The sequence below is a fragment of the Sus scrofa genome, chromosome 3 (genome assembly GCF_054392235.1).
Source record: "Sus scrofa isolate SSC_HxYL_T2T_F1_AM1 chromosome 3, Sscrofa_HxYL_maternal_Yorkshire_Landrace_v2.0, whole genome shotgun sequence".
In the NCBI taxonomy this organism is placed as follows: domain Eukaryota; kingdom Metazoa; phylum Chordata; class Mammalia; order Artiodactyla; family Suidae; genus Sus; species Sus scrofa.
The window spans coordinates 28,262,623-28,832,203 of NC_139385.1; the positions used below are offsets into that span (position 1 = coordinate 28,262,623).

The 569,581-nt window shown below is 48.4% G+C and overlaps 12 protein-coding genes and 1 pseudogene across 95 annotated transcripts in view; 8 read left to right on the forward strand and 5 right to left on the reverse strand.

Moving 5' to 3' along the window:
- The first annotated feature begins 1,068 nt into the window (after window positions 1-1,068).
- On the forward strand, window positions 1,069-30,578 carry ERN2 (endoplasmic reticulum to nucleus signaling 2). 6 transcript variants are annotated; one of them, XM_021086462.2, is made up of 22 exons: window positions 1,069-1,172; window positions 3,694-3,799; window positions 4,161-4,194; window positions 4,419-4,491; window positions 10,045-10,117; window positions 10,258-10,365; window positions 10,663-10,764; window positions 11,873-12,137; window positions 14,010-14,088; window positions 14,180-14,327; window positions 14,436-14,557; window positions 16,371-16,526; window positions 16,767-16,935; window positions 24,380-24,464; window positions 24,605-24,794; window positions 24,876-24,975; window positions 25,062-25,261; window positions 27,160-27,307; window positions 27,400-27,527; window positions 27,975-28,098; window positions 28,186-28,253; window positions 28,339-30,578. In XM_021086462.2, the coding sequence occupies exons 1-22, from the start codon at window positions 1,089-1,091 to the stop codon at window positions 28,549-28,551; spliced, it is 2,775 nt and encodes a 924-aa protein (XP_020942121.2). In that variant the 5' UTR covers window positions 1,069-1,088; the 3' UTR covers window positions 28,552-30,578. The 6 variants fall into 6 exon arrangements, 3 of the variants coding, with proteins under 3 accessions (XP_020942121.2, XP_020942122.2, XP_020942123.2); XM_021086463.2 differs by having other exon boundaries at window positions 16,770-16,935; XM_021086464.2 differs by having other exon boundaries at window positions 16,842-16,935.
- On the reverse strand, window positions 28,661-40,049 carry PLK1 (polo like kinase 1). Of its 2 annotated transcripts, XM_085017316.1 has the most exons (10): window positions 39,574-40,049; window positions 38,694-38,862; window positions 37,608-37,752; window positions 36,583-36,676; window positions 34,472-34,691; window positions 31,210-31,365; window positions 30,074-30,151; window positions 29,730-29,884; window positions 29,455-29,637; window positions 28,661-29,184 (listed from the first exon to the last, which is right to left on the reverse strand). In XM_085017316.1, exons 1-10 carry the CDS (start codon window positions 39,979-39,981, stop codon window positions 28,978-28,980), a joined length of 1,815 nt encoding a protein of 604 aa, XP_084873442.1. In that variant the 5' UTR covers window positions 39,982-40,049; the 3' UTR covers window positions 28,661-28,977. The 2 variants fall into 2 exon arrangements, with proteins under 2 accessions (XP_084873442.1, XP_084873441.1); XM_085017315.1 differs by having other exon boundaries at window positions 29,730-30,151.
- A 14,661-nt stretch (window positions 40,050-54,710) lies between these two features.
- DCTN5 (dynactin subunit 5) lies at window positions 54,711-76,146 on the reverse strand. Its single transcript, NM_001444459.1, is given in 6 exon segments — window positions 54,711-56,236; window positions 60,036-60,138; window positions 63,510-63,621; window positions 67,713-67,831; window positions 75,161-75,229; window positions 75,995-76,146. Coding segments are annotated over 6 exon segments (549 nt in total). The 5' UTR covers window positions 76,043-76,146; the 3' UTR covers window positions 54,711-56,138.
- Window positions 76,147-76,259: 113 nt separating this feature from the next.
- PALB2 (partner and localizer of BRCA2) lies at window positions 76,260-102,178 on the forward strand. Of its 7 annotated transcripts, none has more exons than XR_014840547.1 (13): window positions 76,260-76,472; window positions 78,492-78,551; window positions 78,955-79,057; window positions 82,672-84,138; window positions 86,044-86,873; window positions 88,250-88,292; window positions 91,056-91,217; window positions 92,419-92,504; window positions 93,283-93,444; window positions 93,913-94,029; window positions 96,806-96,893; window positions 100,529-100,677; window positions 101,681-102,178. XR_014840547.1 is itself a non-coding variant. In XM_013989673.3 (13 exons), exons 1-13 carry the CDS (start codon window positions 76,425-76,427, stop codon window positions 101,889-101,891), a joined length of 3,555 nt encoding a protein of 1,184 aa, XP_013845127.2. In that variant the 5' UTR covers window positions 76,260-76,424; the 3' UTR covers window positions 101,892-102,178. The 7 variants fall into 7 exon arrangements, 5 of the variants coding, with proteins under 5 accessions (XP_013845127.2, XP_005656820.2, XP_020942128.2 ...); XR_014840548.1 differs by having other exon boundaries at window positions 86,191-86,873; XM_013989673.3 differs by having other exon boundaries at window positions 88,250-88,321.
- A 6,652-nt stretch (window positions 102,179-108,830) lies between these two features.
- Window positions 108,831-120,960, forward strand: NDUFAB1 (NADH:ubiquinone oxidoreductase subunit AB1). 3 transcript variants are annotated; one of them, XR_014839334.1, is made up of 5 exons: window positions 108,831-109,024; window positions 117,237-117,359; window positions 118,191-119,021; window positions 119,091-120,036; window positions 120,798-120,960. XR_014839334.1 is itself a non-coding variant. In XM_005656762.4 (5 exons), exons 1-4 carry the CDS (start codon window positions 108,857-108,859, stop codon window positions 120,026-120,028), a joined length of 471 nt encoding a protein of 156 aa, XP_005656819.3. In that variant the 5' UTR covers window positions 108,831-108,856; the 3' UTR covers window positions 120,029-120,036; window positions 120,798-120,960. The 3 variants fall into 3 exon arrangements, 2 of the variants coding, with proteins under 2 accessions (XP_005656819.3, NP_001161124.1); XM_005656762.4 differs by having other exon boundaries at window positions 118,191-118,278; window positions 119,937-120,036; NM_001167652.1 differs by lacking the exon at window positions 120,798-120,960 and having other exon boundaries at window positions 108,857-109,024; window positions 118,191-118,278; window positions 119,937-120,028.
- Window positions 120,961-122,599: 1,639 nt separating this feature from the next.
- Window positions 122,600-144,162, reverse strand: UBFD1 (ubiquitin family domain containing 1). 11 transcript variants are annotated; one of them, XR_014840563.1, is made up of 8 exons: window positions 144,119-144,162; window positions 143,605-143,934; window positions 142,156-142,364; window positions 141,954-142,050; window positions 139,447-139,512; window positions 138,921-139,026; window positions 135,294-135,376; window positions 122,600-125,217 (listed from the first exon to the last, which is right to left on the reverse strand). XR_014840563.1 is itself a non-coding variant. In XM_005656766.3 (7 exons), exons 1-7 carry the CDS (start codon window positions 144,141-144,143, stop codon window positions 125,101-125,103), a joined length of 936 nt encoding a protein of 311 aa, XP_005656823.2. In that variant the 5' UTR covers window positions 144,144-144,162; the 3' UTR covers window positions 122,600-125,100. The 11 variants fall into 11 exon arrangements, 6 of the variants coding, with proteins under 6 accessions (XP_005656823.2, XP_005656821.2, XP_005656824.1 ...); XR_014840560.1 differs by lacking the exon at window positions 122,600-125,217 and adding an exon at window positions 129,081-132,199; XR_014840559.1 differs by lacking the exon at window positions 122,600-125,217 and adding an exon at window positions 129,081-132,900.
- Window positions 144,163-144,501: 339 nt separating this feature from the next.
- Window positions 144,502-173,431, forward strand: EARS2 (glutamyl-tRNA synthetase 2, mitochondrial). Of its 19 annotated transcripts, none has more exons than XR_014840554.1 (11): window positions 144,502-144,861; window positions 149,857-150,012; window positions 153,391-153,519; window positions 155,306-155,495; window positions 160,159-160,631; window positions 162,018-162,126; window positions 164,966-165,119; window positions 165,229-165,359; window positions 170,830-170,965; window positions 171,398-171,752; window positions 172,986-173,431. XR_014840554.1 is itself a non-coding variant. In XM_085017319.1 (11 exons), the coding sequence occupies exons 2-11, from the start codon at window positions 146,937-146,939 to the stop codon at window positions 171,479-171,481; spliced, it is 1,572 nt and encodes a 523-aa protein (XP_084873445.1). In that variant the 5' UTR covers window positions 144,502-144,861; window positions 146,902-146,936; the 3' UTR covers window positions 171,482-173,431. The 19 variants fall into 19 exon arrangements, 13 of the variants coding, with proteins under 13 accessions (XP_084873445.1, XP_084873444.1, XP_084873448.1 ...); XR_014840552.1 differs by having other exon boundaries at window positions 144,502-144,683; XM_085017319.1 differs by adding an exon at window positions 146,902-146,946 and having other exon boundaries at window positions 171,398-173,431.
- Window positions 173,432-184,460: 11,029 nt separating this feature from the next.
- Window positions 184,461-222,638, forward strand: GGA2 (golgi associated, gamma adaptin ear containing, ARF binding protein 2). 4 transcript variants are annotated; one of them, XM_005656770.4, is made up of 17 exons: window positions 184,461-184,711; window positions 194,705-194,789; window positions 196,565-196,640; window positions 198,437-198,535; window positions 200,868-200,991; window positions 201,829-201,932; window positions 203,801-203,881; window positions 204,422-204,559; window positions 208,952-209,033; window positions 212,129-212,254; window positions 213,330-213,434; window positions 213,745-213,773; window positions 214,157-214,290; window positions 216,406-216,563; window positions 219,026-219,195; window positions 220,885-220,995; window positions 221,510-222,638. In XM_005656770.4, exons 1-17 carry the CDS (start codon window positions 184,492-184,494, stop codon window positions 221,618-221,620), a joined length of 1,953 nt encoding a protein of 650 aa, XP_005656827.3. In that variant the 5' UTR covers window positions 184,461-184,491; the 3' UTR covers window positions 221,621-222,638. The 4 variants fall into 4 exon arrangements, with proteins under 4 accessions (XP_005656827.3, XP_005656826.2, XP_084873454.1 ...); XM_005656769.4 differs by having other exon boundaries at window positions 184,636-184,831; XM_085017328.1 differs by lacking the exons at window positions 184,461-184,711; window positions 194,705-194,789; window positions 196,565-196,640; ... (4 more) ...; window positions 204,422-204,559; window positions 208,952-209,033 and adding an exon at window positions 208,663-208,725 and having other exon boundaries at window positions 210,605-212,254.
- Window positions 222,639-228,811: 6,173 nt separating this feature from the next.
- Window positions 228,812-314,877, forward strand: COG7 (component of oligomeric golgi complex 7). 23 transcript variants are annotated; one of them, XR_014840581.1, is made up of 20 exons: window positions 228,812-229,173; window positions 234,671-234,819; window positions 235,120-235,236; window positions 236,241-236,409; window positions 242,059-242,141; window positions 243,205-243,327; window positions 254,166-254,364; window positions 258,334-258,521; window positions 260,902-261,029; window positions 263,569-263,723; window positions 271,565-271,681; window positions 275,337-275,402; window positions 282,032-282,218; window positions 283,077-283,187; window positions 283,303-283,565; window positions 284,221-284,476; window positions 293,633-293,716; window positions 298,813-298,927; window positions 310,367-310,510; window positions 314,459-314,877. XR_014840581.1 is itself a non-coding variant. In XM_021086472.2 (17 exons), the coding sequence occupies exons 1-17, from the start codon at window positions 229,005-229,007 to the stop codon at window positions 314,623-314,625; spliced, it is 2,313 nt and encodes a 770-aa protein (XP_020942131.1). In that variant the 5' UTR covers window positions 228,812-229,004; the 3' UTR covers window positions 314,626-314,877. The 23 variants fall into 23 exon arrangements, 6 of the variants coding, with proteins under 6 accessions (XP_020942131.1, XP_084873458.1, XP_020942132.1 ...); XR_014840575.1 differs by lacking the exon at window positions 258,334-258,521; XR_014840576.1 differs by lacking the exon at window positions 258,334-258,521 and having other exon boundaries at window positions 283,303-283,555.
- On the forward strand, window positions 273,169-273,599 carry LOC100627159 (large ribosomal subunit protein uL29 pseudogene; annotated as a pseudogene).
- Window positions 314,878-320,626: 5,749 nt separating the features above from the next.
- Window positions 320,627-393,029, reverse strand: SCNN1B (sodium channel epithelial 1 subunit beta). Of its 7 annotated transcripts, XM_085017335.1 has the most exons (14): window positions 391,918-392,067; window positions 389,282-389,491; window positions 348,959-349,277; window positions 344,933-345,209; window positions 342,049-342,239; window positions 330,146-330,249; window positions 329,029-329,192; window positions 328,606-328,722; window positions 325,797-325,914; window positions 324,847-324,922; window positions 324,697-324,754; window positions 323,402-323,463; window positions 321,788-321,863; window positions 320,627-321,489 (listed from the first exon to the last, which is right to left on the reverse strand). In XM_085017335.1, the coding sequence occupies exons 3-14, from the start codon at window positions 349,267-349,269 to the stop codon at window positions 321,109-321,111; spliced, it is 1,935 nt and encodes a 644-aa protein (XP_084873461.1). In that variant the 5' UTR covers window positions 349,270-349,277; window positions 389,282-389,491; window positions 391,918-392,067; the 3' UTR covers window positions 320,627-321,108. The 7 variants fall into 7 exon arrangements, with proteins under 7 accessions (XP_084873461.1, XP_084873460.1, XP_013845135.2 ...); XM_085017334.1 differs by lacking the exons at window positions 389,282-389,491; window positions 391,918-392,067 and adding an exon at window positions 392,719-393,029; XM_013989681.3 differs by lacking the exons at window positions 389,282-389,491; window positions 391,918-392,067 and adding an exon at window positions 392,509-392,638.
- A 75,032-nt stretch (window positions 393,030-468,061) lies between these two features.
- SCNN1G (sodium channel epithelial 1 subunit gamma) lies at window positions 468,062-503,514 on the reverse strand. 5 transcript variants are annotated; one of them, XM_003124543.5, is made up of 13 exons: window positions 503,406-503,514; window positions 499,103-499,450; window positions 495,842-496,151; window positions 493,638-493,828; window positions 492,207-492,310; window positions 488,248-488,411; window positions 476,948-477,046; window positions 475,308-475,425; window positions 474,098-474,176; window positions 473,955-474,012; window positions 473,702-473,763; window positions 470,361-470,436; window positions 468,062-469,627 (listed from the first exon to the last, which is right to left on the reverse strand). In XM_003124543.5, the coding sequence occupies exons 2-13, from the start codon at window positions 499,417-499,419 to the stop codon at window positions 469,247-469,249; spliced, it is 1,959 nt and encodes a 652-aa protein (XP_003124591.1). In that variant the 5' UTR covers window positions 499,420-499,450; window positions 503,406-503,514; the 3' UTR covers window positions 468,062-469,246. The 5 variants fall into 5 exon arrangements, 1 of the variants encoding a protein (XP_003124591.1); XR_014840587.1 differs by lacking the exons at window positions 468,062-469,627; window positions 470,361-470,436; window positions 476,948-477,046; window positions 488,248-488,411; window positions 492,207-492,310 and adding an exon at window positions 471,193-471,835 and having other exon boundaries at window positions 473,184-473,763; window positions 475,308-475,898; window positions 493,025-493,828; XR_014840586.1 differs by lacking the exons at window positions 468,062-469,627; window positions 470,361-470,436; window positions 473,702-473,763; ... (2 more) ...; window positions 475,308-475,425; window positions 476,948-477,046 and adding an exon at window positions 481,819-483,155 and having other exon boundaries at window positions 487,930-488,411.
- A 22,082-nt stretch (window positions 503,515-525,596) lies between these two features.
- Window positions 525,597-569,581, forward strand: part of USP31 (ubiquitin specific peptidase 31) — an 84,692-nt gene continuing 40,707 nt past the window's right edge. The window contains exons 1-7 of one of the 7 annotated variants that reach the window (XM_085017338.1): window positions 525,597-525,683; window positions 526,126-526,402; window positions 561,862-561,999; window positions 563,846-563,934; window positions 564,030-564,122; window positions 565,314-565,449; window positions 568,955-569,099. In XM_085017338.1, coding sequence (XP_084873464.1) covers window positions 526,184-526,402; window positions 561,862-561,999; window positions 563,846-563,934; window positions 564,030-564,122; window positions 565,314-565,449; window positions 568,955-569,099 — 820 coding nt within the window. In that variant the 5' untranslated portion in view covers window positions 525,597-525,683; window positions 526,126-526,183. Of the gene's footprint in view, window positions 526,403-561,861; window positions 562,000-563,845; window positions 563,935-564,029; window positions 564,123-565,313; window positions 565,450-568,954; window positions 569,100-569,581 lie in introns of all 7 variants that reach the window. The other 6 variants (XM_085017339.1, XM_021086476.2, XM_085017340.1 and 3 more) reach the window with 6 other exon arrangements.

The window sequence follows — 569,581 nt, forward strand, 5'->3', positions numbered from 1 at the left end:
TTGAGCCCTAGCCTGAGAACATCCACAGGCCACAGGTCTAAAAAGACCCTAAAAGACCACCATCCACAACAAAAAACTAACAAAAAAACCCACAACTTGAAAAACAGGAGTTCCCGCTGTGGCACAGTGGGTTAAGAATCCAGCTGTGGCGGCCCCGCTCACTACCCAGGTGCAGATTCGATCCCTGCCTGACTCTGTGGGTTAAAGGATCTGGCAATTCTGCAGCTGTGGTCGAAGCTCCAGCTTGCATTCAGTTCCTGGGCTGGGAACTTCCTTATGCCTCTGGGTGGGGCTCTTAAAAAAAATAAACAATAGGAGTTCCTGTTGTGGTTCAGCCCAAACAAATCCAACTAGGAACCACGAGGTTGTGGGTTCGGCCCCTAGCCTTGCTGCGTGGGTTAAGGATCCCGTGTTGCCTTGACCTGTGGTGTAAGTCACAGACTCAATCAGATCCCACATTGCTGTGGCTCTGGTGTAGGCCGGTGGCTACAGCTCCAATTAGACCCCTAGCCTGGGAATCTCCATATGCCGTGGGAGCAGCCCAAGAAATGACCAAAAAAAAAAAAAATCTGTAAGTTTTAGGAAAACCGGGACCTTATCTCCCCTGCTTCCCAGGCTGGGGTTAAAAATAAATATTTATTGAATGAATAACTGAGTCAACCAATTAATCTATATTTCATCATGTCTCAGCAAAGGCCGCTAGAATAGTAACAAAGGCCACCAGCTTTGAGGTGAGACATCTGAATTCGAATGCCAGTTCCAACCCTCAGCTTTTACATCGGAAATGCTGTGAAGATTAATGCAGGTGGCAAATTCTCCATAAAGGGGCTCAATGGGTAAAAATCCCTTTTCGGGAAAGCTCAGAGCCATCCCTTGCGGGGTGACCTGGGATGCGTGCGCGTATTACTGCGATGGGAAAGGCTGGGGAGCAAGCGGCGTGCCGGCCGAGACTGTGCCCTGGCCTCTGCGTACCCAGCTGGCCCAGCCCGGGGCGGAGTCTCCTCCGTCGGGCGGGGAGCCGCGCTGTCCCCTGGAGGCACCAAGGGACCGGGTCGGCCCGCCCCGTGTGGCTGCCGTCTAAGCGGACCATGGCGAGCACCGCCCGGAGGTCCGGCCCGTGGTCCCCGCTCCTGCTCCGGCTCCCGGCGCTGCTGGGGATGCTCCTGCCACAGGTGAGAAACGGGAGGATGCGGAGCTTTGCAGATCGCGTCCTGGGCGCAGGTGGAGGGGGAGCGGCGGAGCCACAGGAGGCGCCTCACCCTCCCCCCGGGGCCGGATCGCCCCAATTCGGCCCCTGGCCTGAGAAAACCCCCTAGCTTTGGGAGTTTGCCAGTTGCCTCAAGAGCTGGAATGACCTGCCAGCGAGGAAAGGCGCAGGTAGACGCAACCCCCCCACCCCTCCTGCAAGGTCCGGGTGGGGGTGTGGGTGGAGGGAACAGCCCGCGGGAGGGGGCCCTGGCTTTCCTACTGAAACTTCTAGAATCCCGGCTTCCTTGGAACTTATGATCAACTTAGACGTCTGTTGTGGAGAAATCACCCACACACCTAGGTTCGTGGACAAATTCAGGCAGATCAGGTGTTCTCCCCTTACCCGTGACTGGACCCGGGATTCACAACCCCTGGGATAAATAAGCCAGAGGTACCAGGATCTAGTCCAGCCCTGCTGGGCTCAGAAAAGTCCAGTCGTACAGAAATGCAATAAGAAGGCAAAGCCAGGGCTGGAATCCCCTTGTCCAGCCTGGAGCCTCTGGAACAGTGAATGGGAACTTAGAGATAACTGCTTATGCCACCCCATGCCCACTTCCAGCCCAGGACCCACCCCACAGCTGCCAAGAAGGAATGGGACCTCAAGTGGCTGGATTGGGTGTTTGCAGAAAATTGAGGAAAAACTAGAAATGAAAAAAAAAAAAATTGTTTCCGTCGTGGTGCAGCAGAAACAAATCTGACTGGGAACAAAGAGGTTGTGGGTTCGGTCCCTGGGCTTGCTCAGTGGGCTAAGGATCCGGCATTGCCATGAGCTGTGGGGTAGATCGCATATTCAGCTCGGATCCCATGTTGCTGTGGCTGTGGTGTAGGCCGGCAGCAACAGCTCCAATTAGACCCCTAGCCTGGGACCCTCCATATGCGGCAGGTGCGGCCCTAAAAATACAAAAAAAAAAAAAAAAAAAAAAAGAAGAAGAAGAAGAAAGAAAGAAAGAAAAGAAAAGAAAAAGAAAAAAATTAGAAATCTTGATGTTTCAGTGAGATCTTTCCAATTTTTTCAAAATCGGTAGCTAATTAAAAGCAGATTTTTAAAAATATACAGTAATGGTCAAACCAAACGCCTCTGTGGGCAATCAGTCTGTAGCTTCTTCTCCAGACCACTGTCCCTCTGCCACGCTGGAGATCACGGAACAGGCCTAGGAAAGAGGAGGCAGATTCCTGACTCCCAAACCATTGGCTGAGCTCCAAGCCTGAGGGTCCTGGAGCAGGATGTGGCCTTTGCAGGGGTGCGGCTGGGCCACCCGGATGTTAGGGTTCCTGCTAGGAGCTCAGCCCCGCCCTGTTTGCTCAAGGAAGGGCTAGAACAGGTGAGTTAGCCCAGCAGGGGCCAGATGCAAGAGCAGCACCGGCCCTCCCTCCCTCGGCCACCCCCACCCCCCCAGCCTCGGTTCAGGGGGCCCCCGTCAGAGCCTGGCACTGAAAGCAGCTGGGCCGGTTTGGAGAGGCAGAATGGGTCATCCCAAGAGAGGCAGACTGTGAGGCACAGGAGAAAGAGACTGGATCCCAGAAGCAGAGAGATGGTGGTTCAAGTCCCACTTCTGTCATTTGTTATCTGTGTGGCTGGAGGCTGAAGACCTAAGCTTCCTGGAGTTCCCATCAAGGCTCAGGGGTTAACGAACTCGACTGGTATCCATGAGGACGCGGGGAGATCCCTGGCCTCGCTCAGTGGGTTAAGGATCCAATGTTGCTGTGAGCTGTGGTGTAGGTCACAGACGTGGCTCGGATCTGGCGTTGCTGTGGCTGTAGTGCAGGCCAGCAGCTGTAGCTCTAATTCAACCCCTAGCCTGGGAACCTCCCTATGCTGCAGGTGTGGCCCTAAAAAGCAAAAAAAAAAAAAAAAAGACCTACCCATCCTGAGCCTCAGTTTCCCCCACCTGTACAACGGAGAGAATAATACCACCACCAATCTCTTAGGGATGCTGAAGTCTTTTCTGCAGAAGCTGAGGCCCCCCAGCTCCCACTGTCATCCCTCTCTAGGGTTGAGGAGATCAGTGGGTGGGGCCAGTATCTCCCCCAATTCCCCTTCCTTCTTTCACTATTTCCCTCTCAGGGAAGGAGAATCACAGCCAGCCCTGCCCAGAGCAGGGACTAGGAGGGTCCCAGGTCTCTCAGAAGAGGAGACCTTTTTTTTTTTTTTTTTTTTTGTCTTTTTGTCTTTTTGCCTTTTCTAGGGCCACTCCCGCAGCATATGGAGGTTCCCAGGCTAGGGTTCGAATTGGAGCTGTAGCCACTGGCCTATGCCAGAGCCACAGAAATGTGGGATCTGAGCCGTGTCTGTGACCTATCCCACAGTTCACAGCAACGCCGGATCCTTAACCCACTGAGCAAAGGCAGGGATCGAACTCGCAACCTCATGGTTCCTAGTCGGATTTGTTAACCACTGCGCCACAACGGAAACTCCCAGAAGAGGTGACTTTGCTTTCACTGCAGGTCCAGACCCTCAAGCCAGAGAGCCTCCTGTTAGTGTCCACCCTGGATGGAAGTCTCCATGCGCTGAGCAAGCAGACAGGGGACTTGAAGTGGACGCTGAAGGATGGTAAGCAAGGGCAATCACTCCTCCTTCCCTGGACCCCAAGTTGGCGGTGGGGTCACCTTGGCATTAGAGGAGAAGAACATGTGGTTCAGAATCCAATAAGCAGGCGTCTGCAGGCAGCTTCACCACTTACAAGCTGTGTGGCCTGGGGAAAGTCACTCCACCTCTCTGAGTCTCAATGTCTTCACTTATAAAAGGGGCCAAGGGTCACGAGCCTACGACACAGAGTTCTTGGGGGATTAAACCACACTCATGTCAAATGCTTGGCTGGGTGTCTGGCACACAGTAGGCACCCAATGCAAGGTGTGCCTTTTGATGGGGTGTCTGGAGGGGGCTACTCACGCCTATGTCCCTGTCCCTGCAGATCCCATCATCCAAGGGCCAGTGTACGTCACAGAGTAAGTGGACCTACAGTCTTTTAAGGAGCAGGCGGCTGGGAGATGGGGAAGCCCTCATTGCCTGGCGGGGAGGCTGTGCTGGACTTAAGGGATTTGGGTCTGGAGCTCTGTGGTACCTCCTGCCAGGGTGAGCGCCTCCTAGTGGCGAAAGTGGAGGGAAGGGGGGCCTCTTGGAGCCTGGGGAACGTGCATGAAATCTTCCCCTGTTCCTCTCTGGCCCGCAGGACAGCCTTTCTCTCAGACCCCGCTGATGGCAGCCTGTACATCTTGGGGACGCACAAACAACAGGGATTAATGGTATGTTTCCTACACTGGTTGGGATGGGCGAGGGTCCGGGCTTCTGTCACCCAGTGCACCAAGGGGGTGGAGGGGGCCGTACAGGTAGAATCTGAATGTCCCGAAAAGGATTATCTGCAAGGACTACAAGAAGGCTGTCCAGAGGGGCCTGTTGAAAGGAGGGGGTGGTGGGGAGTTCCCGTTGTGGCTCAGTGAGTTAAGAACCCAAGTAGTGGAGTTCCTGTCTTGGCGCAGTGGTTTACGAATCCGACTAGGAACCATGAGGTTGCAGGTTTGATCCCTGACCTTGCTCAGTGGGTTAAGGATCTGGCGTTGCCGTGAGCTGTGGTGTAGGTTGCAGATCCGGCTCGGATTTGGCATCGCAGTGGCTGTGGTGTAGGCCAGCGGCTACAGCTCCGATTTGACTCCTAGCCTGGCCCTAAAAAGCCAAAAAAAAAAAAAAAAAAGAACCCAAGTAGTATCCATGAAGATGTGGGTTTGATCCCTGGCCTTGTCCAGTGAGTTTTAAGATCCAGCGTTGCCACAAGCTGCAGTGTAGGTTGCAGATGCGGCTCAGATCTTGCATTGCTGTAGCTATGGCTCTGATTTGATCCTGGCTCCAGGAACTTCCATATGCCACAGGTACAGCCAAAGAAAGAAAGAAAGAGAAGAAAAGGAAGGAAAGGGGGTATTGGGGTGGCTCTGGCTGTGAATGCAGAGCAAGCCGACTCTCAGATCTCTGAGGGTTTTCAGGGGAAACCTATGTATCAGTTAGCTTTTGCTAAGTAACAAATTGCCCTGAAACTCCTTAAAATGCGAACCGTGTATTTAACTCACGATTTTGTAGGATGTCAATTTAGACTCACGATTTTGTAGGATGACAATTTAGGCTAGATTCAGCTGGGTGGTCTCGATTGAGCTTGGTCAGTCAAGTGTCTGTGGTCCGTCAGCTGTCTCTCTTTCTGAAAGCTGGTTGTTGGTTGGCTGCCTTTCAACAGGGGCGACCAGGCCAGGGGTCTCTCATCCTTCAGCAGGCAAATCTGGGCTTGTTCACATGGCATCAACAAAGGAACCAGAAACAGCAAGAAAGGGCAAGGCCAACACAAGAGAACTTTTCAAGCTTGGCTTATGCAATTGTCCCTCGGTAGCCACAGGGGTTCCGTTCCAGGCCAGTCGCCTTCCACCACCAAAATCCAAGGATGCTCAAGTCCCTTATATCAAAACAGCACAGTATTTGCATATAACCTACACACACCCTACCATATTCTTTAAACCATCTCTAGGCGTTCCTGTTGTGGCACTGCGGAAATGAATCTGACTAGGAATCACGAGGTTGTGGGTTCGATCCCCGGCCTCGCTCAGCAGGTTAAGGATCTGGAGTTGCTGTGAGCTGTGGTGTGGGTCACAGACTCAGCTCAGATCTGGCATTGCCATGAGCTGTGGTGTAGGGCAGGAGCTGCAGGTCCAATTCAAACACTAGTCTGGGTACTTCCATAGGTGCCGCTGTAAAAAGACAAAAAAACAAAAAAACAAAAAAACAGGATTATGTACAAAGCTGTGGGTCGAGTATAGGAAACCACAAGGTGCCATGACATTGAGGTACCATTATCAGCCCTAAGCTCAGAGGGAGAAGAAGTGGTTAACCTCAACCTGGAACTGGAGGTGGCTTATGGAGAGAGCCACCTGACAGGAGCTGAGGGCTCTGGGGGAGGGACACGGCCAGCCCACGATGACCCCATGGAGAGGAGGCCAGGGAACCCTCACCCTGATCCTGCCCCCTCCCTGTTATCCCAACCCCACTGGAAGCCAGAACACAGGGCTCCCAGTGATGGATCCAAAAATGTGTCTCCTGGGGAGAGAGCCAGGTGGAGAGTGGACATCCAGCCCCATCCAGCTTGGAGGTCACCATGGGGTCCCCTGGGGCAGGTGTGCTTGGTCCGTGACGTCACTGCCCCTGCATCTGAGACAAAGCCCAGTCACGCTGACAAAGCACATCAGACCCCCCGCCCCCTGCTCCCTTGATCTGGGCCACCTCACTTCTGCAGCCCGTTTGCTCACCTCCAGGCACACGTGTGCACACACATCTTGCACCAGCTCACGCCAATCAATTTACTGACTATGTCAGCTCTGGGGCTTCACCCAGACCGTCCCCATGGTCTGGAACCCTCTTCCACTCTGCCTCTTCTTCCCCAACTCAGTCGGGAGGGGCCATAGCACGCTGCCATCACCGCACACTGAAATCTCCAAGGCTCCGCAGAGCTGGCTTTCTTGCTGGCACCACGTGACCCACGTTGGTCCCCAGGGTGCTACGTGCACTGTGATGTCCTGGAGACAGAGTGGCTGGAAGCGTCATCTCAAGCCAAGCTTCTCAGCCACCAAAGCAGAAAGGGGGAACGAGGTGACCCACACACTGGCTCTTGTAGTGCCGGTGTACAAGTGACATGGGCACTTCTGGAGCCCACCCTTTGGCAAGCCTCATGATCGTGCCCACTTTAAGCCAGAAAGGAATTGTAATCCCAGAAGAAGAACCAGAATATATGTGCTCTCCTTCCCCTGGCTCACTCTTTCTTTCTTTCTTTCTTTCTTTCTTTCTTTCTTTCTTTCTTTCTTTCTTTAATCATCTTTTTAGGACCACACCCATGGCATATGGAGGTTCCCAGGCTAGGGGTCCAATCGGAGCTGCAGCCACCAGCCTACACCGCAGCTACAGCAACTCAGGATCTGAGCTGCATCTGCAACCTACACCACAGCTCATGGCAATACGAGCAAGGCCAGGGATCGAACCTGCATCCGCATGGATACTCGTCAGATTTGTTCCCACTGAGCCATGAAGGAAGATTCCCCCTGGCTCTTTCCTGCTCATGGTCCAAGTCCCAGTTTAAACTCCAAGCTTGTCCCCAGCCTGTGGTCTTGCCTCCAGCTGACCTCACTTCAGGCCACTCTGCCCCTCTCCATCCCCACTCCCCATGCACTGGTGTCCTCGCTGACCCAGCCAGTGGCCTCAGCATTCTGTCCCTCTGCCTTGTCCCTCCACGTGTTCCTGTGTAAGTTTCACTCCCCACTCAGCTTGCGTTCTTCCTCCGTAGCTGCGCTACGTGAAACAGCATCTCAAGTCATTCTCTAAGTTTGTCTTAATAACATTTACCACCACCTGGCATTATGGTTTATATGTTTTTGCTTGTTTTTTATCCTTCTTACACACACACACACACACACACACACACACCCCAGAGAGGTAACTCTGGGCAGAAAGGCACTTGGTCCATCTTAGTTACAACTGGGTTCCAGCACCTGGCTAGTAACAGACGCTCATTAAACAGCAGTTGAGGAGTTCCCGTCATGGCGCAACGAATCCGACTAGGAATCATGCGGTTGTGGGTTCGATCCCTGGCCTTCCTCAGTGGGTTAAGGATCTGGCGTTGCCGTGAGCTGTGGTGTAGGTCGCAGACACAGCTCGGATCTGGTGTTGCTGTGGCTCTGGTGTAGGCCGGCAACTGCAGCTCTGATTCTGCCCCTAGCCTGGGAACCTCCATATGCCTCAGGTACGGCCCTAAAAAGACAAAAGACAAAAAGTAAATAAAATAAGTGGCAGTTGAATGACTGAATGAACTTCTTTCATTAGTCCATCTTCAGTCCTGCACATCTGCATCAGGTGTGCTCAACCTCACATGCTCCCCCAGCACAGCACTAACCATACATACCAACTCCGGGCTGTAGCAACTTCTGTTGTCTGTCCTGACTGAGCCCCCAGGAAGCCCCAGTTCTCTTTCCCTCAGTACTTGCTCATACCTGGGCTGCATGAGCTCTCTGTGTGGACTTTGGGGATTTTTTTCATTTTGATATCATTTCAAACCTAAAGGGGAGTTCCCGTCACGGCACAGTGGTGAACGAATCTGACTGGGAACCATGAGGTTGCAGGTTCGATCCCTGCCCTTGCTCAGTGGGTTAACGATCCGGCGTTGCCGTGAGCTGTGGTGTAGGTTACTGACGCAGCTCGGATCCCGCGTTGCTGTGACTCAGGTGAAGGCTGGCGGCTACAGCTCCAATTAGACCCCTAGCCTGGGAACCTCCATATGCCACGGGAGTGGCCGGAGAAAAGGCAAACAAGACAAAATACTACTACTACTACTAATAATAATAATAATTTCAAACCCAAGGAAAAAATTCAGGGATAGTACAGAGCAATTCTTTATTCCCTTTACTCAGATTCATCCATGTTTAACATCTTATCTGGGAGTTCCCTGGTGACCTACCTAGTGGTTAGGACTTGGCACTTCCACTGCTGCAGCCTAGGTTCAATCCCTGATCTGGGAACGGAGATCCCACATCAAGCCACTGCAACGAGGCGGCCAAAAAGACTTCTTATGAATTTCACTTTATGATTCTCTCTTGACAGTTACTATTCACATGTATACTTAAATTTTTCTTTTTCTGAACCATTTGAGAACAAGTTGCAGGCATTAGGCTGCTTTCCTCCTAAAATGTCATTGTGTATTCCAAAAACAAGGACTTTCTCTTAATTAGCCTGAGTGCAAATTATCAAAACCACTACTGATACAGTAGTGTTATCTAACGCTCAGTCCATATTAATTTTTTTTAATGACCATACCTGTGGCATATGGAAGTTCCCAGGCTAGGGGTCGAATCAGAGCCGTAGCTGCAGGCCTACACCACAGCCACAGCAACACCAGATCCAAGCCACATCTGCGACCTCCACTACAGCTCACGGCAACACCAAATCTTTAACCCCCTGATCGAGGTCAGGGATCAAACCCACATCCTCATGGACACTCTGACTTGTTCTGAACCTGCTGAGCTGCAACGGGAACTCCTCTCAGGCCATATTAATTTTGTCACGGGTCTCAGGGTGTGCTTTATGGTTTCCAGTTCAGAATCGGAACCACGATTACCCCTTGTGTTTGGTCCTCATGTCTCTTTATTGTCCTTTAATCTGGGACCGTTCCCCAGCCTCTCTGAGGCTGTCACAGTCATTGAAGTTTTGAAGCCTCAGCATGTGTTTCTGAGGTTGCCAGGCCAGGCCGGAGTGATCAGGTGGCATCATGGCACTGGGGATGGGCTTTTCGGCAGCTCCTTAAGAGCTCTTGCAGGAGTTCGCGTCGTGGCACAGTGGTTAATGAGTCCAACTAGGAACCATGAGGTTGTGGGTTCAATCCCTGGCCTTGCTCAGTGGGTTAAGGATCTGGCGTTGCCGTGAGCTGTGGTGTAGGTTGCAGATGCGGCTCGGATCCTGCATTGCTGTGGCTCTGGTGTAGGCTGGCAGCTACAGCTCTGATTCAACCCCTAGCCTGGGAACCTCCATATACCTCGGGAGTGGCCCAAGAAATAGCAAAAAGACAAAAAAAAAAAAAAAAAAAAAAAAAAAAAGAGCTCTTGCAGTAGAGTGCTTAAGTGGGTGGTTTCTGGAAGCTGGCTGGCTGAGTTCAAGGTCTGGCTTTGCTACTCAGCAGCTGGGTGACCTTAGCCAAGGGACTTAGCCTCTCTGGAAATGGATATTATGATAATCATAGCTGCTGAATAGGATGTCTGTGTTTCTCTGCCCTCACCGCTCCTCAGAGACTGCCATTCACCATCCCCGAGCTGGTTCACGCCTCCCCGTGTCGTAGCTCCGATGGCGTCTTCTATACGGGTAAGCCTCTCTCCAGCCTGTGGGTTCTGGTCCAGCAGCGATGGGACTTCGGTCAGGGCGGACTAGCTGGGCACAGGGCAGACAAGCAGCACACCCTCTCCAGGCCATCTTGAGAGCGGGCACACTTTCCACTTCCGCAGGCCGGAAGCAGGATGCCTGGTTCGTGGTGGACCCTGAGTCAGGGAAGACACAGATGACGCTGACCACAGAGCGACCCTCTACCCCCCGCCTCTACATCGGCCGGACACGTGAGTCCCGCCCAGCTGCCCCCCAAGCTCTGCCCAGGCCTGGCAGTTGCTATCCAAGCCGAGTCCTGGCCAGTCAATCAGTCTGTGCATCAGCAAACCCTTCACGGAGCACCAAACAAGGTTACGCAGCAGTAGCCAAAACAGACCTGGTTTCTGCCTTCGTGATGCTCAAAGACTCTGGCCTCCAGGCTGGGGGCTAGGAAATCCCCCCCCCCTTCACCAGATGACATCCCCTGGGTGTGGGTGGAGGAGTATCACCTGGGCACTCCCAGACACCCTGCTTCTGGGCGTCCCCAGAGTACACGGTCACCATGCACGACGCCAGAGCCCCCACGCTGCGCTGGAACACCACCTACCGCCGCTACTCAGCGCCCCCCATGGACGGCTCCCCTGGGAAATGTGAGTGCCTCCTTTCCCCGGCCCCACCTTGGAGCAAGGTCCCTGCACTCAGCTCATGCACGACCAAGCCCCACCACCTGACCTTCTAAGGGACCCCAACTACCAAAGGACATACACTTGATGGGCAGCCCTAAGGGACCATCCTCAAGACCCAGCCTGACCCTCTCATACCCTGAGCCGCCCTTCCCATCCTAACTCCTCCTAACTCCACGCTGGGTGAGTCCACAAGGACCCCAAGCAAGCTCCGCACACCCTGAGCCATCCCCGCACGTCCTAACTGACCCCCAATGTTGAACGATCCCTAACAGATGACCCTGAGTGACCTCCCCCAGACTGACCACCCCCTTAATATTATAAGGGTTCTTCTCAAATGACTAAGTGACTCTGAAGGTCACCATTCTATGTGAGAACTCATGCAGGTGATCCTGACACATCACAGGTGACACACACAGGGCCCCCGACTGACCTCCTTCACATCCTAAATGACTCCCAAGTGACCCATGCGTCTCCAGACCACCTGAATCTGATCGGCAGCCAGACCATGACTGACTGCTTGTCCTAAGTGACAAGGATTGAGTCACACACCTGAGTCACCTTTGGATGACACTGACTGACCCCTACATCTTACACAGCTGTCCCGTTGATCCTGCTCAAAGAGACCCTGTGAAGGAGTTCCCCTGTGGTTCAGCAGGTTAAGAACCGAACTAGTATCCATGAGGATGCAGGTTCTATCCCTGGCCTCACTCAGTGGGTTAAGGGTCCGGGGTTGCCATACACTGTGGTGTAGGTCACAGACTTGCTTGGATCTTGTGTTGCGATGGCTGTGGTGTAGGCTGGCAGCTACCACTCTGATTCAATCCTTAGCCTGGGAACTTCCATATGTCACTGGTGTAGCCCTAAAAAGAAAAAAAAAAGAAAAAAGAGAGAGAGAGACCCAATGAATTTCCCACCTCTTGATAACACTCCAGGTGATTTCACCTGACTTCCACATACCTGAGTGGCCCTCCTGATAGCCCAGCCTCAGAGCAACCTCCACCCTCCAAGATGCTCTGAGGTGCATCAGGCCAGAGCACCCCGACCACATGTCCCCAGCTTTCTTTCCCGGCAGACATGAGCCACCTGGCATCCTGTGGGATGGGCCTGCTGCTAACAGTGGACCCAGGAAGCGGGGCGGTGCTGTGGACCCAGGACTTGGGCGTACCTGTGATGGGCATCTACACATGGCACCAGGACAGTCTGCGTCAGCTGCCCCACCTCACGCTGGCTCGGGACACCCTGCACTTCCTTGCCCTCCGCTGGGGCCACATCCGACTGCCTGCCTCAAGCATGCAGGACGTGGCCACCCACTTCTCTGCCTTAGACACCCAGCTGCTGTAAGTGCCCAGGCCCGGGAAGAGCTTCTGGAGGTATTGCAGCCCAGGTCCAATGGGCAGGTGTGATGTTTGACCATGACACACTAGTACCACTGAATCGGGAGTCAAAACAGTTTGGTAGGACTTCCTGCTGTGGCTTTGCAGAAAAGAATCTGACTAGTATCCATGAGGACGAAGGTTCGATCCCTGGCCTCACTAAGTGGGTTAAGGATCTAGCATTGCTGTGAGCTGTGGGTAGGTCACAGGCAAGGCTCAGATCCTGCCTTGCTATGGCTGTGGCATAGGTTGGCAGCTGCAGCTCCGATTCCCCTAGCTTGGGAACCTCCACATGCTGAGAGCATGGCCCTAAAAAGACTAAAAAAAAAATTATTTTGGTAATTAACCAGGGCCCTGCACCACCCCCACATGCTCCCAAGATTCCCTTGATAGCCCCACTGTTCAGCAAGCGATGGGGTAAAATCAGGCCTGGAAGGGGACCTCTGCGTTCCCACTCCCCGCCCCCCACCCCAACCAGTGCTACAGCTAGCACCTGTTCTGCTTGGTAGGTATTCTGTGTTTATTTATTGATGGTTAAAACTTGTAAAGGAGGAGTTCCTGTCGTGGCTCAGTGGTTAACAAATCTGACTAGGAACCACGAGGTGGCGGGTTCGATCCCTGGCCTTGCTCAGTGGGTTAAGGATCCAGCGTTGCCATGAGCTGTGGTGTAGGTCACAGATGCAGCTCGGATCTGGTGTTGCTGTGGCTCTGGCGTAGTCCGATTAGACCCCTAGCCTGGGAACCTACATATACCGTGGGAGCGGCCCTAGAAAAGGCAAAAAGAGAAAAAAAAAATTGTAAAGGAGATGCCCCTGTGATGCAATGGGATCCAGCTTCTTCGGAGCCCTGGGACGCAGGTTAGATTCCTGGCCCAGCACAGTGGGTTAAGGATCTGGCATTGCTGCAGGCATGGCTTAGTTCACAACTGTGGCTCGGGTCTGATCCCTGGTCTGGGAACTCCATATGCCGTGGGGTGGCCAAAAAAAAAACAAGCAAATAAATAAATAAAAACTTTAAATATGACCCTTCCCTATAGCACCGACTACTGTAGTGTCCCCGTCTTGGGGAACCAGGAGACAGACTAGGGAAATCAGGAATTATCCATTCATTCTGTTCGTTCCACAAATTCTTTTTTTCTCCTTTGTCATTTTAGGGCCCACCCACGGCATATGGAGGTTCCCAGACTAGGGGTCGAATCGGAGCTACAGCTGCCAGCCTACACCACAGCCACAGTGACGCCAGATCTGAGCCTCGTCTGCAACCTACACCACAGCTCATGGCAACACTGGGTCCTTGACGCACTGAGCGAGGCCAGGGGTCCTCGTGGATGCTAAGTCAGATTCATTAACCACTGAGCCATGACAGAATCTCCTGACTATAGAGTTTTTTATCAGTTAGCTTTTGCTATATATCAAACTACCCCCTAAAGTTTAGAGCTTCAAATTTTACTATTTTACAGGTATTTGTGGGTCAGCTGGGGTGGTTTCTGGTCTGGGTAGCCAGTGGGTGGCTTGGATGAGCCTGGACGATTTAGGATGTCTTTGCTCATCTATCTCATAGTTGCTGGACTATTTAGCCTCCCACACCCTAGCACAGTAGCCTGACTTTCCTCCTGTGGTGGTCTAGGGGCTCCACAGAACCACATGCCAGGGCAAGCCCCGTGCACAAGTTCCTCTCAAGCCCCTCCTTGTGCCATATTTGCTGTTATCTCATTGGCCAACGCAAGTCACATGGCCAAGCCCAGTGTCAGTGTAGGAGGAGACAATACACAGTTACCATGGTGACTGAAACTACTCAGGATCATCACACCTTCTCCCCTTTTCCACTCCCTACTAGGATGACGCTGTACGTGGGAAAGGATGAAGCCGGCTTCTATGTGTCTAAAGCACTGGTTCATACAGGGGTGGCGTTAGTGGTGAGAAGGGTCTCTGGGGGGGCTGGAAAGAAGGGATGGAGCAGGAGAGGAGCCCCCCGCCTCATGCATGACTCTCCATCTTCTGCCACAGCCTCGTGGACTGACCCTGGCCCCCACTGACGGCCCCACCACAGATGAAGTGACCCTCCAAGTCTCAGGAGAGCGAGAGGGCTCACCCAGCACGGCCGTCAGATACCCCTCGGGCAGTGTGGCCCTCCCGAGCCAGTGGCTGCTCATCGGTGAGACTCACATTTGGAGATGATAATGGACCTGTGATCCCAGCTTCGGAGCTGGAAGGCAGGGGTCACCTTCAGCCCCGCCCCCCTGGCTTTTTCTCTGCCCCTTAGGACACCATGAGCCACCCCCAGTCCTGCACACCACCATGCTGAGAGTCCACCCCACCCCAGGCAGTGGGACTCCTGCTACCAGACCTTCAGAGAGCACCCAGACCCCAGCTCTCTTCTTGGAGGTCAGTGCTATGAAGGGCAGAGGGCGTGGGGGGAGATGCAGGAGGAGACCCTTTCCTCAGGCTTCTAGGAGCAACTTTGCGGGGGGCGGGGGGGGGGTCCGTTAACCTCACAATTTCTCAAAAGAAAAAAAAATTTTTGTTATTGCCAGAAAAGTGTTAAACACATCAACAAGATATTGGCTATCTAAACTGAAATATGAGTCTGAGTTTTCTTTATTCTTCTTCAGTTTAAAGCTTATAAAATATTTATCAAGTGAGATAATGAAGGCAGACAAATGATAAAAGCATGCCCTCCTGGGAGGGGACTGGACAAGAGTTGCTGGTAGTTCAAGGTCAGAAGGTACTGGCGGAGTTCCCGTCGTGGCGCAGTGGTTAACGAATCCGACTAGGAACCATGAGGTTGCGGGTTCGGTCCCTGCCCTTGCTCAGTGGGTTAACGATCCGGCGTTGCCGTGAGCTGTGGTGTAGGTTGCAGATGCGGCTCGGATCCTGCGTTGCTGTGGCTCTGGCGTAGGCCGGTGGCTACAGCTCCGATTTGACCCCTAGCCTGGGAACCTCCATATGCCGCGGGAGCGGCCCAAGAAATAGCAACAACAACAACAAAAAAAGACAAAAGACAAAAAAGACAAAAAAAGTGGGCTTTGAAGTCCTTCAATAAAAAAAATACAAAAAAAAAAAAAAAGGTACTGGCATAATCTGGAGAAATAAATCTCAAATCTGGTTGGTCATCAGACTCACCCACTCTAGCCCCACTGAATTCAGAATCTCTGCAGGTGAATATATGCACTTTTTTTTTTTTTTTTTTGGTCTTTTTGCCTTTTCTAGGGCCGCTCCTACAGCATATGGAGGTTCCCAGACTAGGGGTCTAATCAGAGCTGTAGCCACCAGCCTACGCTAGAACCACAGCACTGCGGGATCCCAGCCATGTCTGCAACCTACACCACAGCTCACAGCAACACCTGATCCTTAACCCACCGAGCAAGGCCAGGGATCAAACCCACAACCTTATGGTTCCTAGTTGGATTCATTAACCACTGAGCCATGACGGGAATGCACTTTTTGATGATGCTTCAAGAGTATCTGTATTTTTTTTTTCTTTTGTGTCTTTTTCGGGCCACACCCGTGGCATATGGAAGTTCCCAGGTTAGGGGTCAAATTGGAGCCATAGCTGCTGGCCTTCGCCACAGCCACAGCAATGCTGGATCCAAGCCATGTCTGAAACCTATACCACAGCTCACAGCAACACTGGTTCCTGAACCCACTGAGCAAGGCCAGGGATTGAACCTGTGTCCTCATGGCTACTAGTCAGGTTTGTTAACCACTGAGCCATGATGGGAACTCCCATTTTGTTTTGTTTTTTTAATATTTTCTTTTTTTAGGGTCACACCATGGTGTATGGAAATTCCCAGTCTAGGGGTCTAAGTGCAGCTACAGCCATAGGCAACACCAGATCCAAGCTGCATCTGTAGCCTATACCATAGCTCATGACAACGCTGGATCCTTAACCCACTGAGCGGGGCCAGGGATCGAACCCACATCCTTATGGATGCTAGTTGGGTTCTTTACCACTGAGCCACAATGGACTCCAAGTATTTTTTATTTACACCCCAGGAAATGCTGGCCCTCAGCTAGGTTTGAAAGACCAACCTCCTGGGCACCATGATGTTTCGGCACCACGGAGAGGGCCATGTTTCCCACCTGAGACCATGCATCACCCCTTCCGCTAAGCCTAGCCTTTTACTGCGTGATGAAGTGTGGTTAGGGGTTCCACAGTGGGAGGGGCTGCTCGGAGCAAAAGCCTCTTTGTCCTCAGGTCCTGAGCCTGAGTCGAATGGAACCTTCAAACCTGGAGCTGCATCCCGAAGAGAAAACCCCAGACCTGCATCCGAGCCTGGGACCCCAAGACCTGCTGGCAGCCAGCCTGACTGCTCTCCTCCTGGGAGGATGGATTCTCTTCCTGATGAGGCAGGTAAGCCCATCACCCCTGACCTCAGCCCTGCTCCTCCTCTCCAGGACCACATAGCAACTTCTTCCTCGCCCAGATCCAGCTCTGCCCCCCACCTTCCTCTTCGCAACTCCCCAGAGCTCCCAATACTGTGCTCTGGTATATCAGTGCTCCAGGGCCAGGCCATCTCAGGCACAGCTTCTGGGCTCTTCAGGGGGAAAGGGACTGGCCTGGGCTGAGTCCTCTTAGCCCCTCATGTTTCAGCAGCACCAGCAGCTGATGGAGAAGCAGCAGCAGCAGACTCCCCTGGCACCAGCAGGCCCTTCTGCTCTCTCACAGGATGCCCAGTTCCAGCCCTTGGGGGCCACCCCACAGAGCTGGAAGAGGCTCAAAAACCCCTCAGAGCAAGACCAGCCACTTGAAGACCCTGAAGGTGAGCTTATGTGACCTGGAAAGGCCAGAGTCAGGGACAGAGATGAGAAGGCGGGTTTTGCTTCAAAGTCGGCTTATGACAAGCCGCAATCGTGGGGTAGCCAAGCCTAAATAATAGGAAAGCATTTGGAATAGTGCTTGCTGTGTAGTTGAGCCCCCTAGAAATGTCTGCCATCATTTTTTTTTTTTTTTGCCTTTTTAAAAAATTTTTTAGGGCCGCACCGGTGACATATGGAAGTTCCCAGGCTAGGGGTCGAGTCGGAGCTGCAGCTGCCGACCTACACCACAGCCACAGAAACACGGGATCCAGGTCGTGTCTGCGACCTACACCACAGCTCACAGCAACACTGGATCCCCAACCCACTGAGCAAGGTCAGGGATCGAACCCGCATCCTCATCGATACTAGTCAGAATCGTTACCACTCAGCCACGACGGGAACTCCTCTGCCATCATTTTTACTGTTGAAATCATATTCAAGAACCGTAGATGCAGATAGAAGAGTTAGACCTAGACCCACTGCTATTAACTTTTTTTTTTTTTTTTGGTCTTTTTAGTGCCGCCCCCATGGCATATGGAAGTTCCCAGAAAAGGGGTCAAATTGGAACTGGAGCTGCTGGCCACAGCCACAGCAATGCGGGGTCTGAGCTATGTCTGTGACCTACACCACAGCTCACAGCAATGCCAGATCCTTAACCCACTGAGTGAGGCCAGAGATTGAACCTGCATCCTCATGGATGCTAGTCAGGTTTGTTGCCACCTGAGCCACGATGGGAACTCTCTCCACCCACTTCTATTAATTTTGATGAATTGTGTAACTCCCCAGAGTTTCAGTTTTCTCATCCATCAAATTGGAATGATAAGAGTTCCCATAGTGGCACAGTAGAAACAAATCCGACTAGGAACCATGAGGTTGTGGGTTTGATCTCTGGCCTTGCTCAGCAGGTCAAGGATCCGGCATTGCTGTGAGCTGCGGTATAGGTCACAGACGTGGCTCAGATCTGGCATTGCTGTGGCTGTGGTGTAGACTGGTGGCTACAGCTCCAATTAAACCCCTAGACTGGGAACCTTCATATGCCGGCGGGTGTGGCCCCAAAAAGACACACACAAAAAAATTGGAATGATAACACTCACCCCATTACATCAGCTCATTATGAGAGGTTACCATCACTAGTATTATTAAATCATACCTAGATGATGTTGTTAATACTTGTGTTAAAGTAACATCATATTTGGCAACAATAATAATAAATTACCTAGGTACCTTTTGGTTCCTTTTCTCTTTAGGGCTTTTTATTGTTAAAACATTTCTCTCCTCTTTTCTCAATATCCTCCTGTAAACGAGCTCCGTCAAGCTTCCTCTGGCATCTGTGGAAGGTAAGATCCCAAAGGGACCTTCCACATGTTTTTGTTTTGTTTTGTTTTTTTATTTTTTTTAGGGCTGCACCTGAAGCATATAGAAGTTCCCTGGCTAGGGGTCAAAATGGAGCTGCAGCTGCCAGCCTACACCACAGCCGCAGCAACACAGGCACCAAGCCACATCTGCGATCTGCTCTTCCGCTTATGGCAACACCAGATCCTTAAGCCACTGATCGAGGCCAGGGATCAAACCCACATCCTCGTGGATACTAGTCAGTTTCGATAACCGATGAGCCACGACGGGAACTCCTCCATGGGCCTTCTGACTGGAGCCAAGGCTTTCCCCAGACGACCTCATCCTCCACCTGGTCCCAGGTGGTGCCCATCATTCAGCCTTATCTTTCCTCGCTCCATGATCCTTCAGTGGTTCCTCACAACCACAGTCCAATAGACTGATTCCCTCCCCAGACGTCTCCTCAATCCCCTTGTGAGTCTGTTGACACAATAATCCTCAGAGGGGGAAAAAAGACGATGTCAAATCCCAGTCCTGGCTCATCCAGGACACTTTGTTATATAAAATACCTGCACTTCTTTTCTTGTTCTAAGAAAATAGTCAAGGAGTTCCCATCGTGGCGCAGTGGTTAGTGAATCCGACTAGGAACCATGAGGTTGCGGGTTTGATCCCTGGCCGCGCTCAGTGGGTTAAGGATCCAGCATTGCCGTGAGCTGTGGGGCAGGTTGCAGACGTGGCTCGGATCCCGTGTTGCTGTGGCTTTGGCGTAGGCCAGTGGCTACAGCTCTGATTAGACCCCTAGCCCGGGAATCTCCATATGCTGCAGGAGTGGCCCTAGAAAAGGCAAAAAGACAAAAAAAAAAAAAAAGAAAGAAAGAAAATAGTCAAAATGATATCTATGCTTCAACATAGGAATCCAGGAACATAAAACACCCAGATAGGGCCTGATACCTTCATTACAAAACTCAGGGGTAACAATCTCTATACAGGATGCCCTCTGTAATCTAATGAGAGCCTTTCTAGGAGCTCCCGTTTTGGCTCAGTGGGTTAAGAACTCAACTAGTATCCATGAGGATGTGGGTTTGATCCCTGCCCTTGCTCAGTGGGTTAAGGATCCGGCATTGCCATGAGCTGCAGCATAGGTGGAAGATGTGGCTCAGATCCTGTGTTGCTGCAGCTGTGGCTTCAGCTGGCAGCTGCAGCTCCAATTCAACCCCTAACCCAGGAATTTCCATATGCTACAGGTGCAGCCCTAACAAGAAAGAAAGAAAGAAAGAAAGAAAGAAAGAAAGAAAGAAAGAAAGAAAGAAAGAAAGAAAGAAAGAAAGAAAGATAGAAAGAAAGAGGGAGACTCTCTCTATTTCAGGGAGACCCTCTCTATTTCTTTTGCTTTTTTTGTTTAAAGTTTCCACAAGCGTTACTTTGGTGTTTTCATGACCTTTAGGCAAAGCCTGGAAAAGATGGGCTGTTATTAGGCTCTGTGATAAATGCTGTGATGGGAGGTGTAGGAACACAGAGGGGGTGCGTTATTCACACATGGGAAGTGTTCTCAAAGGGAAGTCTAAGCTGGAGTTCCCATCCTGGCTCAGTGGTTAACGAATCCGACTAGGAACCATGAGGTTGCGGGTTCGGTCCCTGGCCTTGCTCAGTGGGTGAAGGATCTGGTGTTGCTGTGAGCTGTGGTGTAGGTTGCAGACTCGGCTTGGATCTGGCATTGCTGTGGCTGTGGTGTAAGCCGGCAGCTGCAGCTCCGATTAGACCCCTAGCCTGGGAACCTCCATATGCTGTGGGAGCAGCCGTAGAAAAGCCAAAAAAAAAAAAGGGAAGTCTAAGCTGTGATTCCCAAGGAGAAGAAAGAATGATCCAGGTGAACAGGGAGGAGCAGAGCAGGAGCCATCGAGGCGGCACCAACAGCCCAGGCAAAAGTTCAGAGATGAGGGAAAGCAGGGTGCACATTCTGGAAGCTGAAAGGAGGGTTGCAAATTCATGCTCATGAGTAGGCCAGGTGGATAAAGTAGATGAATGAAGGAGCCAAGTAGGAGAGAGATTAGGGAGTGGTGGGGATTGTGGCAAAACTAGAGAACAGGTGCCTGGGCTGACTGAGCTGCTATGTCTAAGCCTGCCTTGCCTACGGCTGCAAGGTTGACACAGAGCCTGGCCCAGGGAATATCTGTTGAGCCCATGACTACTGCCACTGCGCCCTGGAGTTGTTCAAACACCCCTTCTCAATGCAGTAGATATATAGGGTGTGTGTATGTGCTGAGTGGGTGTGAGGTGTAACACCCTACGGTTAATAGACTGGGACTTGTCCATCTGATATGCAGCCATTCAGAGTCCAGTGCATCAAAATCTTGGTTTAGTGCAGGGATAGTCAAATCAATGAAGTGGCAGTTGGTCAAAAAGCTTCGAGAACCACTCTTCAAAACAAGCCCTCCAGCACCAGCACCTCGTGGCCGTCCCTAACCCATTCTCAGAACATCTGCACCAGGAAAGCTGACCTTGGATGTTTCAGTCCTCTTGTGCAAGGAGACAGATGTTCCTCGGGACCTTTTCTATGATGCGTGACATCTGCAGTGGAGTCACGTCTTACTCTCCTTTAACTTCCACGAATTCATCTACACATGTTTGGTTGGGTGTCCTCCAGGACCCCAGCCACGTATATTCACTGGCAGGGGCGATCAAGCTTGAACACTGAGCGCTAACGTTTCAATGGCGCTTACTGTGTACCAGGCACTATTCCTTTTTTTTTTTTTTTTTTTTTTTTTTTTTTTTTTAGGGCTGCACCTGCAGCATATGGAGGATCCCAGGCTAGGGGTCTAATCGGAGCTGTAGCCACCAGCCTACACCACAGCCACAGCAATGCCAGATCCAAGCCGCATCTGTGACCTACACCACAGCTCATGGCCACGCCGGATCCTGAACCCACTGAGCGAGGCCAGGGATCGAATGCACAACCTCATGGTTCCTAGTCAGATTCTTTTCTGCTGAGTCACGACAGGAACTCCCGGGCACTATTCTAAGTGCTGCACTTGCATGAACTTCTATGATATTCACATTTCTGTGAGTTGGATGCTACAATAACCTTCACTGTATGGAAGAGGGAATGGAGGCAGAAAGCTTCATGGCTGGCACCCCTCTACCCCAGACCCACAAAGCCAGTAAATGGCAGCTCAGGAACTCAAAGCCAGGGCAGATCTGGCACACTACCTTTGTTGGCACTTGGGCAACGCCCGTGAAAGTATGTGACTGATTTCAAGGGTTTCCCAACCCATGTAAGAGAAGCAACACAGGAGTTCTCGTTGTGGCGCAGTGGTTAACGAATCCGACTAGGAACCATGAGGTTGCGGGTTCAATCCCTGGCCTCGCTCAGTGGGTTAAGGATCCGGCATTGCCGTGAGCTGGGGTGTGGGTTGCAGATGTGGCTCGGATCCCACGTTGCTGTGGCCCTGGTGTAGGCCAGCGGCTACAGCTCCGATTTGACCCCTAGCCTGGGAACCTCCATATGCCATGGGAGCGGCCCTAGAAAAGGCAAAAAGACAACCAAAAAAAAAAAGAGAGAGAGAGAAGCAACGCAATGCATTGTGTGTTGTCAGAGTTTGCAGAGGGAATTCTGTCTGTGTGCCGTGTCCGCATCACGTGACAACTTTTGATTACTTTAGAACTTTTCTGCATGTGCTGTTTCTCCATTAGCATGATACAGAAAGCTGAGCAAGAAGCAAGGGATGGCCCGTATGCAAATATGTATGTGTAGATTGAGCCTCCCCAGCTCATTATTTCTGCCTTCAAGGCCTTCATGCCTCCATCCCAGCACTGAGGGTGTCTCTGAACCTCTACCCCAGAAAGCACACAGCGAGTACTTACCTCATGCCAAGGGCATCCAGAGCAGGGAAGGCAGTGAAGCAAGAGACAGGAAAACCAACAGAATAAGCAAGTGGGTCAGAAGAGGGACCACGAGTGTTCAGAGACCCTCACTTGGAGCAGCTGAGCCAGGCTTGTTCAAAGAGGCCATCCAGGAGTTCCCACTGTGGCTCAGCAGGTTAAGAACCTGACTAGTATCCATGAGGATGTGGAGTTTGATCCCTGGCCTCGCTCAGTGGGTTAAGGATCTAGCGTTGCCATGAGCGTAGGTTGCAGATGCAGCTTGGATCTGGTGCACTGCGGCTATAGTGGGCCCCCAGCTGCAGTTCTGATTCGACCCCTGGCCCAGGAACTTCCAAATGCTGCAACTGCAGCCCTTAAAAAAAAAAAAAAAAAAGCAGGCTTTCCAGAAACTCTGACCCTGCTTTCTGAGCTTCCAGAGAGACCAACCCATCTTACCTGGGTGATATGCTTCCAGCAAGGCTCCAGGCCCACACTCCTGAGAGTCCAGGATACATAAATTTAGGTCACTGCTTGCATCTCATTGACAGATGAGAGTAACTGTTTAAGCCCATAATCCAGAGCGGTACTGAGGGACAGCTTGGTACTTTTCTCCCTGATCCCGATGCTGGTTTTCATTTGCTTTTCCTAGATTAGAGAGACTGAAGTTGACAGCTCTGCATAAGGAGAAGGGTTCTCAGGGCCACTGAGGGGGGCACAACTCTAGGGGGCGCCAGATACACTTAGCTTGTATGCATGGGGCCCCTTGGAGCTGAGCTTTGGTCATGGTGAGGGGTTCCTTGCAAGAGACCCTATGTCCAAGTCCTCTGCCTGCCTGGGCCAACTCCCCCCTCTTTTTTTTTAAACAGCTGCACCTGCAGCATATGGAAGTTCCCAGGCTAGGGGTCGAATTGGAGCTGCAGTTGCCAGCCTATGCCACAGCCACAGCAATGCCAGATCCGAGCCACATCTTTGACCTACGCCATAGCTTACAGCAACACCAGATCCTTAACCCACTGATCGAGGCCAGGGATCGAACCCGTGTCCTCGTGAACACTAGTCCGGTTCTTAACCCGCTGAGCCCCAACAGGAACTTCCTCCCCGCTTCTTAACAACAAACCAAGGCCTTCCTAGAACTAACTAACTGGGACAGGTCAGCATCCAAATGCTCACTCCCCTCATCCCCCACCCCACCCCACCCAGGACAGTCTCTTCTGCCACAGCACTCACCTCCCTCCCATTTGAAGCCAATTCCTCAATTTAAAGGGTTTATTGGGAGTTTTCCTGTTGTGGCTCAAGAAGTTAAGGACCCGAGTAGTATCCATGAGGTTGCACGTTCGCTCCCTGGTCTCGCTCAATGGGTTAAGATCCGGCATTGCCGTGAGCTGTGGTGTAAGCTGCAGATGCAGCTTGAATCTGGCATGGCTGTGGCTGTGGCATAGGCCAGCAGCTGCAGCACTGATTCAACCCCTAGCCTGGGAACGATGTGCGGCAGGTGCAGCCCTTTAAAAAAAGCAAGAAAAAAAAAATTAAGGGTTCATTATAACTGGTGAAGGTGGAGGAGAGTGGCAGCGAGAGTAAAGAAAAGAAACTTGGGCAGAAAATGCCAAAAGAGGGAGTTCCCGTCGTGGTGCAGTGGTTAACGAATCCGACTAGAAACCACAAGGCTGCGGGTTCGATCCCTGGATCTGTTCAGTGGGTTAAGGATCCAGCATTGCTGTGAGCTGTGGTGTGGGTTGCAGATGCAGCTTGGATCCCAAGTTGCTGTGGCTCTGGTGTAGGCCGGCGTCTACAGCTCTGATGAGACTCCTAGCCTGGGAACCTCCGTATGCCGAGTGGCCCAAGAAATGGCAAAAGGAAAAAAAAAAAAAAAAAAAAAAAGACAAGAAAATGCCAAAAGAGGGAGAAGCAAAAGAGGACAGTATAGTAACCCCCTGCCCCTCCCTTTCTTCCATTAATCTTCCCAATAATACTAGGCAGGCAGGATCCTTCACTTTAGCTCGGCTTTAGAGATGAGAAAACCAGGGCGGAGTGGTTAAATCACTTGCCCATGTTCACACAAGTGGCAGCACCAGGCATTGGACCCAGACCGTCTGGCAGCGGGCGGGCATGGAAGGGGGAAGCTGGAGAAAGGCCACGGCCAGGGTCTGGATCGGGCAGGGTGGTGGCTGTAGGCGGAGGCTCTGCAAGACTTTCCCGCCTCTCCTCTCCCCCCAGCCGAGCAGCTCACCGTGGTGGGAAAGATTTCCTTCAACCCCAAGGACGTGCTGGGCCGCGGGGCAGGCGGGACTTTTGTATTTCGGTGAGTGGTGAGTGGTGGTGGCCAAGAGCCCAGCTGGAGAGGCCCCCTGTCCCCTGGAGAGCTGTTCGTTCAAAGGATCCCCAAGGTGGGTGCTATTCCTAACCTTTTCTGTCATCTGCCCTCTGCTCACCACCGCCCAGGGGACAGTTCGAGGGGCGGGCGGTGGCTGTCAAGCGGCTCCTCCGTGAATGCTTTGGTCTGGTCCGGCGGGAGGTGCAGCTTCTGCAGGAGTCAGACAGGCACCCCAACGTGCTCCGCTACTTCTGCACAGAGCGGGGACCCCAGTTCCACTACATCGCCCTGGAGCTCTGCCGGGCCTCGCTGCGGGAGGTGAGGCCTGGCTCAGAGATGGGTGGGTGGTGGTGGGGTCCTGGACTGCAGAGTGAGGCTCTGCCCCTCGCTGCTCCCCAGTACGTGGAACACCCGGAGCTGGACGGCTGGGGCCTGGAGCCCACGATGGCACTGCAGCAGCTGATGTCAGGCCTGGCTCACCTGCATTCCTTACACATAGGTACCCACGCCTCCCGTGCCCCATCCAGGCCCCTGCCTCCCCTCTCGGCTCTCAGCTCTCAGCTCTGCTCTGCTCTGCTCTCACAGTGCACCGGGACCTGAAACCAGGCAACGTCCTCATCGCAGGGCCTGATGGCCAGGGCCGAGGCCGAGTGGTCCTCTCAGACTTTGGCCTCTGCAAGAAGCTACCTGCTGGCCGCTGCAGCTTCAGTCTCCGTTCGGGCATCCCTGGCACGGAAGGCTGGATGGCACCTGAGCTCCTACAGCTTCTCCCCCCAGACAGCCCTGTGAGTCCTCAGGAATCCTTCCCTTCCCAGTGCCTCTTCTGTCCAGCTCCGAATCACCTGCCATGTGACTTTTCAGCCACTCCTCCAAACCTGTTTCTCTTTCTTTTTTTTTAGGGCCACACCTGCGGCACATAGAGGTTCCCAGGCTAGGGGTCCAATGGGAGCTATAGCCGCCGACCTACACCACAGCCACAGCAACACCAGAATCGAGCTGCGTCTGCGACGGCAACGCCAGATCCTCAACCCACTGAGCGAGGCCAGGGATCAAACCCGCCACCTCATGGTTCCTAGTCGGAGTATCTCTGCTGCACCACGACAGGAACTCCTCTCTTTCTTTTCTTACTCTTTCTTCCTTCCTTCTTCCCTCCCTTCCTTCCTTCTTTCCTTCTGTTCAATGCCTATGGCATGCAGAAGTTCCTGGGCCAGGGATCAACCCTGCACCACACCAGTAACCAGAGCCATCACATTGACAAAGCCGAATCCTTCACCTGTTGAGCCACCAGGAACTCCCCAAGCCTCCTTCTTCATCTGTAAACTGGGTTTGATCTTCCCATCTTACTTAGAGTGGTGGTTCTCAACTAGGCATGGTTTTGCCAGTCCGGGGGGCATTGGGCAATGCCTGGAGATAACTTTGGCTGTCACACTTGGCAGGGAAGGGAGGCTTGTGACTGCCATCTAATGGACAGAGGCCAGGGACACTGCTAAACATCCTACGATGCCCAGGACGGTCCCCTAGGACAAAGAATTAACTGCTCCGAAAGGTCAATAGTACTGAGGTTGAGAAGCCCAGAGCTAGAAAATGGTTTTCATCTCTTCTCTGCAACAGAATCCCTGGGGAACTTGAGAAAATTCAAGTGCCCAGGCCCCACGTCCAATAACTCTGACCCCTGGTGAGTTTAAGGCATAGAACCCACCCAGACGTGGAGGGCTTGGGGGAGCATCAGCTGAGCGAATATAGTCAAACACAGAGCAGTGTCTGACCCCCAGACACTTGCGTTCAAGACTCGAGGGTTATAGACATTTAAGTCGGTATGTGAGGCAAAGTCACAGGCATGGATGAGAGTAACCCGCAAAGACACCCCCCACCCTGAAGTCGAGAGAAAACTAGAAGTGACAACCTGGCAGTCCAATGTTAGGTGCTTGTGCAAGTTTTGTGGGGTTTTTTTTTGGGGGGGTGTTGCCTTTTAGGGCCACACCCGCGGCATATGGAGGTTCCCAGGCTAGGGGTCAAATCAGAGCTACAGCCACCTGCCTACACCACAGCCACAGCAACACCAAGCCGCGTCTGTGACCTACACCACAGCTCACACAACACGGGATCCTTAACCCACTGAGTGAGGCCAGGGATCAAACCTGCATCCTCATGGATGCCAGTTGAATTTGTTTCCCCTGCCTTACAACGGGAACTCCCAAGCTTTGATTTTTTTTTTTCCCCAAACTGTTGGTCAGTATTTTAACTTGTGGGAAATTCCACATGCAAGTCTGGATTTTTGGATTCTCTTGGAAAAATCAAAGCCCTCCACCTGAGAGTCCCCTGGAAGCAACCAGCTGAAGCTAAGTGCCAGCAGCCATGTGCAGACAGGGGTGGTGCCAGATTGTCCAGACCGCACGGCCGCCTCCTTGCCTCACACCTGGCCCACTTCACTGGCTTGTCACCCCCCAGACCTGGAGGAATGACAGCTGGAAACCTTAACTAGAGGCTCTGTAGGGGCAGGTCTGGGATGCAAACCACAGGCCCCTTTCAACAGTGCAGAGAGGGGACCTAGGGCCAAGGAGATGCTTCTTACAAAGCGTCCTTGAATTGTAGTCTGAACCAAGTCCCCAGCTGCCCTGTCATCCCTGGGGAGCCTCTAGCCAGGCAGCGACTTCCTCCTCATGCTTGTCCCTCTGGCCCCCAGACCAGCGCCGTGGACATCTTCTCCGCAGGCTGCGTGTTCTACTACGTGCTCTCCGGTGGCAGCCACCCCTTCGGAGAGTGTCTTTATCGCCAGGCCAACATCCTTGCGGGGGCTCCCTGCCTGGCTCACCTGGAGGAAGAAGCCCATGGTGAGGGGGTCTGGGCTGGGCTGGCAGAAGGGGGAGGTGGCAGGGCAGAGGCTGGGTGGGCCTGAAGCCACCCTCCCCTCTTGCCCTTGCAGACAAGGTGGTGGCCCGGAACCTGGTGGAGGCCATGTTGAGCCCCCTGCCGCAGGCTCGCCCCTCTGCTCAGCAGGCGCTGGCCCACCCCTTCTTCTGGAGCAGAGCCAAGCAGCTCCAGTTCTTCCAGGTCAGGGGGAAATCTTGGGAGCAGCCCCAGAAAATCCCAAGTTTGGGTCCTGAGCACCAGGAACAGGGGAAGCCAGGTTGGCTGGGGGGGAAAAGAGCTCCTTCTCTAAAACCAGGACAGAGCCCACACTCCTAAACCCAGCTGCCCGTGTGTGACAGCACACACTGTTCCTTTCGGCCCTAGTTGTCACTCCTACTATACCTGTGCCCAGAGAGCCCATTCCATTTGTGTGGCCTTGAGCCTCCGAGCCTCAGCTTGACTGTCTGTAGTACAGTGGGGGCAACAGCATCTCCATCACAGGTTGGATTAGACCCGGCCCAGCACGGAGACACCACACTCCACAGGAGCTGACAATCCTTGCCCTAAACCGTGCAGCTCTGGCTGCTCCCCTCCTGGCCCGTGGCCTCCCACACTGGCCAGGAGGCTCAGGAGCTCTGTGGGTCCTAGGACGTCAGCGACTGGCTGGAGAAGGAGCCTGAGCAGGGGCCCCTGGTGACAGCACTGGAGGCGGGGGGCACCGAAGTGGTCCGGAGTGACTGGCACAAGCACATCTCAGTGCCGCTGCAGTCAGGTAGAGGCCAGACGCAGGTGGCCTGGGAGGCTGGTGGGGGGGGGCATCCAGTGGGGACAGCCGTGCCAACCACTTCCCTGTCCACAGATCTGAGGAGGTTCCGGTGGTATAAAGGCACGTCGGTGCGAGACCTGCTCCGCGCCGTGAGGAACAAGGTGTGCTCCGGGGTTGGGAGGGGGCCTGGGCGGATGGGGCAGCCCGGTCCAGCTGAGCCCTGGCTGTCTGCTTCGACCCCTCCAGAAGCACCACTACAGGGAGCTCCCGGATGCGGTACGGCAGGCCCTGGGCCCCGTCCCGGACGGCTTCGTCCAGTACTTCACAGACCGCTTCCCGCAGCTGCTGCTCCACACCTACTGCGCCATGCGGAGCTGTGCCTCCGAGAGCCTCTTCCTGCCCTACTACGCGCCGGCCGCGGGCGCCAGGGGGCCGAGCCCGGGGGCGGCTGGGAGCTGAGCCAGCCCTGCATCAAAAAGATCAGCGGGGGCTTGGCCGCTGGGGATGCGGGAGCGACAGCGTGGCCAGAGCCCAGGTGCCAGGTGCCCCTCAGGGAACACAAGCAAAGCAAGATTCACGTCTGTTTAATGTATATAAAGGCAGGGCAAGGACAGTCCCGAATTCAATAGCAACCTTCTGTACAATTCACGTGGTGGGGCTGAGGGAAGGGGAAGAGGCCACAGACGCCCCACCGGGACATGTACAAAAATAACTTACACAGCGGCCCCCACCTGCGGGGAGGACACAGCTCTCGCCCCGGCCCCCAGGGCAGGGGACACACTATAAAACAGCACCACGGGCGCTAACCGGCATGGGCCAAGGTGCTGGTGGGGGTGCGGAGGGCGCCAGTCCGGGGTGGTGGTGGTGGTGGTGGAGCGGGGGTGGCTACGAGGAGGCCTTGAGGCGGTTGGTGGCCGAGCGTGAGCTCAGCAGCTTGTCCACCATGGTGCGGGCGTAGCGCAGGCGGCTGGCCAGCTCCTTGGAGCAGCCGAACTCCTCCAGGAGGCTCAGGCGGTATGTGCGGAAGTCCCGCTTCTCGTCGATGTAGGTCACGGCGGCCATCAGCGGGCACAGGATGAGTTTGGTGTGGTCCTGGGGTGCAGGAAGGGGGAGGAGGATGGATGACAGGGGTTAAGGGCGATCGAGGATCCCAGCTGCCCGGGGGTGCTGGGGGCCAGGAGAGGGCAGATATCCCAGCAGATGGGGGGACCCTGAGGGGGTCCTCACCCCACCCCCTTGCACGCCCTTCTCCTGCTGGCCGCCAAGGACGGGCCCCAGGCCTCCCACTCCCCGCCTGGCTCTGGGGGGCCCCCCGCTGCTGGGCGGCAGAACCCCCCTCCACCCCAACTCTCCAGGGCCCACCTGGAAGAAGTTGATCTGCACGCAGCCGTTACTGAGGTGCAGGATGATGGCGCTGCGGGTGCGAAACCAGGTTCGCAGGTAGGGGAGCCGGGCCAGCTCGTCGCCTTCCCGGGGTGTGATGTTGGCCCCCGCCTTCAGCAAGTGTTCGCTCATGTAGTTTCGGAAATACTTAAGGAGAGTGATCTAGTTGCGGAGGGAGGGAGGGAGTCCAGGGTTAGAGCCCCATCCGCCCGCGCACAGCCCTCACTCCCCTGCAATAACCAGGCCGCACTCACCTTCTTTATCAAGGAGTTGGGGTGGGAACTCACGGTGAGGTAGGACTCCGTGCCATCACGCTCAATGTACTGCAGGCTGTCCCCGTCGTTGTAGAGGATGAGGCGCGTGGAGTCATTGAAGAGCACCCCCACGCTGTTGTCGCACAGCTGATACCCTAGCGGCAGGTGGAGGGAGACCTCAGAAAGGGGGAGCGGGGAGCAGGGGGGGAGCACTGGGAGCTGGGATGGAGACAGGAGAGTGTTGAGAGCAGAGAACCTGGGAGCCAAGAAAGGCCAGAGCCCATAACAACTCGCAGGGGCACGCAGCCGGACCTGAGCCCCCCACCTGCCTGGGAGACACCTACCGAGGCCGTACTTGTCTGAATAGTCCACCCACTTGCTGACCCAGAAGATGGGGATGCAGGCGGGATCCTCAGCCTCTTCTGCAGCAGAAACAGACAAGACAACTAGTCAGGACCAGCCTTGTCCCCGCACCAGGCAGCTCGGTCGAGAGGCCTGGAAAGCATCTCCCCACCCCAAAGAGCACAGCAGGGCCTCTGACGGCGACAAGCTCAGACAGGCAGCACTGAACGGACGGTCACAGTGCAGAGCATCCACTCATGCGTCCAGCTGCCCCATTTATCCAAAGCCCACCATGTACCAGGTGCCACCGCAGTACAGTGAGCAATGGCCGTAGGGACAGAGAGCCATCAGTGTAAACATGTAAGTCACTTCAGTCGTGGCGAGAGTCAGTGAATGCTGACTGATTGAAAAATTGTGAGAAGAGAGTTCCAGGTACATGAAAATGTCATGTTCTGTGCAGGCCATGATCCCTGCTTTTAAATACAATAAACAAATATGGTAACTTGAGAAGTGCTAGGAGGCGGGGCAGGGAGATGCTTGTGGCAGACACATGAGGGGGTGAGTGTGAGCCATGCAGGGATCTGGAGGACGTGCGTGCCAGGGGCAGGGAATGGGGCCAGCCAGAGCCCCTCAGGGCTGGAGCACGTCTGGGTCTGTCATTTCCACTGTTCTGAAGGCCCAAGTGGAAGTCAGTATGTGCAAATATATCTGGCAGCGCGCGGAGCTGCTGGAAGAGACGGTGCTTATGGAGGCAGAAGAGATGAGTCAGAAAAGAGGTTAAGGATCCGGCGTTGCCGTGAGCTGTGGTGTAGGTTGCAGACACAGCTTGGATCCCGAGTTGCTGTGGCTCTGGCGTAAGCCGGTGGCTACAGCTCCGATTTGACCCCTAGCCTGGGAACCTCCATATGCTGCGGGAAGCAGCCCTAGAAGAGGCAAAAAGACTAAAAAAGGAAAAAGAAAAAGAAGGAAGGGGCCCGACCATGGAGGGCCTGGGCCAGCAGACCACCCTGTCTGGGTTGTAATGTAGGGAAAACGGGGGAAGTGAAGGTATGATGGAGATGGGGCCTGGGCCAAGCTCCAGCACTCCAGGGTTGAGGCTCCTCCGCCTGCTCCAGATGCCCCGGCCTGCAGTGCCCACCTTGCCTCACCAGCCCCCGCTCTGAGGGCTTGGAGGCGTTGACGCTGTGGAGCTGCTGCAGCATGTCGCCTAGGTGGCCGTCAGCCGCCTCACTGGTCTCCCGCACCACGGGCTCCTCTTTTTCCCGGGGACGCTCGGGCATGGGGTTCTCCATGCCTGGGAAGAAGATGAGACACGGTCATTAGGCTGCAGGTCGGGAGGGTGCAGGGCCCCCCCCCATCACGCTGGTACTGTCCCCAGGGAAGAGCTCTTTTCACTGCCACTGCTCTGGATAAATGGAGTCAGTGCCAGGTTATGAGAGTGGACATGCCCTGCCCAGGTGACAGCCCCTGGTATTCTCACTGCTACCTGTGGGAAGGCTTCAAGGCTGCATGCAGCCACTGAGCTTCAGATGCTCAGGCCTCTGACCCTATGCTGGGCCCTCAGGACATCCCTGGTCACTCAGGGAGACAAGCTCGAAGGCACGAGCAGCTTGGAGCTGCCTGCTTTCTATCCAAGAATTAAATGCATCTTCAGCATCCAGGATAAAGGGAGGGCTCAGTAACTGCAACCCATCAGCAAGATGGATTAAGCAGGCATGCAGTGAAAATGGAAGTGATTTTCTCCCTTGCTAAAATCTGCTTTATGTCCTTATATATGACCAAAGTCTGAAAGGATACACACTGACATTTAAATTTAACATTGGTTATATTTGGATGACAGAAGCATGGGCAAGTTTTATTGTCTTTATGCTTAAATGTTTAATTCTTCATGTGCTAGTTCTCCCTGAAAACATAAATTCTTCTTAAAATATTTAAAGATCTGAATTTTCATTTAAGAAAATCTATGCTGTGGAGTTCCCGCTGTGCAGGATAGGCAGCGTCTCGGGAGTGCTGGATCACAGGTTCCATCCCCTGCCTGGCACAGTGGGTTAAGGATCTGGCATTGCTGCAGCTGCGGCTTAGGTCAAGACTGGGGCTCAGTTCTGATCCCTGGCACAGGCACTCCATATGCCCCAGCGTGGCCAAAAAAAGAAAAAAAGAAAGTCTATGTTGGGAGTTCCCGTCGTGATGCAGTGGTTAAGGAATACGACTGGGAACCATGAGGTTGCGGGTTCAGTCCCTGGCCTTGCTCAGTGGGTTAAGGATCTGGCATTGCCGTGAGCTGTGGTGTAGGTTGCAGACGTGGCTCGGATCCCGAGTTGCTGTGGCTCTGGTGTAGGCCAGTGGCTGCAGCTCCGATTGGACCCCTAGCCCGGAAACCTCCATATGCCGCAAGAAAGGCCCAAGAAATGGCAAAAAGACAAAAAAGACAAAAAAAAAAGAAAAAGAAAAAAAGTGCTGCAGGCAAGATCCACCAGGGATGCTAAAATCAGTGGGTTAAAGTCTGAGGAGAAACAGAATCCTCTCAGAGGAGCTCCCGACAAGGTATTACTTTATCACAAAAGGAAGAGCAGGAACTCTGCAGTGAAGGTACCACCTTAACCAAGTGATCATGAATTAAAGCAAATAGTAATATAATCCTTAGAATAGCAGTATTATAACTGAAATTAACTCCTATATTAAATTGGTGCCATACCCACACAGAGAAAGTATCTCAAGTGGCTTTTAAGCAGAATATATTCTAAGACAAAGAGAACTGCAAGAAGTAAACATCATAGCAGTAACTACTTTATACATGTTGAGAATTCATGTATACGGTGTAAGGAAACAAGGTTTTCAATGTAAGGGAAAAGAAGTATAAAATTAAAGTCAAAACTCTAGGAGTTCCCGTCGTGGCGTAGTGGCTAACGAATCCGACTAGGAACCATGAGGTTGCAGGTTTGATCCCTGGCCTCACTCAGTGGGTTAAGGATCCGGCGTTGCCCTGAGCTGTGGTGTAGGTCACAGACGCGGCTCAGATCCCGAGTTGCTGTGGCTGTGGTGTAGGCCAGTGGCTACAGCTCTGATTTGACCCCTAGCCTGGGAACCTCCATATGCTGCGCGTGTGGCCCTTGAAAAGACAAAAAAATAAAATAAAATAAATAAAGCAAAAATTCTATATTATTACATTTAAATCAGACACAAGTTACCAAAGGAAAATTAAAGTAGTAACTTCCCAGTGGAGAATAAGATTGCTCTAAGTCTGGCATCAATGTGAAATTACCTGAACTTGACAACTCTGTGGTGTGCTGTGGCTACGTAAAAGAATCTTTGTTTTTAGGAAATATACACTGAAGTATTAAGTAGCAAAGGCCAAAATGTATACAACTTACTATCAGATAGTTTAGGGGGAAAATTATATATATAGAGAAAGCGAGAGAGAGCAAATGTAGAAAAATGTTAATTGGTGGAGAAAGGGGTACAAGATACAGAAGGTTTTTGTCTCTTACACCTTTTCATAATTTTGAAATAATATCTAAATAATATGGTAAAATAAAAAATGCGAATCAGAACTAGCAGCATCAACTCAAGGTGCCCCCACCCCTATCATGGCCTTCCTAATTCTGTTCTCTGAAACAAGGACAACAGAAACAATGGGATGTGGTTTTGTAAAAAAGGTCCATCCTCTCAAAGAGCTGCATCCTCTTTAAGTGTATGGGGGTGAAATGGCAAGATGTTTGGGATTAAGCTCAAAAAAACTTCAAAGGAACAAAGCAGGAGCGATGAAGCAAACGTGACTGTTGAGTCTGGTGGGGCTGTGGGGGGCTACTGCCTTGAGCTCTATGTGCGTAGCTGAAATTGTTCAACATTTTTCCAATGAACTATACAAGGTGATTTTAGCCAAATTTTTTTTTTTTTTTTTGTCTTTTTGCCTTTTCTAGGGCCGCTCCCACGGCATATGGAGGTTCCCAGGCTAGGGGTCTAATCAGAGCTGTAGCCGCCGGCCTACGCCAGAGCCACAGCAACTCGGGATCTGAGCCGCGTCTGTGACCTACACCACAGCTCAGGGCAAAGCCGGATCCTTAACCCACTGAGCAAGGGCAGGGACCGAACCCGCAACCTCATGGTTCGTAGTCAGATTCATTAACCACTGAGCCACGACAGGAACTCCGTAGCCAATGTTTTTAATTGGTAAGACTTTTTCAGGCATGGCATTCTGTCACTCTCTTCCTTGGAGGCATGAAAGGCCTGATTCAGCTCTGGTTAAGGTCTGTCTTTCCTGAGAGGGCCGTAGGAAGAAGGGCATTCTGTCAGAAGCTGGGGCCTGTCCCACTGCACACCTGAGCCTTGGGGGCCAGCCGTTTACACACCTGAGGCCTAGGCTCTCTTGGCATCTGCGGTCTACCCCGACCCTGGTTTACCTTTATTGAGGACTGTGAGAGGCTTCCGGCTGCTGGGGTCCAGGCTACCGGGAGCAATTGAAAACCTCGGTGGGATGGTGAGGCAGGTGATGGGGAGGCGGGCGGGGATATAGCCGGAAGTGAAAAACTCGTCATTGAGCAGCTCGTGAATGGTTGGGCGGGCAGTGGGATCCGTCTGAAGCATCTTTTGGATGAGGGAGGCGGCCACGGGGTTGATGTGCTGGAGTGGAGAGGGACAGCCATAAGCAGGATGTGAGGGGGGACCTGAGGGCGGGCCCCCACCCCAGCCTCTAACATGCCACATGCGGCGGCTACCGACATGCCAAGATTCCACTACGAGCTTTACCGAGTTGACAAGTGTCAACCTAGGTGGCGAGAATGATCCTTTCTCCTTCCTCTTAAGACTCGAGATTAATTTGAAGGCATTGTCGTCCCAGAATTTGTGCTGGCACAATTCAAGTTGCTCACGGCTAGAGCAACACTTGAGAACACAGGCTCGGAGCTTGTAAAGACCTGGTTTAAGTCTCAGCTCTATCCCCTAATATCAGCTGTGACAATTAACCTGACTTTTGGAGCCTTTGTATCTCCATCTAGAAAACAGGGACACAGCGCCAAGCTTGGGGTCCTGGTGAGGAGATCCAGCCTGGCCCAGGTCAAATGCACAGTAATAGCCTAGCATCAACTATGCACTTACTGTGGGCCAGCATTCTAACCACTTCAGGTATATCAACTCATTTAGTCCCCACAGAAGCGCCAAAGGTGCAAAGAAAGATCTCTGTAACTCCCCCCTTGTGCAGATGAGGAAACCGAGGCACAGAGGGGTGAAGTGCCTTAGAATACACCCCTAGTAAGCGATGGAGCCAGCACCCACACCGAGGCACAGGCAGCTCCAGCACCCACGCTCGGAACCACTCTGTGCTCTGTTCAATGACTGACCCTTGGTGACAGATTCAGTCCGTCTGTCCTTATGGAGATAGGGCTCTTGGCTTCACACACAAGGCAAAGATACCAAACGGGAAAGCGGCGGTGTGCCTGGCTGCTGCAGCCTGTCCCTCTCAATGTGCTCAAGCTGGTGGCTGCAAAAGCACCCCACTCTGCACGCATAGCGGTTCGTGACTCTGTGAGCACTTATTGACACGAGGTGCTCTGGGCTAGGGGCTCATTGTGTTCGGGCTGCTAAGTGGCAGAGACCATCTGAATCAAGATGGCCCACTTCCAAGGCTTAAGCAGCGCTTCTCTGTCTGCCTCCTACTCCCTCCTCTCTCTCTCTTTTTTTTTTAGGGCCGCACCTACAGCATATGGAGGTTCCCAGGCTAGGGGTGGAATTGGAGCTGTAGCTGCCGGCCTACACCATGGCCACAGCAATGCGGGATCCAAGCAGAGTCTGCTGCCTACACCACAGCTCATGGCAACTCAGGATCCTTAACCCACTGAGCGAGGCCAGGTGTCGAACCTGCGTCCTCATGGACGCTAGTCAGATTCATTTCTACTGAGCCACGACAGGAACTCCTCACTCTCTTTTTATTTTACACATCTTTTGGGTTATCTGCCCAACCTTTGAGAACCTACAAACGCTCTCCCCAACCCCCCAAAATGCTTTTGTGCACAAATGTCAGATTCTGGATACAATTTCAGATAAGGACCCCCAAAACTCTTGTGGGAATCCTAAGGGTGGGACTGACCTACCTCTGTCCTCAGGATATGCGGGGTTCAGTAAATAGCTTGGGATGGGGGGGGGAGGTAAGACTTAAAATAAATGTAAACTTAAAAGCGTTTTCAGGAGTTCCTGTTGTGGCGCAGTGGTTAACGAATCTTGACTAGGAACCATGAGGTTGCGGGTTCGGTCCCTACCCTTGCTCAGTGGGTTAACGATCCGGCGTTGCCGTGAGCTGTGGTGTAGGTTGCAGACGCGGCTCAGATCCCGAGTTGCTGTGGCTCTGGCGTAGGCCGGTGGCTACAGCTCCGATTCGACCCCTAGCCTGGGAACCTCCATATGCCGTGGGAGCAGCCCAAGAAATAGCAACAACAACAACAACAACAACAACAACAATAAAAAAAGACAAAAAACCCCCAAAAAACAAACAAACAAACAAAAAAGCGTTTTCAGTCACCTTGGGAATACTGTACTCATTCTTCTTGATCCGGAGGTAGGTCTCTTTAAGGCAAGAGGTCTCAAAGGGTGGCTTGCCCACTAACAAGGTATACCTGTAAGCACAAGGAGGGATTTGGCTCAAGGCGCCCACCCAAAACCCAGATGCAGGAGGAATCATCTTGGGGCCAGAAAGTCAGACATCCTCTGGACACTCACTAGGACCCTGGGGCCCCAGAGGGCAGCCCGAAAGTCCACGGGCATGGGGGGTGGGGGGAGTCAGTAGAATAGAGGTGATGAGACTGGGTTCTCATGGGTGGGTGACTTTCTGGCTCGAGCCTGCAGTAATCTAGGGCCCCAGAGGCCGCCAGCCAACACACAACAGGTCAAAGCAGGTGGGCCAGCTGCTCCTACAGAGGCAGCTCCACAGTTAATACTTCTCATACTCAAGGCTACAAGCTTTCATTTGAAAAACTCCCACTGCAAAGAAGTAGGAAAGCCATCGCTGCAACTCATTTCTAACTCTCCAGGACCCAGAGCAGCATCGAAAGGGCTACCACCTGAACAGGCCCTACTCTGCCCTCCACTCACCCACCTCTGACGGCCCTGACCCAGACAGGTGGCAAGCCCTCCTGCCGCCAGCTGTAACTCCTGGCCTCATTCCTCGCACCCAATGCTTCTTTCTAGATGGGAGGTTTTAATACTTTACTGTGCAAGGAAATCACTCAAGGGTCTTAAAAGCCTGGGTCCTGAGATTCTGTGTTTCTAACAAGTTTCTAGATGCTGCTGCTGGCTGGTCTGCCAGACTCTGAATGGCAAGTGACTGAAGTGAGTTTGTGGCGACCTTCCCTCCTCCATTCCCTGGACCTGCAGCCCAGGCTACAGGAATCAGGAAACATCAGGGAGAAAAAAAAGATACAGAAACGAGGCTTCCTTGGTGGCAGTGTGTCCTGTGGAGCAGCCTTTCCACAGGCAGAAAGGTCTACAGGATTAAGGTCTGCTGGGGGAGATGTCGAGGGTGGGTCCTGAAGACAAGTCCCAACTTACATGATGCACCCAATAGACCACACGTCCACCTCGAAACTGTGTCCTTTCTTGCTCAGCACCTCAGGAGCTATGTAATTAGGAGTCCCGCACAGGGTCTTCTTCCGTTCCCCGTCATACTCGACTTTGGTTGCCAGTCCAAAATCCCCTGGGACAGAGAGAGGAAGAGGGGGACCTCAGACTTTAGCCTCTGCCATCTGTCACTGCTGACAGCTGGTTCAGGTGTAACCTTCAAGAACCAAGGTCAGAGCTCCCGTTGTGGGGCAGCGGAAACAAATCCGACTAGTAACCGTGACGTTGTGGGTTCGATCCCTGGCCTCACGCATGGGTTAAGGGTCCGGCGTCGCCGTGAAGTGTGGTGTAGGTTGCAGATGTGGCTTAGCTCCCCGCCTTGCTGTGGCTGTGGTGTAGGCTGGCAGCTGTAGCTTTGATTAGACCTCTAGCCTGGGAACCTCCATGTGCCACGGGTGTGGCCCTAAAAAAACAAACAAAAAGTACCAGGGTCGTTAGTTCCCTCAAGCCTCTCATCAAGGCTTCCCCAGGAATCCTCCCACCATGCTGGCCGGGGGGCAGGGGGACACCCTCCCAGAGACCTCACCCCTCCCCTCAGAAAGGAGGTCTTCCTCTCAAAGGGAATTGATAGGGAGAGCAAAACTCAAGTGCCTTCCAGGATTAAGCAAATAAACATGAAGACTGCTACTTGGCAAGTTTGTGATGAAGTAATAGGGAGGGGTGGGGACTGTGGCAAACCGGAGGTCTAAAGGAACACGCTGCTTTTCAGTCTAGCAAAGAGCTGCCCTGAGGGAAGGCTGTCCCTGGACAGCTGAAGCTCCCAATTTTTTAAAAAGAGCTTTGAATCTAGATTTTTACATTAATTTCAAAAAAAAAAGTGCAAACGAATTCGGGATGCTGGTTTGTGGCTCTTTGTTTTAAATTTCTGTACTAATGAGATGATTCTAGAGGCAATCAACAGCTCAGACCATCCTTCTCTTCCTCCCTCCTTCCTCGCCTTCCCATTTCCTTTCTCCCAGCTCCTCCTCATTCCCACTTCCTGCAATGTCAAACGCCCTTGCAGGCCCAGCTCCTCACCTATTTTCACCTCCAGATCCTCGTTCAGGAAGAGGTTGCCCAGCTTGAGGTCTCTGTGAATAACACGGTTTCGGTGCAGGTACTGGCAGCCGAGGACGATCTGCCGCAGATAGTAGCGGGCCTCAGGCTCGGTGAGTGCTTTCCTCCGCTTGTGCAGCTCCAGGAGAGACTTGGCGAGGGGAGGAAGGAGGAACGGGCAGTGGGTACTCAGGCCCAAGGCAGGGAAGCAGTATCATTAGGTGAAAGCTGCCTAGGACCCTACCCAGCAGTCCTTCTCCAGGACAGCTATGCTCTCCACTCTCCCCTAAGCCAGGCCACAACGGTTCAGAGCGCCCTCTCTCCCACCAGCTCCCTTACCTGGGACTCCTCTCTCAACCCTTCAGCAAGTTCAAGAGTACCCCGTATGCCCCCCCCCCCCAGCCACCCCCTCGCCAGGCCTCTTCCGCAGCAAGAGATCCCTTTTCTGACCCCTCTCCTCCCCGGAAGCCCCCAAATCTGGCTCCAACTACCCTGTGCCTGACCCAACCCCACTCCGGAAGGTCCAGAGCACACCGTACCTAGCAACTCCGGAAGACCATTATCAGGGCTCTCCCGCGACCCGCGCCTCCCCAACTCCGCCCAACTCCTAGCGTCCTTGAGCCGCCTTCCCTAGAGGCAACGCGACCCGGGCTCCACTAAACCCGAACCCGCCTCCCCTAGCAGCCCCAAGTGCCAAGCCCCCTCTCTACTCGAGACCTTCTCCACTCCCAGCTCGAGATTCCCACCCAGGACCTCCTCTCCAGCAGCTCCGAGTCCCGGGGGGTCCCCTCCCCAGCAGCTGGGTCCGGACGCCCCAACCCCAGCCTGCAGGCAGCTCCAGTTTCCCAGCAGCGACACTCACTCTCCGGCGGCAGAGCTCCAGCACCACGAACACGAAGTCGTTGTCCTCGAAAAAGCCGTGGAAGCCGACGACGTGCTGGTGGGCAAGGCTGCGGTGAATGGATATCTCCATGGACATCTTCTCCTTCTGGTGCGGCTTGAGCAGCAGCGACTTCGGCACGATCTTGCCGGCGAACACCTCCTTCGTGTCCGCGTCCGAGATCTCGAAGCACTTGGCAAAGCCGCCCTTCCCCAGAAAGCGCCCGCGGAGATAGCGCCGCCGGCTGCGCGGGTCCACTAGGACCTCCGGGATCTCTTTCGCCGGCGGAGCGGCCGCCGGGGCCCCGGGAGCTGCAACTCCGGGGCCCCCGGCTTTTCCTGGGTCAGCCGGTGCCCGCGCCAGCTTCCCTGTAGTTGCCGCCGCACTCATGTCCCCGGAGTTGCTCAGCGGACCTAGCAGGGTCTGGGCCGAGGCTTGGCACCGCTCTGCCCCTCCTCGAATTCAAACGCGGCGCCGGGAACGTTACAAAAGCCTACGCGCTACTGATTGGCCGCGGGGATTTAAAATCCAAACCCGCCCGCCGCGCGGCACTATGGGAGCTCTCTGCGCAGCAGCCTCCTTTAAACCCGTGCCCAGCCCGGGGAGGAGAAGCTTGATTGACAGGGACTCGCGGACACGTGGGATGCCTGGGAAACCAGACCCGGCGTGGGGATGCTGAGACCCAGTCCCAGGAGAGGGGGAGTTCGGGGTTTCTCCCTTTCTCGGCGGCTGGGGAAGGTCGGGCAGTCCACGTGCACCTCCCCCAGGAAGTTTTTCCCATCACCTTCCTTCACCCCTGCCCCGCCTTCGAGCTTATAAACTGAGAACGGAGACCCGGCAGCGCCGAGAGGTAGCTGGGAGAGCCTTAACACCCGCCTTCGACGTCATCAACTCTCTTCCAAGTCCCTGCAGTAAACTAAAATCTAAGTAAAAAGAGGATGCTTGCCAGGCAAATGTGACCTTCAAGACAAACCCCCTACTTCCCTCCTTCAAATAACAGCTGCTCCCGAGCCTCTGGGTTACAGCTCAAGGCTACTCAAAGTATGGTGCAGGAACCACCAGCATTATCACCACCTGGGAGCTTGTTAGAAAGGCAAAGCTTCAGGCCTCACCGCAGGCCTCCCAGTGAGTCCTACACTTAGGGAAGTTTGAGAAGCACAGAACCAGAGCCCCCACCCCGCTATTCTGCAAGAAAGTCGGCTGGCTGGCTCACTGCTGTCTCCCAGCGCCTAAAATAGTGGACCTTCAATTGTTTGGTAAGAGGGACTGTGTGGCTGGTTGGCGGAATGCCTGGCAAACTGGTAGACCAAGGCCAAATTTGGTCTGCAGAGGTGTTTTGTTTGGTCTCCCGCTGTTAAATTTTTGGATCCATTTACAGGTTCAAAAATACAGAGAGCGCACATAAAAAAATCAGTTTTGTGGCTTTTTCTTAAGGAAAACTACTTGCTGTGGCAACTCTATGCCTACATACCTTTCCAGTTTGCCACAGTTCCCAGCTACCCCTTTGCCCATTTGCCTGTCTGGCTTCTGTAGATGTTTGAGTGGAAACCCTGCAATAGCCGATTACCCAGGTTAGTAGTCTTTGGTAATAGTTAGACATCCTATGATGTCTGTGCTAGAACTCAGCAAAAATCAACCGAATTACAAGTATCTCTTTACCTGACTCCCAATAAACAAAGTGGCATGATGACATCATTCCTACCCCATGTCCCAAGCTCCCAGCATAGTGCCTAATAAAAAGGAGTGATTAAAATGTTTGCTGAATAGGGAGCTTCCATTGTGGCTCGGTGGGTTATGAACCTGACTAGCATCCATGAGGACCCAGACTGGATCTCTGGCCTCTCTCAGTGAGTTAAAGATTGCTGTGAACTGTGGTGTAGGTTGCACATCTGGCTCAGATCCCACGTGGCTATGGCGTAGGCCAGTGGCTGCAGTTCCCATTTGACCCCTAGCCTGGGAACTTCCATGTACCACAGGTGCAGCCCTAAAAAGCAAAAAAGCAAAAAAAAAAAAAGTTTGCTAAATAAACTATTACATTTAGAATGGATAAGCAATGAGGTCCTGCTGTATAGCACAGGGAACTCTATACAATCCCTTGTCATAGAACATGATAGAAAATAATATGAAAAAAAGAATATGCATATGTATAACTGGGTCACTGTACAGCAGAAATTGACAGAACACGGTAAATCAACTATCATAAAAAACTTTTAAAAAAATAAAATGTTTACTAAATAAGTTTTTTAATTAAGTTATTCTTTTTTAACCCCTGTGATGTGTAATATCCATTTTATCTTTTTATAAAGTTGACTCCCTCTGCCAGAAAAGTATACATATCTTAACTGTACAGCTCAGTGAATTTTCACAAACTGAACACACCCCATGTAAACAGCACCCAGACTGAGAAAGAGAATACTACCAACACGCCAGAAGTCTCTCTTTGCTCTGTGTTGGGGCTCCCCAAGACCACCCCCAGTTTGATGATTCACTAAGAGATTCCCAGGGCTCAGCATAGAGTCCTACTCACAGACGGCTAAGGTTTATTGCAGCGAAAGGCTACGAAGTGAAATCAAAAGGGAAGAAGCGCATGGGACAAAATCCAGAGGCAACCAGGCCCCACCTTCCCACAGTCTTCTCCCAGTGGAGTCACACAGGACACACTTGATTCCTCCAGCAATGAGTGTGATGACATGCATGAACTGTCATCTACCAGGAAAGCTTATTAGAGACTCAGCTCCTAGGGCTTTTCTGGGGGCGCCCTCTGCTAGCATACACCCAAATTCCGGATTCCTGGAGGGAACGCAGGTATACAGCATAAACCACATTGTTTGCACAGTGTAGGCCCAGTGAGCGACTCTTTATCATTAAGGAAATGGTGAGAACCTTCCTGAAATCCAAGAACTGAAATGCCAGCCAAGGGCCAACCACGGAGCAAGTCTTTCTAAGGAGAGCAGTCTCAGGCCTGCTTTAGTAGCTCTCTTCTGCACAGTCCACCCCCCTCGGCCCTTGGCCAAGTGTTCCTTGGAGCAAAATTATAATCATTAGGCCCCCCACATGAAAGAGTGAGACCAACCTGCAGTATTGCTCTCAGTTATGTCTGTTACAAGTCTGAAATCAGTCAAAGTAAATCCCATTAACCATAAAAGTCTATCTTAGGGGAGTTCCAGTGTGGCATAGTGGAAGTGAATCCGGCTAGGAACCATGAGATTGCAGGTTCAATCCCTGGCCTCGCTCAGTGGGTTAAGGATCCGGCATTGCCATGGCTGTGGTGTAGGCTGGCAGCTATAGCTCCGATTCAACCCCTAGCCTAGGCATCTCCATATGCTGCGGGTGCAGTCCTTAAAAAAACAAGAAAAAATCTATCTTAGAAAGCCAGGCAACCTCCTCCTTGGTTTCTGTCTGACTTGTTTATACCTGGCTGAAGGCATGGACTCAGATGCAGCACAGCTGTGGCCAGTAAATTCAAGCTGACCTGACGCCCACCAGGGCTGAGGCAGTGTGGTGATAGGGGACAGAGGTGAAATACAATCCCACAGGGGACATGGGATCACTGGAAACAACTTTATAATGTTAGGAGACCTCATGCAGGGCATCCATTAGGCAGGCAGTCAGGTTATCTGGAACCCCACCCCCCAACTCCCAGGTAGCTGCTTACCACGGGGCCTCCCTACCCTAGAGTTTCTAGTCCAGTCTAAAAAAATCATCCAGTCCTTAGTTTCCAAGGGACTGTCTAAAGGCAGTCAGTTCCCCACAGTTTTGTGGGGGTCTTTTTGTGTTTTGTTGTTGTTGTTGTTTTGTTTTTGCTTTTTCAGGGCAGCACCCGCAGCATATGGAAGTTCCCAGGCTAAGGGTTGAATTGAAGCTACTGCTGCCAGCCTGCACCACAGCCATAGCAACTCAGGATGTGAGCTGTGTCTGCTGCAACCTACACCACAGCTCTCACGGCAGTGCCAGGTCCAGATCCTTAACCCACTGAGCGAGGCCAGGGATCGAACCTACAACCTCATGGTTACTAGTCAGATTCGTTTCTGCTGAGCCACAGTAGGAACTCCTTCCCCCCTGCTCCCCCGCCACAGTTTCACGTGTCCATGACACAAGGTCATCCATCTCATGAGTGTGGAAGATTAAGGTGTTCTGTACAGAAAGTGAACATACCTGGCACAGAAGTGGTCACAGGCCCAGCCATCTGAACTCAAAGCCCTCTCCTGCCGGGAAAGGCAGCACTGGGAGTTTTCCTTCAGGAAGAGGGGAAAGTTTCCAGAATAGTTCTGAGATACCAAGATCATAAATGCTCTCCCCCCAGAGCTCCCTAGGTGCTAGGTTTTTGTTTTTTCCTTATTGTTACAAAATCAACATGACCCACAGATCAGCAATCCTAACTCGACATTGTTTTTCAAGCATCTCTTATTCCCATCTGGGCCTTTCATCCAGAAGGACTGTATACAACAGGCACAGAAGTATTTTTTGCAGATAAACATTTTAATACAATTTATCTGAAAAGACATTCAGGAATTTATCACGGTATGTTGTGGGCTGAATGGTGTTTTGCCCCAATGTACATGTTAAAGCTCGAAGGCCCAGTACTGCAGAATGTAACTGTATTTGGAGATATGGCCTTTAAAGAGATGATGAAAGTAAAACAGAGGTCCTCTGAGTGGGCACTGATCCAACACGACTGGTGTTCTTATAAGAAGCGATTAGGACACAGACCACACAGACAGAGGGGTGACCATGTGACAATACAGTGAGAAGGTTGCCATCCGCAAGCCAAAGAGAGAGATGTGCCAATTCCTTGCTCTTGGACTTCCAGCCTGTAGAACTGTGAGAAAATATATTTCCATTGTTTAGGCCACCTGGTCTGTGCTGTTTTGTTATGGCAGTCCTAGCAAATTAATGGAGGATGAAATCCTGAATTTCAAAGGCGGGTTATATAACCTCTCACCCCTATTACCCAAAGACAGCTACATCTGAATAACCCATCTACCTTACTAAGGTGTGTCTACTGAGGGAGAAGTGAGGAGAGAGTGAGGCTATCAGCCCACTGGGGCAAAGCTGCAACTAATCCAGAACAAACACACAAATCGACAGCAGTGAGCTGTACTCCAGCGGAGGCCCAGAGTATTTCCATCCAGAGACTGGCTCTTTTCATGTTGTCACCCTTTTCTGAGGCTCCAACAGACACAAATCATAGCAAAAATCATCAGTTGGCAGAGGGGTCAGAGACCCTGGGATAGTGCCCTCCTCCAGGCAGGGATCACCCGTTAGGGTGCAATTAGCCTCTGCATTAGACACAAAGAGCTGATTAGCCGCTTGGTGGTCCCATCAGAGAACAGGCCCTTTCCCATAGGCATCTGAATGTGATTGAGATGGTGCAGCCAGCACCCACGACGTATATTTTCATCGTCCAGAGCTCCACAGAAGGGAGCCCTAAATCTCCAGTGGTCCCAGGGTCTGAGTCCCTTTCACGGGGCCTGGGTCTACTTTTAGTAGAGCACAGCTCTGGCTGAGGCTGAAACAGGACAGGACAGACAGTGTCAGGCAGGTTTCAGCTTAAAGTCAGGTACAGGCAATTAGGATCAGTGACTTTGGGATTCCAAGCAGCAGCAAAGGCATGCCGCAGTGCTAGACCACCACAGCCCAAGTCCAAGCAACAGCAGGCTTCCTTTTTATCTTGTCAGAGTCCAAACGGACCTACTCAAAAATAAGTACATCATATGCCTCTAAGGGTCAGACATTTGATTTCAACGAGGCTCATTTCGCATTATAACTGCTTTTCCAAAATCCAAATGTGTATTTCCATCCAGAGACTGGCTCTTCTCATGCTGTCACCCTTTTCGGAGGCTCCAACAGACACAAATCATAGCAAAAATCATCAGTTACAGAGACTTGTTTTAGTTCTAATTCCCAAAGAATTTAAATTCCAACCCACCCACATGGAATTCCCATTGTGGCTAAGTGGGTTAAGAACCCGACATAGTGTCCATGAGGATGCATGTTCGGTCCCTGGCCTCGCTCAGTGGGTTAAGGATCTGGCATTGCCATGAGCTGCAGCACAGGTCACAGATGCGGCTCAGATCCAGTGATAGGCCTGCAGCTGCAGCTCCAATCTGACTCCTCGCCTAGGAACTCCAATATGCCGCAGGTGCAGCCCTAAAAAGGAAAAAAAAATTCCAACCCACCCATGCTGGCAAAAGCAGAGAAGCTATATCCCACTGGTACCTTCTTAATTTAATTTTTGCATGTTTGTTTGATATGGTTCCTCTAGCAATTTATGAAATTACAGGCATGCAACATTTTAAATCAATTTTATCATATACTCAGATACAATAACCACAAAATACAAAGCCATTATTTTAATTTAATGGCCACATCCATGGCATATGACAGTTCCTGGGTCAGGGCTGGAACCCATGCCTCCACATTGACCCAAACTGCTGCAGTCAGATTCTTAACCCACTGTACCACAGCAGAATTCCTACAAAGCTATTATTTTTTCAAAAAAAAAAACCTTCCCTTTTTCTCTCATGGCAAATTTACTCAAAACCCTAGCAGCAAATTCAGCATTTGCAGGGTTATCATTACAGGCCTGCAGTGTTAACTCTTTTCTGCACAGGCCCCCTTCCAGTAACAACCCCCGATGGCATCCACTACTCTAAGGTATGATTTTTTTTTTTTTTTTGCCTTTTCCAGGGCCGCTCCCAAGGCATATGGAGGTTCCCATGCTAGGGGTTCAATCAGAGCTGTAGCTGCCGGCCTACACCAGAGCCACAGCAACATGGGATCTGAGCTGAGTCTGTGACTTACACCACAGCCCACAGCAATGCCGGATCCTTAACCCACTGAGCAAGGCCAGAGATCGAACCCGCAACCTCATGGTTCCTAGTCGGATTCATTAACCACTGAGCCACAAGAGGAACTCCATAAGTTGTTTTGTTTTGTTTTTTTTTTTTTTTTTGCTTTTTTTTGTTTTTTTGTCTTTTGCCATTTTCTTGGGCCGCACCTGCAGCATATGGAGGTTCCCAGGCTAGGGGTCTCATCGGAGCTGTAGCCGCCGGCCTACACCAGAGCCACAGCAACACGGGATCCGAGCCAGGTCTTCGACCTACACCATAGCTCACGGCAATGCCAGATCCTTAACCCACTGAGCAAGGCCAGGGATCGAACCCTCAACCTCATGGTTCCTAGTCGGATTGGTTAACCATTGTGCCAGGGCGGGAACTCCATAAGGTATGATTTTTAAGCAACGGACTCAAGCAATAAAGAAAAGTTAGGGCAGAGCCTCCTTGCCTACCCGCTTGCATCTCTCACAAGCATCCTATCTTAATAAATCTATTTCTTGACTATCAAAAAAAGAAAAGTTCAAGTGTTTCTTCATTCATACATTCAAAGGACTGTTGAGCACTTACTGCATGTATGTTTTATTTACTCCATCTAGGAACTTTTACTCAAAGAATGATGAAGCACTGAAGAAACTTTAATTCCCTTTCTTCCTTACCGCTGTTTTCCTATTCCCTTCTAGTCCTTGCCGACATGGGGTTTCAATTCTATTCAGCTGCAACTGGTGCCATCGTAATACAATCGATCTGCATAGCACCAGTAATAATAATACTAACAGTGAGCGCTTAGGGACTTACTATATGCGGGGCATGGGGCTAAGAGCTTTACAGAGATGATCTCATTTAAACCCACACAAAGACGCCAGAAGAAAAGGATTACTGTTCCCCTTTGGAAGATGAGGAAAGGAGCACTTCTACATTATGTAACTCCCAAGGTCATGTAGCCAGGAGTCGCAGAACTTGAATTACAGCCTTCTGCTGACTCCAAAGCACATCTCTTGGCACACTCCCTCTCCAGGCCTTGTGTGTCTGGCAAAGAACCAAATCCAAGACGCATTCGATTCACTCACTCACTCATTTGTTCAATCATTCCTACCCAAAAGCAATATGATATACTGGCTAGAGAAATGCTGAGTTCAAATGCTGTGTGACTTCAGACAAGTGACTTAACCCCTCTGTGCCTCAATTTCCAGGTCTTTAAAATGGGGATAATTACAGTGCGCATCTCCTGGGATGCTATCTAGGAGGTGATGTGTCCATCTCCTAAGGTTCTCACGAAGAGATTCTGAGGGGAGCACTTCAAATAGTACCAAGCACGTGGTGGTGGTTGTTATTGCTACTATTATTACTTAACTACAAAAAAAACACAAAACAAAACCCACAAACCTGTGCCTATTTCCAAGGAGCTCAGTCTTCAACAAGCCTTTTCAGTTCCTGAGGTTCTCACATGTCCTTGTTTTCCCCTTTCCTCTGGCCATACTGCTGCCTCGGGCTCTTGCTACTTGCATTGGAAATGAGAAAATACACCCAACAGACACCAAAGGCTGAGATGAATTGTGGCTGAAGAGACAAGTTGGTAGGGCGAAGAAAAACCACGGGCTTCAGACCTCAGGTCTGAAAGCCACAGAGGCGTGGACTCCATGCCTGCGTCTCTTCCTTGGATGCCTGTCATATGCATGCACTGTTTGCCTGATGCCCAGCGGCCTTGGAGATACAGAACAAGCTTTTTAGTCTTCTCTGGGGAGCAGATGCCCTGTGCTACCTCTTTGTCACTTCAGGGTTTGTTCAGATCAGAGTGCATAATGAAAGGAGGTGTGGCTACCACGCCAGCAAAACCTTCAGGAAAGCAAGGAACTAACTGACAGAGCAGCAAGTGCAGTCAGTCTTCAGGGCCAAGTGTTTGCTGTAGAAAACATGGACTTTGCAGCCAGATAAGACTTGGCTTTGATTCTAGCTGGGACATTTATTAGCTGTGTGACACTGGGCAAATTTACTTCACCTCTCTGAAGACTGGTTTTCCTCTTTGGTATAATGGGTTGTAAGAATTCCTACTTTTTTGATACTTGGGAGGAGTAAATGTTTTCCAGTAAGTGCCTGACACCTCATAGATGCAGAAGGAGGGGTGATTTCTTTTCCCCATGTCTTCTTTGTGATGAACTGATTATAAAGGGAAAGATGGTCTTAATTTTAAATTAAAAAAAAATAAAGGAATGCTGCACCTTATGCTAGAAAAGGTTTCACTTCCTAACAATAGTATAAGGGATACAGAACAGTACAGTACAGCCAGTATAGTATAAGGTGTATCATTCCTAATAACAGTAGTTGTAACTACCATTAACTGAGAGCCAACCCTCATCCCACACCCACACTTTGCAAGTACAAATGCATTTAATCATCTTAACAACCCCTACACATCTTTCCCACTTTAAGGATGAGAAATAACGTGAGAGAACTTGCCCAAAGTCACACGGCCAGAAAACGGCAGGGCTAGGATTTGATCTGCTGCCCCCAGCACCCACACTCTTCGCCACTGTGCTGACCCTCAAGAGGGGCCCCTCAGACCTCCTCCAAGTCCTCCTTTTTATTTCCTGGGCTAAGTTGTAAGATCCCTATGGGCAGGGACTGACTCCGTCTTATTCTCCACCACGGCAGTGCCTGGCACTCAGTAGTGGCTCAGTTAAGTATTTGATAAATGAATAAATGAGTGAGGCAGCATGTGGTAAGGGCCCCCTTCCTAGCCCTGAAGGACAGCGATTACACATCCTACAAAAGCACGGCCCCATCACTGGGGCTCTAGAAGTGTTTTGGTGATCACACACTCAGGGGAAGTGGACCAAGTTGGCAGGACATTTTGCCGACACCTGTTTTGAAATACCCAGGCCTCTGAAGGCATTGTTCGGCATGGCCAATGCCACTTCAGAGGCCTTGCAGCTCCACAGAAGCTACTCCTAGGAGATCAGCCAGCTAGATGTGACCACCCATAGCACCCATCCAGTTTTTTTGTTTGTTTTGGGGGGCTTTTTTTTTTTTGGTATTTTTGCCTGTTCTAGGGCCACTCCTGTGGCATATGGAGGTTCCCAGCCTAGGTGTCTAATCGGAGCTGTAGCTGCGGCCTATGCCAGAGCCACAGCAACGTGGGATCTGAGCCGAGCCGTGTCTGCAACCTACACCACAGCTCACGGCAACACCAGATCCTCAACCCACTGACCAAGGCCAGGGATCAAACCTGCAGCCTCATGGTTCCTAATCGGATTCGTTAACCACTGAGCCATGACGGGAACTCCAGCACCCACCCAGTTTTGTTAGATGCTAACTGTCCTGGCAAATGGCTGAGAGCACGTCAGAATATGGCTGGAGCTCCATGTTCTGGACACCCAGTGGTCTCTCACCAGCCAGATCAAGATACCAAGCGAGGCCTCCCACCCAGATCCCTGCTTTATAGCTAAGAAACTTCCAAAGATGTGTTAATAGCAGCAATGTCCTCCAGATGGGCCACGGTGACTAAGAAAGGGACTGTGGCCTTGGCTCTGAGGGAACTGGCTCATGCAGAAGTGACTAATTCAGAAGCCGCCGCAGATCCCAACCAACCACAAGGGCCCTGTGCAGCTACACAGAACAGAATGGGGAGGCTCATAAGTCAATCATTCAACCTTGTTCCCTGCACCTGACATCCCGAAACATGAGACTTCCCTTGGGTGGGGTTGGGGACCAGGGGTACAGGACTCACATTCAGGTAGTCACCCCATGAATTACGTGCTGGATACCCACAGGTTCACGCCTGCCTCCTCAGGGGCTCACAGTCAGCACAGGCTCAGACAAGAGCACAGGCACTTGACTAGAATCCTGCCTAGACTTTGACAAGGGTCCCTCCACGTGGCACCATGGGATCCATCAGGAAGCAGCTCCAGACAAAGGGGCATCCTCCAAATGGCTCTTTACTGAATGCTCCACTTGGACTAAGCAACCTTTCCTCTGTGCCCCCAATCCAGGTCCAGGTACCCCCCTCAGGAGGAACTCCTCAAGTGCAAGAGTCATGAGAGACTGGGCAGGGGGAAAAAACTGGGCAGGGAGAGAGAGAAAAGTGAAGTCACCTGGGGAAGGCGAAAAGGTCTGAACCAGACCTTTGATGATTTTTCCTGCCTGGCACCCATTCATCTCCTCTCCTGGTAGTCTCCCCCACCACAGCCACAGGCACCCACTCCCGGTGCATGCAGGTACGTGCCCCAGGGCCAGCCAATCAATGTATTCCACCTTCCTGGCTACAGTGGTTACTTGAGGCTGGATACCTCCCCTGGACTAGTGAGAGCCAGGTTCAGGGCTTTTGTCACAGAAGGGATGCTATTTCTACCAATAACTGGAGCTACAGGTCACATGGTGAGGCCTTGACAATGAAGCCAGCTCAAAGGAGAGCAGAGTCGGAGTTCCTGTCGCAGCTCAGTGGAAATGAATCTGACTAGTATCCATGAGGACGCAGGTTCGATCCCTGGCCTCACTCAGCAGGTTAAGGATCTGGCGTTGCCGTGAGCTGTAGTGTAGGTGGCAGATGCTGAAGCCAGATCTAGGCTTGGCCTTATGATCACCTACATAAGCCAATAATCCCCTTTCTGCCCTAAGCCAAATGGAAGGAGCCTCAACTAAGGTCATTTCATCTGCCTGCTCTTCTAGGAGTATCCTGAGGACAAAGACACTTTCTTCTCTGGGGTCATAAAAGTAACCGCCTGGTGACAGACTGTCCCTGGTGTGAGAGCCACCATGGAGACAGAGTCCAGCTGGTTTTTCCTAGGACACACACAACTGTCAACACAGTTGCAAACAGTCCATAATTACAGTACATGTTCACTATTTGGAACATGTGATCTGGCATTGCTGTGGCTGTGGCTATTGTTTTTGTCTTTCTAGCCCCTTGACCTGGAAATGGGCTCTGCTGTTTCTCTACCATGGAGGGATGGAGGAAAGGTCATGACCCAGACTGGGTTAATCACAGGGCCACACACTCTTGGCCACAGTGCGCTCATTACAAACCAGGGGAGAATCTTTCTCTGGAATTTTCCAAATCCTAACTGGAGGGGAGAAACCTATCTTTCAGGGTCACCAAGCTGGGAGGATGCAGGTCTGGAGTTGTCAGCTACCACGTGCCCCAGTGTGTGGAGACAGCCCACCTGCGGCAGGAGAAAAGGAAGTCAGGGCACAGGCCTGGGCGAGTCGGCCTGCGTGTCTCCCAATGTCCATCCTCTCCCTCTCCTTTTTACTACCAGAACCTCCTTCCTCAGTTTTGGCTGCTCAGCTAGACACTAAATTCACAGCCTTGCATGCAGCTCAACATAGCCCTGCGACAAGACAGTAGGAGCCCAAGTGTCTGAGGTCGTCATGGAGCCCAGCCACCTACCTGCCCTGGACCACCTGCCTGTTCCTGAGCTGTTAGGTGAATAAGAAACGGCCTTCTATCTCGTATTCAAATAATCGTCTGTATTTTGATGGTTTTCTTTGTTACAATGGCCCCTGGCCCCCCTCTATACCTTCACTAATATGAAGGTGCAAAAGATATAAAAGCAAAGAGGAGTTCCCGTTGTGGCTCAGTGGTTAATGAATCCGACTAGGAACCATGGGGTTGCAGATTCAATCCCTGGCCTCGGTCAGTGGGTTAAGGATCCGCGTTGCCGTGAGCTGTGGTGTAGGTTGCAGACACGGTGGATCTGGCATTGCTGTGGCTGTGGTATAGGCCGGCAGCTACGGCTTTGATTGGACCCCTAGCCTGGGAACCTCCATATGCCGCGGGAGCAGCCCAAGAAAAGGCAAAAGACAAAAAAAAAAAAAGAAAAAAAATGCAAAAGCAAAGAGCAACGAACAGGTTTTAAATCTCTGGATATAGTTCCCATGCAAGGATAATAAGTTATTATGTACAGAGTGCTTTCTAAGTGCCAGGAACTGCCCTTACTGCTTACATGCAGTATCTTGCTTAATTCGTTTCGGCTCCACGGGGTCTTGCTGTCTTTCCCATCACGTAGCTTAGGATTCGAGGGCACAGAGAGAGTATGTAACGTGCCTGAGGCTCAACACGACATTGCTTCTCAAGCTCGCCTTTTCTGGGATTTGTTGTGTAAGCCAATAAAACCCCTTTTTGGCTTAAAGTGGTTCAAGCTGGACTTCTGTCACTTGCAACAAAGCACTCTAATTGGATTTTTGTCTAATCTAGTTTGCGTATTCATTTAGAGAGCGCCAACCATGTGGTACAGGATTATAAGGCACCATTTAACGGCTGTAAGCGGGACACTTCTCCCAAGAAACCCATTCCCGTTGAACTAGTCAGATCGCAATCATTGCAGGGTGGCCCCCCCCACTGAAAAAAAAGTATGGACTGTAGAGTCAGAATGCCTGGATTCATCATATTAGTTGTGGAAATCTGGGCAATTTACTTTACCTTTGGTTCTTGGAGAGAAAAACTGAGCCTACCTCATGGTTATTGTGAGGATTAAAGGAATTAATACAGGTAAAGACCTCAAAAAATGCCTGGTACATGGTAAACACCAGAAATGCTAATGGTTGCTATGTCTATCACCTGTATGTGTCAAAATGGAACAATCTCTAAGATATAGTGTTAAGTAAAAGCAAGGTGCAGGACAGCATAGCTGGCATGTGCTCACACCTGTATGCACACAGAGAGTTTGGTGTGTGCGCGTCTATCTGCTCGTGCCAACCCCACACTGATCACTGAAGGACAGATCAAAAACTGCTTTGTGTGCTTGCCTCTGCGAAGCAGAACATGGGGCTGGATTCCAGATTGGGAAATTCTACTTACTTGTAGGTCCCTTCTTTGGATTTTTGGAATCATGTACTCAAAGATTTTTTTTTTTTTTTTTGTCTTTTTAGGGCAGCATATGGAGGTTCCCAGGCTAGGGGTCTAATCAGAGCTACAGCCGCCAGCCTATACCACAGCCACAGCAATGCCAGATCTGAGCTGTGTCTGTGACCTACACCACAGCTCGTGGCAATGTGGGATCCTTAACCCACTGAGCGAGGCCAGGGATCAAACCCACAACCTCATGGTTCCTAGTCGGATTTGTTTCTGCTGCGCCACGACGGGAACTCCTACTCAAAAAGATTTTTTTTTTAATTAAAAAAAAAAAAGAGGGGGAGTTCCCATTGTGGCCCAGCAAACAAATCCAATTGGTATCCATGAGGGGGCGGGTTCGACCCCTGGCCTCGCTCAGTGGGTCAGAGATCCGGTGTTGCCTCGAGCTGTGGTGTAGGCTGCAGATGCAGCTTGGATCTGGCATTACTGTGGCTGTGGTGTAGGCAGGTGGCTACAGCTTCGATTAGACCTCTAGCTTGGTGCAGCCCTAAAAAGCAAAAAAATAAAAATAAAAATAAATAAATAAACCCACTTTCTCTCAATTCTGGTGTTCAGCAACATAATGAACAGCCAAAAAGATTATATGTCAGTTATACCGCAATAAAATTGGGAAAAAAGAAAAAAGAAAATGGACCACTGCATAAAGTGACAAGCTTCCTTTTGCAGGGAGTCCAACACAGGCTGGAAGGGAATCAGTTAGCCACACCCTGGAAGATTTCCTTAAGTGAGCATGAGGTTAGCCGAGGGCATGTCTAAGGTCTGCCAACTCCAAGATCCACCTTTTCGGTGGCATGAAAGGAGACGAGAGCTGGGAGATATAGCTCCCCAAAGGGACTGCAATCATTCTGCCCATCTCACTGGGGCAGAGCTGAAGAGCACAGCTGAAGGCTGTGACCAGACAGACACACGTGTGACTCCTGGCTCAGCCACCTCTTCACCATACAGACTGGACCAAGTGACCTAATATTTTCAAGCTTTTTCCTCATCTGGAAAGTGGGAAGAACACCCACCTTACAAGGTCAGTGTGAGCCCTAAGTTGACAAGTGAGTACAAAGCCCACAGGAGGACGCTGGGCACACAGTGAAATGCCCAGAGGAAGAGAGGTCGCCATGGCTAGAGGTGGAGAGCGATCACCTTCAACTGCCTTGTTTCATGCGTCAAACTTTTTTTTTCTTTTTTTGGTCTTTGTGTCTCTTTTTTAGGGCCACACCTCGGCACATGGAGGTTCCCAAGCTAGGGGGTCCAATCAGAACTGTAGCCACCGGCCTACACCACAACCACAGCAATGCTGGATCTGAGCCGTGTCTGTGACCTTCACCACAGCTCACGGCAATGCCGGATCCTTAACCCACTGAGCGAGGCCCCAGGAATCGAACCTGCAGCCTCACGGATGCTAGTTGGGTTCACTAACCGCTAAGCCACAACGGGAACTCCACGTGTCAATCTTTTAATGTGCAAACATAAAATAAAAGAGATGACAAACCAGAAAGCAGTTTTACATTGAACTAGCAGAGACAACTACATACAGTTCCTTTTGCAAACCTTGCAACCAGAAAGAAGTCAAGACAGCAACTGCTACACCCTAAACCTCAAGGCTGAACTGTTCTGCCCCATTCACAGTAGCATCAGAGCACTAAACAAAGTGAATTTTCCTAGGACTTCTTTTTTTTGAGGGGGTGTGCCTGTGGCATGTGGAAGTCCCAGACCAGCAACAGAACCCACGCCACAGCAGTGACTGGAGCCACTGACTACAGTGACAATGCCAGATCCTTAACCCACTGTGCCGCAAGAGAACTCCCCAGGCCTTCACTTCTAAGTCTTCCTCCTAAACTAAGAGGCCAGAGCAGAAGGGGAAAGGTTGTGCCATTACCCAGAAGATGCTAAGACCAGCACTGGCAACTTCTTTTACTCCTTGAGGCTCTATGCCCACAGAAGAATTTTAAGAGGCCCCCATGTAAATATGAGATTGGGCCCAAGGACAGATAATTTGGTCTGAACTGTGAGGTTTATGGCAAATACAGGGTGGGCTGAATGGTTCTAGGCCAGGGAGCAAGTGTCACAAATGCTACACCGCCGGTGAAACAAGGCATATACTACTGCCCCCAAATATTGTGAGGCAGGCACAGAATGGCTGCTAGGCGAATCCATCCACGTGCGAGACTCAAACCTTGGACTTTGCAAAAATAAAATCTGGGTGCCGAGAGGCCCCCTTTTAGTGAAAGCCAAAGGCCCTAGACTAGAATGCTAGGAAGTCTTTTATTAGTCAGTCACCCTGGGTTAAAATGACAGTTCAGCTCATTCTGCAAAGAAGAGAAATACCAACCACCTTTCCGTCGAGTTTTAGTAGCCCACGAGGATCTGGACTCTGAAAAGTCACAAACTTTTTTCCAAGACTGTGAGCAGCTGTGGCGACTGGCCAAAGGTATGAGCGGCAACGGCAGCTGAGCGGGATCCCTGTGAGTGGCGGGCACTGTGGTGGCTGTGGCCACGGGCAGCGCATGAGCATCACCACCTCCACGTTGGGACGGAGGGCCCTGCTCCACCCAGCCATCCATGGGGGCGGGAGTGTTGGGAACAGATGATTCTGTGTTCCATGTATGGTACCAAGTGACTGCTAACAGACAGGGTTTAAGCACAGCATTTGGAGACAACTCTTCCAGACGTTCTGTTATTAAAGTCTTAAGAGCTGAGAGCCTGGAAGGATTGAGAAATTCTAAAGAATTAAATAAAATAAAAATTAAAAAAAAAAAGAGGGTGGGAGGTGTCAAAGACACAAGAGCTCTTTGTAGATGCTGACGGGCTTACTCGGTCCCCAAAGTCCATCTTAGAGCTCAAGCGAATTCAAGACACAGGCAGAGACATTAGACCTGTGTCAAGGGCAAAAACTTCTGGTAGTAGCTCTTGGTGACGTCGATCATCAGCTCCTGGGTACATTCTGGGAGCTCCCCTGAGAAGAGTCCTGGGGAAAGAAAGACCTGGTCAACCATGAGGAGCCAGAGGAGGCCCACATGCAGCTCTGACTTCTGTTTAAGCTCCCAGAAGTCCCCTTCTGTGAGTGGTGAATGTCTACACACCAGGCTTTCCCTCTTTGGTGCTAACAGAATATTTCCACTGACCATATCTTCAAGATGATGGGAATTTGTGTGTGTGGGAGACAGATGATACTGTTCTCAAAATGCATAAATGCACTGCAGGTAAAAGAGGTCAGTACATTACTACATGGTCTGAAGAGTTAAGGCAAATCTGACTACATCAGAGGTTGTTCCAGGCAAGGATTCGTCCATCCCCTGGATTCTGGAGTGACACCTGCTGGGCAAAGCAAGGTGAGAGCTTTGAAGGGAAGAAACTGCCTCGCTTTTATTATTATTATTATTATTATTATTATTATTATTAGGTCTTTTTAGGGCCATATCCGCAGTATATGGAAGTTCCCAGGCTAGGGGTTGAATTGGAGCTACAGCTGCCGGCCTACACCACAGCCACAGCAATGCCAGATCCAAGCCCCATCTGAGACCTACACCACAGCTCACTGCAATGCTTAACCCACTGATCGAGGCCAGGGATCACAATCGAGTCCTAATGGATACTAGTTGGGTTCATGACCTCTGAGCTGCAACAGGAACTCCCCTATTTAAGAATTTCTAAGAAAGAAGCACTCGCACACACGTGGGTAGAAGTATAAACTCATACAACCAGTTGAAGAACAATTTAGGAATATCTAGCAAAACTTTTAAAAGTTCATATCCTGTAACCGGACTTACTCCACAGGTAACCTTGCCCAAATGCATGATATATGTACAAAAGCATCAATGCAGCCAAGTTTCTAATCACAAATAACCCAGGTACAACTCCTTTTGATCCATCACATGAGGGGGTGCTTAGTTACACTGTGGAACATTTAAACAATGAAAACCAGGTAACCTTTAAAAGGAATGAGGTGAATGTCTCCACATGATATACAGTTAAGAAAAAAGTTTCCTAGAGAATAGAGAGTGTAATTCTGTTTATAGACATAAAAATAGTTTTAGATTATATGGACAAACATATATACATAAATATACACACACCTATAGCCTCATATACATACAAAAACACACACATAGGCTCTTTACATACACAGAAAACAGGAAAAAATGGTCTTAAAAGATATACCATTCTAGCAGGCACCTTTCACAAACTAGCAGCCCATGTTAGATTTTCAAATATAAGTTTAGTCTGCACAGCACTTAACCTTTTGTAAAAAGTTAGTATTCAGCAATTATAAATTCAGAAATATCACATGAAAATTCACATTTTTAGCTTTTCTTGAAATGCCAGGAGTTCTCATAATATTATATCTATATTCTTAAAACCTATGATAGGCTATTACCTCAATAATTTACATATCTGCTTGGCTCCTGTGGGTATCTGAGTTTTTGGTACCTAACCCAGACCCTTTCAATGTGTGCCTCTCATCCTAACTCAATTCCATACTATGCTAGTTTTCCTTGCAGCCCTATGTCTCTTTATTAAAGAGGGAGATTACCAACCTCTAAATGGTTGGCATCTGTTTGTAAAGCTACATAAAATAAACATGCAAAGGATCTTATCAGTGCAAAAAGCACTAGACTTGAAATAAGGAGTTTTGAAGTTCCTGTGGTGGCTCAGCAGAAATGAATCCGACTAGTAACCATGAGGTTTTGGGTTCAATCCCTGGCCTCGCTCAGTGGGTTAAGGATCCGGCGTTGCTGTGAGCTGTGGTGTAGCTCACAGACATGGCTTGGATCCCAAGGTACTGTGCTGTGCCAGTGTAGGCCGGCAGCTGTATCTCTGATTTGACCCCTGGCAACCTCCATAAGCTGAGGGTGTGGCCTAAAAAGACAAAAATAAATAAATAAGGAGTCTTTTTGTTTGTTTTTTGTTTGTTTTTTAGGGCCTCACCCTTGGCATATGGAAGTTCCCAGGCTAGGGGTTAAATTGGAGCTACAGCTGCCAGCCTATACCACAGCCACAGCAACTCGGGATCTGAGCCACGTCTGCAACCTACACCACAGCTCACAGCAACGCCAGATGCCCGACCCACTGAGTGAGGCCCGGGATCAAACCTGCATCCTCATGGATACTAGTCAGATTTGTTTCCGCCTCGCCACAACGGGAACTCCTGAACAAGTGCTTGTCAAAGCTTTTCCACTAATCAGCTCTGATACCTTGGACAGTTCAACCTCTTCTGCCTCAGTTTCCTCATCCATACAATGACCTCCAAGGTCCCAACCAGAACCTCCACACAGTGTTTATTTGGATTTAAAATACCTAGCAGTGCTTCCCTATCATCTGCCATCAGAACCCTAAATGGGTTCTAAGACCTTGAATAAGTGATAGAGATTAAGATATTTCTCCAGCAATACACTTCTCACCTCAGACCAATGCTCGTCTGACAACCGCTTAAAACAGTGGCTGACAGACTTCGAAAACCTTATGGTTTCCAAAGGAGAGAGGTTGGGGGGTGGGGGGATGGGCTGGGGGTTTGGGATGGAAATGCTATAAAACTGGGTTGCAATGGCCATTGTACAACTATGAATGTAATAAAACTCATTGAGATAAAAAAGTCATTAAAAAAAAAAAAAACCAATGGCTGAGACTGTTCTGATCTAGCACTTGCTACAAACTATTAAATTTTTTCACAGTGCGAACCCAGCAAGGGGATAATTACTAAATAAAAATCTCTCCTTTCTCCTCTGCAAATGCAGGGATGCATGAAATAGCAGAATGGCCAATTTCCTCCCCAAAGCATCGGAGTGGATGAATGTGGACATCTCTGAAATTCATATTCAATGATCTGAGTAATGAGATTTCTTCTAATCAGAAAAACAATTAAACCACCCAGTGGTCGGTATCATGTATTATCAAACCTGTCTCTTCATCTCATCCATTGTCCACGGGATATGCTCTGCAGGTGCTCTGTGACCTGCACTGTGTAAAACAACATGCAGAAAAAAAGAGACTGTCTTGGGGGGCGGGGGTGGGGAATGTGAGGTTTACTTCTTCCTTTTGCTTTTCGCTGTTTTCCAAGCTTTCTAGGATCAGCGTGGATTGCTTTTGTCTCCTCACATGTTTGTAATTTGGAACCCTCTGAGCTCATGTGGGCTTTGGCTGTGGGCATTGTCAGCCAAGATCAAAAGAGGGTGTGTGTGCTTGTCTCAGGTGTCCTCCCTGGTTTTAGACCAAGTGTTGTGGTAGCTTTCCAGTTGGGGCACTCCTAGGCCAGGCGGGAAGTACAAGTTCAAACCCACAACCAATGTGAGGGCAAGGCCACAGAGTTCTCTGGAGAGAGAGTTGCTTCTTCCACCCGGAGTCCGGGCCAAGAGAGACATGCTTCTTTGTACGTTGCCTGTGCTGGTGGCAGATTTTTCCTACGTCAACTTTTTATTGAGGGATAACCCTGAGAGGGGGTCTCTCTGCCTCGTGCGGATCGAGGCTTTATCTCTCAGCCCCATATGAGCATCAAACCCTAAACCATGCGATCATGAAGATGGCATCAACTGAAGCACACTTAAAAGTGTGGGCTTAGTTCCCACTTTGCTGCTGATCCTTAATAATTTCCTTAACTCAATTATGTGGGTACAAAGACACTAGTCCTATTTTAGATAGCATTTCTAGGTACTCTGTATCAGGAGAATGTTTAAGTTAGCTAGACCAACGTACTGTTAGAGACAGAAATTGCTTGATTACTTTTGTGAAAGAAAACAAGCTTGAATTTTAACAATCAATACCCAAGTTACCTGGGCAGCCTGAGAAGACGGTGAATGGTGGGACCACGGTTTCTGGGGGTAATACTGTGTTGTCAAGAATTTTGCAACAGTCTTTCAACACACACCGGCGCCCCTGCAATTAAAATCCTGTTAATAGGAAACAGACCAGAAGAGGGGGGTGAAAGTTGTCTAGTCTGCTGTGTGGAATATATTTCTATTTTCTTCAGTCGTGATCTCATATAGTAGTCATGGACAATGACAAGAGGCTTGGCCATAATTCCCTATACTTCAGGTGGTACCTTACAAGAAGGAGGTAAGAGAGGGAGGGGGAGGGAGAGGGAGAGGGGGAGGGAGAGGGAGAGGGAGAGAGAGAGCGCGTGTGTGTTTGGGAGGGGGTTATATGAGAAGGACAGTTCGGGTTATCTTAGGCATTTCAGATTATATGAAATTCGGTCTTCGAGAATTAATCTTCTTTTCTTTCTTTTTTTGGGGGCTGCACCCATGGCATACAGAAGTTCCAGGGCCAGGGATCAAACCCATGCCACATCAGCGACAATGCCAGATCCTTAACTCACTGCACCAACACAAACTCCTTTCTTCCTCTTTTTAATTTCAGTGGACATCAACTGTTTTGCCTGTCCGATATCCATTCCCCTTTCTTCTAGTAAGAGAACCTGTCTTTTCCTCGGAGAGTACCCCATCCCCATCTCAGTCCACGTGCTTCACCTCCCATCCCAGTCTATACCCCAAGCCTCGCCATAGCCCCTGATTTAGGAAACTGGCATATGAGCCAAAACAGTCTAATGAATCTCAACCTCAGGGCTTCTGCTGGGACTACTGGGAAAAGAAGCTCTTTCCAAAGGGGTTTCTAGAGGATAGGATAGCAGCTTGGATCAGCATTGGTTTCCATGAGGAAAGGACCTGAGAGCCTCCCAGAGGAAAACAAAAAAGAAAAGGAGACTAATTCCCATGACATCAATTGAACCCCTGGAGTGATCTGTGTATGAAATGGGAATCTACTTCTGCATTCCTGGTTCATATCAGCCAATAGATTCATTCTGCATCTACCAGCTTAAGGTTTCTTTGTTCTTCTGTCAATTCCAACTGGACAAATCTCGGCACATTCATTTGGATATAAAGTTATTAGTTCATCTGTTCTCCCACAGGTAAGTGGTAGCTATTAGAAGACATGTGATTTAATCCACTGTCATCACTTTTCAATTGTGCCATCACCCACAGCATTTTGGGAGCAAGAAATAAGATCTGGGAGATTCGTCCATTTCATGGCTTAAGGGTCTCCTAGTGACCAGCAATCCTAGTGACTCTCAAATTAACTCAAAGATGTCCTATAATCCCTAAGCTCCTAGTATCTCAGACAAAGCACATGGGGTACCGAGTAAAAGGAAACAATCCACTGCATAAGGCAGGACACATTCACAGATAGGGATCTGGAGACAAAGGGCCTTGGAAAAGGAGAGCAGAGGAAATGAACCTTCTCACTGTATCACCTGCCACCACACAGCCTGAGGGCACCTTGTCTAGAGCTGGCCATTCTGCCCACTCAGAGAAATGTGCTCAACTGGGTTTCAGAGAATTCTGGGTAAACTGGTCAACTAGATAGCAGCAAAACAGGAGTTCCCACCATGGCAAAGTAGGTTAAGAACCTGACTGCAGGAGTTTCCACTGTGGCTCAGTGGTAATGAACCTATTATAAACAATGAGGATGCAGGTTCAATCCCTGGCCTTGATCAGTGGGTTAAGGATCCAGCGTTGCCATGAGCGGTGGTGTAGGCTGGCAGCTGTAGCTCCAGTTCAACCGCTAGCCTGGGAACTTCCATATGCCACAGGAGCGACCCAAAAAGCAAAAAAAAAAAAAACAAAAACAAGCAACTATAATGAGGTACTACAATGAGTGGTACCTCATTACTAATGATGGACTCACTAACGACAGACTTACCATCGTTAGTAAGTCTACAAATAACAAATGCCGGAGGGAGTGTGGAGAAAAGGGAACCCTCCTACCCTGTTAGTGGGAATGTAAGTTGGTACAACCACTATGGAAAACAGTATGGAGGTACCTCAGAAAACTAAAAATAGAACTACCATATGACCCAGCAATCCCACTCCTGGGCATATATCTGGACAAAACTTTCATTCAAAAAGATACAGGCACCCCTATGTTCACTGCAGCACTGTTCACAATAGCCAAGACATGGAAACAACCTAAATGACCATCAACAAATGAACAGATTAAGAAGATGGGGTATACATACACAATGGAATACCACTTAGTCATAAAAAGAACAAAATAATGCCATTTGCAGCAACATGGATGGAAGTAGACTCTCATACTAAGTGAAGAAAGTCAGAAAGACAAATACCATATGATATCACTTATATCTGGAATCTAATATATGGCAGAAGTGAACCTATCTACATAAAAGAATCAAACTCAGTGACATGGAGAACATACTTGTGGTTGCCAAGGGGGAGGGGAGGGAGTGGGGTCAGTAAATGGAAACTATTGCAGTGAATAAGCAATGAGATCCTGTTGCATAGCAGAGGGAACTATATATCTAATCACTTGTGATGGAACATGATGGAGGATAAGGTGAGAAAAAGAACATATGTATAACTGGGTCACTTTGCTGTCGAGCAGAAATTGGCAGAACACTGTAAATCAACTCTAAAAGTGTTTTAAATAAATCAATAAAAGCATAAAAAGAGTCTTCATATTTCCTAGAATCTGAGGTACAAGTTTAAAATGTAAGAAACATGAACATTTTCACCCAGGATGGTCTCAGAAATCCTAACTGAAATCAACCTCTTCATCTATAAAATATCAAGAAATTCGGCTTGGAAACCCTTGGCTGGGTTAAACACACTGACACCATGGACCAGGGTCCTATGGGGTCAGCCAAGCACCTGGCGTGCCCATCATCCTGAACTACATGCAGTTCCCTTTAACGGCATGCCCTTAGGGGACTGTGACCCTTACACGTGTCGGTCTCTTTCCCGAAACGCCCATTCTCCTCTGTCCATGAGCCAATTTCAACGTGCCCTTCAAGATCCCCTCGCCCCCCACTAGACTGTAAGCTTCCTGAAGTGAGGTAACAGACCACACAGTGGCGTGGCTATTCATACCACTAGGGTTCAAATCCCAGCACAACCACTTGCTAGCTTTGTCCAATCCCATAATATCGAAGGTCTTCAGTCTTCTCATCTGCAAACAGGGATCATAACAGTACCCGCTACCCCTGGATGGTTGTGAGGATTCAGGGAAATAATCAAAGAGTTCAGCATCATAGGGAAGAGGTTCCATCAAGGTTAGCCATGATAATTCATGCCTAGGAAAAACTCCGATTCCAATAATAGTTCTGATAGACCAGCAGACCAGAAGTGACTTCTACTCTGCTTGGTGACAGAAGCAGAGGCCCACTGACATGAGGGAAGGGAACTAGAGGGGGAGTGAGGCTGCTCAGCCAGCCAAGTCACCATACTCACAATCACACAGTTCTTGCCAACGTGAACATAAGAGCCGATCTGAGCTGCGTTGACCACACAGTCTTCCTCAATAAAGACATGGTCCCCAATGTGTAAAGGAAAAAATGCAACACTGTAGAAGAAAAAGAAGATGAACAAAGAAAGGTCAAGGTGATGTACTTTGGGTCAAGGTTTACAGACTAACAATTGTACTCTCAACTCAATCATCTTGTCTTAATAAGACTGCTCCCAGCAAGGAAAGGCTTCTCAGGCTCGAGGAATTCTATCATGTTGAAGAAGATGCATGTGACTGCTAAATCCAAATCAGAAACATGAGACCCAAGAAATGTGCAAGGAAACAGCAAAACAGTAAGGATAAGATCTTCAAAGCTAAAAAAGCTAAAAATGGGAGTTCCCATTGTGGCTCAGTGGTTAACGAATCTGACTAGGCACCATGAGATTGCGAGTTCGATACCTGGCCTTGCTCAGTGGGTGAAGGATACGGCGTTGCTGTGAGCTGTGGTATAGGTCACAGACTCAGCTCGGATCCCGCATTGCTGTGGCTCTGGCATAGGCCGGTGGCTACAGCTCCAATTAGACCCCTAGCCTGGGACCCTCCATATGCTGCAGGAGCAGCCCAAGAAATGGCAAAAAGACCAAAAAAAAAAAAAGCTACAAATGAATGCATGTTTTGCTCATTCCTATCCCCTTTGAAAATGCTCACAGATCACATTTTCACTAGTTGGCTCTATAATGCTTCAGGGGACTGATTTAAGGTTCATGGGATATAATTCCCAACAAGCTAAAAATTTACATATTGACATTTTATTGAGTGTCTACTACATGCAGGACTCTACGCTAGGAAGTGGAGATACAATGGTGAGCAAATGGAAGGAATCCTGCCTATGAGGAGCTTACAGGCAAGAGGAGAAAAGAGAGATTAAATAAATGATGATATAAGTAATTAGTTACCACTGTGATGAGTGGTACAGAGGAAAAATACCATGTTACGAGAGCATGTAACAAAGAGACTTTACGCAGACTGGAGGTTTGGTAAAACTTAATTGAAGGTGACATTTAAGCCAAGACTTAAGGAGTCAGTAGGCTTTCTCCCCCTTCTGACACTGTTCCCATTCTCCAGGATTTCTCAAATGTCATTGACAGTGGTCTGTGATCATATTTGCAAGTAATTTCAGTACCTTGGGATGTGAAATACTTGGACTGGAACTGTATAAGGTAGCTAGATGCTCACTGGCTCTTTTCAGTCCCATGTTCTATTTTGTCAGAGATGATACCTGTCTTCCATGGACCTAAAATTTATTTAAATCTTCGGAGTTCTCATTGTGGCTCAGTGGTTAACGAACCCAACTAGCATCCATGAGGATGCAGGTCCGATCCCTGACCTCACTCAGTGGGTTAAGGATCCGGCATTGCCCTTCAGCTGTGAGGTAGGTGGCAGACGGGGCTTGGATCTGGCATTGCTGTGGCTGAGGCTGGCCGCTGCAGCTCCAATTGGACCTCTAGCCTGGGAACTTCCACATGCCGAGGGTGTGGCCCTAAAAAGACAAAAAAAAAATCTTTCTTAAATCATTTCGCATTTTTAGTCTGGATCCCTCGTGGCAATGGATTCCTTGATTTTACTGTACTGTCAGCTCTTTAATTTTAAATTAAAATTTCCACACCTTCTACTATTACCTGCTTCCAGTATTGAAGTATGCAAGGAAGGAAATGGCCATCTGCTTTCAATTTATGTGTTGCTATTTACACTTGCACATGTTTATTTCTCACGTGGACTATTTTTATTTACACACTCTTGCATTCACCAATAAGCTCCTTGTTTATGCTCCATCCTATTCCTGGACCACATCTAGCCCAGTAATGCCTTTATCAGGAAATGGAGTCGACAATTTTAGCAGAGCATTAGTCACTGTGTGAAAACAGCTACACAAGGTTTTCTGGTTCACCCCAACCCCAACAGCCTTCCAAGGTACTGAATGAATGTTTTCATGTGAATCTGATGGGATTTACAAGGACTCCCTGCTCTGATTCCTGTCCACAATGGAAAGCCTGGAACCCAACATCACTATGGGAAATGCAGGATGACTCCTACATGATATACAGGTGTTGTAGTCTCAGTCAGCTGCTCTCTTCTCTGTTCCTCCCTAACCACATTCAAACTGCAGGATGGACAGGGAGTTCCCATCACGGCTCAGAGGGTTAAGAACCCGACTAGTGTCCATGAGGATGCAGGTTCAATCCCTGGTCTCGCTCAGTGGGTTAAGGTCCAGCATTGCTGCGAGCTTTGGTGTAGGTTCTGGTGCTGTGGCTGTGGCGTAGGCCTGCAGCTGTAGCTCAGACTGGACCCCCAGCCTAGCCTGGGAACTTCCATATGCCACAGGTGCGGCCCTAAAAAGAAAAAAAAAAAAAAAAAAAAAAAAAAAAAAAAAATATATATATATATATATATATATATAAGCCATATTCTCTGTGCTGTACAATATATCCTTGTAGCTTATTTATTTTATACACAATAGTTTGTACTTCTTAATCCTCTGCCCCTATCTTGCCCCACGTGCTCCATCTCCCCACTGGTAACCATCATTGCTCTTTTTTTGGGGGCGGGGTGGGGGGAGTTCTGCAAAACTTTTCTTTTTGCTTTTTGGGCCACACCTACAGCATATGGAGGTTTCCAGGCTAGGGGTCGAATCAGAGCTGCAGCTGCTAGTCTACACCACAGCCACAGCAACGCAGGATCCAAGCCGTGTCTTCGACCTATACCACAGCTCATGGCAACACCAGATCCTTGACTCACTGAGCGAAGCCAGGGATTGAACCCACGTCCTCATGGATACTACTGGTTGGGTTCATTTCCGCTGCACCACAATGGGAACTTCACATTTGTATGTTTATATTTTTTTAAATTTATTATTATTATTATTTTTAATCTTTTTTTTTTTTTTTTTTTTGTCTTTTTACCATTTCTTGGGCCGCTCCCGCAGCATATGGAGGTTCCCAGACTAGGGGTCGAAATGGAGCTGTAGCCACTGGCCTACACCACAGCCACAGCAACTCGGGATCCCAACTGCATCTGTAACCTACACCACAGTTCACGGCAACACCAGATCCTTAACCCACTGAGCAAGGCCAGGGATCGAACCCGCAACCTCGTGGTTCCTAGTTGGATTCGTTAACCACTGAGTCACGATGGGAACCCCTAAATTTATTATTTTTTAAAGCTTTATTGAAGTATAGTTGATTCACAAGGTTGTGATCATTTCTGCTGTACAGTTTGTTCTCTGTACCTGTGAGTCTTTCTTTTTTGTTACACTCACTAGTTTTATTTCTACCACTAGGGTTTTGAGACTGTTTTATCCATCCTCATATGCCCAGCTTTTCACCTCGTAACTGGTATAAAGAAAGCACTCAATAAGAGCTTGTTGAGTTGTTGGATGAAAAGCAGATGGTGCCACAGACAGGAACCAGAGCGGCAAGGAGAATATCACCATGTCAAGCACAGTGCTGGGTTTTCTTGCCCATCCACGTCCTTTCTTAGCTTAGATAATCTTATTTCCACTGAGAGAGCAGTGGGCCTGACTTGACCTTGCCCTCTGGGTCAATGTGGCTTACACCAGAGATAGGCACTTAACTCAAACTGAGCCAGTCAGACTCCCTTCCCCAAGATTTTGTTAACAGGACCGAAAAGAGTCTGGCTGGTTATTAGTTGGAAGCCTAAATGGAGAAGGGATGTAAATAAAGGGCTGAGGCAGCAAGGCTGGCTCCGCGAGAAAAGGGGGAAGATACGACTGAGAGGAAAAAGCAGCAAGAACAAGTGCAGAGCAAAGGACAGCTAAGAAACAGTGTAACTGGAGACAGGGCAGTAATCAGACAGAATAGTTGTCATGATTCTGGCTAGCTGTCCAGTTCCAGGTTCTAGTTCCTTGTGAAGCTTGGCCCCTTTTTCTGCTCTGAAATTCCATCAAATATGCTGCATCTGTTTAATCAGAGTCCCCTTTGCTGCTGCCAGCTTAAGTAGATTGTTTCTGGCCATCAACTAATCAACTGCCAACTAGACTAAGCCACCACTGGAGCTGTGTTCACCATGGTGAAATCTTGTGTCCCAAACAATAGTGTAGACCTGCTCCCTATCCCTCAACTCAACACACGGATGCCGCCACCAGCAGGAGCATCTTTCCCAAGCCTGAAACAGGTCATTACATTACTTACCCTTTGCTGAATTTCTTGAATGGTGGCCTTATGACACTCCGACTTTTCACGACACAATGACGTCCAACTCTGACATTTGCCAGATCCCCTCGGATAATACAGTCATTCATCACAATGGTCTATAAAACAAAGCACATTTTAAAAAGCTACCGACACAGCCTAAAACATGACAAAAAGAGAGGAGGAGGCATGACACGTTCAGAGTTACGCTGCGCTCTACTGAATCCCATGTTCTGTCAAAAGGGATGATTTTCAAGGTAAAGAGAATTGCCCTCGTAATGGTGATTGCAGATGAAGACGTTCCCAGTACATCACAAGCCTTGCCATTATCATCCCATGAGCAGGACTCACTGGATGGACAAACATTTATTGGGAATACCTGTACTAGACTGTGTCTCTGCACCTCTTCAGATGCAGCCAGTTCCACCTGCTCCCACACCCTGGCTGCTTGCTCAGTGAGAGTCAGGGCTACTCCCTCCTTTGTCTAATCTCTTAATACTACTGACCATCTCCAACCTCATGCTTCTAAGGGTGGATCCACTGAGATTCTGCTTCCTCTCCCATTTTTTGGACTCAGATTAAGTGCTATACTGTGGGATGTGATATCTGGCTTCCTTAGAAGTTGCCAGGAGGGGCTGAATAACACACCCCAGAAGTTGGGGGGAATTAATGCCCCACATTTGGTAAAGAGCAGGCATTCTTGAAATGTCTGTTGAATAAACAATGTTTAAAAAAAACTGCATGTGGCTAGGGTTGCAGCTGGAAAAGTAAGCAAGGGACCAGATCATGAAGAATTATGTATGCTGAGTACAGAAGCTTAGACTTTTTCCCCTAGAGGATATAAAAGCATTCTGTTCCAAAATTGGTTTGGGAGTTCCCTTGAGGCTCAGAGGTTAAGGACCCAGCACTGTCAATGCTGTGGTTTGGGTTGCTGCTGTGCTGCCAGTTCAATCCCTGGCCAAAGAACTTCCACGTGTCGTGGGTACGGCCAAAACAAACAAACAACCGAAATTGGGTTGGATTTGGCAGGTGGGTATAGAGATGAAACAAGAATGCTAGATTATTGCTAATTATAGAAGCTGGTGAATGATTATATGGGGACTTATTATATGCTCTACTTTTTTTTTTTCTTTTTTTGGCTGTATCCATGACATATGGAAGTTCCCAGACCAGAGATCAAATCGAAGCCTCAGCTGTGAACTACACCACAGCTACAGCAACACCAGATCCTTAATTAAAGGATTAAACCCATGCCTTCACAGAGACAACATCACAGCAGGAACTCCTCTCTTTACCTTTATATACATCCTAAAAGTTTCATAATAATATTGCTCATCTACTTTTTTTTTTTTCTTTTTAGGGCCATACCTGCAGCACATGGAAGTTTCCTGGCTAGGGGTCAAATTGGAGCTACAGCAGGGGCCCAGGCCACAGCAGCACCATATCTGCAACCTACACCACAGCTTGGGGCAATGCTGGACCCTTAACCCACTGGTTAAGGCCAGGGATTGAACCTGCATCCTCATGGACACTATGTCAGGTTCTTAAGCTGCTGAGTCACAGTGGGAATTTCAATACTACTCAGCTATAAAAAGTAAAACCTACCCCCACAACTATATCCATAATATGGATAAATATATCCAACAACATGGATAAATCTCAAAAACATTATGCTGAGTGAAAGAAGCCTGATTAAAAAAAAAGAGCACATATTCCAATTACAGAAAACTCCAGAAAATGCAAAACTAATTTATGTTAGTTTTACATCCGTGGTTATCTGGGGCAAAGCTAGAAAGAGGCTTGATCACAGAGGGGCACAAGGAAACCAGGGTAATATAAATATTTTATATCTTAATTGTGATACTAATTGCATAGATGGATACATTAGCCAAAACCTTTCAAACTGCATATTTATAAAATGGATACATTTTGGAGCTCCTGTTGTGGCTCAGCAGGTTAAGAACCACGAGGATGCAGGTTCAATCCTGGCTTTGCTCAGTGGATTAGGAATCCAGCGTTGCCATACGTCACAGATGAGGCTTGGATCTGACATTACTGTGGCGTGGTACAGGCTGGCAGCTGTAGCTCCAATTTGACCCCTAGCCTGGGAACTTCCATATGCTGCAGGTGTGACCCTAAAAAGAAAAAAAAAATTTTTATTTAAATAAAGGGATACGTTTTATTGGATGTATATTATACCTCAACAAAAACGACTTTTTTTAAAATGTTCCAATTTAAAACATTAAAAAAGAAAAACAAGGAAGAGAATCTATATGACTTGGTCTTTAAGATTAGATGCTGAGTAAGAGAAAGAGAATCTAAGACAGGATGAGCAATTCTGGGGATGAGGTGATAAATTCAGTTTTGAAATGCTGAGTTTGAGGTATCTGTGGGATGAGCAACAGGCAGGGTCTAGGGCCCAGGACAGAAGATCAGCCTAGAGAGGTAGATGAATACACCTCAAATATAGGTGAATTTAGGGAGCTCCCATCATGGCTCAGTGGTTCACAAATCCGACTAGGAACCATGAAGTTGTGGGTTCGATCCCTGGCCTTGCTCAGTGGGTTGAGGATCCGGCGTTGCCGTGAGCTGTGGTGTGGGTCGCAGATGCGGCTCGGATCCTGAGTTGCTGTGGCTCTGGCGTAGGCCGGCAGCTACAGCTCCGATCAGACCCCTAGTCTGGGAACCTCCATGTGCTGCGGGAGCGGCCCAAGAAATGGCACAAAGACCAAAAAAAAAAAAAAAAAAAGTGAATTTAGATGAATCACCAGCCTGAACACCAGGCTCTGAAAGGATACTAAAAAAGAAATGCAGTCATGCCTGGAAGAGTTTACCAATCTGACCTGTGTATGTTCAATCTATAAAATCTCTATAAATAAAAGGAAACTTTCATATCAGCAGACTGTAAAGTATTACCGTTCTGCTTGGTTTCTAAAACCTATTTTCTTCAAGCTTAAAGAGATGTCTATTTCTATGTAATTCTCTTATCTGAGATCTTTAATTTATTTCAATCATTGTTTTCAGCTTGTGTTTCCTGTTACAATCAGAGAAAATGACTTCCTTTCCTTTTGGAATAAAACAGAATACCAAGAGTTCTCAGAATCTGGTAATAGCTGTTACTGTTTTACTGTGTTTTAAATAAAGATAACAATCTTAATCTGGAAATAAAGAAAATCTACGTGAGTTGCTCAGTCAGCCTAAATTACACTCCCACCCAAGAAGCAAACACACAAAAAAATAAAACATAAGAAGTAAATGATATCACAGATGGTTAAAGAAATCTAGCAAGAAGGATTAAAAAAAAAAAAAAAGGAGTTCCCGTTGTGGTGCAGTGGAAATGAATTTGACTAGGAACCATGAAAGAGAAGGGAGTTCCTGTTGTGGTTCAGCAAGTTAAGAACCTGATACATTGTCTGTGAGGATGCAGATTTGATCCCTGGCCTTGTTCAGTGGGTTAAGAATCTGGTGTGGCCTTAAGCTGCAGCGAGGTCACAGATGTGGCTTGGATCTTGTGTTGCTCTGGCTATGGTGTAGGCCGGCAGTTGTAGCTCCAATTCGACCCCTTGCCTGGGAACTTTCATATACCACAGGTGTGGTTATAAAATGAAAGGAAAAAAAAAAAAAAAAAAAGGAAAGAAAGAAACAGAGGGCCCCAAATAACCAAAACAATCTTGAAAAATAAAAAATGTACTACAAAGCTACAGTAATCAAAACAGTGCAGTACAGGCATAAAGAGATATATATCAACTACATATCCTGGAATTAAGAGTCCAGGAAGTAACCCACATATCTATGGCCAGATGATTCCCTACAAGGATGCCAAGACCACCAATGGGGAAACAACAATCTCTTCAACAAATGGTGCTGGGGCAAGGAGAGTTCCATCCAAAGAATTAATTAATAAGGACCCCAGCCTCCTGTCACATGCAAAAATTAACTCAAAATGGATCAACGACCTAAGTAAAAGTGCTGAAACCATAAAACTCCTAGAAGAAAACATAGGAGTAAGTCTTCTTGGGTTTGGCAAGGATTCTTAGATATGACACCAAATACTTGAGCAACAAAAGATAAATAGAGAAGTTCCAGCCGTAGCTCGGTGGAAATGAATCTGACTAGCATCCATGAGAATGCAGGTTCAATCCCTGGCCTCGCTCAGTGGGTTAAGAAGCCAGAGTTGCTGTAAGTTGTGCTGTAGGTAGCAGACACGGCTCGGATCTGGTGTTGCTATGGCTGTGGCTGGGGCCAGCAGCTACAGCTCTGATTTGACCCCTAGCCTGGGACATCCATAAGCTGAGGGTGTGGCCCTAAAAAGACAAAAAATAAAATAAAATTAAATTAAATTAAATTTAAAAAAATAGATAAACTGGACTTCATCAAATTTAAAACTTCTTGTGCATCAAAAAATTTATCAAGAAAGTAAAAAGATAATCTACAGAATGATAGAAAATATTTATGGTCATGTATGTGATAAGGATTTAACATCCAGAGTATACAAAGAACTCCTACAACTCAACAATAAAAAGACAGAGTTCCTGTTGTGGCTCAGGGAAAACAAATCCAACTAGTATCCATGAGGATGTGGATTCAATCCCCAGCCTTGCTCAGTGGGTTAAGGACCCAGCATTGCCATAAGCTGTGGTGTAGGTCACAGATGCTGCTTGGATCTGTTGTTGCTGTGGCTGTGGTGTAGGCCGGCAGCTGTAGCTCCAATTAGACCCCTAGCCTGGGAACTTCCCTATGCCGCTGGTGGAGCTCTAAAAAAAAACAGAAAACAATAAAAAAGACAATACAATTTTAAAATGGTTGAAGGACTGAATAGACATTTCTCCAAAGACATGCAAATGACCAATAAGCACATTAAAAGATGTTCATCATCATTAGACAAGACGGAAAAGCAAACCAAAACTACAATAAGACACCTTTCATACCCACATCCAGAACTCCCCTCAGAATAACATGAAGATATGGAGCAACTGGTACTCTTTGGCATTGCGGTGGGAATGTAAAATGGTGCAGTTTGGCAGTTCTTCACAAAGCTGAAAAACATCACATGACCCAGCCATCCAACCCTTAGGCATATAACCGAAAAAAACTGAAAACAGCTATTCAAACGGATACTTGTATGCCATTGCAACATTATCCCCAATAGCCAAAAGGTGAAAACAGGCGTTCCCGTTGTGGCACAGCAGGAACAAATCCGACTGGGAACCATGAGGTTGCAGGTTCGATCCCTGGCCTCACTCAGTGGGTTAAGGATCTGGTATTGCCGTGAGCTGTGGTGTAGGTTGCAGACACAGCTCAGATCCTGTGCTGCTGTGGTTGTGACGTAGGCTGGCAGCTATAGCTCCAATTCAACCCCTAGCCTGGGAACCTCCATATGCTGTGGAGCTCAGCCATAAAAAGCAAAAACAAAAAACAAAAAGTGAAAACAACCCAAGTGTCCATCAACAGATTAATGGATTAAAATGTACATATGTGATGGAATACTACTCAGTCATGAAAAGGAATTAAACTCTGATACATGCTTCAACATGAATGAACTCTGAAAAGTACTATGCTAAGGACAATAAGCCAAACCCAAAGAAGGACAAGTATTACGTGATTCCACCTAAATGACATATCTAGAATAGGCACATTCATAGAGACAGAAAGTAGATTGAGGTTACCAGGGTCTGGGAGAAAAACGGAATGGGGAGATATTTCTTAATGAGTCCAGAGTTCTGTTTGGGTGATGAAAAATTTGGGGAATAGATATAATGATGCTAATTGCTCCACACTGTGAATGTAATTAATGCCAAAGAATTGTGTACTCAAAAATGTGACAATGACAAATTTTGTCATAAATACTTTAATATATACACTCACACAAATCTTCCCTATAAAATAGAAAATGTTTTGGAATTACCTGAGGGATTAAAGAAAAAACTTGCTCATAAGTCCGACTCATTAACTGAATTTTCTTTTTTCCTTTTTTATCTTTTTAGGGCTGCACTGCAGCGTATGGAAATTCCCATGCTAGGGGTTGAATCAGAGCTCCTGCTGCTGGCCTACACCACAGCCACAGCAACACTGGATCTTTAACCCACTGAGCGGGGTCAGAGATCAAACCCGAGTCCTCATGGATACTAGTCGGGTTCATTACTGCCAAGCCACAATGGGAACACCTAAATGTGACCTTTTGAAGATCATGAGATTATTTTACTGCTTGATGTTAGAGATTTAATATTTCAAGGAAAATTGGGTGTTCCTAATGGCAGGAAAAAAAAAAATCTATGGACTTCAGTGTTTGCCAAGCTCAAATATATCTTGATATTTTCTCTGGTTCTGAAATGTTCTAATATTAACCAAGGTTTATATTCATCTCTCTGCTATTTCAATTTATTCAGACTACAAAATTCTGAAACTTTAGCATTCCATTTTTCAAATGCATTTCATATTTTAGTATCTTTCCCAATTCTTACGTTAATTTTAAGCATTTCAGTTAATACTGAACCATTCTTTTGTTTATTTGTTTTTCTAGGGCCTCATGCTTGGCATACGGAAGTTCCCAGGCTAAGAGTTGAATTGGAGCTGTAGCCTTGGTCTATGCCACAGCCACATCGATGCCAGATCTGAGCCAGGTCTGTGACCTACACCACAACTCACAGCAACACCAGATCTTTAACCCACTGAGCAAGGCCAGAGATCAAAACCATGTCCTCACAGATACTTGTCAGGTTTGCTACCACTCAGCCACAATGGGAAATCCCTGAACCATCTGTTACTAAACAGATAACTATATCAGTATCACTTTAGTTTCTACACGAAAAAACTGTGTTGCCTATTTATGGTTTGTGTCCGGCAGTATATTACACACTACAATACTGTATAATAAGTTCAGTTCTGGGTAGTGTTGTATTTTGTTCCTGGAATAACAGGAAAAAGGCTTTTTATTGCCTCTTTTTATTCTATCTTTTTTTTTTTTTTTTTTTTTTTGGCTGTGCCTGTGGTGTGCAGAAGTTCCTGGCCCAGGGACTGAACCTGCACCACAGCAGTGACCCGAGCATAGCAATAACAATGTCAGATCCTTAACTTACTAGACTGCCAGAGAACTCCCTTAGTGGATCTTTTTTTTGCATTCAATAATTACAATTGGGAGAATTTAAAAAAATAATTCTAGAAGGCCAACAGCTGTAGCTCCGATTCAACCCCTAGCATGGGAACTTCCATGTACAGCAATAAGAGTTTCTATGTGACTCAAGGGGTTAAGGATCTGCCATTGTCATTGCAGTCGCTTGGGTTGCTGCTGTGGCAGGGGTTTGATTCCTGGCCCACAAAATTCTGCATGCTGTGGGCACAGTGGGGAAAAAAAAAAGAATGTACAGTAATAAAGTGGAAGACATGGCAACATTTCATCCACACTGCTGATATGTTAATTAGTGGAAAGCAAGCAGAAATCTATTCCTTACCTTGCCATTAAGAACGATGTTCTGACTTCCACACAACACAGACTGGCGACTAACTTTGTTCCCAGATGCCTAAAAGGAAACAGCAGAAAACCAAGGTGAGCAAACAGCAGAACTGAGTGGGTTCCGGGCTACAAGTTTCCAGCAAGAAAGCTCATATTGAAGACAAAAAGACTTGGAAACAGAGTAGTATTCAATGGAATGAGCTCAGGAGATCAAAAAAGCAAGGATGGATGTGGAACCTAGGGATCCAAGGAACAGATCCAGAATTTGGATGTGCTAGTTCTATAAGCCTAGCCGCAGCAGAGACATGAATTCAAGTCTCATTTCTATATTTCAGATTTATAATCCTAAAGCCAGGATAATGACTTTACCAATATCCCAACGGTGTGAGATTTCTATGAAAAAATAGTAATACGAATGCTGATTGAGTACTAACTCTGTTTTGAGCAATTTACACACATCATGTATTGACTATAAAGAACCTAAGTCTTTGGCACGTAGTAATAAATTATGACACATTAGTTTTTTTAAAAAAACTTTTAAAAGGCCCAAAGCCTGGAGCTCTAATTAATATCAGAATGGATGAAGACTTGTCTTACTTTCTGAAAGGCATTTTACCCCTGTGAGAAAACCAGGAATAAATTAAAAAAAAAAAAAACCCTAAACTGGCCATGCAAGGAATAAATAACAAAGCCAGAACATTAATGAACTCTCACTAGGTAATCTCGGACTAAATGCCAAAGGGACCCGGGGTGGGGCAGAGACAGAATGGAGACGAAGGCCTCAGGTGACGCAGGCCTGAAGAGGGGAGGGCAGAAGTTTGGACACGCGCACCGTCTCGATGTACTCAGACTTGTTGTAGAGCAGCTCGCCCAACTCCATGGCCGCCAACTCCCCCGCGCAGCTCCGGCTCCTGTCAAAGACCGTTCGCCGGTCAGTCAGCCTGGGATTCCGGCTACTTCCGGCTGCTCCTTCACTTCCGCTCTGGGCAGCCTGTGGTCTAATCCATAGCTCGGCTCTCCGCTAGGCGGCCTCGCTCTATTGCTCGGCAGTCTCGGATTGCGCATGCGCAGGTCGAGCAGCGGATGTGATTGGCCGGGGTTGTTGGCGCGCCCGGCCCGCGTGGGCCGGATGCGCAAGTGTTGAGGGGGTCCTCGGAACCCCATAATTTTCTTGGGCGCCTTCCCGCCCAGGGCCAGCCGGGCTCCGCGCAGCCACAGGCTGAGGCCAGCGACTGCTGCTCTTTTCAGTGGCCGCCGGTCAGATGGAAGAGCCTGCTGGGAAACCCCTCAGCTGTGAGGAGAAGGAAAAGGTGCCGGGGTTGCGGGAAGGGTTGTCTCAGAACTTTGACCCCCCTTTCCCAGGATTTTAGGCCTGTTTTTGTTTCCAAGGGCGGCAGTGACCTCTAACCTGGACTGAGGGAACCCGGGTTGTGAAAGTGTGGGAGAGTGCTGTGCTCCTGTGGTGGCATTTAAAGAACAAAGTTTCGTTACAGCAGAAATGCAAAAATACACATTGTAAAGCTAAAGATAAAGCTAAAGTTCCCTTTGACATCCTTCCCGCCCCACCCTGCACACGCGATCTTGGCTTCTCCGAGCCTATCCCCTTAGTAAATCCCTCAATAGTCTGGATTTCAGATCTTTTTGCGTGTCTCGCGGGGGGGGGGGGTGCAGTGTGAAGGGGTGCGATTGTATTCTGTAACGACCAAAAGGTAGTATATATATTTTTTGGAGAGGATGGTTCTGCAACTTCCGTTTTCCTTTTTCATGTTTAACATCCGTATTAGTCTATGTTTATCTACAGTGTTTTTAAAGTTCTATATAGTATTTTGCAGTATGGATACTGTATTGTGTGGATTTTTTTAAGAAATTATATTGCATGCAAATTTTTGCATGTTTGTGCATATTTTGGACAATGCAGAATCTGTATGAAATATCAAAAAACTTTGATATATTTTTTAAAAAATCTGATTTTAGCTTGACTTTTGACTAACATGTAGTAAGTACCAAACTACAGACTTGATAGGTACATTTTTGCAAGTTAATTTTATAAGACTTTTTATATTTAAAATGATGCTTCAAGTTTTGTTTGTTTGGCCACTGCAGGGATAGAGGTACAGAAACTTGAAGCTGTTTGTGGTGTTCACAATTCAGCTGTTTCTCATTGAAACCACAAAAACGTTTTTTTAAAACAAAGAATGGAAATGACATCTTGTCTTTACACATTACTCTGCTGGGAGCCTTTTAGGTTGTTTGTACTTTTTGTTTCTACACGGTGCTGGTCTGTATTATCCTTATACATGCCACCTTGCATTTATGCCCATGTTGTTAACTTGAACACACCTTGGTGCTGGCTCTTCTAGGCCTTGTGCTAAACTCTTCTTTCACAGTAACTCATTAGTCTTATCCCAGCCTACCTTCCAGTGGGAGTGAGAAAGTTCATTTACAAGTCAACAGGGTAATTCCCAGATGCTGATAAGGAGGCTGATAAGTAGTAGAAACAGTATAGCATAGAGGTTTGAATCATGCTGTTTTTAAAATGTGTTTATAAATTGGGCAAATTGCTTTCCCTCTGATATTCCTTAAGTTTGCTTTTCCATAGCCTCCTTCAGGTCTGGCCTCAAGTGATAGTCCTCAGAAATGCCTCCCTGGCCACTGTCTCTAAAGTAGCCTTTTCTGTCGCCAAGTCATTCTCGCATCACCCTGTTTGTCTAGGTGTTGACTACCATGTGAAATCATTTTATCTGTTTGTTTGTTTTCTTGTGTATTATCTGTATCCCTCAGGAGCAGAGGCCTTGACCACTCTGTATATCCAACACCTAGAACTCCGTCTGATACACAGTGGGTTGTTTTTTTAGATGCTGGATATGCCTGGACCAGTAACTGATTCATTAGTCAAATAAATATCTGAGGATGACAGCTCCTGCTACCCTCAAGGCTCTCTCCGAGAGATGGGGGAGACACAGAACTAAACAGGCAACATATAAGAAGCACTGTGATAAAGGAAGCGCAGAGGAGAGGTGGAAATGCCTAACTTGGATTTGGAAAAGGACCTAGAAGTTTACCCCAGGGGGATAAAAATCTAAGCTGAGGCTTGAGGAATCAGTAGGAATTAGCAAAGTGAGTCGGGAGGCAATTGTCCAGGTGATACAGCAGTCAAAGCTAGGATGCTAGAGAGCTGGGTTTTGAGAGAACAGAAAGCAGTGCCAGTGCTGCTTCCTCGGCCACCTCTAGCTGAGGCCCCTGCTGAGAGCTGTGTGATGGGCACTGTGTCCCTTCTCTCTGATTCCTCTGTTTCACCTGCTCAGTTTTGTTTCATGTTCTTCTTCCAGTTGAAGGAAAAATTAGCATTCTTGAAAAGGGAATACAGCAAGACACTGGCCCGCCTTCAGGTAAGTGAATCTTTATTGTCTCAAATTGGTGTTGTGGCACAAACTATAAGAACAATCTTCAGGGAGTTCCCATCATGGCTTAGCAGAAACGAATCTGACTAGCATTCACAAGGACACAGGTTTGATCCCTGGCCTTGCTTAGTGGGTTAAGGATCTGGCGTTGCCGTGAGCTGTGGTGCAGGATGCAGACATGGTTCCCGAGTTGCTGTGGCTGTGGTGTATGTAGGTCAGCAGTTGCAGCTCTGATTCGATCCCTAGCCTAGGATCCTCCATATGCTGCGAGTTCAGCCCTAAAAAGGAAAAAATAAATAAATAAATAAAAAGAACAGCCTTTGGTTCATAAAGCTTAACAAAAACTTATTTTTTGCAAAGTTGTGTCTTGAGCTGCTTATGTTTTCTCCAGCGTGCCCAAAGAGCCGAGAAGGTTAAGAATTCTATTAAGAAAACAGTGGAAGAACAAGATTCCTCATTGCAGCAAGAAGTTTCAGTACAACTAAACCACTCAGGTAAAGCTATCGCATTCACTTACAGTTGCTTTAGTACTCATTTCCCAGGTGGTTCTTTTCTTTGTCGCCAGAGGGTAAGGACTAGCAATAGACTCTTATTTATCTATCTCTCTGTCAATACATGGCCCTACCTGCAGTATGTGGAAGTTCCCAGACGAGGGGTTGAATTGAAGCTGTAGCTGCCAGCCTGCGCCACAGCCACAGCAATGCCAGATTCAAGCCACACCTGCAACATACATTACAGCTTGCAGCTAGATCCTTAACCCACTGAGCGAGGCCAGGGATTGAACCCATCCACATCCTCAAGGACACTATGTCAGATTCTTAACCTGCTGAGCCACAGCAGGAATGCCTAGACTCTTGTGAAAGTGTGTAATGCAGTGGTTCTTTATATATTTACAAGATCGTATAACCGTCATCACTATCTAATTCCAGAACATTTTTATCACCCCTAAAAGAAACCTTATGTCCATCCTACCCTTAACCCCTGGGCAACTACTAATCTACTTTTTGTCTCTCTGGGTTTTCCTATTCCGATATTTCTTAGGAATGGAACCGTACAGTATGTAGCCTTTTGGGACAGGCTTCTTCTATACATTCATCTAAGCATGTATCTGTACTCGATGGCTTTTTGCAGCCAAATAATATTCCATTGTATAGCTATTCCATAATTTGTATGCCCCTTCATCAGCTAATGGACGTTTGGGGTGTTTCTACTCTGGCTATTATGAATTTTGGCCATTATGCTGCTGTGATCATTTATGGACAAGTGTTGTGTGGGCATATATTTTCAGCTCTTTCAGGTATATACCTAGGAGTGGAATTTCTGGGTCATAAGGTAATTCTGCATTTAACTTCTGAGGAATTCCCCCGAACTGTTTTCTACAGTTGCTGTCCCATTTTATATTCCCACCACAATGCCCAAGGGTTCCAATTTCTTCACATCTTTGCTAATACTTATAATTTTCCATTTTAAAAATTATAACCATTTTGGTAGATGTGAAGTGCTATCTAATTGTGGCAGGGTGTTGTTTTTGTGTGTGTGTGTGTGTGTGTGTGTGTGTGTGTGTGTGTCTTTTTAGGACCACACCTAAGGCATATGGAAGTTCTCAGGCTAGGGGTCAAATCGGAGCCCCATCTGCCATCTACACCGCAGCTCACGGCAACACTGGATCCTGAACCCACTAAGCGAGGCCAGGGATCAAAGCCACATCCTCATGGATACTAGACAGGTTCATTACTGCTGAGCCACTACAGGAACTCCTCTAATTGTGGTTTTAATTTGCATGACTTAGTGACTAATGATTTTGAACATATTTTGTGTGCTTGTTAGCCATCTGTAAATCTTTGGAGAAAAATCGATGCAACTCTTTTGATTAGGTTGCCTTTTTATTGTTGAGTTACTCTTTAGGAGTTCCCGTCATGGCTCAGTAGAAATGAATCTGACTAGTATCCATGGGGATGCAGGTTAGATCCCTGGCCTCGCTCAGTGGGCTAAGGATCCTGCATTGCCATGAGCTGTGGTGTAGGTCACAGGTGCAGCTCGGATCTGGTGTTGCTGTGGCTGTGGCACAGGCTGGCGACTATAGCTCTGATTCAGCCCCTAGCCTGGGAACCTGTATGTGCCAGGGGTGCGGCCCTGAAAAGACCAAAAAAAGTGTTCTTCATATAGTCTATCTATTAGACCCTTATCAGGTATACAGTTTGTAAATATTTTCTCCCATTCTGTGAGCGCTAAACTATACTTCAGTTGGATTGCTTATTTAGTTGCTTATTTCAGCTCAAATTTTAGAAATTATATCTATTTATTTATATCGGAAAGATGACTTTTTTAAAATTAAGACTCTCTGTGCACAAAGAAAAAAGTTTGCTGGAAATACTGTAATAAAAAACAATGGTCGTTTCTCATGTTAGAAGTCAGGTAATTTGGAGTTCCCACTGTGGTGTGACACAATTGGTGGCATCTCTGGAGTACTGTGACACAGGTTCAATCCCTGGCCCAGCACAGTGAGTTAGGGATCCAGTATTGCTGCAGCTATGTCGGGGGTTGTAACTGTGGCTTGGATCTGATCCCTTACCTGGAAACTCCATATGCTGCAGGATGGCCAATAAAGGAAAAAAATGAAAGGAAGGAAGAAAGAAAGAAATCAAGTAATTTGTAATATAAAATTGGAGGCTAAGGAAGGAAGAAATCAGGTCATTTATAATAATAAAATTGGAGGCTAATGAAATTTTAAAATGGTAGGAAAATTACTCGAGTCAAAAAAAAAAAAAGACATGGAATGAAAAATAAGGGGGTGCCCATTGTGGCTCAGCAGGTTAAGAATCTGACATAGTATCTGTGAAGAAGTGGGTTCCATCTCTGGCCTCACTTAGTGGGTTAAGGATCTGGTGTTGCCTCAAGATGAAGTGTAAGTTGGAGATGTGGCTCAGATCTGGCGTGGCTGTGGCTGTGATATAGACCTCAGCTGCAGCTCCAATTTGACCCCTGGCCCAGGGACTTACATATGCCACAGAGGTGGCTGTAAAGAAAGAGAAAAAGAAAAATTAGGAAATGAGGGGGAAATGGAGAGATGTTGGTCAGAGGGTACAGGGTTTCAGTTACACAGGCTTGTTCTGCCTCCTGGCCGACCCTGATGCTTCCCATGGCTCTGCATGGCATAACGTGCCCCCCTCCTATGGGAACTACTTTGTTTTAGTTTGGGGGTGTGTGGGGGGGGTGCCGTACCGCAATAGAACTCCAGAATTATCTTTTTTTTTTTTTTTTTGCTTTTTAGGGCTGCACCTGCGGCATATGGAGGTTCCCAAGCTAGGGGTCCAGTTGGAGCTACAGCTGCCAGCTCATGCCACAGCCACAGCAATGCAGGATCCAAGCCACATCGATGACCTACACCACAGCTTGCAGCAATGCCGGATCCTTAATCCACTGAGTGAGGCCAGGGATCAAACCCTCAATCTCAGGGTTCCTAGTCAGATTCGTTTCTGCTGTGCCATGATGGGAACTCTAGAAACTACTTTATTTTAAAGTCCACTTTGGGGGTGTTCCCATTGTGGGTAAGTGGTAATGAGTCTGACTAGTAATGCATGAGGACATGGGTTCAATCCCTGGCCTTGCTCAGTGGGTTAAGGATCCAGGGTTGCCGTGAACTGTGATATAGGTTGCAGACCAGCTCAGATCTACCGTTGCTGTGGTTATGGCATAGGCTGGCACTGTAGCTCCAATTCGACCCCTAGCCTAGGAAGTTCCATAGGCCACAGGTGTGGCCCTTAAAAAAAAAAAAAATCACTTTATGTATATACAATTTATTTGTCACTGTTCCTCAGTGAAACTGGGAAAAACTAAGAAAAAAGATGATCTCAATAAATAGGTAATCTTTTAGCTTAAAAATCATTTTTCCAGCACAATTCCATTTTTTTTCACATTTACTTAATATTTTAGAGTTTATCAGGTTTTTAAAAACTTGAACTTTGATCTGCCTGAATGAACTGTCATTGACTCTCTTTTATATAAATGTTTGGTGTCATTTATATATAATATTTCAAAAGAAATATGGAGTATTTTTTGGTTCGTTATAAAAGAAAAATATTGATTATGCCATTTTTTTTCTCCTTAGAACCTAGAAGCAGATTATCTCCCTGTGACACATTACAAATCCATGCCCATGTTGATGAAGAAACTGGAGAAAAGACACCTGTCACACTTGATATTGAGCCTGAGTCCTTTAGCCCTGGACCTAGCCCAGTAGGAGGATTATGTATACAAAGATCAGATGATATCCAGGAACATTTTCCCTACGGCATCAATGGCCCTGATGGTAAGAAAAGTCAAAGTAAGCTGCTAGGAAGAAGAAAGAAGTTGGAGAAAACACTGACTTCCCAGGAGAGAGAATCTTTCTTTGACACTGATTCACTCATACTCTCTGGAAAAAGACTAAAGGAAGGGGCGGAAGTCAATAGAGAAAATCCTGGGGTCCCTATAACTGAAACAAGAACTTCCCTTCCAAGTCCTAAGTCTGACATTCCCCATTCTGCAGCACCCATTCCAGAAGCTAACGTAGGGAGTGTCTTAATTCCATCAAATGGCAAACCGCACAGAGATGTCGGTACACTCTCAAGAGGACATAATTTCCCCAGGGTGCCTGCCCTTCCTTGGCGTACTCCGTCAGACAGCAGTGGTCTGCAGCTTCAACATAAGCCTCCTGAAAGTAACTATGAACTTATTCCTTCTGGTTTAAAAAACATTAGCCCTGCTCCACCCGCAAACTTAGAGGCACCCAACCAAAAAATGACTCTCTTTGCAGATAACACAGAGGTAAACGAAGCTGTAAGCGCAAGTGGTCAGCCACCTAGAAGTCGTAACTTAGAAGCAGATCATTCATGTTCTGTAAAGGAACTCACTTATGATGAGTTTGTGGCAAGTGAAAACCCAAATTTTAAAGAACGGAATCACCCAGAGATGTCTTTTAAATCTTCCAGTAATGCGCTTGGTGGTAGAAATGGAAATCTTCTGGAAAATGAGGCTCTAAGTCAACCAAAGAGTCTTAGCTTAGAAGTATTTTCTCCTGTCCCTATAGAAGATCAAACACATACTTGCACAATGCTTGAAGGCCTTCCATTTCCTGCGGAATATTATGTTAGAACAACACGGCGCATGTCAAATTGCCAAAGGAAAGTGGCACTGGAGGCTGTCATTCAGAGTCATTTGGGTGTCAGAAAAAAGGGTTTTAGAAATAAAAATAAGGCACCTGCTAACAAGTTAAACCTTGTCAGTGAAAAAACTAACCAAAATGAAATTAAGGTGTCTGATACATACGCAAAACGATCGAGTTCAAAAAGTCCTTCTCAGGAACTCCTCTCAATTGAAGTCAGCTCTCCTGCTGGCACTACTAAAGATGACTTCTCTAGGAAGACGGTTACCCAGCCAACTGGTAGAAAGTGCAGAGGAAAAAGAAAGTCAGTCTGTACCCCTATGTCAGCTCATCATGAACTCCTTTTGCCAGCTTCTGGCACATCAGGTGTTAATAGTTCCAAGGAAGAAGTTGCCTTGCACCAAGATCAGAATGGAAAAGTAATTATTCATGGTAAGGAGAGAGTTAAAGGTAAATCGAGGTGTGGTTGATGGTGGCGGTGGCTCATACTGTGTGCCCAGCACTTTTTTTTTTTTTTTTTTTTTGTCTTTTTGCCATTTCTTGGGCCGCTCCCGTGGCATCTGGAGGTTCCCAGGCTAGGGGTCTAATCAGAGCTGTAGCCGCCGGCTGACACCAGAGCCACAGCAACGCAGGATCCGAGCCGCATCTGCGACCTACACCACAGCTCATGGCAACACTGGATCGTTAACCCACTGAGCAGGGGCAGGGATCGAACCCGCAACCTCATGGTTCCTAGTTGGATTCGTTAACCACTGCGCCACGACAGGAACTCCTGCCCGGCACTTTCTAAATGTTGTACAGATACTAAACTCATTGAGTCATCAGGGCAGCCCTACGTGAGGCAGAATCTGTTATTATCCTCACTTTATAGATGAGGAATCTAAGGCAAGGAGATGAAAGTATCTTTAAAGTGCCAGAGCCAAGATGCAAACCTGGATATTTACCTAAAATTAGTATTAATTCAAGTGCAATACACTCTGTCCATGGGGAGAAGTAATTTATAAAAGGTATTTTCGAGGGCGTTCCCATTGTGGCTCAGTGGTAATGAACATGACCAGTACCCATAAGGATGCAGGTTCGATCCGTGGCCTCGCTCAATGGGTTAAGGATCCAGCTGTGATGTAGGTCACAGATGTGGCTCAAATCCTATGTGGCTGTGGCTGTGGTGTAGGCCGGTAGCTGCAGCTCTGATGCAAGCCCTAGCCTGGGAATTTCTATAGGCCGTGCGTGCAGCCCTAAAAAAATAAAGAAATATTTTTGAAATACAGTGAAATCTGTGTCAGAGTAAGAGTCCACTAACAAACTTAGGAATGATGGTGTGATAAAATGCAGTTGACATCAGAAGGTAAGGCAGTCTCCTAACAAACTGGAAATACGCCTGTGTACGTGGAAGTAATCTGCTCTGATTTCAGTAACGTACAGTTACATTTAAAAAAAAAATGTTTTTTTCTTGAGGTGTCCTTCACATAAAATTAAGTGGACAATTCAGGAGCATCTAGTACACTCACAGTGTTTTGTCACCATGACCCCTGTCTAATTCTAAAACATTTTTATCACCCCGAAAGGAAACCCCATTACGCATTAAGCTCTTCATTTCCTCTCCCAGCCCCGGGCAACCACCAGTGTATATTCTGTCTCTGTGGATTTACCTATTTTGGATATTTCGTATTAATGGAATTAAACAATACGTGGCCTTTCTGTGTCTGGCTACTTTTACTTAGCTAGTTTTTGAGATATATCCACTGTAGCTTGTATCAGTACCTGATTTTTTTATGACTGAATCCTGTTCCATGGTATGTATGTACCACAGCTTGCTTATCCATTTACTAGGTGTTGGATGCAGCTACATTTCAAATGATACAGAATTCTTGTCCGTTTAAGTCTAGTAAATTATGCTTTGCTTGAAGAGGGGACTAAGTTTTCTTTAGTGAGAAGAGCCAGCATTTTGCAGACTGTGCTCTGGTGGCCTGCTGGCGTCAGAGTTTGGGATCAGAAAGGATTTTAGAGATTCTTAGTCCCGTTCCCTTAGGAGGGACAAGGGAAAATGAAGTGAATTGACTTGCCCAAGGTGACACAGCTCATCAGTGGCCAGAGCTGGAACCAGATCCCTATCTCCCTTCTCCCAGCAAGTGCTGCCAGCACCACCCTTTTTGGTACTGCAGAAGGAGGGCTGCTGGTTAACCACTAACCTCTGGCTCATTTTTGACCTGTTCCCCAAGGTTTCAGAGTCACGGGTGGGAAAAATAGTGAACACTGCACGGTATTGGAGTTTAGAAGCTCGCTCTTTGTTGGTGATTAATGTCTCTTGTTGGGTATTGCTGTTGCTTTTTATTTTAGGGAAGGAAGGTCATCGTCAAAAAGAGAACTCCCTTTCTTGCAGTAATTCTGCTTATTTGTCTTTGGCGGATGATACTTTCTGTGTTCCATTTTGTAAGAATGAAGTGCTCAGTTTAAAGCAGCTGTCATCTTTTCTCAAAACCACAGACTTTCAGTTACCGGATGAAGACTTTGGGCCTCTTAAGCGTGAAAAACTGAAGTCCTGCTCAGAGAAGTTGATTGAGCCTTTCAGATCAAAAATGTGTGGAGACAGGCCTCTTAAAGGAGGAGATTGTATTGTCGAGGAACTGACTCCTAAACAAATCCGTATAGAAAAGGAAGACTTGGAAGAGGACCTGATGATTCGACCAGGAAAAGCCCATCCTAAAATGCCAAAGCCAAAAAGCCAGCCTCAGGAGAAGGGCCTGTCTTCATCCATTTTACTTTTGACTCCTGTAAACACGCTTGCACCTGATGATAATGACATCAGGGCGACAGCAGACCCGTGCTCACCTGCTTTCCCCATCTTGGGCACTACTCCAGCTTTTGGCTCCCAAGCCTGCGGAGAAAAGGCTTTGGCAGAGGTTGTTGGACAAACTTGCTCTACCCCCCAGCTTTCGCACTTGCAAGCTGCAGTCAGCCTTGCTAGTGACCCTAAACACTGTGAAGGCTGGACCAGCCCAGCAAAACTAGATGGAAGCCTGCATGCAGCAGGAAAGGAAGGACCGCCTTCCTGTGACTGTGATCCTGGTCCCCAAGCAACACCTCTCCTCACCAAGTCATTCACCTACAAAGAAAATCAGCTCTGTGTACATACGTGCCAGGAATCCTGGAAATCTTCCATTGAACAGGTACAGGCTGCTTCCTTGGTGAAATTTTCTCTAAAGGAGTGAAGGATCTTGGTGAATGTGGACAGCATGACTGCCTTATACATCAGCTCCCCAGTGTTTAAGAATGTTTTAGCATATTTCTTTTTTTTTTTTTTTTTTTTTGTCTTTTTAGGGTCGCACCCATGGCATATGGAGGTTCCCAGGCTAGGGGTCTAATTGGCACTGCAGCCGCTGCTGGCCTACGCCACAGCAATGCCAGATCCTTAACCCAATGAGCGAGGCCAGGGATCGAACCCACAACCTCATGGTTCCTAGTTAGATTTGTTAACCACTGAGCTATGACAGGAACTCCCATAGCATATTTCTTTGCTGTGACCTCACTGTAAACATTAAGTTCATTCTGGGGAAATTGGGGGGGGGGTTGTTTTGTTTTGTTTTTTTATAGTTGATTAACAGCATTCTGTCAATTTCTGCTGTATAGCAAAGAGACCCAGTTATATATACATTCTTTTTTTCGTAACATCGTGAATAATGTTCCATCACAACTGATTGGATATAGTTCCTTGTGCTATACATTAGGACTTCATTGCTTATCCACTCCAAATGCAATGGTTTGCATCTACTAACCCCAAACTCCCAGTCCATCCCCCTCTGTACTGCTCCCCCTTGTCAACTGCAGGCCTGTTCTCCATGTCCGTGAGTTTGTTTCTATTCTGTTTGGTTCATTCGTGTCATATTTTAGATTCCACATATAAGTGATATCCTATGGTATTTGACTTTCTCCTCTGACTCACTTCACTTAATGTGAGAATCTCTAGTGCACATGGCATTATTTTGTTCTTTTATGGCTGAGTAGTATTCCATTGTGTATATGTACCACATTTTAATCCGTTCTTCTGTCAGTGGGCATTTAGGTTGTGGCCATGTCTTTTTGGAGTTCCCATCGTGGCTCAGTGGTATGGAACCCAACTAGTTTCCATGAGGACAAGGGTTCGATCCCTGGCCTCACTCAGTGGGTTAAGAATCTGGCATTGTGAAAAAAAAAAAGAAAAGAAAAAAGAATCTGGCATTGTGGTGAGCCATGGTATAGGTTGCAGACACAGCTGTGGTGTAGGTCGCTGTGGCTGTGGTGTAGGCCAGCATCTGCAGCTCCAGTTTGACCCCGAACTGGGAACTTCCATGTGCCATGGGTGTGGCCCCAAAAATAAATTAATAAACAAAATAAAGTATATATATATATTTTTTTTTAATGTAGGGGATCCTATTCTCTTTATTATCAATGAAGCAGTTGTATTTAGTTACCTAAGAAAATAAAACATAGGAAGTAGGCATTTTGATGTGTGAGTAATAATTAATTTATAAAGTGTAAATTAACGGTGTGACTTTTGTTTCCACAGACTGAAATAGCAGATGTTCCCACTTGTGATAGCTTAACCCCAGGTACTCTACAATTGGTTTCAAAGTTAAAGGTCAGAAAACTATTAAATTAGAATATGTCTTGTGTCTTATATGTGAACAGTATAATGAGTTGGTGGGAAAATGCAGAAGAATTTGATTTTTTAAAAAAATTAATTGGAGTTCCCACTGCAGCTCAGCGGGTTAAGAATCTGACTAGGATCCTTGAGGATACAGGATCCAAACCTGGCCTCACTCAGTGGGTTAAGGATTTGGTGTTGCTACAAGTTGCTTCATAGGTCCTAGATGCAGCTTGGATCTGAGTTGCTGTGGCTATGGCCTAGGGCTGCCACTGCAGCTCTCATTCGACCCCCAGCCTGGAACTTCCTTGTGCCACAGGTGCAGCCCTAAAAAGAAAAAAGAAAAAAACAAAAAGATAAAACAGATTTACCTTCTTTGTTTTTCATAATATTTACCTGTGTATATATTTTGAGATCTTGAAGCTATTGCGAAGAACAATGCAAGTAACTCAACTTCGTATCCAAAAAAAAAAATTTTTTTTGGCCTCTCCCATGGCATGAAAAAGTTCCCAGGACAGGGATTGAATCCTCATGACTACAGAGACCCAAGCTGCTGCAGTGACAATGCCGGATCCTTAACCAACTGTGTTGAAGTGCATCAAAAATCTGCCAGCATTGTGGCAGTGTGGGTTTGATCCCCAGCCTGTCACAGTGGGTTAAGAATCCAGCATTGCTGCAGCTGTGGCATAGGTCGCAGCAGCAGCTCAGATTCCCTCCCTGTGCCAGGAACTTCCCTATGCCATGGGTGTGGCTGAAATACATAAATAAATAAAATTTGAGGGAGTTCCCTTGTGGCTCAGCAGGTTAAGAATCTGGTGGTAGCACTGGTTCAATCCCTGACCCAGCTTCTGCATGCTGTGGGTGCGGCCAGTAAATAAAATAAATAAATAAATAAATAAGGCATTTTGACAGAGAGGGGTCATTCATGACTCTCCTACCCAAATGATGTAATATTTTTAGAAGAATTACTTAAGAAAATAAGTAGCAGTTCTGGATTATGACATAATGAATAGTTAATTTTCATATGCTATATAATATATATGGTTCTGAGAAATATAATATTCTGTTAGTGCTATTTTGGTAAATCCTGAGAGGTGGATTGGACCCGTGTCCTGATTAACCTTTTCGTTTGTTTGTTTGTCGGGCTGCAGCATTTGCAGCCGTTTGAAACGAGACCTCAGTTCCCAGACCAGGGATTGAACCCAAGCCGCAAGGGTGAAAGTGTCCAGCCCTAACCACTAAATCACCAGGAAACGACGGCCCCCTGCTTCACTTTTTATACTTGAAGTAGGGTGGTGTAGAGCAAGGTTTTTCATTCTCACTACTGGTGACATTTGGGGCTGGATAATTCTTTGTTGTAGGGGACTGGCCTGTGCTTTGTAAGATATTTAGCGAGAGCCCCAGTCTCAACCCGTAACACCCCCTCCGCAGTTGTGATAACCAGCAGTGTCCCCAGGTACTGCTAACAGTCCTCCAGGGGAGCTTTGCAAAATCACCCTAAGTTGAAAGCATCTGGTGTAGAAGAAAGCTTTATTTATGTATTTATTTGCTTTTTAGGGCCCCACCCAAGGCACACGGAGGTTCCCAGGCTAGGGGTCCTTTCAGACCTACAGCTGCCGGCCTACGCCACAGCCACAGCAACTTGGGATCCATGCTGCATCTGCAACCTACACCACAGCTCACAGCAGTGCTGGATCCTTAACTCACTGAGTGAGGCCAGGGATCATACTCTCATTGTCATGGATCCTAATTGGGTTTTGTTACCACTGAGCTACAGTGGGAGCTCCCCTTCATAGCTATTCTTTTTAATTTTCTTTTTCTTTTGTCTTTTTAGGGCCGCACCTGTGGCATATAGGAGGTTCCCAGGCTAGGGGTCAGATTGGAGCTGCAGCGACTGGCCTACACCACAGCCACTGTGCGTCCATTGTTGTTCATTTAGAAGTAGTATTTGGATACTGTTGCGGATCACTGGGTTAAAGATCTGGTGTTGTCCCTCCTGTGGCTCTGGTTACAGCTCAAGGGTTCAATCCCTGGCCCAGGAACTTCCACATGCTGTGGACACAGCAAAGAAAAAAAAGAAATAGTGTGTTGTTTCAGTTTTATTCCCTCTTCCATCCATGGGTGCTTCATTAGAATGTTTCATTTCCAAAGATTCAGATTCGTTTCTGCTGCACCACGAAGGGAACTCCTCTAGTTAGTTCTTATGGGCTATTTTTTGTGGTTAAATCTGAATCTATGCCATTCTAGAGCTACACATTTTTAAATCTTACAAGTGTATATGGGCAATTTTTGTCATTAGAAAGCTCTTTCTGGAGTTCCTGTTGTGATGCAGTGGTTAATGAATCCAACTAGGAACCATGAGGTGGCAGGTTCGATCCCTGGCCTTGCTCAGTGGGTTAAGGATCTGGCGTTGCCGTGAGCTGTGGTGTAGGTTGCAGACTCGGCTTGGATCCCGAGTTGCTGTGGCTGTGGTGTAGGCCGGTGGCTACAGCTCCTATTCAACCCCTAGCCTGAGAACCTCCATATGCCGCAGGTGAAGCCCTAGAAGAAGACAAAAAAAAAAAAAAAAGAAAGAGAGCTCTTTCTTTTGACCTCTATAAATCTTTAATTAAATTTACTTGGTATTTCCTCTTAATCCTGGTAATCTCTCACTTTTTCTGTTTATTCTTTTTATAAAATAGCCCCCAAGCATCCCTTTAACATAACTATTGTTGCCATTCTGTGTCAGAATCCTTCAGGTTCCTGTTCTGTGGATGTGAGTGCCATGTGGTGGGAAACAGCTGGATTCAAAGAGCCTTGTATCATAACTGCTTGCGAATATGTAGTTTCTCTTTGGAAACCTCTGGATACTTGGCAGTGGGAAAAAATGTATTCCTGGCACTTCACAGAGGTAAGTCAGACTCTTGTGGCTAAAAGAGATCTTTGCAGCCATCTGCATGGTAATTTAGATGGCAGCTCACCAAAAAATACGGGATCTACAGCTATACGAGACAGCGAGAGATGAGGTTTTTCCACATCATTTTTGAAAAATTTCAAACATGCAGAAAAGTGGTCCAGGGAGCGCCCATGTACCCAGCATCTTGACTCTGCAGTTAACATTAATGCTTTATTTGCTGTTATCATATGTTTATCCAGAGGTGGATTTTTACACTAGAGTTGCTAGAGGAACTTGGAATTTCTTGTCTGTTCTGACTTCTAAACTTGCTGATACCTATACCTCTTAGCTCTCATTTAGACATTGCTTCTGCTTTTTGTCTATTTGTACTTCTGTCCTCATCTACCTTCGTACATATCTTATATGTGCAATCATAGCATGCTCATTAACCTTTTTAAGCCTGCCTTTTCTTACCGTATAAACATGTCTCTTGGTTTCTACATATTCTTCATACTCATTTATTTGTTTATTTCAAATTTGATTTTTCCAAGCTTTATTGAGGTATGGTTGACAAAACTGTAAACACCTTGTGAACAGATTCCCATAATCAAGTTAATCAACACATCCATCACCTCAGTTTCCTTTATTTTTTTCTTGGTAAGAACGCTTAAGATCTACTGTCTTAGCAGATTTCATTGTTGTCCTCCAGTATACCCACAGCTTCTAGCACTGTGCTTTGCAGATGGTGCGCAATAAATATTTGTTCAGTGAATAAACTTATTTTAAATGGCTGTGTGTTATTCCATTCGTCCAGGTGCCAGAATTTATTCATTCTGCCATTGGTAGAAGCATAGATTGGATCAAAGAAATGCTGCAGTAAACCCTAGTATGCATGTAGCTTATCAGATTTTCAGCTTATAAAATGGGGCGTATGGTGTTCTCTGGTGGTGTAACAGGTTAAGGATCTGGTGTTGTCACTGCAGTGGCTTAGGCCACTAATGTGGCACAGGTTCGAGCCCTGGCCTAGGAACTTCCACATGCTCTGGGCATGGCCAAAAAAAAAAAGAGAGAGTGTTTGCTGAACATTTTCACATTTGTTTCACTGTTGCAAACCATCCTAATACAGCAGTGCTAGAAAGGAATGTGACAAATTTGGCAACATTTAGATTAAAGACAAACAACAGAATGTAATTTTTGGCTGGTTTGTTTTATTTAGGTTCCGGTATTACAGATCATTCTAGTGCCTGATGTTTGTGATCTCGTGTGTGTGGCTTTGGGAAATTTGGAGATCAGAGAAATCAGGTATGTAAATCTCAAAGAGTAGTTTTTTTTCTTTCCCTGAATCCTTGTCAGCTTTATTAGAGTGCAAGTTATAACCTAGGCTTGAGTCTTGAAAGAATCTAAATTTAGGTCTAGAAGTTTCCTTGTAGTGTAGCGAGTTAAGGACCCAGCATTGTCAGTGCAATGGCCTGGGTCACTGCTCTGGCATGTGTTTGATCCCTGGCCTGGGAACTTCCATATGCTGCAGGTGCAGCCAGAAAAGCAGGTAAGTAATAAATAATAAGAAATAAATTTGGGGACGTTCCCACTGTGGCACAGTGGTTAACGAATCCGACTAGGAACCATGAGGTTGCGGGTTCGATCCCTGGCCTCGCTCAGTGGGTCAAGGATCCGGCATTGCTGTGAGCTGTGGTGTGGGTTGCAGACGAGGCTTGGATCCCGAGTTGCTGTGGCTCTGGAGTACGCCATGTGTTTTTCCTCTTTTAAGTGAAATTGCTTGTTATTATCTTACTGAAACAATGGTCAGAGTTGATAGTATCCAATTAATTTTCTTCCCTCAGCTTTCTAGTGTTTAAATAGATTGTAATAATATAAACTAATACTAAAACCACAACGATTTGAAATAAAATTGGAAACAGTTAAAAAAATAAATAAAATAAAGAGAGATGTGTTTAAAAAACAGTCAAAATTGTCAATAGAATGACATCCCTGACTGAAGTTTCCTTTTAAAGTTTGACTCTAGTTCTCTAGTGAAGGCTTACTCCTGACTTCTTCCCATTTTTCCTTGTATCTGCTTTAGGGCACTACTTTGTTCCTCTGATGATAAAAGTGAAAAGCAAGTCCTCCTGAGTTCTGGAAATATAAAAGCTGTGCTTGGCCTGACAAAGAGGAGGCTAGTCAGTAGCAGTGGGACTCTTTGTGATCAGCAAGTAGAAATCATGACATTTGCACAGGATGGAGGGTAAGGAAGCCACTGGTTGATTTTAACTGTCAGGTAAAGAATGATTTTATCGCAGGGTTTTAGAGAGAGTTGGATCAGAAGCCTCTTGTGTTCTATGCTGTAGGTGTGGTATAGTGGGGTCTGCCTCAACACTGGGCTGTAACATCGAAGCAGTTTTGGGAGGTGGAGCCAGACGTGGCAGGGAGGAGGGCAGGGGAGCAGAGAGGCTCAACAGGTGCAGTTTGCTCTTTCTTCAGCCTCCTTTGACATCTCTCTGGCCCTGGAGTGTTACCAATACATTAAGATCCTGTGCCAGACTGAAGCTTGGCTTCCATTGCTTCAGTTATCAGCCGGATGCTGGATGGAGCTTTTTTCCTGGCACTAGCTTAGTTTTTATTTTGCATAGTTCAGTAATAATAGTTCCATAGAAGGACTGCCTAAAAAATGCTTTGGTACAAACGCTGACTTTTAATACTGTTTTTAATGCAGAGGCAAAGACAGACAGTTTCTGATGCCCCCTGAAGAGACTCTCCTAACTTTTGCTGAGGTTCAAGGGATGCCGGAAGCTCTGCTTGGTACCACTATAATGAACAACGTTGTTATTTGGTAAGCTTTCCTTCGAGGGCCTCGGTTTCCTCATCTGTAATGTAAGGTTAGTCCTCCAATTTCACAGCGTTATTTAGTCAGAATCCCCAGGCACCTCTCTTTCCTGAAGATAGTGGAGAACCATGCCCGGCCACTTCTAGGAGGGAAACTTTTCATATGTACATGAGAACTTAGTTTTCCTTCTTCAGTTCTTTGGTTTTTGGTTTCTGTTTTTTTTGTTGTTTGTTTGTTTTGGGTTTTTTTTTTTGCTTTTTAGGTCCGCACCTGCAGTATATGGAGGTTCCCAGGCTAGGGGTCGAATAGGAGCTACAACTGCCAGCCTACCCCACAGCCACAGCAATGCAGGATCCTTAACCCACTGAGCGAGGCCAGGGATCCAACCTGCAATGTCATGGTTCCTAGTTGGATTGGTTTCTGCTGCGCCACAATGGGAACTCGCTTCTTTAGTTTTCATACATAGTACCTAGTCCTTAGAAAACTTAGAAGTATTTGTTGAATGACTATATCATACCCTTTATAGTATATATTAAATAAAAAATGAGGTCTATGAACAGTACTTTGGAAATTGAAGGAGAGGAGGTTTCTGTGAACTGGTGAAGACCTGGAGAAGGATTGAGTCTAAACAGCTCATGGAGTGCCCGTTGTGGCTCAGTGGGTTACAAACCCCATTAGAATCTATGAGGCTGTGGGTTTGATCCCTGGCCTCGCTCAGTGGGTCAAGGGTCCGGTGTTGCTGTGAGCTGTGCTGTAGGTTGTAGATGCAGCTTAGATCCCACGTCGCTGTGGCTGTGGTGTAGGCCGGCAGCTACAGCTCCGATTCGACCCCTAGCCTGGTCACTTCCATATAGCTGGAAGGATGTGGGGCATAATCTAGGCCTTGAGGAATGGATGGGCACTGGTCAGTGACAGGGATGAAGACTGGTCAGAAACGGAGTGCGTTGGGTGGGCTAGTTTGAACAAGGGTACGGAGCCAGGAGCATGCACAGTGCATTGTACCCACAGTGAGAAGATTTCAAGTGAGGGACCAGTGAGTAACAGTATTGCAGCACAAGATTCACGAGAGTTATAAGTATCTTGAGAAAGAATTTGGACTTTATCTAGTGGCTAATGAAGAGCCAACTGAAAATTTCGCAGCAGTAGGGTCACATGGTGGGGACAGTTTATCAACATCACAAATCCTCAATAAAGCCACGGGGGAAGGTGGAGGGAGTGGGAGTTTGGTCTTTTTGTTTGTTTGTTTTGTCTTTTTGCCTTTTCTAGGGCTGCTACTGCGGCATATGGAGGTTCCCAGGCTAGGGGTCCAATCGGAGCTGTAGCCACCAGCCTGTGCCAGAGCCACAGCAATGCAGGATCCGAGCCGCTCCTATAACCCACACCACAGCTCACAGCAACGCCGATCCTTAACCCACTGAGCAAGGGCAGGGATCGAACCGGCAACTTCAAGGTTCCTAGTCAGATTCGTTAACCACTGAGCCGTGACGGGAACTCCGGGAGTTTGCTCTTAATAAATGTAAACTATTACATTCAGAATGAATGGACAGGAATTCCCTTCGTGGCTCAATGGAAACGAATCCGACTAGGATCCACAAGGATACGGGTTCAATCGCTGGCCTTGCTCAGTGGGTTAAGGATCCGGCATTGCCGTGAGCTGTGGTGTGGGTCTCAGATGTGGCTCAGATCCTGTGTTGCTGTGACTGTGGTATAAGCCAGCAGCTATAGTTCTGCTTTGACTCCTAGGCCGGGAACTTCCATATGTCAGGGGTGCGGCCCTAAAAAGAAAAAAAAAATACGCTAAGGAGGGGTTCCGACAAACTTTGCTTTTTTCTTCTTTATATTTACCTTCTCTCTTCTTTTTTTCTATTTTTTTTTTTTTAATCCCATCTCAGTCTTCCCTTCTGTCTCAGTTATCTTGGTCTAGCCCTAGTATAAGCATATACTATAGAGACACAGTTATAAGTCTGTGTTAGGTGTAGTCTCTCACCCATGCAAATTTGGGTTCCTGACCATTGTCCTCCACGGGAAATTTAGTCATTACAAGAAAGGTGACAAAACATTTTGGCAAAAAAAGGTGCCTAATTTCAGTACAAGTAAAATGAGATAATGGAAAGTTTTCTCAAGGACGGTGGAGAGATTCATCCCCAGTGGCATAGCAGATTCGACCTAAAGCTAAACCATCAAATTACACTATTGGCAACGTTAAGCTATAGTTCTAGGAGTTCCCTGGTAGCCTCCTAGAAGGATCTGGCCTTGTCACTGCTGTGGCACAAGTTCAGTCCCTGGCCCAGGAACTTCAGCATACCTCAGCCATGACCTAAATAAATAAGTAAACTATAGTGGTGTTTTTAGCTAAATCTATGATTAAATGACACTAAGGGAGTTCCTGTCGTGGCTCAGTGTTTAATGAATCCGACTAGGAACCATGAGGTTGCGGGTTCGATCCCTGGCCTTGCTCAGTGGGTGAAGGATTTGGTGTTGCTGTGAGCTGTGGTGTAGGTTGCAGATGTGGCTCAGATCCTGCGTTGCTGTGGCTGTGGTGTAGGCCGGTGGCTACAACTCTAGTTAGACTCCTAGCCTGGGAACCTCCATATGGCTCGGGAGCAGCCCTAGAAAAGGCAAAAAGAATAAATAAATAAATAAATAAAAGGAACTAAAGTACTGTGTCCCTTAGTTTTTCCCTGGTTACCTCCTAAAGGATGCTATGATAAATAAGAGAATATTATGTGAAAACCCATTTGTGGGAAGAATGTCATGAGCTTATTTATTTTTGGTGTCCAAGGAACTTAAAAACTGGACAGCTCCTGAAAAAGATGCACATTGGTGACTCCTACCAAGCTTCAGTCTGTCACAGAGCTTATTCTGAAATGGTAAGTAGTGACCTGCGGGGACCGCTTTGGGTCTACGTTGTGTGTTACTCTTGGTCTCACTGAGTGAGAGCAGTAATTTAGTAAGCTGTAGTCCACTGACTCTCCCTGGTGCCTCTTTTTTTCAAAAGTGGATAACAGCATTTGTTCTTTCTTGAAATGTATGAGTGAAAATATGCTTGTTTGGGTAAAATTTCTAGTTATATGACTTAAGGGCAAATATTTATTTCCAGCTGTGAACTCGTACCTAGAAATAGCCTGTTTTCAGACTTGACTCCCAAACACATTGTCCTAAAGGGTTTATGATGTGAACAGATGCCCTTAGGGAGGATGATTAAATGGTCCTAGACATGTTGTGTTCATTTGTTCCTTCCTCCCTCTTTTTCTTTCTTTCTTCTTTTTGCTTTTTAGGGCCACACCTGTGGCATGTGGAAGTTCTCAGGCTATGGGTCTAGTCAGAGCTACAGCTGCCAGCCTTCACCACCGCAACTCAGGATCCGAGCCGCATCTGTGACCTACACCACAGCTCATAGCACCACCAGATCCTTGACCCACTGAGCAAGGCCAGGGATTAAACCCGAATCCTCACGGATACTAGTCGGATTCATTTTGGCTGCGCCACAATGGGAACTCCGACACATTTTTTTTTGTTTTTTTTTTGTCTTTTTGCTATTTCTTTGGGCTGCTCCTGCGGCATATGGAGGTTCCCAGGCTAGGGGTCTAATCGGAGCGTAGCCACTGGCCTATGCCAGAGCCACAGCAACATGGGATCTGAGTCTCATCTGCGACCTACACCACAGCTCACGGCAACGCCGGATCGTTAACCCACTGAGCAAGGGCAGGGACCAAACCCGCAACCTCATGGTTCCTAGTTGGATTCATTAACCACTGAGCCACGACGGGAACTCCCCCGACACATTTTTATCTTAGGCTTTAGTGTCCCCATATAGAAACAAACACAGCTTCTTAGCCATTGTGCTAATAGACTTAGCTTACGGTCCTTTTTTTTTTTTCCTTCTTCTTTTTCAGCCACACCCATGCCATGTGGAAGTTCCTAGGCCAGGAATCAAGTCCAATCCACAGTTATGACCTATGCCACAGCTGAAGCAACACTGGATCCTTAACCCATCGAGCTGTCCTGGGGATCAAACCCATGTCCCCAGAGACAACACCGCCAAATTCTTTTTTCTTTTCTTTTTCAGTCCGCACCTGCAGCATATAGAAGTTCCCAGGTTAAGGGTAGAAATGGAGTCTCAGCTGCAGGCCTACTCCACAGCTTGTGGCAATGCCATACCTTTAACCCACTGAGCAAGGCCAGGGATCAAACCCACGTCCTCCTGGACACTAGTTGGGTTCGTTACCACTGAGCCATGTCGGGAACTCCTCCCCAGTCCAGTTTTAGCATCTGAACAAGTTGAAGGTATTTGTCCAGGAGTCAGGGATATCTGCTTAATAAGTGTCCACTGTTGAGCCATGAGCAGAGGCAGAGGCAGAAGTAGATGGCTCATTGCCATGTAAGACCAACTGGCCCAGCGTCAGTGGGCCTGTGCAGGAGCCCTGAGAGCCTCTGAACACAGAGGCTGCGTCCCTTCCTAGCCTGGCAGCATCTCTGGACACCAGCTCCGAAGTTGCATGATCTTAGACAATCTGTCGCATTATCCTGGGGCTAATACTTTTCATCCTGAAGAGACAATACTTAATAGGTCAGTACATGAATCAGCAAACTTTTTCTGTTAAGGGCCGGATAGTAAATATTTTCAGCTTTGCAGGCCATGTGGTCTCTGTGGCGGCTATTTACCCTGATTTACAGCCCCAAATCAGGCGGAGGTAATATGTAAAACAAGTTGTGTGGCTCTGTTCCAATAAAACTTTTTAGACAATAAAACTTTCTGAAACTTGGATTTCATATAATTTTCACATGTCACAAAGTATTCTTCCTCTTTTTTCCAACCACTTCAAAATGCAGAAACCAGAGTTCCCATTGTGGCTCAGTGGGTTAAGAACCCGACACAGTGTCCCTGAGGATGCAGGTTCGATCCCTAGCCTAGCTTAGTGGGTTTCAGATCCAGCGTTGCTGCAAGCTGCAGTGTATGTCACAGATGCGGCTTGGATCTGGTGTGGCTGTGGCTGCAGCTGCCACTCTGATTCACTTCCTAGCCTGGAAACGACTGTAAACTGCAGGGGTGGCCAAGAAATGAAAAAAAACAAAACAAACAAACAAACAAAAACGCAGAAACCATGCTTAGCTCATAATCCATACAAATATAAGCATTGAGCCAGATTTGACATATAAGGACATAGTTTGCTAACCCCTAATTTAGTGTATAGCATTTAACATTTTTTGACTGTTGGTGTTTTTTTGTTTTTTTGGCTCCACCTGCAGCATACAGAAGTTACCAGGCTAGGGATCGAACCCGAGCCACAGCAGTGACAACTCCAGCTCTTGGTTGTTTTTTAATTATAAAGGTAATTCACTCTCATTATAAGAATGAATTCATTCCAGGAGTTCCCTGTTTGCCTTATGGCTAAGGACTTGGCATTGTCACTGCAGTGCTCAAGTTCCTGCTGTGGCTCAGGTTTGATCCCTGGCCTGAAGGATCTGCCAAAAAAAAAAAAAAGAGAGAGAATTCAATCATTCTAGAAATGTATGAAATTAGAAGTGAATGTTGTTAATCCTAAAATGGCCCTATAATTAATTTTCCCCATTTTACCCCCCAAAATGTTACTTTCAGTGTAACATACATATATATGTATCTGTGTCTGTGACATCTATATCTTTACACACACACAATGATGTTATTATAAGCACATGGAATTTGAAAGCCAGGCGAGGTCTGTAACAGTTTTCCACAGACACAGGCATAGGTGATGGTGTCTTTTGGGGGCCGCTTTTACTTAATAAATAAATAAGAAGTTGCAAACTGACCTAATAATCCAGTCACCACTGACAAGATTGTTTTTATGGGAAAATGCGTTCGGAATTTTCAAAAACCAGCTTAACCTTTCCAGTTTGAGAACTCCCTCCACGTATTCCTATGCCCTCTTTTCTTACACCAGTGTTTCCCAAATGGATGGCTTGAGATGTTAGTAGGATCTAAAGTGGAGGAAGCTGATAAGTCACCTAGGTTCCTGCCTGCAAAGACTGGCTGTAAAGTCACGGAAAGCCCTGTGCTGGAGAAGCTGGAAGTCCAGCTCAGGGATGCCCCCAGCAGTTCTGCTGGAAAAAACGCGAACCAGTGATTACATCTCTGGAGACTTAAGGGTCTGTTGATAGTTCCTATCTATAATTCCATAGTTTCGTCTCTGCCAACACATTCTTTCTTTCTTTCTTTTTTTTTGGGGGGGGGTCTTTTTTTAGGGCTGCATTCGCAGCATGTGAAGGTTCCCAGGCTAGGGGTCACATCAACCACCAGCCTACGCCATAATCACAGCAACATGGGATCTGAGCCGTGTCTGCAATCTACACCACAGCTCATGGCAATGCCAGACCCCCGGCTACTGAGCGAGGCCAGGGATCAAACCTCATAGATACTAGTCGGATTCATCTCTGCTGTGCCACAATGGGAACTCCTGCCAGCCCTTTCTTCTTCCAAACATGCTCTTGATTTATTTGGTTACTGATTTTTCTCCTAAACCAGGGGCTCCTGTTTGTTGTTCTGAGTCACCCTTGTGCCAAAGAGAGTCAGCTGTTGGGAAGCCCTGTGTTTCAGCTGATTGTGATTAACCCGAAGACGACCTTGAGTGTGGGCGTGATGCTCTACTGCCTTCCTCAGGGGCAGGCTGGAAGGCAAGTGTGTTTAATGTGGGGGACAGATTGAAAGGCACTTAGGCAAATACAGAAACCAGATAGTTTTGTGAACTGACATGAATGGAAACGTGAGGTAATACAGATGATGGTAAAGCATGCTAAGAAGTAGGATGAAGTATGAAGTTTATAGATCTGAGGGTGGCCAAAAAAGAAAGAAAAAAAAAAAAAGGCAACTGGATGTCTGGGGCGTGTGTGTGTGTGTGTGTGTGTGTGTGTGTGTCCTTTTAGGGCTGCACCTGAGGCACATGGAAGTTTCCAGGCTAGGGGTCTAATCGGAGCCACAGCTGCCAGCCTACACCCCAACCACAGCAATGCCAGATCTGAGCCGCGTCTGCGACCTACACCCCAGCTCACACTAGATCCTTAATCCACTGAGTGAGGCCAGGGATCGAACCTGTGTCCTCATGGATACTAGTCAGATTCATTTCCACTGAGCCCCATTGGGAACTCCTGGATTTTTGTCTCATGATGTTTACATTTGGCAGGACAGACAGCCAGCAGATAATCGGGAAATAGGATAATCTCACATAGGGAGAAGCACAGTGCAGATAAAGAGAGGTGATACATACAATGGAGAGTGGTGTGTGTGTGTGTGTGCTGACCTTTTGACCTCTGTGGAGGCAGCAAGCCTGAATGATGGCCCAAACCCAGCCAGGCTAAGGTCTGGGATTAGAGCCACCAAGGAAAAGGAACACACTGGGGGGAGACTGAGCTCAGCTGAGAAAGAGTGGAAGGCAGGCCCTTGTGAGCCTGCGTGCAGAGGATACAAAGGTGCCTCAGAGAGCCAAGCAGTGGCTGGTATGCGGTTATAGCCAGCGGTCCGAGGAGTGCAAATGTACGGGTTCAGATGTCCAAGTATTTTTGTTCTCGTTGCTTGGGGGAGCGTGGTTGTGGCCTATTTTTTAAAAAATTTGTTTTAATATATGTGTGTGTGTATATATATATATATGATTTGGATTGTCTCTTCTCTGCCTAACGTTAGGTTCCTGGAAGGTGACGTGAAAGATCATTTTGCAGCAGCAGTACTGACTTCCGGAAGCATTGCCATTTGGGACTTACTCCTAGGTCATTGCACGGCTCTCCTTCCTCCCATCTCTGACCAAAATTGGTCTTTTGTTAAATGGTCAGGTACAGATTCTCATTTGCTGGCTGGGCAAAAAGATGGAAATATATTTGTATACCGATATTCATAAGTTAGGGTAGGGTGGAAACACAGTGTTCTGGATATTTTCGGCCTCTTAGTACTTTTTGCAGTTATAATTGTAGAGGAGACTATCCGAAAGGTGTTTAAAATAATGTCTTGTATTCCTTTAGACATGCTTGTTATACCGATGGAAGGGGCACTACTGATCTTGAATGTTCATTTATACTTGAGGGAAAGGGATTGTCAGTTGATTTCTGTAAATCCGCTCACATTTGCACATTTGCTTTTAAAAGTGTATATAAAGCTTCAGATGTTAATAAATATTTTATTTTGGTACATTCTGCTTGGCATATTTTTTCCCATCCTATAAAAATCATTTTCAGAAACAGCTCATTCTTTACAACTGGAATATTTTGTCAGCAGTGCTTGCATAGTAAGAATAAATTTCAGGAGTTCCCGTCATGGCTCAGTGGTTAATGAATCCGACTAGGAACCATGAGGTTGCGGGTTCGGTCCCTGGCCTAGCTCAATGGGTTAAGGATCCGGTGTTGCCATGAGCTGGGGTGTAGTTTGCAGATGTGGCTCGGATCCAGGGTTGCTGTGGTGTAGGCCGGCGGCTATAGCTTGATGAGAACCCTATCCAGGGAACTTCCATATGCCGAGGGAACAGCCCTAGGAATGGCAAAAAGACCAAAAAAGAAAAGAAAAAAAAAGAATACATTTCAGAAGTTCCCATTGTGGCTCAGTGGAAACAAATTTGACTAGTATCCATGAGGACACAGGTTCGATCCCTGGCCTTGCTCAACGAGTTAAGGACTCAGCTTTGCTGTGAGCTGTGGTGCAGGTCTCAGATGCAGCTCAGATCTGGCGTTGCTGTGGCAGTGGCATAGGTTGGCAACTGTAGCTTCAATTCGACCCCTGGCCTGGCAACCTCCATATGCCATGGGTGCAGTCCTAAAAAGATCCCCCCAAAAATAAATAAATTTCATTTAACTTGGTATACTAATATGCAATATGCTTTTTATGTTATTTGTAATACTTAATTTTCACATACCTACAAAAAGTAATATAAAACTTATTAAAAATGCGGAGTTCCTGTCGTGGCGCAGTGGAAATGAATCTGACTAGGCACCATGAGGTTGCAGGTTCGATCCCTGGCCTCACTCGGGGTTAAGGATCCGGCATTGCTGTGGGCTGTGGTGTAGGTTATAGACGCGGCTCAGATCTGGTGTTGCTGTGGTGTAGGCTAGTGGCTACAGCTCGGATTAGACCCCTAGCCTGGGAACCTCCAATGCCACGGGTGCAGCCCTAAAAGGACAAAAAGACAACAACAAAAAAAAACTATTAAAAATGCTAATTTAGAAATGCCGTTGTTCTTTCCCTTCTCAGGAGCATCCTTGGCACCAGTGCCTACATTATCACTAGGGTCACTTTGAGTCAACAGCACAACTGTACTGGGTCCATCATCTTCACCATCGAAGTGGTTTGAGAGGCCACAAGTTTTAAAGTCCTAATCTGGCGGTATTATTGGAAATTTTAGTCTACAAGAACTTATTTGCCTTTCTTGAGTATATTGAGGATATGTATTCATGATCTATGTATAAGGTAACTAATGCTCTGGTCTCATTTATTTATTTATTTATTTATTTTGTCTTTTTGCCTTTTCTTGGACCTTTCCCGTGGCATATGGAGGTTCCCAGGCTAGGGGTGGAATCGGAGCTGTTGCTGCCGGTCTGCACCAGAGCCACAGCAACACCAGATCCGAGCCGCGTCTGTGACCTACACCACAGCTCTCGGCAACGCCGGATCCTTAACCCACTGAGCAAGGCCAGGGATCGAACCCGCAACCTCATGGTTCCTAGTCGGATTCATTAACCACTGAGCTCCGAAGGGAACTCCACTCTAATCTCTTTTAAAAGTAACTTACTAGGAGTTCCCGTTGTGGCTCAGCAGCTTAAGGACCTGACATAGTTCTGTAAGGATTCAGGATCAATCCCTGGCCTCAGTGAGTTAAGGAACTGGCATTGCTGCATGCTGCAGCCTAGATCACAGATGCGGTTTGGATCTGGTGTTGCTGTGGCTGTGGCATAGGCCAGCAGCTGCAGCACCAATTTAGTCCCTAGCCTGGGAACTTCTATTTGCCACAGATGTGGCCATTACAAAAAAAAAAAAAAAAGATGCCTTTTTATAAAAAAGGTGCCATTTTATGATATTACTGTAGTATCTCTCCTGTACTAATACTTTGTCTCCAACCTCAAATAAGAGAATGCTTTGCTTACACGTCATAGATAATACAGGGATTTTTCACAAAGATTTAATGTATTCAGGAACCCCGAGAAACACACGTTATCTTGATTTTAAGACTTAGAAAACTGAGTAAAGTCAGTAACAGTAGAACACTTGACATAGTAGGTGTGAAAATAATTGCTCTGAGGCCCCTTCGCTTCAGAAGTGTACAAGTTACTGATTTTATTCATTCATTTATTTATTTATTTTTTGTCTTTTTTTTTTTTTTTTGTCTTTTTAGGGCTGCACCTGAGAATTGGAGCTGCAATTGCCAGCCTATACCACAGCAATGCAGGATCCTTGCCAAGTCTTCAACCTACACTACAGCTCACGGCAACGCAGGACCCTTAACCCAGTGAGCAAGGCCAGGATCAAAACTGTATTCTCATGGATACTAGTCGAGTGCATTAACCGCTGAGCCACAGCAGGACCTTCTAGCTTCTGCATTTCTCAGAGTTCCCGTCAAGTCTCAGCAGCTAACAAACCCAACTATAATCCACGAGGATGCAAGTTCAATCCCTGGCCTTGCTCAGTGGGATAAGGATCCTGTGTTGCTGTGAGCTGTGGTGTAGGCCTGCAGCTACAGCTCCAATTAGACCCCCTAGCCTGGGAACCTCCATATGCCATGGGTGCAGCCCTGAAAACAAAACAAAAAACAGTGCCAGGCTGGATGTAGGTGACAGTGAAAACCTCTGGAGTAAATCAATTCTGAAAACTTGTATGTTTAAAATCAAGAATGGGGGGAGTTCCCGTCATGGCGCAGTGGTTAACGAATCCGACTAGGAACCATGAGGTTGCGGGTTCGGTCCCTGCCCTTGCTCAGTGGGTTAACGATCTGGCGTTGCCGTGAGCTGTGGTGTAGGTTGCAGAGGCGGCTTGGATCCCGCGTTGCTGTGGCTCTGGCATAGGCTGGTGGCTACAGCTCCGATTTGACCCCTAGCCTGGGAACCTCCATATGCCGCGGAAGCGGCCCAAGAAATAGCAAATAGACAAAAAAAAAATTAAAAAAAATAAAATCAAGAATGGGTTAAGGACAGAGCTCTGGGAACCAATGTTTAAATGATGAGCAGAGGAAATAGACCCATGAAGAAAGCAGAAAAGGAATGGCCAGAGGTTGTATCTGTTTTACTTGGAACTATTGATTTATTTATTTGTCTTTTTAGGGCCATACCATGGCATATGGAGCTTCCCAGGCTAGGGGTCCAATCAGAGCTATAGCCGCAGGCCTACACCACAGCCGCAGCAACACAGGATCCGAGCCGCATCTGGCACCTACACCACAGCTCATGGCAACATCAGATCCTTAACCCACTAATCGAGTCCAGGGATCAAACCTGAGTCCTCATGGATACTAGTCGGGCTCGTTAACCTCTGAGCCACGATGGGAACGCCTTGAACAATTTAAAATGTAGTGGTGAGGCGTTCCCATTATGGCTTAGCAGTTACGAACCCATGTAGTATCTATGAGGATGCCAGTTTGATCCCTGGCCTTGATCAGTGGATCAAGGATCTGGCTAACCCCTAGCCTGGAAACTTCCATATGCCATGGGTATGGCCCTTAAAAAATAAACAAATAAATAAATAAATGGTCGCTGGAGGGGGCCTCTAGCCTTGGTTTGCTTTTTCTGTTGTTTGTTTCTTTGTTTGTTTTTGTCTTTTTGCTATTTCTTGGGCCGCTCCCGTGGCATATGGAGGTTCCCAGGCCTAGGGGTCAAATCAGAGCTGTAGCTACTGGCCTACGCCAGAGCCACAGCAACACGGGATCTGAGCCTCATCTGCGACCTACACCACAGCTCACGGCAACGCCGGATCGTTAACCCACTGAGCAAGGGCAGGGACCAAACCGGCAACCTCATGGTTCCTAGTCCGATTCGTTAACCACTGAGCCACGACGGGAACTCCTGTTTGTTTTTAAGGACTGCACCTGAGGCATGTAGAGGTTTCCAGGCCAAGGGTCGAAGTGGATCTGTAACCACTGGCCTACACCACAGCCACAGCAACACCAGATCCGAGCCACATCTGTGACCTACCCCACAGCTCACGGCAACGCTGGATCTTTAACCCACTGAGCGAGGCCCCGGATGGAACCTGCATCTTCATGGCTACTAGCCAAATTTGTTTCTGCTGAGCCACGATCAGAACTCCTGGCCTTGTTTTTAGACTAGAAATAACTTTGCCATGTTTATGGGCTGCAGGATAAGATCCAGAAGAAAAACTGAAGTTGAAGACATAGGGGAGAAGAGAGAACTGGTGGTACAAGCTCCTGGGGGACCAGCGGGGATGCAGCCATTGTGCAAATGTGCTGGATGGAAGGAGGGATGAGCCTCTGGGCCAATGTGCAGACATGTTCCGAAAGCTGGCAAGGTGTATGCGTATCCATCCTTGTTGGGTGTGCCACTGAAAAGCACCACTACCGTTAAATCTGCCCCTGCTGCTAAGGACTCACTCAACCTTTGACCCTGTAGCCCACATAGGCTGACATTTTCTCTTTGCGTGTTTGCTGAAGGGAAAAGTAACTTTCCCAAAATACATCCTTTAGATAAGTGCTTTATGATGTTTGACCAAAGGAATCAAATCTAACCCAGAAATACAGAGAGGTTATGGGAAGAGAGGGTTCTACATATGGACTTAGTAGGCTATCAAGCTCTCTGCTGAGACCATCACAGGTCTACCACAGAGCTGTGTCACAGGTGACTCAAGCAGATTGTATGGCCCTAATCCTAGGACTCCAATCGGATTTTTAGCGCCATTCAGTTTTCTGCAGACATGGAAAGCTGCTACTCAAGGAGAAGCTTGGCCATTTATTCACTGACCACTCCAAAGAGGTGATAGACTTGCTCTGCAATAGCTTAATAAGCAGCAAAGTAGTGATGATGAAATCAGGATGCAGGAGAAGCCGAGGATCCACTACCAGCACAGCCATAGAAACTGATGTCGCCAGCAGCGGGTTCATCCCTGAGGGTTTTGAAGTCTTGGCTTAAATATCCCTTCCAAAGAGAGGCCTTCAGGGACGACCCTGTCTAAAATAACAGCCCTCCTGTAGCCCTCACTATCCCCTTCCCTGCCTCATTGTTCTTCCTTGTACTCATCACTATTTCCTGGAGGATTTTTCTTGGAGAAGCTGTATTTTTTTGTTTGTTTCTTTATTGTATATCTTTGCATTAGAATGTAAACTCTTAAAACAAACTGTCAGCCTGGTGTGCTGGTAGGTATAGCCTCAACAACTAGCACATAACAGATTCTTGGATTTTTTTGTCCGCCCTGAAGCATATGGAGCTCCCAGACCAGGGATCAGATCTGAGTCGCAGTTGCAACCTACATCACAGCTGTGGCAAAACTGGATCCTTAACCCACTTTGCCAGGCCTGGGATGGAGCTTGCTTCCCAGCACTTGCAGACTCACTGCTGATCCCTTTGTGCCACAGCGGGAACTCCAAGATTTTGATATTTTAATGAACACAGAAATTACAATAGTGGGATCATAGTATGTAGTCTATTTTTTTGTTTTTAAGTTTTATTGAAGTATAGTTTTTTAATTTTTTTAAGATTTTAGGGGGATCTGCTTGGGCTGTGGGATGGAAATCCTGTGAAATCAGATTGTTATGATCATTATACAACTACAGATGTGATAAATTCATTTGAGTAATAAAAAAATTTAAAAAAAAGATTTTAATTTTGTCCATTAAAATTGATTTAGTGTTCTGTCAATTTCTACTGCCCAGCAAAATGACCCAGTCATTTATATAGTTTCTTTTTCTCACATTATCCACTATCATGATCCGTCACAAGTGACTAGATACCGTTCCCTGTGCTATACAGCAGGAGCTCATTGCTTAACCACTCCAAATGCAAGAGTTTGCATCTATTAACACCAAACTCCCAGTCCATCCCACTCCCTTCTCCTCCCCCTTATTGAAGTATAGTTGATTGACATTGTGATAATTTCTGCTGTATGTATTCTATTTTAAATTAAAGGCACTACAGTTTATTTTACTTGAATTTAGCAAAAGTAGAAAGAAACTGAAATGAAACCGAAGGCATTGGTGTTTCCGCTGTGGCCCAGAGGCATCAGAAGCATCTTGGGAGCGCTGGGACAGCAGATTCCATCCCCGCCCTACGCAGTGGTTTAAGGATCTTAGGTCGCAACTTGGCTGGGATCTGATCCCTAGCCTGGGAACACCATATGCCCCAGGGTAGGTAGAAAAAAAACCCAAAAAACTGAAGGCACGGTTGGATTGTTCACCCAGGCAATATTCAGAGTTTGGAGCCACTGTTCTCTAGGTTTCGATTTCCCTGCTGAGAAATATGAGGGAATTAGGACGCTTGAACTTTCTCCCACTTATCCGTCAACTCATAGTTTCACATTCTTTGTACTGAGTTTTGACCTATTAAATAATTTTAATGCCTATGGTAGAATCGCGGCATCAAAACCTTAAATGTATTTCACAACATTCAGAGAATTAATAAAAGTGCCTTTCTTGTCTCAGTGATTAGTGTTTAGGGGAACAAGACCTACAGCCGCTTTAACTCTGGCGCTTTAGCTCTTGGCCATTGCCTCCGGCCACTGATAGCTGGAACGCCGCCCCGAGGACGCAATGCCGTCAGGGGCCGCCAGGGGCCGCCAGCGCCGGCGGCTGCCGCCAGCGCCGCTCTGTGCGTCGCCTGCGCAGAGCGCGAGACGATACTGGACCAGAGGGCGCGGCGCAGTGTATCCTGGGTCGGTGTAGCCATGGCGGCTCGTGTCCTCTGCGCCTGTGTCCGCCGCCTGCCCGCGGCCTTTGCACCGCTGCCCAGGATTCCCACGGTGGTCGCAGCTCGGCCGCTCAGCACCACCCTGTTCCCCACGGGAGCCCAGGCGAGGTCTAGGGCCCTGCAGCCGGCCTTGGTGCTCGCGCAGGTGAGTTGCGGTGACTTTGTTGGGGCTTTGCAGGGGTCAGGCATGGGGCCCGCTGAGGGTCGGGGGGGGAAGAGGCCAGGCAGCGGGGACGCGGCTCCTGTGGGCGGGGGTGACCGGGGGACACTGCTCGCTCTCCGTGCCACCGCCTAACGGTGCTTGGTGGACCCATGCTGAGACCCGGGTGACCTGGTGATTTTTAGCAAGAGCACAGATGTTTCCAGTCAAGCGTCCCTGGATTCGAATGCTGGCTGCCACTGACCGTGATTTTGGACAAGTTTGCTAACGTCACTTAGCCTCAGTCTGAACCGTAAAGTTGAGGTACTCGTGTCTACCTTGTGGGGTTTCAACGAGGTTTGAATGAGGTCTAGTGCAGGACTTGGTAAATTCTCAAAATACTGGGCGCCGTTGGTGATAGGGATGATGATGATAGCTTTTTGGAGAAAAACTAATGATAGTGTACAAAGAGGAACGCACGCTGGCCTCAGTCTTCTCCTCAGCAGTTCTCTCCCCGGATTTCTCCCTGTAGCACCTTTTTCCTGTTTCTGGATCTCTTGGAAATAAGATAGGAAACAAGTAGTAGCTAACATTGTTTTTTTTTTTTCCCCCATGAAACTTTTTGAGGCTGCAACTCTCCTTAGGTCAGAGATTTTTCTGCACATTCATATCAGCTGGGTAGTCTAAACAAGAAAGAAAAATATCCCTTGTGGGCTCCCCTTCTCTCCCATCCGATTTACTCCTCTGGGATGAGACCCTGACATGTTTGCTGTTTTAAGTTCTCCCAGGTGATTCTGAAGTACATCAGGATTAAAAACTATTGCCAAGAGTTCCTGGCGTGATTCATCGGTTAACAGACCTGACTGGTATCCATGAGAGTTCAGTCCCTGGACCACCCAGTGGGTTAAGGATCCAGCGTTGCTGTGAGTGGTGGTGTAGGTTGCAGACGTGGCTCACATCCCATATTGCTGTGGCTGTGGTGTAGGCTTGGCAGCTGCAGCTCCGATTAGACCCCTAGGCTGGGAACCTCCATGTGCCGCAGGTTCGGCCCAAAAACAAACAAACAAACAAAAAAATGAAAACTATTTTCATATGATAGGATAGTCTCCCAAGGTCAAGTTGGGAAGTCTCTCCACGTGGAGTTCGATCGTGCGTTTCTAAAAGTTGCCAGTGATTCCACTGTATATCCAGTATCAAGATTTACTGACAGTGTAATGGGTTCATTCAGAAGGCACTGTCCTATTGATGAATCAGAAGGTTAAGTGTCACCTTGAAGTTAGGAGTTAAAAGAGCAGTATGTGTGATAGCTGTTTTGTTCCTGAGACTGAGTTCAGTGTTAGGCTGAGAGGCAAAGTGATATTCCTTGTTCTCAGAGCATTGATACTCAGATTTGATTGTACATACAGATCCCCTGTGTTAAAAATATAGATTCTGGCCGACTAGGAACCATGAGGTTGCGGGTTCGGTCCCTGCCCTTGCTCAGTGGGTTGACGATCTGGCGTTGCCATGAGCTGTGGTGTAGGTTGCAGACGCGGCTTGGATCCCACGTTGCTGTGGCTCTGGCGTAGGCCGGTGGCTACAGCTCCGATTCGACCCCTAGCCTGGGAACCTCCATATGCCTCGCGAGTGGCCCAAGAAATAGCAACAACAACAAAAGACAAAAGACAAATATATATATATATATATATATATATATTTACATATAGATTCTGGGAGTTCCCGTCTCGGCACAATGGAAACGAATCCGACTAGGAACCACGAGGTTGCAGGTTCGATCCCTGGCCTTGCTCAGTGGGTCAAGGATCTGATGTTGCCGAGAGCTGTGGTGTAGGTTGCAGACTGCGGCTCGGATACTGCACTGTTGTGGCTGTGGTGTAGGCCGGCAACTGTAGCTCGGATTAGACCCTTAGCCTGGGAACCTCCATATGCCACAGGTGTGGCCCTAAAAAGCAAAAAAAATTAGCTAGCTAGCTAGCTAGCTAGATTGATTCTGGAAAGGGGCCTGAGAGCCTTTGTTTCCAGTGGGCTTCCAAAAGATCTGTTGCTGGTCCTTGGACCATGCCTTGAGTTGCAGGGTGCACAGAGATGTTCCCCTGCCTCTGACAGGTTTACATTTACAGCGGAGGAACCATTTTCTTTATATTTACTAAGTGGTTTTGACTACTGCTCTCATTTGGCCACTCTATACCCTTTTTGGACTGAAGCAGAGAGTAAATACTTGTTCATTCAAAAATACTGCTGGACTGTGTGCCCGGCCTCATGCTAGCTCTTGAGGGATACAGAGACGGATACAAAAGAAAGACATCAGTTCATATTCTCATTGGACACGAGGCATTTATATGTTAACCTTGCCAGCTTATTCCCTGCGGCTCTGTCTTCCCTAGGCTGTTGTGACACAATTTTCTCTTGGTATGTCTCTTCTTCTGCCTTGCTGGGAACTTCCTCTACCAAATCTTTAAATGTTGGTAAGGTCCGGAGGTCTCTTACCACACACTCTCCCTGGCCTGTCTCTTCACTCTTGGTTTCTGCTGTTGCCTGCAGGCCACATCTCCCCCTCCAGCCCTCTTTCATCTCATCGGAACCTTCACTCATTCCACCTGTTCCATTCCATCAGCATCATCCAGTATGCTGATGCAGCAACAACTAGTTGTTCATTTGTGTACTTACTATTTCCCCTCAAAAATGGAGCTAAGGCAGCTTTCCTGGGTATAAAAATATAGCAATATAAAATAGAAGGTATGAAGCACAAGGGTAGTGACCTGAAATGGAGCTTCGAAGTCTTTCACTCGACCCAGATAGCCCAGAATCTAAACCGGCAGCCATAGCACGGAGGATTTCCAAAGAATCCTGTGGGGCACAGTTCCCAGATGAGGGCAGAGCAGTTATGCAGGGCAAGTTCAGCTGTTCCTGGTGCTGGAACCAGCCCAACTCGCCTGAAGGTGATGGACTTGGGGCTGTGGTCTGTCTGTGTCATTCATTCCCCAGCAAGACAAACCTGTTTTGACTTACCCGAGACTCTGCGGCTCTGGGCCCTGCCTCTTCAGCCTCAGCGCCCACGCCAGTGTACCCCCTTGCCCTTCAATCTCCAGCACTGGAACTAAGTTTTTTTTTTTTTCTTTCCATGGCCACACCTGCGGCCTATAGATATTCCCAGGCCAGGGGTCAGGTTGGAGCTGCAGCTGCAGGCCTGCCCTACAGCCACAGAAACACTGGATCTGAGCCACACCTGCCACCTACACTGCAGCTTTTGGCTACACTGGGGATTGAACCCGCATCCTCATGGAGGCAGCATCAGGTCCTTAACCCACTGAGCCCCAGTGGGAACTCCAAACATGAACTAATTTCTTCCCACACAGACACCCTGCAGTTTCATGCCTCGTTTCCTTTTCTTGGCCTATCCTTCTCTCCTTGAAAATCGGTCCCCGTTCTTTTCCTGCCCAGTCGCAAGTCTGATATCTCTATCTTCCCTGCCTTTTAAGAACTGAATGACAACTTTTTGTTACTGAAGCAACCTACAAAGAAATACCTGCCGTGGTTCTTGCCACACTTTTATTAAAACTGAAATCATCTGGAGTTCCCATCGTGGCTCAGTGGTTCACGAATTTGACTAGGAACCATGAGGTTGCGGGTTTGATCCCTGGCCTCGCTCAGTGGGTCAAGGATCCGGCATTGCCATGAGCTGTGGTGTGGGTCGCAGACTCGGCTTGGATCCCGCGATGCTATGGCTGTGGTGTAGGCTGTCGGCTTCAGCTCCAATTAGACCCCTAGCCTGGGAATCTCCATATGCTGTGGGAGCTGCCCTAGAAAAGGCAAAAAGACAAAAAAAAAAAACCAAAACTGAAGTGATCTGTTTGGATTGATCTTTCCTGTTAGACCATAAGCTTCTCCGAGAGTAGAGGTTTATCTTTGTGGTTCCAGCAAACTGCATGTAAGGTAAACGTAAGGCTGCTGAGACAGGCCTGCAGTAGATAAAGGCAAGACATTGCCTCATATGAGAACAGGTGTGTGTGGAGTGCAGGGAAGCGGGAGCTTAATTCAGACCCGCGGGGAACATGGTCTCGAAGGCGGCAGTTTCTCAGGCAGTCAGGGCAGGATGCAGTGGCATGTGCAGGGTCCAGGAAGGGCCCGGCACTTCCTTAGGGTTGACCCTCGGCGCGCCTGCCGAAGGGAGAGACCCGAGTCGAGGTGGGGGGATGGTTATGTTGTTAAGGGGGCTGTGTGCCCCACAGAGGAGTGTGGCTGCTCTCTGTCCAAGTCACAGGGAATGCAGATTAAATGAGATTTGTTGGAGAAATACTGGATACTGTTCCTCCCAGTTAGCCAGGCTGCGTGGCCCAGTAAGCACAGTGGGGAGGAAACGGAAAGAGTGGAGTTGGGCTCTAAGGTTTCTGGCTAGAGCCCCAGGTAGCGGAAAAGGAATAGAGGTCTGTAAGCAGGTGTTCTGGAGACAGATAAGGGATTTATTTCCAAAGTGAGATCGGGATGTGTGTGCCACCTGCGGGGTAGAACTATCCAGGGGGCAGTTTGCAGAGATGGCCTTTAAAGCCGTCTGGGTTCCTCTGAGTTTGCCTTAGTCGGAGGAAGTAAGAGGGATGTTAATGGAACCCAGTTGGACTTATTTTTACTACTCCCGGGGGTAATCATCTTTTTCCCAAAAACAGTGCCTTCTCTGATGTCTGTGGTAGGTGACTTATGTCTCATATAATTGCTAAGTGTAGGGTTTTTTTTGTTTTGTTTTGTTTTTGTCTTTTTAGGGCCGCACCCGTGGCATATGGAGCTTCCCAGGATAGGGGTCTAATCAGAGCTATAGCTGCCAGCCTACACCACAGCCACAGCAATGACAGATCCGAGCCGCATCTGCGCCCTACACCACGGCTCATGGCCACACTGTATCCCCAACCCCCTGAAAGAGGCCAGGGATCGAACCTACATCCTCATGGATACTAGTCGATTCATTTCCGCTGAGCCACGATGGCAGCTCCTGCTAAGTAGATCTTGGGGAAGAACAATTCATACCAGAAACTTTACTGGCTTTTGGGGGTACTTTTAGGAGTATCTGTATCCCCCTTTTTCTTTTTCTCCTTCCTTCCTTCTTTCCTTCCTTCCTCTCTCTCTCTTTCTCCTTCCTTCCTTTTCTTTTCTTTTTTTTTTTTTGCTTTTTGGGAAACACCCGTAGCATATGGACGTTCCCAGGCTAGAGGTCCCGTTGGAGCTACAGCTGCCAGCCTACGCCACAGCCCCAGCCATAGCAATGCCGGGTCCCCAACCCACTGATCGAGGGCAGGAGTCAAAGCTGCATCCACATGGATTCATTTCCACTCTTTTTTTTTTTTTTTTTTTTTTTAATGGCTGAGCTCCAGCAGGAAGGGGGCAGTTAGACCCTCCAGGAGGCCATTCTTGGACACCTGGGGCGAGATACCTTCTGGCTCCATTTCTGCATCGGTGAAATGGGTTATCGCTCATCCTAAAGGAGACGATACATCTAAAGCGCTCAGGGCAGAACTCCAGCCTGCCATCGTCAGAAGTCAAAGAAGAGACCATGAAGGGTTCTGGGCAGGGAGTGGGCAGGAGAAGGAAGGTATCAGATCAAGCGCTTTGGGGCTACACTACTGCGGCTCTCAAACCGGCAGGTCATTGTCATCCTGATCCTACCAGTGAGCCCCAAGTAGCACTTACAGGGTATGTGCCAGGCAGTGTTCTAAGCCCTTTACATAACTCATTGATGCCCTGCAGCAGTCCTGTTGTTTATGCCCATTTTACAGATAAGGAACCTGGGGGCATAGCTAGGTTCAATAACTTGCCCAAGGCCAAACAGCTACTAAGAAAGAGCTAATGCCAGGCTACTTTCTCATTACAGAGCCTGAGTTCTCTCCTGCTGCACCTTCGTGCCTCTTGCTGAGCACGCTCCAGTCATCCTTTTAGACTGTCCTGTGGTCTCCAGGTGGAGCCCCCTTTAATCTTAGTTCATGAAAAGGTATCCACCTGGTGCCCATAGGCACTTGGCCTCTGCTGCTGGGGCGGGGGGTTGCTGACACCTAGTGGGCCACTTGGGTAGCCGCGTTCCAGCACGCCCTGGCCAGACTCTTCCTTTCTCTTGAGCTCTGTGCACATGTCTCCCCCCACCACCGCCCACCCCCCCGTGTCGTTCCACCTCCTGGCACCTCTTGCTCTGCACACAGACAAGGCCTCTGTCAGAGCCTTCCACACCACATTCCTTTTCTGTCATTACCACTATTGATTCATGTCTTCTCCCTCTTTTTCATTAGTCCTTTCTGCTGCTTCCGTTTTATTTGTGGCTTGGAAACCTCTCCTGGTTGTTGTTGAGAAGTAGGCCTGGTGATGTTCCCAGAGCAAAGGCCGAAACCTCTGCTCTAATCAGAAAGGAAGGGAGACTAGCTTTAAACAAAGAAGAACAAGTGCTCTAAGACCCTGAGAGTACCTAGGCATACTCTTACAGTACTCATAAAACTCTTCCTCTGATACCTTTAGCTTGCTGATCAAACCTGCTTTCAATCCTGGTTATTTATTGATGTGTTTATTTTATTTTGGGCAAGATAAATGTTTCTAAAACGGGGAGTTCCTGTTGTGCCTCAGTGGTAATGAACCCAACTAGTGAGGACGCAGGTTCAGTCCCTGGCCCCACTCAGTGGCTTAAAGATCCAGCATTGTCGTGAGCTGCAGTGTAGGTCACAGAAGCAGCTCAGATCTTACATGGTTGTGGCTGTGGCATAGGCCGGCAGCTGCAGCTCCAATTCAGCCCTCAGCCTGGGAACTCCCATATGCTGCAGGTGCGGTCCTTTAAAAAAATAAAAATTTAAAAAAAAAGGCTCTAAAACAGAGGTATATACCAATTTGGTTCATTTGGCAGTGGTTTTTTTTGCTGGGGGTGGGGAGGGCGCACCTGCAACATATAGACGTTCCCCAGGCCAGGGATCAGACCTGTGCCACCATGGAGACAAGGCCAGATTTTTAACCCACTGCATCCCAGCAGGAACTCCTGGCAGTGTTTTTTATGGTGATTTTTCATAGACCTTTGTGTTTGTCAAAAGACCTGAACCCCAATAAGCAAACCCACTTTCTATGGGGAAATGCCCTAAAAACTCCAAACTGCAGACTAAAAATCAGCTTTAGAAGGTGAGTAAACCAGTTCAGATTCGGGACTTCCATAGCAGTGAGCAGAAGTGTCATTTTCTCCTCTCCATGCACCATACCTTCCTCAGCGTTAGGTCCACTTGACCTGTGCCTTGGAGCCCCTTCCGTGTTTGGGGAAGGAATCCAGTCAGGCCCAGTTGCTAGTCAGGCATGGTAACAGATTGGAAATACCGCTCCATAGAGGCCAAGATCAGAATGGCTCGTGACTACTTGGCGGCACTGAGGCGAGCCCCTTAGAAGAGAAATAGACTGGACTGTAATGACTGGCGGACTCCCTCATCCTCGTCTCTGGGTTGGTAGCAGCTTCGTCTGTCCCAGCCAAAGTCAGCGAAAGTACCGCCGGGGCCAGATCAGACCTTCCAGTACGTGGTTCTCAGTGTGAGTGGCCTTGGCCTCAGTTCACCTTGGGTGTTTTGTTTTGTTGTCTTTTTGCCATTTTCTTGGGCCACTCCTGCAGCATATGGAGGTTCCCAGGCTAGGGGTCCAGTCGGAGCTGAAGCCACCGGCCTGCACCAGAGCCACAGCCATGTGGGATCTGAGCCACGTCTGCGACCTGCAGCACAGCTCACGGCAATGCCAGGTCCTTAACCCACTGAGTAAGGCCAGGGTTCGAACCTGCAACCTCCTGGTTCTTAGTTGGATTCGTTAACCACTGTGCCACGACGGGAACTCCACCTTGGGTTCTTTTGACTTGAGTCTTACAGGTGGCAGTGCCTTATAAAGCGGTGGCTGCTCGAGATGCCATGAGAAGCCAGAGGCTCTTCTGTAGAGCCTAGATGATTCTACTGGCAGTTTGAGTGGGACATATGTCCAAAGCCTGAGGGCTGCACGGAGGAGAGAAGGGGGCCCGTCTTGGCTCCCGGGAGAAAAGAGGCCCTTATTTATGTTGTGGGACGGCTGGGGCTTCTGGTGCCACCTAGCAGGAGGCCTCAGTGTGTCCTAACACAGAATCAGATAAAGTGGGTCTGCTAAAGCTCTGGAAGCTTTGTGAGCGACGTCTGGACGCCATTGCCTTTGTTCAGAGGCATTTTGGGCTCAGTAACGCTTCCCTCCTGCCTTTCTGTAGGCTCCCAGCGGAGTCACACAGCTGTGTCGCCGGTATAGTGACGCGCCCCCTCTGACATTAGAGGCGATCAAGGACCGTGTCCTTTACGTCTTGAAACTCTATGACAAGATCGATCCCGAAAAGGTAATCGATGCGGTTTAAATGTTTTCTCTTTAAAATGAGGGTTTGATCTCGTGGTACAGAATCCAACGTGCCTTCAAGGACATTGTGTACGAAGTCGCCCAGCTCCCAGGCATCCAGTTCCCCTTCTGGGGGCGGCTGCCAATGGCCAGCTTCTTGCATATCTTTATGGAAGGGCGTATATACACGTGTACATGTATGTATATCATATGTACTGTGTGATCTGTATCTCCCACCCTTTTTAAAAAACACAAGTGGTAGTGGGCTGTGAATATTGTTGTGCACCCTGCTTTTTTGAAAATACATAGACTCCCACTAACACAAGAACCCCACTTTATTTTTTAAGTTATCTTGGCCACACCCACGGCATATGGAAATTCCCGGGCCAGGGATCGAACCTGTGTCACCACAGCAACCCAAGCTGTTGCAGTGGCAATGACAGGTCCTTAACCCGTTGAGCCACAAGGGACCTCCCACAGTGTGCTGTTCTTGAGCAGAATGTTGCTTCTAAGGTGTGGTGTCTTAGTGGTCAGCGGGCAACAACGGAAGCCAGGTTCTCAGATGCCATTCAGAAATAGTCCTCAAAGATCTTCATAAAATATGTAAATTGATCCATTATTAGCTTTCTATATAAGGATGAATAAGGTAACATATAAAGCACACCACGTGTGTGTTGGTTAAATGTATAATGTTCTGGCTCTGTATGTTTAAAATATGGGCTTCTTGTATTTTTTAAAAATCTCCTATATAATGATTAAGTGACATTGTACCAGTTATCTTGAGAAGCAAGTGCTCTACGGACTGAATTTTGTGTTTGGTGTTCTGTTCTTACAGCTCTCAGTAAATTCCCACTTTATGAAAGACCTGGGCTTAGACAGTTTGGACCAAGTGGAGATTATCATGGCCATGGAGGACGAATTTGGTAACACACCCAGGCTGTCTTGGATCTGCACATTGGGGTTCTTGATTTAGGTGGATTTGGGGCGCAGTGATGCTGAGGGTCTGGATTGGGGTCTGCAGGAGTGGTGCCCATCCCCCCCTCCATCCACACCTGCTCACCAGCAGGGGACGTAAATGTTAGGGCTGGTGCGCGTACGGGGAAAGCATTGACTGCAGGTCCAGCAGAGGGACTGGAAAAGGCCTTGGGGGAGTGTGGGACTGGGATTCTTTTTTTTTTTTTTTTTTTTTTCCTTTGTCTTTTTGCCATTTCTTAGGCTGCTCCCAAGGCATATGGAGATTCCCAGGCAGGGGTCAAATCAGAGCTACAGCTGCCGGCCTACACCACAGCCACAGCAACATGGGATCCGAGCTGCGTCTGCAGCCTACACCACACCTCATGGCAATGGCGGATCCTTAACCCACTGAGCAAGGCCAGGGATCGAACCCGCAACCTCATGGTTCCTAGTCAGATTCGTTAACCACTGAGCCACACTGGGAACTCAGACTGGGATTCTTGAGGTAGGGCTCTGAGGTGAAGGGCAGAGCTGACACCTTGTGTGTGTGCCCTGCCCAAGCCGTGAGCTAAGCCTACATTTCTGCCTGGAAGAGTGCTGGGTGTGCTGAGATTAGGGGTGTGTGTGTGTGTGTGTGTGTGTGTGTGTGTTTCCTGCAGTGCCTGAGTGTGTGTGTGTGTGTGTGTGTGTGTGTGTGTGTGTGTGTGTGTGTGTGTTTCCTGCAGTGCCTGAGATTAGCCTACATTTCTGCCTGGAAGAGTGCTGGGTGTGCTGAGATTAGGGTGTGTGTGTGTGTGTGTGTGTGTGTGTGTGTGTGTGTGTGTTTCCTGCAGTGCCTCTAACACACGCTCCAAGTGTGTGTGTGTGTGTGTGTGTGTTGTGTGTGTTTCCTGCAGTGCCTCTAACACACGCTCCAAGTTATCCTTATCTGGGATGGACAGTTAATTGTGCAAATGACAGATTTATGGGTTCCACAGCTCTTTTAGGGGGTGAACTACCTGAATGGAAGCCAAGGAACTTCTGTCCTGCTGCAGAACAGGACTCAGTTACAGTGCCTCAGAGACTATGCTAACGACAGGGACAGTATCGGTTAGGCTTAGGATGTGTACAGGGTTTCTTTTTGGGGTGTTGACAATGTTCTAGAATTAGATACTGGTGATAGTTGCAGTCTTGTGAATATACTAAAAACCAGTGAATTTTGCACTTTATTTATTTATTTATTTTGGTCTTTTTTGTCTTTAGGGCCACATCCACGGCATATGGAGGTTCCCAGGCTGGGGGTTGAATTGGAGCTGTAGCTGCCGGCCTCCGCCACAGCTCACAGCAACACCAGATCCTTAACCCACTGAGCAAGGCCAGGGATTGAACCTGTGTCCTCAAGGGTATTAGTCAGATTTGTTTCCACTGAGCCACGACGGGAACTCTGAATTTTGCACTAAGTGGGAAAATTTTTATTATGTGAACTATTTCTAAAAAAATACATTGTCTAAAACATAACTGGCTCGCAACTTAAAGAGGGTTGAGGGTTGCTGGAAATTTTTGATGTGCATGTTGCTGAAATGTTGGATGCTTTCAGTTTAAAGGGTTTTCTTTTTCTACACTTAACTATTGTAAATTTTACTTCCAGGGTTTGAAATTCCTGATATAGATGCGGAGAAGTTAATGTGCCCACAAGAAATTGTAGATTACATTGCAGATAAGAAGGATGTCTATGAATAAAGTATCAGGTAAACATTGTGATTATGGGAGTCTCCCGTAGACCGAATCTCTCTGGGGTGCTTCAGTAAGGAAAGATGTGGGAAGACATGGGAGAAATGAAAGAACTTGACGGATTGTCACCGGTTATAAAACGCAGGCCCTCTCTGGTTGTCTGCCACTCACTCCAAGGGTGCCAGCCCCCGTGATTGTCTTTCTTCTCCAGAGGCGTGGATGGCAGTTCACTGCAGGCCAGGACTCTCTTGACTGTCAGCCCTCCTTGTAAAAGCAGCCTTGTACCAAAGGCTGAGCGAGGGAACCCAGAAGCAGAGACCTCTGCCTCCCTCGGTTACCCGCCCAGGGCCCGGCCGGCCTGCTGTCTAAGAAGCGGGGATGGCCTGGCTCTTAGTTAGGCGGGGAAGACCTAGAGGACGGGAAAGACCCAAGTTGATTCTCAGCAGCCTTCTGTAAGCCTGGCCATCGAGCAGGCTGCTTAGTGTCTGCAAGGCTCCGTCTCCTCGTGTGTAAGACGGGGATGGGGATAGGACCTTCCTAGGGCTTTGGTGAAGCTCCAGTTGCATAGTCCGTCAATGCCTTAATGCTCGATGTAAAGAAGCCTCTTAGTAGATATTAGCTATTGTTCTTCAGGCTGTAGAAGTGAGCAGACCTCTTCAATAAAACTTTGTATTCGTGTCTCTAACTTGAGTTCCCTTGGACTGAGCACCTCATAGATGATCACTTAAGAGTCAGTGATACCACAGAGAGACACTGAGCTGCCTTTGTCTCTTGTCAGACCCCTTTTCTTCACTGAAGAAAACTCAGAAGATGCTGGCAGGTGTCTGGAAGTGAGAACACATTCTGCATCACTGCTCCCTGGGACAGAGTAATTCTGTTTAGACTGTATTTAAATTGTCTTAAGTGTTTTTGCCCTTTGAAAATAAATCTATTAAAGCCAACATTTTTTTTCATTAGTCTTCAGTTCTTTAAATGTGTCTATAAAGTGCTTTTTTTAAAAAAACTTTTTTTCCTTAAGGGCCACACCCACAGCATATGGCGGTTCCCAGGCTAGGGGTCGAAACAGAGCTGCAGCTGCCAGCCACAGCCACTCATGTCTGTGACCTACACCACAGCTCACAGCAGCACTGTATCCCCAATCCATTGAGCGAGGGCAGGGACCGAACCTGCATCCTCATGGATACTAGACAGATTTGTTTTCGCTGTACCACAATGAGAACTCCTATAAAGTGCTTTCTTAATACTGACATTGTTTGGTGGGTTTGTTTTTTGGGGGGCTTTTCTCTGTGTGTCTTTTTAGGGCCACACCCATGGCATGTGGAGATTCCCAGGCTAGGGGTCAAATTGGAGCTGTAGCCGCCGGCCTACACCAGAGCCACAGCAACACCAGATCCAAGCCACGTCTGCCACCTACACCACAGCTCACGGCAACGCCTGATCTTTAACCCACTGAGCGAGGCCAGGGATCAGCCCCGCATCCTCATGGATACTAGTCAGATTCTAGTCAGATCTGTTTCCTCTGCCCTACACCGGGAACTCCTTGTGATGCACATTTGATCCCCAGCCTGGGAACTTCCACATGCCATGGGTGTGTCCCCTGTACCCCCAAACCAGACCTTTACAGCAGGGTACTTGAAATAAGTTTCTCTCCCATCCCCTTCAGTATGAGGAATACCGTATTGGTGATAAAAGGACTTTTGGCCTCCAAAAACGTGCCTCTACCAGTTTGATTATCCCATGTATCCACTGACACCGTTTGTGGGACTAGTTCTTTCCACCCCCGTCCTAAGGATTTCTTTCGGAATTAATGGAATTTAGTGATTTGGGGTCATAGAAGGTTCTCTTTCCTCCTAGGTCACTTTGACATTGTATTCCTAGCACTGCTTTAGGTCTTTGGCATAGATGTAGGCAACTGCCTAGCTCGTGACGAGATGTGAGCGACCAATCACAAAATAACTGCTCTGCTTTTACAGAAACATCTAGTTGTAGGAGGGATACCAAGGTCTTTTTTTTTTTTTTTTTTTTTTTTAGGGCTGTACCTGTGACGTGCGGAAGTTCCTGAGCTAGGAGTTGAATTGGAGCTGCAGCCGCCGGCCTACACTATAACCACAGCCACGCAGGATCCAACCACAGCTCATGGCAATGCCAGATCCTTAACCCACTGAGTGAGGCCAGGGATCGAACCCATATCCTCATGGTTCCTAGTTGGGTTCTTAACCTGTTGAGCCACAAAGCTAACTCCCGAGACCAAGGTCTTGTAGTGAGGTAGGAATGAGCATTGCAGCGGTGGCGGGACTGGCTGAGTGACCTACGGCCAGCAGAGAATCCCAAGGCTGGGGGATGAGGTAGCGGGATTCTGCACTCAGGTCTGGGGTTGGGTCCACACTCAAACCGCCTCCCCTTCCTGGAGGGGCCCAGTGTGGCCAGTCCCTTCTCTGTCACCCTAGGATTACTGCAGACAAAGCAGGCAGCCATAGCGCCTTTTGCATGAGCAGAAAGCATTCCCTGTTACACTGCACCTTTTTAATACTTAACAAGGTACTGGAAAACTGCCAAATTGGAGCACAAAGAGCCACCTCATTCTTTTCCACAAATGCATTTATTCAACAACTAGTTAAGAGTGCTTAGTTAGAGCACTAGAGACCCAAGAGGCACCAGACAGGCTGCATGTGATGCCTCTGATGGGAACGTACCGTAATTTAACATCGGGGGTAGACGTCCTTCCGGCTGTTTTAACTCCTGCAGCAAGTACACATTGTGCAAAAGATGCATCTGTGTCCGTTGCTGCCTGGGACCATGAAGTCTGGCAGTACTGCCATCACAGTGATTGCTAACATCTTAACCACACACCTGCAGTGAAATGGCCCATGCGCGTCATTCTGTAGCTGCTAAGTCCCGAAGGAGCCAGAATGAGAGAAAAAAAACAAACACTCAATTGCACAATTCATTGATAAGGCTACTTAGGACCTGGGTGTTCAAACAACAGCAAAAGCTTTTCTGCTCTAAGAACTTTGCTGGAACGTTCTGTACACAGGCAGCAAACTGGCCACACATTCCAAAGTGTGTGTGAATTGGAATCAATGGGATTGTGTGCCTGTGGTTTTCAAGGGTCTCCCGTGAGTGCCTCGAAGGACTGGTGTCTGCTGTAGGCAGGTCCCTTTCTGAGAGGGGTGGCTGGAGGCTTGTCACGGCTGCTTCTGGCTCCGTCACCAGTCCAGCACTATCACTCTTCTGTGCCTCCCCAACAGCCATGCACTCATTTACCCACTGATGTGACGATGTGCCCGCCAAGGGGAGCAGTCTCCAGGCAGGACCTTGGTGTCTCTGCTCTCCGGGAGCTCACTATCTAATAAGGGAGAGGGTTAAGATCCATGTGATGTTTCACATTCAGCATCACCAGTAATAACACGACAGGCATCGTGCTGCTCCTGGCAGGACGAGCAGAGGAGTTCTCAGCTCTGAGGTGGTCCTGCTAGAAATGATAATGAGGAAACAAATCCAGAAGGGGGCACTTCAAAAAAAAAAAAAAAAAGATGTGGGACAAAAAGGACAGAGTAACTGAAGGACACCAGAGACATGTCAACTTCATGGGAAGTGTGAAGCTTGAAAGGATGTGGGGGGAAAAAAAGACATTTTGAGGACAACTGGATTCTCCATAGGTGGTAAGACAGTGGTAGTTAAATTTCCTAGCTATAGTAACAGGGTTATGTAGTGGTTCAACTAACCTCAGTCTCCGGAGATGCAGGCTTCATCCTTGCAAGCATCGAGACATCTGCTGACTTTCAGCAGAAGCGGAGGAGCTGATCTGGGGAAAGGCCTTCCTGGGCAGTGAAGCCTAAGCGTGTTTCTAGGTTCTGCACAGACAGAAGCCAGGACCTCGGTCTGTTCTGGCGGGGATACAGCTCGAGTGTGAACATGTGGGTGGGGTGGCCTGGACTTAAAGTGATGGCCAGGATCAGGTCACAAAGGAGTGCCCGACCATCTGGCAAGAAGCTTGTTGGCAGTGGGTGTGATAGGACTTTCTGCAAGGAGACACCGAGGCTGGTGGATGTGCACAGGGTAGACCAAAGCGGGTAAGCATGCTGGTTACTAGAAGCAGCCTAGAGAAAGATGCAGATTGGGAGGTGGCGATAGAGATGAACTGCCAAACATTCTGGGTTTAGAGGGGTTCCCATCGTGGCTCAGCAGTAACAAACCCGCCTAGGATCCATGAAGACTCGGGTTCGATCCCCAGGCTCATTCACTGGGTTAAGGATCCAGCACTGCCGTGAGCTGTGGTGTAGTAGCAGATTCAGCTCAGATCCCGAGGTGCTGTGGCTGTGGTGTAGGCTGGTAGCCGCATCTCTGATTTGACCCCTAACCTGGGAACTCCCATATACCATGAGTGTGGCCCAGGAAAAAAAAAAAAAAAGGATGGAAACGGCGGCAGCATCCAGACATGGGAGGAAGGGAGCCCAGGTCATCTCCCAAGGTCCTGGCTTGGGTTACCAGGGCCAGGTGAGTTGCTGTCTGAGGAAACAGAGGATCGGAAGGAAGAAGATTTCAGTTTGGGACATGTTGGGTTTATCTGTTGGACACCCAAGCAGATGACAGATAATGAGTGAGAACTTAGCCAAAGCTGGGCAGGAGCCCCAGGGCTGGAGCAGGAGTGTCTGTTAAGGGCTCTGCAGGACCCGTTGCCTCCTGCTGTAAAGTCCCCACTGCGGACCCTCCTTCCCTCTGATACGGGATGCCTGACCCTATGCTCATGGGATGCCCTTGGCGCTTACGCCTAGAGTGAATTCTACTTCCTTCAGGGGTGGCACAGAGCTGGGGTGGAGAAGCAAGGAGAAGTGAGCCAGGCTCACCTACCACTTGAAATGTCTCTATCAAGTGCATATCACTTACTGTCTTAATTTTCTAAACAGTAGCCAAGCGATACGTATCAAGGCTAAGAGCATAAAAAATAACTCACCGAGTTAGGGAACTTAAGATAACATGGCTAAACTGAGCAAAGAAAAGGAAAAATATAAAAGCAAAACAAACGAACAAAGACAAAGCAGCCGAGTTCTTTCCAAAGTGCTCAACAGTAAGACAGACATCTAAGAGCACAGACTGGCGTCAGGCAGGTCCTGGATCCTGAATCGCTGCCCCGTCATGGACCGGCAGATGGCCTTGGCTGAGTCCCTTCTGTAAGTTTCCATCAATGGACAGTGGGGCTGAAAAGAGGGACGTGGTGGAGTGGTGACAGCAGAACACACGTACATACTCTGACCCAGTGCCTGGCAATGGATAGGCTCCGTGAGGGGGCCGACGGCTCAGGACTTGCAGGCAGAGTATGGAGAGCAAATCCCCCGTGGAGAGAGGGTCCAAAAGAAGCATCCACCCTTCACCGAGGCTGGGTCTTTCCAAGCACTTTACCTGGCACAGGGCCAGAGGTCAAAACCCTGCTGGGTGGTCTGCCACAGCCTGCTTTCTCCAGCCTGGAGGATTCGCCCCAAGGTCCCAGGCTCAGTGAACAGGAGCCAACCCACCCATGTCTCGGGGGCTAAGGCAAAGGTTGTATCGTGCTCATGAGTTTGTGGAGGTCAGAGTAATTAGCCAGTAAGAGCCTGGTCGGCTCTATCTCCTCTGGAAATCCTGGGGAAGAAAACAATTCTCTTTCCCTTGGGGTTGCTAGTCTGCTAGAAGCCAAGACAACAGAGAGGAAAAGCAGAGTCAGGAGCTGAAGGGTCAAGTGCCTGATGTGACTTGAGCACCTGCCTCAGCCTCGGTCTGACATCTGGATTTCCAAATCCCTTTTTTTTTTTTGTCCTTTTGTCTTTTTAGGGTCGCACCCTCAGCATATGGAGGTTCCCAGGCTAGGGGTCGAATCAGAGCTACAACTCCCCGCCTATACCAAAGCCACGCAGGATCCGAGCTGCGCCTGCAACCGACACCACAGCTCATGCCAACGCCAGATCCTTAATCCACTGAGTGAGGCCAGGGATCGAACCCGCAACCTCATGGTTCCTAGTCAGATTTGTTTCCTCTGAGCCACGATGGCAACTCCCTAAATCCTTTTATTCATGTGAACTGGGTTTGTCACCAATAACCATGAGTCCTCAGTCCTCTAAGTCTGAAGTCCGCTAAGTCTCAGACTCAGATGTGGGAGGGAAGCCAGAGCTTTCAGAGGACAAGGGGACTCTGCCTGTTGGGGGCACCAGTTCCCTGAGGACACCTCCTCCAGAACCACAGCTGCAGAAACCAGGATAACCCAGGACCCCAGGACAGAGAACAGGATAAGACTCATGACGGGAAGGGAAGCGAGCTGGAGTGGGGGTGGGGGTGGGTCACAAGAAAAATTAAGATTAAAAACATATGAGGAGAGATTACTTTTCTTTCAGGTGAGGGAGAAAATCCTAGACTAGCAAAAACAGAGAAGTTAAAGGAGTATTAAAAAAAAAAAAAAAAAAAAAAAAAAAAAAAAAAAAAAAAAACCACAAGACCCAGAATTCTCACTGTGGTGCAACGGGATTGGCAGCGTCTCTGCAATGCCAGGACGCAGGTTGGATCCCTGGCCCAGCAACAATGGTTTAAAGGATCAAGCGTTGCTGCAGCTGCGGCATGGGCTGTGACTTTGGCTTGGATCTGATCCCTGGCCTGGCCAAAGAAGGCCAAAAAAAAAAAAAAAAAAAAAAAAGACTTAGGAGAAGAGTTCAAAAATGTAAAGATCACTGACTGGAAAGAACAGTTCTAGGAGATATTTTGGTCTGTACCATCCTACTGAAAGGAGAGTAGTTTTTTTGGGCGAGGTCCCAGTGTCGGGATAAAGTATTCCGAGATGGCCTTATTCTTTGAAGACACGGCTTAAAAATCCACAGGTGAAGTGCCATGATCCCACACGCCTGGAAAATGTTGCAGCCAAACACGTGTATATGTGTGTTGAGAGAAAGCAAGTGGAGTCAGTATTTCAACAAGCGGGGAGTTCCCGTCGTGGATCAGTGGTAATGAACCCAACGAGTACCCGTGAGGATGCGGGTTTGATCCCTGGCCTCACTCCGTGGGTCAAGGATCCGGCGTTACCGTGAGCTGTGGTGTAGGTTGCAGACCTGGCTCGGATCTGGCGTTGCTGTGGCTGTGGTGTAGGCCGGTGGCTACAGCTCCAATTCAACCCCTAGCCCAGGAACCTCCATATGCTGTGGGTGCGGCCCAACAAATCAATATATATATGTATGTATTTTAACAATGGGAGCATAAGCGAAAGCATGAGGTGTCACTGTAGCATTTTGCAACTTTCTGTAGTTGGAAAATTTCCAAAACATAAAAGGGAAAACAGTAAGAGATTAAAATTAGATGCAGGGCAAAGTGGTGAAAAGAAAAAAGACCTGAGGATGAGGAGATCTGAAATGGGGTGAGGAGCAGCAGGAGGAGAGGTTCCCCCAGTAGAGTAAGATAGGCTAACAAGGCTTCAGAACGAAAAGAGCCGTGATGAACTGGCAAAGCCAGAGGTTAATCCCCACTGGAGGCAGACGGGTGGTGTGGGCAGAGGCCTCAGGCCTCCGGTGGGCAGAAAGCACGCTGACTTCCTAGAGCAGGGATGGGCTAGACAGCTGTCCTGGGGCGGCAGGCGGTGGGGAGGCAGAAGGCGCCCCTGCCTGCTGCCCTCGTGACTGTGTTACGTGGGGTCCCTGTTTGTTGAAAGTGTCCCGAAAAATGCCAGGATACCTCCCCCCGACGGTGGGGTGTGACACGCGGACTGGAGAACATCTCATTCTCCACCCGAGGAGGGTCCATCTATCCTCTTCATTTTAAGGTGCCTGAAACAACGGTTCAGAACTGGGATGAAATTCTCTGCACAGAGGAGATTCTTGAGGGGGCATCGGCCAGCGTACGGCCTGGAGCACAGCCCCACGCCCTCCTCCCTCCCGTGTGACAGTCCAAGAATCTGGCAGTGTGGTTGTAGGATTATGAGGTATGGGGGGGGGGGGGGCGGGGAAAGAGCCAGGAAGTGGCAGTGAGGCCAGAACCTTCAGGAACATTTATAAAGTCAGGGGAAGAAACAGAAGCAAACTCATGGACATGAAGAACAGACCTGTGGTTGCCGAGGGGGAGGGATGGGGTCGGTAGATGCAAACTACTGCATTTGGAGTGGATAAGCCATGAGATCCTGCTGTGTGGCACACAGAACTGTAGCCAGTCACTTATGATGGAGAAAAAGAAGAAAAAAACAATGTATATATGACTACAGCAGAAACTGACGGAACATGGCAAGTCCGTTGTAAATCAACTATAGTAAAACAAATAACAAAGTAGGGGGAAGAGAGGAGAGGTTCCCATAGGAGGGGTGCTGGGTCAGAATCAGTCCTGGGAGTTCCCGTCGTGGTGCAGTGGTTAACGAATCCGACTAGGAACCGTGAGGTTTCAGGTTCGATCCCTGACCTTGCTCAGTGGGTGAAGGATCCGGAGTTGCTGTGAGCTGTGGTGTAGGTCGCAGACACGGCTCGGATCTGGCGTGGCTGTGGATGTGGTGTAGGCCGGCAGCTGCAGCTCAGATTCGACCCCTTGCCTGGGAAGCTCCATATGCCCTGGGTGCGGCCCTAAAAAGACAAAAACAAAAACAAAAAAAAAACAAAAACCCAGTTCGGACAAACGTGGTCACTCTTTGTGTCAACGATTCTACTTTTGTCCCCCTTTGGAAAGAGCTCCCCCTCCCTCCTCCAGGGTCTCTGTGGCCCTCGGCCAGAGCTGCGGCTCCATCGCAGGGTTTTATCAAACGTGTCCCCAAAGGGAGAAGAAGGCACCGGGAGGCCACTGTCCCTCCAACACCTGGAGGCCAGACCTGGGGGCGGAGGACGACCCCAACGTGGACGTGGCTGACGGCCCAGGTGGTAGCTTGACTCACAGAGCAAATCAGAGCCAATCCCTTCATCAGCTGCTGTCAGCAGGACCCAGTGTGGACAGGCTTAAAGGCCATATACGAGGGATGGTGACCCGGGACGCCCCAGAGGCCCAAAGACGGCTCCCGGCCCGGGTTCCAAATGTCGCTCAACCCCCAGGACAGATTGGGCGCAGGAAGAATTAGAAGGAAAAGGAGACGCCATTAATTATCAAACTTTAATTGATAGACTAATCTTACAGGATAAACAGTAAGACAGCTAGTCAAGGTTACACTTGGGGGGAAAAAAAAAATCCAGCAGCGCAAATCTAATAAGACTAAATACGTTCATCTCCTCCCAAACAGGCATTTGATTTAAAAACAAAAAACCAGAACAGAGCATACACCACAGGGAAACATGGTCCTTACGTTATGCTGTCAAACAACTGAGCAGAACCCTTTGTAAGAAAGAAACAGACAGAGGTTCTTAGAAATGTAGGAAGCAGGGGAACCAGCCAGCCTGGCAGGTAACGTCACCAGGGGTTGTGCATGCTGGAGGGCTCCTGACCGCCTGCAACTTCCCCAGGGCCCCCAGGGCCCCTGTGGAGGAGGAGACAGGCGCCAGGCCTAACTGGAGGTGACTTTCTCGCAAAGCCTTAAGACCAGGCAACCATCCTTTTCCAAGACCACAGGCACGAACAGAGGCAAGGGGGGAGAGAGGGCGTCCCGCAGAGGCCCAGGCGGCCCCTGCACAGCCCTGGCACGTTGGGGTCTCCCCTGCTCCCTCCCCCAACCCCGCGAGAAGACAGGGTAGGCCGAGCGCCAAAGCCTGGGACAGCTCCTCCAGGCAGGTGGTTCAAGTGAGACGAGGAGGAAAGCAAGCTCCTTCCGGCTGAAGTATGGCAACTCTGCAAAGATGTCACCAAGTGAGTCTCTTTGGCCCTCACCACGCACAACAGAAGCTCAGGAGCCTCGAGGCCTCAACAGGGCTGCCTGCATCCCCAGCTCAGACTTCATTTCAAAAGAGCTGATGCCACCTGCCAAAGGCCTGCTGCCGATTAAAATCCTTAATACCAAAGAGTTCAAGCAAGCCTCTTCCAGCAGGACCAGACTGAGCAACACAGGGATGAGTGGCGCCGGGCCCAGCAGGGATTACATGGTTACTATTCTGCCAAGTGGCCTCGGGGAGGGCAAGGAGGGCAGGATGGCTTCAAGCCAGGACCTGCCGGAGGACCACCAGCACAAGTTCCAAGGGAGAAAGCAGGAAGGGGGCAGGCCCTGGCCACGCCCAGACCGCAGGGCCCCCTCTTGGAGGCAGCTCCTCCTCCATCCACCTGCAACCCTTCGGGCTCAGGGAAAGACCCCCTCCCGTGGCAAGGGCTCTGCACAGAAATAATCCCCAGAGAAAAATGGACACTGGGATGCTACCGAAGGGGAGAGGGCATTTCAATTTGCTAACACAGACTGCGTCAGGACATTCTGGACCGTAGAAGAACTGTGAAGAGACCACTCATGGTAGTGACAAACTGGCGAATACTGCGTGATCCAGACCTGGCTCTAAATCAAACCCTTGTTCCAGTGGCTTCCTCTGCTTGTCCCCCGCTGCTCTCTGAGGGCTTCCAGCAAGGTCTCCACGCAGAGTCAGGAGCCGGAGCCCAAGATTGTTCCAGCAGATTTAGGGAGCTCTGTAAAGCAATACTCAAACAGGCCCATACGAAAAGATGTCATTTACACTATTTATACATAATATCTCCAAGTACGGAAAAGAAGCACCATTTTGCTTAAAATAAAAAGGCTCACACAGGCTTTGGTCCTGTCTTGAAATGACACCAGCCTGAGTGAGATGCCGTTTGGCCCTCAGGGAGCAGGGGGACGACGGGACGGGATACACAATTGTCACTGGGAGGAAGGGGCGGCATCAGCGGGCACGGGCCACCGCGCACCCGGGGCAGGTGAGGAGACCTGGCGGGAAGGACCGCGGAGAGCAGCCCTGCGCAGCCAGCCTGGGGACAGAGATGCCCGCTTCGAGAGGACAAAAAGGGGGCGCGTGGCGCTGCCAGGACAAGTCTCCAGGACAGGGCTGCTGGCCGAGAGAAGACGACAGGAATCAAACCGAGAGGATGCTCTGTTTGCTCCGGGACCGCAGCAAGCGCCCTCTGCTCCAGGAACCGCGGGCCAATGAGGACGGCAACGTTAAGACTCCCTGCTCCTTCCACAAGGGACGAAAGTCAGATGGTTTCCTGGACGCGACACTTCCCGGACACACTCACGCCCCCCGAGAAAGCAAGAGTAGATTTTCCTGCCCAGGATGCGTCACCTTGGGCATGGAACACACCATCAAAAGCGACAGCCTGCCTGGATGGGCTGGATTCCTGAACTACGGCTTGGAAGGAAGGGCACAGAGTATCACCATAAACTGGCTCACAAGGAATAGTCATCATAGGCGAACACATGCTAATACATTTCACAGGATGGGGTGGGGGTGGGGTGGGGTGGGGGGGAAACAGCCAAGACTCCACAATGTCAAGTTTGGAACAGCTCTCGCCAAACCTTAGGATGAGGGCCTGCACCCGTCGGAGGAGAAGGGCAAAGACAGCAGCAGAGCAACAGCGAACAGCACAAGAGGGGGTCATTCACCAAGAGAGACTCTCCCTCGTTCCAGGGTCAACCAAGCCATCGGCAGACAAGAGAAGCTCACGGGCACAAAGAACATGAAGGGCTCAAACCAGGAGAGGGCGCGCTCATCACGAAAGCCATTTATCCCATTGTGGATGTTTCAATACATCGGCCAACCCACTGGGTCAGAGGTGGTCTTCTAGAGAAAGGCAGCATCGCTGAACCCGGGATGAAGGACACTTGAACGTAATGCATGAGCAGAAGGACCAAATGGAGAAGCAGCATCGCCAGAAACACTGGACTGCTTGAGAAGGTCTCGAAACGCCTAAAGAAAGAAGGATCTGGATCTGGGCCTCTGCGGCTGTAGAACCAGCTTCCACCTGGCTCCTCGCAGAGGCCTGTCGGCCTGGGAGCTGTGGCTCTGGAGCACCCGGGCCCCGGGGGGACAGCGGTGCAAAGCAGCGGCGGAACTCCCCAGGGATCGGGGGCCCAGAGGGCAAGATGTTTAGACCGGGGTCACCGCAACACACGCCTCGACTCAACAAACACCACAGCCGGCTGTGAGCGCCCCCGACCGGACCCAGCTCTTCTGCTCCCACTGCGCGTTCACGAGAGCAGCAGCAGCAGCAGCAGCAGCAGCGCGGCGGGACGGAGGCCGGGGAAGGAAGCGGTGATGAGGTACCAAAGAGGAACTGACATCTTTGGGTTTTTAAAACACAAACTCCAATCTAGGAAGTGAGAAAATAAAAAGGGGAAGAATTCATTCTGAATCAATGGGACAGAGAAATATGGCTTACTAACCCCCCCCCAACAATTTGCATACAATTTCATATGAAAAAGAAAAAACACAAACAGCCCAACTCATCATAATGCAGTCCAAATGTTTGCAACCAAAAAGATGTATGAAAATATTTCCAGTGAAATCACTTTTAGAAAATAGAAAAAGAAACAAGAAAGCTTTTGACCACTCCTTTCTAAACAAAATTGGCAGATCTACTCTCAAACACACTTAAGAGTATTCCACACAACATGTTCAGAATTCAGATTTATTGATTTCCACTGTTGACTTTAAAAATGGTATGAAGCTGACTGCAAGAAAGGGAACCGGTGATTTAAGTTAAAATTAAGCTAATGGTGAAAGTACATCACCTCTGGCTTCAGTCACCACATCACCTTAGATTGGATATAGATATTTGTTTTGTTTTGTTTTGTTTTTTGAACAAAGTTCCAGAACTCTGAAATCCAGGGATGCTGCAGGCCTCTCCCAGCAATGTCCTTCACTTTGGGTCAGTCTCCTGGGCCAGAGGTGAAAGTGCTTTCAAAAATACTGCCATTTCCCCAGCACAGTGTCTTTGATTGCATCCACATATTGAGTTGGAACCCAGTACACCCAGTAGTAAGAGGCTTCCGTGGGGCCCAACTGAAACGCCTGGAAGGGAAAAAGGAAAACCAAGCAGTACTTCAGAGGTCGGGAGACTGAGCAGGCAGCACAATACACACGGGGGAGGGCCGAGAAGAGAATTACTTCGAAGGGGAAGGGGGAAAAAAAAAAAACAAAAAACGCCAAAAGAATCTGTGCACGTGGGGAGCATTCTTCCATCAAAAATACACAAGTAAATAAAACGTACAAAGGTGGGAGAGTTTAGGCATAGCCGATCCTAAAGCGGTGGTTCCCGAACTCGGGGAGCGAGCAGCAGGACGGGCCCGAGGCGAGGCCTTGGGAGAACAGACTGGTGGGCTCCAGTCCTTCCAGGCCCTGATTCCACGGGCAGGGGGCTGGGGAATGTGCATTTCTACCAAGTGCCCAGGAGATGGAATACTGCTGATCCAGAGCCCAGTTTGAGAACCACAGCCCTAGGAAAACTGTCACACATGCACGAGGAAACGGACACGGCTGTTCAAAGCAGCACTGTCAAAACCTGGAACCAACCTACATATCCATCGGTTAAGGGAACGCAAAATCAAAAGTGACCCACTCATCTGAGTACTGGATTTACTTTTAAAAGGGGATGAACTGGATCGAGAGTTAAAATACAGACAGATCATAAGGTCGAACCCCTCCCCCCCCCCAAAAAAGCAAGCTGCAGAACGATACATACCATGATACTGTGTATGAAAACTGAAAAAACACAAAACAAGACCGTCTCTTGGTCATGGAGATATGTCAAAATAAACGCACAGAGAGATGGGAAGGCTCCACGTGAGCCACCATGCGAAGGGCCGTGGGGGCGGGGAAGACAATGGGGACATATTCACTGTGGGTCAATTTTCTTTTATTTAATGAAAGACTGAAAACAAGTTACAAAGGTTTTTACAACAGTCATCTCCTGGTGATGGATATATGGGTTTGTTATGGTAACGCTCGGCTCTTGTCTATATTGAGGTTCCTCTAAAAATGAAAAAGCACAGCCACCCTTTGCTAAGGTCGACTGCGAATCTAGCGAGAGACACGGCACCTGCCAAGAGGGAGAGAGACCCTTTCATGAAGGCCAAGGCCGAGGTGCCATGTAACGGTGTTGAGAAGAGAGAGAGGAGGTTAAGACCTGCCTCTGCCAACAACGACTCGACAGAGAAATGAGCACTGACCTGAATATAGGCATTAGCCGCCCGCGCCCCCTCCTTCAAAGGTGACTGAGATGGTCCCCCCTTCTGGTCTGAAACCCCTCTCTCTCCCCAGGCTGTTTGAAAACTGGGGCTGTAACACCTACTGGGCCAAACTGGTGAGATGGATGTTTCAAAAGAAAGCGAAGGGGCCCAGCGGAAAGTATTAAAATCCAGCTTTTAAAATGGGAAATTAAAAAAAAGCTGAGCAGGCAACACAAATCACCTACAATCCTTTAGAGACAGCAGAGAGGTGGAAAGGCTACCCGAGGGCCCGGAAGGAGCCCCCCCATGCAGCCGTCACCACCTTGGCGGAGGAGCCCCGTGCCTGTGCGCCCAGGGCTGCTCTGCCCACTGTGGACTGGCGCGTGCCCGAGGTGACAAACCTCGAAGGACAGCAGAGGGGACGCCACTGACTGACCTCCTGGACCTGCCTGCAGCTCCCCCTGCCCTGAACTTGGTGCAGGAACCTGCAGGGTGGCCCCTAGCGCTGCTCCCCCTGGGGGGTGGGGCTGGGGGGGCTGCAGCACCGCCCCTCTGGCCTCCGCAGACAGGTCCCTGCAGGGTCCCTGGGGTGGCAACTTCAGAGGGAGGTGGCTGAACTTCCCTTTTAAGGCGGCCCTTTGAGCACTGCTGGGAAAATGGAAGGGGTCGGCCTAAGCTGCTCGGGGGCTCTTGTCCCGGAGCTCCTGGCTCTGCTGGGCACACACGTGGAGAAGGCCGCCAAAGGTTCTGTCCTGGAAAGAAGAGCCGCTTTCTTGAGAGTGGCCCTCTGGGCAGAACCTGCTCACAGAGCCCAGGGGCCTCAGCCACTCCACGGCTGCCCCACGGGATAAGCAACCGCCTGGGGCCCTCTGGCGCCCCGGCTAACGGGAGGTGGGCGTTTGTTTCATGCGAAGACCAAACTGAAAATGAAGACCCGCGAGCCATTCCTCCTCTTTACATTTATTTCCCTGGTCTAAAAAAAACCAAGTGTTACAGGGAAGAGAGGCGCAGGAGAGAGAAACCGTACCCCCTTTCCAACCCCTGGAAGGTGGGGGAAGGTGGCGTTGTGCAAAATAAACAGCACTAGCAATAGGTCACGGATGAAGTGCTACAAGTGTGAAGCCAACACGAGGATCTGAAAACTCTGTGGCTCGGAAAGAGTGGGTTTTCTCCACAGTGGGAAAGTCCACTCCCTGCCAGGGGAACAGAAGCGGGGGTCTGGGGAGGGCTACTCACCATCATGTGATAGTCTTCGTGTCCTTCGATAGGCTCGCTGACCACATTCTTGATGGAGCCCATGGGCAACTTCTCAGTCCGCTCTACGTGGAGAGGGATCACGCTGATTACTCAAAGGCCCTTCTCTGCCGCAGCTCGCCCCTCGCCAGGGCGCTGGCTGCACGATCGACTGCAAACGCAGGCCACCCCCACCCACTGGGGACCACGCGATGGATCTGGCCAGTACACCTCGAGGCCTATTTGGGAGCTCGGACGGTCTGCGGAGCAAATGGGGCGGGGGGGCGGGGGGGGGGCAGGGCCTGGCAGAGGTGGAGTCAAGGCCTCTGAGGGCAGAGACTGCTTTCCTGGTGGTGGTCTGTAAACTCTGATGCAGAGATATCCATCCCCAAGAAATTCCTTGGCACCCTTACTGCCAAGCCCAGCCCTGGCTAAGGTCCCTGGCGCCTGGGAGAAGCAGGAGGCCCAAGACGCGGCAACCACCTGCCCCTGGGACGCATCCAGGAGGTGGGATGCCTGCGGCCTGAAGACCCGGCTCACTCGCCCTCCTGCCCCCATCCCCTCCCCTGGGTCCCCGCCCCTCCAAGTACACACACTTGAAGTTCTCTTAAGAACATTCACCACTTATGTTAACATTCAAAATTCCACTTATCACACGAGCTCAGGAGACGCTGTGCAGCAAGCTCAAGGAGGGCTGCTAAGAAAGAGGAGGCAGCGAGGGAGGCCTAGAGTGAGATGAGACTGGAAGTGAGCCGAGTGCGGCAGGCCCGGGGCTGGTGGCGGGAGAGGAGTGGGGCGCACTGCGCAAGAGAAACCACCCCCTAGAAGCAGCAGATGCCTCAGGGACAGGCTGGGAAAAAACCCACTGGAGCCTTTGCCAAAAGCAAAATCTGGAAAATAGGTAAGGTCACAAAACAAACCAGGAACTGAGAGACCCGGCTTGTTGTCTGGCTGGTGACTTGAGACATGTTATCTCCATCCTGCGGGCCTTGGTCTCTGACAAAGCGGGGTGGGGAGATGGAATCTGACTGAAGAGGTTCATTCGGGGTTTGACTTTCAGTGGCTCTGAACAAGGGACCCACAGATAGGACCTGACCAGCGCCTGTCTTTAAGATGGAAACTATGTAAACACCAGCCATCTCGAATTGTCCAGAGAGTTCAAACAAAAATAGGAACCTCTGGCTTCTCTTGAAAATGCAGAAGAGTCAACAATCCTGGGTTCACATTCCTGAGGGACAGCAATCAGCCAGATTAGAGACTCGAGCTCCCTTCAAACAGGCCACAGGTCCCCCCACGCGGCCACCAGCTCCCAGCTCCTGCCTGGAGCTCATTCTTCGAGCTCTACTGGGCCCAAGGCTCAGCAGTGCCTCCTACACATGCAACCACAGTTTTAGCCGCGAGGAGGAGCTCTTGAGAGCCGCGCAGTAAAGCACCCCATGGAGAAAAGAGGCCAGCTAGCTGCTGGGATGGTCATTCCAGCAGAAAGATGAAGCCAGCTCCCAAAACAAGCTGTCCTCCAAGGAGCGTGCTTAGGACACTCAGGTGACAAGACTCGGGCTCACAAATGAGAAGAGAGTCTGAGGCCCCCAATGCAGTGGTCTGGGTGGGAAGAGAAACCTCCGGCTTGGTCAACCCCTGAAGACACGCATGCTCACGGCCAGGCTCTTCAGTAAGACTGGTGAGCAGTAAAGAGGCTTCCAACAGCTCTGAAGCCCGGTCACATGGAGAGTCTTTCAGAGCCCTGCCTTCGTGCCAAAGTAGGAAAGTGGCTGCTCCCATCAGAGGAAATAAAACTTCCAACACATGTACGGCAGGTTCTCATGAGTCCCTGCAGTTAGGACATTTGTCTCCTAGACCCTTTCAGAGACCTCATCCAGCTCTTGCAAGGTCATGAATAAGGGAACACCTGACAGAGGCAGGGTAGCTCACAATTAGAACTGATGATGGGATGGGCTGGGCAGGAAGAAAATAACCTACTAAAAGGTCCAAAAACCCTTGGGACGACTGGGAAAGCCCTTAAGTATTTTTGCAAAACCTACTTTGCAGTTAAGAGATGAAAATGAAATGAAAACTAGCAAAGGATCACGAGGTTGCGGAAACACTCAAGCACTTTGGCCTTTGCAGTCTTTGCTCATTTGAAGAATCGGGACAGGGCTGAAAGCAAGAAACTGCATGTTCACATCTGAGATGATAAAAATCTCCCTCCCTCCCCCCTCCCCACCCCGTCCCAATTATTTTCCATAAAACTCTGGTCCCACATTTGAAGCAGAATCATAGGAAATGACCTGCCTCTGAAACGAATTAACTGCAGATGAGATCCCATGCTCCTCTTTGGTATTCACCTTGAACCCCAAACCCTACAGCGCCGGCCAAGGACAGGTGGACGGGGCACGCCGGGGCCCCTGCGGAAACCTAACGGGGACAGACAAGTCCGGGAGCGGGGTGCGCTCTGGGATACGAAGGGGCGCTTGATGAACAGACGCAGCAGTGATTCATTTGGAGTGCGGGGGAGACACCAGGAAAGGCTTCGCTGGGAGAGGACATTTAAGTCAGGCTTCGGAAGATCTTATGAATAACAAGGAGTGGGACGAAGGCCTGCCGGGTAAGGAAGGGCACGGCATGAGCAAAGATGCAAGTGGTGCAAAGCCTGGTGGGACGCTTGGGGGTGATTCAGCTGGAGTCTGCGGGGCATAACCGGGCAAATGAGGCAGGAAAGCTAGGTCAAAAATTTAAACGGGGTCCCCTCGCTGCGAATACGGGACACTGTGTTTAGGCATTGGCAGTATGGCCTTCAAGAGCCCCAGGTTTTTGAGCACAGGAAGCAGTGAGGAAGAAAAAGGAGGGAAAATGGGCAGGACTAGAGGCCAACCTGCTTCGACAGATCAAGTTTAGTGATGCCAGACGTCCAAGGGCACAAGAGAGGGACAAAGACAGGGACATAGGCAATTCTGGAATGTCACTGACAAGACTCTGAGTCATGAAATAAGAGAAAGGACGGTCAGAGACTCCTCCCAGCAAATAGGCAAATAGCATGCCTGACCCACAGGCAGGGCAGGCGAGGGAGGCAGAGGGCAATCAGCTGGCGGGCAGGAGGCGGGGGAGGGAGGGGCAGGGCCCTACCCCAGGCCAACCATGACCTCCAGGGGCCAGGCTGGGACATAAAGGAACACGGCTGGCTACAGAAAAGATAAATCAAACAGTGAGGACTGCAGCGTGGTCCACCTGAAACTACCATTGCTCCAACTGCTTGCTGCCACGTAAGCATGCAGGTCCCGAAGGGCTAGATCTTTTGCTTTTTTTTCAAGAGAAGCCAAAAAAAAAAAAAAATCATATCCAGCGAAATCCCCTGATTTTCACAGATGGTGTGTTAATTCATAAAACACCTTGTCTGTGGACCAGACGTGGAACCTCTGGTTGGCACTGCAACGGAAGAGCCAGCATGTGATACGTGGGCCCTGAGATCAGATTGAAAAGAATGAGGGAAGAGGGTCCGAATAGAAGGCGAGCGTCAAGAAGCAAAAGCAGAAACCAGGAGCACGCAAAGCAAGTGGATGGAGAGATCTGAGAAGGAGAGGCGAAAGGGCACCAGGCCCGAACCCACTGGGGGCCAGAGGCGAGAGCAGGCCGTACCTTTAGTGCCGATCCACAGCTGGTCTTGTTCTAGCTTAAAGGTGAGTCTCACTTTCCCTCCGGACTTGTTGTACATACCGGATAAGGGCATGTTTGGCAGGCGCTCCTGGAGGCACAAGAGCGTGGTGAGAGCGGGAGGGACCGGAAGCAAGATAAGACAGGAAAAGGACAGGGGACAGAGAGGGGACCGGGGTCAGGAGGCGACTGCAGGAACCTCAGGAAGTAGGCCGGTTCCTTTCTGGAATACTCACAAAGAAGTCGGGCTTGGGAGTTCCCGGCGTGGCTCAGTGGTTAACGAATCCGACCAGGAACCATGAGGTTGTGGGTTCGATCCCTGGCCTTGCTCAGTGGGTTAAGGATCCGGCATTGCCGTGAGCTGTGGTGTAGGTCACAGACCCTGCGCGGATCCTGTGTTGCTGTGGCATAGGCCGGCGGCTACAGCTCCGATTCGACCCCTAGCCTGGGAACCATTTCATATGCCGTGGGTGAGGCCCTAGAAAAGACCAAAAAAAAAAGTCTGGCTTACCTGGGCACCCTTAACAGAAGGCATCACATCTTCGGGTTTTCCTTTATCCAACACTTTCCTGTGTTGCTATAAGTCAGAAGAGAAATGAGATGAAATAGCTGACTGCATTTTACTGCATTTTAGTCTGTTACCACCTCTCTAAAAGAGAGCATGAGAGCCTTAACAGCTTGGTTCAAAAGCTTTTACTATCTACAGGTTCTAGGTCCTTTGACAATACAGAGGAGTGCTGTCCAGCAGAAATTTCCAGGCTGGACACATCCTGTGTCTGTGCTGTCCAAAACAGCAGCCGTGAACCCCTCACGGCTATTACGCATTTGAGATGTAGCCAGTGTGAGTGAGGAACTGAATTCTTCATGTTGAGTTTTTAACCAGCCACATGGGGCTACCGTATCTGACGTCAAAGATCTAGAGCAGTCAGGATTTCCAGACTGCTGATTCAAATAGACTCTACTTCCTCCTCCCCTGACCCCCCCCCCGCCCCCCGCCACGATCACCACTGAAAGGATCAAACGGCAAGCTAAAGAGACCCACAAAGGCTGCTGCTCTCCTGGCAGGTACAAAGCAGCCACGGCTTTGTCATTTCTGGTCCACTCGAACTCCCAAAGGAACCTGTAAGGATGCTGGTAAGCAGCTCAGCTGCCTAGAAGGGTGCTTCTTCAACAAATGGAGATGCAGCCTATGGCAGAAAAAATCTGCCCCGCTGCTCTACCCTTGACTCCAGCTAAACAGAAAGCTCCAAGAGCCACGTTTCCAAAGAGAAAGGCTATTTATAGCCTGGCCCAAAGTCTCTAACCCCACTCCCACCCCAGGAGTTTGAAGCAGCTCATTAAGGGTTCTAATTAGGCTCAAGGCCCCCTACGGCGGGCCTGGCCCGGCCCAAACACCTGAGTCCTGCGTTTCCCCTCCATCCGTGACACTACAGGTACAGCTGCTGTGTGATGAAGCTACAACAGAGGGGCAGTGAATGGGCGGCGGGTAAACCTTTAATAGAACTCAAGGCCCAGGGGGCCACAAGCCAGGCCCAAACCCTCGCTGGCATGGATGGCACGAGCTCTCCAGAAGGAATCAATTCAAAGACGCTGCCAGATTGCTCGGGAAAGGTCCCTCGATGGATCAGCCCCGGATTCCTGAACAAGCCGATGAAAAGCCAGGAGAATGGGTCCCTCCCATTGGGCCCTATTAAGTATCAGAACCAGCATCCACAGAACAGAGCAGCGGGGACTGGAAGCTTCATTTGCCCCATTCCTCACATGAGCCTTTTGAAGAACTTGCCCTTCACTGTGAAGAACAGTTCTAAGCCCGTCAAGCTACCATTAGTAACCCCCAAACCTGTATTTAAGAGGCGTGTTATGCTCCAAGGGCGAGACCAGGGGGAAGGCTCACTCGTGGCTGATAACTGCCTACAATGTGGCAGCGGCAGACGGGCACACGGACATGAACGCCACCGGGTACAGGACATCATGACCCCATGTCTGGAGGCAAAAGTGTCCCAATACATTCCCTTTAGAGGTTACCACAGATGTACGACCCCTTATCTGGAACCCTCTGGGTTTTAGTCATAAAATGGAAACCTTTCTAGAACGCTGTCATACACAGGTTCACACGATGCTACACGACATTCTTTGAGGGGATCTCGGAGACAACTTGTCAGCCAACATGTTAGCGTGTGGCTACAGCAGAACGTGAGTGGATATTCACACTCACTCTGGTCACTGGTCGGGTTGTGCTGCCGCATTTCGAACAGCACTTTTGGTTTTCCGGGGGGGGGGGGAGGGGGGGTTTGGGAAGCACCTGGGAGGGATTCCGGGCCTCGAACACAAAACCAGCCCTGGCAGGGCCGTTGTATCCAGGTGTGCCATGGTGCCTATGCTCCCTACACTTGAGGGTGCTGCCAGGTGGTCTGGGCGCCTCAAGACACAAGCTGAGTCGAGAACGCTTTCTTGGAACACTACTGAGAGTGGCCAGGAGGCTCGGTGACGACAAGTGGGATCTGCCAGGGGATAAGATGGCCAGTGATGGTTCAGCCAACCAGGTCCTCCCCCAGGGAAACACTCTTGACTTTTCCCAGGTACGAAAAAGGATTTGAATGGCTACAATGAGCCCCAGACAGGGCTGGATCTCCTCCATCCAAAAGGAGGAACAGAGTATGTGAAAAAAATCAGGCCCTGGTTTTATGGACCGGGAAGGGGCGGGAGCGGGGAGAATCCGCACAGTTATCTTCCTAATCAGCTTCACTTGACTTCCCGAAACAGTTTTATTAGGGGAACATCTGAAAGCTATGGATTTCCATGCCTATCCAGAAAAGGGCTTGTTGACTTGGGGGAAGCCGTAAGCTGAAAAGCTAACGTAAGCACGTGCACGAAATGAATGGTTGATGCTAAGAGGGGCGTATTTCTCTGGCACTAAAGCTGGAGAGAAACCCACACCTGCTTCCTTTCGATACCTGGTCTGCAGGCTGCCTTTACAAAGGCCTTATCCTATAGAAGATAGACTTGAGACACACTGACCCGCCAGATGAGGCAAAGACGCAAATCTCAGGTAGGTGGCACCTCCACTCAACAGCCAGCCGCACCCAACTGCTGCCATAAATTTCCATCATGGGCCCTGTCCGAAAAGGAGCTTATTCTAGGGAGGATACAACCAGCCTAGGCTCGAGAGGACAAAGCCTCACACTTCCCAGGACTAACAATCATGTGACAAGGGACTCACTTTCTGCCTGCAGAGAGGCTCCTTCTTGTTCTCTTCGGCTTTCGCGTCCTGCTGGGCAGCATCTTTGGGCGTGTTGACTGCTAAAACATCATTTATCGTGGAGCCTACCACCATGATCTTGGCCCCGCTGGTCACTTTGATTTCTCTCAACGTCTTATCCTCAGGGACAAGTCCCTTATACATGACTTTCTGCATGGCAGGCGGGAGACCTTGGGAAAAGGCAGGGGCAAGTGAAAAGGAGACATTAAAAACAGTCTTGGGAGTTCCCGTTGTGGCACAGCAGAAACAAGTTCGACTAGTATCCATGAGGATGTGGGTGAGATCCCTGGCTTTGCTCGTTGGGTTGAGGATCCAGCGTTGCCGTGAGCTGTGGTATTGGTCACAGAAGCAGCTTGGATCTGGCATTCCTGTGGCTGTGGTGTGGGCTTGCAGCTACAGCTCTGATCTGACCCCTAGCCTGGGAACGTCCATGTGCTGCCGGTGCAACCCTCAAAAAAGGAAAGGAAAAAAAAGGGGGGGAGAGGGAGAAAAAAACATTCTTGGACGGACAACAGACCTGAAAGAGAGTACCACTCCATCACCAATTATTTTTGGGCAATTCACAACCTCTCTGAGCCTCCGAACTTTCTAAGAATCATGACAATAGTTCCTTCTGCATGCCCTTGTTTGAAGGACTAAGAAAAAGGACAACAGTGGAGCATTTAAAATAGTACCCGGTATTCAGTAATTATTCAATAAATATTAGCTATTATTCATCAACCATCCCATGACAAACATTATGTGAGAGTCAGGGATACAGAAACCTCATTGGAGCTTCTAGGCTACATTAAGAAAGTTTACAAAGAAAAATCACTTCAAGGAGTTCCCTTGGGGCACATGGGGTTAGGATCCACAGCTGTGGGGCAAGGGCCACAGCCTGGGAACATCCATGTGCTGCAGGTGTGGCCAAAAAAATAAAATCATTTCCATTAACGAAGTGTTGTGAGATAACGTTAAGTAACAGGAGCATGTGTGCAGGGACCAGCATGACAGCCAAGAGCAGTGTTTTCTAAACTTCCCTTATTGGAATAACCTAAGACATTTGCTAAAAATAATTCCTGGCATCATTCCAGACCCACTGAATCAAAATCTCCAGGGGGAAGGGCCTAGGAGCTGTAAACTTAACATGGGCCTTAGGTGATTTTTATTAGAGACATCTGGGCAACACTAGCTAGAAACTTGGGCCTCAGAGTCCACTGGACCTCAATTCCAGCTCAGCCGCTAACTAGCTCTGATTTTGGACTTCCTTTCCCCAATCTGAATAATGGGCACGTTAGCACTCTCTTCGGAGGACCGCTGTGCGCACTGAGGAAGCCGATGCAAGGGAAGCGCGAGCGCGGTGCCTAGCACCGGGTCAGCCCTGGCATTGGCAGGTGAGCTGGGGAAGGTTGTCAGCGCCACGGGGATCACCTGTAATCGAATGAATCTTCTGTTTTAGCTCGGAGCCTGTGCTGTCCAGGGGGAACTTCACGTCGTGTTTAGTCTTGTTCCAGATGATCTTCAGGTCCACCAGCTCCCTGCCCGCGCCGCCGCCCGCGTCCTCGCCGTTGCTGACCGAGGCCTGGGCCGCAGAGTCCCCAGGGGGCTGGGCCGGGGCCGGCTGCAGGCTGCCTGGAGCAGCGCAAGAGTCCTCGGCCGCCGCCCCCGCCGCGGCTTCGGCCTCTACGCAGTTGAGGGGCCGTGCGGGCGCCTCGGGCGCCACGGTCTCGGCCTCGGTATCCATGCCAGGCTCCTCCATGCCTGCAAGGGGGTTAGGGGGTGGGCGCTCGCCGCGGGCTGGGCCTGGGACCAGACTCTGCCGAGGCGCTGCCGGACCGCCGTCGCCGAGCTAGGTTACTGCTCCCCACGCCAGTCCGCATCCCCCCCCGCAGAGCCCGCTTCCCCTCGGCCCAACCCGGGAGCCCGCCACCCCCTCCACACTCACCATCCGGGGCTCCGGCCGCCGCCATGATGATTGTGTACAACACCCACCGCTCCCGCAGAGGCCGCCGGGAAAAGGCGAGCTGGCTGAGATTGGCCCCCGCAGCAGCCCCTAATCTCTCGCAGCCTGGCCGGAAACAGGTGGAGGTTTCTATGGAGACCCGCCTCCTCCGCTTCCCCGGCCCAGCCCCTGCCACGCTTTAGCTTTCGAGAACCGTGGGGGGCGGGTCCGGGAAATCGCCCGCTCGCTGGGCACTGCCCCCTTGAGGACGAGTCGGGCCGTAGTCGTGCAGGGGGGCGTGGGCTGGCAGACTGGGAGGTCTGCGCCTTTAAGGGGCGGGGTTTCGCCTGCTGTGGCGGAAGCGGATTGGCTGGAAGAAGCCCCCGGAAGTGATGCACAGGGAAGCCCACGTGTGCGATTCCACCCCACATGGCGGTGCTCGTGAAGAGGCTGCTGCAGCCCGGGAGGCACCTGGCGGCCTTGGGCCGCCCCTTGGGAGGGTGCGAGGCCAACCTGAGCAGCGATCCCGGGGCTGCGGTGCGAGTGCGATTCGCCCCCAGCCCCACAGGTAACCTTATCGGCCGTGACGCCGCAGGCCGAGGCCCACAGGATCTATTGCCCCCCAACCCACGTTCCCAAACGAATCCCTTCCGGTGGAGTCAGACTGGGCGGGACGTACGATCTCGTTTTACAGAAGCAGAAACAGATTTAGGAGCGGAAGTTTTTCGTGTTGCCAGGACTTTCGGGTTTGTTGTAGTGCACCTTTTGTTTCCGTCCCTTTCTTCTTTTGCGTACTCAATAAATGTGTATTAAGTAGAAACTGTTCTAGGCTCTGGAATACAGAGGTCATCGAGAAAGAAGGGCCCCTGCTCCCAAGAAGCCTGCACTGTAGTTGGCCCCATCAAACACGTATAAAAATAATGGTAGTTTTAAACATTCTTGTGTACCATGAGGGAAATGAAGCGGGGTAGGAGACTGAGGGTTAGTAGGATGCTCAAGAATGCCCTACTGAGGAGGCGACGTAAGATTGATAACCAAAGGACAAGAAAGAGCGGGGTGTGTGAAGCCTGTAGAAGGAATCTTCTGGGCAAAGGAAATAGGAGTTACAAAGGTCCTGTGGTTAGTGTTGGGACCTGGTAAACCGGAGAGTGAGGCAGGGGTCCATTGTATATCCTGGTGGAGATCTTGTCAGGGGCTCCCCACCAGTGCCCCAAATTCTTTTCTCTTTGAGGCTACCTCCTGCCCCCTTTACATCCGGAGAACCTCTCATTCTGAACCTCTGGGTCACAAAGCTACCTTTGTGGCAAGATCCCAGCTGCATAGGGTAACAAGGATCTTTCTTTTCTTTCTTTCTTTCTTTTCTTTCTTTCTTTTCTTTCTTTCTTTCTTTCTTTTCTTTCTTTCTTTTCTTCCTTTCTTTCTTTTCTTTCTTCCTTCCTTCCTTCCTTTCTTCCTTTCTTTCTTCCTTTCTTCCTTCCTTTCTTCCTTTCTTCCTTCCTTCCTTCCTTTCTTTCTTCCTTTCTTCCTTCCTTCCTTCCTTTCTTTCTTCCTTCCTTCCTTCCTTCCTTCCTTCCTTCTTCCTTCCTTCCTTCCTTCCTTCCTTCCTTTCTTCCTTCTTCCTTCCTTCCTTCCTTCCTTTCTTCCTTCCTTCCTTCCTTTCTTCCTTCCTTCCTTCCTTTCTTCCTTCCTTTCTTCCTTTCTTCCTTCCTTCCTTTCTTTCTTCCTTCCTTTCTTCCTTCCTTCCTTTCTTTCTTCCTTTCTTTCTTCCTTTCTTCCTTCCTTTCTTTCTTTCTTTCTTTCTTTCTTTCTTGGGCCTCACTTGCAGCATATGCAAGTTCCTGGACAAGGGGTCGAATCAGAGCTGCGGCTGCAGGCCTATGCCACAGGCCTAGCAAGGCTGGACCTGAGCCCCATCTGTCACCTATGCCGCAGCTTGCAACAATGCTGGATCCTTAACCCACTGAGTGTCCTGTCTCCTCACCGACACTATGGTGGCAGGTTCTTAACCTGCTGAGCCACAAGGAGAACTCTGACAAGGATCTTTCTTTTTTTTTTTTGCTATTTCTTGGGCCGCTCCCACGGCATATGGACGTTCCCAGGCTAGGGGTCGAATCGGAGCGGTAGCCACCAGCCTACGCCAGAGCCACAGCAACGCGGGATCCGAGCCGCGTCTGCAACCTACACCGCAGCTCACCGCAACTCCAGATCGTTAACCCACTGAGCAAGGGCAGGGACTGAGCCCGCAACCTCATGGTTCCTGGTCGGATTCGTTAACCACTGCTCCAAGACGGGAACTCCAAGGATCTTTCTTGACAGGCAGTGTAGTGTAGAGTGTGCTTCTACTCCTAGTGAAAGGACTTGTTTCTGATTTCTAGTCAATTAAGGATTAATACTTTTATAAAATCAATATAAAGAAACTACTAGAAAAAGGAAGCACTTAAAAGATGAAAAAAAATGGAATTATTTCTTTTTATCAGATTCAGCAGATATAAAATTATTCTGTCAAACTGCTATTCGTTTCTACAAGTTCCCACTATGGCACAGTGGGTTAAGGATCTGACTGCAGTGGCTCAGGTTGCTGCAGAGTTGAGGGTTCCATCCCCAGCCTGTTGCAATGGGTTAAAGGATCCGTTATTGCAGCCCGGCCCGGGAACTTCCAAATGCCATGGGTTCAGCCATTTAAAAAAAAAAAAAATGCTATTAGTTTCTAAACATTGACATTCTTTTTTTTTTTCTTTTGGTTTTATTGAGCTATAATTGACCTACAGCTAAACTTTTACTTTCAGTTGCTGTACTTACTTGGTTGTGAACTGCCAACAGCATGCGAACAGGTATCAGTTTGGGTACCAAGGCCTGAGATTGTGTGGGCCCGATTTCTGGCTTTACCACTTCTTCTCTGTGTGACTTGGGCAAATTATTTAACCTCTCTGAACCCCTGCGTTTTGCCGTCAGTCAAACAGTGCTGGTAATAGTACCTGCCTCCTGGTTTGAGCTCATGCAGCTGAGGCACTTGGTGGGGTCTGGCACTCATAGAAAGCACTGAATAAACAAAAGTGTCTGTTACAATGATTTTTCCCCCCTGTGACTGCAGCATGCAGAAGTTCCCAGACCAGGGACCAAACCCAACCCACAGCTGTGACAACGCTGGGTCCTTAACCCACCGAGCCACCAGGGAACTCCTGTTATGATTGTAATTCCCATTTCCTTGCTGATTTGTAGGAAAAGCCCAAATGGGCAAGGCTGTCGACTATAGTTAGAAGAATTATCAAGCAACATAGATCGTAACAGGAGCTGAAATTAATTGAATCATGTACTATGGTCAGCCCTGTGCCTCATAGCACCCTTGCAAGGAATGTGTCTGTTTTTGTTTTTAATCTTAACACATTAGGAAATTTGAAGCTCACAAAAATCCAGTGCCCCAGAGGTAGCAACTAGTAAATGGTGGATGCAGAATTTGAATCCAGGTCTATTTGATGGACGACGTCCTGCTTTCAATGACTAGACCCCTGTCTTCTGTCTTGGGGACCTCTGGTTTTGTGGTGATCTTGCAATAACTAGAGGAAAGTCACACACATAATCACTGTTGAGCTGGAGTCTGCCTGACCTCAGAGGAGTGGTTCCTGTCCCATGCTGCCTTCTGTCCCTGGAGAGGCAGATGAGCTCATTCATTGTGGAGACAGGATTGTGGCCTGGATCAGAGAAGGTGGGGGGTAGTAGGGGGATGGCAGCCTGGGGAAAACAGTTCACTTCAACTTTTCTGTCAGAAATGATGAAAAAGTGAAATCTTAAGGGCTTAAACTTGGGTAGGGAGTTCTCTGGTGGCACAGTGGGTTAAGGATCTGGCATCATCACTGCTGTGGCTCAGGTGGCTACCACGGTAAAGGTTCGGTCCCTGGACCAGGAACTCCCACGTGCTGCAGGCTCAGCCAAACAAACAAAAAAGGTTTAAACTTGGGTAAAGAGAAATACAGTGTGGTCGAATATTACTTTCCGTTAATATCTAAAGCCATCGCTTGAAATGTTAAGTAGGCGACATTCAAAACATCTGATGTGCGAGTTCCTGTTGTAGCTCAGCAGGTTAAGAACCCGACTAGTATCTTCTGCGTGTTCAGTCCCCAGCCTCAGTGGGTTAAGGATCAGGCATTGCTGTGGCCGTGGTCTAGGCCAGCATCTGCAGCTCCGATTCCACCCCTAGCCTGGGAACTTACATGTGCCACAGGTGCGGCCCTAAAAAAAAATAAAGATCACCCCCCCCCCAAAAAAAATGTCTGGGAGTTCCCGTCGTGGCACAGTGGTTAATGAATCGGACTAGGAACCATGAGGTTGCGGGTTCGGTCCCTGCCCTTGCACAGTGGGTTAACGATCCAGCGTTGCCGTGAGCTGTGGTATAAGTTGCAGACATGGCTTGGATCCTGTGTGGCTGTGGCTGTGGCTCTGGCGTAGGCCGGTGGCTACAGCTCCGATTCGACCCCTAGCCTGGGAACGTCCATATGCCGTGGGAGCGGCCCAATAAATAGCAAAAAAAAAGACCAAAAAAAAAAAAAATGTCTGATGTGGATAGTCAGATACAGTGCGTAGAGGGTATGTGCAAAATGTAACTTCACACTAACTTAAATTTGTGATTTTTTTTTCCCTCAAGCAATTCATTGAATTTGCATAAATTAAATCCACGTGTGATGTAGCGTCAGTGAAAACCATGTGCTTATTCCTTGGGTGAAATTCGGCCTTGGAGTTCCCCTTGTGGCTCAATGGTTAACAAACCCAGCTAGCATCCATGAGGACTTGGGTTCAATCCCTGGCGTCACTCAGTGGGTTAAGGATCTGGTGTTGCCGCGAGCTGTGGTGTAGGTCCCAGACATGGCTCAGATCTGGCATTGCTGTGGCTGTGGTGTAGGCCAGCAGCTGTAGCTCCAGTTGCACCCCTAGCCTGGGAACCTCCATATGCCTCGGAGGCTTCCCCCCCGTGCCTGCAGCATGCCAAAGTTCCCAGATCAGGGATCAAATCCAAGCCACAGCAGTGACAACACTGGATCCTTAACCCACCGAGCCACCAGGGAACTCCTGTTATGATTGTAATTCCCATTTCCTTGCTGATTTGTAGGAAAAGACCAAATGGGGTTTAGGTGTGACCCTAAAAAAAACAAAAAGGGAGAGACAAGAAATTCGGCCTTAAGGCACATCTCAAAGTAGAATGACCAGGGTCGTTGGGGAGAATCAGAGCCTTTTTACAAAGTAACATGCTCCAAAACTCAGGTGACCCTCCACTTCCCGAATGAGTGTAAATGAGTCTACCACCCCCAGTCCTTTCCTGTGGCAGCCTGATTGGTGCTGGCTGGAAAGATGGCACAGGGCTGGCCATTTCTGTGTGTGTGTGTGTGTGTGTGTGTGTGTGTCTTCTTAGGGCTGCATATGGAGGTTCCCAGGCTAGAGACTGAATAGGAGCTACAGCTGCTGGCCTACACCACAGCCACAGCAACTCGGGATCCGAGCTGAGTCTGAGACCTCCACCACAGCTCATGACAGTGCTGGATCCTTAACCCACTGAACGAGGCCAGGGATTGAACCTGCATCCTCATGGATACCAGTTGGGTTCTTAACCCACTGAGCCACAAGGGGAACTCCTAGGATGGCCATTTCCTGGGCCCTGCCTTTTGCCATGAGCTGAGCTTACTTGCCCCTCAGCTGAGGCCGGTCAGCTCTTCTTCCCCAACCTGATCTGAGCTATTCTGTTCTTCTGCCAGGCTTCTTGCACCTGGGCGGCCTCCGCACTGCCCTATATAACTACATCTTTGCCAAGAAGCACGGAGGGAGCTTCATCCTGAGGCTGGAAGACACGGATCAGACCCGCCTTGTGCCTGGAGCAGCAGAGAATATCGAGGACATGCTGGAATGGGCAGGTGAGGCTGGCAGGGAAAGGACCCTTCTCCAGGGAAGACGCAGGGAGCAGGAACAGGAGCCTGGAGATCTTCCCTTGGGGCCCGGGGTGGAGAATGCCAAGACCCTGGGGAGATGGGTCCGTTTGTGCTGCCTGGGGTGGCAGGTGCTGCCTGGAAAGATGCTGAAGACCCCTGCCAAAAAAAAAAAAAAAAAGGCAGGGGGAGTTCCCATTGTGGCTCAGTGGAAATGAACCTGACTAGTAACCATGAGGACACAGGTTTGATCCCTGGCCCCGCTCAGTGGGTGAAGGATCCAGCATTGCTGTGAGCTGTGGTGTAGGTTACAGACTCAGCTTGGATCTGGTGTGGCTGTGGCTGTGGGGTAGGCTGGCAGCTGTAGCTATGATTGTACCCCTAGCTTGGGAACCTCCATATGCCATGGGTGCGGCCCTAAAAAGACCAAAAAAAAAAAAAAGAAGCCCCAAGGCTCTTTTTTTTTGAGATTCCTGTTCTTTTTTTGAGGGGAGGGGAGAGTTCTTTTTAGAGTTGAACCCATGGCATGTGGAAGTTCCCAGGCTAAGGGTCAAATCGGAGAGATTCCTGTTCTTATCTCAGAATCTCATTTCCAACTGAGTGCAGGCAGGAAACGCAGGCCAGATGGAAGATGGAACGGGGTCTCTCAGGCCGCGGTGAGCCAGAGAAAGCACCAGCCCCTTTTCCCATGTGGGAATCCTGGCCCCAGCTTGTCATATCTCCTAGTTTCCAGGACGAACCAGAATGCCAGGATTTTTAAGGGGGTTTTTTCTTTTTCTTTTTAGTCATTTTAGCACGCACCCATGGCATTTGGAAAGTTCCCAGGCTGAGGGTCGAATTGGAGCTGTAGCTGCCAGCCTGCACCGCAGCTCATAGCAATGCCGGATCCTTAACCCACTGAGTGAGGCCAAGGATTGAACCCGCATCCTCACAGCTACTAGTTGGGTTCGCCACCACTGAGCCTCGACAGGAACGCCTTTACTTTGCTTTGGATGACAACTTCCCTCTGTTAAATCTGAGCCCAGATTTTTTTTTTTTTTTTTTTAACCACATTGTATGAGTCCACCAAAAATGTGCATAGCCTCGGAGGCCAGTCTTCTCATGGGAGGTTTGATCCCAAGGTCACCTAAGCTCGGGGAGGACGTGAGGGAGCGTGCGTGTTCCCCAGGTCAACAGCAGCCTACCTGTCAGAACAGGTATGACTAGTTAAGCTCCCCGAGGGAAAATGCCAGAAACACCAAACTGTGTATTCTAATTTCAGGTAAATGATTAACTGAACTCTGGGTTCTTAAAGGGCAGAAACTGATTTCCTTTCTGTCCTCTGTTATGGAAGTTTATAGCAGAAACTCAGGATTGAGGTGGGGTTTTTTTTGGGGGGGGTGTTTTTGTTTCCTGATCTGTGATTTTGTTTTTCATTCTTAACCTTTATGAACAGATAATTTACAAATCTGTGCTGACAGTTTAGCTCCCCTATTTTATTTATTTTTTTTGTCTTTTTTTTTTGTCTTTTTTTGCTATTTCTTGGGCCGCTCCCACAGCACATGGAGGTTCCCAGGCTAGGGGTCCAATCGGAGCTGCAGCCACCGGCCTACACCACAGCCACCGGCCCTCGCCACAGCCATAGCAACTCGGGATCCGAGCCATGTCTTCGACCTACACCACAGCTCACGGCAACACTGGATCCTTAACCCACTGAGCAAGGCCAGGGATTCAACCCGTAACCTCACGGTTCCTAGTCGGATTCGTTAAACACTGCGCCACAACGGGAACTCCCAAGGCAGTATTTTACATACAGATAATTTTAATCAAATTGGCGTAGTTAAGACCAAAAAGATGAAGGGGCACTGTCAGTTTAACAAGCTAGTGAACACAACTTGAAACATGGGTGCATCTTGCTCTGTCCTCTGAGATGGTGAAGGGATCTTTTCAGCATTTAAATATCTTAATAAGACCAGTTATAGAAATCTAAATATAAAACCAATCTCCTATAGGTTCTGAGAAGGTATTCACCATCTTCCTGAAGAGTTTAACTCTCCACATTCCAGTTGAATCATCTCTGTAGAAGGGGAAAACAGTGATAGTCCTTGTGGAACGGGAATTACTGCTAAAATTCAGAAAGCTGACCATATGCAGTTAGCCACCAACCAATCTTATTTAAATCAGGACCGTCCAACATAAAACATTCCATCAGCTGTACGTGATCTGAATTCCAGTGTATGAGATCAATCTAAATGCGGTATAGTCATGAGACATTTCAGTCTTGTAATAAATAAGGCGGTGGTCGATTTTTACTCATTAGTAGCTTTTTTGAGATGCAGTCCTGTGTTTTTTGGTTTTTGTTTGTTTTTTTGTCTTTTCGCCTTTTCTAGGGCCGCTCCTGTGGCACGTGGAGGTACCCAGGCTAGGGGTCTAATCAGAGCTGTAGCCCCCGGCCTACGCCAGAGCCACAGCCACAGCACCTCGGGGTCCAGGCCTTGTCCGTGACCTACACCACCGCTCACAGCAACGCTGGATCCTTAACCCACTGAGCAAGGCTAGGGATTGAACCCACAACCTCATGGTTCCTAGTTGAATTCGTGAACCACTGAGCCATGACGGGATCTTCTTCTCCCTTCTTCTTAATGCCAGCAAAGATCATTTTCGTTCCAGGGATGTACTTCTTGGGATTCTCCAAGTGCTCCATCAGCGTCACCTCTCCCCACGTGATGCCTTTGTTCTTGTTGGCATCTGTGTAAGTGTGTCCGGAAGGCTGACCTGTCTTCTGCCCAAACAGACGGTGGAGGTTTGGGCCAGTCTTGTGCTCACCTCCCTTTTCTACATTGTGGCTCTGGGCACCCTTCTGAACAAAAATTCTCTTGCCGTTCCCAACGTCACCCATTTTATTTATTTATTTTTTTGTCTTTTCTAGGGCCGCACCCATGGCATATGGAGGTTCCCAGGCTAGGGGTCTAATCAGAGCTGTAGCCGCCGGCCTACAACAGAGCCACAGCAATGCCAGATTCCAGCCGCATCTGCGACCTCCACCACAGCTCACAGCAACACTGGATCCTTCACCCACTGAGCGAGGCCAGGGATCAAACCTGCAACCTCATGGTTCCTAGTGGGATTCGTTTCCTCTGCACCATGATGGAAACTCCATGTTTTATTTTGTTTTGTTTTTTAATATTTTAATATTCTTTTTGCCTCGAAGTACCCCTAAAGCTCCACTTTCTTTGTTGTTTTTTATTTTATTTTACTTTTTGTCTTCTTAGGGCTATACCCACAGCATATGGAAGTTTCCAGGCTGGGGGTTGAATTGGCGCTATAGTTGCCAGCCACAGCCACAGCAACTCAGGATCTGAGCCATGCGTTCGACCTACACCACAGGTCTTGGCAATGTTGGATCCTTAACCCTCCGAGCAAGGCCAGGGCTCGAACCTGCATCCTCATGGATCCTCGTTGGGTTAGTTACAGCTGAGCGGCAACTCCCTGAATTGTTTCTACTTTTGAGCTACAGTGAGTAAAACAACATTTACATACTTTTTTTTTTTTTTTTTTGGTGTTTTGTTTCTCTCTCTTTTTTGTTTTTTAATCCCAAACAGCCACACTTGTGGCATATGGAAGTTCCCAGGTTAAGGGCCAAATTGGAGGTGCAGCTGCCAGCCTATGCCTCATCCATGGCAAGGCTGGATCCAAGCCACATCTGTGATCTATGCTATAGCTTGTGGCAATGCTGGATCCTTAACCCCCTGAGCGAGGCCAGGGACCAACCCGCATCCTCACAGAGACTATGTCAGGTTCTTAACCCACTGAGCCACAGTGGGAACTCCTTACATACTATTTTTCATGTGAACCTGTTTTCAGTTCTCCTGGTGGAGTTGCTCTTAAACCCTGGATAATTCCAAATGATAAACACATTAAGGATAGATGGGGAAGGGATTCCATCCCTCTGGGTTAGGTGACAAACAGAGAAATCCCAATATCGACAGTACCAGTGGTTGCCGCAGCCAGGGTCTCCTGAATGCTTAGACCTGCCAGAGAGGGCACCAAGCCGACCCTCAGGCCGTCTCATTCCAGCCTTGGGATGATTGTCAAGAGAAAGATACTGGGAGTTCCTGTCGTGGCTCCCTGGTTAACGAATCCTACTAAGAACCATGAGGTTGCGGGTTCGATCCCTGGCCTTGCTCAGTGGGTTAAGGACCCGCCGTTGCCGTGAGCTGTGGTGTAGGTCGTAGATGTGGCTCGGATCTGGCATTGCTGTGGCTATGGTGTAGGCTGGCAGCTGTAGCTCTGATGAGACCCCTAGCCTGGGAACCTCCATATGCCAGAGGTGAGGCGCTTAAATAAAAAAAAAAAAAAAAAAAAAAAAAAGACAGAAATGCAAAGAGGCAGTCCACCGAGTGGTTAAGAGCTGGCTTGGCTTTGAATCTAGTTTTGCCCCTTGTCCTTGGCCAGATGACCTAACACAGTCCCTCTGTGCCCCACTGTCCCCTTTACTGAATGGGAGTGATCACGGCACTGACCAGGTCGGGTGGTTTTGAGCCTTGAGATCACAAAACGTAAAAGCAGCCTGGCAGGCGCATGGCACTATTGCTTGTCACAGCCAGTCAGGGGCAGAGCCAGAGGTCCAGACGGGGCCTGACAAGCTGTCCCTGAACTATGTGTCTTACTCCTGGGGCTGCTGGTCCAGGCCTGAGCTAGTTCCTCCCTCCCCGGGTCCAGGATGGAGGAAGAGGATGCTGTGCAGCAGAGGGTGTAGACTGTGGAGCCGGTGCACGCACCTCCCTCTGAGTCCTTATCCACCTTATGCGGCCTTGAGGGTTAACCTCTCTGTTTTTTTTGTTTTTGTTTTTTTTTTGTCTTTTTGTCTTTTTGCCTTTTTTTAAGGCCGCTCCCACGGCACATGGAGGTTCCCAGTCTAGGGGTCCAATCAGAGCTGTAGCCGCCGGCCTACGCCACAGCCACAGCAATGCAGGATCCGAGCCGAGTCTGCAGTCTACACCACAGCTCAGGGCAATGCCGGATCCTTAACCCACTGATCGAGGGCAGGGATTGAACCCGCAACCTCATGCTTCCTAGTCGGATTTGTTAACCACTCTTCCACTACGGGAACTCCTAACCTCTCTGCTTTAACTTTTCATCTGGAAACGGGAAATTATAAGAGTTAACAGCCTCACGGATTGTTGTGAGGGTGAAATGCTTTGTTATACGTGCTGGGTGCTTAGAACAGTGTCTGGGAACCTGTGCCGCATGTGTCATAGTTGCTATCATGGGGTGATTATTCTCTCTGCCTGTGTTCCAGGGATCCCCCCTGATGAGAGCCCCCGCCGGGGAGGTCCTGCTGGGCCCTACCTGCAATCTCAGCGGCTCTCACTGTACGCCCAGGCCGCTGAAGCTCTGCTGAAGAGCGGCGCTGCCTACCCGTGTTTCTGCTCACCCCAGCGGCTGGAGCTGCTGAAGAGGGAGGCCCTGAGGAACCATCAGACGCCCCGGTGAGAGCCCCAGCCTGGCACGGGTGCCTCCCCAGGGGTGGGTGTGTTGGTTAGCTGTTTCTGCATAACAAATTACCCCCAAACATCTTTTTTTTTTTTTTGTCTTTTGTCTTTTGTCCTTTTAAAGCCATACTCCTGGCATATGGAGGTTCCCAGGCTAGGGGTCTAATCAGAGCTACAGCTGCCAGCCTACACCACAGCCACAGCCACGTAGGATCCAAGCCCGCAGGATCCAAGCCGGGTCTGCGACCTCCACCACAGCTCACAGCAACGTGGGTTCCTTAACCCACTGAGCGAGGCCAGGGATCGAACCCACAACCTCAAGGTTCCTAGTTGGATTCGTTTCCACTGCGCCACCACAGGAACTCCCCCAAACATCTTATCTCAGGGTTTCTTGGGTCAGGAGTGTGGGCCCAGCTTAACTGGCTCCTTAGCCCCAGGGTTTCTCTTAAAGCTGATTCACCGTCTTGGCCAGGCTTGTGGTTATCTCAGGGCTGGACCCTCGCAAGATCTGCCTCCATCTCTGTCCAAGGCTGTTGCCTGGAGGTGTCTGTTCCTCGCCTCGTGGGCCTTTCTGCTGGGTAGCTCACAGCTCGGCAGCTGGCTTCCTCGGGGTGAGCCAGGGAGAAGGCGGGAGGGAGCTAGGAAGGTTGGAGCTGCCGTGTCCACACACCTCAGTTGGGGACCTTACACCATCGCAGTGTCCCACTCTGTTCTTTAGGAGGAAGTTACTAGGTGCAGCCCACACTCAAGAGCAAAGACATAAGGCAGAAACACCAGCAGGCAGGGATCACAAGAGCCACATCAGCTCTGCCTGCCGCCTTGGGCCTCAGGCACGTAAAATTATTCATTTATTTGGTTTGTCCTGTCCCTCCGCCTTTTTTTTTTTTCCCTTTATCCTTTCTAGGGCCACACTTGAGGCATATGGAAGTTCCCAGGCTAGGGGTCGAATCGGAGCTGCAGCTGCCGACCTACACCACAGCTCACGGCAACATGGGATCCTTGGAGTTCCCATCATGGCTCAGTGGTTAACGAATCTGACTAGGAACCATGAGGTTGCGGGTTTGATCCCTGGCCTCGCTCAGTGGGTTAAGGATCTGGCGTTACCATGAGCTCTGGTGTAGGTTGCAGACGCGGCTCGGATCCCGTGTTGCTGTGGCTGTGGTGTAGGCTGGCGGTTGTAGCTCTGATTGGACCCCTAGCCTGGGAACCTCCATATGCCGCAGGATCGGCCCTAGAAATGGCAAAAAGACAAAACAAAAAACAAAAAAAACCCCATGGGAGCCTTAACCCACGGAGCGAAGCCAGGGATCCAACCCAGGGCCTCATGGATCCCGGTTGGGTTTGTTACCACTGAGCCACAACAGGAACTCCCAGTTTTAATTTTTTGTTATTAAAAATAGGGAGTGGGAAGTTCCCGTTGTGGCTCAGCAGTCATGAACCCAGCTAGTATCCACAAGGACATGGGTTTGATCCCTGGCCCCCTTCAGTGGTTGGCACTCTGGCATTGCCAGAGTGGCTGTGGCTGTGACGGAGGCCGGCAGCTGCAGCTCCAATTCAGCCCCTAGCCTGGGAACTTCCCTATATGCCATGGGTGAGGCCCTAAAAGAGAAAAGCGACAAAAAAGATTGACAGAGATAAGGGAGTAAGGATGAGCAGTGTTGGCATATGTCGTTTTGTGCAGCTGCATCGTGTTTCTTGGATTACCTCCCTAGATGTGGAATTTCAGGTTCAATTTGCAGCATTGATAGGTACCTTCTAGTGGCCCTTTATGGCTTATACTATCATTAGTATTATAGTGTTCAAGTTCTGATTTTATTGAACTATTTGCACAAGAGCTTGGATGTTGGTACATGGTCACGACATTCACTGCAGCTTTGTTTTGGGAGGCTTGTTGTTTATTTTTTAAGTTTCTCTTTTTTATTTTAATTTTCTTGGCACACGTCCTGTGGTGGTTTCTAGGCCTGGGATCACACTCACACCATAGCAATGACAACACCAGATCCTTAACCCACTGAGCCACCAGGGAACTTCTGCTTTTTTTTTCCTCTCTCTTTTTTTTTTTAAGGGCTGCACCCACAGCATATGGAAGTTCCCAGGCTAGGGGTCGAATTGGAGCTGGAGCTGCCAGCCGATGTCACAGCCACAGCAACATGGGATCCAAGCCTCATCTGTGACCTACAGCACAGCTCACGGCAACGGCAGATCCTTAACCCACTGAGCGAAGCCAGGGATCAAACCCGCGTCCTCATGGATACCAGTCGGGTTCATTGCCACTCAGCCACAATGGGAACACCTGCCTTTTCTTTTTTTAAATCGTAAAAGCTCTACTTGCCCGTGGACAGAAGATTATTTTTTATTTTTATTTATTTATTTTTTGCTTTTTAGGGCCATACCCATGGAATATGGAGGTTCCCAGGCTAGGGCTCTAATTGGAGCTACAGCCTACGCCAGAGCCACAGCAACACCAGATCTGAGCTGCATCTGCGACCCACACCACAGCTCACGGCAACGCCGGATCCCTAACCCACTGAGCAAGGCCAGGGATCAAACCCGCAATCTCATGGTTCCTAGTCGGATTCATTTCCGCTGCACCACCACAGGATCTCCCAGAAGATTGTTTTTTTAAAATTAAACTCATGCCCTGTCCTGAAATCCGTGCCTCGATTTATGTTTGAATATTTAGGCCAGTGTCAAGGACTGTTCTTGCATGTGTTAAATTTGTGTTCCAGGATGCTATTGAGATGAAGTAGTGAGTACTTGCCAAAGTACTCCGTTTTAAAAGGACAGTCAGAGCTTCTCATACTTTATTGTGCAGAAGAATCACCTGGGGGAGTTCCCTAGTGGCTCAGTGGGTTAAAGATCCAGTGTGGTCACAGAAGCGGCTTGGGTCGCTGCTGTGGAGCAGGTTAAATCCCTGGCCCAGGAACTTAACTTCTACATGGTAGGGGCATGGCCAAAAAAAAAAAAAAGAGTCACCCGGGGATCTAGTTCACAGGTACCTTCTGATTCAGCAGGTCTGGGGCGGGGGCTGAGGTGCTGCATTTTCCATAAGCTCCCAGGTGCCGCGGATGCTGCGGGTCCACAGACCACCCTTTGTGGAACCAGAGCATCACCCACATGGACATTCGTCTTCTCATTCTGCAGATGTCTGGAGATGGGGGACTCTGGGGTGAAACCAGCTGCTTTGAGAAGCCGGGGGCGGGGGGGTGGTCTCTTTTGGCCTCTCTCTGCCTCCCTTGCCACCCCTGCTTCGCCCATCAGTTAAAAGGGGCCACAGCAGCTTGGGGCTCGCTCTCACTCTCACCTGGGGAGGAAACATTTCCCAGGACCTTAATCTTCCCTTCCCTTCCAAGCGTGCTTTTCTTTGAGTGTCAGTGACTAGCCTGGTCCTGTCTGGATGGGTCAGGGGACATAGGGGAACAGGATTGCACAGTTGATGACACCAGTCATGATCCACTCGTGCTTCACCCCCTTGGGTGACATGGGACATTTCCGCATCAGCAGGAAAGAAGGGAGCCCGACCTGGGGCCGCTGGGCTATGGGATCTCACTTCAGTGTCCATACAGTAACCTCATTATCCTCGTTCAGGACTGAAGAAACAGGAGTTCCCGCTGTAGCGCACAGGGATCCGTGGCGTCTCTGTAGCGCCAGGACACAGATTCGATCCCCGGCCCAGCACATGGGGTTTAAAGATCCCGCGTGGCCGTGGCAGCAGTGTAGATCAAAACTGTGGCTCGGATCTGATCCCTGTCCTGGGGACTCCATATGCCACGGGGCAGGTTAAAAAAAAAAAAAAGACCGATGCAACAGCTGAAAGAGTTAAATGACTTGCCCAAGGTCATACAGTTATCAGAGACAAAGATAGGACTCATGCCTGTCACCAGTGCTTTTTTTTTTTTTTTTTTTTGGATTTAAAGTATAGTTTATTGAACACAGGGAGTAGTATTGTGCTATATGTATGCAGTGTGATAAATACCATTACAGTGGCAACCACACCAAAGGGACGTGGTGTACATCTTAAATTTACACACTGTCGCATGTCAAAATTATCCAACAAAAAAAGTAAACAAAACCATGCTTTTAATTAATATCTTCAGTTACCATTTGGCATTTGTACCATGTTATTTAGGAGCCAGCCTTGTAATTCCAATTTAAAATAAAATACGTGGGAGTTCCCGTCATGGAGCAGTGGTTAACGAATCTGACTAGGAACCATGAGGATGTGGGTTCAATCCCTAGCCTTGCTCAGTGGGTTAAGGATCCGGCGTTGCCGTGAGCTGTGGTGTGGGTTGCAGATGCAGCTCAGCTCCAATTGGACCCCTAGCCTGGGAACCTCCTTATGCTGCCGGAAGCGACCCTAGAAAAGGCAAAAAAAAGACGAAAATAATAATAATAAATACATGGAGTTCCCGTCATGGCTCAGTGGTTGACGAATCCGACTAGGAACCATGAGGATGCAGGTTCGATCCCTGGCCTCATTCAGTGGGTTAAGGATCCGTGGTGTGGGTCGCAGATGCAGCCTGGATCCGGTACGGCTGTGGCAGTGGCACAGGCCCGCGGCTACAGTTCCAATTCCACCCCTAGCCTGGGAGCCTCCACATGGTGTGGGTGTGGCCCTAACTGGTGCTCTTAGTTCCTGTGCTGCTCTGCTTCCCAACAGGTATGACAACCGGTGCCGGACTCTGAGCCAGGCCCAGGTGGCCCAGAAGCTGGCCAAGGACCCCACGCCCGCCATCCGCTTCCGCCTGGAGGGGGAGGCGCCAGCCTTCCAGGACTTGGTTTACGGCTGGAATCGGCACGAAGTGGCCAGCGTGGAGGGGGACCCGGTCATCCTGAAGAGCGATGGCTTCCCCACGTACCACTTGGCCTGCGTGGTGGACGACCACCACATGGGCGTCAGCCACGTGCTGCGGGGCTCCGAGTGGCTGGTCTCCACCTCCAAGCACCTGCTCCTCTACCAGGCCCTGGGCTGGCAGCCCCCACGCTTTGCCCACCTGCCCCTGCTCCTCAACAAGGATGGCAGCAAGCTGTCCAAGAGGCAAGGGGACATCTTCCTGGAGCATTTCGCCGCCACTGGCTTCCTGCCCGATGCCCTGCTCGACATCATCACCAACTGCGGCTCAGGGTTTGCAGGTACCCACTCCCCAGAGCGGTCCTGCTGGGACCGGAGCAGTGAGCCTTGGTTCAGGCCAGCTGGCCTTCAGTCCCAGCTGTGCCACCTACCAGCTGTGTGATCTTACAGAGCGGTCCTCCTCTCATTAAAAAAAATGGTTATTGAGGGAGTTCCCTTCATGGCACAGTGGCAACAGATCCAACTAGTATCCATGAGGATTCGGGTTCGATCCCTGGCCTCGCTCAGTGGGTTAAGGATCCAGTGTTGCCGTGAGCTGTGGTGTGGGTCGCAGATGCACCTTGGATCTGGCTTTGCCGTGGCTGCGGCCTAGGCTGGAAGCTGCAGCTCCAATTCGACCCCTAGCTTGCAAACTTCCAGATGGCGCAGTTGTGGCCCTAAAAAGAAAAATAAAACATGTCTGTTAAGCCAGGATACCTAGTTAAGTGCTGGGGCTGCAATGATGCATAAGGTAGACGTAATCCCTGCCCTCGGGAGTTTATGGTCTCTGAGCCTTGGCTGCATCATCTGAGATTCGGCTCAGTGTCTGCCTCACAGGGTCGAGTTCAGGTTCACTGAGCACCTGCGTGTGAGGGACCAGCACAGTGTCTGCCATGCCGTAAGCACGAAAATTGCAGGTCCTGTGACTATCGCAGTTGTCTTACTGCGAGTTGTGCGATCGTGTGCTCTGATGGTATTGCTGGTATTACTAGGACCCTCGTCTACTCCAGGCTGAGCCCTTATCCATGGCTGGAGACTTAGGGCCCAACTCCTGAAGAAGCATCAACTATGGATGGGGGGGGGTGATTTCTGGAAATCGGCCATAATTGTCTGCTTGCTGCTCACGCTGCTCTCATCTCATTTAAGCCTGAAACATATCCTCGAGAGGTGTTTGTCACCCCCACTGTTTGTGAGAGACTGGTAAGGCTCAGAGGTTTGCATCACTGCCAGAGTCGCACAGCGGGGGAGGGACCTGGCAGAGGCTCACTTTGGGCCCAAGCCTGACCCAGGATGCCTGCTGACTGCGCGGGGTTGGAGCTGGTGCTCACGAGAAGCAGCTCCAGGCACAGAGGTTCTCACGCCGCCTGCTTGGGAATCCTCCAGGAAGCTTATAAAATACACCCCGGCTCAGACCCCCATCCCAAACCGGTCCAATCAGGATCCCTGGGGCACAGCCAGGCAGCGAGCATGCTGTTTTTGCAGCTCACGTCTTTGGAGGCCGTGAGCATGGATTTAACCAGATTTGTTTTCAAGCTTTTTTTTTTTTTCTCCTCTCAGTGACAGAGCCCTTTCTGCACTTCTTCAAGTCCTTCATAAATACAATAGCTGAGGTCAGGCCCTCTGCTCAGCCTCCCTTGGGATTGAAAGCGAAGGGGGGCGCTGAGCAGCTGGGCCTGCTTCCCTTGCAGAGAACCAGATGGGCAGGACCTTGCCGGAGCTGATCGCACAGTTCGACCTGACCCGGATCACCTGCCACTCAGCCCTGCTGGACCTGGAGAAGCTCCCAGAATTCAACAGGTGAGCAGCAGGGAATCTGGAGGGTGTGCACGTATGTGTGTGTGTCTGTACGTGTGCGCATATACCCATATGTACACACACGTTACACACACGCCCGTAGAAAAGGGTTCACCTGCTGATGCTGGGTCCCCACGGTGGAGGGTCTCTCGGGCTCTGGAATCAAACCCATTTGATTTTTTTTTTTTTTTTTGCCTTTTCTAGGGCCACTCCCGCGGCATATGGAGGTTCCCAGGCTAGGGGTCTAATCAGAGCTGTAGTCGCCGACCTACGCCAGAGCCACAGCAACTCAGGATCCAAGCTGCATCTGCAATCTACACCACAGCTCATGGCAACGCCCGATCCTTCACCCACTGAGCAAGGCCAGGGATCGAACCCGCAACCTCATGGTTCCTAGTCGGATTCGTTAACCACTGCGCCACGACAGGAACTCCTTTTTTTTTTTTTTTTTTTTTTTTTTTTTTTCCATTTGATTTTGACTGTGGGCTCAGGTGTCTAGTACTGTGCGACCGCAGGTACGTCACCTAACCTCCTCGAGCCTGTTTCCTTCATCTATAAAATGGGGCTAGTGACGGTACCCCCCTTGTACGATTATTCAGGGAAACTTTGCACATGGCATCCAAGCACTTTGCACGTGGCAGAGGCTCAGCATGGTTTCTGTCCTCCCTGTTATTCCTGATCAGCCCCGCCCCCACCCAGCCAGCACGGAGAGTGAGCGCTGTCCCCAGGCATCTGTTTTACATTTCAGTTTCCAGGAGTTCTTCCCTCTGAAACTGCCAGCCACAGGGATGCTTCAGGTCACGTTGCCACGTCTCAGTCCAAGGGCATTAGCAGGGAAGCCCACAGACAGGTCCATACTTGGGGGGCAGGGGCTCCTTCCCTGATGCCTTCTCTCGAGCGCTGGTTTGGGGACAGGCTCTCCTTTGCATGAGCCCAGGGACTACACAGCGACTGCAGGGATGTGACTTCATTGACTTTTCCCATCAGACCTGAGATCCGTTGTATGTTTCTGCCCTGTTGTGCACATGCAGAGGGCAAGATGTCACGAAGTTAATTAACCAGCCCAAGTTCAAGTTCACACCGGAAACGGCGGCATCTCTTGAGTGGGGCAATCAGGAGCTAATGCAGCTCCTACTCTGTCTTTCGTATCACAGCGAAGCCACAACCCCAGGGGAAGCAGGGTCAGACCAGAGGAGATGCTTTGTGCCCCGTTCTGGTCTCCCCAAAGCACGAGGGGGAGCCAGAAGAGGACGGAGGCAGGCTTTTGCTTCGTGGGAACAGGGAGGGGATGCCGCGTTGCGATTGCTGCCCAGAGATTTACTGCAACCAAAACTCTGTTCTTTAGGTGTTTCTGGAATCACGCCACTGCTCTGTTATCTCAGGAACCAGTAGTAAAGAGAGCTCTGGCAGTTGTCACGGCAGTCCTCGGGGTGCGGGGGAGGTAGTCCCAGTAACTCGCGTTTCTCTGGCCCTTGGTACGTCCCAGGCCGTGGACCTTAGGTGGATCATCCCAGCCACGGCCACTGTCATGTCTTGATTTCTTTCTTCCCCCCATCTGTCTACCAAGGAGGTCCTAGAGACAATCTCATTATCAATTTCTTGTCATTCCTTCTTTTCAAACATAGTGTTTCAGGAGTTCCCATTGTGGCACAGCGGAAATGAATCCAACTAGGAACCATGAGGTTGTAGGTTCGATCCCTGGCCTCGATCCGTGGGTTAAGGATCCGGCGTTGCCATGAGCTATGGTGTAGGCTGCAGACTCGGCTCGAATCCCGAGTTGCTGTGGCTCTGGCATCGGCCGGCGGCTGAAGCTCTGATTAGACCCCTGGCCTGGGAACCTCCATGTGCCGCGGGTGTAGCACTAAAAAAGCAAAAGAGAAAAAGAATATATATATATATATGTATATAGTTTCAGGGCCATGTGTGCCCACCCTTCTCCAGCTGCCTTGCCGAAGCCTTTGTTCAGACTCCCCGCTGGTCTCCAGCTCCCGGGTGTGGTGGTTAACAGGGACCTCGTGCTCAGCGCTTTACAGATAGTCCCCTGTTTACCCTGCCCAGGGCCCCGTGAGGGAGGCCCCTTTGTCCCCACACTTAGAGATAAGCATCCTGAGCTCCGAATGGCTGTGTGACTTGCTGCAGGGCTGGCTTCGCTCACAGACCTGTCTCATCTCAGAGCCCATGCGATGGTTGCTGTCCTTTGCTGCCTGCCTTCTTCTACACCAGGGACAGGGGGCTAAGCACCTGCAGAATGGCTCTTGACCTGGCGATGCTCCGTCTCTTGGGTCCCTCCCGTCCTGCTGGGGAGAGGATGAGGGCAGCCAAGGGGGACCGAGGAGTGTCAGGGCCCGGTTTGAGGCTTCAAGCCTTAGGGATTTTATTGCTTCAGAAGTCAGGAATAAGGCGGTTAGAATTCTGAAAAGGAGAAAAGTTGACCTGCCAGGCAAATGTGTGCTTTTTAACTGTGAGCCCTGAATGCAAATGATTCTGCCCTCCGGACCACCCCTGACCCTGAATCCCAGAAAGCCATATTCTTGATCTCTGCCCTTTGGCACCAGAGCCTCACGCTTCCAACTGTACCCGGAGGCAGGCACCCCCAGCTTCTGCTTTTTGAACTCAGGTGCCTGTCCAGGCAAGGCAGGTAGCTCAGGGGAGGGCGGCGGGCCAGTGAGAGACCCTGGGGAGCAGAATGATGGGGAGATCCTTGTCGGCCGCTTCCCCTGCTGCTCCAGCCAGGCTGGAGGGAGGGCAGCCCACCAAAGGCATCCGTCTCCAGGCCCCTGGGGAGGAGGGTTGGCTGGGCCCGAGAGGCCAGCGGCTGGACCGTGGCTCGGCTTCCATGCAGGCTGCACCTCCGTCGGCTGGTGAGCGATGAGACCGAGAGACGCCAGCTGGTGGGGAAGCTGCAGGCCCTTGTGGAGGAGGCGTTTGGGAGCCAGCTACAAGACAGACATGTCCTGGACCCAGCCTACGTGGAGAGGATCGTCCTGCTGAGACAGGTGTGGGGTGGGGGGGGGGAGGATGGAGGGAGTAGGTGCCCCCCTCTCCCGCTCCCAGTGTGTCAGAGCACCACCCCCAGTGCATTCAGTGATCCCCTTCCTTCCCCAGGGTCACATTAGCCGCCTGCAGGATTTGGTCTCCCCAGCGCACTCCTACCTGTGGACCCGGCCTGCTGTGGGTCGAGCGCAGCTGGGTGCCATCTCGGAGAAGGTGGAGGTCATTGCCAAGCGTGTGCTGGGGTGAGTTCTCGCAGGCCCGGGCTCAGGGGTCCGCGCCCTCCTTCCCCGTCTCCCTCCCAGGGCCCCCTTCCTTCCTGGGCCTGGCTCTCAGGGCCACAGTACAACCCCAGAGCAAGTGGGAGTTTCTTAGTGAGACGATCGCTCTTGGCTCTCTTGATAGAAGGGCTCACCCCGAGGACCCTGCGCTCTCCCCGGAAGAGGCAGTGGTTCTGGCTCTGGGATTGGACCCACCTGGGTTCCATTGCAGCCCCACCACTCACTGGCCCGGTTCGTTCACCTGCCCAGGTGACTTCAGGGTGTCCGAGTGACTGCATGTCTTTGAACTTCCATTTCCTCGCTTGTAGGGTGGAAACGATACGAGTTCTTATTATAACAGAACTCTTTAGATTATGAAGACAGAAAATGCAACCAAAGCTGGCCTAAGCACGAGGGGAGTGGTTGGATCATGTGATAGTCAGAAGGGCTGGCTTGAGGAGTTCCTCTTGTGGCTCAGTGGTTAACGCACCTGACGTATCCATGAGGACGCGGGTTTGATCCCTGGCCTGGCACAGTGGGCTAAGGATCTGGTGTTGCTGTGAGCTGTGGTGGAGGTCACAGATGGGGCTCGGATCTGGCATTTCTGTGTCTGTGGTGTAGGCCAGTGGCTACAGCTCCGATTCGACCCCTAGCCCGGGAACCTCCATATGCTGCCAGTGTGGCCCTAAAAGGACAAAAAAAATAGAAGAGCTGACTTGAGGCCCACTTTCAGGCAGGGGCCAAAAATATGGCACCAAGACCCAATTTCTCCCTCTGTCCCTTTGACTTTCTGCCCCCCACCCCCCATGCCAGCTACTCCTTCTGTAGAGGTTCTGTGTTAGATAGATGGAGTGTAGGACTCTCTCCCAGACAAGTGCATTTCTCCCTCACCTGCCTCCGGAGTAGGCAGTTCAGGTGTGTCTCCAGGTCTCCAGGGTCCCGCCGCCACTAGGCGTTGTTCTCGTCAGCATGGTCCCTGGCCGCTCACCCTCCAGCCAGAGGAGGGAAGGAAGAAGGTGAGGGGGGGATTGAATGCTCCTTCCCCTTAAGGACCTGACTTAAAGCTACACACTCCTCAGAGTTAAGCCGATGGTGCAGCAGGTTAAAGATCTGGCCTTGTCACCGCTGTGGCTCAGGTTCGATCCCTGGCCCGGGAACTTCCACACGCCGAGAGCGTAGCCAAAAAAGGAAAAAATAAATTACACACTGGTTCCTACCCGCCTCCCGCCGGCCTGCATGCCTATCTTACGGCCACACCAAGCTACAAAGGAATCTGGAAAATATGTAGTTTTTACCTTGGCAGCCAAGTGCCCCGCTGAAAATCGTACTGGTACACAGGAGAGGGCAAAGGGGTCCCAGGGGTCCTGGGTGGCCTCTCCGAGAGTCCCCAGTGGTGGTAAGAGTGCTCAAGGCTACAAAACCCTAGCCTCTGGCTGCAGCCGCATCCTGAGATTCACTCTGAGCGGGGCCTGATTTGGCCTGGTTTTTCTGTCCCCAGTCTAGTCACCAAGGCCTAGAGAGTGGGATGTGCTGATGCTGATCGGCTTAGGTTGGTCATAGGCAGGGCCCTGAATGGACCTCCGGCCAAAGCACATGGTCTGAGGATGGGAGCTGGCTATTCCACAGGGAGATTTAGGGCACTTGTATCAAGAGAAAGGGGTTGGGGGCTGAGCAGCAAACCCTGCTAATGTCCGTTTTACTTCCTGCTCAGGTTTGTTGTGGAGATTAAATTAGACAATAATAGCAGACACTTGCATGTGTGTTTGCTTACACGCAGGCCTGCAACCTGCTCCGTTATATATTATATGCATTAGGTATGTGTACATATATGTGGGCTTCATGTGTGTATACCGACTTCTCAGCAACCTAATGAACTGCTGTTGCTATCCCCCACCCCCCTTTTATTTCTTTTTAGGGCCACACCCAGGCATATAGAAGTTCCCAGGCTAGGAGTTCCCGTTGTGGCCCAGTGGAAACAAATCCGACTAGGAAGCATGAGGTTTCGGGTTTGATACCTGGCCTCGCTCAGCAGGTTAAGGATCTGGCGTTGCCGTGAGCTGTGGTGCAGGTCGCAGATCTGGCAAGACTGTGGCTGTGGCTGTGGCTGTGGCTGGCAGCTGTAGCTCTGATTGGACCCCTAGCCTGGGAACCTCCATGTGCCGAGGGTACAGCCCTAAAAAGCAAAAAAAAAAAAAAGTTCCCAGGCTGGGGATAAAATCTGACAAATCCGAGCTGTAGCTAAGATCTAAGCCAGATCTAATGCCAGATCTAAACCGAGTCTGCAACCTACACTGCAGCTCACGGCAACGCCCAATCCCAAACCCACTGAACAAGGCCAGGGATCGAACCTATATCCTCATGGATACTAGTCAGATTTGTTTATGCTGAGCCACAATGGGAACTGACACTCCATTATCCCCTTTTTGCAGATGAGAAAATTGAGGCACAGAGAGGCCGAATAACTTGTCTAAAATAATTAGTAAGTTGGAAAAGCAGGCATTAAAACTCAAGCCGGCTGGGGCAAGAGGCCACATGTCCAATCATATGAGAAAACTGCTTCTTCCTGCAGTAAAGGTGCTCGAACAGTGTCTGATACATGAAACTTGCTCTATCATTATAAGAAACATCTGGGGAGCACCCGTTGTGGCACAGCGGAAACGAATCCAATTGGGAGCCATGTGGTTGTGGCTTCGATCCGTGGCCTCGCTCAGTGGATTAAGGATCCGGCATTGCCATGAGCTGTGGTGTAGGTCGCAGACACAGCTCGGGTCTGGTGTTGCTGTGGCTGTGGTGTAGGCCAGCAGCTGTAGCTCCTAGCCTGGGAACCTCCATATGCCACGGGAGCGGCCCTAGAAAAAGGCAAAAAGACCAAAATAATAATAATAATAATTAATAATAATACTCTAATTTAGACCTCCCCCAATGAGGGGCTGTTACTTCTAGTTCCCCAGCCTAGCGTCTTTCTTCTCCATCCCTGCTGTGGGGTTGGATTTTAGAGACATTCTGGGGCTCCCACTCAAAGCAGGAAAGCTGGCGCCCAAATAATTTAGAAGCTGCCAGATGCTGGAAGTCCCTCAGTGCCCACGCCAAGCCCTGGGCCAGCTCAGACATGTCCCAGCTGATATTGTTGGCCTCCTGGGGCCTGTCCCTCCTTCACCAGCTCCTTGGCAGCCTGCGTCCCCTCAGTGACATCAAGGAGCAGGACGGTTTTTTTTTTTCTCCAGACTACATTTTATATTTTCCATATTTCCTCTCCTCCATTTCCTCATAACAGTAATGATGTGGCCCAGTTTCAAGATGCAATGAGAATGATTGCATTTCTCAGCATTCCCCTCTTGGCTCAGTGGTCACGAATCTGACCCGTGTTCATAAGGACATGGGTTTGATTCCTGGCCTCCCTCGGCGGGTTAAAGGATCCAGGGTTGCCGTGAGCTGTGGTGTAGGTCACAGATGCAGCTCGGATCTGGCATTGCTGTGGCCCTGGTGTAGGCCGGCAGCTATAGCTCCAGTTTGACCCCTAGTCTGGGAACTTGTATATGCTGTGGGTGTGGCCATAAAAAAAAAAAAAAAAAAAAGAACTGTTGCATTTCTCAAATTGAAACTGCTGCTCAAGTACAGGGGTGATTAAGGAAGCCTGCACTAAAAGGCTGTTTGTTCCAGTGACCCTGAGCCAGGAGTGCCCCCCCACACACACATGGGAAATGGAGCGGCTGGGCGCTTTCTGGAGCAGGTGGTGTCAGAGCTGGCATCTCGGATGGTCTGTGCCTGCGAAGATCCCCAGCCCCAGTCCCTCTTCCGTGTGGAATACGCTCTGCCTTCTCTGCTCCTGTCTCTGATCCCTCCTTTTGATCTAACTCAGAATCAGGGCTGGAATGGAGTTTTTGCAAGTCCCGCTCTTATCGGGTAATTTCTCTTGAGCTCAAACAGCCCCCCCCCTTTTTTTGGCGTTTTAGTGCCACACCTTCAACATACGGAGGTTCCCAGGCTAGGGGTCTAATCGAAGCTACAGCTGCCAGCCTACACCAGAGCTCACAGCCACGCCAGGAATCGAACCCGCAACCTCACAGTTCCTAGCCGGATTCGTTTCCACTGCGCCACAACGGGAACTCCTCCAAAAGGCTTTTGAGGGAGGGTCTCAGGTGGACTGCCAGGGAAGTGGGGAATGGTTGCTGGCCCGCTGGAGTTGAGCTCCTTAAGTGTTTCAGTTTGTAGGCAAAGACTAGTTACCGCAAGTTGCTGGCAGAACCATTACTGGAGGTGGAGTCTCCTGATTTCTTTCTTTCTTCCCCTCTCTGCTGTAATCCCTCGGAAGGCTCTAAGCTGGTGTTTGGATCACTTCCCAGAGAGCTTCCTTCTCCCGTCTTGGGTCTGACCCTTTCCTGAGTTTCTCTCAAGATCCTCTCGCAATGTCTCTGCACTCTTCGATGTAATAAATATTAGCGAATCTTTAACTTTTTATTGAATAGACAGACGATCTCATCCTTTGGAGTAACTCGCCATCTGTCCAGGCCACGTACTTAGTGTTTGACGAGTGTTAACTCAGCCCCCACCCCCCAGCCCTGGGAGGTGCAGACGCTATTATTATCCCCACTTTACAAGTGAGAAAACGGAGGCATGCACATTTCTGTGGCACAGAGGTAGCAATTAGTAAATCCTCTTATGGTGGCCTCTTAGTTTCTCTGGTTTATGGCCCCTTGCTTGGATTCTCTGGGTTTGTAGTCCTTTGGTTGCTGTTTCTCCCCAACTAGGATGGGGATGGATGTAGATAGTCCTCCTTCCCCAAGCAGCCTTCAACATCGATTGTACTCTTTTTTTCCTTTCGTCTCTCTTTTTTTTTTTTTTTTTTTTTTGTCTTTTTGCCTTTTCTAGGGCCACTCCCGTGGCATATGGAGGTTCCCAGGCGAGGGGTCTCATCGGAGCTGTAGTTGCCAAGCCTACGCCAGAGCCACAGCAACTCGGGATCTGAGCTGCGTCTGCAGCCTACACCAGAGGTCCCAGCAACGCCGGATCCTTAACCCACTGAGCAAGGCCAGGGATCGAACCCGCAACCTCATGGTCCCTAGTCGGATTCGTTAACCACTGTGCCACGATGGGAGCTCCTTTTGTTGCTTTTTAGGGCCGCTTCCGCGGCATATGGAGGTTCCCAGGCTAGGGGTCTCATCGGAGCTACAGCTGCCGACCCACGCCACAGCCACAGCAACACTGGATCGGAGCTGCAACCTCGACCTACACCACAGCTCACGGCAATGCCAGATCCATACGTAACCCACTGAACGAGGCCAGGGATCGAACCTGCGTCCTCACGGATCCTAGTCAGATTCATTACTGCTGAGCCACAATGAAATGCCTTGGTTGTGCTATTGATATCGTAGCTGATAGAGGATCTTCCGAAGTCTCCCTTCTACCCACTTGCCGTTGGCCCATGCTGGCCCCTTATAGACTGGCCCTCTTCTAGGCTTTTAGAAGGACCTGGTACGAACTTAACGCAGGACGTGCTGAACAGAGAACTGAAAAAGCTGTCTGAAGGTCTAGAAGGCACCAAACACAGTCACGTGATGAAGCTCCTGCGAATGGCTCTCAGTGGACAGCTGGTGAGGCAGGACCCCTGGGCTGGACATTTATCCACTCAGCTAACATTCCCCGGCAGCCCTAGGCACAGTTTTGGGGCTACAGAGATGACTGAAACATGACCACTCCCCTCATTCAGTCATTCAACAAACAGTCCTTACGAAATACCTACCATGCATAAGCACTACGCTAGGTACCATGGCTACAGTAGTGAGTGAAACACACATGGTCCCCGCCTTCATGGAGCTGGTGGTTGACTGGGGGTAATAGACATATCAGCCCAGCCAGAGCAGCCTCCTGGGACTTGTCCTCAGCCCCAGCAAAAGATGCAAACTCTGCTCCTGGGGCTCAGGCAACAGTGCTGGGGTTGGCCTGGGGCATTCCCTTCTGCAGACTGAGGCTGGGTGTTAATTCGTCAGGCAGTTCAAGGCAATCTTTTCTCTTTTCGCTCTTAGCAAGGACCCCCTGTAGCGGAGATGATGGTGTCCTTGGGACCAGAGGAGGTGCGAGAACGAATACAGAAGGTGCTGGCCACCTAGAGAGGAGGCGTGCAGGACAGCGGAGGTGGCTGCAGGAACCGGTCCTCCCAAGAACTGCCCTCGGAGGGGAGTTGCCGGAGGCCTGGGGCCCATCTGAAGCTCATAGAAGGAGCCAGGAGTGGAAAGGGCCTCTGGGTGCACACAGGTCTTTTTTGGCTCCATGGCAGGCCTGTTCTCATCAGCTGGCCGAGGACACCCAGCCCCTCTCACTTCCCTGACCCTGGCAAGGGAGGCCCCGTGTGTGGTTCTGACACCACTGTACACAACAGAGGTGAGGAGCTGGTTCACAGAACCGCCCAGAGGGCTCGTGTTTTATTTTTCTACTTATTTTTTATTCTTTCTTTGGCCATACCCACAGTCTGGGGAACTTCCCAAGCCAGGGACTGAACCCATGCCACAATTGCAGCCTGTGCCACAGCTGAGGCAGCACCAGATCCCGAACCCGCTGCGCCACAAGGAAACTTGGAAATTATTCACTTTTTTAGACTGTACCTGCAGCATACGGAGGTTCCCAGGCCAGGGCTTGAACCCCCACCACAGCACCTGCCCAAGCCGCTGCAGGGATGGTGTTGGATCCCTAACCTGCTGTGCCACAGGAGAACTCCTGAGAAGGCTCCTGTTTCCGTTGGCTCGGGATGCCGTAACAAAAGACCACAGACTGCTGGCTTATAGGACAGAAGGTTATTCTCTCACCGTTCTGGAGGCTGAAAGTCCTCGATGGAGTGGCTGGCAGGTTCTATGTCCCCTGAGGCCTCTCTCCTTGGCTCGCAGATGCTGCCTTTTCGCGCTCACACGTGCTCTTCCCTCCGTGTGTGTGCACGTGGTCCCTCCCTGTCCTCTCACGAGGACACCAGTCTGGGATGAAGGGCCAACCTAACAACCCAGTTGAACTTCATCCCCTCTTTAAAGGCCCTTTCTGGGCGTTCTCATGGCGCTGAGGGTTAAGGATCTGGCGTCAGGACAGTGGCTTGGGTCACTTCTGTGGCCTGGGTTCGATCCCCGGCCGAGGAATTTCCACATGGCCACAGGTACAGCCAAAAAAAAGGAAGAAATGTAAATGAAGGCTTGTCTGCAAATGCAATCCCATTCCGAGATTGAACCGTGAGGGGGCATAACTCGGCCCCTACAAAACAGCTGGGCAGCAGCCTCATGGACTCATGGATCCCAGTTCTCAGGCCCCAGGTTGACTTTGGCTCAGTAATTGACAATCAGACCGAACTGGCTGTTGGTCTGTCTTTGGGGTTTATAAGGGAAGGACCTGCTCACCTGCCCAGCGGGAATACTTACGTCGTGTCCTGATCTCTGTCCTTGGACGTGGGGCAGCCTGTGTCTCTCCTGCCTAAAGGTGGTCTCTTCCCCTTTTACAGTTCCCCAGACCTGGTCTCTGGACTGGAGACCTTCAGCCCGTCTATTTTGCATCTTTTTCTTCCTATCCACCTCCTCCTTCCACCCCATTATTTGTAAGTCACTGTCTGCACGTTTCTGAAATGACATTTTGTCTTAGGGTGAGTAGGAGTCGCTAAAGTGAAAGAAGGATGGCGGCTGGCCTCAAAGACCCCCACCAGGGCTTCTAGGCTTCCTCTGTGTGCCCCCACCCCAGTCATCGCTGCCACCTGGCACTCACACCAAGTAGGGCCGACTTGTGTGTGATGCTTCTCGGATCCCTTGCTGTGCGAGAAGCCAGTTTCTACATCATGAAGACTTCCAGGTGGCCTCAGGTGGAGAGTTCCATGTGACAAGGAACGGAGGCATCTCCTGACAGCAGCCATGGGAGTGGCCCATCATAGAAGTCAGTCTTCCAGCCCCAGTCAAGCCTTCAGATAACTGCAACCCAGACTGGCATTTGACTGCAACCTTGAAAGATCCTGAGCCAGAACCACGAAGCAAAGTTTCCCCAAATTTCAGACACACATAAAATATGAGATAATAAACGTTTATTGTTTACAGCCACTTGGTTCTGGCTTTATTTGTTACCCAGCCGTAGGTGGCTGATACATTCTCTTTGTCCAGGAGACTAGAGAAAGGGGATTAAAGAATTAGCTGGGTTTCATGTAGACCCAACCTTTGACTAAGAAGTTCATCAGATTGGAGTTCCCGTCATGGCTCTGCTTAACGAACCCAACTAGCATCCGTGAGGATGCGGGTTTGATCCCTGGCCTCGCTCAGTGAGTTAAGGATCCAGTGTTGCTGTGAGCTGTGGTGTTGGTCGCAGACACGGCTCAGGTCCTGCGTTGCTGTGGCTGTGGCGTAGGCCGGCAGTTTTAGCTCCAATTCAACTCCTAGCCTGGGAACCTCCATGTGCTCTGGGTGCGGCCCTAAAAAGACAAAAGACAAAAAAAGAAGAAAATAGAAGTACATCAGATAAAATTCTTAGATGGCAAGCAGTGGAAACCAACTCCGCCTAACTTAGGTTTACTGGAGACTTTTAAGTTAATGGGAATTTAAATTTTCAAGAAAGAGAATCTACGTATGGGAAAGCCAAAGAACTAGGTTTTGGAAAAGACAAGAACCAGGGAAGCTCTAGTCACGCTGGCAGCAGGAGCTCATGGCCAGTCCTGTCTGTGTCCTTCGGAGGGGACACATGAGCTCTTAGCTTTTTTTTTTTGGCCATGCCCCTGGTGTCAAGTTCCCAACTGGGGTTCAAACCCGTGCCACAGCAGTGACCCAAGCCACTGCAGTGACAACACTGGATCCTTAACCTGCTGGGCCACGAGAGAACTTCAGCCCTTAGCTCTGTTTTGTTTTTGGTTTCTCTGTATTTTTTTCCCTTCAGTTTTAGATGACTCGGCTAAGGATTCGGTTTCTAAGAAAAGAGTGTGGTTGGCTAACTGAGGCCATGTTACGATTCCTCAGCCAGGAATGAGTGGTCCCTCAGGAATTATATCCCGTGGAGAAAAATTTCCCAAGGAGAAGTAGGGTCCCTCTCTTTCCTTCCTTCCTTCCTCCCTTCCTTCCTTTTCTCCCTTCCTTCTTTTTTAGCCATGCCAGCAGCACATGTAACTTCCCAGGCCAGGGTTCGAACCCACACCCACAGCAGCTGCCTGAGCCAATGCAATGACATGCCGGATCCTTAACCTGCTGCACCACAAGAGAACTCCAGGGGGGTGCCGTTTCCAGAAGAAGCGATAATGCCAAAAACAACAGGTGTTGCCAAGAAGGGGACACAGAATAAAAATGCTTGCAGTTTACTGTGCATTTACATGTGCCTCCACCACTTCTGGGTTTCAAATTATGCTGGTAAACACTTTATCATCTCTTTTCAGTCTTCACAGCCTCAGAGAGAGGCATTATTGTTGTTTCTGTGTTTTAGGTAAGGAAACGGGAGTTCCCATTAGGGCTTAGCAGAAACAATCCGACTAGTATCCATGCGGATGCGGGTTCAATCCTTGGCCTCGCTCAGTGGGTTAAGGCTCCGGCGTTGCCATGAGTGGTGGTGTAGGACAGCAGCTGTACCTCCAATGGGACCGCAAGCCTGGAAAGTTCCATATGCCACGGGAGTGGCCGTAAAAAACAAAAAAGAAAAACAATAGATGACTTAATCTTTTTTTCTTAGAACAGTGCCTGGTGGCACTCAGGGTTATCTGTCACCATCATCCTTATCATGCGTATGATCATTCTTAGAAATGTTGCTCTTCGTTGCAAGATACAGACACACACTGAGACTAACTTAAACCACGAAGGGAATTTATGGGAAGAATTAGGACTCAGATCTGGAGGACAGGATTTCCAGCTGGACCTTACAAGAAAGAGACTAGAATCTGTACCCAGAAACCCATTAGGACCAAACACACTCACCTCTGTCCCTCTGAAACTGCAGTTTCTAACCGTCATCCCTCTCTGGGTGTCTGTTCTCCTCATCTTCCTTCTACAGACAGCTTTTCTTTTCTTTCTGTCTTTTTTTTTTTTTTTTTTTTTTTTTTTTTGCTTTTTAGGGCTGCACCCATGGCGTACAGATGCTCCCAGGCTAGGAGTCAAATCGGAGCTGTAGCTGCTGGCCTGCACCACAGCCACAACCACCCCAGATCCGAGCTGCTTCTGCAGCCTACACCACAGCTCATGCCAACCCCAGATCCTCAACCCACTGAGCGAGGCCAGGGATCGAACCTGCATCCTCATGGATACTAGTTAGTTTCGTTTCCGCTGTGCCATGACAGGAACTCCAAGGTTTTTGATTCTTGATTTTGTTTTTTGTTTTTGTTTTTGTTTTGCTTTGTAGGGCTGCACCCGTGGCATATGGAGGTTCCCAGGCTAGGGGTCCAATTGGAGCTTAGCTGCCACCCTATGTCACAGCCACAGCTACGCAGGATCCAGATCCGGGCTGCCTCTGCAACCCACACCACAGCTCACGGCAATGCTGGATCCTTAACCCACTGAGCAAGGCCAGGGATCGAACCCCCAACCTCATGGTTCCTAGTCAGATTTGTTTCCACTGCACCATGACGGGAACTCCAAAGATCTTTCTATATTGAACTAATCCACCTCTCTCACCCTTCACTTTAAAGTCCAAGGTCAGTCTCTCACACACATGGCTGGAGACAGTGCCATTTCCAGGCAATGGATCAGATAGTTCATGATAATGGCAAGTCTTGCAAGAGTGAAACTAGGAAACGCTCAACGCTTGATATCATCTGGTGGTTAGATCAGCTGATGATCGCCACTTCTGAAGACGTGACTGATAAAGGCCTCAGGTTTTTTTTGTTTGTTTGTTTTTTGTTTTTTTAGCCATGGAATTTCCCGGGCCAAGGATGGAAACCCAGCTATAGCTGCAACCTTGACGACACTGAATTCTTAACCTCCGGCACCACAAGGGAACTTCCCATGAGAGATTTACTTGATTCAATACTTCATACAAAGTGCTACAGCTACAGTCAAGAATCAGGAGTTCCTGTCGTGGCTCAGTGGTTAACGAATCTGCCTAGCATCCATGAGGATGCAGGTTCGATCCCTGGCCTCGCTCAGTGGGTTGAGGATCTGGGGTTGGCATGAGCTGTGGTGTAGGCTGCAGAAGCAGCTCAGATCTGGGGTGGCTGTGACTGTGGTGTAGGCCGGCAGCTGTAGCTCCAATTAGACCCCTAGCCTGGGAACTTCCATATGCCGAGGGTATAGCCTTAAAAAAAGCAAAAATATAAATTCAAAGCAGCTTAAACAAGATTGAGTATCCCCCCTAGCAGGAAGTTCAGAAAGGCAGGCTCTGGGGTTGGCTAATGAAGCATTCATTGCCCTCAGTGAGGGTCTTTCCATCCCCCTGCTCTACGGACCCCGGCACCAGCCACAGCCTTGGGTCGGTTCTGTCCGCTCACAATCGGCTGCCTAAAGCCCTTGGGCCTCTCTGCACCTCCTCCTTCCTGTCTAGTCAGAGGGCAGTTTGGCTTTCTGTGGCTATTTCCCTAAAAGCAAGGAAACTTCTCCAGCCTCCTCTGCCACGTGACTTCCCCATTCTTGAACCATCCCTCCTGGGAACATGGGTCCCCGCAGAAATCGGTCAGATCCAGACCTGGGGGCTGGCCAGATCATCCCTGGGCTGCATGGCTGGGTTCCTGGACAAAGTAGGGGTCCAGTTAGTGAAGACCCGAATTGAAAGTGGAAGGTGAGGAGCCACGGACATGCTTTAAGTAGGGAAGTGACATGACCAGATGTGTGTTTATTTTTCTTCTCCTGTTATGATGGCACCTGCGGCATATGGAAGTTCCCAGGCTAGGAGTTGAGTCGAAACTGCAGATGTGGTCTATACCACAACCACAGCAATGCCAGATCCGAGCCACGTCTGGGATCTACACCCCCATGCATGGCAACACTGTATCCTTTAACCCACTGAGCAAGGCCAGGGATCGAACTTGCATCGTCATGGATACCAGTCGGGTTTTTAACCCACTGAGCCACAACAGGAACTACAGGTGTGTGTTTCTTTGAAAGATCATTCTGGCAGCTTTGCTGAACAGAGATTGGAGCAGGGCCAGCCAGAGGCAAGAAGGAGGAGAACACGGTAACGCCACGCTTTCCAGCTTCATTTTGGCCATTCCTGCCACACATGTGCCCCTTCTCCAGCCGTGTAAGCCTTCCTTCGTGCAGCTGTATTGCCCGGACTACTCCTGCCTGCTTGCTTTTTGCCTCTTTTTTTTTTTTTTTTTTTTTTTCGGTCTTTCTAGGGCCACACCTGCAGCATATGGAGGTTACCAGGCTAGGGGCGAATCAGAGCTGCTGCAGCTGCCACCTTACACCACAGCCGCAGCAATGCTGGGTCCAAGCTGAGTCGGTGACCTTCGCCACAGCTCATGGCAATGCCAGATCCCTAACCCACTGATCAAGGCCAAGGATCCAACCCAAGTCCTCATGGGTACTGGTTGGGTTCATTACCACTGAGACACAATGGGAACACCTCTTCTGCCTCTTTGCCTTGTCTCCTCTCTCTTAGCCTTCAGATCTCTGCTGCACTCTCACCTCATCAGGAAAGCTTCTGACTTCTTCCCAGAAGCTCTCTTTCCTCTGGGTTAACCCGCAGCACCCTGTTAGTTTCCATAACATGCAATCGGAGTCGATTGTGTAAATAAGTGTATAAGTAATTAGTCCTGCGGTTATTTATCAGTGTCCGATGGTAAAGTCCATGACAACAGGGACCTCATCTGTCTTGTTAACCACTGCCCCCCCCCCAGTGCCGAGAATGGCTCCTGTTCACATAGTAGGTGCTCAATAAATATTCTTTTTTGGTCTTTTGTCCTTTTAGAGCCGCACCCACAGCACATGGAGGTTCCCAGGTTAGGGGTCCAATGGGAGCTGTAACTGCCAGCCTACACTACAGCCACAGCACCACCAGATCTGAGCCGCATCTTCGACCTACACCACAGCTCATGGCAAGATCCTTAGCCCACCGAGCAAGGCCAGGGATCGAACCCACAACCTCATGGTTCCTAGTCGGATGCCTTAACCACTTAGCCACGACGGGAACTCCTCCAGATGCATGTCTGATTTGATTGGATGGTCAGGATGAGCCGTCAAGGGCTCAGTCAATATGCTTAGTCAGGGTACTGTTCAGCAGGGTTCAGGAACTTCCCATTAATTGTAGGTACTGTTTTCATTAGTGAATTACAGGATATGCATTTTTTCTTTCTTTCTTTTTTTTTAGGTCCGCACTTCCGGCATACGGAAGTTCCCAGGCTAGGGGTGAAATTGGAGCTCCAGATGATGGCCCACATCACCACCATAGCAATGCTAGATCCGAGCCACATCTTTGACCTACACCACAGCTCACAGTAATGCCAGATCCTTAACCCACTGAGCAAGGCCAGGGATCGAACCCCTGTCCTCACGGATACCTGTCAGGCTTGTTACTGCTGAACCACAATGGGAAGTCCACATTTCTTCAATAGAGAAGGCAGTAGAGGGTTGGCTTGGCACTCATTATGCTCGTTTTCATGCCCTGGAGATCTCTCAATTTAGCCTTCATTCTGGGCAAAATGTTGGGGTCTAGCCTTTCCCTCCAGGCCTGTGTGCCCTCCACCACCCCTGTACCCAATTCTGATTGCAGTAGGACAATCTGCAAGGAGGAGCCTTCTCCCACCTGGAGACCTACTCTTGGCCAAGTTCATTCAGTTCTGCCTTCATTCATTCATTGGACAAACACCTACTGTGTTCCGGGGGCCCTCTTAGACCTGGGAGGTGTGGCGAGGAATTAGACAAAGCCTTGTTTTTTGTTTTTGTTTATTTGTTTTTGGCCATGCCCACAGCATGTGGAAGTTTCCAGGCCAGGGACTGAACCTGAGCCACCGCAGTGACAACACTGGATCCTTAACCCACTGAGCCACACTGGAACTCCAGACAAAGCCTTATTGATTGTCGGAATTCAGTCCACGATTTTTGTGCATTCGTTCATGTGTTACGCTTTTAAAAATAAAACACATGGAGTTCCTGTCATGGCACAGCAGAAATGAACTGATTAGGAACGATGAGGTTGGGGGTTCGATCCCTGGCCTCACTCAGTGGGTTAAGGATCCAGTGTTGCTGTGGTGTAGGTCACAGATGCAGCTCTGATCCTATATGGCTGTGGCTGTGGTGTAGGCCGGCAGCTGTAGCTCCGATTCGACGTCCATATGCCGAGAGTGCCGCCCTAAAAAGTAACCAAAAAAAAAAAAAAAGGTGCCAGAAGTTCTAAGAATTAGATAGTCATGGCCCCTCCTTATGAAAGCCCGTCGTCCAGAAAGGAGAGATCAACCACAGGCCATACGAAGGACCTAGGGAAAGACTGGAACGCAGAGGGGAGCCTGAGCAGGAACACAAGCACTCAAGAGGGGCCCTAGGAAGGGCTTACGGAGTTGACAACCTCGGACAGTCTGAAACCAAAGCCTATGCACCCAACCACTCCAATGAACTCCTGAACCACTTTCTTTCTTTCTTTCTTTTTTTTTTTTTTGTCTTTTTGCCTTTTCTAGGGCGGCATACAGAGGTTCCCAGGCTAGGGGTCTAATTGGAGCTGTAGCCAACAGCCACAGCCACAGCCACAGCAATGCGGGATCAGAGCTGCATCTGCAATCTATACCACAGCTCACGGCAACGCCAGATCCTCAGCCCACTGAGTGAGGCCAGGGATTGAACCCACAACCTCGTGGTTCCTAGTCAGATTCGTTAACCACTGAGCCATGACAGGAACTCCATCAGCCACTTTCTTTCTGCCCACTTATCCTTTACCCTTTCAGTCTTGCCTGGTGGGAGACATTAGATACTTGGGCCTCACCCCAGACCTACTGAATCAGAAACTGAGTGGGTGGAGTCCTGCATTCTGTGTTTGTTTGTTTTTTTTTTTTTGTCTTTTTAGGGCTGCACCTGCAGCATATGGAGGTTCCCAGGCTAGGGGTCGAATCGGAGCTACAGCTGCTGGTCTACACCACAGCCACAGCAACACAGGATCTGAGCCACATCTGCAGCCTACACCACAGCTCATGGCAACGCCAGATCCTTAACCCACTGAGTGAGGCCCGGGGTTGAACCTGTGTCCTCATGGTTGCTAGTTGGGTTCGAGGACCACTGAGCCATGATGGGAACTCCCGTGGTTTTTTTAATTTAATTTATTTTATTTTTATGGCTGCACCTGCAGCATATGGGAGTTCCCCAGGCTAGGGGTCAAATCGGGGCTTGCAGCTGCAGCCACAGCAACACCGGATCCGAGCCATATCTGCAACTTATGCAGCAACACCAGATCCTTAACACACTGAGTGAGGCCAGGGATAGAACCCACATCCTCAAGGACGCTATTTCGGGTTTTTAACCTGCGGAGCCACAAATGGCACGTCTGTTCCATGGTTTAACAAGCCCTCCAGGTGATTTTAACAAGTGTTAGTTTGAGAACCACTGGTCACATGTCAGAATGTTAAAAGAGTGCAGATGCTTAAAATAAATAAGCCAGGAATAAGAAATATTTGGTGAGTTCCCTGGTGGCTCAGCCGGTTAAGGATCCAGTATTGCCATTGCTCTGACATGTGGCTGATCCCTATCCCGGGAACTTCTGCAAGTGTTGGATGATTTCTTGGCACAATGGAGAGTTCCTGCCCCCCGACCCCCTACCCCCAGCACAATCTCTGTCATCTCCAGGCATTTGTTATGATGAGGAAACCCAGCACCAATATTGCCAGATGTTTAGAATTTTCAAGAGATGAATTTTTTTTTTTTGTCTTTTTGTCCTTTTAGGGCTGCACCCACGGCATATGGAGGTTCCCAGTCTAGGGGTCTAATCGGAGCTGTAGCCGCTGGCCTACACCACAGCCACAGCAATTCGGGATCCGAGCTGCCTCTTCAGCATACACCACAGCTCACGGCAACATCAGATCCTTAACCCACTGAGCAAGGGCAGGGATCGAACTCGCAGCCTCATGGTTCCTCGTCGGATTCATTAACCACTGAGCCACGACGGGAACTCCCAAGAAATGAATATGTATTACAAATTATATTTAACTCATTTGTGAAGAACCTGCTGAGAACTTACAAGGAGTTCAAAGGAGAACCCAAAGAACAGACACATTTATAGATCAGAAATATTGAAATGAACATGCAAATGGAGGCAAAACTGGTTTTTCCAAGGAAAGAGTCGTGAGTGTCGTGTCTTCCTGGGACAGAATCCTCTGCATGTCTATCCTCAAGAACAATTTTCCATTGCTTTCATTATCCACCGTTTATATAGATACAGAGAATAATTCCCAAGGAACCAAAATCAGATAACACAGAAGGGTGTACTATAGAAAATGCATAGTTTTCATTGATTTTGTACAAAATTTCCACAGCGTGAATACTGTTAAAGACTGAATGTGTCCCCTTAAAATTCCCATGCTGAAGCTCTAATTCCTCTGTGATGGTGGGGGCTTTGGGGGGGTAATTCGGTTTAGATGTGGACATGAGGGTGGGGCCCTCATGATGCGATGTGTGCCCTGAAGACAGGAAGAGACAGAGTTCTGTCTCTCTACCCTGGGAGCACACAATAAGAAAGCAGTCCTCTGCCAACCTGCAAGCAGGTTGTCACCAGGAACCCATCAGCAGCACCTTGATCTTGGACGTCCCGCCTCCGATGAGGAATAAATATCTGTCATTTAGGCCACCCAGTGTGTGACAGTTTGTTAACCCAGCCCAAGTTTACTAAGACGTGTAACAGCCATATAAGAATCTGCACACAGGGAGCAGTTAATCAGGTAATTTCTCTCTTTTCTTTTTTTTTTTTTTTTTGTCTTTTGTCTTTTTAGGGCCGAACCTACAGCATATGGAGGTTCCCAGGCTAGGGGTCCATTCAGGGCTGTACCTGCCAGCATAGCGACGCCAGATCTGAGCCATGTCTGCGAACTACAACACAGCTCTTGGCAACACTGGATCCTTAACCCACGTAGCAAGGCCAGGGATCGAACCCGCACCCTCATGGATACTAGTCGGGTTCTCTGCCGCTGAGTCACGTCCAGAACTCCAGTCAGGTAATTTCTATATGGAAGGGCGCTTTGGACAGCAATCTGGAAGATGGAGGTGTGTGTGGCTAGACTTGTTTTGGAGCTGAGATAGCCCAGCAAAGGTACTTTTTTTATTTATTTTTATTTTTATTTTTTTTGTCTTTTGTCTTTTTTTTTTTTTCTTGTTGTTGTTGTTGTTGCTATTTCTTGGGCTGCTCCCGCGGCATATGGAGATTCCCAGGCTAGGGGTTGAATCGGAGCTGTAGCCACCGGCCTACGCCAGAGCCACAGCAACTCGGGATCCGAGCTGCGTCTGCAACCTACACCACAGCTCATGGCAACGCCGGATCGTTAACCCACTGAGCAAGGGCAGGGACCGAACCCGCAACCTCATGGTTCCTAGTTGGATTCGTTAACCACTGCGCCACGACGGGAACTCCCAAAGGTACTTTTTAAACTTAGATTATGTATTTATTGGGGACTGGGTTTAGATTATGTATTTATTGGGGACTGGGGTGGGACCTAAAGTCCCCTAGCGACCTCTTATTGCTTCCACTCTTCATTTGGCCACTCAAACAAATATTTTTTGGCAATGGCGTGCCAGGCACTACCCCAAGGAGACTTCAAAGTAGACAAAGTTTCTACTTATATTATTGGGGTGAAGCAGGTAATGGAGTATAGAGAATTTGTGCTTCAAAGAAAAATTAGGCATTGTCTAGAGGGCACACCTTTCCAGTTCCTAGGCCTTTCTTTCAGTCTCAGAGATGTCTTTTTTTTTTTTTTTTTTTTTGTCTTTTCTAGGGCCACACCCGTGGCATATGGAGGTTCCCAGGCTAGGGGTCGAATCGGGGCTGCAGCCACCAGCCTACACCAGAGCCACAGCAGTGTGGGATCCAAGCCGCATCTGCGACCTACACCACAGCTCACGGCAACGCTGGATCCTTCACCCACTGAGTGAGGCCAGGGATCGAACCCACAACCTCCTGGTTCCTAGTCGGATTCTTTAACCACTGTGCCACAATGGGAACTCCCTCAGAGATGTCTTAATGATGCCTGAAAGGTGGTCCTGGAATCCGGGTTCTTCTTCACGGCGGTCAAAGAATGAGCTCTGCGAACACACAGGCAGCAAGCACGCAAAGTTTTTATTAAAGGAAAGCAGATAGCTCCCAGGGTTACTGGGAGCGGGGAGAAGAGCTCCCCCTTCTCTATTGTCCTATAGGGGTTTTTATTCTTTAAAGTTTGGGGGGGGGTACCAACATGGGGTCCAGAGAGACGTGGCCTTCTCCCATTAGCCTTGTTCAATTACCTATATCTGTCCTTGTCTGAGAGGGTCCCAGGGGTAGAAATGTCCCATAAATCTCATTGTTTCTTTGCCCTTTTCCTCCTGTAAACTGAGTCACGGGGAATTAGGGATGAATGTCCATCTGGGTGTAGATACACTCCCTATAGTAAACAAGGCCTGTGGGGATGTTACCCCCTGGAGTCCTTAAGCCACACATGTTAATCCATGGCCATATCATAGAATGCACCGAAGCCCAAGCTCCTACACTGACTCCTTGAGTTAATATTCTGCCTCATTAACTTCTCTGTTACTTGTGCATAACTGATACCAACGCGAAAAATTCCTGCCTATAAACAGGCAAGTTAGTTTTCTGAGCTAGTTTTGTGATCCTTTGAACATCTGTTCCAACACTCCTTTATTCTGTATAAACTTGCCCTTTTTTGATTTTTTTTTTTTTGCACAGACTGTACCATCTGCTTGATCCCCTGATTTAATTAAAGAGTTAAAATATGTGACACTCCTTCATTTTATAAAGTATGAGAACCATGACTTTTGGGGGGGGCGATTATCCTTTGACACTATAAGTAAATGCCTGATAAGCTCAGGATGTCATGTACGCTGAAGAAAGTAAAGCCGACCATGGAGGGAGGCAGGGCGTTATCCTTTCAGAGGGGGTGGTCCGGAAAGACCTCCTGGAATAAAAATTCTAGAAGAATTCGTTATCTGATCCTCAAATTGAACGGGGCGTCCGCACTGTTATCTGGCAAGCTTCCTTCTGCAAGACTAGAGGGCGCAGGCCTTGAGAGGTTGGCTCGATGAGCTTTGGATGGACCGAAGAGCGAGACCTGCCAGCTGCGGAGGTCTGGGCAGCGAGGGAGCGCCCCCCGCCCGGGGCCTGCGCAGAGGCGGGGCCGGGTGGGAGGGCGTGGTCTAAGGCCCCGCCCCGTCACGTGCCGAGCGCTCCTGCCGCGTCTGCAGCCCAGGAACCCACCACAGGCGGGCGGCTGAAGGGCAAGAGCGGCCGCGGGCTCGGAGGTGGGGCTGGGCCCATGGCGGCAACGGCGACGGCGGTGGCGGCGGGGGCCGGGGCCACGGCGGGGGCCGAGTCGGCCGAGGGGCCCCCGGGGCCGGCGGCGGCGCTGGAGCTGTGGCTCAGTGAGTAGCCAGGGCCGCCCCTGGGCGCCGGCCCAGCGCCCAACGTGAGGCCTCCCTTCCCGCCTCCCTGGGCCTTTCTTCTGAGGCCGGCTGGCGGGCAGGTGGCCGCGGGGAGGAGGACGCCCGGGGAGGAGGGGCTGGGTCGGGCGCTGGTGGGAGGATCGCCCCGAGAGGAGCCCCAGGAGTCCACCCAGGGCTCCCCCCCACCCCCACCCCCCGTCTCGGTGCGTAAATATTGTTAACAACGTAATGGCTAACGTTTATTGAGCTTCGCTTTTATGCCTTGCACTGTGCTAAAAGCATTTCAGCCACAGTTAATCCTCGTTAGGAGCCCAGGAGACAGCTTTTGTTTTGAACCCCGTTTTGGATATGAAGCCCTTTAGGCTTACGGAGACTTAGTCGTGCAAAAAATAAGCATCCTCCTGGGGAAGATCTCTCTCTCTCTGGCTGCCGTCTTTCATGTCAAAACAAGCCCTTTAGACCTTTTGTGCACGTTGGTTCTGGCTGGACTTCTTATGTGTATTGTCTCTTGGAAGCTTGATGACAGTCCTAGGAGTAGGGGTCGATGTGTTATCGGTGGGAACTTGAAATGCAAAGATGTTAAAGCATATGCTTCTTGTATGGGGCTCTGCTTGTGGAGGGGGGAGTCCTGAGATGCAACAAAGGGTCCTTGTTCACAAAGACATTTTTAGGTGGGTACCAGCAGGCAACAACAGTACTTTGTTAAAATTACCGCCTATTAGGAGGGAGAGCGTTTGTTTAATGTCTGGTGGTGGGCGTTGGTTTGCTTACCGGGGGATTGTCTCAGACAAGGCATTTGAATGGACAATGGAGGCAACATTTCATATATGGGAAACTGTACAGAAGCTGGGGGAACCCGAGCGTGTGAAGCATTCTGGGAAGAAGGAGGCCAATACTGCTGGAGTGCAGAGCCTGAGGAAGGTGGTTCCGCTAGTTGGGGCGAGATCTTCAAGGGTCTTGAACGCTGCAGAAAGGAGTGTAAAGTTTATCTCATGATGTGGTGGGGGAGGCAGGTGTTGGGGTTTTCAGCCTGGGATTCTGAGATCAAGTACACCCCTTAAAGGCATCACCTGCAGCCTTGTGAAGGGCCAGATGGGTTAGGTAGGGATAGGAGAGTTCAGGCAGAGAGAGCAGATAAAAAGCTTTTCTGGTGGTGTGTCGGGGCTGAAAAAGAACGAAGGTATTGGGATGGAGAATAGAAATAATTAGCTGGTATAATCAGCCTGGACACACTGGAATAGAGGCAAGAGGCCAGGAGCAATCTAGGGTGGATTCCCAGGTTTCAGGCTCAGGTAACTGGTTGGGAGATGCCTCCCTTGTGAGGAATGGAGTTGGAGGTGCTCGCAGCACAAAGAGAAGCTCTCTAGGCAGGTGTCTGGCTCCAGAGAGGCTAAGAGCTGGAAGTCAGCCTGGGAGCCTTCAGTTTGTTGGCACTGAGCTTGCCTGGGGGCGGGGGGGGGGGGCTGTGCGCATTAGGAAGAGCAGAGGTTTGCAGAGAGAGCTTGGAGAACCTCAGCATTTAAGCAGCAGATGGGGAAAGCAGCCTGGTGACAGAAGGCTGAGCTTACAGGCAGCAGGAGAGCTGGGAGAGTGGGGAGCCACAGATCTCCAAGGAGGGTGTAGTTGGTAGGTGGTTTTGCTGCTGAGAGGTAGAATTCGAATGAGGAAGGAGGAGGGGGTGTGTGGAATCTGGCAACTGAAAGCTTGGTGAGATCTCTTTGGGTGTTCAATGGTGGGGCAGAAGGTGGTTGACTAGGAGGCAATAGAGTTGCAAAAGTCAAGTGGGCTGGGTTAGAGGCCAGCTCGCAGCTGACTCAGGGGGAGCAGAAAAAGGAACTGTGGCTGCTCAAGGAGGGGGGTTGTTCAGCTCCAGTTGCATTAGACCAGTGTGGTCCCAAACTTGTGAGCTCTTCCAGTTGTTCAAGCAGGGCTAGAACCCATATCATAGCTCACATCCCCTTCCCACACTTGACCACCAAAATGTCCTCAGATGTGACCAGATGTGCCGTGCAAGGCATGGACAGGGACATACACACCCACACCTCATCCTCTCAGTTTGGGCCTTGGAGTGTTGAGTAGACTTCAGAAATGTATCTTGGGAGTTCCCGTTGTGGCGCAGTGGTTAACAAATCCTACGAGGAACCATGAGGTGGTGGGTTCAATCCCTGGCCTCGCTCCATGGGGTAAGGATCCAGCGTTGCTGTGAGCTGTGGTGTAGGTTGCAGACACGGCTTGGATCCTGCATTGCTGTGGCTCTCGTGTAGACCTGCAGCTACAGCTCCGATTCGACTCCTAGCTTGGGAACCTCCATATGCCCCAGAAGACGAAAAAAAGAAAAGAAAGAAATGTCTCTTGTAGTATGCGTTGCTTCTGTGATATTCATGCCTGCCCCCGCCCTTGTGTTGGAGCAACGGGAGTGAAGTGCAGTTTACTGTGGGGGCTGGAGCCTGGTGGAGGTGGTAGGTTGGAAAAAGGCAAGACGTAGAGGGCTTGGTGGCGTGGTGGCAGGGACAGGCGTGGGGTGGAAGGAAACCACCGCAGGCGTCTGGATGGAAAAGGAAGTCCCTCCGGGCGGGGGCGGGTCCGAGGACCCCAGGGCTCAGCTTACCCGCAGATCTTGCCTCAGCAAGCCCGGCAGCTGCGTCTCTAAGACAGGAATGAATAACAAGTCCTTTCTGGGGTTGTGAGGATCACAGGAGTTAACACATGTGAAGCCCTTAGAGGATAGTGCTGGCACGTAGCGTTAGCTATTATTATCACTAGCCTTTTTAGTGTGAATTTAACTTTTTTTATTGGTATCTTTTTTTTTTTTATTACTCAATGAATTTATTAACATTTGTAGTTGGGAGTTCCCATCGTCGCTCCGTGGTTAACAAATCCGACAAGGAACCATGAGGTTTCGGGTTTGATCCCTGGCCTCGCTCAGTGGGTGAAGGATCCGGTGTTGCCGTGAGCTGTGGTGTAGGTTGCAGACGTGGCTTGGATCCCGCATGGCTGTGGCTCTGGCGTAGGCCGGTGGCTACAGCTCCGATTGGACCCCTAGCCTGGGAACCTCCATATGCCGAGGGAGCAGCCCCAGAAATGGCAAAAACACAAAGAAACAAAACAAAACATTTATAGTTGTGCAATGACCATCACAATCCAATTTTATAGGATTTCCATCCCACAACCCCAGCGCATCCTTTAGTGGGAATTTAGAACTAACTCATATTGTTTTGCCAAAAAAGAAAGGAAATGTATCAGACTCAGAATTGGGAAGGAGTAGTTCTGCAGAGGAACATCAAGAATCTGGTTGGAAAAAAAAAAAAAGCTGTTTTACCAGAAGCTCATGCTTTAAAAATACAAGCAGCAGCCTCTGTGCGTCGTGCAGCTTTTTTCCCCACTTGGTTTATTTTGGTCATCGATCCACATGATTGCACTTAGAGCCGCCTCCTTCTTGTTAATGAAAAGCCTCATATGCCCCATTTAACCAGTTGCTATGCTCCATTTAACCAGTTCCTTGTTCGTGGACACTTTTTTTTTTTTTTTTGGTATAGTAGACACTTTGAGTTGTTGGGAGTCTTGTGCTTTTTTTTTTTTTTTTTTTTTTTTTTACAGCTGCACCTGCGGCATATGGAGGTTCCCAGGCTAGGGGTCTAATTGGAGCTGTTGCTGCTGGCCTACGCCACAGCCACCGCCACACCAGATCCGAGGCGCATCTGTGACCTAGACTACAGCTCACGGCAACACCGGATCCTTAACCCACTGAGCGAGGCCAGGGATCAAACCCGCAACCTCATGGTTCCTAGTTGGATTCGTTTCCACTGCACCACGACGGGAACTCCAAGGGCGTCTTTTGCTATTAACAGCAGCACGGGGGCCTCTTGGTCTCTGCGTTTCTAGCTCTGGTAGTGCTGCCAGCGATGCATTAGCTTGAAGCGGGTGCTCTGTAAAGTTCTTTCTTCTTCCACCCCGACCTCCTCCCAGGTGATATGACCTATCTTCCTTCTGGCCTCACTTTTATGCCTCTCTGGGGGATGGGAGTGGTCTGGATCGCAATCTATTTATATTCTCCAAGCTTCTCTAGGGCTGAGCTCATTCTTTATCTTGGAGGCCAGCATGGGACATTCCTGCGGTGGGTCTTGGGCTTTCAGCACGTGCTGTGTTGAGTGTTTGCAGGACTGAACGGGCGGGTGGGTACCTCTTGTAGATGCGGTGCCACTGCTGGATTGAGGTTTTTTGTTTTTTTGGTTGTTTTCTTAGGGCTGCTCCTGTGGCATTTGGAGGTTCCCAGGCTAGGGGTTGGATTGGAGCTGTAGCTGCCAGCCTCTGCCAGAGCCACAGCAACACTGGATCTGAGCCGCATCTGCGACCTACACCACAGCTCAAGGCAACAGCAATCGGATCCTTAATCCACTGAGCAAGGCCAGGGATTAAACCTGCATCCTCATGGTTCCTAGTCGGGTTTGTTACCACTGAGCCAGGATGGGAACTTCTGGATGAGTTCCAAGTGTTCCTCCAGGTGAATGCTTCCCTGCAGCCTCAGGGCTCCCTTTACTAGCACTGGTTGCTCCAGCTCAAGGTCATGACCCGGGGGGCTGTTGGTAGGCAGCTGATGTGAGCCAATTTGGCTTTTGAATTAGTCACTCTTAGATGAACCATTTCACTCACAGCTAGAGGTCTCAGCTGTTTTCTTAATCCCTCTCCCGCTGTAGCTGACTTGCAATGCATGCAGACATTGCTTTTATTAAGCAACTACATGGCCATAGTCCTATATTTGTCCTGCCCAAGTGCCACTAAATCAACCACCCTCAGGCCCAATGGAGAGCCATTCTTGGTGCACGATTGGGGCTGTGATCAGGGTTGAGAAGGGAGTTTTTTTCAGTCTCTCCCTGGCCAGGTCCTGTCTGGCCTGTAGCCACTCCTGGGGGCAGGTTGGGGTCAAACAGCCCTGTAGGGTTGCTATGGCCTGGTTTTCTCTGGAGCTGCTCAAGGCCACCGAAACAGCTTGGCAGGATGGGATTAAGTGCTCAGAGATCCAGTTATTTCAGAACTGGAATCGCCGTCTTCTGGTGTCAGCAGTGTGTCCAGCCAACTGGCTAAGTTCTGCATAACAAAAGAAGGACCCTTCATTGATTAGAGGATATCCATGCCTGCCACTCTGCTAGCTGCTGGAGCTGGGGAAGGTGAGACAGACATCTTCCTGCCCAGGGAGCTGATACCTTAGTGAATGGAAAGTCGAAGAAACTTGTTCCCAAAAGAGGCCCCACCTTTGCCAAGGAACTGATAACTTAGCCATAAGAAAGTTAAGTCTGTTTGGGCCCTAGAATCAGGCAAACCTGGATTGAATTTTTGTTCATCATTTTCTAACTCCGTGGCTGAGCAGGTTTCTTCATCTGTAAAATGGGATAATGGTACCAGCCTCAGCTATTCTGAGGATGACAGGAAAGGGATGCTTGGAAAACGCTCAGCATGGTGTCTGGCCCACAGGAAGTTCTTAAAAACAAGAGAATTGGGGCAGCTATTACTATTATTGCTATTATTTAGCAGCTGTGGGAATCCTTGTAAGATATAGCAGATAAAAAAACTTAAAACATTATAGATCTTTTTGTTGCTTTGTCTTGATTGAGGGTTTAGAATGTTATCTAACCTTGTGGAGGTTTTTTCCTCCCTTTCTTTGGAAAAGCCAGTGACTTAGCAGCAGAGGAGGAAGGGGAGAGCTGGATTCTGCGCAGTGATTTGGAGTCCTGCGTGCCTCTAGGTTCAGTCTTCTGTTGAGGTCTGAGCACCTTTTAGGTATCAAGCTAGACCTTGTAGTGAACTGAAACTTCATGAAATTTGAATGGTATAGAATTTTTTTTTTTTTTTCGGTCTTTTTAGGGCTGCATGCGAGGCATATGGAGGTTCCCAGGCTAGGGTTCTAATTGGAGCTGAAGCTGCTGGCCTACACCCCATGGCAACTCTGGATCCGAGCCGCATCTACAACCTACACCACAGCTCACGGCAGCACTGGATCCTTAACCCACTGAGCAAGGCCAGGGATCGAACCTGTGTCCTCATGGATGCTACTCAGATTCTTTTCCGCTGAGCCACGGAAAAGAATAGAATTATTTTAGATGAATCAGATGTCTTTAACAAGACTCAGTGAGAACCACTGTCTTGCTTATTTCACAAGTAATTATTTTGTGCCTATAGGTAAGGCCCTGTACTAAGCACTGTAGGAAAATGAGCTGCTGCCTTCCTTTTGGAATAAACTTGGAATAAACTCTTGAAGTTTAAGTGTAGTAAGGCAGGTATACCTATTTTCAAAGTAAAAGGCAGAGACTGTTATAATAAGATTAGCTACCTTGTGTTGATTTCTTAATCTTTGCTGCCATGCTACCTCCTTCAGACATTCTTTTCTTTTCTTTTCTTTTTTTTTTTTTTGATAGGCAAAAATAGATTTATTAAGATAGGACGTTTGTGAGAGATGCAAGTGAGCAGGCATGGAAGCTCTGCCCAGACACTACTTTCTAAAAATCTCATAACTATCCCACAGGGAAGGTACCAATTTCCTTATTTTATTGTTGTGGAAACTGAGGCTCGGAGAACCCAAGGACATGTAATAAGAAGGGATGGAGCTGGAGATCCCCATCCTAAAAGAGGGGCAGGCAGGATGCGGGCCTGCTGAGACCAAAGAGATGGCATCTCTGTTGTGGGGCTGGGAGATAAAATTTAGATCAGAGAAGAGTTTATGAAGGGGCATTAGAATTGGGTCTCTAAGGGTGACCAGCATTTTGAGAGACGGAACGCAGGGAAAGAGCTTTGAGGAGGAAGAAGGAGGGGCCTGTGGAGATGGATGATGGGATTCCTTCTTCCTTTTTTCACTTAGGATGGAGTTGGTGGGCAGGAAGGTGGGGGATTGAGTTCTGTCCATGGAATGTGGTTGAGCTGGGAGACACACGACCTCCATGTGACATAAATGTGACTGATGGCAGGAAGTTAGTCTAGGTGACTGTGAAGTCTTAAGTAATCAGAAAGGAGGAGAATTAATGGGAACTGGAGTAGTGGGAGGAGGTTTGGGGGAGGAGATGGAAATTCAGAATGGTCTTGAAGAATGGATACGATTTTAGAGGAATGGTATCAGAGGTATGGCCCTAAGAATTACTCATTTGCAGAGCCTGAAAGAGCTTTTCTGTCAGGACCAGTAAGATTTTTTTTTTTTAATTTAATTTGTGGCTTTCTTTCTTTCTTTTTTTTCCTTTGGCTTTTTGCCTTTTCTGGGGCCACTCCTGAGGCATATGGAGGTTCCCAGGCTAGGGGTCTAATCAGAGCTGTAGCTGCCGGTCTACACCACAGCCATAGCAACACGTGATCTGAGCCGCGTCTGCAACATAACCACAGATCACAGCAACACTGGATCCTTAACCCACTGAGCAAGGCCAGGGATGGAACCCACAACCTCATGGTTCCTAGTCAGATTCGTTAACCACTGAACCATGACGGGAACTCCTATTTAATTTGTTTTATTTTTTAAATGATTCCTGTTTTTTTCCATTATAGCTAGTTTACAGTGTTCTGACAATTTTCTTTTCTTTTTTTAAAATTATTCAATGAATTTATGACATTTATAGTTGTACAGTGATCATCACAATCCAATTTTATAGGATTTCCATCCCACAACCCCAGAGCATCCCCCCACCCTCCAAACTGTCTCCTTTGGAGACCATAAGTTTTTCAAATTCTGTGAGTCAGTATCTGTTCTGCAAAAAAGTTCATTCTGTCCTTTTTTCAGATTCCATATGTCAGTGAAAGCATTCGATGTTGATGTCTCATTGTCTGACGGACGTCACTTAGCATGATAATTTCTAGGTCCATCCATGTTGCTAAAAATGCCGGTATTTCGTTCCTTTTAATGGCTGAGTAATATTCCATTGTGTCTGTGTACCACACCTTCTTGATCCCCTCCTCTGTCGATGGACATTTAGGTTGTTTCCATGTCTTGGCTATTGCACATAGTGCTGCAGTGAACATCGGAGTACATGTGTCTTTGCGAGTCATGGTTTTCTCTGGATAGGACCAGTAAGATATTTTTTAAAAAATTTTGTTATAGTTGCTTTACAATGTTCTGTCAATTTCTGCTGTACAGCAAAGTGACCCAGCACATTCTCACATTATCGTCCATCATGTTCCATCACAGGTGACTAGATACAGTTCCCTGTGCTATACAGCCAGATCTCATTGCTCCCCACTCCAAATACTATAGTTTGCATCTACTAAAGGACCAGTAAGATATTTCATTGGAGGGGCATGTAGACTGGGACATGGCTGGACAGTGGGGAGTAGGGGAAGTGTCATGAAAGGGCAGGACGAAGCGTCTCAGCAACTGCTTTGTGAGAATGAGGACTGGTGCAGTCTGGGGGCAGGGCATGTGGAGTGGGCATCCTTGTGGGGTTGCTAGACAAGGATTCTAGGCAGCAGTAGTGGAAGGAGAGGAAAAATCTGCTACCATTTAGCATCAGGAAATAGACATACAACCCCTTATTCCAGGAAGGTCCAGGACTGCCCCTCCCCTCAGTGGAGCATGGTCTCACATTAGGACTTCTGATAATCCCCCTTTCTCCAGGTATCTCCTGCCCCTGGCTGTGCCCTGATACCCTTCATGCTCAGTGTCCTCAGATTTCATCCAAATCTGAATGTTCCAGTTGAGGAGAGGGGAACCTTAGCATGACTGGATCTGGGTTCCTGGAGCATCTGTAAGGGAGCAGAGGGAAATGGTATTTTGAGGACCGAAGGCAAGGAAGTCCTCTTGTCAGACTGGATAAACCTCTGTACGTGGAGAAGCTTCTTGCATGGGATGGTCAGAGGATTCAGTAAGTGGAGGCTCAGATTTAAGGCTGTTACTTTGAGGATGCGGTGGGATGACCAGGTAGAGCCACCTGGAGCCTCGTGGCATGCTCCAGTCTTCCTGTCGCCTAGCTAAGAGACCTAGGGGTGCTGGCCCGTGCCCATCCTCACTGCAAGGCCAAGGTGGGGGAGTCCTGGCATGGGTCCCGAGAAGGTGCGCGTTGGCCAGCCCTGCGCTGGGAATGGAGCCCCTTTCAGGACAGTAGCTCGTTCACCGGTTTGCTTATTCATTCGATCAGCAAACATTCCCTGAGGCTGCATCTTGGGTCAGGCACTGTGCCTGACAGTGGTGAGTAGCAAGGTCCCTGCCCCTTTCAGTGATCTGCCCGCCGGGTCTTATGCCCTAGAGGTGCGATGTCATAGCCCTTGGCTGTCTTATTTTTGGGTGGCAGGGGTGGGGGTGGGGGAGTGGGTTGGGGAGAGAGGTGTATGTTCCTCTTTATTATACTTTTTACTTTTTTTCTTTTACTTTGTACAGCCTTATCTGTGATACATAGAAGTTCCCGAGGCCAGGGGTTGAATTGGAGCTACAGCTGAGGCCTATGCCACAGCCACGGCTGTACCAGATCCAAGCCACAGCTTGCTGCAATGCTCATCCTTAACCCCACTGAAGAAGGCTAAGGATCAAATCTGCAACCTCACAGAGACAACGTTAGGTTAAACCTGCTGAACCACAATGGGAACTCCTATACTTTCTTTTTTTGTTTTTTTTTTTTTAGGGCTGCCATGGCATATGGTGGTTCCCAGGCTAGGGCTTGAATTGGAGCTATAGTTGCCAGCCTCCACCACAGATGCAACAATACTAGATCCAAGCCAAATCTATGACCTACACCCTAGCGCACGACAATGCCAGATCCTGAACCCACTGAGTGAGGCCAGGGATCGAACCCCCAACCTCATGGTTCCTAGTCGGATTCTTTTCCCTTGTTTCATGATGGGAATTCCGCCTATACTTTCTCTAATTCAAATTTTAAATTTCTCTGACAGATAAAGCCACAGACCCAAGCATGTCGGAACAGGATTGGTCAGCTATCCAGAACTTCTGTGACCAAGTGAACACCGACCCTAATGGGTAAGGTGACTGCACACACGCTCGACTCTGGGGACACCTCAGACTGTGTGTACCTTTGTTTCTCTGGATTGTTGTACATGGCCAGGCTTTGTTACCTCCTTTTTTTCCCTTCTCATAATCTACCGAGAACATTCTTTTTTTATTTTTCTATTTTTAATTTTTTTTTGTCTTTTTGCCATTTCTAGGGCCGCTTCTGCAGCATATGGAGGTTCCCAGGCTAGGGGTCTCATCGGAGCCATAGCTACCGGCCTAACCCAGATCCACAGCCACGCAGGATCTGAGCCACGTCTGCAACCTACACCACAGCTCACGGCAATGCTGGATCCTTAACCCACTGAGCAAGTCCAGGGATCAAACCCACAACCTCATGGTTCCTCATTGGATTCGTTAACCACTGTGCCACGATGGGAACTCCCCGAGAACATTATTTTTCTAGAAACAGAAAATTCATATAAAATGCATTAAGTAATAAAAAAAAAAGAAAGAAAAGTCATGCGGTTTTCTAAAAAACTCCAGACTGGTCAGTTTGTAACAGGCAGTTATTTGAAGCATTTAAAATAGTGTTCCAGGAGTTCCTGTCGTGGCGCAGTGGTTAACGAATCTGACTAGGAACCATGAGGTTGCGGGTTCAATCCCTGCCCTTGCTCAGTGGGTTAACGATCCGGCGTTGCCATGAACTGTGGTATAGGTAGCAGACGCAGCTCGGATCCCGCGTTGCTGTGGCTCTGGCGTAGGCAGGCAGCTACAGCTCCGATTCGACCCCTAGCCTGGGAACCTCCATATGCCGTGGGAGCGGCCCAAGAAATAGCAAAAAGACAAAAAAAAAAAAAAAAATAGTGTTCCAAAACATGACTGCTGAGGAGACCTGTGAATGTTAGGGGTAGGATGTGGCAGCAGTGTGGAAGATCAGTGTGTTCTCCATAACTTACATGTGAGTTTTCTTTCTTTTTTTTTTTTTTTTTTCCATTTCTGGGGCTGCTCCTGCGGCACATGGAGGTTCCCAGGCTAGGGGTCGAATCGGAGCTGTAGCCGCCAGCCTACACCACAGCCACCACAACTCAGGATCTGAGCCTTGTCTGTGACCTACACCGCAGCTCATGGCAACGCCGGATCCTTCACCCACTGAGTGAGGCCAGGGATCGAACCCGCATCGTCAGGGCTCCTCATCAGATTCCGTTAACCAGTGCGCCACGATGGGAACTCCCTAAATGTGATTTTTCTTAAGAAAAAGCCGAAAAGGGGTAAGATTTTGTTGAATTTGGTTTCCCAAGTATCTGGATAGGAACTTCAGAAACGAGACACTCATCCAGCTGTTCTAGCTGCGTGTTGCTTGATATTGGGCATTTTTTTGTTTGTTTGTTTTTGTTTTATTACCCAGTGAATTTATCACACCCGTAGTTGTGCAATGATCATCACAATCCACTTTCACAGGAGTTCCATCCCACACCCCAAGCAGATGTTGGGCCTTTTGACACAAGGGAAAAGTGCGATGACATCTTCCGCTCCAGCGTTGACTGGGTTATATGACAGGCTGGCCAGCTGCTCACATGCAGGGCTAGGGGTCGTGGGGCCGGGTTGGCTGGGGAGAGGACGGCGTGCCCTGCAACTGGTAGCTCCGGAAGATGGGGCTGGGAGCCGCCTCCTTCATGGCCACGTGCAGTCACTTCTCCCCGCTGCTCTGGGAGCCAGGCTCCCGGAGGAGAGGGGTCTTCGACAGCGGACCCGCTGGTGTGTTCCTCTCGGCCCTGAGCCCAGGTGTCTTTGTCTTCCCTCAGCCCAACCCACACGCCCTGGCTGCTGGCCCACAAGATCCAGTCTCCACAAGAGAAAGAAGCTCTTTATGCCTTAACGGTGAGTGTGGCTTGCTGCATTGCCTGAGTTCTCGTGTCCCCGCAGGGGAGCCTCGAGAGGTTCACCTTCACTGCCCTTGAGGACAGCAGGCTGGGGGCGTTCTGGGCACAGATTGCCTGCTTCCTAGATCTGTTTCTAGAGAGTAGCATTGGGCCCTCTTGGTGAGAAGGAAAGGAAGGCTTTTTAGACAGGGCTGGCAAGGTCAGGTGCCCACAGGGCCCGACGGGTAACAGAAGTGAGTGAGTTGCTGGGTGGGGACCAAAGACCTGGAGAGCCTGGGCCCAGTCTCAAGAGAGCAGCTGCAGTGCAGGACCAGCTGGCTCTTGCCAGGTGTGAGTTTGGGCCCAGTGTTGCTAGAATATCCTGTTGTTTAAGAGAAACCAGAAATCTAGACTTCCATATAAATTCTCCGAATTTTTCGGTGTCAGTGACTAATTTGAAATGGTGTTTTTTGTTTTTTTTTTTTTTGTTCTGTTTTGTTTTGCTTTTTAGGGCTGCATGTGTGGCATATGGAAGTTCCCGGGCTTGGGGCCAAATTGGAGCTGCAGCTGCCAGCCTACGCCAAAGCCACAGCAATGCCAAATCCAAGTCACGTCTGCGACCTACACCACAGCTCACAGCAGCGCTGGATCCTTGACCCGCTGAACGAGGCCAGGGATCAAACCCGCAACCTCGTGGTTCCTGGTCGGATTCGTTTCGTCTGTACTATGATGGGAACTCCAACACCAGATTCTTAACCCACTGAGCGAGGCCAAGGATCAAACTCCCATCCTCAGGGATGCTTGTCGGATTTGTTACCACTGAGCCACAATGGGAACCCTAATTTGAAATGTTAAACAATAATGTGGACCAAACTTGGGACCTTATAGGCCCCTTGTCACTTGAGTGCCAGCAGGTAACCCGTGGTTTTAATAGTTCTTGGGTATTACATGTCTGATTTCTGCCTCCAAGGAGAAAGGAGGAAGTGATTCTTTGACCAGATTCACCTGCCCAAAGGGTTGTCTTAAGAGATGGGATGATGGAGTGACCATCGTGGCTCAGCGGTTAACGAACCCAACTAGTATCCATGAGGACTCGGGTTCGATCCCTGGCCTTGCTCAGTGGGTTAAGGATCTGGTGTTGCCATGAGCTGTGGTGTAGGTCACAGACACGCTCAGATCTGGTGTTACTGTGGCTGTGGCGTAGGCCAGAGGCTACAGCTCCAGTTCGAGCCTTAGCTTGGGAACCTCCATATGCCATGGATGCGGCCCTAAAAAGACAAAAAAAAAAAAAAAAAATGTGGGCTGACCTTGAGTACCCGACTTGGGCACAAACCTGTCAGTTACCACAAGAGCCAATAAGCACTCTTTTTTTTTTTTTTTTTTTTTTTTGTCTTTTGTCTTTTGTTGTTGTTGTTGCTATTTCTTGGGCCGCTCCCGCGGCATATGGAGGTTCCCAGGCTAGGGGTCGAATCGGAGCTGTAGCCACCGGCCTATGCCAGATCCACAGCAACGCGGGATCCGAGCCACGTCTGCAACCTACACCACAGCTCACGGCAACGCCGGATCGTTAACCCACTGAGCAAGGGCAGGGACCGAACCCGCAACCTCATGGTTCCTAGTCGGATTCGTTAACCACTGCGCCACGACGGGAACTCCAATAAGCACTCTTAATCTGAAAGTGTCACCCTTTCTTCCAAATTTCAGTGTCCTCATAATCTTAAGCCATGGTTCCAGTAAATACTTACCAGAGTTGAGATGAGCCCTGGAGCTAGTGGTTTCCATGTGTCATGGGCGGGGGGTCCTGTGTCTCTGCAGGTCCTGGAGATGTGTGTGAACCACTGTGGGGAGAAGTTCCACAGCGAGGTGGCCAAATTCCGCTTCCTGAATGAGCTCATCAAAGTGTTGTCCCCGAAGGTGAGTGCCCAGGGCCGGCCCTGCTCCCTGCGCCGCTCGCCCGCCAGCTTCCAGGCTCCCGTCTCCCTTCTTGGTCCAGAGATGGGTCTGCTTGGGGCAGAAGCTGCCCACCTGTCGCAGGGGTGTGAGAGCTGAGAGGTGCATTCTTTCGTCTCCAAAACACAGCCCCCCCAAAATTGAAAAAATAGTAAATCAATAAAAAATGAAAATAACCTTGTAAATGGGTGGCCTGAAGGGGATGAGGCACTCTAGCTGGTGGGCACAGGTTTCCTTGAAGAGACAGCAGGAGATATCGGGTGTAGCTTTCAGTTTCCTTCTTTCCTTGTCCTCTGTACCTTTCCTCCTGGCTCCTGTCACAGTGGCATCATTCTTGAGTGACCGATGTTAATGGGATCTTCCTTTACTACTTCCCAGCAATTCTCTGACACCAACTGTCTGTCCTTTTTTTTTTTTTTTTGGCCACCCTCATGGCACATGGAAGTCCCTGGGTAAGTGATCGAACCTATGCCACAGCAGTAACCAGAGCCATGGCAGTGACAATGCCAGATCCTTAAGCCACTAAGCCACCAGGAAGCTCCTTTGTGGCCTCTGTTTTAATTCATTTCTGACAATAACTACCCCAAAGTTAGGACAGACCCCCACAGGTTAAGAGCTCAGTCCTAACTAAACTATGTCTACTTTAGACATCAGCCTCGAGCTTTGGATACGGCCATGCTGCTTGCACATCTGCCGAATCAGCTACAAGTTGAGCCTTTTCTCTGACACCCTGTGCCAGATTCCTTAGTTCACTACAAAGAGTCACAGAGAACAGGAAAGCACTGTATCTTTTTTTTTTTTTTTTTTAGGGCTGCAGCATATGGAAGTTCCCAGGCTAGGGGCTGAATCAGAGCTGCAGCTGCCGGCCTACACCACAGCCACAGCCATGCCAGATCTGGCCTCATCTGTGACCTACACCACAGCTCACGGCAACACTAGATCCTTAACTCACAGGGCGAGGCCAGGGATGGAACCCAAATCCTCATGGATAGTAGATTAGTTTCCTCTTTGCCACAATGAGAGCTCCTGTTTGTTTGTTTTTGGGTTTTTTGGTTTTTGTTTGCTTTTCAGGGCGGCATTTTCAGCATATGGAAATTCCCAGGCTAGGGATCCAATTGGAGCTGCAGCTGCCGGCGGACACCACAGCCACAGCAGATCTGAGCCGCTTTCGAGACCTATACCATAGCTCGCAGATCCTTAACCCACTGAGCAAGGCCAGGGATTGAAGCCACATCCTCGTGGATACTAATTGGGTATCCACGAACTGCTGAATTTGCTTAATCTGCTGAACTGCAGCAAGAACTCCCTGGACCTCACTGTTCTAGCGTTTTTATTGCTAATTATGTGGGCACGATTGGTTTAATCTCCGGCCATGTGCTTGAACGTAGTGTCTAGCCTCCCTCTTCTCTTGGGGGCATTGGGATGAGAATAAAAGTTCCACCCCTCTAATCACGTGGTCAGCCCCTCCCTTGAAACTGAATGCCCAGCAGGAGTGGTTAGTGTAAACTCTGCTATGGTCCATGGGGGCTCCCTGTGAATGACAAAAGATGTTGCTGTCACTCAGGCAGTTCCCAGGGTCTTTGAAATTTTGGGTCAGGAACTGAGGACAAAGATCAAATATATGGTCTCTAAAAATTTTTTCATAATCCTTTTATTTAATCTTAAGGATCTTAAAGAAATAATTATTCAGGAGTTCCTGTCGTGGCCCAGTGGAAAGGAATCCGACTAGTATCCATGGGGATGCAGGTTCAATCCCTGGCCTCGCTCAGTGGGTTAAGGATCCCTGATGCCATGAGCTGTGGTGTAGGTCACAGATGCGGCTCAGATCCCGAGCTGCTGTGGCTGTGGTGTAGGCCAGCGGCTGGGTACAGCTCCGGTCTGACCCCTTGCCTGGGAACCTCCATATGCTGCAGGTGTGGCCCTACCATAAAAAGGAAATGATTCAGAATATTTGAGTTTCAGTCATTCCTTTCACTGCACCTTATTTTCATTCCCAACATGTTTTTTGATTCTACACTTGCTCGAGTCAAAAAATGAGTGTCCCCAGTGGTTCTAACGCAGGGGAGTAAATGGTGGGATTTAATTTCACTGGCTTTGGAGGTCGACTCCTTGAAACCCAGAAAGAGTGCTGGGATTGGGTGCCACGTAGTTGGGCCTCTCTCGGTGCCTCAGCGCCCACCCAGCCTTGGGCAGCTCACTTCCCTGGGCCTCCGCAGCCGTCTCTATAGTGATAAGTGTGGGCTGGGCCGTCTCCTAGTCCCTTCCAGCACTATAATTCTTTCCTTTCTGTCTTCAGTACCTGGGCTCCTGGACCACAGAAAAAGTTAAAGGAAGAATCATTGAAATACTCTACAGTTGGACCGTCTGGTTTCCTGAAGACATCAAGATCCGGGATGCTTATCAGATGCTGAAGAAGCAAGGTCCGGCTACCGTGACCCACGTCGCATTCCTTTCTCACAGTAGCTGGTCCTTCTTGCTTTATTGTACGCTTTGGCATTGGGGTGTGGGGGGGTGAGAGCTGGAGATCTTCTGTAATCCTGCCCCACCCCAGCTCAGCTCTGGGCCCAGTTCATGTCCCTGCCCCTTCCCCCAGGGACGGAGGCTTTTCTTGCCTGTTCTTTTTTTCTAGCGGTAGTAGGATTTCACCACTGCTCTGAGGATAACCATTTTGTGGGTCCTTTCCCCAGCAGTGTGAGGCGTCCCTTCTGGGGAGAGGATCTCAGTGGGACATCCGGCTTTTCCCGCTCTCTTTTTGTAAAGCCCTTGGAGGATGAGCCGAGTCCTCTGGTGTTGGTGGGCGCCCCAAACTGTGTCCTGGATGGAAGCTGGGAGCCCACATTCCTTTTGGAGGAACCTGGGTTCAGGATGAACTATTTTCTTCCCCTGTTGCATGCACTCTTGTAACATTTTTAGAATCATCGGGGATCCTATAGTAATTTCTGGCCCTGGGAGGTTATGCACCTGCAGAAAATGATCCGTATTTTTATGGCGTAAGGCCCACAGACTGCTAGCCTTAGGGTCTGCTTCTGCCCTGATTTAGGTGACTCTGACGTCCTGCTCTTTGTGCCAATTCTGTGGATTCTCCCGAGGGAAGATGCAGAGCCTTGATCATATTCTGGGTGTGTCCCTTGAAGGTTGTTGACAGTGTTTTCCAGGAGGGACCTTGGGATCCAGGGACTTTAGAGTGGATCCTGCTGAATCTACTTTACAGTGGAAACCTACATCAGTATGTTAACTTTATGAATTGCATGTTTTAGGAATCATAAAGCAAGACCCTAAACTACCAGTGGATAAGATCTTGCCCCCACCTTCTCCCTGGCCCAAGAGTTCCATCTTTGATGCTGACGAAGAAAAGTCCAAGGTGAGACGCTTCTTTCTCACTGCCCTTAGTGGCTGACCTGGAGTCTGACCAGAGCCCTTCTTTTAGGGACTCCCCTGGTCCCCACACCAAAGTGTGGGAGGGTGTGGGGAGGGGGGTTGTGTGTCCTCTCTGGAGCAGGCTCTCACGAGTGAGGGGGTGTAAGGTCTGGATGCTTTCTTCCCGCGAAGGCCGAGTCATAAGGGCCCCGTTCTTTGTATCTTCCACGTTCTCTGTTGAGTGTCTGAGGGGAAGAAGGTACGAAGGGGTAACGCAGGTGGGGAATGTGGGTTGGGTGGTCGGTCACAGTGTGTGGTGATGGGGGAGAATAGCGGGGAGCAAAGAATTGCTCGTGTGTTGGCTCAGATCTTTTTAGTGTCAGTGAACCTGATCTCACCCGTTTTCCTTCCATGACTGCCTCCTCGAATCCTTGCTTTTCAGACACCAGTAAGAAGAGGGAAGGGAAAAAGCAAGGTGGGGAGTTCCCGTCGTGGCTCAGCGGTAATGAGCCTGACTAGTATCCATGAGGACGCAGGTTCGATCCCTGGCCTCACTCTATAGGTTAAGGATCCAGCATTGCCATGATCCCACATTGCTGCAGCTGTGGTGCAGGCCAGCAGCTGTAGCTCCAGTTCGACCCGTAACCCAGGAACTTCCATATGCTGCGGGTGCAGCCCTAAAAAGACAAAAAAAAAAAAGAAAGAAAGAAAAAGCAAAGTGGTCTGAACCTACCAAGACCCCGGGATAATGCTGGGGTGCCACTGAGAGGTGGCAGTGCTCCTGATCATTGCAGCCTTTGGTCTCTCACAGAGTCAGATGAGTGGTACCAGGAAGAATCCAGTTGGAGCACGCGTCTCCTTTGGTCCCCTGTGCTTTTCAGCCATCCCTTTCAGCTGTACCCTTCCCTGAGATCCAGGTGCTGGCTGTGGGCAGAACCAGCAGGGTTGGGCTAGGTTCTGGGCAGCCCTTCCCTCTGGCTCCTCTCGTAGGGGTGCCTGACCCCTGTGGGGGCAGGGTGGGGAGTTGGGGAGGGGATGTGGCACGACTTCTGAGACAGAAAGTCCTGGGTCTCCTCAGGCGGCTGCTTAGACCCTGAGGCTCCGTGTCTCCATCTTTCCTGACATCATCCAACAAAGATGGAGCGACTCCTGTGTGCCAGGCATTCTGGCATCGGGAATACAGTGGACGAGATTGCCAAGGTCTGTCGCGTCCGAGTGTGCAGTCCAAGACAGCCTCAGCGCTATTGATGTGTTGGGCCAGTGAACTTTCTTTCTTTTTTTTTTTGTCTTTTTAGCTATTTCTTGGGCCACTCCCGCGGCATATGGAGGTTCCCAGGCTAGGGGTCGAATCGGAGTTGTAGCTGCCAGGCCTACGCCAGAGCCACAGCAACGTGGGATCCGAGCCGCGTCTGCAACCTACACCATAGCTCATGGCAACACCGGCTCCTTAACCCACTGAGTGAGGCCAGGGATCGAACCTGCGTCCTCATGGATATTAGTGGAGTTCCTTCACCACTGAGCCACGACGGGAACTCCCCAGTGACCTTTCTTACTGGGGGATGTTCTGCATTGTAGGATTACGGTTACTCCTGGCCTCCGCCCACTAGATGCCCGTAGCACCTACTCCCCTAACCCTGCCCCCTGCGTGGTGACAACCAAAAATATCCGTGGGACTTTGCCAGATGCCCTCATTGAAAACTGGTGGTCTCTGGGGATGGTCACAATACCTAGGTTATTGTGAGGGTTTGTCAAGGTAACGCATATGAAACGTGAGATCTGTTTGTAGTGTTCATTCCACCATTGCTGGGGCTGTCACCTTGGGCCATTTGACCCAGAGGGAGGTGGTTTCACCAAGTCTTGTTCCCTCTTCAGCTTCTGACAAGGCTTCTGAAAAGCAACCACCCTGAGGATCTTCAGGCTGCAAACCGGCTGATCAAGAATTTGGTCAAGGAGGTGGGTATTTTCCAGGGGGTTCTGCAGAACCGGCATTTGACAGGGGACAGCAGGGCACAGCATTTGACAGCACTGGATGGCATCTGGGGGTGTGCTCGAGGGTGTGGGTGCACCATCGGCTGGGAGAAGGGACGGCCCCCTAGCCCTGAATCGGGCCCAGCCTTGGACTCCCCGAAGGGCGGCAAGGTGGTGGCCGTGCTGCTGTGCGCGTCCCATGTCCTCTGTCCAGGAGCTCAAGGCATTCCACTGACACCAGTTTCTGTCCCAGTGGCCAGTATGGTGTAGACAGCGTCCCGGTTTGGGAATCTTTTTGTACCTGGTGGAACAGAGGAGTGGATCCCAGATCCCCAGACGGGCTTGTCTGTCCCAGGAATTCCAGGCTTTGAGCATTGTCTTCCTCCACCAAGGGAGCACAGTGTCCGCTTGGAGTTTGGGGGGGCCTCCCTGAGCCCTCTACCGTGCAGTGCCCCCTTCCCGGCTCTCGTGGAGGCTCTATCCAGGGTGTCTGCTCCCTCACCTCCATCCTCTGTCTCCCAAAAGGAACAGGAGAAATCAGAAAAGGTGTCCAAGAGGGTGAGTGCCGTGGAGGAAGTACGGAGCCACGTGAAGGTGCTGCAGGAAATGCTGAGCAGGTACCGCAGGCCAGGCCAGGCCCCGCCCGACCAGGAGGCCTTGCAGGTGTGCTTCTTCTTCTTTTTTTTTGGTCTTTTTGCCATTTCTAGGGCCGCACCTGTAGAGGTTCCCAGGCTAGGGGTCCCATCGGAGCTGTAGCCGCCAGCCTACGCCACAGCCACAGCAGCGCCAGATCCGAGCCGCGTCTGCAACCTACACCACAGCTCACGGCAACACCAGATCCTTCACCCACTGAGCAAGGCCAGGGATCGAACCTGCAACCTCATGGTTCCCAGTCGGATTCGCTAACCACTGAGCCATGACGGGAACTCCCAGGTGCGCTTCTTAAAGATAAGTTCAGCAGCACTGAGTGTCGCCAACGCACTAGAAGTCCTCATGTGTCCAAAGTGTGTGATGGTTTAATGAGATGCCACCACACCATCGAAGTGTAGACATGTGCCTCATCCCCCAGAGCTTCCTCGTTCCCTCCAGGCCTCCCTGTTTCTGTCCCTGCCTTTCTCTCTATCCCCAAGCAGCGGCTGGTTTGTCTTCTGTGCTGGCCAGTTTATACTCCCTAGATTATTCTATAAATGGGATCACACAGTGTTAACTCTTCTTTTCTTTGGTCCGGCGTCTCCCCCTTGGCATAAATATTTGAGCTCCATTCGTGCTGCGTATCAGGAGTTTGCTCCTTTGTATTGCTGAGTGGTAACCTGTGGTGTGTGTGCACCACATGTGTAGCCATTCATCTCTTGATGGAAATGTGGGTTGTTTCCAGCTCTGGGTGACTGTGAATTAAGCTGCGATAAACAATGACGTGCAGCATTTTGTATATATACCTCTTCCCTTCTCTTGGGTAAACGCCTCCATGCAAGATTGCTGCGTCACAGGGTCTGGGTGCTGTTAGCTTTCTCAGAAGCTGCCACAACCTATTTTCCGAAGTGATCGCATCATTTCATGTTTCTGACAGCAGGGTAGAGGGTTCTCATTTGTCCATATATACACATCTTGAGATCTTTCCTTTTTTCCTAACATACATAGTGAAAATTTGACATAAAAGCAACTATCACCTTTTTTTTTTGGCCACACCAGCGGCATGTAGAAGTTCCAGGGCCAGGGATTAAGCCTGTGCCACAGCAGCGACCTGAGCTGCTGCAGTGACATCGCTAGATGCTTAACCTGCTGCACCACGAGGAGACCCCACCATCACTACTGTCTAACTCGAACTTTTGTTTTGTTTTGGTTTTTGGTTTTTAGGGCCGCACTTGCGGCATATGGAAGTTCCTGGGCTAGGGGTCGCATTGGAGCTCCAGTTGCCAGCCTACACCACAGCCACAGCCACGCAGGATCTGAGCTGCCTCTGTGGCCTACACCACAGCTCACAGCCACTCTGGATCCTTAACCCACTGAGTGAGGCCAGGGATGGAGCCCAGGGATCCTCGGCGCATTCGTTACTGCTGAGCCATGACGGGAACTCCCTAACTAGAACATTTTCAGAGTTCTTTGCATATCCTGGATACCAGTCCCTTATCAGACAGTTTTTTCCTGTTTCCTGGGTTGTCTTTTTTTTTTTTGCTTTTCAGGGCTGCACCCTCTTAGATCCCAGGCTAGGGGTCTAATCGGAGCTATAGCTGCTGGCCTACACCATAGCCATAGCAACACCAGATCCGAGCCGAGTTTGCAACCTATATCACAGCTCATGGCAACGCTGGATCCTTTACCCACTGAGCAAGGCCAGGGATGGAACCCGCAACCTCATGGTTCCTAGTCGGATTCACTTTGGCCGCGCCATGACGGGAACTCCCTGGGTTGTCTTTTGACTGTCTCGACAGTGTCTTTTGAAGCCAAAGGTTAACATTTTGAAGTTCCTGTTGCCCTTTTTCTTTGTGCTTCTGCTTTTGGCGCCATGGCTGAGAGCGCATGTAGACGGGCAGCAGCAGCACCACCATCTCCGAGGCGCTGCGTTCCACGCTCAGTCTCGGCGTTGCGCGCTTCTGCCCCCTCCACAGCTCTGTTCATTCTCTCTCTCTGCATTTCAGTTGCTTAGACCTCTCTGCCTGGGAAAGGTGACCTTCGCGTAGCTCCTTTGTTTCTCTGTCCTTCCATGTCCCAGGGTTATCAGAAATGACCCGGCGCCTTGCCCACTTCCTGAGAGAAAGCTCTATTTGCTTTGCCTCCCGTGTCTCCCTCCTCTGTCAGTCGGCTGTGACTGGGGTTGGTGGCCGGCCTCCTGTGGCTGGAGGCGGCAGACAGCGCTCAGCAGGGTTGCCAGGCTCGGGGCAGGCAGACAGAGCAAAGCTCATCCCTGAGGTGAGCTTGCACCAGAGCCCCTCAGGAAGGTTGGGGTGTAGGGCCTTCAACAGCATGGCTCCCCCTTGCCTATGATAACCAACTCCGAGGCAGGAGAGGTAGGACAAGAAACAAAACTCCATCTTTTTTTGTTGTTGTTGTTTTGCTTTTTAGGGCCACATCTTCGGCATATGGAAATTCCCAGGCTAGGGGTCACATTGGAGCTACCGCTGCCGACCTCCACCACAGCCACAGTGACTCGGATTCGAGCCGTGTCTGTGACCTACACCACAGTTCACGGCAACGCCGGATCCCCAACCCACCGAGCAGGGCCAGGGATCGAACCCGCATCCTCTTGGATGCTAATCGGGTTTGTTCCCCACTAAGCCACAATGGAAACGCCACAACTCAATCTTTATAGTGGGTAGAGGTGACTGTGGAAACAGTGGGTAGATGGGTGTCGGCAAGTGGCTTCCTAATCCTGGACCCTGGCATCAGGCGGGTTCACTGGCCACCTTGGTGGTGCTTGTGCACCACGTTCTCCCGGCCAGGGGTGTCCTTCTTCACACCTTCACGCAAGTGAGAGCAGAGCTGAAGGTGGGCCTCTCTCTCCCTGAGCAGGTAGCTCTCAAGAGCAAAGCAGGAGGAGGCGTCTCCTTCCTGCTGCCTCTCCCAGACTCACCAGTCAGATGTGACATCTCACCAGTCCTGGGGACGGGGGCTACCGTCTGAGGGAGGCCTGCAGTGTGAAATCACTTCATTGAGCTTCCTTGCGAGGCAGGAAGCCCAAGACGCGGAATCTCTTCCCCAACAGTATGTGGAGGGTGAACTTGTACGGAGCGTGAGCTTTCCCAGGGACTCCTGCGGGATGAGGTTGAGCTCTGGGGAACCCGTGTAGGCATCGTGGGAGTACTGTAAAGGGAGTGCTGGCACCAGACAAGAGCTGGGTGGGAAGTTTAGCTGTTAGTCCTCCAGCAGGACGGTTGCTGCAGGGCCTCCCTTTGTTAGAGCACTGGTGGCGTGGCAGGCTTTAGAGAGAAAGGAGCTTGAAGAGAGAGACGCTGGATTATTTTCTGAACTAAGGTCTTTTGTCACCTTTTAAACTGTCTTAAATTTATTTTAAATTTTTTTTGCGGGGGGACTTCCCGCTGTGGCGCAGTGAAACAAATCCGACTAGGAACCATGAGGTTGCGGGTTTGATCCCTGGCCTCGCTCAGTGGGTGAAGGATCCGGCATTGCTGTGAGCTGGGGTGTAGGTTGCAGATGTGGCTCAGATCCCACGTTGCTGTGGCTGTGGTGTAGGCCGGCACTTGGAGCTCCAATTAGACCCCTGGTCTGGGAACCTCCATATGCTGCGGGCGTGACCCTAAAAAGCAAAATAAAAAATAAATAAATAAAAAAAAATTTTTTTTGGCCGCACGCATGGCATGTGAAAATTCCCAGGCCAGGGCTGCAACCTGAGAGCCACAGCAGTGACATCACCAGGTCCTTAACCTGCTGAGCCACAGGGAACTCCTTTAAACTGTTTTTTAAAAATCATAATTTAGGGAGTTCCTGCTGTGGTCTAGCAGGTTAAGGATCTGGCATTGCCACAGCCGTGGTAGAGGTCACAACTGTGGCTTGGATACAGTCCTGGCCTGGGAAATTCATACGCTATGGGCGCAGCAAAAAAAAAAAAAAAAAAAAAAATCATGCTTGTAGCACATACCTCTGAAACTGTAACTGCCCTCTTTCTTGACACCTGCAGTCATAAATTTGGGACAGGACAAGGAGAACTCCTGCACATCCAGACTCTGCTGCCTACTTGTTGGAGGCAGTCTGGCCCTGCTGCGGGGCCTGGGTGTGTGTGGTGAACAATCTCTGTTTTGTTTTGTTTTTGTTTTTTTTTTTTTTTGGTTTTTTTCTTTTTTAGGGCTGCATTCGAGACATGTGGAGGTTCCCAGGTTAGGGGTCGAATCGGAGCTACAGCTGCCGGCCTATGCTGCAGCCACAGCCACAGCAACGCAAGATCCAAGCCATGTCTTCGACCTACACCGGAGCTCATGGCAACGCTGGATCCTTAACCCACTGAACGAGGCTGGGGATCGAACTCTCTCGTCCTCATGAATGCTAGTCAGGTTGGTAAACCACTTAGCCATGACGGGAACTCCCACAAGCTCTGTTTTCTAGGTCGTGTATGAGAGGTGTGAAAAGCTTCGGCCCACCCTGTTCCGGCTGGCAAGTGACACCACCGACGATGACGACGCACTCGGTAACTGTCTTAGTCTCTGGTGTAGACAGCACCCCAGAGTGCCAGACAGACACGGGGCCTCCTGCTGTCTGTGCAAGACAGGGGCCTCTGGGCTTTATGGTGGTTGGGCTTGGGAAGGCGTGGCCTGAGCTGATTCTTCTGATTTCTGGAAGAATCTAGACATGAGCAAGAAATCTGCCGCAGGTCTGAAAACATAGGAAGGGGTGGAAACTTAGCGTGTAGACTGGGCACGAGGGGGATAGAAGAAGGAGCAGATAGCACGGAGGGCCTGGAGTAAGGCAGGGGGCCGAGAATCAGCTGAGAGGGGCACCCTCGGCTGCCTCCAGGGCCTGCGTGGGGAGCCTGCGAGAGCTGATGCCAGTGAGAGAGAGGGTGGAGACCCGTAGTACCTACCTGCACAGGTGTTGAAACATTTAAAACTTAGGGGGAATCGGAAAACACATAACAGGGATTTACTCTGTTCCCAGGTACTCTTCACCTTTTGTTAATAATTACCAACGCCGGGCCAGTCTTTTGATCTTGTCTTATCTGTACTGTGGGCTCCCTCTGTACTCCCCCTCATACCGCAGTTCTATCTTTAAGCAAATTCCAAACATTTCAAAGTAATTGGTCAGTGTTGAGATTTTCCTGGGCATTTCTCTCTTTAATTATCTCTTGCTGATCCTACCCCTCCCCTTTCTTAAGTTTGTTCTAAATCAGAACCAAAAAGAAGAAAAAAAAAACAAACATGCTTTGTAGTTGGTTGATATTTAAGTCTTTCTCTCTTTCTTTTTTTTTTTTTTTGCATTTTAGGGCCGCACCTGGGGCATAGGCATATGGAGGTTCCTAGGCTAGGGGTCGAATCAGAGCTACAGCTGCTGTCCTATGCCAGAGCCACAGCAATGCAGGATCCGAGCTGTGTCTGTGACCTACACCACAGCTCACGGCAACGCCAGATCCTTCACCCACTGGGCGAGGCCAGGGATGGAACCGCAACCTCATGTTTCCTAGTCGGATTCGTTTCTGCCCTGCCACAGTGGGAACTCCATATTTAAGTCGCTTTAAATGGATGCCCTGCCCCCTGTGCCACGCCCCTGGGAAAAACATGTTCTTGTAAGAGTTTCTCTTGTTCTCAATTTTCTTTTTTTTTTTTTTTTTTTTTTAGGGCCACACCTGTGGCACATGGAGGTTCCCAGGCTAGGGGTCCACAGCAGAGCAGGATCCAAGTCACATCTTCAATGGTCTTAATTTTCTGATGGCATGTCTCATGGTATTTAATGTTTCTCTGTTCCTGATGTATCTGAAATTCCTGATTTTTTACAAACAGGATCAGGAGGCTTGTACAGATTTCAGTTCCATGGCGGGGGACAGGGGGTGTAGGGGAGCAAAAACACTTCATAGGTGGTGTTAAGAGGCTCAGCAATATCTGGTTTCCTTTTTGTGTGTGTGACGCAATTATTGTCTATACCTATTATTTTCTCTGGTTGCAATGAGGTCAAAGGTAATGAAATTTAAGTTTTGTTTTTTTTGTTTTTGTTTTTATCTTTTTGCCTTTTCCAGGGCCGATTCCCACAGCATATGGAGGTTCCCAGGCTAGGGGTCTAATTGGAGCTCTAGCCGCTGGCCTACGCTGGAGCCAGAGCAACACGGGATCCGAGCCGCATCTGTAACCTATACCACAGCTCACGGTAACGCCGGATCCTTAACCCACTGAACGAGGCCACGGATCGAACCCGCAACCTCATGGTTCCTAGACGGATTCGTTAACCAGTGCGCCACGATGGGAACTCCTGAAATTTAAGTTTTTAAGCTCATGCCAAATAAAACATTTTGCCAGGTGAATTCAACCTTATATTAGTTTGCACCATCTATCCGGTTTAAAAATTGGCAGAAAATGAATGGCTGGTTGCTCTTGGAGGCCTCTTCTAGCACTGACCTCAGAGTTATACATAGCCTCTCTCCTGGGAGAGAGTTTTTTTTGCAAGTGAACCAGACCATGAGATACTCTTGACATTTTTGAAATCCGCTGAGGTTTTATACCTACAGGATGTTTTGATTTGGATGGCAAATTCTCATCAGGAACACTTATCTCGGAGTTCTCTCATGGCTCAGCAGGTTAGGGATCTGGTGGTGTCCCTGCTGTGCCTCAGTGTGCTGCTGTGGCACAGGTTCAATCCCTGGCCTGGGAACGTCTTGCCGAGGATGTGGCCAAAAAAAAAAAAAAAAAAAAGGAATACTTTTACTTTATATTTTATGAAATTTACTGATGAAAAAGTAGATTGGGTACCAAGTCGTTCCCTCCACACGTAAAGCTTTCTAATAAACTGAATGAAGTACCAAAAATGTCTTTTAATACTTACCTCCACATTGACAAAGATAGCTTTAAGTTTTTGGTTTGTTTATTTATTTTTTTGGCCATGCCCACAGCATGTGGAAGTTTCTAAGCCAGGGATCAAACCTGTAGTGGACAGCAGTGACCCAAGCCACAGCAGTGACAACGCTGGGTCTTTAGCCCTCTGAGCCACCTGGGAACTCCTAAGTTTTAATTGTAAATTAAATGGTTTTAGTTTCTCAATTGACAGAGCCATAGTTCAAATGTTGGCCATCATATAACTGACAGTACAGGCAAAGAGAGTGAGGAAGTTTTAGAGTTCCCGTCGTGGCTCATCGATTAACAAACCTGACTGGCATCCATGAGGACGTGGGTTCTATCCCTGGCCTCGCTCAGTGGGTTAAGGATCCGGTGTTGCCGTGAGCTGTGGTGTAGGTCGCAGACGCGGCTCGGATCTGGCGCTGCTGTGGCTGTGACGTCGGCTGGTGGCTACAGCTCCGATTAGACCCCTCGCCTGGAAACCTCCATATGCTGCGGGTGTGGCCCTGAAAAGACAGAAAGACAAAAAAAAAGAAAAGAAAGTGTGGAAGTTTGGTTCCCCCTACATCCCGAGAAGAAAGTGTTGGAGTCCAGGGATGGAGTGACTGGGTCTGCTGAGGGCCAGATGTCATGATCCAAGGCATGGATGATCTGAACCTGGTAGAGCTGCTTTGTAGAATGACTTTCAAGAGACGGAGATGGGGGGCTACACCAGGGGGTTCTGTTTTTTCTTCTCATTCTGTAGCGGAGATTCTCCAGGCAAATGACCTCCTCACCCAGGGAGTCCTGCTGTACAAACAGGTGGTAGAGGGCCGTGTCACCTTTGGGAGCACCGCGGTCAGCTCTGTGGAAGACACACCTGTCTCCAGAGGTGCGTGCAGAGAGCCCCGCCCCACCCCCTGCCCTGGGGCTGCCTGCAGATCCCAGGAAAGCAGTGGATCTTCAGAACCTTCTGGCTTATGGTGTAGAAGAGAGAGAACGTGCCCTTTTCTCTGTTTCCTGTGGTTTTAATGTAGCCAGCCTCTGCCCCGTGCGCCAGCATGCACTGACTGCCAGGCTGCACCCCAGCTTTGGCTGTGAACAGAAGCAGGCGGCTATGCTGTGCCCACGTTTGGATTCCTCCTCTCAGGAGTGCTTCCTTACGGGAGGTAGACACGAGAGAAAATGATCGCCAGTGGTTCCTAGGGCCAGGCTGGCTAAATCAGAATCACCTGGATTATTGGTTAAAGTGCAGACTCTTGGACCTTCTGAATTCAGATTAATTGGAGCTGAATTCTTAGATCTTCTGAATCAAGACTCATTGTCTTTTTGTCTTTTTGCCTTTTCTAGGGCCACTCCCGCAGCACATGGAGGTTCCCAGGCTAGGGGTCGAATCGGAGCTGTAGCCGCCGGCCTACACCACAGCCACAGCAACTCGGGATCCAAGCCGAGTCTGCGACCCACACCACAGCTCACGGCAATGCTGCATCCTTAACTCACCGATCTAGGCCAGGAATCGAACCCACAACCTCTTGGTTCCTAGTTGAATTCGTTAATCACTGAGCCGCGACGGGAACTCCCACTAATTGCATTTTTATCAAGCACTTGAGGTGATTCCGATATGAGCTGTGGTCAGAACCTCAAAAAGCCTCTGAGCTGGAGCAGTCAGCTCTGCCACTGTCCAGGCTGAATGGACTGGCCCCAGATCCTGTGATTGCTGGGGTGGGGGGGAGTGGGGGAGGCAGTTCCTCTGGCTACTTTGTATTTCAGATGCCACTCCAGTCTTGTAAGGCCAATCAGCTGAGGGGAAGGTGCTTCTGGGGTGTGCTGAGGGTGGGGCGGGGTGACATTTTTTGCTTGGGAGGAGGCCTGAGGAAAGCTGATAGCCTGTAAATGGAGACTTTGCTCTTTTTCTGACTGCCTCATTTTGCTAATTGTCTGATCTCTCGTCTTTCCGAATCCAACAGGCTGCACGAAGAACTGTCCCCTGATTGACCTGGAGGGGGACAGTGGGTCTGCCCAGGCTGGGGTCGCCACACCGTCTTTACTGCACCAGGACCTGGCAGCCTTAGGTGAGGGGGCTGTTTTGGGGGGAGCAGGCACTGAGTGGTCCTGACTCTTGGGGGGGAGAGCAGCTGATTCCCCCCCAGGGAGAGGATGCCTGTTGGTAGAAGGAATTGGGCAGAGCAGGAAGTTCAGAGGCGTCCTCCTTGCACTTAGGCTCACATATGCCATGGATGCGTTGAATGACCCTGGGTGATTTGTTTTTTTGTCCAGAGTTTCTCAACATTCTTGAAAGGGGGGCAAGGGATCGTTTTCCTGGGTATCAGCGTATCAGGAGGAGTTAGTGGTGAGCATCTCACTCTGTCCCTTCCTTCACAGGAATCAGTGATGCCCCAGTAACCAACAAGGTAAGGAAGCTCTTCTGGGGGCGGGAGAGGAGAGGGGACGCCCCTCATCCCTACCTTGGGAGGGCAGCGCTACCAGGGGGAAGCAGGGGTACTCCAGTGCGGACGCGGGGGGCCGGCCTCTCCCTCCCTTGTGCTGTGTGGCTAGAACCCGTGGAAGGAGACATCTTTTTGCTCTTTGCCGCCCCGGCCCCCTCGGTTGTATCCAGGCTCCTGCTTCCTAAAGGTCTGCTCAGGAGCCCTGTTCTCTTGCCCTTTCTCCTCCTGCCCCAGGGGATGTGGTGAGCCTGGGCTGCCGTGGCTTTGGGGTCAGGATCGTTCCACTATGGTGTCACCATGGCTCACATCATTCATAGGCCTTCCTTGACCTATTGCTGATTTCACAGGCTGCCGGGCAGCACTGCTGTCAGGAAGAGAAGACCCCCATCGCCAGCACACCGCTAGGTGGTGCTGTTCGGAGCCCTTCTGCAGAAAGGAACCTGCTGGATCTCCTCTCCCCACAGCCGTCTCCGGGCCCTCTGTGAGTCCCTCGGGCGGGCGAGGAGGAGGAAGCATGGTTTATCGGTGCAGCTGGTGCTCCCTGCAGGAGAGCCCAGGCGGGAGGGCCCAGGCCCGCTGCTCTCCCGGAAGGGGTTGCTTCCTTCCTCCTCAAGTTCAATAGGTGCCTCTCCTCTGCCTCCCGATCCAGAGTCCAGAGAATGGACGCTTTGGCCAGGACCTCCGCAGAGGGGCATGCGGAGTAACAGCAGTAGATGGCGATGATGTTTTCGGTTTTTGGGGTTGGTTTTTTGTTTTCCCGACTGCAGTGTAATTCGAAGTTAAGCAGCATTTGATCACTAGAGAAATAGACACTATAGAAAGTCCCAGATATCACTCACTAAAGACAAGGTTGAATGTTCCTTCTTTGCTTTTTTTTCTTTCTTTTTTTTATCTATTTAAGGGCGCACCGGCAGCACATGGAGGTTCCCAGGCTAGGGGTCGAATTGGAGCTACAGCTGCTGGCCTACACCACAGCCACATCTGCGACCTACACCACAGCTCCTGGCAAAACCAGATCCTTAACCCACTGAGCAAGGCCAGGGATCAAACTCGCAACCTCATGGTTCCTAGTCGGATTCATTCCCACTGCGCCACGATGGGAACTCTCCTTCTTTGCTTTTTTTCTACACATGCGGTAATGTGTTACTGTGGCTTATTTTTATGCAAATGAGATTATAATTTATAAACGCTACTCCAGTGTGGGTTTTTTATTGTCACGTGTCTTTGATACATTTTCATATCACTTTATATAAATTTGCCTCATTCTAATAGTTGTACAATAATTCGTATACTTTTTTTTTTTTTTTTTTTTTGTCTTTTTGCCTTTTCTAGGGCCACACCCACGGCATGTGGAGGTTCCCAGGCTAGGGGTCGAATTGGAGCTGTAGCCGCCGTCTACGCCACAGCCACAGCAACGCAGGATCTGAGCCACATCTGTGACCTACACCACAGCTCACGGTGACGCCGGATCCTTAACCCACTGAGCAAGGCCAGGGATCGAACCCACATCCTCATGGATACTAGTCAGGTTCATTACTGCTGAGGCACAGTGGGAACTCTCCATTTTTATGTATCTTGTCCCTTTGCCTCTGGCAAGGCTGGAGCATTTTGGCTTCCCTCACTCGGCCTGGCAGCCTGTGTCCCTGGTGGAGACCATAGGGCTCGGGTGGAAATGGCTGTGAGCAGGGAAGTCCTTCTAGCGTGTACTCATAGGGGATTTTCTTCTTCTGACTTTTACTCTTTCTAACTGCTTGACATGGGGCCAGTCATTAGTCTCATTTGGGTGGATGGCTTCTGTCTGGACTTCAGTTTTCCAAAAATGTATTTGATTTGTATTCCACACGGCCAAAATCATGAAGTATGAATGAAATGGTCAGGGTGATTTTTTGCTGTCATCTTCCCTGCTTCCATCACCCTGGCGGTCACATACAGGAAACTGAGCTGCTTGTCAGAGATGGCCTGACAACCACAACATTCATTAGTTTATCCGGTCCCTTATTGTTTTTTGTTTTACAAAATAAAATGCATATATTTAAACACAATTATATTCACACGGATTATTATATCATGGATCTTAAGAAACAGATGAAGTGACTCCCTCTGGAGAAGTGGAATGGAAAACATGCTGAGACAAATAGGAAATTTATTCTGTACTTTATCCCATTTTGTATGGCTTTTATCTTTACTATTTAGTATTCTGTATTACATTTCAATTTTTCTTTAAAAATTAGCATCATATTAAAATTGTGCATATTATGCAACTGAAATTTATAAAGAAGAAAGCCTTATATATCAGGTCCCTTATTGTTGTGCACACATTCCGCTCAGTGCTTCTCCTGCACGTTCTCATTTAATTCTTAGAGCAACCCAAAGAGGGTAGATACTAAGTTATTCTCATTGTACCAATGAGGAAACTGAGGCATGGGTTATATGACTTGCCTCAAGTCATATACCCCTAAAGTGTATACATACACACATAGACACCTGCATATGTATTTAGTTGCCCCCCAACCCCCGTTCTTCGGAAAGCCTGATCACAGATTCCTGGAATTCTCTACAATTTTTGCCAGTCTTGATCTTTATGATTTCTTTGCAGGAATTATATTCCACAAAAAAGTATCCCCAAGGAAGTGCCACCAGGGACTAAGTCCTCTCCAGGTTGGTCCTGGGAGGCTGGTCCGTTGGCTTCTTCCCCATCGTCCCAGAATACACCTCTGGCTCACGTGTTTGTCCCTTTGGAGTCTGTTAAGCCAAGTGAGTACAGTTTTAAACTCACCCCTACGCCGCCCCATTTTCTATTAGATGCCCAGCTTTTTCTTTTTTCTTTTTTTCTTCTTTTGAAGGTCACATACCCCTGTAGCATATGGAAGTTCCCAGGTTAGGGGTTGAATCAGAGCTGCAGCTGCCGGCCTCCGCCACAGCCACAGCAACTCGGGATCCAAGCTGCGTCTGGGACCTACACCACAACTCACGGCAACGCTGGTTCCTTAACCCAGTGATTGAGACCAGGGATTGAACCTGTGTCCTCATGGATACGAGTCGGGTTCGTTTCCTCTGAGCCACAACAGGAACTCTAGAAAGAGCCATTTTTTAAAACTTTTCTGATTACTTCCTTAAGATATATACTTAAAAGTGGAAATGCTGGGTGTAGACATTTACAATTTGGGATCTTGGTTACCAGGTTCCCTTTTAGAAAAGTTGTCTTTTCCTCCCGTAACCTCACCCCCATACCTCATGAGTGTTTTCAGTTCTTTTCGTCTTTGACCGTTTCATTGTTCAGCTCTCTTTTTATAACATGCATTTTGATAAGTGATGCTTGGCATGAGATAAGGATCTCCATTAAAAATTTGTTCCTGGAGTTCCCGTTACGGCACAATGGAAGCAAATCTGACTAGGAACCATGAGATTGCGGGTTTGATCCCTGGCCTCGCTCAGTGGGTTCAGGATCTGATGTTGCCGTGAGCTGTGGTGCGGGCCAGCACCTGCAGCTCCAATTTGACCCCTACCCTGGGAACCTCCATATGGCACGGGTGTGGCCCTAAAAAGTAAAAAATTCCACATGCTTAGCCAGTGCCATTTATTGACTTAGCCAATGATTTTGAAATATATACTCCTAACATGTGTAACAGCATATACTTCAAAATTCTCATATTTGGGTCTGTTTTGAATGCTGTGTTTTATCCTGCTTTGCTTGAATTATAGTTTTGTACATATCTGAGTGTTTGTTAATTCAAATAACCCTACTATCCCCCACCTCCTTTCTTTCTTTCTTTTTTTTTTTTTTTCTTTTTAGGCTGCCCCTGTGGCATATGAAAGTTCCCGGGCTAGGGGTCGAATCAGAGTTATAGCTGCCAGCCTATGCCATGGCCACAGCAGTGCTGGATCCTGGCCGCATCTGTGACCTACCCCACAGCTCAAGGCAACACCAGATCCTTTAACCCACCGAGCGAGGCCAGGGATGGAACCCGCATCCTCATGGATGCTAGTCGGGTTTGTTTCTGCGGAGCCACAATGGGAACTCCCTCTCCTCCCTTTTTAATGGTTAGTCTTATGTATCTTTTTTCCCAAAATTAACTTGAGAATCATTTCTTAGCTCAATTAGAACAGTCCCTTTAGTATTTCTAAAATGTCTTTACAGTTTTTTAAGATTAAATACAAGAGGTGTGTATGTGTATGTTGTCATACAAAAGAGACCAGACGGATATAGACTCAGATGTTAGCAATGTCTCTTTTTGAGTAGGGTTAAGGATGCTTTTTCTTTCTTTCTCTTTCTTTCTTTCTTTCTTTCTTTCTTTCTTTCTTTCTTTCTTTCTTCCTTTCTTCCTTTCTTCCTTTCTTCCTTTCTTCCTTTCTTCCTTTCTTCCTTTCTTCCTTTCTTCCTTTCTTTCTTTCTTTCTTTCGTCTTTTTGTCTTTTCTAGGGGCCGCAGCCGCGGCATATGGAGGTTCCCAGGCTAGGGGTCTAATCGGAGCTGTAGCTGCCGGCCTCCGCCACAGCCACAGCAATGCCAGATCCAAGCGGAGTCTGCGACCTACACCACGGCTCACGGCAATGCCGGATCCTTAACCCACTGAGCCAGGCCAGGGATCGAACCCACAACCTCATAGGTCCTAGTCGGATTCGTTAACCACTGAGCCACGACAGGAATTGCAGTACTTTTTATTTCATTCTTTATGATATCCTGTATTTTCTCTTGTATTCCTCCATTATTTTAACCACCATCATTTCGTGCTCAAAAAAGAATGTTTCTTTAGACTGCTCATGTGCTTAGGAGGGTTGTGTGGTGGGGAGAGATCAGTTTGGAGTGTCACAGGAGTCCAGCTAGAGGAAAGGAAGGGTTACGTTCAAGAGCTGCCATGATAGGAGCACGTCTGTCTCTTTTTTTTTTTTTTTTTTTTTTTTTTGTCTTTTTGCCTTTTCTGGGGCCACTCTCTTGGCATATGGAGGTTCCCAGGTTAGGGGTTGAATCGGAGCTGTAGCTGCGGGTCTACACCACAGCCACAGCAATGAGGGATCCGAGCCGCTCTGCAACCTACACCACAGCTCACGGCAACGACGGGTCCTCAACCCACTGGGCAAGGCCAGGAATCGAACCTGCAACCTCATGGTTCCTAGTTGGATTTGTTAACCACTGCGCCATGACGGGAACTCCATGAGCACGTCTGTCTTAAGCATGGCTGTCAGGGGAGCTAATTCTTCGGTTGCGTCCTCTACCAGGCAGCCTGCCTCCTGTTATCGTGTATGACCGGAATGGATTCAGAATTCTGCTCCACTTTTCCCAGACCGGGGCCCCTGGCCACCCAGAGGTGCAGGTTCTCCTGCTGACCATGATGAGCACCGCCACCCAGCCCGTCTGGGACATCATGTTTCAAGTGGCCGTGCCCAAGGTGAGTCGGCTGCTGGCCAGCTCCTTGGAACGTTTCGATAAAGGCTGTCGTTTTGGGGCACCAAAGTCTTTTGCTGGGACATTGTGTATGAAGCGTAAGTGTCAGAATTTTCACCCAGAATAGCATAGGATAAAAATGGGAATTTTGTTGGCTCATTGAACTGGGGATTCCTGAATGTCTGACTTCAGATATGGCTGAATTCAGGTAGGTTCTTTACCAGTTCCTTAAAGACTTTGTCACTTTCCCATCTCTCTCTATTTTTTTTTTTTTTTTGGCCATACTCGAAGCATATGGAAGTTCCTGGGCCAGGGATTGAATTCGAGCTGTGCTGCAATCTGCGCCATAGCTGCAGCAATGCCAGGTTCTTAACCTGTTTTGCCACAACGGGAACTCCAGTTTTCCATTTCTTGACTTGGCTTTTCCTCTTTGGAGCCTGTTCACTCACAGTGTCTCTCCTCAAAGCAGGAAAGTGGCTAGCAGCAGCTCTGAGTTACATGGTCCCTTGCCCCTTTGTATCTCTGGAAGAAACTCCCCTGGCGCGAGGCATGCAAGTTTTGTGGGTTTTTTGTTTTGTTTTGTTTTGTTTTTGCTATTTTTTTTTTTTTTTTTTAGGGCTGCACCCACAGCATATGGAGATTCCCAGACTAGGGGTTGAATCAGAGCTGTAGCTGCTGGCCTACGCCAGAGCCACAGCCACGTGGGGATCTGAGCTGTGTCTGCGACCTACACTACAGCTCACGGCAACGCCAGATCCTTAACCCACTGAGCGAAGCTGGGGACCGAACCTGCCTCATCATGGGTACTGGTCAGATTCTTTTCCACTGAGCCACAGCAGGAACTCGGGCATGCATGTTGATTACCCAAGCAAGGGCTGGGATTGGCCTTGCTGGTGTTACTTCATACCTTGGACCAGAAACTTGTGTTAAGGGATTAGAGGTACTCTGGCCAAGTTGGATATTATGTCCCTTTTTCAAGGGAAGCAGGTCCCCACAGATTAACAGCCTGTTCCCAAATAACAAGAAATGGGCACAGGCATGTCCTGAAAGGAAGGACTCAAGGCAGGTGAAAATCAACTAGGTGTTTTCTGACACCCATGGACATTCTATGGAGCATGTACTGTTCATATCTCTATCTTATAAATGATCAGTCCAAGGTTCAGCAAGGGGCGTTCCCGTTGTGGCTCAGCGGTAACAACCTGACCAGTAAGTATCTATGAGGATGCAGGTTCCATCCCTGACCTCACTCAGTGGGTTAAGGATCTGGTGTTGCCATGAGCTGTGGTGTAGGTCGCAGATGAAGCTCGGATCTGGCATGGCTGTGGCTGTGCTGTGGTCTGGCAGCGCAGCTCTACTTCAACCCCGTAGCCTGGGAACCTCCATATGCCATGGATTCCGCCTTAAAACGACCAAAACAAACAAACAAATAAAAGGTTATGTGTTTTGCCCAAAAGCACAGCTAGTAAGAGGCAGAGTTAGAATTCAAACCAAAATGTGCCCTCACTCTACATGCTGCCTCTCAGAGGCCAGCCGTTGACCACACAGCTTCAGATCCTGTGTACGGAGGGAAGGGTCTTTTGCATCCTTTCTTCAGTTGCTGGGGGGGACACCAGGCTCTCCTGTTCATCTGCTCTCCCTCACTGAAGTGTAGTCTTTAGGAGTGAGTTACACTGTGGATTTCTTCCCCTGATAGTCAATGAGAGTGAAACTGCAGCCAGCATCCAGCTCCAAGCTTCCTGCTTTCAGTCCTCTGATGCCTCCAGCTGTGATCTCCCAGATGCTGCTGCTGGACAATCCACACAAAGTAGGTTCTGGTATCTATGGTAACGGGAAAATGGGGCCCCCCCGAAGTCTAGGGAGGCCGTTTGGTAGGTGGAGGGAGGTCTGTGGAGGTCTTGCTCTCGAGGCTCTGCTTTGGCTGGGATGGTGGAGGAAGATCCCTTGCTAGAGTCTGTTTTCCTTTGGGGCCCACCGAAAGATGTGTGACCGGATGGTCGTAGCTGGGGACCGCGGGAGTGCTACACGCTCCCCCTCCTACCATAGCATCCTCTGAAAGGGTGAGGCCAGTCTGTCTTCCTCAGCTGGTCTCACCCTTATGACTGCAAAAAATGTGGGAGGCCGCCCAGGGTGACCTCCCTTCTGTTTGTCGCCCAAGGATCTAGGCCAGGGGATTCCTGTCTTTCAGTGGTTTGAAGCCCTTGCTTGGGTGGAGTTACGTGTGTTTTTGCTTGGTGCCTACTGGGTGGGGTAAAGGCTTTTCCTCTGGGCTGGCGTCTGTGTCAGTCCCCACTAATTTAACATCTTTTCTCTCTGCCCAGGAGCCCATCCGGTTACGGTATAAGCTGACCTTCAACCAAGGCGGACAGCCTTTCAGTGAAGTAGGAGAAGTGAAAGACTTTCCAGATCTGGCTGTCTTGGGTGCTGCCTAAGTTCTCACAGGACAGACCCTGTCATGCAAGCTTAGGCCCGCATTCCTGTTGCTGTCTAGATAGGACTAATCACAGCGATTAGTGCCAAGTGCCAAGCGTTCTATCCTGACGTCAGGCTCTGGATGCCGACCTCTGACTTATTCTGCAGATAATTGTGTGTGTGTGTGTGTGTGTGTGTGTGTGTGTGTGTGTGTGTGTGTGTGTGTGTGTTGCAGGGGAGTTGAGGACGGGAGGGGACGCAGGGCTTGGGACACGGGCAGGGTGGGAAATGCTAAGCATTTCTGATCCCCATCCGCCACGATCCTAGCCTGGTTTTGTGTGTTGGTGAACACCGAAGTCCCTCCCGGCCTCGGGACTGGAGGTTTTTGAAGCCAAAGGTGTTGTCGTTTTCCATGTATTATTATCTTTTCATTCATCCACTCTGTGCCTTGTCAGCCTTTGAAAGTCTTGGTTGCGCCCAGGCTGCTGTTCTCAGGGACTTTACAAGGGACCTGGTTGGTCTTGGGGCAGAGAGTGTCTTCTAGGATACTCTTCCAAGAGAGACCTTGTCTCCATTTCCATGAGAGAATGCTGCTTGCACGTGTTCGGGAGGCTCTTCTAAACGGGATGCGCGTGCCACCGTTTCCTAGGCGAGGGGCTGCCGTTAGACCAGAGGACCACGCCTGGTGGGCCAATCATGTGCTTCACCGCTGTGCCTTAGACTCCCCCAGGGCAGGTGGACCCTCAGGGCAGAGGGGCAAGCAGATCCCAGATCCCAGCAATCCCATGGGTTGGGCAGCCTGTCTGGAGCCTTCCTCGGGACCCTCATCTCCATCCGCATCTCCACGAGCACTGACCCAGAGCTCTTTGATTGTGACACCACGCCGGTCATTATAAACCTTGATGGGCTGGCCCTGGCCTGTGACTTCACAATCCACGATGAAGAACTGTGACGCCAATAAGATCTAAAGAGAGTTTAGCAATGATGTAAGTGGTGACTAAATACAGAATGTCTTTGAATAAATACCTGTGTAACTCATACACTTTGTGGAGTTTGGGGTGGAAGGAGACACAAAGCCTGTTGCCTTTGGAGATGATAGGCTTTTTTTTTTTTTTTGTCTTGCCTTTTCTAGGGCCACTCCCGTGGCATATGGAGGTTCCCAGGCTAGGGGTCTCATCGGAGCTGTAGCCACTGGCCTACACCAGAGCCACAGCAACGCGGGATCCGAGCCACGTCTGCGACCTACACCACAGCTCATGGCAACCCCGGATCCTTCACCCACTGAGCAAGGCCAGGGATCAAACCCGCAACCTCATGGTTCCTAGTTGGATTCGTTAAGCAATGCGCCACGACGGGAAGTCCTGTAATTCCATTCTTTAGCTTCACAGCTCTGCCTCTGGCCATATGACCGGAGACAAGAATTTATGCTCCTCAGCTTCCTCCCCTAAAGTGGGTAACGGGATTGTTTTGAGAATTTAAGTGAGTTAATATACGTGAAGAGACTCCAGTACTGCAGACCACTTAGCTGCGACTCCTATTTCAGTTACTATCTGCTTGTCCGCCTGGCTTTCATGAACAGGCATTACTTACCCATAACTGTTTGAAGTTTACCTCATGAAATAAAAGCAAATATTTAAAATTTTGGCGAGGTTCAAATTAATACTGAGATGTAGTAAATATCAAGGATAGAGAAATTGGAGACTAAACATCTAAATCTAGTCAAAGGCAGAAATCTATAACAATATAATTAGAAACTCATGAACACGGTTTCTATAACGCATTCAGGTAAATTTTGTAAACAAGGCTGTGTAATTCTAAAGTGCCTAACCCTGTCACCAAAATCTGAAGCAGATAACTTTCCATCTGTTTTTGTTTTTGCTTTTTTTTTTTGGCTGTGCCTGCTGAGCCACCAGGGAACTCCATGTAGTCTCTTGTTTTTGAAGGCATATGCAAATTACTAGCGTTAAAGCTAGTGGCATATTGAAAGAATACACTGCGAAGCTTCTTCTGGGAATATCTTAGCCACATTAATAGCACACATGGACTATTTGATGAGCTCAGTAGATGTAGAAAAGGTATTTTCTCTTATTCACTGTTTCTTCCTGATAGAATTAAACAACAAGCATCATGTCTAGTAAGGAAATAATACAGTGACCGAAACACAATGTGTTTTTTTTTTAATTAATTAATTAATTAATTAATTTTTATTTTTTTGTATTTTTGCCTTTTCTAGGGCCACTACCGTGGCATGTGGAGGTTCCCAGGCTAGGAGTCCAATTGGAGCTGTAGCTGCCGGCCTATGCCAGAGCCATAGCAATGCGGGATCCGAGCCACATCTGCAGCCCACACCATAGCTCATGGCAACGCAGGATCCTTAACCCACTGAGCGAGGCCAGGGATCAAACCCGCAACCTTATGGTTCCTAGTCGGATTTGTTAACCACTGAGCCACGATGTGAACTCCTGAAACACAACGTTTTATTTTCTCATTTAAAAGGCCAGGAATAGGGACGTTCCCTTATGGGACATACAGCAGGTTAAGGATCTGGCATTGCCTCGGCTGTGGCGCAGCCTGCAGCTGTGATGCAGGATGGATCCCTGGCCTGGGAACTTCCACATGCCCCAGAGCATGGCCAAAAAACAACAACAAAAATACCACAGAAGGCCAGAAATAGTCCAGAACTATTTTGTGGTGTTGATTGAAAAAAATGCTCAACCTAAAAGTTGAGAATTATGTTTTAGTTGGCAGATTTACTGAAGACTGGAGCCTGAGAAACAACCATTCGTAGCTCTGGTTAAGGATCCAGCGTCGCTGCAGTTGTGGAAAAGTTCATAGCTCCAGCTTCGACTTGATCCCTGGCCTGGGAACTTCCATAAGCCACAGGTGTGGCTGGAAAAAAAATTGATTTAATGCAAAAGGAGAGAGTAAAGGAAGAGGGACTAAAAAGGAGACATAGAAAACAGTGAAATGCAAATCTACCTATAGCGATAATTGTATTAAATTTGAATAATCTAGACACCCAATCAAAAGTCAGAAATTATCAGGCTGGATTAAAAAACAGTCCAGATATCTGTCTACAAAAGACACTTAGGGAGTTCCTGTCATGGCTCAGTGGTTAACAAATCCGACTAGGAACCATGAGGTTGCAGGTTCGATCCCTGGTCTCCCTCAGTGGGTTAAGGATCCAGCGTTGCTGTGAGCTGTGGTGTAGGTTGCAGATGCAGCTTGGATCTGGCGTGGCTGTGGCTGTGGTGTAGGCCGGCTGCTATAGCTCCGATTCGACCCCTAGCCTGGGAACCTCCATATGCCGCAGGTGTGGTGCTAGAAAAGGCAAAAAGACCAAAAAAACAAACAAACAAAAAAAACCCCGAAAACAAACAAACAAAAAAACCCACAGATCAAAGACTCAGATACATTGGAAGTAAAGACAATGAAAACATCAGAGTTTATGGGATGCAGCTAAAGCAGTGCTTACGGAGAAATTTACAGTTTCAAATTCCTACGTTAGAAAAGAACTGTTAAGATTCCACCTTAATATGCTAATATACAGAAGAGCAAACTAAACTGAAAACAAGCAGAAGAAAGGAAACTGATGAGTGAGAAATCAATAACAGAAAACAAAAAATAGGAGTTCCTCTCTTGCTCAGTGGGTTAAAGACCTGTCATTGTTGCTCTTGTGGCTCAGGTCACTGCCAGGGTGTGAGTTTCATCCCTGGCCCAGGAAATTCTGTATACCATGAACATGGCCAAAAAAAAAAAGAAAAATGTCAAAAGTTGGTTCTTCAATAAAATTAACAAACTATTTTTGTGGCCATGCCCAAGGCATGTGTATGTCGCAGATGCAGCTCAGATCCTGCGTTGTTGTGACTGTGGCTGTGGCCAGCAGCTGTAGCTCTGATTGAACCCCTAGCCTGGGAATCTCCATATGCTGCGGGTGCAGCCCTAAAAAGCAAAAAAGCAAAAAAGCAAAAAAAAAAAGGTCATAAGGGAATATTATGAATAATTTTATGTTAACAAATTTCACTACTTAGGTGAAATGGACAAATTTCTAGAAATTCCCAAAATACCAAATAGTCTAAGAAGAAATAATATCTTCATAGGTCTATAACAAGTCAAGTTGAATTAATAACTTAAAATCTTGGAGTTCTCTTCTGGTGCAGTGGGTTAAGTATCCATTGTTGTCACTGCAGCAGTTTGGCTCACTGCTGTTGCTCAGGTTTGATTGCTGGTGTGGGCACTTCTCCATGCCCAGAGCATGGCCAAAAAGAGAAAAATAAAAAATAGTCTTTCCTGGGAGTTCCTGTTGTGCAGTGGAAATGAATCTGACTGGTATACATGCGGATGAGGGTTTTATCCCTGGCCTCCATCAGTGGCTTCAGAATCCAGCATTGCCTTGAGCTGTGGTGTAGGTTGCAGATGTGGCTCCGATCCTGCGTTGCTGTGGCTGTGGTGTAGGCTGGCAGCTGTACCTCTGATTCAACCCCTAGCCCCGGAACTTCCATATGCTGTGGGTGTGGCCCTAAGAAAGCAAAAAAAAAAAAAAAAAAAAAAAAAAAAGTCTTCCTACAAAGAAATATGCTGGATGGGTTCACTTTGAATTGTTAAATATTTAAAGCAGAGACATTGCAATCCTTTACAAACTCAGAAAATAGGGGAGGAAGGATCACTTTCCAGATCATTCTATGAGACCAGTATTAACACTTACACCAAAATTAGAAAAAGATCACAAAATGATATTACAGACCAATTTTCCCATGAATGTGGATACAAATATCTCAACAAAATATTAGCAAAGCCAATCTGGTAACATAAAAATTTTGTAGCCCATGCCCAAGTGTAATTTATCCAGGAAAGCAAAATTGGTTTGCCATCCAAAAATCAGTTACTGTATACTAATATATCATATGAATGAAGGACAAAACCACACAATTATCTCAGTAGGCACGCCCTGTCACTTTCTTTTTGACGGATATATAAAGGCAATGCAGTTAGAGAAAGAAAAATCTACACAACAAATTGTCCTGGAATACCTGCAAAACGAAAAAGAAGAAAAAGAAAAAAGAACTTAGATCTTGGAGTTCCCATCGTGGCGCAGTGGTTAACGAATCCGACTGGGAACCATGAGGTTGTGGGTTCGATCCCTGGCCTTGCTCAGTGGGTTAACGATCCGGCGTTGCTGTGAGCTGTGGTGTAGGCTGCAGACACGGCTCGGATCCTGCATTGCTGTGGCTCTGGCGTAGGCTGGTGGCTACAGCTCCGATTCGACCCCTAGCCTGGGAACCTCCATATGCCGCAGGAGTGGCCCAAGAAATAGCAAAAAGACAAAAAAAAAAAAAAAAAAAAAAACCTTAGATCTTTATCTCACATTATACACACACACGCAAAATGAATTCAAAGTGGATCTTTAACCTAAATATAAGAAAAATTTAGAATCCATCTTGACCAAAAGATGTGCACACAGATCGGGGAGGCCCCTGGATCTGCTCGGGTGTGAAAGACAAAACAAAAAAATTGACCAAAGGAAAACAAAAACCCAGGTAGATTTTTAGAGACAGCAGATTTCTGGGTTTCCCAGGGCTGGTGGTGGGAGCAGTGATCAAAAGCAGATGGGCAGAAAGGAATTTTTTGGCTGATGGAAATGTTCTTGAGATAGCACTCCTTTCCAATTTCACTAAGAATCATTGAATTGCACTGGAAATGAGTGAATTTTATGTCCTGTAAATGATTCATAGATTGACTATTACGTCCTGTTTCTTAATAGCTTCATCTCTGGAGTTCCCTGGTGGCCTAAAGGGCTAGGGCTCTGGCATTGTCACTACTGTAGCACAGATTTGATCTCTGTCCCAGGAAGTTCCACGTGCTGCACGCCTGCCCCCGTTCCCCTCCAAAGAGAGGGGGCATATTGGAGAGGCACCTAAGGCTTCTGAGGCTGCCATGGGACTTGTCAACTAAAAAACATGCACAACCTCAAAGCTGAGAGATGTTTCCTCCTGTGGACAAAACTGAGGACTAAAGCCTGGGAGACAGTGTCTCATGTAACCCTGAGAAAACTGCTCCAGGGAGGCTAGGAGGGAGCTAGTGGGGCAGGAGATAGATGGGCTCCAGGATAGACATTTACAAAGAGCCTCTAGTTTACACTTCCTGAGGCAGGAGAGAGGTGGGGTCTGGGATAAACATTTACAACCAGCCACCTATCCATACTCCAAGATAGAAATAAAAATAGGCACAAGGCAAATAATTTTTACTTGTCTTTTTGTGAACTTGTTAATGGTAATGATAGGATCAAAAGAGGGGCTAAGCCCTGCTTGGGCAAAAAACCAAGAGGTTAGGTACTTCCCACCCTTGGTGGCGGGGCTAGGTCAGGGAGATCCCAACTACACATGCGCAGAAAGACCCCTCTGGGTCAAAAAGAGATGGGGCTCCAGACCATAATAAGTCTGGATAATCTTTCCGCCATGCTTTGCTTTAGAATCCATCTTTTCTGAGGTATCACATTGCTTTAAGCTGCAGGAAACAGTAACTGCAGACTGATGAATTCTAGAGTGGTGTGTTTCAGGCCAGCATGGCTAGAGCAACGAGAGGATCCGGAAGCACAATGGGCAGATGCCAGGTCTTACAGATTCGTGCCCTTTTTGGGAGGGCCGTAAAGTATCTTAAGGAGTTCAGGCTCCAGCAGCAGGCTTGCCTGAGTTCAGATCCCCACAGTATCACTTTCTAGGTATGTGACAGTGGCCCACTCGCTTCACTGCCTCAGTTCTTCCTCTTTAAGTGGGGGAGAATAATAGTACTCATCTAACTATGAGGACTAAGTGCGCTAATACAAGTAATGGCTTTGAAATAAGCACATATTGGAGTTCCCGTTGTGGCGCGCAGTGGAAACAAATCCAACTAGTATCCACGGCCTTGCTCAGTGGGTTAAGGATATGGAGTTGCCATGAGCTGTGGTGCAGGTCGCAGATCTGGCTCGGATCCGGTGTTACTGTGGTGTACCCGGCAGCTGTAGCTCCAATTCAACCCCTAGCCTGGGAACTTCCATATATCGCGGGTGCAACCCTTAAAAAAAAAAAAAAATCATAATAAGCACATTTTAAGTGCTCAACAGGCACTTTGATTACCAGAAGCAGCAGGACGCTCGGCACTTCCTGGAACGCGAGCGTCACTATGGTAACAGCCATCTACTTCCGGAATAAGTACGGCGCGCAGCGAGGGTCAATCCCAGCCGTACACCTCAGCAAGCGAGTCGGCCGAGGGGTGGTGGAGAGGCCAGTTGCCTGTGCTGTCCACTCCGGTCTCCAGCCCTTCAGGCCGGCCTAGGTACTCTCTCAGGGCTGCCGGCTTCTGCAGCCTCGTGGCCGTCCGGAGCCAGCTCTTCAGGCCTGGACGCCGGGCCGCGGTGGCGCGGCCATGGATTTCTCCAAGTTCCTGGCAGAAGACTTCGACGTGAAGGAATGGATCAATGCTGCCTTCAGGGCTGGCCCCAAGGAGGCGGCGGCGGGGAAGGCAGACAGCCACGCAGCCACCCTGGTGATGAAGCTGCAGCTGTTCATCCAAGAAGTGAACCACGCCGTGGAGGGTGAGCGGCCGGGCAGAGCTCCCAGACTGGCCCGGGGTCCTGGGGGTGCACGTAGCGGGCATAAGTGTCAGCGCCTCGCGTGGAGGAAGCCTGAGCGCTGGTGCGGTTCTCCCGCTCTCCTTAGGGGGTCCCGCTGCTTATCCTTCTGGGGTCTGTCTGCAACCCTCGCTGACTTGGGCTCTTAGTTTTCCACCTCTGGCGGTGCTATCACCTTTTCCTTTTAAAACTGAAAAGAGTCAAATTTCAGAATTTAAGCCAGCCTTCTGTTTGGCTCTTGTCTCCGTCGGCCCAAACTGGGAACTTAATGTTCAATAAATAGAACTTTGTTTTATAGATGTGTCCAGTGTTTAAGAATAGGTGGAGGAGTTCCCGTTGTGGGGCAGGGGAAATGAATCTGACTAGTATCCATGAAGATGTGGGTTCAATCCCTGGCCTCACTCAGTGGGTTGGGGATCTGGCTTAGCCATGAGCTGTGGTGTAGGTCACAGACCCGACATGGATCCTGTGTTGCTGTGACTATGGTGTAGGCTGGCAGATACAGCTCCAATTCAACCCCTAGCCTGGGAGCTTCCATATGCTGGAGGTGTGGCCCTAAAAAAGAAAACAAAAACAAGAAAAGGTGGGGATGGGGAACACTGCAGATTCTTTATGGTACTTTGCATCTTTTAGTAATTACACAGCATCTCCTATTCACCTATCAAGAAATGAGCACCGGGGGCGTTCCTGTCGTGGTGCAGTGAAAACTAATGTATGAACCGTGAGGTTGCAGGTTTGATCCCTGGCCTCCCTCAGTGGGTTGAGGATCCGGCATTGCCATGAGCTGTGGTGTAGGTCACAGATGTGGCTTGGATCTGGTGTGGCTGTGGTGTAGGCCGGCAGCTACAGCTCCGATTCAGCCCCTAGCCTGCGAACCTCCATATGCTGCAGGTGCTGCCCTAAAAAGACACACACACACACACACACACACACACACACACACACACACACACACGAAATAAGCACTGGGGATGAAAAATTTACCTTTCTGGATCTTGCTGCCTTGTGGGGAAGGTATGTGAACAGTTTAATTGCAATGAAGTATGGCTGTACTGAGAGCAGAACCAGAAGCTGTGAGAGCAGGATGAGGGAAGCAATTACCTCTTATGATTCTGGGAGAATCATAAAGGGTTTCCCCTGTGTTAGGCCTTGAGGGAAGACTTCACAGGGTAAGGAGCATTGATAATAATAGCAAATATCCTCATCCTTGGTATGTGTCAGGCACTGTTTTAAGTGCGTTATGTGTGTTAACTAACGGTTCTCAACATGGGTGGTAATGCCACCCTCCCACCCGTATTTGGAAGTGGTAGGAATTTTTGAGTTGTTGCAATGGTGGTGAATGTCACAGTGCTGGACATTTAGTGGAAATGACCAAGTAATACTTAATGTCCTGCCGTGTCTGGGACAGTCCTGCCCAAGAAAGAAGTGTCCTGGCCAAAATGGCAAAAGTACCCCTGCTTTTAGCATTCTAATTTAATTTATTTCTATTTTATTTTTTGGTCTTTTCTTTTTTTTTTTTTTTGTCTTTTGTTCTTTTTAGGGCCGCACCTTCGGCATATGGAGGTTCCCAGGCTAGAGGTCTAATCAGAGCTGTAGCCACTGGCCTACGCCACAGCCACAGCAATGTGGGATCCTAGCTGCGTCTGCAACCTACACCACAGCTCACGGCAACGCTGGATCCTTAACCCACTGAGCAAGGCCAGGGATCGAACCCGCAACCTCATGGTTCCTAGTTGGATTCTTTAACCACTGAGCCACTACGGGAACTCTGTAATTACTATTCCTAGTTGGATTCTTTAACCACTGAGCCACTACGGGAACTCTGTAATTACTACTACGTTTAAAGGGAGAGGGAGCACACTCAGAGGTGGGTGGATATAAAAAAACCTGGGAGTTCCTGTTGTGGCTCAGCCGAAATGTACCTGACTTAGTATCCATGAGGACGCAGGTTCAATCCCTGGCCTCGCTCAGTGGGTTAAGGCTCTGGCATTGCCATGAGCTGTGGTGCAGGTCACAGACTTGGCTCAGATCTGGTGTTGCCGTGGCTGTGGCACAGGCCAGCAGCCACAGATCCGATTCTGCCCTTAGCCTGGGAACCTCCATATGCCAAGGGGTTCCCCCCCCAAAAAAAAAGCAAAAATAAAAATAATAAAATAAAAAATAAAAATAAAAAAGCCTAGCCAGTCCAGAGAAAGGCGGGAAGTTCAAACAGAGCTTGAATAACATCAATAAGTATTAGTCATTATTATTATTACTGGAGGAATGGAGTTTTATGGGGGAAACTTCTGCTGGACGTAAGGGAGAAAAAGTTTAGGCTCAAACTGTGAAAGGCCTTTTTGGCCATCGTAAAGATTTGAATTTCATCCCGTGCACAGTGAGAAGACTTCGGAGGTCTAAAGCTTTATTTTTAAGGCAGGTGAGACAAGGGCCCAAGTCTGCAGTGAAGGGAAGTTATTGCAGGGGTCACACAGAAGCTGTTGAGAGCACCTAATGGGAGGATTGATTTGTTCATTCATTCAGGCGACCAGTATTTGTTGGGTACAAACTCTCTTCCAGGGTCCAGAGATAAACTGTTCAACAAGATCTATTCTTATTGGAGAGATTGGCAGGGACCAGATCACGCAGGGATTTTAATGTCATATTAAAGAGTTTGGGTTTGGGAGTTCCCATTGTGGTGCAGTGGAAGTGAATCTGACTAGGAACCATGAAGTCGCAGGTTCGATCCCTGGCCTTGCTGAGTGGGTTGGGGATCTGGCGTTGCCGTGAGCTGTGGTGTAGGTCGAAGATGTGGCTCGGATCTGGTGTTGCTGTGGCTGTGGTGTAGGCCGGCGGCTACAGCTCCGATTCGACTCCTAGCCTAGGAACCTCCATATGCCGCGGGGGCGGCTCAAGAAATGATAGAAAGACAAAAACAAAACAAAACAAAATGAAAACCAAATAAGTTGCAGAATCAGTACACTTCATCCCTAAACATTTCAGTTTGGAGTTCCCATTGTGGCTTAGCGGGTTAAGAGCCCAACTGGTATCCATGAGGATGTGGGTTCCATCCCTGGCCTCGCTTGGTGGGTTAAGGATCCTGCATTGCCGCACCTGCAGGTAGGTTGCAGATGGGCTCAGATCAGACATTGCTGAGGCTGTGACGTAAGCCGCTGGCTGCAGCTCTGATTCGACCCCTAGCCTGGGAACTTCCATATGCTGCGGGTGTGGCCCTAAAAAGCAAAAAAAAAAAAAAAGCAAAAAAAGAAAAGTCAGTGAAGTCTCTGTGCTTTGAAGAAATCTTTGTGTGTTCTGCTTTTGTTTTCTTAGTCTCAGAACTTTACCTCGGGTCAGTGCTGGAGACAGAGTGTTATTTTACGGCAGAGCTGGGTGAACAGGTTCCTGAAGTGTGTCTTCTGGATGCTAAGTATCCATGAGGATGCAGGTTCGATCCCTGGCCTCGCTCAGTGGGTTAAGGATCCGGTGTTGCTGTGGGCTGTGGTGTAGGGTGCAGACGCAACTCAGATCTGATGTTGCTATAGTTGTGTAGGCTGGCAGCTGTAGGTCCGATTCAGCCCCTAGCCTGGGAACTTCCGTATGCCACAGATGTGGCCCTAAACACACACACACACACACACACACACACACACACACACACACACAAAGATGCTAAGGTTCCATTCAGTGCACTGGTGGAGCAGAAGACTCTGGATGTTGTGGGTTGATTCCCCAGTGAATTGCTCTGAGGGTTTGAGGGTTATGCTGTGAACCCTCCCATTTGAAGATCACACATTATGGGGTGCAGAGATTTTTCAAATTTTTTTTTTTTTTTTTTTTTTTGTCATTTTTGGCTGCCCGGCAGCATATGGAGCTGGAGCTCCAGGGCTAGGAATCGGATCCGAACTATAGTCTCAAACTAAGCTGCACCTGCAGCAACGGTGATCTTTAACCCACTCTGCTGGGCTGGGGATTGAACTCACATCCCAGGGCTCCCAAGACTCTGCCAATCCCATTGTGCCACAGTGGGAGCTCCATGATTTTCAAATTTTATTCTATACATGGGATGTCTATTAAAAAATACAGGTTCCTTGATCTCACTTGATCTCCAGCCAGGATTACTAAATAAGAATCTTGGAGTTCCCGTCGTGGCGCAGTGGTTAACGAATCCGACTAGGAACCATGAGGTCGCGGGTTCGGTCCCTGCCCTTGCTCAGTGGGTTAACGATCCGGCGTTGCTGTGAGCTGTGGTGTAGGCTGCAGACACGGCTCGGATCCCGCGTTGCTGTGGCTCTGGCGTAGGCTGGTGGCTACAGCTCCGATTCAACCCCTATCCTGGGAACCTCCATATGCCGCGGAAGCGGCCCAAGAGATAGCAACAACAACAACAACAACAACAACAACAAAAAAAAAAGACAAAAAAAAAAAAAAAAAAAAGAATCTCTTGGCGTTTCCTGGTGCAACAGGTTAAGGATCTGGTGTTGTCACTGCTGTGGCCTGGGTTGCTACTGTGGCATGGGTTCGATTCCTGGCCTGAACGATTCTAGCATAAAGGAGTTCCCAGGCCAGGGATAACATTCCAGCTGTGGCTGTGACCTACGTCACAGTTGCAGCAATGCCAGATCCTTAACCCCCCTGAGCTGGGCCAGGGATTGAACCCCGTGCTGCCCAGGGACCTACCTTTTAACTGCATTCCAGCTGATGCTGGTGGTCTGTGGCCTACATTTTGAAAAGACCTCAAAAAGCAGACGTTGGTTTCACGTAAGGCTTGGTTTCAGCTCTGAAATCTTAGGCAAGTTACTTAACCTCTCTGAGCCTTTGTTTTCTTGTCTGTAAGAGGCGGCTGCTGGAGTTCCCGTTGTGGCTCAGTGGTTAATGAATCCGACTAGGAACCTTGAGGTTGCAATCCCTGGCCTTGCTCAATGGGTTAAGGATCCGGTGTTGCTGTGACCTGTGGTTTAGGTTGCAGATGTGGCTCGGATCTGGCATCGCTGTGGCTCTGGCGTAGGCTGGTGGCTACAGCTCTGATTGGACCCCTAGCCTGGGAACCTCCATATGCCGCGGGAGCGGCCCTAGAAAAGGCAAAAAGACAAAAGGAAAAAAAAAAAAAAGAGGTGGCTGCTAATGATTGCCTTGGGCACCAAATGATGGACTGTATATAAGGCTTCTGGCACCAGCATCAAATTCTTCTGTTCTCCTTCCTCAAAAAGGGAGTTACAGTTACACTCAGTGGTGGATGGCTGCTGCTTTTGGGTCAGGTTGATGGGTCCCTCCTCATCGAACCCCAGGGCTCTCACTGTCACTCTGGGGAGGACAGGGTCCCGGTGGAGGCCAGCTCACCCCCCCACCCCTCCCTCACCCGCCCCCTGGGAAAACTGCGTGGCTGCTGGTGCCTTAGGGAGCTCTGCTTCCTCTTACCCAATGTATTCATGTCGTGCTCTAGCGAGTGGTCCAGTGCTCACTGTGGGTTCTTGGGTTCTTGCTGCAGAAACAAGCCACCAGGCCCTTCAGAACATGCCCAAAGTGCTCCGAGACGTCGAAGCCCTTAAGCAGGAGGCGTCTTTTCTGAAAGAACAAATGATTCTTGTCAAGGAGGACATTAAAAAATTCGAACAGGACACCTCACAGTCGATGCAGGTATTTTGGCTCCTGTCCTCAGGGTTGACACTTGTTGCTGGAGGGCGTCCACTTTCCCAGTGGGAGGCCAGCCTTAACTCAGAGTCGTCCCGTGGGGCTCTCTCTGCTCTTCCGTTTGGTTCTTTCTCATCGCTCCTTGCACCGCTCCACAGTTGAGCCCTGTGATGGGTGTTGTTCAGGGTCCCGAGGCTCCGTGGAGGCCGCCGTGTGCCACGGGGCTCGTGTTTTGAGTTGCTGGTGGAAGGTAGAGAGGATGGAAGCGCCACTTCCCCGGGGTCTGAGCCCTCATTTGTCTTGTAGGTGTTGGTTGAAATTGACCAGGTGAAGTCCAGGATGCAGCTTGCTGCGGAATCGCTGCAAGAGGCAGACAAGTGGAGCACGCTGAGTGCTGACATCGAGGAGACCTTTAAGACGCAAGTAGGTTTCTTGGTTAGGGGATGTTGTGAAGTTTCTCCCTCTCTCTGTTTTTACTTTTTATTTTGTATTTTTTTTTGGCTTTTTTTTTTTTTTTTTTTTTTTTGTCTTTTTGCCATTTCTTGGGCCGCTCCCGTGGTACATGGCGGTTCCCAGGCTAGGGGTCCATTCGGAGCTGTAGCCGCCGGCCTACACCACAGCAACTCGGGATCCGAGCCGCATCTGCAACCTACACTACAGCTCACGGCAACGCTGGATTGTTAACCCACTGAGCAAGGGCAGGGATTGAACCCGCAACCTCATGGCTCCTAGTCGGATTCATTAACCACTGTACCACGACGGGAACTCCTTTTTTGGCTTTTTAAGGCCATACTTGCGGCATATGGCGGTTCCCAGGCTAGGGGTCAGATCAGAGCTGTACCTGCCAGCCTATGCCACAGCCACAGCCACGCGAGATCCGAGCCGAGTCTGCGACCTACACCACAGCTCACGGCAACGCTGGATCCTTAACCCACTGAGCGAGGCCAGGGATTGAACCTGCAACCTCATGGTTCCTAGTTGGATTCGTTTCTGCTGTGTTACGACGGGAACTCCAAGGATGTGAATATTTTTAAGGCTGTTGGTGCATATTGCTAAATTGCCCTCCAGAAAGAATATAAATTTAGACAGATTTCTTTCCTTTTTTTTGTCCTTTTAGGGTCGTACCTATGGCATATGGAGGTTCCTAGGCTAGGGGTCTTGAATGGGAGCTGTAGCCACTGGCCTACATCAGAGCCATAGCAACGCGGGATCCGAGCTGCGTCTGCGACCTACACCACAGCTCACGGCAACATTGGATCCTTAACCTACTGAGCGAGGCCAGGGGTCAAACCCACACCCTCAGGGTTCCTCGTTGGATTCCTTTCCATGGATTCATTGCCATGACGGGAACTCCCTATTTTATCCACTCTTAAGTGAAGTGGCAGGGGTGTATGAAAATAAAATTCCTCTATTTGGTCTTTTCACAGGACGTAACTGTGATTTCTGCCAAGCTAACTGGTATGCAGAATAGCTTAACGATGCTCGTTGATACCCCAGACTACTCAGAAAAATGCGTCCACTTGGAGGCGTTGAAGAACAGGCTGGAGGCCTTGGCCAGCCCCCAGATCGTGGCCGCTTTCACCTCGCAGTCCATAGGTGAGTGCTGGCCGCCTCTCCCCTCTGTGTACACCTCTTGACACAGATAAGGCGTTCCACATCGTCTGTCTTTAGAATGTCTTATTGTTTTGTTTTTTAACTTATTTTATTGAAGTATAGTTGATGTACAGTATTATGTTAATTTCTGCTCTACAGCAAAGTCATTCAGTTATGCATATATTGATATATTTTCTATTATTATTATTATTATTTTTTTGCCATTTCTTTTTCTTTTTTCTTTTTTTTGTCTTTTTGCTATTTCTTTGGGCCGCTCCCGCGGCATATGGAGGTTCCCAGGCTAGGGGTTGAATCGGAGCTGTAGCCACCGGCCTACGCCACAGCCACAGCAACGTGGGATCCGAGCCGAGTCTGCAACCTACACCACAGCTCACGGCAATGCTGGATCCTTAACCCACTGAGTGAGGCCAGGGATTGAACCCGCAACCTCATGGTTCCTAGTCGGATTCGTTAACCACTGAGCCATGGGGAACTACCTATTTTTTTTATTTTTAATTTTTTTGTCTTTTTTGCCTTTTCTAGGGCTGCTCCCACAGCATATGGAGGTTCCAGGCTAAGAGTCGAATCAGACCTGTAGCCACCGGCCTATGCCAGAGCCACAGTAACGCAGGATCCGAGCCAGGTCTGCGACCTACACCACACAGCTCATGGCAACACCAGATCCTTAACCGTCTGAGCAAGGGCAGGGATTGAACCTGCAACCTCATGGTTCCTAGTCGGATTTGTTAACCACTGAGCCATGACGGGAACTCCTGTTTCTGTTTTAGAAGTTAGTTCTTTTGTATTGTTTTGTTATTAGGTTCCACATATAAGTGATATCATATGATATTTGTCTTTGACTTCATTTAGTATGATAATCTCCATTATCATTCACGTTGCTGCAAATGGCATTGTTTTGTTTTTTATGGCTGAGTACTATTCCATTGTATATATGTGCCACATCTTTATCCAGTCCTCTGTTGATGGACATTGAGGTTGCTCCCATGTCTTGGCTATTATATACCCGTGTTGCAATGAACATTGGGGTACGTGTATCTTTTCGAATTATGTTTTTCTCCAGCTAGATGCATAGGAGTATGATTGCTGGATCATCTGGTATAGTTTTTTTTTTAATTAAAAAAATAAAAAATGCTTTGTCTTTTTAGGGCTGCAGCTGCGGCCTGTGGATGTTCCCAGGTTAGGGTCTAATCAGAGCTGTAGCCACTGGCCTGTGTCACAGCCACAACAGCACCAGATCCGAGCCACATCTTCAGCCTATGCCACAGCTTGTGGCAACACTGGATCCTTGACCCACTGAGCAAGGCCAGGGATCGAACTTGCATCTTCATGGATACTACTGGCGGGTCTCTGAAGTTTATGGGATATCTCCATAGCGGTTGCTCTTGCAGCTTTTCCTTCTTGGAAGCTTGTCGGGTTTCCCCGAAATGAAGGGGAATAAAGCAGATATAAAAAGGCTGGACACCTGTTGCTTCAGCTTTTTTTTTTCTTCTTCCTTTCCTTCTTTTAAATAATACTAAGATTGTGGCATCTCTGTTTTTGCCAGAAGGGGGCAGTGGTGGTGCTGCAGTGTATTGGGAAACTATTGAACTTGGGTCTTTGTCTATTCCTCAGTAAGCCTGGAAGCAAGTGCTTTGTTTAGGCATTTCCTCTGCCCTGAGGGAAATACATCAGAAAGTACTTGATTTTAGACCCAAGGAGTCCACTGCTCTGTGTTGAATGCTGATGTTTACCAAATAATTTTCTTAACTCCTCAAACCATCAAATGTGTGAATATATAGTTGGCTTGCTTTTTTCGGTAATTCCCAAGGAGGAATTACCGAAAATTCCTACCTTGTATAATCCAAGGAGGAATTTTCAACTGGGTCCCTACCTTGTAAATACCATTTAAACGTATTAATTATGTGAAGGATGGCAGGGAATAACAAAAATGAAAAATGATAAGAGCGCTGTCCCTCGAGGACCTTACACTTGGGTTGAGGGCACGACCAGGAGAAAACAAGCACACTAAATAATTTTAGTACAAGACGGAATGTGAAAGCTGCCTTAGGACTCTCCAGGATGTGAAGGAAAATCGAGGAAGCTTTCAGGAAAGAGCTGGTATATGTGCAGGACCCCAAAAGAGAGGCAATTAAATTTTTGAAATTGTTTCTGATTATAAAACGATACATATACAGGTTATTAAAAATTTGAAAGAGGGAGGAAAATGTACACAAAATGATTTATCAGTAAACTCACCACCCAGAGATGACTGGGTTAGTATTTCTTTCCGTTTTTTTTTTTCCCCTTGGTGTACATATATCTTTTAAGGAAAGTATGTACATTGAGGATATGAAATTTTGCATTCTTGTTTGTTTTGCTTTTTAGCGCGGCACCTGCAGCATGTGGAAGTTCCCAGCCTACGGGTCGAATCAGAGCGGCAGCTGCCGGCCTACGCCACAGCCACAGCAACACAGGACTGAGCTGTGTTTGTTACCTACACCACAGCTCACGGCAACACAAGATCCTTAATCCACTGAGCGAGGCCAGGGATCGAACCCGCAACCTCATGGATACTAGTCAGGTTTGTCACTGGTAACTCGCCTCGCTGTAATGGGAACGCCGCAATTTTGTATCCTTTTTGCTTCTCGTTAACAGTATAGCATGAGCATTTTCTCATGGAGGTAAGACTTTGATAGGCGAGAAAAAGCATTTAGGGCAGAAGGAATAACATATATTTGAATGGTACAGACATGAGAAAGCTCAGGGACCGTTTGGGCAATAATAATTAAACCCATTTTAGTGGAATGTATGTTGGGAAAGGGTCAAAGGTGAGGCTGGAAAGGAAGATGAGGACAGAGCATAGCTGGCCTTGAACAGATTAAGGAGTTGCCATTCAGGGAATGATTTCGTCATTGCTAATTTATTAGTCTGCCTCCTGAGGAATGTGGCAGAGTGGAAGGACTATTGACTGTGGAGTTGGGCAGACCTGGCTTTAAATCTTGGGGCTGCTGCATGTCAGCAGAGTCAGCTCCACTTCCTGCTTAGTAAAATGAGTATAGACTACACGCTGTGTGATTTTTGGTAGGACTAAACGAGACAGGGGCGTTGCTTCTGATCCAGAGGAAGTGTTCAGTGAACACTGCTGCCTTTCTCTAGGACCTCCCATTCAAGACTTGAAGCTCTGGGAGTTTCTATTGTGGCGCAGTGGTTAACAAATCCGACTAGGAACCATGAGGTTGCAGGTTCGACCCCTGGCCTTGCTCAGTGGGTTAGGGATCCGGTGTTGCCGTGAGCTGTGGTGTAGGTTGAAGATGCAGCTAGGATCCCCGCATTGCTGTGGCTGTGGTGTAGGCCAGTGGCTACAGCTCCAATTGGTCCCCTAGCCTGGGAACCTCCATATGCCGAGGGAGCAGCCCAAGAAATGGCAAAAAAAGACAACAACAAAAAAGAGTAACAAGTCCACCATGAGACCCTGTACCCGCAGCAGGTCCTGTTCTGGCAGGTGCTCACCAGTATTTTTGAGCACCTGATTTGATTATTTTGGCAAGAGCCTAGAAGTCCTTCTGTGGTTGCCAAAGTAGGTTTCCTATTTCTTTCTGTTGTCCAAATCAGGAATTTCCCTCAGTTTTATAAATTTGTCTATGTTTTTAACTTTTAAAAATTAAAGTATAGGAGTTCCCGTCGTAGGGCAGTGGTTAACGAATCTGACTAGGAACCATGAGGTTGTGGGTTCGATCCCTGGCCTTGCTCAGTGGGTTAAGGATCCAGCATTGCCGTGAGCTGTGGGGTAGATCACAGACGTGGCTCGGATCCCATGTTGCTCTGGTTGTGGCATAGGCCGGTGGCTACAGCTCTGATTTGACCCCTAGCCTGGGAACCTCCATGTGCTGTGGCAGCAGCCTTAGGAAAGGCAGAGACCAAAAAAAAAAAAAAAAAAAAAAAATTTAAATAATAATCATTGGGAATTCCGGCTGTTGGGCAGTGCGTTACAGATCTGGCATTGCCACGGCTGTGGGTAGGTCGCGGTGGTGGCTCTGATTCTATCCCTGGCCTGGGAACTTCCCAATGCTGTGGGTGTGGCCAAAAGACAAACAAACAATCATTGGGAATTCTCTTTTGGCGTAGCGGGTTAAGGATCAGGAGCTGTCACTGCAGCAGCTCGAGTCACCGCTGTGGTTTGGGTTTGATCCCTGCCCAGGAACTTCCACATGCTGCAGCTGTGGCCAAAAACAAACAAACAAACACCATCATTAATAAGTTCCCAGGTGGCTCCACTGGTTAAGCATCCGATGTTGTCACTGCGGCAGCTTGGGTTGCTGCTGCTCAGGTTTGATTCCTGGCCCAGGAATCTCTGCATGCCTCCGGTATGGCGAAAAAAACCCCAGTCATTAATTTACTGCATTTTGGGGGGTGCCCATCCCTTGCTGTGCTGATTTCTGGAACAGGGAGACAAGAGAGGGGAGGTCATGGCCCTTGTGGACCTTCTATTTCCAAGGGTGAGAAAGTAGAATAATACGGATTATGATTAGTTCCATGAAGGGGAAGATATGACAGGGAAGAGCTGGAGGAACCTAATTTAGGTCGGCTGGTGGTGAGAGGCCCTTCTGATGAGGCAAGAGCCATAGAGAGAGCAGGAAGATCATCCCGGGCAGAGTAGGTGCAAAGGCCCTGGGGCACGGCACAGAGGGTCTGCTTGTGTCCGTATTTTATAGTTCACATAAATTCTATATTGAGTCATATGATAGTGCTATTTTTGTGGGTCAGGAATGGTTGGATAGCAGCAGCAGCGTTTAACCTGTACCACGGTTTTAGCAGTCCTGCTGTTGACCTGCAAGTGACTGAAGCTCTCTGGGCTGCAGTTTGCTCACCTGGATGATGGGGTTGATTGATGGTTATTTTCGATGCTTTTCTGTCACTGGCATTTTATGACTCTCGTCAGGGCCTGGACGCGGTGAGGCAGGTGAGCTGCCAGAAGAAAACAATTGAAGGAGGTGCTTGTCCTGCCCTCGCACAACCCCGAGAGTGAGAACCTCGTCCGTTTTTTGCAGCCCAGCCCCCACCCCCAGTCTCAGCCCTGCTCTAACTCATTTTTTCTCTTCACACACAAGAATTTACTTTGCTAATGAATAACCTTTGCTATATCAGTGATGGTCATTTTTGTTGGTTTGTTTGTTTTTTAGGGCCACACCTGGGGCATATGGAAGTTCCCAGTCTAGGGGTCGAATTGGAGCTGCAGCCTATACCACAGCCACCAGCAACTCGGGATCCAAGCTGCGTCTGCCACCCACACCACAGCTCACGTCAACGCCGGATCCTTAACCCACTGAGTGAGGCCAGGGATCAAACCCGCCTCTTCCTGGTTCCTCGTTGGATTCGTTTCCGCTGAGCCACAACGGGAACTTCTACATCAGGCTGGTTTTTGATGCATTATTCTCAGCAAGCCAGGGCTTGTGGGGTCTGATGGAGTCACATGTTCTGCCTTTTGCTTTTCATGGTCATGATCTCCACACGTGCGTTAGTTCATGTCCAGGTAGGAACCTCTGAATACTAGCTCACATATGATCTGCCTTTATCCTGCTGCATGAACCTTGTCTTGCCTGCAACAGAAAGCCTGTTAACAGGAAGTATGTATTTTGCACTGTTTTTCTTTAGATCAGTCCAAAGTGTTTGTCAAGGTTTTTACTGAAATTGACCGGATGCCCCAACTGCTTGCATACTACTACAAGTGCCATAAGGTGAGAACCTCGGAGTGGTTACGATTGTGGAATGCTTGTGGAACTGGGCTGCAGAGTCCCAGTTTCACACTCAAAGGTAAACCTATTTGCCTCCGTGCCCTCCGGCCATTTTCTTTTCCTTAGCCAGTAGGGGGAGCTCGTGGTCCAGTCTGAGGATGCATTTCATTGCAAGTCAGAAAGAGAGGCCTCAGTTTTCAGCCTCTTCTGTATTTCTAGCTGGATTTCCTTTACAGATTAAAGAGTTGTTTTAATTGTTCTCATTTTTGTCTTTTAAGGGAGAGGTCAGTGAGGTTTCTTATGCCTTCCTCAAGCCATAAGAATTTTGTCGGTTGGCTGGGTTTGGTGAAGTTAGCGGCTACTGAAAATATTGACCCCTTCCTGGGCTGACTTAATGCCTTCAAGTCCAGTGCTCGTGTGTCTTTTGAGCAGTGGTGTTAGGACACGAAGCTAAAATACATATTCACACCCACCTCTGAGGCCTGCTCAGAAGAATGGTAGTACGTTGAGTGGAAGGACATTGACAAGCTTTGGGGGCCAGTTATAAGGAGAATAGATCATTAGAGGGTGACAGACTCGAGCTCTGGATGGTGGTCGGAGCAGGTGACTGTACATTTTTTTTCCGCCTTTTTATTTATTTATTTAATTTTTTATTTTTTTTTAAATTTTTTTTGTCTTTTTAGTTATTTCATGGGCCGCTCCCGCGGCATATGGAGGTTCCCAGGCTAGGGGTCGAATCGGAGCTGTAGCCACCGGCCTACACCAGAGCCACAGCAACGCGGGATCCGAGCCGCGTCTGCAACCTACACCACAGCTCACGGCAACGCCGGATCGTTAACCCACTGAGCAAGGGCAGGGACCGAACCCGAAACCTCATGGTTCCTAGTTGGATTCATTAACCACTGTGCCACGACGGGAACTCCTTTTTCCGCCTTTTTGGAAGCATGTGGTGGTCATCCGTGGGCACCGGCTTGCCCAGGAGAGTGGGCAGCAGCACGTGGCTTGCCGTGGTGGGAGGGTGGGTCTTAGCCGACCCCGTAAGGCCCCCTTTACTCTGCCTCTGCAGGTGCAGCTTCTAGCAGCCTGGCAGGAGCTGTGCCAGACTGACCTACCCCTGGAGCGGCAGCTCACTGGACTCTACGACGCCTTGCTCGGGGCCTGGCACACGCAAATCCAGTGGGCTTCGCAGGTAACAGTTCACGTGGGTTCTAGGGAGAGCACAGCCCATGGTGCCGAGGGATGGGGGTCCTCTTGACAGCGCAGCACCCGCTCGAAGAACCTCCCCATCTGCTGTCGTCACTAACTAGGTTAAAAGATAAGCTTTGAGACCCAAGGCAGGAAAATCTTTAGATCTCGATTCTTCTTATCGCTCTTATCTGTATCTTAAATAGAATCTAATGTGACATTGTTGCTTGTTGCTCTGCAAGGGAGCCTGTGGAATTCCTGGAGGCCATTATCTCTTGATCTGAAAGCAGGAGGCCCTTAGTCTGGTGGTGCTTGAGTGAACAAGACTGTTTTTATCTTAACTTTGGGTAAAATTTACCTGGCTTAAAGTTAGTTCCCTTCATTCTCACAATATGCACACTGTGCCATGAGTTAGAGGAAGAGTGTACTTCGTTTTTTTTTTTCTTTTAGCGCCACATCCTCGGCATATGGACATTCCCAGGCTAGGGGTCGAATCGGAGCTACAGCTGCTGGCCTACACCACAGCCACAGCAACGCGGGATCGAACCACAGCAACGCGGGTCTGAACCAAATCTGGGACCTACCCCATAGCTCATGGCAACATGGAGCCCTAACCTACTGAGCAAGGCCAAGGATTGAACCCACGTCATGGATACTGGTTGGTTTCTTAACCCACTGAGCCACAGTGGGAACTCCAAGGAAGGGTGTACTTTTATTTATTTATTTATTTATTTATTTATTTAATTTATTTATTTTAGGGCCACACCCACAGCATATGGAAATTCCCAGGCTAGGGGTCGAATCGGAGCTACAACTGCTGGCCTACACCACAGCCATAGCAACATAGAATCTGAGCCGTGTCTGTGACCCACACCACAGCTCACAGCAACATGAGTTCCTTAACCCACTGAGTGAGGCCAGGCATCGAACCCACAGCCTCATGGTTACTAGTTGGATTCTTTTCCACTGAGCTACAATGGGAACTCTGGAAGGGTGTACTTTTTTTTTTTTTTTTTCATTTATAATGATTTTTATTTTTTCCATTGTAGCTGGTTTATGGTGTTCTGTCAATTTTCTACTGTACAGCAAGGTGACCCAGTCACACATACATGTATATTCTTTTTTCTCACATTATTGTACTCTATCATAAGTCTTATGACTAGACATAGTTCCCAGTGCTGTACAGCAGGATCTCATTGCTTATCCATTGCAAAGGCAATAGTTTACATCTATTAACCCCCAATTCCCAATCCATCCCACTCCCTCCCCCTCCCCCTTGGCAACCACAAGTCTGTTCTCCAAGTCCATGAATTTCTTTTCTGTGGAAAGGTTCATTTGTGCTGTAGTGATACCATATGGTATCTTTTTCTTTCTGACTTACGTCACTTAGTATGAGAGTCTCTGGTTCCATCCATGTTGCTGCAAATGGCATTAGTTTTTTTTTTTTTTTTTCGCTATTTCTTTGGGCCGCTCCCGCGGCATGTGGAGGTACCCAGGCTAGGGGTCCAATCGGAGCTGTAGCCACCAGCCTACGCCAGAGCCACAGCAACGCGGGATCCGAGCCACGTCTGCGACCTGTGCCACAGCTCACGGCAACACCGGATCCTTCACCCACTGAGCAAGGCCAGGGATCGAACCTGCAACCTCATGGTTCCCAGTCGGATTCGTTAACCACTGAGCCATGACGGGAACTCCTCATTTTCTTTCCAGAATGTCAGCATGATAGGTGACTGTCAGCTTCTGATGCTCACTAGAGAGCAGAAGAAAACCCAAGGCGCCAGGGTGAATGCATCGCTAAAGACCCCCCCTCCCAGTATTTTAATATGAAAAAGTTCCAACAGAGAAAAAATGTGACAGAATTGTATAGTGAACCCCATGTAGCCACCTCCTCTCTTCTACAGTTTGCTGTGTTTGCTTTTTCACAAATCTCTCCATCTCTCCATGGGTCTTTTTTTTTTTTTTAATTTTATCTTTTTAGGGCGGCACCCATGACATATGGAGGTTCCCAGGCTAGGGGTCTCATCAGAGCTACAGCTGCCAGCCTACACCAGAGCCACAGCAACGCGGGATCCAAGCCGCGTCTGCTGCCTACACCAGAGTTCACGGCAACGCCGGATCCTTAACCCACTGAGCGAGGCCAGGGATTGAACCTGCGTCCTCATGGTTCCTCGTCAGATTCGTTGCCGCTGAGCCATGGCTGGAACTCCAATGCGTCTGATTTTTTGATTCACTTTCAAGTAGGTGGCACACGCTCCCTTCAGAGCATCCACATCTCTAACTCAAGTCCAGGGTTAATTTACTGGTGCGGGGGGGGGAATCTTTTGGATAAAATTGTGAAATGCAATGGTTTCAAATAGGCCATTTGATTAATCGTGACAAATGCTGTGTAACCTAATCCCCTCCCAAGACACAGAGCATGACTATCACCCTAGAAAGTTCTCTGTGCCTTCCCAGTCAATCTCTGGACCAGCATCTTTGAAGACGGCCGCTTTCTGATTTTTTTTTTTTCCATTATCATTTCGTTGAGGCTGTTGCAGAATTTCATGTTAAGTGGAATCATACAGCGTGTGGGTTTTTTGGTGAGGCTTCTGTCACTCAGCGTGTTTTTGGAAGTTGGTTCGTGTGGCGTCTATCAGTCGTCTCTTCCTTTTTTATTGCTGTACACTCTGCATGGTATGAATGTACCACAGTTTTGTTTACTCAGTCGTTTACTGATGGACACTTGGTCCGTTTCCAGTTTGGGGCAATAGTAAATAAAGCTGCTCCAGCATTGTTCTAGAAGTTGTTTTTTTTTGGTTAACACCTGTTCACATCTCTTGGGTACAGACATGGGAGTGGAATGGCAGGGTTATAGGGTAGGTCTATATTTAGATTTATAGGAAACTGGCACTGTTCCAAAGGGCTTGTGCCTGTTACACTCTGGCAACAAAACGGTGAGCGTTCTGATTGCTCCATATCCTTGCCAAGGTGAGGTGGCTCCGTCTTTTTTACCTTAGCCACTCGGGTGGATGTGTGTCGTAGCTCCCTGTGGTTTTAATTCGCATTTCCCTAATGACTAAGGATGTTGAAAACCTTTTCTTTTTTCTTTTTTTTTTTTTTGTCTTTTGTCTTTTCGTTGTTGTTGTTGTTGCTATTTCTTGGTTCTTAGGCCGCTCCCTCGGCATATGGAGGTTCCCAGGCTAGGGGTTGAATCGGAGCTGTAGCCACCGGCCTACGCCAGAGCCACAGCAACGCGGGATCCGAGCCGCGTCTGCAACCTACACCACAGCTCACGGCAACGCCGGATCGTTAACCCACTGAGCAAGGGCAGGGACCGAACCCGCAACCTCATGGTTCCTAGTCGGATTCGTTAACCACTGCGCCACGACGGGAACTCCTTTTTTTTTTGTCTTTTGTCTTTTTGTTGTTGTTGTTGTTGCTATTTCTTGGTTCTTGGGCCTGAAAACCTTTTCTTATGCTTCCTGGCCATTGGTCTCTCTTCCTTGGAGAAGTAGCTCTTCCACTTGTCTGCCCCTTTAAAGAAAATTGGGTTATTTGCTTTTTTATTATTGAGGTGTAGACGTTCTTTATATATTCTAGATATAAGTCCTTTATCCGATATATTTTGTAGATATTTCCTTCCAGTCTGTGGCTTGAGCAGAAGAATTTATTTTGACGAAGCCTGATTTTATCAGTTTTTTCCTTTGATGGTTGTTGCTTTCTTTGTCCTAAGAAACCATCACCCGCCCCCAGGTTGCAAAGATACTCTTCTTGTGTTTTCCTCTAGAAGCTTGTTTAGCTTTTAGGTTTAGTTCTCTGGTCCATCGTGAATCAATTTTTGCGTGTAGAGTAAGATAGGGTCAGATGGTTTTTGGCGTGGGCTGCTGAGATTAATTCTATGGCCCTACGTTGTTAAGTCTGCGAACTCTTTGACTGGTCTTTGGCCAATGGCCAAAGCATCCTTTTTACCAGATCATTTTAAGGGAAAGAGGATAGGGGTCCCCATTATGGTGCAGCAGAAATGAATCTGACCCACATCCATGAGGATGTGGCTTCGATCCCTGGCCTCGCTCAGTGTTGTCTTGAGCTGTGGTGTAGGTTGATCCAGTGCTGCTGCGAGCAGTGGTGCTGATCTCAAACAGCTCAGAGCTGGTGTTGCTGTGGCTGTGGTATAAACCAGCAGCTACAGCTCCAATTAGACCCCTGGCTTGGGAACCTCCATATGCTGCAGGTGCGGCCCTGGAAAAGGCAAAAAGACAAAAAAAAAAAAAAAAAAAAAAGATTTGGTGTTGTCACTGCTGTGGCTCAGGTTGCTGCTGTGATGTGATTTTGCTCCCTGGCCCCAGAACTTCCTCATGCTGCAGCTATGGCCAAAAAAAAAAAAAAAAAAAAAAAAAAAAAAGAAAGAAATATCCCTTGGTATCTTCAAGAGATTGGTCCCTTACCGATACGCCATGAATGCTTGAGTCCCTTATATAAAGTGGTATGGGGAGTTCCCACTGTGGCTCAGCAGTGATGAATCCGACTAGTATCCATGAGGAGGCAGCTTCAATCTCTGGCCTTGATCAGTGGGTTAAGGATCCCCTGTTGCCATGAGCTGGGGTGTAGGTCGCAGCCGCTGCTCAGGTCCTGCACGGCTGTGGCTGTGGTGTAGGCCAGCAGCTGCAGCTCCAATTCAACCCCTAGCCTGGGAACTTCCATATGCCATGGGTGCGGCCCTAAAAAGACAAGAAATAAATAAGTAAAAATAGAATGATATATATAATATTTGCGTACAACCTATGCACATCCTCCTATATATTTTATCTCTGGATTACTTATAATACCTAATACAATGTAAATACTGTGTACATAGTTGCTGGTACACAGCAAATTCAAGTTTTGCTTTTTGGAACTTCTGGAAGTTTTTTTTTTCCTCCTGTGTATTTGTGATCTGTGCTTGGTTGAATCTGTGGATGCAGAACTTGCACATATGGAGGGCCCAGTATTGCTAAATCCAAGGTCATGAGGGTTTTTTCCTACGTTTTCTTTTCTTTTCTTTTTTCTTTCTTTTTTTTTTTTTTTTTTGCTTTTTTAGGGTTACATCCGTGCATATGGAAGTTCCCAGGCTAGAGGTCAAGTTGGAGCTGTAGCTGCCGGCCTACCCCACAGCCACAGCAATGCGGGATCCGAGCCGTGTCTGCGACCTACACCACAGCTCACGGCAACGCCGGATCCTTAACCAAGGCCAGGAATTGAACCTGCGTCCTCATGGATGCTGGTCAGGTCCATTAACCACTGAGCCATCACGGGAACTCCTGTCCTATGTTTTCTAGTAAGAATTTTTATAGTTTACTCTTAGCATTTATGTCTGATTAATTTTGAGTTAATTTTGCTATAGGGTGTAAAGTCAGGGTCCAACTTTTCTTTTTTTTTTTTTTGCATGTGGGTATCCAGTTTTCTGAGTACCATTTGTTGAAAAAACTTTCCCCATTGAATGAGTCTGGCACCCTGTTGAGAATTGTTTGGCTGTGTATGTGTATTCTGGTCTCTCTCTTCTTTTCCATTGAGCTATATGTCTATCTGGATGCAAGTACTGCACTATTTTGACTCTTACAGCTTTGTAGTAAGTTTTGAGATTGGAAAGTGGACTTAGCCAGTAGTGTTTTTTTTTGTTTGTTTGTTTGTTTGTTTAGTTTATATTCATGAGTATTTGTTTGGTCTTTTTTCTTCTAAAATTTTTTTTTCTTCAATATTTGTTTTTGCTATTTGGGGTTCCCTGAAATCCCATATGAATTTGAGGATACGCTTTCCTGTTTCTCCAGAAAACACCTTTGAGATTTTGATGGAGATTGCAATGAATTTGTAGATGCTTTGGGTGGTATTACCATCTTAACAATATTGTCTTCCAGTCTCTGAACATGGGATGTCTTTCCATTTTTTGTGTGTGTCTTCTTTAATTTCTTTCAGCAGTGTTTTCTTGTTTTGGGGGTACACGTCTTTCAGTTCCTTAGTTATTGCATTTATTTCTAAGTTCATTTATTCATTGATGCTGTTATAAATGGAATACTTTTCTTAATTTCCTCCTCAGATGATTAGAATAGGATTGCTGGTATAGAAATGCAAGTTATTGTTTTTGGCCATGCTCACAGCATGTGGCAATTCCCTGGCCATGGATCAAACCCTTGCCAGAGGTGTAACCAGAGCCACAGCAATGATCCTTAAGTTAGATCCTTAACCTGCCGAGCCATGAGGGAACTCCAAAATGTAAGTGATTTTTGCTTGTTGATTTTATATCTTGCAACTTTACTGAATTTGGTTTTTGTTTTGTTTTGTCTTTTTAGGGCCACACCCGAGGCATATGAAGGTTCCCAGGCTAAGGATCTAATCGGAGCTACCGCTGCTGGCCTACGCCACAGACACAGCAACGCCAGATCCGAGCCAAGTCTACACCACAGCTCACGGCAACGCCGGATCCTTAACCTGCTGAGCAAGGCCAGGGATTGAACCCGCACCCTCATGGTTCCTAGTCGGATTCGTTTCTGCTGCGCCACCATGGGAACTCCAATTGAATTTATTTATTAACTCAATTTGTTAGTGAACTGAATTTGTTTAGTAAGAGAGGGTGTGTTTTTGTACATGTATGTGTAAATTTGTTAGGGTTTTCTACATATAAGATTGCATCATTTGGGGAATGAAGATTACTTTCTCCTTTCTGATTTAGATGTCTTTTATTACTTTTTCCTGTCCAACTGTTCTGGCTGAAATTCCCGTATTATGTCGAAAAAAGTGGTGAAAGCAGGCACCCTTGTCTTGTTCCTGGTCTTAGGGGAAAAGCTTTCAGTCTTTCTCCACTGAATATAGTGTTTTTCTGACATGGCTTTGATCATGTTGAGGATGTTCCTTTCTATTCCCAGTGTATTGAATTTTTTTTCAGTTACGAAAGGGTGTTGAATTTTGTCAGATGCTTTTTCTGCATGAATTGAAATGGTCATGTGTTTTCTTTTTTCCTCTTCATTCTATTAATATAGAATATTACATTGACTAATTGGTTATGTTGACGCATTCATTCTGGAGATCAGTCTCGCTTGGTCATAGTGTATAATCCTTTTTTTTTTTTTTTTTTTTTGCCTTTTCTAGGGCCGCACCTGCAGCATATGGAGGTTCCCAGGCTAGGGGTCTAATCAGAGCTGTTGCTGCTGGCCTACACCAGAGCCATAGCAACGAGGGATCCGAGCTATGTCTGCGACCTACACCACAGCTCACGGCAACACTAGATCCTTAACCCACTGAGCAAGGCCGGGGATCGAACCCGCAACCTCATGGTTCCTAGTCGGATTCCTTAACCACTGCGCCATGACGGGAACTCCGTGTAATCCTTTTAATGTGCTGCTGAATTTGGTTTACTAGCTTTTCGTTGAGTATTTTTTGTATGTGTATTTATAAAAGATACTGGTTTGTAATTTTCTTTTAGTATTTGTTTGGCTTCGGTATCAGTTTAATGATGCTCTCGTAGAGCCAATTAGGGACTGTTCTATAGTAGTTTGTTAAGGCTACTATACCGCAGTACCACAGACTAGGTGGTTTAAACAATAGAAATTCGTTTTCTCGTGGTTATGGAGTCTAGCAGTCCAAGGTCAAGGTTTTGGCAGGTGGATTCCTTCTGAGGCTTCTCTGCTTGGCTTACAGCTGGCAGTCTTTCCCCTGTGTCTTTCCTTTATGTGTGTCTGGGTTTTAATCTCCTCTTCTTATAAGGGCACCAGCAGATTGAATTACAGTCCACCCAGATGACCTCACTGTACCGTAATTACCTCTTTAAAAGGCCCTGTGTCCAAATATAGTCACATCGTGAGGTCCTGGGGGGCCGGGATTTGGACTTCAGTATATGAAACTTGGGGCGTCCCGTCATGGCTCAGCACTAATGCACGCACCTAACTAGTATCCATGACGACTCAAGTTTGATCCCTGGTCCCACTCAGTGGGTTAAGAATCTGACATTACTGTGAGTTGTGGTGTAGGTTGCAGACTCGGCTCAGATCTGGCATTGCTGTGGCTGTGGCGTAGGCCTGGGGCCACAGCTCCAATTGGTCTCCTCGCCTGGGACCTTCCATGTGCCACAGGTGTAGCCCTAAAAAGACAACAACAATGACAAAACAAAACTAAAAACCCTCAAGTTAAGCAATCAATCAAGTTATGGTAAATCCAAATGATAGGATACACTCAGCAATTACAGTTATCAATATTTATTTATTTATTTTGTCTTTTTGCCTTTTCTAGGGCCGCTCCCGCGGCATATGGAGGTTCCCAGCCTAGGGGTCTAATTGGAGCTGTAGCCACTAGCCTCCACCACAGCCACAGCAATGTGGGGTCTGAGCCGCGTCTGCAACCTACACCACAGTTCATGGCAACACTGGATCCTTTACCCACTGAACAAGGACAGGGATCAAACTGGCAACCTCATGGTTCCTAGTTAGATTCATTAAGCACTGCGCCATGACGGGAACTCCAGTTACCAATTTTTTTTTTTTTTTTTTTTTGTCTTTTTGTCTCTCTTTGTTGTTGTTGTTGTTGTTGTTGCTATTTCTTGGGCCGCTCCCGCGGCATATGGAGGTTCCCAGGCTAGGGGTTGAATCGGAGCTGTAGCCACCGGCCTACGCCAGAGCCACAGCAACGAGGGATCCGAGCCGCGTCTGCAACCTACACCACAGCTCACGGCAACGCCGGATCGTCAACCCCAGTTACCAATTTTTAAATACAAGCTCTGCTGATTTGCAGCTGTATAGCTCCGAGAAAGGGAATTACTCTCTCCTCTGTTTCTTGTTTTTCCTTTATGAGGAGGTTTTTGATTACTCATAGGTTTATTCAGTTTTTCTCTTTCTTCTGGAGTCAGTTTTGGTAAATTTTATTTCCAGGAATTTTTGCCCCTTTCCTCTAGGTTATCTAGTTGGTTAGCATACAACTGGTTCATAACATTCTCTTAGAATCTGTAAAATCGGTGATAAATGTCCCCACCTTCATACCAAACCTTAGTAATTTGAGTCTAATCTCTTTTTTTTTTCCAGTCAGTCCAAATAAAAGGTTTGCCAATTTTGTTAATCTTTGAAAAGAATCAGCTTCTAGTTTTGATTTTCCTTGTTTATTTTTCTATTCTATATTTCATTTACTTTTGCTCTGATCCTTTATTATAGCCTTTTGTGTGGTAGCTTTTTTTCCCCTTCTTTTTCTAGTTCCTTCATGTGTACAGTTAGGTTATTGATTTGAGATTTTTCTGCTCTTTTAAAAATTAGTAGCTTTTTTTCCCCTTCTTTTTCTAGTTCCTTCATGTGTACAGTTAGGTTATTGATTTGAGATTTTTCTGCTCTTTTAAAAATTAAATTTTTTTTTTCTTTTCTTTTTAGGGCCATGCCTGTGGCATATGGAAGCTCCCAGCTAGGGATTGCATCAGAGCTGCATCTGCCAACCTGCACCACAGCTCATGGTAACATGGGATCCTTATCCCACTGAGTGAGGCCAGGGATCGAACCAAATCCTCGTGGATACTAGTTGGGTTTGCCACCTGCTGAGCTACAACAGGAACTCCCTATTTCTGCTTTTTTAATGTATGCTTTTGCATCTCTAAATTTACTCCCCCTTTGCACTGCTTTTGTCGAATCCCATGAGTTTTGGTTTTCATCATTATCTCAAGGTACTTTCTAATAAAAATGTGAATTTATTGATTTTATAGTTTTTCAACTTACGCTTCTTTTGGCTTTAGTATTGCGTAAGAATAGTACTATGCCTTGTTTCATGTTTATACATGTGTTAGTTATATTATGATAAAAAAGCATTTACTCAACACTGGGGGTCTGTGAGAACCCCACTCTAAATGTATCGTGTAAGTTTGTCACATTTGGTCCAAGAGATCTATAGTATGTAGAACGGAATGTAGTGCAGTGGGTTAAGGATCCAGCATTGTCAATGCAGCACCGGAGGGTCCCTGCTCTGGTGGGGGGTTTTGCCCCTGGGCCTAGGAACTTCTACCTGCCACAGGAATGGCCCCCCTCCAAAAAAAAAAAAAAAAGAAAAAGGAAAAGTTTCTTACTGACTATGTGAATTTTACTCTGAAAGGCTCTGGATACCTGGTGGTCCTTAAAATAGGAGATAAATCCATCTTACTGAAGATCAGTGTCAAGGAGAGAGGAGGCTTCAGGCTGGTCTGCAAATGTGCCTAAAGGGGCTCCAGCCGATTCAGTGACTTGCTCTTTTTTTTTTTTTTTTTTTTCAGTCTTTTTGCCATTTCTGGGGCCGCTCCCTCGGCATATGGAGGTTCCCAGGCTAGGGGTCCAATCGGAGCTGTAGCCACCAACCTACGCCAGAGCCGCAGCAACTCGGGATCCGAGCCGCGTCTGTGACCCACACCATAGCTCACGGCAATGCCGGATCCTTAACCCACTGAGCAAGGCCAGGGATCGAACCCTCAACCTCATGGTTCCTAGTTGGATTCATTAACCACTGCGTCACGACGGGAACTCCCTGACTTGCTCTTTTTTCGTTCTGTTTGTTCCCCGCCACCCACCCTCTCCCAGTTTCTGCATTTCATTTTCACAGCCCACTCTCGGCCACTCTGGGGGGACCAACTAAATAACTGCATGAGACAGATCTGAAAATCACCACTTGGAGCCCGTGATAGACCCCAGGTGGTCCGTTGTCTCAGACAAGGTGCCAGTCTTGCCAGCTGACTTGGCTTTCTGAGCACACTGCTGGTGAGGAATGCTCGGGGCTCATAGCTCTCGAATGAGTCGGCCTTCCAGCTCTCAGAGGGATTCCTCCGGGCGATCCCGGAGTCGGCTTCCTTGGAGGGTGTGCTCCCGTGTGCTAACGCACATACCTGTCTCCCCACTGCAGGTTTTCAGGAACCCCCACGAGGTGGTGACTGTGTTGCTGATTCAGACCCTGGGGGCCCTGGTGCCCTCTTTGCCCATCTGCCTCAGCTCCGGTGTGGAGAGGGCAGGGCCCGAGCTGGAGCTGGTCAAGCTGCTAGAGTTCTATGGCGCCACCGCCCACTTTGCCAAGGGGCTGGAGATGGCACTGCTCCCCCACCCACGTAAGCATTCCTCCTCCCAGCTCCCCGACGTGTCTCTACTCGTTCTTTTTTGAAGCATCAGGGGCCCGGGTTTGTTTGCCTTTTCGGGTGACTGATTTTGCAGAAATGGATGGGATGGGTGTTTTCCTTCGCAACAGCTATGGCAAGCTTTTCCATGAAAACTTTGCCACTATGGAAATAATTATTGCTGAAGATACTTGCCTAGGTCCAGGGCTGCCTAGGTGCCTTACACACTCGGGCCTAGGGCTGATGGACGCTTCTGTAGGGGCAGAGAATCTCAAAAATGTAGATAGACATGAGTGGCAGCGAGTTGGCATCGAGTGACATGGCGTGTAGCCCGTCCTTTTCCTTTCAAGGCATCAGAGAACCTCAGACAATTCAACCTAAAAAATAGGTTTAAGAAGTTCCCATTGTGGCGCAGTGGTTAAGGAATCCGACTAGGAACCATGAGGTGGCGGGTTCGATCCCTGGCCTTACTCAGTGGGTTAAGGATCCGGCATTGCCATGAGCTGTGGTGTAGGTTGCAGACGTGGCTCGTATCCTGCATTGCTGTGGCTCTGGTGTAGGCCGGTGGCTATAGCACCAATTTGAACCCTAGCCTGGGAACCTCCATATGCCATGGGAGTGGCCCAAGAAAAGGCAAAAAGACAAAAAAAAGAAAAAAAGTAGGTTTAAGAGAACAAATGGGTTAGAGGAGTTTTTCGATAGGACCACAGCAAGTTTTTAAGGCAGGGGTGCAGTACTAGGAGTTAAGAGTAGCTAATCTGAGAGCAAAGCACGCCTTGTTCCCATTGGGGCAAGTGGTGCCGTGGTGTGTGACATTTCCCCAGCTGCTTCCCCGTCTATGTTTTAAAAGCATCATAGGAGTTCCTGTCGTGGCATAGCGGCAATGAACCTGACCAGCGTCCATGAGGACGCAGGTTCGATCCCTGGCCTCGCTCACTGGATGAAGGATCCGGCATTGCCTCGAGCCTGTGGTGTAAGTCAGAGACGCGGCTCGGATCCTGCATTGCTCTGGCCATGGTGTAGGCTGGCAGCTTCAGCTCCAATTCAACCCCTAGCCTGGGAACTTCCGTGTGCCGTGGCTGTGGCCCTAAAAAGACCAAAAAAAAAAAAAGAAAGAAAAAGGCGTCATTAACTTTTAGGTCATGCGGACCAGACCTCGTGATGAATGCTGCTGTCAGATCAGGAAATCGCTTCAGGAAGGCCTGCTTCTGCCGTTTGGTTGTTGTGTGTGTCACTAACTTGGTGTATTTAATAGTTATTCTAATTACATTCACGGATAATTACCTTGTACATTCCAGGGAGCAGGTTTATTGTTGGAGTTCCTGATGATTCATAGGTGTTTTTGGCACCCTCACTGGTCAGGCCTTGGTTGTGGGAGAGGCGTGATGGATGTGGGTAGCTTTCGGGGCGCCTGGATGCTCTGGTCCTGGTGGCCAAAGAGGCTTAGGCTGAGCATCCCGCGGGAGTGGAATGAAGGTAGGGCCAGGAGCTGATTACCTTCCTCCCACTGGTGATGGACGTTGCTGAAGAACCACCCTCTGAAGAACTGGATATAGAAAATGCTTTGTTAGTCAGCCAAGGAAGTTTTGATTTTTCATGATTTCTATTGAGGTTTTCAAAAAAGTATATGTATGTATATTTTTTGTCTTTTGTCTTTTGAGGGCCACACCCTCGGCATATGGAGGTTCCCAGGCGAGGGGTCCAATCAGAGCTGTTGCCACCGGCCTACGCCAGAGCCACAGCAATGCCATATCCGAGTCGCGTCTGCAACCTACACCACAGCTCACGGCAACGCTGGTTCGTTAACCCACTGAGCAAGGGCAGGGACCGAACCCACAACCTCATGGTTCCTAGTCGAATTCGTTAACCGCTGCGCTACAACAGGAACTCCGAGTATATATATTTTTAAATTTAAAAATACTGCAGTTCCTGTTGTGGCTCAGCAGGTTAGGGGCCTGACTTAGTCTCTGTGAGGATGTGGGTTCCACCCCCGGCCTCACTCGTGGGTTAAGGGTCCAGTGCTGCTGCGACCTGTGGTGTAGTTTGCAGATGCCGATGGGATCCCATGTTGCTTTGGCTGTGGTCTAGGCCTCAGCTGCAGCTCTGATTTGACCCTTGGCCAGAGAACTTCCATATGCCACAGGTGTGGCTGTAAAAATAAAATAAAATGAAATAAAATACTTTGGGGAGTTCCCTGGTAGCCTAGTGATTAAGGACCTGGCATTGTCACTGCTGTGACTCAGGTCACTGCTGTGGCTCGGGTTCAGTCCCTGGTCTATGAATTTCCCCATGCTGCCGGTGTGGCCACAGAAATTCATGATACAGCTGTCTATAACACAAGATGAAAATCTCCTATAAGCCTACTTGTTAGAAATAACCACTGTTAAAAATTTGGTGTATATTCCCCAAAGGTCCTTGTATAATAAGGATTTTTTCTCCTTGTCAGATATGTTGCAGGCATTTTTCTTTTTGCCTTTAACACTTTTCTGTTTTAATAATATGTATCCATAGTATAATTCAAAATATATAAAAGATTATACAAGAGATAGTCAAAAGTTTAAATCATTTGTCGACTTTATAATTAACAAGCAATATTATTCCATATAGAAAACCCCCGAAAATACAAGGAAGGAAAAAGCTCATTGTCAACCAACCATCCAGAAACCGTATTTTGGGGAGTTTTCTTATGGCACAGCAGGTTAAGGATCTGGCATTGTCACTGCAACGGCTTGGGTCACTGCTGTGGTGCAGGTTCGATCCCTGGCCTGGGAACTTCTGTACGCTGTGGGTGCAGCCCCCAAAACCCCAAAACCAAAACCAACAGAAACAGGATTTTGGATTATATATACATGCAGATTTTCTGTGTGTGTGTGTGTATGTGTGTTGTGTGTGTGTGCGCTTACTTAAGTGTTTTTAATAGAGTATTATCATTATAAACCTCCTGAATTTACTATTGACTCAGTATCACCATCTAATATACAGAGATTTTCCCAGTTACTCTGCAAAAGTCTGTTATGTCAGCTTCCCTCCTCCTCTGTCCCGTTACAATCCAATCGGCGTACCTTGTCTTTGGCTGTCCTGTCTCTTTAATCTCTTTTCGTCTGAAAATCGTCATTCATGACATCGACTTGTTGGAGACTACAGGGTGGTTTTATTGTGGAATGCTCAATATTCTGGAAGGATCTAATTGTCTCCTGGTGATTAGATTTAGATTAAACATGTTTGGTGAAAATACTGCTGTTGGTGATGATGGGTGCTTCCTGTAGCATCACATCTGGCGACACGTAATGTCCAGTTCCTGGCAGTGAGTTGGATTAACCACTTGGTAGACGCCTCTGCCAGGTAGATAGCTCCACTGTAACGTTGACCTTTCCTCTTGTTCATTAAGCATCTGTGGGGTGATGTTTGGAGCCCATAGAAATATACCATTCCTTAGGAAACATTTACCTGGTGACTTAAGCATCCTTTGGAAATTCACATCTGAATAATTTACATTGTTAATGATCAGATGGTGATTTCTTAATCTTCCCATTCCTTTTGCATGTGTTTGCTGGCATTCTTTTGTAAAGAGGGGATTTTTTCTTTCTCTCATTAATATCACTATGAACTCATGAATTCTTTTTTTGTTTTGTTTTGTCTTTTGTCTTTTGAGGGCCACACCTTAGCACATGGAGGTTCCCAGGCTAGGGGTTGAATTGGAGCTGTAGCTGCCGGCCTACGCCAGAGCCACAGTAACACGGGATCCGAGCTGAGTCTGTGACCTACACCACAGCTCACGGCAATGTCGGATCCTTAACCGACTGAGTGAGGCCAGGGATCGAACCTGCAACCTCATGGTTCCTATTTGGGTTCGTTAACCACTGAGCCACGACGGGAACTCCAGGAGTTCTTTTTTTTTTTTTTTTTAATTCATTGTATTATGATCCATTATCTTTTTCTTTCATTTCTTTTTTTGCTTTTTAGGGCCCCTCATGTGGCGCAAGGAAATTCCCAGGTTAGAGGTTGAATCAAAGCTGCGGCTGCCAGCCTGCACCACAGCCACACATCCAAGCTGGGTCTGCGACCTACACCACAGCTCACAGCAATGCCAGATCCTTAACCCACTGAGCGAGCCTGGGGATCAAACCCATGTCCTCATGGATACAAGTCAGGTTTGTTACCACTGAGCCATGATGGGAACTTCCTTCATTGTTCATTTTGATGCTCAAATTGTTTCAGATTGGGTCGGTGATTGCCCTCCCCTTCAATCTGAGGTCTGTATTGTTTATATATGTCCTTATCAGTCTTTGAGCGCTTTATTGCTTTTCAGCACAAACTGTTCCAGGAACACTTTGTACTTTCTCTGACTCAGACCTGGAATCAGCCATGTTCTCAAGGAGCCTGGGTTCCTCTAGTGGGAAATGGTATTTGGAAACCAAGATTTGGCTCCAGAGTTGCTTATAACTGCTGGGCTACTGTTACTTCCTAGGCCCTTGGTGGACAGAGGTAGGAATTTTTTTTTTTTTTTTTTTTGTCTTTTTGCCTTTTATAGGGCCGCACCCACGGCATATGGTGGTTCCCAGGATAGGGGTCTAATCGGAGCTGTAGCCGCTGGCCTATGCCAGAGCCACAGCAACACAAGATCCAAGCCGCATCTGCAATCTACACTACAGCTCATGGCAACGCCAGATCCTCAACCCACTGAGCAAGGCCAGGGATCGAACCCCGCAACCTCATGGTTCCTAGTCGGATTTGTTAATCACTGAGCCATGACGGGAACTCCAGGAAATGTGTATTTTTAAAAATTACTGGTTTATACTGATACTTCCAAATCAAATCCAACACCAGTAGATTGTGACCTCTTGCCTTTCTCAGTTATGTCTCTTTCCTTCTACAGTGAGAATTCTGGTTCTCATCAGCAGTGTGTGTATATGTTTCTGTGTGTGTGTGTGTGTGTGTGTGTGTGTGTGTGTGATGTATATGCAGTTATTTTTCGTGACCTTACCGTGGATAGGGCAAAAGGTATTTATTTATTCCACTGCAAATGGACTGGTGTTCAGGATGTTATGCCGAGCAAAACCAGACAGTCCCCGCTCCCATGCAATGTGTGTTCCAGTGGGATGTCGTCAGAGAGTCACATGAATGCGTGTTTAATTACAAAGCGAGTCACGTACTGTGAAGAACAGCAGAGTGGTTCTAGGAGAAAAGTAAAATGGTTCAGAGCCAGCAAAGATGATGGAAACCCGCAGGCCTGAGCTGAGTAAGTCTTGAAGGAAGAAGGCGCGTAAACCAGGGGAAGAGCAAGGGTCTGCAGACAGAAGTAGCAGCAGGTGACCAGAGGGAGTTTTCGAGGAACTGAGAGAAGGCTGGAGGCTGGGGGAGTTGTGATGGAGGATGAGGCTCCAGAAGTAATAATAAAAAGAGCTGGCATTTACATTTTCTTTTCTGTGGTTTTTTTTTTTTTTTTTTTTTGGCTTTTAGGGCTGCACCCACGGTATATGGAGGTTCCCAGGCTAGGGGTCCAATAGGAGCTGTAGCCACTGGCCTATACCACAGCCACAGCAATGTGGGATCTGAGCCACGTCTGCGAACTACACCATAGCTCACAGCAACGCCAGATCCTTAACCCACGGAGAGAAGCCAGGATCGAACCCGTGTCCGCATGGATGCTCGTTGGGTTTGTTAACCGCTGAGCCGTGATGGGAACTCCAGAGCTGGCGTTTATTAAGTGCTCGCCATGTGCTAGACAACATACCGTTTTGTGTCATCTCTTGTTGAGCCTTGTAAAAATGATGCCGTGGTTAACTTCATTTTATAGTCATTGAAAAGTTAAGGCATTTGCCCACAGCCACCTAAGTAGGAAGCAGTAGAGCTTCAGTAGAAGAGCCTTTACCCTTAACGTCCACTCTTTCACCTCCTGAGGTCAGGCAATGCAGAACCTTCTAGGCCATGGAGAAGATTTTGGATTCCTACCAAGAGAGAATTCTTAGAAGTTGAATTGCTGTGCCGTAGGATATGCAGGGTTTTTTTTTGTTTTTTTTTGTTTTTTTTTGCTTTTTAGGGCTGCACCCGCGGTGTATGGAGGTTCCCAGGCTAGGGGTCCAAGGGGAGCTACAGCTGCCAGCCCACACCACAACCACAGCAACGCCAGATCCGAGCCGTGTCTGTGACCTCCACTGCAGCTCACGGCAACGTCGGATCCTGAACCCACTGAGCAAGGCCAGGGATCGAACCCACAACTTCATGGTTCCTCGTCAGATTTGTGAACCACTGCGCCACGACGGGAATGCCAGTAAGAGAGTCTAGACAGTGATAGGTTCTAGGATGAAGGGGACCAGTATCTTGAATCGTGCTTTAGGCCAAAGCTCCCAGTGTTTCAAAATATTTACTGCTATGACCGTCGCAGCGCCCATGAGTGGTAAAAGCAGGTTTACAGAATGTAGTCACCCCGAAGATGAAACGTGCCGGTAGAATTCCTTTCCCCTGTTGTTTTTCAGCAGCTCATTTCCACTTCTTTGTTCATTACTGCTTTTCCCCTCTGATGCCCCAAAGAGGAGCACAACCTGGTGAAAGTCACAGAGTTGGTGGACGCTGTGTATGGACCATACAAACCCTACCAGCTGAAGTACGGTGACATGGAAGAGAAGAACCTTCTCATCCAGATCAGTGCGGTGCCTCTGGTAACGTCTTCTTCTTTTTTTTTTTTTTTTTGTCTTTTCTAGGGCCACTCCCAAGGCATATGGAGGTTCCCAGGCTAGGGGTCGAATTGGAGCTGTAGCCGCTGGCCCACACCAGAGCCACAGCAACACAGGATCCAAGCCGCATCTGCGACCTAACATCACAGCTCATGGCAACACAGGATCCTTAACCCACTGAGCAAGGCCAGGGATCGAACCCGCAGCCTCGTGGTTCCTAGTCAGATTCGTTAACCACTGAGCCACGACGGAAACTCCCTGGTAACGTCTTCTTACTGGCAGTGGTCACTTAGGACTCGTTCTGTTTGCCAGGCATGGGGTCGGGGGGTGGGATATGCCGGAGAAGGTGTGAGCTGGCATCTGGCATGCAAAGAGGGGGACCAGGTGGGCGAGAAATGGACTTCATGTGCTTCTTGGGCTCTTGCAATCCAGATGTAAGACCAGACCTGAGATAGGCTACCAGTTTTCTATTTAACACCCCCAGGTGGCATTCCTATTGGGGCGCAACAGTAACAAACCCACCTAGTATCCATGACGATAGGAGTTCAATCCCTGGCCTTGCTCAGTAGGTTAAGGATCCAGTGTTGCCATGAACTGTGGTGTAGGTCGCAGATGTGGCTCAGATCCCATGTGGCTGTGGCTGGGGGGTAGCCTGGCAGCTGTAGCTCCGATTTGACCCTTGGGAACTTCCATATGCCATGGGTGTGGCCCTAAAAAAAAAAAAGACAGAAAATTTAAATAAATACATAAATAAATAAATATAAAGTCCCCATTAAAGGGTTTGTAAAACTGGAGGCTTACATCTTCTTGAGAGTTAGTTCATTAACTCCCTGATTCAGTCATTTAAAAATTATGTAGTCCTTTTTATTTTTTGGCTATGCCCATGGCATGCACAAGTTCCCAGGCCAGGATTGAACCCATGCCATAGCAGTGATGACACTGGATCCTTAACCTTCTCGATCATCAGGGAACTCCTTATCATGCAATCTTTTGCTTAAGGCAGATGTGCAAAAGGACACAGGAGCTGAGCATTCATGGATAGCACTCTAGAGCCAGGCTCACTAGGTGGGCACCAGAGGGGTCATTGCCATTGCATATATTAAGGTTGTCTAGCATGACGTGAGTTGACATTTAAGAATGGATCCTGGGAGTTCCCATTGTGGCGCAGTGCTTAATGAATCCGACTAAGAACCATGAGGTTGCGGGTTCAATCCCTGCCCGTGCTCGGTGGGTTAATGATCCAGCGTTGCCGTGAGTCGCAGATGCGGCTCGGATCCCACGTTGCTGTGGCTCTGGCGTAGGCTGGCAGCTATAGCTCCGATTAGACCCCTAGCCTGAGAACTTCCATATGCCGCGGGAGCGGCCCAAGAAATGGCAAAAAGACAAAAAAAAAAAAAAAAAAAAAAAAAAAAAGAATGGATCCTACAGGAGTTCCCGTCGTGGCTCAGTGGAAACGAATCCGACTAGTATCCATAAAGATGCGGGTTCAATCCCTGGCCTCGCTCAGCGGGTTAAGGATCTGGCATTGCCGTGAGCTGTTGTGTAGGTCGCAGACAAGGATCTTGGCATCGCTGTGGCTGCAGCATAGGGTGGCGGCTACAGCTCTGATTCGACTCCTAGCCTGGGAACTTCCCTGTGCCGTGGGTGTGGCCCTAAAGAAAAAAGAAAAAAAGGAGAAGAATGGATCTTACAGGAGTTCTCTCATGGCTCGATGGGTTGGGTATCCAGTGTTTGTCACTGCTCTGGCTCTGGGTCTGATCCCTTGCCCAGGAGCTTCTGCATGCCACAGGGAGTGGGGGGATGGGGGAAAAAAAGAATATTTTTTACAGTAGTTAAGATCTGCTGCCTCCTGCCATTTTCCCATTTTCTAAGGATGTATCTAGAAAGTCTGCTCTGCTTCAGTTATCTTCTTGCCCCCGAAGGAAGCACTTTCCTCTCACTACATTCTTTTGGAGTCTGTGAGATGGAGAAGTGAGATTCTCACTGGAGAGCCAGAGGGAGAGGTGCCATCTTTTTTTTTTTTTTTTTTTGAATGTTGATGTTTCTTTTCTTTCTTTCTTTCTTTTTTTTTTTTTTTAAGGGCCACATTCGGGGCATATGGAAGTTCCCAGGCTATGGGTTGTGGTGTAGGCTGCCTCTGCAACCCATACCACAGCTCATGGCAATGCCGAATCCTTAACCCACTGAGCGAGGCCAGGGATCGAACCCGAGTCCTCGTGGATGAGTGTTGCCATCTTAATCTCAGAAAAAGAGAAAAGAGATGGAAACTTTAAGGATGAAGATAAGGATTTGATCATGCTTTTTTGGCCAGGAGTGAGTTACTGGCATGTCACTGGCCACTCAGACTGTTCTTCCCTAGGTCTGGCTCTTCCAGAGCTGTTACACTTTGGGACTGCATGTCTGATGGCCCCGTTAAGAGGTCTCACCCTGACTGCGGAGGCTTGGAGGTCTTCCCATCTTAGTGTGGTCTGTTCATTTGTTCCCCAGTCTGAGGCAGCTCTTTTGGTCTCTATTTGCTGACCAGGAACACGGAGAAGTCATTGACTGTGTGCAGGAGCTGAGCCACTCTGTGAACAAGCTCTTCGGCCTGGCGTCTGCAGCCGTTGACAGATGCATCAAATTCACCAACGGCCTGGGGACCTGCGGCCTGCTGGCAGCCCTGAAGTCCCTCTTTGCCAAGTAAGCCTGGGGAGGTGGGGGCGGGGCTTGACCTCACTCAAGAGCGATGTTTTTTCCGGTTATAACACATGTCCTGGAGGTTCCCATTGTGGTTCAGCAGGTGAAGAATCCAACTAGTATCCAGGAGGATGGAGGTTGGATCCCTGGCCTTGCTCAGTGGGTGAAGGATACAGTGTGGCTGTGGCTGTGGTGTAGGCCGGCAGCTGCAGCTCCGGTTCAGCCTCTCGCCCAGGAACTTCCATATGCTGTAGGTATGGCTCTAAAAAGGAGAGGCACTTGCACCTTGAGCCCAAGGGAGGTTTTTTTTTTTTTGTCTTTTTTTGCTATTTCTTGGGCCACACTTGTAGCATGTGGAGGTTCCCAGGCTAGGGGTCGAATCAGAGCTGTAGCCACCAGCCTACACCAGCCACAGCAATGTGGGATCCGAGCCTCGTCTGCCACCTACACCACAGCTCATGGCAACGCCGGATCCTTCACCCACGGAGCGAGGCCAGGGATCCAACCTACAACCTCATGGTTCCCAGTCGGATTCGTTAACCACTGCGCCACGACGGGAACTCCAAGGGAGCGTTCTTAAGAGTGTGAAGAATGTGCAGCATGTTTGTAACAGTGGCGCATTTGAAGCAAGTCGAATGTCCGTCCGTTTGGAAATGGCTAAATGAGATAACGGCATATTCATCAGAGGGGAGTCCTCTCCGTGGCAGTTAAGGTGTTAACTAGATCTGCATAGTGTAGATCCTGGATCGATCTCAAGACATACTGCTGAGTCAATAAAACGTTGCAGGATAATATGCAGAATCTCATACAGTGTCTGAAAAGGACATAGAAAAAAAATGGGTGTATTTTCTTTTTTTTTTTTTAAGTGATTTCTATCTTTTTCCATTTATCCCTGGTTTACCAAGTTGGGTATATTTTCTGTAGCAGGGTGTGGCAAACTTTTTCTGCCGAGGACCAGGTGCTACGTGTTGTAGACTCTGTGGGCCTTATGGTTGGTGGAGAGTTTGGCCAGGTACTGCCTTAGCAGCACGAGAGCCGCCAGAAACAACACAAATGTGCATGTTTATGGCTGGAGTCTAGTACAACTTTACTTTCAAAAAACCAGGAGTGCCAGTCTCTGTTGTGGGTCTTTTTTGGAGACTTGGAAATGTATTCCCACAGAAGAGGGGTCAGGAGCCGTGCCGAGGTCACGAGCCACATGAGTATTTGTGCAGGCGTTACTGGGACACAGCCATGCCCCTTCACTTCCCTGTGGCCTGTGCATCCTCACTGTGACCTTAGGGTTGCTTAGTTTGGACAGAGACCGTGTGACTCTCAAAGCCGGGGCCTTCGCTGAAGATGTTTCCGGAACCCTGATGTGGCAGGTCAGGCAACAGTCTCGAACACCGGTTGTCTTTGAGGAGTTGGGAGAGGAGTAAGGTGATGGTCCTAGGAGATTTAGGCTTATTTATTATTTTCTGATTTTTTATATTTATTTATTTATTTATTAGGCATGAAATAAATTTATTAAGACAGGACGCTTCTGAGAGATGCAAGCGGGCAGGCAAGGAGGCGCTGCCCCCCACGGATCTGGTGGCTGATTTTTTTTTTTTTTTTTTTTTGGTCTTTTTAGGGCTGTACCTGCAGCCCATGGAGGTTCCCAGCCTAGGGATTGAATTGGAGCTGTAGCTGCCAGCCCACACCACAGCCACAGCAATGCGGGATCTGAGCCGTGTCTCCGACCTACACCACAGGTCATGGCAACACCGGATCCGTAACCCACTGAGCGAAGGCCAGGGATTGAACCTGTGTCCTCATGGATGCTAGTCAGATTCGTAACTGCTAAGCCACGACGGAAACTCCAGGTGGCTGATTTTTTAAAAAGGAGCCTAAATTCACATATTTCTTGTGCAGTTAAAAATATGAAATTAAAAAAAAAATGCGGAAACATGCTAAATGAAAGAAGCCAGTCACAAAAGACCACATGTTATGTGATTCCATTTATGTGAAGTGTCCAGAACAGGCAAATCTGTTGAGACAGAGCATAGACGAGAGGCTCCTGGGGCTGGGAAGAGGGAAGCATTGGGAGGAGATGGAGGATGCCTGCCAGAAGTCATGGGGTTTCTTTTTGGGATGAAGAAAATTATTTGAAAGTTGTTGGGTAGTGATGGTGGCGTAACTCTGTGACTACACTAAAAAGCTTTGAATTGTGTGGTGTGTGAATTACATTGCAACAAGGCTGGTGAAAGAAAGAAAGAAGGGGAAACCAAAATTAAGTTTACTTAGAAAAAAGAAAAAGAAATCAGCAGAAGGCTGGATTCTCTGACCTGTTTAATTAAGGTGGAGGGGCCCTGGGGGAGTTATATGCTTTAGTCTCTATTGTATAGACAGATGCATTCTTAGGCTCTCTAAAAGATCTTTTGCTAGGATAAAGTTGCCCTATGTCTCAAGAAATTCCTAGTGTTAAACCGAATGCTCCTTTGCTGCTGTAAGGTAAGGGAGCTCTTGTCATTCCAGAAATGCCGAGCATGCCCCCGTGAGCGCCAAGGGTCCTTGAACCTGGGGCTGTGGGTCACGGCCATGGGCAGCCTGCATCTTTGAGGGCAGCTCACAGGAAGACAGTGAGGGCTGCTGGAGGCACATGCATAGTTTGCAGGTGGGGGGCGGGGGGTGGCTAGATGAGCCCAGTCATGTTCCCACAGAAAGAGAAACAAAAGCAACACTTTTTTTTTTGCCATTTCTAGGGCTGCACCTGTGGCATATGGAGGTTCCCAGGCTAGGGGTCTCATCGGAGCTGTAGCCACCGGCCTATGCCAGAGCCACAGCAAGGCCAAGCTGCCCCACAGCTCACGGCAATGCCAGATCCTTACCCCACTGAGCAAGGCCAGGGATTGAACCTGCAACCTTATGGTTCCTAATCGGATTTGTTAACCACTGCGCCACGACGGGAACTCCAAAAGCAACACGTTTAATCAAGTAAAATTTCCCTTTTTCTCTCTCTGCCACCAATCAGGATTTTGTGGACTTAACTACATTTTTTGAGATCTAAAATTTTGTTATACAATAATGAAAGTAATGCTTTTAGAATCTTTGTATTTTTAGGGGAGTTCCTGTCATGGCTCAGCAGTTAACGAACCCGACTAGTGTCCATAAGGACATGGATTTGATCCCTGGCCTCGCTCAGTGGGTTAAGGATCTGGCGTTGCCATGAGCTGTGGTGTGGGTCACAGACGAGGCCCATAGCTACAGCTCCAATTCAACCCCTAGCCTGGAAGCCTCCATATGCCACAGGTGCGGCCCTAAAAAACACCAAAATAATAAATGAATAAATAGAAATATATATTTTCTAAATTCAAAAAGGTACATGAAAGGGAAAGGCTTCCTCCCTTTGTGTCCATCCTTTAGTCCATCTCCTGAGGAGTCGCCAGTTTTAAACATTTTACTTTTAGTCTTCTCATTGTTCTCTCCAGACTTTAAAGATTTTTTTTTGGAGTTCCTGTCGTGACTCAGTGGTTAACGAATCCGACTAGGAATCATGAGGTTGTGGGTTCGATCCCTGGCCTTGCTCAGTGGGTTAAGGATCTGGCGTTGCCGTGAGCTGTGGTGTAGGTTGCAGATGCGGCTCGGATCCTGTGTTGCTGTGGCTCTGGCGTAGGCCGGTGGCTACAGCTCTAATTAGACCCCTAGCCTGGGAAACTGCGTATGCCGTGGGAGAGGCCCAAGAAATGGCAAAAAAAAAAAAAAAAGTTTTTTTTTTTTTTTTTGTATGGCTATTAAGCATTTAAACTGTGGCCAGTAAAAAGTGAAATGTGCTCTGTGTGTGTAAGCTATGTACTAAATCTCAGACTCAACACACACACAAAGTATAAAACAGCTCATTAATAATTTTTTGTCCTCTTTTTAGGGCTGCACCCACGGCATATGGACGTTCCCTGGCTTAGGGGTTGAATCGGAGCTGCAGGTGCCAGCCTGCGCCACAGCTACAACGATGCCAGATCTGAGCCGTGTCCTAATTGTATCCCCAGAATTAGCACAGGGCTGGGCATGAAGGAGACATCCGGAAATCGGGAATACAGTGGACAAGATTGCCAAGGTGTGTCGCATCAGAGTGTGCAGTCCAAGGCAGCCTCAGCACTGTTGTCATGTTGGGCCAGTGACCTTTCTTTTTTCTTTTTTTCTTTTTCTTTTGGCTTTTGTCTTTTGAGAGCCACACCCATGACATATGGAGGTTCCCAGGCTAGGGATCAAATCAGAGCTGTACTCGCTGGCCTACACCACAGCCAGAGCAACTCGGGATCCAAGCCATGTCTGTGACCTACACCACAGCTCATGGCAATGCCGGACCCTTGTGAGGCCAGGGATCAAACCCGTGTCTTCATGGATACTAGTCAGGTTACCATGGGAACTCCTAAGTTCTTTTTTTTTTGTCGCTCATTAATGATTTTTATAGGAGTTCCCTTGTGGCACAGTGGGTTAAGGGTCCAGTGTGATGTACACAGACGTCATAGGTTTAAGGGAGCGTCTTGGCTTCCAGAGCACATGACTATCCCCCTCTGTCCTGCCTGCCTCACCCTTCCAAGGACATGCGCCTCTGTGTCCATGTTCAAGGACTGTACAGTTGGTCCCCTGTATCCAACCTTCCTCACTTGCAGGGTCAACCAACGTGGAGCTGTATATTTGGGGAAAAACAATTCCAGAAAGCGCCAAAAAAGCAAAACTAGAATTTGCCGCATGCTGACAGCTATTTTTATAATATTTGCATTACATTTACAACTATTTACCTAACTCTGTTACATGGTATTAGGTATTTTATTTTTTTTTTGTTTTTTTGTTTTTTTTGTCTTTTTGCCATTTTCTTGGGCCGCTCTCGCAGCATATGGAGGTTCCCAGGCTAGGGGTCGAATTGGAGCTGTATGTAGCCACTGGCCTACGCCAGAGCCACAGCAACGCTGGATCCGAGCTGCGTCTGCAACCTACACCACAGCTCACGGCAATGCCAGATCCTTAACCCACTGAGCAAGGCCAGGGATCGAACCCACAACCTCATGGTTCCTAGTCGGGTTTGTTAACCACTGCGCCACGAAGGGAACTCCGGTATTAGGTATTTTAAATAATCTAGAGATCATTTAAAATATTTGTGATGAATATTCACATTAGTATATATAAAATAGAGAAAACAGCAAGGACCTACTGTATAGCACAGGGAGGCTGTAGTCAGCCTTTTGTAATAACCTATATAACAGAATCTGAAAAATAATATATATTCTTTTCTATATGATCTATATATATATAGATCATTTTGCTGTAACCTGAAACTAACCCAACATTATAAATCAACTGTACTTCAATAAAAATTTAAAATAAATGAAAAAAATAAAGTATTTGTGCTGGAACATGATGGAGGATATTGTGAGAAAAAGAATATACGTATGTATGTATGACTGGGTCACTTGAAGTAGAAGTAGATAGAACATTGTACATTGCTATAATGGAAAAAATAAAAATCTTAAAAAAAAAAAAGTACATGGGGGAGGAGTTCCCGCTGAGGTTCACTGGGTTAAGAATCCAACTGCAGTAGCTTGGGTCTGTGTGGAGGTGCAGGTTCAATCTTCGGCCTGGTGAAGTGGGTTAAAGGATCTGGCTTGGATTCAGTCTCTGGCCTGGGAACATCCATATGCCACAGGTACAGCCATGAAAAGAAAACAAAAAAAAGGAGTTCCCTTTGTGGCTCAGTGGTTAACGAACCCAACTAGGATCCATGAGGATGTGGGTTTGATCCCTGGCCTCGCTCAGTGGGTTAAGGATCCAGCATTGCTGTGGCAGTGGTGTAGGTGGCGGCTACAGCTCCCATTTGACCCCTAGCCTGGCAACTTCTGTTTGCTGTGGGTGTGGCCCTAAAAAAAAAAAAAAAAAGTATACGCAAATACTGTGCCATTTTATGTCAAAGACTTGAGCACCCATGGATTTTGGTATCTTGGGTGGGGAGGGAATCCTAAAATCAGTCCCTCACGGATACCAAAGGAGTCCTCTACATCCTTAAAAACAATACCACAGCACAAGAACTTTCATTTTATACTTTTTAGGGAACTGTTGTATATGTAAATTCATTTCATTTATTGTATTTTGTCATCACAACTCAAGTCAGCAGAGAAGACATCATCAAGCCCATTTTAAAGATGAGGAAACTGAGGCACAGAGATACCTGTGTATTGCCAAAGACTGCAGTACCAGTCTTTTGTTTGTTCAGGACCTATTTTTTTTTTTTTTTTTTTTTTATCTTTTGTTCTTTTAGGGCCACACCTGTGGCATGTGGAAGTTCCCAGGCTAGGGGTCTAATCGGAGCGGTAGCTACCGGCCTACACCACAGCTACAGCAATGCCAGATCTGAGCCGGGTCTATGACCTACACCACAGCTCACGGCAACACCAGATCCTGAACCCACTGAGCAAGGCCAGGGATTGAACGCTCAACCTCATGGTTTCCTAGTCGGATTTGTTTCTGCTGCGCCACAATAGGAACTCCAGGACCTATTTCTGGATGTCTCCTTTATGCCCAGCCCTGTGATAATTCCTGAGGATACAATTACAAGCTACTGAAAGATTGTCTCTGTTCTCCCAGAGCTTCTAGTCTAGTGACAGCCGTCAACGTTAAACACATACATTAAGTGAACTGTGTAATTCTGCTTGTATTAGGTGCTGTGGAGGAAAGGGTGTGGTATAGGTGGGAGCAAACAGCACAGTCTGGGAGGGAGGGTTTTCAATTTTTTGTTTTTTTTTTTTGTCTTTTCGAGGGCCGAACCCTCGACATATGGAGGTTCCCAGGCTAGGGGTCTCATTGGAGCTGTAGCTGCCGGCCTACACCAGAGCCACAGCAATGCAGGATCTGAGCCACGTCTGCAACCTACACCACAGTTCACGGCAATGCCGGATCCTTACCCCACTGAGCAGGGCCAGGGATCGAACCCGCAACCTCATGGTTCCTAGTCGGAGGCGTTAACCCCTGCGCCATGAGGGGAGCTCCGGTTTTCAGTTTTGAATCCAGTTTCATGTTCCTGTGCCATTAAAGTCAGACTCTGCCTGCCATGGAGCTTGGCTGTTTAAACTCGGGGATTTGAATGCTGCAGAAATACCTTGCAAATCTGTGAACAGCCTTATGGTGACAGGCAGGCATTGTGTTTTAAAACGGTTCTTTGGCTCATCTTCCCAAAGAGATGCCTCCGTTAGGATGAGGGAGTAATTTACCAGCCTCATCTCTCACCTGGTTGGTCACAGAGTCTTGGTCTGAGTGGCTCTCCCCTTCGCCCTCATCCTGAGCATCTCTTAAAGCTGCTCTGCCAGGTGCAAGAGACAGTCTTGCCACCCAGAGAAGGCGTTTTTGTGGTCAGAGCTTCAGAGGCAGGCATTTTAGTGGGACCATGGTGCTTTAAAATGGTTCTTTGGGGAGTTCCCGTCGTGGCGCAGTGGTTAACGAATCCGACTAGGAACCATGAGGTTGCGGGTTCCGTCCCTGCCTTGCTCAGTGGGTTAACGATCCGGCGTTGCCGTGAGCTGTGGTGTAGGTTGCAGACGCGGCTCGGATCCCGCGTTGCAGTGGCTCTGGCGTAGGCCAGTGGCTGCAGCTCCAATTGGACCCCTAGCCTGGGAACCTCCATATGCCACGGGAGCGGCCCCAGAAATGGCAAAAAGACAAAAAAAAAAAAAAAAAAAATGGTTCTTTGGATCATCTCCCAGAGAAACACCTCTATCAGGATGAAGGAGTAATTTACCAGCATCATTCACTGTGTGTCCCAAGCTGTATAATTCCAGGTGTCCTTAGGTCTGAGGAGTTTACGGTGACACTGCTGTCATGCTCTTCTTTCCCCATAGGTATGTGTCTGATTTCACTAGTACTCTCCACTCAATACGAAAGAAGTGCAAGCTGGATGATATTCCCACCAACTCCCTTTTTCAAGAAGATTGGACGGCTTTTCAGAACTCCATTAGGTAAACTGCAGGGAAAACATGCTGAATCTGGTATATAAACATGATAATGTGTTTGTAAGGGGCTCTCCCCCCCTTTTACTGCCTTATTTATCATCATCATCATCATTATTATTTTGCTTTTTAGGGCCATATCCACAGCATATGGAGGTCCCCAGGCTAGGGGTCACGTCAGAGCTGTACCCTCCAGCCTACGCCAGAGCCATAGCAACGCGGGATCCGAGCCCTGTCTGTGACTACACTACAGCTCATGGCAATGCCAGATCCTTAACCCACTGAGCAGGGCCAGGGATCAAACCCACATCCTCCTAGATACTAGTTGGATTCATTGTTGCTGAGCCACAATGGGAACTCTCTTTTTTTTAAGCAAATACTCTAGGCTCTGAAAACAAGCCAAAAACAAAAAACCAAACCAAACCAACACCAAAAACACCCCTCTTGCTCTTAACATGTTTTGAAAAGTTCTTTATGGACTCATCTCCTTTGGTGACTTACGTTTTTTATATTTAGTTTGAGATTTTTTTTTCTCCCCTTAGCCTACAGTTTTTTCAGACCTAAAATAGGTTAAAGCTTTTATTTTAGAAAGCGCACAACTGATTGGATCCTGTTTCTGGATCTAAGTGCCCACCTCACTGAAGTGTAAGGCAATACTGTTTGGCCTGCAAAGAGCCATGTAAGACTTCGTGCAAGGCCTGGAGGTGACCCTCCTAAGTGGTTGTTGACAGACAGATTCCAGAGTAGCCTGTGTGACCTGTGGGCCACCAGGTGGGCACCCTGTTACCCTAAGTCCCGAGGTCTGGCGGGAGTGTGATTGGCAAGTGGCCTGAGGAGTTTGACCCTTGCTAAGTCCAGCCAGAGAGTGCAGACTGCCAGCCTGTGGCTGGATCTGACATGTGGACAAGTTTTGATTGATCACAGCATTTTAAAAAGTTTTGGGAGTTCCCGTAGTGGTGCAGTGGTTAACGAATCCGACTAGGAACTGTGAGGTTTCAGGTTTGATCCCTGGCCTTGCTCCGTGGGTTAAGGATCTGGTGTTGCCATGAGCTGTGGTGTAGGTTGCAGACGTGGCTCCGATCCCGTGTTGCTGTGGCTGTGGTGTAGACCGGTGGCTACAGCTCCGATTAGATCCCTAGCCTGGGAACCTCCATATGCTGCGGGTGCGGCCCTAGAAAAGGCAAAAAAAAAAAAAAAAAAAAAAGTTTTGGATTGGATGCCAACGTGTAAAACCGGATTTAACATAATCCAGTGTTCTAACATCGTGCAAGAATCAGAAGCTCTGGAAACACGGGCCTGCATCGTCCCAAGGTCATGGCCCCCGCCCCAGGGCTGGTAGCCGAAGCCCTGGGTTGACCAGGTGCATGTTCTCTGTTGCGCTGTGGTTCATGGTGCTCCCTCTCCCCTGTGGTCTAACCACTGTAGGATCCACCTGAGGTAAAAAGCAGTCTAGCTCTCTTTCCCTCTGAGAAGGCGGCCGTGGCAGCTTGTAGCATCATGGCCAAGATTAAGGCTCCAGACCTTCGAGGCAAGAAGGAGGAGGAGCTGCCGAAACAACTGGAGGACCCGAAGGTGGAGCTGTCCCAACTGCGCGTCGAGAAAGGGACAGACGAGGCGGCTTCCACACTCTCCCGGATCTGAGGTGTTCGCAGATCCATTGCCGGTGTTCTCACTGTCATTAACCAGACCCAGAAAAAGAACCTCAGGAAATTCTATAAGGGCCAGAAGTACAAGCCTCTGGATCTACGGCCCAAGAAAATATGTGCCCTGTGCCGCCGGCTCCACAAGCACGAAGGGAACCTGAAGACCAAGAAGCAGCGGTGGAAGGAGCAGGTGTAGCCACTCTGGAAGTTTGCCGTCAAGGCCTGAGCATCCAGGGAATGAACAATAAAAGAAACAAATGGGCCAAAAAAAAAAACAACAAAAACCAGTCTAGAATTTCTTTTCCTTACAGCCATTCTTCATAGACATGCATTCTGAAAAGGCAAGCTGCTCTTCTCCCACTTAGGTTTCTTGCCTGACCCCTGGCAGACGTGGGGTGTACGGGGAGCCCACCAGTGTGGTGGTCCACACCCTAAGCAGATCCCAGACCCTCCTAGGGCTGTCTTAATCAGGATAAATTGGGGCCTCCCAGGACACTTTGGAATAACCCCTCCTGGGCTCTGATCTGGACTTTATTTTTTTGTCTTTTGTCTTTTTAGGGCCACACCCACGGCCTATGGAGGTTCCCAGGCTAGGGGGCGAATCAGAACTACAGCTGCCAGCCACAGCCACAGCCGTGTGGGATCCAAGCCGCGTCTGCAACCTACACCACGGCTCATGGCAACGCCAGATCCTTAACCCACTGAGCGAGGCCAGGGATCAAACCCGCATCCTCTTGGCTACTCATCAAATTCGTTAACTGCTGAGCCCCGGTGGGAACTCTAGGACTTTTATTTTTTTGTGATGAAATGTAGTGTTCCAGATGCTAATGTCCCTTATCAGCTGTGGTGGCCTGGTTCACCCGAGAATATTAAGCATAAGGCTATTCTGCCGTACCTGATATGAGTGGAGTATTTCGCTTTCTCATAAACCTTTCTGATAGATGGAATGCCTAGATATCCTGGTGATGCTCGGCACTTTTAGAGAAAGTTAAAAGTTAACTAGACCTAAGATGTTTTTAATCCTTGGATTTGTCCTGACATTACGGTTGGCTGTTGCAGGACTGAGTAGCTGGAGTTTGAGGCCTACCATGAAATTACTTGGAAATGAAAGGATACAGAAATGATGCTCATTCAGGCTTATCTCTGAGAAACAAAGTGATTCATCTTCATCCGCTTTTCATGGGATCAGAGAGAAACATAATTCTAATATCCCAACAGTTTCCTCCTCTGCCTGGCCAAGCAAGCATCTTATATCCTACAGGTGTTAAATAATGAATTTTGATTTTTAAATTTTATTTATTTTTATGGCCGCTCTGAGGCGTGTGGAGCTTCCGGGCCAGGGATCAGATCCGAGCCACAGCTTCGAACCAAGAGGCAGCTGCAGCCACGCCGAATCCTTACCCGCTGTGCCGGGTCAGGGATCGAACCCGTGTCCCAGCGCTCCCAAGACGGCTGTTGCGCCACAGCGGGAGCTCCTGCTTTTTGAATTTTAGATACAAAGCATTCCCAACCCATTTTCTTTTTTTTTTTTTAATTTTATTAATTAATTTATTTTTCCACTCTACAGCATGGGGACCACGTTACACATACATGTGTATATAATTTTTCCTCCCATTGTCGTGTTGCGACGTAAGTATCTAGACACAGTTCTCAGTGCCGCACAGCAGGATCTCATTGTACATCCATCCCAAGAGCAATGGTTTGCATCCCCAACCCATTTTCTCAAGGACAGAGCCCCAAAGCAACCGCAGTACTTTTGGATGTGTGAAATTATTTGAGATCATATGATTCATGACCAAGACCCTTGATAGGAGGATATTAGAAGGGAGCTGCATTTCCCTTTTACAGGAGTTCCTAAGGTAGGTAGCATTTCAGGGAGGCCATCAAATGGTTAACCGCTTTCCCAGAACCCAGCACACCCCCAAAAGTGGGTGAATAGTTGGAATTTTTATGAATGAGATAATGTTTGTCCTGCAAATGTCGGCATTCCAGATACTTGAAGTGCTTTTTGTTTTGTTTAGGATAATAGCCACCTGTGGAGAGCTCTTGCGGCAGTGTGGGGACTTTGAGCAACAGCTAGCGAACAGGTAGGAGAGAGCTGTGGGCGGCTGGTGGGGCTCTGGGTGGGCGGGGAAGAACTTGATAGAGAACACAATACAGGGAGCTCAAGGACTCCCTGTACCTAGGATATGAGGTGTCCCTGTGGTCATCATTCAACATTTACTGAGCGCCTAAAAGGAACAAGACTCTGACCTACTTGGCACCTGTCACGCCGTCTTGGTTAGATACTGAAGCGAGGGAACAGGACATGTTTGTTGTCTCCAGGTGATGGGTGGGCTGGGTTCCCACTGCATGCTTGTAAGTCAGTTATTGGGGATAAGAATAAATTTCCCCATGGAAACTGTCTTACAAGCAGTGGTGAAATCCTGTGCACCATCCCTCAGAATCAGGATGAGCCCAGCCAGCCTACCTTCTGGGTTCCATGGCAGAATTCTGTGCTGCCAAAGGGAGCGTGTGCAAAGGAGGATTTCTGGGGTCGGGCCTAGGAAAGTGCCTTCTGCCCCTTTGTCCATTCTGGTACTGGCCAGGGCTTTTTTTTTTTTTGTCTTTTTGTCTTTTCTAGGGCCGCACCTGCGGCATATGGAGGTTGCCAGGCTAGGGGTCTCATCGGAGCTGTAGCCGCCGGCCTACACCACAGCCACAGCAACTCCTGAATCCGAGCCACGTCTGTGACCTCCACCACAGTTCACGGCAACACCAGATCCTTAACCCACCGAGCGAGGCCAGGGATCGAACCCGCAACCTCATGGTTCCTAATTGGATTTGCTAACCACTGCGCCATGACGGGAACTCCATGGCCCCAGGGCTTTTTAAAAAAGTGTTTTTTTTTTTAATTATAGTTGGTTTACAGTGGTCTGTCAATTTCTGCTGTACAGCAAAGTGACCCAGTTACACATTAACATACGTTCTTTTTTTCCCCATTATCCTCCATCCTGTTCCATCACAAGTGAGTAGATACAGTTCCCTGTGCTGTACAGCAGGACCTCCTTGCTTACCGGCCAGGGCTTTTACGTGGCCCCAGCGTGAGCCCACACAGACCAGTTTTCCCCTCCAAGGGCTCCAGCCTCCCACACGTCCTTCCTTCCTTCTTTCAGCTGAATCTCTCTCGTGGCCCTGGTGCAGCTGATTTTCCTGTTCTGTAGGAGGTCGGGGAAGAAGTCTCTTCCTATGTTGGGGCGAGGGCCTCGCAGCAGTCCCCTCAGCTCTTTCTGAGATCATTCTTTGTTGTCCTAAAGGCATCTCTGCAGGAGGGAATTTCTGGCAGGGGTACAAAATGAAAAGCAGGCGGGGGCCCCCCGGACCGGTGGGCCGTGGGCGGTCAGGCTGAGCTGCTGGGGACGGAGGTCAGCCAGGGCTCCAAGGTGGTCATTTCTTCTTCTCTCCACTCTCTGTCTTCTTTCATTTCTGTGCCTGCGGATTGCCTTCAAGTGCCACGATTTTTCATGAGGGTTCTCACCGTGGGGGACATCCGGCAGCGATCGGAAGGGGCGGCCCCTGCTGTTGGCAACTCCCCAACAGCCCAGCACAGAGGTTCTGTGACTTCTTGGAAGGAATAAACCCCAGGAACCACAGGCATACAGCGGAGTATGTGTAAATAATATATATGATGAAGGAGACACCCCCTTCCGCCCTCCCCACGCCCCCACCCACTCACCCCCGTATCACACGCAACACACACACACACCCTCACACAGTCACGCATGCATGTGCATGATGAGTGGAGCCTGTGGTACGGGGGGAGTAGGTCTGGGTTCACAAAAGCCCCTAAAAAAAGGCGAACATTTGACATTTTACAAATTTAAAAGAAAGACCTGTAACATATTGTTTCCTTAATTATAGCAGTCATGACTCTGTGGGTCCAGCTTATGGCAAAAATTAAAAGAACTCAGGGAGTTCCCGTCATGGCTCAGTGGTTAATGAATCCGACTGGGAACCATGAGGTTGCGGGTTCGATCCCTGGCCTCGCTCAGTGGGTTAAGATCTGGCGTTGCCGTGAGCTGTGGTGTAGGTTGCAGACGCGGCTCGGATCCTGCGTGGCTGTGGCTCTGGTGTAGCCTGGCGGCTACAGCTCCGATGAGACCCCTAGCCTGGGAACCTCCATATGCCGCGGGAGCGCCCCAAGAAATGGCAAAAGGACAAATAAATAAATAAAAGAATTCACAAGTACACTAAGTAACAATTGAAAATCCGCTCAGCCTTGAAATTCTTCAGAAGAAACATCCACAGCCCCCCACCCCCCATCACATGTATTGAGCCCAGATATTAAGGACTTTACATGGATTCACTCACTAAACCTCTCAGGGATTCAGAGAGATGGGTACTATTCTTACCTCTATTTTTGCACATGAAGAGACATTGAGACCTAGAATCTGGCACAGGTAATAACTTTTCAGGTAAAAGAAATGATCTACGGAAATAGCCGTGGCTGGGGTGATACAGCGAAGAGGTAGTGATTTGAACTTGGACATCAGCTGAGTCATCCAGAGTGTATGGGTGTCATCCCCACACTGTCCTCAGACTGGGTTTGTGTTTATTTGTTTGTTTTTGTCTGTTTAGGGCCGTACCGTGGCACATGGAGGTTCCCAGGATAGGGGTTGAATCGGAGCTGTAGCTGCCCGCCACAGCCACAGCCACGCCAGATCTAAGCCGCGTCTGCAACCTACACCACAGCTCACGGCAACGCCAGGTCCTTAACCCACTGAGCCAGGCCAGGGATTGAACCCGTGTCCTCATGGATGCAAGTCAGATTCCTTTCTGCTGAGCCTCGACGGGAACTCCTCGTGTCAACCTTTTAATGAAGGTGGCTATTACATTCTAAAGGCTGAGGAAGGATCTGGTTAAGAGAATGCACGGGCACGTGATAGACAAAGGCTGAGCCTCTGTAACTGCATTTTGCAGCCCAGAGAGGCCGAGAGCTGGGCCCTAGCTTTGGCGCGAGATGAGAACAGATTGGGTGTATCTACAGGAGCCTTTTAAAGAGGTGACATCATTCTGGAAGCACTGAGCCTGGGACGGGAAAGCCTAACAGTCACCATCTGTGTTCCTGTCCGGGAGCCCCATGCCTGTGGCTGCCGCCTATAAAGCTTATCTTATCTTCCTGTCAATTTCATCTGCACAACCTGGGCTGCAACTAAGGACCACTCCCCTCCAGGTCGCAGAGGCAATAGCTCAGAACACTCCAGATTACTTCAGCGACAAGAGTGGCATTGGCTACAGGGCTTTTTAAGATCACCTGCTTGCAGATAGGGATCATTTTGTGATTTATGGGCTGAGGAAAGTGTGGTCGAGCTGGATGTTATCTGAGGGACTGACCTCTCGTGCACGGGGCAAGCCGGGCGAGATCCAGGGAGCTGGCCTAGGTTCCTTGGTACTCGTGTGGTGCCCCCCACTTACTTTGAAACAATGGTATTTTCACTAGGACGAGGTCTTCATGGGGTAGTTCAGTGGGCCATTCCAATTCGGGGGATCCAGAATGAACGCACACATTTTCATGGCTGAGGAGGGGGCACCAGTTTTTCAAGGGAAGGAGATGCGTTGAGGAAGTTGCGGGCGCTGGCATGTCGGACCCTCCCTCCTCCGTGTGTTCTCATTGCTTCCTCCTGGCACCGCAGGTCACAGCACGGGCACAGGCGGGCTCCCCGTTGATGTCTGAGCTTCTCGAGGGCAACTGCTGCCTTTAATCCTCTGATATCCCCCAGACCTAGCCTAGAGCCCGTTACAGCATCCATGAGATGTTTCTCCTTGAATGAGGACGTCAGAGGTTCATTTCAGCATATAACAGGAAATCAAATACTAGGAAAGACATATAACAAGAAATCAAATTCAAGTAATTAGATCATCTGATGGTGTCTGGATGACGAGGAGACCAGGGGAAAATGCCATTGGTTCTTTGGGGTTGGAGCTATATTTATTCCAGCATTTATTTTATTTTTTATTTTTTCATTATTATTGTTATTTTTTTGCTTTTTAGGGCCACACCATGTGGAGGTTCCCTGGCTAGGGGTCAAATCGGAGCTGCAGCTGCCAGCCTATACCACAGCCACAACAACGCCAGATCTGGGCCTCGTCTGCCACCTACACCACAGCTCACGGCAATGCCAGATCTTAACCTGCTGAGCGAGGCCAGAGATGGAACCCACATCCTCACGGATACTAGTCAAGTTCTTAATCAGCTGAGCTGCTGTGGGAACTCCTCTCCTGACCTTTTTTTTTTTTTTTTCTCCTGACATTTTTTAACTGTAACCTTCAATACTCAAAACATTTCTAGCACAACGGTTCTTCTTCGACTTGGATGACAGACCGATGCCGCTTTTTCCCTGGCTGCCCGAGGCCGTCACGTTTGCAGGAACCCCGAGAAGGAGAGCTGACTTCCTGGCGGGCAGAGATGAAAGCTCAGCTCTCAACTTTCTGCTCACCAAACCCAGGGTTGCCTGTCATTTAGAGAATCATTACAGAGTGCCTGCCATGTACCAGGCACCGTACTTGGTGCTGGGAGTTCAGAGAGGAAGAACATTCCTAGTTCTAGCCTCTCCATCTAGTGGGAGAGAAACAGAATGACATGTGACAAATGCATGAGGGAGGGGAGAGGCTGGTGAGGTCAGAGGGCTGAGATCAGAGTGGGGGGGGTGGGGGGGGGAGATTAGGCAGAGGACACGCCCTTGGGACAGGTCCTGGATGGAGTAGGAGGGGAGAGCATTTCGGATCAAAGGAGTATGCAAGCGAGATATGCGGGAGTAGGGAGCGTGGTATGGGGGTGGTTGGCATGGTAGCAGGAATGCTTGTAAGGTTATGGGGGGGGCAGAGGCCTCCAGCAATGGAGGGCCCGGGGTGCCACACCCAGGCAGTTTTAGTTCTATCTTGAGGGGCACTGGAGCATCTTTGGGAAAAAGACAAAAATCAGATTTGCCACTTGGAAAGGTCATTCCGGTACCGGTCAGGAGAACAGGTGAGGAGGGGAAGGCTGCTGCGAGCCGGACAAGAAATAGTCAAGAGCTGAAGGTCAAGAAGGGACAGGCCACGGATGCACAGATAAAAGACCCAGCAAAATTACCTGTAGGCATTAAGCCACAGGGACAACTGTAACTTGACCTTTAATGGCAGAGGCAGGTGGCTGCCTGTGTCAGCAGTGGTTCCTGAGGCAGGTCCTGTCCCCAGGGTGTGTTTGCAAGTACAGCTAGTCCTTGACAAACTCAGGGGGATTTGCTTTTGAAAAAGTGAGTGCCGGAGTTCCCATTGTGGCGCAGTGGTTAACGAATCTGACTAGGAATCATGAGGTTGCGGGTTCGATCCCTGGTCTTGCTCAGTGGGTTAAGGATCCGGCGTTGCCGTGAGCTGTGGTGTAGGTCACAGACGTGGCTTGGATCCTGCGTTGCTGTGTCTCTGGTGTAGGCTGGTGGCTACAGCTCTGATTAGACCCCTAGCTTGGGAACCTCCACATGCCGCAGGAGCGGCCCTAGAAAAGGCAAAAAGACAAAAAACAGAAAAACAGTGAGTGCCAAAAAGCTGCCATGTTCAGAGAGATGTTTTTTTTCATGAGAAATGATGGTCAAGGACGGACTTGGGGATGTCCTGCAGCGCCTAGTGTCCTGGCTGCATCGGCTCATGCCATCCCGTCCTCCTTTAAATGTGTGGGCCGCGTGGTGACCTTGGGCTGAGGAGAATCAGGGTTCCCAGCATCTGTCGGGGGAGGAGGTCCTCCTTGTCAGAGACAGAGATTCTCCCAGCAGCTCTAGCGGTTGATCATCCCATAGGACCTCCTCGGGGCATTTTTTTTTTCATTCCCAGGAAAGCACCAGCGTCTCTCAGTGGGTCTCTGTAAACCGCAGAAGTAAATCTTACTTTGTGCACAGACACCATGCGAGCCCCGCGTGTGCAAGAGTGCGAGTCCCGTGGGTAGAAGTGAGCAGCCGTCCTGCTGCCGTGTCCAGCGCCTCTGGGACCATGGTCCTCATGGTGCACGTGGCTTTGACTTTTCCCAATAGTGATGCTTATCTAGCGGGGAGTCTGGTTCAGTCTCTTAGTCTGTCTACCCTAAAGCTGTCCTTGACCTTGAGCTTTGGGCCCCTTGTGGTGGATTGACAGCTGGCCTCTAGGCTGTGCGTCATATTAGGAAGACAGCGTACGCAGTTAGAGAGAGTATTAAATGGGAAATCAAAAATACTTGGTGTGGGGAGTTCCTGTCGTGGTGCAGTGGTTAACGAATCCGACTAGGAACGATGAGGTTGCAGGTTCAATCCCTGGCCTTGCTCGGCGGGTGAAGGATCCGGCGTTAGTGTGAGCTGTGGTGTGGGTTGCAGACACAGCTCCGATCCCGTGTTGCTGTGTCTCTGGTGTAGACCGGCAGCTACAGCTCCGATCGGCCCCCTAGCCTGGGAACCTCCATATGCCGCAGGAGCGGCCCTAGAAAGGGCAAAAAGACAAAAAACAAAAAACAAAACAAAAAAAACCCCCCAAAAACCTGATGTGCATTGGGCACCTGAGGTCCAGCTCCCTCCGAAAGGCTGAAGGACCTCTCTGTTTCCTTATAAAAGGGACCCTAAATCCATCTGCCTCATGAGGATATCCTGGGATTGAGGAAGGAGCCGCATAAATGCTCTGAGAAGAAAGAGTTCCATACAGATAGCTCGGGGGCCTAATGTCATCACTTTCATTACAGGATTTTGTCCACGGCTGGGAAGTATCTCTCGGATTCCTACAGCCCTCGGAGCCTGACGGGTTTTCAGGATAGCATCTTGACAGACAAGAAGAGCTCTGCCAAGAACCCATGGCAAGAATATAATTACCTCCAGAAGGATAGCCCTGCTGAATATGGCAGTTTAATGGAAATACTTTATACCCTCAAGGTAGGAGACCTGCCGGATGGCATTCTTGCAAATGAAAACTCGTCCCTTCTCACTCTTTCCCCGCCCCAGGCTTTCTGCCCCCGTGGGAGTGTGGGCCCCAGGCTGTGCCGCCTCGTCTTCTCTTAGTGTTTTAAGAAGCTACTCAGCTGAACGGGGGTGGAACCAGCTGAAACTCAGCTGTAGGTGTTGAATAAACGGAGCTTCACTACCCACAAAAGGTGGGTTTGGAGGATGTGGCTTAAGACGTGCGGCCAAATGGGCTTGCTATTGCTCCCCTCAGGGTTAGATGTGTCAGCAGGGCAGGCGGAGCTGGACCTCCCCAGTCCCCCAGGCAGCAGGGACAGTCCCCCTTGCTGAGTGGCAGAGAGGAGACCAGAATGCGTACTGCCTGCTGGTGGGCAGCAGCTGGGAAGGTGGACCCCAACCCAGCAGCCAGGGGAGGAGGGAGGGTGGGGAGAAGCCAGAGCATCTCTGATGCGGGTTCCTCCACGCGGCCACCCAGGAACATGGGAATAAGTCCTCCCTTGGGCTGTTCCTCTGGTGCAGACTCTTAGTTTGTCTCCCATAAAACTGCCCTTGACTTTGAGCTTTGGGGCCCCTGGGGTCCGGGAAAGGACAATCGCCCAACCAGTGGAATGAGCCACATGCACCCTGGGAATGGCCTCAGGCTTCTTAGAGGGCCACGGCATCCTTTCCAGAACCCTCCCCCCTCCGCAATCTGATTTGAACCTCACTCTCTTGGTGATAAGCGGAAGAGACACCGCTGTTCCCATAGCACCGAATTCAATCTGAAATCATCCTGCTGGGCCTCTGGATCCGGAGGTGACCATGGAGTGTGCCTCTGCCTTGCTCTCCCAGGGTCTCCCCGCCGTCCCTCTGCACCTTGACCCACCAACTGGCTGCGTTTGAGCTTGACAAACACTTCTTGAAGCCATTCTGCAAGTTCATTCATCCATGCTTCTTGATTAGGTTAAAGCAACTCTGTTTATCTTTATTGCTGATCTGATTTATGTCTGTTTGTTGTAATCAGTTCATTTATAATAGCCAAACTGAGCTTACATTTTCCGTCTCTGTGTTTTCTCAGGCTGTTGGGAGTTCCCTGGAGCTCATGCAAGTTGTGTATATTCCAGTGCATAGCCGAGTATAATCAACCTGACCTCACTGGGAATCAGGGCTCTGTCCAACCCTCTTTTGTCTATACATGACACTTCGGGTCATTTTTTCCTTCTTCCTCTATCCCTGAGGGACAGGCTCAGGTTAACTTTTCCTAAACTGCCAACCCACGAGCTCATGTTGGTTTATCTTTTTTTTTTTTTTTTTTTTTTTGTATTTTCTAGGCCCACACCTGTGGCATATAGAGGTTCCCAGGCTAGGGGGCCAATTGGAGCTGTAGCTGCAGGTCTACGCCAGAGCCACAGCAACACGGGATCTGAGCTGCGTCTGCACCCTACACTACAGCTCACAGCAACGCCGGATCCTTAACCCACTGAGCAAGGCCAGGGATCGAACCCACAACCTCATCCTTCCTAGTCGGATTCATTAACCACTGAGCTGCGACGGGAACTCCGAGCTCATGTTGGCTTAAATGCTTCAGAATCCCCTGGGAAAGTGAACTGGAAACATAGTTTTCTGGGCTCCAGAACCCCACTGGATTCACATTGAGCAGTTCTGTGGTGGAGCTAGGGGTCTGGGACTCCGTGTGTTCCCTGGGGGTTCCTGGGGCACAGCCAGGTTGGGAAACCATTATTGCAGAGAACCCTCTTACTGTTTTCCTCTCAGTGGTTTTTCAAAATGTTTAGCTAGAAGTTCCCGTTGTGGCTCAACGGTTAACGAACCCGACCGGTATCCATGAGGACTCGGGTTCGATCCCTGACCTTGCTCAGTGGGGTTCAGGACTCTGGAGTTGCCGTGAGCTGTGGTGTAGGTCACAGATGCAGCTCAGATCTGGCATGGCTGTGGCTGTGGTGTAGGCCGGCAGCTCCAGCTCCGATTTGACCCCTAGCCTGGGAACTTCCATGCTGCGGGTTTGGCTCTAAAAAGACACACACAAATGTTTAGCTCATACCTTGGTTGGATTCAGGGCCTGACAACCCTCCTTCTGCGTTTTCTTGTCTTAGGAAAAAGGGTCGAGTAACCACAACCTGCTGTCGGCATCTCGAGCAGCCCTGACTCGGCTTAACCAGCAGGCCCATCAGCTGGCTTTCGATTCCGTCTTCCTGCGCATCAAACAGCAGCTGCTCCTCATTTCCAAGATGGACGTGAGTTTCCTACTAATGGGACAGCCTGCCTCTCCCTACCCCCGCCCCCCCTGGGCCCAGTACCCCCTCCCTGAGCTGCAGCAGGTGCCCTCTCACACTCTCCCAGAAGTCCCGCTTCTGTATGGACTCCCTGTTCTCTTGCTAGTCTTTTCCAGGGCCGCACCCTCGGCTAATGGAGGTTCCCAGGCTAAGGGTACAATCGGAGCTACAGCTGCCAGCCTGCGCCACAACCACAGCCACGCCAGATCCGAGCCGCTTCTGCTACCTACACCACAGCTCATGGCAATGCCGGATCCTTAACCCACTGAGCAAGGCCAGGGATTGAACCCTCAACCTCGTGGTTCCTAGTTGGATTCGTTAACCACTGAGCCACAACGGGAACTCCAAGAATGTCTTATCTTAATTGTAGTTCCTGTGATGCTGTGTTTTAGACTCCTTCCTGGGATTATTAATTGCTTAATTAACTTTTTTTTTCCTTTTGTCTTTTTAGAGCTGCACCTATGGCACATGGAAGCTCTCACGTTGGGGTTCGAATCGGAGCTACAGCTGCCAGCCTGCACCACAGCCACAGCCACGTGGGATCTGAGCTGCATCTGGGACCTACCCCATAGCTCACAGCAACACCGGCTCCTTAACCCACTGATCGAGGCCAGGGATCAAACCTGAGTCCTCATGGATACTAGTCGGGTTCGTTACCGCTGAGCCACGACGGGAAGCCTTAATTAACGTAAACCATTTGGAACAGCATAGCTGTGCCTTCTCGGAAAGGAGTTAGGGAGATTATGTGCCACCAGCTATACTGGGGCCGGTCAGAGAAGCTAATTGTCTGACGAGGGTGAATTGTTTTCATGCCAAACATTCTGTGGAGACTTGTTCTGGAATGTCATTCGGGAGAGTGCCTTACCAGATTTAATCTGCTGGTTGTGAAGGGTGCTTGAGGGGTTCTGCCTTTTTCTATCCTTGTACTTTCTTTCTTTAAAAAGAAAAATTTTTCTTTAGCCGCATCCACGGCATCTGGAAGTTCCCAAGCCAGGGATCGAATTTGAGCTGCAGTTGCGGCAACGCCGGATCCTTAACCCACTGCGCTGGGCTGGGGATTGAACCTGTGCTGCCTCAGCGGCAACGACGGGTCCTTAACCTGCTATGCCACAGCGGGAGCTCCTCCATGGTACTCTGTTTGGCTGTTCCTAGAATGTCTGACTTTCCTCGCCTTGCAACCTCTTCTGTTTTCTGATTGTCCTGATTCCTTTTCAAGGAATTGCCTACCAGTATATTATATATTTTCTCTCCCGGCTCTGACTTCCCTGGGGTCCAGATCACATGCCTTTCTTTTCTGGTTTCTGATTAATTTTTCTCATTGACTCCTCAAGTCTATCTGGCTTTGGCTTTTTTTTTTTTTTTTTTTTAATAAAGATAATCTTTTGGGAAAGTTCCAGTTATGGCCCTTTACTAATCAAGAGATCCTTTTAGGAAGTCCTTTGCTTTCTGCTGCCCTCTGGAAAGCACACTAGGCTGGGAGCTGAGGGCCGCTGACTTATTCACTGTGTGATCTGGTCAAGCCTCCTGCAAAATGCCACAAAATCTCTTCTCACCAGATTTTTGCATTTCTAGCGTGGTGGGGTGGGGGTGTGTGTTGGGCAGTGGCGGGGTAGCCACTGCTGTCACAGCCCAGCGGAAGTGACATGGATGACTGGTAGCTGGACCTGGGCTCCACCCTTACGTGGTCGCATCGGATCACATGGCCAAGGCTGTTATTTCCTCTGGGAGCCTCATCACCTTATCTTTATTTATTTTTGCCTTTTCTAGGGCTGCACCTGCGGCATATGGAGGTTCCCAGGCTAGGGGTCTCATCGGAGCTGTAGCCGCTGGCCTACGCCAGAGCCACAGCAACACAGGATCTGAGCCAGGTCTTCGACCTACACCACAGCTCATGGCAACGCCAGATCCTTAACCCACTGAGCGAGGCCAGGGATCGAACTCGCAACTTCATGGTTCCTAGTCGGATTTGTTAGCCACTGAGCCACAACGGGAACTCCATTCGTCACCTTATCTTTAAAACGGGGATACAGCAATTCTCTCCGTAGAGATATGTGAGGATTGGGATTTTTGGATATGATAGAATTTGGCACAGCCCTGTTCCAGACTGTACCCTTAATAGGTGGTGGTTTTCTTCCTTTCTGTGATTCTCATTTTTTTAAGCGTAATGACAGTTTTTGAAAATAAAGATGGAGTTCCTGTCATGGCGCAGTGGTTAATGAATCTGCCTAGGAACCACGAGGTTGTGGGTTCGATCCCTGGCCTCACTCAGTGGGTTAAGGATCCTTCGTTGCCGTGAGCTGTGGTGTAGCTCGTAGACGAGGCTCAGATCCAGCGTTGCTGTGGCTCTGGCTTAGGCTGGGGGCTACAGCTCCCATTCGACCCCTAGCCTGGGAACCTCCATGTGCTGCGAGTGTGGCCCTCAAAAGAAGATGAAAAGAAAAGAAAAGAAAGATGATGTAGAGCGCCTCCTTGCCTGCCCACTTGCATATCTCACAAGGGTCTATCGTAATAAATCTATTTCTTGCCTATCATACATACATAAATAAAGAAGATATATATTCATTTTCAGAAATTCAAGTAATACTCGAAAGTGCAAAGAAAAAGAAAAGCAGTAAACCTCTTCAGAATCCCACCATCCAGAAATCATCAAGCCAGATGTCTCTTCCTGCCCACTTACACGTAGAAGGCTGGACAGGCATCTGTGGATAGACTGATCCATAGGAAGGAATTATGCTACGCATACTGTTTTTAAAGAAAACAATGTGTACAATATAAATTTTATTTGAATATAACTAGAAAAAGAAGATAGGAGTTCCCGTTGTGGCTCAGTGGGTTAAGAACCGGACATAATATCCATGAGGGTGCGGGTCTGATCCCTGGCCTCGCCCAGTGGGTTAAGGATCCAGCATTGCCTATGGGTCGTCGATGTGGCTCGGATCCTGCGTGGCTGTGGCTATGGGGCAGGCGGGCAGCTGCAGCTCTGATTCGGGAACTTCCATATGCCGCAGGTGCGGCCGTAGAAAGAAAAAAAATAAAAGAGAAAGAAGATAAACGGGAGTTCCCGTCATGGCTCAGTGGTTAATGAATCCGACTAGGAACCATGAGGTTGCGGGTTTGATCCCTGGCCTCGCTCAGTGGGTTGAGGATCCAGCGTTGCCATGAGCTGTGGCATAGGTTGCAGACTCACTCGGATCCCACGTTGCCGTGACTGTGGCTGTGGCCGGTGGCTACAGCTCCAATTCGGCCCCTAGCCTAGCCTGGGAACCTCCATATGCCGTGGGAGCGGCCCTAAAAATGGCAAAAAGACAAAAAAAAAAAAAAAAAAAGAAAGAAGATAAATGAAACCAAGGGAATGGTTTGAACTCAAGATGCTAGTTTCTTCACCAGGATGGTATTAGTTTGCTGGAGATGGCTCCGAGATTAAGAAAATAAGATTATGAAAACTACTGACAGATTGAAGTCATGGCTCTTTATCTATCACATTTCCCTTTTTCAGACAGACACTGACCTTGATTCCCCTGCCCTGAAAGCTGGGGAGATTAGCATTCCTCCCATCTCTCCTCTCCCTTCCCCAACCTGCCAGATTTGGCCGCTTTTATTCTTTTGATTTTGTCAGAGGTTAAAACCTGGACCTTCTGTTCTGAAACCTTCGTTCCCCCATCGATTGAGTCTTGGTTCTCCATGGGGCCGGACTGGGGGCTCCCCATCTGGTCTCTCCCCCCCGCTTCTGCATTCCACACCCCTTGTCTCCCCGCCACCCCCATGTCACCTTCTCATTCAGGCCTCAGCACGGCGGGCTGGGGCACTGGGAATGGACGCAGGCTGCTTTGGAGGTCAGGAGCGGTGCTCCCCGAGCGCCAGCCAGAGAGCACACAATCCAAAGGCAAACACTTTGGCCTTGCGTATTTGAAAACTAAACCCCAGTCCTTCAGTGTTTGTTTGGCATGTTTGCTCATCAACTGTATTGCCCTCGTCCTTTGCAAGAATATAAACCAACACGATATTCCATTTCGAAAGAGGCTCTTGCAGTTTCCCTGCAGCACCTGGCGACAGATGGAGAGGAAAGCCCCTGGGAAGGGAATTTTAAATACATTTTGGACAATTGAAAAATAATCTGCACCCTTTCCCAGCGGACCTCTTCAGGTCCGCCCTCTCTGCCTGCTGGGGAAGGCGCTCCTTGCCAGTCCGCCCTGTCTCGCCCTAATTCCAAAGGACTGTTCCACGCTGGCCCTGCTTTCCCTTTGCCCTCCGCCTGATCCCCGTCCCACGATGCACCTCCCCTCACGGGAGGCCTGTCCCAGGGCCCGCGGCTCCTGCTGCTTGTCCTTTCGATGCCCTCTGCCCTCCGCCCTCCAGAGCTGCTCGCCTCTCCCCACAGCTCAGCCCTCGCTCCCGGGCCCCCTCCTCTGCCTCCCTGGCCTTCGTCGCCTCTGCTCCCTCGCTTTGCCCCTCTTGGCCAAGACTTTATCATCGTGTTGTCCTGCTCCTCCTCTTAAAATCTGTCTCGGGAGCTTCCCGATGGTCTAGTGGTTTGGTCTCAGCGCCTTCCCCTCTGCAGCCCAGGTTCAATTCCTGCTCTGGGAACTGAGATCCCATGTTCAAAAACAAAACAAACAAAACAAAAACAAAAACCCTTAAAAAACAAAGACAGATAATCTGTCTCCATCGCTTTCCATGGCCACTGCCCTGCTTTGGGTTCTCATCATCTCTGAATCGTTTCTTGAGCTGCCGCATTCATCTCTATGAAACATTGCTCTGATTTTGTCTCTCCCCATTCAAAACCCTTACCCCTGGCTCCCCCAACTCAGTCGGTATGGCCGTCCTTTTTTTTTTTTTTTTTTTTTTGCTGTGGCCTGCAGCAGCTTCATATGAGATCTCAGTTCCCAGACAAGGGATCAAATCCGGGGCTGCAGTGGTGCAAGTGCCCAGTCCTAACCACTAGAACACCAGGGAACGCCTGTGATAGTCTATTTTTTTAAAAACACTTCATTATGGAAATTTTCATACATGCGCAAGGGAGAGGGAAGAGTACAATGACCTCCAGGCGCTCATCACCCTGCTTCCACCATAGTCACCTGCTAGCCATCCTGTTTCAGGTAGACCCCTTTATCTAAAACGAGAACTCTGAAAATAATCGTAAGCCCATAAGCACCCCTGGAGAAGAAAATTAAAAATAATTCCCTAATGCCATCAATCAGTGTTCAAATTTCCAATTGTCTTTTTTTTTTTTTTTTTTTGCTTTTTAGGGCCTCACCCGCAACATATGGAAATTCCCAGGCTAGGGGTTCAGTTGGAGCTACAGCTGCTGGCCTACACCACAGCCACAACAATGTGGGATCTGAGTCGTGTCTGCAACCTTTACCACAGCTCATGGCCACACTGGATCCGTGACCCACTGAGCGAGACCAGGAATCAAACCCGCATTCTCATGCATGCTAGGGGGATTTGCTTCTTCTGAGCCACAATGGGAACTCCCGATTGTCTTATCAATGTCATGATTTCACTGTTTGAATCAGGATCCAAGTTAGTTTTGCACACTGGGATCGGTTGATGTGTCTTCTCCATCTCTCTCTCTCTCTCTTTTTTTTTTTTCTTTTTAGGGCTGCACCTGCGGCATATGGAAGTTTCCAGGCTAGGGGTCGAATCAGAGCTACAGCTGCTGGCCTACACCACAGCTACAGCAATTCAGGATCTGAGACTCACCTGTGACCTACACCACAGCTCCCAGCAACTCCGGATCCTTAACCCACTGACCGAGGTCAAGGATCGGAACCTGTGTCCTCACAGATACTAGTCAGGTTCCTTACTGCTGAGCCACGACGGGAACTCCTTCTATTTCTCTTTTGAACTACAGGTTACCTTTTATTATTATTATTATTATTTTTTTCCCACTGTACAGCATGGGGATCAAGTTATTCTTACATGTATACATTTTTCCCCCCACTCTTTGTTCTGTTGCAACATGAGTATCTAGACATAGTTCTCAATGCTACTCAGCAGGATCTCCTTGTAAATCTATTCTAAGTTGTGTCTGATAAGCCCAAGCTCCCGATCCCTCCCACTCCCTCCCCCTCCCATCAGGCAGCCACAAGTCTTTTCTCCAAGTCCATGATTTTCTTTTCTGTGGAAAGGTTCATTTGTGCTGGATATTAGATTCCAGATATCAGTGATATCATATGGTATTTGTCTTTGTCTTTCTGGCTCATTTCACTCAGGATGAGAGTCTCTAGTTCCATCCATGTTGCTGCAAATGGCATTATGTCATTCTTTTTTATGGCTGAGTAGTATTCCATTGTGTATATATACCACATCTTCATAATCCAGTCATCTGTTGATGGACATTGGGGTTGTTTCCATGTCCTGGCTATTGTGAATAGTGCTGCAATGAACGTTCGGATGCATGTGTCTCTTTTAAGTAGAGTTTTGTCTAGATATATGCCCAAGAGTGGGATTGTGGGGTCATATGGAAGTTCTATGTATAGATTTCTAAGGTATCTCCAAACTCTTCTCCATAGTGGCTGTACCAGTTTACATTCCCATCCACAGTGTAGGAGGGCTCCCTTTTCTCCACAACCCCTCCAGCACTTGTTATTTGTGGACTTATGTATGATGGCCATTCTGACTGGTGGGAGGTGGTAGCTCGTGGCGGTTTTGATTTGCATTTCTCTTATAATCAGCGATGTTGAGCATTTTTTCATGCATTTGCTGGCCATCTGAACTACAGGTTACCTTTCCATCTCTCTTCTTCTCTCTCATGCTCCCTTGCATTTTATTTGTCAAAGGCAAAGGCTTTTCTTAGCCTGGTGTTCAAAGCTGTGCATTCTCTTGCCAGCCTTCCCTCTCTGCACCTCATGCCTCCTGTGGGCGGCCCCTTCTCTCACCACCCTGAACTCTTGCTTCTCTGAGCTCTTACTATATAAAACCTGCCACCTGCCACTGACAACTATGGAAGTGAAAGCGTGTGTGTGTGTGTGTGTGTGTGTGTGTGTGTGTAGACGTAGGGGGCATAGGGTGGGTGTGTGTCCGGGTTCTTGGTTTCCCAAAGAGAATAGAGCTAAGGCTTTCATTTCATTGTCTCCTCTCACAAAGCCTGGCACAGGGCACTGCACAGCATGAATGCTCAGTGCATGTGGGTGAGCCAAGTGTTCCATCCCTGTGGGGTGGCAGTACCTTAAAAAAAAAAGGATGTTTTGAAATGAAGGTGAAATCTCAAGAAAGCACAAGGAGTTTAGAAAACTCTAGGGGAAGGGGTGGGGAAGAAAAGAATTTGTCTAGAGCAGGAAAATTTTAGAATTGTGCTGGTGCTGGAACACGTGGGGAGGGCAGTTGCGGCTTAGCCTGGGCTGGGAGCCCAGGGGTGGACCTGGTCATAACATTCCCGGAAAGCCACTTAAAGGCTCAAGCAACCACATCGGGCATCAGGTAGCTGCAGAGAGCTGCTGCAACATGACCTCAGGAGTCCAGCCAGGAAAAGGCCTTGTTTTCCAGGCTGACTTTAGGGTGACTCAGGTTGGAATTAAGAAACTCGATTTCTTTCTTTTTTTTTTTTTTTGTCTTTTTGCCTTTTCTTGGGGCACATGGAGGTTTCCAGGCTAGGGGTCCAATCGAAGCTATAGCCACCAGCCTACACCAGAGCCACAGCAATTTGGGATCCGAGCCGCGTCTGCAAACTACACCACAGCTCACGGCAACGCCGGATCGTTAACCCACTGAACAAGGGCAGGGACCGAACCTGCCACCGCATGGTTCCTAGTCGGATTTGTCAACCACTGCGCCACGACGGGAACTCCCAAGAAACTTGATTTCTGTGTAAAGCCATGCCCGTTGAACTCTTTAACCACGTGTGTGCCCGTAATTGGCCTAACCCTGGAGAGGGGGCCGGGCCGGCTCCCGCAGTGATGTCAGAGTCCCATGAAATGACAAAAGGAGACGTGTCAGGGCTGCGGGTCTCCGGAACAGGGTCATGAAGAGGATGGGGGTGCCGGGGGGGGGCAGCTGGTGGGGTTTGGAGGCACCTTCTCATCCATTTCCCTGTAAGTCTGGAATCAGTTGAAACCTAGAGACAGGAAGCAGGTATATAGCAAAGCAGCAGCTTTAACTTAGTGCAGTAGCAGGGGTGAATGCGGTTTGGGTATTCCTGCCACCAGACAGAGCTTCCCAGCCCCCAGCCCTGGATATGGAATTCACGCGTGGTCTCTGGGGAGGATTTTAGGGGGTCCTAGTCTCTCCGGGGTGCTGACAGCCCAGGAAGTAGTGAGGCTACCTGGGCCAGCAGCTTCTGGACCTGTTGCCCCGCCCACTAGAGTAACTAACTCAGAACAAGAATTTCCGGAGTTTCTGTCATGGCTCAGTGGTTAATGAATCTGACTAGCAACCGTGAGGACGAAAATTCAGTCCCTAGCCTTGCTCCGTGGATTAAGAATCTGGTGTTGCCATGAGCTGTGGTGTAGGTCGAAGATGTGGCTTGGATCTGGTGTTGCCGGCAGCTGCAGTTCCGATGAGACCCCTAGCCTGGGAACCTCCATATGTGGCAGGTGTGGCCCTAAAAAGCAAAAAATTCCAACTCCTGGAGTTCCTGTTGTGGCATATAGGTAATGAACCCGACTCGTATCCTTGAGGACACACTGGCCTCACTCAGTGGGTTAAGGATCCAGCGTTGCCATGAGCTGTGGCGTAGGTTGCAGACGCTGCTTGGATCCTGTGTTGCTGTGGCTGTGTCTTAGGCCGGCAGCTGTGGCTCTGATTTGACCCCTAGCCTGGGAACCTCCATATGCCAAGGGTGTGGCCCCTAAAAAGACAGAAAAAGAGAATTTCCAACTCTTCCATTCCCATTCCAAGGAAGGCGAACAGAAGGGTCAGTTCCATGGAATAGTTGAGTTGAGAAGACAGGATTTCCTGTTTTATGGATCTGAATGACTTTCTCCATGGTGGGCTTCAAGGTGATGACTTAAAGAAGAGAAGCCCTGTGTCTGCTCCGTGGTGCTGACCCCAAAGGCCAGCTCTGAGCAAAGACAGCGCCCGTGGGAGGGGCCGAGCTCCGTGTTTTCCAGCACGTGGCGCTGGCCCGTGCTGCCTGGTTGCTGTGCCACTGACCGCTTCTTCCCCTTCCTCCTCTAGAGCTGGAACACAGCCGGCATTGGAGAGACCCTGACCGATGACCTGCCCACCTTCAGTCTCACCCCCCTCGAGTACATCAGCAACGTAAGCGCCTCTGGACACCTTGCTCCGGGCTGGTCCCAGCATCGGGACCTCTCCTTCGCCTTGTCTTTCAGTTCTGGCCCTGCTGGGTAAAGGGGTCCTTGCTGCCTCCGTGCTGTCTGTGCCTTTTGCTTTTGGATGGTCTCCGTCCACATCCAGGCCTTGCAGCTGATGTCCCTTGGTCAGCTGATGAACCCCAGGCAGATCTCAGAACGCAGCCCATTCCTGCTCCTCCCCCAGCCCTCTCAGTCGCCGGTGCGGCCAGTACCCAAGGGCATCAGCGTGTGGTCCCTTGGAGGTGCTGACTTGGGAAGGTGGGAAGCAGGTGACTGTGTCTTTTCGGAAGAACCGTGTGTCTGTGGTCCTGAGTTCAAACTCACAAAACAGATAGCACCTCCTATGTGCCAGGCCTGTGCTGAGTGCTCTCATGTTCAGTTGCACAGCAGCAAGTAAATCTCTCCACAAGAATTGTAGTTATAGAGGCTGACTATATTAACAAAGAACAGAATAGCCCTGCAGGGGAGCAGGGGCCCTCGGAGCCCTTCCCCCCTTCACCTTTCACCCCTGGGAGTTGACTATCACCCAGACATCTGTACCTGGCCTTAACTTTCATTCCTTCCTGCAGCCCAGCTCCCTTGCTCTGAAATGTCAGTGTGCATGAGAAATACTCTACAGGAGGAATACACCCCAACTGTGTCTTCCTCACACTGCGGGAGGGTTCTGCAATTTTCAGGGGGGCTTTTAATTTATTTTTTTCCTTTTTTAGAGCCGCATCTGTGGCATATGGAAGTTCCCAGGCTAGGGGTCCAATCAGAGCTACAGCCGCTGGTCTACACCACAGCCACAGCCACACCAGATCCAAGCTGCATCTGCGACCTACACCACAGCTCGTGGCAGCACTGGATCCTTAACCCACTGAGCGAGGCCAGGGATTGAACCTGCATCCTCATGGATACGAGTCGGGTTCATTACCGCTGAGCCATGACGGGAAATCCAGGGGTCCTTTTGAGAGAGGTAATTTCTGCCTTAAGCTCTCACTTTGGAACCCACCCCTGTGTAAGTTATGACCATTGCAATAGATACAAAGGACTTTTTTTTTCTTTGGACTTTTTGCCTTTTCTGGGGTCGTTCCCCCTGCGGCACATGGAGGTTCCCAGGCTAGGGGTCTCATCGGAGCTGTAGCCGCCGGCCTACGCCACAGCCACAGCCACGCCAGATCCGAGCCGAGTCTTGCAACCTACACCACAGCTCACGGCAACGCCAGATCCTTAACCCTCTGAGCAAGGCCAGGGATCGAACCTGCCACCTCATGGTTCCTAGTCGGATTCGTTAACCACTGAGCCATGACGGGAACTCCCACAAAGGACTTTTTGAAAATCAGTATTGTAGAGTTAGAAGAAGTGTGTGGGGTCCCACCGGTGGGAACAGGAAGGACGGCCTCCGCTTTCCGTTTACTGGTAACAGTGTCAAGTCCAAAACGACAGTTGTTTTCCTTCTCTTTTCCAGGGCGTTGCCCAGTATCCTGGACGGATGGAACTGAAAATATGGGTTGGTCTTTCCAACCAATGGGACTAATCTTATGGTTAGAATTGAGGCAATGTGCATTACCGTTTCAGTGGGTTCCAGAAAAGACGTTACTCGAAGGGACTCAAGAGGTTATCAAATTGACTTTAAAGTTGAAGAAGCTGGAGTTCCCCTTGTGGCTCAATGGGTTAAGACTTCCACATAGTGTCTGTGAAGATGTATATTCGATCCTTGGCCTCGCTCAGTGGATTAAGGATCCAGCATTGCCACAAGCTGCGGTGTAGGTTGCAGATGTGGCTTGAGTCTGGTGTTGGTGTGGCTGGCAGGTGCAGCTCCGATTCGACCCCTAGCCTGGGAGCGCCTGTATGCCGCAGGTACGGCCCTAAAAAGACAAAAAAAAAAAAAAAAAAAAAAAGTTGAAGAAGATGAGGTGGGGAGGAGTTAGGGAGGGTGAGGATGAGTGTCCAAGCCTTTCCCACCTGCCAGGACTCGTCAGCTCCCAGACAGATGTTGTACCTGGGGGCTGATGACCGGAACTCAGGAAGTGACCTTCCATCAAACCCGCACTGCGTGCAGGGACAGTGCTAGGCTCTTATTGGTGGTGCTGCGAGGTAGCACGCAGCCTCGATAGAATTTTATCGCGAGAACAACTTTGTGAGCCAGTTGGCGGCAGCCTTGTCTCACAGTCAAAAGCCCCAAGGATCTGGGGGATGAGAGTGGGGCGGGGCTGCTCTGTTAGGATGCCAGGCGCTTGATGTGTGTCTCACACAGTATTAATTTCATCCTCGCCACAGCCGTTTGAAGTCAGCATGAGATCATCCTTCTTTCAGAGATGATGACACCAGGGCCCCGACAGATCGAGTCCATTGCTCACTGTCACCCAGTGGTAGAGCCAGAACTCAAACCCAGGTCCTTCTGATCACAGGTCTTTTCATTTTCCTGCGTCACTGCACTGACCAAACAGGATGTCTAGGAGTGTTTATTGAAAAGGCGAGAATAAGAGGCAAGCATCTGCAGGTGTGATAGTAAGCACCCTTCCCACGTCGATTTCCAAGAAATAGAACTCTTGCGAGAAACCCGATGTTGTGGAATCTCTTTAGGAAACACAGCAGTCCACACAATCTAAGGCCAATTGATTGAAGTTTGAGGTGTCAGATTATTGCAGGTTTGCGCCTGACACTTTGCCTTGCTGATGCATGCCTGGCCCACACAGAAATGGGTGAGCACTAGAAGGGGATAGAGTGGGAGAAAATGCTTTGGAAAAAACAAATCAGCATAGATGCAAGGCGGAATGAGAGTGCTTCTTTATTTCCAGGAAAACTGGGTCTGTGGATTTAGCCAAGAGGTCATGGCCGTGGGTGAAAAGGGTGCCACATGCAGGGATGTGTCTGTGGTCCCTGCACGTAGTAGGTATTCAGGAAGTACTTGCTGGGTGGAATTAGAGTGGAGACATTCTAACCCTAGTAGTCAGCGTCCTTCTCTTCCTCCAGCCGTGGGGAAAAGTGATGAGTTTGTTGCTATTTCAAGCTGAAATGTACAGTGGTTGTGGTTATTCATGAGGTAAGTGACTGTCTAGTTTGAGTGAAAGATTGTGCAAATAAATGAAAGGCGAAAGTGCTGATTTAATTTATTTTACCAGCTGTGTTACCTCTTTTAAAAGGAGACCAAACTAGTAATTTTTTTTTTTTTTTGTGGTCGTTTTAGGGCCGCACCCATGGCATATGGAAGTTCCCAGGCTAGGGGTCATTTCAGAGCTACATCTGCCAGCCTACACCACAGCCACAGCAACGCAGGATCCGAGCCACATCTGCAACCTACACCACAGCTTATAGCAATGCTGGATCCTTTTTTTTTTTTTTTTTTTTTTTTTGTCTTTTTGTCTTTTGTTGTTGTTGTTGTTGTTGTTGCTATTTCTTGGGCCGCTCCCGCGGCATATGGAGGTTCCCAGGCTAGGGGTTGAATCGGAGCTGTAGCCACCAGCCTACGCCAAAGCCACAGCAACGCGGGATCCGAGCCGAGTCTGCAAACTACACCACAGCTCACGGCAACGCCGAATCGTTAACCCACAGAACAAGGGCAGGGACTGAACCCGCAACTTCATGGTTCCTAGTCGGATTCGTTAACCACTGCACCACGACGGGAACTCCAGCAATGCTGGATCCTTAACCCACTGAGGGAGGCCAGGGATTGAACCTTTGTCCTCATGGATGCCACTCAGATTCGTTTCCACTGAGCCACAGCAAGAACTCCAATATATATGTATATTTTTTGTCATAACCTGGTTATACATTGTCATAACCCAAAAATCAACCTCATTTTGAAACAAAATATATACCTTATCTTAAAATACTGAACAGTTATGAGTTGTAATAGAAATAGCTATCTACAGTGTACCATGATGGCAGTCACATGTTTCTTTTCTTTTCTTTCTTTCTTTTTTTTTTTTTTTGTTTTTTTGCCATTTCGTGGGCCTCTCCTGTGGCATATGGAGGTTCCCAGGCTAGGGGTCGAATCAGAGCTACAGCTGCCGGCCTACACCACAGCCACAGCAACTCGGGATCCAAGCCGCATCTGCTACCTACACCACAGCTCATGGCAACGCCGGATCCTTCACGTGCTGAACAAGGCCAGGGATCGAACCCACAACCTCATGATTCCTGGTCAGATTTGTTAACCACTGAGCCATGACGGGAACTGCAACAGTCACATGTTTCTGACAAACATGTGACAAACACTGCATAACTCGTGGGTTCATCCCACATGTCCTGTAGCCCTACCTTTGCGATTCCTCACCAGCCAAGGAGGTTTAGTTTCTAGAGTTGTGAAAACAATATAGTTTCCCCTCCAAATTAATTTCCAATTATTCACTGCTATGTTTCCCCCAACAAAATTCCTTCTTTCTCTTGGTTAAGTCAGCTAGAAGGGAGAGATGCGGATCCAAATCTAAAAGACAGGGTTGGAATTCTTGCCTGACCATGCATTTGACATTAGCATCTTACTGGTTTTTCATCTGTGAATGATAATAGTAACTTATTTAAATTTTACAAAGCACACTTTGGTATCCATTACTCCTTTTTTTTTTTTTTTTTTTTTTTTTTTTTTTTGTGGCTGCACCTGTAGCATATGGAAGTTGGAAGTTCCCAGGCCAGGGATTGGCAGCTGGATCCTTTCACTTACCATGCCCCGGCCAGAATTGGAACCCGCACCCCTGCAGTGACCTGAGCCACTGCACTTGGCGTCTTAACCCACTGTGCCACAGCGGGAACTCCGCCATCACTCACTGGAAGGAGAACTTGCACCAAATGCATTCCAAAGATATGGAGCCCATTCATATTCAAACATAGCAGTGAATAATTGGAAATTATTGCCTCTGTGATCTACATGCAAAGTCCTGTGGTTGTTCTTTTCAGGCATCGCCTCGCCGATCTTACCACACGCTGGAAAAATCAGACCCCGGGGCTGCTGCTAGTCACGCAGTTTTGTCTGGCTGCCATTTGCCTTCGCACAAACGCACGGCATGAAATACGCCCCCGTAGGAATCAACGCTAGGCTGACCGTGCTTTCTTGTGTTCCAGATCGGGCAGTATATCATGTCCCTCCCCCTGAACCTTGAGCCATTCGTCACTCAGGAGGACTCTGCCTTAGAGCTGGCCTTGCACGCCGGAAAGCTGCCGTTTCCTCCCGAGCAAGGTGAGAGAGGCCTGCGGGAGAGGGAGCAGTGGGCTCGGAAGTGATGGCACACGCTCGTGATAGCACCCTGCCCTCAGCGCACACGTCCACACTCAAACTAAAGTAGCTGTCACAGGGCACACGGTGACTGAGAAAGATTGGGTTTTCTTACTGCACCTTCTGAAAAACTCCTGCAGGACAGAGGGGATTAGGCCAGGAGCCATCCTAACTCTGTCTCCCTGTGTGCGCAGCGTCCTGGGTGAGCTCCACTGGTGCCCTCAGCTGGGAGGTGAGGGCAGGGGGCCTGCCAGGTGTTCCCTTGCTCTCTCTGCTTCCCCTCTCTGTGGGCCAGGTGCCAAGTAAAGTGGCACCTCATAAAAACAGCTTTTCTGGGAGTTCCCTTTGTGGCTCAGCAGCAATGAACCCAACTAGCATCCATGAGGATGCAGGTTCAATCCCTGGCCTCGCTCAGTGGGTTAAGGATCCGGCGTTGCTGTGAGCTATGGTGTGGGTCGCAAATGTGGCTCAGATCCCATGTTGCTGTGGCTGTGGTGTAGGCTGGTGGCTACAGCTCTGATTCGACCCCTAGCCTGGAAACTTGTGTATGCCGCGGGTGAGGCCCTAAAAAGCAAAAACAACAAAACAAAACAGTTTTTCTTGTCAGGACAAAAACAAACTCTCCAGCATAGAGGTTAACATTTTCTGTCCAGATGCCTCTGTCTGTCGTGAGCTCCAAACTCCCCAAGGCTCTTGGATCTTGAAACCCACAAGGTAGAAAATACAGTAAATTAATATCTTTCTTTTTTCTCATTATCTGGGGCTGACAGATTTGAACAGGGATCACATACTCTCTGATCAAAAATCATCTCATCCCTCATACTGGGCATTTCAGGCCTTCTGAGTCAGGCTGAGCAGACAGAAAACAGTCGCTTGGTATATAAAGGATCCAGCAGCTCAAGAGAAGGTGCCACACTGAAAGTTAAACTCACATCGAAAGGTTAAAAATGGCTGCTACAAGGCATCTCATGTACATGCAAGCTGAAGACAAGACAGCTGCATCACTTTCATTTGAGGTTGAATCAAGTGAAAGATAATAAATGGGACTAAAGGATTCTTTATGTTGGCATGGATGTCACAGTGAACCTGTAATAGACACCCTTATTTGTCCAGTGACACGGCACCGAAATATATAAAGAGGAAGCTATCAGACATGTAGTAACAAAACCACGTTAGTACCGAGAAAATCTCGCACTTTTCATCTAGGCTTTGACAGATCAAAAAGGAAAATTAACGAGGAGAAAAGAATCGTCCAGTGTAACCAGCACACTTGAGATAATATGTCAAGCTTAATGCCAAATGCTGGACATTGTGTCACATTTCCATAAATTGTTTACGAAAGCAACACAAGTAAAATCTCCATAGGTTTCATAGGTTTATAAATATTAAGGGTATTCATAATTTTTCTTTAAGATTTTTATTATAGTTGATTAACAATGTTCTGTCAATTTCTGCTGTACAGCCAAGTGACCCAGCCGTCCATATATCTATATCTATGTCTGTATATGTCTATTCAGGTCTATTCAATGTCAAAGTCTATTAAATGTCTATTCAAGGTTTCTGCCAATGAAGCAGAAAAATGAAACAACATGAAGGCGTTCAAATAAGCTAAAACATAACAGAAATGTGAAACTTTGGTAATCCTCAAAGAGCGGCAGGTTCAAGTGGGATTTATCATTTTCTAACCTGTCAAATTGACCACATATACATGCAGATGTTTTAAGTGTTTGTGCAAGATGGAGGAAAATAGTTTAAATTGTACACTTTGAATTTCTTAAGGACTATTTGACATAAGATCAAAAACCTTAGAGATGTGCATACCTTTTAGATCAGAACTTATACTCCTAGGTAATTATGCTAATAAAATAACCATGAGTATCATTCTATGAATGTAAATTCCAACATTGTTCATAAAAGCAAAACAGTAAGAGTTCCTGGGGGCCTAGTGGTTAGGGACTCAGCATTATCACTGTTGTGGCTTGGGTTACTGCTGTGGCTCAGGTTCAGTCCTTGGGCCAGGAACTTACAGATGCCTCAAGTGTGCCCCCCCCCCAAAAAAAAGCAAAACATTAAAAAGAAATACAAATGTAAAATTGTAGACATTTTTGTTAAAAATTTTTGGTAAATCTATGTAGTTAAATGCTATGTAGCCATTAAAACGATGTTATAAAATTATTTAATGACTTATACATACATCCTCAGCATCTATTGAGATGATCATATGATTTTTACCCTTCATTTTGTTAATGTGATGTATCACATTGATTTGTGGATGTCGTATCCCTGGGATAAATCCTACTTGATCATGGTATATAAAACATAGCACATTAGATTAGTATTGTTGAATTTTGTTTGCTAATATTTTGTTGAAAAATTTTATATCTCTATTCATCAGGAATATGGGTCTGTAATTTTATTTTTGGTGGTATCTTTTCTGATTTTGGTATCAGGGTACTACTATCTTTGTTATTAAGGATCCTAAAATTACGTTTGTTAAATTAAGAGGAAGCGTTCCCTCTTTTTCACTTTTTTGGAAGAGTTTGAGATGGGTATGTATCAAATCTTCTTTGGCTGTTTGGTAGAACTCACCAGTGAAACTGGGTTGTCCTCGACTTTTGTTTGTTGGGAGGTTTTTGATTTCTGATTTAATCTCTTTACTAGGAATTGGCCTATTCAGATTTTCTCTTTCTTCATGAGTCAGTCTTAGAAGATTGTACGTTTCTAGGAAGTTATCCATTTCTTCCTGTGTGTTGTCCAGTTTTTTGGTGTATACTTGTTCATAGTAGTCTCCTATGATCTTTTGTATATCTGTGGTATTAGTCCTCTCTTTCATTTCTGACTTTATTTATTTGAGCCTTATCTCTCTCTTTTTTTTTTTCTTTTCTTTTCTTTTTTTTTTTAATGGCCACTCCTGAGGTGTATAAAGGTTCCCTGGCCAGGGATTGAATCTGAGCTGCAGCTGTGACCTACACCACAGCTGCAATGCTGGATCCTTTAACCCACTGTGCTAGGCTGGGGGTCAAACCCATGCCTTTACAGTGACCCGAGCTGCTGCAGTCAGGTTCTTATCCCACTGTGCCACAGTGGGAACTCCCGAGCCTTCTTTTTTTCTTGGTGAGTTTATCTAAAGGTTCGCCAATTTTATTTATCCTTTCAAAGAGCCAGCTCTTAGTTGCATTGATCTATTCTGTTGTTTTGTTTTTTTTTTTTTTTTGTCTCTACTTATTTCTACTCTGATCTTTTTTGTTTACTTCCTTCTGCTAACTTTGGGCTTAAATTACCCTTCTTTTTTCTAGCTCTTTTAGGTATTAAGTTAGAGTATGTATTTGAAACTTTTCTATTTCTTGAGGTAGGTCTGTGGCACTCTCAACTTCTTGCTTAGAACCGCTTTTACTACATCCTATAGATTGGGGTGATTGTATTTCTATTTTCATTTGTTTCAAGGTATTTTTAATTTCCCATGTAATTTTTTTATTGACCCATTTGTTGTTCATTAGTATGTTGTTTCATCTCCATTCGTGATTTTTTCAGTTTTCTTCTTGTAATTGATTTCTAATGTCATACCATTATGATTATAAAAAAGATGCTTGATATCATTTCAGGTTTTGTAATTAAAAAATTTTTTTTGGCTGTGTCCATGACATGCAGACCTTCATGAGCCAGGGATCAAACTTACGTCACAGCTGTAACCAGAGGCACAGCAGTGACAATGCCAGATCCTTAACTTCCTGAGTCATGAGGGAATTCCTCAGTCTTCTTAGATTTATTGACTTGTTTTGTGTCCTAACATGTGAGCTACCCTAGAGGATATTCCATGTACACTTGAGGAGAGTATGTATTCTGTTGATTTTGGCTGGAATATTATATGTATATATAATAGCTATACATATCTTTCCATATATGTTAAGTCCACTAGTCTAATATTATTTTTTATAATGATTTTTATTTTTTCCATTATAGCTGATTTACAATGTTCTGTCAATTTTTCTACTGTATAGAAAAGTGACCCAGTTACACATACATGTATACATTCTTTTTTCTCACATTATCATGCTCCATCATAAATGATTAGATATAGTTCCCAGCGCTATACAGCAGAATCTCATCGCTTATCCATTCCAAAGGCAACAGTTTACATCTATTAACTCCCAATTCCCGGTCTATCCCACTCCCTCCCCCTCCCCCTTGGCCACCACAAGTCTGTTCTCCATGTCCACACTTTTTTGTGGAAATGTTCATTTGTGCTGTATATTAGATTCCAGATATAAGCGATATCATATGGTATTTGTCTTTCTCCTTCTGACTTACTTCACTTAGTATGAGAGTCTCTGGTTCCATCCATGTTGCTGCAGATGGCATTTCTTTTTTTTATGGCTGAGTAGTATTCCGTTATATATATACACCGCATCTTCTTAATCCATTCATCTGTCAATGGTCGTTTAGGTTGTTTCCATGCCTTGGCTATTGTGAATAGTGCTGCAGTGAACATGTGGGTGCATCTGTCTTTCTCAAGGAAATGCCCAAGAGTGGGATTGCTGGGTCATAAGGTAGTTCTATGTATAGTTTGCTAAGGTACTTCCATACTGTTTTCCCATAGTGGTTGTACCAATTTACATTCCCACCAACAGTGCAGGAGGATTCCCTTTTCTTCACACCCTCTTCAGCATTTGTTATTTGTGGATTTATTAATGATGGTTATTCTAACTGGTATGAGGTGGTACCTCATAGTAGTTTTGATTTGCATTTCTCTAATAATCAGTGATGTTGAGCATTTTTTTCATGTGCTTGCTGTCCATCTGTTTGCTGGCCATCTGTATATCTTCTTTGGAGAAATGTCTATTCAGGTCTTTTGCCCACTTTTCAATTGGGTTGTTGGCTTTTTTGCTGTTGAGTTGTGTAAGTTGCTTGTATGTTTTAGAGATTAAGCCCTTGTCAGCTGCGTCGTTTGAAACTATTTTCTCCCATTCTGTAAGTTGTCTTTTTTTTTTTTTTTTTTTTTTTTTGTCTTTTCTAGGGCCGCACCCACGGCATATGGAGATTCCCAGACTAAGGAATCTAATCGGAGCTATAGCTGCTGGCCTACACCAGAGCCACAGCAACGCCAGATCTGAGCCGTGTCTGCGACCTACACCACAGCTCATGGCAACACCAGATCCTTAACCCACTGAGCGAGGCCAGGGATCAAACCCGCAACCTCAAAGTTCCTGGTCGTATTCATTAACCACTGAGCCACGATGGAAACTCCTATAAGCTGTCTTTTTTTTTTATGGTTTCCTTTGCTGTGCAAAAGCTTGTCAGTTTGATTAGGTCTCATTGGTTTATTTTTGCTTTTATTTCTGTTGCCTTGGGAGACTGACCTGAGAAAATATTTGTAAGGCTGATGTCAGAGAATGTTTTGCCTATGTTCTCTACTAGGAGTTTGATGGTGTCTTGTCTTACATTTAAGTCTTTAAGCCATTGTGAGGGTGTGTCCCAATTTCATTGATTTACATGTGGCTGTCCAGTTTTCCCAGCAACAGTTGCTGAAAAGACTGTCTTTTTCCCATTTTATATTCTTGGCTCCTTTGTCGAAGATTAATTGACTGTAGGTGTCTGGGTTTATTTCTGGGTTCTCTATTCTGTTCCATTGGTCTGTATGTCTGTTTTGGTACCAGTTCCACACTGTCTTGATGACTGTGGCTTTGTAATATTGTCTGAAGTCTGGGAGAGTTATGCCTCCTGCTTGGTTTTTGTTCCTCAGGATTGCTTTGGCAATTCTGGGTCTTTTGTGGGTCCATATACATTTTTGGATTGTTTGTTCTAGTTCTGTGAAAAATGTCCTGGGTAATTTGATAGGGATTGCATTGAATCTGTAGATTGCTTTGGACAGTATGGCCATTTTTACAATATTAATTTTTCCAACCCAGGGGCATAGAATATATTCTATTTCTTTGAATCCTATTTAATTTCTTTGATTAATGTTTTATATTTCTCATCATATAAGTCTTTCACCTCCTTGGTCAGGTTTATTCCCAGGTATTTGATTTTTTGGGGTGCAATTTTAAAGGGTATTGTATTTCTGTATTCCTTTTCTAATATTTCATTGTTAATATACTGAAATGCGACTGATTTCTGAATGTTAATCTTTTTTTTTTTTTTTTGTCTTTTTGCCTTTTCTTGGGCCACTCCCGCAGCATATGGAGGTTCCCAGGCTAGGGATCTAATCAGAGCTGTAGCCGCCGGCCTATGCCAGAGCCACAGCAATGCAGGATCTGAGCCGCATCTGCAACCTACACCACAGCTCACGGCGACGCCAGATCGTTAACCCACTGAGCAAGGGCAGGGATCGAACCCGCAACCTCATGGTTCCTAGTCGGATTCGTTAACCACTGCGCCACGACGGGAACTCCCTGAATGTTAATCTTATATCCTGCTACTTTGCTGCATTTATTGATCAGTTCGAGTAGTTTTGGGGTTGAGTCCTTGGGGTTTTCTGTATATAGTATCATGTCATCTGCATACAGTGACAGTCTTACCTCTTCTCTTCCAATTTGGATGCCTTTTATTTCTTTTGTTTGTCTGATTCCTATGGCTAGGACTTCCAATACTATGTTGAATAACAGTGGTGAGAGTGGGCATCTTTGTCTTCCCTAACATGTCGTTTTAGGCTGGTAGTTCATTATTAATTTTTTGTCTGGATGATCTATCCAATGATGTAAGTGGAACATTAAAGTTCCCTATTATTAGTGTATTGCTGTCAATTTCTCCCTTTAGGTCTGTTAATATTTGCTTTATATATTTAGATGCTTCTATGTTGGGTGCATAAATATTTACAAATATTACATCCTCTTGTTGGTTGACCCTTTATCATCATGTAATGCCATTACATTTTTCGTCTTAAGGTCTGTTTTGTCAGATGTAACTACAGCTACACTGCTTTCTTTCCATTTCCATTTGAATGGAAAAACTTTTTTTCCACCCTTTCACTTTCAGTCTGTATATATCCTTAGACCTGAAGTGAGTCTCTTATAGGAAACATATGGATGAGTCTCGTTTTTTATCCATTGAGCCACTCTGTCTTTTGATTGGAGAGTTTTGTCCATTTACATTTAAAGTAATTTTTACTAGGTATGAATTTATTGCCACTTTATTCAACTTTCTAGCTGTTTTAATAATTCCTCTGTGTTCCTTCTTTTCTTCTTCTCATCCTTTGATGAATTTCTTTAGTATTATGTTTTGATTCCTTTCTTATTATCTTTTGTGTATCTTTTGCTTTGTAGTTACCATGAGGTTCACATATAACGTTCTATTATATATAGGAGTCTATTTGAAGTTGGTAGCAACTTAAGTTTGAATGCATTCTGAAAGCTCTACATTTTTACATCTCCCCATCATGTTTTATGTTCTTGATGACATATTTTACATCTTTTTATTTTGAGTATCTCAACTAATTATTGTAGTTATAGTTAATTTTTCTACTTTTGTCTTTTTCATACTAGTTTGATAAGTGTTTGATCCTCTATCTTTATTGTACATTCACATTTACCAAAGAGGTTTTTTTTCATATGTTTTCTTGTTATGAGTTGGTACCTTTTCTTTTCAGCTTAGGACACTTTAATATTTTTTTATAAGGCTGGTTTAGTGGTGATGAACTCCTTTAACTTTGGCTTATCTTGACAACTCTTTATCTCTCTGTCAATTCTGAATGATAGCCTTGCTCAGTAGAGTATTCTTAGTTGAAAGTTTTTTCCCTTCAGCAATTTGAATGTGGCTTGCCTTGTTTCTGCTGAAAAGTCAGATGATTAAAAAAAAAAAAATCAGCTGATAATCTTAAAAGGGGATTTCATTGCACACAACAAGCTATTCTTTTCTTGCTGCTTTGAAGATTCTTTCTTTAACTTTTGACATTTAAATTATAAATATCTTGGAGTTCCCATCATGGCTCAGGGGTTAACAGATCTGACTGGCATCCATGGATGCAGGTTCGATTCCTGGCCTCGCTCAGTGGGTTAAGGATCTGACGTTGCCCTGAGCTGTGATGTAGGTTGCAGACACAGCTTGGATCCTGTGTTGCCATGGCCCTGGCATAGGCTGGCAACTACAGCTCCAATTGGACCCCTAGCCTGGAAAGAGTAAAACTAATAATAATAATAATAATAAACACCTTTGTGTGGATTTCTTTGGGTTCCTCTTATGTGGAACTCTATGTCCTGGACCTGGATGTCTTTCCCCAGGTTAGGCAAGTTTTCAGACATTATTTCTCCAAATAAGTTTTTGGCCTGTTTCTCTTTCTCTTCTCCTTCTGGGACCCCTCAATGCAAATGTCATTCTGCTTAATAGTGTCTATAGGTCTCTTCAGTTATCTTCACTTTTTAAAATTCTTGTTTCTTTTTGCCAGTCTGTTTGGTTGAGTTCTAAAGCTTTGTCCTCCAGGTCAGTGATTCATTCTTCTGCCTCATCTAGTCTGCTGTTGAAGCCCTCTAATGTATTTTTCAGTTCTGTTCTCGTATTTTTCAGTTGTGTGACTTCTCTTTGGTACTGTCTTATATTTTCTTTCTCTCTGTTGATATTATCTCTGTGTTCATCCATTCTTCACCCAAATTATGCATCTTTATGACCATGTTTTTGCACTCTTTATCAAGTGGATTACTCATCTCTGTTTCATTAAGGCCTCTCTTCTCAGATTATTGTCTTGTTCTTTCATTTGGAAAACATTCCTCTGTTTTCTCATTTTGTTTGATTCTCTGTGCTGATTTCGATGTATTAGGCGAAAGAGCAACCTCTCCAGGTCTTGAAGGGGTGGCCTCATGTAGGTGATGAATCTTATCATGCAACTTTGCTTTAGCTCTTGGTTGTCTCTCAAACTTTTGTGATTGCCTATGTAGCCTGATTTATTCCTTTTTTTTTTTTTTTTTTTTTTTTTTTCCCGTCTTTTTGCCTTTTCTAGGGCTGCTTCTGTAGCACATGGAAGTTCCCAGGCTAGGGGTCAAATCGGAGCTATAGCCACCAGCCCACGCCAGAGCCACAGCCACGCAGGATCTGAGCCGCATCTGCAACCTACACCACAGCTCTCAGCAATGCCGGATCCTTAACCCACGGAGCAAGGCCAGGGATCAAACCTGCAACCTCATGGTTCCTAGTCAGATTTGTTGACCACTGCGCCACGACAGGAATTTCCTGATATATTCTTGATAGCCCTCAGTTGTTGAGGATGTGTTCCAAGACTTTTCTGTGTTCCAAAGGGAGCGATCTCATTCAGCACCTAGATTCAGGCTGATTGGAAGGCAGATCCTCAGACAGCAGCTTTTTAAAAAAAATACGCGGATATGTACAGTCCAGTGGGAATCACGATCATAGTCCCTAATGACCTCCAGGCCGAGAGATCCGGGGGTGTCCCCTGAGCAACAGTCCCAAGAATCTGGGCTTCAGACAAGTGTGTAAGCTCCTGGGAGGTACCTGTGAGCAGTGGTGAGGCCAAGGGTGGCACAAGGATGGTGTGCCCCTGCCGGCTTTCCCTGCAAGCACATCTGTAGCCCTGGGGTGTGTGGCAAACCCGAAGCCTTAGGCTGAAGTTCCAGGCCAATTAAAAGGGCCTTTTTCACATGCAGGCTGGGGCTGTGTCCACCTGGGTGGGGTCTCCTCCTTAGAACTGTTCAGATTGTCACAATCCTGTGGGGCCCATGAGCCGCAAGCCCTTTCTGGTCATCGGAGTCAGGCAGCTGAGGCTGTAGGCCGTGCAGACTGTGCTCGCCCAGCGGTGTGAGCAAGGCCAGGGAAAGAGCCCCGGGGGAAGGGCTCGCCTGTGCTTCTCGTGATGCGTGATGCGGGAGGAGCGTAGGGGCGGGGTTCGCCCTTAGCTTTAGCAAGGCTGTGTCTCCACATGTCTGCCTGAGTCCCAAGAGACAGGGAGAGTGACAAATTGAGTGTCCTAGCACTTTTGTCCCGGAGGACAACCCCAGCTGTACTGCCTGCCCTGCTGGCAGGTGCTTTAAGATCAGCAGCTGACCATCTTTCGCATAGAATCCAATCACCTCTTAATCTGCTGCCTTTGTGCTGGTGTGTGGACCTAGTTTGGGTTTGTTTTTTTTTTTTTGTAAGCTCCAGGCATTTGTCCTTTTCCCCCTTTCTTTCTTTTTCTTCCTTCCTTTCCTTCTTTCCTTCTTTCTTTCTTTGCTTCCTTCCTTCCTTCCTTCCTTCTTTCTTTCTTTCATTCATTCATTCATTCATTATCTTTTCCCTTCTGTTTTCTCTGTACTAGTGTACTGGATTGCTTCTAAGCCTCTTACCTTTTTTCTGATATTTTCTATCTCTTTGTCTTTTTTTTTTTTTTTTTTTTTAATTGCTTTCCTGCTAATATCCTCTCCCCCTTTTCTCCTTTGTCCCACGTCTGCTGTCGGGTGTCCCCCTTTCCCTTGGGGACCAGGCTCCCCCCACACCCTGGTCTCTCTCCTGCCTGGATGGCCGCTCCCTCTCCCTCCTTCATTGCCCCGGCCTGGTGGGCTCTCCCCACACCAGGCCTTGCCGGGAACCTGCAGTCGCTGCCTGTTTTCCACTCTGTACACGTGCTTCTCGGGGGGCCCTCTGTGCCCCCGCCCTCTCCCGCTAACCCGTTTCCGCTGCTCCCCATACATACTCTCCTCTCTTCCCATGCCAAGGCCCTCGTGCCACTCCCCCAGCAGCCCGGAAAAGCCAGGACTGATGTTATCCCCATGTCACCGGTGGAGATGACGGTCTCTGAGAGGTCGGGCAGCACCCAGCTCATCAGTGGCAGAGCTGGTCTTGAACCCAGGTCTCCGGTCTGTTTGCTGCCTGTGTCTTGACCATGGCCACCCGTCTCCTCCTGCGGGGCTGGGGCAGCTCCCCTGCTGCCCACTCTCTCTCTGCAGGACTCCTGGCCCTTGTGGCTGCATTTGGCCCCCACACCTTGAGAGATTGCTTCCTTTTCTGACTCCTCATCGTACTGAGTCACTACAGGTTGACCTAAGATGTAACTGTCCTCTGTACCAGTGTTTCCCATCGAGACTGGCTTTGAGGGCACAGGTGGCACCCATCATGGGCCCGGTTGCCCTGAAGAGCACTGCAAATGCTGTTGGTGGCAGGATTTGCCTGACCAGGTTCTGTTTCTTTCTTTCTTTTGTCTTTTTGCCATTTCTTGGGCCACACCCATGGCATACGGAGGTTCCCAGGCGAGGGGTCTCATCGGAGCTGTAGCCGTTGGCCTGTGCCACAGCCACAGCAACGCCAGATCCGAGCTGCGTCTGTGACCTCCACCACAGGTCACAGCAATGCCGGATCCTTAACCCACGGAGCCAGGCCAGGGATCGAACCCACCACCTCATGGTTCCTCGTCAGATTTGTTAACCACTGCACCACAATGGGAACTCCCAGGTTTTGTGTCTTGGGTGACCTTCTCTCCCTTCCCAGGGGACGAGTTGCCTGAGCTGGACAACATGGCTGACAACTGGCTGGGCTCCATCGCCAGGGCCACGATGCAGACCTACTGCGACGCGATCCTCCAGATCCCCGAACTCACCCCGCACTCCACCAAGCAGCTGGCCACCGACATCGGTGAGTTCTCTCGGGACGGCCGGCTCTGGCCGGTTGCATCTCTCAGGCCCCTTGTCCTCCAGGAAGGTCGTCTCTCATCTCCTTTTAACTTCAGCCCTGGTGTGTCTATGACACGTTGTTAAAAATGCAGAGCTGGGAGTTCCCGTCATGGCTCAGTGGTTAACGAATCCGACTAGGAACCATGAGGCTGCGGGTTCGATCCCTGGCCTTGCTCTGTAGGTTAGGGATCCGGCGTTGTTGTGAGCTGTGGTGTAGGTGGCAGACACAGCTTGGATCCCGCGTTGCTGTGCCTGTAGTGTAGGCCGGGGGCTACAGCTCTGATTCGACCCCTAGCCTAGGAACCTCCATATGCTGCGGGAGCCACCCAAGAAATGGCAAAAAAAACAAAAAAAAAAAAAGACAAAAAAAAAAAAAAAGGCATTGTTAAAAATGCAGAGCTGGAGTTCCCTGGTGGCTCAGCTGGTTAAGGATCTAGCCTTGTCAACTGCTGTGGTGTGGGTTCAATCCCTGGCCTGGGAATGTCTGTGGGCATGGCCAAAAAAATGTGGATTCTCCAGCCCCCCCTGCCCACCGAGATCCTGACATAATAAGCCTGGATGAAAGCCTCAACATCTGTATTTTGACAGATGTCCTAGGGGATTCTGACATTGCTGAGGCTGAGAGCCAGGAGGGGAGCTTGGGTGAGGTGGGTTGGAGGGAGGGAGACAGGCTCGTGTGATGCTGGCTCGCCCTGCCTTGCCTTGTGCTCCTTGATATAATCAGCATGCAAACGGACTCTGATTAAGCTCTTAGTACACACCAGGCATGCCAGGTGCTGAGCTAAGCCCTCGCACCCATTGTCTTCCGCAGCCTTCAAAACTCCCCGGTGAGGTCGGCGCTCCTGCCTGCATACTGATAAGGAAACAGGGCCACAGAGCAGTTGCCTCACAAGGCCCCCTAGCCAAGGTCAGAGGGGCGTGTGCCCTCCTGCTCCCGCTGGCTCACCTCTCTGGAGGTGATGCCGCCCGGGGTGCTCTGAGGTCAGGGGTGCTCTGACGTCAGGTCAGGGAGTCTCCCCAGCTTCTTGGTATCGTTCCACTGACTCGCCTGTTCTGTAGCCCTAGGCGGTGCTTGGAGCAGCCAAGGAAGAGGGTGGTGGGAGCCTTCAAGATCAGCCCCCTGGGGACACCCAGCCAGGGCTTTGACCTGGGAGACCACAGGGCCAAGCCAGCCTCTTGTGCAAAAGAAGCAATAGAAGGGAGGCGCTTTCCCCGGGTCCCAGAGCAGGGAGGGGTGGAGCCAGGCCTGGAAGCCAGCTGTCCCGACGCCCTGTGCTGTGATTCCTGGTCCTTGGTCAGCATACAGAGCAGTGGAAGACATGAAGTTCAAGTGTTTGTTGGTGCTCTCTGTTGGTATAAGCAGGAGTACCGAGGAGAGAACCAGCCGGAACTAGGGAGTGAGGTTGGGGGATGGCCCCCAGCGTTCACTTGTCCACACCATATCTCCTTCCCGGAAAACTCCCCGTCCAGATCCATCTATTCTCTCAGCATTGACGGAGCATCTCTTAGGAGGTGGAATGGAACAAGAGAGGATTTGACGGTTCCTGGGCTCACTGAACTTATGCCGTACGGCCGTGCGGTTAGGGGCCAGGCAGCTGCCTGGTGGTGACACAATAGAGAATGGTGAGGTCTGTGGCAACATGGGCCCATCATTTTTTTTTTTTTTTTTTTTTTGGTTTTTTCATTTTTTCTAGGGCCGTACCTGCGGCATATGGAGGTTCCCAGGCGAGGGGTCTCATTGGAGCTGTAGCCGCTGGCCTGTGCCACAGCCACAGCAACGCCAGATCCAAGCTGCGTCTTTGACCTCCACCACAGGTCACGGCAACTCCGGATCCTTAACCCACTGAGCCAGGCCAGGGATCGAACCCGCAACCTCATGGTTCCTCATCAGATTCGTTAACCACTGCGCCATGATGGGAACTCCAACATGTGCCCATCTTAAAGACACTCAAATTAAGCACGAAGACAAGTTCCCTTGTGATCCAACAGGTTAAGGATCTGGCATTCTCACTGTTGAGGTGTGGTTTTGATCCCTGACCTAGGAACTTACGAATGCCACAGGCACGGCCAAAAAAAAAAAAAAAAAAAAAAGCATTGAAACTGGAGTTCCTGTCATGGTGCAGCAGAAACAGATCTGACTAGGAACCATGAGGTTGTGGGTTTGATCCCTGGCCTCAGCTCAGTGGGTTACGAATCCAGCGTTGCCCATGAGCTGTGGTGTAGATCACAGACTCAGCTCGGATCCTGTGTTGCTGTGGCTCTGGTGTAGGCCGGCGGCTACAGCTCCAATTCGACCTCTAGCCTGGGAACCTCCATATGCCGCAGGTGCGGCCCTAAAAAGACAAAAAGACAAAAAAAAAAAAAAAAAAAGAAAGAAAGAAAGAAAAAAAAAAACCCCCAAACACCCCAACACTCTTGCTGGCTAAACAAAAGATGTCATGGTAGGTCATGGTCCAGGCTCACAGTCAAGGGGAGCTCACAGTTCTGGGTGACCTTGTGCCCGAAGCAGGTGCCTGACTGGTTGGTGGCGCCGTCCAGGGAAGTGGCTCGCCCAGCAGGTGGTGAGTCAGCCAGCTAGGGCTGAGTAGGCACCTCCTATGGTGCTGCCCTGAGCCGGGAGACTCAGGGACGAGGGAGCCATGCCTGGGGCTCCAGCCTAGGAGATTAACACGGGTGGTGATCCGAAAGTAAGGAGCGCCCTGCTGCTGGGGCTCCCAGTCCATCGGATCAGGAAGAGGGAGGGGCCCCAGAACCAGCACCTCCCCCGCCTCGGGTGGCGCCCAGGAAGGAGGAAGGGAAGGCAAGGCCCCCTGTTTATCCATCACCTGCGTCATTTCCAGCGTTCCTGGTCTTTGTCCCACTTCATCCCCTCATGGGTAGTACCTGCATCCGGGGTCCAAACAGAGGCTCGAGAGGTCACAGGAGTCACAGAGGTCACCGTGACCTTGGAAAAAAACAACCTGGATTTCTCCTGCTCTCAGCCGGGGCTACCCGAACTTGCCTGCTAGTTAGTATGGGGGCTGCTTTTCAGAAGGACCGGATCCTCAGACCCTGTCTTGGAGCTTCTCATCCACTCATCGGGGGGGCGCGGGCTCAGGAATCTGTGCCCACTTGCACCCTGGAGGTTATCTTGGGAGGCGCAAGAAGCTGCATTACACCAGGGGGTGCCCAGCGCCATCCTCGTCCCCACTGTAGGGGCACTGCTGGGGCGTCCTCGGGAGCTTAGTGTCTTATGACTCCTGGGGTTTTCTCCGTGGTCAGTGGGGTCCTCTGGGGAGCAGGGCTGGGAACCCAGCTAGGAGTCCCCAGTGCGGTGTTTTGGTGAGGAGTCAGCTGGTGGGGCTGGAGAGCTGAGTGTGTGGTGCGGGGGGTGGGTATGGGGTGATGCGGGCCACCCCTTTATTAAATTAGAATTCCTGGAGTTCCTAGCTGCCAACTATTGCCTTTGGGAAGGATAAGCAAAGAGATGCTGCAGCATCGCCCAGGGAACCGTATCTAGTCACTAACAATGGAGCCTGATGGAGGAGAATTCAAGAAAAAGAATGGACGTATGTGTGTGACTGGGTCACTTTGCGGGACAGTAGAAAATTGGCAGAACACTGTAAACCAACACTAATGGAGAAAATAAAAATCATTAAAAAAAAAAACAAAAAAACAAAAAAAAACAATTAGAATTCCTAGATTTGGGCTGAGCTCACAGTCAGGTTTGACCTCCTTAGGAAAACCCTCAGCCTGAAGGCCCGTGGGCTGAGGGTGGATCTGGCAGCCAGCGTCTGGGGACCTGGTAGGGGTGGGGGTGAGGGTGTCTTGTTTCTTCCTGGGGGGGGCGGGGCGGGGCGGGCCTTGTGGGGCCTGTCCCCTCGATGCTGCTGCGTCTGTCGAGCTCTGTCCCTCTGCTCCTGCTCCGCAGACTACCTGATCAACGTGATGGACGCCCTGGGCCTGCAGCCGTCTCGCAACCTGCAGGGCATTGTGATGCTCTTGAAGACGAAACCCGAGGATTACAGGCAAGTCAGCAAAAGCCTGCCCCGCCGCCTCGCGGCCACCGTGGCTGCCATGCGCGGTGTGGACTACTGACCCTCTGGCACCTGGCTGAGCAGAGGGTCGGGGCCACCGCCCTCTCCAGAATGGATGCGCTCCGAAACATCTGTCTGCCTGGGATGAGGCAGGATTTCCTTCAGAAAGACCTGGTTTACTTGTATAATAAAAAAAAAAAAAAAAAAAAAAGACTTGTAAGGTAGAGGTGTATTATTAGGAATTTTCAGATGATTTTTTTTAATGATCTGATCTTTAAAAATGCAGGGAATAAATATGGTAAAATGAAAGAAAGCTGGTTTTTTTTCCCCTTGTTTCCTCCTTGAATATTTGGGTACTCCCCCTGTGCTGTGGGCAGGAAAAGGGATATATATATATATGTGTATATATATATGTATATATGTATATGTATATATGTATATATATATATGTATATATGTATATATGTATATATATGTGTATATATATGTATATATGTATATATATGTATATGTGTATATATGTGTATATATATATGTATATATGTATATATATGTGTATATATATGTATATATGTATATATATATGTGTATATATATATGTATATATGTATATATATGTGTGTGTATATATATGTATATATGTATATATATGTGTGTATATATATATGTATATATGTATGTATATATGTGTATATATATGTATATATGTATATATATGTGTGTATATATATGTATATATGTGTATATATATGTATATATATATGTATATATGTATATATATGTATATATATGTATATATGTGTATATATATATGTATATGTATATATATATATATGTATATATATATGTATATATGTATACATATATATATATATGTATATATATATATATTTTTTTGTCTTTTTAGGGCCGCACCTGCGGCATATGGAGGTTCCCAGGCTAGGGGTTCAATCAGAGCTGTAGCCGCCAGCCTACATCAGAGCCACGGCGACGTGGAATCCGAGCTGTGCCTGTGATTTACACCACAGCTCATGGCAACGCCAGATCCTTAACCCACTGAGCGAGGCCAGGGATCGAACCCGCCACCTCATGGTTCCTCGTTGGGTTTGTTTCCACTGTGCCACAATGGGAACTCCAGTTTAGCAGTTTTTGTTTTTGTTTTTGTTTTTTTTTTTTTTGTCAGTAGCTTCTGTATCTGTTAAGATGGTACCTGCCTATAAATAACAGAATAACATAATTTGAGTGATTTAAACCAATAGGAATTGATTTTTCTCAGTAACAAAAAGGCAGATGGTGGTGGCTGTGGGCACTGATTTCGGGTTGGATTGAGTCAGGACCAGGACCAGAACCAGCTCCTGTGATCTTTTTTTTTTTTTTTTTTTGTCTTTTTTGGGGCCGCTCCTGTGGCATATGAAAGTTCCCAGGCTAGGGGTTCAATCAGAGCTGTAGCCACCGGCCTACACTACAGCCACAGCGACACCAGATCTGAACCTCACCTGTGACCTACACCACAGCTCACGGCAATGCCGGATCCTTAACCCACTGAGCAAGGTCAGGGATCGAACTTGCATCCTCATGGATACTAGTCGGGTTTGTTACCACTGAGCCACGACGGGACCATGCAGCTTCTGTGATCGTGACCTTTCCCTGTGGCCTGGTGCCTCATCCCTGCCCAGTAACTTCCGCAGCTGCAGGTATGGTGTCTGTATTCAGGGAGGAAGGAAGCAGAGAGGGCCAGGCCGAGTGACACTTCTGTCCCTTCTACTGGGGAGGTGAAGTCCTTCCCCAGGCTCCCTGCTGACTCCCTCTGAGGCCTTGCTGGCCATGTGGGGTTGCCAGGTGTCCCTAACCCGCACGTGAGGCTGGGAGTGCGGCTGCCACCGCGCCACTGACACCTGGGCTGGACAGCTGTCATGGGGCATCTTCTACGCCAAGGGATGTTTAGCAGCATCTCTGGCCTCCACCCACTGGATGCCAGGGCTGGTACCCAAGTTGTGACAACTACAAATGTCTTCAGACCTGGCTTCAGAGGCCACATCACCTCCGGTAGAGAAACCCAGGCTTAGACCATGGGGGGTTTCTTGCCGCCTGTACAAACTAGAAGTGGGGGAGGCAGCTGAGTCTCTCGGGGGTCCTTTGCTGGAATTGAAGGCAAGCTGTGTTCTGGGCTTGGGTGGCTTTTTCCCCCACCCCTCTGCCCCCCAGCCCCCCACCCCCGCCCTCCCTACAGCCTTGGAGGCTGTGAATTTGACCCCCATTTCCCACACAAAGGAGCTGAGGTCTGGAGAGGCCTGCGGGGCCTGTGCAGAGTCACCGGCCGCCCTATGGTGGGGCTGGGGTGCAGAGCGAGCCCAATGACACCAGCTCCGCCCAACCCCAGCTGGGTCAGTCTGCTCCTGCCACCTTCCCGAGGGGCGCTGCCACAACTGAGGCCTCTCTGAACCAGCCCCACCAGGCTGCCAGGGCCGTATCTCTCTGGGTCTGTTGTCCAGGGATTCCCACACATTCTGTCCCCGCATCTTTGGAACCAGTTTGGCTGGCCCCGAAAGAGCCGCAGCTGCCAAACCCACACCAAGAAAAATATTTTGGGCAGCCCTCAAAAGCAAAAAAAAAAAGAAAGAAAAATATTTTGGTTTCTCATGTGGTGGATCACAGACTGTCCCTGGCAAGGGTCTGGCAGCCTGGCTCCTGCCTTGAGCAGGGAGCTGGCAACCTGGAAGGTGAAAATGCTTCCTTGAAGTGGAAACTTCTTTGCCGTGTCCTCTGTGCCAGCGTCACTGAGAGCCACTGGGCTTTGAGGGGACAGGCTTGGGCGTGATTCCCAGCTACACGACCTTCTAGCTGTGTGACCTTGGGAAAGTTGTTGGCCTCTCTGAGCCTCATTTCCTAATTTGAAAAACAGAGGTCGTGATGGTACCTAACTTATAGGGAAAAACCATTGAGGAGTTCCTGTCGTGGCTCAGTGGTTAACGAACCCGACTGGGAACCATGAGGTTGCGGGTTTGATTCCTGGCCTTGCTCAGTGGGTTAAGGATCCAGCGTTGTGAGCTGTGGTGTAGGTTGCAGATGCTGCTGGGATCCTGTGTTGCTATGGCTCTGGTGTAGGCCGGCGGCTATAGCTCCGATTGGACCCCTAGCCTGGGAACTCCATATGCCGTGGGAGCAGCCCTAGAAAAGGCAAAAAGACAAAAAAAAAAAAAAAAAGAAAAACCACTGAAACACAGTGGGGGGGGGCACAAATGGCAGGTGGTAAGTCCACATTATGTGCTAAGTTCATAGCCCCCCCAGGATCTGTAACCTACCTTCCTTTCGTGGGTAGAGGCGGGAATTACAGAATGCCATTTTGGGGGCAGTTTGGGCCCTGCTGGCCTAATTTTTTCAGTCTCTGATGGGGCTCCAGGGCAGGAATAGGACAGCCCTTCTCTAGATCCGGAGGTGACAGGATTGCCTGGCTGCCTGATGCAAAGCCTGCTTTCAGAGAGGGGACCAACATCCATCTTCACCCCAGCCCTCAATACTCCCCTAGGGAGGTGACAACAGATTGCCCTGTCAGCCTGGTCCCTGTCTCACGTCCCAAAGCAGTTCTGGGGACCAGAAGCTCCTTCTGGCTCCTGCTTCAACATGTCTCTGAGCAAAATGCTTCATGGGACATGTAAGGGGCTGCCCGTCATAGATGCTCCCAGGGCTGGCCAGGAAGCATCTCCCATGCTGTCACAGTGATGGTTTCAGAAGAAGCACGTGGCCCAGGCTGATCCAAATGCGCCTCCTTCTCCAGGCTTTTGGATGCTGCGAGGAAATAGCTTTCTTCCTACTGATCTGAGGGAATGGAGTCTGGGACAATGAGGGGGAAAGTAGCACAAGGAGAGAAGCTGAGAGGGATGGCAACCCAGAAGAAAACAAAGCCAAGAGCTGGAGAAGCCCCTAGATCTAGGTGAACCCCTGGATACAGCCATGCCTGAAATCCCTGGACTTTATAATCACAAGACCCAATGAATTCCCTTTTTAGCACAAGTCAGTTCAAATTGCCTTGTGACCGAAATGCTGGTAAATGGAGCTAGGTAATGATCATTGCTCTGTATGCCCCATAGTAAGATAGTAAGTGTGACAGCCCTGGCCTCCGCCAAGGGACTGGTATTCTTATGACCCCTGGCAGCAAGAGGGTGAGGCTGGAGACTCGCCTGTGTCACTTCCTAGAGTAACAATCTAGTCTAGTACCTTACTTTACCTCGCCAAGCCTCAATGTATTTACTCGTAAAATGGGAGAATCATATTTCTCAGTGGTTATGAGAATTCAATGAAATAAGACTTAGGAAGTACTTGGCCTGGTGCCTGGCATGTGGTAAGTGTTTGATACAATGTAGCCATTGTTTCAGAACAACACATGATAATAGCGTGGTGACAGCAATGTCCACCATTAATAATAAAATCCTAGTCAGAGCAGTAAGTGTGATCACTACTGGCTATTGATAACTAGGCACTATTGATTCCAGCCTGCAGACCGTAGGGGCCCTGAGCTGGCCCAGACTCTCCCCACTCGGTCCCTAGCGATGCTGCCTTTGGTTGGAGTGGCATCAAGCCTGTGGCACCTCCTTCTTCCATAGGTGCCATCGTGGGCAATTAATGGGAGGACAGCCTGTTTGTCTTTCAGGCCAGGTGTTCCAGTAGACCAGCAGGGCTGGGTCTGCAGACACCCAGGCTCTGAAGCCACAGCTCCGTCACCACCAGGGATGGCAGGTGACAGCAGACCTGCAGGGGTTAACTGCTTGCAGCTGCCAGACCTCATTCTTCTTTTTTTTTTTTCTTCCTTTTTTGCCCACCCTGCCCGGCATATAGAGTTCTAGGATCAGATCTGAGCGACAGTTGCCACCTACACCACAGCTGTGGCAATGTCAGGTCCTTAACCCACTGTGCTGGCCAGGGATGGAACATGCATCTGAGCACTGCGGAGACTCAAAGATCCCATTGCACCACAGTGGAAACTCCTCCTTCTTTGATAATGGCTCCCCAGTCTCCTTTGGGAAGCCATTAGGGTTGCCATATTTGGCAATTAATAATACAGGAAGTTCAGTTAAATTTTTATTTCAGAAAAACAATGCTTTTTAAAAATTTTATTTTAATTTTAAAAATTTTTTAATTTTGTGGTCTTTTTGTCATTTCAGCATATGGAGGTTCCCAGGCTAGGGGTCTAATCGGATCTGTAGCTGCCAGCCTATGTCAGAGCCAGAGCAACGCAGGATCCGAGATACATCTGCAACCTACACCACAGCTCTTGACAACACCGGATCCTCAACCCACTGAGAAAGGCTAGGGATTGAACCCACAACCTCGTGGTTCCTAGTCGGATTCGTTAACCACTGCACCACGATGGGAACTCCTGATTTTTTTTAGTATCATATTACAATGTATGTGTGTCTACTGAAAAATTAATTTATCTAAAATTTAAATATAACTTGGTGGCTTGTATTTTACTGGCCACCCCTAGGAACCTTGTCCCCACCACCCTCAGACCCTGTGATTCCTTGGGAGGGCCAAGTGGCCTCAGGTGTGGGCAGAGTCTGACCAATCCTAGTAGCCTATCAGTCGGGCACACTGATTGGTTCAGAGACAGGCATGTGACCCACTCAGTAGCCAATGAGAGTCAGCCTGGGAACTTGCTGAGACAACTGGAAAAGAGGTGCTCTCAGGTAGCTGGGTTTGCTAAGCTAGAGAAGTGAGGTTGGAGTTGCAGGGGGCCCTTTGCTGCTGCAATGTAAGGAGGGGCTGCTGGGTAAGGCAGAGAGTGACAAGACTTCATATGAGCTGCTGGGGATGGTTTTGCTTAAACCAGTTTATTTCTCCTACCCTACCTCCTTCTCTCTGTTCTTGCAACCCAAGAAATAAGCTGGATGACACTGAAAAAGTCATAAAGCCACTGTTTCAGGGACAACTTGAAAGAGACTTTAGAAGTCACCAGCTGGGGCCTTTCCTTGGCCAGGCCCTGGCTCTCAAGTCAGTACAGATGCCCTTTCACTTGCAGAGATGCATCAGGGCTGCCCAGGTGGACAAAGAACAAAGCTAGACTCTGTGTTTTCTACTTTTATTTTCTAGAACAAAACGTGTGCCACCTGGCAGGGCCTCCGATGCCTGGTGTTCTCCCTGCTCCCCACCACTGCTGCCCTGAATAAACCCCAGTCAGCAGAGGCCAGGAAGGAAAAGAATGCTGATTCTGGGGACAGAAGGCATGGCCTCACCACTTGTTCATATCTGGGCAGATGGTGATTGGAGCGGTCTCGGAGCCTGGCCGGGGGCATCCCAGGCCAAGGGGCGGGTCAGGCTGCGGGTATGGACAGGAACACAATTCCCCCATCTGTACCAGCCCCGTGACCCCACAGAACCCTCTGCCTGGGACTGGCCAGGAGCTGCTGGCCTTTCCGTAGGGGAACCGGGACTCCGGCCTTGGGCACCCAACATCCCAGCCCCTGGGGGAGGGCATCACAAAATTGGCCAGTGATCTCAGCTGCTCGGGTCGGAAGTCTTGGGCTGCCCGGGATGGGTAGCGCAGGGTCTAGACGGCATCGCCCTCGCCGTCAGACTCAATGACGTCCAGGGGCTGCAGGCGCAGGGAGTCGTAGTTGGGGGGTGGGGTGCCGGGGATGGGCGGCGCCTGCTCTTGGACATAGGGCCCAGGGTCGGCGCTGGGCGCGGGCGTGTCGGGCTGGAAGCTGAAGTTGGTGTGGGCCTCCACCAGCTCGGCCACGGTGGGCGGCGGGCCGACGTAGCGAGCCTGGGCCCGCCTCTGCCGCAGGCTCTTGGCGAGGGCCACCAGCTTGATAATGGTGATCCACACGAAGTCAATGATGATCTCCGCGAACTCAATGAGGCACAGCACCGAGCCCCCCATCCAGAAGCCAAACTGGCCGCCCAGGTTCGACAGCAGCCAGACGATCTGTGGGGAGCAGGGGGCTGAGGGCCTGGCTGGGGTCAGGGGTCAGGAGTCCTGGGTCGGGGGTGGAGCTCGGGCCACTAATTCCTACCTCAAGCCCAGCCTGGCAGATGCCCATGAGTTGGGTTGTTTGACCGAGAAAGGGTTGGAAAGGGTGAGCATCTCAGCCCAGGGAGGTAAGCTGGGGCTGCTTAAGGGACCTTCCGAGTTCCTTGGTTGGGCTCAGGACCCTCCCCACCCTCAGGGTGCGGGGTGAGGGGGCTGCAGCCAGGGTGGAGGTGTCAGGAGCCCCCAGACTCACGTTATTGGCTGCTGACTCCTCAATGGTGCGGTAGTTGAATTCTTGGAAGTAGATGTTGAGCTTGACAATTCCCTGCCTGTGGGAGGCAGCAAGGGGGCTGGTACCCTCTTCCCAAGACACATACACACACATAAACACACACACACACACACACACACACACACACACACACACACACACGAAAGACAGCAATCCCCCGCCCCCAGCATCCCCCTGGCTCAAGCTTCTCACGTGCCCACTCCCAGGAGTGGTTTGGTCCAAATGAGAGCCCGGAAGGGCATCTCTGCCCAAAGGACCCTGGGGTCCAAGACAGGCCTGAGGATGGGCTCAGGGCTCCCCTCTTCCACTTCCACCCCGTGCACAGTTGACTCGGCAGAGGGTCCTAAGCTGGAAACAGGGGTGAGTAGCTGGGGAGATGTCCCCCCTACACCTGATAGTCCTCAGATAGGCTCTGCTCACTCACACCTCCAGGCTCCTGCCAGGACATCTGGCTGCATCTTTTTTGGGGGGAGGGGGCTGCACTCGAGGCATGTGGAAGTACCCAGGCTAGCGGTCAAATCAGAGCTGTAGCTGCTGGCCTACGCCACAGCCACAGTGAGACCAGATCCGAGATGCATCTGCAACCTATACCACAGCTCATGGCCACCCTCTGAGCGAGGCCCAGGATTGAACCCACGTCCTCATGAATGGAACCCATGAGTTGGGTTCATTACCTCTGAGTCACGATGGGAACTCCCTGTTTGTCTTTCTTTCTTTCTTTCTTTCTTTCTTTCTTTCTTTCTTTCTTTCTTTCTTTCTTTCTTTCTTTCTTTCTTTCTTTCTTTCTTCCTGGCCATATCCATGACATGTGGAAGTTCCTGGACCAGGGACTGAACCTGCACCCTAGCAGCAACCCCAACCACAGCAGTGACAATGCCTGGTCCTTAACCCGCCGAGCCACCAGGAAACTCCCACTGCCTCTTCTCATTTGTTTGAAATAGTTCCTCCTCCTTCCCGGAGGATGAGCTCAAGAGTCACCTCCCTGTAGAGCCCTCCCTTATCTCTCAGGCAGAAGGAGCCCCCCTCCTGGCTGGGCTCTCATAGGGAGGGTCCTGTGCAGACCCCCCAGCAGCCTGAGCCCCGTTTGCCTATCTCTGTCCTCTAGCCTCAAACTTCCTGATCGTATGAACCTTGTGTCTGTCTTGTGCGCAATGCACGTTGTGTCGAATGGATGGAAAGATGGATGAATGGAAGGAGGGACAATGGCGGGATGAATGGGGGGCAGGATGAATGGGTGAGTGGGTTAGATGGATGGGAAGAATGGATGGTGGACGGGCGGGAGGGATGGATGATGGATAAATGGCTGGATGGGTACGTGCGCAAGGACTGGAGGCGGGGATGGGTAGATGAACAGGGGACAACAGATGGAAGCATAGGTTGCCCTCTCGGAAGTGCCAGGCGCTGAGCCTCCTTGGCTGGCCTCTCGTGCCCAGTGCTCCCTCTTTTAGGCTTGCTTCTGGATCTGGCCAGTGTGAGAAGGTGTCTGAGTATCTTCCCTCTATCCACGCTCCTCCCCGAAAGCCCTGGTTCCTTCTCTTTTCTGCCGTCCTCGGCCTTGCCAGACTCTAAGCTCACCTGCTCAAGGTGATGTTGGTGCTTTGGTCCCGCTCCTCAGACAAGACATGGAAAATCCAGTCCTGGAATGGGAAAAGACAGGTGCCCCCCAAAACCCCGTGACTGCAGCATCCCCTCCCAGTCCTGGGCTCTGCCACCAGGGGGAGGCAGACCACAGCCCTGTATCTTCCTGAAGCCCCCCTGGGGACCATGTTTTGGCACAGGGAGAAAGGGGACAGTGACAGGACAGGCGGTGACTGCCCTCTGGGGGAGAAGCCACTCAGGTCTTCAGACTCTCCCCAGTAGACCCAGCCGCCCTGCATCTGCTCTTTCCTTCCTCGGGCCCTGGCACTGGCTGGATCCTCCTCCCCAGCCCCTCCCAGCCTGGCTCAGCCTCATCCTCTAGTGTTGACTCCAATGTCACCTTTTTAGGGAGGTCTTCCCTGACTACCTGAACTAGCGTGGATTGCCCCAGGCACCCTCTCTTCATCCGCTTTACTTCCTAGGCGGCCACTTGAAATGATCTTATTTCCAAATATTGCCCGTCTCTCCACCTAGAACGTAAGCTTCGTAAAGGCAAAAGACGTCTGTCTTATTCACGCTGTGTGCTCAGCACAGTGCCTGGGGGGACACTGGTGGAAGGAAGTGGGGAGGGAGGGGAGGGAGGAAGGAACTCCTTTCTCTCTCTCTCCTTTTTTTTTTTGCTTTTTAGGGCCACACCTGCGGCATATGAAGTTCCCAGGCTAGGGGTTGAATTGGAGCTACAGCTGCTGGCCTACACCACAGCTGTAGCAACACCGGATCTGAACCGCATCTTAGACCTACACCACAGCTCATGGCAACACCAGAATGCTTAACCCACTGAGCGAGGCCAGGGATCCAACCCAAATCCTCATGGATTCTAGTCTGATTCGTTTGTGCTGTGCCACAACGGGAACTCTAGGAACTCTTTTCTTTTGTTGTTGTTGTTGTTGTTTTTTGTCTTTTTAAGGCCACACCTGCAGCACATGGAGGTTCCCAGGCTAGGGGTCCAATTGGAGCTGTAGCTGCCGGCCTACACCACAGCCACAGCAACTTGGGAACCAAGCTGCATCTGAGACCTACACCACAGCTCACGGCAACAGCGGATCCTTAACCCACTGAGCGAGGCCAGGGGAGGGAACCCACAACCTCATGGTTCCTAATCAGGTTCGTTAACTGCTGAGCCACAACCCGGAACTCCTTCAGGAACTCTTTTCTAAGGTTCCAAACTGCCTGCAGACCCACGCCCAGATGTAAGGGGGTCCAGCCAGGAGGGGGCCACTCCCCCCACTCACCTCGGAGGACTCAGAAGGCCAGTCGGCCATGGAGATGGTCATCTTGTACTGGGTGTCGCTGGAAGAGAGAAGGCAGCCTGTCGCTGTCCCTGCCTGCCCCGCCCTCCACGTCGCGCCCCCCCAGCACCCGAGGCTCCAGGCTGGACTCACTTGCAGGACTCCTTGCAGACGTCAATGCAGGTCTCCCTCTGTGCCAGGCTCATGCGCAGGTCTGAGTAGCAATAGGCTGAACCGGAGGGGGGTGGGTGCGAGAGACTCTCAACCGGGTTTTCTGCGTTGAGCCTCAGGCCACACCCCCCCCGGACCCCCACCTCTAGTCTTTTTGACCCAGACATCACAACTGCAGCCCAGCAGGGTCAGAGCACCTTTCCCTCGGCTTGTCACCCTGATCCTGGCCAGGAGGCCCAGGTGACAGGGTCACGTGGGAACGGAGGGGTGGTTGGAAGGGATAAAGTGTTCCCTCTTATCCCCACATTTTCTTCTTTCTTTCTTTCTGTCTGTCTCTTTATGTCTTTCTTTCTGTCTTTTTAGGGCCGTACCTGTGGCATATGGAGGATCCCAGGCTAGGGGTCTAATCGGAGCTGTAGCCGCTGGTCTACACCGCAGCCACAGCAACGCCAGATCCGAGCCGCGTCTGTGACCTACACCACAGCTCACCGCAACGCCGGATCCTTGACCCGCTGAGTAGGGCCAAGGATCAAACCTGCCTCCTCATGGATACTAGTCGGATTTGTAACTGCTGAGCCACAACGGAAACTCCCATACATTTTCTGTCTTAAGAGGTGGTGTGACTTTCTCTGCTGCTGACAACATCCATGGGGGTTTGGACTCTGGGCCTGAACCTCGGCTCGTTGTGAGCCCAGCGGGGCTCTTTGAGGCTTCAAGTCACATGGATCGAGTCTCTCCCGAACACACATGCTTCAAAGGTACCCTTCATGGAGTCGAGGAATAGAGGGGAGCTGGGTTCCCCTGGGTGGGGGAGCCGGGGTGAGAAGGGCTGTGGACTGGAGCACATGGCCTGCCCCTCCCTTGTGCCCAGAGCCTTCGTGGGCCTTGGCTCTGCTGTCTAGGGGGCCCATCCCCGGGGACGCCCCACTCACCCCAGTCTGGGAACTCCTGGCTGTTGCAGTATTTCTCCCCGGGGGGCAGCGGGTACAGGTAGTGGCCACAGCTGCAGTGACGGATCATGTGCTCTTGGAAGCAGGAGCGAATACAGGCCTGAGGGTGGGGGGCGGTGCAGAGGGAACCAGACGTGACGGGTCATGTCCCCACACCAGCCTCCCCCCCCCCTCCGGGAAGGGCGCCCAGGGAGCTTGATGCCCAGGCCAGGGGGGCTGGGGGTGCTGGGAGAGGGGCCCCTCCTGCAGAGAAGTCCCGAGGTGGCTGAGCTGCCCCCCGTAGTTGGGGTGTAGCTGTCCTTCCCTGTTCCTGGCTCCTGCAGAGGGACTCAGGCCAGACCCCAGCTCTCAGAGGCTGGGGCCCCACCAATGACATGGGGAAGGGGGTGCTGGTTCCAACCCGAAAGTTTTAACTCTGAGATGGCTCTTGCCACGTGGAAAGACTCTTAAGGGAAGACAGGCTGGCCGGGTGCTCCCTCTCCCTGGAGGGAAATGCAGAGGGAAGGTGGGAAGGGTGATGGCTGAGTTGCTCAGAGAGCATGAAGGAGGAAGTGACATTCTACAGAATGTCCCCTGGGTGGGGGTGGGGGAGTGGGAAGAGTGAACTCAGGCCCCCATGGGCTTAGATGTGGTGAGTCTACTGGTACTGAGGTTTCGGGTCACCCCGACCTGGTTTCAGTCCACTCAGAAAGGAGCTATGTGTGGCCGTTCCCGCCGTGGCACAACGGGATCAGCAGCGTCTCTGCAGCGCTGGGACACGGGTTCGATCCCTGGCCCGGCACAGTGGGTTAAGGATCCCGTGTTGCCGCAGTTGTGGCATAAGTTGAAACTGGGGCTTGGATCTGATCCCTGGCCTGGGAACTCCATATGCTAGGGGTGGCAAAAAAAAAAAAAAAAAAAAGGAAAATAATAAAAATAAATAAAATAAAATTCTTAAAAAAAAAGAAAGAAAAAGAAAGGGGCCTGGGGCCAGCCCTTAGGCTCTGCCCCTCCGTTTACTCCTGTGGCTCCTGTCGGCTGAGGTGGGAGCTCAGCTTAGCGCAGGGGGCTCAGCGAGAGCTTGCTCCTGTCTCTGCTGCCTGGTTTCCCCAGTCCGGCCCCTGGACGACTCTCACCCTTGCTGGCTCCCTCCACCCCTCTCAGGGCTGCCTCACCCTCAGGGCAGGTGCCCGCATCTTTCCCCGCACTCCGCCTGCCTGCGGCTTCCCAGGCTGGCGCATCCTGCCCTTTGCTCTCCCTGGCAGAGCTCCTGGTGGGCACAGCCAGGAGGAGCTGGTCCAGGGTAAGGCCGCGGGCAACAGGGAGCACTGACTTTGGGCAAACCTTGCTGGCTGTCTCATCTGCTGTTTTGTTTTTTGTTTTTGTCTTTTTGCCCTTTCTAGGGCCGCTCCCACGGCATATGGAGGTTCCCAGGCTAGGGGTCCAATCGGAGCTGTAGCCACCAGCCTACACCACAGCCATAGCAACGCAGATCCGAGCTGCGTCTGCAACTGACACCACAGCTCACGGCAACGCCGGATCCTTAACCCACTGAGCAAGGCCAGGGATCGATTTCGCACCCTCATGGTTCCTAGTCGGATTTGTTAACCACTGAGCCACGACAGGAACTCCTGTCTCATTTGGAAAGTAGGAGTTCTTTCCAGGGCCCGATGGAGTCTAGGGTGGAGGTGATGGGGGGTGGGGGGAGCAGGTGGGCAGAGCACCTGACTGGGACATGGGTCTTTGCCAAGTTCTCCGGCCAGAGAACTGAGGTCTTTCTGGAATGAAGTCTTCTGGGCCTCCTTCACTGTGGGGTGTGCTCCCCATGTCCCTGTGCTGCCTTGTCTGTCCATCTGTCCCTGAAGAGGCTCTGAGGATTCCCCCAGTTCTCCATCCCAAGAGGGTCTGAGTGTGGGGTGCATGGGGTCCGCTGGACGGAGTGGGCAGGCAGGTGGGCATGGGAGAAAGTGGGTTTCCATGATTCAGGCAAAGGGGGAAACCACACCCTGCTCGGCGGGGCGCTCAGACACAGAGCCAGGCACTGGGCTTCCCTCGTTATGCCTCAGTTTCCTTGGCTGCTAAGGCAGACCGGGCTGGGCAGAAAACATGCCAGCCAGTGGTCATTGCGGTCACCTTTGCAAGATTCAGTCTGTCTTCTCCACTGGGGCCAGGCCTCTGGGGCTGACCTTGGAGATCAGGACAAGAGGGCAGTCCCTCTCATTCCGCTGCAGCAAGAGGGATCGAGGCCAGATACAAAGAGGGACTTCTCAGGTACATCAATGAGGCATTTGGATGGGGGTCTGTGGACCCCAATTTCATCATTTCTGATAATAGTATCTGTATCTTAGGGTTGTCGTGAGGATGAAACGACTTAATATATATGCATAAAGCACTTGAAACACTGCCTGCCCAGCACCTGATAAGCCTGTTATTAATAGTATATTAATAAATGCTTATAACAAATAGATACTAAATGCTATCATTAGCGTATTAATAAATGCTAACAATAATGAATAATTATTGTTAGTATATTATTGCCTCATGGGGGTATCGAAAGGATCAAATGATGTAATCTTTATAAAACACACACACACACACACACACACACATGCAGGGGAGACCCCAGAGTGAGAGCCCTATCACCCAGGGCATCTTCAAGGTCACTCTTGCCCAAGTGGGGACCAGGACTAGACTGGCTCTCTGGCCCCCAGGGCACCCTGTGGTCACAGAGATCCAGCAGAGCCAGCCTCAGGGGTTGGGCCAGGTAGATGTGGATGGGGCCCTAGGGTCATAGGCTGCCTGGGCTTCTCACCTGAATGGAATAGGTGGTGTTGTAGTCACCGTAGTTGCTGTAGAGGTTTTGAATGGGGACGTCGGAACCATTCATGGTGCACTGGCTGTAGGGCTCGCCCTTCCGCTCCAGCTTGTCCTATGTTCAGAGAGATTATTGGTGGGGCCCCTGGTTGCCCCTAGGAAGCCCCCTCTGTTCCCCCCTCCCATCAAGCACGCAGGTCTAGGGGAGGCTGATGCTGCGAGGGGATGGAGGGTCGCGTTCCCAGCAGGTGCCAGAGGGGGCGGCGCTCATCTTCCCTCCAGGCATGGCTCCTGAGCAGGGTTCTAGCCCGGAGGCCAGGCAGGAGTCGGTGGTGAGGTTGTCCAGGGTTTGGGGAGGCCCAGACCCCCTCCCCTGAGGTCAGTACTAAGTAGGGGAGCTGCCCTTGGGCTGCGACCGTACCACCAGCACCCCGATGGACGTCTCTGTCCCCGACATGGCGTAGATGCCCTCGTCTTTGATGAAGGGGAAGGACCTCTGCTCGTGCAGCATCAGCCGGACGCCGCCCGTGGACGTGAGGAAGGGCACGTAGTCTTTCTGGCCCATGTCCAGGATCAACTTCAGGCCTGAGGGCAAGGTGGGGCTGAGAGAGCCGTCTGAGCTTGCTCCCCCAGGCTGAGGGGAGACCCACCACCCACCTGTCCAAGCTCCCTCCCGCCAAGGGTACCTCCTGGGGTTTGCACAGGATGCTGGCTCAGCTTCGGGAAAATCCAGATGTCTTGCCTTCTCTAAGGCCCCCATCCTAGGCCACATCACCATGGATCTCCTCGCTGGGTTCCTTTTGCCCCTTCCCTGCCCCCCATGTCTCCTTTCCATATGGCAGCCAGATCCAGGGGGCACAGCGCAGGCAGCCACGCCTTACACCCCACGGGTGCTCATTCTTTCCACTCATCCCCTTAGCTGCTCTGGCTCCTTCCTGCGGCGGGGCCTTTGGGAGGCTCCTCCTTCCTTCTGGAATGCTCCTCCACCCTCACCTTTCACCTAGAAGCTCCTGCTCTTCCTTCAGGTCTCAGCCCAAGTGTCACTTCCTCCAGAAGCCTTCCCTGACTACCTCCGCGGGGTCTTGGGATCTGGGTTTTACGCTCTGGAATTTGCCTTTGAAGTACCTGCCTCACTCTTGAGAGTCTCCTTTTCTTTGTATTTATTTTTCTTTCTAGGGCCGCACCTGCGGCACATGGAAGTTCCCAGACTAGGGGTGGAATCGGAGCTGCAGGTGCCAGCCTACACAACAGCCACAGCGACGTGGGATCCGAGTTGAGGCTGAGGGCTTCCTTGGGCACCAAGCTGATGGCTTCCTCGCTTTGCTCATCAATAAAATGGGCGCATCCGTCGCTACCCCAGGGATTTATGAGTGCTGGGGGTGAGGGGATGCTGACAAGGGGGCTGACCCAGCACAAACACACACACACACACACACACACACACACACACACACCACACGCCACACACACAGAGAGCCCACCCCGCCATGAGGATTTAAAGCCTCAGGGCTCTGATCCCAGGATTAACCAAAATTTACCAAACTCAGCTCCAGGGTTGGCTGAAGGGAGGGCCTTCTCCTTCATGCCCCAGTTGAAGATGTAACAGTTGCCATAATCCGGGTGGAAGATGGGGGTGAAGTTCCTGAAAGAAACACCATTGGCTGGAGGGCAGGACCCAGCCCCACCCCATCTGATGCAGCCCCTGACTACATCCAGGGTTCCTGGCAGAGGGGAGCTGGTAGATTCCGGCTCAGAGAGGCTTGGGAGGACAGGGGTGAGCTGCAGATCATCCAACCCATCGCTCCCCAATCCCCCTGCCTCCCCTGAGAGGAGATTCCCAGACTCCCTGGGGCAAGAGGGTTGGAGGGAGTCTCTCTGGGATGGAGCCCAGGCTCTCTGGCTTAGCCATGAATTAGGAAAAGAGGTTTCTTTGATGTTTTCATCTGTCTCACCTACAAGGTCTTCTAACTCATGGGATAAGTTGAATGACACCCGCCCTCCAAAAGCCGTGTCCATGTCCACACCCCAGGGACCTTATTTGGAAAAGCGGTCTTTCCAGAGGTAATTAAGGATCTTGAGATCAGCCTAGATTATCCATGTGGATCCTCAATCCAACCACAAGTGTTCTTACAAAAGACAGAAGAGGAGACACAGATGCAGAGGAGACGGCCACGTGAAGATGGAGGCAGAGACTGGAGATACACAGACAGAAGCCAAGGGACACCTGAGCCCACCAGATGCTAGAAGGGGCAAGAAAGGCTTCTCCCTTGGAGCTTTTGGAGGGAGCCTGGTCCTGTGAATACCTTCATTCCTGCCTTCTAGCCTCCTCTGTGAAAGAATAAATTTCTGTTGTGTTAAGCCACCCAGTTGTGGTCATTTGTTACAACAGCGGCAAGAAGCTAATACAGATTATAGGAATACGAGGGCAGCTCTAGGCTGTGTTTGTTCCAAGGATCTGGCAGAATCCAGACAGCTGGGCTTGTCTGGGAACCTTGGGAACTCAGGTAAAAAGGGAAGTGGGGAGTTCCCGTCGTGGCGCAGTGGTTAACGAATCCGACTAGGAACCATGAGGTTGCGGGTTCGGTCCCTGCCCTTGCTCAGTGGGTTAACGATCCGGCGTTGCCGTGAGCTGTGGTGTAGGTTGCAGACTCGGCTCGGATCCCGCGTTGCTGTGGCTGTGGCGTAGGCCGGTGGCTACAGCTCCGATTCAACCCCTAGCCTGGGAACCTCCATATGCCGAGGGAGCGGCCCAAGAAATAGCAACAACGACAAAAGACGAAAGACAAAAGACAAAAAAAAAAAGGGAAGTGGCTGGAGATAGAAGGTCAGAAGGTGTGCGTTAAGGAGCTCCCGTGTAGCTCAGTGGTTAATGAACCCGACTAGCATCCATGAAAATGAGGGCTCGACCCCTGGCCTCGATCAGTGGGCTGGGGATCCGGTGTTGCCGTAAGCTGTGGTGTAGGTTGAAGATGCGGCTAGGATCCCGTGTGGCTGTGGCTGTGGTGTAGGCTGGCAGCTATAGCTCTGATTGAACTCCTAGCCTGGGAACCTCCATATGCCATAAGTGTGGCCCTAAAAAGAAAAAAAAAGGGTTCCGGTTTCATCCAGCTAACAATTGAAGAGGGAGTGGTAGAATTAGAGGATCATCATCTTGCAACCCCCCCACCCCCAAGTTTTGGGGGGCTGGGCAATGGTGGACCGGAACCAACCAGGATGTATGGGTCCTGATGGAAGAGCACAGGCTGCCCAGGAAGTAGCTTTGCCAACCAGCCAACCAACCAACCAACCAAACAAACAACAACAACCAAATCCCAGCCCTGGAGTTCCCCATTGGCTTAGTGATTAAGGATCCAGCATTGTCACTTGTGTGGCACAGGTTCAATCCCTGGCCTGGGAACTTCTGGCCACGGCCAAAAAACCCAAACCAACCCATCCCTCCCCAACCCCCAAATCCCAGCCCTGAACAGGTTTAAGCATCTGTCTCTAACTACTATTGACAGCAGGTACTAGAGAACGTGGAACAAGTTCACGGACACCACAGAGAGTCAGTCGGCAAAATCCAGACGCCACAGGGTAAATAACGCGGTTTCTTCCAAAATGAATCGTGCGAGAAGAAATAGCATTTAAAATGTCTTTCGAGGAGTTCCCGCTGTGTCAAAGTGGGTTAAGAATCCGACTGCAGGAGTTCCTGTCGTGGCTCAGTGGAAATGAATCTGACTAGGAACCATGAGGTTGTGGGTTTGATCCCTGGCCTCGCTCAGTGGCTTGAGGATCTGGCGTTGCTGTGAACTGTGGTGTAGGTCACAGACCCAGCTCGGATCTGGAGTTGCTGTGGCTGTGGTGTAGGCCTGCGGCTGTAGCTCTGATTTGACCCCTAGCCTGGGAACCTCCATATGCCTTGGGTGCAGCTCCCCCCTAAAAAAAAATCCAACTGCAGCAGCTTGGGTTGCTGCAGAGGTTTGGGTTTGATCCCCAGCCCAGTGCAGTTGCTGCACCTGTGGCGTAGGTCGAAGCTGTGGCTTGGATTCAATCTCTGGCCTGGGAAATTTTGTAGGCTGGGGGTGCAGCCATAAAAAAGATGTCTTTTGATTTTTTTTGTTTGTTTGTTTTTTGCTTTTTAGGGGCGCACCTGGGGCATATGGAGGTTCCTAGGCTAGGGCTCTAATCAGAGTTACAGCTGCCGGCCTATGCCACAGCTACAGCCATGCCAGATCTGAGCCACATCTGCAACCTACACTACAGCTCACGGCAACACCGGATCCTTAACCCACTGAGCAAGGCCAGGGATCGAACCCGCAACCTCATGGCTCCTAGTCGGATTTTGTTTCTACAGCGCCATGACGGGAACTCCTTTTTTTTTTTTTTTGCTTTTTAGGGTCTTTTGATGTTTTTATATTGTTTCTCTTATTTTATTAAAAACAAAAAGGAAACGGGACTCCATGCAGCAAAGACTGCAGACTTCCCCGCCCCCCCCAAACGTGCTTCTTTCTAAGCTTTCTGTTCCACTCTGTGCCCTGAGCAATGGTCACCGGCCAGGCTTGGGCTGAAGACGTCTGTATATATACGTTCCCACCTGTCATCCTCACATGACCCCAGGAGGTCAGCTGCCGTCTGTTCCCATGTGCTCAGATCAGGAGGCCGCCCCCTCTAACTTTGGTCTCACTGTCTGTGTGGGCCCAAGGGAGGCTGTGAAACCCGAGCTGGGAGCTGACCCTGCCCAGCACGTGTGGGCTGCTTCCTCCACCTCTGGGCTTCAGGGTCCTCCACGCTGGGAAGGAAATCTGGACGAAACCGCCTTTATCCGCCTGACAAACACTGACGGCGGTGGGCACGTGGGTGGAGCCCCCAAGGCCCACCAGACCGTCCTGCCCTCGAAGCTCAGAAGCTCACGGCGTGGAGGGATGACACGGAGCCGTGTTGCACTAATTCTTTTTCCAAAACGTGTCTCTGGCCTCTGCCCGCCTTCTTCTGTCACTAAAGCTCCCAGCCTGGTCGGGGGCCACCAGCACCTCCCACCTGGATTCCTGCAGGCGCCTCAGCCTCCCTTCTTGCTCCCTTACCATATCATCCTCCTGCACAGGGCGATTGCTTAAATTGTGAATCAGCCCATGGCATGTCCCTGCCAGAACCTTCCAGAAGCTTCTTGCTGCTCCCAGAATGAAGTGCAAAGGCCCCGCCTGGTTGTCTCCCCCTTGTTTGTTTATCCTCCAGAGACATTCCACCCTGTTGCCAAATGCCAGGCCTGCGGCTCCTTGTGCCGGCAATATACTCCGAGCTGCTTTTTGCATTATTGAATTTCTCCTCATCCTTCAGGTTTTGTTGCTCTGGGATGATGCCTGACCTCCCGGGCCAAGGTCACTACCCCGTTAGATACTTGATCCTTTCTACCCGCTTATTCCCTTGACGGCATGCATCAAAAGCTGAAATCATCTTCTTGATTTATTTTTTGAGGGCCGCACCCACAGCTTATGGAAGCTTCTAGGCTAGGGGTCCAATCAGAGCTGCAGCTGCCGGCCTGCGCCACAGCCACAGCCACACCAGATCCAGGCTGTGTCTGTGACCCACACCACAGCTTGCGGCAATGCCGGATCCTTCACCCACTGCATGGAGCCAGGGATCAAACCTGTGTCCTCAGGGATATTAGTCAGATCCACTACCACTGAGCCACAGCGGGAGCGCCATCTTCTTGATTTATTTGCTGACTTATCAGCTGCCTCTTGCTTAGAGCATCATCTCAGGGAAGGCAGCGGTCTGTCTGGAAGGAGAAAGATCTCTGAGGCCACGAGCTCAGGCCTGGGAGCCAGGCTGCCTGAATTTGAATTCTAGCTCCGTCCCGGACAAGCCGGTGAGCTCAAGGAAGTTACTTCACCTCTCTGTGCCTCGTCTCCTCGCCTGTAACCCCAGGGTAATAACAGCACCCACCTGAAAGGGCTGAGGGTTGGAAGCCAAGCACACTAAATACTGAACAAACTCACCCCTTTGGCCCTCGCTAAACAGACACTCAGTAAATATTTGTTGGATAAATTATAATATGCGATAAGAGTCAACAGCGATCAGCTGGAGAAGTGGGGGTGGAGGGGTGGGGAGTGGGCCAGGGAAGGGTTCTTGGAGGAGATGAGACCTGAGCTGAGACTTGAACGATAAGCAAGCCGAGCCTCGGGGGAAGGGAAGGAGAACGGACACTTGGGGGAAGAAGCAGCTTTGGGCGCCCGATGGAGCGTCTGTCCTGTGTGGGATGAGGGCTGTGGCCACAGCGAAGGTGTGGAGCGGGCCAGACCAGCTCTAGCCGGGCAGGCCCTGCTCTGGAGGGAGAGACCCCGCCCCAGGGGCGTGGGGACACAGTGTGCTTAAGGAACAGTGGGGACATGGACAGCCCAGGAGGGCGAGGCCAGCTCCCCTCCTGTCCTGAGCTGCACACTGAGCCTTGCCAACTATTTGCTTGTTGATAATATTCTTTACTTGGAGAGGGTGCTTCCAACACCGGCCACCGCCGGCTCCAGAGCTGGGCATTTTCCTCCAAAAACCTTCCTGCTCGGCGCTGAGACAGAGACCAGCAAGCCTCCAGAAAGGACTGGGAAACACAGCATCCTAGCAGCAAGCAGTATAACAACAGCGGTACTGTGTGGAAGGCTTCCCAGGGCAGAACCAAGCTAGCCAATTCCCGAAGCTACACCACCACCAATAAATAAACGGTTGGATCTTGGTTTATAAATACCATTCGCCAAGCAAAGGGAATGGGGCCCCTTGGAGCAATGACTGATGCTGGGAGTGGAGCATCTTATGATGCCAGAAAGTTAAGGGTAACTTCTTAAAAAAGAAATAAATGGAGTTCCCTTCATAGCTCAGTGGTAACGAACCGGACTGGCATCCGTGAGGGTGCGGGTTCGATCCCTGGCCTCACTCCGTGGGTTAAGGATGCAGGGTTGCTGTGAGCTGTGGTGTAGGTTGCAGATGCGGCTCGGATCCTGAGTTGCTCTGGCTGTGGCGTAGGTCAGCAGCTGTAGCTCCAATTCGAGCCCTAGCCTGGGAACTTCTAGATATATATATATGCCACAGGTGCAGCCCTAAAAGGCAAAAAATAAATAAGTAATAAATAAAAAATAAAGGGATGGGGCCATGTCAAAGGGACGCAGGAGCCAACTGAAGGAGCCCTCATTGGCCAAAGCTGGAAGAATTTGAGGAAGAAAATTGGAGTTCCTGTTGTGGCTCCGCAGGTTAAGAATCCGACTAGTGTCCACGAGGAGGTGGGTTTGTTCCCTGGCCTCTCTCTGTGCGTTAAGGATTTGGTGTTGCTGCAAGCGGCAGCAGAGGTTGCAGATGCAGCTCGGATCTGGTGTTGCCCGGGCTGTGATGTAGGCTGGCAGGTGCAGCTTCCATTTGACCCCGAGTCTGGGAACTTCCATATGCTGCAGGTGCGGCTATAAAAAGAAAAAAAAAAAAAAACAAAGACAGTGTGGTATTGGATTACAACCCAAACACACATGAGCCCACAGTGGTGTGAATAAATGATTGAATAAATAAACACACGGAGAAGCGATGAATCTGCCTTCCAGAAGAATTTCAAATTGCGTATGTTTCCCTCTCCAGGAGAGATGGAATGTATCCCTCCTTTCCCCACGCACCACCTCAACTCCCACGCCCCGGTCTCCCCCCAACCCACCCCGAGTATAGGCTGAACTTTAGGGACGTGCTTCCCTATGGAGCCTGGGTGGGGAAAGTGGTTACCTTGCAGCAGAGGAGCCCAACACGCCAGACCTTAACCAAAGGAGGAAGATCAATGTCACGGCTGGGGACGTGAGGCCAACACGTACCCCCAGTAGGATGCAACGAAGAGGGCGGCTTACCTCTGTGCTTGTTCCCCACATCCATCCCACGTTATAAGCCTAAAGCAAGGGCTTTCTCTAAAACACCCGACCAGTGCTCTGAAACGGTCAAGCTCATCCAACACCAAGGAGAAAGTGTCACAGCCAGAGGAGCCTAAGGGGACATGATAACTAACAGCAACGTGGTCTCCCGGATGGAATCCTGAACAGGAAAAGTCACCAGGAAAAACTGACCAAATTTAAACAAAGCGTTGTTTATTTAAGGGTGATGCGCTCACGTGGGTTTCTTTTTTCTTTTCTTTTTCCTTTTCTTTTTTCTTTTTTTTTTTTTTTAGGGCTGCACCTGTGGCATATGGAAGTTCCCAGGCTAGGGGTCGAATTGGAGCTGTAGTCGCTGGTCTATACCACAACCACAGCAATGGGGGATCTCAGCCGCATCTGAGACCTACACCAGAGCTCACAGCAACGCTGGATCCGGACCCACTGAGGGAAGCCAGGGATCGAACCTGCGTTCTCATGGATACTAGGCAGGTTTGTTACCACCGCACCACCATGGGAACTCCTGTTTTTTTGTTTTAAGGGCCACACCTGTGGCATATGGAGGTTCCCAGGCTAGGGGTTGAATTGGAGCTGCAGCTGCCGGCCTACCCACAGCCATAGCAACACCAGATCTGAGCCACATCTGTGACTTATGCGGCAGCCTGCAGCAACGCCAGATCCTTAACCCACTGAGTGAAGCCAGGGATCAAACCCATATCCTCACAGAGGTGTTATGCTGGGTTCTTAACCCACTGAGCCACAATGGGAACTCCCATGTTGGTTTCTTAGTTTTGACAAATTATGACGGCAATGTAAAATATGGATGCTAGGGGGAGCTATTGAGGAAGGAGCTCTGTGTACTATCTCTGCAACTTTTCTATAAAAGTATTCACAATAGGAGTTCCCATCAGGTGCAATGGTTAATGAATGCGACTAGGAACCATGAGGTTGCGGGTTCGATCCCTGGCCTTGCTCAGTGGGTTAAGGATCCAGCATTGCCGTGAGCTGTGGTGTAGGTTGAAGACATGGCTCGGATCCCAGGTTGCTGTGGCTGTGGTGTAGGCTGGCAGCTATAGCTCCGATTCAACTCCTAACCTGGGAACCTCCATACGTCTTGAGTGCAGCTCTAAAAAGCAAAAAAAAAAAAAAAAAAAAAAAAAGTTTATTTTTAAAATGCTCGTATAGTTCTTGCCAGGTGTTAAGTATTATTTGAAACACATTAACTCTGTTAACACATGTAATCCCCATAATAGCCCTATGAGGGCGTTTCACTAGCCCCATTTTCCAGATGAAAAAACTGAGGCACAGAGAGGCTAGTAGCATGCCCAACAACACACAGAGCTGGCATTCAAATCCAGGCCGCGTGGTGTTAGGATCCAAATGGGGCTCATATGTTCCTAAAACTGCAGCGGCTGTGTCTTGAGCATTGGCTCTACACGAAGGGGAGTGGATGGAGTTGGCAACAGAGTGAGTACGCCGTAGTGCCTGGAGCCCAGCATGGGGAAGGCAGAGGGAGGCCCGTGTCCTCCGGCACTGAATCTGAGGCTGATTCAGAGAGGCAGGTGACCAGTTGGCTGTGAGAGTGAGAAGGAGCATGGAGACCGGTAGACTAGGATTTCCGTGCCAAGTGCCTGGAAAAATAGGCTTGGGAGGGGCAGGAGGGGTGGGGTGGGGAGGAAAGATGTTGGTTTTGATTTCTGATGAGGTGGTGAAGTGACGCAGGGTGGCCCTGGCCCACACTGCCACCTCTGCCACTCACCGGCTGCGTGACCTCAGAGATGTTGCTTAACCTCTCTGGGCCGTGGTTGCATCATATAAAATGTGGAGAAATAAGAGTACCTTTCTCACGCACTTGCTGCCAGGGTTAAACTGATCTTATACACGTAAAGTGCTAAGAATAGTGCCTTCCGTGCCACAGCCACAGCCACATCAGAAGGGCTCAATAAATGTTAGCATCCTTATTACAGAATGTGCCTTGTCAACTGTGAGTTTAATGAGAGTAATGCTGAGTCTAGCCCTTGTCAGCCTGTCATGCACATTAACTCATTTAATATTCACAGTAACCCTGTAGGGAGTTCCTGTTGTGGCTCAGCAGTTAAGGAATCTGACTAGCAACAATGAGGATGCAGGTTTGATCCCTGGCCTCGCTTAGTGGGTTAAGGATCCAGCATTGCCATCAGTGCAGGTTGCAGATGCGGCTCAGATCCTGTGTTGATATGACCTCTAGCCTGGGAACCTCCATGTGCCGTGGGTACAGCCCCCAAAAGCAAAAAAAAAACCCCAACAAATCCTGTAGCCTAGGTGCTGTTATTACCTATTTTATGGAGGAGGAAAAGGAACGCATATCAAGGTTAAGAAACTTGTTCAGTACAACCACTATGGAAAACAATATGGAGGTTCCTTGGAAAACTAAATTTAGAACCACCATATGATCCAGCAATCCCACTCCTGGGCATCTATCCAGTCAAAACTATAATTCAGAAAGATACATGTTCATTGCAGCACTATTCACAATAGCAAAGACATGGAAACAACCATAATGTCCATCAACAGATGAATAGATTAAGAAGATGTGGTACATATACACAATGGAACATTACTCAGCCATGAAAAAGAAAGAAATAATGCCATTTACAGCAACATGGATGGAACTAGAGATTCTCATACTAAGTAAGTCAAAAAGAGAAAGACAAATACCATATGATATCACTTATATGTGGCGTCTAAAATATGGCACAAATGAACTTATCTACAGAAAAAAAAAACAACACAAACTCACAGACATGAAGAACAGATTTGTGGCTGCAAAAGGGGAAAGGAGAGGGAGGAGGAAAGACTGGGAGATGCAAACTATTCCATTTAGAATGGATAAGCTATGAGGTTCTATGTAACTATATGCAATCTCTCAGGATAGAACATGATGGAAGATAATACAAGAAAATGCATATATATGTATGACTGGGTCACTTTGTTGTACAGCAGAAATTGGCACAACATTGTAAATCAACTATACTTTTAAAAAATGTAAAAAAAAATCCATTTAAAACACCCCCTTGTTCAAGGTCACACAGCTTGTAAGAGAGGGCGAGGATTTGAACCCAGTGGTGTAACTGCAGAGTCCAAGCTTTATGCTACTTACTCCCCAGCCACAGCCACACCACAGAATTTACGGGGCGAAGGAGTTCCCTTCGTGGCTCAGCAGTTAACGAACCCGACTAAGATCCACAAGGACGCGGGTTCGATCCCTGGCCTCGCTCCGTCAGTTAAGGATCCAGCGTTGCCTTGAACTGTAGTGTAGGTCACACATGTGGCTCGGATCTGGTGTTGCTGTGGCTGTGGTGTAGGCCGGCAGCTGCAGCTCTGATTCGACCCCTAGCCTGGGAACCTCCATGTGCTGCAGGTGCTGCCCTGAAAAAAAAAAAAAAAAAAAAAAAAAAGAACTTATGTGGCAAACACTTGAGGTTGCCTGCCCATCAACCATCTTCTCTTTGGGGGACGTGACCCAAATGGGGCTCACTTTGGAGGGTGCCACCTTGGCAACAAGCAGACTACCCCCGGGTTTCCTCCGGCCCTGGATCAGGAAGTAGCAGCTCAGTTTAGGGACCATGCTGTGTGCAGAACACACACCTTCGAGCCCTGGGATCCTGCTCAATGGGAGATGCTCACACTTTAGGCACCAGAGGCCCGACAGCAGATCCCAGCGGATCCTAGCAGATCCCGCTTGCCCAACTCACTTGCACTTTAGGGGGGGATTCCGACGGAGCAGATGGGCCATATCATTTTAAATCTTTTCTCTCTCAAGTTTTACATGTTTCTCTTTTAGCTGAGAAAGTGAAAATGAACTCGTGGGCCCAGCACTAGTCCACTGGGTACACAAAGGCAGTGCTGCCAGGAATGGTTGGGCTGGTGTGCTCGGAACCACACAGAGGGGTGTCGGAATCCAGCCAGCAGCCAGCCAGCCAGGCAGTCACCCACACGGCAGGGCCTGTCCCATCACCCACAAGGCAGAACCTGTGCCATCAGCCTGGTGCCATCTTGCAGCTCTTGCACCCATAGGGCCATCCTTCTCTTTTTTCTTTCTTTCTTTTCTTTTCTTTTTTTTTTTTTTTTGTCTTTTTAGGGCTGCACCTGTGGCATATGGAGGTTCCCAGGCTAGGGGTCAAACTGAAGCTGAAGCCACCAACCTACACCACAGCCACAGCAATACGGGATCTGAACCGCCTCTGTGACCTACACCACAGCTCACGGAAACGCCGGATCCTTAACCCACTGGGCGAGGCCAGGGATCAAACCCGCAACCTCATGGTTCCTGGTCGGATTTGTTTCCGCGGTATCACAATGGGAACTCCGGGCCATCCTTTTCTGATTCACACAAGGGACCAGGTCTGCAGCTCTGCCTGGTTCCTTGACACTGCCTACGAAAGGCCTGCCCATGATCACCTCTGCATTTCGGGAGACAGAGTGTCCACAGCTGTCAGCAGATCCCCAACAAAGGTTCCTGAAGGGTCCTGAGTTGGCTGAGTTGGGCTGAGGCCACAGACCCCGGGAGGGTGAAACCAGTTGTCTATCATTCTTCCAAAGCAGCAAGACCCAGTAAAACGCTCTTTTCCCCAGAAGCCAGCTTTGGGGATTTGACGCCTCAGCCCAGGACACCAACACCTCTGGGAAAGAGGCCTGGCTGAAGCCAGTGTGTGTGGGGGGACAGTGGTGTGCCCCACCCCGGACCTGGAGGCTTGGCCACGGGGCCAGGAGGGGGCTCTGGGGCCTCAGCAGTTCTGCCGGGGCACAGCTTCCTTTCCCACGTGATGCACCAGTGGAGCCTGCAGCCCTCCGACGGCTGCCCCAGAGTTGGGGACAGAGCTTGGCTCTCAGGCCCAGGGTCTGGATGGGCAGAAGCTGGGGAGAAGGAGGAGGTGGGGATCCGTGGACCATTTGCAAGAGGACCCAGCCTTTCGGGGTTACCATGACTCGGATCCTGCCATCCTCTCAACACTGGGGGTGGCTTGGAAAACCCATTTACAGTGAATCTTCCAGGGCCCTGTTCTAAGTGCTGACATGAGCCAATTCATTCACGCTTCACGAGAACTCTAGCAGGTGGACATGGTTATTGTCCCCATTTTAGGGAAGAGAAAACGGAGGACAGTAGATGCGGGGGGGGGGTACCCGGATCCCGGGAGACCCCACCCAGATCCCTTGCTGCACGTGCTCATACCTGCCCCTTCTCCTGTCCCCTGGCTTGGGAAGTTGGGAGACCCTGCCCCATCCCCCGGGGGTGGCACACAGCCAGTGAGTGACGGCTGGGGGCACATCGGCTGGGCCCCGTTTCAGGGCTGAAGTTCCGGTTCTGCTCCAGACCGCCCCGTGCAGCGGGCCAGGCCCAGCCGTCCTGCTTTCTGTACAGACGTTTCCTAAAGCGATTCCCACAGCACATCATGGGCTTCGATGCCGTCCTGTCTCAGCCTCTGCCTCCAGGAAACCCCACGGGACAGACAGACCGGGGGACAGATGGACCGGTGCAGATGGAGTGGCAGGGCCGGGATGCGCACCCTGGCAGCCAGGGGGACCCGGGCAGCTCTCACCTGTAGTTGCAGGGCTCCGCCCCGAACAGACAAGCCAGGATCATCCTCTCGGCGGGGTAACCCATGGCCACCAGCTCCTTGTTTGGAACCTGCGAGAAGATGTTGGTGGCCTGCAGGGTGTACCACTCCGTCACGGCCCGGGTGGCGCTGCTAAAGCTCCGGAAGGTGCACGTGGTCCCGTTGTGGCTGCACTGCGGGGGCAGAGGGGGTTCCTGTGGGTGGGGGGCCTCTGAGGAGCCGGGGCAGGGTAGGCACTGCCAGCTGCCCTTCCTTGGGCCACCTGCCCTGGGCTGCTGGGGACTGTGCTTGCACCCAGGGTCATAAGCCTCGGGCTGTGCCCTCGCACACAGCTGCGAGGTCACAAGGATGCACACACACAGCGCCAGCCACCCCCATATAATATAGCCTCAGGCAGAGCAAACACGCACACATGGTCACACAAACCCTGGTTTCTAACATCAGCAGCTATGTGTGCCCTGGACTCACAACCACACACACACACACACACACACACACACACACACGTCCACATACCTAGATTCACATGAGTGGCACCACACTTGTGCTCATGCGGGCACACAGACAATAGACACACTTAGACCCTCCACTCCCCTGACCCTTTTTTTAAAAAAAATATTTTTTTTCCTTTTTTTTAGGGCCACACCTGCGGCATATGGAGGTTCCCAGGCTAGGGGTCCAATCGGAGCCACAGCTGCCGGCCTACACCACAGGCAGAGCAATGCAGGATCAGAGCTATGTCTGCGACCTACACGGCAACGCCAGATCCTTAACCCACTGGGCAGGACCAGGGATCGAACCCTCAACCTCATGGATACTAGTCAGGTTCTTAACTCCCTGAGCCACAACAGGAATTCCCTCCCCTCTCTTCTCAGCCCCCTCCTGACATGTTCAGAGGCAGCTCCTTGGAGGCTGTGTGGACCTTGAAGGACTCAAGACTCCAGGCTCTGCCTCCCCCTCAGCTGGGGAAGGACCAGCCTTGTCAGCCTGAGCCTGCAGGGGTGAGTAGGGCCCCTCCGCCACCAAGCCCAGGTCCCCTGCATGCCCAGGACTGAGAGGCCCTGGGACTCTGGCCTCGGCCACTCTGACTCTTCATGCTGGGACCCCGGGAGTCCTGAGGGGGAAGCTTCTGCTGGGTCCTGAGACAGCCCACCTTGGGCCAGCCTCGGGGCGGGGAGGTCCTCGTCTCCCCTGCAGGAGGTGGGAATAATATTTAAGGCTGACTCTGGCCCGGGTTCTGTTCTCAGGACTTTAGGTCTATTTAACCCATCCGTTCTCACAGCAGCCCTACCCCATCACCATGGAGACACTGAGGCCCAGAGAGGTTCCATCAGGTGTGATGACAGCAGACCCCCAGGCCACATGCACACTCACACGACCTATGCGTGCGCGCGCACACACACACCTGATCCCGAGAGCTAGTGCAGCCAACAGGGACACGCCTGCTTTACAGACGAGGAAACAGACACAGGAAGCTGGGTAAATGCATCCAAAATTAGTAGGGTGTTGGGTCAGTGCCAGCTCTAGGCCTCTGGAGCTTCGTGCTGTTTGCTGATTTGGGTGGAGAGGCGGGGCCTGGGCTGCAGAAGCCCTGACCACATGGGGGGCATGGGAGGCAGTGGCCCCCCTCTGGGGTGTGTATGGTCCCAGCCTGGGTCCCCAACCAAGGCGGATCACCCGCATCACCAGAGAGCCTATTAACAAGACAGATTCCTGGGTCTGGTCCCAGAACTGTCAGTTCAGATTCCCAGGAGGGCTCAGGGGTTTGTGTAGTTATGGAGCTAGCTCCCAGAGAATCCCAAGGCATAGACAGAGAACTTTCTTCCCGCTTGCAGGCTTGTGGGCATCCCAGCACCCCAGTTATGCTTTGGCAATGACTATACTGCATGGCTGTGGTTTTTCACCTGCCCAATATTTATGTCTTTGTCTTTTGATAATTCCTCCCTCATTCCTCCTTCAGGGAGCCACCCTTTCCCCCTTGCTCAGGCCATGTGGTCTGATAGAAGCTGACATTACCCCCAGCTCTGGGGCACATGACTTAGGACTGGCCAATCATGACAGCCCGTCCTTCAGCCTATAGTGATTGGTTTAAGGATGAGCATGTGACCTGATGATCAGTCCCAGACTTGGGCTGGGGCCAATGGGAAAAAAGAGCTCTAAGAGTGCTAAGCTGGTGGGATGTACGCCTGGCATTGCCAGGGCCCTCTGTGTGGAGAGAGTCTGCCAGAGAGCAAAGTCAACCAAGAGAAAATCTAAATAAGGTGGAGAGAGATGGAGTCCTGATGACAGCATTTGAACGCCTGGATCCAGCCACACCTGAACCCAATATACCCCTGGACTTCTCAGTATGTGAACCAAAGAATTTCCTGTTTTGCTTAAGATAGTTTGAACTGGATCACTGGCATCCAAAAGTGTCTCAACTAACACACCAGCTCTTTCTATTTTTAAAAAAGCACTGCAGGAGTTCCCATTGTGGCGCAGTGGTTAACGAATCCGACTAGGAACCATGAGGTTGCGGGTTCGGTCCCTGCCCTTGCTCAGTGGGTTGAGGATCCGGCGTTGCCGTGAGCTGTGGGGTAGGTTGCAGATGCGGCTTGGATCCTCTGTTGCTGTGGCTCTGGTGTAGGCCAGTGGCTACAGCTCCGATTGGACCCCTAGCCTGGGAACCTCCATGTGCCGCGGGAGCGGCCCAAGAAATAGCAAAAAAAAAAAAAAAAAAAAAAAAAAGGCACTGCAAACATAGAAAATAGGCACTGGTTCCAGCCAGTCTTTCCTCCAGCAACTCCCAGATTATTTAAGGGAGGAAACATCCTTTGGCCTCACTGGATAGGGCCCATTGCTTGACCTGTGCCCGTGGCCCACTTACTAGTTTCATGGCTATTTTGCATCCCGGGGCCCTGCAGGTCCTTTCGGGTGCCGGGCCGCTGCTTGCTGAGCCATTGTAGTTGTCTTCAAAGAGGTCAAGAACCACTGGGTGTTGGGGATTCTGCTCATTAATGAAGACCAAGGGCGTGTGGTTCCAGATGGTGAAGTTCAGGGTCTCGGTGGCATTGACATGGCTGAGCTCGGGAGCCAGGATCCTCTGCAGGACTGCCTCCATCAGCTCATCCAGGTCCTTCAGCAGATGCTGGACTTTGGAATACCTGGGTGGGGGAGAGGGCCAGTCAGAAGGGCAAGGGGCAGAGCGGCCCCAGGCTGGGATCCCCTCCTATTCCAGCGTGGCAGCCACTATGTGTGAGAAGAATACCCCCTTCTACTTCCCCCGCCAAGCACCCGCTTCTCTATCCCCCCACCCATACATCCATGCATCCTCTGCCCACCTCCTCACTCATTCACCCAGTATTTGGTGAGCACCTACTATGTGCCAGACACTGTGCAAGGCACAGAGGGTATTTTATAGCAGACAAGACAGATCGGGTCACTTTCCTTATTCTTCTTCTTATTTGGTCTTTATGGGGCTGCACCTGCAGCATATGGAAGTCCTCAAGTGAGGGGTCTATTGGAGCTGTAACAACCAGCCTATGCCACAGGCACAGCATTGCCAGATCTGAGCCGCTTCTGCTACCTACACCACAGCTCATGGCAACGCCAGATCCTCAACCCACCGAGCGAGGCCAGGGATCGAACCTGCGTCCTCATGGATGCTAGTTGGGTTCATTACTGCTGAGCCATAACAGGAACACCTGGGTCTCTTTCCTTATGAAATTCACATTCCAGTGAGAAAGAGTCCTAAGAACACATGGCTGTGGATCCCTTACCATCTGCCAGGTGCTAAGGCCTTCACGTGTCTTATTTAATCTTTGCCACAATCCTATATGTATGGATAAAGAAACTCTGCGAGTTGCTGTGATTTCCTGAGCTTCCCGCACTGACGAGGGGCAGAGCTGGGATTGGAACCCGGGTGTGGTGGGCTCCAGTAGGCGGGCTGTGTGCACACGGGGTTCTGACATCTGCCTCCCAGGAGGGATAGAAAGTGACGCGGGAGGGGCAGGTCTGTGATCCTGAGGTCTGAATTCTCCAGCAGCAATTTGGGGAACAGGAGTCAGTTTCAGGAGGAAGACGGCAGATCTGACAATGGGGCTGGGCTCCTGGGCTTTCTCTCCCCCCCCAAGGCTCCCATATTGGAAATGGTGATCAGTCCGTGTGGCAGAAAAGGATCCACCCCAGCCAGTGTCCTCAGTCCCCCCTCAACACCCCGGTCACTCCATCCCAATTCACCCAAGACCCTGCTCCAGAGTCTGGTCTATGGGGCGATGTTTGTCAGCTCTGGCTGGAGGACTTCCTGTAGGAGAGAGTCCTAAACCCTAAAAACAGGGCCAAGTGCCAGTACAAAGGTGGACAGCAGGCAGAGCGGACACCAGCTGCAGACGCTGACACCACCTGTCCCCTGACCATCAGACCAGCCACTCACATGCACGCATTGGGAAGGTGGTGGGCTGTGGGGTTGGGGGCTGCTATTACAGCCTAGAGAATCACAGCTGCTCTTGCGCTTGGTAAGTTCTAGGTGTGAATTCTTGGGCTCTGGGTTCGAAATCCTCCAGCCACTTAACTTGACCTTGGGCAAGTTAACCTCTCTGAGGCTCTGTTCTCTCATCTACCAAATGAGGGGCTTAAAAAGAACCTCAAAAAATATCTGGTAGTCCCTGCCTTTAAGCACGCCAGTGTCTATTGATGCGATGTGTATTTATCAAGCACCTGCTATTGCCAGGCACTGCTCTAGGCACCAGGAATACACCAGTAATGAAAACAAAGTGCCAGAGTTTTGGTCGTGGCTCAGGGGTTAACGAATCCAACTAGGAACTGAGAGGTTGTGGGTTCGTTCCCTGGCCTTGCTCAGTGGGTTAAGGATCCGGTGTTGCCGTGAGCTGTGGTATATAGACTGTCAGCTGAAGCTCCGATTAGACCCCTAGCCTGGGAACCTCCATATGCCGCAGGTGTGGCCTTAGAAAAGGCAAAAAGACAAAAACAAACAAACCAAAAAAACAAAACAAAACAAAAAAAAACCAAAAAAAACAAAAAAACACCCCCAAAAACAAAAAAGAATTTTCTAGGAGTTCACATTGTGGCTCAGAGATAACGAACCCGGCTGGTATCCATGAGGATGCAGATTTGATCCCTGGCCCCACTCAGTGAGGTAAGGATCTGGCGTTGCAGTGAGCTGTGGTGTAGGTCACAGATGCAGCTCAGACCCTGCCCATTGCTGTGGCTGTGGTGTAGGATGGCAGGGGCAGCTCCAATTTGACCCCTAGCCTGGGAACTTCCACATGTCACAGATGCAGCCCTATGAAAGAAAAGAAAAGAAAAAAAGTTTTCTTGAGTAGCTTCAAGGATTCACCCAAACAAGGAGGAGCCCTCTTAGGAGAAAGGAGTGGTGGTTTGATAACTGGAAATGTAATCAGGAAGTATGAATTCCCCTCTGTGACTTTCTTTTGGACAAGAACGTCTCCTGTGATTCAGACGTGCTGGCCCCTCTTCGGATTCCTTGAGGGCAGAGCACCAAGCTCTGTCTCACCCCAGGACCTTTGCATGTGCTGTGTCCTCCACTTGGGGCATTCTCTCCACTCTGGCCAACTTTTACTCATTCCTGGGGGTGTTTTTCTCTGACCCCCCCCCCCCCCGACTTTCCCCAACCCTGACCAGGTTGGGTCCCCTTGGGCGTCCCCTTCATAAGCCATGCCATCAAGAGGTTAAACAGTGGCCTGCTCAGATCTGGTCTGGGTTCAAATCCTACAGTTGCTCCCTGTGTGTGTCTGGGCAAGTCCCCTCATTTCTCAGAATCTCCATTTCCTGACCTGTGAATGGGGGCTACTGTACTAGTGCCCACCCTCTAGGGGGGCTGTGTGGATTAGAATGACATGAATTACCCAAAGAACACTCAACACGCTGCCTGGCATTTCATAAGCACTTAATTATGGTTGATATATATGATGTATGTTATACATATATCATCTATATGGTTGATATATATGTATTATGTACATATCAATCCTCACAAATATAAATAATTCAATATTTATGAAAAAAAGATTGTTTTCTCTGATAGGCTGTGACAAAGGCAGGCACTTTGTTTTCTTTTTTTTTTTTTTTTTTTTTGCCTTTTCTAGGGCTGCTTCCCGTGGCATATGGAGGTTCCCAGGCTAGGGGTCTCATTGGAGCTGTAGCCACCGGCCTACGCCAGAGCCGCAGCAACACGGGATCCGAGCTGCGTCTGCGACCCACACCACAGCTCACAGCAACACCGGATCTTTAACCCACTGAGCAAGGCCAGGGAACAAACCCACAACCTCTCAGTTCCTAGTTGGATTCGTTAACCCCTGAGCCACGACCAAAACTCTGGCACTTTGTTTTCATTACTGGTGTATTCCTGGTGCCTAGAGCAGTGCCTGGCAATAGCAGGTGCTTGATAAATACACATCGCATCAATAGACACTGGCGTGCTTAAAGGCAGGGACTACCAGATATTTTTTGAGGTTCTTTTTAAGCCTGGGAGATTTATGAATTTTGAATTTTACTTACTTCCAAGGGAGGAAAGCAAAGAAGGAGAGAGAGAGAGCTTCCTGTTGTGGCTCCGTGGATTAAGAACATGACATAGTGTCTGCGAGGATGAGGTCCGATCCCTGGCCTCACTCAGTGGGTTCAGGATCTGGCATCGCTGCAAGGATGGAGCTTGGATCCAGCATTGCTGTGCCTGTGGCGTAGGCTGGCAGCTGCAGTTCGGATTGGACCCCTAGCCTGGAAACTTCCATGTGCCCCAGGCGCGGCTGTAAAAATAAAAATAAGAGAGAGAGAGAGGAGAAGAAAGAAGGAAAGCTGGAAGGAAGGGGTTTTAAAAAAAGCAAGCAAGCAAGCGAGCAGCCCCACTGAGACCAGCTGTGCTCTAGGGACCACCTACTGGAAGGGGCTGGCATTGCAGATGGTGACGGCAGGGAAGTCCATGGTCTTGAAGCCCATGGAGAGGGAGACGCTGACCTCCCAGCTCAGGTAGGTCCTGATGAAGACGCCCCACTGCCAGCAGACGAGGGAGGTGAAGAGCAGCGTGAGCACAAACCACATGGCCTTCTTCTTGGGCCCCTCGCGGATGATGCGCTTGGGGCCGTGGGTGTTGGTGTTGTCACAGTACCACACCAGCAGCTCCTTGTAGGTGTAACCCGGGCCCTTCTGCAGCCGGTGCAGGCACTTCAGCAAGTACTTCTTCACGTGCATGGTGACTCCTGCAGAGACACCCAGGGAAGCCGCGTCACCCATGGCACCTGCCCCACATCCGAGGATGTCCCAGTCGTGGCCAGAGGCTGGGCCCTGGAGCCAGGCAGATGGGCCCTCCGTCCAGCCCTGCCTCCCTCCCACCCTTCCTGCTAGCTATCCTCTATCCTTCCAACCAAGCCAAAAGCATTTATGGAATGCCTACTGAATGCCAGGCCCGGAAGTCATCCCAAATGCGCAAAAGGGACACGACGTCTTCCCCCTGGGAATTGCTGGCTTAGTGGAACAAATTACTTAAACTCTCAACTCCTCACTTCCATGTGCAAAATGAGGACCATTGTATCTAATTGTTACAGGAGGGCTGGGAGGGTGAATTTAGGGGATGCATAAAAAGTCTCAAATGTTCAGCAAAGACGAAGTGGTCAGTATGATAGCGACCATTATCACCAGTTGTCAGTGCTGAGACCAAATAATCCATCAAAAATGCGCAGTGGAAACGAATCTGACTAGTGTCCATAAGGTTCCTAGAGAAATCTAGGGCCTCTCCCGCGGCATTTGGAGGTTTCAGGCTAGGGGATGAATTGGAGCTGTAGCCGCCGGCCTATGCCAGAGCCACAGCAATGCAGGATCTGAGCCGCATCTGCAACTTACACCACCGCTCACGGCAACGCCAGATCCTTAACCCACTGAGCAAGGTCAGGGATCCAACCCACAAGCCCATGGTTCCTAGTCAGATTCATTAACCACTGAGCCACGATGGGAACTCCAGAATGGATAGTCAAAAAAAAAAAAAAAGCACACCAGAACAATGTCAACCCACACTAGATACAAAAATTACCTTGAAATGGATCTGAGACCTTAGAGCTAAAACTGTACCAGAAGAAAGTATGTGCCATTCTGTTGTAGGCAGAGACCTTTTAGATAGATCACTAAAATCATGAATAATAAAAGGAAAACAATACATTTGACTTTATTAAATTAAATCTTCGGCGCTTCAAAACACTGTTAAGAATTTGAAAGAGCAAGTCGCTGGGAGATAACACTTGTAGTAATACGTCTGACAAAGCATTTGTATGCAGAATATATAAAGAATGCTCACAACTCAGAAGTTGCCTTTGTGGTTCCATGGGTTAAGGATCCAACTAGTATCCATGAAGATGTGGGTTCCATCCCTGGCCTCGTTCAGTGGGTTAAGGACCTGGTGTTGCCACAATCTGTGGCATTGGTCGCAGATGTGGCTCGAATCCCGCATTGCTGTGGCTGTGACATAGGCTGGCAGCTGCAGCTCGGATTCGACCCCTAGCCTGGGAACTTCCATATGCTGCAAGTGTGGCCCTAAAAAGAAAAACACCCACAAAAACAAGAATCCTTATAATGCAATAATATGACAAACAACCCAACCAAAAAAAAAAAAAAAAAAAAAAGAGGGCAAAAGATTTAAAAAAACTTCAGGAATTCCTGTTGTGGCTCCATGGTTAGTGAATCTGACTAGGAACCATGAGGTTGAGGGTTCAATCCCTGGCCTCGCTCAGTAGGTTAAGGATCCAGCATTGTCATGAGCTGTGGTGTAGGTCGCAGACGTGGTTCGGATCTGGTGTTGCTGTGGCTGTGGTGTAGGCTGGTGGCTACAGCTCTGATTCGACCCCTAGCCTGGGAACCTCCCTATGCCGAGGGCGCGGCCCTAGAAAAGGCAAAAACAAACAAAAAAACCCTTCATCATTAGTCACTGGGGAAATGCAAATCAAAACCATGAGGTACCATTTTCCACCCACCAGAAGGACTGACAGAAGCTGGTGTTAACAAGGACCATGGAGAAATCAGAACGCTCCTGCCCGACTGATTGGAATGCAAACACGCACGACTGATTGGAATGCACTTTGGAAAACAGTTTGGCAGTTTCTCATAAAGCTAAATGGACACATCATATGACCCGTCAGCTCCCTTTTTATTTATCCAAGAGGCCTGAAAACATATGTTCCCACCAAGACGTGTACGTATATCTTCACAGCAGGCTTATTCATTAATGATCTCAAAGTGGAAACAAGCCAAATGTCCCCCAACAGGTGCATAAGTCAATCGAAACATACCCATACAGTGCAATACTATTCAGCAATAAAAGGAAACAACTATATATATTTTTTGGGGGTCGCTTTGTGGCACACGGAGTTCCCAGGCCAGGGTTCAGATCTGAGAGGCAGTTGTGACCCACTGTGATGCCAGATCCTTAACCCACTGTGCCAGGCTGGGCATCGGATCTATGACCCGGTGCTCCAGAGATGCCGCTGATCCTTTTGCATCACAGCGGGAATGCTGGGAACCAGCTATTGATACATACAACAGCACGGATGGAATATTTTTTTTTTTTTAAAAAGCCACTATGCTGAGTAAAAAAAGCCAGACACGAAAAAATACACACAAGAGGATTCCATTTATATGAAGCCCTGGGAGAGATCTAACTAATCTACAGTGACAGAAAGCAGACCAGTGATTCCTGGGGCCTGATGAGAACAGAGGACTGACTGGAAAGGTAGACCAGGAGTCTTTTCGGAGGTGATGCAAATTTTTTTGTGTGTGGGGGGCGCACCTGTGGCATATGGAAGTTCCCAGGCTAGGGGTCGAATCAGAACTACAGCTGCCAGTCTACACCACAGCCACAGCAACAAGGGATCCAAGCTGTGTCTGTGACCTACATCACAGCTCACGGCAACCCCGGCTCCCTGACCCACTGATGGAGGGCAGGGATTGAACCTGCATCCTCAGGAATACTAGTTGGATTTGTTTCCGCTGCACCACGACGGGAACTCCAATATTCTGTATCTTGAGTGAAATGTATTAACTGATTAAACGTAAAAATGCATCAAATGCTATACTTAAAATGGAGGTATTTTATTGTCTATAAATTATATCTAAATAAAGCTTTAACAAAAAAAATTCAATCCACTGCCATCTCACAATTGTGTGAGTTCACATCTAAAACAAAAATCCAGATTTTCTTCAACTTTTGAAAAACCAGAAAGATCTGGGTGGAGTTCATATTGTGGCTCAGCGGGTTAAGTGGTCAGGTTAACTTGACATAGGAGTTCCCATCGTGGTGCAGTGGAAACAAATCCAACTAGGAACCATGAGGTTGTGGGTTCGATCCCTGGCCTCGCTCAGTGGGTTAAGGATCTGGCCTTGTCATGATTTGTGGTGTAGGTCGCAGACGTGGCTTGGATCGGGCATTGCTATGGCTGTGGTGTAGGCCAGCAGCTGTAGCTCCAATTAGACCCCTAGCCTGGGAACTTCTATATGGCACAAGTGTGGCCCTAAAAAACAAAAAACAAAAAACAAAAAAAAAAAAAAGAAGAGAAAAAAGAGAGAGAGCGAGCGAGAGAAACTGACATAGTTAGTATCCGTGAGGATGTGGGTTTGATCCCTGGCCTCGATCAGTGGATTAAGGATCCTATGTTTTGCCACAAGCTGTGGCGTAGATCACAGATGCAGCTTGGATCCAGTATTGCTGTGGCTGTGGCATAGGCTGACAGCTGCAGCTCCGATTCAAGCCCTAGCCTGGGAACCTCCATATGCTGAGGGTGCAGTCGTAAAAAGGAAAAAAAAAAAAAAAAAGAAAAAGAAAAAAAGAAAGATCTGATAACCATCCCCGCCCAGCAGCTTCTGCTAGAACTGACCAGTGCTGCCCACAAGGATGGAGCCCTGGGCTCCCCAGTTCGCCCCAATTCTCCCCATTCCCTGTTTTCTCATACTCAGCCCACTTCAGTCATTTTTTAATTCCCTGCTTTGGCTTAGGTGGACATCTGACTTTGTGACCCCTGTAAATTGTAGCTCAGATGCTTTCATTAAAATCCCCTGTACTTATTTTTTTTTTTTTTTGCAGGAAAACCTCAATTATCCAAGTTTATCAGGGAATCAAAGTTCTGAGAAGCTGGATTTTAGAGTTAATTGAAGGTTAAACCAAAAAAGGATTGGACTCTGGTTATTGAAAAGTCATTCCCACTTCAGCCTCTCTAGCTCTAGCTCATGACTGGCTCTTTGTTGTTGAGAACTTGGCAGGGTCAGAGCCACTGCTGTATCAGCCTAGAGATGGTAAAGGAGAGTTTGGGGGGTGGTGGGTGGGGAGTCAGCATCTGGACATGCCTGGGACCCCGTTGCTATTCATAAGCACAAATATATGCATTTCAGGGAGTTCCTGCTGTGGCTCAGTGGGTCAAGAACCCAACTACTATCCTGAGGCTGTAGGTTCAATCCCTGGCCTTGTTCAGTGGGTTAAAGATCTGGCATTGCTGCAAGGTGTGGTATAGGTCGCAGATGCAACCTGGATCCTGCGTGGCTGTAGCTGTGGTGTAGACTGGAAGCTACAGCTCTGATTCAACCTGTAGCCTGGGAACTTCCATGTGCCTCAGGTGTGGCCTTAGGAAAAAAAAAAAAAAAGTGTATTCCAGGCACCCAGGTTTTGGTCCCTAAACACCATCCTTGCCTAAAGGGAACCAGGGCTTCTTAGAAAAATGGATGATGCCAGTTTGGTTGCAGCAAATGTACAAAAGAAGCCTGACATATCTTATCAAACCATAAAGCAAAGAAATCTATCAGAGTCTACTGGGGTCAGTTAAAAGGACTCTTGCTGGCAAAGATGGGACAATTTGAGCATCGTTTTTTTTTTTAAATGATTGTGATTTTTTTCGATTATAGTTGGTTTACAAGGTTCTGCCAATTTTCTACTGCACAGCAAAGTGACCCAGTCATACACACACACACACACACACACACACACACACATACACACACACATTATTTTTCTCACATTATCCTCCATCATGTTCCACCATAAGTGACTAGATACAGTTCCCTGGGCTGGACATCAGTTTTAAAAAAGCATGCACTTAATTGAGACATATTAAATGCATAAAAATCCACACGCTTATAACAATACTGAAAATGGGGGGAATAAGTAGAACATGAATGTTATTAATTAATATGTGTCATTACTAAATGGGTCCCATTCAGGTTGTCGTATGTGGATTTGGGGCGCTAGCAGTTGCTATCAATAAACTTATTAATTTACCGCAAGAGTCTGGAAATTTGAAGATCCAGCCTGTTTTTATATGGTCCTCAGGCTAAGAATGGTTTTTATGTTTTCAAAGAGTTGTTAAAAAAAAAAAAAGATGTGGTGTTTGTGGTGCACAAGACAACAGAAAAATTTGTCAAAACCTGATATACTGTGTCCTATAGGTTTGCATTAAATAAGAAGTCCCTAAAATGGGTTTTCATATAAATATTTATAACTTTGATTTCATTATTCGCCCCTCAAATACCTGCTCATTCAATGTTTCCCAAACATCAATCATTTGCAAACCACTTAATTTTTTGCTAAATCCCTATAGCACTCATATTCACTTAATATATAACATCATCTGAATTCACCTTTTTTTTTTTTTTTTTTTGTCTTTTTAGGGCTGCACCCTCGGCATATGGAGTTTCCCAGGCTAGGTCGAACTGGAGCTAGAGCCGCCAGCCTGCACCATAGCCACAGCAACGCCAAATATGAGCGGTGTCTGTGACCTACACCACAGCTCATGGCAAGGCCAGATCCTTAACCTACTGAGTGAGGCCAGGAATCGAATCTGGGTCCTCGTGGATACTAGACAGATTTTTTTCCGCTGAGCCACAACGGGAACTCCTGAAATCACCATTTTTGCTTTAAAAAAATTCTCCTCCACCTTGGAGTTCCTGTCATGGCACAGTGGAAATGAATCCAACTAGGAACCATGGGGTTGCCGGTTCGATCCCTGGCCTTGCACAGCGGGTTAAGGATCTGGCGTTGCCCTGAGCTGTGGTGTAGGTTGCAGACACGGCTTGGATCTGGCATTGCTGTGGCTCTGGTGCAGGCCGGCAGCAACAGCTTGGATTGGACCCCTAGCCTGGGAACCTCCATATGCCGTGGGTGCGGCCCTAGAAAAGGCAAAAGACAAAAAAAAAAAAAAAAAAAAAAAAAAATTCTCCTCCACCTTATGCAACACTACACCTGTGAATAAGTTTGATAGGCTAAGCCATTTTTTTCTTAAGACAGATCCAAATAACTTCAGTTTAAAAAACAGTTCCTCTTAAAAGAGAAAATTAAGAGTTCCTGCCATGGCGCCGCGGAAACGAATCCAACTAGGAACCATGAGGTTACCGGTTTGATCCCTGGCCTCGCTCAGTGGGTTAAGGATCCAGCATTGCCGTGAGCTGTGGTTTTAGGTGGCAGATGCGGCTCGGACCTGGCGTGGCTGTGGCCAGAGGCTACAGCTCCGATTAGACCCCTAGCCTGGGAATCGCCATATGCCGCGGGTGTGGCTCCCAAAAGGCATAAAAAAAAAGAAGACAAAAAAATACAAGAGGACATTAAAATCATCTTCCTTGTGCCCCTTGAGGAAAGTCTGTTCATTTGTCTTCTCCCAGTGGAAACATACACCCTCTAGCAAGCATTTCCTCCTCTGTCTTCATATCAGCCTTTCCAACACATCGGGACAGCCATTCTCATGCCCATTTCAGAGAGAGGGTAACCAGAGCATGGAGAGACTCACGGTCACAGTGAGTCAGACAGATCTGGAAATAGAAACTAGGTCACTGGCTTCCAGCCACCTCTCACTGACACGCTTCCTGCGATACCTGCCCTGCTGCTCCCGGCTCTAGGGGGTGCTGGGTAAATCTGCAGTGTGGCAATAGCCTTGTATGTGCACATACGCACCTGCTTTGCCCAAGGCTGCGGTTCCACAGACCTCTAGGGGTCCTCCTATAAAGCCAGAGGCAGTGGGACTGATAAGATAATAATTATAAAAAAAAGATGGCTCTTGGGGGAATGGGGGTGGGGCAAAACAGGGGAAGGAGATGAAAAGTTACCAACGACTAGGTATAAATGAAATAGGTGAACTATAAGGATGTCATACAGCCAGTATCCTAGAATAACTTTATATGGAGTGTACTTCTAAAAATATCGAATCACTATGCCATACACCTGAACCTAATTTCGTAATGCAAGTCAACTATATTTCAATTTTTTTTTTTTTTACAGTGGCTTCTTCCTGTCCTTCAAGAGAGGAGACGCAAAGGTCTTATTTGAGCTGCTCAGAGAGAGAGAATGCTGCCATCATTAAGGGATCATTAAGGGAGAGATAAGAAAGGGAAGATTAGAACACAAAGCCAGCATGCATTTGTGTAAAAAAAAAAAGAGAGAGAGAGAGAGAATGAGTCTAGAGATACTTAGCTGTGTGTGCATAGTTCTTCTCCAGGTGGCTATAAAAGAAAGTGATAATATAAGTTGCCTTTGAGAAAGGAGATTGGGGGAGTTCCCATAGTGGCTCAGTGGTTAACGAACCCAACTAGTAATCTTGAGGTTGGGGGTTTGATCCCTGGCCTTGCTCAGTGGGTTAAGGATCCAGTGTTGCCGTGAGCTGTGGTATAGGTCGCAGATGTGGCTTGGATCCTGCGTTGCTGTGGCTGTGGTGTAGGCCGGCAGCTATAGCTCTGATTCGATCCCTAGCCTGAGGACCTTCATATACCCTAAAAAGCAAAAAAAAAAAAAAAAAAAAAAAAAGGAGAATGGGTGGTGGTTGCAGGTACAAGCAGGGAAGAAGACTTTTAAAAATGAGTTACCCCTTCTGTAACTTTTTGTATTTTGGACCGAGTCAATTTTTAATCTAATCATTTATTCAGTCAGGAAATATTTATTAAGCACCTACTTAGTGCTCAGCACTGTTCTAGGCACTCAACATCTATCAATAAACAAACAGTGGAGAAAGAAATCCCTGGAGTTCCCTGGTGGCTCACTGGGTTAAGGACCCAGCCTAGACACTGCCGTGGTACTGGTTGAATTCCTGGACTAGGAACTTCTGCATGCCACAGATAGTTTTGGCTAAAAATCACAAAAAGATGGAGTTCCCATCCTGGCGCAGTGGAAACAATCCAACTAGGAACCATGAGGCCTAGGTTTGACCCCTGGCCTTGCTCAGTGGGGTAAGGATCAGGCGTTGCCGTGAGCTGTGGTGTAGGTTGCGGATGTGGCTCGGATGTGGTGTTGTTGTGGCTGTGGTGTAGTCCGGTAGCAACAGCTCCGATTAGACCCCTAGCCTGGGAACCTCCATATGCTGCGGGTGAAGCCCTAAAAAGACAAAAAAAAAAAAATATATATATATATATATACTTTCGATATATATATATATATCGAAAAGAAAGGAAGAAAGAAATAAAAGAAAGAAAGAGAGAGAAAGGAAGAAATCCCTGCCTTTGCGTAGCCTACATGCTCCCAGGAGATAGAAAAGAATATTTAAAAAAGCAATTTTAAAATCTATGCTGATTGGAGTACAGTAGGAAAATCTCCATGGGAACCATCAGATTCACAAATATCCAAACATTTTGTCACACGAAGGACTGGCCAAACACACCTTTACCTGCCTGAGGGGTTGAACTTGGTACAGTCATTGAAGAACAGTTTGGCAGACTCGATTGCATTTAAAAGGTGACAGCCAGGAACACTTCCTGTGCGTGTGTCTATATGTGCTTGCATGCATGGATGCGTGCGCGAGCGGGTGCGCGAGCGTGTACGTGTGCACGTGCACTCACAGGCATGCAGGGAGCGTGGCGACTGCAACACTGTAACACCCTCAAACTGGAAACAACCTGACTGCCCAGAGTGCAAAGGCTACTGGGGGTGGGGGGTGGGGTGGATAGGTGCCAACCACTCCCCACAAGAACTGTGCAAGCAAAGCAAGGAAGAACAAGCTTCTGGTGAGATCTGGTGGCAGAAGAAGCCTGGACTAGAGCAGTGCACGTGCAGCCGGGATGAGTGCTTTCAGGGAGCCGAGGCATTGATGCGCATGGCTTTTGGGGTGGGGGGGTGGTCCGGGCTGAGGCAGCCAGAGCACCTGCCTCCCCCACCTGCCCCCCACCACCGTCAGGCACAAGCTGCCTTGCGCCTTTACCTTAGTGCTTGATACAAACAGGTTCATTCTCTAGCTTCCATGATGTGAGATTCTGGAAGGAACTGGTTCATTCCAGCCCCCAAATGCTAAGAATTTATGGCACTGTCATGCCGATGTCATATCTGAGTCCTCTCGGGTGGGGTCACAGATGGGTCACTGTCCTCCCTCTCTGCTGTGCCGAGGCAGCGACCCCACTCCTGCACTGTGAGGAGGTGTCCTTTGGGGTCCCTGCCTCCACATTTTGGGGTGACTAAGGTGCCCACACGCTCCCTTTGTCCCCAAGCTAAAGAAAAGCATCTTTCCAGAAAAGGCCAATCAGGACAGACACTTTGCAATCTGGGGTGTAGGAAAAAAAAGCCCAGGAGGAGTGGGGACAGAGCAGTGACCCTGCCAGAGCCAGCGCGGGGGCAAAGGCTGACATCATCTCTATCCCCAACCCCACTCCAGGTTCCCTTGTGCCCGCCTGCTGGCTCGAAGCAGCCCTGCTGTGCCAGTCTGGCCGGTCCTGGGATAAAAGATGAGTAATCACATCAGGACAAGCGCTGAAAGCTGGTGAAGAACGCGGGCCACACCTTGCAGGGACCAGGGACCAGGTAGACAAGCTGATCTGGTCTCCAGATATGAAGCCAAGACTGCAGTCCTTCTCCTTCTGGCCAGCTCCCTGGTGGACTGGAGCAACGGAGACCCCACTGCCCAGAGCTCAAGACACTATCTGCCCTGGCTGCTCAGGGACCACACGCAAAGCAGGATGCAGGAGCCAAGATATTTGGGGGGAAAGGCTTTGTCAGCGCTTCCTGGTAGACTGATGCTCCTGCTGCTAATAAGGCATCTACGGCCCCAAGAACGGCTGCTTACACCTGCTTTTCTCCCCAATTGTTGTACAGGCTGGGCTGCTCTGTGTGCCCAGCTGTGGGCTGCAGCCACACAGAGGGGTACCTTTTTCTAATTTGCTCCGTGGCATCATATGGGCCAGCAGGGGCGTCCTGCCAAGCATCAGCTTCTGGCTGGAGACCACGGTCACCAGTATTTGACTGAGCTGAGCCATGCTTTCCTTTTTTTTCCTTTTTCCAGCTGCACCTGTGGTCTGTGGAAGTTCCCAGGCCAGGGGTTGAATCGGCACCTATGTCACCGCCATAGGAACTGGATCTGAGTCGCATCCGCGACCTACATGGCAGCTTAGAGCAACGCCAGATCCTAACCCCACTGAGCAATGCCAGGGATCGAACCTGTGTCCTCACAGAGACATGGTCAGGCTAAGCTGAACCACAGCAGGAACTCCTGGGCCATATTTTCAAAAGGAGAGTCTCCTATGCCCTGGCTGGAATGTGGGAGTGGATTTCCCCTCAATACAGGAAAAAAAAATCCAATCAAGATTGAGTTTTCATGGAGTTCCTGTTGTGGCGCAGTGGTTAACGAATCCGACTAGGAACCATGAGGTTGCGGGTTTGATCCCTGCCCTTGCTCAGTGGGTTAAGGATCTAGCATAGGTTGCAGACGAGGCTCCAATCCCGAGTTGCTGTGGCTGTGGTGTAGGCCGGTGGCTGCAGCTCCGATTAGACCTTCAGCCTGGGAACCTCCATATGCCGCGGGTGTGGCCCTAGAAAAGACAAAAAAGACAAAAAAAAAAAAAAAAAAGAAGAAGAAGAAGCTGAAAAAGAATATGTGTGTGTGTGTGTGTGTAACTGAATTGCTGTGCTATGTACCTGAAACTGACACGATATTGTAAATTAACCATGCTTTAGCAACAACAAAAAAAGAAAACCAAAACCAAAACCAAATAAATAAAATGAATAGAAGAGTTAAATACATGTTTGCAGATGGATGGATACCAACCAGACAAATACCATTGAAGTATTAGGTTGTGATGTGCAATATGGGAACTCATTTTTTTTTTTTTGATAGTAAAAGAAATAAAGGTCATGATACAAGGATGAGAACCCTGGGTCTGCCCCTTTCCTGGAACGTTGGTACATCCCGAGAGCACAGACCAGGGAACCCCTTTCCTGGTGATGATGCATCTCCCACTTCCTAAGAGTCACTTTTACCAGCCCCAACCAAGAGCTTAGAGTCAAACGCCTACCATCATTTATATGATAATTATATTATGTATACTTTTTTTTTTTTTGTCTTTTTAGGGCCGCACCTGCAGCATATGGTGGTTCCCAGGCTAGGGGTCTAGTCAGAGCTACAGCTGCCCGCCTACACCACAGCCTCAGCAACGCAGGATCTGAGCCGCGTCTGCAAACTACACCACAGCTCACGACAACGCCGGATCCTCAACCCACTGAGTGAGGCCAGGGATCGAACCTGCAACCTCATGGTTCCTAGTCGGGTTTGTTTACGCTGTACCACGACGGGAATTCATACGTATACATTTTTATGACTGCACCTGCAGCATATGAAAGTTCCTGGGCCAGGGGTTGGGAGCCGAAGCTGAGGCCTCCACCACAGCTGAGGTAACACCAGGTCTGAACTGCATCTGTGACCTATGATGCAGCTTTTGGCCATGCTGATCCTTAATCCACGGAGCCAGACCAGGGATCGAACCCACATCCTCACAGAGACAACACAGATCTTAACCCACTGAGCCACAGTGGGAACTCCTATTTTATTTTTTAAAGACTCACACAATGCTGGGAGATGCCAGGGACCCCTTCATGTGCCAACATGATAATCTAATGTCTAAAGAAAATCTCAGTACACAGATGTTTGGGAAACTCTCACTTCAAAAATAAACGCTCCAAGTCACGTTAGGGATGGTGAAACCAGAGACCCCACCCACAGTGCAGAGGCATTTACCACAATCTTGCAGGATGGAACGTCTATGCTCAAAAGTGACCAGACCAGACCAGCTTCCAGGTTTTAGGAACTCAGATGGTGGATCTGTGCTGACTGATGTAAGAAAGCTTTCTGTTTTTTTTTTTTTTTTTCCCCTCTTTCCTTTTGGCCACCCCATGCCATATGGAGCTAGTTGTGACCTAGGCTGCGGCTGTGGCAACACCAGATCCTTAACCCACTGTGCCGGGCGGGGCACAGAACCTGCCTCCCAAGGCTCTCAGGACACCACCAATCCTGTTGTGCCACAGCGGGAACTCTACCTTCTGGACTTTTTTTTTTTTTTTTTTTTTTTTTTTTTTTTTTTGTCTTTTCTAGGGCCACACCCATGGCATATGGAGGTTCCCAGGCTAGGGGTCTAATTGGAACTGTAGCCACTGGCCTACACCACGGCTCTCGGCAACACTGGATCCTTAACCCACTGAGCAAGGCCAGGGATCGAACCCGCAACCTCATGGTTCCTAGTCGGATTTGTTAACCACTGGGCCACGACGGGAACTCCACCTTCTGGGTTTTTAATCCAGCTCATCCTTGAAGGATAAAGAAGCTCCAAGCTGCTGCCTCCAAAGACAGAGGCCTCTTGCAGCAAAGGCGGTTCAAGGACCAGAGCTGAAGGTGTCTTTCTGGTCTCTGAGACTAACTGCCTGATACACAAGCACCAACCTGGGTTTTGCCCCCTTGATCTGGGCTGCATCTGGGTACCAATTACACTCGCATCGACTTCACATCTTTCTTTACATTGACTCACTCTTGTCTTCACTCAAGCACTGACTTTAGCTTCGTTCACAAAATCACAGGCTTGATGTACTAATTACCTATGTTTTCTCATACACCTCAACATAAATAATTACTAATGAGATGAGAGACATCGGTCTGGGCACCATCTAAAACCATCTCCACACACCCTGCTACCCAGGGAGATAGAGTCAGCAAACATCTCCCCTTGTCTCATCACCTCACCAGATGAGATAAAATACCTGGATTCTTGCAACTCAAAGACGAGCCGCTGGCCGGCTGTACTGACCCCTTGGCCCCCAGTGGCTGTGCACCTCCAGGGTTCTTACAAAACTGGTTCTGTAGGTTTCTCAGCTCCTGGGTCTAGGATTATATCAGCCTCTATCCCAGGAGAAACCTGACACATGTCCTGCAACCCCAGCCAGTAGACCCCAAAGTCCAAGGCATCCGATGGGGCCACGGCTGGCAAAAAAACACATTTTAGGGTATGATTTTTCAAGAAGAAATGCTTTGGGCTTTGGCCAATATGCTGAACCCTGGAGGACCCATCTTGTCATGAGGCCAGAGTACTTCTGGTTTGTCATTTCCTCGTCCATCGGGTGACCACGTACCACAGGTGAGTTGGAAAGGTGACCACACCTTGTGGCGATCAAACCCTTGCTGCCTGGCTTCCCTGCATGAACACAGAAGCTCATGGCAAGAAAATATAAATGTATGACAGGGGCAGAAGGAGGATACAGTGAGAACAGGCACATGATGGAATACTGGGGAAGGATGCTTATTTTTTTCTAAACTATGACTTTCTAGGCATCGATGTGCATAGGGGAACAAAATGGATGAAAGTAACCAGAATGTTTATATCGATTATGTTTGGGTGGAAGGACCTTGGGTTATTTTTTAAAAATTGTTTTTAGTTTTCCTGTGTTTTGGAACATTCCTACATATATTGCTTGTCTCATAAAAAATTATAAATGAGAAAATGACTTGTAGAGCAACATAGAAAAAAGCTTGTGGCAGAGTGTTACTTGAGAGAAGTGAAATTATAGCTTTATGGAAAAATCAATTGTCAGGAAGTAGGTTAAGGCACTGTGAATTATAGAAGTTTTTTTTTTTTTTTTTTTTTTATGTAGGCTTGCTAGAACTTAGGGGAAATTCTGGGGAAAGGGGGAAGGAGGATGCTGGATTGGTTGGGATTGGTGTCTACTATTTGGCAGAATCGGGACTTGTTAGAGAAATTCAACTGGATGTATATTTTACCCTGTATTCTCATATCTGTAAATATTTTCCAAAATTTTCTGTTACTTCTATAGTTTTTTTTTTTTTTTAATCTTAGGGCCGCACGTGGCATATGGAGTTTCCCACGCTAGAGGTCAAATCAGAGCTACAGCTGCTGCCCTATACCACAGCCACAGCAACACCGGATCCGAGCCACATCTGTGACCTACACCAGAGCTCACGGTGACACCGGATCCTTAACTCACTGAGCAAGGCCAGGGATCGAACCTGTGTCCTCATGGATGACAGTCAGATTTGTGTCCGCTGAGCCATGACAGGAACTCCTATAGTTTTTTGTTCGTTTGTTTGTTTTTGGCTAGCAGCTTGTTGTGGGACTGATCTTAGTTCCCAGACCAAGGACTGAACCTGGGCCTCAGCAGGGAAAAGCGCCAAATCCTCACAACTAGACCACCAGGGAACTCCCAAGAGTTTAAAAAAAAAAAAAAAAAGAAATTAAAAAAACCAAAAACCTAACTAAACCAAAGGGAAGGGTATGCAATCAACTGGGATATATCTGCTGGGGTCTCCAGGAGCTGGGCAAATTCTTTCCACAATTTAGGCAGGAGGACTTTTCTTTTCCTCGTGGGGATGGGGTGAGCCCAAGATGGATTGCAGAGGAGGTGGCAGCATCAGAACTTGTATTTCCTGGATGGCTCCAGTCTTCCAAACCGCTGTTGACAGAGTCTTAATTCTGTGTTTGCTTCCTTATTGCCGAGGACTCGGTTACACCAGGCTTTATCCTGTACAATCACAACTACATGGGAAAACACCTCACCCACCAGGCCCAGTGCCAGGAGCAGAGTCATCACGTCCTGACGGACTTGGGGGTGCCCACGGCGAGCACACCGGCCCACGGGCTCAGCTCCTACCCAGCCCTGCAAGTGGCCGCTTGCCCAGGGTGGGTGGTGTGTGTGGACAGCTGGCAGAAAAGAATGTGCTCAGTTTCATTTGCCCCAGACTTCTCTTCCTGCCAAGGCTGGAGGCGACTTGTGGTGGAAAGTGTTTGCTGAGCCTTGGAAGAGGCTGGGGGTGCGGGGGATGGAGGCGGAGATGCAAGGTATTATTATTGCTGCCCTGGGAGTAAAATGAATAATAAATAGATAAATGATAATCAATAATAAAACTGGGACTATTGCACCCTGACTAGTCAGAAAAGTCGGGTCAACCTGCTGATATTTTGAGGTTCGCATAGGAGACTCCGCTTCTCTGTTGGGAAACAAATTCTATTATTAAAAACAAGAGCTTTGGAGTTCCCATCGTGGTGCAGTGGAAATTAATCTGACTAGGAACCATGAGGTTTCGGGGTTGATCCCTGGCCTCGTTCTGTGGGTTAAGGATCTGGCATTGCCGTGAGCTGTGGTGTGGGTCACAGATGCAGCTCGGATCCACTGTTGCGGTGGCTGTGCTGCAGGCTGGCTGCTGTAGCTCTGATTCGACCCCTAGCCTGGGAACCTCCATATGCCGTGGGTGTGGCCCTAAAAAGACAAAAGACAAAAAAAAAAAAAAAAAAAAGGAGAGAGAGAGAGCTTTTGGGAGTTCCCTGGTGGCTCAGCAGGTTAAGGACACAGTGTTGACACTCCTGGGGTGCAGGGTCGATCCCTGGCCTGGGACATTGTGCATGCTGCATATGCGGCCCAAAAGAAGAGAGCGGGCGAGCCTTGGAGTCAGACAGACTTGGGTGGAGTCTTGGACTCATCACATCTCTCTGAGCCTCAGCTGCATGATCTGTAAGTGGAGCAATAGCACATACCTCCTGGGACATCCCCCCCCGCCGTGCCCCCCCCACCCCCCCGTGAGGATTAAAATGAGATAATGTATAAAGCACTTGGCAGGGTGTTGAACAAATATTGGCCATTATTACGCTATTGGGGAAAGAAAGGTAACGCGTAGGTGGCCGCTGAGTTTACGTACTTACTTGCAATGCTGCTTAGAAAGGGCAGGTGCTGGAAGGCGAGTTTCCCAGCTCCAAAAATCAATGACTTTGGGTTTGGGGTGGCATTGTCCCGGAGGCTTAGCTGTCCCTATGTCCCCTGCTCTTTGGAAACTTGCAACAGCTCCTGGCGTCTGCAGAATAAAGGCCTTACAGAATGGCCCCAACCTCCACATCTCCTCATATCCCCCTCGCTTCCCCTCAAAATGGGATGGTTCAGGAGTTGCCACTGTGATGCAGTGGGTTAAGATTCCGACGACAGAGGCTCAGATCCCTGCAGAGGCATGAGTTCGATCCCTGGCCCAGTGCAGTGGGTTAAAGGATCCGGCATTGTCACAGCTGCGGTGTAGGTGGCAGCTGCAGCTTGGATTCAGTCCCTGGCCCAGGAACGTCCATATACTAAGGATGGAACCATTAAAAAAAAAAGAAGAAGAAGAAGAACCTGGGTTTGAATCCCAGCTCTGTCCCTTATTCGCTGTGCAACTCTCTGGAATTGACTTGCCCTCTCTGAGCCCTGGTGTGAAGGTTCACTTATAAATGTGAAGCCTCCAGCAGGCTATTTGGCACACAGGCAAGGATCAGTGGCTGGAGGAACATCTGGGTGCTTCTCGTACCAGGTCCAGTGGACCACTCGCTGGAGCCCAGGGATGCTCTGGACCTTCCTCCCAGCTGGCTTGTGCTCCTACTTTCTCTCCTGCAGGGCCTTTCCTCCAGCCGCAACTCCAATGCCACCTCTTCCAAGAAGTCTCCCAGGCTTCACTGAATGGGAGTCATCTCTCCTCCTCCTTAGCCCCATAATATTTTCTGTGGACCAACTGCTCCCATATCAATTGTTCTCATCTGCCTCATCCCCTGGCTATTTAGAGCCCTTTCTAATCTACCCTATTGGGTGAAGAGGGCCCTGGTCAGATTTCCTGATGCTTAAGCTTGGAACTTTGCACAGGGTAGTTGCTCTGTAAATACATCTGGATGTCAGAGCTGGGGCGCGGGGGCAACGTTTGACATTCAGCTCCGACACCCTGGGGTGGCTGCAAGAGTTGTTTCTGGCTAGAACCCTTCCTAACTGAAAGACGCTTTTCACCTAAGCAGTCTAGTCATCACCGCTGCTTCTGTGTGTAGAGGGAAGGCTGCAGGACAGGAGGGGGTGGCAGGTGGCTCCCCTTCATCCACCTGCCACTCTGAGCTATGTTCTGGGTTGCATCCCCCTAAATTTGTGTATTGAAGCAATAACGGCAGTGCCTCCGAATACGACTGTGTTTGGAGACAGGATTTTTTTTTTTTTTAAGTTTTTAGTTTTTAGGGCTGCACCTGCAGCATATGGGAGTTCCCAGGCTAGAGATAGAATCAGAGCTGCAGCTGCCAGCCTACAGTCACAGCAACACCCGATCCGAGCCGCATCTGAAACCTATGCCACAGTTCATGGCAATGCCAGATCCTTAACCCGCTGATCAAGGCCAGGGATCGAACCCACATCCTCATGGATACTAATCAGGGTCTTAACCTGCTGAACCACAAGGCAAACTCCTGGAGACAGGGTCTTTAAAGAGATGATTAAGTGAAAAATGAAGCCCACAGGGTGGCCAAACCCAATCTGACTGGCATCCTTACAACAAGAGGAATTTTGTTTTTTCTTTCTGCTTTTTAGGGCCACACCTGCGGCATATGGACGTTCCCAGGTTGAATCGGAGCTGTAACTGCCAGCCACAACCACTCGGGATCCGAGCTGCATCTGCAAACTACACCACAGCTCACAGCCATGCCAGATCCTGAACCCGCTGAGCAAGGCCAGGGATCAAACCCTCGTCCTTATGGATACTAGTCGGGTTCACTTCCACTGTGCCACAGTGGAAACTCCAGAAAAGGTCTGTGTACACACAAAGAGACACCCGAGATGGGCAGACGGGGAGAAGAGTGAGAAGGCAGCCGTCTGCCAGTCAAGGAGAGAGGCTTCTGGGAAACCAGCTTGGCAATACCTCCATCTTGGACATGCAGCCTCCAAAATAAATTTCTGTTGTACAAACCACCCAGTCTGTGGTGGTTGTTCTAGCAGCCCTGGCAGACTAATAAAAGCTGTAAAGGCAGAAGGAACCAGTAGACATAGGTGAGTAGAGGGTGAGAAGAGAGGAGGCTGGGAGGGAGGACTTTGCCTAAGTCTAGGATGGGGACGATGGTCCAACCCCCTGCCCCCAAGTAGGAATGATTTCTTCCTTCCTCTCTTTCTTTCCTTCTTTCTTTCTCTCCTTCCTTCCTTTCTCTCTCTCTCTCTTTTTTTTTCTTTTTTTTTTTGGCCTTTTAAGGCCACACCCACAGCATATGGAAGTTCCCAGGCTAGGGGTCCAATCAGAGCTACAGCTGCCGGTCTACACCACAGTCACAGCAACACCAGATCCGAACCACGTCTGTGACCTACACCACAGCTCACCGCAACGCCAGATCCTTAACCCACTGAGAGAGGCCAGGGATGGAACCCACGTCCAGTTGGGTTCGTTACCGCTGAGCCACGACGGGAACTGCAGGGATGATTTCTGCTCGGAGGTAACTCTATTCTTTTCTCCCCTAAGGAAGGCTGCCATAACCATCCGTGGAAACACACTCATATTTAACCGCCTGCTTTTTGCAAGTCCTTCCTTGCTACCAGGGGTTAAGTGGCACTCTAAAATTTTTGTTTGTTTATGTTTAACTTAGGCAGAGACAAAGAGTGAATGTTGAAGCTTTTGGCAAAAAGACCTTGTGGCTTTCCTGCAATGAGTCCAATGATGGATTCTTTCGAAGCCATCTCAGATGGCTTTCTTAGGCAGCTTCCAACTGAGAATAAAACCAGAATTCCGGACCACGGCCTGGAGAATCAAGGAGGCCTGGCTCACCCTTCCAAACGCATCTCTTTTCCCTCTCTCCCTTTCTCACTTCTGCTCATCCAATTTGCCAAGATCATGCTGCCTCAGGTCCTTTGCACCTGCTCCTCCTGCAGAATCACCCATCGCCAGCAGCTTCCACAGCCCCTCCTGCCCCGGCATCAGGATCACTCTGTGAGCTTTTTCTTTTCTGGGGCTGCACCTGTGGCATATGGAGGTTCCCAGGCTAAGAGTCGAATTGGAGCTGCAGCTGCCAGCCTACATCACAGCCACAGCCACGCAGGATCTGAGCCTAGTCTGTGACCCACACACCACAGCTCACGGCAATGCCGGATCCTTAACCCACTGAGCAAGGCCCCGGGATCAAACCCTCAACCTCGTGGTTCCTAGTTGGCTTCGTTAACCATTGAGCCACAACAGGAACTCAGAGCTCTTAAAAACAAACAAACAAAACACCCCAACACACACCAGGGCCTCATGCACTGTAGCTCTGACTTCCCATGTCGAGGTATCTATATATTTTTCCCCCCTCATAAAGTCTCATGCACAGTCAGGAGTGGGGCCCATCACCTTAGATCTTCATAGAGTTCCTTGTCCAGTGGGCCTCAGCTCCACTGCCACCCCTCAGAGACGCCCACTCTGACCCCCAGCAGCCCCCTTTCCAGAGCACTCCAGCCTACTGCCTTATGTCTTCTCTCTACAATGTCCAGCACCCTCAGAAACCAAGTGGTCTCTTTGTGTCCTGTCTGTCTCCCTCCACGGGGGTGGGAACCTCCCCATGGGCATCTGCCATGGGCCTCTCTTCCCAGCTTCACCCCACAGCAGAGCTTCTCTGCCCAGCGCAGGAGCCGCAAGCCACCTGCAGTAACCACGGGCGATGCAAACACCATTGAACGGAGCTGTGCTTTCTGCACGAGAGGCTACCTGGATTTCAAAGAAATCGTACGAAAAGGAGAGGCACACCATATGAATATTTTGCAAGAGGAAAAGCGTCCTGGAGATGAATTGGGCAACAGCGTGCAGGTACTTGGCGCTCTTGCTCTGTGCACTTAGAAGTGGTTAAAATGTTCAGTGTTCTGTTAGGCGTGTTTCACCACCATTAAAAACTGTCAAAAGGCATGCTGACATCAAAAAGCTCACTGATAGCTTTTAATGCCGACTCCCTGTTCAAGTGACAACGTTTTGAATAGAGGGGTTCAATAAAATATATTCTTAAGTTAATTTCACCCGTTTCTTTTTTCTTTGTACTTTTTTTAAATGGGGCTATTAGAAAACTTGACGCTGCTTCTGTGGTTCAGATGTGTGACGTGTTATATTTATATGGGACATTGCTGACCTCGAGTCAGGGGTGGCATCCAGTAGGCGCTTAAGTATAAATGGACTACTGTAATGAAAACAGTTGCTGCCCAAGAGGTGCTTTTTTGAGCATAAGCAAGCTCTTCTGTCGGCCAGGCTGCAAGAGACTGGAGGGAGGCTACGGAGATGCATTTACATAACCAAATCAGCATAATGAATAATTACTGTCTGTCAGTATGCTTTTTTTTGTCTTTTTGCCTTTTCTTGAGCTGCTCCCGCGGCATATGGAGGTTCCCAGGCTAGGCGTCGAATCGGAGCTGTGGCCACCAGCTTACACCACAGCCACAGCAACACGGGATCTAAGCCGAGTCTGTGACCTACACCACAGCTCACGGCAATGCTGGATCCTTCACCCACTGAGCGAGGCCAGGGGTCGAACCCACAACCGCATGGTTCCTAGTCGGATTCGTTAACCACTGTGCCACGATGGGAACTCCAATGGCTCTCAGTATGCTGATCAGAGCAGCGGCAGTGGGTTGAGCCCCTTACGGTGGGCCAGGAACGGTCACATCCCGTTGCCCACATCTTCTCATTTCATTCTAGAGTCAGTCCTGTAAGGACTCACTGCCCAAGGTCCCCCAGCAGGGCAGGGGACAGCTGGAGTCCTTAAAGGGCTGGCCCCATCTCTCCAGCACACCTGCCGGATCCCACGGCCAAACCTCATGTGCCATCCTGCCACGTGGGCCTTGAAGGCCCTTCCTGGGACGGACAGCAAGCAGGGACTTCTGGCTTCTGGAGCCAATGGAGAGTCCCCATGAGACAGCGAGTCCCTGCCTGCAGGGTCCAGCAAGAGAATGGAGCCATCTGTAATCTCTCATCTCCTCCAGTGCACCCATCCAGATCTAGCTGCCGGGCCGCTCAATTTCAAGGACTGCAGGGAACTGGTCCTGGCCCGGGGCGGGTCATTCTTGCTCAAGGCAGTTGTGGCGGATGGCGCAGGGCCCAGCCTGCCTCTCCAGAGGGCCCTGCCCCTGTTCCTGAAGCTGTAGCAGCTGGAGGACGTGTGGGTGTGGCCTCTCCCCTTCTGCCCTGTGGCTTCAGGCCTGGAGTGGTAGGCCTGGACCCATGCAAGAGCCCATCTCTGGGGCTCAGATCTGCTGGAGCAGGGCTCCCTGTGGTATCTAAGATGAGACCTTTTTGGAGGGAGTCTTTGATCCTGAGATGTACACAGATCAGAACACTCTGAAAACGGGGGAGATCCGCAATGTCTGGACAGAACACCCTCCCACTTCTGGGCTCCAATTATGACTTTATCTTTTTGTCTTTTAGGGCCGCATCCGTGGCATATGGAGGTTCCCTGGCTAGGGGTCCAATGGGAGGTACAACCGCCAGCTTACGCCACAGCCACAGCAACGTGGGATCAGAGCCGCATCTGCGACCTACACCACAGCTCATGGCAATGCTGGATCCTTAACCCACCAATGGAGGCCAGGGATTGAACCTGAATCCTCATGGATGCTGGTCAGATTCGTTAACCACTGCGCCATGATGGGAACTCTGAGAATCGAATTTAAATTAATAATATCACGACGGAACTCCCCCATTTACGTCTTTAAACTGTCAGTGTGAATTTGAGGGAACTGCTTGGGTCTGGTCAAAAAGGCAATGACTGAAGATGCCAATAAAAACTTGGTTTCCTTGGTGACAGCTTGTGTCAAGGAATCTGGACTCAGAGGGAATAAAGATTGCTCCCTGCCAGGCCTCTCAGAGCCCCCTCTCTAGTTGTGAGTCAATGGGTCAATCAACAAACGCAGAGCCTAGAGCAATGATTCTCAAGTCTGGTTCCAGACCAGCTACATCACCTGGGAACTTGTCAAGAAGGCAAATCCTCAGGCCCCACGCCAGACCTCCTGGATCAGAAACTCTGGGTTGGGAGTTCCTGTTGGGGCTCAGTGGTAACGAACCCAACTGGTATCCATGCAGGTTCGATCCCTGGCCTCTCTCAGGGGTTTAAGGATCCAGCGTTGCTTGGATCACAGATGAGGCTTGGATCTGACGTGGCTGTGCCTGTGGTGTAGGCTGGTGGTTATAGCTCTGTTTCAACCCCTAGCCTAGGAATTTCCATATGCCTCTGATGTGTGCCCTCTCCCCCACTGCCAAAAAAAGACCAAAAAAAAAAAAAAAAAAAAAAGGAAAGAAAGAAATCTGGGTTTTCACAGCCACCCAGTAGATTCTTCTAGGCCATGCTTAAGTTTGAGAACCAAGGCCAGCAGCCTATAGCCTTATTACTCAAGTTCCAGCATCATCTAGCAGCTTATCAGAGACATAATACTCAGGCCCTGCCTGACTTACTGAATCAGAATCTGCATTTACCAAGACCCTAGGGACTCGTGTGTGTGTCAAAATTTGGGACACGCTGGCCTAGAGTTCCTTACCATTAAATCAGGGGTCTCAAACTCAAATGCTTCCAGGGGTTAGGTAGGGGATGTTAAAAAAACAGAGCCAGCGAGTTCCTGCTGTGGTGCAGTGGGATAAGAATCTGACTGCAGCAGCTCAGGTCACTATGGAGGAGCAGGTTCGATCCCTGGCCCAGTGCAGTGGGTTAAAGGATTCATTGCTCGGATGCAATCCCTGGCCTGGGAATTTCCATATGCAGTGGGTCCGGCCATTAAAAAAAAAAAAAAAAATGAAGCCAGGTCAGCTCTGCTGATTATTGACATTTAGAAATATGAGCCCAGTTTAGCCAGAGAAGATCTAATTTTTCAAGAGAATCTGGAAACCCAGATGCCAAAGAGAAATTTCCTGATTTAAAAATTACCATGCAGGTGACACAGAATCAGGCCTATGGGGCACCAGCAATAGAGGCCTTGGGGCAGGAAAGGTGCCTCATCTCTGGGCAAGATTTCTGAGCTTGGGGCAGCCCTCTCAGGTGTGGCAAGAAGCACACAGTAGGGACTCAAGAAGGATGGGTGGAGACAGAAGTTCCCAAGCTTGGCTGCATAATGGAATCTCCTACAGAACTTTTCTGTGTTTTGGCTTTTTAGGGCCACACCTGCGGCACATGGAGGTTCCCAGGCTTGGGGTCCAATCGGAGCTGCAGCTGCCAGCCTATACCACAGCCACAGCAACGTGGGTTCTGAGCCACGTCTGTGACCTATACTACAGCTCACAGCAACGCTGGATCCTTAATCCACGGAGCAAGGTCCTCGTCGGATTCATTAGCCACTGCGCCACGACGGGAACTCCCCTCCTAGGGATCTTTAAAATACCGATACCTGGCTCCTGTTCCCAGCCAGTCTGCTTTATGTGGTCTGGGGCATAACCCAAGCAGCTAGGTTTTAAAACGTTCCCCCCCAGGGAATTCCAATGTGCGGCAGAGTTTGGGAACCGTAGGCTGGATAGAGAAGGGGTCAGCAAACATTCTCAGGAGAGGACCAGATGGGGATACGTGAGGATTTTCAGGTCTCTGTGGCAGCTACTCAGTGATGCCATGAAGGGTAAAAGCAGCATAGAGAATCTTAGATGATGGAGCTTGGCTGTGTTTCAATAATTTCTTTTTTTTTTTAAAAAAAAAAAACTTTTTTGGAGTGCCCATGGTGGTGTAGCGGAAACAAATCCAGGTAGTATCCATGAGGACCTGGGTTCAGTCCCTGGCCTCACTCGGTGGGTTAAGGATCTGGGGTTGCTGTGAGCTGTGGTATAGGCCGCGGATGAGGCTCGGATCCTGAGTTGCTGTGGCTGTGGTGTAGGCCGGCAGCTGTAGGTCTGATTTGACCCCTAGCCTGGGAACCTCCATATGCCGTGGGTGCGGCCCAAGAAAAGCAAAAAAAAAAAAAAAAAAAAAAAAAGACAAAAACAAAAAAACAAAAACAAAAAACCCACCAAAATGAAATAAAAATTTTTTTTTGTCCTGTACCTGTGACATCGGGAAGTTCCTTAGCCAGGGCTGGAATCTGAGCCACAGCTGCAGCCTATGCCACAGCTGCAGCAACACCAGATCCTTAACTCACTGCACCAAGCTGGGAAGCAAACTGGTGCCTCACAGAGAGAAACCAGACCCTTAACCCACTGCGCCACAGCAGGAACTCCTCTTTTTTTTTTTTTTTTGGCCTTGTCCCACAGCATGCAGAAGTTCCCTGGGCCAGGGATCGAACCCACGCCACAGCAGTGACAAAGCCAGATCCTTAACCCATGGAGCCACCAGGGCATTCCCGATAATCGTTCCTTTATGAACACTGACTTTTGAACTTTATGTCATTTGAATGCGTCACAGAAGATGATTTTTCTCTTGATTTTTTTTTTTTCAACCACAGAAAAAATCATTCTTCGCTATGAACAGTACAAAAACAGGTGGTGGGTCGAAGGTGGCCCTTGGGTCACAGTTTGTCAACTTCCTGGGCTGGAGGAACGAGCTGAGGGCATGGAGACCTGGATTGCAGGCCTTCTTCTTCCTCGTATTTACCTGCACAACCTCCCCTTGACAATCTCTGAAACCTTAGCATCACTTGATTATGCAATGATTTTGTTGACCAGGGCTGATCAAATATTGGCTTGGCCTGGCTATGGGCCAAAGACCTCAGATGAGACCCTGGATCCTTCATCACCCTGGCAAGGTTTTGGGCAGCCGGCTCCAAGCCCTCCCTCCCTGGCTGGCATATCATTGACCCTTGAGATGCAGTGATCATTTCACTAGGTGATAGGCACAGTCCTTAGAGCTACTTCATCATCTCATTGCCTTCTTACTTCCCAAAAGAAAGAGGACTAGTGTATGCCCTTGCGTATTATTATATACCCAGTTTAAGATGAGGAAACAGGAGTTCCCATCATGGCTCAGTGGAAACAAATCTGACTAGCATCCATGAGGACGCAGGTTCGATCCCTGGCCTTGCTCAGTGGGTGAGGGATCTGGTGTGGCCATGAGCTTGGATCCTGTGTTGCTATGGCTATGGCATAGGCTAGCGACTACAGCTCCGATTTGAGCCCTAGCCTGGGAACCTACATATGCTGTGGGTGCAGCACTAAAAAGACACACACACACACACAAACCCACAAAAAGATGAGGAAACAAAGGCACAGAGAGGTCAGGTGATCTTCCTAAAATCACAGAGTGAGAGGAATAGAACAGAATTGAACCCATGTCTGCCTGAATCCAGAGGCGGCTCTCATCAACACTTTGCTATGTTGCCTCTCAATAATCCACCACCATCACCATCACCAGTCAAGACAATGCCCAGATACAACCTTCTCAAGGACAAGCCTGGGGCCGCAAACCTGGCCTCTCTGCATCTCAACTGGCATCCAGACACCACGCAACTGTCTCTGCCTTGAGCTGCAGCCAGACCTGGGGCACCCAAGATAGATTTGGTACCTACTCCAGGAAGAAGGAGGCTAGGAGAGCTGCCCTGTATGACTGTCCAGGTTGTGCACTGCGCAACTTAGGGGGGCATGAGTCATGATGTAGTCTGTGTGAATGGCACCCCTGGGCTTGTGGAGCTGGAAGCTAGAGGTGAGATGCTCTTGGTTGCCTGGCATAGGATTGGCCTTGGGTGCCCACAATTACGGCTGCTTAGAAATAATTCATCAAACAGGGAGGAGGCCCAGAAGGCAACACTTCCATAGATGGCGGGGGTCTAGGCTGGAAGCTTTGGGGAAGCTTTGGGTTCGAAGCAGGGAGTGGCTGGCTCTTCCTGGGACCTCCTGCATCCAGCGTGGAAAAGGATCCTACCCCCTGATCTCTCTCAGACTGGACTGACCGCAGCTTCAGCTCTGAATCCTTGGCCCTGCTCCAGGTGAAAGCGCCGCTCCTCAGCCCTCCACGCCCTGCCTCCTTGGGAAGATAGAAGGGCCCTCGAGGGCTCTCTCCCATCCTGCTCCCAAGGCTGCCCTGTGTCTGTTCCCACGCCAGGCAACACCTGCCCCCTCACCATCCAGGGCTGCTGGGAACTCCCAGCCCAATGCCCCCAGCTTTCCTCTGAGCTACTGTGCCCCTGCCAGGTGTTCCCGTGTTAGTTTTGCTTTTACGGTTTGAGCCAGGCCCTGTGCCAGCACTTCACATGTGACCCTCCTCAAGACCCTATGAGGCAGGAAGTGTGATTATTTCCCCTTTTACAGACAAGAGCTTGGAGAGGCGGAGAGAGATGAGCTCGCTGGTCCAAAGGCACGCAGTTCAAGCGTCGGAGCTAGGCATCAGATGTGCCTCCTTTAGACTTTCGAGCCCAGCTCTTCTTATCTTGCTAGGGGATGAATGGGTCACGTCCTCTGGGTCTGTTTCCCTATCTGCAGGTTGGGTCTTGGGTCTGGGAAGCCACCTGGGTGACCATGATGTCGCTGTTGGTGAGGACGGTGATGAAGGAGATGGTGATGACAGTGGGGATAATGGTGATGAGGAGGAGGAGGTGATGATGATGAAGATGAAAGTGAGGATGAGAGGAGTAATGATGAGAAGGATGCTGGTGATGGTGGTGCCCATGAAGTACCGACTTGATGGGCTTATTGTGCAGAGCAAATGCGGTAGTTCAGGTAAGACACTGCTCACCGTACCTGTTCTGCAGCAAGCACCTGGAAGTGTTGTGTCAGGTGTGGTCTCTGTGCACTAGACGGCTAGAGTTGGTTCCATGGCACTGGAGTTTGTTAAAGAAACACCCTCCTCAACCACTAGATGCAAGGCATCAATCAGAGACAAGAAAGGGAGGTAAGGGGGACATTTTTCTCTGTCGGGCCCTCCTGTTTCCTGTCAACCTCTGAAATCCAGCTTGGCTTTCCTGGACCTTGGGCCCAGGGTTTGGAACGGAGACCCTGGGCGGGAGACCTGGCCTCGGTGGGCTTCCTGGGCCCCCAGGTGGCCATCCCCCAGGGATTCAGGGAGAGGTGGAGGCTGAGAATCTGGTGCCCAGGAAGGGGCTACTGCCCCGAGAATCTCAGTCACAGGCAAACTGGGCTCTGGGTGCCCCCTTTCTGCTGGGGGAGATTAGAAATGTCACCTGCAGAGGGACATAGGAGTGGTCCCAGGAGGGTGACCAGCTGCAAACTAATACCCGGCTGCTGGTGAACCAAGGGCTTTGAGAGCCATTGTCACGGAGTAAAAAATTTTTTTTTTTTTGCCTTTTTCTAGGGCCACACCCGCAGCATATGGAGGTTCCCAGGCTAGGGGTCGAATTGGAGCTACAACTGCTAGCCTACACCACAGCCACGCAGGATCCGAGCTGCGTCTGCAACCTACACCATAGCTCATGGCAACGCTGGATCCTTAACCCACTGAGCGAGGCCAGGGATTGAACCCACCACCTTGTGGTTCCTAGTCAGATTGATGAACCACTGAGCCACGATGGGAACTCCAATGGAGTAAAACTTTCCCTTTCTCCACACCTACCTCTCAGATGACATCTGGGAGCTGAGGAGAGGCAGGGCGGGGAGAACAAAGTGCGCTCTGTGGTCAAACTGCTGGAGTTGGAATCCCAGCCCCACCACGTGCTAGCTCTGTGTGACCTTGGGCACGTTCCTTAACCTCTCTGAGCCTGTTTCCTTATCTGCCAACATGCAGACCATGACATCGCCTGTTTCACTAGATTGATGGAGGGACACAGTGAGATCTCGAAGCGAGGGAGCTCAGTCTCTCCAAGGGTCAAGCGAGGAAGGGTGTCTGACGGAACCTTCAGGGTTAAGGAAGGAATTCTATGATGTAAGACCTGTGTTAGGCAGGTGGCGTATATTTTCAGATGCTGCCTATTAGTGTTATTATTATTATTATGACTGTAGAGAAGAAGGCCACATGGGCCCCAGCAACACTTATTGGACAAACCCTATCTGGTGTTGAAAGAAACTAAAGTCAGTGCATCCCATGCACGGGTCAAACAAAACAGCATCGTTCCCACACAGAGCGGCCACACCTCCTCCAGTGACAGAGGCTTTTTGGAATTGACCACAGGGAGGGGTTTCAGGGGTTTTAATCCACCCGGATCCTAAGATCCAACAGCCACACCGCCTCGCCCATCTCAGGCCCAGCCATCGATGGGCTACAGTGGGAGTTCAAGAGTGGAAGTGAGGGAATTTCCCGTCGTGGCACAGTGGAAACGAACCCAACATGTAACCATGAGGAGGCAGGTTCGATCCCTGGCCTTGCTCAGTGGGTTAAGGATCCGGCGTTGCTGTCAACTGTGGTGTAGTTCGCAGACACGGCTTGGATCCTGCGCTGCTGTGGCTGTGGTGTAGGCCAGGAGCCATAGCTCTGATTCGACCCCTAGCCTGGGAACCTCCATATGCCGTGAATGTGGTCCTGAAAAGAAAGAGAGAAAAAAAAAAAAAGCGGGGGGGGGGGGGGGAAAGGGCATTGAGGAGTCTCCTAGGGATTGAGAGTTGTGGCTTGCTCACCTCTGTGTCTCCAGGGTCCAGCCCATCGCTGGCACCCATCCAACCATCTGTCATTCACTCACTCAACCAAAGCTCAATGAGTATCTCCTGGGAGCTGGGGCTGCAGCAGAGAAGCGGTACACAAAACAGACAAAACCCGGCCCCTAGCAGTTTAAATCCCTCCGAACTAGTATTGCAGCCTTGAGGGAACACTCCCTCAATATTCCCCAATGCTGGAGTTCCCACTGTGGTCAGCAGGTTAAGAACCTCTCACAGTGTCCATGAGGATGCAGGTTCGATCCCTGATCTCTCTCAGTGGGTTAAGGATCTGGCGTTGCCACAAGCTCTGTGTGGTGTAGGTTGCAGACGCTCCTCCTCTTCTCCGGGGAAGTTCTTCCCCATGGGTGGGTCACCCCATGGCCAGGCTACCCTCTGGTGTCAGAGGGGTCAGGGAGGCGTGAGACCCAGACCGGCTCCTGCTCCACCGGCCAGCAAGTTGCAACCAACCAGTCCACCCTGACTTGGGCATCACCCCTCCCTCGACACACACACCCAGGCCGATTCTGATCTTTCACCTCTCCCTGAATTCTCCAGGGGTTTCAGTTTTTCTCACTCCGGGACTCTCCTCCCTCCGCCCCACCCTCCTCCCTTGCTAGGCTGGAATAGCATTTCTGGAGTTAATCAGAGCAGTAAGAAGGGTGGGGCCCGTCAACAGGAGTCAATTACCTGCCACTGAGCTAAGGTGCTGTGCCTGCTTACCTAGGGCCCTGCAGGAGGTACCACTGTCCCCACAGGCCACGGTTGGGGTTCAGAGGTTAAGTATCTTACATGGGGTCCCACAGAGCTAAACTCCAATCAATGGCAGCTCCTTTAATGCCCAAACTCTTTTTTTTTTTTTTTTTTTTTTTTTTTTTTTGCTTCTACACCCATGCATATGGAAGTTCCCAGGCTGGGGTCGAATCAGAGCTACAGCTGCAGGCCTACACTGCAGCCACAGCAACGCCGGATCCGAGCTACGTCTGCGACCTACACCACAGCTCATGGCAACGCCTGATCTTTAACCCACGGTGTGTAGCCCACGGGTCGAACATGCGATTTCATGGACATGAGTCAGGTTCATCTCCGCTGAGCCACAGCGGGAACTCCTAACTCGGAAACTCTTAACTGTTACATAAAGCGTCCAGATAAAGGAATTAAGGCGTCTGGGGGGATTTTAACACTTAAACCTTGGCAGCTATACTCTGAGCATAGCAGCTCTGTCTCCAGCACTCTTCAGGCTGAGTGAATGGCTCCTTATTCTATTAGGACCACCTAGCATGGGCCAAGCGCACCTAAATGTTTTCTGATCCCTTCAGTCTCTGAAACAGGCCATTAAAGGCTGCCTTCGGGTCCACAGCCTCAGATCCACCAAAGCCTCTATCTGACTCCTTTTCACCGTGGTGTAAACCACTGATAAAGGACAAAGGTGGAGTTCCTGTAGTGGCTCAGTGGTTAACAAATCCGACTAAGAACCACGAGGTTGCGGGTTTGATCCCTGGCCTTGCTCAGTGGGTTAAGGTTCTGGAGTTGCGTTGCCAGTGGCTACAGCTCCGATTCGACCCCTAGCCTGGGAACCTCCATATGACGCGGGAGCATCCCAAGAAATGGCCAAAAAAAAAAAAAGACAAAGGTGACCCTCCTGGGGGGGAGGGACAGAGGTGACAGTGGAATTTCAGGAATCAGCTTATCTGCAGGAGGCTGCCATCTAGCCCTTGCTTGATGGATCCAGTTCAGATCCTTGATGGAGCCAGTTCAGGTGTGGCTCCTGAAGGACCGTGGGCCGGGTTTCCCAGGTCCGAGCCCTACTTCCAGACCTTGGCTTGGGAATGAGCTCCCCGGCACATCAGGAGGAAGCAAGGCTGCCTGGATTGTCCCAGAGCTTTGTTTCTCGTAGGGCCCCAGACTCCCCAGCCACCGGATTCTCAAGACACTCCCTATCAGAGAGGCACCGGGGAGGAAGAGAAAGTTGGGGCTGGATCTAGGTTCTGTGGTTCCCACCGTGGGGCCTCTTGGGAAAATCCCTGAACTCCTTGGAGCATCTCATATTGTCCCCCCCTCAGCTGGGTTTATCTTGGCCTCTGCAACCCACCCTAGAGAAGCCCTCCAGAGTCAGCTCGGCTCCCTAACTTCTATCTCTGCTCTAATGCCATTTCTTTAGTGTAAAAAAACCAAATTCCTCTTTTAAAAACAAAAATGCTAAGATGTTCAGGGTTATTTCAGGTTTATTTATTTTCTTAACATTTGCTTGGCACTCAGAGTTCCCGTCATGGCGCAGTGGAAATGAATGTGACTAGGAACCATGAGGTGGTGGGTTCGATCCCGGGCCTCGTTCAGTGGGTTAAGGATCCGGCGTTGCCATGAGCTGTGGCGTGGGTCATAGACACGGCTCAGGTCCTGTGTTGCTGTGGCTGTGGCTGTGACAGACTGGCAGCTGCAGCTCTGATTTGAACCCCTAGCTTGGGAACCTCCATATGCCGCAGGTGCGGTCCTAAAAAAACAGCAAAATAAAATAATTAATTAATTTAAAAAAACCCCAAAAAAATTTGCTTGAGACTTACTGTGGGCCAATCATTGCTCTAAGCCCTTGACATTAATCTTCAAAACATCCCTAATGGGGTGAGAATTATTATCACCTCCAGTTTATAGATGAGAAAACAGAAACACAGAGAGGTTAAGTAACTTGCTTGAGGTCACACAGCTAATAAGTGACAGAGCCAGCATTTGAATCTCTGCAGGTAAAGAGGCCAGAGGTTTAGAACTGCTGCATCTTTGGCAGAGTCCCACCAGCCAAGAGGTTTGTCAAACTCTGCATTCTGTAATTTGACATTATGGAAATACATTATTTTTTTGCAAATACAAAGGGATATAAAAATAGAGATGGTGCTTTTATAAGCTCCTTATTTATAAATTCACTCTACCTGAATCTGCTGGTCTGAAAATTTGGTCTAGTGGTGTAGCTTAGCCTCCCTATCTTCCTAAACCTGACCGCCTAGACTAATTCCAGAAATGCAGAATGAGCACTTTGTATGGATAAAGTCACTTAATCCTTGCAGGATTCCGGTGAGCCAGGTGCTCTGTGACAACCCCATTTTTCAGGCAGGAAAACTGAGGTTTTAAAGAAGGACACACCCTTGATTAAGCACACATAGCTAAGAAGTGGAGAAGTCAAGGACTAGAACCCAAGCAACCTGAAATCAAAGCCCATACTTTTTTTTTTTGAGTTATCCTTAAATTTTTTTGTTTGTTTGTTTTTTTAGGGCTGCATCCGTGGCACGTGAAGGTTCCTAGGGTAGGGGTCCAATCAGAGCTTCAGTTGCCAGCCTACACCACAGCCACAGTCACAGCCACGCCAGATCTGAGCCCCATCTGTGACCTACATTGCAGCTCATGGCAACACTGGATCCTTAACCCACTGATCGAGGGCAGGGATCGAACCCACATCCTTGTGGATACTAGTCAGATTCCTTAACCACTGAGTCATGATGGGAACACCCTATCCTTAAATATTTTCATTGTGGCAAAATATACACTATAAAAATTACCATTTTAACCTTTTGGGGGGAAGGATATTTTTAATTTAACATTTGCTTAGGACTTACTGATTGAAACCTAGTTGTCTTACAAATACTGGAACCTGAAATGTCATAACTGGACTCACAAGGTGCCACACCAGCCCCTGCCCAGTCTTTCCTGCCTCTTTCTTATATCAAAGGAGTAATATCTGTTCCCCCAAACAAAAATTGAAGTAGTCTTGGCATCCCAGCAATGACACTTTCATTTTCCCCACCCAGCTAATTGTTGTAAAACTAACTTGCTAATACGGGGGTCTGCGCAAATTCCCTCATAACAGACTCGAACAAAAAGGATGCTATTTCAACTTTTTTTTTTTTTTGTCTTTTTGCCTTTTCTAGGGCCACTCCCACAGCATGTGGAGGTTCCCAGGGTAGGAGTCGAATCAGAGCTGTAGCCGCCGGCCTATGCCAGAGCCACAGCCACACAGGATCTGAGCCGTGTCTGCCAACTACACCACAGCTCAAGGCAACGCCGGATCCTTAACCCACTGAGCAAGGGCAAGAACCGAACCTGCAACCTCAGGGTTCCTAGTCGGATTCGTTACCCACTGCGCCACGACGGGAACTCCCTGTCTCAACCATTTTTAAGCGTACATTTCCGCGGCATCCAGGACATTCACATGGCTGCGTAGCCATCACTACTATCCATTTTCGGAACTTTTTCTTTTTTTTTTTCTTTTTGTCCTTTTAGGGCCACACCTGAGGCATAGAGAAGTTCCCAGGCTAAAGGTCAAACTGGAGCAATAGCCAGTCTACGGCACAGCCACAGCAACGCAGGATCCTTCACCCACTGAGCAAGGCCAGGGATCAAGCCTGCGTCCTCATGGATACTAGTCGGGTTTGTTACCACTAAGCCACAGCGGGAACTCTCAGAACTTTTTCAGCATCTCAAACAGGATGAAATTCTGTACCCATTAAACACTACCTCCCCAATCACCCGTTCCCCCACCCAGTCCCCGGTAGCCTCTCCTACTTTCTCTCTCTGAATTTGCCTGTTCTAGACACCCCATGCAAGTGCAGTCACGCCGTATTTATTCTTCTGTGATAAAGGCGCTACTCAGCACAACGAATTCATTGTTTATTGGAAGACATATCATTTGGGTAGCAATCACTGGGGAATTAACCTTATCTCTAGTGTCACACTTGTTTTAAATAAGGAGAAAGAAGATAAGCGTGGCTAGATTTTATGACTGTAATATAACAACTGCACGAGGGAAACAAAAAAAAATCTAACGAGCCCCAAAGCGTATGCAAGGAAAAGTGAGCCTCCCCTGCCAATTTCCCTCCCCAAAGTCAGCCTGGATTGCCAGTGCGCCCTCCAGATTCTAATGTGTGTATGCAAATATATACGTATATACGATCACAGAGTCCCTTTGCCGCGCTTGCGGCATATGGAAGTTCCCAGGCGAGGGGTCCAATCAGAGATGTAGCCTCTGGCCTGCACCGCAGCCACAGCCATGCCAGATCTGAGCTGCGTCTGCAACCTACACCGCAGCTCCCGGCAACGCCGGATCCTTAACCCACTGAGTGAGGCCAGGGATCCAACATGCATCCTCATGGATCCTAGTCTGGTTTGTTGCTGCTGAGCCACAATAGGAATTCTGAGTACCTTTTAAAAATAATTTTAAAAATTAAATTGTAGCTGATTTACAATGTTCTGTCAATTTCTTCTGTACATCAAAGTGACAGTCATATATATATATATGCTATATATGCTATATATGTGCTATATATGTGCTATATATATATATATGCTATATATATATATATTCCTTTTCTCATATTATCTTCCATCATGGTCTATCCTAAGAGACTGGATATAGTTCCCTGTGCTTATATCTATTCTAAATGTAATAGTTTGCATCTACCAACCCCAAATTCCCCACCCATCCCACTCCCTCCCAAGTCCCTTGTTAAAGAGCACACACAAGTAGTAGAAAAATATATAATTTTATATCTTGCATTCACTTTTTTTTTTCTTTTTAGGCCCATACCCGCGGCATATGGAAATTGCCAGGCTAGGGGTCGAATTAGAGCTGTAGCCATCAGCCTATGCCACAGCCACAGCAGCATGGGATCCGAGCTGCATCTGCAACCTACACCACAGCTCACGGCAACGCAAGATCCTTAACCCACTGAGCAAGGCCACGAATCAAACCCATGTTCTCATGGGTGCTAGTTGGGTTCGTTACCACTGAGCCAGGACTGGAACTCCCAGGTTCACATTTATTCATGCAGAGCTGCTGCTTTCTTTTGAGTGGCTGCGTCGTATTCTCCTGTGTGGCTGTCGAGACAGGCACAGTCCTTAGACCCCTTCTGATGGATGTTTGGCTAATTTGCTATCCTTGGCTCTTTTTTTTTTTATTATACTCAAATGAATTTATCACATCTGTAGTTGTATAATGATCATAACAATCTGATTTCACAGGATTTTCATCCCACAGCCCAAGCGCATCCCCCCATCCCCCAAACTGTCTCGTCCGGAGACCATAAGTTTTTCAATGTCTGTGAGTCAGCATCTGTTCTGCAGAGAAGGTCCGTCTGTCCTTTTTTCAGATTCCACATGTCAGTGAAAGCATTGGATGTTGGTGTCCCATTGTATGGCTGACCTCACTTAGCATGATAGTTTCTAGGTCCATCCATGTTGCAAAAAATGCTGGTATTTCGCTCTTTTTAATGGCTGAGCAATATTCCATTGTGTCTCTGTACCACATCTTCTGGATCCACTCCTCTGCCGATGGACATTTAGGTTGTTTCCATGTCTTGGCTATTGTAAGCTATCCTTGACTCTTACACAACACTGACAACCTTGGTTCTAACGTCAGGTGCCCAAGGCAAGGTTATCCACTGGACACATTCCTAGAGGTGAAGTGGCAGAGACCTAGAGGATGGACGTCTTAAAAACTGACCGTTTTCCTAACTGCCCCTGAAGGTGCCCCAATTCGAGCTCCCAGAGGTGGAGTTCGAGAATCCTGGTGTCTCTACCAACGTGGAGAGTTACCCATTGAGCTGGCAGGTGGAAAACAGAATCGGTGTGGATTCGTTGCACATTTTTGTTTTCAGACTGGAGCATCTTTTCATCTGAATTCAGTTCGTATTTCTTTTTATGCAAACAGTAAACTATATCCTTTATTCTCTACCCCTTTTTTGGATCTGGTATTTGATCTTTAATTTATAAAGCCTTTAAAAGCTCTCTATGAAATGAACTCTCTGTCATTAAAGTGACGAATATTTTTACGAGTTTGACATGTCTGGGCTTATGGATTTTTGTTTGTTTTTAGGACTGAAAGTGAGGGGCATGTAGAAGCTCCCAGGCTAGGGGTCCAATCAAAGCTGCAGTGGCCAGCCTACACCACAGCCACAGCAACATGGGATCCAAGCCACTTCTGTGACCTACACCACAGCTCATGGCAATGCCGGCTCCTTAACCCACTGGGCAAGGCCAGGGATTGAACCCATAGCCTCTTCGATATTAGTCGGGTTTGTTTCTGCTGAGCCACTACGGGACCTCCTGGGGCTTGTGGATTTTTGTTTGTCTGTTTGCTTCTTTGTTTTTGGCCTACAGAAAATAGTTCCTACGGCATTCAGAAGTTCCCAGGCCAGGGATCGAACCCTGAGCCACAGCAGCAACCAGAGCCATAGCCATGGCAGCATGGGATCCTTAACCCACTGAGCCATCCAGGGATTCCAGGAAAAATTAATTTTCATGCAGGCAGACTTAGCCACTTTGATATTTAAGGCAAGGCCCGTGCTTGTACTCATTAGGCTGTGCTGCAGCCCCAGTCCTGATCAGTGCTTTGAAGAAGACATATGGAGTGGGCCCCCTTTGCAAAATGTGACTGTCCCAACCTGGACTTGAACCTGGTTCTCAAGGCCCTGAGGGAGAAGATGCTGCCTGCAAAGCCACGCAGGCGTAGAGGATCTCCAATCACAGACTTTTATGGGGGGGGGGGGTCCTCAGCAGCCCAGGGCATCCCGCACTAGGAAACAGCTCCCCAGAAGGTCAAATCTTGCACCAGGCCCTCAAGGTGGGCCCACTGGAGGCTGTGCAACTAGGCAGGGGAGTGAATTCTAAACAATCAAAACCCTGGAGCGCAGTAAGAATCTGACTGCAGTGGTTTTGGTTGCTGCAGAGGTGTGGGTTTGATCCCTGGCCCGGCACAGTGGGTTAAAGGATCTGGTGTTGCCGGGGCTGTGATGTAGGTCACAGCTGTGGCTTGGATCCAAGTCCCTGGCCTGGGAACTTCCACATGCTGCCTGTGCAGCCATTAGGAAAAAAAAAAAAAAAAAAAAAAAAAAAAAAAAAAAAAAAGGGGAGTTCCCGTTGTGGCGCAGTGGTTAACAAATCCCACTAGGAACCACAAGGTTTCGGGTATGATCCCTGGCCTTGCTCCATGGGTGAAGGATCTGGCATTGCTGTGAGCTGTCGTGTAGGTCGCAGACATGGCTTGGATCCTGAGTTGCTGTGGCTCTGGAGTAGGCTGGCGGCCACAGCTCTGATTGGACCCCTCGCCTGGGAACCTCCATATACCGCGGAAGTGGCCCTAGAAAAGGTAAAAAGACCAAAAAAAAAAAAAAAAAAAAAGGAATAAAAAACACACTAGGCCCCTCTGCAATTTTCCTAATCTGTAAGGAAGTGGTTCTTTCCAGCCTCCCAGGCTGAAGGGGATATGCCTTTATTTTAGGACATCCCCTTTGGCTTTAGTCAGAATTCTCACCATCTACACATTCTTCCACCTGGAGGGCTTTTTTGGTTTGTTTGTTTTGTTTTTTTGTCATTTTGTCTGTTTAGGGCTGCACCCATGGCACGTAGAAATCCCCTGGCTAACTATGGAGAACAGTTTGGAGATACCTTAGAAATCTATACATAGAACTTCCATATGACCCCGCAATCCCACTCTTGGGCATATATCCGGACAAAACTCTACTTAAAAGAGACACTTGCACCCCCACATGTTCATTGCAGCACTATTCACAATAGCCAGGACATGGAAACAGCCCAAATGTCCATCGACAGAGGATTGGATTCGGAAGATGTGGTATATATACACGATGGAATACTACTCAGCCATAAAAAAGGATGACATAATGCCATTTGCAGCAATATGGACGGAACTAGAGATTCTCATACTGAGTGAAATCAGTTAGAAAGACAAAGACAAATACCATATGATATCACTTATAACTGGAATCTAATATCCAACACAAATGAACCTTTCCACAGAAAAGAAAATTATGGACTTGGAGAATAGACTTGTGGCTGCCCAGGGAGAGAGGGAGGGAGTGGGAGGGATCGGGAGCTTGGGGTTATTGGATACAACTTGGAATGGATTTACAAAGAGATCCAGCTGAGTAGCATCGAGAACTATGTCTAGATACTTATATTGCAACAGAACAAAGGGTGGGGGAAAAAATATATACATGTAAGAGTAACTTGGTCCCCATGCTGTACAGGGAGAAAAAATTAAAATAATAAAACAAGAAAAAAAAAAAAAAGAAAGAAATTCCCAGGCTAGAGGTTGAATAGGAGCTGCAGCTGCCGGCCTACGCCTACAGCCACAGCAACGTGGGTTCCAAGCCACATCTGCAACCTACACCACAGCTCACGGCAACGACAAATCCTGTAACGCCCTGGGCAAGGCCAGGGATCGAACCTAAGTCCCCATGGATGCTAGTCGGGGTCATTACTGCTGAGCCGCGATGGGAACTCCTGGAGGGCTTGTTCAATGACAGGTTGCTGGGCTCACCTCCAGAGTCTCTGATTGAATAGGTCTGGGTTGGGTCTGAGAATCTGCATTTGGAAAAAAGCTCTGGGTGGTGCTGATGCTTCTGGTCCAGGGACCACAGCTTGAGACCCACTGGCCCAGGACATTCACGCTCTGGGGACCCCATCTCAGGCGCGGCAGGGGTGGGAGTTAGGGTGAGAGGGCTGGGGGAACATAGGCTTCATTCAATCAAAATGCCAACAGCAACTGCCCTGTGCCAGGGACTGTGCTGAGGGCTGCGAGTTTATCCTCACCTCATTGTTCCGTGGAGCCCATGGAGTAGGTCTCACTGGCTCTATCTCCACTTTACGAGGCGAAAACGGAGGCTCGGAGAGGGTACATGGGCTTTCGAATCAGACAGATCTGAGCTCTGATTCCAGCTCTGCCACTGAGCCCCCATGGGAGCTCCGGAGGAAGTGGCCTCTCTGAGCCTGTATCTAATGCATCGGTAAGTGGGGACCACAAAACCTGATTCCTGGGACATTATGGGCACAACAGGGATGATGACTGTAAGAGCACCTGCACACAATGGAGCACAAGAAACTTCCATCCCCTTTCCTGCCACGAGCCCCTTCATGATTGCAAGGTCCCTTTCTGTCGCCCCAGGCTTCCTGCCTCTTCCTGTATTTGAAGTCACACTGGACTACTGTCACTTCCTAAATATGCCTCCCCTGGTCATGCTCCCAGGGCTTTGGAAAGGCTGTTTCTTCCGTGTGGAAATGCCTTTCTCATTCTATCGCTCCAGAGAAACTCCTCTTCACCCTTTGAAACCCACTCGAGAAGTCCCCTCCTTTTTGTTGCTTTCCTTGAAAGCCTGTCCTCTTCCTGCCCTTGGGCAGAAAAAAATATCCAGGACTGCAGCATCTTCTTTGAAGAAGGGGCTGAAAACATTACTTTCCTTCCTTCTTTCCTCTTTCACTTCTGTTTCTACAGTATGTTTTTTGTTTTGTTTTGGTTTTTGGTTTTTGGGTTTTTTTTGCTTTTTAGGGCTGCACCTGCAGCATATGGAGGTTCTCAGGCTAGGGATGGAATCGAAGCTGCAGCTGCTGGCCTATGCCACAGCCACAGCAACACGGGATCCAAGCCATGTCTTCGACCTATACCACAGCTCACGGCAATGCAGGATCCTTAACCCCCTGAGCGAGGCCAGGGATCGAACCTGCAACCTCATGCCTCCTAATTGGATTCATTTCCCCTGCGCCATGACAGGAACTCTGAGCTTTTTTTTTTTTTTTTGGCCATGCAGAAGTTCCCAGGCCAAGGATTGATTGAACCCATACTACACAGTGACCCGAACCACAGCAGTGACAATGCCAGCTCCTTAACCTAATGAGCCACCAGGGAACTCCTCCATAGCATATTACTAAGCGTCCAACTCCAAGTACAGCTTGGTTACAGAGACCAGGCAGCTTACACTGCCATTAACATCAGTGACACCAACCCTTAGTGTATTCCAAACACCAGGCACTGCTGTAAGAGTTTTAGGTTTGTTGGTTCATTTAATGCCTAAAAAGGCCCTTGAGGGAAGTGCTACTTATTGTCCCTATTTTTGAATCACAAAAATGTTAAATGATTTGCTTTAGAGCATACAACTAAGCCATGCCTGAGCTAGGATGCAGAAACTGGCCGTGGAATCTGCATTATTAACTTTTATATTAAGCTGCTCTTTCTGAATCAAGGGGGGCCAGGTGGGGACTGTGCCACCCTGGAGGGTGTCTGCCCCATCCCAGAGGATAGTCGAAAGTCAGGGCCAGAGTGGTTGGCTTTTCAGATCCTCTTCTTTTTCTGGCTACACCTATGGCATGTCGAAGTTCCCAGGCTAGGGGTCGAATCGGAGCTGCAGCTGCCAAGGGAACACCACAGCCAAACCCACACCTGATCCAAGCTGCCCTTGTGACCTAACCTGCAGCTTGTGGCAACGCTGGATCCTTAAGCCACTGAGAGGCCAGGGATCGAACCCGCATTCTCGTGGACACTATGTCGGGTTCTTAAACCACTGAGCCACAATGGGAACTCTTGATCCTCTTTTCTCAGGAGGATCTGGAAATACGAAGTTCAGGAGTTCCCACTGTGGCTCAGCAGAAATGAACCTGACCAGTATCCATGAAGATGCAGGTTCGATCCCTGGCCTCGCTCAGTGGGTTAAGGATCCGGTGCTGCTGTGAGCTGTGGTGTAGGTCACAGACGTGGCTCAGATTTCTTTTGCTGTGGTTGTGGTGTAGGCCGGTGGCTACAGCTCTGATTTGACCCCTAGCCTGGGCACTTCTATATGCCATGGGTACGGCTCCTAAAAAGCAAAGCAAAAAAAAAAAAAAAAAAAAAAAAGGAAAAGAAGTATGAAGTGACATCTCTCACTTTTAAAAATCTGGGGAGTAAGCTAATATTTAACAGGGAGCATAAGCCCCACGAAGCTTACACACAGATCCGAGTTGTGACTTCTGCTGTCTCCTGTGACTCAAAGGTGGGGACCTCAGCCCAGTTTGTTCCTGGATCTTAGCGCAGGCCCAGGAGCCCAGTAGATCCTTTGTAGGTGCCGTGACACTTCCGGACCCCGCTGTGATCTGGGCTTGGCTCTCGCAAGCAGAAATCGCAAGCTTGGTCCCACTCAGCACCAGGCTTCTGTGACCTGCACTTGAGAGGTGGACAAGGTCTCAGATGGTGACTCTGAGGGGCACCGCCCCCCAGGAACCATCTCTGGGTCTCCTCTGTCCCGGGATGCAAGACTTCCTGCTTCCCGGGTGCTGGCAATGCTGTATGCATTTGGTTTCATCACCCACGGATCCACTCAACAGTTTTGGGAGGTTGCTATTACCATCATCCCTGTGTTACGATGTGAAACTCTGGCTCAGATGGGGAAGGGAACTATTGCCCAAGCTAGGAAGAGGCGGAGCTGGGATTGCAACGCAGGCGGCTCTGCTTGCAGATTTCCCCCAACAGACTCTTATCAGGCTTCCTCCAAACTCTTGATGGTCTTGGATCACATTCTTTGTGTTTTTGGTCTTTTTAGGCATATGGAGATTCCCCAGGCTAGGGGTTGAATCAGAGCTGTAGCTGCCAGCCTACGCCACAGCAATGCCAAATCCGAGCTGCATGTGTGACCTACACCACAGCTCATGGCAACGCCGGATCCTTAACCCACTGAGCGAGGCCAGGAATCGAACTTGGGTCCCCATGGATACTGGTCAGGTTCATTTCTGCTGAGCCACAACGGGAACTCCTTGGCTCACATTCTAAGGTAAGCACACTCTCAAGGCACAGCTTGGACCAGCAAAAATTTGGGGGTAAACACATAGGATCCCCCAAACTTTAGTCCATCAGGCTTAGTTCCTAACTCCTTCTCTGTCCTCTCAGGGTATCTAGAGGGAAACCCTGGACTTGGTCCCTTATGGGAATTCTGCCCACTGGGGCCTGGACAGGCAAAGCTTGTGGCCTGGCTCAATCCCAGGCCTGTGGGCTCAGCGGAGACCACAGATGGAGGGATGTGTTTGTCCTTGTCCCCTGACAGATGGGATAGAAGTGTGCACACGTGCCCCTGTGCAAGTGTGCGTGCCTTGTGCAGGTGTGCACACACGTACGTGTGCAATGGAGAACCAGGGGCCTTGTCCCCCAAATTCAGATCCCGTGCAGTTAGTTAAGGACAAAGCACGAAGAAATCTTACTTAAGCCAGAGATGTCAGTTTACAGAAGAAGCTGACACAGAAAACTGTCCTTTAATTTTTATGACCTAAATGCCCAGCCCTTTGCAAACCCCTGGTGAAAAACAATGTAGCAAATTAAATAAGCTAGATTTACATGCAGCCACACGGGTCTCTTTCAAGGAAATGATACCTGGGTGGAGGGGGCAGCCGGTTGCAGAATGATGTGGGCGGATTATACCATTTCTATTATTTCTATCCTCCCACAAAATTAAGAGGAAGCTCACATACTTTCTATGGGTACGCATGCATATGACGGAACGGGTGTAGGAAAAAGTGGGGGAGAAACACCCCAAATGATGAAGGCAGTTGCTTCTGGGGGGCAGGGAGGGCAGGGGCTGGAAGGCAATAGACAAAGGAGGATGGATCTGGTGTTTTTCTCCTGGAATCACAGTTCAGTGGGCAGGTAGGTCGGGTTCCGGGCAGAGGTCATGCGCGGGAGCCACAAGGATGCTTAAGCCTGAGGATGAGTTCACACAGGCTCCGCATGGACTCAGAGGGCTTGGCAGCTGGGGACAAACACCAGCCTCATCTGTGCTGCCCTCACTCCCTGGGGGAGCTGTGTGCCTCTGGTGGGTGCCAGAAGCTCTGCTGCCTCCTCCCTAAACCTCCCATGAACTCCGGTTCTCTCCCCACCCCCCACCCCCGCCCCCGGAGGAGAGGGGACCGCCCCGCCCCAGCTGCACACGTTCTGCTCTGCTCGCAACTCCTGGTCCCACCCCTGCCCAGTACACAGCGGCCCCTGTCGCCGACATTCACAGCTCTGGGGGTTCGACAGCAGGGCCTTCGCATCTGGCTTCCACCCCAGCAAGAGGCACCGTCGGTGGATAGGCGACCGCCGCCCGGGCCCCCAGTTCCGCAGAGGCGTGCTGGGAGGGGAGGCTAAGCGATGGGCTCTGGATCAGACGCCTGGGGTTCAAATCTGGGCTCAGCAACTCATCCCTGGGGCCTAGAGAAGTTTCTCCAGCCTGTGACCCTCAGTTGTCCCCCTCCGTAAAATGGGAACACCAAGAAGGCCCTAATTCCAGCAAAGCCTTGCGCGTCCCGATGCCTAGCCGTAGCCGGCGCTCTCAGGTGTCGCTGTTGTCACCCTCCCGAACGACATTTCACCCCTCCCATCCGTGCCCAGGATGCTGCCGCCCCCTCTGCAGCCTCAGACCCCCGACGCGCTCGCCCCGGCCCTTCGCTCGCATCCTGGGGGGCTTCCCTTCCCTCCTCCTCCGTGGTCCCCCAGCGCCCGTAGCCGGGTCCCCTCAGCGCCGCCAGCGCCACCGCCGAGCGCCCTCCGGTGGGAACCTGAGGCGGGGCGGCCGGCAGGTGGCGGGGGAAGGCGCCGAGCCCCGCGTCGCTGTCGTACCTGCTTCCCGGGGCGGCTCGGGATGCGCGCGGCTGGGGGCGGTGGTGGTGGCGGCGACGGCGGCGGCGGCGGCGGCGGCGGCGGCGATCTGGAGGCGGCGGCGGCCAGGAGGCTGTGGCCGTGGGGCCGCCAGCGCCTGGCGACAGGGACGGGGAGGGAGCGGGCGCCGGGGCGGGGAAGCCCGGGAGCGCCGCGGGCGGGGCTTGGCGGCGCCGACGGCGGGGTCACTGCACCCGCCCGGGCTCCCCACGGCCCCTCTTTCTCACTCTCCTGGGAAACGAACTCGGCTCCCGCACGCTCCCTCGTACCCACGTCCACATCCAAGTAAGTCTACCCAGCACCCCCACCCCGGGCCCCTCGCGCGTCCCTTTGCACATCGCTTTGCACGTCCACACATTTGTACACACAGACCCCCCCTCAACCTTGCGTTCCCCAGACAGATCACTGTCCCCACAGGCGCCAACTCCCCACCCCCAGACCCTACGTGCCACGTTCGACACTCCATCCTGCCCCCAGATGTACCTGGTCCCCTCGTGCACACCTGTACAACCACGCCCATCACATCCACACCACCCGCAGGCACAGACTGACCTCTGGGCGTGGGGAAGCCTTCGGGGAGTTTGCACAGGAACAGGCTTCTGCCACCGAGTCCCCTGCCCCTCCCCAAATCTCTGAATTCTATCACCCTCATCTTTGCTTTCTCAGTGACCTCCTCCTTCCCTAGACCTCAGCCACCTCCTCCAAGGTCATTCCCAGATCCTCTGACGTCCCCATCTCTGATGAGAAATTCAAAGGGCTTACCTGGTGGTTGGGACCTCTGGCTTCCTCCCGGGGACACCCAGGACACCTGTGCTTCAGCCTCAGGGCACGGCCAGGCCCTCTTTTTCGGATCCTCACTTTTTTTCCCTCTTCCCAAGGACTGTGATTTCAATACCTTCATTTCACAGGGCAACCCCCAAAGGCATCCCTTCTCTTTCCTCATCCCTTCGCTGTTGTCACCCCCCCGAACAACCTCTCATTCCCCTCATCCATAGGGGACTTTTCCTTTTCTCTTGCTACTGTAACAAATTACCACAAAGGTACTAGCTTCATACACACAAATGCATTATCTTACAGTTCTGGTGGTGAGAAGTCCCATATCACTGAAATCAAGAAATGGTAGGTCTGTGTTCTTCCCGGAGGCTCTAGAGTTAAATCTATCTTCTTGTCTTTTCCAGTTTCTACATACTGCCTTTGGAGTTCCCTATGTGGCTCAGTGGGTTAAGAACCTGACATAGTGTCCGTGACAATGCGGGTTCGATCCCTGGCCTCACTCAGTGGATGAAGGATCTGGCATGGCTACAAGCTGCGGTGTAGATTGCAGATGCTGCCTGGATCCTGAGTTGCTGTGGCTGTGGTGTGGGCCAGCAGCTGCAGCTCCAATTCAGTCCCTACCCTGGGAACCTCCATATGCGCAGGTGCGGCCTTCAAAAGAAGAAGGAAAAAATACTGCCTGCATTTCTTGGCTTGTGGCCCCTCCCTCTATGTTAAAAGCCAGCAATGTTGGGCCAAGTCTTTTGTGTACACCACATCTGTCATTCTCTCTCTTCTGCCTCCCTCTCCCACTTATAAGGGCTCTTTTTTTTTTTTTTTTTTTTTGTCTTTTCTAGGGCCGCACCTTTGGCATATGGAGGTTCCCAGGCTAGGGGTCTAATCAGAGCTATAGCCGCCGGCCTATGCCACAGCCACAGCAACGCCAGATCCGAGCTGAGTCTGCGACCCACACCACAGCTTATGGCAACCCTGGATCCTGAACCCACTGAGCGAGGCCAGGGATCGAACCCTCAAACTCATGGTTCCTAATCGGGTTCTTTAACCACTGTGCCACATCAGGAACTCCTTATAAGGACTCTTGTAATTATATTTAGCCTAGTCTAATGGGCTTTTATAGACTACTGTGGAAGAACAGTACTCCTGCTTTCTTTTATCATGTTAGTTGGAACTACGTCTAGTCTTACAATGGAGCATGATAATGTGAGAAAAAAAATGTATGTATGTATGCGTGACTGGGTCACCTTGCTATATGGTAGAAAAGTGACAGAACACTGTAAACCAGCTATAATGGAAAAAATAAAAATCATTATTAAAAAAAAAGTTAGTGCAATTCTAGGAGATGATGGGTTATTAAAAGGGATCCAAGAGCAGCCAAGCCACCCCAGGGATCGGCAGCGTGTTGGATGCTGTGCTTGACAATCCCAATTTAAACAGCACATTCATAAGCAATAAGGTGACTATTTTTTTTCCCTTGCGGGGGGTCACTAAGCCTCCATTTCATTCAACTTCAGATGACTGTAGGTGATTTAGCTCTGGGGTCAACCCCGCTTCCTTACCCCGAGTCCATATTTTGATCCTGGGGATGCTGATTTCAAGTATCACCACCCCACTGAGGGTTGATAGGGCTTTGGCCTAGAAATCACAAATAATATTCCTCTTGGGATATTGATTGGTTCAAAGGAGGGACCGTGACCCAACTCCAATTGACCATAGTCAATGAAACTCTACACAAGGACTTTTTCTTTGAGCTCCTAGGGAGTCCTGCCTGGTGGGAACAGGCAGCATAAGAATGAATGCCATCCAGAGAGATGGCAGAGAGGAAACAGGTCCCAGTTTCATCATCTGACCCACATGAAGCCATACGTGAAGCTACTCCTACCCCTGGACACGAGGCTATGCAGTTCCTTTCTACTAAGCTATCTTAGGTTGGAGCCGCTGTTGCTTGCAGCCAAAGCCTCCTAAACGATGCGGGTGAAAATTGAATGCAACCAACAAAAGGAAGAAGTCAGGAGGCAGTTAAAGAATCTCCACCTCTGGAATATCAGGTCCCAAACGAAGATAAATTACCACAAGCCCAGATGTAAAGTCCTACAGCTAACCTCAAAGAGGTCAATTGTGGGCACAACGGGAAGCCCCGGCTTGGGATCTATGCCACCCCTTGAGATAGAGAGTATCTTAGAGATGCAGCGCCACCTGCAGGTCTGGAGGCCTTAGATGCCGGCTGGGAGGTTGGCTGGGTTGGTTGAATTTGAATCCTTATCTAGGTCCGTTGATCAAGGTGGGTCCCCCGATCTTCAGTCTCATTCCCCCAGGCCACAGCAAGCTCGAGGGTTCCTTTGTCACTGATCACAACACACCAGCTTACACCACGCACACCTTTTTTTGCTCTTCCTCTTTCTCCCTAGCAGTCCCCCTTGGCTCCCCCTCCCCCCATTACAACTACTGCTGAACGGTGACACTATTTGCCAGGCACTTTGCGAAGTCTCTTTTATTCTTCCAACCTTATGGGGTAGCTTCTATTTTTGTTCCCATTTACAGAGAAAGATACAGATGTGCCGATGTCCAGGAATTTCACCCAAATAGCAGCAAAGCAGGGGGGTAGAGCTCAGGGGCAGAGGGTTTGGCTGCCAATAGCAGCAAAGCCAGGTCTCTCTGTCACCAAAGTCCATGTTCTTTGTTCTTTGTTTGTTTGTTTGTTTGATGGCACCTGAAGCCATTCACCTGGGCCAGAGATGGAATCTGAGCCGAAGCTGTGATCTATGCCACAGGCAGCTCTGGCAATGCTGGATTCTTAATCCATTGTGCCACAGTGGGAACTCCTTTTGTTTGTTTTTGGCTGCACCTGTGGCATGTGGCAGGTCCAGGGTCAGGGATTGAACCCACGCCACAGCAGTGACTGTAGCCGGAGCAGTGACAATGCTAGATCCTTAACCCACTGAACCACCAGGTAAGGCCCCCCTGCCACCTCCACCCCCCCCCACCCCGCCCAAGTCCATGATCTTAAATGTTTTGCTAAACCACAGAGTTGTAAACAGAACCCTGGAGTGGGGTGTAGAGGTCTGGGGGAGACCCAGTTTTCAAATGCGTTTTGTAAAAATCACGTGGTATTTAAAAAATGTTTGAACCAATGTTTAAAAGTGAGAAAACAGCTCATAAAAATCAACTTCCTGATTCTCTGGAAAATAAGCAGTCAGGAGGTATGGTGACACCAGGGCTTCCATTCCTGTTCGGTCTTGTCACCTGAAGCTGAGTGGCACCGGGTTCCTGGTGGTTTCCCAGTCCCATGGGGCCCCTTGGCCCCACTGCCACCCTGCCGGCCTGTTGATGCCCCACGGACATTTGAAGCTTCTGCTCCCAGCACGCCCAGCTGTTCCCTCTACCTGGCCAGTCTGCCACAAAAGCCTCCAGCCACTGCCAAGCCTGGCAGTTTTCACTCTGTTCCCAGAAATCCAACCACAGAGCCCAGATCACACAGGGCACAGCCAGGCTGGCGCTCAGGGCTCACCCGGGCACTCGGCGCACATACCTTTTCATTTTTCTCTCCTTCCTGCCCTAGAGGGAAAATTTAATCAGCTTCTGGGGCTTTGACCTGAGGAAAAGGAAGATCTGGGAACAAACTTTATACCTTTGCTATTGAGGTTTTCATTTTCATCCAGGAACCTTGAGAAGGGTCAGTTTGCAGCTGGGACACCTTAAAGCATCTAACATGCTTGCATTCTAGTGAGAGAAGACAGACAATAAACAAGACAAAGATGCTTTTCGATGGTATAACTGCTGTGGAGAAAAAGAATGCTGGCCAAAGGGGTTGGGGTGGAGGTTGAACTTTACAGAGGAGGGTCAGTCTAGGAGTTCCTGTCGTGGTGCAGCGGAAATGAATCTGACTAGGAACCGTGAGGTTGAGGGTTCGATCCCTGGCCTCGCTCAGTGGGTTAAGGATCCAGGGTTGCCGTGAGCTGTGGTGGAGGTCACAGATGTGGATCGGATCCCGAGTTGCTGTGGCTATGGTGTCGGCTGGCAGCTTGGAACCTCCATATTCTGCAAGTGCACCCCTTAAAAAGAAAAAAAAAAAGCAGAGTCAGTCTAAAGAAGGAGAGGCTCAGTGGGTTACAAACCCCACTAGGATCCATAAAGTTGCGGGTTTGAGCTCTGGCCTCGCTCAGTGGGTTAAGGATCCGGCATTGCTGTGAGCTGCTGTGTAGGTTGAAGGTGTGGCTCAGTTCCTGAGTTGCTATGCCTGTGGTGTAGGCTGGCACCTACAGCTCTGATTTGACCCCTAGCCTGGGAACTTCCACAGCCTTAAAAAGACAAAAAAAAAAAAAAAAAAAAAAAAAAGAAGAAGAGGTGAGGATGCCAGGATACCTGGGAGAAGAATGTACCAAACAGAGAGACAGCAAGTGCAAAGGCCCTGAGGCAGAACGTTCCTGGCATATCTGAAGGGCAGTAAGGGTGTCTGTGTCTGGAGTGGAAGTGAACAAGAGGAGGATAAGAGGGGGGTTCAGAAAGGGCACAAAACACAGGGCAGGGCCTTGTAGGCCGGTAGAGGGACTTTGGTCTTGACCTCCTAAGGGCTGGGGTGATATAACCTGACCAAAAATTTTTAACATATTTTTAAAATTGTTGTAAGATATGCATAATAATAGGTACCATTTTGACCATTTCATTTCATTTTTTTGCTTATTTTTAAAATTTTTTCCTTTTCCGGCTGCGCCTGCAGCATATGGAAATTCCCAGGCCAGGGACTGAATCTGAGCCAAGCTGGAGCTGTGACCTGTGCCACAGCTGCTGCAACGCTGAATGCTTAACCCACTGTGCTGCGCCAGGGATCGAACCGGCGCCTCCACAGAGACAATCCAGATCATTAATCACTGTGCCACAGCGGGAAGTCCTGACCATTTTAAAGTGCACAGTTCTGTGACATTACAGATATTCACACCAGTGCCATCACCCATCTCCAGAACTTTCTCATCTTCCCAAACTGAAATTCTGTACTTATTGAACTGCCTAGGAGTTCCCACTGTGGCTCCGCAGAACTGAGTCTAACGAGCATCCAGGAGGACATAGGCTCCATCCCTGGCCTCACTCAGTGGGCTAAGGATCTGGCTTTGCCATGAGTTGTGGTGAGGGTTGCAGATGTGGTTCGGATCTGACGTTTCTGTGACTGTGGTGCAGGCCAGCAGCTGTAGCTCTGATTCAACCCCTGGCCTGGGAACCTCCATATTCTGTGGGTGCAGCTCTAAAAAAGACAAAAAATAAATAAAATAGAAATTTTAAAAGATCGATCTAGTCTCCTTGCCTCCCAGCCCCAGGTAATCAATATTCACTGTCTGTCTCTATCTATGAGTTTACTCTAGCTTCCTCGTTTAAGAGAGATCATACGATATTTGCCCTTTTGTGTCTGGCTTATTGTATGTCGTCAAGACTCATTCAGGGTGTTCCTTCTGTGGCACAACAGGGTAGGTGGCATTTCTGCAGCTCCAGGATGCAGTTTTAATCCCTGGCCTGGCACAGTGGGTTAAAGGATCTGGTGTTGCCACACCAAGGCATAGATGGCAACTGAGGCTGGGATCTGATCCCCGGCCCAGGAATTGCTTAGTTTGGGAGAAAAAAAAAGAAAAAAGAAAGACTCATACTTATTATAGCATTTGACCAACAGAATTTCCTTCCTTTTTTAAGGCTGAATAATATTCCAATATAAGTATGTATATATATATTTTTTATCCATTTATCCACTGGTGGACATTTGGGTTATTTCTGCCTTTTGGCTATTGTAAATAATGCTGCAGGGCTTATGGATATACAAATATCTGTTCAAGTTCCTGATTTCCATTCTTTGGGGTATATCTGACTGAAAATTGAAAAGACTCACTTTAGGCATTCCCATTGTGGTTCACTGGGTTAAGGACCCGACACTGTCTCTGTGAGGATGCAGGTTCCATCTGCAGTCTTTCTCAGTGAGTTCAGGATCTGATGTTGCCACAAGCTGTGGTGTAGTTCACAGATGCGGCTTGGATCTGGTGATGCCCAGGCTGTGGTGTAGACCGGTAGCTGCAGCTCTGATTTGACCCCAAGCCTGGGAACTCCCATGTGCCACAGGTGCGACTGTAAAAAGAAAAGAAAAAAAAAAAAAGACTTTATATGAATTGTTGAGAATGGACCTTGGGTTGGCAATGGCTGAAGCAGGGACAAGGGTGAGAGCCCTGGAGGTGGCGAGACGTGGTTAGATTCTGGATGTATGTTTAAAAAAAAAAAATTTTTTTTTTTTTTCCGTTGCAACCCAACACAGTCTGCTTTAATGCTGATGTTAGCACATTGTGCTGTCCTCCCAGTGCTTGCTGTATCTTTCTAAAAATATTCTCATTGTTAGCTCAGCGTGAAAAAATCCCCCGGTTTTCTATTCGCCAGTCAAGCTCGCCATCAAAACCTTTTGCTTTGACAAAATGTTTTAACCCAAGAGGACACAAAATCTAGGTGGGGACAGTCTTCATATTCCTCCACCACCTGATCTCTGACGCTTCTTTATCCTCGGTTCCACCAGATTTTCTTTGGAGATCTTCCTTCTTGGGTCCTTGTTTATTGTCCTCCAAGAGGATGTAAGGGGATGGAGTTTTCACAGACAGCATTTCTGGCTCCTGATCCAAAGAGTTTATTCCCAGGATAGTTCCTTCTAGACATCACCTACAAGCCTGCAGACGTGTGTTTGAACGTTTTGCTTTTCTTCTTCCTTCACTTCCAAGCTTGAAAATCCTTCCCAGGTTGGCAAACTTACTCCTTCTCCGGATTGGCCGGGGGAGGGGGGGGGCGCGCTGGGACAAGGGAGTCAGAACGCATCACCGCCAGCATCTCCACGTCCTCAGCGTCCTGGGCATCCTCTCCCCGACTGCAGTTGCTGCAAATGTGTTTGATCTCCTTGCCTAGTTGACAATGGACCACAAAGGACATGTGGTTGCTGTTGCTGGGGGCGGGCTCCTTCAGGGGCTTCATCCTCCGAAAACTAGGGGATCGGATGTGGGGTGTGAGAGAATTTAGGACTCAGTCTTCTCAGACCACCCGGTGATTATGGAGTCACATTCCCTTTTGAAGCTATTTAAGCAAGTTGCAGGCTAATGCCTGCAAAGTAATGTTATGTACATAAAAACTACGTAAAACCATAGGCTATATTTTAATGAGCACATACAAGTTAATGTAAGTGAGTCCTAGGACGCCTCTCAAACTGTAAACCGTGGTTACCTCTAGAATGAAAAGGAGGAAGCAGAGGTGACGATGGTCAAGGGGAATCTTTAAAAAAAAAATCTTCAGGAGTTCTCGTTGTGGCACAGTGGTTAACAAATCCGATGAGGAACCATGAGGTTGCAGGTTCGATTCCTGACCGTGCTCCGTGGATTAAGGATCTGGCGTTGCCGTGAGCTGTGGTGTAGGTTGCAGACGCGGTTTGGATCCCGTGTTGCTGTGGCTCTGGCGTAGGCTGGTGGCTACAGCTCTGATTAGACCCCTAGCCTGGGAACCTCCATATGCCGTGGAAGCGGACCTAGAAAAGGTAAAAAGACAAAAACAAACAAAACTTAAAAAAAAAATCTTAAAAAGATTTTTTCAAGCAGTGTATTCATATATGACTTATGTAATTACAAACTTTAAAAAGCCTTTATTACACGATTTATATATGTATGCATGTATTTTGCTTTTAAGGGCCACATGTGTAACATCTGGAAGTTCCCAGGCTCAGGGTAGAATGAGAGATGCAGCTGCCGGCCTACACCACAGCCACAGCAACGCTGTGAGGATCTGAGCCGTGTCTGTGACCTACACCACAGTCAGGGCAATGCTGAATCCTTAACCCACTGATCAAAGCCAGGGATGGTACCTACATCCTCATGGATACTAGTCGGGTTCGTTAGGAGCCGCAAGGGAACTTCTACACTTTATTTATTTATTTATTTATTTATTTATTTACTTACTTAAATTTTTTTTCTTTGTCTTTTTAGGGCTGCCCCTACAGCATATGAAAGTTCCCAGGCTAGAGGTTGAATTGGAGCTTCAGCTGCTGGCCTACACCACAGCCACAGCAACGACAGATGGAAACTACGTCTGTGACCTACACCACAGCTCATGGCAACCCCAGATCCTTAACCCACTGAGCAGAGCCAGGGCTCAAACCTACATCCTCATGTATACTAGTTGGGTTCATTACCACCGAGCCACAACGGGAACTCCCAGGCACTCCTACACTTTAAAAAAGAATAGCAGGGGCTTGATTTAATTAAGACCAAGTTCTCCCAGCCAATTGGGTGGTTAATGAGTCAGATTCACTTTTGGATTCATTTAATTACTACTGAAGGGGCCTGAATCACCCTTTCATGCTGGGAAGGAAAATAGAGACTTTCATTTGGCTCCATCTGCTGAAAGAGAAAACCTTACCAGCTGGCATGGGCCCGAAGCCTAGGACCGGCCAGGCAGCCTTAGAGGAGTCAGCAAAAATTAAAGTGTAATCACACAAGTAGCAATAATCATTTCAACAACCATAATATAGCAGCAGCCACCACTTATGCAGCTCTTCCAATGCCAGCCACCGCTCTAAATATGTTACCTGAACTAACTCACAATAGTCCAGTGAGGCAGATACTAGGACGCTCTTTTTTTTTTTTTTTTTTTTTTTTTTTTTTTTTTTTTTTGTCTTTTTAGGGCCGCACCTGCTACATATGGAGGTTCCCAGGCTAGGGGTCGAATCGGAGCCGTAGCTGCCGGCCTACATCACAGCCACAGCAATGGGTGATCCAAGCCGCTTCTGCGACCTACACCACAGCTCACGGCAACATCAGATCCTTAACCCACTGAGTGAGGCCAGGGATCGAACCCACATCCCCATGGTTCCTAGTGGGATTCGTTTCCACCGTGCCACGATGGGAACTCCTATTACAGTCACTTTTAAAAAACAGAGTAAAATCTAATGCTTTCCATCTCACTCAGAATAAGAGCTGAAATGGCCTGTAAGTTTCCCCATCATCTGCAACTCTCCATCCCTTTTCCTACCTCTCTGAGCTCATCTCCTACTTTTCTCCCCCTTGATCCCTCACGTGACCCACACTGACCTCCTTGATGCTTCTTGAATCCCCACCCCCACCCCCACATGGTCCTACCTCAGGGCCTTTGCACTTGCCATTTCCTCTGTTTTAAACTCCCACTCCTTTACCAGTGATCCCAGGGGTTGTTTTTCTCACTTCTCTTTAAGTTTTGGCTTAAACATCAACCCCTCAGAGAGGTCTTTCTTGATCATTCCCCCCCCCAAAAAATATCAAAATCTACCACATATAGATATTCTTCTTGTCCTCATCTTCTTGCTCTTTTTATCGCTGTGGCACTTGTCATACATTACACTTTTCCCGTTTGGTTCATTGATTGTCTTCTTTCTCCAACTGGATGTACATCCCAGAGGGCAAGGACTTAAACAAAAAAACCAATGATTAGAGCACCAATGCCTCGATCAGTGCTTGGCACATAGTAGATGCTCAATAAATATTTATGGAATTACTGAATGTTTGTTTAACCTACATATCTTTTTTTCTTTATTATGAATATTTTCTTTTTTTTTTCTTTTTATGGCTGCACCTATGGCATATGGAAGTTCCCAGGTCTGGTGTCGAATTGGAGTGGCAGCTGAGGCCTATGCCGCAGCCACAGCAATGCCAGATCCAAGCTGCCTCTGAGATCTACGTTGCAGCTTTTGGCAACACTGGATCCTTAACCCACTGAGCGAGACCAGGAATCGAACTTGCATCCTCATGGAGACTATATCAGGTCCTTAATATGCTGAGCCACAATGGGAACCCCAGAATATTTTCAAACATACAGAAAAGTAGAGAGAATCATATAATGAACATCTCCTACATATAACAGTTGTGAACTTGGTCCTTTCTGTTTCATCTCTGTTTTTTTTTTGTGTGTGTGTGTGCCTGAAATATTTTATTTAAAAATTTTTTTTTGTCTTTTTGCCATTTCCAGGGCTGCTCCTGCGGCATATGGAAGTTCCCAGGCTAGGGGTCTAATTGGCGCTGTAGCCACCAGCCTACACCAGAGCCACAGCAATGAGGGATCTGAGCCACATCTGCAACCTACACCACAGCTCATGGCAATGCCGGATCCTTAACCCACTGAGCAAGGCCAGGGATTGAACCCGCAACCTCATGGTTCCTTGTCGGATTTGTTAACCACTGAGCCATGACGGGAACTCCTGAAATATTTTAAAGAATAGAGGACCCAGATATAAACCGTGACACCTATGGTCAATTAATCTTTGACAAAGGAGGGAAAAATATAAAAAGGGAAAAGGATGGTCTTTTTAGTAAGTGGTGCTGGGAAAACTGGCAGCCACATGGACATCGATGAAACTATAATATACCCTCACACCATCACAACAATAAACTCAACATGGCATAAAGACTTAAACATAAGATAAGACACCATCAAACTCCTAGAAGAAAACATAGGCGAAACGTTCTCTGACATCAACCGAATAACGTTTTCTAGGTCAGTCTCCCAAGGCAACAGAAATAAAAACAAAAATAAACCAACAGGACCTGTAAATTTTAATCAAACTTAAAATCTTTTGCACAGCAAAGGAAACCATAAAGAAAAGACAACCTACAGAATGGGAGAAAAGAGTTTCAAATGATGCAACTGACAAGGGCTTAATCTCTAAAATATACAGGTTATACAACTCAACAGCAAAAAAACCCAACAACCCAATTGAAAAATGGGCAGAAGACTTGAATAGCCATTTCTCCAAAGATATACAGATGGCCAACATGAAGGCCCATGAAGAAATGCTCAACATCACTAAATACCAGAGTAATGCAAATCAAAACTACAATGAGGTACCACCTCACACCAGTCAGAATGGCCGTCATGAACAAGTCAACAAATAACAGATGCTGGAGAGGGTGTGGAGAAACGGGCACCCTCCTATACTGTTGGTGGGAATGTAAGTTGGTACAACCACTATGGAAAACAGTATGGTGGTACCTCAGAAAACTAAATACAGGAGTACCATATGACTCAGCAATCCCACTGCTGGGCATCTATCTGGACAAAATTTTCAATGAAAAATATACATGCAAACATATGTTAATTACAGCACTATTCACAATAGCCAAGACATGGAAACAATCTAAATGTCCATCAACAGATAAATGGATTAAGAAGATATATACACAATGGAATACTACTCAGCCATGAAAAAAGAAGAAAATAATGCCATTTGCAGCAACATGGATGGAATTAGAGACTCTCATACTAAGTGAATTAAGTCAGAAAGAGACAGACAAATACCATATGCTATCACTTATATCTGGAATCTAATATACAGCACAAATGAACCTTCTACAGAAAAGGAACAAGCACACAGACCTGGAGAACAGACTGTGGTTGCTGAGGGGGAAGCCGAGGGTGTGGGATGGACTGGGAGTTTGGGGTTAACAGATGCAAACTATTGCCTTTGGAGCGGATAAGTAATAAGATCCTGCTGTATTGCGCAGGGAACTCTCTCTAGTCACTTGTGATGGAACATGATGGAGGATAATGTGAGAAAAAGAATGTGTGTGTGTGTGTTTGTATACATATGTAGATGACTAGGTCACTTTGCTGTACAGTATCAATTATTGACAGAACAATGTAAATCAACTATAATAGAAAAATAAAAATCTAAAAAATAAAAAAATAAAAATATTTAAAAATATTTGTAGTCAGCATGACATTTCATCCGTAAACTCTCCAGTAGGCATCTTTTTTTAAAAGAGAAATGTTTCTTTGCCACAATATCATTATAATATCCAGCAAAATGAATCCATAGTGCCATCCAATTCCCCCATGTCCACATTTCCCCAGTCACCCCCAAAGTGTCTTTCACATTTGCTTCAAACCAGAACCCAGTCAAGATCCCCACGTTGCATTTGATCACACCTCAGAGGTCTCTAAAGTCTCAAATTACCTCGTCTCCTGCTTCTCTTTCCTTTTTTTCCAGGTCACTGAAGAAACCAGGTTTATGGTCTGGTTGGTGAGATGCCCTACATTCTTGGCTTTTGTCTGATTGCTTCCTTGTGGTGTGTTGAACCCACCCTTGATCTCCTGCATTTGCTGTAAACTAGAAGATCGAAATGTCTGATTGGATTTTAGTGAACCAGTTTTGGCCATCATTCTTCCCAGGTGGTGGTGTGAGTGTCCTGTGTTGCATCACACCAAAAGGCTCATGCCAGGATGTCTCATGAGTGAAGCGAAGTCTGACCCATTGATTCAGGCAGTGACAACCCGATACTTCCATTGGTGGAGTTATTTCTTCTCATCGAACCAGCTCTGTGGGCTGAGGATTTGGTACCTTGCGAATATTCATTCAGTCTTCCTTGAATCTTTCACCGTGGTTTCAGCATCCATTGCTGATCATTGCCTGAGTCAATTATTTCGTTCAGGGTTGCAAAATCGAATGGCATCCCTCCTTCCATGTCTATGAGCTGGCACGCTTTTGTAAAAAAGAGCTTCTTTCCCTTGTTGACTGGGGCAGAATAAATTATTTCCCTCTAAGTATTACTTTTATAGGGTAAGGAGTTGGTGTAATAGCTGCCTCTCATTGTGACAAACTATATCTTTTTTTCTGTTTTTTTTTCCTTCTCTCTCTGGTTTTTATTTCTTTTTTGAGTATCGTTTTGATCTCACTGACCGTTGAAAATAGAGTTGAAGGGTTTCATTCAAGTGCATTTATTATTTAAAAAAATTTTTTTGGGGAGTTCCCGTCGTGGCACAGTGGTTAACGAATCCGACTGGGAACCATGAGGTTGCGGGTTCGGTCCCTGCCCTTGCTCAGTGGGTTAACGATCCGGCGTTGCCGTGAGCTGTGGTGTAGGTTGCAGACTCGGCTCGGATCCCACGTTGCTGTGGCTCTGGCATAGGCTGGTGGCTACAGCTCCGATTCAACCCCTAGCCTGGGAACCTCCATATGCCGCGGGAGCGGCCCAAGAAATAGCAACAACAACAACAACAAAAGACAAAAAGACAAAAAAAAAAAAAAAAAAAAATTTTGGAATCATTTTAGGTTTCCAGAAAATGTACAAAGACAGTTGCAAAGATCCAGTTTGCCTGTAATGTAATATAATGGATGTAATGATAATGTGTTTCATTTCTATGATTCCTTTGGCACAAGTGAGAAACCAACATTGACATATGACTGTTAACTTCAGACTTTATTTAGATTTTACTAGTTTTTCCGTGAATGTACCTTCTCTGTTTCAGGATTCAGCCTAGGAGCACACACGCATTCTTTCTTTTTGATGCTTGAAAATGACCTAACATTAAAAAAAAAAGAAAAGAAAAGAAAAAAAGGAGTTCCCTCATGGCTCCACGGGTTAAGGATCCCTCATTGTCACTGCTGTGGCTCTGGATACAGCCATGGTGTGGGTTTGATCCCTGTCCCAGAAGTTTCGCATGCCATGGACACAGCCAAAAATAAAAAATAAAAAAGATGGGAGTTCCTGTCATGGCTCAGTGGTTAATGAATCCGACTAGGAATTAAGAAGTTGCGGGTTCCATCCCTGGCCTTGCTCAGTGGGTTAAAGATCTGGCGTTGCCATGAGCTGTGGTGTAGGTTGCAGACGCGGCTAAGATCCCGAGTTGCTGTGGCTGTGGCGTAGGCCAGTGGCTACAGCTCCGATTTGACCCTTAGCCTGGGAACCTCCATATGCTGCGGGAGCGGCCCAAGAAAATGGCAAAAAAGACAAAAAATAAAATAAAATAAAATAAAATAAAATAAAATAAAATAAAATAAAATAAAATAAAATAAAAAAGATGCAACTTAGGTTAATGGGAGCCCAGTGAGGCTGGGTCCATGTCCTCTTGACATGACCTTGGCTCTAACTAGCCTTTGATAAGCTCCTTTCAGGCCCAGCAAGATGTCTCAAGTGCATCTGGATTTGATTCTTTTGCCAACATTTAAAAAGTGGTAGATTTAATGTGAAAATCAGGATTTTCAGGGTTTTTTTTCCCCCAAAGTCAGCAGATCTGGCCACACTGAACTCACATTTCTGCCTGGCAGACATTGGCCGCAGCTTAGTAGGGCTACTCGGTTAGACAGGGTGTGCACCCTTCAGCTTGACCCAAGCTCCACGGCTCCCCAGGACAGCCCTTTGCATTAGCTGCCTGGCTTCTGCAGCATGTGAGGGCTCCCTCTGGGTTAAGAGCACGGATTTTGGTGTCTGCCTGCCCTCTCTCCTCCCTCTCATCTTTCCTTCCTATTTATGAAGCAGCTTCTATGCGCTAAGCGTGATATGGATACTGGGGTCGTTGTTCTTCTTCTTCATCTTCCTCTCCTGCTCCTTCGATTCCTCCTCCTCCTCCTCCTCCTCCTCCTTTTTTTTTTTTTTTTTAAGGATCCAGGAGACCTGGTCTCATTTTCTTTTCGTTCTTTTTCTTGCGGGGGGGCCATGCCCAACGCATGTGGAAGATTCCCTGGCCAGGGATCAAACCTGAACCACAGCAGCGACCCGAGCTCCTGCAGTGACAACACCAGATCCTTATCCTGCTGCACCGCAAGAGAACTCGGAGATGCTGGGGTTCCAAAGGCAGAAGAAATAAACATGCAGGTCTTTGGTTTATTTGATCTTGGATCCATCCCTCAACCTTCTTAGGCGAACTACATTTCCCAGCTGCCACTGCCATTGGCTGGCAGGTTTCCATCTAAGCTGGGCGAAAGAGAGCCCCTGGCAGGCGATTGGATGGCGGGACAAAGGGAGGGGCCAGGGTTTCTTCCCAGCTTCAGAGAGTGTTTCTTGGAGAGGCCGAGGCAGCTCCTGCTGTGTGGTTCTAGCTCCTCCTGCGTGGCCCTCGAGAGGGACACCACCTTCTCCCCGTGCCCTGGCGGTGATAGCAGCCTTCTGCTGTGGCTCAGCCAAGGTGGCTTCACCATCTCCTGTTTGGCTTCTCAACTGTTGGCTCATTTGTGTAATCAGTTCCTTGTATGAAACACTCTCTGTTGGAAATACCTAGAATGGTTTCTGTTTTTCTCATCCAACAGACCTGGCTCCTGACCAGAGGGCATGTACTGGTTCCTTTTCTTGTTCCTTTCTTTTAAGTCTTCATTCTTTAAAATGTTACCGAAGTGTAGTTAATGGTAATGCATTGTAAATGCAGTTCTTTTTTTTTTTTTTTTTTTTTGGCTGTATCTGCATCATGCAGAAGTTCTGGGCCAGGGATTGAAACTGCACCACAGCAACAAGCCAAGCTCCAGCAGTGATAACACCAGATTTTTTTTTTTTAGGGCCGCACCCAAGGCACATGGAAGTTCCCCAGCTGGGGGTTGAATTGGAGCCGCAGCTGCCGGCTATGCCACAGCCACAGCAATGCCAGATCCAAGCCATGTCTGCAGCTCACAGCAACTTTGGATCCTTAACCCACTGAGCAGGGGCAGGGATTGAACCCAAATCCTCATGGATACTAGCCGTGTTTGTTACCAGTGAGCCACAATGGGAACTCCAACACTGGCTCTTTAACCCACTGAGTCACCAGGGGATTCCCGTGGTTCCTTTTCTTTCTTTCTTTTTGGTCTTTTTAGGGTCACACCCGTGCCATATGGAAGTACCCCAGGCTAGGGGTCTAATCAGAGCTGTAACCACCAGCCTATACCACAGCAACAGCAATGCCTCAGCCACAGCAACGCAGGATCCAAGCCACATCTGTGACCTACAACAGAGCGCACGGCAGTGCCGGATCCTTAACCACTGAGCTCCACAGATGGAGGCCCAGGGATCCAACCTTCGTTCTCATGGATATTAGTCAGATTCATTTCTGCTGAGCTGCAGTGGGAACTCTTTTCTTTATCTGCATTTACTTGCTTTGTGATTCTTGGCATATTACTTAATTTCTTAAGTCTTCCTATCAGGAAAATAGGATGATAATGGTACTCCTATTATTGTTGGGAGAATTAAATCCAGTACTGCCTATAAGGTCTCTGGAACCTAATAAATGTTCCGAAAGTCTACCTATTATTCTAGGCTTCAGGGTACAAACTGTCCCCCAGTAGGGGACAGCCAGGGACTTCTTCCTCTGGGGCTCCAAAGACACATAGCTAGAGTTTATTGAGGACCTATTATTTCCAAAGTCTTAGCACAGGGAGGGTGAATAACTTGTTTAAGGTCTCATAGAAGAAGAAGCCTGATGAGCCTCTGGGTGAGCTGCCTCTGGAGCCTATGCCCTTTTATTTTGTTTTTGTAGATCATTGATACATTTTATTTGGTTATAGTTAACATATGGTATTATATCTGCTTCTCATGTACAACAGGGATTGGATTTTTTTTTTTTCTTTTTTGGCTGCCCAGCAGCCTATGGAGGTCCTGAGGCAGGGATCAGATCTGAGCCACCGCAGCTGCAGCAACACCAGATCCTCAACCACTGTGCCGGACGGGGGTTTGAACCTGCATCCCAGGGTTCCCAAGATGCCACTGATCCCATTGCACCACAGCAGGAACTCCTGGATATTTTTATACACTCTGAAATGAGCATCACAGTAAGACCAGGTTTACGGGCATCATATTTTACAGTAAAAATTCTTATCAAGCTAATCAACATATTGTCACCTCACGTATCATTCTTCCGTGTGGGGCATACACCTGAAACCCACTCTCTCAGCCTATTTCCAGGGTTCAATACAATATTGTTAAGTGTAGTCACCATACCTGTACAATAGGTCTCTAGCCTTATGCATCCTATGTAACTGCAACCTGTATCCTTTGACCAGTATCTCCCATTTTCCCTACACCTTCATTCTCTTGTAACCACGATTCTACTCTCTCTTTCTACAACGTCAACCTTTTATTTTTAATTTAGATTCCACATCAAAGTGAGATCATACATGCAGTATTTATTTTTCTCTATCTGGCTTATTTTTCTGTCGCATATCATCCTGTAGTCCATCCATGTCGTTTCAAATGGCGGGATCTCCTTTTTCCTGTTCCTGAATTATCCATAGGCACATATAAAATTTATTTGTATTTTTTTTTAAATTCATTCACCCTATCCATATTTTCAAATTCATTGTTTAAAACCTACATGTGCCTGGAGCCCGTGGCCTTTAACCTGCACTGTAATTGTCCTCAATCAGCCACACTCAGTTGCCACACAGGTGAAAAAGAGGCTGTCCCTTCAAGAAGCTCACAGTCTAGCTGGAGAGACAGGTTCATTCATCACTACACACCATGCAGTGTGATACATGCTAATCAAAATTTTTTTTGGCTTCTGTCCCTGTCAAAGCAGTAACCAGAGCCACTGCAAAGACAATGCCAGATCCTTAACCCAGTGAGCCACCAGGGGGGAACTCCTATGTTAATCATTCTTTTGTGTGTTTATTCATTCAATCCTTCAGTCACTCAGCAAACTCTGGGCCTCAGTTATGGGCCCATCCCTGTGCTAAGTCTGATGCGGAGGCTCATGGTGGCTTGGGAGACCCAGAGCTCTGTATGTCATCTCTAGTCACTGAGTGCAGAGTGGTGGAATGGGAGGATTCTAACTTTTCCTGTTTTTATTCCTCTGAAAGCACAATGCTTTAGAATTGGGCGTATTTGAGTTTTCCTCTTGCTTCGTGATTTACTTGCTGTGTGACCTCATGCAAATCACTTAACCTCTCTGTGCTTGTTTGTACACATAAAACTGGGGCTCATAACAAGAATAATGATACCTACCTCAAGTGCTTAATGTTCAGGCAGAATGAGATGATGAATGCAAAGGTCGTAGCAGAGTACACACACAAGACAGGCTTAATTATCCATTGTTACTCTTATTTGTGGATAATGGTTGTTAATTGCCTGTAACCACCAACAATGGAAGATTGTTGCTCTAAAGACTACATCCCTTAGTTTGGCAAAGTTTTGCTGGTCTAACAAACCAGATGTGTTCCTTCTGGCTTTGCAACTGACAAGTCTCAGCAGGATGAAAACAATGCCAGTAGGCATGACAAACAAATCGTCATGGAGGATAGAAAGTCAGCTGTTACTTCCCAGGTGCTGCATAGCAGCCTTGAAGAGAGCCTGAATCTCTGTAGCCTTCCTCTGTCCGGCCAGAGAGCCCAGCCCTGCCTGGCTCCAGATCAGTCATGCTTGGATGGGTTTAAAGAGCTATAACCCATTCTAATGCAGAAGATATGAATGTCATGCCACAAACTTGGATGCGTGGTACATAAAATTGTTTACTTTTCTGTAAGAGTGTACTTCTTATTTCTGGCTTCTTCTTTAGCAAACAGGAACTTGGTATCAGCCAATTCCAAGTCTAAAGATGAGTTCTATGCTGAAGAGTCCCACATAGCTTCAGCATCTTCCCTGAATTCAATCACACATCTGTCTGTCTACTTGACAGACTCTTGGATCCTCGAAGGCATCTCCAAATTAATAATCATTCAAAATTTGAACACTCCTCCTCCTAAATCCTCACCATCTCAGGGAGGGCAACCCCATTCTTCAAGTTTTCAGACATGGGAGTCATTTTTTTAAACTTTTTGTACTGAGGTGAAATTCACATATGAAATTAACCATTTTAGGAGTTTCTGCTGCGCTAAGGACCTGACATTGTCTCCATGAGGATGTGGGTTCCATCCCTGGCCTCGCTCAGTGTCAAGGATCTGACATTGCCACAAGCTGCGGTGTAGGTTGAAGATCTGGCTCAGATCCAGTGTCACCGTGGCTGTGGTGTAGGCTGGCAGCTGCAGCTCTGAGTCCACCCCTAGCCTGGGAACTTCCATATGCCGCAGGTACAGTTTAAAAAAAAAAAAAAAAAAGGAAATTAACCATTTCAGAATGAACAATTCAGTGGTATTTAGTACATTCACAGTGTCAAGGAACCAGCATCTTTATCTAATTCCAGCCTTTTTTTTTTTTTTTTTTTTTAGGGCCTCACCGGTGGCATACGGAGGTTCCCAAGCTAGGGGTCTAATTGGAGCTACAGCTGCTGACCTATGCCACAGCAATGCCAGATCCGAGCAACATCTGAGACCTATACCACAGCTCACGGCAACGCCGGATCCTTAACACACCCAGGAATCGAACCTGCAACCTCATGGTTCATAGTCGGATTCGTTTCTGCAGTGCTATGACGGGAACTCCCAAAATATTTTTAACACCCTATAAGAAAACCCACACCTGTTTTACTCCCCTTTCTCCAGCTTCCTCTAACCCCTGGCAACTACTAATCTACTTTCTGTCTCTTTGGATTTACCTATTCTGAGTATGTTATTTCATTTTCTTGGCTATTCCTGCAGCATGCAAAATTTCCTGGGCTTGGGATCTATTTTGCACCACAGCAGGGACCAGAGCCCTGGCAATGACAATGATCCTTAATCACTGGGCCACCAGGGAACTCCCTATCCTGAGTATTTTATACAAATGAAATCATACCTTAGTGGACATTTGTGTCTGATTTCTTTCACTAACAAAATGTTTTGAGGTCCATGCCTGTTGTAGGAGGCATCACTACTTCATTCCTTTTTGTGGCTGAAGAATATTCTAGAGATAGTCTTGCTCCTCTGTCTTACACTCACCACCAACCTCCCAACTAATCCAGTGGACCACTCCCCTCAAAATATTTCTAGAGGAGTTCCCATCATGGTGCAGCGGAAACAAATCTGACCAGGAACCATGAGATTGCGGGTTCGATCCCTGGCCTTGCTCAGTGGGTTAAGGATCCAGTGTTGCTGTGAGCTGTGGTGCAGGTCGCAGATGCGGCTCGGATTCTGCATTGCTATGGCTGCGGTGTAGGCCGGTGGCTACAGTTCTGATTCAATCCCCAGCCTGGGAACCTCCATATGCCGTGGGTGCGGCCCTCAGAAGACAAAAATATATATATATTTCTAGAAAATTCACCATCTCTACGGCACCTCCTGGTCACACCCTCTGTCATCTCTCACCCGGATGACTGCCTTTTCTTTCTGTCCTTCGTATCCCCAGACCCCTCGCTTTCTGCTCCAGTCTTTTCTCTGCACAGAATCCAGAGCGATTCGGTTAAAACCCAAGTCATATCACATCCCTTCTCGATCAAAACTCTCCCGCGCCCCTGCCCTCATTTCATGCACTGTGATGAAGTCCCCACCTCTCCCAGCCTCCTGCCACCTCACCTCTGCCATCATCTCCTCGTTTGGTATTGTCTGGCCACTTGGGCCTGCATCCGTGCTGTCAAGGCCCATGACCATCTCTCTCCTACCTCAGGCCCTTTGTACTCATGCTCCTTCTAGAACATTCGAGGGTTTTCAATCCTTCATTTTCTTTACCCCTCTGCAGGTTTTACCCTGTGGACCACGCACGCCTTCATGTCTTTGTTTCTGTTCTTGCATTTCATGAGGCCACGAGTTCCTTTTCTTTTGTCCCTGTGTACCTGCGTCTTCTCAGATGCCTGTGTGAGCTCCCTTTCCTCTGCACACCCCTTAAATGCTGGCATTTCACATGGATGAATCAAGCTCGCTCTTCCCTCCCTCCCTCCCTCCTTCCTTCCCTTTCTTTTCTTTTCTTTCTTTCTTCCCTTCCTTCCTTCCCTTTCTTTTCTTTATTCTTTCTTTTCTTTCTTTCTTTCTTTCCTTCCTTCCTTCTTTATTTCTTTCATTCTTTCATTCTTTCCTTCCTTTTTACAGTCATACCCATGGCACATGGAAGTTCCCAGGCTAGGGGTCAAATCGGAGCTGCAGCTACAGGTCTCCACCACAGCCATGGCGACACTGGATCTGAGCCGAATCTGTGACCTATGCCGCAGCTTGTGGCAATGCTGGATCCTTGACCCTCTGAGTGAGGCCAGGGATCGAACCCACATCTTCACAGAAACAACATTGGGTCCTTAACCTGTTGAGCTACAACGGGAACTCCAAGCTTTCTCTCCTCCCCTTTCCCCTCTCCCTGGAGTGAGCTCATTGACTCTTCCCACCCCTCCCACCACTTTAATCACAGTGATCTTGGCAGGACAGCCAAGAGGAGGAAGATACACAATGATTCTTCAGTCCAGGCATACGTGACAGTCACCTGGTAAACTTTAAAAAGATACCGGTGACTTACTGCCAGAGAGATCGCTTGAAGTTCTTTTGTCTATTCCTTCCACGAAGTACAATTAACAACGTTGAATATTAAACACATCAACTTCAGAAGACTCTGCCAGGCGGGAAGCTGATTTTACAAAACATAAATGCATAGGCATAAAAAGAGTCTGGAAGGAAAAATGACGATTTTTTGGGGGGAGAGTCTTTTTAGGGCCACAGCAGTGGCATATGGAGATTCCCAGACTAGGGGTTGAATCGGAGCTGTAGCTGCTGGCCTACACCACAGCCACAGTCATGCCAAAGCCAAGCCGCATCTGTGACCTACACCACAGCTCATGGCAATGCCGGATCCTTAACCCACTGAGCAAGGCCAGGGATCGAACCTGTATCCTCATGGATGCTAGTCAGATTTATTTCCATTGTGCCACGACTGGAGCTCTGACAAAATGTCAATAGCAGTTATCTTTGGGTGGTAGCATCACCAGCAATATTTATTTATTTATTTACTTTTTAGGCCATCCCCCTGCACCAGCAGTATATGGAAAGTCCCAGGCTGGGGGTTGAATCAGAGCTACAGCTGCTGGCCTAGGCCATAGTCACAACCACAGCCACATAGGATCCAAGCCGCGTCTTCAACCTACACCTCAGCAAGGCCAGGGATTGAACCTGCATCTTCATAGATACCAGTCGGGTTTGTTACCACTGAGCCACAAGGGGAACTCCAAGCAATTTTTAATTACATTTTTTTATTTCGGAGCAGTTTAAGACTCATACAGGCAGATCCCATGTACCCTTCGACCAGCTTCCCCCATAATATCTTACCTACAATGATAATATGATAATACATTAACTTAGGTACAGGCCCGACTCAGATTTCACCAGTTTTGTTTTTTTGCTTTTTTAGGGCTCCACCTGCGGCATATTAAAGTTCCCAGGCTAGGGGTCGAATTGGAGCTGTAGCTGCCAGCCTATACCACAGCCACAGCAACACCAGATCCGAGCCGCATCTGCGATCTACGCCACAGCTCAGGGCAACACCGAATCTTAACCCACTGAGCAAGGCCAGGGATCGAACCTGCGTCCTCATGGATCCTCGTCAGATTCATTTCCACTGCGCCACGAGGGGACCTCCTCACCAGTATTTTAATGACAGGCAATTTTAATAGTCACTCTTTTGTTGATTTTAACGTATCACCTGTATAACAACAAACATGGAAAAAATGATTCGTCCTTTAGTGGCGTCTGAGTTAACTCCCCTCTGCCTCCTGAGATCTTTCCTGTGTTTTCTGTTCTGGCTCCGTTTCTCCCTCCAGATCACAGACACCCTCCTCTGGACAGCCAAGGGCAAGAAGGTGTGTGAGACGAACCTTCGCTGTCCTGGAAATTCATTCATTCAGTAAATTTCTTTGACATGCCTACTGTGGGCCAGGAATCCATGGTGGGTAACACCCAATGCAATGCAGAGATCATTGTCTATTTTCTTTTTAAAAAAATTTAAATTACAGTTGCTTTACAATATTCTGTCAATTTCTGTTGTGCGGCAAAGTGACCCAGTTATATATATATATATATATATATATATATACATTCTTTTTTTCACATTATCTTCCATCGTGTTCTATCACAAGTGATCAGATACAGTTCCTTGGGCTATAGAGCAGGCTTTGTCTATTATCTTTCATTTTTTGTATATTATAATGTTTGACATCTTTTTTTTTTTTGCCAAACCCAAGGAAAATTGTCCTGGAAAGGGGCAAAGATGATGTGGAGCCAAGAGCTGGAGGGTCTTGCTGGAGTCCGGGGGACGGGGGGCAGATGGTGGCCTCTGGGACAGGATAGTAACAGGGAGGATGGAGAGAAGACAGACTCTGGGGCAGTTCAGGAAACTGAAGCAGCAGGTCTTGGTTATCAATCTGGGATCCATAGGATGGTATTGAAAGGAGATATAGGAGTTCCCGTCGTGGCACAGTGGAAACGAATCCAGCTAGGAACCATGAGGTTGGGGGTTCGATCCCTGGCCTTGCTCAGCGGGTTAAGGATCTGGTGTTGCCGTGAGCTGTGGTGTAGGTCGCAGACGTGGCTCAGATCCCACGTTGCTGTGGCTCTGGTGTAGGCCGGTGGCTACAGCTCTGATTAGATGCCCAGCCTGGAAACCTCCATGTGCTGCGGGTGTGGCCCTAAAAAGACATAAGAGAAAAAAGAAAGAAAGGAGATATAAAGCCATTCCCACTCCAGGAATCCTGGAATTTTTTTTTTTCTTTTTGCCTTTTTACTGCCCCACATGCAGCATATGGAAAATCCTGGGCTAGGGGTTGAATTGGAACCGCAGCTGCTGGCCTACCGCACACAATAACACTGGATCTTAGCTGCAGTTTGTGGCAACGAGGCCAGGGATTGAACCCGAATCCTCATGAACACTCCCTCAGGTTCTTAACCCACTGAGATACCACAGGAAATCCCAAAAAACTTTAATTTTTTTTTAAAGTTTCGGTGTCGGGAGAGTTCCCGCTGTGGCTCAGTGGTAACAAACCTGACTAGCATCCATGACGATGTGGGTTCGATCCCTGGCCTCGCTCATTGGCTTAAGGATCTGGCGTTGCTATGAGCTGCCGTAGAGGTCGCAGGTGTGGCTCGGATCAGATTTTGCTGTGGCTGTGGTGTGGGCCGGCAGCTACAGCTCCGATTCGACCCCTTGCCTGGCAACTACCTTATGCTGAGGGTGTGGCCCTAAAAAGCCAAAAACAAAACCAAAACATAAAACCAAAAAAAAAACCACTTTTTTTTTTTTTTTGATAGCTGAGGGGCCCTGAGGTGGACCAAACAGCCCAGAAGTTGCCTGCAACCAGTTTAACGATGAAAATGACCTTAAGATGACCTTGCCTGATGCCTGACCTGTTTTCACATCCTAGGATGCTTATTGCATAATCAGAAACCTCCTGCTGAAAATACAGCTGGTCGATACAGTGCAGTGGCGGGTAACCATGGAAAACACTGCTTTGGGCTCTTAGCAAGTGGGCGGATCTCTCCCTTGAAATCAGGGATGGTATGAAGTTGAGAAATCAGACACCCAGAGCCTGTCCCCTTGACCCTCACATGCTGGTTGTCCAAACATCGGATATGCCTCAAATTCCCACCTGCTTGCTGCGTCATACTCTGTTTTGTCCACTGTTTGGGACAAAGGGCGGATTGACCTGCTCTGGCGGGAGAGGGGGGATTAAGAGGAAATAGGAAGAGCCAAATCACACCAGGGCTTGCCCGTTGTCCTTGGTTTTAAGAAGCCAGGTGTCACAAGAAGATCACAAGGTGGTGGTGAAAACTGATAAAACAGAAATTTCCCCACCCCTGTTCCCAGCATCATGAAAATCCGCCTCCGAAAGGGGACCTTGACCCAGCTGCTAACAAGAAGATGGGGCCAGATCATTGTGACCTGATGACTAGAATGACTAGAAAACTGAGTTGAGCTTTTTTTTTTTTTTTTTTTTTTGGTCTTTTCTAGGGCCGCACCCACAGCACATGGAGATTCCCAGGCTAAGTGTCTGATCACAGCTGTAGTAGCCGGCCTACACCACAGGCACAGCCATGCAGGATCTGAGCCACGTCTGCAACCTACACCACAGCTCATGGCAATGCCAGATCCTTAATCCACTGAGCGAAGCCAGGGATCGAACCCGAAACCTCATGGTTCCTCATCAGATTCGTTAACCACTGCGCCACGACAGGAACTCCCTAAGTTGAGCTTTAATTCCCAATGGTGTCTGAGGCCAGGCTATAGTCTTTCTCATTTCTTCAACTGATGTGCTCGAGCTGGAAATCCACTGGGGCTTGTGGAAGGCCCCCAGTTGTCCATGCCTCCTGGTGCTCCTGTCCTTGGTTACCTCCTGCATGGATGGGGATTGGCCTGTGCAGATTCCATGTCTTTTTTTTTTTTTTTTTTTAATCTTTTTGCCATCTATTTCAAAGCAAAAATCTTAATGACCATATAACTTGCTTTTGTTAAAATAAATATCATTTAGTTTCTTAGAATAAGTGACTCATCTGCAAGTGATGCTTACTGTATATAATAATTTTTTTTCTTTCTTTTTTTTTTTTTTAGGGCTGCACCTGCGGCTCATGGAGGTTCCCAGGCTAGGGGTTGAATTGGAGCTGTAGCCACTGGCCTAAGCCACAGCCAAAGCAACATGGGATCCAAGCCATGTCTGCGACCTACACCACAGCTCATGGCAATGCCAGATCCTTTTTTTTTTTTTTTTAACAATGAATTTTATTACATTTATAGGTGTACAACAATCATCATCACAACCAAATTTTACAGCATTTCCATCTCAAACCCCCAGAGCATCCCCTACCCCCCAACCTGTCTCATTTGGAAACCGTAAGTTTTTCAAAGTCTGGGCATCAGTATCTGTTCTGCAAAGTTCATTGTGTCCTTTTTTTAGATTCCACATGTAAGTGATGGCATTTGATGTTGGTGTCTCGTTGTCTGACCAACTTCATTTAGCATGATAATTTCTAGGTCCGTCCATGTTACTACAAATGCTGTTATTTCGTTCCTTTTAACAGCTGAGTAATATTCCACTGTGTGTATATACAACATCTTCTTGATCCCCTCCTCTGTTGTTTCCATGTCTTGGCAACGCCAGATCTTTAACCCAATGAGTGAGGCCAGGGATCCAACCCACATCCTCATGGATACTAGTTGGGCTTGTTACTGCTGAGCCACAAGGGGAACTTGCTATGGAAGCTCGTTACAGGAGCAATAGGAACCTAACACAGTCAAGTGGCTAGTTGCCTTTGGCAGAATGTAACATCACATCATTGCTGAGATAGGCTTAAAAGGACCCAGGCTTCTGTTTTGAGGGCTTCCTTTCACTTTCGGTCTCTTTTTTTCTCATCATTTGCTCCGAAGCGAGCCATGCTGTGAACAGACCTATAGAGAGTACCACATGGCAAAAACCAAAGTCTCCTGCTAACTTCCAGGTGAATGAGCTTAGAGACGGGTCCTTCAGCCCCAGTCAAGCCTTCAGAGATGGCAGCCCTGGCCACCAGTTTGACTGCCCCATCCGTGAGAGACCCTGAGCCAGAGAGCCCCCCCCCCCCGCCCCCGACGAGAGCAGGTGCTCCCGGATTCCTGTTCCTCAGAAAGTGCAAGAGGATTTCCTGTTGTGGCTCAGTAGGAACAAACTAACTAGTATCCCATGAGGATGCAGGTTCGATCCTTGGCCCTGCACAGTCCAGTTAGATCTTCCCATAGGGGGTACTTTCTCACCAGGTCTCAGATTCAATGTCACCTAGAAGAGCCCTTTGTGGTCATCCTTTTTCATATTTCTGTTCAGTTCACACAGAGCACATAACACACTCTGAAAGGATCTGGCGTTGCCGTGAGCTATGGTGTAGTTTGCAGACACGGCTCTGATCCCATGTTACTGTGGCTGTGGTGTAGGCCAGCAGATACAGCTCCGTTTCAACCCCTAGCCTGGGAACTTCCATGTGCTGCAGGTGCATTTCCCCCCCCACACACACCCAAGTGTGAGATAACAGGTCCTGTTGTTTTAGCCACTAAGATTTGGGATAATTTGTTATGTAAGACTAGACACCTAATATGAGAGGGTTCCAACCCAAACGTCAATGTTTCACCAGGTACTAAGTCCTATAGACTCTATTTCTCAGGGATCACTCCAGCTGTGAAGGCTGTTGAACTACTGCAACAGTCCTCTCGTGCCTCAAGGTCATTGTGCTTGCAGTTCCCACTTGCTGGGAACAGTCCAATTGGATCTTCTCATGAATGGCACTTTTTCATCAGATCTCAGGTTAAATGCCACCTAAAGGAGCCTTTTCTGATCATCCTTTTTCATATTTCTGTGTTAGTGCACACGGAGCACATACCGCGCTCTGCAATTATCTTTGAAACACACATGTACTTGCTTATTTCTAAATGGTCTCCCTCCTTCAGACAAATGTAAGCTTCATGAGTTCAGGGACCTTCCTTGTCTGTGTCCCCAGAACCTAACAAACCCCTAATGGGTAGGCAGAAAAAGCCCTTCCCCCAAACATCTGTATCCCAACCCCCAGAATCTGTGCCTATGTTAGGTTACAAGGCAAAGGGGAAATCAAGTTGCAGGTGGAATTAAGTCTACCCATCAGCTGATCTTGAGATGGGGAGGTTGTTCTGGTTTATCTGGATGTAGTTTCAAGGGTCCTTTCGTGGAGGAGAGAGAGGCAAAGAGAGAGAGGGAGAGACAAAGAGAAGAACTCAGCTCGATGCTGCTGGCTTTGAAGCAGGAGGAAGGGGCCCGGAGCCTCTAGGTGCCGGAAAGGCAAGGAATTGGATTCTCCTCGAGCCCCACCAGAAGGAATACATCCTGCCAACACTCTGATTCTTGCCATTTCAGACCCATTGGAGACCTATTTCAAAATTCTGATGTCCAGAACTGTCAAATAGTTATCTCTGTTGTTCGAAGCCACTGATTTTGTGATAGTTCATTATAGGAGCAATAGGAATGAATGCAGGGGGCTCTCCTTAAATATACATGCAATTGAATGAGTGAAAATGTACTCCGCTCCAATCCTTGCTCTCTTTCATTGTTGTCTTTCTAAAATGAGCATCTGATCTCATCATCTCTCTGCCCATCCGCCTCTAATCTAGTCCCTTTGGTGAGAGGACAAGTCAAAGCTCCTTCAAAACCTTCATAACCCTCAGTCCACCATTCCAGCCTTGCCAGCTCTCTGACTCCTGGAAAAATCATTTGGGTGTCTGGCTTCACCCCAACTTAGTCATGCCTTTCTGTGCCTGTGTGCATTTTCATATGTGTTCCTCTCCAGGTCCCTCGACCCCTACGGTTGGGGAACACCTCCTCGCTCTTCAAGATTAGACTCAAATGTCACCTCTGGAAGGCTTTCTGCAGCTACCCACGTCGTCATTTTCATCTACTGTCTCTTCTTTCTGTACCCACTGTATCCTGACTTGTATCAGCCTGCGCTGTATGACATCTCCTGTCCATCTGTCCTTGTCCCATGCAGAGCCAAACTAGCAGAATCATCCTCGGATCCATTTGGGATTAAGAATTTGGGAAGGGGGAGTTCCCATGGTGGCTCAGCCTGTTAAGAACCCGACTCGTCTCCATGAGTTTGTGGCTTTGATCCCAGGCCTGGCTCAGTGGGCTAAGCATCTGGCATTGTTGTGAGCTGTGGCGTAGGTCACAGATGTGGCTTGGATCTGGTGTTGCTGTTGTTGTGGCTGTGGTATAGGCCGACAGCTGCCACCCTGATTTGGCTGTAAAAAGTGGAGGGAAAAAAGGATGTGGGAAGGGACCATCCCTCCTAAAGATTGAGGACTTGTCCAAACATCCCAATTTCTTCCTTCTTTCATCTCTCCTCCAGAGATTAGGTAAACGTCTGAGTCACCTCTTCAAAAAAAAAGGCGCAATGTCAATAACTTCTCAATTATCACAGTAACACCTTATCGGGATCTAATGCTTGGAAACACAAATGTGCACGCGGAAGGAAAAAAACTCCCATCAGACCATCCAGAAACCTGCCATGAAACGTAAGGCATAACTACCATTTCCTGAGTTCTTACCATGTTGCTAGCCACAAGAATAAGCCCTCTGATGGGGAGGTTCCATTGCGTACCCCATTAACAGATGGATAAATTGGAGCTCAGGATGGTGGAGTGGGGAAGCCCCAGCTCATGTGCATTTTGGTCCTTCTGGATCCAAGGCCATTTTCATTAACAGGCAACAGGGTGTCTCTCTTTGCTATCTATATACTACCTCTGAGTTCTTTTTTTTTTTTTTTTTTTTTGTCTTTTTGCCTTTTCTTGATCTACTCCTGCGGCATATGGAGGTTCCCAGGATAGGGGTCTAATCGGAGCTGTAGCTACAGGCCTACACCACAGCCACAGCAACGCCAGATCCAAGCCGCATCTGCCACCTATACCACAGCTCATGGTAACGCCAGATCCTTAACCCACTGAGCAAGGGCAGGGACCGAACCTGTAACCTCATGGTTCCTAGTCAGATTCGTTAACCACTGCGCCAAGATGGGAACTCCATACTCTTTTTTTTTTTTTTTTTTTTTGAGTTCTTTTTAAATCCCTGTCATGAATTGTTCTATCTCTTAAACTGGAAGCTTGAAAAGCAAAGAGAGAGACTTGAAAGGAAGCCTTAGACCACAGGAAACAAACCCAAAGGCCTCCCAGGCCAGGCAGTTTCCTTAATTGGGTGAAGGGGCCTCGGGGTTTCTGTGACGAATCATTTCCCCTAGTTCACAGTTTCACTTCTAGTAACTTTATGGGTTTTTTTTTGTTTGGTTTGGTTTGCCTTTCTTTTTTTTTTAACCACACCTAAGTGTGAATGTTGATATCACCAAATTTGCCACTCTTTCCTCCTTTACATTGTCTGAGCTTCCTTTGATGTTTTACAAGACTTTCCTCCCGCCCGAGTCATGAGCTCACCCTCCTGACTTTCCTCTAGTACTTACATCTTTTTATGTTTCTTACATCAAACATCAAATCGAACTGACCTTTTATTTATTTATTTATTTATTTATTTTGTCTTTTTGTCTTTTGTTGTTGTTGTTGCTATTTCTTGGGCCTATCCCGTGGCATATGGAGGTTCCCAGGCTAGGGGTCCAATCGGAGCTGTAGCCACCGGCCTACGCCACAGCCACAGCAACGCCAGATCCAAGCTGCGTCTGCCACCTACACCACAGCTCACGGCAACGCCGGATCGTTAACCCACTGAGCAAGGGCAGGGACCGAACCCGCAACCTCATGGTTCCCAGTCGGATTCGTTAACCACTGCGCCACGACGGGAACTCCGAACTGACCTTTTAAAATATGGGTAAGATCTAATTTTTTTTTAAGCAAGAGGTCACATGTCCCCATGCTTTTATTCGTGTTTTGCCACTGATTTGAAAAACCACTTAAAAAATGTTTTAGGGAAGTTCCTGTCATGGCGCAGTGGTTAACGAATCCGACTAGGAACCATGAGGTTTCGGGTTCGGTCCCTGCCCTTGCTCAGTGGGTTGATGATCCGGCGTTGCCGTGAGCTGTGGTGTAGGTCGCAGACGTGGCTTGGATCCCGCGTTGCTGTGGCTCTGGTGTAGGCCAGAGGCTACAGCTCCGATGCGACCCCTAGCCTGGGAACCTCCATATGCCGCAGGAGTGGCCCAAGAAATAGCAAAAAGACAAAAAAAAAAAAAAAGAGTTTTATTGGAAAATGTCAAATTACACAAGGCTCTAATGACCCCCCCCCCGGATACCTAGCTCCCATTTACAGTGGTTATCAATGTGGAGCAGTTATCAATTTAAAAAAATTTGTGGTGAGATACCCATAGCTTAAAATTTATCATCTTCACCATTTCATTTTATTTTTTTATTAAATTTTTTTTATTAGCGTGTAGTGGATTTACAATGTTGTGCCAATTTCTGCTATACGGCAAAGTGACCCAGTCATACCTATATATACATTCCCTACCTTATATTATCTTCCATCATGGTCTATCCCAAAACACTGGGTATAGTTCCCTGTGCTATACAGGAAGACCTCACTGCTTATCCATTCTAAATGGAATAGTTTGCATCTACGAACCCCAAACTCCCCATCCCTCCCACTCCCTTCCCTCTTCCCCCTTGGCAATCACAAATCTGTCTTCCATGTCCGTGAGTCTGTCCCCGTTTTGTAGATAGGTTCCTCTTGACATATTTTAGACTCCACATGTCTCAGTGACATCATACGGTATTTATTTATCCCTTTCTTTCTCCTTCCTTCCTTCCTTCATTTGCATATTGAGCTGCATCTTTGGCATATGGAAATCCCTAGGCCAGGGGTCAAGTTGGAGTTGCAGCTACCAGCCTACACCACAGCCACAGCAATGCGGGATCTGAGCCCAGTCTGCGACCTACACCACAGCTCATGGCAACCTCAGATCCTTAACCCACTAAGCAAGGCCAGGGATCAAACCTGAATCTTCATGGATACTAGTCAGGTTCATAACCCGCTGAGCCACAGCAGGAATTTCTTCTCTTTCTGAATTACTTTGCTTAGTATGAGAATCTCTAGTTGCATCCACGTTGTTGCAAATGCCATTATTTCATTCTTTTTTGTGGCTGAGTAGAATTCTATTTACGTATGTTCGTTTTCATCTCTTGGCCGCTGTGAATAGTGCTGGTAAGACCACAGGGGTGCATGTATCTTTTTAAATTGTGGGTTTGAGGACATGGAAACAACCCAAATGTCCATCAACAGATGAATGGATTAAGATGATGTGGTATATATACACAATGGAATACTACTCAGCCATAAAAAAGAATGACATAATGCCATTTGCAGCAACATGGATGGAACTAGAGAATCTCATACTGAGTGAAATGAGCCAGAAAGACAAAGACAAATACCATATGATATCACTTATAACTGGAATCTAATATCCAGCACAAACGAATATCTCCTCAGAAAAGAAAATCATGGACTTGGAGAAAAGACTTGTGGCTGCCTGATGGGAGGGGGAGGGAGTGGGAGGGGGAGGGAGCTTGGGCTTATCAGACACGAGGTAGAATAGATTTACAAGGAGATCCTGCTGAGTAGCATTGAGAACTTTGTCTAGATACTCATGTTGCAACAGAACAAAGGGTGGGGGAAAAATGTATACATATAAGGATAACTTGATCCCCTTGCTGTACAGTGGAAAAATAAAAAATTAATTAATTAATTAAAAAAAATAAATTGCAGGTTTGAATTTAATTTTCAATTTTATTTATTTTTGGCTGCGCCCATAGCAGGTGGAAATTCCTGGGTCAGGGATCGAACCCAAGCCACAGCAGTGACCCCAGTTGCTGCCATGACAATGCCAAATCTTTAAACTGCTATGCCACAAGAGAACTCATTTTATTTTTAAAATCATCACATAGTAAAATTACCCTTTTGGGGCTGTACAGTTCTAGGAATTTTAACATACGTGTATATTTGTGTAACCATCACCACAACCCAGTTACAAAATTGGGGTACCCTTCCATCCCCCTAAAAAACTCACGCCTTCTTGTCTCCCCTTCATAATCACCTCCTTCCCACCCATCACGTGGCAACTGATCTGTTTTCTGTCAAAGAGGTATTGTCTTTTGTCATATAAACGGCATCCTGCAGTCAGTCACCTTTTGAGGTTGGATTTAATCACTCAGCATGTTGTCTTTGCAATTCACCCCAGTGGTTGCCTGAATCAGTAGTGTAGACTATGTTATCCCTGAGTGTTCCCTTGCACGGCTGGCCCTTCCAGAGCTGCAATACCAGACTTTTGAAAACTGCAGCTTTATAATGATTTTGACATCCGGTTGGTAAGTTTCCTATCTGCCAACCGGTGCGCCCATTCTGTTTTCCAAAAGTGTCTTAGCTCTTCTAGAGTCCTAATTCCTAGGCCTTTTGTAGCTTTAATTGTGACTGTGAGTGAGCCTTTCCACCACTCAATTATCCAAACTCAGATACCCAGAACAAACTTAAAAACTGGGGAAGACCCTTCTGAAGAAAACTGTAACTCTAGGAATTCCCGTGGTGGCTCAGTGGTTAATGAATCCGACTAGGAACCATGAGGTTGCGGGTTTGATCCCTGGCCTTCCGGAGTGGGTTAAGGATCCAGCATTACCGTGAGCTGTGGTGTAGATTGCAGATGCGGCTCGGATCCCGAGTTGCTGTGGCTGTGGTATAGACTGGTGGCTATAGCTCCAATTGGGCCCCATCCTGGGAACCTCCATATGCCGCAGGAGCGGCCCTAGAAAAGGCAAAAAGACCAAAAAAAAAAAAAAAAAAAAAAAAGAAAAGAAAGAAAACTGTAACTCTAGACAGAAGGGTCTAAAGAAAACCTCTGATGCAGAAAAAGACATGTTCCTGGCTCTGAAGACTCTACATGGAAAAGATGGCTCTTCCCTCCAAATTAATGGAGCTATTTTGTAGCTGTAACTGGTTTTCTTTCTTTTTTTTTTTTCTTTTTGGGCCTCACCTGCAGCATATGGAAGTTCCCAGGCTAGGGTTTGAATTGGAGCTGCAGCCACAGCCAACACCGGATCAGAGCCGTGTCTGTGACCTATACCACAACTACACTACAATTTGCAGCCGCACCTTAACCCACTGAGCGAGGCCAGGGATCGAACCTGCATCCTCCCGGATACTAGTTGGGTTCTTCACCCGCTGAGCCACAGCGGGACCTCCTAATTGATTTTCATCTTTTTCATCAATTTTTTCACATTAATGGCCCCAAATATGTGAAATTAAAAAAAATTGGGTTAATCGCCTCCCTTTCACTGTTCATGTTCCTTTTCTCTTTCCAAAAGCTGTGTGTGTGGTTTCTGGATTTTCGTCTGCATTCACTGTAAAACTCACTATTCCCAGAGGCCCGTGTGGCTGGTCGTAGAGGAGCTTCCAGCTTGAGAGGTGTATTGTGGCAGGGCACAGTCATTTGGAAACACTATGCCTCTCTCCCTGCATCTTTTGAAGCATCCTGATGAGGCAGGAAGGAGGTTTTCATAATGTTAAGTCTAAGGCATCCACTGCTACCTCAAGGGGCTCCAATGACCCCTCCAAGCTTGGTCTTCACTTCTTTTTTCTTTTTCTTTTTAGGGCCACACTCGTGGCATATGGAGGTTCCCAGGCTAGAGGTCTAGTCAGAGCTGTAGCCACCAGCCTACACCACAGCCACAGCAACGCCCAGATCTGATCCGCATCTGCGACCTACACCACAGCTCACGGCAACGCCGGATCCTTAACCTACTGAGCAAGGCCAGGGATCGAACCTGCATCCTCATGGATGCTAGTTGGATTTGTTTCTGCTGTGTCACAATGGGAACTGCTCAGCCTTCACTTCTATTCCATTAGGCTGGTAATCCTCCATTCCCAGCCTTTCAGCGTTTCAGAATTAGATCGATTACAATAATAATGATTTTAATTGTCCTATTACTAGTATACTTACAATGGGGAGAGGAAAGAAGTAGATGGGAATTACGAAAACACGGGATTTTAAAAAGTGGGTCAGAAAGAAAGAGGGAGGAGTTCTCGTCGTGGGTCAGTGGAAAAGAATCCGATTAGTATCCATGAGGATGCAGGTTCGATTCCTGGCCTTGCTCAGTGGGTTAAGGATCTGGTGTTGCCATGAGCTATGGTGTTAGGCCGGTGGCTACAGCTCCAATTAAACCCCTGGCCTGGGAACCTCCAGATGCCATGGGTGCAGCCCTAAAAAAGAAAGAAAGAAGAGGGAGTTTGTGAACATAATGACACACACACAAACAGGCACACTCACATAATTTTAGTGTCAAGTCCTTTCAAATAAGCAGCTCTTGGTTTTACCAATTCCGCCTTTTTTTTTCCTTCCCCTTCCCCAACCTGCATTTGTAGTTTTGTACATTTTTCTCCTGATTTCTTTGGACTTATTTTGTTTCACTTTTCCTAATTTCTTTTCTTTCCTTTTTTTTGGCTACACCTGTAGCATGTGGGCATTCCCAGGCCAGGGATCAAACCTGTGCCTCTGCAGTGACAATGTCAGATCTTTAACCCACTGCGACACAAGAGAACTCCATTTTTCTTAATTTCTTGAGTTGAATGCACAGTTTATTTATTTTAGAATTGCATGGGGTTTTTTTGTTTTGTTTTGTTTTGTTTTGTTTTTTGGTCTTTTGTCTTTTCAGGGCTGCATTCTTGGCCTATGGAAGTTCCCAGGCTAGGAGTTGAATCGGAGCTACAGCTTTGAGCCTACACCATAGCCACAGCAACACCAGATCTGTGACCTACACCACAGCTCACAGCAACGGTGGATCCATAACCCACTGAGCAAGGCCAGGAATCAAACCTGCAACCTCATGCTTCCTAGTTGGATTCATTTTTTTTAAAACCAGCTTATTTGTTAATACAAGCTTTTAAGGCTAGATGTTTTCCTCTGAATACCACCTTGGCAGCATTCTCCAAAGCTATTGATGGCTGCATGGACACCTGGATGGCAAAGTGTCCGTTTTTTCGTTCACCCCACAGTCTATGGAATTCCTGGGCCAGGGATTAGCCATGGCAATGCTGCATCCTTAATCCACTATGCCATTGATCGGGCCTGCATCCTGGTGCTCCAGAGATGCCACTGATTCAGTTGCACCAAACGACCTGTGCCACGTGAATTCCGGGGGCACTGAGGATGCTGCAGGCTGCATCGTTCCCCTGAAGTCCCCTAGTGTGTTACACTCTCCCTCCTCCAGGAAGATTGGGGGACACGGAACAGCTTTGCTGGAACTTGCTCTTCTCATCCAAATACTATCCATGAAAGTTGTAGGAACAGATATCAAATGGCACATTTCCTGTTTTTCCCAAGCATCTCTGTGTGAACCTCTTCCCAGTAAGCCCAGGGACGTGGCGGGCCTTTTGAGAATGATTCCACTTTATACGGAGCTCGGGAGTAGGGCATAAGGGTTGTATCAGGCATTCCTTTCAACTTAGTCCAAACTGTCCAGTATGTTTTAGAGTTTTGTGTTACAATGCAGTTTTTTCCTTCTATTCTGAAGGTTTTTTCCCCCTGCATATCCAGAAGGGGTTTTTTTGTTTGTTTGTTTGTTTTTTGAAACATACATTCTGTATTAATGGCACTTTTTTTTTTTTTTTAGCCATGCCTGTGACCTGCAGACGTTCCCCCAGGCCAGGGATCAAACCCCCGCCATAGCAGTGACAATGCCGGATCATCCTTAAATCACTGTGCCAACCAGGGAACTCCTTAATGGGGCCTCTTAATGCAACAAAAGCCCAATTCAAACCGGCTCAAGCTAGAAAAAGGGTAGTGATGGAAATGAATTGATAGCCACCTTCAGACAGAATGCTGATAGGCACGTGTCCTGCGGGATGAGGTCCTGAGCTGATGCCCTCAGAAACCCTTCTCTCCGTCTCCCTCTCCTGGCTCTTTCCTGTGTGTTGGTCTCCACCTGCCCCAGGTCTCCCTCTACCGCCTGTGCAGCTCCAGATCGGGCTCACTCACCTGACTGGCCATGAGTCTCTCCCTGGGCAATCCCGGTGGCTTGAGAAACAGAGGCTCTGGTCAAGGTCATGGATGCTGGGCTGATGAAACAGCTGGTGTCCAGCATATGGTTTATATGACCGCCCTCTTCTTAAAAGGCCTCTCTGAAATTAAGGCCAGAATTGTCTTAAAATTTTACTGTTTCCTTAATAGGGTGGAAAGACTTCCCCACCTAGCTTTCTTTACAGCCCCAGTTCCAGCTAGCTTCCTTTCTCCCACACCCTGTGTTCCAACCACAGCAAACTACTCCCCATTGCCAAACAAACACGTACTGTTGTGTCTCTGCCTTTGTACGTGCTGTTCCTTTTGCTAGGAATACCCTCTTCCCCTTAATCATTCTCCTTTTTTTTTTTTCTGTCTTTTTAGGGCCGCTCCCATAGCATGTGAAAGTTCCCAGGCTAGGGGTCTAATCGGAGCTGTAGCTGCCGGCCTATGCCACAGCCACAGCAACATGGGATCTGAGCCGCATCTGCGACCTACACCACAGCTCACAGCAATGCCAGATCCTTAACCCACTGAGCGAGGCCTAGCATTGAACCTGTGTCCTCATGGATACTAGTTGAATTTGTTTCTGCTGAGCCACAGTGGCAACTCCCCCTTACTCATTCTTCAAGAGCCTAAGCCATGCCTGAAAATCAGCTGGGCAATTTATCCATCTCCTTCCTGGGCCCCTACCTGCATCTAGTCCTGCTCTGCTCTTCCTGGACTTGCACAGGACTGAATCCCGTGTGACTCTGGCCCCTTTAAGACGCCGCTACCGTGGAGTTCCCGCTGTGGCTCCGTGGGTTAAGAACCCGACTAGTATCCATGAGGACTGCAGGTTCCATCCCCGGCCTCGCTCAGTAGATTAAGGATCCAGCGTTGCTGTGAGCTGCCGTCTAGGTCTCAGATGCGGCTTGGATCCTGTGTTGCTGGGGCTGTGGTGTAGGCGAGCAGCTACAACTCCGATTCGACCCCTAGCCTGAGAACCTTCATATGCCCTAAAAAGACAAAAAACAAAGCAACAACAAAAAGACCTCAGGACCAGACCCTCCTTAGGGCTAAGGTTCTGCCTCCACGATTACCCCACAGTGTCTGCTGTGCAATAGATACTCAGTACGAGTCTGTTAAAGGAACGTGCAGATGGCTCCGCCGCCCACGGGCTGCTTATTTGACCCTCTTTGTGTACTGTAGGCTCCTGTCTGTTTTCAATCCCGCAGCCAGTGCTTTCTTGCCAGAACCTGCTTCTGCTCCCTGCCCCACCCCTCTAGTGTACAGTCAGAATTGCCTAAAAGTTTTCATGCCCTGGGGGCAGCTCAAATCAGTGACTAAGTGTGGGGGGCGGGGCAGGATGAATGGTCCAGCGCCTTTTTCCTAATGGACAACTCTGGGGAGGGGGCTCTCACCTTGTCCCCTGAGCTCCCTGGAGCCTGGAGCCACCGTTACCCTGTGTGACTTTGCTCGATGACCCATCCTTGTGTCAGACCTTCTTCCTCTCCCGACTCTGCTTCCTCACCCTCCTCTCTGTTTTCCTGGAACACTTCCTAATAAGCCACTTTCTCATGGATCCTGGTCTCGGGGGCCCCCAATCTGCTTCTAGAGAACCTAGCCTAAGACAGAGTTGATGACTCAGTGAACAGAAGGAGAGGAATAATGAATTCAGAAATCGACAGCTGGGAGTTCCCACTGTGGCTCAGCAGTTAAGAACTTGACTCGAATTCATGAGTATGCCAGTTGGATCCCTGGCCTCACTCAGTGGGTTAAGGACCTGACATTGCTGTGAGTGATGGTGTAGGTGACAGATGAGGCTTGGATCTGGCATTGCTATGGCTGTGATATAGGCTGGCGGCTGCAGCTCTGATTCGACCCCTAGCCTGGGAACGTCCATATGCTGCGGGTGTGGCCCTTAACAAAAGAAAAAAAGAAATTGACAGCTATTCATCATCGACCACTGACTACAGGGAATAAACTGGAAGGAGCAGGAGAGGAACCTCCCCCATTTCTGGGATGTATCTTCTTAGGGAGACAGAATTTACATGTGTAGGAGAACAGACACAGAGTTACCATTGTGGCTGGACTGGATTAAGAACCTGTCGTGAGGATGTGGGATCCATCCCTGGCCTCGCTCAGTGGTTTAAGGATCTGGCATTGTTGCAAGCTATGGAATAGGTCACAGATGCGGCTCTGATCTGGCGATGCGGTGGCTGTGACATAGGCCTCAGCTGGGGCTCTGATTCGACCCCTAGCCTGGGCCCCTCCATGGGCCACAGGCGCGTCCATAAAAAGAAAAAGGAGTTCCCGTCGTGGCACAGTGGTTAACGAATCCGACTGGGGATCATGAGGTTGCACATTCGATCCCTGGCCTCACTTCGTGGGTGAAGGATCCAGCGTTGCCCTGAGCTGTGGTGTAGGTCACAGACACGGCTCAGATTCCGGGTTGCTGTGGCTGTGGTGTAGGCCGGTGGCTATAGCTCCGATTGGACCCCTTGCCTGGGAACCTCCATATGCCACGGGAGCAGCCCTAGAAAAGGCAAAAAGACAAAAAAAAAAAAAAAAAAAAAAAGAACAAATACATAAAATGAAGTGTGATGAAGAGTAAGCAGGTTTCACGCTCAAGGAAGGAGGGGGGCGTTATGAACACAGGGATGTCAGCGGCTGCTCAGACGTGGCGGGGGGGAGCCTTGACGTGAGGACAAGCGGGTACAGACAAAGGCCCTGGGAATACAGCCGAGTGATTAGAGTGACATGACGACCGTTTAAGCCCAGGGCATGAAGATCTGGAATCCATTCAAATGAGTTTGGACTTTATCTCCTAAGGTAAACGGGGGGATCAACATTAATTTATTCATTCAACAAACATTTATTGAGTGTGGCACGCCCAGACTGGAACAAGCTGTACTCTAGGAGGGGTGTTTGCTTCACTGAACTCCTTGTTCTGGCCACCAGAATCTTGTCTATAGGTGTTAGTTGGATCCACCTATAATTCCTGGATAGATTTTTTTTTTCTTACGTAGTTTTATCATCTGGGTATGTGTTTCTTCTGATTATAAAGTGACACATTATCCTCATAAAAATTCCAACATTTGGAGAACTGTACAGAGCAGGAAAAGAAATGCCTTCTTTTTTTTTGGCGTTGCTGATTTTATTTTAGTTATGCTATCATTTTTTATCAATGTGTAGCTGCTGTATAATGTCATGTTCATTTCTACTGTACAGAAAAGTGATTCAGTTTTACATATATATCTCTCATTCTTTTAAATATTCTTTTCAATTGTGGTTTATCTCAAAACACTGAATATAGTTCCCCTGTGCTATACAGTAAGATTTTGCTATCTATCTCTTCCATATATAATAGTCTGTATCTACTAACCCCGAACTCCCAGTCCCTGTCGCCCCCACCCCCGTCCCCTTTGGCAACCACAATTCTGTCCTCTACGTCTGTGAATCTTTATCTGTTTCATAGATAGGTTTGTTTGTGTCCTATTTTAGACTCCACATATAAATGATATCATATGGTATTTGTCTTTCTCTTTGTGACTTATTTCACTTAGTATGAGACTCTCTCTCTAGGTCCATCCATGTCTTCGCGAATGGCATTATTTCATTCTTTTTAAAGGCTGAATAATATTCCATCGTATATATGTACCATTTCGTCTTTATCCATTCATCTATTGATGGATATTTAGGTTGTTTCCATGTTTTGGCTATTGTGAATAGTGCTGGTATGAGCATAGTGCAGACGAACTAAATAGATATTTCTCTGTATATTTCTAAGTAGATATATCTAAATAGATATACAGATGACCAATAGACACATGAAAAGATGCTTATTATTGCTGGCTGCTAGAGAAATGCAAATCAAAACTATAATGAAGTGGAGTTCCTTGGGGCTTAGGGGTTAAGGATTTGGCCTTGTCCCTGCTGTGGCTCGGATTTGATCCCTGGCCTGGGAACTTCCAAGTGCTGCATGGTCAAAAAAGAAAAAAAAAAAAAACCCTATAGTGAGGTTCCACCTCACACCAGTCAGATGGCCATCATTTAAAAGTCTACACACAACAAATGCTGGGGAAGGTGTGAAGAAAAGGAGCCCTCCTACACTGTTGGTGGGAATGTATGTTGGTGCAGCCACGATGAAAAACAGTATGGAGCTTCCTTAAAAAACTAAAAATAGACTTGCCATGTGATCCAGGAATCCCACTCTTGGGTGTATATTCAGACAAAACTATCATTCAAAAAGAGGGAGTTCCCATCATGGCTCAGTGGAAACGAATCTAACTAGTATCCATGAAGACACAGGTTCGATCCTCGGCCTTGCTCAGTAGGTTAAGGATCTGGCGTTGCCCTGAGCTGTGGTGTAGGTCACAGATGCGGCTCGGTTCCTGCGTTGTTGTGACTGTGGCCTAGACCAGTGGCTACAGCTCCAATTTAACCTCTAGCCTGGCAACTTCCATATGCCGTGGGTGTGGCCCTAAAAAGACAAAAAAAGAGAGAAATGTCTTCTATTCAACAGAAGGACTGGAGAGCTTGAATAGGAAGGAAGAAAATCCCCAGGGGGCGGGTTGGGCTTAAGATTCCCAGGAACAATTTCTTGGAGGACCAGTGTCAGGCAACTTCTGATTTTCTTCTAGCATCCGATTAAGTTGGGGTCAACTTTCATTGTGCTTTGAAAGGGAGGTAAGGTCAGGGTTAAAGTTAAGCCTGTATCTGTGTTTGGAAAGGTATGGGGACCACAAAACAGAGGGTTCCAAAGGAATGGCAAAGTTCTGAGCCACAGCAACTCAAAGCCAGGTGACAAGTGACATGAGGATGGAACGTCTAAGGGTTCCTTGGAGAGCCAAGAATGGGGGTGGGAAAGCCTACACTTTCTGCTCTCTGGGAAACCTGGGGGTTGTCGTCATCATATGATGACCATTTTCAAAATGCAATCCTGTTGAGTAGGCATGGGCTGGTGAAGGAGCGGTCCACAAAGATTGCTCTGTGTATGGAGTTCCCTTAATGACTCAACAGGTTAAGAACCTGATGAGTATCCACGAGGACGCGGGGAATCCTGGCCTCACTCCGTGGGTTAAAGGATCCAGCGTTGCCATGAGCTGTGGTGTAGGTTGCAGACGTGGCTCAGATCTGGCTGTGGCTGCGGCTGTGACTATGGCCGGTGGCAGCAGCTGGGATTCAGCTCCTGGCCTGGGAATTTCCACTGGCTGCAGTTGCAGCCCTTAAAAAAAAAAAGAAAAAAAAAAAAAAAGAAAAGAAAAATACTGTGTCATTTATAGAACTATATATAGTATCTTCTCAAACACTGGTATTACCAAATTGTATTCTTTGCCAACCGATTAGGTAAAATAGAACAAAAATGGTTAACTTGCATGTATTTAATCATTAGTAAGGTTGAACATCTTGGGCATATTTTTTATTCATTTTTTACTTCTTCTGGAATGGCCAGAGACATGTGTTTATTCTTTTCTTACGGCTTCGTAAGAACTCTTTGGCGATAGACAACAGTGTTTATTTTTTGATGTCTCCTGTACGTGGCATTCCCAGTCGAATGTCATTTAAAAGTTATTAAAAGGATGGTTCTTTCAATATTCATAACAACGATTGCACCTGATTTTTGGTAGCTCCGGTTATGAGGTCGTTACCTTAATTCTCTCTTGATGGAGTTCTCTGATCATTGGGGTGAAGGACTCACCACCACTACCTTCATACTAGGCCATCTCCATGCATTTGTTCTTTGTCTTGGTTCATCTTCCAGTTGGCTGCCTTGCATCCTCAGGACAATTCTTCCAGAATGAGTACGTCGTACTCTAATATTTGAGTTCTTCCGTATCTGAGGATGTCTCTGGGGTCTCTTTACCCATGAACAACCTCCCAACTGGATATGGAACTCAGCACTCTGTTGACGTTGCTTTCGGCATTCTGGATGGAGAGAGGAAAAGCAGGATGGAGTAAGGAGAGTGAGGACCAGAGGGAACTGTGTGAACCAGAAATGAATGGAAGACAGAGCTGGCAATGGAGGCTCTGACCACGGATGGCCTTGAAAGCCAGGATACGATGCAAGGAAGGCATCTGATCCGGGGGAGTGCTTGCAAATAGCTGGATTTTAGAGGGATTAGCCTGCCAGAGGCAATGGGAAGACTAGAGAGGGGGAGATGGAGGATGGGTTTGTTATCAGTTAGGAATGAGTGTGGCTACAAGTCACAGAAAGCAGTGAATACAGGTTCATTTATATCATATACAAGACATCCAGAAGAGCAAAGGAAAAATAAATATCTATAAATATATGTATGTGTGTGTGTATTATTTATTTTGCTTTAGCAGCTCATTGATATGACGATGATGCCGTTATGCTTTTTTGGCCTTTCCCTCATGGTTGCAAGATGGCTGCTGCAACGCCATACATCCTATTTACATTCAGTGCATAAGATGAAGGGTAGGGGAGAGATCGTCACAGCTGACTCATTTTATGAGGGATGCAAAAACTCCCCAGAACTTTTCCAGGTTTGTTGGCCTGACATACCATAAGCCAAACCCTGAGACACGGAAGTCTGCAGCAGAGAAAGGATTTATACACGAGGGAGCCAAGGGAGGAGATGGGAGAACAAATCTCAGATCTGCCTCCCGGAAAGCACTAGGCTTGAGATATTGATGGGATAGAGAAGCCAGGTGGTCTTAAGAGTAGGGAAACTGGAGGGAAGGAAAGGGCGAGGCAGTCAGTGCTCTATGCAGGCTCAGTTTTAGAGTCAGTGGTCCCACTAGGCTTAGCCAGTCTGAATTAGGCAGAAGCGGACTCTAAATTTCTGGACAACTTAAGCCCCTATTTCTATAGTGACCCACATGTCAGAAGCATTATCTATAGGGGTGGTTAAGAAGCTAGTGATATATTACCTAGGCTACGTGAAACTTGGAGCTTGGAGGGTATGCAATTAGGGAAAGGGAAGAAAAAAAAAAAAACACAACAAAGCAGGCTTAATCAGTAAAGGCAGGTTACAATCGGAGGTGTTTCTAACAAGTTGTGTCCTTATCTGCTGCTCTGTAAGGCACACTCAAGGTCTTCTGTTAAGACTCTAGCTTCTATTAACCCTATGGGGCATGGCTTCAGTATGGCCATGCTATCTGCAAGGGAGTCTGGGAAGGCATATTATTCAGACAGGTACATTTCAAAGGAAAGATGAGGAAGAGGTATTTACAGACAACTGCAACCATCCACCAGAAAAAAAAAAAATACCACACACACATGATAAATTGGACTCTATTAAAACTAAAAACCTCTGTTGGGAGTTCCCTGTGTGGCTCAGTGGAAACGCATCAGACTAGTATCCCTGAGGATGTGGGGTCAATCCCTGGCTGCGCTCAGCACATTAAGGATCTGGCGTTGCCGTGAACTGTGGTGTAGGTCACAGACTCGGCTTGGATCCTTCATTGCTGTGGCTGTGGCATAGTCTGGCAGCTGCAGCTCTGATTTGACCCCTAGCCTGGGAACTTCCATATGCCCCAGGTACGCCCCTAAAAAACAAAAACACAAAAATCTTCTGTCAGTTCATCAAATAACTCCATACAGAGAGTGAAAAGGCAAATAGCACTGGGGAAAAAAGATGCTGAAAAGAAAATAAATGCAGAATGGAGTTGCCATCATGGCGCAGTGGAAGCGAATCCGACGAGGAACGAGAGGTTGCGGGTTCGATCCCCGGCCTCACTCAGTGGGCTACAGATGCAGCATTGACATGAGCTGTGGTGTGGGTCACAGACACGGCTCAGATCCTATGTTGCTGTGGCTCTGGCGTAGGCCGGTGGCTACAGCTCCGATTAGACCCCTAGCCTGGGAACCTCCATATGCCCCAGGTGTGGCCCTAAAAAGCAAAAGCAACCACAAAACACAAACACAAACACAAAAATCTTCTGTCATTTCATCAAATAACTCCATGAAGAGAGTGAAAAGACAAACAGCACTGGGGAAAAAAGATGCTGAAAAGAAAATAAATGCAGACTATACAAAAATGTACACATCAATAAGAGAAAGATAATCCATGAAAGAAGAAAAAAGCCATTGAAAAACAGTAACTTCACAAAAGAGTCTCCAAATGGTCTATAAACATTTTATAATGTACTCACCATCATTGGTCCTGTCAGGAGAATATCCATTAAAACCATGATGAGTTACCCATTATACCTCTGCCTGGATGGCTAACAGGAAAGATGGCAATTAACAAGTGTTGATGAGGCTGTGGGGCAACCGGAACTCTCATCGGTAGGAGTGAAAGTTGGTGCGATCCCTTTGGAAAGTGCTTCAGGTCTCTAAAGATGGACTGGTGCATACTCTAAGACCCAGGAATTCCACCTTCCGCAGAAACACCCAGCAAAAGAAATAATATACATATAAACATATGTGTGTGGTTACTTATTTATTTAACAAGAGACGCGGGGGAGTTCCTGTCCTGGCTCAGTGGTTAACAGATCCGACTAGGAACTGTGAGGAAGTGGGTTCGATCCCTGGCCTCGCTCAGTGGGTTCAGGATCTGGCGTTGCGTTGAGCTGTGGTGTGGGTCGCAGACACAGCTCGGATCTGGCATGGCTGTGGCTGTGGCGTAGGCCGGTGGCTACAGCTCCGATTGGACCCCTCACCTGGGAACCTCCATATACTGCGGGTGCGGCCCTAGAGAAGACAAAAATAAATAAATAAAATTTAAAAAAGAGACGTGTACTAGAATATTCATAGCGGTACTATTTTCAATAATGCCAAACTGGAAGTTGCCAAGTACCTAGCAGCAGTAGAACAGATAAATAAATTGTGGTCTCTTCATACACGGAAGTATTATCAGCCATGCTAATGAACTCCCTAAAAATACATACAACAACCTATGTGAATTTTCAACCTAATGTGGAGCAAAAGAAGCCATGCAGGATATACTGTGTGTTTACATTTAAATAAAATGCAGAAACAGGAGAAACCAGTCTGTGCTGTTTAAAGTTGAGAGAGTGGTTCCTCCTGGTGGGGGAAGGGCGAGGAGGAGGGGGTGGTGTTTGTGACAACCAGGGGGTTCTGGGGATGTTGTCTTTCTTTCTTTCTTTTTTTTTTTTGTCTTTTTTTTAGCTATTTCTTGGGCCGCTCCTGCGGCATATGGAGGTTCCCAGGCTAGGGGTCGAATTGGAGCTGTAGCCACCGGCCTATGCCAGAGCCACAGCAACGCGGGATCCGAGCCGCGTCTGCAACCTACACCACAGCTCACGGCAACGCCGGATCGTTAACCCACTGAGCAAGGGCAGGGACCGAACCCGCAACCTCATGGTTCCTAGTCGGATTCGGTAACCACTGCGCCACGATGTGAACTCCTGGATGTTGCCTTTCTGATGCTGGGTGGAGGTCCTACAGTGGTGAGCAGCTTGTGACAAGTCATCATGTTTTATTTTATTTTATTTTTTTGTCTTTTCCAGGGCCGCACTCGCGGCATATGGAGGTTCCCAGGCGAGGGGTCGAATCAGAGCTGCATCTGCCAGCCTACACCAGAGCCACAGCAACACCAGATCTGAGCCACGTCTGCGACCTGCACCACAGCTCACGGCAACGCTGGATCCTTCACCCACTGAGCGAGGCCAGGGATTGAACCTTCAACCTCATTGTTCCTAATCGGATTCGTTTCCGCTGCGCCACGACGGGAACTCCTCATCATGTTTTATATTTATGCTATGTGAGCTTTTTTCTTTTTCTGGGTGTCGGTTACACATCAATAATAAAAATAATAATAATAATAATAATATTTTTCTAGTGACTGCCACACCAGGTATGAGAGTAAAAAAAGAGAGTCTTGGGGGAGTTCCCGTCATGGCGCAGTGGTTAACAAATCCGACTAGGAACCATGAGGTTGCGGGTTTGATCCCTGGCCTTGCTCAGTGGGTCAAGGATCTGGCGTTGCCCTGAGATGTGGTGTAGGTTGCAGATTCAGCTCAGATCCCGTGTGGCTGTGGCTCTGGCATAGACCATTGGCTACAGCTCCAATTCGACCCCTAGCCTGGGAGCTTCCATATGCTGCGGGAGTGGCCCAAGAAATGGCAAAAAGCCAAAAAAAAAAAAAAAAAAAGAAAGTCTTGGAATTCAGCTTTCACATTTTGGCAATTCCTTCAGATGCGATGGGCCCATCACATTGTGCCTTTGAGCTAGATTTGGCCAATGGACCTCCTGTTTGCAACCTCTGGTTTAATGGTTGCATGAATCACTCCGGAAATCTGCTGGAGCTATAATAATAAAAACAACAGCTACTCTTTATTGGGAACTTATTGGGACCTTTACCCACTGTTTGTCCTTGCTTCTAAGATGCCACCCACACCATTCATATGACAACAGCTTTCCAGGAAATGAAGACTGAAAAAAAAGGCGCGGGGGAGGGGGGGACAGTACCATATTCAATGTATTTGTCTATTAAAAGACACACACAGATTTCAGAATCATTACAATGCAAAACAACCAAAGGATGCTTGAGAAATGAAGTAAATATGAGACAGTTTCTTGTTTAATTCTTTTTTTTTTTTTTTGGTCTTTTTGCCTTTTCTAGGGCCACTCTCTGCTGCATATGGAGGTTCCCAGGCTAGGGGTCGAATTGGAGCTGCAGCCACCAGCCTACACCAGAGCCACAGCAACTCGGGTTCCAAACCACATCTGTGATCTACACCACAGCTCACGGCAATGCCGTATCCTTAACCCACTGAGCAAGGCCAGGGATCGAACCCGCAACCTCATGGTTCTTAGTCAGATTTGTTAACCACTGCGCCACCACGGGAACTCCCTCTTGTTTAATTCTTACAAAAGCTTTATGCACTGGGTATGGTTTTTGGTCCATTTCACGGTATGAGGCCCGGTGAGGTTAACTAAATATCCTGAGTTTATGCATCTCGTAAGCGGTAGGGCCAGAGCTTGAACCCAGATGTATCTCACAACCAACCTTTGATCATTGCAATACACCTCTTCCCTTCATGAAACAAATGTCATGAAGAGCAAAAGTTGTAGGTTTTGGTGAATGTTGCAGTGGGCTAAGTGGCTGTAACAAAAAGACCCAGACATGCAATTGTACAAATGAAATAAAAATGCATTTCTTGCTCCTGCATTTCTGTTCGAAGGTGGAGCTGCTCTTCCATGCCATCCTTCTCATGGTGACTCTGTCACCATCAACATGTGGCTTCACTAGCTCAGTGAGCTGGAAGCAGAAAGAGCATGGAGGGGGTCCCTACAGTCTCAGAAGTCCTCCAAAGTGACAGCCACTCGCCTTCTATCTAGAAGGATTAGACACATTAGACCACAAGGGGACAGCCTGGTACAGCCACTACCCACTTTCGATGGAAGATAAAAATGAATTTTGGTGAAAAAAATCTTTTAGTCTCTTACAAAGTGGCTTAGAGATATCAAATAATATTGCATTGCTGAGAAAAATTTGTATAAGTATATATATTTTTCACATTCTTTTCCATTATAGTTTATTACAAGTTATTGAATATAGTTCCCTGTGCTATGGTAGGGCCTCGTTTGTTTATTTTATGTATGGTAGTTTGCATCTGCTAATCCAAACTCCTAATTTATCCATCCCCACTCCCCCTTTCGCCTTTGGTAAGTTTGTTTTCTACATCTGTGAGTCTGTTTTGTACATAAGTTCATTCGTGTCATAATTTATTTCATTTTGTTTTATTTTAATTCAATTTTATTATTTTCGTGGTTTTTTTAGGGCCACACCTGCAGCATATGGAGGTTCCCAGGCTAGGGGTTGAATGGGAGCTGTAGCTGCTGGCCTACACCACAGCCATAGCCACAGCCGCAGAAACGGGGTATCCGAGCCGCCTCTGCAACCTCCACCACAGCTCACGGCAACGCTGGATCTTTAATCCACTGAGTGAGGCCAGGGATCGAACCTGCATCTTCATGTATACTACTCAAATTCGTTTTCGCTGAGCCACGACAGGAATCCCATTTTTGTCATACTTTAGATTCCACTTGTAAATGCTATCCTATTTTTGTCTTATTCTGTCTGACTTAGTTCACTTAGTATGAGCTAGGTCATCCATGCTAGCCTCTTTTTAAATGAAGAAGCGGAAAAACAAACTAACAAAAAATGAAGATGATGGGGTTTAATAGAGCTTACTAACAATTTATCTTTGTTATATTCTGTGGTTGACTTCTCTCTTGCTCTTTTTAAAGTCTAGTTGGCTTATAATGTTTCTTCAGTTTCTGTTGTGCAGCAAAGTGGGCCAATCCCACATAGTTTTCTGTGCTGTACAGTAGGGCCCCATTGCCCATCCATTCCAAATATGACAGTTTGCATCCCAAACCCCCTAAATGCCTGTCCACCCCACACCCTCTCCCTTCCCCTCTGGGAACCCCAAGTCCTGTTCTCCTTGGTCATGATCGGTTTCTGTTTTTTTTTTTTTTTAATTTGTTTTGTTTCCTTTTTAGGGCCGCATCCGCAGCATATGGAGGTTTCTAGGCTAGGGGTCCAATCGGAGTTGTAGCCACCGGCCTACACCACAGCCATAGCAACATGGGATCCAAGGCATGTCTGTGACCTACACCACCGCTCATGGCAATGCTGGATCCTTAACCCACTAAGCAAGGTCAGGGTTTGAACCCAAAACTTCACGGTTCCTAGTCGGATTTTTTTCTGCTGGGAACTCCCTCTTTTTATTTTTTATTTTTTTGCTGGAATCGTCTGTTCCGTATTTTAGATTCTACAAATAAGTGATATCATATGGTATTTGTCTTTTTCTTTCTGGCCCATTTCTCTTAGTATGAGAAGCTCTAGTTCCATCCATGTTGCCGCAAATGGCATTGGCTTTTTTTAGGGCTGAGTGATATTCCACTGCATACATATACCACATCTTCTTAATCCATTCATCTGTTGATGGACATTTAGGTTGTTTCCATGTCTTGGCTATTGTGAATAGCACTGCAATGAACATAGGGGTGCATGTATCTTTTTCAAGGAAAGTTTTGCCTGGAGATGTGGCCAGGAGTGGGATTGCTGGGTCACATGATAGTTCTATATTTAGTTTTCTGAGGACCCTCCATACTGTTGTCCATAGTGGTTGTACCAACTTACATTCCCACCCACAGGGTAGGAGGTACTGGTTGACTTCTCTTTTTGAACTTATGCCAGGTAGGGATATAGAGTTTCCTTTTATAATCAATGTGTTTATAGTGAGAGTAGTGGATAGATGTTGAATAATCATGCAGTGGCATATGGATGTGATGAAAACTGTGCAGGTGCTTTGCAAGTGATGGATTCTGATAAACGAGCACCATCCTACAGTGGTCCGGCAGGGTCCCTGACGCTGCGGGAAGCAGCTCAGCATGGTGGATGGCCGTCTTGGTAGCTAGAGAAGCGTGAGAGCAGACAGACTGTGCTTGAGACCTGGGCTGGTCCTCGGGGGACTGTGAGCACAGCCAACTCTGAAGTTAATCCCAGGCCATGAACCTGTTTCCCCTGGCCAGGTCCTCAGGGCATAAGCAGGGGTACCTGGGCTCAGACAGGTCCCTGAAGCTCTCTCGGGAAGCTTGCTGGTATCTCCTCCCTCCCTTTCCCCCTGTGCCCTATTGGGCCACCCTCCAGAGGGCAGAATTCTTGGGCACTTATTATGGAAGACTCTGTTCTCTGGCTCAGGGCCTGTCTGACTGCTGCCCCTTGCTGTCACACTTCCTGAGGGGAAGGTGGCCCGTGGAGCTGGGCTCCCCAGGCCTGGAACTGGGTGAGTCCAGACCCCGATCTGAAGCCTGCATCCTTCCTGGAAATGGCTGGCCACCTGAGGTGTTTTCAGGTATTGCATCAGGCCAGGGACAAAGAAAAGAATTTACCCAGGGCCTGGAGGATTATGGGAAATTCCTTGGGAGAGGAACAGCCCCAGGAGTAATCTGGTGAGCAGTATGGCCAGTATTGCTGAGAACTTTGGCCCCAGCGTTGCTTCTTGGGTCCTTGGAGAGGATGGCCAGATAGCTGGAGGCTCCCACGGGGCACAGTCACTGGTTATCAGGGAAATGAACATTAGAATAAGAAGACTCTTTCCGTTCTTCAGAGCGACACCCTCAGTGGCATCAGGGGTGTGGTACGCTCAAACCCTGCAAGTGGGAGACCATCTGGGGATATTTACTTTGGAGCACAAATTAACGCCCTCCAGAAAAATTTTAGGGTTTGTTGCCTGCAAAGCCTTTATACCAGGAAGTATGGACAAGTTTACGCATCATGCTATGGTCTGTAATTGCAAACAAACAAACAGAACAAACAAACAAACAAAACCCCAAAAAACAAACAAACCAGAAACAACTTAGAAAGCCTCGCAATGAGGGAATGAATGCCTGCCATGTGATTGTGGCCCTGAAAATAAATAATATTATCTACATGTGTCAATGAAGCTAGAGCTAGAAATACAATCCTGAGTGAACCCAGGATGCCAGACGATGTGTGTATTAGTTTTCTCTTGTCATATGGCAAATTATCCCCAAACTTCGTGGCTTTAAACAATGATACGTATTTATTCTCTTCATAGTTTGCTTGAATCACACACTCCCTTCCTACCCCTTTTTGTTCTGGGCAGCTCCTCACCTGATTAGATGAGGCCCACCCACGTTGAGGAGGGCAATCTGCTTTACTCAGTCTACCCATTCAAAAACGCTACCATGCCACCAGTTTGGGGGTAATTTGGTATGTGGCAATAGATAAATAAGAAAGTTTTAGAATCATTATTGCTATTATCAAAAGGATCTGAGAGGTTTAGATCCAAATCACCTCTTTTTTTTTTTTTTTTTTTTTTTTTGTCTTCTTAGGGCCACACCTGTGGCTATGGAGGTTCCCAGGCTAGGGGTTGAAACAGAGTTACAGCTGCCAGCCTATGACACAGCCACAGCCACGCAGGATCCAAGCTGCATCTCTGACCTACACCACAGCTCACGGCAACACTGGATATTTCAACCACAGGGTGAGGCCAGGGATCGAACCTGCACCCTCAGGGTTATGAGTCAGATTCATTTCCGCTGAGCCATGATGGGAACTCCAGATCACCTACCTCTTTTTTTCTTGCCATTCCTTCCCCTGAGATCTTTATTTGGAATTATTTCTTAGGCTAGAGACATTCTTTATGAATTTTGTTTTGGAAAAGTACGTGGGGTTTTCTAAACTTTTGCATGCCAGATTCTTTTTCTGTTTCCCTTGCATGCAAATGGATCCCAATCTTTCCCACCAACAATCTGACACTTTTCTCTGGCATTACTGCAATGTCCAGATCTTAGAGATATGCTGGCAACCTAACTTGTATATAATCTAGTTTTGCTGCCTGTGTTCTTATAGGACTTTTTCTAGAAGTTCAACGTTAAAAAAATTTCACTAGGGAGTTCCCCTTGCGGCACAGTGGTAACAAATCGTGAGGATGCGGGTTCCATCCCTAGCCTTGCTCAGTGGGCTAAGGATCCACTGGTACCCTGAGGTGTGGTGTATGCAGGTCACAGACTCAGCTTGGATCCTGCATTGCTGTGGCTGTGGGGTAGGCCGGCAGCTATAGCTATGCTTAGACCCCTAGCCTGGGAACCTCCATATGCTGCAGGTGTAGCCCTAAAAAGCAATAAATAAATAAATAAATAAATATTAATTTTTGCCAGATAATCAAGGAATTATTTTACTTTGTGAATTCACATAGTTCCCCTATGCCGTGATAATTTCTTTTATTATTCTTTTGATGCTTCTCTTTTCTGTTCTTCTGGGGATCCAATTAGATGCATATTTATTCTTTGACTCTCTTCTCCAATCTGCTTATCTTTTTCTCCCGCATCTTTTCTCTCTCAGTTTTAGAACCTTTCAATGTATTCTTTGGATCTGCTGACTTGATGTGATGGACCATCTAATCTTCTGTTCTGTCCTGTGGCCTTTTGAGGGTTGGGGGCGGGGGGTGCTGCGCTGGTGGCATGTAGAAGTTCCCAGGCCAGGGATGGAACCAGAGCCACGGCAGAGACATTGCTGAATCCTTATCTCCTAGGCCCCACCGCCTCCGTGGGCTTTTAAAACTCAATACATATGGTTTCCATCTCCAAAACAGATTTATGTTCCAGGATTATTTTTTTCCTTTTTCTGGCTGTACCCGAAGCCTATGGAAGTTCCTGGGCTAGGGGTCTAATCGGAGCTGGAGCTGCAGCGGCAACACTGGATCCAAGTCACATCTGCGACCTACTGCTCCAGCTTTTGGTAGTGCCAGATCCTTAACCCACTGAGCAAGGCCAGGGATCAAACCTGAATCCTCACGGACACTATGTTGGGTTCTTAACCCACTGAGCCACAACGGGAACTCCACCAGGATTATTTTCTTAATAAGAATTGTTTTAGAAATTCAGTAGCCTCTAAGGTTGGTAAGTCTACAAATTAGCAACTTTTCCCTTTAAATTTTGCCTTCTGGGATGCCGCAGTGATTTATTGGGGGCATTTGCTCTAATTCCTCATACCACTATCCATTTGACCTGCTGGATCTCTGTATACGTCCAGCCATTATGCTCTATTTGCTCTTTCTTACAGAAGGAGGTGTGTATTTCTTCAGCACTGGGTGTTCAGATGAATGAAACAATCTCTTTAACTATTTTCGGTCCAGATAAAGAGAGGAGGGGAAAGTTTATAGTTACTGTACATTTACTTTGTCCTGTTGAAGAGTCAGCAACATGTGACGATGGGGAGGGAGCTTTAGCCCAGAGCAGAGGCACAAGAGGATTTGCTTGGAGGCTACTCTGCTTAATCTAGCACATCTCCTGGCAGTGGACACTTTAGCACATCTCCTGGCGGTGGACGCTTTAGCACATCTCCTGGTGGGGGATGCTTTAGCACATCTCCTGATGGCCTCCACCTTTGCTTGGGGGCAACTCTGTTTAATCTAGCACATCGCTTGGTGGATACTTTAGCAGAATCAAGTTTTGCTCCTCCCCCCACCTCCTCCTCCATATCCCCCCATCCCCCTCCCCACCTGCTCCTCCACCCCCCCAACACATCCCACCTGCTGTCCACAGTTGTCCACAACCATGTGCTCAGAGCCTGCCAGGGATGGTGAGGACATTTTGTCCCTTCCACCTCCCCCTTGAATAGGCTTTTCTCTTGCTTGGGATGAGTCATGGCTTGGCCATCCCCACCCTCAATCTGGTTTAAGCCCAGTGTATCTTGCAGACATTCCTTAATGCTTCTGGCTTGCTCGAAGAGGCACCCTTCCCTATTTTCCTTCTGTGAGTAGTTTTTCCTCTTATTCTCATTCTCCCTTTGCCTCCCTAACCAAGCCATGTCTCAGGCCTCGGCTTAAGTCCCACTTCCTCTAGAAAGTGTTCTAGGAAGTTCCTTCAAGGTACCCCACCCTGGGCTCTTAGACATTCTCCTACTCTGGAGTTTCCCTTGTGACTCGGGAGTAATGAACCCAACTAGGATCCATGAGGACGCAGGTTTGATCCCTGGCCTCTCTCAGTGGGTTGGGGATCTGGCATTGCCAGGAGCTGTTGTGTAGGTTGCGGAGGTGGCTCGGATCTGGCGTTGCTGTGGCTGTGGCATAAGCCGGCAGCAGTAGCTCCGATTAGACCCCTAGCCTGAGAATGGCCATATGCTGTGGTTATAGCCCTAAAAAGACGAATAAATAAATAAATAAATAAACGAACACATACCAACCGTCCCTTAAGGGCTCAGAAAAGCAGCAGCAATCTGTTTTAACACTAGAGGATAAGCCATGTTGAACTACGTGTGCAGAGCTCTGTTGTCTTCATACATTATAAAAAGAAGGAAAGAAGAAATTCTCCTATTCTACCTGTTAAAAAACTCGCACTTAATGAGATTCTGCCTCTGTTTACTAATCAGTCTTTCCCTATAGACTGTTGTCCAGAGAGCACTGGGCAGGGACTATTCATTCATTTAAAAAAATATTTATGGGGAGTTCCCGACATGGCTCAGTGGTTAATGAATCCGACTAGGAACCATGAGGTTGCGGGTTCGGTCCCTGGCCTCGCTCAGTGGGTTAAGGATCCTGCGTTGCCGTGAGCTGTGGTGTAAGGTTGCAGACGCAGCTCAGATCCGTGTTGCTGTGGCTGTGGCTGTGGCCGGTGGCTACAGCTCCGATTCGACCCCTAGCCTGGGATCCTCCCCATATGCCTCGGGTGCAGGCTTTAAAAGACAGAAAGACAAAAAAAAAAAAAAAAAAAAAAAAAAAAAATGGATTGCCAAGTATATATGCAGCACACTGCGAGACACTGTTGTCTCCTGCTCAGCGCCTGTCACAAATTATTTAATATTCACTGAAAGAATTCAAGGAACCAGGCCTGAGATGGTGGCGGGTGATGGGAAAGGATGTTGGAACCCTGATGGGTGGGGCTTTGTCACAGCTCCAGGGAGCAAAAGAAGTCCCAGGGTAAAGGGGACTGGGCTCTCCTAACTGGGTCTGGTGCCCCCAGGTCAGCCTGCTGCGGGAAGCTTCTGCCAACAGGAATTTGTCCTGGGAGGCTCAGGTGCGGAGCCAGCCGGGGCTGGGACCTAGGCAGACCCTTCAGGGCCGGGTTAAGCCATTTCAGTATGTCTGTGGCTGATTTCTCCACGGCCAGAGTTCTGCACCAATGAACCCCTATGTGGTGAAGCCTTTAAGCCCATGGTCTTTGCAGTCAAAGAAATTTTGTCTTTTTGTCTTTTTGAGGGCTGCACCTGTGGCATATGGAGGTTCCCAGGCTAGGGGTCCAATTGGAGCTACAGCTGCCGGCCTACACCACAGCTATGGCAAAGAGGGATCTGTGCCACGTCTGTGACCTACACCATAGCTCACGGTAATGCCAGATCCTCAACCCACTGAGCGAGGCCAGGGATCGAACCTGCAACCTCATGGTTCCTAGTCGGATTCATTTCCACTGCGCCATGATGGGAACACCAGAAATTTACTTCAGTTCTCATTTCTGTAAAATGGGAATACGACTAGTACTCATTTTGTAGGCCATTGCAAAGGTTTTTTCTTTTTCTTTTTCTTTTTCTTTTTAGGGCTGCACCCAAGGCATATGGAGGTTCCCAGGCCAGGAGTTGAATCAGAGCTCCAGGTGCTGGCCTGCACCACAGCCTCAGCAACACGAGATCCAAGCCGCGTCTGTGACCTACATACACCACAGCTCACGGCAGCGCCAGATCCCAACCCAGTGAGTGAGGACAGGGATTGAACCCACGTCCTCATGGATACTAGTCAGGTTTGTTACCCCTGAGCTGCAACAGGATCTCACCAATGAAAGCATTCAATGAGATCACATGTGTAACACAGTGGGCTAGGATCTTGACTGATAGTAAGTTTCATCAGTCTTAACAGTTATTGTTTTTTTTTTAATTTAAAGTTTAAAATTTGTTTGTTGAGGTATAATTGACATATAACATTTTCAGGTCTACAGCACAATGATTTGATATCTGTATATATGGTGAAATAATCACCATGGTAAATTTAATTAACATGTAAATATAATTTTTTTATGGTTATTGTTATCTAAGCTTGCTTTTTGTATTTTCAGCACATCTGGGGGAAGAGGAGGAGCCAAACATGCATCCCCATTTGGAGGTAGCTCCTTCCCTCTCTCTTCGAGCTCCAGTTATAATCAGCCAGTAGCAACTGAAAAGCCCCTGCGTGGACCCGTGCTTACCCAGACTTTCCTGGGGCTGGGATATAGGGCAGAGCAGCTGGGTCTTCCCTGACAGGCTGCATCTGTAAATGAGGCCTAAGGCTGCCTTGAGAAAAGTCACTCACTCACCATCCCTCACCACAGGGAAAAAAAAAATCCAAAGATAAAAGGAGTTACTTCAAAAACAGCTAGATTTAGCAATAAAAGAGTTATCATGGGATCAAGTGGCAAAGAATGTAGGCCAAAGAGCAGTTTGAGAGAACCGTAGACGAAGCCTTATGTTATCACAATTTTGATGTCTGCGTATGGCTCTGGTCCAATGTATGGGAACGACTCTCTCTCTCTTTTTTTTGTTTTTCTTTTGTCTTTTTAGGGCCACACCCACAACATATGGAGGGTCCCAGATGAGGGGCTGAATCAGAGCTGCAGCTGCCGGCCTACAGCACAGCCACAGCAATGCAAGATCCAAGCTGTGTCTGCGACCTACACCACAGTGTACGGCAATGCCAGATCCTTAACCCACTGAGCAGAGCCAGGGATCGAACCCGTGTCCTCATGGATACCAGTCGGGTTTGTTACCAGTGAGCCACAATGGGAACTCCAGGGACTCTCTTCCTAAGCCTGCCCAACATTGAGGGTGTGGTGACTGCTGGATCTGAGAGTGAAGGTGGAATGACCTCCAAGTGTTTTCACCTGACGGACTGCATAGACGGAGGTGCCACTAGTAGACATTTGGGGAAGGTGAACAGATCTGGGGAGAGAAGACCAAGTCCAGTTTTATTTATCATTTTTGGAGGATTGTTGATTCATAGTGTTGTGCCAATTTCTGCTGGACAGCAAAGTGACCCCGTCATCCATATACACACGTTCCCTTTCTTATATTATCTTCCATCCTGTTCTATCCCAAGAGACTAGATATAGTTCCCTGTGCTGTACAGTAGGACCTCATGGCTTATCCATTCTCAATGTCATCATTTGCATCTACCAACCCCAAATTCCCCATCCACCCCACTCCTTCCCTTCTCCCCCCAAATATGGCACAAATGAACCTATGTACAAAACAGAAGCAGACTCACAGAACATAGAGAACAGGTCTAGTTTTGACCATAGAGGCTTTTGAGGTGTTTGGAAGGTACAAAAGCTTGCAGCAATGCTGGATCCTTAACCCACCGAGTGAGGCCAGGGATCACACCCTCATCCTTATGGACATTAACCTGCTGAGCTGCAGTGGGAACTCCGAGGAGAATTTTAATTCACAGGAAAGGCAGCTGAATTTTAAAGACACGAAAATACACTCCACCTCATTCTTAATGAAGACATGCACAATAAAACAATGAAGAGGCAGCATTAACAAAAATCTACCAGATTGGAAAGAAAGGAAATTTTAACCCAATGTTGGAGAGGATGTGGGGAAGAAGGCCCTCCAAAACAGTAATCCCTTTTGGCCTGGGAATTCCATTTCTAGGAATCCACTGGACAGATATGCTTGTATATGGGTACAGAGAGATTTGTACAAAGATACTCACTGCAGCATTATTTGTTGTAGCCAAAGGTTGCAAAGAACCTAAACATCCATCCATAAAGGACTTGCCAAATAAATAATGGCATATAATTTCAGTGGGATATATGGGGTTCGCAAAACAAATACGGGAGGAGATTAAGTCCTATTTTGGAGCAATATCTAAGATAAGCGAAGTGAAAAAGATCGGAGGCAGAATAGATCAGGAGGTGCTCTCATTTGTGTAAAGTGGATAAATCTGGTGGATAAGCCAGATTACCTTGGTTTAACTCCCTGGCCCACCACTGTGTCGCTATGTAGCCAGGGAAAGCTACCTGTGTTTTGTTTTCCTCATCTGCCACCTTCACAAGTTTATCAGCATTTGGAGGAGATTTACTTCCCCCTCTGGTACTTTTTGAATTGCTGCATGTGTGATCCTCATTTTTGTTTAACTAAAAACTTTAAACAAAGAAGATATATGAGTAGCAAATATATGAGTAGCAAAGAAGATAGATGAGTAGCAAATAAACACGTGGAAAAGATACACAACTCATTGGTGTTAGGGAAATGCCGTTTAAACCACAGTGAGTGAGTTCCCATCGTGGTGCAGTGGAAACAAATCCGACTAGGAACCATGAGGTTGAGGGTTCAATTCCTGGCCTCGCTCAGTGGGTTGAGGATCTGACGGTGCTGTGAGCTGTGATGCAGGTTGCAGATGCAGCTCGGATATGGCATTGCTGTGGCTGTGGTGTAGGCTGGCAGCTGTAGCTCCGATTAGTTCCCTAGCCTGGGAACCTCCATATGCTGCAGATGTGGCCCTAAAAAGACAAAACAACAAAAACAAAAAACCCACAGTGAGATATCAATTCAAACCTAGTCATATAGCCGGAATTATAAAGACGAACGATACCAAGTTCACCACCCCAAGCCCATATTTTTTTGACAGCTCATTCATGTCAAAGAAGATGAGATCTTTCCCCAGCTTGCAGACATCAAACTCACCAAGGGATTCTGATTGGTCCTGCCTGGGTCACATGTCCAGCTCTGACCCAATCACAGTGGGGCTGTGAATCACCTTGTGTTGGTGAAGATGTGTAGCCGCTGAAACTTTCAAATGCTGCTGGTGGGAATGTAAAATGATACAGCTATGGAAAACGGATGGGCAGTTTCTTATAAACATACACCTACGCAGTGACTCAGAATTCTACTTTAAGGGATTTATCAAAGAAATACGACAATTTATATTTCCAAAGAGACTTGTCCTTGAGTGTTCCTAGCAATTTTATTCAAAAGAGCCCTGAAATAGAGACTCCCAAAGTCCATCAGCTTGACAATGGATCAACAAACTGTGGCCTATCCGTACAACGGAGTAAAAAAGAATGAACTGGAGTTCCTGTTGTGGCTCAGTGGAAATGAATCCGACTAGGAACCATGAAGTTGCGGGTTCGATCCCTGGCCTCACTCAGTGGGTTAAGGATCCGGCATTGCCGTGAGCTATGATGTAGGTCACAGATGCGGCTCGGATCCTGAGTTGCTGTGACTGTGGTGTAGGCCAGGAGCTGTAGCTCTGATTCGACCCCTAGCCTGGGAACCTCCATATGCCGTGGGTGCGGCCCTTAAAAAAAAAGCCAAAAAAAAAAAAAAAAAAAAAAAGAATGAGCTACATATACTTGCAACGGCATGGATGAATCTTATAGGCATTATGCTAAGTGAAGAAACCAGACACAAACCCCCCAATACTGTATGAGTCCACTTAAAAATAAAATTCAAGGAAAAGCAAAACTATAGTAATGAAAAGCAGATTAGTGGTTGCCAGGGACTGGGGATGAGCTGGAATTGACTACAAAGGCACAAGGGAACTTTCTGAAGGAATGGAAGCATTCTGTGTTATGATTGTGGTGGTGGTTGCAAGACTGTATATGTTTGTCAAAACTCAAATTAGATACATAAAGCTGTAAATACAAACAAAGCTGTATTTAAAAGGAGACAGACTCACTCTAATAACCACCCCTCCGCCAAATTTTTTTTGGCAGGATGACTTCATCTATAATGTTCAGTGACCGAGGGAAATTAAATAGGATGAGGATGGGGAAAGCTCATTTGATCGGATGCTTATATGCCAGGTTTGCAAGAAAATCTTGGTGGGGCAGAGACGAAGTTGGACGCCCAGACTGTCAGGAGTTAATGGGGAGGGAAAAAGTGGAAGTAGGCATCTGAAGACATCTTCCAAGAAATTCATCTGCATGTAGATGCCGTATAAACATGACCCCACTTTTCTGGTAACAAAAGAGATACAGATGGAAACGTCACTACGGTAGCGTCTGATAGCCTGGGTGAAGGAAGTGGTGTATAATCTTTGTAGAGAGCAATTGAAATCCAAAGGCCCTCTACGCTCTCCCCAACAGGTGTCAACTCCTTGACCTAGCCACTCCACCGGCAATTTGTCCTAAGGAAATGGACAAAGGAGGAGGCATGACATTCTTCAATCAAAGTATCATTGATAATGGAAGCCAGTGGAAACAACCTAGCTCACCAATAATAGGGGATTGACATTAATGGTTGATTAACTCCAGAATTTGCTTTCAGCCTTTGATATCTTTTGATCGACCTAATAATTTGGGGAGTTCCCGTCGTGGTGCAACGGAAACAAATCTGACAAGTAACCATGAGGTTGCGGGTTCAATCCCTGGCCTCGCTCAGTGGGTTAAGGATCCGGTGTTGCCGTGAGCTGTGGTGTGGGTCACAGATGTGGCTTGGATCTGGCGTGGCGGTGGCTCTGGCATAGGCCGGTGGCAACAGCTCTGATTGGACCCCTAGCCTGGGAACCTCCATATGCTTCAGGTGCGGCCCTAAAAAGACAAAAAAGACCCAAAAAATAATAATAATAATTTGGAGAGGAAAGAATTGGGTGAGCAGGAAATGGGGATGGCCTATATACACAAATGTATGTATTTGTTGTTGTTATTTAAAACAATTTTTTTCTTTTTTCTTTTCTTTCCTTTTCTTTTCATGGCCACAGCTTGGCATATGGAAGTTCCTGGGCTAGGGGTCCAATGGGAGCTGAAGCTAAGGCCTATGCCACAGCCACGGCAACACTGGATCTGGGATGCATCTTCGACCTATGCGACAGCTTGTGGCAATGTCGGATCCTTAACCTACTGAGCGGGGCCAGGAATCAAACCTGCATCCTCACAGAGACTCTGTTGGGTCCTTAACCCTCTGAGCCACAATGGGCATGCCATAAAAAAACTTTTTCGTTAAAGTATAGTTGTTTTACGATGTTGTGCCAATTTCTGCTGTATAGCAAAGTGACTCACTTATACAAATATATATAATACGTTCTCCATATATATACAAATATACATACATAAAATACATATTCTTTTTACACTCTTTTCCATCCTGGTAAATTCCAGGAGATTGGATACAGTTCCCTGTGCTATACAGCAGGACCTCATTATTTATCCAATCTGAATAGAATAGTTTTTAGCTACTAACCTCCACTCCCACTCCATGCCCCCTGCCCCTGGCAACCACACATCTCTCCTCTCTGTCTGTGAGTCTGTTTCTGTTCTGTAGATAGGTTCATTTGTGCCTGATTTTAGATTCCGCATAGAAGTAATATCATATGGTATTTATTTTGCTCTTTCTGACTTCCTTTAGTATGAGACTCTCTAGTTGCAGGAGAGTCATATTTTTGCAAAATACTCTTCTACCGTTTGAATTTGGACCCATGTGGCGGTATTGCCTGCAGAAAAATTAAAATAAAAATGTTAATAAAATAAAAATTATGAGCTGGACCTACAATGACTAAATGTGAAAGGCCATTACAATATAGTGTCTGGTGAGAAAAGCACATTGCAGGTCAGGGTGAATGTAGCTTTATTTTAAAAAATGGATTTCTATGAGTAAAGCATCACAGGAGAACAACAAAATATTAACTGCAATTGTGTCTGGGTGGTGGTTTTGGTGACTGTGAATTTTTTCTCTTTTTATACTCTACTTTCTAATTTTTATTTTATTTATTTGTTTATTGTCTTTTTGCCATTTCTTGGGCCACTCCCTCAGCATATGGAAGTTCCCAGGCCAGGGGTCTCATTGGAGCTGTAGCCGCCAGCCTATGCCAGAGCCAACAGTAACGTGGGATCCGAGCCATATCTGTGACCCACACCACAGCTCATAGCAATGCCGGATCCTCAACCCACTGAGCAAGGCCGGGGATCGAACCCACAACCTTCTGGTTCCTAGTCGGATTCATTAACCACTGAGCCACGACGGGAACCTCCACTTTCTAATTTTTAAAAGAATGATGAGTTGTAGGCCTCGTATAATTAAAAATATACACATTAGTGGAAAATCTGGTGAAATAAAATACAGTTTATGTTTTAGCTTAAAGTATTGTACCTACATCAATTTCCTAGTTTTGACCCATGTGTCATGGTTCTTTAAGATGTTAACATTGGTGGAAGCTGGATGAAGGCAACAACTCTCTTGACTTTTTTTGTGGCTCACTTGTAAATTTAAAATGATTTGAAAATAAAGCAAGCTTTTTAAAAGTTTAAAAACAAGTTTACTGAAGTTCCCGTGGTGGCTCAGCTGTAATGAACCCAACTAGTACCCACGAGGACCCAGGTTCCATCCCTGGCCTTGCTCAGTGGGTTAAGGATCCAGGGTTGCCGTGAGCTGTGGTGTAGGTCACAGATGCAGCTCGGATCCCGCATTGCTGTGGCTGTGATGTAGGCCGGCAGCTGTAGCTCCAATTTGACTCCTAGCCTGGGAGCTTCCCTATGCCAGAAGTGCAGCCCTGAAAAGCAAAAAAAAAAAAAAAAAAAAAGTTTGCTGACCTAAAAATATCACTTTTTATATAATAGCATTGTAGAATATTGACAGACAAGACCAAAAAACAAAGCTCAGTGGTGAAAGGAAGAAGATCAGTAGAGCAGGATTTACGACAGAAGAGTTGCCACAGGCAGGTGGGGGGGACCCAGCGGATCAGGAGCTGTAATTGAACAAGGTAGCTGAGAAAGGCAGGTGGGTTGGGCCATGGTAGAAGGAAAGGAACAGAAACAAGAGGGCATGTAACTAAGATTTCTTGGCAGGAGAATTTACACCAACCCACCTGGGGGAGGTGGGTTTAGCGGGGAGATAGTGGCCAGCTCACCTGCTGAAGGTGACGGGGATGGGGAAAGCGTGGCGCTTGTGGATGACAAAGACGGTCTGGCAGCCAAAGTGCGTCACGCCACCCAGTGACCGTGCCCCGGCTGAATTTCCCAAGCATCGGGGAGATAAGTATCACCTGGAAAGTTTTAACATCAGAGTCCCCGGGCTTCCAACCCAGACCAGGGAAGACTTGGACAAGTGCCCCCAGGTGGTTCTTCCCTGGTGAGACGTGGGAGAGACATTGAAGGAAAGGATTGCTAAGCTCTGGCTGCTCCAAGTGGGTGCCAAGTGGCTCCAGTAGTGTCAGCTCCACCTGGGAGCTGGTTAAAAGTGCGCACCTCACTCTGGACCTGAGAAATCAGCATTTTAAAGTTGATCCCCGAGTGAATCACATGCACATCAAAGTTTGAGAAGTGCTTAGCAGGCTGGATAGCCACTGTTGTCATAAACGTGTACAACTGTCCCCTCTGGTGGGTCCACTAGTAGGAAGAGAGAACTCCCATGTAGACTGAGCAGGGTTGTGAGGGTGACAGTGGAAAATGGTGGTGGCGATGTGTGAACATGGGGTCTAGGATGGAAGGAAGATAAAGAAGAGGGTTGAGGAGTTCCCGTCGTGGCAGAGTGGTGAACGAATCCAGCTAGGAACTATGAGGTTGCTGGTTCGATCCCTGGCCTTGCTCAGTGGGTTAAGGATCTGGCATTGCCGTGAGCTGTGGTGTAGGTTGCAGACGTGGCTTGGATCCTGCGTTGCTGTGGCTCTGGTGTAGGCTGGCAGCTACAGCTCTAATTGGACCCCTAGCCTGGGAACCTCCATATGCCACAGGAGCGGCCCTAGAAAAAGCAAAAAGACCAAAAAAAAAAAAAAGTGTGTTGATAAGCTGGGAATCTAGGGGAGGCTGAAGGGGTCCGGAGCATTGAATTGGATCAAGAAGCCGGGGTGTGGGCTCACCCCAAATTCTGCCTGTAAAAGCTCCCCCTAAACCATCAAGAAGTTTGGGGTTTAATACATCTTCTGTACATTCTTCTCCATTCCTTGTGTCCTCACAGCTCTTAGTAGCCAGAATCTGCCTCAAGGCAGCAAACAGGGGGAAGCTGTACTTGGCAGTGCTTATCCAAGCTGAGCTCCATCAATTACCCATAGGCGGCCTGGCTAGGGTCTGGTTGTAGTCAATACTTAATGTTATAAAACAAAAAGAAAAAACCAACAGTGGGAAACTCTGATGAGGATCTTTTGTGAGCCAGGCCCCCAGCCAAGCACTTAGTATCTGCCTTATCTCATTTTATCCTCCACATCATTCTTGTGCAGTAGAAACTGTTACTAGTCCCCATTTACAGATGTGGAAACTGAGGCACAAATTGGTTAAGTAACTGGCCTACAGTCACACCTCTAAAAACTGTTGGGGCAGAGTTCCCGTCGTGGCTCAGTGGTTAATGAATCCGACTAGGAACCATGAGGTTGCGAGTTCGATCCCTGGCCTTGCTCAGTGGGTTAAGGATCCGGCGTTGCCGTGAGCTGTGGTGTAAGTTGCAGACGGGGCTTGGATCCCGAGTGGCTGTGGCTGTGGTGTAGGCCAGCAGCTACAGCTCCGATTAGACCCCTATCCTGGGAACCTCAATATGCCGAGGGAGTGGCCCTAGAAAAGGCAAAAAAAAAAAAAAGTTGGGGCTTGGATTTGAACCAGGTCCCAGGAGCATAAAAGATAAATAATGGGTGTTCCTGTTGTGGCTCAGTGGTAACAAACCTGACTAGTATCTGTGAGGACATGGGTTTGATCCCTGGCCTTGCTCAATGGCTCGAGGATCTGGCATTGCCATGAGCTGCAGTGTAGTCGAAGATGCGGCTCAGATCTGACATTGCTGTGGCTGCGGTGTAGACCAGAAGCTACAGCTCTGATTGGACCCCTAGCCTGGGAACCTCCATATGCGGTGGGTGCAGCCCTAAAGAAAAAAGAAAAGACCAAAAAAGAAAAAAAATATTAATGGATACGTGTGTGATATGATGGCTAGCTGGATCTGGGAATACATGGATGAATGAATGAGTTGACAATGGATGGATGGGTGAGCGGAGATGATGGAGGAGGCAGAAATTTGCTCTGAGCTTGGTGGGGACCTGGGGACCAACAGGCTGTTGGAGACTGTCAGGAAACCACGGATAGCCAGCCTCACTCTCTCGCCAAACCCTCTTTGGTGTTCTTCTCTTTCTCATGTTCTTGTTTGTGTCACTGTCATGTTACTGGCTCGGGAACCCTCTGCCCTTGACTACGTTCCCTTCTGCATGAAAAAATAATCCAGAAGATCTGTCAAGGAAGACTCTCCTGGTGGAATAACGACTGGTCTCTATACTCTTCTCTGTGCTTTCCAATGATCTACAATATGTAGTGGGGTTTTTTCCTTTTTTTTTTTTTTTTGTCTTTTTGCCATTTCTAGGGCCGCTCCCATGGCATGTGGAGGTTCCCAGGCTGGGGGTGAATCAGACCTGTAGCCACCAGCTTATGCCAGAGCCACAGCAACTCGGGATCTGAGCCTCTCTGCGACCTACACCACAGCTCATAGCAATGCCAGATCCTCAACCCACTGAGCGAGGCCAGGAATCAAACCTGCAACCTCATGGTTCCTAGTCAGATTTGTTAACCACTGAGCCACAACGGGAACTCCTCCTTTTTTTAATTAAAAAAAAACTTTAAAATTTAATTTCTTTTCTTTTGTGGCCGCACCTTCGGCATATAGAAATTCCTGGGCCAGGGATTGAATCCGCTGCAGCAATAACAAATCCTTAACCTACTGCCCCGGGCCAGGGATGGAACCCACCCATCTGCAGGGACCTGAGCTGCTGAAGTCAATACTTAACCCCTGTACCATGCAGGAACTTCCACATAGTGGGTTTCTATCGATTGTGTTGACCATTCTTCCTTCTTGGCGCAGCAGCTCTTGTGGTTCTTGAACAATTACCCCTTACCCTACTCTCTTTCACTGTAGTTTTTGTTTTTTGTTTTTTGGGGGGTTTTTTTTGGTGGGGAGGCTGCTCCCCTAATACAGAAATAAGTACATAAGCCAGGCCTGGGCAATCTCAGTGTTTCATCTCTTTGGCCACAGGGATTGGTTCAAGAAAAAACCCTAAACTCAACTATGTCCAATGCAAGACCATTAAATAATTTTGGTTTTGTTGGAATAATTGTAAAGAAGAAGCTCTCTACCTTTTGGGGGTGTGAGAGTTTGGGACACATGCCTGGGGCTTCCACTCTGCACAAGGAATGTGTCTGAAAATGGAGCTAACATGAAGGAAAACATAGAGGAGACGTAGGACGTGAGAGTACTGACGTCATCACTGCAAGTTCCTGGATCCAACCATACCTGAAGCTCAGAGACACATTTCCCGTTATGTGAGTCAAATTTTCCTTAATTCAATGTGAGTTAGCTTTTCGGTCCTTGTGATAAGATTCTTAACACAATAATTATTACTTTCATATGAATACAAATTTGTGTTTTTAATAATGTTAATTAAAAGGAACAACAGACGGAGTTCTTGTATCGGCTCAGCGGAAATGAATCTGACTAGCATCCATGAGGAGGCAGGTTCAATCCCTGGCCTCGCACAGTGGGTTAAGGATCTGGCATCGCTGTGAGCTGTGGTGTAGGTCGCAGATGCGGCTCGGATTCAGCATGGCTGTGGCTGTGGCACAGGCAGGTGGCTACAGCTCTGATTCATCCCCTAGCCTGGGAACCTCCATATGCTGCAGGTATGGCCCTAAAAAGACAAAAAACAAAACAAAACAAAATAAAATGAAATGAAATGAAATGAAATGAAATGAAATGAAATAATAAAATAAAATAAAATAAGAAAAAAGGAAAAAAAAGAACAAAAGACAACTGTCCATTTCCCAAGTATACTTGGTTGGTCAAACAAACACCTACACATCTGGCCAGAGATGTGAGCAGACGCAAATGGGAAGATTGCTCCAGGAATGTTCCTGGAGGAAGAGAAGGAGATTATAAACAATCAGCTCTGCCCCACCTCCTCCTCCTGCTCCTTCCAGCTCCATCGGGGCACAATGAGGCGCCTTTAGTCTGCAGTCTGCAATTAGAACCCATGTCTCAGGGATCCTGCAAATATATAGGCCCTTTCTCCGCCCTGGCTGATCCTGCCCATGGAAAGAAGGAGCTCGAAGAGTTTCTCGGCTTGCTGGGAGGTGGTGGCTGCTATGTGGGCCAGAGCTGGGCCTGCTGGTGATCTTCCCAGGGCACCCGCCCTAGGGGGTTGCCTCACCGTCCAGCCCTGGGGCTGCCTCTGTGGAGGAGGGAGAGGACCGAAGCAGAGAGATATGTGGCCCTTGAGGCCATTTCCTGAACACCACGTTGCTTTCAGGATACTGCTAACGTCCATGCAATACCTATGTTTCCGCCCAGTCAACATTCTCTTTGTTTTCTGAGATTTTTAAAAATTGTGCCAAATCATGCACTGTGGGGGTGTTCATAGAAAACCGTGGTTTTTAGAAACAGGAGAGCAGAGTTCTGATTGTGGCACAGTGGTAACGAACCTGACCCGTATCCATGAGGAGGCAGGTTCAATTCCTGGTCCCACTCAGTGGGTTGAGGATTCTGCATTGCCGTGGCTGTGGTGTAGGCTGGCAGCTGTAGCTCTGATTTGACCCCTAGCCTGGGAACTTCCACATGCATGGATTCAGCCCTTAAAAGACAAAACAAAACCCAAAAACAAACAAACAAATAAATAGGAAACCACAAGTCTATTCTCCAAGTCCATGATTTTCTTTTCTGTGGAAAGGTTCCTTTGTGCCGTATATTAGATTCCAGATGTAAGTGATATCATATGGTATTTGTCTTTCTCTTTCTGACTTACTTCACTCAGGATGAGAGTCTCTAGTTCCATCCATGGTGCTGCAAGTGGCATTATTTTGTTCTTTTTTATGGCTGAGTAGTATTCCATTGCGTATATATATGTAGCACTGGGAACTCTGTCTAGTCACTTATGATGGAACACATAATGTGAGAAAAAAGAATGTATACATGTATGTATAACTGGGTCACCATGCTGTACAGTAGAAAAAAATCTATATATAAATAAATGATTAAAAAAATTAAAAAAACGAAACAAAACAGGAGAGCAAACACCAAGGCTGGCATTCCACTGAACATGAGAAACAGATCACTGCCAGACAGGTCTTCCCAGGCTCCATGGACCTCTGACCACCTCCATTCCCATTGCCCCCCACCCCTGAAATTTCTCTTATCCTGACCTCTGGGGTCAGTGCATCTTGCTATTCCTTTTTTTTTTTTTTTTTTTTTTTTCGTCTTTTTGCCTTTTCTAGGGCCGCTCCTGCGGCACATGGTGATTCCCAGGCTAGGGGTCCAAATCGGAGCCACAGCCACCAGCCTGCACCAGAGCCACAGCAATGTGGGATCCTAGCCGACTCTGCAACCCACACCACAGCTCATAACAACGCCGGATCCTCAACCCACTGAGCAAGGCCAGGGATCAAACCTGCAACCTCGTGGTTCCTAGTTGGATTCGTTAACCACTGAGCCACGACGGGCACTCCAGCATCTTGCTATTCTTTACAGGTTCACTTCCCATTTCTAAGTCAATTTACTCTTTTAATTCAAATACCTTTATTTTTTTTTGAATTTTTTACCTTAAGCTAAAATTCACATAACAGAATGCATCATTTTAAAGTGTACAGTTTGGGAGTTCCTGCTGTGGTGCCGTGGGGGAAAGAGCTGACCATAGCAACTCTGGTCGCTGCAGAGGCACAGGTTCAATCCCTGGCCTGGAACTTCCATATGCTGCAGGTGTGGCCAAAAAAAATAAATACATAAAAATAAAGTGTACAGTTTGGTGACAGTACATTCACCTCTGCCTAGTTCCAAAGCGTTTTCAGGACCCCCACAGGAGACCCTGTACCCCCGGAGCTCTCTACTTGCTCCTGCTCTCCCCTCAGCAACTACTTTTTTTTTTAACCTACTTAAAAAATTTTGTTTAGCTCTTATTATTTGATCTCCTCTTGCCATCCTTATCTCTCCATGTCTAAATATTTTTATTTTAGGGCCACACCCGTGGCATATGGAGGTTCCCAGGCTAGGGGATGAATCAGAGCTGTAGCCACCTGCCTATGCCACAGCCACAGCAACACCAGATCCAAGCCGGGTCTGCAACCTACACCGCAGCCACGGCAATGCTGGATCCTTTACCCCACTGAGCGAGGCCAGGGATCGAACCCTTGTCCTCATAGATACTAGTCGGGTTTGTTACTGTTGAGCCACAAGGGGAATTCCGTACTAACCTATTTTGTTGCCATGGATTTATTTATTCTGAGTATTTCACATAAATGCAATCACACAATACAAGGCCTTTGTGTCTGGCTTATTTCACTTAGCATCGTGGGTTTTTTATTGTGCCGCACCAGCAGCATATGGAAGTTCTCAGGCCAGGGATGGAACCCATGACACAGCAGTGACAACACCAGATCCTTAATTGCTGGGCCATCAGGGAACTCCAGCATCATGGTTTTTGTTTGTTTGTTTGTTTTGTTTTGCCTTTTTGCCATTTCTTGGGCCGATCCCGCGACATATGGAGGTTCCCAGGCTGGGGTCTAATCGGAGCTGTAGCCACCAGCCTACGCCAGAGCCACAGCAACTCTGGGTCTGAGCCTCGTCTGCGACCTACACCACAGTTCACGGCAACACCGGATCGTTAACCCACTGAGCAAGGGCAGGGATCGAACCCGCAACCTCATGGTTCTTAGTCGGATTCTTTAACCACTGAGCCATGACAGGAACTCCTCCAGCATCATGGTTTTGAGGCTTATCCCTGTTGTAGAATATATATATATATATATATATATATATATATATATATATATATATATACGCATATATATATATATTCCTTTTTATGGCTGAATACTATTCCATTTTAAATAAATTCATTTTAGAAGGAAACACACAAACAGAAAGAAACAGCTTCATTACCTCTGACTTTTCCTCTGCCCAGAATGTTCTTCTCCCAGATATGTCTGCACGAATGACTCCCTCAAGCTATTCAGATAACACCCTTGCACGCAGGTCCCTACTGACCCCCTAACACTGAGCCGGGTTCTTTCTGCCTCCCCCCGCAACCAACTACCAGCCCCTCTCTACACTGCTTTCCATAGCACTTCTCATCTTCTGACCTGCCCTTCAATGTACCCATTTCTCACATGGATTATTTCTATGTCCGTCTCTCCCCCTAAGAGGTATGAGTTCTAGGGGGCAGGGACCTCTGTCAGCTCACCCCACACGTGCGTCCCCAGCTGCTACAGTGGTGCTTGGCACATAACACTCATGGGAGATGGAATAACAGACCTCCTGAGATATCCACGTCCAAAGGCCTGGAACCTGTGCATGTGAGGGCTTTTTGTTTTTTTTTTTATTTTTTTTTTGGCTTTTGTCTTTTTCAGGGCCGCACCCGTGGCATATGGAGGTTCCTAGGCTAGGGGTCTATCAGAGCTATAGCTGCTGCCTACACCACAGCCACAGCCACACCAGATCTGTGACCTACACCACAGCTCACAGCAACGCCAAATCCCAACCCACTGAGCGAGGCCAGGGAGTGAACCTGCAAACTCATGGTTCCTAGTTGGGTTTGTTTCTGCTGCGCCATGATGGGAACTCCTTTTTTTTTTTTTTTTTTTTTTTTTTAAGGCCGCACCTAAGGTATATGCAAGTTCTCAGGCTAGGGGTCTGATCAGAGCTGCAGCTGCCACTCTACACCACACCAGATGCTGTGTCTGCGACCTACAGCACAGCTCATGGCAACTGCGGATCCCCAACTCACTGAGGGAGGCGAGGGATCAAACCCGCATCCTCTTGGACATTAGTGGGGTTCGTCACCACTGAGCCACACTGGAAACTCCCAAACAGGAGCTTCTGTGGCCTACAGAGTCTTTGCAGATACCATTAAGTTAGGAATCTTGGGATGGCAATAACTATCTTGGGTTATGTGGGTGGCCCTCCATGTAATCATAAGTGTCCTTATAAAACGGAGGCAGGGAATTCCCGTCGTGGCACAGTGGTTAACGAATCTGACTAGGAACCATGAGGTTGCGGGTTCGGTCCCTGCCCTTGCTCAGTGGGTTAACGATCCGGCGTTGCCGTGAACTGTGGTGTAGGTTTCAGACGTGGCTCGGATCCCGAGTTGCTGTGGCTCTGGTGTAGGCCGGTGGCTACAGCTCCGATTCGACACCTAGCCTGGGAACCTCCATGTGCCGAGGAATCGGCCCAAGAAATAGCAGAAAGATAAAAAAACAAACAGAAAAAACGGAGGCAGGAGGCAGGTGGCTCAGGAGGTTAAGCTGACATATAGTGTCCTTGAGGATATGGGTTCGATCCCGGGCCTTGCTGCAAGCTGCAATATACATCACAGATGTGGCTCAGATTTGGTGTTACTGTGGCTGTGGGATAGGTGGGCAGCTGCAGTTATGAGTCAACCCCTTAGCCTGGAAATTTCTGTTAGGTGGTAACTGTAGATTGGAAAAGAACTAACATGTGGCCAAAGACAGATGGCCTTGGAACCAAAGACACAAAGCTTCCAGACAAAAATAGCTGGAGAAACAGTTAAATGGTAACAACATAACTTGCATCCTCCCTGTTTCTTAAGTTATCACAAAACTGTGCTAAAAATAGAATGTGCTAAAAATAGAAATTACCCCTTTCCCTATAAAACTTGCTGCTCCCTAGCCGGCAGGGAGCCTGAGTTCTCTCTGCTCAGCGCTCCCAGCCACTCCGTTAGCCTATAAACCTGCTTGAGATCTCGTTGCTTCAGTCTCTGCCGCCTTCTTTCCAGCTATTTCTAAGAACTTTTTTTAATTTAATATAATGATTTTTATTTTTTTTCCATTACAGCTGGTTTACAATGATCTGTCAATTTTTCTACTGTACAGCAAAGTGACCCAGTTATACATACATGTATAGATTTTTTTTCTCAAAGTATCATACTTTATCATAAACGACTAGACATAGTTCCCAGGGCTACACAGCAGGATCTCATGGCTCATCCATTGCAAAGGCAAGAGTCTGCATCTATGAACCCCAAGTTCCCCATCCATCCTACTCCCTCCCCCTCCTCCTTGGCAACCCCAAGTCTCTTCTCCAAGTCCATGAGTTTCTTTTCTTGTGGAAAGTTCACTTGCGCCTCTAGCAACTTCTATATGTCGCAGGTGCAGCCCTGGAAAAACAAACAGACTGGAAAAAAAGTCTTTGCCCTTTGAAGAAGAGAATGGCTTTCTGGTTCTGCCAGTCTCACACTTGCATCTGCTGGGGCCAGGGAGGGGGTTGAAGCAGATGTCGCAGAGATGGTGCCATCTGGGCCTGGTCTTGGAGGATGGGTGGAGTAAGAGAGCAGAGGGTGGCATTGCAGTTAAGTGTGTGGGTCACCGAAAGTCACCCCTGTAGGGCAAGTCCGGCGACTTGAGCAATGCAGCTGAGGGGACAGGGTGCCCCCAGAGGCATCTGGGCGGGTCTGTGATGGGCTGGCCCTGTGGAGACATCCTTCCAGCCAGGCCTGGCGTCAGGATGGGAGGAAGGAGAGCTGGGAGACGAGGAGACCTATGAGCAGCTGAGTGTCATCCTGCTTTGGCTTTTGTCTGGGCTCCGCCTCATGCTCCAGGCTCGTCTCAAATGCAGAGGCCCCTGGGTCCCACCTTCAACCTGTCCTCCTCTTTGACCCGATTTTCTCCCATGGTGACCTCATCCACACCCTTCCCGACTGCCCCTCCCCGCCACGTCTCTGTCTGGCCCAGACTTCTCTCCCGAGTCTTCAATCCCAGGAGAGGTAAGAATCTTGATTTGATATCACTCCTGGGGGGTGCAGGCTCATGGGGCATGCGTTTGTGGCATCTTTGTCATCAGGGCGACATTCTGTGGACGATGGGACATTCGGGTCCAGGACTCAGGGCCCCAGAAGGGAGGTCAGAACAGCAGTGAGGCCGGGAGCTCAGTTTAAGAAGAACAAGGGCCCATGGAGAACAAAAAGCCTTCCCTGGAGTTCCCTGGGAGCTCCGTGGGTTAAAGATCTGGCATTGTTACTGCTGTGGCTGCTTTGGGACAAGTTCGATCCCTGGCCTGGGAACTTCGGCATGCTGCGGGTGCAGTCAAACAAACATACCTACCACCCACATGTGGAGCCACTGTCCCTTGGAGTCGGTAACTCCTAGCCGCGTGGCTGCTTGCCTGAGGGCTCTGGGAAGGAAGCGGCTGTCCCCGTCCCCACCTCCGTCCTGGCACAAGAGGGCCCTTCAGCTGAGCAGGCTGGACCTGAAGCCAGAGGACACTGGAGAGAACTTCCTTAGGGGCAGGTGGACATGGCCTCTGGGGAACCGCTTCCATCTGAAAAGTAGTTTGCATGGTGATGAAGCCCTGGGGCAGGCCTGAGTCCATGAGGTCCTAGGGATGGAATCCTGAGGCCACTTCTTTGTGCCTCAGTCTCCTCTCTTGCGAGAATACCCGAGCTGTGAGAATTACACGAGCTGATATGAGTGGCGTGCTTAGCGGATTTCTGGCTGATGACATGCTAATAAATACTGGCCATTGTTACGTAGGTTCTTGTCTGTAGTGGCTCCATAAACTCTTCCTAAATACTATCAATGTACTCGGTCCTGACCCAGTCTGGGGGCCAAGAGCTAAGACATATCCTGCCCCAAGGTGTTCACTGTTTTTGTTGTGTTTTTTTTTGTCTTTTTTTAGGGCCACAGCTGTGGCATAAGGAAGTCCCCAGGCTAGGTGTCCAATCTGAGTGACAGCTGCCAGCCTACACCACAGCCACAGCAATTCGGGATCCAAGTCGCATCTTCAACCTACCCCACAGCTCAGGGCAACACTGGATCCTTAACCCACTGAGCGAGGCCAGGGATCAAACCTGCATCCTCATGGACTCTCATCGGGTTCGTTACTGCTGAGCCACGACGGGAACTCTGCGTTCACTATTTAATGCGAGAGACAGGCAAATGTGTACAAAACCGTATCAGGGGGTGGAAATTCTATAATGGAGGAAGCTCCAGCTTCTCAGGATGAGGGAAGGTACAGGAAGACTTTACAGAGGTGGTGACATTTGTACCCGGAGGGATGAATGGACAAGGAGAGGGGGCAGCATTTGGCATCACAGGTGCATGAGCCCTGAGGTTGGGTGCCCAGCAGGAAGAAGATGGGGAAGCCCTGGGGTTGTTCGTCCCGAGTGCCTGTGTGCCGGAAGGGGCAGGGGAGAAATGGGCGGCTGTTGCCTCCAGATGCTCTCAGCCTCGCCTTTGACAAAGCCTGCAAAACCCCAGCCTGGTTACAAATGCTCCCACCTATGGTGTCACCCTGAGGCCGGTCAATTCCATGAATCTGAGGGTGCGCCCCCCTCCCCCACCTGCTCTGGGGGAGGAGGAGGAAGCGCTCTCTGGGCGATGCCCAGGCAGGCATCCATTGCAAGTTCCCTGTCCGCACTGGCTGCAGCCACTCCAGCCCAGCATGGGCAGGAGCCAGGCCCTCGCCTTCTGTAACCTGATGCTTGCCTGCAGCACCTGGTTTCCAAGCCCCCTCCTCAGGGAAGCTGCAGCCAGGGTCACAGTGACCTTATCCCTGCTGTGACCTTCTCTGGGCCTCCTAGCAGCGCCCCACCTGTGACAGCCAGAGGAAATTGCTTGGGGGAGAGAGGACTGTGATGGCCACAGGTCTGAGGTTGGTCTGGACCAGGCAGGGTCCCCCAGTCTCTGCTCTTTCACCAAGTCACCTGCCTCCACTAGCAGCCATCCTTGAGCAGAAAGCAGATCTTTGCCTCCTTCTTTTTGTGTGTGTGTCTTTTTTAGGGCCGCACCCGCAAGCATGTGGAAGTTCCCAGGCAAGGGGTCGAATCAGAGCCCTAGCTGACAGCCCAAGCTGCAGCCACAGCAAGGTGGGATCCAAGCCGCGTCTGTAACGCACACAGAGGCTCATGGCAACGCTGGATCCTTAACCCACTGAGCGAGGCCAGGGATCGAACGTGCATCCTCATGGATACTAGTCGGGTTCGTTGCTGCTCAGCGGTGACGGGAACTCCAATGAAGAACTTCCTTCTTGGAGTTCCCGTTGTGGTGCAGTGGTTAACGAATCCGACTAGGAACCATGAGGTTTCGGGTTCGGTCCCTGGCCTCGCTCAGTGGGTGAAGGATCTGGCGTTGCTGTGAGCTGTGGTGTGGGTTGCAGACGCAGCTCGGATCCCGTGTTGCTGCGGCTCTGGCATAGGCCGGTGGCTACAGCTCCAATTAGACCCCTAGCCTGGGAACATCCAAATGCCACGGGAGCGGCCCTAGAAAAGGCAAAAAGATGAAAAAAAAAAAAAAGAAAAAAAGAATAAAAGGACTTCCTTCTTCCCTACAACCAGGTGTGGAGCCTTCTCCTCTTTCCACCTGAACTGGCTTGAGCCTCACACTTAAAAGGTGCAGACACTGATGGGATGCAAAATGATGGAGCCATAAAATGCTCTGGCTCTGGAGTCAGGATGCCTGGCTTAGAATCCCAGCTCTTCAGCATCCTATCTGTGTCACCCCGGGCAAGTAAATCAACCCTTCTCTGCCTCAGTTTCCTCATCCATACAACAGGATCATCACACCTACTGACTGTGCTAATCCAGGGGTTGGCAGATTTTTTCTGTCTTTTTAGGGCCACACCTGCGACACATGGAAGTTCCCGGGCTAGGGGTCTAATCGGAGCTGCAGCTGCCAGCCTGCACCACAGCCACAGCAACACGGGATTTGAGCCGAGTCTGCAACCTACATGGCTCACGGCAACGCCAGATCCTTAACCCACTAAGTGAGCCCAGGGATTGAACCCACATCCTCGTGGATCCTAGTCGAGTTTGTTACTGCTAAGCCACAATGGGCACTCCAGCAGATTTTTTTCGGTAAAGGGCCAGAGAATAAATGCTTCAGGCTTTGGGGACCATGGCGTGTCTGTTGCCGCTGCCAGCCGTGGGAGCGCAGACGCAGCCACAGACAATTTGAGAACGAGTGGGTGCGACTTTGTGTCCCATAAAACTTTATTATGGACACTGAAGTTTGAATTGCATACAATGGTCATGTCACAAAATGTTCTTTTGATATTTTTAATGATATGAAAAATAAACACCTAACCCTTTCTTGGGTCACAGGTGAAACCAGGATTTGGCCTGTGGGCTGCAGGTGGCAGTCCCCTATGCCAGTCTCTGCAAGTGCTTAGAACAGCACGGCACACTGCTCTGGAGGCGACATGAAGCACCTGTTTGGGGCTCGATACACGTTAGTTCATATCCTCTTGGAAGATGTGAATGCGGCAGGAAGCGGTTGTCCACGGTGGCTGGCTTGTTGGTGTGGGGCAGCCCTCTGGGGGGGCTACAGGGTCTGCTTTGGGGGAGGAGAAGCTGAGGTGGGTTATCGGGAAATAATCCACTATGCCTTGGGCTAACACTGGACAGGCGGGTCCCACAGTGTCCTTGAAATGGCCCTTCTCTGCTTGGGGAAGGGGCCAAGGGCACTGGTTTAGCTGCCCAGAATGTGGCTCCCCAGCCAGCCCAGAGGGAGGACCTCCAGCCACACCCCAGGCCTCCCAAAGTGCACCCCTTCGCTCTACACCACTCCGAGGACCTTGGGCCAGCTCCCCGCCTGGGGGCACAGAGCAGACCTTGCCCCGGGGTCAATGATTTAGGAACAGTGTATTCCCAGACGGCTCCAGCCCCAGGCCTGGAGCTTCCTTCCTCCCATGCTTGACACCGGGCGGTGGTCTTTTGGCCTCGATACCTAAGGTCACATCCTTGGGTCCCAGCCCGGCCTGGGGGAGTGGCTGAAACCCCCCAGCTTGGGGCTTCGGAGGAGTCTTTCTTTCTCAAGATCTCGAGAAGAACTCTGTTGGGCTTCACTCCTGGCCTCTGTGCAGGCCGGCTCGGTTTCCTTGGCCCCATCTCTCTCTCTCTGCATGGCAGAGATGCTGAGTGTTTGGGCCGCGGGACTGATCTTGTCCTGGGCGGCTTCGAATGTTGCTGGGCAGGGTCCAACAGCCCCCTGCACATGCCCGGGCCCCATCTTCTTGTTCAAAGCAGACTTGGAGCCAGTGTCTTTGAAAACCCCAGAGGCAGGATGCAGAGGGTCCCTTCTGCGTGTGGGAGACAAGGGTCCAAGTTCTCAGACCATGGCTGGTGGTCCTGGCTCGATCTTTCTTCCCCACCCCTGCCTCAGGACTCGGCGGGCACCTGGGTGTCTGAGAGCTGGCTGGAGAAAGCCCTCTCCAAGCGCAGGGTGTTGTATCTGGGGGGCGGCGTGCCGGGCACCTGGGCCGCCGGGGCTGGAGGCAGGCGCAAGGCAGAGGTGAAAGTGGGCAGGTCATCGTCTATGTTGAGGGCTGGGTTGTCCCGGCCCTGAGGGCTAGGGGGAGCCTCTGGGCAGGGGGGCGCCTGTCTCCGGGCCCACCACCCCTTGGCTTTGTGCCACTGGTGGCGGGCAATGATGGAGAGGGAGTCGATGAAGAAGACCTCAATGATCTCAATGACGCAGACGACGGAGCAGCTCATCCACAGGCCCAGCTGACCCCCGATGTTGGACAGAAGCATCTCGATCTGCAAGGGAGGCCAAGCCACACCATCAGAAGTGAACCGCCCCCACTGCAAGCTGGCCTCAGGCAAAGACGCTGGTTGCCAAGGGAGCCACCGGCTAGCTGTGGCCCTGAACAGGTTTGGGGTCAGATGGGAGCAGGCTTCCTGTCCCTCCTGAATCTTCCTGCTTTGATCTGAGGCTTGGGTGGCCTGGGGTGGCCCTACTAGCTCAGGCTGGATCCCCATAATCTGACTCGGCTCCCCAAAGGCCTGGCAGATGGGCACATTTGCACACTCAAGACAGGTCCCATGGATGGAACCAGAGACTCTCATACTAAGGAAAGGAAATCAGAAAGAGAAAGACAAATACCATAGGATATCACTTATATCTGGAATCTAATATATGGCCCAGACGAACCTATCTACAGCAAAGAAACAAACTCTTGGACGTGGAGAACACACTTGTGGTGGCCAAGGGGGAGGTGGGAGGGAGTGAGATGGACTGGGAGTTTGGGGTTCGTTGCTGCAAACTACTGCATTTGGAGGGGATAAGCCATGAGCTCCTGCTGTGTTGCCCAGGCAACTAGATCTAATCACTAGTGATGGAGGATAATGCATGAAAGGGAAGGCATATATATGGATGACTAGGTCACTTTGCTGTACAGCGGAAATTGGCAGAACACTGTAAATCAACCATAATAAGAAATATTAAAACAACAACAGCAACAACAACAGGTCCCAGAAGGAAGACACTCACGCTATTGGCGGGGCTCTCCATGATGGATCTCTGGTTCAGGTCTTTGTAGAATATCAACAGTTTGGCCAAGTCTGTCCTGCAAAAATGCCAATGGGCAGGGCCACGCTGGACACCTCTGCACTCTGCCAGCTGGCCAGCCCTTCAGCAGGGCTGTCTCCCTGCTGCCCAGCCCCCAGCACGGCTCAGGTTCTGAGCTCCCCCGGCTTTTTAGAACCCAGCCCGTGGGTTCTTTCTACAGGATTCTTTCTACCCGGCAGGGCACGTCTCCGGCCTGGGCCATTCATTCATGCAAAACCCATTTCCCCACACACGTCAGTCTCCCCCTGCTACATCTCCAGAGCCCTCTGCTCTCCAGTAAACCTTGACATTGTACTTGTTTAATTGCAACCTCCAATATGTACAGGAAACAGGCGGGTGATGCAAATGAGTGAGGCAGGCTGGGGATAAGGTAACAATGACATAATAACAGCGAGCACTTATTGACCCCTTTCTGTGTTGCTAAGCACTGGTCCAAGAACTGGTCACTCATTGAATTCTCAAAACAACCCTATAAGGTAGGTATGTTTTATTTTATTTTATTATTTTGCTTTTTTTTTTTAGGGTTGCACCCATGGTATATGGACGTTCTCAGGCTAGGGGTGGAATCAGAGCTATAGCTGCCAGCCTACGCCAAAGCCATGGCAATGGGGGATCTGAGTCTTGTCTTCGACCTACGCCTTAACTCATGGAAACGCTAGATCCTTAACCCACTGAGCAGGGCCGAGGACCGAACCCGTGTCCTCATGCATACTAGTCAGGTTCATATCAGCTGAGTCACAACGGGAACTCCCTATTTTTTATTCATTTTTTATTTGTACTATTTTTGGTCATGCCCATGACATGCGGAAGTTCCTGGGGTGGGGACTGAATCAACGCCACAGCAGTGACAGTGCCAGATCCTTCACCTGCTGAGCCACCAGGAAACTCCGGTAGGTAGGTTTTAATCGCCTCCATTTTACAGATGTGGAAACTGAGACATGGCTTGGTTAAGTACCTTGCCTGAGACTAGACAGCACATGATTGGCAGAGCCAGTATTCAAGCCTAGTCAGATCTGGCTTCAAAGTTTGTCTTCTTAATCACTGAATGAAACTGCCTCCTGTCGGGACTGTGGCAAGCTGGCAAGGTCATGTTTGTGCCAAAGGCAGCCATTTCTCAGATCTTTGGTGCTCTATAAGAATGGAGGTTTGCTGTCGCCAGAATTTTTGATCTTTCAGGAAAGGCTGGAAATAATGGGTTACTTTCATGGAGCCAGACTTGACCCAGGAGTTACCACTTGGCAACTCTTGGTTTAGTAGTTTGCATTTTTTGGGGGGGGGGCACACCCACAGCACATGGAGGTTCCCAGGCGAGGGGTCTAATCTGAGGTACAGCTGCCAGCCTACACCACACCCACAGCAACGCCAGATCTGAGCCGCATCTGTGACCTACACCACAGCTCACGGCAACACCGAATCCTTAACCCATGGAGCAGGGCCAGGGATCGAACCCGCAACCTCATGGTTCCTAGTTGGATTTGTTAACCACTGAGCCACAATGGGAACTTCCAAGAGATGAATGTGTATTGCAGATTATATCTAACTCATGAGTGAAGAACCTGCTGAGATGTTAAAAGTGCTGGGCAATGTGGAGATAGGAGTGGCCCAGAGAGATGTGAGTTCATATGGCAGCCCCCACCCTCTCTCACCTTTGCTTTCATCTGCTCAGGTCCCTGAACTCCAGCCTGGCTGATTTTTGCTAAAGACCCTGCAAATGATTTATTTATTTTTTGGCCCAGGTTTGCAGCAAGTGGAAGTTCCTAGGCCAGGAACGGAACCTGCGCCACAGCAGCAACTCAAACCACTGCAGTGACAATGCCCGATCCTTAACCTACTGAGCCACAAGAGAACTCCGGGAAGCGAATTTTGATGTGGAAAATTCAAGTGGGATTAGAAGCTGAGTGGCTCAGTAGAGTGTTTTTCTGAGTGGGTCAAGATATACCAGGAAGCAGAGTTCCCTTCGTGGCTCGGTGGCAACAAACCCGACTAGGATCCATGAGGCCTCAATCCCTGGCCTCACTCAGTGGATGAAGGATCCAGCGTTGCCCTGAGCTGTGGGGTAGGTCACAGACACAGCTCAGATCCAGCGTTGCTGCGGCTGTGGTGGAGGCCGGCAGCTGTAGCTTCAATTTGACCCGTAGCCTATGCCGCAGGTGCGGCCCTAAAAAGCAAAAAAAAAAAAAAAAAAAAAAAAAAAAAAAAAAAAAAAAAAAAAAAAAAAAAGATCTACCAGGAAGCCATGAAATAAATTTACTGGGCCATGGCCAGTACCTTCTACAAAGTGAAAATAGGATAGAAAGGATCACGTTGCATCCACAGAGAAAGTCAAAATTTTTATCACCTGATACGGGCACTAACCACTCAGAACTGCGCTGTGACCAATTGGTTTGGCTCTGTGAGTGTGCGACATCTGAAAACCAGCCCGAAGGCACTGCACATATTAAGGGAGGGCTATTTCATGACACTTTTATTTGGGTTATGCATTCAATGGGCCATAGTGGGAAAAGCACTCAGTCCAAAAGCTTGAGAGCCCCAGGCCTAGAGCAGGGCCTCGTTCTTGATAAGATCTCAATAAATATTGGTCGAATAAAGGAGTGAAGGAACAAGGAAATGATGAGGAGTTCCCGTCGTGGCGCAGTGGTTAATGAATCTGACTAGGAACCATGAGGTTGCGGGTTCGGTCCCTGCTCTTGCTCAGTGGGTTGACAATCCGGCGTTGCCGTGAGCTGTGGTGTAGGCTGCAGACGCAGCTCGGATCCTGCGTTGCTGTGCCTCTGGCGTAGGCCGGTGGCTACAGCTCCGATTCAACCCCTAGCCTGGGAACCTCCATATGCCGCGGGAGCGGCCCAAGAAATAGCAACAACAACAACAACAACAACAACAACAACAAAAGACAAAAAAAAAAAAAAAAAAAAAGAAAGAAATGATGAGACTCATGGGACATTTCCACCCCCTGAGACCCCGATTGGACAAGGACTGATACAGGTAATTGAGCAAGGCCAATGGGAGAAAACCACATCTCTCTGGACCCCAGGTTGGTACCCCCCCATCTTTAAGGAATAAAAAACCCTATAGGACAATAGAGAGGGGGGCTCTTCTCCCCACTTCCAGCTGTCCTGGGAGCTATTTGCTTTCCTGTAATAAAGACTTTGCTTGCTTGCTTAAAAAAAAGGGGGGGGGGGGAAATGAATGAAGGAATGAATCAAACGAGCAGGTTGGGACTGGGGCCAGCAGAAGCAGAGAAAGCAGGGCCAGGGTCCACTTACTTGTTGAGTTTTTTCTTTATTTGCTGGCCTTGGTCCCAAGTGAGAACAGACAGCAACCATTTCTGCAATGGAGAGAGAAGGAGTAGCCTGGGGCTGCCTGGAGAGACGGGAGCCAGCCCGTCTGCCCTCCCGTCTCAGCACCAGCCCTGGACCGGGTCTCGCCTGTGAGTCATCCCTGAGGCCAGAGGACAGAGCCAGGACATCAGGCTCCAGGCCGAGGGCTCCCAGGGGGGAGATGGGGCAGAGGACTTACCTCGGAAACCTCTGATGGCCATTGCGCCAGGCTGGTGGTCAGTGTCCACTCCTTGAAGCTAAGTAGAGAGGGGCACGTGGAGTGAGGGTGGGCGGCCCGGCGCAGCCCAGCTCTGCTCGTCCCGCCCCTCCAGGTCCACTCACCTGCAGGCTTCCTTGCACACAGACTGGCAACCCAGCTCTTCCCGTACAAAGGCCTGGGACAGTTGGTAGTAGCAGTACACTGGGGGACAAGATGGAGGGTGGCATTGAGTTTGGGGGCCACAGAGCCCTTCCTAGGGATTTCTAAACGGTGCCCCCAGAGACTCCTTTGAATGAGTTCACCTTCCACTCTCTACAAACACTAGGTCTCTGGAAACAATTGCTGCCTTGAGATTTTTGAGAGACAGTAGGTGGCCAATGGTTAACAACATGAGTTGGGTTGGAGGGGCAGGTGGGCTGCTCTTGCTTTGGGCTTTCTTGCTCCCTGGCTGTGTGACCTTGGGCAAGTTGCTTGACCTTTCTGAGCCTCAGTGAACCGTTTGGTGAAAGGGTACCAACAATCGTTTCCGCCTCCTAGAGTTGACAGATGGAGGTCATGTTCTTAGCACAAGCTGGGGTGTAGCATTTGGTTCTTTTTGGTTTTTTTTTGTCTTTTTTTGCCTTTTTCTAGGGCCACACCCATGGCATATGGAAGTTCCCAGACTAGGGTCCTAATCGGAGCTGTAGCCGCCAGCCTACCCACAACCATAGCAACACGAGATCCCAGCCATGTCTTCGACCTACACCACAGCTCACGGCAACGCCGGATCCTTAACCCACTGAGCGAGGCCAGAGATCGAACCCGCAACCTCATGGTTCCTAGTCTGATTCATTAACCACGTAGCCACGACAGGAACTCCAAATTTGGTCCTTAATTAGAAAGGATAACTCCAGGAGTTCCCGTCGTGGCTCAGCAGAAGCGAATCTGACTAGTATCCAGGAGGACTCAGGTTCGATCCCTGGCCTCGCTCAGTGGGTTAAGGATCCGGCATTGCCATGAGCTGTGGTGTAGTTCACAGGTGCGGCTCGGATCCTGCGTTGCTGTGACGGTGGTGTGGGCTGGCAGCTGTAGCTCCTGTTTGACCCCTAGCCTGGGGACTTCCATAGGCTGCCGGTGTGGCCCTAAAAAGAGAGAAAAAAAAAAAAAAATATATATATATATAGCTCCAGCCATGCTTCACAATAGGAGTGAAACTCACAATAGGAGTATCTCTCTTACCAATACCCACCCAATAGGGGTGGGGTCCTGGGAGCGCCTTGGCTATTGTCAGAGCTGGGCTGCCCCTGCTCCTGGGGTGTGTTGGGGGTGGGGGGGAATGGGTCGCGCACTCACTCCAGTTGGGGTGCTGCTGGTAATTGCAGTAGTTGGCTGGCGGAGGCAGAGGCTTACTGTACTGGGCGCACCCACATTTCTCCACCATCTTGGCCTGGAAGCATGAGTTAAGGCAGATCTGAAAGACAAGACCCAGGAATTCCCTTCACTTCCTTGCACGTGGTTGCCTCCCTCCCTCGTTCCCTCTGTCAGACAGTCAGCCTCCCTCAGCCTTGGCAGACGGCATAAATTTGCCCAGCACATCACCGCCGACTGGGCTTGGGGTGTGGTCCCCTGACTCCAAAGGGACAAAGCTAGACCCTTGATGGGGAAATTAAACAGAGATGCGGAGGGCCAGGGTGGGCTGGAGCTGAGGTTAAGGTGGTCATTCTTTATCGTGTGAGTGCTGACACAGAGGTCCGTGGGAAAATAGGACCAAGTGCCAAAAACCAGGGAGAAACAAATAGTCCTTTTTTTTTTTTTCTTTCTTTTGTCTTTTTAGGGCTGCACCCATGGCATATGGAGGTTCCCAGGCTAGGGGTCTAATCGGAACTGTAGCCACCAGCTTCCACCACAGCCACAGCAACTCGGGATCCGAGCCACATCTGCGACCTACACCACAGCTCACGGCAATGCCAGATCCTTAACCCACTGAGCAAGGCCAGGGATCGAACCCACAACCTCATGGTTCCTCGTCGGATTTGTTAACCACTGAGCCACGATGGGAACTCCTGATTGTTTTGCTCTTTCTTACAAGCAGGCATTCTCGGACTACAAGTCTCTTTTCATTTAGTGTCTCTACCAATGCACTTGGCTCAGCTCTGATGGAAGCTCTAGGACTCAGTGCGGGCAGAGGGCACCTGGTCCTTTTATTCTGCTGAGATGATTCTCACTGCTCTCTCAGTATCCTGGTGGGAGGTGACACGCAGCCTCCCAGAACATGAGACAAGTCATAAGAGCTGAGCACACCCAAGGGTTGATGTAGGTAAGACACCTACCGAGTGTTGGGGACCGGAGGCCACCAGAAAATACACCTTGTTTAATGAGGCCACTCCACTCACTGTTTATCCTGTAGGCATATGGGCCCAATGTTGCCAGATCTTGTTTTTCAAGAGAAGCTAGAAATCTGGGTTTTCTTGTGAAATTCCCTGACTTTTAAACACCATCCAGAAAAACCAGGCGAGCAGGGTGGAAGGGGCCTGAGATATGCCAGTTAGCAGCCCCTGATCCAGTCCAAACCCCACCTCGTGACAGCTGAGGATGACGCAACTTGCCCAAAGCCATCAGCGGTGAAGGGCACCTGTGGGGCTGGGAGCCAAGCTCTTGACCCCTCAGCCAGTGCCCCCCCCCAACCCCCCACCAGGGCTTCCTCCTGTCCCTCCCTCGCCAAGCCTCATTTAAGAAGCTGGCCCGTCTCAGCTGTACATTCTGTTCCATGCAAACCTCGGTGAATCCACTAAGCTCTGGTTACAGGTGGATGGAAGAGGAACCAGCCAGCATCATTTGCTCTTGAGGTCCTTGGATGAACCCCAGGATTCTCGCCCCAGTGCCAGACACACCCGCACTGTGTCACGTGTCCCAGACACACCCGAGCTTACATATAACTTTGTCTCCTGGGTCCAGACCACAACCCGGGGCTGAGTGCCACCTCCAGCCTGTACCTGCAGGGAGTAGGCAGCGCCGTAGATGTTCTCAACGGGCACGTCGCTCCCATCCTCTGTGCACTGGCTGTAGGGTTCGCCCAGCTTGAAGGACTCCGTCTGTAATCATAGCAGCATGTGTTCAGCCCTGCCCGCCCCCAGGACCCAGGCAGCGAGCAATGCTTGCGGCTTCCAGGAGCTAAGCAGCCACCCCGTCATGGATTTAATCAATAATGTTTTTTGGCCTTTTTGTCTTTTTTAGGGCTGCACCCACCGCATATGGAGGTTTGCAGGTTAGGGGTCAAATGGGAGCTGTAGCTGCCGGCCTATCCCACAGCCACAGCAATGCAGGATCCGAACCGCGTCTGCGACCTACACCACGGCTCACGGCAATACCAGAGCCTTAACCCACTGAGCAAGGCCAGGGATCGAACCTGCATCCTCATGGATGCTAGTCAGGGTTGTTAACTGCTGAGCCGTGATGGGAACTCCTGATTTAACCAATATTTACTGAGTACCTTCTAGGCAGCTGGTGCTATCCTAGGCACTGTGGAATCCACAATGATCGAAAAAGCCAAGTTCCCTGCTCTCGTGGAGCTCACATTCTAGTGGGGTAGATAGACGGTCAATAGCGAATATGTAAACAATTTTGGACAATTTTCTTTTGGCTGTGTCCACAGCGTGTGAAAGTTCCTGGGCCAGGGATTGAATCCAAGCCACAGCAGTGACAATGCTGGATCCTTAACCCACTGTGTTACAAGAGAACTCCGATTTGGGATTTTTTTTTTTTTTTGGTCTTTTTTAGGGCCGCACCTGTGGCATATAGAAGTTCCCAGCTTAGGGGTCAAGTCAGAGCTGCAATTGCCGGCCTCTGCCACAGCCACAGCAATGCCAGATCTGAGTGGAGTCTGCGACCTACACCACAGCTCATGGCAATGCAATGTCGGATCCTTAACCCACTGAGTGAGGTCAGAGATGGAACCTGCATCCTCATGGATCCTAGTCGGGTTCGTTACCGCTGAGCCATGACAAGAACTCCTGGGATAATTATTATTATTATTTTTATTATTATTGCTTTTTAGGAATAATTTTTGATAGTGGTCAATGAAACTTGCTAGAGAGCCTGGAGGAATTGCGAGGAGGGGACAGTCTTTCCCAAGGTGATTAGGGAAGCTGTCTTTGAGAAAAAGGTTGGCTCTACATGGAATGGCCAGAAAGAGCTGGACTTGCCAAGAGGTGGAGAAGGAGGCTTAGGCAGAGGGAGCAGCAAGGCTGGAGGGGATGGGGGGGCAGGGTGGCTGGAAGCCCATAACAGGAAAACAGTCACTGGAGATGAAGTCAGAGAGGGACCCAAATCCTGATCATGCTGGCCTCCAACACTGTACTGAGAAATTTGGGTTTGGATTTGGTGCACAGAATGGTGGTGAGGGGAGTTTCCATCGTGGCTCAGGGCAACGAACCTGATTAGGAACCATGAGGTTGCAGGTTCGATCCCTGGCCTCGCTCCGTGGGTTAAGGATCTGGCATTGCCATGAGCTGTGGGGTAGGTTGCAGATGCGGTTCTGATCCCGCATTGCTGTGGCTGGGGTGTAGGCCAGCAGCTGCAGCTCTGATTAGACCCTTAGCCTGGGAACCTCCATATGCCGTGCGTGCAGCCCTAAAAAGAAAAGAAAAGAAAAAACAGAATGGTAGCAAGGCAAGTGGTGGTGGGGCGGGGGCAGGAGGGGCTAGAAAGACGAGCAGTGACTGTGCTGCATGGGATTCTTGTCCCGGCTAAGAACTCATTTCCTACCCTCTTGTTTTCTGGCCCCAGAAGCTGACTTGGAACAATGCACTTTCTTAGAAAAGACCAAGGAATGGCCAGCAGAGTAGCATGGTACCCGGATCCAAGGAAGTCAGAGCATCATAATTCACTATTCAAAAGCCTTATTAAATTATGTTTTATTGGCAGAGACTCTTCACCTGCCACTTGCATCCCTCACAAGCTTCCTATCTTAATAAATCTATTTCTTGCCAAAAAAAAATGATGTTTTATTATGGCTTATTGAGTTTGGCTCTAGCTTAATATTTGTAACTGCAAATAAATAATCCAGATAAGCTAATTAAGAAAGAAAAGCATAGTATGTCCTACGGGGGAGTAATAAGAAGATAAATTGTGACCGGAGTGTGTGTGTGTGTGTGTGGGTGTGAGCGCATGCGTGCAAACTTTTGCTTTTCTTGAGATTGGGGAGGGTAAAGGGCAAATGGATGGCAGATTTATGGGAGGTAAGAAATTTTTTTTTTCTTTGAAGAGTGGCTGGATAGAGAGAAAGATAACTGTGGAGAAAGGAATCAAGGTGTTTGGCACAGGTAGAAACGGCAGACATGCCAAATGGCTATCGTCTCTGCTTGAAATGTATCTGCTGATCCCTCAGTCAATTGCAAATACCCGCCAGGGCAATAGATAGTGCTCATTTGAAAACATTTAAACAGAAAGAAAGAAAGAGAGAGAGAGAGAAAGAGAGAAAGAAAGAGAGAAAGAGAGAAGGAAAGAAAGAAAGGAAAGAAAGAAAGAAAGAAAGAAAGAAAGAAAGAAAGAAAGAAAGAAAGAAAGAAAGAAAGAAAGAGAAATTGGAGTTCCCATCCTGGCACAGCGGAAACAAATCTGACCAGGAACCATGAGGTTGAGGGTTCGATCCCTGGCCTCGCTCAGTGGGTTAAGGATGTGGTGTTGCCATGAGCTGCGGTGTAGGTCACAGACTTGGCTCAGATCCCACATTGCTGTGGCTGTGGCTGTGGCTGTGGTGTAGGCTGGCAGCTGTAGCTCCCATTCGACCCCTAGCCTGGGAACCACCATATGCCATGGGCGCTGCCCAAAAAAAAAAAAAAAAAAAAAAAAAAAAAATTTAAACAGAAGAAACAGAGAGAAAAGTCTGATTAACCTCTTCTCTAGGGTACACACTGCAACAAGTCAGATCCCGATCTCAGGCAGACAGACATAGACTCACACATGCCCTTTGCCCTGCCATCTCCCCTTCTCGCTAATAAGAAGGAGCGCGTGTCTTTCTGTACAGAATAAACAGGCTGACTTCATTCTTCTAAGAGCTGGGTAGCGAATAGCTTTAGAGCCTCTAGTACATGCCAGGGCTGGGCTGGGAACTGGGCACAAAGATGCCAAGCAGTGGCCTCCCTCAAGGGCACCTGGGTTCAGTGCTACCCTTAAGCTTCTCCCAGCAGCAGGCTCTCTGGTCAGATGTGCCTTGGAGCTCCGAGGTCCTGCTAAGCTGTCCTAGAGTGTTAGCTATGGGCAAAACACAAAACCCTGGCATTTAGGTGAGAGGGTCTGACAGGTAAGCAGGTAAGCCCTAGGCAGCTAGCTAAGGTGGCTGGGGCTCCCTCTGCTTCAAGAACCAGCCCATGGACCACTTCCAGGAAACTGATTGTGACAAGTCATAGTCCGATTTTTATGCTTTTTGAGTACTCAATGACTCTTTAGTCTGAAATGATGTTTATCAAATTCAGAGCTCCTGGGTTATTCTGGTTGCCTCCTGAAGCAACTGGGGCTGGGGCAGATGGGGCCAATGGCCTTCACAGACTAGAACAGAGGTCTTTGGCTTCTTAAAGCCTTGGCTGGATGAACTTGGGCAGAGTCCTGGCACTCTCTCTGTCTCTGCCTCTCTCTCTCAATCCCCTCTTCCTTTCACTCTCCAACTTCACCGTCACCCTTTCCAAACTGCTGATCTGGAGTTCCTGTTGCGGCTCAGTGGTAACAAACCCGACTAATGTCCATGAGGACTTGGGTTCAATCCCTGGGCTCGCTCAGTGGGCAAAGGATCTGGCATTGCTGTGAGCTGTGGTGTAAGCTGCAGACGTGGCTCGGATCCCGCGTTGCTATGGCTGTGGTGTAGACTGGAAGCTACAGCTCTGATTCAACCGCTAGCCTGGGAACTTTCATATGCCTTGGGTGCAGCCATAAAAAGACAAAGAGAAGAAGAAGAAGAAGACGAAGACGAAGAAGACAACGAAGACGACGAAGACAAAGACGAAGATGAAGACGAAGAAGAAGAACTGCTGATCTAGGGTGGAGAAACATTTTGGCTTCTGCCTGGACCCCTAGGTACACACAAATGAGAATGGATATATATGTATATGTGTGTGAGAGTGTGTGCAGTTTAGATGGATGGATAGATGGATAGACAGATAGATATGTGTGTGCTGTGTGTGCATGCACAGCTACGTGTAGTTGTGATTAGGTGTATGTGTGCATATGTATGGTATGTGGGTATGTGCGAAGGAACAGGACTCATTTTATCAAACCAGGTCCTATCTGCTTCTTTCTGCGAATCCTGGGGAGGATGGCAATTGCACAGGAGTCCTTAGCTCACCTCTTTAAAGGCATGAACAGTGCCAGGGGAAAGACCAGGCGACTGCAGGAGGCCCCAGGTGGAATTTCATGTGGTTCAACTTTTTTGGCCTTTGGTTCTGTTTTGGTTTTTCTTTTTTCATTGTAATCAATTAAAAAATTATTTGTGCACGATAAAGCTTCTGTTTCTCATCAATGGAGGAAAAAAGGAATTACTATATGAAGTAAGGACTATCTGTTAACAATTTGGAGGAAGTAATAAATTCTTATCTCTATTTCATATCTCGCAGAAAAAACAAAAAAAGAACATTCTAGGGGGTTAAAGTATTAAATGAAATAACAAAATAACTGGGAGGAAACTCTACACCGTATCTGATCTCAAGGACGGAAAGTCCTCAAACACAATGACTAAAGAAGAAAACAAAGATTTAGACGATGTAAACATTTGATGTTGTTACATGTGAAAAAAGGAGCACAATGAAAACTAAAGTGAAAGCACAAACTGGGAGAGATACTTGCAACACGTCCGGCACATAATCGGTACTCTTTCCTATACTATGTGGAAGAGATCAGTGTCTCACTCATAAAGAAGGGGCAGGGGGAGATGTCACAATGGAGGAGAAAAACCTTCCCCAACCCTTCTATTTGCTTCAAACTTATTTTCCTTTCCGTCCCATCTCTTTCTAAGATATCTCCATAGGCAGTATTTTGGAGCGCACGCGTTAGTTACATGCCAGGCACAGTTTTCAGGGTTTCCTACGAATTCACTCATTGAATTCTCAGCAGCCCATCCCATTTTGCAGATGAGGTCACTGAGGCAGAGACCACACAACCAAAGCACAAAGCTGGGATCTGGGTCCTCACTGTCTGGCTCCAGGAGTCTGAGCCCTGAAATCCCTATTTGCAGATATGTGGGAGAAGAAATGGGCGCTGTGCTTTAAGATAAAAATGTAAGATAAGCATGCTTTAAAGAAGCATGTTTAAAGATAAAACACGCTATAAGATAAAATCATAGGGTTTGCAATGACAGGGAAGTCTCGCCCCTCTCTCCAGGGCCTGGCTCCACACTGCCCTTGGGTGACCTGTCTACCTAGTCTGCTTCCTCCTCTCCCATTCATGATCCAACCCATTGTACTTCGGTTTCTGTTCCACTGAAAACTGCTCTGGCAAAGAACTGGTGACCTCATGATCACCAGACCCAGAAAACAGCTTCCACCCTTTATCGTGCCTGACCTCTCCATGGCATGTGGCCCTCTAGCTAATACCTTCCTTGAACCTCTCTTCGTGTATCGGACACCAACCCTTTGCGGCTTTTGTGGCTGCTTTGCTGTCTTTGTCTCTCCCGTTCCTTTCTGCTCAGCCCTTAAAACATTTGCATGGTCTCAGGCCTTGGGTGACAGCATTTATGTCCAAGTCTAGAATTACGCTGGATGCGACTCCCCGGCCCCACCCCCTGATTTTTCTCCTGAGCTCTAAGTTCAAAACATCGACTTCCTCCACATTTTCACTTTGGTTTCCCAAAGGCACAACGGCTTGGGCATGTCCCAAACCGAAGTGTCTATCTTCTCCCCTAAACCTTCGCTGCTTCTTGTGGTCCCTAATTCAGAGCCTGCCCCCTCCGTCCAACACACTGCTCAAGCCAGAGCCTACATATCAACTTCCTCTGGCCTTTCCTCAAGGACCTTGGTTGTCCAGCCCTGTTGCTTCCACCTGTAGTATCTTTCAAATCTGTACACGTCTACTCATCCTCAATAGCCATTGCCTCTGCTAGGGTCTCATCGTTTTTTTTTTGTTTTGTTTTGTTTTGTTTTGTTTTTCTGTCTTTTGTCTTTTCTAGGGCCGCTCCCGCAGCAGATGGAGGTTCCCAGGCTAGGGGTCGAATTGGAGCTGTAGCCACCAGCCTACACCAGAGCTACAGCCACGCGGGATCTGAGCCGCATCTGCAACCTACACCACAGCTCACAGCAATGCCGGATCCTCAACCCACTGAGCAAGGCCAGGGATCGAACCCGCCACCTCATGGTTCCTATTCAGATTCGTTAACCACTGAGCGGGTGACGGGAACTCCTGTCTCTAGTATCTTGATTGCATTTCAGACAGAGGGGTTTCTCAACAGGATTCACTACATGGCTTCAAATCTTTTCTGCGACCTCTTTGTAATTGTTATGTCCTTGGTCTGGACTAGCCCTTCCTGATACTCTCTGCCTGACACTTGTCCTTTAAGAATTCATGATCTAGAAAGTCTTCACTGATGGCTTCTGTCTAAGCTCCCAACCTTCCGTCCATCTATCCAGCCAGTCAACAATATTTACCTAGGATCCACTATGTTCTAAGAAGTAACCCTGGGAACAAGACATAGAAGGTCCCTGTTCCCACAGAGCCTGGGCTTGTATTGCAAAAGTGTATTATCCTCTCTTCCTCTTTATTTTATTTATTTATTTATTTTGTCTTTTTAAGCCCACATCCATGGCATATAGGAGATCCCAGGTTATGAGTCAAATTGAAGCTACAGCTGCCGGCCTACACCACAGCCACAACAATGCCAAATCTGAGCCACTTCTGCAACCTGCACCACAGCTCACCGCGGCACTGGATCCTTAACGCACTGAGAGGGGCCAGGGATCGAACTCACATACTCACGGATACCAGTTAGATTCATGACCGCTGAGCCATGATGGGAGGTCCCTATCCTCTCCTCTTAAGGGTTAACCTTTGAAGGCAGATGATCTGTTGTATCCATCTCTGAAGAGCCAATGCTTTGGACACCCAGTCCCTCCATGAATGAAAACGATTTGTTAACCAACTGCCTAACCAACGGAGTCTACGAGTTTAACAGGCCTATCACAAATAAATAAATAACTGCATAAAAAATAAATAAGAAAGGAAGGCAGTCTAGTTTGTTTGGATCTATTCTTAGTGACCCCTTGGTGACCTCTCAGTAATTCTTATTTTTTTTTTTTATTGTTTTAAATGCTCATAAATCAGAACTAGGGCCGCCTGCTGTGCTCTGTGGCTTTGACTCTGTGTCTCTCAAAGTAGGTGCAGCAGAGAACCTACCCCTGTCTTTGTTTGCCTTTCATTGCTAAAGGGCATTTGCTTAACAATGTGATGGGTATTTCTAAGCTCAGGGAGGAAAACCAGAGGACAATTCCTTAGTTCTTAGACTTTCCCCAGCTCTAAGTTTGCAGACCCTGGGAGAGGCAAGAGAGGGCAACAGGATAAAGTAAGAAGGCGCTGTATCCGAAAGAGAAAGACAAATACCATATCACATCACTTATATGCGGAATCTAAAACACGGCACAAATGAACCTATCTGGAAAACAGAAATAAACTCACAGACGTAGACTTGTGGTTGCCAGGGGGGAAGGGGGAGGGAGCGGGATGCACTGGGAGTTGGGGGTTAGTGGCTGCAGACTATTGCATCTGAAGTGGATAAGCAATGAGGTCCTGCTGTAGAGTGCATATCCAATCCCTTGTGACAGAACAGGATGGAAGTAATATGAGAGAAAGAATGTGTGTATATGTATGACTGAGTCACTTTGCTGTACAGCAGAAATGGACAGAATGTTGGAAATCAACTACACTGTAATAAAATTAAAAAAAAAAAAGAATGTGCTATAAATCTCTAGGGCTTCTTCAAGGGACAAGACTGCCTGGAGGGAGTTCCTTTCATGGCTCAATGGTTAACAAACCTGACTGGGAACCACGAGGAGGCAGGTTCGATCCCTGGCCTCACTCAGTGGATTAAGGATCCAGGGTTGCCCTGAGCTGTGATGTAGGTCACAGACACGGCTTGGATCCCGAGTTGCTGTGGCTGTGGCGTAGGCTGGCAGCTGTAGCTCTGATTTGCCCCCTAGCCTGGGAGCTTCCAGGTGCCTCGAGTGTGGCCCTAAAAAGCAAACAAACAAACAAAACACACACACGAACACAAATACTCCCTGGGAAATGATGAATCAAAATGTTCATTATTCTGATCTGGGAGCTTTCTAATCTGCTGGTGAACAGAGAAATCAGAGACCCAGCACCTTAAGTAGTACCCCGAAGGGGTTTTTTTGTTTTTTGTTTTTGTCTTTTTGTCTTTTCGTCTTTTGAGGGCCACACCTGCGGCATATGGAAGTTCCCAGCTAGGGCTCGAATTGGAGCTGTAGCCGCCAGTCTACACAACAGCCACAGCAACTCGGGATCCAAGCCACGTCTGTGACCTACACCACAGCTCACGGCGACGCCAGATCCCAAACCCACTGAGCGAGGCCAGGGATCGAACCTGCAACCTCATGGTTCCTAGATGGATTCGTTACCCACTGAGCCACGACGGGAACTCTGGAAAGCACTCCTTGAATCCCCACTTTCCCCCATAAAAATCCCTAAATCAGACATCCCTGTGATATGCTCTCAGGCATCCTGTATTTCTCCTTCTTAGCATCTATGATGAATATAGTTAATCATCCGTGTGATTTTTTTGTTTGTTATTGATTTCTTCTTCTAGACCCTAAGTTCTAATAGGACCGGGACCGTCCTGGGGATACTGATGTAGCTCCAGTATCTAGCCCACAGGAAGTGCTCAGAAAATGCTTGTTGAATGGATAGATAATGGATTGATACAACTCATGTTGAAGCCATCACTTAAGGCTGCGCTAAAGCTTTTGTGTCATTCTAACTTGACTTTCTCTTGGGAAGACACACTCTTCTTTTCATTCTGAACTATTCAAGTTTCTATAGCTGAGGTTCCTGAGATTGTGGCCTCTTGGAATGACTGCTGGAGTTTGGTAAAAATACAGATCCTGGGGCTCATCTCTTAGATCTGAATCTAATGATCAACCCAGTTTGAAAACCACTGCTCTGGAGGACAAATGGGTGAGGGATGAAGGCTGAGAAGTTTAATCTGGGACATTAAGGTTGGATGTCAACAAAGGTACGAACAAAGAGTCTACAAGATTTTTTTCCCTCCACCAACAGTGCAAAAATGCCACTAAGAATAACTGTCAACGAAAATTACAGCCAATAGCATTGTTCTCTTGACAGATTAGCTAAGATTAAAAACTGGCTAATACCCATGTTGGTACAACCTCACTGGAAGGGAATTTGGCTAATACATATACTGTCTGATAGACTTCTAGGAAGTAATCAGATGCATACACATGCTATCATGCCATTGCTTTTAGTTGTACCTGGAAACAACTGCAAGTCCATCAACAGGGAATTGCTCCAATAACTTATCCATGCAATGGAATATTATGGGTCTTTAAGAAGAAGGAGGCAGAATCTGTGTGCATGGATATGGAACTATTTCCAAGCTATAGCGTCAAGTGAAAAATGGAACAGAAAGGTATGTTTTCTTGGCTGCACCCATGGCATGTGGAAGTTCCGGGGCTAGGAACCAAACCAGCAACTGACCCACAGCAGTGACAACACTGAATCCTTCATCCACTGAGCCCCCAGGGAACTTCGAGAATTTGCATAAAAGGAGACAGGCTTACACCTAAATCACATGCATGAAGAAGACTATAACAGCCCTGCCAGGACCCAGAAGCAACGGCAATGGTCTCCATGGAGAGGAAAGAGGGGAGCAGAGGTCAAGGATAGAAGCGAGATACATCTGTACGGTAAGCTCCTGGGTATGGTTGGGCTTTTTACTTTATGCATATACTCCCTTTAAAGAAGTACTTAATAGTTATTCTATTAGAGAGAGGGAGGGGGAGAGGGGGAGAGGGAGAAAGAGAGATAGAGAGAGGGAGGGAGAGATACTGCCATAACAAGAGAACTGTACAAGCAGTGGCATGGCCAGGGGCATCCGGGCACACTCCTGACCCTGCCCTTCAGCTTCCCTTGGGCATGGCTACCCAGGGGCTGGCATCTGCAGCTCTGATGTGCTTCTGTGAACAGGTATGAGTATTCTCAACACTCAGTGAAGTCAGAGAAAGTCAAAGACTTGAGAGAGAAGGGGGTTCTCCGTAAATGGTGCGAAACTGATGGAAATAGCAATAGACCTTTGATGGCCCAGTGACTTTCCAATAGTCTTTTTTTTTTTTTTTTTTTTTTGTCTTTTTGCCTTTTCTAGGGCCACACCCACGGCATCTGGAGGTTCCCAGGCTAGGAGTCTCATCAGAGCTACAGCCGCCGGCCTACACCACAGCCACAGCAACGCAGGACCCGAGCCAAGTCTGCAACCTACCCCACAGCTCATGGCAACGCCAGATCCTCAACCCACTGAGCAAGGTCAGGGATCGAACCCGCAACCTCATGGTTCCTAGTTGGATTCGTTACCCACTGAGCCATGATGGGAACTCCTCCAATAGCCTTTAAGTAGCAGCTTACGTGTCCCATAGGCCTCTAGGTGGCCCAGAAAGAAAGATGTTCATCTGCTCTATTTATATTACTGACAAATACATAGTGTCTGACGGCCTTGCTTCCTGCACGGGTTCCATCATTGCTGATGTCTGTCTCTGGAACAAGGAAGGTGTCTTCAATTCTTAGCCAGAATGGTGTCCTATCCTTGTTCATCCACACAGAAGGTACAAAGATAGTCTTCAGTGAAACTACCAGAATGACCATTGGACAATACAGGACATGCTTATTATTATTATTATTATTATTACTTTTTGCCTTTAAGGGCTGCACCTGAGGCACATGGACGTTTCCAGGTCAGGGGTAGAATTGGAGCTACAGCTGCTGGCCACAACCACAGTCACAGCCACAGCAATGCGGGATCCCAGCCAAGCCTGCAACCCATACCGTAGCTCACGGCAACGCTGGATCCTTAACCCACTGGCCAGGGATTGAACCCGCATCCTCATGGATACTAGTCGGGTTCGTTTACACTGCGCAACAACGGGAACTCCCCATGCTTTCTTTTGAAACTGATACCCTTTTCCATAAACTGCACCTCAGTGGTTATCCTTGGGGCAGGGGTTGGGTTCGGGGTGGGGGTGGGGGGACCCGTCTTCCTCGCCAAGCCGACAAAATCAGAATATTCTCTTACCAGGTGCATCCCTATGGAGGTGGCCATGGCCGTCTCGATCTCCGTCCCCACGTCCTCGATGAAGGGGTATTCATCCTGCCGATGGACAATCACCTTAGCCCCCGTGGAGGACACCAGGAAGGGGTTATACTCCTCTTCGTTTACGTACAGGATGACCTGCAGCCCTGGAAGGAAAGGCGACGTGCTGTGGTCAAAGGCCAGGAGAACACTGGTGGGAGCCTACCTCTCCCACTGCTCCAGAAGTCCCCAAACCAAGAACCCAGGCATTCCCCACAAGTGACAGGTAGACAGGGGTCCCTAGCAGCTCCGGGAGGGGAGCCCGACCCCGACTTATTCGCTGCTCTGTCCTCAGGGCTTAGCACACAAGAGGGGCTCAGAAGCAGGGTCACTACTGCAGGGTTTTGTTTTCTTTTTTAATTTTTAATGATCGTTGCTTGACAATGTCAATTTCTACTGTACAGCGAAGTGACTCAGTTACAATAGACATTCTTTTCCTCACTTTATCCTCCATCGTGTTCCATCACAAGGGACTAGATCGAGTTCCGTGTGCTACACAGCAGGATCTCACTGCTTATCCGCTCCAAATGCAAGAGTTTGCCTCTGCCAACCCCAAACTCCCCGTCCACCCCACTCCCTCCCCTCCCCCTTGGTACCCACACATCTGTTCTCCCCACGTCCATGAATTTGTTTCTTTTCTCACTACAACAGTTTTGCGAAGCATAAGGAAAATGGCTCTCCTGCTCCAGACCCGAACCTCCACGTGGCTCTTTGGGAAGGGGAGGTCTGCTGGGCATCCATGTGGCCACTTAAGCCCTCAGGGAGAGACACTCATGGTGAATCTGACAGCTGACCTAACTTCTCTCTCTGCGCCCCTCTCACCCCTGCAGTCTATTCTGCGCCCAGCTGCCAGAGGGACCTTTTAAAATGGGGACACAGATCAGGTCACTTCTTTGCCCCAAACCCTTCAGTGGCATACGCGGGAATGCTATCGAATAAAGTCCAGACGCCTGACCGTGGCTGTGGCTGTGAGGGCTCAGAGGATGCCTCCCTCTTCATCCCACTCTCCTTCTCCCCACAAAGCTCCAAGCGCACTGGCCCCCACTGTTTCTGGAGCGCAACGAATCCATTTCCTCCTCGGGGTCCTGGTCCCTTCTAGGGCTCACAATGCTCTTTCGTGACCCCGCACCATGTATCTTCTCATTTTTGTTTGTGTGTTTGTGTTTTCAGGGCCACACCTGTAGCATATGGAAGTTTCCAGGCTAGGGGTCCGATTGGAGCTCCCGCTGCCAGCCTATGTCACAGCCCCAGCAACACGGGATCCGAGCCACGTCTATAACCTACACCACAGCTCATGGCAACGCCAGATCCTTAACCCACAGAGCAGGGCCAGGAATTGAACCTGTGTCCTTATGGATACTAGTCGGGTTCATAACCCGCTGAGCCACCACGGGAGCTCTCTCTTCTCATCTTTAAATATCCTCCTTACTGAGGTCTTTCTGGACCCTCCCATCTTGACCCTAGCCATTCTCTCTATCCTTGTGCTGCTTTGTTTTCTTCATAGGATTGATAACTGGATAATGTCTATGTGCTTATTCACCCACTCGGTATCTGTCTCTCTTCACCAAAATGCAAGTTCCCTGAAAGCAGAGGTGGCACCTGTCTTGTTCACCACCATGTCCCTAAGACTTGGAAGAAGACGTGGCACAAGAAGAGACTCAATAAACATGTGATAAACAAATGAGCTACAGAGCAGGGTCTATATGAGCTGAAAGAAGAGAATCTTGAGAGTTGTTTTTTCTTTTCTTTCTTTTTTTTTTTTTTTTTTTTTTTTTTTTTTGTCTTTTGTCTTTTTTAGGGCCACACCTGCGACATTTGACATTTGGAGCTTCCCAGGCTAGGGGTCTAATCAGAGCTGTAGCCACTGGCCTACACCACAGCCACAGCAACGCAGGATGCAAGCCACGTCTGCGACTTACACCACAGCTCACGGCAACGGCCGGATCCTTAACCCACTGAGCAAGACCAGGGATCGAACCTGCAACCTCATGGTTCCTAGTCAGATTTGTTAACCACTGAACCATGATGGGAACTCCAGGACCTAGTTTTGAGGCACTAGCCTGCTGCGTCCTCCTTTGCCTGGCAGAGCAATAAAACTGTTCTTTCTCTTCCTCAAAACTCTGTCTCCGAGACTTAATGGGTGCAAGTATACAGAGGTCGCAATTTTGGTCAAGGTCACAGAGCCCACATGCAGCAGAATTACGGTTTCTTGCAGATTTGGTCAGAACACAGGCTACACAGTCACGAAGGCAAGGAATCCCAGTGGATTTTCCTCCATGACTGGACTTTGCCTTTTCCCGTAGGAACATACCTGTACATCAAATCATGTTCAAATAATTTGGGACCTTTCAAGAATTCCTTTTGTGGGTAAAGCCAGGCTAACACCTGTTGAGTTCCTGCCTTCTCTACAAAAGTCATAGGAGTAGGAGTTCCCGTTGTGGCACAGCAGAAATGAATCCGACTAGCATCCATGAGGATGTGGATTGGATCCCTGGCCTCGCTCAGTGGGTCATGGATCCAGCTGTGGGGTAGGTTGCGGATGCGGCTCGGATCCTGAGTTGCTGTGGCTGGAGTGCAGGCTGGTGGCTGTAGCTCCAATTCGACCGCTAGCCTGGGACTCTCCATATGCCGCAGGTGCAGTCCTAAAAAGCAAAAAAAAAAAAAAAAAAGTCATAGGAGTAGAGGAGTAGTAATACTAATACTGGAGCAATAATGGTATTAGTATTATTGGTGGTGATGATAGTAGCAGCCACAATAGTAGTAATAATGGTGGTAATGGGAGGAATGACAACCACCATCAGCACCTGCTGTGTGCTTAGCGGGTGTTATGACGGAACCTGTGTCTCTTCATGCCCAACCCCATTCATATGTTGAAGCCCTAATCTGAGTGATTGTATTTGGAGGTACAGTCTCTACGGAGGTAATTAAGGTTATATGAGGTCATAAGGGTGGGCCCTTAATCCCATAGGATTAGTGTTCTTAGAAGAAGAGGAAGAAAGGCCACATGAAGACCCAAAAAGAAGGGGGCCAACTGCAAGCCAGCAAGAGAGTTCCTCACCAGAAACTGAATTGACCAGCAACTGGATCAAGCATTTCCAGCCTGCAGAACTGTGGGGAAGTAAAGTCACGTCTGTTGTTTGAGCTGCCTGTGCGTAATATTTTGCTCTGGCAGCCCAACCAAACTAACACGGTGTGTCTCAGGTCTTATTCTAAGTGCTTTCCCTATTTTATTTTATTTTATTTTATTTTATTTTATTTTTTATTCTATTTTATTTTATTCTACTTGTCTTTATTTCTTCAGGGCTTTTATTTTATTTTATTTTACTCGTCTTTTGTCTTTTCAGGGCTGCACCCGCGGCATGTGGAGGTTCCCAGGCTAGGGGATGAATCCGAGCTATAGCTTCCAGCCTACATCACAGCCACAGCAACACCAGATCCAAACTGTATCTGTGACCTACACCACAGCTCACCACAATGCCGGATCCTTAACCCACTGAGCAAAGCCAGGGATTGAACCTGCATCCTCATGAATACTAGTCGGGTTTGTTAACCACTGAGCCACGACGGGAACTCCAGTGCTTTCCATATTTTAATTAGGTCTTCTCAATTACCTTCTATACCATTATTCCCACTTCATAGACGAAGGGCAGTAACTTGCAGTGAGTGGCAGAGCTGGGTTTGGCCTCTAGACTCTGTCAGCTTAACCAAGATAAAGGTGTGTTTGCCTCCCTTAATCTCCTGTTCGGCGTGTCCGGATTTAAGTCCATCTGGAAGGGGGCCTGCCCAGTCTTACTCACTCCAGCTACAAGCTTAAAATAGAGTCGTTTCCCCAAGTGAAACCCTTGCCCCCAAGGAGGTTCCATTTGCTTTGTCCAAAGCATCCCCTAGCCTGGGAGCCTTACCATATTCACTGCCCCCCATGGAGGTGCTGAGAGTGGTCTCATTTTCTCTATTGTTGAACGTGTAGCAATTCCCATACATTGGGTGGTGGAAAAGCGTGAAGTTCCTAGGGCGGAAGGATACCAGTCAGAAAAGGCTGTGGAGAAATGTCCCGTCATGCACCTGAGCGGGAATCTCCCGTCATGCACCTGAGCAGGAATCTCCCGTCATGCACCTGAGCGGGAATCTCCCGTCATGCACTTGAGCTGAAGTCTGGATGGGCAGTGCTGATGGACCGTCTCTCTTCTGTGGACCACGGATGATAAACAGGACTTGCTTCACCCATCTTGCCTCTGATGAATGACCGAAGCCCCCCACCCAGTTAACACATGTTGATGGGGAACTACGCTCTCCTGCTGTCCCCTCTTTTGATCCTCTCGCCTCCTTCTCCGTCCTGATATTTATTGGCGCGCCTTGTAGCCATAAATCTGCCTCAAATTCCTCTACTCTTGAATTGCTCCACCATCACTTGACATTTTTCCATTTACAGTTCCTGGTAAGTGATCCCCAGACAAGGAATCACAGCATACGTGTCCTTATACTGACTTTAAAATCCACCTTTCAGGTACACATGATTCTAATCATTCAGTGTTCGCAAGGATCAATATATCAACTAACTTATAGAAAGGCTTAGTATTTTATTGTTTTAATTTTTAATTTTTTGCTTGTAGGGCCACACCTACTGCACGGGGAAGTTCCCAAGCTAGAGGTCAAATCAGAGCTGCAGCTGTTGGCCTACACCACAGCCACAGCAACTCAGGATCCAAGCCGCTTCTGTGACCTACACCACAGCTCATGGCAATGCCAGATCCTTAACCCACTCAGCGAGGCCAGGGATTGAACCGGCGTCCTCATGGATCCTAGTCAAATTCACTTCTGCTGAGCCACAATGGGAACTCCACAAGCCTTAGTATTCCAAAGGAATGAAGAAAGCCCTTCAGATGAGCAGGAACACTTTAGAATGTCCCATGACTGCCCAGCCAGCACCAGGAATCTGAGTGTTATCTTAAAGGTGGAAAGACCTGAAAGTTCATACGTTTGTACACAGACCCTTTGTCCCTCTCTCCCTCCCTTCCTCTTTCCTTCCTGCCTTCCGCCCTCCCTTTTTTTCCTTCCTTCTTTCTTCCCTTCCTCTGTTCTCAATCATTGGTATGCACGATAGTAATACACAAAGTTATATGTATACCATCCACTACTCTGGTTTTATGAGTAATTTAATGTTTCAGGATATTCCCCTGAATTCACCTCCACCTTCCCCACTGACTCTAGAGTCCAGTGCCCGTGTAAGACATTTTCCAAAAGGCAGAGTCGCTCCCATGTCCTCTAGCAGAGCTGCAGGTGCATGCAAGGGGCCCAGCTCCTTGGAGCTGAGAGAACAGCCTTCCACTACTGACCTGGCATCGCAGGACACCCCATCAAAGAAGCAGGTAACTAGCAGCTCCTCGGCAGAGTAGCTCATGTTGATTTTCTTTTCCAGAGGCACCTGGGCCATGATGTTCATGTAGTGCAGCTTGTACCACTCCTGGATGGCATTGACCCCCGAGCTGAAGGTGTAGACCGCACAGTTGGATGTGTCATTTGCACACTGCAAATGGGAGGAGACACCAGGATGAAGCCATCAGCCCTACCAGTGGCCTTCAGGAAGACTGTAAGGACAAGGATCTGAGACCCTGGATCACATACTCGGGGGGACAGGAGGGATACCTGGAGCTTTTTCTCACTTCTGAGGCCTGGGACGCATCATCCTCCAGCCTCGAGGACCAAGAAGCGGCTGAGTGAGGAACGACCCAGAGCCTCACTGTCATGACTCCCTACCAGACAAGAAGCAAAACGAGCTTCTTCGGGTTCCCCAGACATCCAGGCTTTGGCGGATCATGGCTCCTGAGTTCCCCCACAACCATCACCATTTCCTGTTGGATCAACCCTGCAGAAATCTAGATTTGAGCCCGACTCTGCCATGACTTCTCTTGGGCAAGGCATCCCTTATCCATTATTTCATCAAAATACCATCCTTCTCCACCTCGTGAAGAACCAGCATTGGGAGGACCAGCATTTAAAATAAATAATAATGAGTTTTATAGGGAAATGGTAGTATATTCCAGAGGGTCTCATCACACAGGGCTTTAAAACTTTCCTGAAAGATGGATATCAAAGATTGATTTTTGTGGAGTTCCCATCGTGGTGCAGTGGTTAACGAATCCGACTAGGAACCATGAGGTTGCGGGTTCGATCCCTGCCCTTGCTCAGTGGGTCAACGATCCGGCATTGCCATGAGCTGTGGTGTAGGTTGCAGATGCAGCTCGGATCCGGCGTTGCTGTGGCTGTGGTGTAGGCAGGCGGCTACAGCTCCAATTAGACCCCTAGCCTGGGAAACTCCATATGCTGCGGGAGCGGCCCAAGAAATGGCAAAAAGACGAAAAGACAAAAAAAAAAAAAAAAAAAAAAAAAAAAAAAGATTGATTTTGTTAGCAAGGAGAACCTTAGGGGAAAGAAAGACTTTGAAACGGCTCAAAGATTTAGAGAAAGGGCCACTTTTTTCCCTCTAGGATTTGTGACTGGAGCCATGAGGTCTTAGAATCAGCAACCAAGACTATAACAGGTAGCGCTCATCCCACGGAGGTGGCTGGGGCATGGAGAGGAGGATGATGATGGAGTTTGGCCAGGAAGGCAAGGAAATTCATTTTTGGTGAATGGCTGCTTCTTCAGAGTGCATTAAATGGGACCAAGGAGGAGAGATGAGAAATCCAGCTATAGCACCACACAAAGGCACATACTCCTGGGAATACTGGGTCTTTCTGCTCTTTATCTATTTTCTTCCTTCCTTTCTTTCTTCCTTTCTGCACACCAACTTTGCTTTGGTAGAATTTCCTTTCCCCCTTTGGATAGAGTGGGATGAGACTGTCCATCAAGATACGCCACTCTCCGTGAGCCACCAGGTGACCCAAACTTGGCCAATCCGATAGTTCCCCACATGGGGCTTGAACCCATCTTTATGGCTGTATTAACAAAAAGACTGAAAATAGTTGAAGCTTCTTCAATCCAGGAGCGGTATTTGAAATGACTTTCCACCATCTATTGCCGTCAGGATCCCTGGATCTTCCCTAATTTCTGTCCTTTGAGAGGCCTCCAAGAGCTACTGGTCACCTTCTAAGACATTATTATCTGCTTAAGCTTGCCTGGGTTGGGAGTTCCCTTCATGGCTCAGCGGTTAATGAACCTGACTGGATCCATGAGGATGTGGATTTGATCCCTGGCCTCGCTCAGTGGGTTAAGGATCCAGTGTTGCCATGAGCTGTGGTGTAGGTCACAGATGTGGCTTGGATCCTGCTGTGGCTGTGGCTGTGGTGTAGGCCAGCAGCTATAGCTCTGATTCGACCCCTAGCCTGGGAACCTCCATATGCTGCAGGTGTGGCCCTAAAAAAAAAAAAAGCAAAAAAAAAAGATTGTCTGGGTCAAGTTTCCGTTGTTTGCAGCCAATTCACCCTAACTGAGTGCGTGTCTTCCTGTGATCACAGAGCTAACAGCAAAGGAGTGACCTTCCTGACACACTATCTCCAGCCGACCCCGTGCCCCAAAGCCTGGAGGATGTGCAGCTCACCAGCTGGAATCCCACCACCTCCTTGGAATCGTGGACATGCATGACGTCTGAGGCCTTGTGAATGATGCTCCCGCTGACTTTCCGCTTCCGTCCGGTGAGGAAATCCCTGGCCTTGCCCGTCTCACCTTGATTGAAGACCAGCAGGGGGATCAGGTTGAGGAATTTGGACCCTGTGCCCTCCCAGGCTGAATTCTGGGACTCAGCCTCTCGGCGTTTCCTCGACGTGATCTCTGAAAAGCCATACAGGGTCTTCAAGGCCCCTCTGGTCTCTTGCTCCAGCTCTGCTAGAAGGTCCCGCACAGCACTATACCTGCCAAGGTGGGAAGGGGTCGGGATGGGGGGTCAGGGATGGGGAAACCCCTCTGCCAGAAGGCTGGCACTTGTTTGTGCCACACTGCATCAAAGCGTGTCCACCTGTGCCCACTACCCCAGCCCCCTTGGCCCAAAAGACAAAGTCTTTTACGATTTGCCCCATCCAGTGTGACCACTGGCTCAAGTAAATGGGGACAGGATCCCTGTGACCCTTGTGTGACTTCCTGCAGCTTCACCTTTGCCACCACTGTCTGCTTGTTCTCGGGGTGTGTTGATGAGTTGGCCCCAACCAGCATTTCTGGAGTGGTGACTGTCAGCTGCCTCCCATAAACCAGCCACAGGGAAGGCAAGTAAGTAACTGCTAACTGGGAGTCTCCCCAGGGGGCGGGGGGGTGGGGTGGCACAGGCTATGTCTCTGCCCAGTGCCCCTGCCCCAGCCCGCAAACTCTCCTCCAGTTGGTGCTGGGCGGGAAGAGGTATAGGTGTTCCCTCGACAACCGCCAAGAACACAGAAGAAGGAGCCACGAGTTGACTGCATCTTTTTCACCGTCTTTTAATTCTCACCCTACCAGATGGTCCTGGCCTCCCTCTTGACTCTTTCCATTCTCGGGAGTTCCCTTTGTAACTCAGCAGTTAATGAACCTGACGAGCATCCATGAGGATGCAGGTTTGATCCCTGGCCTCGCTTAGTGGGTTAAGGATCCAGTGTTGCCATGAGCTGTTGTTGTGGGTCACAGATGCGGCTCAGATCCTGCAGCTGTGGCATAGGCCAGCAGCTACGGCTCTGATTCAACCCCTAGCCCTAGAACCTCCACATGCCACAGGAGTGGCCCTGGAAAAAAACAAACAAACAAAAACCTCTTCTAACTCTCTCCCCCCCTTGCTCAGAGCATAGGTCACACAGCATGGCGACTGAGCATAGAAATTCTAGTCAAACTACCCGAGTTCCAGCTCCCCATTCTCATTCTTGGATGTGTGATCTTGGACAAACCATAACCTTTCTGTGCCTCCCTTTTCCCATCTGTAAAATGGGGTTATTGGCAAGAGTCAGTGAGTTTATTCTATCTCTCTGTGTGCATGTAGTTAAATGGTCACTATTCTTAATGTCATTAGTGTAACTATATATGTTAATATTTCATTCCTCTACGACAGCATCAGCTGCACTAGGACAAGGACTGTGTGGGTCATTCACTTCCATGCCCCAGAACCTAGCACAGTGAAGGACCATTTGCAGCTGCTGAGTAAAAAAGATGATGGGACAAACAATTGATGGAAGGAAGAAAGGTGGGGGTAGGGGTGGGGGTGGAGGGTAGGAGAAGGGAGGGAGGGAGAAAGAAAGAATCAGAGAGAGAAAGAAGGAAAGGAAGGAAGGAGGGGAAAGAAAAGAAAAAAAAAAAGATGGAGTTCCCATCGTGGTACAGCGGAAATGAATCCGACTAGGAACCATGAGGTTGCAGGTTCGATCCCTGGCCTCGCTCAGTGGGTTAAGGATCTGGAGTTGCTGTGAGCTGTGGTGTGGGTCACAGACGCAGCTCGGATCCTGGACCAGCAGCTGTAGCCCCGATTAGACCCCTAGCCTGAGAACCTCCATATGCCACAGGTGTAGCCCTAAAAAAAAAAAAAAAAAAAAAAAAGAAAGAAAGAAAGAAGGAAAGAAAAAAGGGAGGAGGGAAGGAAGGAAGGAAAGACTTTGAGGTGGAGGATGAGCTTAGACCCAATTTTGCTCTTGAAATTTGCCATCAAGTCCCTGACGCCTGGGCCAGTCAATTCCCTTCGATAGACTTCCTCTCCTGCTCTCCTCACCCCCACCCCCACCCCCACTCTGACAAATTCTGCCAGATGCTCACCTGCCTCACAGATCAGTTTTCAATAATCCTGAGGACTGCAGTGACCCGTTTAGAACAGGTCCTGCAGCAGCCCGTGGGCAGCGCCAAGGGCTGATCCCGCCCAGAGCCTCGTGATCTCCATTAATGGGGCTGGGTTAACTCAAATGAAGGTTTGGGGCAGCCGCGATGCTTCCAGAAGTCACCTAGGTGTCATGTCTGAGTCAGCTTCCGGCTCACATTCAGGGGAGAGTGAGGGTGTAAACTTGCACCGCTCAGGGAAAATGGCTAAGCTGTGCGCATGCGCTCTTGTGTGTATGCGCGCATGCGTGCGGGCGTGTGTGTCCAGGGGCTGGGCTCGTTCATTGCAGGCTCAACCTCCAAGCAAAAGTGATCCTTAACAGCCTCCCTCTCCTGTTTTCCCTGTGCTGGCCCATCCTCTTCCAATGGACTGAAAACTTGGTACAGATTTAACGCCTGGGAGAGGGTAGTTTATCAACGTTGGCAACAAATGCAAATTTCTTTTTCTTTGTCTTTTTAGGGTCGTACCTGTGCCACATGGAAGTTCCCAGGCTAGAGGTCCAATCAGAGCGGCAGCTGCTGGCCTAGCCCACAGCCACAGCAACTCAGGATCCTTAACCCACTGAGTGAGGCTAGGGACTGAACCTGCATCTTCATGGATCCTAGCTGTGTTTCGTTACCACTGAACCATGACGGGCGCTGCCGAGTTCACATTTCTAAACAGCATGTGTCGGGAGTTCCTGTCGTGGCGTAGTGGTTAACGAATCCGTCGAGGAACCATGAGGTTGTGGGTTCCATCCCTGGCCTCGCTCAGTGGGTTCAGGATCCGGTGTTGCCTTGAGCTGTGGTGTAGGTCGCAGACGCGGCTCGGATCCCGCGTTGCTATGGCTGATGCGTAGGCCAGAGGCTACAGCTCCGATGAGACCGCTAGCCTGGGAACCTCCATATGCTGCGGGAGCGGCTCTAGAAAAGGCAAAAAGACAAATAAAATAAAATAAAAATAAAAAGCATGTGTCATGGAGGAGAATGCCACCTTCCGGAGGGATAGCAGCACCTGGAGGGGGCACGCCCCCCCCCCCCCCCCATCCCCGCTCCTGCCTCTTACTTGTAAGGATTGATGTTGCAGATGGTGACGGCGGGAAAATCTAGCTTCTGGAAGTGGACCTTGATGGAGACGGAGACCGTGTAGAAGGATAAGATGAGGAGGGCACACTGCCAGAAAATGAGGGCCACGGCTGTCAGGGTGAACAGAATCCAGAGCAGGCGCCGGAGCCGACCACGCGACACCACGATGCGCCGGCAGCCGTGCGTGTTGGTGTTGAGACAGTACCACTGCATCAGCTCCTTGATAGTGGGCGCCTGGGGTCCCGTCACGGGCAGATTCTTCTTGATTTTGGCTTTGATCTTCTCTCCAGGAGCCATGGCGGGGAGTGTACGTGACGGGGCAGGTAGGCTGGAAGGGCAGAGAAGAAACGCAGGTGAGCCGGCACAGCCCAGAAGCGGGGCGCTGGGAAACATCAGCCCCCGTGCCCTCAGAGGGTGCCTTCCTCCTTCTCTCTGTGGGCTGGACAGTTTGCTTTCTGAGGTTTTGGCCCTGGCTCCAGGATATTTGCTTTGGGCCACCGCAGCTGCCAAAGAGAGCTGCCTCCTTCTCTTGTGGCCCCCAGGCGACACCGGGTGAGGCTTAACCTGTGAACCACTGGACGGGCTAGAAGGACCTTCCCCCCCCAGGTGCTTGGAGCAGGAGTCGCTAAGCAACCCCATCCTTACCAGCCTCCACATGCCTCAAATCAGCTCCACTGCGATGAGAGTATCGCTGCCTGGGTCTGCTTTTACCTCCTCCAGGAGCCTGCCCTCCTCAAGGGCAGCATTCCTATCTCGTCCTGCCCCCTGGTGCCTAGCTCGGCGTCTGGCACAGAGCAAGCACCATGCAAATCAGTTCTAACAGATAAAATTTGCCAAGAGAATTTCCGAGCAGCCACCCTAGATCATGTTCAGTCCCTTCCCAGCCCAGCCTTCCCAGCCTTTTCTCAGCTGCTTTGTTGCACATAGAGTGTTTCTGTTTCATTTCTGTTTCACTTATTGTTTCCAGTCAAGTCCTTAGTGTTTCTTTTCTTTCTTTTTCTCTTCTTTTCTTTTCTTTTTTTTTTTTTTTTTTTTTTGGCTTTTTAGGGCCATCCCTGCAGCATATGGAGGTTCCCAGGCTAGGAGTTGAATTGGAGCTGTAGCTGCTGGCCTACACCACAGGCACAGCCACGCCAGATCCAAGCGACATCTGCAACCTACGCCACAGCTCATGGCAAGGCTGGATCCTCAACCCACTGTGTGGAGCCAGGGATTGAGCCTGCATTCTCATGGATGCTAGTCAGATTTGTTTCCGCTGAGCCACAATGGGAGCTCCAAGCCCTTAGTGTTTCTAGAGCACCTAATAATAATAGCCTGGAAATACTGGCCGATGAATATTTGCCAGGCTCTGTGCCATATTTCCTTGATTCTAAGATACCCACTAATTTGGAGAATACTCTTTTTGATTTAATAACAGCTTTATCTGGGGAAGAGTGCTGGAAAGCAAATTACCACATTCATCAATATACATGACGCATCTGTATCATAGAAACTTTACAATGTGAAACAATGATCTTTTATTTTTTTTTGGTCTTTTCTAGGGCTGTACCCACAGCATATGGAGGGTCCCAGGCTAGGGGTCCAATCGGAGCTGCAGCTCCCGGCCTACACCACAGCCACAGCAACGTCAGATCCGAGCCTCATCTGCGACCTACACCACAGCTCACGGCAACGCCGAATCCTTAACCCACTGAGCAAGGCCAGGGATGGAATCTGAAACCTCATGGTTCCTAATCAGATTCGTTAACCACTGAGCCACAACGGGAACTCCTGAAACTGAACTCCTGATCTTTTAAGAAATGAACTAAAAACCCCAAGAAAAGACCAAAAAAAAGAAATGAACTAAAATCATATATAGTCTCATTAGACTCATAAATATATGCAGTCTTTCTCTTCATATATAATGCATAGCTCCCTCCAAATATATATAATCTCTCTATATATATATTTCAGTTCCTGTTTCAATAACCCCAGAAGGTAGTCATACTATTATCATCTCCATGTTACAGAGGAGGAAAATGAGCTCAGAGAGGTGGAGTAACTTGTGCAAAATTAGACAGCTAGGAAGTGGAGGCACTGGTCTGGAACCATGCAGCCTTTATCACCACGAGGGGTCTGGTATTGCACTGGGTGCTGCCAACTCCCCAAGACAGTTAATTAAGCATCCCTGGGACCAAAGGGAGGTGGGAAAAGACGGGATCCTGAGAGACTTAATTTCCAAACTCTGAGTAGGTGATGTGACCACTTCTCAACACTCTTTCAGAGTGGGAGATACGGGAACTCTGCCTCCTATGCCTACCCTAGGTGACAGAGGCAAATTAGGCTACACCCTAATCTGGAGTAGAATATATAGGGTGGTCCCACATTCCCCGGGGGTGGGGGATGGATGCTGGGACAAAGACTTGAGGTTGCCCCATCACGTTCTTTAGGCAGGATTCTGGGCTTGAGGAGTTACTTTTTCTCCACCCTGAGCCCATGGGATATTGTTCAAAATCAGGAGCTGGGGGCAAAGCTGGGAGACTGTCAAGTTCAAGGTGCTGGTGGGTTTCAGGTTTAGGAGGGCAAGGATGTAGAATGCTGTGGGGGCAGATGAGACACCCAGAGGCAGCCAGACCACTGTAACCCTCTGCAGATGTATCTGAGTTTGCTGGGATCTCTGACCCTCAAAATTATGCTATGAATCTCTTATAGACAAAAGCAATGACATTTATTGTGCTCTATCATTTAAAAGATTGCCCCATCTCCAATTCTCTCACTACAATCCCAAAGCAAAAAATTAGCAGGAGTTTGTTTTAGAAATAGGTCTGGGTGCAATTTCCTATCAAATAAAACTGAACCCAGGGAAGATTTTGTTCCCTGTGAATGTTCAAAAGAAACCATGATTCTGGAAGCTTCTGTCATCAAACCTTCCATGTTCTCACTGAAGACAGCTCCTGGGGTCCCTCTGCCTCATCAGCCCCTTCCCCAGGACTGACCTTGACCCCCATGGATCAGCCACCAGGGTCAGTGAAATCACAGGTGAATGAAGGCAGAACCTATCTGGTGCTTCACGAAACATAGACATGTTCACACAAATAATATTTCAATGTCTAAGCAAAGCCAGGCTGTAACTACTTTTAGGTTATGCTGCTCCAGTAAATGTGATGCCTTTGTGAATTAGTAGCTGTCACTCAGCACTCACTCTTCTAAGCATTTTACAGGTATTAACTTATTTAATTTCCACTACAACCTTTTGAGATAGGCCCTATAATTTCCTCCATTATACAAATGAACCTGAGACCTTGAGCGGTTAAGTAGCTTGCCCAAGGTCACCCTAGAAAGTGGCCGAGGTGGCATGTGAAGCCAGGAGTCCATGCCTTTAACTACAAATTTCTCCTCAAATAATAGTAACGATAATGGCAATAATAATAATGACAACAGCAAGAACAACAAATAGTAGCAGCTATTGCTTATTGATCCCTTAAGCTACCCAGGCTTCCTACTCAGCTCTTTTCACACAGCACCTGATTTAACCTCACCGTCATTATACGAAGTACTGGTACTATCCCCATTTCACAGAAGAGAAAACTGAGGCCCAGAATTTAGGCAACTTGCCTAAGGCCATACGGGAAGGATTAAAAGGAAAACTCTGGAACGCTGGGGTCCCTCACGATTCTCTACTGCACCCCTCTCGCCCATTCCTGACCTCAACCCCCCCCCCCAAACTTCAAGTGAGGGAACACCAGCCGCCGTCTCGAGCTCCCGGGCGACTCTGCAGCTCCTGCCCTCCCCGCGCAGAGCGACAGACCGGGTGCAGCGCTGCGGCAGAAGCCACATCTGCCTCAGGGCAGCCCCGGCTGAAGGCGCTGGAGGGAACCCAACCGACTCGCTTCAAGTGTTTGCTTTTTCCGCAACTACAGTCACCCCAGAGAAGACATTCCAGGGAGGAAAAGGAGCGATCGCGATCAGGTTCACGCGTCTCACCAAGGCCAGGAGGGGACTGAGCAGGTGCTGGGCGGAGAGGCGAGGCGGGGTGCGGCGCCGGCCTCCGAACCTGCTTTCTAAGTAACTCAGACACTCCTCTTGCCCCGGCCCTGCGTCCCGGGCCACGGAATGGGGCAGACGGCAGAGATCGCGAGCGGATGGACTTAGGAAAGCGTCCCAGCATCCCAGGTACTGGAAGGCAGCCCCGGGCTGAGGCCCGCCCGGCCGCCGACCACAGCGTCTGGGAAGCCCAAGAGCTCCGCGGCCGTTCCGGTGCCTGAATCCCCAGACCTGGTGCCACCCGACCCGGCTGGGCTCACCTCACTCAGTTCCGAAGGGTCCACCGCTGGCGGGCGAGCGATCCGCGTCCGCGCCGTTCTGCTGCTGGTACAGCGCGAGCATCCCGCAGCCCCAGCGGCCAAGGCTCTTGTGAGTTGGGCCCCGCCCCTGGAGTCCTGCCCCCTCAGGCCCCGCCCCCACCTGCCCAGGTGTCTTTCCCCCTGCGGCGGAGGACGCGTGGCAGCCCCGAGCCAGCCACGATTCGGCAGCGCCCCCTGCCAGCCAGAGGCCGCTTTGCGTCTCAGCCGGTCCGGCGCTGGGTTTTCAGGTGGCAACGCGCAGTGGCTGCTGCCGCCCTGAGGCCACCTCCCACCCTGCCTTCCAGCTGGGTCTTGTGCCCAGAGCGATCCCACCCCGCCTCCAGTCCTTGACTTCTTCCTGACCTGGCAGGAGCCTGGGGCTTCTTCAGTGCCCACCAGGGGGGGAGGGCACTCATCCTTTAGTCCCTTAGCCGCCTTTTTATAGGAACTCACGCTAACATCTTACAAGAAATGAGCTCAGAAAATTGCTCCTGGGAGGGACCAGAGGGACACCTCTGTCACAGTTCCCCCTGAGTAGGGAAGGAACAGGAGCAGAGAGGAGAAGCTGGTCAGTCCCGCTCGGAGCGTCTCAGACTTTCACTTGCTAATCGCATTCAAATACAGATCCTAATTCACTAGGGGTGAGTGGGGTGGGGCTTGGGAATTTGGATTTCTCTGGTGATGCCTTTGATGCTTGTCCAAGGACCACAACATGAGTAGCAAGCATTACTTTCCTAGGTGAGTGGAAACAGGTTCAGAATTTCGAGAGGGCAATTTGAAGAAAACCCTCTTTTAAAATCTCAACTTTTTTTTTTTTTTTCCTAACAATGCATACTTCTAGTAAAGAATTCAAAGATAAAGAGAAAAATGGAGGGAGTTCCTGTTGTGGCTCAGTGGAAACGAACCAGGCTAGAATCCAGGAGCATGTGGGTTCAACCCCTGGCCTCCTTTGGTGGGTGAACGATCCCGCACTGCAGTGAGCTGCGGTATAGGTCTCAAGACACAGCTGGATCTGACATTGCTGCTGCTGTGGTGTAGGCCAGCATACCTCTAGCCTGGGAACTTCCATATGCCCCTAAATTTAAAAGAGAGAGAGAGAAATGGAAGCCTTTCCATAATCTGCAACCCCCACAAAATAAGCTTGGGGGTTATTATAATGATATGTACATATAATGATATAATGATATATGCATATAATGATATACACACTGTTCTTTAACTTTGTTTGAATGACAATACACTACAGTTAGAGTCTCAGTGTAAAATAAAACCAGACGTTTCACCTCACGATATACTGAGTGTAACTTTCCTTGCCAATAACTAAATGGACCTAACTTATTTAATCGATCTATTAATATATATTAAGATTGCCTCTAATTTTTCACTAATATAAATTTTCTGTAAGATAGCTTCATGTACAGCTGATTATTTCCTGGGGGTTAAAGTCCTACTAGTGTATTTTCTTCTGTCAATGTACTTACCCAGTTTAATTGACACAAAAAACTAACAGTTAAGAGAAAATGGTAGGATGCAAAACAATACATAGAGTAGTAGACTGTATATCCAAAGGTTTAAAAAGAGGTTATTATCTCTTGGGGTAGGTTTGAAGTGAATTTTACTTCTTTAAGTTTTTTTGTTTTATATGTATATATATAAATACATATATTTATATGTGTGTATGCGTATGTAAATGTTTTTATCACCTGTGCCATAAAAGTAAGACTGTTTTTGCAAGATATCTAGCTAGCTGAAGTCAAGGATAAGACTGTGTGTGTGTGTGTGTGTGTGTGTGTGTGTCTTTTTGCCTTTTTCTACAGCCACGCCTGCGGCATATGGAGGTTCCCAGGCTAGGGGTCGAATTGGAGCTATAGCCTCTGGCTTACGCCAGAGCCACAGCAACTTGGGGTCCAAGCCGCGTCTGCGACCCACACCACAGCTCAGGGCAACGGTGGATCCTTCACCCACTGAGCAAGGCCAGGGATCAAACCCGCAACCTCATGGTTCCTAGTCGGATTCATTAACCACTGAGCCATGACGGGAACTCCAAGGATAAGGCTTAAAATCACTTCTATGTTACTGTAGGATATAGTGAATTTAGGCAGGATTGGCTTATTTTTTAAAATCCAATTAAAATTTATGTACAGTGAAATGCACAGATTTTAGGGTTCCATGAGTTTTGGTAAATGTACACACTCTGTACCCATCCGCCTAATCAACATGTGGATCATTGCTCCAGAAAGTTCCCTCAGCCCCTTTTTAACTCATTTCCCAAATAGGTAATCACCATTGCCAATGCAACAATATTCACTTTTTTTTTTTTTTTTTTGGTCTTTTGTCCTTTTAGGGCCATACCCATGGCACATGGAGGTTCCCAGGCTAGTTGAGTTGGAGCTGTAGCCACTGGTCCAGGCCACAACCACAGCCATGCCAGATCTGAGCCATGTCTGCGACCTATACCACAGCTCACGGCAACGCCGGATCCTTAACCCACTGAGCGAGGCCAGAGATGGAACCTGCCTCAGATTCATTCCCACTGAGCCACAACGGGAACTCCCCAATAGATTCACTCTCTTGGTTCTTAAACTTCACATACAGGGGGTCACACAGTGTGTGCTCTTTTGCATCTGTTTTCTTCCACAAATTCACTTCTGACGTTCGTTTTTCCACTGTGCCATCCTTGCCTCTGGTTACTGAGTTATTCTTACCCCAGTTTTACAGATGAGGAGGCTGAGACGCAGAAAGCTTATGTTTACCATTGGTAAGTATGCGGGAGAGCCTAGCTTTGCATCCAAGTCCACTCTGTAGAATACAAAGCCTATACACTTATCCACAAAGCTGCATGAAAATCACTGTGAGTGGGACCAGCCCTCATCCTTCCAGGTCCCACATGAAGCATGACAAAAGTCCTTGGAAGAGCTGAGATGGAGAAACACCCCTCACTTCCAAGGCCATGGGGCAGCAAGCCTGTCAAGGTGCTTGCATAAGGCATGGTCGATCAAAGCTGTCAAAAATATCTTTGGTACAGAGTGATGTTATCTCTGAAACATCTCTGTCATCATTGGACTACAGGCATAGAAATGGAGAAGGGTCCAGCCCTGATGAGAAAATGTGAGTCTCTGGATGCAGGCTTAAAGCTGGGTCTACCTCCTGGGTTTTTTCAGTCATGTGACCCAGTAGGTTTGCTACTGTGAGTTCAGTTCCTCTCACTGGAAATCAAGTGTCCTAATCAGCAATCTGCTTGTATGGGGTGGACCATCTTCTACTCCTTAAAGTAAATGTATTTCACTTTTTTTTTTTTTTGGTCTTTTTAGGGCTGCACCTGTGGCATAGGGAGGTTCCCAGGATAGGGGTCAAATTGGAGCTGTAGCTGCTGGCCACAGCCACAGCCACAGCAATGCCAGATCCTTAACCCACTGAGCAAGGCCAGGGATTGAACCTGCATCCTCATGGATGCTAGTCAGATTCGTTTCCACTGAGCCACGACGGGAACTCCAAAGTAAGTGTATTCCATACCCAATCCCAGATGCAGGATCTGCAAACTTTCTGGAGAACATTTTTCCATGCCTGATGACACCAGGGAGGACCCTCTTCCACAACTTGCTAAATTCACGAGAGGTGGTAGCACGAGAGAAGATCGTTCTTATTTCTTTTGATTTTTTTTTTGGCTATCAATTATTATTTAATTATATTTAATAAGTTTTACTGGAGTTCCTGTCATGGCTCAGTGGTTAACAAATCCGACTAAGAACCATGAGGTTGAGGGTTCGATCCCTGGCCTCGCTCAGTGGGTTAAGGATCCCGTGTTGCCGTGAGCTGTGGTGTAGGTTGCAGACGAGGCTCAGATCCCGCGTTGCTGTGGCTCTGGTGTAGGCCGGCAGCTACAGTTCTGATGAGACCCCTGGCCTGGGAACCTCCATATGGCGTGGGAGCGGCTCTAGAAAAGGCAAAAAGACCATAATAATAATAATAATGTTTTACAATTATAAACATTCCTTAGAGTGTCTGGTATTGAAAATATTATTTATTCATTTTTGATGTATTCTAAATCTGATTTTATTATATTCAAGTGCGAGGCCTCAGATTTACCAAAATAAGAAGACCAGATGCTTATACACAAAAGAGCTCACGAAATAGTTGGCTAGATGGACGAATGAAGAAATAATTACAAAAAATGTAAGGATGCTAAATATGCAGTGAAATCTGTCATTCTTAGTTCTTAATCAGACCTTGGTTCCCAATGACCTGGATACTATTTCTGCATATAGACTTACCTTGGGGCAATAGCATTAATTGTTGTACTATTAGAGAAATGCAAATTTGGTTACATTCATTTTCTGGGACACGTTTTTCCTCCAAGGGACACAAGTGCTTCTGACAAAAGTTAGTATCATTTTCTAGTGCAAGAAGCATCCTGTTATTATTATTATTATTTTTTGGCTGCACTCATGGCATGTGGAATTTCCTGAGGTCAGAGACTGAAACCTACACCATAGCTGCACCACAGCTGTGGCCTGAGCCACAGCAGTGACAACACTGGATCCTTAACCCACCAGGGAACTCCAGAAACATTCTTTTATTAATCAGATTCTCTAAGGCTCAAGATTACCTATGATGATGTGGCCTTATAGAAAACACAACAAAGACAACAGCAGTTCCTGTTGCGGTGCAGTGGAAATGAATCCAGCTAGTATCCATGAGGAGGCAGGTTCGATCCCTAGCCTTGCCCAGTGGGTTGAGGATCCAGTGTTGCCATGAGCAACCTGTGGTATAGGTCGCAGATGCAGCTTGGATCCAGAGTTGCTGTGTAGGCCAGCAGCAATAGCTCTGATTCAACCCCTAGCCTGGGAACTTCCATGTGCCATGGGTATGGCCCTAAAAAAAAAGAACTGTCACAGGAGAGTGCTTGATGGAATCTGGAATCTGTTTCTCCTGCCTACGAGGCGTCCATTCCACTTTCTACTGGCAACAGAGCCCACAGTTTCCTTTGGAAAATGATCTTCCTCTATCCTGTGGCCCTGTGATTCTGGTAGGAACCCCACTTTCAGCACCAATTGTAGCATTTTTCTCTTTGGCCATTGGTTCCAGAAGAGCATGCTTCCCAAGACAGCTGATGAAAACCTTCCCTTAAAGGGAATTCAGCCAGCATTTTTGTGAACAGATGAAAAGTCTGGCCAACTTCCTAGCTAGGTCAGAAGGGTTTTCACTGCCCTTTATCCAAATTACTTGGCCTTTGTCAAGTCTACACTTTTTTTTTTCTTTTTTTTTTTTTTTGGTCTTTTGAGGGCAGCACCCACGGCATATAGAAGTTCCCAGGCTAGGGGTCTAATCAGAGCTGTAGCCACTGGCCTATGCCACAGCCACAGCAATGCCAGATCCTTAACCCACTGAGCGAGGCCAGGGATCAAACCTGCAACCTCATGGTTCCTAGTCAGATTTGTTTCCACTGCGCCATGACAGGAACTCCTCAATTCTACATTTTATCATACATCACCTAAAATATTCTGCTTCTAGGACTTGTTATCCAAGTAGAACTCTGTATTTTGCAAGTATCAGAAACAAGCAACTCTGAGCTAGTTTAGGTTTAAACATGGAAAAAATTATTTCTTGTACTGAGGGGTTTGGTTTCAGCCTAGCCTAAACCTGGATTCAAACGATGTCACCAGGACCTTTTTTCTCTGCTGTTAAGTCCTGGTTCTACTTTCTCAGTGTTCATGCCATTCTCTGTCCACTGCAATCATAAGATTGCTTTATCTCCAGCCCCTACATGTATATAACTGAGTCCAGAAGGACTGGTGGCTCCAGCATAGATTGTAAGGTTAGTTCTGAATGATCCTAATTAAGCTTTATTACCTTGCTTGAAGCATGTCTCAATCTCTAACTGAATGCTGTGATTAAAATAATGAATGCACGGATTGGCTTAGGTTAGGATCATATGCTTAGATTTCAAATCATCTTGATGCAAAATACATGGTCTGAGAGTGAGAGAGGGGGTGTTTCCCCAAAGCAAAATCAAAGTAAATTCTGAGTTGCGAAACAACTTGTCTTCCATAATTTCCCCAATTTTGCCTTCTTTGGCACTTGCAATTGATAAGTTATCTCAGTGAAATATTGTCTTCTCTTGCTTTTAGGAGGTACCACTTTATCTAAAATTTATGTCTGCATATTTTTTTTTGTTTTTTGTTTTTGTTTGTTTGTTTTTGGCTGCACTCGTGGCACACAGGAGTCCTTGGGTCAGGGACTGAACCCATGCCACAGCAGTGACCCAGTTTGCTGCAGTGACAACACCAGATCCTTAACCTGCTGTGCCACAGGAGAACTCCTATTTCTGCCTTTTGAAACTTTTTGTAATGTGGAGTCTGTAGAGACTCTGGGTTTTAAAGGATCAGGGTTCAGGGACCCAGGAAGCCAGTTGTGAGAAATAACAGGAGATCTTAAATCTTATGGGGAGTTAGAGGAGATCTAAAATTGTTTGGGAGGTTTGGTTAAACTGATACTAGGGCTTAGGTTTCAATGGCACAGCATTGGCTATGCATGGGAACTCAGTAGTTATAAGTGAGCTTGCTCCCCAGTTTGGCTCTTTTCAGGATTACTGTGGCTCTAGGATGACAAGAAGCCTCAGTTCTTGTGGATATTACTTTGTCCCACAAAGATGGGGTCGACTTTTTCTTCATGAATGCCATTTAACCTAGTTTTGGAAAACTACTCTCTTTGATCACGTGGGAGCAGGGGCAGTATCCTTAGATTCATTCCTGTGAATTTTGCAATGATTTTTCTGATGCTTCTTCTATTGAGGAAGCTTGCTTTAGATGATCAGCACCGTGGACAGCAGCCATGGCTACTGTTATGGGCTTTCCCCTCGTATGGAAGGTCTCTAATATATGTTCCTTTCCCATAAAATGCCACTCGAAGCTTTGAGATGGATCCTTTAAGAAGGATGAAATAGGGAAAGTGACCTTCTCCCACCAGGTTATTCATTCAGCACAGATGACAAATGAGAGATGTCACAGTCAGATTGCCTATAGAACTAGAAATGTTCGCTCATTTCTTGATAATTGCATGTGCAGTGGTTATATTCTATGAAGTAGCCACAAGCACGGAGTTAGCAAATACTGAGCCATTGCTCCAAGGAGAAATAGAGAGCCTCTGGTCACAACACAGTCATCAACTGATCAATGCATAAATTTTTAAAAAGTGTGTTTCTGTTTAAACATACCTTATTTAACATGTATCATTGGTTCATCAGCATTGAACGCATGGCCAATAGCATTATGACTCACACATGAACAAAGTTTATCTAATGCACATATTTTCTCTGAAGAGCCAATCACAACCTGCTTGTACTTGGAAACACTGGACAGCACATTAGCCCTACACTTGAAGTTTTACATAGCAAAATCACCAAGAAACAGCGCAAAAATGTGAAAGCGTGGCACTAAGTAGGTTGCAGAAAAGAGCACTTGGTTACAGCATGAGAGTTCAAGCAAGAAGGCAGAGAAGATGGACATCCCAGCTCAAGAAGAGGGAAAATTTGCTCCTCCTCTGTCTTCTCCTTCTCTTTGGACTCCTAACAGATCAGATGATGATGGCTCATGATTGGAGAGGATGATCTTCTTTACTCTTTCAAATGCTAATCTCTTGGAAGCCTTCACAGAAGTACTCAGAAATAATGTTTTATCAGCTTTGTGGGCATCCCTTAGCCCAACCAAGTTGACATGTAAAATTAAGCATCTCAGGATACAAAAGCCAAATCCCATATGGTCTTCTGTGATTTCGTTTGTTCTTCTTTTTTCAATGTCTTAGAGTGGAAGGTTAGATGATTGGTTTGAGATCTTTGTTTCGTATAGATATTAATGGTTATAACTTTCCCTTTAAGAACTGCTTGGGGAGTTCCCATTGTGGCTCAGTGGAAATGAATCCAACTAGGAACCATGAGGTTTTTGGGTTCAATCCCTGGCCTCACTCAGTGGGTTAAGGATCCGGCGTTGCCGTGAGTGTAGTTCAGATCTGGTGTTGCTGTGGCTGTGGCATAGGCCAGCAGCTACTGCTCCAATTCGACCCCTAGCCTGGGAACCTCTGTATGCCATGGGTGTGGCCTTAAAGGAAACAAAACAAAACAAAACAAAACAAAACTGCTTGAGCTACATCCAGTAAATTTCAATATGTTGTCTTTTCATTTTCAGTTATCTCAAAGTATTTTCTAATTTGCCTTATGATTTCTTCTTTGACTATTGGTTACTTAGAAGTATCTTGTTTAATTTCTACATATTTGTGAATTTCTCATATTTCTTTCTGTTACTGAGTTCTAATTTCACTCAACTGTGGTCGAAGAGCATGTGATATACGATGTCAATCCTTTTAAATTTATTGAGGTCTGCTTTATGGCCTACCATATAGTCTATACTGGACACCTACATGATTTTATGCCACTAAACCAGTTACCTAATACTAACTAACCTCATATCTTACTATTTGCCTGTCATTTACTCACCTCCACATTGGCCTTACTGCTGTTTCTCAAACCCCAGGCATATTTATATAAACAGCATTTGTATTTGTGCTCCTCTCCTCCTGGAATACCCTTCTTCCTAATTTTTGCCTAGCTCAGTTTCACCTTCTCCAGATCTTTGCTCCAAACTCGCCTTTCAAGCAAGTCTTTCAGGACTGCTCTAATTAAATCAGGTTTGTTCTCCCCCCACCACCAACTACATTCAAAATACCTAAGAGAAGCTTAACTCACCATGGCTCAGTGGGTTAAGAATCTGAGTGCAGTAGCGTGGGTGCTTGCAGGGGTGTGGGTTCAATCCCCAGCCTGTGACTTAAAGTATCCAGCAGTGACTTAAAGTATCCAGCATTGCTGTACCTGTGGCGTAGGTTACAGCTGTGGCTCAGATTCAACCCCTGACATGGAAATTTCCATAGGCCATGGGTGTGGCCATAAAATGAAAGAAGAGAAGAAAAAGGAGAAGGAGAAGAAGAGGAGGGAGGAGGAGGAGGAAGGGGAAGAGGAAGCAGCTTTTAAATTTTGTTTTACAAAACTCTAGATTATGATTTTGGGAGCTCCCATTGTGGCTCAGTGGTTAATGAATCTGACTAGGAACCATGAGGTTGTGGGTTCAATCCCTGGCCTTGCTCAGTGGGTGAAGGATCTAGCGTTGCTGTGAGCTGTGGTGTAGGTTGCAGACGTGGCTTGGACAAAATAAATAAATAAATAAATAGATTCCAATGTTGATGGTGGTCCCCCGGAGTTGAACAGAGCACACAACTGGTTAAGATTTTATTCTGCTCTTGAGACCTAAAGGCCCTGATTAATATTGGTTTAAGAAACTGACTCTAGAGGATTCAACTAAAGCAGTGCTCAGACAGAAATTTATAACTCTAACGTGTATATTTTATTTTATTTTATTTTTTTGTCTTTTTGCCATTTCTTGGGCTGCTCCCTCAGCACATGGAGGTTCCCAGGCTAGGGGTCGAGTCAGAGCTGTAGCCGCTGGCCTATGCCAGAGCCACAGCAACTTGGCATCCGAGCCTCGTCTTCACCTACACCACAGCTCATGGCAAGGCCAGATCCTCAACCCACTGAGCAAGGCCAGGGATCGAACCCGAAACCTCTTGGTTCCTAGTTGGATTTGTTACCAACTGAGCCACGACGGGAACTCCTCAGCTTGTTTTTTTGTTTGTTTGTTTGTTTTTTTTTTTTTAAATATGATATTGGATTTCCCTGGTGGCTTAGTGGTTAAGGATTCAGGATTGTCACTGCTGTGGCACAGGTTTGATCTCTGACCTGGGAACTTCTGATTGCCTCAGGTGTGGCCAAAAAACAAAACAAAACTTTATATTAAACTATTCTGGAGTTCCCGTCATGGTGCAGCGGAAACAGATCCAACTAGGAACCATGAGGTTGGAGGTTCGATCCCTGGCCCCACTCAGTAGGTTAAGGATCTGGCATTGCCCGTAAGCTGTGGCATAGGTTGCAGAAGGGGCTCAGATCCTGCGTTGCTGTGGCTCTGGTGTAGGCCGGTGACTACAGCTCCAATTCGACCCCTAGCCTGGGAATCTCCATATGCTGCAGGTGCAACCGTAAAAATACAAAAGACAAAAGACAAAAAAAAAAAAAAAAATTAAATATTCTTTACTTTGATGAATGAGTTGGAATGGCTAATTTTAAATGTCAACTTGTCAGGGCTAAGAGGTGTCCAGATAGGGTTTTTCTCTGTGGCACAATGGAATTTGGTGACCTCTCAGGAGCACTGGAACAAAGGTTTGTTCCCAGTGGTTTAGGGATCTGGAAATGCTGCAACTGCAGCCTAGGTCATGACCTGGAATCTGATGCCTGGCCCAGGAACTCCATAAGCCTCAAGGCAGCAAAAAAAAAAAAAAAAAAAAAAAAAAAAAAAAAAAAAATTAGAGAGAGAGAGATGCAGGTAGCTGGTAAAACCCGATTTCTGGGTGTGTCTCCGACGGTGCTTTTGGAGGAGATTTAGCATTGGAATCAGTAGACTAAGTAAAAGAAGATCCACCCTCACCAGTGCAGTTGGGCCTCACCCACTCCGTGGAGGACTTGAATAGAACAAAAAGGCGGAGGAAGGGTTAAGTGATGTTTTTTCTGGAGCTGGGCCATGCGTCTCCTCCTGCCCTTGGATGTCAGCACCCTAGTTCTTGAGTCTTCAGACTCAGACTGAGTATGATTGGCCCTGTGATTCTCAGCACTCAGACTGAAGGATACCACTGGCTTTCCTGGGCCTCTGGCTCCCAGACAGCAGATTGCAGGACTTCTCAGCCTCCACAATTGTCTGAGGCAAGTCCTGTAATAAATCTCTCTCCCTCTCTTGTGTGTGTGTATATATATATACATACATGTATCTCCATATAATAACTATGATATATTTATATAATATATATGAATATGTATGTATGTATTTAGCCTTTTGTCTTTTTAGGGCTGCACTCCCAGCATATGGAGGTTCCCAGGCTCAGGGTCAAATCAGAGCTACAGCTGCCGGACTACATCACAGCCACAGCAACTTGGGATCCGAGCTGCATCTGCGACCTACACCACAGCTCACGGCAATGCTGGATCCTTAACCCGCTGAACAAGGCCAGGGATCGAACCCGCAACCTCATGGTTCCTTGTTGGATTCGTTAACCACGGAGCCACAACAGGAACTCCTGGAAAAGCTACTTTCATCCTAATCCTGCAGGGAGTTCTCGAATGTGAGGGATGCCTCAGAATTTGTGATGATGGAGACAGAGCACTGGCTTCCATACTTCTGCACCCAAGAGTCAGTGGCTAAGGGCCACCCCAGGAGACATGTCCAGCTCTCCGTGCGTACAGACGAGGCAGTGCCAGGAGCCCAAAGAAGAGAGTTACAGGTGCAGCCACTCAAAGCAAAGCACCCAGCTGGGGGCCTGGCCCCGAAAAGGGCTAAAGGATCCCTCGGATCTGGGGGCGGCACCAGCTGCGAATCAGCTGTGAATGCATCACCTTAGTGAATATCCTTGTCAAGAAGAAAGGACAGGGGACAGGACAGGAGAGGCCATTGCTGTACAGCAGGGTTAACAGAGTCACAAATGGAGGACTGTATTAAACTCACCTGCATGGTCCTGAGCCAAAAGAACATGGCATCTTAAAATAATTCTTTGTAAGACTGTGCGAGCAACTTGGGAAACATGGGTGATTTTTCTAGCAAAATAAAATGACTAAAATTAATTCAAAGGGAGAGAGAAAATTTAGACAGACTGGTATTAATGGAAGGCCATCGCAAACTATTTCAAAGAACTGCCAGGCGTATCAGATCCAGACAGTAAATGGGAGAATTCTTACAACCTTTGAACATACATCATTAACTTGTTCCAGAGCTTCGGGGAAAATAAGGACATTTGACAATTGTTTTTAAAAAGCTGGTGAATAGACTTGTGGTTGCCGAGGGGGAGGGGGAAGGAGTGGGATGGATGGGGAGCTTGGGGTTCATAGAGGCAGACTATTGCCTTTGCAATGGATGAGCCATGAGATTCTGCTGTGTAGCCCTGGGAACTATGTCTAGTCACTTATGACAGAGCATGATAATGCGACAAAAATGAATGTATGCTTGTATGTATAACTGGGTCACCATGCTGTACAGTAGAAAATTGACAGAACACTGTAAACCAGCTATAATGGAAAAAAATAAAAATCATTATATAAAAAAAAATTTTTTAAAAAGCTGATAAAGCTTAAACCTGACAAAGATAGTATGCACACACAGACTGCAGCAAGCTGGCTTTCTTATAAAAATAGATTTAAATTTCTATGTGAGCAGTTCCTGTTATGACTCATATAAGACCCAACGTAGTCTCCTTGAGGATCACTGGCCTTGTTTAATCACAGGCCTTATTCAGTGGGTTAAGGATCCAGCATTGCCGTAAGCTTCGGAGTAGGTCGAAGACACAGCTCAGATCTGGTGTTGTCATGGCTGTGGTGCAGGTGGCAGCTGCAGCTCTGATTCCACCCCTAGCCTGGCAACTTCCAGATGCTGCAGGTGTAGCCCTAAAAAGAAAAAAAAAAAAAAAAAAAAAAAAAAAACTATGTGAAATGGTAGCAAGCAGATAAAGCAATACATTTAATGCTATCAAGATACACCTCATCCGTAGGTTGCAGTAGACATTTGTCATTTTTCGCTGCCCAGCTTTGAGTAATCATCCTTTTGGAGAAAGTCTCAAGATGAATGGGAAGCAACTCTGTCTCCCACTATAGAAGCTGTAGAAAGATACACTCTCCTTCCTACCGCCCAGGAGCTAGTAACTGGACCTAGAAGTTAGCCCAATGAAATAGATGCTTCCACTTTCGGCTTAGAATTTTGAAGGTGTGACAGAAAAATTTCAAGGACAATCAGAAATTATTCAAGATGATTCAGCTCTTCTATAGCAGAACCAAGGGTCCAAAAGTGTGGCTACCACTGGCCAATGGTTGTGCCAGCTTTGGTGGCTGCAGTGTGTCCAGCTTCGCCGATGGTGACAACATGGCAGAGGGTGAAGGCATTTTCTGGTGCAGGGTCCTGACGCTACTGTCTTCCTTGATTTCCCAAGTCTAAGGCTGAATCTTTTCTTTTTTCTTTTCTTTTCTTTTTTATTTTATTTATTTATTTTTTCGGTCTTTTTAGGGGCACACCCTTGGCATATGGAGGTTCCCAGGCTAGGGGTCCAATTGGAGCTGTGGCCACCGGCCTATGCCAGAGCCACAGCAATGCGGGATCAGAGCCATATCTGCGACCTACACCATAGCTCAAGGCAACGCCAGATCCTTAACCCACTGAGTGAGGCCAGGGATCGAACCTGCGTCCTCATGGATGCCAGTCAGGTTCATTAACCACTGAGCTATGTACGACAGGAACTCCTGAAGCTTTTCTGACAGTTCTGTGAGCTGCTTGCTATCCATCTCTCCAGTAAGCTCCCTTTCTGTTTAAGTTAGCTCAAAGTAATTTATGTTGTTTGCATATAAGAACCTGTGATGGCTACACAGGTCAAAGAGAGAAAAAAAAAAGCATCTGCTCATCTCTGTTGATGCTGAGAGGCATTTGATAAGATTCAAGATCCATTTCTGATAATAACCCTTTCCAAAGTAGAGATAAATGGATACCACTTCAATGCAATAAATAATATATATTGCAAACCAAAAGCAAGCCTCATTCTTAATGGTGACGTGTAAAAGTCAGGAACAATGCAGACTTTCCTACTCTCATTGCTATTACTTGACAGATTTCTAGAAGGGCAATTAGATAAGAGAAAGGAAAATAAGAGGTACAATTATTTTATTTCATTTTGTTTTATTTTTTTTATTTTGTTTTTATCTTTTTGCTATTTCTTGGGCCGCTCCTGCGGCATATGGAAGTTCCCAGGCTAGGGGTCGAATCGGAGCTGTAGCCACCGGCCTATGCCAGAGCCACAGCAACGAGGGATCCGAGCCGCGTCTGCAACCTACACCACAGCTCACGGCAACGCCAGATCCTTAACCCACTGAGCAAGGGCAGGGATCGAACCCGCAACCTCATGGTTCCTTGTCGGATTCGTTAATCACTGTGCCACGACGGGAACTCTGGTACAATTATTTTAAAGGAAGAGGCCAGGTTATCATCTCATGCATTAATATGAACTCCTAAAAATCCAAAGAGAATCCACTGAAAATTATGATTAAGAACTAATGGAGGAGTTCCCATTGTGGCTCATTGGAAACGAATCTGACTAGTATTCATGAGGACACAGGTTTGATCCCTGGCTGCAACAGGTGGGGCTCAGTGGGTTAAGGATCCGGCGTTGCCCTGAGCTGCAGGCTAAGTCACAGATGCGGCTCGGATCCTGCATTACTGTGGCTGTGGCCCAGGCTGGCGGCTGTAGCTCCGATTCGACCCCTAGCCTGGGAACCTCCATGTGTTGCACGTGGGGCCCTAAAAACAACAACAACAACAAAGACCTAATGTACATCAAGGTGGTTGGTTACAAAAATAATTTTGTCCTAGAGACAAATAACAGAAAACGTAATGGCATAAAAATATCCCATTCATATTAGCAATGAACAGGAGCAAACGTACTGTTACACAACCTATAGAAGGAAACGATAGGACTCTGAGGAACATGGAGAGCCCTTATTTAACTTTAAAAAGATACACTTTAGGGAGTTCCCATCATGGCGCAGTGGAAACGAATCTGACTAGGAACCATGTGGTTGCAGGTTTGATCCCTGGCCTTGCTCAGTGGGTTAAGGATCTTGTGTTGCTGTGAGCTGTGGTGTAGGTTGAAGACGCGGCTTGGATCCCGAGTTGCTGTGGCTGTGGTGTAGGCTGGCAGCTGTAGCTCCAATTGGCCCATATGCCAAGGGTATGGCCCTTAACAGCAAAAAGACAAAAAAAAAAATTAAAAAAAAATATAAAAAATATATAAATTAATTTAATTACCCCAGATAATTAAATTTATCTGAGAGAATAAGTGAACCACCAGTAAAATGCTAGGAGGTATTACCCTAGCAAATATTTCAATATATCCTATATCTATATTATCATGGACTATAAGGACATATCAATGAGACAGAAGAGTTTTTTTTTTTTTTCTTTTTATGGCCTGCAGCATATGAAAGTTCCTGGGCTACAGGTTGAATCAGAGACGCAGCTATGGCCTCCGCCATAGCCACAGCAACACCAGGTCTGAGCCACATCTGCAACCTATGTGAGTTAACATCCTTAACTCACTGAGCCAGGCTAGAACCCATGTCTTCACAGAGACAACGTTGGGTCCTTAAGCAGCTAAGCCACAAAAGGAACTCTAAGAAGAGAATTTTTTTTAAGAGCCCTAAATATAGTTGGAATTTAATATGTGATTAGAAAGTGATGCTTTAAAGCAGTGGGAAAAGGTTAGATTATTTAAAAATAAATGATGCTGGGACAATGGCTGGCCACGTGGGCGGAGGAAAAGGCAAGAGCCTTACCTCATTTCTTACACAAAAATAAATTCCAGATGGAGCCAACATCAAAAGTAAGAAAAAGAAAAAATAAAAACCATAACAGCACTACATGAAAACACAGATGAGTAGTCTTATGATCTTGGAGTGCCTAAGCACATAAAAAAAAAAAAATCAGAAATCTTTATAGAAAAAATGGACCAATCTGACTATATAATTTAAATTTTTTTGTTGGTATAAAACACTGTAAATATGGAAAAATGGAAATAAATAACCAATGAAATCTAAGAGATCAAAGAATATTGTAACTGATATATAAAGTATTTTTATTAACTAATATTCACAAGAGGAACATAGCAAAGGAAAATTAGGCAAATGACGTGTACGGGTAAATTACGGCAGCAAAAATACAAATTGCTAATAAAAAGGCATTGCTAGTCATGTTCTTGATTGCAAACAAGGGAAACTGATACTGGTTCGCTTCAGCAATAGAGAGATTTATAGGAAGCCTATCAGGTTAGCTCACAGCACAAACAGAGCTGGGGAAACAGGTTTGGGCAGAAATGCAAGGAGGGAGGCACCAGAAAGAACTGGCCACTATAGCAGCAAACTGGACACTCACTGCCAGCATTCCTGGCATTGCCACCACTGGACCTCCTGCTGAATATAGAGCCACTAGATTCAATAATTTGCTGCATTAGCTCCAACTAAACTTGTGTCCATACATCCAGGGCCAAGGATGTCATAAGACGACATAAGACCAGTCAGATGCTCCACCTGGCCTCCAGGGGTGGAAAGGGGAATACCTTCTCCCCACAGCCCCCTCCTCAGTTTTCATGATGGGGTTTGAATTGTCCTGCCTCATTTGATACCCTCTTCAAATAGGACATCTGTTTAGATGTTGGATGGCGAAAGACCAAAACATGATGTTCAATTTCACTCCTACAGATACGCCATCATTTGTTCATGGAATTTGCCAATGTGAAAAATACTGGAAAATGCAATACTGTCTTGGGTTTGGGTAATGCCCCCCCCAAACTGTTGGTAAGATAAAAACTTTCTGGAGATGAATTTGACAGTAAGTGTCCAAATGTGAAATTTACATAAGCTTTGGCCCAAGGGAGCTTAAGGAGACAAGTTGCAGGAATGGACCCAGTTGAGATCGTGACAATACTCACTGCACAGTTGTTTCTAATTTGTGTTTACTGAGTTTATGGATAAGAGGTCGGTACAGAGAGTGATGATAGAAGATTTACTACAGAAGGTTGTTTGGGGTAGGTCTTAAAGAATGACCATCTGAGCGCTCCAATTAGGGATTCTTTTCCAAGTCTGTTTTGGTTGAGCTGGGATAGGATGGCTTTGGGGCCCCATGGAGGCCGATAAGCCTGGAAAGGTAGAAGAGGCGGATTGGGAAGGGGGCTTGAATAGTTCATGAAGGAGTTTGGGTTTTGTTTTTTGGTGTGTGTTGTTGTTTTTTTTTTTTTTTTTTTTGCTTTTTAGGGCCACACTTGAGGCATATGGAGGTTCCCAGGCTAGGGGTCCAATTGGAGCTACAGCTGCCAGCCTACACCACAGCCACAGCAACACTAGTTCCACGCCGTGTCTGAGACTTATACCACAGCTCACGGCAATGTCAGATCCTTAACCCACTGAGCGAGGCCAGGGATAGAACTCGCAACCTCATGGTTTCTAGTCAGTTTCGTTTCTGCTGTGCCATGATGGGAGCTCCAGGATGTTGTTTGGATATACTGCTGCCAAATAATCAATATGCTATACAATGGCTACCTTACCAATTACCTGATAACAGGTAAGATGAATTTCTGTTGGGTTGAAGGGCAGATGACAGATTGTAAGCTGATTTTCACGGTAAAAGTGGTGTCATTACTGAGAAGTGTCAAGAGCGCCTATAGGAGGGACGCCTCCTGGAGAAGGGGACACCTAAGGTGAGACTCAAGGATAAGGAACAGTTGGGTAAATGAAGAGGCTCAGGGAAAGGTGTCGGGGTAGAGAATACAGTTGGAGCAAAGGCCCGTATGTCTGGATTAAATTGCCTGACCCTGTTGGGGGAAGAGCAAGCCATTCCTCAATGCTGGACTGGAGGACAGTCCTACCTAAGGAACATCAGAGAGAACTGTATTTTGCCAGATTCTGGTGACCAAGGAAACCAGCCTCTGATTACTGCTCAACTATGACATTTTTTTTTTGCGATTTATTTATTTATTTATTTATTTATTTATTTTTTGCCTTATTTCTAGGGCCACACCTGTGGCATATGGAGGTTCCCAGGTGAGGGGTCTAATTGGAGCTGTAGCTGCCCGCCTACACCACAGCCACAGCAACGTGGGATCCGAGCTGTATCTGCGACCTACACCACAGCTCACAGCAATGCCAGATCCTTAACCCACTGAGCAAGGCCAGGGATGGAATCTGCAACCTCGTGGTCCCTCGTCGGATTCGTTAACCACTGCGCCGCAACGGGAACTCCTTTATTGATTTATTTTTAACTCAATGAATTTTATTACATGTATAGTTGTACAGTGATCATCACAACCCCATTTTATAGCATTTCCATCCCCCCCAGCTCTCCCCACCCCCAACCTGTTTACTTTGGAATCCATAAGTTTTTCAAAGTCTGTGGATCGGTTTCGGTTATGCAAAGAAGTTCATTGTGTCCTTTTTTTTAGGATTCCACATGTAAGTGATAGCATATGACATTGGTGTCTCACTGTCTGACTAACGTCACTTAGCGTAATAATTTCTAGGTCCATCCATGTTGCTGCAAATGCCGTTATTTCTTTCCTTTTAACGGCTGAGTAATATTCCATTGTGTATATATGTACCACATCTTCTTTAGCAACTACATTTTGGATTTCAGCTACATTCTGATGGGAAACAGTGGGAGTGGCAACTTGGTAGTCCTGGGCTAGGGGAGAGGACAGTGTCAAAGGGATGTGGTGAACCCTGGCTTGCCTGCTGGTGGTGGTGCTAAGGTGCCCTAATTTCTTTGAAGCTCATGACAGGCATGGGATTCCAAGGGGCTTGCTCTGCAAGCAAGGAGAGCAGAGAGTGGGGTTATATTTTGCCTAAGGCTCCAGTATAAAGAAGAGAAGCAGAGTGGGAGACTTCCACTGGTCTTTGACTACTCTCAGTTTTATAAATTTATTGATTTATTGATTTTTTTTTTTTTTTGCCTTTTTGCCATTTCTTGTGCCGCTCCGGCAGCATATGAAAGTTCCCAGGCTAGGGGTTAAATCGGAGCTGTAGCCACTGGCCTACATCAGAGACACAGCAACGCCAGACCCGAGCTGCGTCTGCAACCTATACCACAGCTCACAGCAATGCTGGATCCTTAACCCATTGAGCAAGGCCAGGGATCGATCCTGCAACCTCATGGTTCCTAGTCGGATTTGTTAACCACTGAGCCATGACGGCAACTCCAGTTTTATAAATTAAAAAACAAAAACAAAACCAAAAAACAACAACAACAACAAAAAACGCTTGTTAGCACCTATTGTCTGCTAGGCATGCATGGCAGTAAAGGAAGGAAAGATGTTCTGGAAAGCAGCCGTCAGGACAGTCACAAGGACAAGCTCTACTGGTGGCAAAGACCAAGGATTGTTCACAGCAGCTAGGGGAAAACCTGATCTTGATGAGTTCCAGATCCGTCTTGGGTTTGAAGGCCCCAGCTCTAATGAAAGTGACTCAGTGTCTCAGTTTGGGTTTCCCTTAGATCTGAGCCTGAGACAAAGACCTGGATGCAGATAATCTGTTTTGGGAGGTGATCCTGGAAGCAGGTGTGAGGGAGTAGGAAGAATGAGACAGGAAGAAAAGAAATCCAGCAAAGAGTGCATTAAACTGGTTACTACAGAGCGCAACCGGGGGCTCAGTCCTGCTGGGGACTCTCTGAAGAACTCTGTTGGAAGCACCTCAGAGTTGTCCATCCAAAGGATGGAAGGCTGGAAGCCACCAGCTGCTCTTTCCCACTGGTTGAGGGTTGCCCCTGTTAAGGGAAGGAGCTTGTTAATTCAACTCCATAGAGTGAGTTCCCTGGCTTTAGGGAGAACCTTTAGGCAGAAAAGCAAAGAGATAAGCGATAAACAGCAGGGGTTTGAAGCATGTGTGTGGAGGGGGGCTGTCACACTGCAATGGCTTACACAGTTTATAGAGTTTATAGCTGTGGCTGAAATAAGAGATGGGCTCAGGGTATAAAGACATGAAGGATGAAAAGCTGTGGCTATGCTTAATGTCCTCCTAAAGCAATTTATTCATTTGACCAAACATTTATTAGAACCATGGTCTGTGCTGGCCATCTATGGTCAGCAAAACAGATCTAGTCTCAGCCTTAAGAGCTGACAGTCTTTTGCGGATTTTGTGCAAACGTGATGGATGCTGTAGACATGAGCCCCAAATGGAAACGTGTTAAGAAGGAGAAGAGGAAGAGGAAGAAGAAGAAGAGGAAGGAGGGAGGGGGAGGGGAGGGGGAGGAAGAGGAAGAAGAAGAGGAAAGAGAGGAAGAAGAGGAAGAAGAAGGAGAGGAAGAAGAAGAAGGAGGAGAAGCAGTAGCAGAGGGCAGCAAAGCTTGGGGGCCATCTTTCAAGTCAGAGATCACAGCCCCAAGACCCTTCTTACCTGGTAGAAACAAGCACACAAACAAACTTTTAACATGTTGTCTGGATATTGTGATACAATGTTGTCAAACTAATTGAAATTTCACCAAAAGCTGTTTCTTTTTCTTTTTTTCCTTTTTTTTTTTTTTTTTTTTGGTCCTTTCCTCCTCCATGATTTTCTTTGAAAAAAACTTAACACATGTCTGCAAAGTTTGAGGGCTATTGCATTCATACTTTAGTATGAATGAGCAGATCGCCTTCCTGAGTCCAGGTGAGCTCAAGATGCAGTGAGGAATGAATGCTCTGACTAGGAGATGGGAATGGAGGGATCTGGGGGCTAGGGCAAGGAATCCATTCATGTGTCATCATAAGGGTCTTGCTTACTATGGGGTGGAGGCCAGAGACAAAAAGCAATACCGTGTAAGGTGGGGGTTTGTGTTTTAAAAGGGGGAGAGTCTCTCCTCTCCCTGATTTCTCCCTTCTGCAGTAACCAGAACTCAGCCAAGGGTTAGCACAGAGGAGAATCTACAGAGGGGAGGTCACGACCAGTGGATTTGGGGCTGAAGGTAGCACAAAGATGTAATTTCCCTCCCAGTGTGTAATAAAAAATTTGGGAGTTCCCGTTGTGGCTCGGCGGTTAATGAATCTGACTAGCAATCATTAGGATGAAGGTTCTATCCCTGGCTCTGCCACGGGTGCGGCCCTAAAAACAAACAAAAACAAACAAACAAACCCAAAATTTTGAACCAACCTATTTAAAAACAGGATTTCCACCTTTTCTTTAAAAAAAAAAAAAAAAAAGAAAGAAAAAAGAAAAAATCAGATGGGGGGGGGGTCCCGTTGTGGTGTAGCAGAAATGAATCCAATTAGTAACCAAGAGAGTGCGGATTTGATCCCTGGCCTCCCTCAGTGGGTTAAGGATCCAGCGTGGTGGTGAGCTGTGGTGTAGGTCGCAGATGCAGCTTGGTGGCTGTCCCTCAGATTCAATCCCTAGCCTTGGAACCTCCATATGCCACGTGTGCGGCCCACAAAATAAATAAATAAATAAATAAATAAATAAATAAAAATCAGATGATCTGAGCCCTCATTTCTGTACGTGAACAACTGGCTGGAGCTGAGTGGCAGCCACTCACTTTAGGAGTTGATTTGCAGTTTGCCATAGTCCTCATCATTCCTTATACTATTCCCAGCACTGAGAGTCAAGTCACTTAAAGTAATAATAATCAATACGATGATTTGAAACATCAAAATTCTTCACTCACTGATTTGACCTATCTTGGTCCCTCTGATATTTGTGCGCCTGTGACTTTTTGTTTAGAAGTCAAGTCTAGGGGCTTTGACTTGGATTTGAAATGGGTACGAGTCTACCAATCTCAAAGGAATCCAGTGGAAAAGACTGAAGGAGATATTGCCGGCTCAGCCCAATGCTTGGAACTCGGCAGCTATTATTAGCAACACTAGCTGGAAAGTAGGCAGAAACCCAGTTAATTTCACACTTCGTTGTATTCACAGCGTCTAGGACTGGCACACAATAGTAACTGTTGAATGAATGATGGGCAGCAGTGGAGTGGGGAGGGGGGAGGTTAAAGGCTAGTGTGAAAAGGAAGTTAATTCTGATAATACTGTTCCACTGCGACCCCAAAGTGCCGCCTGGAAGACAAGCCTGCCGGGACGTGCCAGGCTTTGCGGTGGCGTTCGGGTGGGCATCCAGACGGTCAGGGTCCTTCGGAAGCTGGGCGGGGCGGGCTTGCCCAGGATCGGTCTGGCCATGTCCATCTCCTCTTCCAGGGGCTGGTAAGGGGCGACATCCTGATCCCTGCACTTTCCCAAAGCCTCCACCGTCGAATCAGCGAAGACCGAGACCCACCCCGGGGCGTCCACCACCCTGCGCTAGCCGTGCGCTTCCCTGGGCGCCTGGACCTTGCCCACACTAGACATGGCTTCCTCTGGGCTTCAAGCAGCGGAACGCGCCCGGAGCCACTAGTCATCGCGTCCGGCTGGAAAGAAGGCTCCGTTCCCGTAGCCAACATGGCGGCTGAGAAGGCTTCAACGCCGGGCGGGCGGCGCCGGGAGGCGGGTCACGTGAACGGCCCAGCTGGGCGGATCTCGCGCTCGCCCGCCAGCCCTGCCGGCAGCGGCTAGCTTGCTCGCTCGCTCGCCGACTCGGCGGCGCTCTGAGGTGTGTGGGGTGTTTAGCCCCCCGGCCCGGTGAGGCGCGGCGCGGCGGGATGCGGCGGCGGCCGTGGCGGAGCCGCGGGCCGGGCGGGCGGGCGCGGTGATGAGCGTCGGCGGCCATCGCCATGTCCAAGGTAACGGCGCCCGGGTCCGGGCCGCCGCCGCCGCCGGCGGCGGGCGGGAAGGAGAAGCGCTCCTTCAGCAAGCGGCTGTTCCGGAGCGGCCGCGCGGGCGGCGGCGGCAGCGGCGCGGGGGGCCCCGGGCCGACCGCGCCCTCGTCGCCCTCGTCGGCGCGCTCGGTGGGCAGCTTCATGAGCCGCGTCCTCAAGACGCTGTCCACGCTCTCGCACCTTAGCTCCGAGGGCGCCGCCCCGGACCGCGGCGGCCTCCGCAGCTGCTTCCCGCCGGGGCCGGCCGCCGCGCCCACGCCGCCGCCGTGCCCGCCGCCGCCCGCCTCGCCCGCACCGCCCGCCAGCGCCGCGGAGCCGGTGCCCGGGGTGGCGGGGCTCCGGAACCACGGCAACACGTGCTTCATGAACGCCACGCTGCAGTGTCTCAGCAACACCGAGCTCTTCGCCGAGTACCTGGCGCTCGGCCAGTACCGGGCGGGGCGGCCCGAGCCCTCGCCTGACCCCGAGCAGCCCGCGGGCCGCGGCTCGCAGGGCCAGGGCGAGGTCACCGAGCAGCTGGCGCACCTGGTGCGGGCCCTGTGGACCCTGGAGTACACCCCACAGCACAGCCGCGACTTCAAGGTGAGGCTTGGGCACCCCCTGCCCGGAGCATCCTTCCCCGCTGTGGTCGCGGCCGGCGGACTGAAAGCACTGGTTGCCTGGAGAAAGGGGTGTGGGCCGCGCTGCCAGGCAGATGGCGCGGATCTTAAGGAAGAGTCATTCATTCATTCATTCATCGCGTGTTAAGGGCTTGTTGCGTGCCGGGCGCCGTGATGGGCACAGGGGAGAGATGGGACCACAGAGGAGACCATCCGCCTTCCTGGAGCTAACATTGTTGGGGGTGGGAATATTGAGCTTGGGTTCGAATCCTTGTTACTGGAGGTGTGACCTCGGGCAGGTCGCTCGATCTTTCTGTGCCACAGTTTCCTCATCTGGCACCTACCTCATAGGTGGCTGGGAGCCGCTAACAAGTTGCTGTGTTGGGTTGAACGCTGTGAAGTTACCCATTTTTGACCATCCTGACGTACAGATTGGCACTTTTTTTTTTTTTTTTTGGTCTTTTTGCCTTTTCTAGGGTCGCTCCCCCGGCACATGGAGGTTCCCAGGCTAGGGGTCCAATGCGGAGCTGCGTCTGCGACCTACCCACAGCAACACCGGATCCTTAACCCACTGAGCAAGGCCAGGGATCGAACCTGCAACCTCATGGTTCCCAGTCAGATTCGTTAACTACTGAGCCACGATGGGAACTCCCAGATTGGCACTTTTACAGGTTTCAACCTAGTACGTAAAATGCTTCTCATTGTGTGTAGTACTGTGAGTATTTGCCATCTTTATTTTTAATTGGTGGAAACTTTAATAAGTTAACGGAGGTAATGTTAGATAGTGGTTTGAAGAAAGTAAAGCTTGGTGATGTGATTGATGTGCCGGCAGGGGACTTTAAATGGGAAGGGGGAGGGTTAGGGTGACTTCTTGGAGCAGGTGACATTCTGAGACTTGAGTAACCCCAGGGAGAGCCAGCCTTGAGGAGCTCAGGGGGACGCAGCTCCCAAGTTTAAGGACAGTGTGGCCCACCCGAGAAGGGACACCAGCAGTGTCCCTCTGGGATGGGCAAATACCTTCTGTAAAGGGCCAGATAGCAAATGTTTTAGGCTCTGCTGGTCAGAAATGCAAAACTTGAGGATATTGTTTAGGTACTTGAAATAACAAGAGAAAAACACATTTCTGCACATTTTTATTGCCTAACATGTATAATTGTGCACGATATTTGGTAATACAGGTCTAGGAATGAGAAGAATGGGACTCCTTTTTTTTTTGGAGAGGAGAATATTTAGCTTAATTGGAGTTCAAAATTAATGGTCCCTTTCTTCAAATCGATGACAAGTACTCATCTCTACAAATCATTCTTCGCTCGTGGACCATACAGAAATAGGCAGTGGGCTAGATGTGGCTCTTGGGTTCTTGCAAATGTGAGAGAGGTGAAAGCTGAGTGTGAGTGGGGGGCTGGGGCCAGATGGTGTGGGATTGTTCAGGCTGGGCTAGGGAAATGGGCTCTTATTCCAGCAGAAGGGGAAGATGATTTCAGATTGTTTGAGGGATACTTTTAGGTGGGAAATAGATATAAATAGAATTCAATAGAATGAAGTCACACAGTAAAAAAGTTCATTCCTTTTCCACTCTCTTTCTGCTTCTGCCCAAGAGGAAGTCTCAGCTTGGTGGTAGCCTGTCTTTAACACTTCTTGCTCACCCTCTCACCTTTCTTTCTTTCTTTCTTTTTTTTTTTTTTTTTTAAAACAAACAACCAAACAAAAAAAAGGGAAAACAAGGCTCAAGTTTAGAGACTCAAATAGGCAACAGTAGCTAGCATTTATGTTTTCATTGGATTTATTTTTGCATTTGTCTTCTATTTATGGCAGCTGGTGCTGGCTTTCCATTGATGCTGTGAAGTTTTTTTTTTTTCCTAAAGTACACGTGTTTTGGTTCCCGTCGTGGCTCAGTGGTTAACAAATCCGACTAGGAACCACGAGGTTGCAGGTTCGATCCTTGGCCTTGCTCCGTGGGTTGAGGATCCAGTGTTGCTGTGAGCTGTGGTGTAGGTTGCAGAGGCGGCTCGGATCCCGCGTGGCTGTGATGGTGGCATAGGCCAGTGGCTACAGCTCCGATGAGACCCCTAGCCTGGGAACCTCCATGTGCCGCAGGTGCAGCCCTAGAAAAGGCAAAAAGACAAAAATAAATAAATAAATAAAATAAAGTACACATTTTAGTAAGAGTAAATGTTTTTTTTTTTTTTTTTTTTTGTCTTTTGTCGTTGTTGTTGTTGTTGCTGTTGCTATTTCTTGGGCCGCTCCCGCGGCATATGGAGGTTCCCAGGCTAGGGGTTGAATCGGAGCTGTAGCCACCGGCCTACGCCAGAGCCACAGCAACGCGGGATCCGAGCCTCGGCTGCAACCTACACCACAGCTCACGGCAACGCCGGATCGTTAACCCACTGAGCAAGGGCAGGGACCGAACCCGCAACCTCATGGTTCCTAGTCGGATTCGTTAACCACTGCGCCACGACGGGAACTCCGGAGTAAATGTTTTGATTAAAATATAAAATGCTAAGCTGTTTAAGGAATCGGCACTCGCTTGAGGACGGGAACAGCATTGTCAAGCTCTGCTCCTCCCCTCTTAATCCATCTTACTTAGCTTTTATTTATATGATGTATGTTGTTTTACCCTGTTTTTCTCAACAATTAAAAAAAAAAAAATGGTTGCTGCTCGATCTTGGAAATGTGAATGGAAACCCTTACCTGGGATAGGAGCTGGGAAGAAGAGACGATTCATGTCAGAGATATCAAACTAAGAAGTAGGAGAGAGTGGCAGCCAGCCAGCTCCTCTTAGGCTTTTTCTTTTTCCTTTATGTGTGTCCGTCCCTGAAAGTAGCCCCAGCAGTTGCACGCTTTTCAAGGTCAGAGCCCCGTGGGTGAAGGTTGGTTTTCTCTTCTTTTCCAAAATGTGAAAAGCCATTTCTACAGCATTTTTCTATGTGGACTTGTCCATTGCTTTTTAAGAGCTTGTGTTCACTTTTTTTTTTTTTTTTAATCCCTTAAAAGGCTGTAACAGAAAGGGGTCAGTAAATCTAGAAAAGCAGAGACTGATGTACAGTCATGCTTTGGCAGAGTTGAACAGATTCTTCTTGGAGGCTTTTGTTTTTAAAAAACGGCCTCTTCCCGAACCTTTGGTAGATTTCACTTTGCATTCATTCATTCATTCACCTCCCATCTTTGGAAGTTTTACTGAGTCTGTTAGGCGTGCGTTTGGTACCAGAACGAGGCAGCCCTCTTTCTTGATGGTGCCTTCAGCAATAAAGCTGTTGAATTAACTCCCCTGTCGGAAGTCTGGAGGGAGATGGTTCCTGGAGGCGAAGGGGCTTTCTAGGCCCCCTAGGACCCCGTCCATTTCTGTTGTCCTTGGCTGTGCCTCAGGACATTCTACCCAGTCTAGGCTGGAGATCATCAGGGAGATACAAGTTCTCTCAGAAGCCCCCTCAACAGGCCTCTGCTGACACCTGTCTCACTCACGACACTCATGTCCCTCGAGCACTTCTGGCCGCCCGGGAGGCAGGAAGGTAGCATGTGGGTTTTCCTGCCTTACCAGAAGCTATGGGTAAAGGAGGGGATGGCCTTGTAGGCAGCCCCACAAAGTGCCTCCCCTCCTGCGTGCCGGGCACTCTCATCTTGGGCAAGACCCTGGTCCTGCCTGTGAAGCGCAAAGGAGGTCGAACACCAAGAAAGTGGATGCTGGCACAGGGGGCGCCACGCTCCCCCTGACCTGGTGGTGGCAGACACATTGTTATTTGACGCAGAGACTCTTCTCTTCGGAATCCTGTTGAGTTTTGGGCTCCAGGCGGCCACTGGCACTTGGTGGAGGAGTTGAAACCACTGTGCCCTCTTGAGAAAATTTGCCCCGTCTTGAAAAGCATTCCGTGTGTCTCCAGATGTGTTCTGATGGTCTTAAAACTTCCCTAAGGTACTCAGAGTTTCGTTTGTAAGATTTTTCAGTTAGAATTCTCTCCTGCTTTCGGTGTCAGGAGCTTGCCAGGCCAACGGAGTTTTGGTTGTGGAGGAGCCGGGTCACGGTCGACTGTTCAGGTTGAGTTTTTGTTGTCTGAATGCAATGGTGTGACCGGTCCAACCTTTGTAAGCTTTGAGGAACTTCCGCAGCTGCTACTTAGATCTTTCCCTCTTTCTGCATGGAAGTTTTTCTCCCGCGCTTAGAGTCATGGTTCTCAACCAAGGCACTTTTTCCCTCCCCAACCCCTGCCCCTCTCGGGGACATTTGGTGACGTCTGGAGGCACATACTTGGGTGTCCCAGCTGGGGTGCGGGGTATGCGCCTGGCAACTTAGTGGGGAGAGTCCAGGGATGGGGCTAAGTGTTATAAAGGGCAGCATCCCCCCAAGAAGGATTATCCAGCCAAAAATGGCAGCAGTGCTGAGGTTGAGAAACTGTTAAGAGAAATGTTTTGTGCGCCCTTAGTGGACGTTTTCCTTACTCTCCCAGCCTTTAGATGGTTACTTTTTTCTTTTCTTCCCTCTGTGTTTGCTGCAGCACTAGAGTAAAAGTTGGCCTTCATTGGCAGGATCCTTGGATCACTTTCTTAGTCAAACTGTGAGAGTAAATAAATCATTTTGAAGCCTGCATGCTCAATATGCTGTTTTAACACAAGCTTATTGTCCTCACTTTAATAGGATGCTAGCGTGGGTGCTCCAGGTTCGGATGGGTGCTCTCTGATTTCTAGCACTCAGTGCCCTTCTGCAGTAGGTACAAGATGAATGGTGATCTTTGAAGTAACCAGGATAGGTTTTATAGCAGCGGTTTTCAAATTGGGCTTCCAAAGAACGAGTGGATAGAGTGATCTACTGATAAAAGAACTGTAGGGGGAGTTCCCGTTGTGGCTCAGCAGTTAGCAAACCCGACTAGCATCCATGAGGACGTGGGTTCCATCTTTGGCCTCCCTCAGTGGATTGGGGATCTGGGCGTTGCTGTGAGCTGTGGTGTAGGTCGCAGACGCAGCTTGGAGCGTGAGTGGCTGTGGCTGTGGTGGAGGCTGACAGCTGCAGCTCCAATTCAACCCCTAGTGCCTGGGAATTTCCATATGCTGCACCTGCAGCCCTACAAAGAAAAAAAAAAAAAAGAGGAACTGTAGGAATGCTTTCCAAATTTGCAGTTTAACAAAAAATAATTGCTACATCAAATTTTCTCTCCCATATTTTCCCCCTTGAACCCTGGTGCCTGGTGGTGCTTATTTATTAGTGTTCTTGGGTTACAAAGGGAATATACATGTTTAAGTGAGTAGTGGCAGATAAGCTTGCGATCAGGGGCTTCCACTGGCTCGGTTTCACACCTTACTTTGTCATGCTGGGAAGCTCTGATTTGATGCTGCAGATGTGTGAGAAAAGTTTTTCTGGTTTGTATGAAGCTGTTTAGTACATTGATGTGTCACAGTGATTCCCAGGGAGTAATATGACTTTAGGGTGTCCCTCGAATTCAGTTGAAAAGTAGGGAAAAAAATGAAATTGTCTTGGTCACATTGAAGTTTGTGACCGAGTATTAAATAGTATATTTCTTCCTAGTTAGTTCCCTGCTGTCACTTTTGTTTTAGCGATGCTCCAGATCTCTGAAGGAGACGGATGATGAGAGAATCATCAGATTTTAGACTTTGGGAGTTCCCGTCATGCAGAAACGAACATGACTGGTATCCATGAAGATGCGGGTTCGATCCCTGGCCCTGCTCAGTGGGTTAAGGATCCAGTGAGCTGTGGTGCAGGTCGAAGATGTGGCTCTGACCCTGCGTTGCTGTGGCTGTGGCTTCGGCCGGCAGCCACAGCTCTGATTTGACCCCTAGCCTGGGGACTTCCATATACCTCGGGTTCGAGCCTAAAAAAAGCAAAAAGAAACAAACAAACAAAAACCCAAAGGATTTTAGACTTGGAAGGGGACTTGGGTGAGATGTGAGTGGTCCTCCACCTTTCTGGATAAGGAAACTGAGGTTCACCTGCTGACTAGAGACTGAGGGAGCAGAGCCAGTTCTGACCTCTCCCTCTGTCCCCTGCAGTGCTGATGCACTCACTGAGCCCTGGATCTGTGGTCGCCTTATCAGTGTTAGTACAACCGCTGAAACCACAGGTCTCAACATAAAACAGGCAGAGAGGATGTGCTGAAACAGTAGCATTTTTCCTCCGGTCTAAGGTTGCGGTTCGGTCAGTTGCAGCTGGCTTTATATATGTGCTGTTGCTCCCAAGACTAGGCACTTTTGGAAATCTTCCCTAAAAAGGTATCCTTTCAGACCATTTAAATGCACATATAAACACATCTTTTACCCTGATGTGCTCCTATTCCCCATAGAAGTCTGTAACTTGCTTTTCCCTGTGGCCCTTCCCTGGACTTGAAAATATATCACAATTAGCACAGCTTCCATTGTTTTTTGGTTAAAAACGTCCAAGTCCATCTCATTCTTTCTTTTTTTTCTTTTTTTTTTTCTTTTTAGGGCTGCACTGGCAGCATATGAAGTTCCCAGGCTAGGGGTTGAATCAGAGCTGCAGCTGCCGGCCTGCATCACAGCCACAGCAAGGCCAGACCCGAGCCACGTCTGCAACCTATGCTGGAACTTGTAGCAACACCAGATCTTAATACACTGAGCGAGGCCAGCGATCGAACCCGCATCCTCATGGATACTAGTCAGATGCTTAACCCGCTGAGCCACAAGGGGCAGGAACTCCAGCTCCTCCTTTTTTAGTTGCTGTAGAGAAGCCCACTGATGGATGTTTCAGTTGTATAAAGTTTTTAGCCACTGCAGCCAGTTCTTCCACGTGCATCGTATATCATATATCAAGCGTCCTTTTTAAGGAGCAAGTTGTAGATGCGGTGTTGCCGGGGCAGAGGGAGTGCAGTTACACTGTTGACACACCTTGCCAGGTTGCCTAGCAAAAGACTCTGACCCATCCTTGCTGCATGCGAGGACCCCGCCTCTGACATGTGCTTCCTCCTACTAGTGACTCTCTTGTTCTTCAGTTTTCTTTTTCTTTCTTTTTTGTCTTTTTGCCTTTTCTGAGGCCACTCCCTCGGCCTATGGGGTCCACTCGGAGCTGTAGCCGCCAGCCTACGCCAGAGCCACAGCAATGCAGGATCCGAGCCGCGTCTGCAACCTACACCACAGCTCACGGCAACGCCAGATCCTCAACCCACTGAGCAAGGGCAGGGATCGAACCCTCAACCTCATGGTTCCTAGTCAGATTCGTTAACCACTGCGCCATGACGGGAACTCCAGGGAAGTTTTTTAAAAATTGTATTGACCAGGAAGGTTCAAGGGGAGTTCAGCGAAGGATGAAATCATTGTGAGCTGTGGTATATGTAGAAGAGTCATCCATTCTTTGCGAAGCTGCTACAAATTTATGACTCTATGGAGCTCCCGACTCCATGCCCCATGCTGTTCTAGTCATGGGGTCTACACGGGTAAACCAAATAGTAGGGTAATGTAAAAAAAAAAAAAAAAAAAAAAAAAAATGAGGTCATGTGGTCCATTCCTTCCTGGAACTTGTATTGTGAAGGGGGAGGCAGGTATTCAAAAACACACACTGAGGAGTTCCCGTCGTGGTGCAGTGGTTAACGAATCCGACTAGGAACCATGAGGTTGCGGGTTCGGTCCCTGCCCTTGCTCAGTGGGTTGAGGATCTGGCGTTGCCGTGAGCTGTGATGTAGGTTGCAGACGCGGCTCGGATCCTGCGTTGCTGTGGCTCTGGCGTAGGCCGGTGGCTACAGCTCCGATTCAACCCCTAGCCTGGGAACCTCCATATGCCGCGGGAGCGGCCCAAGAGATAGCAACAACAGCAACAACAACAAAAGACAAAAAGATAAAAAAAAACAAAAAAAAACAAAAAAAAACAAAAACACCCACTGATACATGTGTAATTTAAAATGGTAAGCGTTGGCGTTCCCGTCGTGGCATAGAGGAAACGAATCTGACTGGCATCCATGAGGACTCGGGTTCGATCCCTGGCCTCGCTCGGTGGGTTAAGGATCTGGTGGGTTAAGGATCCAGTATTCGCGAGCTGTGGTGTAGGTCGAAGACGTGGCTCAGATCTGACGGGGGGATAAAAGATAATCAGACCGCTCTGCAGGGAGCGAGGCTGGGGTACTTCTGAAGGTCCGACAGGCCTCTTTCGTGGTTTAGAGAGCTCCGAGGAGCCTGGGATAGATGAGGCTGGAAAAGGAGCCAGGAAGGCAGAGGCTGGGTTGTATTGGACCCCCTCGTAGGCCATGATGAGGGTTTAGATAGGATTCCGAGAGCAGTGGGGAGCTGTTGTGGGTTTTAAGCAGAGCTCTGGCCTGAGCTCATGGCCATGTGATGTTCCGGTTGGGAGTGCCGAAGAGCGAATATAGACTGGAAGCAGGGAGGCCGCTTAGGAGGCTTTGCGATAGGCCAGGTGAAAGAGGCGGTGGATGGGGGTGGGATGGGATGGAGAAGCAGAAGGATGCGAGATCTGTCTGGAGGTAGACTAGACGGCATTTTCGAAAGGATTGATTTTGGGGAAGCACTGAGGCAAAGGGAAGCAGCCCGAATGGCGCCCAGATGTTCGTTTTGCGCCACAGGGTGATTACTGCTGCTGTGCAGGGACTTGAGCAGCAGGTTCGGGGGAATCAAGAGTTCAGTCTCAGGAGTTCCCATCATGGCTCAGTGGTAACGAACCGGACTAGTATCCATGAGGATGTGTGTTCGAGCCCTGGCCTCTCAGTGGGTTAAGGATCCGGCGTTGACGTGAGCTGTGGTGTAGGCTGCATACACAGCTCAGACCTCGCATCGCTGTGGTTGTGGTGTAGGTCAGCAGCTGCAGCTCCTCTTCGATCCCTAGCCTGGGAACCTCCATATGCCCTAGAAAGACAAAAAAAAGAAAAAGAAAAGAGAAAGAAGGAAAGAGTTCAGTTTCAGATGTGTTAAATAGGACACTCTCGAGATTGCTCGCAGGCAGCTGGATGAGGGAGTTTGTAGTTCAGACGATTGGGACTGGCTAGAGATAAAGATCTGGGAGTCGTTGGTCTTGAGGTGGCATTTCAAGCTATGGGATATGGCTTAGAATGGGATTTGAAGATAAATAAGGCTTGGATTGTTAAGGCAAAGAGGCACCATTCCAGACTGTAGTGGAAATCTTCTAAGCAAAGGCATAGCGATGGCACATTGTCTAGGTTCAGGGCTGCCTGCTGTGAAGACTGGATTTGGATCAGTCTTTTTAACCTTAGCACTGCAGACATAGCTGGCATCATTGGCCAGATGAGTCTTTGTTGTGGGGGGCTGTCTTGGCGTTGTAGTGTGTTGAGCAGTGTCCCTGTCCTCCATGTCCCACTAGATGCCGATAGTGCTCCCCTTCCCCCACCCCAGCCACGATCACCAAACCTGTCTCCAGACATTGTCAAGTGTCTCCGGGTGGGTGTGTATTGGTAGGGGGGCAGGTTGGGGGGAATACATTGCCCCTGGTTGAGAACCACAGATTTGGAGAGAAGGGGAAATAAACGTAGATGGCTGACATGAGAGGGGACAAATTATGGGTGGCCTTGAAAATCTGTCACAGCAGTTTAGCCTTGAGGCTGCAATCAGTAGTGATTCAGTGGAAGCTTCTTGAGCTGTGCAGATGCTGATTTGCTGGAAAAAGATGTTTTAGAAAAGTGTGTCTGATGGTGAGCAGAAAGGAATCAGATGGAGCAGAAAGTACCTGCCGGGAGAGGGCAGTCACAGGTAAGACTCGAAAAGGAAGTAAAGAGCCATCTGGAGACATCTGGACATCATTAAGGACACTCCAAAGGCTGGAGAGGGGAAGGCAACACGGAGGTTTCCGACTGGGTGATGGAGAAAATAAGGGCTATCTGATAGAGATGGAGCAGTCGGAAGGGGTGCAAGGGGCTGGGAAGATTGTGAGTTTAGTTTGAACATGGGGGGCTGGGGGTCAAGGAATATGGAAGGAGTCTAATAGACAGTTGGAAATAGGATAAGTTGCAGACTTGGCTCGGATCCCGCTTTGCTGTGGCTGTGGCATAGGCTGGCAGCAACAGCTCTGACGAGACCCCTTGCCTGGGAACCTCCATATGCCGCAGGAGTGGCCCCAAAAAGGCAGAAGACAAAAGCCAAACAAATACATAAATAAATAAGAGGACAGGATGGGTGGGACTTGTTGGAATAGTTGAAGGTGCAGTCAGAGAGAAGGGTGGCGAACCAGGAAAGCAGAGTCATGAAACGCAGCTTCTTCAGGCTGACCTCCAGCCGTTGGCCCTGAATATTGTGTAGAGCTGCGGAAACATCAGTTTATTCCTTTTGAGAATCAAATTCAGGTTGGTATTTTGTAGGCATGATTCATTAAGTCCACAGATTTACTGAGCACCTTTCTCATGCTGGTCTTTTCTTGGGAGGCACCGGGAACGTGGAGATGAGTGAGCTGGTCCGTGTCCTTACGGAATTCAGGGTGCGGAAGGGAAGGCTGGGGTGACAAGTGGTTGCCATCGGGTAGGCTGAGTGCTGTGATGGAGGCCTGCACAAGAGGGCCTGGCAAATCTAAGGGAGAGGCGATCTGATGGGGGGTGGGGGGAAAGAGGAGGGTTGTTGGGGGGTGCTGGAGGGTGATACCTGTCTTGAAGGATTTGGTAGGAATCCTCTAGGGGAGAGGTGAGAAAGGCCTTTCCAGGGCAGAAAACCCATCAAGCGCAAAGGCTTGGAACCTCAAACGTGGATTATTCAAAAAAATTTCAAGGTCCAGGTAGTTGGAGCAGAAGGGGCAAGGTGGTGCTGGAGGGTGTAGAACAGGGAGGAGGTTCCTGAGTGATGCTTTGGGTGGGGTTAGATCCCTGACCTTGGTGCTTGGGTGTCGTGTCAGAGAATAGCATCTTGTGAGGGCAGCCACCAAAGAATTTCATACAGGCTTATGGTAGGATTGTCTTTTTCTTTTATTTATTTTTTAAAACAATGATCACTCAGAGGCCAGGGACTTTGAGGAGAGATGGGGTGATGATGAGAGAGGGTGGGGACAGAACTCGGGGGAGGGATTCAGGGAGAACAGAACAATCTGAGCTTCTTTGAGCTGATCACATTTGGGAAACTGAGGCAGCATAGAACTTTTCAGATGTGCTAAATTCTGCTTGAGACATGTTATATCCAAGGTTCCCATGGTAACTCATGGAGGAAAGTGTTCAATTGTGTAGGATAGAGTTTTGGCTAGAGATTTTTATTTGCTGTGAAACCCCCATTCCAAGGTCTAACCAGCAACATAAACTAGCACTAAGTCTGTTATTTTGATTTGATCTAGTTTGGTTCTTTGCACCTTTGGAGGGGCAGAGCCTCAACGTGAACTCTGGGCAGCGTGATGAGAACATTCATGCTGTCACTCTACAGAACACATTGCTTAAACTGCCATCACGGGAGTTCCCGTCATGGCTCAGTGGTTAACGAATCTGATTGGGAACCATGAGGTTGCGGGTTCGATCCCTGGCCTTGCTCAGTGGGTTGAGGATCTGGCGTTGCCGTGAGCTGTGGTGTAGGTTGTGGACTCGGCTCGGATCCCAAATTGCTGTGGCTCTGGTGTAGGCCGGCAGCTACAGCTCTGATTCGACCCGTAGCCTGGGAACCTCCATATACCGCAGGAGCGGCCCAAGAAATGGCAAAAAAACAACACAAAACAAAAAACCTGCCATCACTTTACAGTTTTGTACTTGTCCATATATATTGCGTATTTTTTACGTTGCTGTCATCCTGGTCAGACTATTTGGACTATGATTTTTTTTTTCATGTGATTTATAAAACATTTTTCCATGTTTCTAAATAGTACTCATAATACTGTTTAATGTATAATAAAATATGGTATCATATTGCTAAAGGATAATTTAATCATCGAGTCCTCTTATTGGGCGATTTCCTCCCACTTTCTTCTTTATTATAATGATTGTGAATCATGTGTACAGCTTTTTGCTTTGTCATGATATTTATTTAGGACAAACATCTAGACATGTTCTCAGAGCATCAAAAGCTTAGGAACATTTTTTTGACATTACGAAAGTTACAGAGCTGCTAGTTTGATCACCGACGTCACCCAGCCCAGTGAATGGTGCGTGGTGGATGCTCACAACCCATTTGTAGAATGACTTGGACTTTATTTATTTATTTTTTTTTGGTCTTTTTGCTATTTCTTGGGCCGCTCCCGCGGCATATGAAGGTTCCCAGGCTAGGGGTCGAATCAGAACTGCAGCCACCGGCCTACGCCAGAGCCACAACAACGCAGGATCCGAGCCGCGTCTGCAACTCACACCACAGCTCACGGCAACGCCGGATCGTTAATCCACTGAGCAAGAGCAGGGACCGAACCCACAACCTCATGGTTCCTAGTCGGATTCGTTAACCACTGCGCCACGACGGGAACTCCCCGATTTTTTTGGACTTTATAATTCAACTTTGTTATTGTCAGTTTGTATTTATTCTTTGCTCATTTGTCTCTTGGCATTTTTTCCCAATTTGTTTTTGTTTTTGTTGTGGTAAAATACATGTTACATAAAATTTACCATTTTAGTTGCTTTTGAGTACAACTGACTATTTGGACTGTGACATTCAGAATGTTGTGCCACCATCAGCCACTGTCCGTTTCCAGAACTTTTTCATCATCCCAAACAGGAGCTCTGTATGCATTAAGCAGTCGCTCCCTTCTAGTCCCTGGTGTCCTGGGTTCTACTTTCTGTCCCTCTGAATTTGCCTATTCTAGGCACCCCACGTAAATACAATTACACGATACGCTACACAATCCTTTTGTGTCTGGTTTCTGTCATTTAGAATAATGTTCTCAGTATTCATCCATGTTGAAGCATGTAGCAGAATTTCATTTTTTATGGCTGAATACTATTCTGTTATATGTATATACTATATTTTATTTATCCATCCATCTCTTTTTTTTTGTTTGTTTTTGTCTTTTTGTCATTTCTTGGGCCACTCCCTCGGCATATGAAGGTTCCCAGGCTAGGGGTCGAATCAGAGCTGTAGCCGCTGGCCTATGCCAGGGCCATACTAACGTGGGGATCTGAGCCACGTCTGCAACCTACACCACAGGTCACAGCAACGCCAGATCCTTAACCCACTAAGCAAGGCCGGGGATCGAACCTGCAACCTCATGGTTCCTAGTCGGATTCGTTAACGACTGAGCCACGACGGGAACTCCTATCCATTCATCTCTTGGTGGACAACCAGTTAAGTTGTCTGATTCTGCTTTTTGGCTCTTGTGAGTAATGATGCTATGGACATAAGCTTACAAGTATCTAAGTGTGTCCTTGTTTCCAGTAGTTATGGATCATATACTAATTCTGTGTTTAATTTTCTGAAAAACTCAATTTTTTCCTCAGTGGTGGCACCATTCTACGTTACCATCAGCAATGCATTAGTGTTCCAGTTTCTCCATATCCTTGGCAACACTTGTTATTTTCCTTTTTTTTTTTTCTTTTTTTGATAATAACCATCCTGCTGTGTGAAGTGTTATCTCGTTGTGATTTTGGCTTGCATTTCTCTAATGACTATTCTCTCTTGAGTAATGGTCATTGTTCATTAGTCATTAGTGACTTAATAATGACTTGGACAATCTTTTCAAGTGCTCATCGGCCATTCGTATATCTTCTTTGTAGAAATGTTTATCCAAGTACTTTCCTTGTTTTTGAATTGGATTTTTTTTTGTTGCTGAGTTGTAAGAGTTCTTTATTCTGGATATGAATCCCTTATCAGATATATGGTTAGTAAGTATTTTCTCCCATGGGTTGTTGTTGATAACTCTCCTTTGATGTACAAATTTTTTTTTTTTTTTTTTTTTTTTTTTTGTGGCTGTACCTGTGGCATATGGGAGTTCCCAGACCAGGGATTGAATTCCAGCCATAGCTTTGACCTATTCCACATCTGCAGCAACGCTAGATCCTTTGACCTACTGCACAGGACTGGGGATTGAACCCATGCCTCAATAGCGACCTGAGCCGCTGCAGTCCAATTCTTAACCCACCGTGCCACAGTGGGAACTCCCAGTATTTTTAATTTTGATGAAATCCAATTTATCTGTTTTCTTCTTCTGTTGCCTGTGCTTTTGGTGACTTATCAAAGAAATCATTGCCAAATCTAATGTCATGGATTGGAAGTTTTCCCTCTATGCTTTCTACTAAAGACTTTATAGTTTTAGCTCTTATATTTAGGTCTTTGATCCATTTTGAATTAACTTTTGCATATGGTGTAAGGTAAGGTTACAACTAAATTCTTTTGCATGTGGATATTTAGTTTTCCTAGCACTGTTATTCTTTCTTGATTGAATGGTCTTGGTGCCTCATCAAAAATCAGTTGACTGCATGTGTAAGGATTTACTTCTGGGTCTTTTTTTTTTTCTTCCAAATTGAAGTATAGTTGATTTGTTCAAGGAGTATAACAAGGTCATTCAGTTATATAGCTATATATATATATTTTTTTTTTAATGGGACATAAATATATTTAATTTTTTATTGAGAAGTCAGGAGATGATGTCTATTTATTTATTTGTTTTTGGTCTTTTTGTCTTTTTTTAGGGCCACACCCGTGGCAAATGGAAGTTCCCAGGCTAGGGGTCTAATCAGAGCTGCAGCTGCCGGCCTGCACCACAGCCACAGCAACACTGGATCCTTAACCCACTGAACACGGCCAGGGAGTGAACCCGCAATCTCATGGTTCCTAGTCGGATTCGTTAACTGCTGAGCCACAACGGGCACTCCAGATGATGTTTATTTTTCTTTTCTTTTCTTTTTTTGTCTTTTTAGGGCCACCCCCACGGCATATGAAGTTCCCAGGCTAGGGGTCAAATCAGAGCTGCAGCTGCTGGCCTACGCCACAGCCACAGCAATGCAGGATCCGAGCTGCATCTGCGACCTGCACCACAGCTCACTTAACCCACTGACTGGGGCCACCGATTAAACCGGTATCCTCATGGATGCTAGTCTAGTTCATTACTGCTGAGCCACCATGGTAACTCTTCTACATATCTTTTGTATTTGTTTTCTTTTAAGATTCTTTTCCCTTATAGGTTATTATAAGATATTGAATACAGTTCCCTGTGCTATACAGGAGGTCCTTGTTGTTTATCTATTTATAGTACTATATATCTGTTACTTCTGGGCGCTTTATTCTGTTCCGTTGACCTATATGCCTTTCTTTGTTTCAGTACCACACTGTTTTGAATACTGTCACTGTGTGGTAAGTTTTTTTGAAATCAGGGAGTTTGGGTCCTCCAAATTTGTTCTTCTTTTGCAGGATTGTTTTAGTTCTGTAGTCCCTCGTATTCCATACGAATTTTAGAATAGGTTTTTCTTTCTGCAAAAAAAAATGCTATGAAGATTTTCATAGGGATTGTACCGAAATCTGTAGATTGCTTTGGGTAGAGTTGTCATCATAGCGATAGGAAGTCTTCCAATCCATGAACATGGGGTGTCTTTTTACATATTTATGTTGTCTTTAGTTTCCTTTGGTTAAGTTTTGCAGTTTTCAGTTTACAGGATTTTCACCTTCTTCATAAAATTTAGTCCTTAAGTATTTTATTCTTTTTGCTGCTGTTGTAAATGGACCTGTTTTCTTAATTTCCTTTTTGGATTTTTCTTTGCTAGTATATAGACATGCAGCTGATTTTTGTATATGGATATTGTACCCTGCAGTTTGCTGAATTCGTTATTAGCTTTAGCAGTTGTGTGTGTGTGTGTGTGTGTGTGTGTGTGTATGTGTGCGCGCGTGCGAATCATCAGAGTTTTCTACACATAGGGTCATGGCATTTGCAAATAGAGATAATTTTAAATCCATCTTTATAGTTAGGGTACTTTTTTAAAAATAAGAAATTGGTTTATAGTTGGTTTACAATGTCGTGTTAGTTTTTGGTGTACAGAAAAGTGACTCAGTGTGTATGCATGTGTACACACACACACACACACACGTACTCTTTTTCATATTTTTTTCCATTACAAGATATTGAATATAGGTCTCTGTGCTACACAGTAGGACCTTGTTGTTTATTGTATATATAGTAGTTTGTATCTGCTAATCCCAAACCCTTAATTTATCCTCACCTACCCACCCCTCGCCTTCCCCTTTCTTGCCTAGTTGTTCTGTCTAGAACTTCTGACATGGTGAAAGTGGGCATCCTTGTCTTGTTTCTTGACCTTGAGGGGAAAACGTTCACTTTTTCACCATTGAGTATGATGTTAGCTGTGGCCTTTTCAGATAGGGCCTGTATCAGATTGAGGAAGTTTTTATCTGTTCCTCGTTGGTTGAGTTTATCATGAACGAATGCTGAATTTTGTCAAGTGCTTTTTCTGTATCAGTGGAGATGATCCTGTATTTTTCTTTCGTTCTGTTCAGTATGGTATATCACATTGATTGATTTGCGTATTTTGAACCTCTTTTCATTCCAGAAGTAAATCCCACTTAGTCATGGAGTCTCTTGGGATTTTGAAGCTTCTTTTCTTTTAAAAAAACTTTAGAATAGCTCTTCATAGACTGCAGATGTGTCTAAAGTAACAGCTTCTTTGAGCCTTGATACATTTGGTGTGGCTATTTCTCTCAGTCCCTTGCCTCTTGTAGTTATGTTACTTCGTGTGTATGTATATATATATTTTCTGCTTTTCTAGGGCTGCACACATGGCATATGTAAGTTCCCCTGAGGCTAGGGGTTCAATCCGAGCTGCAGCTGCCGAGCCAGACAGCCTGTGTTCCAGTCCTTGCTGGGCCACTATTAGCCATGGCACCTTGGGCACTTAACTCTCTGGGTTTAGTGTCTTCATCTGTAAAATGGGGATAAGACTGTATCTATCTCAATTTGTCATTTTAAAAACAAATAAGAGAAAAACTTGGCTGAGGGCTTGGCACACTATCAGTGCCAAGTGAGTGTTGGCTGGTATTGTTACCCCAGCCTTATTATTATTGTTATCACCCTGCTTATTTATAAAAGCCTTCTTCTCCATGTTTAGAGTCTTGTAGTCTATTTCTGAATTTTGTGTTTTGTTCCATCAGTACTTTTAGTGGTACCACGTGGTGTTGTTATTGTTTGTTCTTTTCATGCTCTTTTTTCCCTCACTCTGAAACATTAATTTTTGTTCTATAATATTAGGGATGATTAAAACCAGGGCAGAAAAGAAGTTCCTGTTGTGGCTCATCAGACCTGACATTGTCTCTGGGAGGATGCAGGTTTGATCCTCTGGTCTCCCTCAGTGGGTTAAGGATCTGGCGTTGCTGCATAGGTCACAGATGTGGCTCCGATCTGGTGTTGCCGTGGCTGTGGCTGTGGCCTTAGCTGCAGCTCTGATTCGACCCCTAACCTGGGAACTTCCATATGCTGCAGGTGTGGCCATAAAAAGAAAAAAATAAAATAAAACCATGTTGTCACATTTCAGGAACCAATCTTTTTTTTTTTTTTTTTTGTCTTTTTGTCTTTTTGCCTTTTCTAGGGCCACTCCTGCAGCATATGGAGGTTCCCAGGCTAGGGGTCGAATCGGAGCTGTAGCCACTGGCCTACACCACAGCCACAGCAACATCAGATCGTCAGATCGGAGCTATATCTGCAACCTACACCACAGTTCCTGGCAACACTGTGATCCTTAACCCACCGAGTGAGGCCAGAGATTGAACCTGCATCCTAATGGATCCTGGTTGGGTTCGTTAACTGCTGAGCCACAAAGGGAACTCCTCCTCTGACTTTTTTTTTTCCCCCTGCTGTACAGCATGGGGACCAAGTTACACATACATGTATACATACTTTTTCCTCCCATTGTTGTGTAAGTATCTAGACATAGTTCTCAATGCTACACAGCAGGATCTCATTGTACATCCATTCCAGGAGCAGTAGTTTGCATCCGTTAACTCCAAGCTCCCGATCCCTCCTACTCCCTTCATCTCCTCCCAGGCAGCCACAAGTCTGTTCTCCAAGTCCATGATTTTCTTTTCTATGGAAAAGTTCATTTGTGCTGTATATTAGATTCCAGTTATAAGTGATATCATATGGTATTTGTCTTTCTCTTTCTGACTTATTTCACTCAGTATGAGGGTCCCTAGTTCCATCCATGTTGCCACAAATGGCATTATGTTGTTCTTTTTTATGGCTGAGTAGTATTCCATTGTGACTTTTGGACATAATGCAAAATGTGTATTTGAAGCAGAACTGACAGCTTTTGGCAGCTTTATGTGAAGAGTGACTAAAATGAGATGATAAGTTGGAGGTTTTGAAACCGAGTGTCTTGGGATGGCGCCCCCCTCGATTGGAAGCACAGAGGGAAAGTGGAGGTGGGTGGATGCATTTGGTTTTAGGCCCCGTGGTGTTTGAACATGAGAGCCCTGGACAAGCCTTGTTGTTGTTACTATATTTGTTGAATGTCTGTCAGATATCAGGTTGGCACTATGTGAAGTGAATCATTTAAATTTGGGGTGACCCATTTAGAAAGGAGCTGATCTGGCCTGAACATGGAAATCTCCCTTAAATCGGTACAGACGTACCAATACAAATGCTTGTCCTGAGTGAGTTGTTTTACATCTTCCTTTATGTAGGCTTAAAGGTTTGAGTTTGACTCAGCCGCTTGTTATCATTGTGTGGCTTGATGGATTTTTCCTGTCCCCATCTATACACTTGTCACAATGAGGGCTGCTAAATGGGACAGTGTTCTCTGTTTGTGTAGTCCCCCACAGCTGTTTCCTATAGTGAAGACGCTGGAAAACAATGACCTCATGGTTTCTACAAAAAAACCTTTTATGTAGCGTGGAGGAAAAGAAATCATTCAAAACTGACCAATTTAAAGTTCTGTCCTTGGTCGCTTTTTCCTTCCAAAATTTTCCTGTTTGCTCTGCTCATTAGTCGTCCGTTGGCTGTTCCTCAGATGACCTTTTGTGTTTAACAAAGGACATTTTTGCCACGGAGCACATCGGGAGATCTTGTCTTTCATCCGATTGTGATCTTTCTCTGTTTAGAAATCACTGTTTTTATGCCATGGACTGTGGCAGCTCCTAGAGGAATTGGCCAGTCGCCCAACATCTGTTGCTTCTTCCCTCCAGTTGTTGAGCTTGGATGGCAGCAAACAGCGTGTCCGCAAACAAAGAGTTCACGCTTTAGAAGGTTGCATGGCACTGGTCAGGAAATGCCTTTGTTGCTTCTGCCGAAAAGAACCTTCATGAGCGCATCACCCGCTCAGGCAATTCTTTTTGACTTTAACTTTTGGTCTTTCCATCTTTAAGAGAAAAGCAGAGCTGTCTGGTTCTCAGGAGATTTTAGAAATAACCATAATCATAATGATAAAAATACCATTTATTTGTATGGAACCAGATCGTTTACCAAGTACATTCCTATACGACTTTTTCATTTCATCTTGGCAACAGCCCTGGGAAAGGAGCATTGCTGTTCCATTAAGAACGTAGGATATAGGGATTCAGTGCTAGTGAGTCGCAGAGCCAGAACTTCAGCCTCACGTGCTTTTTATGAGGTTACAGGAGAAGCTGTAAGTAAGGGTTTAGTACAGAAACTTGCACGTGTAAGTCTTCCAGAAACGGAAGGTGGTGATGAAGACGGCGCTTATCCCAACTCTGGTCACTTACGTACCTTCTGCGTCTCTGAGCTCTGTCCTGTTGGCAGTTTTTATTGCTGCCAGATTAATCTTTAAGCTTCCCTGTAAGTACATCATTTCACTTCTCAAAAATTCCCTTTACCTTTTCTTTTATGTACAAAACGTGGCATCCATTTCTTAGCTTGGCATTTAAACTTTTCCAGAAACATGAAGTTTCAGAAGGCATCCACAAAACCAGCCCCATTAAGAAAATGTTGTGAGGCTCAGGGGACATACGTGGACTTGCCAGTGTGCTCTAAATGTTTCTAAATGCTCACTCTGATTTCCGTACCTGTCTCAGCACGGGACTGGTGAAAAAACGTCGCAGCTGGGCGCCTGTCTGTGCATCACACTTTGAAGTGCACTGCTGGGCAGCTTCCTGTGGTCTGATTATGTCTGTTCATTTCTATAGTTTCAGTGAAAATGGTTTTCTTTCCCTGCTTTTCCTATAAGGTGGAAGTTAGACCTAGAAGCTTAATGAGACTTAGGGTTGAGTTTTTTTAAAAAACCTTCTTCTTCTTCTTCTTCTTTTTTTTTTTTTTTTTTTTAAAATAAAACTAGTTTGTAGGATGTGTTATAAACTTCCATCAGGAAGCCTGTCCTTTCTGCTTGTGTCTCTTGCAGTGTTAGCAGTTGTCAGTGGTTTGTCCCTGATCCATTAGTTGGTTCATTAAGGGTTGAAAAATGGTGATGTTTTAATTTTAACATTCCTCTTCCCTTGTTAGCTAGAATGCCACTGTAGAGACTCTTGCCCTTGTCGGTTGTCTGGTTACCCCAAAGGAAATTTGGAGAAGAAAGGCAAAATAAATACATGGCTTTTTTTTTCCCTTTGTCTTCTGTTTTTCAAAATAATTACTTGATTTCCAAGCGAAGCTAGTGAGTTTTTTGTCGTAACCACAAGAACTCATGGATTTAAAAGCATATTTGATGTGTTTCAGTCAATTGCACAGTTAGGTACGATTGTTTTGCCCAGCTTGTCCCATTTTTGGTGATTGGGGCAAGTTGGCTACCCAGTCCTTTTGACACACAATACTCCTAGTAATCTGCGGTGTCAAACCAAGACACAGGACGTTTTTTCCAGGCTCATCTTTCATGTTTCCTGCTCTACACCTGGAATCATTTCTTTAAGGAACTCTGGTTCCTTTTGGTGGCACATGGTATCGAGAGACCATAATCTGGGCATCAGGGATATGCGCAGTTTCTCTGTGTCTAAGTAGACAGAGCTAGGAAGGAATGTAATTTGTTTTAAAGAGATAGTACCTCATGAATTCATGTAAATAATTCCCCTCGGGATGTCTGGGTTTTTATTTAACCCCGTGGGTCTTACATCCGTATTGCCTTTCTGCCACACTGAAAATCCTATTCTTAACACTAGGGTAAATTCTCATGTACATTATCTCATAATGCATTCCTAAGTCTCAGAATACTAATCGCAGTATTACCTTCAACAGTGTGAATATTTGAAAAAGGTTTAAGATTTATGTATTTATCTTTGTCCAAAGAATATGTCCTACTAGGACTTGTATAGTCACATTATTGTGTTTTTCAATGTCACCTGAAATAGTTCTTATTGTGGCTTTATCACCAACTTGATATGCAGTTAAATTCATTTGTTTCTTTTTGCTTTTGTAAAGATGCATTACTTTGGAACACCCTTTAGTCTTTCCCCAAACGAAGAGTCTCTTTTGACAGCAGTGACAAGTTGGTAAATCTCCCTCATTTTATTTTCTTTGTTATTTTTATTTTTATTTTTTTGTCTTTTTAGGGCCGCACCTGCAGTATATGGAAGTTCCCAGGCTAGGGGTCAAATCAGAGCTCTAGCTGCCGGCCTACACCACAGCCACAGCAACGCCAGATCTGAGCTGCATCTGCAACCTGCACCACAGCTCACGACCACGCTGGATCCTTAACCCACTGATCGAGGCCAGGGATTGAACCCATGTCCTCATGGATGCTAGTCGGATTCGTTAATGCTGAGCCACCACGGGAACTCCCGCTCCCTCATTTTAGAGTCTTGATTTCATGGAAATTGTAATAAAGTAGAAAGACAAACCCTTTTAAGAGCAGCAGCTGATGGGAACTAGCTGCTAGTTAATGATTTCAGGATTTTAATAGTGACAGGAAGGAAGGGAGGGTAGCCTCATTTCCCTGCAGGCTGGAGAGAAAGAGGAGCATTGGCAGCTTTTTATCTTACATCCTCAGGAGGAAGGGTCAGCTAGGTTGCAGACCTGTTGGTGGTAACCCTCTGAGGCTCTCTTGTGATGGCAGGCTGCTGGGTTCGGCTGTAGGAACTGCCCTACCCACTTGGTGGTGAGGCCCAGTTCTCTCTCAGACGTCAGGCTGTCAGCCTCGCTGGGAGGATGATGCTGGGAGGAAGGTGAGGGCAGGCGGGGTGCAGGTCTGCTCCTTTCCTTTTGAAAAATCTGTGAACCCATGCCATTTGAATTCAGAATCCTGCTAGGGCTGAGATCTTGGGGTGGTCACTGAGCCGTAGTTTCCCTATTTTCCTTTTCATCGCCATGTGATAATGTCAGCCTCACAGGTTGTGATGTTTACCAACTGTTGTTTTCTTTACACCTGAGTGATGGAGACAGTTGAGCAGGAAAAACCAACCAGCCAGCCCACCTGCCCTTGCTCCCATCTTCCCAGCCTGGGAAAAGCAAGCCTGGAAGGTAGGACAGGGACCCTGGTAGGAAGACAGCGTGCAGGACCCTGCAAAAGGCTGCTGAGGTTCAGTGCTGAAGAGAAACGTGTTCCACCTAAAATTTTCTCTGGGCCTCGTGACTCTAATTGTTTTGAGTGCACCTTTGATGCTTGTGTGCTGACCTTTTGAATTGTAGGCTATCGTGAAGGAATGGCATTTCAGTCTCCAGTGTTACAGTGCTGGATGACTCCCTGAGGCATCTGTCCCCCAAGAGGGTACCTCTCAGCGTAATATATTCTGTGCCCTTGTGTTGTTGTTGTATGAGCTTTTTTGAGTAACACAGCAAGAACCCATTCATCTGGCTTTTTGAGGGAATAAGTCTTTTATATAAGTTATTTCCTAGATAATTATTTAAATATCGTCTTTAAAAGTTTAACTTTTTTTTTGCTTTTTAGGGCTGCACTCGCAGCATATGGAGGTTCCCCGGTTAGGGATGCACTTGGAGCTACAGCTGCTGGCCGACGCCCCAGCCACAGCCACATCAGATCCAAGCCTCATCTGCGACCTACAGCACAGCTCACAGCAACGCCAGATCCTTAACCCACTGAGCAAGGCCAGGGATCGAACCTGTAACCTCATGGTTCCTAGTCGGATTCATTCCCGCTGTGCCGCGATGGGACCTCCTAACTTTTTTTAATAGATGGCTTGATAGCGTATTTTATACACTCACTTTTTCAGGGTCTCCTGGACATACTTTACTCTCTCTTTGATTATTTATTTATAGTCTTTTTAGGGCTCTACCCACGGCATATGGAAGTTCCGAAGCTAGGGGTTGAATCGGATCTGTAGCTGCCAGCCTACAACAGCCACGCCAGATCCGACCCATGTCTGCAACCTACACCACAGTTCACGGCAACGCTGGATCCTTAACCCACTGAGCAAGGCCAGGGATCGATCTTGCATCCCCATGGATACTAGTTGGGCTCCTTATTGCTGGGCCACCACAGGACCTCCTCTCTGATGATTTAGGGTCTTTATTATGAGCATCTTCGTTGCACTCTTCTGTTATACAGTGAGACTCTGTAAGACATAATGAATGGTCTGGATTGCCATATTGTTTTAATTCCTATTTCTTCTTTTAACAATATTCCCTCCTGAATCTAAATTGGCACAGCCATTATGGAAAACAGTATGGAGTTTCCTCAGAAAACTAATAGAACCGCCGTATAAACTAGCAGTCCCACTCCCAGGCACCTATCCGGAGAAGATCGTAATTTGAAAAGATACATGCACCCCAGTGTTCATTACAGCACTGTTCATAATAGCCAAGGCATGGAAGCAACCTAAGTGTCCATCAGCAGAGGTTTGGATAAAGAAGATGTGGGACATATATGCAATGAAGTATTATTCAGCCGTAAAAAGAATGAAATAATGCCATTTGCAGCAACATGGATCGACCTAGAAATTATCATACTAAGACAGTTAAAGATAAACATCACATGATAACACAGTATATGTGGAATCTAAAAAAAAGCATACAGGAGTTCCTGTTGTGGTTCAGTGGTCAAGGATTAGTATCCATGAGGATGTGGGTTCGATCCCTGGCCTTGATCAGTGGGTTAAGGATCTGACACTGCCGTGAGCTGTGGTGTAGATCAAAGACCCGGTTTGGATTTGTGTTGCTGTGGCTGTGGCTGTTCCCAGTTCCTTAGCCTGGGAACTTCTATATTCCGTGGGTGCGGCTGTAAACAGACAGAATAAAATAAAATAAAAACTAAAAAAGCATACACATGAACTTATTTGTAGAATAGAAACAGACTCACAGACTTCGAAAACAAACGTATGGTTACCAAAGCGGTCAGGTCAGCCTTATACCTGTGTGCAGCTTACTAGTCAGCTTGGCTTAACTATCAAGCACGCACAGTGCTGGGTGTGGGAAAGAGTGATATGGTAGCCCATGACTTGAAAGCTTCTTTAGCCAGTTAAAATGTATTTGGAGTGCTCTGGCTTTATGGCAATATGAATGCGTAATTTATAGTGACCCTTGCTGGATCTCTGTCTGCTTATGAATCAGATCTCCTGATGACTACTCATTGACATTTCAGCTATCAAAATGCAATAATAGAATATTGATTCAAGGCAAGATTATTTCCAGAATATTTTGATCCCTTTATAAAATCATCTGTTTGGTCAAAAACATTTTAGATCAGTTTATCGTCGAGTACCGAAATATTCAAAGTCAAGAGGATGTATATTTTGCCAGTGGACACACACACACACACACACAGATTATAGAAGGAATAAATGCATGTTTGGCCTTGGAGTTGTTCAAGACCTCATGCCCGCCCCACTCCTTGTCTTTCCCGAAGTATTTCCCCTCCGATGATCCGTAGGTCCCTTTACTCCCACCCCAAAGAGGAGTGACAGTCCGCCGAGAACATTCATTGACCCCTGTGCTGGTGAGCAGGGCCCTGTGCTGAGTTCATAAGCCAAGCCCATTTTCCCCTCGGCTTCCCTCCACTGGATCAGGAAGCTTTCGCTGTTTTTTGTTTTTTTTTCCCTTGTTCTCAGGCTAAGCTTTCACCTCCCACCTGGCAAACCGGGGACGCCTAAAAAGGCCCCTGGTGGTGGGTGGCTGTAGGCATAAACTCTCTATTTTTCTCTCTTTTTCCCTCATTCTTCTTTGATGCTGGCTGCTGTCGCTTTTCCCTCTGGAGGTAAGATCCAAGGGTTTAGGGTTAACATAGGCAGAAAACTTTGATTTAAGGCTCCCTAAGTTTGTCTAGCAGTGAAAAGAGAAATTCTTAACGGTGCATTCTGACTCTCTAGGATTTGGGACCGAAACCCCAGTTAGAAATAAGGTCTGTTTTTCTTTGTTTGTAGCCGGCCCTGTCTTCCATCCATTAGATTTGGGTTCCTTGGCCAAAATACCAGGGTGTGCTGTCCTGCGATCACCCTTACCACTTGGTTATCGTTATCAACAAATTCATTTTAGAAAACTGAAAATATTGAAATGTGTAAAGAAGCAAAATAGAAGTCACCCCCAAACTTAACCAATTTAAGAAAATGATTGTTAATGTTTTGGTATATATTTATAAGGGTAGAAAACAAAAAGGGCTTTAAAAATGTTTTTTAAAAGTTTGAAATCAAAGTCAAATGTAGTTTTGTATCTTCTTTCCACCTGATTTTTTTTTTTTTTTTTCCTTTTTAGGGCCACTCCTGCGGCCTGTGGATGGTCCTGGGCTAGGGTTTGAATTGGAGCTGTAGCCACCGGCCTACACCACAGCCACAGCAATGCCATCCCCAAGCTGCATCTGCCACCTACCCACAGCTCATGGCAACGCCAGATCCTTAACCCACTGAGCAAGGCCTCATGGATGCTATTCAGGTTCATTCCTGCTGAGCTGTGACGGGACCGCCTCCACTTAATTTCATTATGTGTTTATTCGTGTTTTCTAAAACTCTCAAACATTTGTAACATTCCATGGTATTGGGATATATAATAATTTCTTAGATATTTACAATGGCTTTTTCAGTTTTTCTGTTTTCACTGTTGAAGATTTTTATTATTCTTCCCGTGTGATGACCTTTTAGTCACATCAGGGCTGAGTGTTTGTTTTTTGTTTGTTTGGTTTTTCCTTTGACAACCCCACCAGCAGCACATAGAAGTTCCCGGGCTGGGGGTGGAATCAGAGCTGCAGCTGCTGGCCTACGCAACAGCCACAGCAATGTAGGATCCAAGCTGCGTCTGCAACCCACGCCACACTGGATCCTTAACCCACTGAGCGAGGCCAGCGATCGAACCTGCATCCTCATGGTACTAGTCGGATTCTTAACCCACTGAGCGAGGCCAGCGATTGAACCTGCATCCTCATGGTACTAGTTGGATTCTTAACCCACTGAGCCACAATAGGAACTCCCCTGAATAGTTGTTTTTTTGTGTGTTGGTTGGTAGCCAGAATTCTCTTTCTTCCTCCTTTAATTTTTTTTTTTTTTTTAAAAGCTCTGTTTTGCCGTAGTTGGGAAGAATCTTAGACTGCGTTGGAAAATGTCAAGGAGACTAAAAAGAAGACCCTCCCAAGTTACTGGATTAATAAATACATAAACACATTTTGGTGACCCAGGCTGATTGTGGAGTTGGCTGGGCTTTGCTAGTTAGAGTGTTGTGGGAAGAATGGACAGGATCAGAAGCATCTCCACCAGCCTAAGAGCTTGAGCATTATAAGGGGAACACCCCGCTTTTACATTTGTTGACGAGAGACAGATGCGGTCCTGGGTGGGCCGATGGCCGACGCGGGTTTGCTTTCTCCAGCATCCTGGGACACGCGGGGCCGGGCATGGTTCCCCACATGCTGCAACTTGATCTTCCGACATAGTCCACATTCCTCCTGATTGATTCCTCAAATGCTAAAGTCTCAGTTGGATGAACTTCTTGTCTCTGGGCCATATTTCAGTCACAGGAAAAAATGCAAATGACAGCAAAACAAACACTGGTTAACAAGGATTTATTTAAAAGCAAATAAACTCCCTGAAGCCTCAGGCTTGGTGCAGCTGTAGTTCAGTCTCCCACACATGTTTTGGGTCTGCATTGAGCACGACGTTCAGAATGAAGAATCTCAGGCCCCAGGTGGTCCCAAGTTGCACATGAGAAAAAAATTCCTGGAGTTCCCGTTGCGGCTCAGTGGTTAATGAACCCGACTAGTATCCATGAGGATGTGGGTTCGGTCCCTGGCCTCGTTCAGTGGGTTAAGGATCTGGTGTTGCCGTGAGCTGTGGTGTAGGTCGCAGAGGCAGCTCGGATCTGGCGTTGCTGTGGCTGTGGCGTAGGCTGGCAGCAACAGCTCCGATTAGACCGCTAACCTGGGAACCTCCATGTGCCATGGGTGCGGATCTATAAAAGACAAAAAGACAAAAAGAAGAGAAAAAATTATTTCTTGAACACAATGATTATGGACAAAAATGTTTTAAGGCCATTTTAATCAGATGAAGTTGAAGAAGAGTGGTGACTTTGGGCAAGTTACTTTCACGTTATTGAGCCCAAGGCTTTTCGTCTGTAAAAATGTTAATACTTAACAGCCTAGGGGATTTCTGAGGATTAATTTTAGGAAAGAATGCCAGGAAGCAATTAGTATAAAGCCTGATACAAGTGCTCAAATATTAACTTACTTTCGTGTCAAGTGTTGTATTTGCTAGGTTTGGGGAAATAATATTGAATAAGACATTCCTGATCACTGACTAGTGGTGGAGACAGATACAAGAGTGTATGTCCTGGTAATCTGAATAACATCTGATAACTAGTATAATACTTTATGACAAAAGAGCCTCCCATAAGTTTTAATGCTCTTGGAAGTGAAGCTTGAGAGTTTCTCTGGCCATGGATCTTTTTCGGTCTCGGCCTCACTTTAGAAGTGGAATTGTTAAAAAAGAAAATTGCATTTGAGAAAAAATTAGGGATAAGTCAGGTCCCACCTTAGACCCATTTAAATCAGCATCTCTGGGACTGCTGCCATGCATGTATGTTTGTTTGTTTGTTTGTTTTTAATTTGCCCAGGTGGTTCTAATGTGCAGCCAAGGTCAAGAGCCAATGCTTTAGGTATTTTCCTCTCATTGTCTGGCATTTTCCAGGATTATACAGTACTATAGGATACTTCCTTCTTCTTCTCTTAGCTTGAAACTTAACATAATAGCACCTGTTTAGAGTTTAGAATGATTTTTGGGAGTTTCAAATGAGTGTAAAATGCATTAAACCCTCATAATAATAAATTTAGAAAAGTATTGTCATTCCCATTTTGCAGAAAAAATAGCCAAGGCTCAGAAAAACGACACACTAAGTTAAAGGGGATGGAGAAGGGGCTTAAAACTGGATGTTGAGAATGCAGTCTTTGTGTTTCTGCTGCATTTCTAGCAGAAGCTTCCAACCCCTGTTTAAATTCTTTGACGTCTTCTGTTGGTGCTATGTTTTCTACCGATGTAGATAGCTTTATGATCTTTTGAGAAATCTCTGCTCATTGTTCACCTGGCTGAACTACTTGTGGTATATTTCTTTTTATATTTCTCCCTTTTATTCTGGCTCTAATACCCTTGCCCCTACTTCCAGCCTTAGCTATAATTTCTTGTAATGCAGTAGCCATTTCTCTTAAAAAATAATACACCCTTTCCTGTTCTATTTCCGCAGCGAGTCCCTGCCACCAAATCTCCGTGGTACCCATGAGTTTGTTTAATACGGAAAGTTAATCTTGTCTAATCTTGTAACTGTGGCTATCCCTTGCTATCCAAATCCGTTTTATTTTTTTAATTTTTAATTTTTTTTGGTCTTTTTTAGGGCCGTTCCCACGGCATATGGAGGGTCCCAGGCCAGGGGTCGAATCGGAGCTGTAGCTGCCGGCCTACACCACAGCCACAGCAACACCAGATCCGAGCCGTGTCTGCAACCTACACCATGGCTTACGGCAACGCCCGATCCTTAACCCACTGAGGGAGGCCAGGGATCGAACCCGCCACCTCATGGTTCCCAGTCGGATTTGTTAACCACTGAGCCACAACAGGAACTCCCCAAATCGGTTTTAGCTCCTGAGTTTGGATCTTGAGAACTCGGAGATAAGGGACCACCTGTACTTGAGTTACCCTTTGTTAGGCTCTGTCTGGAAGGATGGAGGAGCTCTGTGCCAGAATCAACTCCCTTTCCCCTATGAGCAAACATGAGCCCCTGAGCAGGCTGGGCTTGGCGCATTCTCATCTGTCTCCCTGAGTTGTCTTTCCGTCCGGCATGGAAGCTCCTTTCCTTTTCTCTCTCCTCTCCCCCCAGAGTCCCAGCTCCATCCTGCTGAGGAAGGGGGCGCGCGTTTGGGAGACGGGAGAGGAAGGCGTTCCGGGGTCAGGGTTGGTGTCTGTGAAAGTCTGGAGACCTGGGAGTCTCTTTCAAGGGCCCGTAGTTGCCTTGGCTGGTTAAGGCTGAGGGCCTCTCAGCCATTTGTGCTGTTATGTGAGCAGAACCCCCACCAGAGATGCAGGAGGAAAGGCTGGGTGAAGGTCCCTGAAGTGGCTGTGCTCTGTACCCTGGCGGGGAATTCTGTTGTCTGGACACTTTCTCTATCACGGTTTTTTACTCTGTTTTTATAGTATTCATCCACTCGTACCCCTCTCATCCCCTGTGTTGTTAGTTAAGTATTCTTCATCAACCAGAAAGTCAAATACAAGAGATGAAACTTTTCTTCTCAAGCAAGTGCTTATCATTCTGCTTTGTTCTAGCGCAGTCCAGAAACCACTCTTAGATACCATCTATGAACCAGCTGTTTACACTCGTCTTTCTCTTAAAATGTAAATACATTGTTCTCCCAAGTTCTGCATTTTTCCCAGAACCACTGAAAATAAATTCTATGTTCCTCCTGGCATAAAATCAAGGAAAGCGGATGATGATTTGGTTTGATGCATTTGGGGGAAGCTGCCTTTTCCCCACAAGAGTAAGCTGCCTCCTGATTATGTCAGACCAATAACTGCCATGTCCATTCTCCCTGGAAGGAAAGCACCAGAAGCCATTGCTCTCTCATCTTCCTGGAGTCCCATGGAGGTCGTGAACCAGCCACTGGCTTTTCCTTGGAGCCCAGGTTTCCTATAGGGCTCTGTGGAAAGAAAGAACTTCATGTCTAATTTTATAGCTGTAGTTGGATAGACTGCATTCTTTTTCTTTTCTTTCTTTCTTTTTTTTTTTAATTTTATTTTTTGCTTTTTAGGGCTGCTCCCGCGGCGTATGGAAATTCCCAGGCTAGGGCTCGAAACAGAGCTACAGTTGCCGGCCTACGCCACAGCCACAGCAATGCTGGATCCAAGCTGTGTCTGTGACCTACACCACAGCTCACTGAAATGCTGGACCCTTCACCCACGGAGCGAGGCCAGGGATTGAACCCGCATCCTCATGGATCCTGGTTGGGTTCCTTAGCCACTGAGTCATGAAGGGAACTCCCTTCGTTCTTTTTCTTTTCAGCGCTGTTCTTCCAGCTCATTTTTTCTTTTTCTTTCTTTAAGAGATAAAGAAAGGTCTCTCTAGTTCTAGGCCTTGAGGTTTTATTTGAAGGGTAAAAAGAAATTTTTTGATGCTTGAAAGCCCTACAAATGCGTTTTGACTTTTACTTTTATTGTTTAGTAGCTAGATGGTGGAAAATTGGAATGATGGTTAAATTTATGTATAAGAGGATGTAAAGGATTGAAAGCAAAAGGTTCAGTTTAATATTTTTGCAACCAGCACCAAACCCAAATTCTATAAAATAGATACGAATACATAAGGCTAGTTTTTAAAAAGTTCATAACTCTCTTTTTCATAGAAGTGGCAAATTTAAGTGATTTCTCAGATTGTAGAAGTGCTTATATTTCAGATGACATTCTAGCGGTGGTCCACTTAAAAAAAACTGCAGGAGTTCCCCCTGTGGCGCAACGAGATGGGCGGCATCTCTGCAGCGCCAGGACGAAGGTTCAGTCCCTGGCCCGGCACAGTCATTTAAAGGATGTGGTGTTGCTGCAGATGTGGCCTCGGTCACACTGCGGCTCAGGTCTGATCCTTGGCTCAGGAACTCCTTGTACCGTGGGGTGGCTAAAGGCGGGGAGCGGTGGGAGAAGCCTGCAAAAATAGAGAAGGGTTAATTTTAGGACAACAAATAAACTGGAGTTCCCGTCGTGGCGCAGTGGTTAACGAATCCGACTAGGAACCATAAGGTTGCGGGTTCGGTCCCTGCCCTTGCTCAGTGGGTTAACGATCCGGTGTTGCCGTGAGCTGTGGTGTAGGTTGCAGACGCGGCTCGGATCCCGAATTGCTGTGGCTTTGGCGTAGGCCAGTGGCTGCGGCTCCGATTCGACCCCTAGCTTGGGAACCTCCATATGCCGCGGGAGCGGCCCAAAGAAATAGCAAAAAGACAAAAAAAAACAAAACAAAACAAAAAACAAAACAAAAAAAAAACAAATAAACTAAGATTTAATGAGGGAAGAAATCATAAAAGACAAACCAAAGATATGGTCGGCCAGGCTCTCCACAGTGGTCCAGATCAGCTGCTTCGTTGTGTAACCAGGACTCAGGTTTGGGGAGTTGCCCGAGATAACCAGTGCTATGGGGTGTGTGGCATGTGGCAGAGCCACGCTCGAGCCCAGGTTTCTTGACTCCTACTTGTGTTTCTTCCTTCTGTCACACACACACTAAAGGATGGTTGTTAGCTTATTCTGTGTTTTGTTTTTGTCTCGGAAAGAAGTAAACCAGGTATTCCCTTGGGGTCTCTGCAGCGGGAAGAAGCCCGCTTGTGAAGGGAAAGGGAGCCTTTTGTGTTGTCTGCGGTCAGTGAGGTTTGCTATAAAATTTCAGTTAGTTTGAGATGTAGTGATTCAGGGCGGGGTTGATCCAGAGCAGGTTTTTGACCCTCGTTACAGAGGGTGGTAGAAGTCCTGTGGCCTGTTTAATCGAGTGTCCAACAGAAATCTTGCTGAGCAGCTTCAGCGTAGCACCTTGTACCCAGCGATTGGAAGGTAAATGCTGGGGGTGGGGGGAGCTGAAGTGATAGTGGCAGGAAGCATACATCAGATTTGATGCAATCCTGATAGAGAATTGATTTGTCTCCCCTGTGAATTTGATGGACACTGTTCATCCTATCTCTGCTTTGACACATGAGGAAGCATTCAATTTCAGCTGATGGGTTTCTTAGGATGCATGTGCAAAGAATCCCCCCCCACCCCCAGCCCCCCATTGGTAGTAAGTAAAAGCAAGGGTCCTGAACAGATGCTTGTAATGCTTGCGGCGTTTTGTGTGCCCCGACTCTGTGCCACGAGATGTCTTTACCTTGCTGTCCCTAAAACTTCCTCTTGGAATCTGGCCTCTGCTTCCTCCACAAAAGAAAAACAGAGGTTCCCTGCCTTTCTGTTTATAACTTCTCTGACTCCCTAACTCTGCTTAGCTCCTCTTCGCTCTCTCTCACCTTCTGTTTAAGGCAGTTACTCCACCTCTTTTCTGAATCACTCCTTCCTTCTCCGCTTCCCGAAGAGCCCTCTTTCTTCAAGAATCTCCTTTCTGTTAGCTTCTTCCCTCGGCATTGAAAGTCCCTCTGTCCTGTAAGTGCCCCCTCCAGAGAGTTACACATCTTTCTTCCTTCCTTTTTAAACCAAGCTTCTTGGCATGAAGAGTGGTTTTCGTGCACAACCATTCAATTTCCTTTCTTCTCCTTTACCCTCTCTGATCTGTATCACAGAGATTGCATAGGCAGTCAAGCTCTTACTTTTCTGTTCCCAAAGCTCTTACTTTTCTTGTCCTACTTGACCTTTTGTGCAGTGGTTTACATGGTGGCTTCCATCCCCTTGGAAGTTTCTTCTCCCTCAGCTTGTGTTATGCCACTCTCTTCTGGCTGCTGTCCTTCTTCTTGGGCTGCTTTTCTGTGACCTGTCCCTTCTGTGCTAGCATTCTTTAGCTTTCTGTCCAAGCTGCTTCCTTTTCTCGTTAAGTGTTCCCTGGGTTATTTCCTCTATGCTCATGTGATGGGCGTATGTGCTCTGATTTACCTTTCCAGCCCAGATCTCTTTTCTGAGCACCAGACCTAACTCCGCTGCGGATCCTGTAGGTACCTCAAACTCAGCACGTTCGAAGCTCTGTAGTCCCCAGTCTCTTCCTCTGTTCCCGATTTCATCATCCACCTAAGCCAGGAACTAAAGACTTTGGTGTCATCCCTGATTTCTTTATGTCACTCAATATAGTGTCACCCAGTCACCTGTTTCTCTGCCATCCTGAAGCCACAGGTTCACCTGCTGGTGCTGCTGGTGTTTTTTATGGACCCATTTCTCTTGCTGGGAAATCTCTTTCTTCTGTAGCCCACATTCTACTGCGGCCTATGACGGTGGCTCTGGTTTGGATTCTCCTCAACGAGACCATAATTAGAGCCACAAGCCAAGCCATTTCAAGATGGAGTGTGATGTCAGGTATATGAATGTGATAGGGAGACGGAGGAAAGTGAAGACGGAGAGAGAAGACATTAGATTTGGTGATTCAGGTGGCATCAGACCCCTGGGGGAAGTTCGGTGATGCAGAGAAGACCTGTTCCCACACGAGCATTCCTCCTTTCGTGTACCCGTTTCTGAGGTGGCATCCAGTTGGTGTTCTTCAAGTCCCTGAAACCCTTTCACAACCCGGGTCCTTCGTCTCCTTTGCTCACTTTGTTCACTTAGTGAGTTTTGCCAGTGACGCCTCCGTAGTCTCTCTTGTTTCTGTCCCTTTGGCTTTTTTCCTCCTTACATTCGAATCTTTGTAAATCATCTTTTTGTTATTCACATCTCATTATTCGTCAGGTTGTGTTGGTTCTTCATAACTGAATTAAAATTCTAGCCCTTTTTTCATCTTTATTATCACTATTTTTTTTTTTTTTTTGTGCCACAACCACGGCATATGGAAGTTCCCAGGTTAATGGGAACTGCACCTGCTGGCCTACACCACAGCCACAGCCATACAGGATCCGAGCTGTGTCTGCGACCTACACCACAGCTCATGGCAATGCAGGGTCCTTAACCCCCTGAGCAAGGCCAGGGATCAAACCAGCCCTCAAGGGTACTAGTTGGGTTTGTTACCACTGAGCCATGAGGGGACTCCTCTTATTATCTTAATTGGAAAATACCATGGACAGTTATTTGTTCGTTGGTGCACTTTATCATTCTTCAGCTTTTAACACTATGGATCACTCTCTCCTTGGTAGCTCTCTTGACTCTCGGGACTCCATTCTTCTGACCTTCTTGCTCCATCCTTTTCTGTGCCTGTGCCCAGGATGGAGCCTATGCCATAGTAGTGATAGTGTTGGGTCCTTAACCCTCTGAGCCACCGGGAACTACGTGCCACACCTGTGATGGCCTTTTTCTGGCCTCCTTTGAGGGCCCCTACCTATAGCCGTCTTCCATATGCTGTCGCCTGGCTTGACCTCTCATGATCTTGTCTGGCAGTCTTAGTTATATTCATGATTTCAAGTACCCCCCATGTATTGACTCCCAAATTTTGGTCCTGAGCACAGAGTCTTCCACTGAGCCCCAGATCTGTATTTTTTCAGGTATTCACCAGATCCTTCCATTTGGAGGCTCCACAGAACTGCAAATACAGTGGATTCTAATGGGAACTCCTCACCCTCTTTTCCAGCCATTTTCCTTATTTATCATGTCTTCATGAGGGGACTTACCAGTGGCCCCTTCATCCAGATATGACACCTGAATGACATCAGTGCCTCCTTCCTCACTTTCCACATTCACCAGGTCACAGATGCCATTGATTCTCCTGCCCTAACTCTGAAATCGCTCTCAGATTTGCCCTCAGAGCCTCAGCGTCACAGACCCTTCTTATCTCTTGCCTCATCGGTTCATTTGTCTCCTCGAGTGCTCTCCCTCTGTGCAGTTGTCTCTCCTCCTTTCTCCTTACTTCCAGATCCAGTGCTCAGAGCTCACATTTTAGTGCTTATCTGTCATTTACATGTGAAATCTTTTGAATGCATTCTCACCTACCCATCCCACTGAGTCATTATGATTCCTTTTACTTTGGAGCAGAGTGGTCCAGGCCTCACAAATACAGTAAGTAGTAGGACAGAGGTTAGAATTTGGGCTGTATGCACCAGAGCCCATGATCTTAATTTCAGTTAACCAGGTCACCCACAGCCTTTCACTTTGCATACTCCAGTCTTTTGGAAGCAAGTCACTCTCAGGGCCCATATTCAAGGTCGGGGGTTAAGGGCCAACCCCTGGAGGGGGGATTAGTGACATAAATTACTTAGGATTCTTTGTAAAGGAAGATTTGTCTCTTCCCGTTATTTATTCACCCAATCATTTACCTTATTATTAAGGTATATGACGTGTTTATTTTATACTTTGGCTTATAATCTAACACTGTGATACTTATTTGACCAAAATATCATTAAAAATTCTTTTTTTCTTTTTGTCTTTCTTTCTTTTTTTTTTTACTCTTTTGGGGCCACACTTGTAGCACATGGAGGCTCCCAGGCTAGGAGTCAAATTGGAGCTGCAGCTGCTGGCCTACACCACAGCCACGGCAATGCCAGCTCCAAGCTGCATCTGTGACTTACACCACTGCTCATGGCAACGCTGGATCCTTAACCCACTGAGCGAGGCCAGGGATGGAACCTGCGTCCTCATGGATGCTAGTCGGGTTCGTTCACCACTGAGCCGCAATGGGAACTCCCATGAAGAGGTCATCTTTAAAGCCAGGAACTCACATCTATTCATGTTGATTTGTTGTTGTCGTTGTTGTTTCCCGTCTAGAGTATCGTGTCAAAGAATGCACTGCAATATAGAGGAAATTCCCAGCATGACGCCCAGGAGTTTCTCCTCTGGCTTTTGGACCGAGTTCATGAAGACCTCAATCATGCGGTGAAGCAGAGTGGGCAGCCTCCTCTGAAGGTAAGGGCACCCCCCAGGGCAGTCAGGGAGCAGCGAGCAGGTGCCCAGTGGCCAAGCGGTGAACAGTGTAAGGAGTGAGTGTAGATTCTTTTTCCAAACCTCCTCCGAGGAGTGTGTTGTGGTTGCAGTTAGTTGCTAGAGTGAAATTGACCAAACTCTGGGTGAGTATAAATTCATGGGTACTTAGAGGCTATTTCCTCATATTTACCACTGTGCTGGCAGCATCAGAGATGAGACGCTGTCTCCAAGGAGCTTACCTGTTCATGAGAGGGGACACATTTGCAGGTATGACCAGCTTTAGACGAACATTAAGTGATCCCATCTTACTATACAGTTTTTATTATTTATTTATTTATTTATTTGTCTTTTCTAGGGCCGCACCCGTGGCATATGGAGGTTCCCAGGCTAGGGGTCGAATCGGAGCTGTAGCCACCGGCCTATGCCACAGCCACAGCCACAACCACAGCAACTCAGGATCCAAGCCTCGTCTGCAACCTACGCCACAGCTCATGGCAGCGCCGGATCCATAACCCACTGAGCAAGGCCAGGGATCGAACCCGCAACCTTATGGTTCCTAGTCGGATTCGTTAACCACTGCTCCACGATGGGAACTCCTTACTATACTGTTTTTAAAGCAGACATGCGCTTTCTATTCCAATGAGACCTGGCCTCTAGATCCCTGGAATGAATGAATATACAATCAAAAAGGAAGCGTGTGGCCGTCTCAGCTGTTCGGATTAGATTTGAGTGTAGGAACCGAACCCTAGATTACGCTTCCTGAGAAACCGACTCATGCTATTTTTATTTACGTAGTCATCATGTGATGGGTAAAATAATTTATGGAATAGAAATATTTAAGACCAAAGTGTTATTTTCCTCTCACAGCTTTTATGAATTTTGGTAATGCTGTCCCTCACATTTTAAATTGCCCGTTTTGGTGAGTCATTAAATTATCCTGCTTCAGGATCCTTGGTGCCTGAATGCTCTGTCCCATCGCATGACTCTGTGCTGGTGGCTGACTCTCCCATCAGATGGAGATGAACTCAAGGTCAGGCCCAGTGTCTTAGTGTTTCTGTATCCTGATGCCTTTGGCACTGCTCTCTGCACACGGCGGCAGGTACTCAGCACTGATTGTTAGGGGGAGGGACACAACACGGGAAAGTAAAATGTGAAGGAGGAGGATTAGGCCCAAAGGAGCATCAGAGCTAATAATAAGCCCTAGAGAACTGAGGCTCGGGAGGAACTGGTGCTTTTGTGGGTTTTTTTTTGCTTTCTTTAGGGCCATACCTGCGGTGAATGGAAGTTCCTGGGCTAGGGGTTGTATCAGAGCCACAGCTGCCGGGCTACACCACAGCCATGCAGGATCCGAGCCGCATCTCCAACCCACACCACAGCTCAGGGCAGTGCCGGATCCTTAACCCACTGAGCGAGGCCAGGGATCGAACCCACATCCTCATGGTTCCTAGTTGAATCTGTTTCTGCTGAGCCACAGTGGGAACTCCCAAAACTGGTGCTTTTGAATGGTTGGGAGGAAATTATTTCCTGGAAGAGGTTGGCCCTTGGAGAGTGGGAGGGGGATTGGAGCACCCTGGGGCAGGATGGCCCGACTGTGTGGATGGGGTGGCGAGATGGGGGTGCGCATCGCGTCTGGGAGAGCCTGTGAGGAAGATGCACGCACGTGACCCGTGTCCCGGCAGCTGTGTTCTGGTTCCTTTAGCAGGTGCCTTTCCCTCAAACCTCTGAATCTGGTAAAGGAGGTCAAGGGACATTCGTGATGTTTTCAGGTTCATCTTCAGTCGAGAATTGGCAGCTGTTAAGTCTATGAAATTGTACTTTATTTTTTTAGCCACCGTCAGAGACTGATATGATGCCCGAGGGACCGTCTTTTCCTGTCTGTAGCACTTTTGTACAAGAACTTTTTCAAGCCCAGTACAGGTATGTGCAAATTAAGTTGTCCCTTATGTTGTCTGCTTAAGTAGTTCTAGGTGATCTTAATGTGGATGTCTTCTTACGCTTTTATTTTTTTGAAGATCTTCTTTGACATGTCCTCATTGTCAGAAGCAGAGCAACACTTTTGATCCTTTCCTCTGCATTTCTTTGCCAATTCCTCTACCCCACACAAGGTAAGAACAGAGTTAATAAAACTAAGACCGTTATTTCTATGTATTCCTTTTCCTCTGTAGACTCCTATTAGGGCTTCTTGCACATTTAAACACGTAATAGGATTAGTGATAAATTGAATATAAGCATTATGAAAGCCTTACAGAAATTGAGAAATGCCTGTCTAGTTTGCAGGGTGAGTAGGTTGGTCTGGTTGGAGGCTGGTCGGGTCATCCACCCACCGTATGGGGGCAGGGGAAGGTTGTCAAGTGCCTTCTAGAGCCTGTAGAGACCTTACATTCCACTTTTTTCTTTGGTCTTTTTAGAGCTGAACCCGAGGCACATGGAGGTTCCCAGGCTAGGGGTCCCATCGGAGGTGTAGCTGCTGGCCTACACCACAGCTCATGGCAACGCCGGATCCTCAACCCACTGGGCAGGGCCAGGGATTAAACCTCCATCCTCATGGATGCTAGTCAGGTGCATTTCCGCTGAGCCACGGTAGGAACTCCACATTCCATTTTTAATTAATTACTTTCTTCGAACTGTTTCTCAGAATTTCTAGGAGTTAACACTGTTTTAAAGAAAATGCAAAGCATAGAACCGAGTATCGATATGCTGTATTTTTATTGCATCAAGATTGCCTTTTCCAAAGTTTTCCTTTTTTTAAATTTTGGCTGTGGTGGGCAGTGTCTTGTTATGGGATCTCAACAATCCTAGACCAGGGATTGAATCTGGGCCACAGCGTGAAAGTGCCAAGTCTTAACCACTAGACCTCCAGGGAACTCCCAAGAGGTTTTTTTTTTTTTTTTTTTTTTGTCTTTTTCCTTTTCTTGAGCCACTCGTGCGGCATATGGAGGTTCCCAGGCTAGGGGTCGAATCTGAGCTGTAGCCACTGGCCTCTGCCAGAGCCACAGCAACATAGGATCCGAGCTGCATCTGCAACCCACACCACAGCTCACGGCAACACCGGATCCTTCATCCACTAAGCAAGGCCAGGGACCGAACCTGCAACCTCATGGTTCCTAGTCGGATTCGTTAGCCACTGTGCCACAACTTGAACTCCAAGAGTTCTTGATTATTGTTTGATAGTTTTACTCAGGTCCAGCTAAAGGTGTGGGTTAGCATCAGTTTTGTTGGTTTCAGATCAGGGTTTTGCTTCTGTATTTTAGTTGAAGTAAGTGACTAATGAGGAGATGTGACTTTGATCTGTACAGGCCTCTCTATGTCACTGTAGTGTATCAAGGGAAATGTTCTCATTGCATGCGGATTGGCGTGGCCGTGCCTCTGTCTGGGACTGTCGCCAGACTTCGGGAAGCAGTGTCTATGGAAACGAAGATCCCCACTGATCAGGTAATAAGCTTGCTGAGCCCCATTACACATGAGCCACAAAAGTGCTGCTTTCTCGTCTCCGGGAATTTTTTTGAGCAGTTCTCTGCCAAATAGGGTTAGATAGACATTTGAACCAGTTGCTTTTAGTGCTGAGGGAAACATAAAAAAATCAAGATAGATCCAAACGAGAAAAATCTATGCAAAACCTTTGCATGCTTCATTTAATTGTGTGTGCGTGTGTGTATTTAAAAGGAAAAGCTGTGGCTTTTCACCAAGACTGTCTTCTTTAGCTTTATAAAGTATAATTCATTCACCCCTCTTAAATCATTCTTATGGATGCTTGTGTGAGCAACAGCAAGGGCATCCTGTGGGATTTGAAGGTCAGAGAGGCTTAGAAAACTCAACCAGTCGCTCTTGCTAGTACAGTACGTATAGATGCTAGATTTGGTTTATTTTTGTAAAGTTGAACTGGAGTCTCTTACCTTGTTTAGATGAGGGAAAGGAAAGTTGTATTACCCCCCCCCCTTTCTTTTTTGGGCAAATTTTTGGTAAGTAATTAAATTAACCCCAAATCCTTTTGGCCTGTTTGTGGCTTGACACACTGATGTATACATTTTTTTTTTAAACTTAATTACACATTACAATTTAATTGGGACCAAAATTCCCTGTTTAAAATTTTCCAAGGAGGAGTGATTCGATGGCTGAATATTTTTTCCCTAGGTAACTTCTGGAAGCTGTCATGTAATCGCGGGAATAATGAAGGTGTTTTGTACTTTGACCTCCTATGACCTCATTTGCGTCGTTACCACAGTAAAACAAATAGAGCCAGCAGTTTCCCTGATATAGCAAGTATCTCATGTTGATGAGCCAAGTACTGGTAGATTGATACAATTTCATATTCTTCCTTACTCTGAAGTGCTCATTGATTTTTTTTTTTTTTTTAATTCAAGATAAGGAAAAAGAGAGAGGGAGGCTTAGGTGTGTGTCTGAGGCAGAGCCGATTATATCTTTAAAGCTTCCAGCATTCTCTGTTTCTTTTTGCATGTGGTTTAGAGGAGTGGTATAATTATAGATTTGCTTTAGACCTCAGTTTGCTGGAGCAAGCGAATTATCCCTGCATGTTCACCTGCAGAGGAAAACAGTGTGGTCGTTACACTCATTAGAAGAAAAATGTGCCAGGAGTAGGTTTTTGGGGACTATATTTTGTAGAATATGCCACCAGCAGCTTTCACTTCATAGACTCATATTATGTTTGTGATAATAGAGGGACCTTATGGGCCCAGTCCAACCTTTGCGGGGGTGTGGGGGGGGCCCAGGGAGATCATGTGACTTGCTCACAGTCACAGGCCTGGTTGGTGGCAGGGTGGGGCTGGAACCGCCTCAGGCTCAGCCCAGTGCTTTTTCACTAGGTGGTGCTGCGGAGCATGTGATGCGGTCTCTAAATGTTCCCATTGTCTTTTCCCCCCAAGTTTTATTTTTCCTGCTTTATAAAACACTCAAATCAGAGTTCCCGTCGTGGCTCAGTAGTTAAGGAATGTGACTAGGAACCATGAGGTTGTGGGTTCGATCCCTGGCCTCACTCAAGTGGGTTAAGGACCCAGCATTGCCGTGAGCTGGGGTGTAGGTTGCAGACGTGGCTCGGATCCCGAGTTGCTGTGGTCACAGACTAGCGGCTTGGATCCGGTGTTGCTGTGGCTGTGGCGTAGGCTGGCAGCAACAGCTCCGATTGGACCCCCTAGCCTGGGAACCTCCATATGCCACGGATGTGGCCCTAAAAGGACAAAAAGACAAAGAAAAAAAAATACTCAAACCTTTTCAGAAATTTAACTTAGAAAATGCAAGTATCTTGTACTAAGTATTTTAGAACTTAAGAGTTACTAATTTTAATATGAGGTTGTATATTCATTCATATTTTTTTTCCTGTGCATATACTCTATTTAATATTCTATGAAAATGAAACTGTGTAGTAACATTTTTCTTTCTCTACTTTTTTTTTTTTTGCTTTTTAGGGCTGCCTGGGGTATATGGAAGTTCCCAGGCCGAGAGTCGTATCAGAGCTGCTGCTGCCAGCCTACACCACAGCCACAGCAACGCTAGATCCGAGCCTCGTCTGCGACCTACACCACAGCTCAGGGCAACGCCGGATCCTTAACCCACTGATGGAGGTCAGGGATTGAACCCACGTGGACACCAGTTGAATTTGTTACCTGCTTTTTGTATTTTATATTTTCTTAGTGCAAATACATGCAGCTCATTCTTTGCAATAGCTTTATCATTTGAGTAGGACTATAGTATGGTTAACTAGTTGCTGTTGTTGGACATTTGAGTTGATTTCATTTTTTTCTAATACAAATATGCATGGTTATTTGACATTTTTGAACCCGAAAAGAAGAATATTTATTTATTTATTTTTCTGTAGCAGGACAATTTTATTTTTTCAGTGAATCAGTAACTTGTGTTTTGTGTTGATATTTCTTCCCTACTTCAATATATGAATTTTGTTTTTCTTTTTTTTTAATTTTTAAACTCTTTGTTTTATGATTTTTATTTTTTCCATTATAGCAGGTTCACAATGTTCTGTCAGTTTTCTGCTGCACAGCAAGGTGACCCAGTCACACATACGTGTATACATTTTTTTTTTCCCCCCGCATTATCATGCTCCATCACAAGTGACTAGACATAGTTCCCAGGGCTCTACAAGCAGGATCTCATTGCTGATCCATTCCAGAGGCAATAGTTTGCATCTGTTAACCCCAGATTCCTGTCCCTCCCACTCATCCCCACTTGGCATCCACAAGCCTGTTCTCCATGTCCATGAGTTTCTTCTGAAAAGAAGGAATTTAATGATAAGAGAAAGTCTTGGAGTCAGATATGGACTCTGTCCTGGCTGCCAGACTGAATATATAACTTTTGGCAAGTAACCCCGCTTTTCTTTACTTCTCCCCCCATGAAACAAGGGTATTAGACTTTATATCTGCTGAGTCTTTTCACCAAAACTTAGAGAACTCTGGGTTTAGTGTCACAGCGCTCTGCTTTCGGTTGGAGCTCCCAATGTGGCTCAGAGGTAACAAAACTGACTAGAATCCATGAGGACACGGGTTTGATCCCTGGCCTCGCTCAGCGGGTTAAGATCCAGTGTTGCTGTGAGCTGTGGTGTAGGTCACAGACACAGCTCAGATCTGCTGTGCTGTGGCTGTGGTGTAGGCTGATATATGCAGCTCCAATTCGACCCCTAGCCTGGGAACGTCTATATGCCACCAGGGTGGCCCTAAAAAGCAAAAAAAAAAAAAAAAGAAATTCCGGAAGGAAGGCAGGAAGAAATCAGAGTATGTTTTTACACAGTCACAGAGAATCTTGTGCTTCTCAGATTTTCTTATTAAAGGCAAATCACATGGGCTCGATGAGGGTTTCCGAGCCCTCAGGTCCCTGCAGCCCTGATAGTCTGGAGAGGTTCACAGCTGGATTGGGAGATCCGTTCACATCGACTTACCAGTTATCCAACTATTTACATTTTTCCCATTTTTAGATTGTGTTAACAGAAATGTATTATGATGGGTTCCATCGTTCCTTTTGTGACACAGACGACCTGGAAACAGTCCATGAGAGCGACTGCATTTTTGCCTTTGAGACTCCAGAAATATTTAGGCCTGAAGGAATTCTCAGCCAAAGAGGTAAATGAGCATCTGTTTCCATAGTACCATGTGGGCTGGCAGGTTTAACAACCGTCTCCCCCTTTAGATTATTATGTGATGGTGTAATTCTTTTAAACTGTGGTAAAATACCCATAACACGACTTTTTATCACGGTGTAAATGTTAGAGAACGTATTTTCCTGGACGAAGGCAGTTCCTGGGAAGAGCTTTGTTCCGGGCCTTGGTGTCCTTCAGGATCCCAGGCTTCTGTTTTTGCTTTTGTTTTTTCTTTTTCTTTTTTTGCTCTACTCCAGTGGTTGTCAGAGCAGCAGCATCGCCTGGAAACTGGTTAGAAATGCAGATTTTGGATGCCACCCCAGAGCTGCTGAACGAGAAACACTGGGGCAGGGCCCAGCCATCTGTTTGTCAGGGATTCTGATGCACATCAAAGTTGGAGAACTGCTGCTTTACCCAGTCTTCCTAGAATTTTCTGCTGCTGCGCTAGTTTAGTTAGAACTGAAC

Coding starts and splice junctions, on each gene's coding strand:
- COG7 (XM_021086472.2), top strand. CDS start 229,005: ATGGATTTCTCCAAGTTCCTGGCAGAAGACTTCGACGTGAAGGAATGG. Junction 284,477..293,632: donor TCCTCATTTCCAAGATGGAC/GTGAGTTTCCTA, acceptor TTCCTCCTCTAG/AGCTGGAACACAGCCGGCAT. Junction 293,717..298,812: donor CCCTCGAGTACATCAGCAAC/GTAAGCGCCTCT, acceptor CTTGTGTTCCAG/ATCGGGCAGTATATCATGTC.
- SCNN1G (XM_003124543.5), bottom strand. CDS start 499,419: ATGGCTCCTGGAGAGAAGATCAAAGCCAAAATCAAGAAGAATCTGCCC. Junction 488,412..492,206: donor CATGGGGGGCAGTGAATATG/GTAAGGCTCCCA, acceptor CTTTCCTTCCAG/GGCTGCAGGTCATCCTGTAC. Junction 477,047..488,247: donor CCTCCATAGGGATGCACCTG/GTAAGAGAATAT, acceptor CTATGATTACAG/ACGGAGTCCTTCAAGCTGGG.
- GGA2 (XM_005656770.4), top strand. CDS start 184,492: ATGAGCTTTGGATGGACCGAAGAGCGAGACCTGCCAGCTGCGGAGGTC. Junction 200,992..201,828: donor TCAGATGCTGAAGAAGCAAG/GTCCGGCTACCG, acceptor TGCATGTTTTAG/GAATCATAAAGCAAGACCCT. Junction 201,933..203,800: donor CTGACGAAGAAAAGTCCAAG/GTGAGACGCTTC, acceptor TTCCCTCTTCAG/CTTCTGACAAGGCTTCTGAA.
- PLK1 (XM_085017315.1), bottom strand. CDS start 39,981: ATGAGTGCGGCGGCAACTACAGGGAAGCTGGCGCGGGCACCGGCTGAC. Junction 37,753..38,693: donor GGATCTGGAGGTGAAAATAG/GTGAGGAGCTGG, acceptor TCTCTGTCCCAG/GGGATTTTGGACTGGCAACC. Junction 31,366..34,471: donor TCTCACAGTCCTCAATAAAG/GTAAACCAGGGT, acceptor TCTTCTTCCCAG/GCATGGAGAACCCCATGCCC.
- NDUFAB1 (XM_005656762.4), top strand. CDS start 108,857: ATGGCGGCTCGTGTCCTCTGCGCCTGTGTCCGCCGCCTGCCCGCGGCC. Junction 117,360..118,190: donor ACAAGATCGATCCCGAAAAG/GTAATCGATGCG, acceptor CTGTTCTTACAG/CTCTCAGTAAATTCCCACTT. Junction 118,279..119,936: donor GGCCATGGAGGACGAATTTG/GTAACACACCCA, acceptor TTTTACTTCCAG/GGTTTGAAATTCCTGATATA.
- EARS2 (XM_085017317.1), top strand. CDS start 144,545: ATGGCGGTGCTCGTGAAGAGGCTGCTGCAGCCCGGGAGGCACCTGGCG. Junction 153,520..155,305: donor GTTTCTACTTTTGAGCTACA/GTGAGTAAAACA, acceptor CCTGTGTTCCAG/GGATCCCCCCTGATGAGAGC. Junction 155,496..160,158: donor AGGAACCATCAGACGCCCCG/GTGAGAGCCCCA, acceptor GCTTCCCAACAG/GTATGACAACCGGTGCCGGA.
- PALB2 (XM_013989673.3), top strand. CDS start 76,425: ATGGAAGAGCCTGCTGGGAAACCCCTCAGCTGTGAGGAGAAGGAAAAG. Junction 92,505..93,282: donor TTGGAGATCAGAGAAATCAG/GTATGTAAATCT, acceptor TATCTGCTTTAG/GGCACTACTTTGTTCCTCTG. Junction 100,678..101,680: donor CCTCAGGGGCAGGCTGGAAG/GCAAGTGTGTTT, acceptor GCCTAACGTTAG/GTTCCTGGAAGGTGACGTGA.
- SCNN1B (XM_085017334.1), bottom strand. CDS start 392,899: ATGAGGAAAGAGAAGGGATGCCTTTGGGGGTTGCCCTGTGAAATGAAG. Junction 330,250..342,048: donor GCGGAGCCCTGCAACTACAG/GTGAGAGCTGCC, acceptor TGTTTCTTTCAG/GAACTTCACCCCCATCTTCC. Junction 325,915..328,605: donor ACACCACCTATTCCATTCAG/GTGAGAAGCCCA, acceptor CCCCACCCTCAG/GCCTGTATTCGCTCCTGCTT.
- UBFD1 (XM_005656764.4), bottom strand. CDS start 144,143: ATGGCGGCGGCCGGAGCCCCGGATG. Junction 139,513..142,155: donor AGCCTCTCTGCAGGCAGAAA/GTGAGTCCCTTG, acceptor TCTGACTTATAG/CAACACAGGAAAGTGTTGGA. Junction 135,377..138,920: donor GCTGTGGATCGGCACTAAAG/GTACGGCCTGCT, acceptor CTCTCCACGTAG/AGCGGACTGAGAAGTTGCCC.
- ERN2 (XM_021086462.2), top strand. CDS start 1,089: ATGGCGAGCACCGCCCGGAGGTCCGGCCCGTGGTCCCCGCTCCTGCTC. Junction 24,795..24,875: donor GCCGGGCCTCGCTGCGGGAG/GTGAGGCCTGGC, acceptor GCTGCTCCCCAG/TACGTGGAACACCCGGAGCT. Junction 28,099..28,185: donor CTCAGTGCCGCTGCAGTCAG/GTAGAGGCCAGA, acceptor CCCTGTCCACAG/ATCTGAGGAGGTTCCGGTGG.